Source organism: Pleurodeles waltl, chromosome 6, assembly GCF_031143425.1.
Source record: "Pleurodeles waltl isolate 20211129_DDA chromosome 6, aPleWal1.hap1.20221129, whole genome shotgun sequence".
Lineage (NCBI taxonomy): Eukaryota > Metazoa > Chordata > Amphibia > Caudata > Salamandridae > Pleurodeles > Pleurodeles waltl.
This window is the reverse complement of record NC_090445.1, coordinates 607,603,546-608,180,261: the sequence shown is the minus strand read 5'-3', so window position 1 is coordinate 608,180,261 and position 576,716 is coordinate 607,603,546. Positions and strand designations below refer to the sequence as shown.

Sequence of the window (576,716 nt, the reverse complement as noted above, 5' to 3'; positions counted from 1 at the left end):
TGTGCTTTGTGTAGTCTTATGCTGTGTTTCGTTGTGTTGTATAACCTATATATGTATATATAAATATTGTGCTTTCTTAACTGTGGCGCAGTGTTGTTCCTGTTGGGCTATCCTGTGTGGCATGCCGTCTTACGTTGTGTCTTGTTTTGTGCCACATTGTTTAATATAATGTGTTATGGTGTATAGTGCTGCTAGGGATTTGTTGCTTTACATAGTTATGCCTTGTTCGCGAGTGCTGTGTTATTGGAGATTGCTGCATATGAAGAGAACCCTAACTGAGGATGTTCCACAAACATAAAAGCAGGACTACACTCAAATCGACGAGGGTCACAGAATGACTCAATTAACAGTACTGTCTAACGAAGAAAACACATACAACGTGTGACTAACAAGATTTAAATGCAAATATTTCAATCTTCCATGCTAAATAAAATATTTTTTGCTTGTGACTGTTGACAAATACTGCGCTGGAACAAATAAAGTCTTGACTCTACTAGCTATTCACTTTGTCAATGCATCTTAGTCATGTTGTACAGCAGCGTGGCTGTGCAGCAAGGCTAAAATTAAAGTTATCAAAAAAGCACTAGGAAACGTCCAGCGCTGGTGCCGTGTCATCTCTTTTTATTTTCGGGTGAAAGAGCAGGACGGGCAAACATGGATGGGCTGGTATAAGTAAGCAAGAACAGAAGGGCGGGGTCGAAGGGGACAGCTACATGGAGAAGTAATGGAAGGGGAAAGCAGCAAATGGATAAAATAAATAGCACTTCAATCAAGGCACGATCAGCGAACAGACACCAATTAAATGTAATCAATCTGTGCTTGGTCCCGTCGCCAGAGAAAGGAACGGGAGTGACGCATGGCCTTTTCTGGCCATTCAGGATGCACCATAGGAGAGTGGCATAGACTCGGGAAAAGCGCCCGCCCCGAAGTGGGGGGGCGCGGCCCGTTAGGGGTCGGGGCCTCCAAGGCCCTTGGGCACTCCCCCCCCCTTTCCTGTCCGGTCGGCACCTCTCGCCGGGGATGGGCAGATTCGGCCGCGTTTCCGCCCTGATGCCTCGCGAGGTGTTCAGGGCGGAAGTGGGCAGGGGAGGCGCGTCGTGGGGCCGATGTTGGTTGCTGGGGCTGGTTCCGGCCGCCGCGTACCGGTGGGGGGCTATTTAAGAGCCCCCCAAAGAAGGATAATCCTTCTTTACCTGCGCGCGGCGGCCGGGACCTGCTCGGCGACCCGCTTTTGTGGTCTTTTCCTGGTGATTATCGACGCGCTCCCTCCCCTTCGTCAGGCCAGATTTCTTCGGGTTGGTGAGACCTCTCCTGGGTCCCCCTGACGGTCGCTGTCGCCGCTTTTGTCCTCTTCAATCACCAGAGTGCTCCCCCCTTTTTCCTCAGAGCTGTCTCCCGGGGGCTTCGATGCGGCGATAGGGGAAGGACCTGTTTTGCCTCCTTTCTGCTTGGAGGTGCAATCCGTCGCCGGGCTCGGGCCCTCGTGGGGGCGGCTGGTGCTGGGGGCATGTGTGAGGTAAGGGGGTAGGCGCTGGGGTGGGCGACGGGAGAGAGCGGCGGTTTCTTTTGGGGGAGGTGGCGCAATGTTCGCTTGTTGGCTCGCCGTTTGTTTGGATTGTGGATTTTGATCGGTTTTGCGCGGACGGTGGCTTTAGGTTCATAATACATGAAGAGGAGCGAACGCGCGGAGGCTTGACCGAGAGCAGAGTTCTGCCTTTTCAGAGTGCGCATATGCATGCCTCTTTAATGATGTAATGCATAGCTTGCGGTCAAGCGGTGGGTCTAGCTTGTCCCTTCAGAACCAGATTTGGTGATAGTTTCTTGTTTTGTTCGACCTTCTTGGCCGTGTTTTGCTCGGGATTCGACGAGTGCCTTAATTACCAGCTATCTCCGTAGAGCCTATACTGAGGAAATAAGCGCTTTTCAAAGTGCTTTTTTGAGAAATCCCTGTTCTTAAGGTGGGCATGCGGCGATCGGCTAGAATGATAGCGAGGTAGAGTTATGAAGTGGTTGTACCTCTTTTCGTGCGGGCAAGGTCCACTGGGAGCTATGTATTTTATTTGCTTTGTGTGGTTAATATGGCGCGTTTTTATGTGGACCTCGGAGTCCGTGCAAGAGAGTGAGATTGTTCAGTTATGTTTTGTTTAGATGAACCATTAGATGGTACACACAGGTCATGCAACGATTATCATGGCGAACACAGCATGAGACGCTGCACAGAAGCTTTAAATCGTTGACTAAAATCAAATTAACGTTTAGATCTTGCAAGGTCCACAAAAATATATTTTTTTTTTTAAACGGTGTTTAAAATTGAATAACACTCTTTTGGTGGACGGAACATGTAGAATTTGGGAGTTTAGGCCTCCGGAAATGTTTAGTAATGTTTTTGAAGACGGCATTCCTTTATTCTCGGTTTCGCCTGGGATTGTTTGGAAATATGCAACATGCTTCAATTTTCACATTGGCAACCTTAGGTCGGCATTTACTGTGTGTGAGCTGCTCGATAGCCTGGTCTGTGGCGGTGGATTTTCTCTTAACCGTTCAGAAATTTGGGTACCTTCTAACTGTGCTCGTTTATGCCTCTTAAAGCGGCAGAAAGAATCCTCATGGATCTACTTATGTTCAATTGTCCAACTCCATCTCCCCATCCTTCCATGAGCTGCCAGACAGTGGAGCATAGCAATTTTTACTCGCTCTTCACTTCCCATAACAGCCAGGATATTTGATATCTTGTGACGGTGAGGCTCCTGCTACCATATCAAACAATAAAGAAGTGCAAACTTCTATTCTCACAGAGGAACGGATGAGAGGCATAACTTGGAGTGTGCGGTTTCCCTGCAGAAGACACCCCTGCAGAGCCCTGTGTCAGCGCATGTCATTGATGCTGTTGAATTCACATGGGTTGGGGCGGTTAGGAGGGGGTCCCAGGGCAGTCGCGCATGCGTGTGCCATAAGAGCTGGTGATTAACATCACAGACACTGCTGAACCCATTTCAGATTTGTCAGGCGTGCCTACCAAACTAAGAATGCATGACTATGGTGGTTTGAAGGGTCAGGGTGGCAACCCAACTCCCCAAAATATACGTCCAGGGTTTTGATGAAGTTTTCAAATACATTATATTTTATACTCCCATACAAGAAACAGAGCATCCTTCATTTTGGAGCTAGCGCAGCTCAGGACTTTGCTTTCTTTGGTCGTGAACCGGTTTGTCTTGGGTACATAGCGTAGTACCCTGGCTGAGAATCGGGTGTGCCTTGAAAAGAGGTTCGCGTCCTGCTGATGGGTCTTAGTTATTGACTGGTTTGTGTGTACTTAGATTGGTACACCTGCTGGCACAGGGGTGTGCCTTGCATGGATTCAGAGGATATTCGTTGTTTGTATTCCACGGTGTCCACTTGCAAGCATGGGGTGCGCTGCGCATTCATTCATACACTGTCTCTTGTCTGTACTTTATGTGGTCCTCTTGCATGCTCGGGCAGTGCCCTGTATTGATTCACATGCGGGGCTGATTAGTCCTAGACCTGTTTGTTGTGTGTACTCAGTGTGGATCGCAGGCTGCCACTAGGGGGTGCAGTGTATCGAATCACACATGGTATATGGGTCCTAGCTGGCTCATGGCATTGAGGTTTTTTGGATTTTGACCTTTCTTAAAGTTGGTGACATCTGTCTTGGGGGCACACTTAGGGTTGGTCTTGTGCGGTTTTGGCTATACTTGCACTCACTGTTTGGGAAGCAGCGGGCAGGTTAGAAGCCATATATTGTATACAATAGAGTGTCACTAGCGAGAGCGCATATTCATGCGCTGTCATAGGCTCGACCCTAAAAATAGAGAGCGTGCTGCACTTTTTGTAATGAAATCTAGCAGTACGATCAATAACCAATGCTGTCATAAACATCTCAGTGTCAGCTCATGGCAGCATTTTCAGGAACAAAAGTTCGGAAAAAATTGCTCAGAATAAAGTTATTCAATCATTCAATTATTTAAGCATCAGTTGTAATTCTGTTATTTGCTTGTCATTCCCAATGTATGCTGGCTCTAAATTGTCATTTCACAACTCCGCTACAATAAACTAATACAGAATAGCACAGCATAGCAGTGATGTCATTTTCTTATTGCAGGTGAGTAGTGAAAAAATAGGTTTTTGTACAGTCCCATATATGCATAATGTTTTAGGCTAACAATTAAAGAAAAACTGATATTATTGGGCCTTTTGGCAATTGCAAAGTTTTCAAACGAAAACCATTATCTTCATTGGTTTGAGAATAGGCTGAAACAACATTTCTACCAAATGCACACCCTAAAAATACAGAATATCTTTTTTGTGAGAGCTTTTCTCTGTTGCAAGTGATGTCATACTGATATTTTCCTTGTGAAAGACAGGAAGTTGGTGCAGACACTGCTTGCGTGGTTCACACCTTCATTATGAGTTTATGAGGGAGATAAGCTATGACAGGTCACCATTTTCTTATTACAGATGTCAGAATGTGGCCTTTTTAAGTAACAAAATACGGACAGTTATACTTTCATAACATGCTGCCATATAATTTAGCTACACATACATAGATTCAGTATAGACTGAGATGATGAGAAAGAATTTCAAGACATACCCATTAGAATAACTCAGTAGAAAAGTGCACCAGCTAATCATCATTAGGTCGAGCTTGCAACAGTGCATGCACTGCATGTGCTCTCGCTTGTAAAATTGATTTTTTACAATAAAGACCTTGGAGTCTGCCCATTGCTTCTATTTATTGATTTTCTTCTTTGGTGCCTCCTAATTAGCCAGAACAGGCCAAGCATGACTTCCACTCCGTTCTGTGGAGCATGGACACAGCACAGACCTCCCTCATGTTCCTTCCCCCCAACTCCTACATTTCTTTAACATATTGCACAGCAGCAAGGGCTGCTATGCAACATGGATTGTAAAAAAGTGCTATGAACCGTCAACGATAGCCATGTCAGAACGCTTATTTTTTTCTTGACTTCAAGCCATGTGCACAGCAGCTCACACTGCTGTGTAACGTCTTAAAACAGCATTGAAAAAGTGAAGCGATCCCGGTTCTCCCAGGAGCTGGGGAACTGGTAGACCGTGCCATAGGCAAGACCTATTGGTTTTGCCTATGCTTGCTTATTATATGCCCATAAGATTCCAAATACATGGGACATTTCTATCCATGCCAAACCTTAAAAAACAGAGCAGTGTGCGCTGCTGACACCCAGTGAAACACAAGGCAGACATGTGGCCAGGGAACGGGTATTCTCGGAATAGTAGTCTTGGCGCCAGTGTCGGACGGGCCTACGGGGCAACCTGGCAGAGCCCAAAGGGCTGGTCTGACAGGTTGGTCTAGCAGAGTAACAAGGATGTCCTCAAAAGATGAGAAAGTCAGGGAGGCAATGAGGCTGTTAGCCGAGGCTGGCCACCTTGACTTGCTGGTTAGCGGTGAGGTGCGGCCTCGCCCAGCGATCCGCATATCAAGCAGAGTGGGTGGCAGCAGCGGTCATTGCATGCTCGCCGTCACACGCTCGAAAGGTGAGCAACTGAAACAGACGAGTGGTCGGAGCTGCCCATGAGTACGCGGAGCTGCCGGGTCCCAAGGCACATCGAAGGGAGGGGAAGAGGAGGAGCCACGGGGTATAAGTGGCAGGAGAGCTGGGCGTGGGCCAGATCGGGAGGGGGGACAATTTGGAGGGTGACAGTGAAAGGAGGGGTCGGTACATTCAGGCACCAGGGGGAGTCGCAAGGGAGGGGGGAAGTAATGGGAGCCCAGAAGCAGAAGCTGGGGGAGCAAGCAGACCGCGCCACAGGCCCTTAGGCCCTGGATATGCCATATGAGGGCCCAGGGCATAAGGAGACCAGGTTTGCTATGGAGGGGAGGGTAGTTCAGCCAGACCTGAGATGCCGGGGCCCATCAGGGAGTGCCATTTGGATCCGGAAGGGGGCCAGGCAGAGGTAGGGCAAGAGGAAGACGTTGTTCTGGGGGAACAGAGCCAAAACAACATAGGTTGGGCAAAGGGTTGCGTTGAACCAGAGGATGGTGTTTGGGGGAAAGGGCCTGGGTGGCATGTGGGGGAGGGTGCGGGGAAACATGAGTTGGGGCAGGTGGACAAGGAGGAGTACTAGTGGGTTCGGGTGTAAGCAGGACGAGATCTTCAATGGCAGAGCAGGGGAGCACGCTTCTATGGAGCGAAGATGAGGATGAAGAGAGCACCAGGGCAGTCAGCAGGGGGCCCCCTATATATGTATATGCCAGGAACAGGCAGTCAGGGTTCATGGGGCGGAGCTGGGGGGTAACAGCAAGCATAGGCGAGGGTTGCTATAGACAGGTAGAAGGGGCACAAGGCTACACACCGGTCTTACAGTCTTTCTTACAGGCATAATGTACGCAGGGTGAGGCAGTGTCGGGAGAGCATTGGTTGGCTCAACTGCCCCGAGGTGAAGGGTCCGCTAGGCGCAGAGTGTCCAGCCAGGCAACATCGTGGGATCCGGAGTTGAGCACCCCCACGTAGGTTGGCAACAGCCTCGCAGGGGGGAGTGGCCGGGCACGAGCGGTCCTGCTCCACCGGCATGGTGAGTCAAGAATGCAGCTCAAAACATAACCACAGGAAGGACTTGGCTAAGGGTTTTAAGGAGCGATGGAGTGTCACCCCCTGGGTGGAGGAGAAACCGGCGCGCGAAGTGCTGGGTACGAGTGGTACCAGGGCCGTGGGACAGGACAAGGGCAAGGAGGTGCCCAGAGATGGATATGGCGCAGAGGCGCAAGGGTGTGGATTTGAAGGTATGGATCTGGATTATATCGAGGATAGTCCAGAAGAAGGGGAGATTGTGGAAGGAGAGAGTGATAAGAAGGAAGGGCAGGGGGAGGTTGAGGGGTTGTAGCTAATGTTATTTGTGGTTGTATTTTGCAGGGCAAAGCAACGGCAGGCAGCCATGGAGAAGACAGCCTAACATGACACTGGCAAGGCGGCAGGCTTTGGGGTGGGTGTCGAACTTGATGCCAGGTAAGCAGAAGGAGTGCGGGAATCGGGAGCAACAAAGAATTGAGGTTGGCTGTGGGGGGAGCTTTGATGAGATACTGATCAGAAAAGGTACTTACGTCAGGGACACGGGTGTGGGGCCTGATAACAAAGGCGAAGAGGGGATATCACGGGTACAGGATTCGGAAGCACAGACAAGGGGGCAAAAGGATGAGGTGAATGCTACTGAGGGAACGAAGGTCGAAGAAGGGGGGAAGATGGAGCAGGGAGTAAAAGAAAGAGAGGTTAAAGAGGTTCAAGTTAAAAAACTCCCTTATATGTGGGTTACGAAACTGTTGGGGGCACATTTGATGTCAGCTAGAAGGGACAAGATTTGCAAGGGAGAATTTGTGGAGGTACTGAAATTGTTACACAGAGAGGTAAGGGCAAAGGAACTCATGAAAGAAGAGGAATTTGAACTGGCGAAACGCCCACGGGTGCCAGTGACCATAGAAAACTGGACTTCGGCTTTTCCTATATACACAAGTGTATATTGCAAGAAATATCCAGAGAGTAGTGTTGCCCTTCTAAAATTTATGGACATAATTAGGAAGGCTCAGATTTCATTTGGTGGGAAACCATGGGCTCAGTATGACGAAGAGTTCAGGGTGAGAATGACAGCCGACCCAGAAGCCAAATGGGGGGAAATAGATACGGATTTGTGACAGCAGACGATGGGCCCAGCAAAGTTTGGTAAGACGGTGTTTACAGGCAGTGGTCTGCCAATACAGTAAAAGTCCTTTCAGTAGCGTCCCACCCAGGGTGTGGTGGGGTCGGGAACCAAAACACAAGGAGGGATCTTGGGGGCCTGCTGGGACTTCAATAAAGCTCTTTGCACAAGAGAGTACTGCAAGTTTAGACATGAGCGCTCGAAGTGCGGGGGCAGGCATGCATTGGTTCAGGCTTTGCGAACCAGGGAACAGAGCAAGCTGGGCAATACATCAGTGGGGGACATCAGCCACCAGCCACACAGGGATGGCATCAGGGAAGTCAGGGAAACTTTAGGAGGGGGAGGCTGGGGCTCTGGAGGTAAGGGCTCTTATGCGGGTTATGGTAAACAGGCTACTCTACTGGTTGCGGCTTAACCCCAAAGGGGATGAGGCTGCTCAGTTGGACCGTGACAGAGGCACTGGGCTGAGATTTCAAAATCTGCCAAGACATATCCACAGGTGGTGAGGGCAAAGCTAGGGAAAGAAGTGGCCAAAGGTAGGATGGCAGGACATTTTCAGGATTTGCCAATGGACAGCCTTATTATTTCTCCCATTGGGGTGGTGCCCAAAAAAGAGCAAGGACAGCTCAGCTTAATACAACATTTAGCCTCCCCAGAAGGACTGTCTGTTAATGACTTCATCTCGGGGGAAGTGCATGTGTGTCATATTCCTTAGTTGATGTGGCTATGGCATTAGTGGTGCAGACAGGACAAGGAGCACTGATGGCAAAATGTGATATCAAGTCAGCATTTCGGCTGCTACCAGTACACCTGGGGGATTTCCAGTTGTCGGGTATACAGTTTGAAGGCATGTGTGGTATGTGGTTAAGGCTCTGCCTATGGGATGCGTGATATCATGTGCACTGTATTAGCGCTTCAGTTCTTTTTTTGGAGTGGCTTTTCATGTATAATACGGGCCACAAGGAAGTCACGCATTACCTAGATGATTTCTGCTTGGTTAAACATTCCGGTTCAACAGGCTGCCAGGTGTTGCTGGGCAGCTTTCAAGAGCTCATGGAAGATGTAGGAGTGTCTTGGGCCCCAGAGAAGACAGTGGATCCCGCCACATCCATTTCCTTTTTGGGGATTGAGTTGAATTCAATGTCTATGCAGGCCCAGACTGCACTTCGACAAAAAGTAATGATGCAGTTGTTGTTGGACAAGATGTTGACTAGACAGAAAGTCACAGCTAAGGAAGTGTAAGCTTTACTGGGCCACCTGAACTTTGCATGCAGAGTAGTCAGAGCGGGCAGAACCTTTTACAGGTGGTTGGGGCTGGCATTGTCAGGATTGTCTTTCCCTCATCATCACCTGAGGCTATCAGCGGGATTGAAGGAGGACTTGCACACGTGGCGCGTGTTCTTGAACACCTTCAATGGCATACCTATGGGTACTCCGCTTGAAATGGAGTGTGAGGCACAGATATTTTCGGATGCCTCGGGAGGCATTGGTTTTGGTATTCATTGTCAAGGCAGATGGTGAGCGGAGAAGTGGCCAATGGGGTGGAAAAAGAGAGGACGTAGTATTCCCTTTCTGGAGCTCTTCCCTCTGGTGGTAGTAGTGTATTTGTGGAGCCCCTTATTGCAACATAAGAAAGTTCTGTTTCATGTGGATAATTTGGCAGTAGTACAAGTGGTTAACAGGCAGCCAGGCAGGAATCTGCAGGTCCTAAAATTGCAGAGCGTGTTTGTTCTAGCTTGTCTGCATTATGATATCATGTTTAAAGCAAAGCAAGTGCCTAGGGTGGACAATGACATAGCGGATGCTTTGTCTCATTCACAGTGAGAGAGGCTCCATGGGCTTGCCACTGAAGCAGGCAGGCAACGGAGTCACATGCTACAGTAGTTTTGGAATGTAGGCGAGAAAGGATGCTGTAGCTGGTGGTAGGGTCATTGGCACGGTCGACAAGGAAGGCGTATCAGCTGGCCTGGAGGGAATTCATTGGGTCAGGGGTGGTCAGAAGGGAGAGGGCTAGGGATAGAGTTGAACGTGTGGTCCAATTCATTATAGAATTGATAGGTATAGGGCAGTCGAAGGTGACTATTGCAGGTAAACTAGCGGGCGTGGCTTTCATGTGTAAATTATTGTGGGGCTATGCACCATCAGCTGGAAAGTTGGGCGCACACATTTTGGAAGGATGGGTAAGGGAACAAGCACAGGTCAGGCAGGCAAGGAGGACCTTGAGTTTAGAAGTTTTGAGGGGGGTACTGCAAAAATTGCCACAGATTTGTTATGCAGAGCAGGAAAACATACTTTTTGCAACGCTGATGGTGTGGATGTTTTTTGGAGCAGTTCGTGTGTCAGAAATGCTGGGTTCCAAACCAAACAACGGGCTGCTTTGGGAGGAGGTCTTCATGCAAACCCAGGGGTGGCAATTTTTCTGAGGTCTTGCAAGACGGATCAGAGGGCGCAAGGGGTGCATGTATTGTTGCCAGAGCAGGAAGAAAGTGGGATTTGCCCCCAGCAGTGGTGTTTGAGGTTGGGAAGGCTAAAGGCTGAGAAGGTAGGGGCAGTTTTTGTGCACATAGACAGCAAGAGAGAAACAGCCTTTCAGTTGTTGAACATATCAAGAAAAGCAGTATTGTGCATGGGGATGCAACCTATGGATTTTTGGACACATTCCTTTCGGATGGGGGCAGCAATGGAAGCAGAGAGGCGGGGGTGGCCCAGGGAGAGAATAAAGCAGTGGGGAAGATGGTCTTCCAAGTGCTTTCAGAGGTATGTGTGTTAGATGCTAGGGAGGGGCATGATCAGAAAGGGCTTGCCAATAACATTTATTTATTTTGTAGGTTCTGTGCTGGGCCCCCTGTCGGCAACATTGAGCGTGTGGATGGTGCAGCATTCATTCATCAGAAGGGCGGAGCAATAAGTCAGGAAGCCAAATAAAGTCAACTTGGAACTGAGTGAAACGTATGGAGGGGTTGCATGGCATGGAAAAGGGGGCATTAGGTGGAAAGAATTGTTGCCAACCTTGGTTAAGTTAAAATGACTTAGTGCAGGAGAAAGGCTTGGCACTGGTAAAATGGATGAAGTGAGACTTGTTGAAAAAAAGCAGCAGTGGGCAGGTTGTTTTCCAGTGTGGACAGAGACTATAGCTAGAAGAAGTTGGGGGGGGTGTACAAACCAGCAGTGATAGATAGAGCCTGCCGGAAGCTTAACAGTGAGATGAGGCATTTTTGTAGAGACCAGGTTGCATGGTGTACTCTGATATACATTATGATCCTGTGGAATTATTTCATGTGGACTGGGTTCATCTGTCAAACTTGGTACGAGGCTATACTTGTTGGAGATTAGGGATTTTATAGCAAAGATGCTGAAAGGAGTAGTGTGAGGGGGCAGAAAAAGTTCAGAGATGCCCATTTTTCTGGTGGCAGATGCCCAGAAGGTTGGTGGGGCCTTTACTGAAGGTCAGTGGAGTTTACAGATGGGACCCAGCCTCTAAGAGAGGAGGCAACAAATTAGACACAGAAAAAGAGCAAGATTAAGTTTATTTACACAGGAAGTTGGCATTTATGAATAGGCATGAGTTAAAAGTTAAGCGGGGGAAGTTCAAGTGCTATGAATAACAGAAGGTAGTTGGACATTGGGGTAGTTTGCAAGTTTAAAGGGGAGGGTGATGTTTTTAGGGGTGAGAGGGTAGGTGGTAGGCACATGTTGTCTTTATAGTGAGGTATATAGTTTTGTAAGGCAGGATGCCAAAGGCTGAATTGTGACACGCACCTGTTTCAATAAAGTGCCTTTTGCGCACCCAAGATGGGTAGTGGTCTGTCTGGGCTCATTTCACCCAAACAAACGTGCAACTCTTACACTTTGGAATCTCAGTGATTCGCCGTTAACACCATCTCCTGGCGCACACCCCTTTACTTGCACTGTTCAGTTTTAGCTTCCCAGGTTCATTTCCTACTTTAAAAACACACTACAAAATATTACCTATTAAAACGTTGGCGCCTAAGGGTCTCAGCTCTTTGTTAAAACTTTCTGGGGGGTTGGGTTATTTTAATGCCCAAGGTAAGCAAACATGAAAAACCTCTGAAAGCCCCCTGCCTTGTAGCCAGCTACAAGGACATATCTCCCCCTATTGCTTTCCATCATAGACACAATAAGTTGCATTAATGTTTTTAATTATTATTTCCTAACATTGTACTTTTGTTTGTAATAATATTGCATAGTGCAAAGGTTTCAGCCACAGGTTGAGACCTCGTAGCATTGTAAATACACGTGCTGTTATTTCCTGTTGCACCAAACAGCATTCAGCTCTGTGGCCACACATATATTTAACTGTTTTATGCTGTGCTTTTTTAGTGCAGAAAAGACAACATTTGGTTTACAACCTCTTTGACCGGGAATTTGATATGTGACTCAACGCATGTAACATGTTTTTCCTGAAAACATTAGAAGTAGTTAAGGTGTCATCAACAATAAAAGTTACACTTAGTTTCTTTAGCGAAGCATAGCACAAAGATGATAAGACTTTGGAGTACTTTCCTCCAGCATATTTGGCAAAAATAGTAAATTGCCATGCATTCAGGGCTTTGGTAAGTGCCTGAGCAATGGCAAAATACCAAGGGCCATATTTATACTCTGTTTGCGCCGGATTTGCGTCGTTTTTTTTTACGCAAATTCGACGCAAAACGAACTCCATATTTATACTTTGGCGTTAGATGCGTCTAGCGCCAAAGTTCATGGAGTTTGCGTCATTTTTTTGCGTGGACACCTACCTTGCGTTAATGATATGCAAGGTAGGCGTTCCCGTCTAAAAAATGACTCCCAGGCCTGTGCGCCTTATTTACACTCCCGTGCAAAAATGACGCACGGGAGTGGGCGGGTCAAAAAAAATGACGTCTAGCCGCGTTAGCGTAATTTTTTAACGCCTGCTCAGGGCAGGCGTTAAGGGACCTGTGGGCTCGGAAGGAGCCCAGAGGTGCCCTCCCATGCCCCCAGGGACACCCCCTGCCACCCTTGCCCACCCCAGGAGGACGCCCAAGGATGGAGGGACCCATCCCAGGGACATTAGGGTAAGTGCTGGTAAGTATATTTTTTTTGTGGCATAGGGGGGCCTGATTTGTGACCCCCTACATGCCACTATGCCCAATGACCATGTCCAGGGGACAAAAGTCCCCTGGGCATGGCCATTGGGCAAGGGGGCATGACTCCTGTCTTTGCTAAGACAGGAGTCATGTTAATGGCGTCTGGGCGTCAAAACAAATGGCGCAAATCGGGTTGAGGCGATAATTTTGCCTCAGCCTGACTTGCCCCATTTTTTGACGTCCAAGCTCCATTTTCCCCTACGCCGGCGCTGCCTGGTGTGTGTAATTTTTTTTGACGCACACCACTCCGCAGCGCCGGCTACCGCCGGCTAACGTCATTGAATAAATACGGCGCCCGGATGGCGCTTCAGAATGGCGTTAGCCGGCGTTAAATTTTTTGACGCACAACTGCGTTGGCACAGTTGTGCGTCGAAAAGTATAAATATGGCCCCAAGTTAGTGTCATCTTCACTCTGATGTCTAGCTGGTCTCAACTATTTTAGGAGCAAGCACAATGCACTCCGTCCCCTGTAGTATTCTCTCTTTGGGCTTCCAACCACGCCCATGTCACCTCAGTCACTTTCATTGGTTTGTGGGCTTTCCTTTTAAAATCCGCTTGTTTTAATTTGTGAAAGGCATGCATACATCATGCCTTTTCCAGTGTTTAGCCCACCTACACAGCACCGGTAAACTACTAAAAACATACGAGGCTCGATGTTTTCAGCATGGTTTCCAGACTACTTTATGTGTTTATTTTCCACGCAGCGCGATTGCTCTGGGGTTTACATAGCACGATCGTGCTAGTTTTTCCGTTTTCAATTTCAGCACGATTGCACTGCATTTTACAATAGTGCAATCGCGCTGCGTTTTTTTTTTACTTTTAATTTGTGTGGCAAGAAAGGTCCGGTTAGGAGTTTACAACACTAATAGCTCTAACTCGAGCAAATGTGACACCCGTTGTATTGAAAATGCTTGTTCTATTGGCATTTGGTTATAGACAACAGCACCACAACGTTAACAAATGGGGGACAGGACACGGGGTCGAGGTGGCACAGCACAAACCGATTAAAAGAACAGTGTTTTAGTTACATGCAGGGCCACTGGAATTATGTGGCAACTTTGACCAATATGAGGCAAGAAAAGTACAGTTATGCATTTACAACGCCAATAGTTCTAACTCAAGCAAATGCGAGACCTATTGCATTGCAAATGCTTGTCTGGTAAGGTACATCCCCGGCAGCAATTTTTACGAAGCAAGCTCCTTGGCAGCTGCATCCTCCCAGCTGGATAATCCAGCCTGCCCCATGACAGCCAGGGGGATTTTCCAATTAGAGGGGGTCTAATTGGCTGCATGCACTGCAACAGCTGACAGTCTTATTATCGATCCCTACTGAAAGACCTGATTCATGCCCTAAATCCGAAGGGTCTAATTCCCGCTAATCATCGGCGAAACAATGGAAATCTTGTAAAGTCGTGATCAGGAAAACACAGGCACAAGAAACTAAGCTTTTCTACAGATGACCGCCAGATCAACGAGGGTAAAGATTACCTCCCTGTATAAGAAGAGTGGACATCGGAAACAATTTATGTTTGACAATAAATGGCATGAATGTGTTGGGTGTCAAAGAGTTTAAGTAGCACTGAAAGTAACTCACAGTGACGCTGCATGAAAACAGAAAATAAATGTGGGGATGAGAGAGGGAAGGACGTGGGAGGGTGGAAAAGAGGGGGCGTGGAAGGGTGGAAAGCAGGGGGCGTGATGTTGTGCTACCGTTCATGCAATCCTAAAGCCTCTTGAAAGCGCTAACGGAAAATTGCAGAGGCAAAGGGATAAAAAAGGAAATGGGTAAACGCAGGGAAGAGGTAAAAGGGGACCGCGGTGTTACAAATCTCTCAGATTACCCAGTTCCATGCGCGAGTAGTTTATTCAGTCCAGTTTTCTGACATTGCATGCTGGTATTTGTAGTCATGTTTAACCTATTATGAAATCTGGACTACAAGATGCAGAATTCAAAGAAAATACCTGAACTAGGGCAGCTACTATAGAACGAAGAAACGTGAGTGCTCTGGATGTTAATCACTGTATTTGACTACAACTAATTCCACAGGACAGTTGAAATACTTGAACATTTGCTGCAAAAAATGTTTGTAATCTGCAGGTCACAAAGTCAATTTGACTATTCGGCCTCCACAGTAAGAGAAAATAATCACTGCTGAGGTGGGTAGTAATAGTGGTAATCCATTATGTTTTTTCTTCCAAAGAGCTCAAAATCAGACTCTAGTGATATTTAATGGAAATTACTGGTGGGTTAATAACTATTTGCCTATGTCCCACTTACCAATCCCAGTCTATCAGAACCCCCTTCAGCGTGCCACGGGGCAAGCAGGAGCTGCTGGGCCCAATCATGGAGGTTGACTCTTTTTACCCCTGATATACCAGGGCCCAACCTATTGCACAGCCTGAGCAACTGAGCCAAGTACCCCATTAGCACTTAACTCTCAGTACTAGCACGCGTCGAGCAGTCCAAGGCTTCCCAAGGAGAGGTAGATCCAGGGAGGTGGACACAGGTTCAGTATTTATGTACGAACACAAAGTCAAATAAAGCACACACAAGCAATACACACAGTCCCCTAAGTTCAGGGCTGTAGTGTTTGACAGGTCGGACCCTGAGTCCCACCTCCCACTGACTAATGGTAGTGGTTATCCCTGTTCACTATAGGCGACATTCAGGTTAAGCTCCATTTGTAACGCCGCGCTCTGACGCGGCGTCTCTTTCTGTCATCGCGGGTGGAACGCGCTACCGATATTCGGAGCGCCGTTCCCCGCGGTTTTTGACTATGCTTTCTGGGAAGCATATATTTCGCTTCCGGTCGCGCTACACTTACTTGTAGCCTTTTTTCTTCTTTTGTTGTTGGTGGTGGGTTTTTTGTTGGTCCTTTTGCCTGTCTCTATCCATGTTGTGTCCATCTTGTCTTCTTCATGTTTTTGTCCTAGCATTCTCTGTTTTTCTTTTATACTACTTCCTTTTTCCTATACTGGTCTATGGGCTTTTCCCAATCCAAGATGGTGTTACTTCCCTTTCCTGTGATGTCACTTCCCTTTTCTCAGTATATAAGTCAGTCAGTCTTGTTCCTCCTTGCGTTGCAAACACTTCCTTCTGGTTGTGCTGTTCGCTTCTGTTCTTTGTTCCTGCTTCTTTGCCTTGGGAGATTTTTGCCTGTTCTGTGTTCCTGCTTTTGCCTTGGGAGATTTTTGCCTGTTCTTTGTTCCTGCTTTTGCCTTGGGATATTTTTACCTGTTCCTTTTTTCCTGCCTTTTACCCTGGATATTGCCTATTTTTGTTTCCTGTTGTCAAGTCCCGTTTTTTCTTGTTTTCCTTCAGGAGCTCCTGTTAGAGGTTTTTTCCCCAGTGTTGGGGTTTTTTCCCTCTGGGACTCCTTCTGGAGGGTACGGTCTGCTTTGGCGTAGCCTGTCAAGCGGCACCGTGGCTACTAGAAGGGGTCGCCCTTATCTGGGAGTATCCAGGACCTGTAGAAGACTTGGTGTATTCGCCAATCCGAAATCCTGAGGTGAGAAGTCCAGCGCAGTACGTGACAGATTGCAACACCAAAAGATTCTGCATTGCGAAAGCGCCATGGAAGATCCACAGGGAGAGGCGTCAGAAGATGCTCAAGCCATGTTAAAGACTGTCCAACAACAAGCCCAAGAGTTACAACAGTTACAGACAGAGAACACTCCGCTACGACAGGTCTTGTCTTCCCGATCAATGGACATACCACCCGTATCTGCTACTATTCCTCGATATTCCGGAGATCCTTTAAAGATGAAGGAATTTTTGGATGCCCTGATGGTTTTCTTTGCCTTTCGCCCACTCCAGTTTTCTTCGGATAAGGCTAAGGTGGGCTATCTTGTCTGGTCCAGCGCTTGCTTGAGCGACTCCTCTGGTTTCTGCAGATGACCCAGTCCTGGCTAACTATTCCGCTTTCCTGACTGTTTTCAAACAAATGTTTGAGAGACCTGGGTAGAAACAGCAGCTGAAGAAGCCTTATGTGACATTCAGCAGGGTAATCAGGATGTACTGCAGTATATAACCCGCTTCAAACAGCTGGCAGCTGAAACCTCCTGGGTAGAACGCACCTTCGTAACCCTTTTCCACCGAGGCCTGCTTGAAGAAATTAAAGATGAGGTTGTACACTCTTCTCCAGCTTGTTCTTTCAAGAAGCGACCACTGACCCTCGGGTAGGTCGCTCCCCTGCTCACGCAGCGCCTCCAGTCCCTGACTGCCTTCCTCTCCTGTGAGTGTGCTCCCCCCTTCTTGCCCGTGTACCCCGAGTGCTTGTGCTGGTGCTGACTGAAATCCCTTTTTTCTCCTTGTATCCCATGCGTGTGCCCCCGAGTGCCGTGCGCCGTCCTCCCCTCTCAGCCCCTCCTTTTTAGTAGATTTTAGTAGGCTCTTGTTCCCTTTTCGCCGTCTTGCCGCTTTTCCCGCCGCTCCTACCGCGCTTTTCCCGCCGTTTTTTGCCACTCTTTTTTGCCGCTCTTTTTTGCCGCTTCCAGCTCCCCTGCCCGCCCACCTCCCGCCTCCCAGCTGACCCCGCCTCCCCACCTACCCCTTAAATGGCGGCCGCGCCGCTGGCGCGCCAAAGGCGTGCCTAAGGCAAGCCCGTCTGCGCCCGTCCGCGCCTGGACCGCGCCTAGTGCCCGAACCCCTGGCCCCCGCGCCCCCGCTTGACCTATGACTCCGCCACCCTCGCCAACCTCAACCCCGGCCGCGCGCCGGGCTGCTACCGCGCCACCCCCAAACGTACCCACGGACCCTTCACCTGCAGCAACTGCCGCTTCACCTGCCTACGGACCCACACCGCCACCACCAAGAACGACGCCCCCGGAAGCAACCTCGAATGCATCCTGGTCAACACCCGCTCCGTCCACAGGCACGCCATCGAACTGTGGAACCTCATCAACTCAACGAACCCAGACATCGCCTTCCTCACCGAGACCTGGATGAACCCCTCCTCGGCACCCGACATCGCCATAGCCATCCCCGACGGCTACAAAATCATCCGGAGAGACCGCTTCAACCGCACCGGAGGAGGCATCGCCATCGCACACAAAAGCTCCATCAGCATCTCGACCCACACCGACAACTCACTTCCCGACGCCGAACACCTCCACTTCGCGATCCACATCGACCCCAAGACAACCCTAAGAGGCACCCTCATGTACAGACCACCAGGACCCCGCACCAAGTTCAGCGAAGACATTGCAGACTTCGTCAACCCCCACGCACTCTCATCCACCGACTACATCCTCCTAGGAGACCTCAACTTTCACCTGGAGAACCACACCGACAACAACACCACCGCCGTTCTAGACAACCTCGCCAACCTGGGACTGAAACAACTGGTCAACACCCCCACCCACTACGCCGGACACACGCTCGACCCCATCTTCTCCTCAAGCAAACACATCACCTTCAGCCACACCACCGAACTCACATGGTCGGACCACAGCTGCGTCCACTTCAGCTTCAAGAAAACCACCGTGCATCACCACACCCGGCAACCACCAAAAAGATACTGGAACCGAATCACCACAGAACAACTCGCAGCAACGCTCTCCCTGAACCAACCCACCAGCACCAGCAACCCCAACGAGGCCACCAACAACCTCACCAACTGGATCTCCGACTGCGCCAACCTCATGGCCCCTCTGAAGACCCAAACCAACACCAACAACCACAAGAAAAACTCCTGGTTCACCACCGAACTCAAAAACTCCAAGAAAGAATGCCGCCTCCGCGAGAAGACATGGCGCCTCAACCCGACAGAGGAAAACCTGACAGCTCTCAAGGACACCACCCGCCAACACCACCAACGCCTCTGCACCGCACGAAAAACAGCCTACCAGAACAGACTTGACAACAACGCCCACAACAGCAAGGAACTATTTGGCATCGTCAAAGAGCTCTCCAACCCGGACGCAGAAACCAACCCCATCCCTCCCTCACAGGACCTCTGCGACTCCCTCGCGACCTTCTTCCACCGTAAGATTGCCGACATCTACAACAGCTTCACGACCACCAACATGAACCCGCCCCCGGAAGCCGCAAACGACATCTCCACCATCCTCGCCTGGAACCCTACCACCACCGAGGAAACCACCCGCGTCATGAACTCGATCCACTCGGGATCACCCTCCGACCCCTGTCCTCACCACATTTACAACAAGGCCGACAACATCATCGCACCCCACCTCCGAGACGTCATCAACGCCTCCCTCACCACTGCTACCTTCCCTGATAGCTGGAAACACGCAGAACTCAACGCCCTCTTAAAGAAACCTACAGTAGACCCCACCGAACTCAAAAACTTCCGGCCTATCTCCCTCCTACCGTTCCCCGCCAAAGTGATTGAGAAAATCGTCAACGCTCAACTCACCGCCGCCCTGGAAACCTCTGACTCCCTCGACTCCACTCAGTTCGGATTCAGGGCCAACCACAGCACCGAAACCGCCCTCATCGCAGCCACGGACGACATCCGAGCCCTGACCGACAAGGGTGAAACCGTGGCCCTCATTCTCCTGGATCTCTCTGCAGCCTTCGACACGGTCTGCCACCGCACCCTGATAGACCGCCTCTGCAGCGCCGGCATCAGAGGCAAGGCCCTGGAATGGGTCATCTCCTTCCTCTCCGGAAGGACCCAGAGAGTCCGCCTCCCCCCCTTCAGATCCGCAGCCACGGAGATCATCTGCGGCGTACCCCAAGGATCCTCCCTCAGCCCCACCCTATTCAACGTCTACATGACCCCCCTGGCAAACATCGCACACAAACACAGACTCGACATCATATCCTACGCCGACGACACCCAGCTCATCTTATCCCTCACCAACAACCCCACATCAGCAAGGACCAGACTGCACGACGGCATGAAGGAAGTAGCGACCTGGATGACAGACAGCCGACTGAAACTGAACACAGATAAAACAGAGGTCCTCATCCTCGGCCCTACCCCCTCCGCATGGGACGACTCCTGGTGGCCCCCCGCCCTAGGCAGCACTCCCCAACCGACCAACCACGCACGCAACCTCGGCTTCATCCTGGACTCCTCCCTCTCGATGACCAGACAGGTCAACTCGGTGACCTCAGCGTGCTTCAACACCCTCCGCATGCTTCGCAAGATCTTCCGCTGGATCCCCATCGACACCAGGAAGACCGTCACCCACGCCCTCGTCACCAGCCGCCTGGACTACGGGAACACTCTGTACGCCGGCATCACCACCAAGCTGCAGAGGAAACTTCAACGGATCCAGAACGCCGCAGCACGACTCATCCTGGACATACCTCGCCACCACCACATCTCCGGACACCTGAGAAAACTCCACTGGCTCCCGGTCAACAAGAGGATCACCTTCAGACTCCTCACCCACGCACACAAAGCCCTCTACAACCTCGGACCCAAACTCATTTAACTCCTGCGTCTCCTTCTACACCCCTCCGCGCACTCTGCGCTCCACCGGTCAGGCCTTGGCAGCCGTTCCCCGCATCCGCAAAACCACCGCCGGAGGAAAATCCTTCTCTTTTCTGGCAGCGAAGACCTGGAACTCCCTGCCCAGTCACCTTCGCGCCATACCCGAACACCTCCCCTTCAGAAGGCAGCTCAAGACCTGGCTCTTCGAGCACTGACCCCCTCCCCCCCAGCGCCTTGAGACCCTTATGGGTGAGTAGCGCGCTTTATAAATGTGATTGATTGATTGATTGATTGATTGATTGAAAGAATTAATGGATCAATCTATGAACATCGAGTATAGACTTCGAGAGTGCAAGATGGAAAGACGTAGAACTAGAGCTCCATACCAGTCCGGTACCTTCCGTGCTAGCAGTCGGCGAACGGAAGATAGTCCATCTGAAGCCTCTCCACCACCCCATGAAGAGCCCATGCAGATAGATCTGGTTCGTGGGCCATTGACGGAGTCAGAAAGGGAGGAACGACGACGAAGGGGACTTTGCCTATACTGTGGTAAGGCTGGCCACCTGATCCGTAGTTGTCCGGTACGCCCCTCAAGGCCTGCGGGAAACGCCAGCTCCCGTCCCCTGTAAGGAGGAAGGAGACGGGAGGAGCTGAAGTACCATCAATATGTTCCTCCAAAGAAAGCATGTCCACCCTGTTTATCCTCTCGGTCAAGTTACAACGTTCACAAGATCAAGAAGAACATCTTCTGGCTCTCCTTGACTGTGGAGCCAGTGGACTCTCTGGATGAGACCTGGGCTATGAGTAAAGGAATTCCCCGCATTCCTAAAGAAACTCCTGAGCAGGTTCACACAGTGGATGGCTCTCTGTTAACCTCAGGACCTGTGGTGGACTCAACTCCTACTCTTTGTTTGACATTTGGGGGGCATCAAGAACACGTTGCCTTTGATCTCATAGCCTCACCAAATCACATCATGATTTTGGGAATTCCCTGGTTAGCCCGACACAACCCCTATATCAATTGGGAAACACGAACTATATCCCTAACGTCTTCATTTTGTCAACAGAATTGTTATTCCACTACTTCTTATTGGACTCCGAGAAGGTCCTGTCAGTCAACTAAGGATAACACTAACTCTATCAATATTATCCAGGGGGTTCCAGATTGTTATCAGGAATATATCAGGATTTTTCAGAAACCTAGTAATCCTATTTTGCCACCTCATCGCAGTTATGACTGTGTTATTCCTTTGATTCCTGATGAAGTCGTCCCCTTCGGTCGAATGCATTCTCTGACAGACCAAGAAAAGAAGGTGCTAAGGGAATATTTAGACGACAACTTACACAACGGTTTGATTGCTCCTTCCACATCCCCGCTGGGGCTCCTCTCTTCTTCGTCCCAAAGAAGACTAAGGATCTGCGTCCTTGTGTGGACTTTCATGAACTCAACAGAATAACGATTAAGGATCGATATCCACTGCCTTTAATCAGAGATATATTGGATGCCATTCAAGGAGCCAAGATATTTACTAAACTTACGGGGTGCCTATCATCTCCTTCGGATCAAGGAAGGAGATGAATGGAAGACTGCTTTCTGTACCCCTTTTGGCACTATGAGTATCGTGTTATGCCCTTTGGACTGACCAACGCCCCTTCTGTTTTTCAACGATTTATGGATTCAGTGTTCTCTGATGTACTCAATCAATATGTAGTCATTTATTTGGATGATATCTTGATATATTCCTGTGATCCTGAGCACCATGTAGATCATGTCCTGCAAGTCCTGGAAAGACTCAAGAAGAACCAATTGTTTTGTAAACCTGAGAAATGTGAGTTCCATAAATCTGAAGTAAGGTATCTTGGGTTTTGTATTAATCAACACGGAATATCCATGGATCCTGACAAGGTCAGTGCCATATTAGATTGGCCTTCTCCAATGTCCATTAAAGAAAGGCAATGTTTTCTTGGTTTATCAAACTTTTATCGTCAGTTTATTCATAACTTTGCCCACCTACAAAGTTTCATAACACAAACAATTAAGAAAGAGAACCTGAAGAAGGGTTTCATTTGGACCAAGGAGGCTGAATGCGCGTTTCAAGAATTAAAGACAGCCTTTACCCAGGCACCTGTGTTGCGTCATCCTGACAATACCAAGAAATTTATCGTCGTGACTGATGCCTCAGACAGAGCTATTGGAGCAGTTCTGCTGCAGAAGCAAGACAATGATGGATTGGAACATCCTATCTTTTATCTGTCTCATATTCTATCAGAGGCTGAACCAAATTATTCTGTAGTGGAACGTGAACTACTCGCTCTCAAAGTAGCTTGTAAGGAATGGAAGCATTTCCTGATGGGTTCCAGAGAGCCTTTTGAAGCTAGGACTGATCACCATAATCTCCAGTGTCTTCGGAGCTTTCAGTGTCGCAACAGTCGTCAGGCTCGATGGGCTTTCTTCTTTAGCCAGTACGATTTCGTGATCACGTACATATCTGGTTCCCAGAATTTAGTGGCAGATGCCTTATCCCGCAGATATCCTGACATAGCCCAGAACTCCTCTCCACATCTTATTGAGGCTAGCAGGATCATCGGAGCTACTCAATCTTTTCAAGAACGCATTCAATCTGAGGACCAGTTTCTGTCTGCTTCAGAATGGGATAAAGTGACTCCTTTTTTGCAGAAGAAGGACAATTACTTCTATCATCAACATGCTCTTTTCCTACCTACCAAGAAAGTGCAGACAGAAGCCCTGCAAATGTGCCATGATTCTCCTATAGCCAGTCATCGAGGTATCAGGAAGACCCAGGAGCTGCTTCAGCGATCTTTTTGGTGGCCTTCGCTAAATGCAGACACTGAAACCTATGTGTCAGCATGCCCAGTCTGTGCCCAGACTAAGACACCCCGAACTAAGGTGGCAGGTTTATTAAGACCTTTACCGGTTCCTTCCGCTCCTTGGTGTACTCTATCCACGGATTTCATATGCTCTCTACCTACCTCCTCTGGTAATCAAGTAATCATGGTGACCGTAGATTCATTCACCAAGATGGCCCATTTTTCAGCCTTGAAGAAACTACCAACGGCCCCAGAAATGAGTTGCATTTTTCTACGGGATATTTTTCGCCTCCATGGTCTTCCTCAAGAGGTCATTTCGGACAGAGGTCCTCAATATGTATCACGTTGCTGGAGAGCCTTTTGTGCCTTCTTTAACATTGAGATTTCTTTATCCTCGGGTTTCCATCCACAAACGAATGGGCAAACTGAACGAGTGAATCAAGAACTTCAGCAGTATCTGAGATGTTACTGTAATGCCACACAAAGCAATTGGTCGGAATATCTTGCTCTTGCTGAGTTCTCCTATAACAACACAATACATAGTGCGACCAAGACCACACCCTTTTATTGTACTTATGGATTTCATCCGAGAACTTTCACTACTGTTTCTCGAACATCCTCTTCTGTGCCGGCAGTCACTTCTTTTTCACGACAGATCCGTCGAATCCAGGGCCTACTTCACACAACTCTCCTAGCTTCGAAACAAACTATGAAGCGAAAGGCGGATCGTTATCGGCAAGCCTCACCTTTGTATCAAGTGGGCCACAAGGTATGGCTTTCTTCAAGATTTCTACCATCCCGGTTTTCTACCAATAAGTTCAAACCACGTTTTTAGGGACCCTTTCGAATTTCGCACATCCTAAATCCTGTAGTTGTGCGTCTCCGCTTACCTCATACCTGGAGGGTTCATCCTGTTTTCCATGTGTCCCAGTTAAAACCCTTTGTTCCTGATCCTTACCATCGTCAGTTCCAACGTCCACCTCCTCTTTCTATCAATGGACAGCCTGAGTATGAAGTCCAGGAGATCTGTGATTCCAGAATTTTTCGACGCAAGCTACAGTTTTTGGTCCATTGGAAAGGATACCCCCTCAGTGACTGTACTTGGGAGGATGCTTCCTCCGTCCATGCTCCCCGTTTGGTTTGCCTGTTTTTTGACAATCCTCCTGACAAACCTGGTGCCTCGGGGAGGGGACCTACTGTAACGCCACGCTCTGACGCGGTGTCTCTTTCTGTCATCGCGGGTGGAACGCTCTACCGATATTCTGAGCGCCGTTCCCCGCGTTTTTTGACTATGCTTTCTGAGAAGCATATATTTCGCTTCCGGTCGCGCTACACTTACTTGTAGCCTTTATTCTTCTTTTGTTGTTGGTGGTGGGTTTTTTGTTGGTCCTTTTGCCTGTCTCTATCCATGTTGTGTCCATCTTGTCTTCTTCGTGTTTTTGTCCCAGCATGCTCTGTTTTTCTTTTATACTACTTCCTTTTTCCTATACTGGTCTATAGGCTTTTCCCAATCCAAGATGGTGTTACTTCCCTTTCCTGTGATGTCACTTCCCTTTTCTCAGTATATAAGTCAGTCAGTCTTGTTCCTCCTTGTGTTGCAAACACTTCCTTCTGGTTGTGCTGTTCGATCCTGTTCTTTGTTCCTGCTTTTTTGCCTTGGGAGATTTTTGCCTGTTCTTTGTTCCTGCTTTTGCCTTGGGATATTTTTACCTGTTCCTTTTTTCCTGCCTTTTACCCTGGATATTGCCTATTTTTGTTTCCTGTTGTCAAGTCCTGTTTTTTCTTGTTTTCCTTCAGGAGTTCCTGTTAGAGGTTTTTTCCCCAGTGTTGGGGTTTTTTCCCTCTGGGACTCCTTCTGGAGGGTACGGTCTGCTTTGGCGTAGCCTGTCAAGCGGCACCGTCGCTACTAGAAGGGGTCGCCCTTATCTGGGAGTATCCAGGACCTGTAGAAGACTTGGTGTATTCGCCAATCCGAAATCCTGAGGTGAGAAGTCCAGCGCAGTACGTGACACCATTAGTAGCTCGAGTCTGAGGAGTCCCACTCAAACTCTTCCAAAACTCAAAAGTGTACCAGCCCCCAAAGCACTATGTGGCAGAACAAGTTTCCCCTGCGTCTTCTGGCCCTACCATCAGCCATGCAGGGGTTGTGCTACTGAAGTCTCCAATAGTGTTTCAGTCCTGGATGTCACAGAGGGCTGCATCGGTCTCAGCACTTGCAGGAGTAAGTTTCTCTGATCCATCTCATAGGTGTGGTAAAGGGGCGACCACTCAGGTTATGATCCTCTGTTGGGGCACGGGCACGCACAGGTCACCATGACGCCCTTTCCTCTTGATGATGGCTGAACCCGACAATGTCCCTGGTTCTTCCCTGTGGCCTCTTCTGTAAATACAGGATCATTGGGCTAACTCTGCACACTGTTGATGGCCCGATCGGCACAGCAGTCATTTCTTTTTCACAGCAGCCCCCTCACACACTACAGCCTGATCAGCATGGCAGTAATCTTTTACGATGGCCCCCTCAGGCATACAGAGTTTCCAACTTGAACCTGCACACAGACAACCACCAAATCAGTGTAGCATCCCTCTCCTAACACCTTTTTAAAGTGATCCACTCACCAGGATCCCACACTGGATCTCACTTTCTCCCAGCGCTCTCCATTTCCTCACAGCGCACACTGGTCATGGCATACGTGCACGCACTGATGCTCCAGGTGCCAGGGGCAGGTGGACTTGGAACTCCCTGAGTGATGTCTCATAGCCTACAGTCCTGGTCGCAGGCAGAAGTCTTACAATAGGATTTCTGCAGGAAGTTAGTGTAAGTTGGGGGGAAGTGCCTGCCCGGAGAGATACTGGAGCCATCCTCACTATAGCTGAGAGGAAGTGCTTTAAGCTTGAGGAGATGCTCACTCGTACCAAGTGTTGCACCTGGCTCTTTTTGCAGGGTCATCCCCAGTCCTTTTGCCTCCTTCCTCCTAATTGTTCTGAGCAGTTTCTGTTGGCTTTAGGATACTGGGCACTTTACCACTGCTAAAACAGTGCTAAAGTGCATATGCTCTCTGTGTAAATTGTACTGTTGATTTGGTTATCCATAATTGGCATATTTGATTTACTGGTAAGCCCCTAGTAAAGTGCACTAGAGGTGCCAGGGCCTGTAAATCAAATGCTACTAGTGGGCCTGCAGCACTGGTTGTGCCACCCACATTAGTAGTCCTGTAAACATGGCTCAGACCTGCCACTGCAGTGTCTGTGTAACAGTTTTAAACTGCCAATTCGACTTAGCAAGTGTACCCACTTGCCAGGCCTAAACCTTCCCTTTTACTACATGTCAGGCACCCCCAAGGTAGGCCCTAGGTAGCCCCAGGGGCAGGGTGCAGTTAATATTTAAGGTAGGACACATTCTAGTGTGTTTTATATGTCCTCACAGTGAAATACTGCCAAATTCGGTTTTCACTGTGCAAGGCCTATCCCTCTCATAGGTCAACATGGGGGCTGCCTTTAAATATCCTTGAAGCGCAGCTTCTCTTTGAGAAGATAAAAATGTGGAGTTTAGGGTCTCTAAAATCACAATTTAAAAATACATCTTTTAGTGAAGTTGGTTTTTAAATTGTCTTTTTGAAAATGCCACTTTCAGAAAGTAGGCATTTTCTTGCTTAAACCATTTTGGGACTCTGCCTGTTTGTGGATTGTCTGTCTGGGTCAGCTCGGCAGTTGGGCTCTTTTGCACCTCTCTAGACAGTTACAAAGGGGCCGGGGGTGTAGCCTGCATATCCTGATGAGCCATCTGAGCTAGAGGGGAAGAAGAAGTGGTCGTTTCCACCTGAAAGGTCTGTGCCTGCCCTCACACAATGCAGTCTCCAACCCCCTGGTGTACGCCTGGGGCCTGGCCTGGACAAGGAAGGATCTTGGAAGCACTTGAGACTTTGCTTTGAAGTTTGCCAAATTGAAAGGCAGAACTGAGTATAAGGAGGAGACCCAAAACCCCATACTTTTAGAATCTTTCTGGAATCAAGAAGAACCTCTGCCAAGGAGAAGCCCTGAAGAGCTGGAGGAGGAGTACTGTCCCTTTGCTGTTTTGCTTTGCTGGACTGGCCTGCAGTTGCTTTTCTGCCTGAAAGGAGTGGAAAGGGTGAACTTTGCTGTGTGTCCTGCTTGAGGAAGTTCTCCAAGGGCTTGGAGTAGAGCTTGCCTCCTGTTGGAAGTCTCAGCGACACCAAAGACTTCAGGACTTCAGTTTCCTTGACCTGCAACTGTGGTTTTGTGCTGTTCAAGAGGAGAAACCACTGCAATGCCGCCAATGACGCCACTGGCCTACACCGCGACCTACCGAAGCCACACGGAGTCACATTGCCCCGCTTCGCACCGCAACCCTAGTCTCACTGATGCTGTCATCAGACGGCTTCACCGAGCCGCTGCTTGCACAGCGAACTGTGGGCCTCGCACTCTGGCATCGCCTGCTAACACCGCAGCCTGGGCATCCGCGACACCGCCACTCCTGCTGACGACGATGCTGTTGCCTGAACTGTGGCCTGTGGACACCGCTTGTGAGGAGCATGAAGCATCGTCCCGCACCGCAACCCCGGTCCACCGACGCCAGCATTATCAACTTCAGTGCCGTCACTAGGCATCCTGCCTGCACCGTGGCCTGTGGACACCGGTCGTGAGGGTCATGAAGCACCGTCTGTTCCGCACCGCTGACTTGGGCCTATCGACGACAGCGCTTCAGCAATGACGACACTGCTGCCTGCACTGTGACCTGGTGACACTGCACGTCGCACTGCCCACTTCACACCGCAGCGCTGTTCTCACTGACAGTGCTGGATGCTGTCACCGAGCCGCTGCCTGCACCGTGACCTGTGGGCACTGCACGTCGCATTGTTCCGCTTCACACCGCAGCCCCGATGCCATCCACGCCAGCACTCCTGACTTCATCACCCCAGAGTTCGATCTGCAACACGTGTGACTTCAAGGGCCCAACGACTCCCTCACCGACTCCGGAACCGACACCAGCAACACCGCTCTCCGGAGCTCACCGCAAGGATCACAAAGCCCTGCAAATCCAAGGTACTGTTTGTGGGTCTTTCTGACACCGTAGCTGGCCTGCGACACTGCATCCCACCTAAACTGTTAGTTTTGTTGATCACAATGCAAGAGTAGCCCCAGGTGGAGCTATCGACTTCAAGGAACTGTATTTTTAATATAAATCTTACAAAATTCATATCTTTATTACTGTATGTTGGATTCTTATCATTTTGGTCTTGTTTTACACAGATAAATATTGGCCATTTTTCAAAAACCGGTGTGGTGTCCTTTTGTAGTGTTTTCATTTATTACTGTGTGTTATGTGCAAATGCTTGACACATTCCTTCTGAGATAAGCCTGACTGCTCATGCCAAGCTACCAAGGGGGTGAGAAGGGGTTATCTGAGCGGGGATCTCCCTTATTCTTACTAGAGTGAGGGTCCCTACTTAGACAGGGTGGAATCCCACTGCCTACTAGAGACCCCATTTCTTACACCAAAGATACAGGTTTGCTAGCCAATGGAGAGGGCCTAGAGTATCCACTTGCAAGACTTGAGTTAGTGCTGAATGGCAAGGTGGCCATGGTTGATGTTGGGGTGAGGAAAAAACAAGGTGCTGGATGTGCCTTGGACAATGACTTGATTGTCCCTGGCCTGGTGCCAAGACCGTAAGGCTTTAGGGTTTGGGCCACATCAGCTGTGTTAACCAGAGCACAGGCTGCACATCAGTCTTAGAATGAGACTGGGATCATTCCTGATTTGCTGGGACTAGGATAATGTAGTTAATAGGAAATGGCAGAATCTTGGAAGGCAGTGACTGCGGAGCTCATTGTTTCTGCTCCTAAAGGAGGTGGCCCAGGTGCTGGATTCAGATCTGTTTCCAGAGATGGAGGGTTTGTTAGCTGCCGGAGGTCCTACCCAGGAAGATTCCTGCAGGCACAGGAAGAGTGTCCTACGCTTGAGGACTTTGGAAGGAAGCCAGGAACAGGTCAGCAAAGGTGAGGATGGTAAATACTATGTTGGCTGGGAGGATGGCCTACTTTTTAGTGAGTCAATGAATCCCTAGCCAGGAGCAAGCTGGAGACTAGCGGTACATTAGTCCACAGAAGTGGTCGTTTCCACCTGAAAGGTTTGTGCCTGCCCTCACACAATGCAGTCTCCAACCCCCTGGTGTACGCCTGGGGCCTGGCCTGGACAAGGAAGGATCTTGGAAGCACTTGAGACTTTGCTTTGAAGTTTGCCAAATTGAAAGGCAGAACTGAGTATAAGGAGAAGACCCAAAACCCCATACTTTTAGAATCTTTCTGGAATCAAGAAGAACCTCTGCCAAGGAGAAGCCCTGAAGAGCTGGAGGAGTACTGTCCCTTTGCTGTTTTGCTTTGCTGGACTGGCCTGCAGTTGCTTTTCTGCCTGAAAGGAGTGGAAAGGGTGAACTTTGCTGTGTATCCTGCTTGAGGAAGTTCTCCAAGGGCTTGGAGTAGAGCTTGCCTCCTGTTGGAAGTCTCAGTGACATCAAAGACTTCAGGACTTCAGTTTCCTTGACCTGCAACTGTGGTTTTGTGCTGTTCAAGAGGAGAAACCACTGCAATGCTGCCAATGACGCCACTGGCCTACACCGCGACCTACCGAAGCCACACGGAGTCACATTGCCCCGCTTCGCACCGCAACCCTATTCTCACTGACGCTGTCATCAGACGGCTTCACCGAGCCGCTGCTTGCACAGCGAACTGTGGTCCTCGCACTCTGGCATCACCTGCTAACACCGCAGCCTGGGCATCCGCGACACCGCCACTCCTGCTGACGACGATGCTGTTGCCTGAACTCTGGCCTGTGGACACCGCTTGTGAGGAGCATGAAGCATCGTCCCGCACCGCAACCCCGGTCCACCGACGCCAGCATTATCAACTTCAGTGCCGTCACTAGGCATCCTGCCTGCACCGTGGCCTGTGGACACCGGTCGTGAGGGTCATGAAGCACCGTCTGTTCCGCACCGCTGACTTGGGCCTATCGACGACAGCGCTTCAGCAATGACGACACTGCTGCCTGCACTGTGACCTGGTGACACTGCACGTCGCACTGCCCACTTCACACCGCAGCGCTGTTCTCACTGACAGTGCTGGATGCTGTCACCGAGCCGCTGCCTGCACCGTGACCTGTGGGCACTGCACGTCGCATTGTTCCGCTTCACACCGCAGCCCCGATGCCATCCACGCCAGCACTCCTGACTTCATCACCCCAGAGTTCGATCTGCAACACGTGTGACTTCAAGGGCCCAACGACTCCCTCACCAACTCCGGAACCGACACCAGCAACACCGCTCTCCGGAGCTCACCGCAAGGATCACAAAGCCCTGCAAATCCAAGGTACTGTTTGTGGGTCTTTCTGACACCGTAGCTGGCCTGCGACACTGCATCCCACCTAAACTGTTAGTTTTGTTGATCACAATGCAAGAGTAGCCCCAGGTGGAGCTATCGACTTCAAGGAACTGTATTTTTAATATAAATCTTACAAAATTCATATCTTTATTACTGTATGTTGGATTCTTATCATTTTGGTCTTGTTTTACACAGATAAATATTGGCCATTTTTCAAAAACCGGTGTGGTGTCCTTTTGTAGTGTTTTCATTTATTACTGTGTGTTATGTGCAAATGCTTGACACATTCCTTCTGAGATAAGCCTGACTGCTCATGCCAAGCTACCAAGGGGGTGAGAAGGGGTTATCTGAGCGGGGATCTCCCTTATTCTTACTAGAGTGAGGGTCCCTACTTAGACAGGGTGGAATCCCACTGCCTACTAGAGACCCCATTTCTTACACCAAAGATACAGGTTTGCTAGCCAATGGAGAGGGCCTAGAGTATCCACTTGCAAGACTTGAGTTAGTGCTGAATGGCAAGGTGGCCATGGTTGATGTTGGGGTGAGGAAAAAACAAGGTGCTGGATGTGCCTTGGACAATGACTTGATTGTCCCTGGCCTGGTGCCAAGACCGTAAGGCTTTAGGGTTTGGGCCACATCAGCTGTGTTAACCAGAGCACAGGCTGCACATCAGTCTTAGAATGAGACTGGGATCATTCCTGATTTGCTGGGACTAGGATAATGTAGTTAATAGGAAATGGCAGAATCTTGGAAGGCAGTGACTGCGGAGCTCATTGTTTCTGCTCCTAAAGGAGGTGGCCCAGGTGCTGGATTCAGATCTGTTTCCAGAGATGGAGGGTTTGTTAGCTGCCGGAGGTCCTACCCAGGAAGATTCCTGCAGGCACAGGAAGAGTGTCCTACGCTTGAGGACTTTGGAAGGAAGCCAGGAACAGGTCAGCAAAGGTGAGGATGGTAAATACTATGTTGGCTGGGAGGATGGCCTACTTTTTAGTGAGTCAATGAATCCCTAGCCAGGAGCAAGCTGGAGACTAGCGGTACATTAGTCCACAGAAGTGGTCGTTTCCACCTGAAAGGTTTGTGCCTGCCCTCACACAATGCAGTCTCCAACCCCCTGGTGTACGCCTGGGGCCTGGCCTGGACAAGGAAGGATCTTGGAAGCACTTGAGACTTTGCTTTGAAGTTTGCCAAATTGAAAGGCAGAACTGAGTATAAGGAGAAGACCCAAAACCCCATACTTTTAGAATCTTTCTGGAATCAAGAAGAACCTCTGCCAAGGAGAAGCCCTGAAGAGCTGGAGGAGTACTGTCCCTTTGCTGTTTTGCTTTGCTGGACTGGCCTGCAGTTGCTTTTCTGCCTGAAAGGAGTGGAAAGGGTGAACTTTGCTGTGTATCCTGCTTGAGGAAGTTCTCCAAGGGCTTGGAGTAGAGCTTGCCTCCTGTTGGAAGTCTCAGTGACATCAAAGACTTCAGGACTTCAGTTTCCTTGACCTGCAACTGTGGTTTTGTGCTGTTCAAGAGGAGAAACCACTGCAATGCTGCCAATGACGCCACTGGCCTACACCGCGACCTACCGAAGCCACACGGAGTCACATTGCCCCGCTTCGCACCGCAACCCTAGTCTCACTGACGCTGTCATCAGACGGCTTCACCGAGCCGCTGCTTGCACAGCGAACTGTGGGCCTCGCACTCTGGCATCACCTGCTAACACCGCAGCCTGGGCATCCGCGACACCGCCACTCCTGCTGACGACGATGCTGTTGCCTGAACTGTGGCCTGTGGACACCGCTTGTGAGGAGCATGAAGCATCGTCCCGCACCGCAACCCCGGTCCACCGACGCCAGCATTATCAACTTCAGTGCCGTCACTAGGCATCCTGCCTGCACCGTGGCCTGTGGACACCGGTCGTGAGGGTCATGAAGCACCGTCTGTTCCGCACCGCTGACTTGGGCCTATCGACGACAGCGCTTCAGCAATGACGACACTGCTGCCTGCACTGTGACCTGGTGACACTGCACGTCGCACTGCCCACTTCACACCGCAGCGCTGTTCTCACTGACAGTGCTGGATGCTGTCACCGAGCCGCTGCCTGCACCGTGACCTGTGGGCACTGCACGTCGCATTGTTCCGCTTCACACCGCAGCCCCGATGCCATCCACGCCAGCACTCCTGACTTCATCACCCCAGAGTTCGATCTGCAACACGTGTGACTTCAAGGGCCCAACGACTCCCTCACCAACTCCGGAACCGACACCAGCAACACCGCTCTCCGGAGCTCACCGCAAGGATCACAAAGCCCTGCAAATCCAAGGTACTGTTTGTGGGTCTTTCTGACACCGTAGCTGGCCTGCGACACTGCATCCCACCTAAACTGTTAGTTTTGTTGATCACAATGCAAGAGTAGCCCCAGGTGGAGCTATCGACTTCAAGGAACTGTATTTTTAATATAAATCTTACAAAATTCATATCTTTATTACTGTATGTTGGATTCTTATCGTTTTGGTCTTGTTTTACACAGATAAATATTGGCCATTTTTCAAAAATCGGTGTGGTGTCCTTTTGTAGTGTTTTCACTTATTACTGTGTGCTATGTGCAAATGCTTGACACATTCCTTCTGAGATAAGCCTAACTGCTCATGCCAAGCTACCAAGGGGGTGAGAAGGGGTTATCTGAGCGGGGATCTCCCTTATTCTTACTAGAGTGAGGGTCCCTACTTAGACAGGGTGGAATCCCACTGCCTACTAGAGACCCCATTTCTTACACCAAAGATACAGGTTTGCTAGCCAATGGAGAGGGCCTAGAGTATCCACTTGCAAGACTTGAGTTAGTGCTGAATGGCAAGGTGGCCATGGTTGATGTTGGGGTGAGGAAAAAACAAGGTGCTGGATGTGCCTTGGACAATGACTTGATTGTCCCTGGCCTGGTGCCAAGACCGTAAGGCTTTAGGGTTTGGGCCACATCAGCTGTGTTAACCAGAGCACAGGCTGCACATCAGTCTTAGAATGAGACTGGGATCATTCCTGATTTGCTGGGACTAGGATAATGTAGTTAATAGGAAATGGCAGAATCTTGGAAGGCAGTGACTGCGGAGCTCATTGTTTCTGCTCCTAAAGGAGGTGGGCCAGGTGCTGGATTCAGATCTGTTTCCAGAGATGGAGGGTTTGTTAGCTGCCGGAGGTCCTACCCAGGAAGATTCCTGCAGGCACAGGAAGAGTGTCCTACGCTTGAGGACTTTGGAAGGAAGCCAGGAACAGGGCAGCAAAGGTGAGGATGGTAAATACTGTGGCCCGTATTTATACTTTTTTTAGCGCCGCATTTGCGCCGCTTTTTGACGCAAAACGGTGCAAACCTACAAAATACAATGGTATTTTGCAAGTTTGCGCCGTTTTTGCGTCAAAAAACGACGCAAATGCGGCGCTAAAGATAGTATAAATACGGGCCTATGTTGGCTGGGAGGATGGCCTACTTTTTAGTGAGTCAATGAATCCCTAGCCAGGAGCAAGCTGGAGACTAGCGGTACATTAGTCCACAGAAGTGGTCGTTTCCACCTGAAAGGTCTGTGCCTGCCCTCACACAATGCAGTCTCCAACCCCCTGGTGTACGCCTGGGGCCTGGCCTGGACAAGGAAGGATCTTGGAAGCACTTGAGACTTTGCTTTGAAGTTTGCCAAATTGAAAGGCAGAACTGAGTATAAGGAGAAGACCCAAAACCCCATACTTTTAGAATCTTTCTGGAATCAAGAAGAACCTCTGCCAAGGAGAAGCCCTGAAGAGCTGGAGGAGGAGTACTGTCCCTTTGCTGTTTTGCTTTGCTGGACTGGCCTGCAGTTGCTTTTCTGCCTGAAAGGAGTGGAAAGGGTGAACTTTGCTGTGTGTCCTGCTTGAGGAAGTTCTCCAAGGGCTTGGAGTAGAGCTTGCCTCCTGTTGGAAGTCTCAGTGACACCAAAGACTTCAGGACTTCAGTTTCCTTGACCTGCAACTGTGGTTTCGTGGTGTTCAAGAGGAGAAACCACTGCAATGCTGCCAATGACGCCACTGGCCTACACCGCGACCTACCGAAGCCACACGGAGTCACATTGCCCCGCTTCACACCGCAACCCTAGTCTCACTGACGCTGTCATCAGACGGCTTCACCGAGCCGCTGCTTGCACAGCGAACTGTGGGCCTCGCACTCTGGCATCGCCTGCTAACACCGCAGCCTGGGCATCCGCGACACCGCCACTCCTGCTGACGACGATGCTGTTGCCTGCACTGTGGTCTGTGGACACCGCTTGTGAGGAGCATGAAGCATCGTCCCGCACTGCAACCCCGGTCCACCGACGCCAGCATTATCAACTTCAGTGCCGTCACCAGGCATCCTGCCTGCACCGTGGCCTGTGGACACCGCTCGTGAGGGTCATGAAGCACCGTCTGTTCCGCATCGCTGACTTGGGCCTATCGACGACAGCGCTTCAGCAATGACGACACTGCTGCCTGCACTGTGACCTGGTGACACTGCACGTCGCACCGCCCACTTCACACCGCAGCGCTGTTCTCACTGACAGTGCTGGATGCTGTCACCGAGCCGCTGCCTGCACCGTGACCTGTGGGCACCGCACGTCGCATTGTTCCGCTTCACACCGCAGCCCCGATGCCATCCACGCCAGCACTCCTGACTTCATCACCCCAGAGTTCGATCTGCAACACGTGTGACTTCAAGGGCCCAACGACTCCCTCACCGACTCCGGAACCGACACCAGCAACACCGCTCTCCGGAGCTCACCGCAAGGATCACAAAGCCCTGCAAATCCAAGGTACTGTTTGTGGGTCTTTCTGACACAGTAGCTGGCCTGCGACACTGCATCCCACCTAAACTGTTAGTTTTGTTGATCACAATGCCAGAGTAGCCCCAGGTGGAGCTATCGACTTCAAGGAACTGTATTTTTAATATAAATCTTACAAAATTCATATCTTTATTACTGTATGTTGGATTCTTATCGTTTTGGTCTTGTTTTACACAGATAAATATTGCCCATTTTTCAAAAACCGGTGTGGTGTCCTTTTGTAGTGTTTTCACTTATTACTGTGTGTTATGTGCAAATGCTTGACACATTCCTTCTGAGATAAGCCTGACTGCTCATGCCAAGCCACCAAGGGGGTGAGAAGGGGTTATCTGAGCGGGGATCTCCCTTATTCTTACTAGAGTGAGGGTCCCTACTTGGACAGGGTGGAATCCCACTGCCTACTAGAGACCCCATTTCTTACACCAAAGATACAGGTTTGCTAGCCAATGGAGAGGGCCTAGAGTATCCACTTGCAAGACTTGAGTTAGTGCTGAATGGCAAGGTGGCCATGGTTGATGTTGGGGTGAGGAAAAAACAAGGTGCTGGATGTGCCTTGGACAATGACTTGATTGTCCCTGGCCTGGTGCCAAGACCATAAGGCTTTAGGGTTTGGGCCACATCAGCTGTGTTAACCAGAGCACAGGCTGCACATCAGTCTTAGAATGAGACTGGGATCATTCCTGATTTACTGGGACTAGGATAATGTAGTTAATAGGAAATGGCAGAATCTTGGAAGGCAGTGACTGCGGAGCTCATTGTTTCTGCTCCTAAAGGAGGTGGCCCAGGTGCTGGATTCAGATCTGTTTCCAGAGATGGAGGGTTTGTTAGCTGCCGGAAGTCCTACCCAGGAAGATTCCTGCAGGCACAGGAAGAGTGTCCTACGCTTGAGGACTTTGGAAGGAAGCCAGGAACAGGTCAGCAAAGGTGAGGATGGTAAATACTATGTTGGCTGGGAGGATGGCCTACTTTTTAGTGAGTCAATGAATCCCTAGCCAGGAGCAAGCTGGAGACTAGCGGTACATTAGTCCACAGGAATTCCTGCTTTCACTGGTCCATGAAGACCCAGGATAGGTTGAAACCTCTATTCTACTCTTGAGGGATACGCTGAGTCATAGAGAGGTTCTGTAGAATCTGTCTCACTTGCCTGATGAGTGGTAAGTCAAGAGGGAGGGCAAGTGCACCATTAGTGCCTATACTAGTGTAGGTGTTCAATTTGAGCGAGTGGGAATATCCATAGTTGCTCCATTTGATGCCGCCCTTGCAGTCAGTGAACAGGTATATCTTGATTGGGGTGGACCATGCCACCAGGAACCCAGAGGCCGTACTTCCTAGGAGCATGACTGCACAGGTGGTAGCAAGAGCTCTCCTGGGGATCTTTCCTAGGGTTGGATTTCCGAGAACAGTCATTTCTGAGCATGGAACCAATTTCATCTTCTCTCACATTAGAGAGATGTGGGAGCAAGCTGGTGACATGCCACTTCTCCATGGCATACTGCCCCCAAGCCAGTGGTTTAGTGAAGTGGTTGAACAAAACACTGAAGAGCATGATGCAACTTCTCTTATGTCTTTTCACAGGAGGAGGTAGGGTTAAGCCCCTTCGACACTCCTGGCTTGTAGGTCCACTCCCCATAGTCAAAGAACAATGGGAAGGAACCTTAGGTTGTCCACAGTAAGATATGGTGGACTATGTGACTGGCCTCAGGAAGTTGATGGCACAATACATTGGTAGTCAAGCAAAGGAAAACCTTTGTGCCAGCCAAGCGTGATGAAATGGTATGACCAGAAAGCTACGCTGACTATCAGGAAGGTCTGGAGGTCTGGTGCTAAAGCCTATTTATCTCAGGAGTTTGGAGGATAAATGTTGTGGGTCATACAAGGTAGTTTAGAAGGTTCATGGACACAGGTGCCACAGTAGAACCCAAAAGGGTGTTCCATGTCAGCAAGCTGAAGTCTTTCTTCCGGAGAGATTACACATTGAAAGTCATGGCTATGTCAGAAGAAGATGAGGAATACAGTGAGCCTCATCCTGACTTACTATATGGTGACATGCGGAATGGCACTGCCTAAGTGGTTCAGTTAGCTTTTCTCTTGAGTTAACATCTGAGCAGCAGAGAGAGTGTAGAGTGATGTTGAGATGGTTTGTCAACCTTTTCTCACTGGGTTCAGTGTTGACATCTGTTTGTCTGCCTGGCATTGATACAGGAAACAGCCCTCCAGTGAAGGGTAGGATGTACATAATGTCTGAGTTCAGGGATGCATTAAGGCCAAAGTTGCCAACATGTTGGATCTGGGGGGCATTGAGAGATCTCATAGTCTGTGGTCTAGTCCTGTGGTGCTAGTACCAAAGCAAGGGTCTACTGGCTTGCAATTCTGTGTGGACTACCAAGTCTTCAATGAGCTAACAGCGAGTGGATAAGCTTGTGGATCAGTTATGTGCTACAAAGTACTTGAGCGCCTTATATCTGACCAGTAGGTACTGGCACATTGCCTAAGTACCAGATGCCACTCAGAATAAAGCCTTTTCCATGTCAGATGTGCTCTATCACATTAAGGTGATGCCCATTGTGTTAAAGAATGTTCCTGTCACTTTTCAGCAGGTGTTGAACCATGTTCTCGCTGGGCTGGAGGATTTATGTGTGACCTACCTGGATGACATTGTGGTGTTCAGCAGTTCATGACAGGGCCACTTTCCACAAGCTCCTTTTCTTATATTACATTTCTATAAACTAAATGTGATTTAGGGTCAGACTTTTGGAAGTTTGTGATGGGGCTCTGCTTCCTTTTGAAGTTCCCACACCTCTGCACTCCACCTTCCTCCAGAAAGCAGTCTGTCACAGCAGGAGTGAACTCAAATTTGATAGCCCAACATCCAAAAGTCATAAGAGTAGGTAGAGGTTCACATGTGGATGTCAGCCACAGTGACATGTGCATCAAAAGGTTACTTCGTGGCCTCAGCCCCACTTTTTAAGGTCTTCTTATCAGCCCCATCTCCTTCCTGAGATGTGCCCAGCACCCTTTCCTTTGATCTCCAGCGATCTCTCCTGTAATCCAAGAGCACCCTGTGAAGTGTACTGATCAGCCTGGTTCTTCTCCCTCCAGTGTGTGTTCCACCCAGCTCACAGGAATACAGCAATCCACAAAAAAGGACCTCAGATTCTTCCATGTATTGTAACATTCACAGACACACATACACACAACACACACATTCAACTATGCATGCTGCACAGTGCTACATACTAATTTGATGTAGGCCAAGAGTGAGTTAAGCACAAAGGCCTGTTCACTCCCACTGATCATTACATGACTGCACTCATGTTACTTAACTCCTGCAAAGGCCTTTCACCGCTATGAGAACAGCGCATTGGGCAACCCTTCCGATCCAACACAACAGCATTCCGTGAGACAGGCCCGTGAGACAGGCCTAAGTCATGGTGCACATAGGTGTTACGTGTTTGCCCATGACAATAACAGTTAGCAACAGGGAATCATACCAAGTTGCAGCTGGGACACTCAGGACAGGGGTGCATGTTCGTAACCATGTGAAGGACTTTTCAGTCCTTACAAAGAAGAAGGATTTAGAATCCCAGTTGTTATGATTGCTCCTGTTTGTGGTGCAATCAATACAATATCTATTCTGTATCCCACATGGACCACAGCGAGCAGCCACTCTCTCCATCCCTCTTCAAACTGCTGTAAGAAACTCCTGAATGCAGATTTTCTTTGTCTGTGGCATAGTCAGTGGTTCTGGTTCTTTACCGTTGATGCCAGTAGTACCTTGGAATGTCATCTGGATGGACCTGTTCATTCTCTGCTGGTAATTATAGGATTCCTTGATGATCCAAAAATCAACCTGGACTATTAAATTTGGAGCAAGTATTCCCCTTGAAAATGCCTGAATGTACTTTCTTAATGATGTTATGGACTTTTCCTCTCGTTTGATGCTAAAAACATTAATACTAATAAATAGGTGGCGCAATGCATCATTCCTATGACCTGGGACTTGCCTGTTGCATAAGTTCATGGGATATGTAGCCAGGACTGATGCCCCTGCTGTTGAGCTGATACTCACACCACAGCCAACACAATATTGGGCTCGAATTTCACCTGCTTCTCTTTAAGCTCTGGTAGCGATGAACAGTCTCCACAATTTATATGAAGTGGGAACCAATACCTGAAAATTATTGCATCGTGTATGTGGCAGACGTTTTGACTTCAGATTGCAAATTTGTCTTACTACACGACTTCTTCAATGTGGACTTTACCCTCTTGTCCACTGGATTTCTATGCACAGCCTCCTCTGCTGCCATAGATGGCCTCCCTCCCAGGCTGGATAAGCAGCCGATAAATACCTCCTCATTTAGTGAATACCTTCAACACATCCAAAATGCTCACCATTTTACAGAAAAGGACCTATCTATTAGTAAACACAAGAGGTTGATACTTTTTGGACATTGCCATTATGCCCACAGACAACCTGCTTTGTAAAGAAATAACACGAATAAGGTCAGACTTAAAGTACTGGAGCCATATTATGCATAGTGCCCTGGGGGCACACCAGGCATGTACACCCACTTTATGTGCCCCCAGGACACTATAGTTATTACAGAATGGGCTGCAGGTGCTTGTGCAAATCCTCCTGTAATACTGATAGTGCTGGTGCACATGGAATGCCAGTGCTATGTTAAGAGGGGTGTTCCTCATTTGCATGGGGGTGCGGCCCCATGCAAATCAGGTAATCACTGTGTCTCTGGATCTGTGCCCTATTATGGACGTGGGTGCAGAGGCAAACAGCCCCTTAGGACGCACACTGATAGAGTATCACAAAAGGTGGCATTCCCTAAGGGCAGCATTTTGGAGGGGAAAAATAGGGTCCCATTGCCCCCCAAGACATCCCCCTGCAAGTGAGTGCGGTCACTCACTGCACCCACTTGCGGGGGAATCTCAGCCAGTTCTTTAAATAGCAGGCAGCCTCCACCTGCACTGTGAAACACGGAGTGGCTTGTAGACAGCCACCCCGTATTTCACTGAATGCAATGCCATCGGGACAGACGCACGTTTATGGCTGCAATGGAAACAGTGCATTCATGGTAATAGGATGCACTATCCCAGTCTAAGTCAGGCGCACCTTTTGAAAGGTGTGTCATGTTGCAAACTGGCACAGAGCACCCAGTGTATATTACTGGCATTGGTGCTTTCTTTCAAAGTGGCTCTCAGACCCTGTTTCTGGTTTTGAGAAGGGATGGGCGTATTAGGCAGATAGGGACTACTGGTCCCCAACAATCTTAGTTGAGGTTGTTGTCCTACTAGAACAACGAAAACAGCCAATGACATCTTTATGCACTTTACTCTGTGTAGCGAGGGCGAGCAGTAAAATGCTTCTCAGGGCGGTAGTGTGGGGGCACTCAGCAGTAAACTAACAGATACAATGCCATATTGTCCACTAGTGCATTTCCTTTGGATTAAAAGAAAGTATTTTAATCATGTAGAATAATGTAATACTACTCAGCATAATCAAGGGATTCAGACACAGTTGCAGTCCTATTTGCATGAAATGCTACACTTTTTGGTACTCTACCCTGTGTGATGTGTCGTTCTGGGCCTGATGTGCCATTCACGCCAGATGACTCTGTTAGGTAGCCACACGTCATTGCACAATCCAATACTTAATTTGTAAAATAATCAGTTCTGGTGCCCAAAGCGCTGTTCAGAAGCCCTCAGCTGATGCTATTAAATGTCAGCGCACTGAATACCAAAGCTGTGTAGTCCTGAATCTACCTCAGATCTCTTTCATCCACTGCGAGACACTCCAAGTCCCTTTAGCTCAATGGTGTAAGTTTCTGCAAGTTACTACTTTCCCACTTGGTGAGGGTTTTTCTGTCTTTCTTTTTTTCTTCCTCTTTCTTTCCCATTCATTGTTTTTACACTCAGTTGAAATGTCCGAGAGGAAAAATAAATGCCAGTCACAAAAAATGAGTGCTTGCGGCCCCCACAAGCAGCTACCAGCTCAGATTAAGCAGTAGCACAATTGCACTTCTATAGGCTGTATTAGGTTATTTGTGATAGCCATGGTGATGCATTAGGTGTGGGACTATTGACTTTCTCGATGATGTCCAACTGTCCTCGGTGCTCAAACTCTTTACCACATTTGGGTGCAGGTGGAAGGGTATTCATCTTTGACTAAAGGTTTTGGGTTTTACTATCTTGTCAATGAGTTTGACGGAGGTGCCTTTTAGGCATCCTAGTCCAAGGAATAGTTTTTGAAAATCTTTGATGATGTCATGTACCTGACACTCATGTGCTCCCCAGGCTTAAGCCTTCCACGCTATGACAGTTTGGCAAGATTCTGTCTCCATCAGAGCTAACATGAAATCTAGCAAGGATTTCGATGATTCTATTCTGCATCATCATTTCCATTATGCCCGTGAGCAGTAAGGGCAGGGTTGAGTGTTTGTCAGACTTAGTGGTGGGTGAGGCCTGAGTGCCTGGTATTGGTATATGTTCATAACATTGACGGACGTCCTTGTGTCAATCAGTGCTTTCACTGTAATGTCCATAATGGTTACCTCACAAATCAGTTAAGTGTCATTGCTTGTCATTGCCTTGTCTTGTGAATGATACCAAGAAGATATCTTCATCTTCATATTGGCTCCGTCAGTCGGGTCATGACTCAAATGACTCTGGGTTGAGATTTCACCTCTATGGTAAGATTATAAAGTGTTGGGTTGGTCTGGAACCTCCCAGGGTTCTTTTTCCTCTCTTTCCTCTGTTAATGAGCAAACATTATTAATAAAATTATGAGTCGACAAATCTTATAATTAATGTGTACTAAAAGAGCATAATTGGAGAAATCTGTGTTAGAAAAATAAAACGAGCATGTTTGAAATGTGGTTGATATGGTGTATACCACCTTGAGTTCTAGGTGAAATAATATATAACTGTGAAAACATAATTTGGTGAATCATAACCATTTGTGCTGACAAAAGATGATTAATATTGATGATTAAAACTGAATTGAAATTATTATAGACTAAATAATGTACTAATATGGTTGGAATATTAAAACTGTTTTATTATTCATGTATTAGCATTCGTAAAAAGGCCTGAGCTTTGGTATTTTTACACAGTACAGTGTTCGATATCTTATGCTGATTTCATTGAAAATCTTTTGCAAACATGGTTTATTAAACATCTTATTGGAAACCTCACAGTGGAAATCTACTGTTTATTCTACTCTGTCCATTCAGTACTAACTTGTGATAATTATTTTAAGTTTTAACAATAAGCTTTAGTTTGGGGTAGGAAGTTAGAGTGTCATGTTTTGTGCTGTTTTCTACAATGTTAATATTCTGCAGAAACTGCTGTCCGGGGAGGAGTGTCAAGATAGGTCTATCTTGGAGAAACAGGAAGAAAAGTTGCAATCCAGAGAAGAAGTGAAGTTCAATTGGTTGCTCACTGTCACACTGTATAGTCTTGTTGTTAGTAATGGGGTTTTTGGTTGGCAGTCAGGTTACCCCCTGTCCAAGCAAGAACCCTCACTCTAGTCAGGGTAAGTCACACACAATCCAAATTATCCTGTGCCCACCCTCTGGTAGCTTGGCACTAAGCAGTCAGGCTTAACTTAGAAGGCAATGTGTAAAGTATTTGTGCAATAAATCATACAATAACACAATATAGCACCACAAAAATACACCACACAGTGTTTAGAAAAATATATAATATTTATCTGGGTATTTGCAGGTCAAAACGATAAAAGATGCAATATGAAATTGTAGAGATATCACTGAAAAGTGATATAAAGGGGGTCATTCTGACCCTGGCGGCCGGTGACCGCCAGGGTCACCGACCACGGGAGCACCGCCAACAGGCTGGCGGTGCTCCCGAGGGCATTCTGACCGCGGCGGTTCAGCCGCGGTCAGAAAGGGTAAACCGGCGGTCTCCCGCCGGTTTACCGCTGCCCCATTGAATCCTCCATGGCGGCGGAGCGCGCTCCGCCGCCATGGGGATTCAGACACCCCCTACCGCCATCCTGTTCATGGCGGGAATCCCGCCATGAACAGGATGGCGGTAGGGGGTGCCGCGGGGCCCCTGGGGGCCCCTGCAGTGCCCATGCCAATGGCATGGGCACTGCAGGGGCCCCCGTAAGAGGGCCCCGCAAAGTATTTCAGTGTCTGCTTTGCAGACACTGAAATACGCGACGGGTGCAACTGCACCCGTCGCACCTTCCCACTCCGCCGGCTCCATTCGGAGCCGGCATCCTAGTGGGAAGGTTGATTTGCCCTGGGCTGGCGGGCAGCCTTTTGGCGGCTGCCCGCCAGCCCAGGGCAAATCTCAGAATCACCGCAGAGGTCTTTCGACCGCGGTGCGGTGTTCTGACGGGGTTACTTTGGCGGGCGGCCTCTGCCGCCCGCCAAAGTAAGAATCACCCCCAAAGTGTCTTAAGTCTTTAAAAAGCAAACAAAGTCTCTTTCAAGCACAAAGTACCTGGTTTTGATTGGAAAATCTCCGCAGAGGGCCGCAGTGGAGGAGATGCGTGGAAAAATAGTGTGTGCGTCGGTTACACCCCTTCACACACAGACTTGCGTCGTTATTTTCCATGCGGGGAGATGTGCGTCGTTCTACGGGAAGAAAAATGGTGTGTGCGTCGGTTTCGCCCCTTCACACACGGACATGCGTCGTTATTTTTCACTCGGGGAAGACATGCGTCGTTTTCCGGCACGCGGACCGTCTCCTTCTGTGGGTCACGGGATTACCAGATGTCCCAGGGTCTGTGCGTGGAATCCTAGGCTTGTTATCCAGCTGCGCGTCGTTCCGGTGGGCTGTGCGTGTAATATTTTTCCTCACAGCAGGTGTCGCGTCGATTTCCTCTCTGGAAGTCGGGCGGCGTTGTCCAGGTGGGGCCATGCGTCGAAGTTCCAGTCGCACCGCAGGCGTCGCGTCGAGCACCGTCTTTTCAGATCGGCGTGCTGTGAATTTTTCACCGTGGAGCAAACTGTGCGTCGAATTTTTCGGAGCACAAGGAGTCCAGTTGAAAAAGAGAAGTCTTTTGGTCCTGAGACTTCAGGGAACAGGAGGCAAGCTCTATCCAAGCCCTTGGAGAGCACTTTTGCAGCAAGACAAGAGTTCAGCAAGGCAGAAGGCCAACAGCAAGGCAGCAGTCCTTTGTAGAAAGCAGTCAGGTGAGTCCTTTGAGCAGCCAGGCAGTTCTTCTTGGCAGGATGCAGGTTCTGGTTCAGGTTTCTTCTCCAGCAATTGTCTGAGGTGATAGGGCAGAGGCCCTGTTTTATACCCAAATGTGCCGTTGAAGTAGGGGAGACTTCAAAGAGTGGCTTAGAAGTGCACCAGGTCCTCTTTCAGTTCAATGCTGGCTGCCAGGGTCCCAGTAGGGTGTGTGGCAGTCCTTTGTGTCAGAGCAGGCCCTCCACCCTCCCAGCCAAGGAAGACCCATTCAAAATGCAGATGTATGCAAGTGAGGCTGAGTACCCTGTGTTTGGGGTGTGTCTGAGTGAATGCACAAGGAGCTGTCAACTAAACCCAGCCAGACGTGAATTGTAAGGCACAGAAAGATTTAAGTGCAAAGAAATGCTCACTTTCTAAAAGTGGCATTTCTAGAATAGTAATATTAAATCCAACTTCACCAGTCAGCAGGATTTTGTATTACCATTCTGGCCATACTAAATATGACCTTCCTGCTCCTTTCAGATCAGCAGCTACCACTTCAATAATGTATGAGGGCAGCCCCAATGTTAGCCTATGAAGGGAGCAGGCCTCACAGTAGTGTAAAAACGAATTTAGGAGTTTTTACACTACCAGGACATATAAACTACACAGGTACATGTCCTGCCTTTTACCCACACAGCACCCTGCCCTAGGGGTTACCTAGGGCACACATTAGAGGTGACTTATGTGTAGAAAAAGGGGAGGTTTAGGCTTGGCAAGTACTTTTAAATGACAAGTCGAGGTGACAGTGAAACTGCACACACAGGCCTTGCAATGGCAGGCCTGAGACAAGGTAAAGGGGCTACTTGAGTGGGTGTCACAACCAGTGCTGCAGGCCCACTGGTAGCATTTAATCTACAGGCCCTAGGCACATACAGTGCACATTACTAGGGACTTATAAATAGATTAAATAGTCCAATTGGGTATTATCCAAAGTTACCATGTTTAAGGGGAGAGAGCATATGCACGTTAGCACTGGTTAGCAGTGGTAAAGTGCGCAGAGTCTAAAAACCAGCAAAATTGAGGTCAGAAAAAGAGAAGGAGGAAGGCAAAAAGTCTGGGGATATCGCTGCAGAAGGGCCATTTCCAACACTTGTCCAATAAAAGTTTAGCTAGTAATTCTTGGTATTTCAATTTACCAGAGTTCTAGATGATGCAGTTCAGTTTATCAGTTTCCAGTTTGTAGTTCAGTTGTTGATGAGAAGAAGTGCTGTCATGCTTATGATTCAAAAAATTCAGTTACCTTAAGTCCAACTTTACTGAACTGTTGCCCTTTCCAGGTTCCTAATGCTGATTGCTGAAGACCTGCTGTTCCTGTGCTCTGCTGACAAAGACTCTGCCAACTGCTGTCTCATTTAGGAGAGGTATAACCAATGTGCACTTTGTTTTTACAGGTTTGCCTTTAGAAATCCAACCCCTTATTTTGTCAGTGCCATAGTTTAGATGTCTTCCAAATTATTTTTTGTCTTATTTTGATTTTTGCATTTGACAAAGTTCATCCCCACACATGCTTTTCAAATTAGAATTTGGTAGCAAGGATGTCTGACTCTGTAATTAAAATGTTTGTTTATTAATTGATTATGACTGCTTCAACTGCTCAACTAAGAAAATCTATTACTATTTCACAAATAATTCTAGTGTTTTTCTGTGGAATTCTTTTGTAGTGTTCAATGGCCATTGCACTTGTTAGATTAAGATTCTTCAGACGTTTAGGACAACCTGGGTTGTTTCTGTATTGCTATCATCTGGTTTTGCATATTACTTACTTGACTTTGCATTGTTAATATAAGGGTAATACATTTATAAACTTTACTAAATCATTATGGTGATTCATGGCCACATAGTCATGGTGAGTGTAAATTACTGACTCCTTATTGCATTTACGTTGTTGTCTTTGGCTATTGTTTTTTATCGTTGATTTGATGATCTTATTACTCCAGTCTGAATGAAAAGATTTGAGTTGACCTCTGAGGGTAGTAGATGTCAGTGCCCTATTACACGTCACCTAGCCTAATTTAGTAGGTCACATGGCTACAAAATTTGGTAGCAGAGGATGGTTTTGTCTCAATAGGAGAGAGAGAGATCATCTATGGTTTTGTTTATTTTGTATTTTTTCATTTCAATAGGAGAGAGATCTTTTTTTTTTATAATTTGGTTTTGCTAATGCTTGTTTCGATGTGTTTGGCATCTTCCCAGTGTTGTTCATTGTTGTTTTAGTTCTATATAGGGTTTGCACTTTAAATGCTTTGGCACATCAGAGGTGAATTGTGAATTATGAGTGAAATAGGGAGTTTGCTTGCTCCAAAGTAGTTGAGTAGGAAGTTTGCATCCTCCAAAGGTTGAGAGTAGGGAAGTTGTCATACTTGAAGTGAATGTGGTGCTTTGTGCTCAACAATTGCCCACATGATTGTTGTTGTAACAGGCCCTGCGAGGTCTAAGACTCGGAGTTTTGTACAAGTGTATGAGATACTTGTTTGGCTGTTGTTTGCTTGTCTGAAGGTGAAGGTGTTGGTCGATTAAGCACTGTTGAAAACACCAATAGTAAAATTTTACACAAGGTTGTGTGTTGTTGGTTGGGACTAGGTGAATCCTGCACATGGATGATCTGTACTAACGTGAGTGAGGTTTGCATGTCAAATCTTACTTGCGATTGTGAAAAAGCCACATCTGGAAGAGTAGCTGTTTGTGCAAAAGGCCACAGTTGAAATTTCCGTACAGCTTCCGAAGAGCTTGAGTCCACTTGTAGTAAACAGACAATTATTTTTTTTTTTTTCCCCCTAGTGCACGCAATATTTTGCATGTAATTTTTGTGTGAATCAAGTCTGAAGGACGAGCTGTAAGGCTTTCTCAGTCGTTGTGTGGAGTGAGAGTGTGATGTCACTGAATTTGCGCTGGGATTAGTCGGTTGGTGAAAGGAGCTGCGCGCAGATTGGTGGACAACCGTGAACACCTATTTCTTGAGAATAATTCATAGTTTAAGCTCTTTTAAAGGTAAAAATGACATTTTTTTAAACATTAAAGAGTGCGATGAGAAGACATGCTTTTCTTCCATTTAGAATAGGAGAAATTACCCCTCCAGAAGGAACACCTATATACATAGTAATTGAAGAGAAAGGTCCGTCAGCATGTATTTGGTTAAAACAGTGGTGCAAAATAACAGAAATGGAAGGGTGTTCAACTTTTCCTACTTATGGAAGTTTTAATATGAATATTTTAGAACATTTGAGAAGGATACTCAATTAAAGCCTTCTCCGAGACCAGCACAATTTGAAGCTTCAGCTATTTAGGAACTAGTAGTCAGACAACAAGAGAAATTAAAATTTGAGAGACAAATACGAAAAGCTGAGAAAACATTGTTAGGAGCCAAATGGGATACTGAGAAGAAGTTTTGGAGAACAGAAACCTTACAAGGCATTGGAATGTTTCCTGCAGTTTCACAAGAAAAAGGAGACAGGGTCAGACCAAAGGCAAAGAAAAACAATCCTGGGGAAACGGAATCAAAGTTAGATGAAGCTAGAAGGTCACTGACTTATGATAGTAATTCAGATGATGATGAATTTATAACACAATTATTAAGAAATCGTCCTCCTCCATATGTAGCAGAAGAGGCAAATCAAGGTGTTAATGCTAGTCCAAGTGTGCTTTCTGTTGTGGTAACAGTCAAGTTTAGGTTGCAACTAATGTTCCTTCTATTACAGAAACTCATATTCCGGTGATTCAGCTGTAGCTCAGCCTGTAATATAACCTACAGTCCCTATTGTTAGTTCTGCACTGAGTATTACAATTCCGGTGGCACCAAAGATATTTCAGAAACCAGTGATGGTTCAGGTGGAGTCTACACCTAATTCAGTAATTGCTGTACAATTTGCTGGCCAAACTCAAAGAATGCCAATGTATACTCCAGTAACAATATCGCAAGTTAGTACCTCAGTTTTTACATGTCAGAGTACTAGAATGATTTACTCGAAAATTCAGAATACTTCACCAGGTCCAGAAGCATTAACAGTTCCTGTTACAATTAGTCCAGTTTTTCCATTGTATGCCCATGGAATTAATGGGAGCAATGTGCAGATTTCTAACTCAGTTAATGCTACAGTATTTTTACCTTTTAATTCAAATTCAGAAACGGAGAAACTCAAAATTACTGTGGGAGTTATGTCTCCAATAAATCAGACTTTTGACAAAACAAGTTTGTTTATAGATGTAACTTGTCCTGTGATTATACAAACTTTGGGAACTCCAAATTCAAATCTAGTGTCACCTGTGAGAGTGATAGGTCTGCCATGTATACTCCACAATATGTGCCTAAAGTGAATAATAATGTTTCCTTACAAGGCTTGACCGCTCAGCAATTAACAGAGTGGTTGGAGAAAAGGAGTGGAGCATCATCAATGAAAACAGTTGCTGAAGGGGAAAGGAGGTTGAATTTGGCAAGATTTAAAATGAAAATTAAATAGAATGATTGAGGTAACACTTGAATGAAATAGAATTGCTCATATGATGAAGATGAGTTACGCTTCATGTGTAATGATGTCACAAACAGAGTAGGATTATCAGAGCTTGCAGAAAACTATGAAGTGGATCTTCAAAAATCCAAGCCATTAAAGAGGAATTACAGATTAGAATTCAATTCAAAAGACATTGCAAACATGAGATTTCCTGGAATGAAAATTCATATTAGGGAATTAATACAAAGGCCCTCATTCCGACCCTGGCGGTCATAGACCGCCAGGGTGGCGAATGACGGAAGCACCGCCAACAGGCTGGCGGTGGTTCATACGTCATTCCGACCGCAGCGGTCCAGCCGCGGTCGCCCAGCCGGGTCCGGCGGTTTCCCGCCGGATTTCCCCCGGCTCAGAGAATTCTCCAGGGCAGCGCTGCAAGCAGCGCTGACCAGGGGATTCTGACCCCCTTCCCGCCAGCCTGTTTCTGGCGGTTTACACCGCCAGGAAGAGGCTGGCGGGAACGGGTGTCCTGGGGCCCCCTAACAGGGCCCCAGCCTGCTTTTCACTGTCTGCCTAGCAGACAGTGAAAAGCGTGACGGGTGCAACTGCACCCGTCGCACACCTGCAACACCGCCGGCTCCATTCGGAGCCGGCTTCAGTGTTGCAGGCCCCCTTCCCGCTGGGCCGGCGGGCGCTAACATTGTTAGCGCCCGCCGGCCCAGCGGGAAGGTCGGAATTGCACCAGCGGTCTTTTGACCGCGGTGCGGCCAAATGGCGGTTCCCGCCAGGCGGGCGGCTCCCGCCGCCCGCCAGGGTCAGAATGACCCCCAAAGTCTTCAAACATGGGGAGCATTAGATAAATGGGAAGGTAGATGGGTAAAGAAAAGAGAGCAGAAGAAAAAAGAGTCTGCAACTTCAAACTCTACCGGCACACAGCAGACCGAGAGGCAAGGAAAAATATTACCAATGAGAGAATTACGTTCATGTCCCCTGGAGCAGGAGTGATATTTTGTCATTTACAAATGACTACCCGAGATTGAGAGAATAGTATCCGCAGACAGACAGGTTTGTGAAACTTGCAAAGTATTTGTGGGAGGATTTAAATACTCTTTTAGAAATAGTGATCCCAGCTGACTTATGGATTGAATGCAAGAGGAGTATTGACTGGCTGACGAGAGATCCAGTTACAGGTGCACCATCACCTGATGTAATGAAAAGCTATTATAAAGTGACTGAATTTTTTAAACAAGAATTTCTTCCAAGAGAATTGATAGGACAGCTCAAGAAGTGAAAGAATCAATACATGCTTATTATGAAAGGCATTCAAACATTACAGTGCTACAGAAAGAACTGAGCCTAAAGACATGATTCATTTCGTGTTCAGGTTTGTGTAAGGGCTGAGATCTGAAATTGGTAACTTGCTGAAGAGTCATTTGATTTGCTGGAAAGCAAAAACGATTGATGAAGTATTGCAATTTGCTAAATATTACAGTGAGACAGAAAAGATTGAGAGAAAAGGTAATGATGATGCAGATTAGAGCAGCACAATCAGGGATGCAGGGAATTACACAACAGGGAAATATGCAAGTGATTCAGGGACAAGGACTGGTGAGAGGAAGAGGACGTGGTGGTGGAAATGGAAATCGTGTTGATCTGAATACTAATGTTAATGCAGGTGATGTGCAAGTAATGAAGAAGAGGTTACCTTGTCACATGTGTGGGAGTCTTGGACACTGGAAGCAGGAATGTCCCTTGATGGTGCAGAAAGGTGTTGTGCAGATGAATAATCATAACCTTTTCCCAAATTTGAGAGGGACAAGAATTCAGAATCCTAATGCAAATGTCTGGAATATGAATAATCAGATGCAGATTCTGCAAATGCAAATTCTCCAACAGCAGGTGCCACGTTTTCAGGTACCACAACAGCAGATGCAATCACAGAAGCAAATTACGCCACAGCAGCAGCAAATGCAAATACCTCTAGCTCCAATGGCACAGCAGCAGATAGTGGTTCCTCAGCAGAACTTGGGACAAAGATTAAGCCAAAATAATCAGCACTTGATTACAAAAATATCCATTACACAGTGAAGATGAATTGAGTGATGAAATCGTGAGTGAGAGTTCGGATGAGGAGGAATGTGTGCTAGCAGCTTCATTAGAGATGGGCCCTATGTAAATCGAACAGTTATGGGTCATTAAGTTTCATTTCTGGTTGACACAGGATCTACAAGCTCTACTGTCAAAACTACAGAAGTTCCCAATGTGACACTTTCTGGGAGAACAGTAAAGGTTGTAGGAGTAGCGAGTCAACACCTGACAAATCAATTTATTGAATTCATTCCTGTTAAATTGGTACTTTTGAAGACATGCTTAAATTTGTAGTCTGTGACTTAAGTCCAGTATGCCTGCTAGGAAGATATTTGTAGTGCAAATTAAAATGTTTGATTACTTGTACAAATTATGGAATTGCCATTCAAACAAATAGTGATGATGGGGAACATGCACACCAGTTGGCTGTAATCTAATTAATGAAGAATTCCCATTGATTACTCTTTTTCCCGCAATTACAGTACAGGATTTGACAAGTGACCTACAATACACAGTCATTTTAAAAGTCTGGGATCTTTCTGGATGAGATATTGGTCCGTGGTGAGCTACTGTTGCCAATGGATTCCCAATTTTTCTGTTATTTCCAAGCCTTTGCAAAGATTCACTCACAAATACATTACTTCTCCTGTACCCTTCGATGAAGGATGTATGAAAGCTTTTACTGAACTGAGAGAGCGTTCGTGCAGAGCACCAGCTCTGGGAATACCTGAGTACACTAAAGCATTTTCAATGCTTTGTCATGAACATGATTGTTGTGCTCTTTCTGTCCTGACCCAGGTACATGGTGCCATAAATCGTCCTGTAGCATATTTTTCAGCTACATGAGATCCAGTTGCTGCTTCTTTACCAGGTTGTTTGAAGCAGGTAGCTGCGGTTGTTGTTAGTCTTGCCCAAAGTAATAGCATTGTGCTGGGACATGGTTTAACCGTTCTGGTCCCTCATTCAGTTGGGGTCTTTCTTACCAGGACCAAGACACTACCTGATGAATGCTCCATTGACTAGATACCAATTATTGATTTTGGGATCAACGAATATAACCCTGAGAAGGTGTGGAGTACTTAACCCCCCTACTTTATAACCTATAGACACTGCTGAATTTGAAAATGGAAATGAAGTGGAACATTACTGCCAGGATGTTACTGAATTGTGCACCAAACCCAGACCTGAAATTCAGTATACTCCGTTAGAGAAAAATGATCAAATAATTTTTGTTGATAGTTCCTGTTTAAAAGACAATTTGGAAAACTTGAGAGCTGGTTATTCTGAAAGTCCCCAAGATGTCTCTTTAGCAAACTAGACAACTGCGCTGTCCAGAATGCTGCAACCTAAAAAGAAATACCTCAGTCACATCGGGAGCAGCGGATGGGCACTGATTAATTTGAATAATTGAATGCTTGATTCCTGATCCACAGACAGGAATGGGAAAGATGCTAGGCCTGCAGTGACCAGTGTCATGCAAGCCAACAAATGGTAAGCAAGGGGCGGGCTCTAAGCCCAATGTAAAATTGCAATAGTCTCAAAGAAACGGTGCATGTGCTCTCTAGCAAAGACCTAAAAAATAGTATCACCCACGTCTATATAGCCTCAATCATCACACCCACTGCTATCAACAAATACCAGATTAAAAGTGCCATACCCTTCCAATTACTTGCACCAATTTGCCCTCCCAGTTATCCGAAAATCATGAAAGTGCATATGGCCATGTCTGAGTCACTATCTAAATTACTAAATACGATATACATGTTCCAGCACGCAGAGTGTGGTTAGCTAAAAATCCAGGACAGCCCTGAAAAATATTCTCATTACATGAATTCATTTGCCAGCTATGTTTACAATAATCATTTTGCGCTCTGCATAGTGCTAAACACCACACCGGCATGACCTCCCTTAACCCCTTCTGTGCCCAGGACGTAATGGTTACGTCCTGAGGCACAGTGCTGCTGTGCCCAGGACGTAACCATTACGTCCTGTGCACAGAGCCCAGAGGGAGCGCTCTCGCTCCCTCTGTGGGGTTCCCCCCCACCCCCCCAAGTCAGGGATGGAAGGGGAAGCCCTTCCCCTCCCACCCCTGACCCCCCCCAACCCCCCCTGTGACGTCAGCGCGCGAGCTCGCGCTGATTAGTCACAGGGTCTCCCCCATCGCTCTGGAAGCAGAGCTTCCAGCGCGATTGAAAAAGAAATGCTTTTGCATTTCTTTTTCAATCCCATGGGGGAGGCCCCGAGAGGCTTCAAAGGGAAGGAAATGTATTTCCTTCCCTTTGAAGTCTCTCACAGGTTTCAAAAGCCGGATTGCTTGCAATCCGGCTTTTGAAACCCCACTAGACACCAGGGATTTTTTTTTTTTTTCTTGAAATTGGCAAAAGGGAGCGACCCCTTGGGCAAGGGTCGCTCCCAGGGGGGGCATTTTTTTAGGAAGGCCTTTTCTGCCCCCCCTGGGGGCAGATTGGCCTATTATTAGGCCGATCTGCCCCCAGGGGGGGCAGAAACCTTTAGGCACCAGGGACCTTTTTTTTTTTTGTTTTTTTTTTTGTGATGATTTCTTTTTTTTTAGGTGGGGAGCGATCCCTTAGGCAAGGGTCGCTCCCCTACGGGGCAATATATATTTAGGCCATTTCTGCCCCCCTTGGGGGCAGATTGGCCTATTTTGATAAGGCCAATCTGCCCCCAAGGGGGGCAGAAACCATTAGACACCAGGGAGTTTGTTTTTGCGCGCGTATGTCACGCAACAAAGCGACCCCTTTGGCAAGGGTCGCTCCCAGGGGGGGCAATTTTTTGGGAAGGCCTTTTCTGCCCCCCCTGGGGACAGATCGGCCTATTATTAGGCCGATCTGCCCCCAGGGGGGGCAGAAACCTCTAGGCACCAGGGATCTTTTTTTTTTTTCTTTCTTTTTGTTATGTTTTCTTTTTTTTTTAGGTGGGGAGCGACCCCTTAGGCAAGGGTCGCTCCCCTAGGGGGCAAATTATATTTAGGCCATTTCTGCCCCCCTTGGGGGCAGATTGGCCTATTTTGATGAGGCCAATCTGCCCCCAAGGGGGCAGAAACCATTAGACACCAGGGAGTTTTTTTTTTTTTGCGTGAATTTCACGCAAGGGGAGCGACCCCTTAGGCAAGGGTCGCTCCCTGGGGGGGGTGGGGGGGGGATTATTTTAGGCCATTTCTGCCCCCCTGGGGGGGGTAGATCAGCCTATTTTGATTCGGCTGATCTGCCCCCAAGGGGGGCAGAAACCACTAGGCACCAGGGATTTTTTAGTTTTTCTGTTTTACAGATGGGGAGCGACCCCCTTGGACAAGGGTCGCTCCCCTGGAGGGGCAAAATGTATTTAGGCCATTTCTGCCCGCTTTGGGGGCAGATCGGCCGATTTTAGGTCAATCTGCCCCCAAGGGGGGCAGAAACCACTAGGCACCAGGGATCTTTTTTTTACGCCGTCACACAAGGGGAGCGACCTTGTAGTCAAGGGTCGCTCCCCGGAGGGGGGTAGGGGTGGGGGGGGCAAAATTATTTTAGGCCATCTCTGCTCCCCCTGGGGCAGATCGGCCTATTGGTATTAGGCCGGTCTACCCCCAGGGGGGCAGAAACCTCTAGGCGCCAGGGCAAATTTTTTTTGTGTGTTTTTTTTGTTGGTTTGGTGTTTTTTTTAGAGAAGGGGAGCGACCCATCAGGCAAGGGTCGCTCCCCTGTGGGGCAAATTGTGTTTAGCCCATTAGGTTCGATTTTAGGTCAATCTGCCCCAAGGGGGGCAGAAACCACTAGGCACCGGGGATTTGTTTTTTGGCGCCAATGTCACGCAGGGGGAGCGACCCCGTAGGCAATGGTCGCTCCGGGGGGGGGGGGGGATGGGGGTTCAGGGGGGCAAATTTATTTTAGGCCATTTCTGCCCCCCTGGGGGCAGATCGGCCTATTATTAGGCCGATCTGCCCCCAGGGGAGGCAGAAGAACCTCTTGTTGCCAGGGCAAAAAAAATGTTTGTGTTTTTTTTTTGTTTGTTTGGTTTTTTTTTAGAGATGGGGAGCGACCCATCAGGCAAGGGTCCCTCCCCTGGGGGGCAAATTGTGTTTAGACCATTTCTGCCCCCCTTGGGGGCAGATTGGTCGATTTTAGGTCAATCTGCCCCAAGGGGGCAGAAACCACTAGGCACCGGGGATTTGTTTTTTGGCGCCAATGTCACGCAGGGGGAGCGACCCCGTAGGCAAGGGGTCCCTCCGGGGGGGGGGGGGGGGGAAGTGGGTGTTCAGGGGGCAAATTTATTTTAGGCCATTTTCTGCCCCCCCTGGGGGCAGATCGGCCTATTATTAGGCCGATCTGCCCCCAGGGGGGGCAGAAACCTCTTGTTGCCAGGGCAAATTTTTTTTGGGTGTTTTTTTTTTTTGTTTGTTTGGTTTTTTTTAGAGATGGGGAGCGACCCATCAGGCAAGGGTCGCTCCCCTGGGGGGCAAATTGTGTTTAGACCATTTCTGCCCCCCTTGGGGGCAGATTGGTAGATTTTAGGTCAATCTGCCCCAAGGGGGCAGAAACCACTAGGCACCGGGGATTTGTTTTTTGGCGCCAATGTCACGCAGGGGGAGCGACCCCGTAGGCAAGGGTCCCTCCGGGGGGGGGGGAGTGGGTGTTCGGGGGGCAAATTTATTTTAGGCCATTTCTGCCCCCCCTGGGGGCAGATTGGCCTATCATTAGGCCGATCTGCCCCCAGGGGGGGCAGAAACCTCTTGTTGCCAGGGCAAATTCTTTTTGTGTGTTTTTTTTTTTTGTTTGTTTGGTTTTTTTGAGATGGGGAGCGACCCATCAGGCAAGGGTCGCTCCCCTGGGGGGCAAATTGTGTTTAGACCATTTCTGCCCCCCTTGGGGGCAGATTGGTAGATTTTAGGTCAATCTGCCCCAAGGGGGCAGAAACCACTAGGCACCGGGGATTTGTTTTTTGGCGCCAATGTCACGCAGGGGGAGCGACCCCGTAGGCAAGGGTCCCTCCGGGGGGGGGGGGGGGAGTGGGTGTTCGGGGGGCAAATTTATTTTAGGCCATTTCTGCCCCCCCTGGGGGCAGATCGGCCTATTATTAGGCCGATCTGCCCCCCAGGGGGGGCAGAAACCTCTTGTTGCCAGGGCAAATTTTTTTTTTGTGTTTTTTTTTTTTGTTTGTTTGGTTTTTTTTAGAGATGGGGAGCGACCCATCAGGCAAGGGTCGCTCCCCTGGGGGGCAAATTGTGTTTAGACCATTTCTGCCCCCCTTGGGGCAGATTGGTAGATTTTAGGTCAATCTGCCCCAAGGGGGCAGAAACCACTAGGCACCGGGGATTTGTTTTTTGGCGCCAATGTCACGCAGGGGGAGCGACCCCATAGGCAAGGGTCGCTCCGGGGGCGGGGGGGGTGGATGTTCGGGGGGCAAATTTATTTTAGGCCATTTCTGCCCCCCCTGGGGGCAGATCGGCCTATTATTAGGCCGATCTGCCACCGGGGGGGGGCAGAAACCTCTAGGCGCCAGGGCAAATTTTTTTTTTTTTTGTATGTTTGTTTTTTTAGAGATGGGGAGCGACCCATCAGGCAAGGGTCGCTCCCCTGGGGGGCAAACTGTGTTTAGACCATTTCTGCCCCCCCTTGGGGGCAGATTGGTAGATTTTAGGTCAATCTGCCCCAAGGGGGCAGAAACCACTAGGCACCGGGAATTTGTTTTTTGGCGCCAATGTCACGCAGGGGGAGCGACTCCGTAGGCAAGGGTCCCTCCGGGGGGGGGGGGGGAGTGGGTGTTCGGGGGGCAAATTTATTTTAGGCCATTTCTGCCCCCCCTGGGGGCAGATCGGCCTATTATTAGGCCGATCTGCCACCAGGGGGGGGGCAGAAACCTCTAGGCGCCAGGGCAAATTTTTTTTGTGTGTTTTTTTTTTTTGTATGTTTGTTTTTTTAGAGATGGGGAGCGACCCATCAGGCAAGGGTCGCTCCCCTGGGGGGCAAACTGTGTTTAGACCATTTCTGCCCCCCTTGGGGGCAGATTGGCCGATTTTAGGTCAATCTGCCCCCAAGGGGGCAGAAACCACTAGGCACCGGGAATTTGTTTTTTGGCGCCAATGTCACGCAGGGGTAGAGACCCCGTAGGCAAGGGTCGCACCTGGGCAGGGGGGGTTTGGGGGGGTGGGGGGGTCAAATTTATTTTAGGGCATTTCCCCCCCCCCCCCCCCCCCCCCCCCCCCCCCCCCCGGGGGCCGGCTGAGCTAGAGGCCAAAATCAACAGGTAGGCACTTTGCAAAAAACACCTCTGTTTTCTGTGAAAAAATATGTTGTGTTTTGGGCCATTTCCTTTTGTGGGCGCTAGGCCTACCCACACAAGTGAGGTACCATTTTTATGGAGAGACTTAGGGGAACGCTGGGTGGAAGGAAATTTGTGGCTCCTCTCAGATTCCAGAACTTTCTGTCACCGAAATGAGAGGAAAAAGTGTTTTTTAGCCAGATTTTGATGTTTGCAAAGAATTCTGGGTAACAGAACCTGGTCAGAGCCCCGCAAATCACCCCATCTTGGATTCCCCTAGGTCTCTAGTTTTCAAAAATGTGCTGGTTTGCTAGGTTTCCCCAGGTGCCGGCTGAGCTAGAGGCCAAAATCCACACGTAGGCACTGTTTTCTATGAAAAAATGTGATGTGTCCACGTTGTGTTTTGGGCCATTTCCTGTCGCGAGCGCTAGGCCTACCCACACAAGTGAGGTATCATTTTTATCGGGAGATGTGGGGGAACGCTGGGTGGAAGGAAATTTGTGGCTCCTCTCAGATTGTAGAACTTTCTGCCACAGAAATGTGAGGAAAATGTGTTTTTTTAGCCAAATTTTGAGGTTTGCAAAGGATTCTGGGTAACAGAACCTGGTCCGAGCCACACAAGTCACGCCATCTTGGATTCCCCTAGGTCTCTAGTTTTCAGAAATGCACAGGTTTGGTAGGTTTCCCTAGGTGGCGGCTGAGCTACAGGCCAAAATCTACAGGTAGGCACTTTGCTAAAAACAGGTCTGTTTTCTGTGATGTGTCCACGTTGCCCTTTGGGGTGTTTCCTGTTGCGGGCGCTAGGCCTACCCACACAAGTGAGGTATCATTTTTATCGGGAGACGTGAGGGAACGCTGGGTGGAAGGAAATTTGTAGCTCCTCTCAGATTCCAGAACTTTCTGCCACAAAAATATGAGGGACATGTGTTTTTTTAGCCAAATTTTGAGGTTTGCAAAGGATTCTGGGTAACAGAACCTGGTCCGAGCCCCGCAAGTCACCCCTCCTTGGATTCCCCTAGGTCTCTAGTTTTCAGAAATGCACAGGTTTGGTAGGTTTCCCTAGGTGCCGGCTGAGCTAGAGGCCAAAATCTACAGGTAGGCACTTCGCAAAAAACACCTCTGTTTTTTTCCAAAATTTAGGATGTGTCCACGTTGCGCTTTGGGGTGTTTCCTGTCGCCGGCGCTAGGCCTACCCACACAAGTGAGGTATCATTTTTATCGGGAGACTTGGGGGAACGCTGGGTGGAAGGAAATTTGTAGCTCCTCTCAGATTCCAGAACTTTCTGCCACAGAAATGTGAGGGACATGTGTTTTTTTAGCCAAATTTTGAGGTTTGCAAAGGATTCTGGGTAACAGAACCTGGTCCGAGCCCCGCAAGTCACCCCTCCTTGGATTCCCCTAGGTCTCTAGTTTTCAGAAATGCACAGGTTTGGTAGGTTTCCCTAGGTGCCGGCTGAGCTAGAGGCCAAAATCTACAGGTAGGCACTTCGTAAAAAACACCTCTGTTTTTTTCCAAAATTTAGGATGTGTCCACGTTGCGCTTTGGGGTGTTTCCTGTCGCCGGCGCTAGGCCTACCCACGCAAGTGAGGTGTCATTTTTATCGGGAGACTTGGGGGAACGCTGGGTGGAAGGAAATTTGTAGCTCCTCTCAGATTCCAGAACTTTCTGCCACAGAAATGTGAGGGACATGTGTTTTTTTTGCCAAATTTTGAGGTTTGCAAAGGATTCTGGGTAACAGAACCTGGTCCGAGCCCCGCAAGTCACCCCTCCTTGGATTCCCCTAGGTCTCTAGTTTTCAGAAATGCACAGGTTTGGTAGGTTTCCCTAGGTGCCGGCTGAGCTAGAGGCTAAAATCTACAGGTAGGCACTTCGCAAAAAACACCTCTGTTTTTTTCCAAAATTTTAGGATGTGTCCACGTTGCGCTTTGGGGTGTTTCCTGTCGCCGGCGCTAGGCCTACCCACGCAAGTGAGGTATCATTTTTATCGGGAGACTTGGGGGAACGCTGGGTGGAAGGAAATTTGTAGCTCCTCTCAGATTCCAGAACTTTCTGCCACAAAAATGTGAGGGACATGTGTTTATTTTGCCAAATTTTGAGGTTTGCAAAGGATTCTGGGTAACAGAACCTGGTCCGAGCCCCGCAAGTCACCCCTCCTTGGATTCCCCTAGGTCTCTAGTTTTCAGAAATGCACAGGTTTGGTAGGTTTCCCTAGGTGCCGGCTGAGCTAGAGGCCAAAATCTACAGGTAGGCACTTCGCCAAAAACACCTCTGTTTTTTTCCAAAATTTAGGATGTGTCCACGTTGCGCTTTGGGGTGTTTCCTGTCGCCGGCGCTAGGCCTACCCACGCAAGTGAGGTATCATTTTTATCGGGAGACTTGGGGGAACGCTGGGTGGAAGGAAATTTGTAGCTCCTCTCCGATTCCAGAACTTTCTGCCACAGAAATGTGAGGGACATGTGTTTTTTTAGCCAAATTTTGAGGTTTGCAAAGGATTCTGGGTAACAGAACCTGGTCCGAGCCCCGCAAGTCACCCCTCCTTGGATTCCCCTAGGTCTCTAGTTTTCAGAAATGCACAGGTTTGGTAGGTTTCCCTAGGTGCCGGCTGAGCTAGAGACCAAAATCTACAGGTAGGCACTTCGCCAAAAACACCTCTGTTTTTTTCCAAAATTTAGGATGTGTCCACGTTGCGCTTTGGGGTGTTTCCTGTCGCCGGCGCTAGGCCTACCCACGCAAGTGAGGTATCATTTTTATCGGGAGACTTGGGGGAACGCTGGGTGGAAGGAAATTTGTAGCTCCTCTCAGATTCCAGAACTTTCTGCCACAGAAATGTGAGGGACATGTGTTTTTTTAGCCAAATTTTGAGGTTTGCAAAGGATTCTGGGTAACAGAACCTGGTCCGAGCCCCGCAAGTCACCCCTCCTTGGATTCCCCTAGGTCTCTAGTTTTCAGAAATGCACAGGTTTGGTAGGTTTCCCTAGGTGCCGGCTGAGCTAGAAGCCAAAATCTACAGGTAGGCACTTCGCAAAAAACACCTCTGTTTTTCCCCAAAATTTAGGATGTGTCCACGTTGCGCTTTGGGGTGTTTCCTGTCTCCGGCGCTAGGCCTACCCACGCAAGTGAGGTATCATTTTTATCGGGAGACTTGGGGGAACGCTGGGTGGAAGGAAATTTGAAGCTCCTCTCAGATTCCAGAACTTTCTGCCACAGAAATGTGAGGGACATGTGTTTTTTTAGCCAAATTTTGAGGTTTGCAAAGGATTCTGGGTAACAGAACCTGGTCCGAGCCACACAAGTCACCCCATCTTGGATTCCCCTAGGTCTCTAGTTTTCAGAAATGCACAGGTTTGGTAGGTTTCCCTAGGTGCCGGCTGAGCTAGAGGCCAAAATCTACAGGTAGGCACTTCGCAAAAAACACCTATGTTTTTTTCCAAAATTTAGGATGTGTCCACGTTGCGCTTTGGGGTGTTTCCTGTCTCCGGCGCTAGGCCTACCCACGCAAGTGAGGTATCATTTTTATCGGGAGACTTGGGGGAACGCTGGGTGGAAGGAAATTTGTAGCTCCTCTCAGATTCCAGAACTTTCTGCCACTAAAATGTGAGGGACATGTGTTTTTTTAGCCAAATTTTGAGGTTTGCAAAGGATTCTGGGTAATAGAACCTGGCCGAGCCCCGCAAGTCACCCCTCCTTGGATTCCCCTAGGTCTCTAGTTTTCAGAAATGCACAGGTTTGGTAGGTTTCCCTAGGTGCCGGCTGAGCTAGAGGCCAAAATCTACAGGTAGGCACTTCGCAAAAAACACCTCTGTTTTTTTCCAAAATTTAGGATGTGTCCACGTTGCGCTTTGGGGTGTTTCCTGTCGCCGGCGCTAGGCCTACCCACACAAGTGAGGTATCATTTTTATCGGGAGACTTGGGGGAACGCTGGGTGGAAGGAAATTTGTAGCTCCTCTCAGATTCCAGAACTTTCTGCCACAGAAATGTGAGGGACATGTGTTTTTTTAGCCAAATTTTGAGGTTTGCAAAGGATTCTGGGTAACAGAACCTGGTCCGAGCCCCGCAAGTCACCCCTCCTTGGATTCCCCTAGGTCTCTAGTTTTCAGAAATGCACAGGTTTGGTAGGTTTCCCTAGGTGCCGGCTGAGCTAGAGGCCAAAATCTACAGGTAGGCACTTCGTAAAAAACACCTCTGTTTTTTTCCAAAATTTAGGATGTGTCCACGTTGCGCTTTGGGGTGTTTCCTGTCTCCGGCGCTAGGCCTACCCACGCAAGTGAGGTGTCATTTTTATCGGGAGACTTGGGGGAACGCTGGGTGGAAGGAAATTTGTAGCTCCTCTCAGATTCCAGAACTTTCTGCCACAGAAATGTGAGGGACATGTGTTTTTTTTGCCAAATTTTGAGGTTTGCAAAGGATTCTGGGTAACAGAACCTGTTCCGAGCCCCGCAAGTCACCCCTCCTTGGATTCCCCTTGGTCTCTAGTTTTCAGAAATGCACAGGTTTGGTAGGTTTCCCTAGGTGCCGGCTGAGCTAGAGGCCAAAATCTACAGGTAGGCACTTCGCAAAAAACACATCTGTTTTTTTCCAAAATTTAGGATGTGTCCACGTTGCGCTTTGGGGTGTTTCCTGTCTCCGGCGCTAGGCCTACCCACGCAAGTGAGGTATCATTTTTATCGGGAGACTTGGGGGAACGCTGGGTGGAAGGAAATTTGTAGCTCCTCTCAGATTCCAGAACTTTCTGCCACAGAAATGTGAGGGACATGTGTTTTTTTAGCCAAATTTTGAGGTTTGCAAAGGATTCTGGGTAACAGAACCTGGTCCGAGCCACACAAGTCACCCCATCTTGGATTCCCCTAGGTCTCTAGTTTTCAGAAATGCACAGGTTTGGTAGGTTTCCCTAGGTGCCGGCTGAGCTAGAGGCCAAAATCTACAGGTAGGCACTTCGCAAAAAACACCTATGTTTTTTTCCAAAATTTAGGATGTGTCCACGTTGCGCTTTGGGGTGTTTCCTGTCTCCGGCGCTAGGCCTACCCACGCAAGTGAGGTATCATTTTTATCGGGAGACTTGGGGGAACGCTGGGTGGAAGGAAATTTGTAGCTCCTCTCAGATTCCAGAACTTTCTGCCACAAAAATGTGAGGGACATGTGTTTTTTTAGCCAAATTTTGAGGTTTGCAAAGGATTCTGGGTAATAGAACCTGGCCGAGCCCCGCAAGTCACCCCTCCTTGGATTCCCCTAGGTCTCTAGTTTTCAGAAATGCACAGGTTTGGTAGGTTTCCCTAGGTGCCGGCTGAGCTAGAGGCCAAAATCTACAGGTAGGCACTTCGCAAAAAACACCTCTGTTTTTTTCCAAAATTTAGGATGTGTCCACGTTGCGCTTTGGGGTGTTTCCTGTCGCCGGCGCTAGGCCTACCCACACAAGTGAGGTATCATTTTTATCGGCAGACTTGGGGGAACGCTGGGTGGAAGGAAATTTGTAGCTCCTCTCAGATTCCAGAACTTTCTGCCACAGAAATGTGAGGGACATGTGTTTTTTTAGCCAAATTTTGAGGTTTGCAAAGGATTCTGGGTAACAGAACCTGGTCCGAGCCCCGCAAGTCACCCCTCCTTGGATTCCCCTAGGTCTCTAGTTTTCAGAAATGCACAGGTTTGGTAGGTTTCCCTAGGTGCCGGCTGAGCTAGAGGCCAAAATCTACAGGTAGGCACTTCGTAAAAAACACCTCTGTTTTTTTCAAAAATTTAGGATGTGTCCACGTTGCGCTTTGGGGTGTTTCCTGTCTCCGGCGCTAGGCCTACCCACGCAAGTGAGGTGTCATTTTTATCGGGAGACTTGGGGGAACGCTGGGTGGAAGGAAATTTGTAGCTCCTCTCAGATTCCAGAACTTTCTGCCACAGAAATGTGAGGGACATGTGTTTTTTTTTGCCAAATTTTGAGGTTTGCAAAGGATTCTGGGTAACAGAACCTGGTCCGAGCCCCGCAAGTCACCCCTCCTTGGATTCCCCTTGGTCTCTAGTTTTCAGAAATGCACAGGTTTGGTAGGTTTCCCTAGGTGCCGGCTGAGCTAGAGGCCAAAATCTACAGGTAGGCACTTCGCAAAAAACACATCTGTTTTTTTCCAAAATTTAGGATGTGTCCACGTTGCGCTTTGGGGTGTTTCCTGTCTCCGGCGCTAGGCCTACCCACGCAAGTGAGGTATCATTTTTATCGGGAGACTTGGGGGAACACTGGGTGGAAGGAAATTTGTAGCTCCTCTCAGATTCCAGAACTTTCTGCCACAAAAATGTGAGGGACATGTGTTTTTTTAGCCAAATTTTGAGGTTTGCAAAGGATTCTGGGTAATAGAACCTGGCCGAGCCCCGCAAGTCACCCCTCCTTGGATTCCCCTAGGTCTCTAGTTTTCAGAAATGCACAGGTTTGGTAGGTTTCCCTAGGTGCCGGCTGAGCTAGAGGCCAAAATCTACAGGTAGGCACTTCGCAAAAAACACCTCTGTTTTTTTCCAAAATTTAGGATGTGTCCACGTTGCGCTTTGGGGTGTTTCCTGTCGCCGGCGCTAGGCCTACCCACGCAAGTGAGGTATCATTTTTATCGGGAGACTTGGGGGAACGCTGGGTGGAAGGAAATTTGTAGCTCCTCTCAGATTCCAGAACTTTCTGCCACAGAAATGTGAGGGACATGTGTTTTTTTTGCCAAATTTTGAGGTTTGCAAAGGATTCTGGGTAACAGAACCTGTTCCGAGCCCCGCAAGTCACCCCTCCTTGGATTCCCCTTGGTCTCTAGTTTTCAGAAATGCACAGGTTTGGTAGGTTTCCCTAGGTGCCGGCTGAGCTAGAGGCCAAAATCTACAGGTAGGCACTTCGCAAAAAACACATCTGTTTTTTTCCAAAATTTAGGATGTGTCCACGTTGCGCTTTGGGGTGTTTCCTGTCTCCGGCGCTAGGCCTACCCACGCAAGTGAGGTATCATTTTTATCGGGAGACTTGGGGGAACGCTGGGTGGAAGGAAATTTGTAGCTCCTCTCAGATTCCAGAACTTTCTGCCACAGAAATGTGAGGGACATGTGTTTTTTTAGCCAAATTTTGAGGTTTGCAAAGGATTCTGGGTAACAGAACCTGGTCCGAGCCACACAAGTCACCCCATCTTGGATTCCCCTAGGTCTCTAGTTTTCAGAAATGCACAGGTTTGGTAGGTTTCCCTAGGTGCCGGCTGAGCTAGAGGCCAAAATCTACAGGTAGGCACTTCGCAAAAAACACCTATGTTTTTTTCCAAAATTTAGGATGTGTCCACGTTGCGCTTTGGGGTGTTTCCTGTCTCCGGCGCTAGGCCTACCCACGCAAGTGAGGTATCATTTTTATCGGGAGACTTGGGGGAACGCTGGGTGGAAGGAAATTTGTAGCTCCTCTCAGATTCCAGAACTTTCTGCCACAAAAATGTGAGGGACATGTGTTTTTTTAGCCAAATTTTGAGGTTTGCAAAGGATTCTGGGTAATAGAACCTGGCCGAGCCCCGCAAGTCACCCCTCCTTGGATTCCCCTAGGTCTCTAGTTTTCAGAAATGCACAGGTTTGGTAGGTTTCCCTAGGTGCCGGCTGAGCTAGAGGCCAAAATCTACAGGTAGGCACTTCGCAAAAAACACCTCTGTTTTTTTCCAAAATTTAGGATGTGTCCACGTTGCGCTTTGGGGTGTTTCCTGTCGCCGGCGCTAGGCCTACCCACACAAGTGAGGTATCATTTTTATCGGGAGACTTGGGGGAACGCTGGGTGGAAGGAAATTTGTAGCTCCTCTCAGATTCCAGAACTTTCTGCCACAGAAATGTGAGGGACATGTGTTTTTTTAGCCAAATTTTGAGGTTTGCAAAGGATTCTGGGTAACAGAACCTGGTCCGAGCCCCGCAAGTCACCCCTCCTTGGATTCCCCTAGGTCTCTAGTTTTCAGAAATGCACAGGTTTGGTAGGTTTCCCTAGGTGCCGGCTGAGCTAGAGGCCAAAATCTACAGGTAGGCACTTCGTAAAAAACACCTCTGTTTTTTTCAAAAATTTAGGATGTGTCCACGTTGCGCTTTGGGGTGTTTCCTGTCTCCGGCGCTAGGCCTACCCACGCAAGTGAGGTGTCATTTTTATCGGGAGACTTGGGGGAACGCTGGGTGGAAGGAAATTTGTAGCTCCTCTCAGATTCCAGAACTTTCTGCCACAGAAATGTGAGGGACATGTGTTTTTTTTGCCAAATTTTGAGGTTTGCAAAGGATTCTGGGTAACAGAACCTGGTCCGAGCCCCGCAAGTCACCCCTCCTTGGATTCCCCTTGGTCTCTAGTTTTCAGAAATGCACAGGTTTGGTAGGTTTCCCTAGGTGCCGGCTGAGCTAGAGGCCAAAATCTACAGGTAGGCACTTCGCAAAAAACACATCTGTTTTTTTCCAAAATTTAGGATGTGTCCACGTTGCGCTTTGGGGTGTTTCCTGTCTCCGGCGCTAGGCCTACCCACGCAAGTGAGGTATCATTTTTATCGGGAGACTTGGGGGAACACTGGGTGGAAGGAAATTTGTAGCTCCTCTCAGATTCCAGAACTTTCTGCCACAAAAATGTGAGGGACATGTGTTTTTTTAGCCAAATTTTGAGGTTTGCAAAGGATTCTGGGTAATAGAACCTGGCCGAGCCCCGCAAGTCACCCCTCCTTGGATTCCCCTAGGTCTCTAGTTTTCAGAAATGCACAGGTTTGGTAGGTTTCCCTAGGTGCCGGCTGAGCTAGAGGCCAAAATCTACAGGTAGGCACTTCGCAAAAAACACCTCTGTTTTTTTCCAAAATTTAGGATGTGTCCACGTTGCGCTTTGGGGTGTTTCCTGTCGCCGGCGCTAGGCCTACCCACGCAAGTGAGGTATCATTTTTATCGGGAGACTTGGGGGAACGCTGGGTGGAAGGAAATTTGTAGCTCCTCTCAGATTCCAGAACTTTCTGCCACAGAAATGTGAGGGACATGTGTTTTTTTAGCCAAATTTTGAGGTTTGCAAAGGATTCTGGGTAACAGAACCTGGTCCGAGCCCCGCAAGTCACCCCTCCTTGGATTCCCCTAGGTCTCTAGTTTTCAGAAATGCACAGGTTTGGTAGGTTTCCCTAGGTGCCGGCTGAGCTAGAGGCCAAAATCTACAGCTAGGCACTTCGCAAAAAACACCTCTGTTTTTTTCCAAAATTTAGGATGTGTCCATGTTGCGCTTTGGGGTGTTTCCTGTCGCCGGCGCTAGGCCTACCCACGCAAGTGAGGTGTCATTTTTATCGGGAGACTTGGGGGAACGCTGGGTGGAAGGAAATTTGTAGCTCCTCTCAGATTCCAGAACTTTCTGCCACAGAAATGTGAGGGACATGTGTTTTTTTTAGCCAAATTTTGAGGTTTGCAAAGGATTCTGGGTAACAGAACCTGGTCCGAGCCCCGCAAGTCACCCCTCCTTAGATTCCCCTAGGTCTCTAGTTTTCAGAAATGCACAGGTTTGGTAGGTTTCCCTAGGTGCCGGCTGAGCTAGAGGCCAAAATCTACAGGTAGGCACTTCGCAAAAAACACTTCTGTTTTTTTCCAAAATTTAGGATGTGTCCACGTTGCGCTTTGGGGTGTTTCCTGTCTCCGGCGCTAGGCCTACCCACGCAAGTGAGGTATCATTTTTATCGGGAGACTTGGGGGAACACTGGGTGGAAGGAAATTTGTAGCTCCTCTCAGATTCCAGAACTTTCTGCCACAAAAATGTGAGGGACATGTGTTTTTTTAGCCAAATTTTGAGGTTTGCAAAGGATTCTGGGTAATAGAACCTGGCCGAGCCCCGCAAGTCACCCCTCCTTGGATTCCCCTAGGTCTCTAGTTTTCAGAAATGCACAGGTTTGGTAGGTTTCCCTAGGTGCCGGCTGAGCTAGAGGCCAAAATCTACAGGTAGGCACTTCGCAAAAAACACCTCTGTTTTTTTCCAAAATTTAGGATGTGTCCACGTTGCGCTTTGGGGTGTTTCCTGTCGCCGGCGCTAGGCCTACCCACGCAAGTGAGGTATCATTTTTATCGGGAGACTTGGGGGAACGCTGGGTGGAAGGAAATTTGTAGCTCCTCTCAGATTCCAGAACTTTCTGCCACAGAAATGTGAGGGACATGTGTTTTTTTAGCCAAATTTTGAGGTTTGCAAAGGATTCTGGGTAACAGAACCTGGTCCGAGCCCCGCAAGTCACCCCTCCTTGGATTCCCCTAGGTCTCTAGTTTTCAGAAATGCACAGGTTTGGTAGGTTTCCCTTTCCCTAGGTGCCGGCTGAGCTAGAGGCCAAAATCTACAGCTAGGCACTTCGCAAAAAACACCTCTGTTTTTTTCCAAAATTTAGGATGTGTCCATGTTGCGCTTTGGGGTGTTTCCTGTCGCCGGCGCTAGGCCTACCCACGCAAGTGAGGTGTCATTTTTATCGGGAGACTTGGGGGGAACGCTGGGTGGAAGGAAATTTGTAGCTCCTCTCAGATTCCAGAACTTTCTGCCACAGAAATGTGAGGGACATGTGTTTTTTTAGCCAAATTTTGAGGTTTGCAAAGGATTCTGGGTAACAGAACCTGGTCCGAGCCCCGCAAGTCACCCCTCCTTAGATTCCCCTAGGTCTCTAGTTTTCAGAAATGCACAGGTTTGGTAGGTTTCCCTAGGTGCCGGCTGAGCTAGAGGCCAAAATCTACAGGTAGGCACTTCGCAAAAAACACTTCTGTTTTTTTCCAAAATTTAGGATGTGTCCACGTTGCGCTTTGGGGTGTTTCCTGTCTCCGGCGCTAGGCCTACCCACGCAAGTGAAGGTATCATTTTTATCGGGAGACTTGGGGGAACACTGGGTGGAAGGAAATTTGTAGCTCCTCTCAGATTCCAGAACTTTCTGCCACAAAAATGTGAGGGACATGTGTTTTTTTAGCCAAATTTGAGGTTTGCAAAGGATTCTGGGTAATAGAACCTGGCCGAGCCCCGCAAGTCACCCCTCCTTGGATTCCCCTAGGTCTCTAGTTTTCAGAAAATGCACAGGTTTGGTAGGTTTCCCTAGGTGCCGGCTGAGCTAGAGGCCAAATCTACAGGTAGGCACTTCGCAAAAAACACCTCTGTTTTTTTCCAAAATTTAGGATGTGTCCACGTTGCGCTTTGGGGTGTTTCCTGTCGCCGGCGCTAGGCCTACCCACGCAAGTGAGGTATCATTTTTATCGGGAGACTTGGGGGAACGCTGGGTGGAAGGAAATTTGTAGCTCCTCTCAGATTCAGAACTTTCTGCCACAGAAATGTGAGGGACATGTGTTTTTTTAGCCAAATTTTGAGGTTTGCAAAGGATTCTGGGTACAGAACCTGGTCCGAGCCCCGCAAGTCACCCCTCCTTGGATTCCCCTAGGTCTCTAGTTTTCAGAAATGCACAGGTTTGGTAGGTTTCCCTAGGTGCCGGCTGAGCTAGAGGCCAAAATCTACAGGTAGGCACTTCGCAAAAAACACCTCTGTTTTTTTCCAAAATTTAGGATGTGTCCATGTTGCGCTTTGGGGTGTTTCCTGTCGCCGGCGCTAGGCCTACCCACGCAAGTGAGGTGTCATTTTTATCGGGAGACTTGGGGGAACGCTGGGTGGAAGGAAATTTGTAGCTCCTCTCAGATTCCAGAACTTTCTGCCACAGAAATGTGAGGGACATGTGTTTTTTTAGCCAAATTTTGAGGTTTGCAAAGGATTCTGGGTAACAGAACCTGGTCCGAGCCCCGCAAGTCACCCCTCCTTAGATTCCCCTAGGTCTCTAGTTTTCAGAAATGCACAGGTTTGGTAGGTTTCCCTAGGTGCCGGCTGAGCTAGAGGCCAAAATCTACAGGTAGGCACTTCGCAAAAAACACTTCTGTTTTTTTCCAAAATTTAGGATGTGTCCACGTTGCGCTTTGGGGTGTTTCCTGTCGCCGGCGCTAGGCCTACCCACGCAAGTGAGGTATCATTTTTATCGGGAGACTTGGGGGAACGCTGGGCGGAAGGAAATTTGTAGCTCCTCTCAGATTCCAGAACTTTCTGCCACAGAAATGTGAGGGACATGTGTTTTTTAGCCAAATTTTGAGGTTTGCAAAGGATTCTGGGTAACAGAACCTGGTCCGAGCCCGCAAGTCACCCCTCCTTGGATTCCCATAGGTCTCTAGTTTTCAGAAATGCACAGGTTTGGTAGGTTTCCCTAGGTGCCGGCTGAGCTAGAGGCCAAAATCTACAGGTAGGCACTTCGCAAAAAACACCTCTGTTTTTTTCAAAATTTAGGATGTGTCCACGTTGCGCTTTGGGGTGTTTCCTGTCTCCGGCGCTAGGCCTACCCACGCAAGTGAGGTGTCATTTTTATCGGGAGACTTGGGGGAACGCTGGGTGGAAGGAAATTTGTAGCTCCTCTCAGATTCCAGAACTTTCTGCCACAGAAATGTGAGGGACATGTGTTTTTTTTTGCCAAATTTGAGGTTTGCAAAGGATTCTGGGTAACAGAACCTGGTCCGAGCCCCGCAAGTCACCCCTCCTTGGATTCCCCTAGGTCTCTAGTTTTCAGAAATGCACAGGTTTGGTAGGTTTCCCTAGGTGCCGGCTGAGCTAGAGGCCAAAATCTACTGGTAGGCACTTCGCAAAAAACACCTCTGTTTTTTTCCAAAATTTAGGATGTGTCCACGTTGCGCTTTGGGGTGTTTCCTGTCGCCGGCGCTAGGCCTACCCACGCAAGTGAGGTATCATTTTATCGGGAGACTTGGGGGAACGCTGGGTGGAAGGAAATTTGTAGCTCCTCTCAGATTCCAGAACTTTCTGCCACAGAAATGTGAGGGACATGAGTTTTTTTAGCCAAATTTTGAGGTTTGCAAAGGATTCTGGGTAACAGAACCTGGTCCGAGCCACACAAGTCACCCCATCTTGGATTCCCCTAGGTCTCTAGTTTTCAGAAATGCACAGGTTTGGTAGGTTTCCCTAGGTGCCGGCTGAGCTAGAGGCCAAAATCTACAGGTAGGCACTTCGCAAAAAACACCTCTGTTTTTTTCCAAATTTAGGATGTGTCCACGTTGCGCTTTGGGGTGTTTCCTGTCTCCGGCGCTAGGGCCTACCCACGCAAGTGAGGTATCATTTTTATCGGGAGACTTGGGGGAACACTGGGTGGAAGGAAATTTGTAGCTCCTCTCAGATTCCAGAACTTTCTGCCACAAAAATGTGAGGGACATGTGTTTTTTTAGCCAAATTTTGAGGTTTGCAAAGGATTCTGGGTAATAGAACCTGGCCGAGCCCCGCAAGTCACCCCTCCTTGGATTCCCCTAGGTCTCTAGTTTTCAGAAATGCACAGGTTTGGTAGGTTTCCCAAGGTGCCGGCTGAGCTAGAGGCCAAAATCTACAGGTAGGCACTTCGCAAAAAACACCTCTGTTTTTTTCCAAAATTTAGGATGTGTCCACGTTGCGCTTTGGGGTGTTTCCTGTCGCCGGCGCTAGGCCTACCACGCAAGTGAGGTATAATTTTTATCGGGAGACTTGGGGAACGCTGGGTGGAAGGAAATTTGTAGCTCCTCTCAGATTCCAGAACTTTCTGCCACAGAAATGTGAGGGACATGTGTTTTTTTAGCCAAATTTTGAGGTTTGCAAAGGATTCTGGGTAACAGAACCTGGTCCGAGCCCCGCAAGTCACCCCTCCTTGGATTACCCTAGGTCTCTAGTTTTCAGAAATGCACAGGTTTGGTAGGTTTCCCTAGGTGCCGGCTGAGCTAGAGGCCAAAATCTACAGGTAGGCACTTCGCAAAAAACACCTCTGTTTTTTTCCAAAATTTAGGATGTGTCCATGTTGCGCTTTGGGGTGTTTCCTGTCGCCGGCGCTAGGCCTACCCACGCAAGTGAGGTGTCATTTTTATCGGGAGACTTGGGGAACGCTGGGTGGAAGGAAATTTGTAGCTCCTCTCAGATTCCAGAACTTTCTGCCACAGAAATGTGAGGGACATGTGTTTTTTTAGCCAAATTTTGAGGTTTGCAAAGGATTCTGGGTAACAGAACCTGGTCCGAGCCCCGCAAGTCACCCCTCCTTAGATTCCCCTAGGTCTCTAGTTTTCAGAAATGCACAGGTTTGGTAGGTTTCCCTAGGTGCCGGCTGAGCTAGAGGCCAAAATCTACAGGTAGGCACTTCGCAAAAAACACTTCTGTTTTTTTCCAAAATTTAGGATGTGTCCACGTTGCGCTTTGGGGTGTTTCCTGTCGCCGGCGCTAGGCCTACCCACGCAAGTGAGGTATCATTTTTATCGGGAGACTTGGGGGAACGCTGGGCGGAAGGAAATTTGTAGCTCCTCTCAGATTCCAGAACTTTCTGCCACAGAAATGTGAGGGACATGTGTTTTTTTAGCCAAATTTTGAGGTTTGCAAAGGATTCTGGGTAACAGAACCTGGTCCGAGCCCCGCAAGTCACCCCTCCTTGGATTCCCATAGGTCTCTAGTTTTCAGAAATGCACAGGTTTGGTAGGTTTCCCTAGGTGCCGGCTGAGCTAGAGGCCAAAATCTACAGGTAGGCACTTCGCAAAAAACACCTCTGTTTTTTTCCAAAATTTAGGATGTGTCCACGTTGCGCTTTGGGGTGTTTCCTGTCTCCGGCGCTAGGCCTACCCACGCAAGTGAGGTGTCATTTTTATCGGGAGACTTGGGGGAACGCTGGGTGGAAGGAAATTTGTAGCTCCTCTCAGATTCCAGAACTTTCTGCCACAGAAATGTGAGGGACATGTGTTTTTTTTGCCAAATTTTGAGGTTTGCAAAGGATTCTGGGTAACAGAACCTGGTCCGAGCCCCGCAAGTCACCCCTCCTTGGATTCCCCTAGGTCTCTAGTTTTCAGAAATGCACAGGTTTGGTAGGTTTCCCTAGGTGCCGGCTGAGCTAGAGGCCAAAATCTACAGGTAGGCACTTCGCAAAAAACACCTCTGTTTTTTTCCAAAATTTAGGATGTGTCCACGTTGCGCTTTGGGGTGTTTCCTGTCGCCGGCGCTAGGCCTACCCACGCAAGTGAGGTATCATTTTTATCGGGAGACTTGGGGGAACGCTGGGTGGAAGGAAATTTGTAGCTCCTCTCAGATTCCAGAACTTTCTGCCACAGAAATGTGAGGGACATGAGTTTTTTTAGCCAAATTTTGAGGTTTGCAAAGGATTCTGGGTAACAGAACCTGGTCCGAGCCACACAAGTCACCCCATCTTGGATTCCCCTAGGTCTCTAGTTTTCAGAAATGCACAGGTTTGGTAGGTTTCCCTAGGTGCCGGCTGAGCTAGAGGCCAAAATCTACAGGTAGGCACTTCGCAAAAAACACCTCTGTTTTTTTCCAAAATTTAGGATGTGTCCACGTTGCGCTTTGGGGTGTTTCCTGTCTCCGGCGCTAGGCCTACCCACGCAAGTGAGGTATCATTTTTATCGGGAGACTTGGGGGAACACTGGGTGGAAGGAAATTTGTAGCTCCTCTCAGATTCCAGAACTTTCTGCCACAAAAATGTGAGGGACATGTGTTTTTTTAGCCAAATTTTGAGGTTTGCAAAGGATTCTGGGTAATAGAACCTGGCCGAGCCCCGCAAGTCACCCCTCCTTGGATTCCCCTAGGTCTCTAGTTTTCAGAAATGCACAGGTTTGGTAGGTTTCCCAAGGTGCCGGCTGAGCTAGAGGCCAAAATCTACAGGTAGGCACTTCGCAAAAAACACCTCTGTTTTTTTCCAAAATTTAGGATGTGTCCACGTTGCGCTTTGGGGTGTTTCCTGTCGCCGGCGCTAGGCCTACCCACGCAAGTGAGGTATAATTTTTATCGGGAGACTTGGGGGAACGCTGGGTGGAAGGAAATTTGTAGCTCCTCTCAGATTCCAGAACTTTCTGCCACAGAAATGTGAGGGACATGTGTTTTTTTAGCCAAATTTTGAGGTTTGCAAAGGATTCTGGGTAACAGAACCTGGTCCGAGCCCCGCAAGTCACCCCTCCTTGGATTACCCTAGGTCTCTAGTTTTCAGAAATGCACAGGTTTGGTAGGTTTCCCTAGGTGCCGGCTGAGCTAGAGGCCAAAATCTACAGGTAGGCACTTCGCAAAAAACACCTCTGTTTTTTTCCAAAATTTAGGATGTGTCCATGTTGCGCTTTGGGGTGTTTCCTGTCGCCGGCGCTAGGCCTACCCACGCAAGTGAGGTGTCATTTTTATCGGGAGACTTGGGGGAACGCTGGGTGGAAGGAAATTTGTAGCTCCTCTCAGATTCCAGAACTTTCTGCCACAGAAATGTGAGGGACATGTGTTTTTTTAGCCAAATTTTGAGGTTTGCAAAGGATTCTGGGTAACAGAACCTGGTCCGAGCCCCGCAAGTCACCCCTCCTTAGATTCCCCTAGGTCTCTAGTTTTCAGAAATGCACAGGTTTGGTAGGTTTCCCTAGGTGCCGGCTGAGCTAGAGGCCAAAATCTACAGGTAGGCACTTCGCAAAAAACACTTCTGTTTTTTTCCAAAATTTAGGATGTGTCCACGTTGCGCTTTGGGGTGTTTCCTGTCGCCGGCGCTAGGCCTACCCACGCAAGTGAGGTATCATTTTTATCGGGAGACTTGGGGAAACGCTGGGCGGAAGGAAATTTGTAGCTCCTCTCAGATTCCAGAACTTTCTGCCACAAAAATGTGAGGGACATGTGTTTTTTTAGCCAAATTTTGAGGTTTGCAAAGGATTCTGGGTAACAGAACCTGGTCCGAGCCCCGCAAGTCACCCCTCCTTGGATTCCCCTAGGTCTCTAGTTTTCAGAAATGCACAGGTTTGGTAGGTTTCCCTAGTTGCCGGCTGAGCTAGAGGCCAAAATCTACAGGTAGGCACTTCGCAAAAAACACCTCTGTTTTTTTCCAAAATTTAGGATGTGTCCACGTTGCGCTTTGGGGTGTTTCCTGTCGCCGGCGCTAGGCCTACCCACGCAAGTGAGGTATCATTTTTATCGGGAGACTTGGGGGATCGCTGGGTGGAAAGAAATTTGTAGCTCCTCTCAGATTCCAGAACTTTCTGCCACAGAAATGTGAGGGACATGTGTTTTTTTAGCCAAATTTTGAGGTTTGCAAAGGATTCTGGGTAACAGAACCTGGTCCGAGCCCCGCAAGTCACCCCTCCTTGGATTCCCCTAGGTCTCTAGTTTTCAGAAATGCACAGGTTTGGTAGGTTTCCCTAGGTGCCGGCTGAGCTAGAGGCCAAAATCTACAGGTAGGCACTTCGCAAAAAACTCCTCTGTTTTTTTCCAAAATTTAGGATGTGTCCACGTTGCGCTTTGGGGTGTTTCCTGTCGCCGGCGCTAGGCCTACCCACGCAAGTGAGGTATCATTTTTATCGGGAGACTTGGGGAAACGCTGGGCGGAAGGAAATTTGTAGCTCCTCTCAGATTCCAGAACTTTCTGCCACAAAAATGTGAGGGACATGTGTTTTTTTAGCCAAATTTTGAGGTTTGCAAAGGATTCTGGGTAACAGAACCTGGTCCGAGCCCCGCAAGTCACCCCTCCTTGGATTCCCCTAGGTCTCTAGTTTTCAGAAATGCACAGGTTTGGTAGGTTTCCCTAGTTGCCGGCTGAGCTAGAGGCCAAAATCTACAGGTAGGCACTTCGCAAAAAACACCTCTGTTTTTTTCCAAAATTTAGGATGTGTCCACGTTGCGCTTTGGGGTGTTTCCTGTCGCCGGCGCTAGGCCTACCCACGCAAGTGAGGTATCATTTTTATCGGGAGACTTGGGGGATCGCTGGGTGGAAGGAAATTTGTAGCTCCTCTCAGATTCCAGAACTTTCTGCCACAGAAATGTGAGGGACATGTGTTTTTTTAGCCAAATTTTGAGGTTTGCAAAGGATTCTGGGTAACAGAACCTGGTCCGAGCCCCGCAAGTCACCCCTCCTTGGATTCCCCTAGGTCTCTAGTTTTCAGAAATGCACAGGTTTGGTAGGTTTCCCTAGGTGCCGGCTGAGCTAGAGGCCAAAATCTACAGGTAGGCACTTCGCAAAAAACTCCTCTGTTTTTTTCCAAAATTTAGGATGTGTCCACGTTGCGCTTTGGGGTGTTTCCTGTCGCCGGCGCTAGGCCTACCCACGCAAGTGAGGTGTCATTTTTATCGGGAGACTTGGGGGAACGCTGGGTGGAAGGAAATTTGTAGCTCCTCTCAGATTCCAGAACTTTCTGCCACAGAAATGTGAGGGACATGTGTTTTTTTAGCCAAATTTTGAGGTTTGCAAAGGATTCTGGGTAACAGAACCTGGTCCGAGCCCCGCAAGTCACCCCTCCTTAGATTCCCCTAGGTCTCTAGTTTTCAGAAATGCACAGGTTTGGTAGGTTTCCCTAGGTGCCGGCTGAGCTAGAGGCCAAAATCTACAGGTAGGCACTTCGCAAAAAACACTTCTGTTTTTTTCCAAAATTTAGGATGTGTCCACGTTGCGCTTTGGGGTGTTTCCTGTCGCCGGCGCTAGGCCTACCCACGCAAGTGAGGTATCATTTTTATCGGGAGACTTGGGGGAACGCTGGGCGGAAGGAAATTTGTAGCTCCTCTCAGATTCCAGAACTTTCTGCCACAAAAATGTGAGGGACATGTGTTTTTTTAGCCAAATTTTGAGGTTTGCAAAGGATTCTGGGTAACAGAACCTGGTCCGAGCCCCGCAAGTCACCCCTCCTTGGATTCCCCTATGTCTCTAGTTTTCAGAAATGCACAGGTTTGGTAGGTTTCCCTAGGTGCCGGCTGAGCTAGAGGCCAAAATCTACAGGTAGGCACTTCGCAAAAAACACCTCTGTTTTTTTCCAAAATTTAGGATGTGTCCACGTTGCGCTTTGGGGTGTTTCCTGTCGCCGGCGCTAGGCCTACCCACGCAAGTGAGGTATCATTTTTATCGGGAGACTTGGGGGAACATAGATTAGCAAAACAAGTGTTATTGCCCCTTGTCTTTCTCTACATTTTTTCCTTCCAAATATAGGAGAGTGTGTAAAAAAGACATCTATTTGAGAAATGCCCTGTAATTCACATGCTAGTTTGGTCACCCCGGAATTCAGATATGTGCAAATAACCACTGCTCCTCAACACCTTATCTTGTGCCCTTTTTGGAAATACAAAGGTTTTCTTGATAGCAATTTTTTACTCTTTATATTTCAGCAAATGAATTGCTTTATACCCGGTATAGATTGAAAACGCACGTCAGGGTGCAGCTCATTTATTGGCTCTGGGTTCCTTGGGTTCTTGATGAACCTACAAGCCCTATATATCCCCGCAACCAGAGGAGTCCAGCAGACGTAACGGTATATTGCTTTCGATAATCTGACATTGCAGGGAAAAGTTACAGAGTAAAACGTAGAGAAACATTTATGTTTTTTTCACCTCAATTTCAATATTTTTCTTTTTCAGTTGTTATTTTCTGTAGGAAACCCTTGTAGGATCTACACAAATGACCCCTTGCTGAATTCAGAATTTTGTCTACTTTTCAGAAATGTTTAGGTTTCTGGGATCCAGCATTGGTTTCATGCCCATTTCTGTCACTGACTGGAAGGAGGCTGAAAGCACAAAAAACTGCAAAAATGGGGTATGCCCCAGTAAAATGCCAAAATTGTGTTGAAAAATTGGGTTTTCTGATTCAAGTCTGCCTGTTCCTGAAAGCTGGGAAGCTGCTGAGTTTAGCACCGCAAACCCTTTGTTGATGCCATTTTCAGGGGAAAAACCACAATCCTTTTTCTGCAGCCACTTTTTCCAATTTTTTTGAAAAAAACGAAATTTTCACTGTATTTTGGCCAATTTCTTGGCCTCCTTCAAGGGAACCCACAAAGTCTGGGTACCTCTAGAATCCCTAGGATGTTGGAAAAAAAGGACGCAAATTTGGCTTGGTTAGCTTATGTGGACAAAAAGTTATGAGGGCCTAAGCGCAAACTGCCCCAAATAGGCAAAAAAAGGCCCGGCACAGGAGGGGGAAAAGGCCTGGCAGCGAAGGGGTTAATGGTACAGCTCCCTCTATTAAGGTAGATACCCACATAGGATATAAGGTTCTTATTGGGGCTATGGTGTTTGCTTAAAAAGCTCTTCTAGACATTTGGTGGGGGGGTCACGAGACAGGGACAGGAAGTGGCTGCTGTTTCTTGGACTGTCCCTAGCATGCATAGCAAATAACTGCTAATTTGGGCTGTTAAATCAGCAGGGCACATTCTGGATCATTGGCAGTTAATATCTTCGGACTCATAACAAGAAAGAGCATCGCTGAAGGGCAATAATCAATCGGCTGCATGTGGACAAGGGTGTGTTAAACTAATTAACGAAAGAAAGAAGCTCATGGTGAGCACCACCTGCGGGCCAACCTCTTTCAGCAGGAATACTTCCATGGGCAAGGCTGAATAAAAAATGGACACATTAAAAGGTCATTTTAGGCTTGGATTGCGTTAGCTGTCGGGAACTCCGGCTGACCATAAAAACAAAAGCGAATTTCACTATTATTCATTCCAAAACTGTAAACAATCCCCCATGTGTCGTGGGGTACTGTGAGCTAGTCCTGATAAGCCAGCTGACACTTGCCTGCATTTATAATAGAAAAGGAGAAAAGCCCCAGCATCCTTAGTTGTGCAATGCTCACTATTAAACCAAGGCTGACTGAAGATGCGCCATAAAACGCGGTGACACTTGACAGATATTAAGGGGGTCATTCTGACCTCGGCGGTAAAAGGCGCTTACCGCCGGTCAGAAGACCGCCATAACTCCGCCACGGGAAACCGCCACGGTCATTCTGACCCGCAACAGGCAAACCGCCCAAAACCCGCCATCCACAAAAGTCCGCCACACCAACGGCCAGCGAAAAACTGGTGATGGCCAAACCTCCACCGTCACGCCAACAGAAATAGGCCCATTCCATTCCAACCCACGAATCCACGCGGCGGTCTTTCAACCGCGGTATTCCATTGGCGGTACACACCGCCGCGGTCAAAATACACACACAGCTCCAAAACACGGCCATATTGGACATTTTGAAATACACACACCTGATACACATACAAACACCACTCCCACACACCCAACACAATATAAAACACACACCCACATCACCCACAAACCCCTACGACCACCATTTATTGACTAAGGCCAGAGAGAGACACCACCAGCTAGTACAGAGCATTCACAGGCACATTACACCATCACCCACACAACATCCACGCACAAAACACCACACACCACCACACTCACCACACTCATCACCACAAACACCACCCCACACCTCATCCACACCACCCCATTGCACCCCAAAGACACCCCAAGTTTTCAGACACTGAACTCAGGGTCATGGTGGAGGAAATAGTTCGGGTAGAGCCCCAGCTCTTCGGGACACAGGTGCAGCACACCACCATTGCCAGGAAGATGGAGCTATGGCAAAGAATAGTGGACAGGGTCAACGCTGTGGGTCAGCATCCACGAAATCGGGACGACATCAGGAAGCGATGGAACGACCTACGGGGGAAGGTGCATTCTATGGTATCCAGGCACAACATCGCGGTGCAGAAGACTGGCGGCGGACCCCCACCTCAACCCCCAGAATTTACAACATGGGAGGAACAGGTCTTGGCGATCCTGCATCCTGAGGGCCTCGCAGGAGTAGGTGGAGGAATGGACTCTGGTAAGTCTAATCTCAACTACTTTATCCCCCCCCACCCACCGGCATGCCAAATCATACCCCCACCCTCACCCCCAACCCCATCACACATCCTCCTTGCTAATGTCTCACCATCACAACCCACCCATCCCAACACCAAGCCCTGCATGCGACCACAAACCATGGACACCCATCACCTAAGCATTCCCACTGCACATACCCATCCCCCCCCAAACCACCGTCACAACAGCCCCCACAAGGGAATGTCAGCACTGGGGTACACGGGCACCCACCCATTGCACGCTATGGCACACACAGAAGCAATAACCATACTCTTATACCCCTGCAGGACCCGAACGCCACGACACCACCCAGGAGGGACCAGAAATGTCCATTCCACCCCCAGAAGAGGCCCACAGTGATGACAGCAGCTCTGTCTCCCTGGACCCAGATGACCAGCCCGGCCCATCGGGGACCTCGGGACAGTCGGTTCCCCTCAGACAGCCACAGCCCACAGCAGACCTACCCCCCTCTGGGAACACCAGCACAGCACCCACCCAGCGGGCCCATGCCTCTGTCTCCAGGACACGTCAAGCAGCGGTGTGTCCACCACTACAGGGCACCCAGGTTAACCCACCACCCCAACAACAACAGGGACCTGGGGGCAGTGGTAGTGGGCACACGGTCCAGGGGACAGATGCCCAGGGAAACAGGGGAACTGGGAGGGCTACTGTGCAACAGGGGGGGGACAGGCCCAGGGAACCCACTCTCCACGAGGCCCTATCCTCCATCATGGGAGCATACCACCACTCCCAGGAGACGATGGCGACGGTCCTGGCCAGGTTCCAGGAGATCCAGGTACTGCAGGAGGAACAGTTTATGGGGTTCAGGGAAGAACTCAGAAACATCAGTTCCGCAATGGGCACCATCGTTGTGGCTCTCAATCAGATTGTCAGCACATTGCGGGACCATGTGGCACCACAAAGGGCCCCTGTCTCTAGCATGGACCAAGAACAGGCTACCACCTCCGCTGGCGCTAGTGGACAGGAGGCCCTGACACAAGAACAACAGGCCACCAGAACCCCACCCCCTGCAGAAGGAGAACCACCCCGCAAGCGGTGCCTGAGATCTAGGAAGAAGACAGAGTAGGATGCCAAGACCCCCGTCAGGAAAGGATACCCCCTGATTGTCATCCCACTGTCCCACATTGTCACCCTGTCCAACCTTAAACTGCCCCTGCTCCACCTTCCACAGGCATATGGACAATGCGCCTGTGAGACTTTAATAAACACACTTATTGCACAAAAATAATCTGGAGTCTGCCTGTATTTTTGAACAAATGTATTACACAGACCGTGCCAACATGTCCAGTTACATTGGGATGACAACATACCACTGTCTCACAGCTGTAGTCCATGGGGAAACAAAGCAGAGGTCACAGAGTGGGGCCCACATCTCTGAAATTGGAAGGGAAAGTCACAACTCAGTTAACATACACTGGGGGAAACTCAGACAGTAGAGAGGCAGGAGACTTTAAGTAAATGTAAAATGCCGGTGTTGATTCTTACCTGTATGTCATTGGAAATACTGCTGTATTACTGTGTCCCTGTTGTCTGTGTCGTCCTCTTCATCTTCCTCCTCTTCACTCTCCGCAGGCTCCACAGCTGCCACAACACCACCATCTGAACCATCCTCCTGCAGGAAAGGCACCTGGCGTCGCAAAGCCAGGTTGTGAAGCATACAGCAGGCCACGATGATATGGCACACCTTCTTTGGAGAGTACATTAGGAATCCACCTGTCATATGGAGGCACCTAAACCTGGCCTTCAGGAGGCTGAAGGTCCGCTCGATCACCCTCCTAGTACGCCCATGGGCCTCATTGTACCGTTACTCTGCCCTTGTCCTGGGATTCCTCACTGGGGTCAGTAGCCATGACAGGTTGGGGTAACCAGAGTCACCAATTAGCCACACACGGTGTCTCTGAAGTAGTTCAATCACGTAAGGGATGCTGCTATTTCGCATGATGTACGCGTCATGCACTGACCCAGGGAACTTGGCATTTACATGGGAGATGTACTGGTCAGCCAAACAGACCACCTGGACATTCATGGAATGATAACTTTTTCTGTTCCTGTACACCTGTTCACTCGTGCTGGGGGGGACCAAAGCAACATGTGTCCCATCAATTGCACCAATGGTGTTGGGAATATGTCCAAGCGCATAGAAATCACCCTTCACTGTAGCCAAATCCCCCACCTCAGGGAAAACAATGTAGCTCCGCATGTATTTCAGCAGGGCAGACAACACTCTGCACAACACCTTGGAAAACATAGGCTGAGACATCCCTGATGAAATGGCCACTGTTGTTTGAAATGACCCACTTGCCAAAAAATGGAGTACTGACAGAACCTGCACTAGAGGGGGGATCCCTGTGGGTTGGCGGATGGGTGACATCAGGTCTGGCTCCAGCTGGGCACACAGTTCCTGTATAGTGGCTCGGTCAAGCCTGTATGTCAGTATGACATGTCTTTCTTCCATTGTCGACAGGTCCACCAGCGATCTGTACATGGGAAGATTCCTCCATCTCCTCGCAAGTCCCAGCGGACGGTGCCTAGGAAGGACAACATGGAGCACAGAGTCAATCAACCCACAGGTACGTTCCCACAGCTTGCACAGTACACGATTCACTATGCATTGAATGGTGTGTATGAGTGTTGATGCAAGGCCTAGGTATGTGTGACGCAGTAGAAATTAAGATATGGGGGCCCTTGAAATGGCGGCTGCCTGACCTGTGAAGTGCGACAGTGGGATGTGAGGTCAATGTGCTGGCGTGGCACACCGTGGCGGTAGGCGGTCGAAGACCGCAGCGCAAAGCCGCATTGGTTAACATTGAACCCTATGGGTTTCAGGAGCCAATGACGATGTGCGCCGGCGGTCGCGGTACGCACCGCCGCGGTACGCACCGCTGCGGTACGCACCGCCGCGGGCGTGACCGCCATTTTCTATCTGCTTAATCACTCGATACCTGATCATCCACAGGAGAGGACCTATACTGCAAGTGCTAATGTGACCTCGGTCTGGAAGAGACAATGGCTGCTGCGACTGGGGAAAGGGCCCCTGCCTTCACTTCTGAAGAATTGGATAAACTCGTGGATGGGGTCCTCCCCCAGTATGCGCAATCTACGGTCCTCCAGACCAACAGGTAAGTACACTGGGACCATGCATTGTGGCCAATGCATGGGTTGAGTGGGGTGAATGAAAGATGGTGGGGAGGGGAGCGATTGAGGCATGCATCAAACGACAGATGAGAGCATGTGCCACATGGCAAGGGTGGGGATGGGGGGCCACTCACATCGAGCATGCAGAAGGTAATGTTTTTTTTTTTCTCCCCCTGCACATGTCACATAGGTCAGCGCCCATCAGAAAATTGACATTTGGCGTGCCATCGCCAAGGACGTCCGGACCCTGGGGGTGCACAACAGACGGGGCACCCACTGCCGGAAGAGGTGGGAGGACATCCGCCGCGGGAGCAGGAAGACCGCAGAGGCTCTGCTGGGGATGGCCTCCCAACGTAGGAGGGGTGCCAGTCGTACTTTGACCCCCCTGACGTCCCGGATCCTGGCGGTGGCCTACCCCGACTTGGATGGGCGCGTGAGGACATCACAGCAGACACAAGGGGGTGAGTACAAGCACATTCTGCTGATTTTGCGCACATTGGAGGTGTCTGGGTGGGGGAGGTGGGCTGTGGGTATCCCTAGGCCAGGGTGATTTCTGTAGGCTAGGCCCCTCCGTTAGGCATGGCCCTGTGCCCCGCCCCCCACCTCTGTAGGTTGCCTAGTACAGCTATTCATGGCCCTGTGTCACCCATGTGTGGAGTTGTCGTCCATAGGCTTGTAGGCCATGTCCCACGGATTGAGTAGTGTACCCCAAGTGCGCGGCGTAGTGCAGGGGGCTTCTGTGTCTGTCCTCTCCGCCAACTGTGTCGCCAATGCATGCACTCAACATGTCTTTGTTTCTCCACCCCCCCCCTTTTTTGGTGGTCTTCCTGTTTATGTGTGCATTAGCATCATCAGGCGGAGGAGAAGTGGCATCGGAGGACGAGGGAGCTGCATCTCACATGGCCATGGAGGGCCATGCAACTGAGTCGGATTTCACCAGTGAGCCGAGGGCGAGGGGAGCTCCACAGCGGGGACACGTGGTGACACCAGTGACACAGACACCTCCTCGGAAGGGAGCTCCCTGGTGGCGGCAACATCCGTGCCCACCGCAACAACAGGTACAGCCGCCACCCAGTGCACCAGCTCCGCCCTCCCAGCAGCCCCTCAGCCTTCGCCCCGTGCCCGCTCACCCAGGAAGGTGGGCATCTCCTTCGCCTCAGGCACCTCAGGCCCTGCCCCAGTTACCCCTGCTGCCCTCAGTCAGGAGGCCATTGACCTCCTGAGGACACTCATTGTTGGGCAGTCTACCCTTTTGAATGCCATCCAGGGAGGTAGAAAGGGAGGTGCACCGGAGTAATGCATACCTGGAGGGCATTCATTCGGGTCAGGCTGCCCATCAGCGATCGTTCAACGCTCTGGCCTCAGCACTGACGGCAGCCATTGTCCCTTTCTCCTGCCTCCCTCCTCCAACTTCCTCAACCCAGTCCCACTCCCCTGTACCTCTGCCTATCCCAGACACACCTACAGACCAGCCTGCACACACCTCAACACCCAAGGGAAGCTCATCCAGACATAAGCACCACACATCACACAAGCATTGACACAAGCAACATCCACATGCAGACATGCCAACAGCCACTGCCTCCTCTGTGTCCCCCTCCTCCTCGTCTCCCTCCTCCCTCCCTGTGACGTCTCCACTCACACTTGCATGCACAACATCTTCAGCCACTACGTCCATCACCAGCACACCCACCAGAACACTCCGCACACGTGCAGTCACCACCCCCACTACCATTTACACGTCCCCTGTGTTCTCTCCCAGTGTGTCTGTCACCCCCTCTTCCAAACCACACAAACGCAGGCAGTCACCCACCCAACAGCCATCCACCTCACGACAGCCTCCAGCACAAGCACCTGCACCCAAAGACACCAGACTTCACTCTCCTACAACCACATCCTCTTCCTCCACTCCCATACCCACTACAACTACCCGTCCCTGTCTTTCTAAATTGATTTTCCTTTCCAATCTTGACCTCTTTCCAACAACTGACCCACCCCCTCCATCTCATAAGACTCCAATCAGCACCTCAGCCAACACAAAACCTGGACCTACAAAGACAATAGTCCAAGGATTTTGGAGTCCACCACCTTCAAGGCCAGCTACTTCGGCTTGGAGTAAAGAGACGGCCAGCCCACCCCCTGAAAAAAAAGCCAAGAAAGCCAGTGCCCGGCGCGACATGCCAAAGACAGCAGGCTCCAAAAGCACTACCCTGGCACCGTCAGGGAGTGGGGTGCCACCTGGCACACCGCCAAAGGGAGGAAAGGGCCACAGACGAGGAGGGAAAGGTGGCAAGGGCAGCACGCCCGACAAGTCCGGCAGCAGGCGAGCTGCCCAGGAGGGCCCCACCAGCCCCATTCCAGGTGTGCAGGAGGACACCCACGGGCCCTTCAAGTCAAGAACTGCTGAACAGGGCACCGCCGTCTCAAGACCGCTGAACAGGGCCCTTCAAGTCAAGAACCGCTGAACAGAGCACCGCCGTCTCAAGACCGCTGAACAGGGCCCTTCAAGTCAAGAACCGCTGAACAGGGCACCGCCGCCTCAAGACCGCTGAACAGGGCCCTTCAAGTCAAGAACTGCTGAACAGGGCACCGCCGTCTCAAGAACCGCTGAACAGGGCCCTTCAAGTCAAGAACCGCTGAACAGGGCACCGCCGTCTCAAGACCGCTGAACAGGGCCCTTCAAGTCAAGAACCGCTGAACAGGGCACCGCCGTCTCAAGAACCGCTGAACAGGGCCCTTCAAGTCAAGAACCGCTGAACAGGGCACCGCCGTCTCAAGAACCGCTGAACAGGGCCCTTCAAGTCAAGCACTGCTGAACAGGGCCCTTCAAGTCAAGAACCGCTGAACAGGGCACCGCCGTCTCAAGAACCGCTGAACAGGGCCCTTCAAGTCAAGCACAGCTGAACAGGGCCCTTCAAGTCAAGCACCTCTGAACAGGGCCCTTCAAGTCAAGAACCGCTGAACAGGGCACTGCCGTCTCAAGACCGCTGAACAGGGCCCTTCAAGTCAAGAACCGCTGAACAGGGCACCGCCGTCTCAAGAACCGGTGAACAGGGCCCTTCAAGTCAAGAACCGGTGAACAGGGCCCTTCAAGTCAAGCACCGCTGAACAGGGCCCTTCAAGTCAAGAACCGCTGAACAGGGCACCGCCGTCTCAAGACCACTGAACAGGGCCCTTCAAGTCAAGCACCGCTGAACAGGGCACCGCCGTCTCAAGACCGCTGAACAGGACCCTTCAAGTCAAGAACCGCTGAACAGGGCACCGCCGTCTCAAGGCCGCTGAACAGGGCCCTTCAAGTCAAGAACCGCTGAACAGGGCACCGCCGTCTCAAGACCGCTGAACAGGGGCCTTCAAGTCAAGCACCGCTGAACAGGGCACCGTTGTCTCAAGAACCGCTGAACAGGGCCCTTCAAGTCAAGAACCGCTGAACAGGGCACCGCCGTCTCAAGACCGCTGAACAGGGCCCTTCAAGTCAAGCACCGCTCCGCTGGGAACCGCCGTCTCAAGCACCGCTCTGCTGGGCACCGCCGTCTCTGCACCGCTCCGCTAGGCCCTTCATCTCAAGCACCGCTCCGCTGGGCACCGCCGTCTCTGCACCGCTCCGCTGGGCCCTTTAACTCAAGCACCGCTCCGCTGGGCAACGCCATCTCTGCACCACTCCACTGGGCCCTTCATCTCAAGCACCGCTCCGCTGGGCACCACCCTCTCTGCACCGCTCCGCTGGGCCCTTCATCTCAAGCACCGCTCCGCTGGGCACCGCCGTCTCTGCACCGCTCCGCTGGGCCCTTCAACTCAAGCACCGCTCCTCTGGGCACCGCCGTCTCAAGCACCGCTCCACTGGGCACCGCCGTCTCTGCACCGCTCCGCTGGGCCCTTCATCTCAAGCACCGCTCCGCTGGGCACCACCCTCTCTGCACCGCTCCGCTGGGCCCTTCATCTCAAGCACCGCTCTGCTGGGCACCGCCCTCTCTGCACTGCTCCGCTGGGCCCTTCAACTCAAGCACCGCTCCGCTGGGCACCGCCCTCTCTGCACTGCTCCGCTGGGCCCTTCATCTCAAGCACCAATCCGCTGGGCACCGCCCTCTCTGCACCGCTCCGCTGGGCCCTTCAACTCAAGCACCGCTCCGCTGGGCACCGCCGTCTCAAACACCGCTCCGCTGGGCACCGCCCTCTCTGCACCGCTCCGCTGGGCCCTTCAACTCAAGCACCGCTCCGCTGGGCACCGCCGTCTCAAGCACCGCTCCGCTGGGCACCGCCCTCTCTGCACCGCTCCGCTGGGCCCTTCAACTCAAGCACCGCTCCGCTGGGCACCGCCGTCTCTGCACCGCTCCACTGGGCCCTTCAACTCAAGCACCGCTCCGCTGGGCACTGCCGTCTCTGCACCGCTCCGCTGGGCCCTTCAACTCAAGCACCGCTCCGCTGGGCACCGCCGTCTCAAGCACCGCTGGCCCATTGGCAGAAGGGGCAGGCCCGCATCTGTGTCGGGCAGGGCTGCACGAAGCACTCTGGGCACCATGCCTCCTCCAGAACTAGTGGAGTCTGTAATCCACTTGTGAGATGGCACAGTGGGCAATCCACCCACTGTAGAGACTTGTGAGACTGTGGCTTTGCACTCCCCAGGATGGCACAGTGGCCAATCCACCCACTGTAGAGACTTGTGAGACTGTGGCTTTTCACTCCCCAGGATGGCACAGTGGGCAATCCACCCACTGTAGAGACTTGTGAGACTGTGGCTTTGCACTCCCCAGGATGGCACAGTGGGCAATCCACCCACTGTAGAGACTTGTGAGACTGTGGCTTTGCACTCCCCAGGATTGAACAGTGGGCATGGAGCCCCCTTGTGGATCTGGCGTCGTGGACTCATCTGGCTGAGGTGCCCCCCCTTTCCTTCCCCCTGAGGTGCCTGTAGTTTTGCTATCTGATGCCCCTGCAGTGTTCTCTCCATTGGAGTCGGGTATCCTGTGTGGGCTTTGCCCATGTGTTTAGGCCCATTGGCCCACGAACAATGACTGATACCCAATTTGGACAGGACAATTTACATATGTATATATAGTTATAGATGTTTGATATATTTTTTAACTTGGCCGTACAATATACTTCAAATTTCATGGTCATTTTATTTTGTCTTTGCATTCTTCCGGGGGGTTTGGGGGTGTCACTCTGAGTTGTTGCTCTGTATTGATGTGTATGTAGTTGTGGGTGAGGGTGAGGGTGGGTGTGTCGCGTATGTGTGTCCCCGTACTTTTTTGCCTCCCCCCTCCCCTGTGTCGTAGGTGCAGTACTCACCGTTGTCTTCTGCGCCGGCGTTCGTGCTCCTGGTAGAGGAGCAGGTAGACAATAGCTGGTAGGATGTGTAGTTCGGGTTCCGTGCTGTCCAGATTCCTCGTGGAGTGTGTAGAGGTGAGCGTTTTCCGTTCGTAATGTCTGTTTCCGCCGTGTTTTTATCGGCGGGGCTACCGCCCCGGAAAAGGTGGCGGATTGCTGGGTTGTGATAGGGTGGGCGGTACATTGTCTCCCGCCTGTCTGTTGGCTGTGACCGCCGCGCTGTTTGTTTGTCCCGCCGTGGCGGTCGGAGTGTTAAAGTGGCGGTCTCTGTTGGCGGTTTCCGCCAGGGTCAGAATTCCATTTTTTTTACCGCCTGCCTGTTGGCGGGTTGGCCGCCGGTTTAACACCGACCGCCAGGGTTGGAATGGCCCCCTAAGTGTTCGTCTTCTGGAAAAACGACCATGGTGAACAAATGTAATCCTACCCTGCTCTACCTGACGAGCATCGCTGATGGCAGAAGCCTCAATCGAGAGCTCTGGGTATAAAACAATGCATTTATGCATTTCTCAATTAATTATAGATTATGTACCGTTTGTTAATTTATGCGCGTCATTTCTCGCAAAAAAAATTCAGTATAACATAAATTCAAAACTGCGTGACATGAAGGTCCGATATGACAAAGGGTCTGTCGTAAACAGCTGCACTGGCTCACCTCAGAGTTGAGCCCCCCTATGTTTGTTTTTGGTGATGCGTGAATAAAGTTCATGCAAGTAATTCAGATTTTTTTCTACCTGAACTTTGCCATTTTAAAGAAAAGTAAGTTGCATTTTGGGACATGAAGTTTTGCTTTTAATACTGTACGCAGGTGGTAAAAAATCATTATCAAAAGACGTTAGGCTAAAAAGCCAAGACTCACTAAAGATGTCTCACATGAGAGGATAGGAAGAGTTTCCTCCGCTGAGTGCAAATTCCCTGGCATGAGCAGTACACAAGGCCATGGGCCTCATTACGAGTCTGACGGTCCATGGACCTCCAACCTTGGGGTGACGATCGGGCCAGCACAAATTTACAACCCTGGCCAGGAGACCGCCGTCCCCACCAGGAACATCGTTCCTGACAGGGTGACGGCAGTCTGAGTTTTACTCAGCCAGGACGACGCTGAACTCAGCGCCGCCTGGATGATTACAACTCAGCTTTCCACCAGTCTTTCCATGACGGTTACCCCCCATTGGAAAGGCTGGTGGAAAGCCAGTGCTGGGGACCACGGGAGGGGCCCTGACCTGCCCATGGCATGGGCAGTGCAGGGGGCCACCTGCCCAGTACCATCAGAATGCGAACTGTCTGCTTTGAAGATAGTGTGCATTCCGTTGGTGCTGGTGTGCTACTATATTGACCCCGGCTCCCTTAATGGAGCCAAGAGCAATATCGTAGCACTGTTCCCACCGGTCAGCCCAGCGGAATTGTGTAATACAATGTTCCCAAAAGTCAGCCCAGCAGGAATATTGTAATAAGCACTAAAAAAACAAAGATTACAGGGGCGTTGTAGTTAAGATTTTATACACACAAAACGATAGAAATTCAGCAATTATAGTTATCTATAGTTACTATAACTCATGTCCTAACGTAATTATAATCCATGCCCCCCCATGCACCGTGTTCTCATCAATAATTTCACTGCAAATGTTTCAGTGATATTATCAATGGTGTCATAGAAGATGACATGACTGATGTAATACAGAGGGTTATTAGCAGTGCATGGCAAGGAAGCAAGTTACAGTTATGTTAGAGCACAAGTTATAGTTACTTGAGATAACACTACTGACCGGCATACCATATGGAGAGTTGATAAGAATGTGCAGGAATTGCTCAAACGATATAGATGTACAAATCAGATATGGTAAAATAATGCAAAGATTAAAGGTCAGACGGTACAAACAGAGCATCCTTAATAAGAGCATGGAGAGAATAAGGAGTAAAAGTCGTAATTATGTTTTAAATCCAGGAATTGAGAAGAGGAAGGTTGAGAAAAATCTTTTGAGGGCAATTACAATGCATAGCTAGGAAAGAGGGGCAATAAAGAAAATTTTACAAAAACACTGGAACTTGATATCAAAAGATCCTGATATCGGCCCCAGAGCTTGCAATATACCATCATTGACATATCGTAAAGTGCCATCTTTAAAAGACATAGAAGTCAAAAGCCACTTCTCTCAGAAACCAGTGAACAATTGGCTTATAGAGCAACAGAAGGGTTTTGTGAAGTGTAACAATTGCAAAGCATTTAAAATTGGACTAACAACAATAAACATTCACTGGAGACAATAACAATGACATTTACATCAAACATAGATTAACTTGGGAAAACAAATTTACATGATATATTATTGAATGCCATTGTGGTCTTAGGTACGTAGGAAGTACTACATGCATGCTTTGGAAGAGGATTTTGGAGTACATTAGGGCAATTACACACAATGACCAGACTTATACAGTGGCTAAGCATTTATGAATACATGAGATGAGCAATTGGAAAACGTTGAGATGTTATGTCATAGATCATGTATTGGAACATGAGAGGGGTGGTGATAGAATACAAAACTGTGTCAGCTCAAGTCAAGATACATTATTCAATTATGGACTAAAATTCTTTTTGGATTGAATTATGGTGAGGAGCTTCAGATTCATTTGCAAATTATTTTTTGTTATAATGGTTTAGTCCTATCTGAATAGTAAAATGATAATTGGGAATATTGCATGAATTTGGCACTCATACACTTATCAATAATATCACTATGATTGATAATGTACATGAATGGACATCTATCAATAAGAGCACTGTGACTGATAATATACATTAATATTGTGGCACTATACCGGAACTGGATGGTCATGTATTGGATGAAAACCATATCAGTTCGGATGTCTCAACAGCTGTTCTTGCATTTTCATAATATTGTATAGAGTTTAAATAATGTATTAATTGTGCTTAAAAAAAACTGTTTCTGAGTGCTATTCATTTTATATCGATAAGATTTATAAGGATCCGACGTATAGGTTTTGTTTACTATTGCATTTTGGTTAATATATTTGTTTTTTGAGAGTATACTGCAGGTGCCAGAATGCCTGATAATGGGTAGAATGGACAAACAGTATAAAAGGTAAACATAGTAAAGGGACACACAAGCTGTGCGAAAGACCGGTTAGGTCGAAACGCGTCGGTGCAGCTGCAACGTGTTTTAAAATAAAGGATTGGAAGAGTTTACGGAGTGGGGTGCAAATTTCTTTTGGACTGTGATATATATATATATATATATATATACAATATTACCTATTGCTGGTCACCAGTGCCAATAACTTTGGTGCCACTTGACAAATCTTCATAAAATGTTGAAAACTAATTCTTTAGTCAGTTCGGCTGCTGCCTTGGAAGTTTCGGGGTGATCAATCAAGTGCGAGCCACAGATTTTTCTGAGAATTGTTTTAAAATAGTGCAGTCTCCTGACCTTTTCCTTTTGTTTGCCCCTAGATGGGCCAGGCCCCAGTGGCGTTATGGAAGTGAAAAAAAGAAGGGTGTGCATGGGCCCCCCCTCCTAGGGTTTTTCAAAGCCCCTGGGACTGTCACCTCCCTGGGGCAAATTATAATAAATGTGTTGGGGGCCTCACAACCTACCTGGGGCAAAACAGTAATTTTTTATGGGGGTGCCCATACAGCCTCCCCCACAGGCCCGGGGCTCGCCACCTTCCTGGGGCTCAATATAAAATTAATGCAGGGGGGCTGCCACTTCCCTAGGGACATTTATTCAAAGTAAGGGGGTCCGTGTGGGAGGGGGCCCTCGTCATGTACTCCTAATGACCCCAAATAGTACAGCACGCATGACAACTTTTATATCATCAATAAAAATACCAATGAAACATTAGCAGTCAAATTATTGAGCAAAAAACTGTGCATGATGGGACCATGAGTTATAATTACCTTAGGGCATGAGTTATAGTTACTTGAAATAACTCTAACTGTAACTGCTGAATTTCTATGGTTTTGTGCGAGTAAATTCAGACCCTAACCTTAACATCCCTGTAGCCTTTTTTTAATTGATTTTTTTAAATTTTTTAAAATTTTATTTCCTAATTATAACATCCCTGTAGCCTTGTTTTTTCAGTGTATATATATATATATATGTATATATATATATGTATATGTATATATATATATATATATATATATATATATATATATATATATAATCCAAAGCAGATAGAGCAATATTCACCAAAACGGCTGCACTGATCCCTCGGCCGTCTCGTGAGGACAAAAGAAATGTTCGTAAGCAGAGTTTCACCAATTTAATTCCATTAAATTGATTCACAGTTTCCTGCACAGAATGTCAACGCGTTTCAGCAAACGCCTTCTACAGGACATATATATCTGTGCGTGTGTGTGTATATGTGCATATAACCTACTGGCTGTCTCCAGTAGGTAGTTATAGTTAGGACCATGTTTCCATTGAAAAGTGTTTTTTGACTTGCCTATATTTTTGGCGCCATTTCACGAATCTTGATGAAATTCTGCAAAAAAATGTGTTCTTGTGAATCTTGTTGTACATGGGAAGTTTCAGGGTGATCCATCAAACAGAGGGCAGAAAACACTTTATAATTCAAATTGGGATTTTGAACACGACCACAGACCAAACTGCTGGACGGAATTGCACCAAATTTGGCAGAAGATAGCTTTTGGTCCAGAAAGAAGCCTTTTTGTTGTTTGTTGTAAATCTGTTCAATAGTTTTTGAGATATAAAAAAAAAAAGAAATATAAATATCCTGAAGGTGCGAAGGCTTTGCGAATAACAATGAGCTCGTGCAGAGATCTTCAGAGCTCTGATTGGCTGACAACACTTCAACCCCTTAGTGTTGACAGCCCTCTTGGGACTCGACTTGAGCTGAGTCCCTGAAAAAAGAGATTAAAAAAAGAAAAGGGGCCAGGGTAAGGACACCTTGACCCCTTAGCTTTGGTGCTGGGGTCCCGAGGGACCCCACCAGGGCAAAAAAGCACATTTCAAATAATATTTGCTGCAAATTTGCGATTAACTTGCAGCATTTTGTTTTTTAAGGCTCCCATGCTTGTTGTGAATAGAGCCCCTGGGTGGACCAGGTCCAGGGGGAATTTCCCAAAAAAAGATGGGGGTGCATGGGGCCTCCCTCCTAAGGCTCTTTGATCCCCAGGGACCACTAGCTCCCCAGGGCTTTATTAAATAAGTGTGCGCAGCCCTCCTTTACTCCAAGGACCACCATCTCCCCTGGGCAAAACAGTTGCTTTCAGGGGGAGGCCTGTATGGCCTCCATAGGTTCGAGGACCACCAGCTACCTGGGGCTAAACATTAAATTTTGGTGGGAGACCCACGCTGCCACCCCACAGTCCTGGGAACCACCACCAATTGTTAATAGCCGGGGGTGCACCCGCGGTACCCAACGGTGGTGACTGGGTGCCCTGGGGTGGCGCACCCAACTGACATGGTCGGGCCACAGGGAAGGGTCCCCAGTGTCGAGATCGGCCTAGGGAGGGGGCCCGCAGGGTCACCCCCACCCCTAAAATAAGAATATATATTTTATGGCCGGACACTAGACAATGGGGCCTCCTGGGTTAAAATCGGCAAGGGAGGAAGGCCACGTGGCCCCACCATCCCCACAAAAAAATATATATATTTTAAGGCCTGGCCCTTGGGGGTGTGGTACCTGGCACTGAAATAAGGTGGGGAGGGAGGCTGCATGGCACCCCTCCTCAATTTAATTAAGGCCAGGCCTTGGGGGATGGGGTCCCCAGGGCCAAGAGTGGCCCAGGGAGGTGGGCCGCACAACTTATCCCCACATTGATTTGTAGTTGGCCCCAGGGGATGGGGTCCCAGGGGCTTAAATTGGCCTAGGGAGGTGAGCTGCACAGCCCCCTCCTGCACACTGGGCATTCATCCAATGAGGTAGCACTTACTAACTAACCAGCATAAAGTACTCCTGTTGGATAGACATTTTGTGCTAAAGTATGGACTTTTGTTTTGATAAACAAGCAGGTGAGCTTCAGTTCTGACCATGATGCACATTCTACAGAAACTAAACCTCAACAGGAAGCCATTACAAATATAATATATTGGACAAAACATAGCAGATGCCCCACTTGAAGCTCCACTTCTGGAAAGGAGAAATTATACTAACTCCTGGGCTTGGCGAGGCAAATGTGTTTACTTCGACATTCCATACTGAAAAACGATCTGAAATCCTTTGTAGAGGTGAATGCATCTTTCATCTATTTGAGCGCAATCAGACACTCTGACACTCACTCTCACTCTCACTCTCACAAGGACCCTCTCACACCCACTCTCACACCCAGATAGACACTCTCACAGACACTCTCACACCCAGAGACTCCCCCTCACAGCTATTCTAATATCCAGAGAGACAGGCCCTGCAGCCAACTTCTGCCACACACTGCCCAAGGCTGTACACAGTGTGGGTTTGGGAGGTTGGTGGGATTGGTATATATATATATATATATATATATATATATATATATATATATATATATATATTACCTAGTGATGGTTGCCACTAGGTAGTTATAGTGAGGACCATTTTTTTCCTAGAAGGAGCATTATTTGTTTTGCCAATTACTTTGGCGCCATTTGATAAATCGTCACAAAATGTTCAAAACTTATAATTTGGTCAGTTCAGCTGCTGTCTTGAAAGTTTTGGGGTGATCTATTAACTGGGAGCCAATAAAAAGAGGGGTCCCAAAACACTTTTTCCCCATTCTACGCTAGTGGGATTTTTCACATTTCTGAACACAATCACAGCCTGAATCACAATCAGAATTACACCAAATTTGACAGAAAGCTAGATATTGTTCCTGAAAGAGTGCTTTATAGGTCAAGCGTAAGCGTACAGCCTCTTGTATACTTTTAGTATTCTTATATCTGTGAGCTTAAAGCCATTTCATTTGTTTGTTTCAGTCTCATTTAAAAATCCTTGGTTGCTAGCGGTCAGTCATTCTTCTTTGTCCCTCGTTTTTCTCTTTAGGAGCAAGGCCTAACTTCAGAATAATTACATTTTGTCATGTTTATATGTTCTCTAGAGGTTTTGTTTCTTCTTGGTTTCCTGCTCCTGAGTAAATATGCTTACAATGCTGAACTCGGGGGCACTGTACATGCACCCTACTGCTTCTTCCATAGTAGTTAAATCGCCCTCCTCCTAGCCATATTCTTGCTTTTCCCACCACCCAAACACCATCCTCCTGCTGCCGCTTGTTAATTCTTGTTCCACCATGACTGCTTGCCCTGTAACTAGGCCTGAGTGGGGTTTGTGAAGTTGTGCTATGCAGAGCTCTGCAAAGTGCCCAAAAAACTCTAGCGCGCTACGCGAAGTCTGCAAGCGGCAGAATGTGTTAGGTTGCGTTCTTTGTGCTGATTTTTAGTGCCAGGTGTTTGTCCCGTGCTGGAAAGTCAGCACAAATAGCTCCCTGTGCAGCGCAAGAGAGCACTGATTCTTTTCTGCCACTCGAGTTGATTTTCTACTCGAGTGGCAGTACCTCAACTCAAACTGAAGATTTCTCAACGCTAGCGGTCGTGACCATCTGCGACTACTCGCGTTGAAAAATCTCACCAGGAGGTGGTCTTGAGTGAGATTTTCCTTGCTCGCACTCGCCAACTCACTGTTGACAAGTGCAAGCGACAAAAATACTCCACTCCACTATGCAGAGTTTTTTGGAACTCCTCACTCTAAGCGGAGTGAGGAGTGGGAAAAACTCTGCAAATTTACCTGCCACCCCTACCCGTAACCCTCTGCTTTCTTTCGCCTCACCGCTTCGCGCTTATGGTGGTATGATTTTTTCTCTTCCTTGTTTTCGGGCAGCTTGCAGTTTCTTTGCAATGTCAGCGGGGTCTTTTATATTTAATTTTTATTAATTTTAAAATTTAATTTTAATTTTTTAATTTTAATTTTAATTTTTTTTGCAGTTGTATGGAGTACAAACTCGACACAAAGGTATTAGGTGCTTTATTTATTTTTAAGTTTTATATAGCGCAAACCCAATATAAAGGTATTACAGCGCTTTACATGGGCACTGGTTGCATTACACAAGAACAAATTCATTTTTGGTAGCAAAGGGAGATTAAGCGATTTGCCCAGAATCGTAGATGTTGAGACAGCGCCAAGACTCGAACCATGTTCTACAGCTTCAAAGTCACAGCTCTGGCCTTACACCACATCCTTTGTCTGGTGCATGTTGGGGCTGTCTGGCATTAACTTGTTTTTTTAACACAGCACACGATAATACAGGTTCTGCCATTTCATAGCGCTGCAATGCAGGTGCCGTTCTTAACAAACTCGGTATAATTAATTTGCATTAACCTTGCTGGGATGACGAGGTGAAAAAAGCTATGTCGGGATTGTAATCTGTGACATACTTGTTCTGTCAAGACCTCTGTAGTGGGTGCAGTAACCAACTGACTTGAGTAGCGCTTAACACTAGGGAATAGCTCCAGCTCCTGATAATCTCTGGAGTGTCACCAACCAAGCACATAGGTTAGTTCTAGGCAAGAAGATGACAAAAGGTGTTGTCTTCAAAATGGTGGAAAAGGAGTTGTGACTCCAGACCCAAGCACCGGCTTTGTGTACACCTGTAACTACTTACCTATGATTAAGGCGTTTCAGCGTTTGAGGAGGATTTTGTGGGAGCTGCTGCATACATAGTGAATAAATGCTGGGATATTTTCCTGAACATGTGCCTTGGCATTTTGGGGGTCATTCTGACCCCGTCGGGCGGCGGTTGCCGCCCGCCTGGAGGGAACCGCCATTCGGCTGCCTCACGGTCAAAAGACCGCTGGGGCCATTCCAACTTTCCCGCTGGGCCGGCGGGCGCTACCTAAGGTACCTAAGGTAGCGCCCGCCGGCCCAGCGGGAAAGGGGCCTGCAACACAGAAGCCGGCTCCGAATGGAGCCGGCGGTGTTGCAGGTGTGCGACGGGTGCAGTTGCACCCGTTGCGCTTTTCACTGTCTGCTAGGCAGACAGTGAAAAGCAGGCTGGGGCCCTGTTAGGGGGCCCCAGGACACCCGTTCCCGCCATCCTGTTCCTGGTGGTAAAAACCGCAAGAAACAGGCTGGCGGGAAGGGGGTCAGAATCCCCATGGCGGCGCTGCTTGCAGCGCTGCCATGGCGGATTCGCCCAGCCGGGGGAAATCCGTCGGGAAACCGCCGGACCCGGTTTTCTGACCGCGGCTTTACCGCCACGGTCAGAATGGGCAAGGAAGCACCGCCAGCCTGTTGGCGGTGCTTCCGTCACCCGCTGCCCTGGCGGTCAGGAATGAGGGCCTTTGTGTCTTTTTGATGTTACAATGGATGCTTCACCTTTGGAGCTGAGGCTTTACTGTAGGGTCAGTGGCCCCCGTACAAAGCTAGTAAGTGATTTATTAATTTGAGGGGGCATTTATCCAAGACATTAAATTATGGAGATGAGTGAGCGATGGTGGTGAGGTACTTTACCTCTCCTTTCACAGTTCAAAATTTTCTGGTGGTTGATGACATAATATAATAATCACAGCAGCTCTATGGACTAATGCTCTGAAAAAGAACATGAGCTGGCTTAAGGTGCACTATGGGAAAGGTAGTTTATGATTATCACGGTACGTGGTTCACGAGTTAAAAGCACTGGCTTTGTGTACACCTGTAACTACTTATCTATGATTAAGGCATTTCATCCGAAACACACCAGGAGGATTTTCTGGGAGCTGCTGCATACATAATGAATACATTCTGGGATGTTTTTCTGAACTGGTGCCTCAGTATTATATATATATATATATATATATATATATATATATATATATATATATATATATATATATATATATATATATATATTTCCGACTGGTGATAATTATGTATTAATTTACATTTAAAAAACATTGACATTCTGAGAAAAAACAAAGATTGACACTTTTAGGCTGGCATGTTCCTTCTGTAACAAAGTGGTTTTGGGGTAAGTGATTACTGTGACAAAGTCATCCTTTTGGCCCTGATCACCCTCATTTTGTGACTGATACTGGTGGTTACTGACACTTACTGTGCCCTGGGATCTGCTATCCAGGTCCAGGGTCAGTGATCTGTTTAAAAGGTGTATGGTCATTAGGTGTAACTATAATTGACTCTGACAGCTTACCTGTAAGTCCCTAGTCTATGGTAAGGCATGTATGTTTAGGGACCCCAGTGGAGTTAAGGCACTTATGAGTGCACTGCTATGGTCTCTGCTGTTATTTTAAAGACAGCCCTGCCTTGCAGGCTGCTTTTAAAATAAAAGTAAGCCGAACATCGACTTTGGAATTAAACAAATACTTCTAAAGTCTTAAACTACTTTATTTTTATATACGTGTCCCCGAAGATCTGCCCTAAGTGTCCCACGGGTAGAGTGCCTTGTAATTATAAGCAGGGACATTAAAAAAAAGGGTGTTTTATAAATCCTGGTGAGGGAAAAACTGCCAGTTTAGTTTTTCCCCATTTTAGTACATTAGGTCCTTTGGCTCATATGGAAGGCTTCATTTTAAATTCATAAAGTCTTACTTTTGATAGGAGTGAGCTAAAAATATCATTCAAGGTGTCAAATCAATAGTTAAGATCAATTCAATAACTTCCCAAAGTTAGATTTATCATAACTATTACAGGGAAAGAGTTTTAGAACTCTTTCCTAAAGTTACCTAAAGGTAGCCCTGTGACAGCCTCTCCTGATTGGTCAGGCTTTGACAGGCTGGCCAGGCTGCCTTGATGATGTGTGAAGTGGCCTGGGCTGAGAAAAAGGTACTATCTGGTGGGAGGAGAACTGCAGCAGCAGATGCCAGAGCAGGATGAGCCTGGGTGGCCAAACAGTCTTCAAAGGGTGAAAGACAAGTAGTTCAGAAACCAGACCACTGCCATTTCCTACACCCTCAACCAGTTGGGAACCCCTGTAATTACATTAAGAGAGGGGCAGGAAGGGGAGTGTGGGGAAAGGTTAGCCACACCTGTGGGTGGGCTTCGCTAGACCTGAACCTTCAGAAGAGGATTTCTCCATCTTGAATTTTAAGAAACAGTGCTTTCTAAGACAAGCATGTGCCACACTTCTTAGGAAATGGTCACCACAGAGGGTGGGACCCTGCACCCCATTGGTCAGGGCTGCTCTGCTGCTTGCCAGCCCAGAAACCTAGATAAAAGTAAGAAAGCTGCCCAGTAACTCAGATCCCTGCTGGGAAGAAATCAGAAGAAGGACTGCCCTGCTAAACCCCTGGTCAGCACCAAGAAGGACTGCACTCTGAAGAAGTGCACCTGTTGCACACTGGGCTTCACCACAAAAAGGTCCTTACCTGGCTTCAAAACATTCAGCAGTGGACTCCCTGTAAGCAACAGGTAGGAAGGAACTACCAAGAGTCCCCTGCATCAAATCCTGCAAGAAGAACACAGCTGACCAGCTTATAGTGGACTTTTAAGGATTCGACCAGGTGCATTGTGGAAATTGTAGTCCAAACTCTCCAAGGGGCAACTCAAAGCTTCTGGAACCTTGGCTGGTGTTGTGGACCATTCAAGAAACCAAAAGGCCTTCTGGGAGAAGATACAGAAGTTAGGAGACATTTGAAGAATTTTTGGAGAAAAGCTCCTTGAGGTGACCAACCCGTCGTCAAGAGCCAAGCCTGCGATGTCGAACTGTGACCTGGCCTGAATTTCAGGTTTGCCCCGCTGAAGCTCCAGAGCTTTTTGTTCTCAATGAGATTTCCAGGAGTTGACCGAGTCATCGCACTGAGCCAAGCTGCTGTAGTTGACCCACAAGCCGGCCTGAGGAGGAGACCTGCTTGACGCTGCGAGAAAAAGCTCTGATGAAAAGACTAAGGGCCTGATTTAGAGTTTGGCGGATGGGTTTCTCCGTCACTACTGTGACGGATATCCCATCTGCCATATTACGATTTCCATAAAATATAATGGAATCATGATATGGTGGAAGGGATATCCTTCACATTTGTGACAGACTAACCTGTCTGTCAAACTCTAAATCAGGAACTAAATCTGAAGGTAAAATTTTGAACGAGGCCTACTGCTCAGTGTATCAAGCCTCAAGCTTTGACTTTCACCCATTAAGGTGAGTCCATTGGCGCATTTCGCTTAAGCACTAGAAAGCACATTTTTTTATTTACTCTTTCAAAATTCATATCTTTGGTTCATTACATTGGATTTTTGTTGCTTTGGTGTCATTTTAAAGATAAAAATATTTCTATTTGATATAGTTGTACATTGGTGTTGGATTTTTATTGTGTATTGTGTCTTACTTATTTGCTGTTTTGTTGATATTAAACGCTTTACACATCTGTTTCATAAGTAAAGCCTAAATGATTATGGGACAAGCTACCAAGGGTTGAGCATGGATTAATTTACCGAGACCGTGACTGAACCTTATTTGTGCTTGTGGTCCTATTACTAAGTGTGGATACCTATCCTCCCTTACTAATAAACTACTTTCCAACCACTACCCTCAGGAAATAATCACAACCCTTGTCTGGGTGAATGCTCAAAGTAACTAAATTAACCTAGGCTCAACCTCATGGTACCTATGACACAAAGCAGACAGGCTTAACTTAGAACAATGTGAAAAGTGTTTGCACAGTATCAAAACAGTAATAAAGTTGGAAAGCAAAACTATAAAAATTTCAAACTAAATTAGAAAAATAGAGTACAATTTGCTAAATAAAATCACACCAACATGACAAAAAAACAAAAGTAGGAATAGTGCCAAGAAGCACATAGTGTAAATGATAGTCAATGGTCGCAGGAGAGCAGGTCTTAGACACAATATGGCGCTGATTATGATGGAGCATGGGTCAGATACACCAACCAGATTTTCCCTGGTCGAGTATTTTACCTTCTGACTTTCGTTATTTAAATAACAATCCACCACTTCTAGAGCAGTGGCATAACAAAACTTGAGGGGGTCCCCCTGCACAGTACATGGAGGGGCCCTCTCTCTGGACTCACGCAAGAGCTCTCAGGCCAGAGTACTGTGCTAAGGGGGCCCCTTGGAGTTTGCCCCCACGCCTCTGGGTCTTCGGGAGGCCTTTGGTACGCCACTGTTCTGGAGCCCCTGGGGCCTCAGGGGAGGTGCTTAGAGTCTCATAGGATGTAATGCAGAGGCCAACAGCAGGGTTCATTCAAGACACAGTTGGCTCTGGTCTGCTGGGCAGTTGTGGGAAAAGCCTTGTGTAGCTTGTTGTAGTCATGAAGTTTGAACAAGAGGTCATACATATGACCCTTGGACTCCACTTCTTTGTCCTGGGTAAAAGAACAAACAAGTCCTGTCCTTTGGCATTTTCTCAGGACACAGAGAGCATTTTCAGTCATCTTCTGATATTCCACAGTAGAGGGTGCACATTTATGCATGGCATGAGCTAGTGGGTGGCAATGACTCCTGGTCATGCCCTAACCAATGGGGTACAAGTTCCCAGGACTAACCCTACCCCTTTGGTCATTTTCTAGATGATAAAAGTATTTGGTTACACTAAACATGGGCTCTGAGGGCTGGGTGTTTATATAGGAACTGTACTGCGGTACTCCGAGTATCCTTCCACATCTAACACCAAATTCAAGTTTGAGGCAGCCACTGTATCCCCAAGAAAGGCAGAGAGAGGCATCTGGTAAAACAAAAGTAGAATTTTACAGCAATCAGACAGTAGAAACAGGCATTATATTGGGATCCTGTTACCCTTGCTTGCAAGTGTGCCCCATTGATTTATGTAAAACCCAGCAAACCTGTCAAGCAGGATTTGACACTCAAGCAGGATTTACACTGTAATGTCAAAAAGGATACTTGCAGCCCCCACTATACATATTTGATGAGGTTGAGGGGAGTCATCTTTACCCATTCAGGGCAGCCTATTGTTTGCTCCTGGGAAGAATTTCACACCTTTTTTCACACCTACTCAAATGCTAATCCCTGGTTGGGAGAAGTCTAAAAGCAAATACAAATAAGCCTCAATGAACTTCAGGCAGCGAAAAGGTAATTTTCTAAAAATTACTTTTTCATAAAACGTATCCGCAATCTGACTTCACCATTAAATTGGATGTTTAATAACTATTAACAATAGTTGCGTAATTATTTTCTAGCTAGTCCCATTCCTAATATACAATATTAGAATTTTAATGTGTACTCTACACAGGCCATCTAAGCCACATTGAAAAACAGCTTTTGGGTGCCAGTACCTGTAAGGACATGTTAACATTGCTTTTAAATAACATTCACTCTGGCTTGTGGGAAACAAGGGCTACATATGAGTGACCTGTTAATATTTAAAAGGGAGGTTTTGACCTGTGAGAAGGGTTTTTGACAGGGCAAATTGCAGTTTTTGCTGCTACTTTCAAGCTACAATTGTAAGTCTGAAAATACGTTTTGCACAGTCATTGTAGTGGATGGCACAATGTCCACTAGGGACATTTAACTTGCAGGCAGTGGGTAAGTTTTGTTCTATATACTAGGGACTTACAGGTAAGTTAAATATAACAATTAGGAATATGATATTTCAATCATGTAACAAGGGGAAGTATAGGTACTTTAACACTGTCTAGCAGGGATAAAGTGAATAGAGTTCTAATGCTAGCAAAAATATAGGGTCCGGCAAAAGGGAGAAAACAGGGTGACCATGCAGAAAAAGATGAATTTCCTGCACCTCCCTGACCCCCTCCTTGAATTTCTCCAGACCCTTTCCAATTAAAAATATTCTATGTTTTCCGGCCAATCCCCCTTGTCCATCCCAGATTTACTACTGATACATATATCTATGTGTGCAGAGATCTCTGCCCCGCACAGGAAACATAATACAGGTGGAGGTTTCAGGCTGTAGAGTTGTGAATTACTTTTTTGTAGTCCATGAGTAGTACTACTGTAGTATTACTTTACATACTACGGTGTGTAAAATGGGCCCCAAGTTTTTGAGAATGATCCGACCCAAACCATCTACTCCTTTTGCTAAGGATCCACACTACGGAGAACAAACCATTGCTATCCATGAATTCTCCCTCCTCTCTGAAAGCTACATCACCAAGTAAGACAATACCACTTGAGTTCTAAGAAGTGCTCCAAGACGATGACATGTAGGTATGGGAAGCCGAGGCAAGTGGCATACAAAGCTTTAGCAAGACTGAACTGTCTTCGGGAAGGACAACATCATAAAATAATACAAAATTACAGCAAAAAATACACACTGGGTCTGTTTTAAATTCAGTACTTTTTGGACCCACAAGAACACGTATTGGGTAAATCCATTGGCTACAGTACTCGGTCTCCAGCATTCAAGTAAAAGTTTCCAATCCTTCAAAGGCAGACTCCAGTGTACATCTTGGAGAAGTTGAGAAAAAATCAGTTGAATGTTTTGAATTCAAAACTGACTTTACGTAATTTTCATCACAGAACTGTGTCCATACTATGTTCGCTCTTCTTTGTCCCCTTCCCACTGAATCCTCTGAGTCCAAAGTTCAGATGCAAAGAGTTGAATTCAGGTGCGTCTTTGACCACCACAGCTGCTCCTCGAGCAAGGTTAATAGTACAAGTGATCCTGGGGGTCAGCTTTTAACCACGTTTTTTTTCATCACTTCTGATGAGTGCTGGTTATCTCCGTGTGGACAGAACTATAATCCGCAAAGCATATGCCATGGTGCTTTTAAACTGCATAGTTCTCTTGCAGTTGTGTTCTGACTGGTTCATGTGGCTAGATTTGCCTTCTGTTTGATTTGACGGGACCTTCTTAGAGACTGTCATGAACCAACTGATCTCCTGTAGTTCTCTATTCTCTCTTTCGTGCTGATGCTTCTGTGCACATCTTAGACCTCCTGGAGGATCACCATGCACAAGGGATGTATTATTCAGTTAACAGCTGTGTTCAGCCAGAAAGGTGCCATTTGTGCTGTTTCCGTCCAAGCTATAGGGTTCCTTTACTTTGTACCCTGTTTCAATTGCTTCATAGCTGAGAGATTTTGACTTCTTTTTCCAACTCCTGGTCCTGTTGATAGAGAGACATCTGATGGCATGGCAGACCTACCTGAAACGCTGCTGCACCCTTCACCCTTCACAGCAAAAGTGGCAGCAAGCCACATTCCTGGAAGGGCAATACTGCATCAAACATGTTCTGCCAATAACACAATATGAAAAACATTGTGAGGGACTTCCATCATCAACACTAAATAATCCTTCAAAATGGAGAATGCAAAATTATTTAAGTTGGTCAAAATTGAACTTTAGTCCTAAATAACCCTTATGACCAATCTGACTTAACCTAGACAAAGTCATTGATTCTGGTATAGATCCAGAAAATTCAGTTCTCTTACATGGCTAAACTTGCATACAGCCACCTCACTATACAACTTAGGAAAATAAGGGCTCATGCCAAGGAACTATCAGGATTCAAGAGTAACATCAAAACATCACTTCTGTCATGCAGAGATGTGCTCACTGTGCCAAAATCTTTTGATACATCTGGGGCAGTAACTGGCCATGTGCAGGAATTAGCTTACGGTGAGTGAGAATGGTGATTGTCACTATTCTGCAAATTTTGCTAGACCTGGCTGTACACACTACACTTAAATTTGTCTGTATAAAATGTGAGCTTCTCATAGAATTTGTATTTGCTTGCTTTGAGTGCAAGCTGGGCCTCTTGGAACATTGTATCCAGTTTGTTTAGTATTATGCTGTGTTCCTCCATTGTCTCTCTATTGACAGTGATGTTGTTGCTGTAGTTAAATGTATTCCAAATTGGTCCAATCACTCTGTGCCTGCCCTCCTGAAGTATATCTACTGGCAACGATAACCCACAGCTGAAGCATTTGTATCTAGAAAACCCATTGTGTATTGAACAATGTAGCATGTTTGGAGATTGTTTTCTTTTTAACCTGGTTCAGGTCATGTTTTGAAACCGATTGTACTTAGTTGAGTTGGGAAATCATGTCACTGATGTGTGGGCTAGGGTGCCTAGGTCATTCAATTGCTTTGTTTGGCTGGCTCAGTTTATGTATATTCAGAACTTGTAACTCTTTTTCCTGGGCACTACAAATGAGTGACACCCAGTATGTGGAGAACTTTTGACTCTTCTACTATTTTGAGCACTAACAATTCCTCAAGTTCTTCTTCTACAGCCCCTCGTGGGTGGAATGCAGTCATGAAATGAGATCAAGCTATTAGGTGGATGCTGTAGACAGGATACAATACTTGTTAGTTTTCTTCTTAAGTTTGAAGGCAAAATAAACACCTGTGTCTGTAACGCTAAATACATTCGCAATCCACCCCGAACAGCCATGGAACCCCATGACATCACCTGCCCAGACCACCAGTAAATCATCCATGACATGTGTAACATTCTACTCAATACCCCACTGTAAATGAAAAGCCCATTATACCACATCCCCTTTCTTCCAACAGCATCTAAACAATCTAAACAAGCAACAAAAGACACATAACCACACATCATGAAAACAATGTTAACTTATGGTAAAATAAAGTTACCATAGAAAGTCAGCAAAAATAAATGGCTTGACTACATACATAATCCCCCACCATGCAGAAGGTCTGCTTACTTGAACTGCATGCAAACTAGCGCTCTCATTATTGTGACCTGAATCAATTGCATCACCTCCATCACTCAACGTAGATTTGTCAAAGTACTTATTATATCAGCAACCATCCATTGCAACCTTCCACTTTCTCAGCCATCTTGACTTCTCCTTTCCCTCCCTTCTGAAACAAAGCTACTCTCTTAAGATTCCACATCTGACCATTTTCCAACTTTACCCGATTTCCACCCACCTTCTTAACTTCATAAGGTCCACGGAACTTGGACAAACCACCGCTCACACCACCATGCTTAACTTTAGACTCTATTTAGATCAGACGGTCTGCTGCACTTTTTTCACATTGGGTCTGCCAGAAAAAAGCTCTTTGGGAGAAAATTCTCATGGTGTTATGGCATTTTTTTTTACAAACATAAACTTGGTTTCGCAGTTTCTTTTTGAAAACTGAAAAGTTTAGTAAGCTGCCGCATGATACATGGCAGCAGCTTAGCAAACTTTGAATCAATCAATCAATCAGGAATTTGTAAAGCGCACTACTCACCCGTGAGGGTCTCAAGTGCTGAGGAGGGGAGGGTGAAGAAAGGGTGGGGTGCTGCTACTGCTCGAACAGCCAGGTATTGAGAAGTTTCCTGAAGGTAAGGAGGTCTTTGGTCTGGCGCAGGTGGGTGGGAAGAGTGTTCCACGTTTTGGCGGCGAGGTGCGAGAATGATCTACTGCCGGATGTAGTTCTGCAGACTTGTGGGATGGTTGCGAGGGCGAGGTCAGCGGATGGGAGATGCCGGGTCGGGGTGTAGAAGGAGAGTCGTCTGTTGAGGTATTTTGGTCCGGTGTTGTGCAGTGCTTTGTGAGCGTGGGTGAGGAGTTTGAAGGTGATTCTCTTGTTGACTGGGAGCCAGTGCAGGTTTTTCAGGTTGTCTGTGATGTGGCAGTGATGGGGGATGTCCAGGATGAGGCATGCAGAGGCATTCTGGATGCTTTGCAGCCTCTTCTGGAGTTTGGCCGTGGTTCTTGCGCACAGGGCATTGCCGTAGTCCAGCTTGCTGCTTACGAGGGCTTGGGTGACTGTTCTTCTGGTTTCAATGGGTATCCATTTGTAGATTTTTCGGAGCATGGACTCTCTGGGTTCTGCCGGTGAGAAAGGAGGTGACCCAGTCCAGGGCTCTGTGACGGATTCCAGCGTTGTTGAGGCGTGAGCGTAGGGTGTGGTGGCAGACGGTGTTGAACGCGGCCAAGAGGTCCAAGAGGATGAGGGGCATGGTTTTGCCGCTGTCCAGTATGGTTCTGATGTCGTCGGTGGTGGCGATGAGGGCGGTTTCAGTGCTGTGGGTGATGCGAAATCCGGATTGAGAAGGGTCTAGGGTGCGGTTCTCCTCAAGGAAGCGGGTTAGTTGTCTGTTGACAGCCGTCTCGATGACTTTTGCCAGGAAGGGGAGCAGGGAGATAGGCCGGAAGTTCTTGAGGTCCTTTGGGTCTGCCTTGGGTTTTTTGAGGAGGGCATTGACCTCGGCGTGTTTCCAGCTCTCTGAGAAGGTGGCGGACTAGAAGGAGCTGTTGATGATCTTCTGTTGTTGGGGTGCGATGACAGAGCTTGCTTGAATGCCTTCAGGAGAGCTACTGTGGTGGCGACTGCACTGAAGGCACAGGGATCTTCCCCAGGCACGTGGAGATTATTGCCTGCTCTCCCATGGCGGAAGGTGGGACTCCCGTCAAGACCTAAATGAAGGCCTTCTTACCATCGAGAACTATTAATGTATCCTCTCATAAATTACTATTCTTTGCCAGATTCAGAAGAGCTTCGAAAAGTGATTGTGCTTTGTTTGTCATGGCTTCAAATCTGTGAAATGCTCTCTATCCATCTCACTTCATATGCTTGTAAGGTGTTACTTAAAAGCTTTGCTTTACAGTCAGTTCTATGGTCAGTCTGTCTAACATCTCTATAGCACAATAGTTCCTTTGTACCAAGAGAATTTAGGATGATAGTGCACCCTCCATATCTTTCATAACATAAGAAAACATAACAAGTCATCAACAGATGATGTGACGGGTTTGGCTCACCTAGACAAGGTGGATGACTAGAGTAGCCAGATCTTTAGTTCAGCCGCTCATGCACTTCACCTGGACCATCTAATTTGCTTGGTGTTGTGCATCTAGTTTGGTTCCCTAAGTGCTTTTGCTTCTAGTAGGACAAAAGTAACAGGGTTAGAGGTAAATAACTTCCAATAGTGAAGTAGGCTTAATCTAAATACTCACCTGGATTTTGTGTGGTCTGAAATGTACTATATCTCTAATAACTCTTTCCACATTACCTAGTTGCCTGCTGCTGTGTTGAGGCTCCTCTGGTTTTAGCCTGGCGAGGATTGGAGTATGCCTTTGGCACATGTTTGGGGGAGTTGGAGGATACAAGGTTCAAAAGCCTTCACATTTCTGTTTGGGAATGCTGTGGCCGCAAAGTTGTAACTCTTTACTGACAGCTCTATGTCCTCTACTGAGTGTGGATTTTCTAATTTCAGAATTTCTCAAAGGTAGTATTTACCTCTGAAAACCCTCACAAAGGTAGAAAGGTACTTCTGAAAAATGTTTGTCGCTTCTGGTTTTCGACAATATGGAGGCATTTCTGAATGTGTAATTGCATATCTTGTACAATTACACACAGGTAAATCGTAAAACCTTTGAGTAATGGCACATTTTAAAAAAATCTCCAAAGGGAAGATATTTTTCCCTGTGGAGAAATCCCCTTCCTCAATACTTTTGGGTGTGTTCTTTCCACTTGCCTCCATTGAAAAAGATTAACTCTTACCTTCCACCCATATGAAGGGTGAGACTGGGTCAGAAAAAACATTGAATATTGTCACAACTCTTGAGTCTGTGTTTGTAATCAAACATTACGGGGACACCCCATCCAGGAACGTCCGTTCCCCACCATTTAACAAGGCTTCATGGAAGGTGGGGCAGTGGGGTCTGATTCCATGGCTTGGGATTTACAGGCTGGTGTTAGTAGTATCTCAATAGCCAGGGTGGGTAATCCTAGTCGGCAAGGTGAGACTGACTTCCATCTCCAAGGCTGGACCCTGTCCCTTAAGTCAGGATAAACAGACAAAAGTTGATAGCTCCAGTGGTGGTATTGAAGTGTCAGCCACTCACCCAGTTCTCTTTAGTCAGACGAAGTCCCCCAAGACGAAGTTGGGGAAAAGGGCGATCTTGATGCTCCCACAACACTGACTGAAGCTAGCTGTGGTAAGGCAGTGTTGGAAGCATCCAAGTCTGTCAAGGTTTTGTCATGGAATGTAGCCAGTCTAGAAGGGAAACTAGAAAAGACTGACTAGGCTGTCTTTGGAACCCAGTATGACATCTGTATGTTTCGAGAGACATGGTTGACAACTGAAATAGAGTTTCAGGGGTATGACACCTATTCCAAAGTTGCTAAGAGGAGTTCCGGGGGTAGGGGACCACCGTCTTAGTGTCTGTCATCTTGGGTAGCTTCACATTTGGGCTGTTCAGTTAGGCAAGTGGAGACGACTAGTGATGATGTCTTATGCCTTTCTCTCCTATTTCCTGATGCCAGTGAGCTGTATTTGGTCAATGTGTACTCTAGACCTGTTAGTACAGGGTGTGAGTCTTTGGTGATAAGTTTTGTTGCTGACTTTCTCTCTACCCTGCAAGGGGGGGGCTACATAATACTTAGTGGGTATTTTAATTGTTTCTTTGAACTGTTAAGCGCTTTCACTGATGGTTTTGTCTATAAGGAGATAAGCTATGGGGAATTCACCTGATCAAGAAATGGACACCACTGTTGCTCCAAATTAATGCCCTCATACTGAACCATTCAATTCGAGCTTGCAATGGGCGATCTAACTCGGATGAGTGTGGGTCTCATACATTCAATCGTATGGGGCAGTTTTCTACTATTGATTATATCTGTGTGGATGTCAGGCTATGGCCAGACGTCATTGACATGCAACCTAATAAGTGCAGAGTCAAATGGGAGGAGCTCTCCGGTCTCCTGAATTTGTCCAGCAGTTGTATACAGTTTTAGGCTTGGCTCTAGAAAAAATGGAGAAGTGATTAGATTTGGCAGAGAAATCCAAACGCTGGCGTGGGATCTTGGCCACGCACCAGGAACTAGTGGAGGAATTAACAATACAATTCCAAAAGGAGGTTCCTCGGGGAGTCCAAGGAAAATCTCTGCTGGGTGGTAAACTAAACAGTGTCACGTGCCGAAACTGAACTGTTAAGGCCCATTAAATCCAAGAATGCAGTACGGGTTCAATCTTGCAGGAGTAATTACAAACAATGCCTAACTTCCTCCAAGAAAGAGTGGGAAACACATAAGTGGAAGGCCTTGAATGGGGCACTGAAACATAAGTATTTTAGGCTATTCTGGCAAGTGGTTGCCTCGGGGTCTCCAGGGTCCTCAGGAGTAATAGAGAACAACACCTCGCCCTAACACTGGTCCACCCATTTTAGTTCCCTGTATGATTTAAATATAGGGGATGAGGCTCAGATAGGTTCTATTTTCTGTGTGTCTTCCAGCCACTATGGCATTGAAGCATATCCCATGATCACTATGGACGTGGTGGCTAGCACCATATCGAACTGATATCTCCTGGAAATGCCCCAGGACTTGATAGAATCCCAGGAGATTTATACGGTTTGGTGCCAGAAATTTAAATCCCCCACCTCACGTTTTTTTAATGCTATTTTGGAGAGCATACCCTCTCCTGTGTCCTGGGCAGTTGCTGAAATATCCCCCTTCTATAAGAAAGGTTTTCCACTTCTGCCAGCAAATTAAACTCCGATCAGTTTGAGCAACACAATGCAAAAGTTGTTTGCACGTGTGACCTTAGGGAGATTACAGGGATGGATGGACGATAGTAGTGTCCTTAGTCCACTACAGGCGGGCTTTAGGCAGTCTACTTCTACTATAGCTCAAGTATTTCACCTTCAGCTCTTATATTGGAAGACAGTAGACCGGGAGGGCTCTAGCCTCTAATTAATATTCTTTGACTTACGGGCATCCTTTGATTTGGTCCCCACAGAATCCTGAGGCAGATCCTAGCAGACATGGGGGGTTCCTGGATATCTTTCTAACATCATCCAGATACTCCATGAGGAGAACTTTGCACAAGTTCGATTTGGTAAGTTAGGCAAACCAACAGACCCATCCCCTGTAAGAAAGGGTGTGAGGCAGGGGTTGTGTCTTGGACCCCACATTATTTCTATTGTACGTTAACGATCTTACAGATTCACTTAACAATGTTACCAATGATGCACCATGACTATCTGCAGGTAAGATTCCTGCACTAATGTTTGCAGACGACACCCTCCTTTTGTTCAGGACACTGATGGGCCTTCAAAGGACTCTTGACTGCTTTAAAGATTTGTGCAGTCACAAGGGACTGGACATCAATGTGAGCAAAACCAAGTACATGGTCTTCAATACTACTCCAACCACTCGCCCATGCCCAAAGCTGAATGGGGTTTCTTTGGAGAGGTTGAAGGCTTTTGAATACTTAGGGGCATTACTTGGGGAGTGCATGGATTGGTCCCTACACATTCAAAAGTTTAGAATGGCACAATTTATGGGTGGCTTGGTATGGGCCTTTAAAGACTCTTTTTTGAAACCTGTTGTGTGGAATTATATGGTGGAAATATACGGAATGCAAGCATTCGGGGTGGTCCTGTATGGGGCTGAACTTTGGGGACACAAAGCAGGGACTGGGATACAAATGCTTGAGAATGTTTTTCTTAGGCAGCTATTAGGCCTTCCATCACAAACACCCTTAATTCTGTTGAGGTTTCATTTTGGAATAAGACCAATTACTGAAGACTCAGATCTCTACTCTTTTGGAGGCGACTTTGGCCCACCTTGGAATTAGAATCTTATAGGAGAGGATTGAGAGAAATTATGGGCGCCCGGGGGCCAGGAATCTGTCCTGGTTGTGTTACATTAGGGATAGCCTGGCCACGTTTGGCAAGTCTAGGTTGTGGGAGGATCCTGCAGTGGGTTGCCAGTCACTGTCTAGGAGAGATCTTGTAGTTTCATACAGGCGTCTCAGATTGTCTATGATTCTGGAGAACGGTTCCCTGAGCCCATTGGTCCAAAGATTCTTAGAGTCCAAGGACCACTATGGCCACAAATCTTTTTGTAGATAAGATTCACCCATTGTTGGCACGTAATGTTTTCTTACAATTCAGGCACAGTTCACTGCCCTTACGTGTGTTTACTAGTAAGTGGAGGAGGGGCAATAATTCTCAGGATAACACCTGCCTCGTTTGTGGGACAGGTGAGGAGTCTGAGACCCTAGCTTTTTTTTTTTTTGCAAAACCAATGCTCACTCTAGAAAGAAGTGGTTGCTTCTGGTTTGTAGGCTTCTGGGTATTAAGCAATATGTAGAGGTACTCAGAATTTTAAAAACCAGTCCCTAGCAACCAATTGTTTTCTCAGTTGCATGATTCCTATTCACTTCATGGTGTATTCCTAAAAATCATTTGCAATCGACCAACTTTGACTAATGCCTTGAATCTTGAGCAGTGTTGCACATTTACCCAAAGAAACAAAGGAGCATTTTGTCGATTAGTTTTATATTAATCATGTTTTATATGTATGTGTATAGCACTGCACTTTTTAAAATGGAGATGTATCGCCGTATAATTATAATCCAATCATGGTTCATGTGTATATTTTAAGTATATATTTATTGATTTTATAATGTGCTTTTATGGCTATCAGACGCGATAAAGTATTCTTTGACTGACTGACAATTTAAGGTGTTTTAACTCATGGGTAGTATTACTCCATCATAGCCCAATGTTGTTCATGGGTAAAATGATTTAGGAGTGTAAGGTCAGCTTTTAGGGATACCTTACTGTCGTGATCAGAGCCATTTGCAACTTTAATTCTGATTTACATGTAGAAATGGCTCTCCGAATCAGACCCATGTAGTTCACTTGTACTTGTGTAGCTTTAGGTCGTATTTGCTAATCATATTGTTTGGTTGTTCATGTTTGAGTAAATGTCCTTCGTTGTCCACCTATATATGTGTGACTATAAGTCCAATGTTAAAATAATATTTGAGTTAGTGAAGAAAAATAACTGACAATTGTGAACAATACTATCACTTTGGTCATAAATGTCCAAAATGAAACTCGTACCGTTCATGTAAACCTGTGTGACAAAATGCCCCTTGTGGAAGGGGTATGGTTCATTCAGTCCTGCTAATAAATTGTCCCATGTGAAAGTCAGATTGTTCACTTGTGCATTTGTAATGTAATGCCCTTTGTTAAATGTATGTAACTCAATTGAAAAGTCACATTGCCCCCTTGTATTTCTGTAGGTAGACATTCTATGGTAAAATCATATAAATGCGGTGCACACAATACACCTGCATGGTTTTACGTAGTAAATGTACATAGAGTGTATACATCTGGAAGCATGCATTGTCATGTGAGAGTCACACTGACCCCTAACACCTTGTTAAAGGCTGATTCCATTTCTGATCTTGGATTATTAAATATTTTACAAGCTTGACCTGTCCTCGCTTGTCAGTGGCTATGTCCCATGAGGAATGAACTCACGTGTGGCAACTGGCAGCAACCCGACGCATAGATTGTCTTGGTTCCCACTTAATACATATTCTGTAGATTTCCCAGGCATAGCTTAACCACAGATAGGTAACCACCTCCCCGTGACGCCTCCACCGCACAGGATAAATATACAATGAAGGCTCTACCCCACACCACAGCCTCAACTTCCGTCTACAGAGGCAGCCCGAGGGGAAGATAGAGAGAAGAGCGCCATTCTGTGCTTAGACAACAGCCCAGGTCCATTGTGGAATCCTGCCATTGGGCAATTCCAAGGGAAGACAGGTTTTGCAGTATGGGCGACGGAGTAATCAAATACGTGTCTACATATAAAGACAAATAGATAGATCCTCGAGTTGAGAGTCTCATATTAGCTAACGCTGAAGTGATAATAATAGAGAGGGCTATAATAATAATTCGTTTTGTTCTTGCAGTGTTTTCATCCAATATACTTTGAACTATTAATTGTATTTTGAATTATCACTGTAACTTTAAAATAACTCCATATTCATTAGTGATGAAGTGTGGCAACTCTCACCATCACTCCAGCAGGTCCTAAGCAGAGGGAACAGGGTCTTTGATTGTTGACCTTAATTGGCAGATAGCTGTCCGGCTGAGATTCAAAAGTGGCACTGCATTTCATTTAGTCATTAGCCTGAGTTTTGTGTTTAGCAACAATTGGGTGTGCCTCAGAATGCTTGAATACCCTCACTTTATTCAGGTCCTTTGATGTTAGGGTGAGATTTATTGATCAAGCCTAAATGGGAAGATGTAGAGATACTTTTGGATCGACCGTTTGGTTTTTAACTGCACTACATACCGATTACTACCCATTTTATTCAATTGCCATCACACTGAAAGTGTTTGGAATTACCCAATTGCATTTTTCCCTTGTATTTTTAACATCAGAAGATTAAAAGGTTTGGGCCCATATTTATACTTTTAGATGCACAACTGCACAAACGCAGTTTTGAGTCAAAAAGTGTAGCGCCGGCTTGTATCATTCCAGAGCGCCAGCCGGGCACAAGATTTATGGAATCCCTTAAGCTGGCACAAAGGGTGAGCTATGATGTTAGCCAGGTGGGGGTGGCGGTAAGGGGAAAGGGGGTTTTGCACCAAAAAATGATGCTAAGCTGGTTAGAGGCGAAAAAAATTATTCAGACTAGTGTCATTTCCTGACGCAAAATCATCCACACCACATGACTCCTGTCTTGAAAAAGACAGGAGTCATGCCCACTACCCCAATGGCCAGCAAAGGGGGCAAGGGTCCCCTGGGCATGGCCATTGCACCCAGTGCCATGTAGGGGGGGCCCATTTCAGGGTCCCCAATGGCACTTTAAAAATTGTTTTGCAATCTTACCTCTACTTACCCTACTTACGGGGGATGGGGTCCCCCATCCTCTGGTGTCCCTCTCGTGTGGGGGGGTGTTCCTGGGGCTTGAGGTGGGCACCTGTGGGCTCTTTCCATGGTGTTTGACCATGGAAATGGGTCCACAGGTCCCCTAACGCCTGCCCTGACCCAGACATTAAATAATGGTGCTAAGTAGGCTTAGTGCCATTAGTTAGGCCCACCTCCCCCTGTGCACCTTTTTTGCACAGGAGAATAAAAAAGGCGCTAGGGGCTTTGACTAATTTTTTGGACGGGAACGCCTACCTTGCATCTCATTGATGCAAGGTGGTTTCACGCATCCAAAAAATGACTTTAACTCCAAGATTTTGACACTAGACGGGTTTAGCGTAAAAATATAACTATAGAGTTGAGTTTGCACTGAATTAGCATAGAAAAAATTACGCTAATTCAGCACAAAAAAAGTATAAATATGCCCCTTGGTCTTGATTAGTTCACATGTGGTCACATACAGCACTTGGATCAACTAATCGTGAAAGGGTGAGTGAATAAATGAAGACATGATCTTTCATAGCACATACTATAAACCAAGTCGACTCTAGGTTCTGCCAGTTTTTGGCAGATCAGAAAGCTGAGACATAACTTCTGGTTGCAGGTTCTCCACACATAAACTTTCTACCGGCTTTAAGTCGGCGGGGTCCTCCAGGACTCAGCACTGGCAGTTCTCAGAAAGCAGGTGCTGAGCTAGGTCCCTATTGGGCTCTCCATTTTGGCCCTCACCCTAAGGGTGAAAAAAACATCTTAATTCTGCAGCTGTACCACCCTGCGCTGCATTTGATGAGACGCATTATAGTTCTTTCAGTCTCTTCATTTCAGAAGTGCAGCATTTTCAATACTTTGTACAACAAAGCCATTGTTGTTGCGTACTTAAATTATTAACTAACAACCATTGACAAAGCCAAAGCCAAAAGTCATGGTTTGTTGTAGGTATAATGTTACTTGTTGTATTATATTTCTGGATGCAATGAAAGAACAAAAAAGCAAAATACCAGTAGGGCGGCACACTATGAAAAGCACAGATTTTTATCTTATGTGTTTTATGCCAAGCCCTTGGTTACATCGGCCACGCCTCTTTGAGAGACCTTCCAGCTTTATCATTCCACTTAAAGCCCTGTCTATATGGAGGGTGTTGTGCCTTAGCAACAATGGTTATGTGGTAAGGGCAAATGAGGGATGTTTGCTGTGCTCGCCCTTGGCTTTATTGGTGGAAGAGGGTCTTCAGATTCCTTACTTGTGCCCTTATTGATGCTGTGTGGTACAATAGTTCATTACATTTGTCTTTCACCCTCAATTGGTAGTGGGACATCCCAGTCTGGAATGCCGGCAGCTGACCAGCTAAGTGCTGTGGGGTGATAACTCTGCTATTTTAGGGTCTTTTGTGTAACTAGTACTTAGTTGAAAATTGGACATCACAGCCCGCATGAATGCGGTCCTTGGTTTCAATTATCTTTCATCCGACAGCAATTGCTTGGTTGTCCTGTTTAGTTTGCGCTATAATCTCAAACAGAAGAAGACATGCAGAACAAAACATCCTACTCTGTCACTGGGCCCTGAAGCGGATCCCAATATATGACGAGCTGGCAGGACCTGCCCTAGGTGGAACCCTCTCGGAGCAAGCAATCGATTTGCTAGATCGGCCCAATTTGTTCAGGTGAGGATGTCAGTATACAAATCCACTTTTAGTACTGAATTCTACAACTGGGACACTACATTGAAAACTGCTTTATGACTGTACAGAAGCAGTACAAGATTCATCCAATCTTATTACTCTCTCCGTTTGTGCCTATGGTCTCAATTTGAAATCACCACTGCTCAGGAGAGACTGCCCATGTTCTTACTGCCCCTTAATGGGGGCATGCTTTTGTTTGATACTTGTGGCCCTGCCTCTTCCTCTCTTCTCAATATCATATCAGAGCAACGGCCCCTACATTTTTGTTACCCACTTATGGTGCAATATACATCTGAACCTGTGTTAAGTAAGTGTTCAGAACGTACAGGATGAAGGATAATTCAGCTTGTAGGGCTGCACGTGCAGCTAGAGATCTGCAGGGCACAGATTTCAGTTCTGGTAGGGGTGTATTTCATCTTTCCAAACTTGAGAATGAACCTATGTTGATGCTGGGTAATGTTACAATTTTTTCATCTCTGCTCGTTTGGATGCACTCTGAATGCATAGTCACTATTACCATCATTATTAAAGGCAGAGGTGTACTGTGCTCAAAATTGAAAATAAATACTCTTTGTCTTAATTGCCAATCACCACGTGACAACCTAAAAATTATACAATAAGCATATTAAAAACATGAATAGTATATTTCCCATACAGGAAACTAGAGACAATTTCCTATTGCACTCTTTATACAATATGAACCCTCAGTTCTTCACTCAAGCTCAGACCTTCCGGGTACAATGTATTAAAGTCCGTTTTCTGTTTTACATTTTTGATTTTCAACTGTGTGGTGAAGTTAAAGGAAGCGAATGTTCGGTGCCCCATACCGTGATTAAGGCTACGGCCGAAACGGTTTGGATGTAAAACGTCTGCAATATTAGACCTGAATTATCTATATATATGTATATATATATACACACACACACACATATATATCTATAATATATATATATATATATATATATATATATATATATATATATATATATTCATATATATATATATAGATATATATGAAAAATCTACTGCTGGTCGCCTGTAGGTAGTTATAGTTAGCACCTAGTTTCCATAGGAAAAGCGTTTTTTGTTTTGAATAAATATGGCGAATTACCAAACCAGACTGGAACAAAGGAGCAGCAGACTCGATCAAGTATTTAACACATCTGGCGCTGGCCTGAATCGATCCAACATTACTAATGTATTCTGTGCCAAGAACACTTTTCAAGCTTTGGAACGAGCTGTCAAAAAAGAGACATCTAAATGGTGGGAGGCTGCTTCACTTAAAAAATACCTTGAACACGATCTGATACCACAAGGCTTAAGAATTCTGATTTTTCCTCCTATTGAGACTACATCTCAAGAAAGGCTTCAACAGTGGGAAGCAAACTTGCAGACAACTTCTAACAATATGATACTACAATTAATTGACATAGCACAAGAAAAATATGAAAAATATCGGAATGAAGTGGACACACTCAACAAACAAATTGACGAGGCCAAATGGGGTGACATCACAATTAAAAACTATGACATCCTTAATAATGTCATTGATCAATATGTAGAGGATATCATTCAAAGAATAAACAGGAAATTCATATGAGACCTTACCGATTACCAACTCAGCAGAGTCTACACTTTTGGAAAGAAATATAGACAATATAAAACCATCAAACTCAACTACAGATTTACCTAATTGCTCTGTAACATCACTCTCATCCGAGATAGAATCACCAGAAGACATCGATAAAAGACAAACAAATAGACCAACAGTAAATTTTTACGAGGAGGTCAGAAGACATCGTCTAGACACAAGATAGCCGTACAAAACCACCAGGTTCCACAACACAAGAACCGATTATACCAGGTATGCAGACAGGAGCCCACAGCAAGGAAGCCAGATACCAAGAACAAATAAAGAATTCATTGTCAACCTTTTGGACAGCACTCTTTCAACACCTCAAATTGATATCCTCACCAAGGGCCTTTCATTTTGCTCCACTCTGGGGTGGGACCTAGTACAAACTATGATAAACTTGTTTACATTTATACGCAAATTAAAACTTAACTCCTACATTTCTACATCTGAATCAAGGAAAGATGCATCTTTTCAACAATAAATGACAAGTGACTTCACAGTCCAGGACTTGGAGACAATACAACCTTTCAAGAAATGAGGAGCAAGAACAATCACTCTCTGAAATAGCCAATGAACTCAATATTGACACATCATTTCATAAACAATCTAACTTACCAATTAAATCCACCTTTACACCTACACTATCTGCAGGAAATTCCATAGATTTGTTCTTTACAGCTATGATGGAGGACCTTGACCAAGAACATCGTAAATATGTCAAAAAAAATAATATCTTCCTTGCAATACTAACTTTAGAGAGAGAAAGGCAATCAGAGAATTACAAAAAGACAATACTATTCTCATAAAAGAAGCAGACAAGGACGGCAATATTGTTATTTTAAACAAAAGTGACTATTCTTCAAGAAGCTTATCGACAAATCAATGATTCAGTTTGTTATAAAAAAACTCCTAAAAAATCCCACTAAGGAGGTACAGACTAAACTCAAGGAATTGTTGGATCACTGGTGCTCAAAAGAAATTCTTACCCCAGAATAGAGGAACTTCTTATTCGTTGAACCCCCAACTACTCCTACTCTATATCTTCTACCCAAAATTCACAGAGGGGGCCACCCTTCCAAGGGGAGACCAATCATTTCAGGCATCAATTCTATCTGCTCCAATTTGGGTATCCTCATACACTCTGAGCTACAAGCTTTCTTGAAGAAATTACCTTTATTTATTAAAGACACCAAAGACATATAACAGAAACTTCAAAATATAGAATGGCAACCAGACTACATACCAAACTCAAGGAATTGTTGGATCACTGGTGCTCGAAAGAAATTCTTACCCCAGAAGAGAGGAACTTCTTATTCGTTGAACACCCAACTACTCCTACTCTATATCTTCTACCCAAAATTCACAGAGGGGGCCACCCTTCCAAGGGGAGACCAATCATTAAAGGCATCAATTCTATCTGCTCCAATTTGGGTATCCTCATACACTCTGAGCTACAACCTTTCTTGAAGAAATGACCTTCATTTATTAAAGACACCAAAGACATATAACAGAAACTTCAAACTATAGAATGGCAACCAGACTACATACTTGCAACCATAGATGTGGTCAGTCTGTATACGTCTATTAAACATCAAGACAGGATTGAGGCTGTTTGGAGATGTCTATCAACATGATCAGTACATCTATTAGAAAGAAATGAAATGATTATCGATATGTTGTCTTTTTGTCTCAAAAATAACTTTTTCCTTTTTAAAGTACAATATTTTCTTCAACTACATTGTACGGCGATGGGAGCTCGCTCTGCTCCACCGAATGCCCTGCATCCTGATGGGTGCAGTAGAATGTCACTGAAGACCTAGAACATTTCTCACAACATATCATCTTCTGGGGTAGCTACATAGACAATATCATCCTTATCTGGCAGGGTAAAGAGTCACTTTTTCAAAGTTTTCTTGATTCTCTTACACCTAATAAAAGGAACATCGAGGTGACATACCAATTTTCTAAAACTACACTTGAATATTTGGATCTTACCCTGTACATTGATGATAACAACACATTACATACCCGCTTTCACCGAAAAAGCACAGCAGCTAACTCCCTTTTGCATGCATCAAGCTGTCAACCACATAGCACTATTCCCAATATACCTATGGGAGAATTTAGATGAGCTAGACTCAATTGTAGCAATTGGGAGGATTATGAGACTGTATCCTCTGAAATCGCTGAGTGACTTTCTACAAGAGGATATGCACCCTCCAGTTTGAAAAAATATTAAGGAACAATTTGCACAAAAATGCTCAATAAAAACAAAACTACCACTCAGATCACTCCCATTCGCTTTATCACAGGCTTTCACAATGGCCATAAATACATTTGAAAACTATTGCACAAACATTGGTATCTACTTAATAAAAATCCCTCCATCGCTCGTCACATTCCTCCTGTTCCACAGATGGGCTTTAAAAGAGCTCCGAACCTTCGCGATAAACTATGCTCTTCCTTTTATCAAGAAATAATACCCATCCAACGCTATATGAGATCCCCAAGTGGCTTCTATACCTGTACAAACTGTTCCATCTGTAAATTTGGACTGACGAATTCTAAAAGCATCTTAATCACTGATCAACAGTTTTAGATACATGATTTTATTAACTGAGAGAGTACTACTATAGTGTACCTCATCATTTGCCCTTGCAATATGGCTTATGTAGGCAGCGCTACTAGAGCCCTCAAAAAACGTATTCAGGACTTTTGTCACAACATACAAAAGGATGATTTTAAATTCCATCTAGTTGAACACTTTGTGAAATGTCATCCACATATACGATTTTTTACCTTCTGTGGGTTAATCAAACTTAAACAACATTCACAGGGAGGCAATCTTGAACTCAAACTACGACAAAATGAAAGTAAACTCATAATTCGCTTTGATATGGTCCGACAAGGCCTTAATAAGGATCCAGAATGGCATTATTGACTTCACTGATGATTATTAACAGTATATATCAGTGATGTAAATCATATTTCAACGGACTCTTAGCCATTTTTTCTGAGTAACTTAATAGTTCTTTAACATTAACACAGCTCATGTATAGGATGTTACACATGTCCTTGTATACACAATTACAAATAACGGCCCACACTATCCAATAGTGTGACATAATTAAAAGGAGTTTGTTAGGGCAATACCCTATACTCCATGAACATCTCCTTTAGTTACTAAAATATGTAAGATCAGCCAAATGTCTTGAGCCACTAGACCATGATTAACTACTCTTGTTCCTTTTAGCTTTAACTACCTATAACTTTTAGGTCATATGGATCTCTTAAACCATATCCAAACTACTTGATATGATTATAGACTTATTTTGGCTATCTCATCTCTGTATTTCATAAATATGACGTAGGACGTGTCCCTCTAGATTTAATTATGAATTAATCATGCACGATGACATCTTATGAATAATGATCTATAAAGTTGAACTATTAGCCAAGGCGGATATATTATACAATAGTACAGTAATTAATGTATTGTCTCGGTACATCATAAGTCCATGTATTCCATTTCTGGGGTTCTCTCTATAGACAAACATGATCCTAAGATGGCCAACTCATTTCTCGTACTTCTTTTTCGATTCCATCTGGGTCATGTAAATAGTGGTAGGACTTGATCTTCCACCGTCAAATAAAAATAGGAGAAGGACTTTTTGAATCTTTGTATCCAACATGACTCTTTCAACAGTGAAGCACGATCGACCTAAGATGACCGACGTATCTCTCATTCATCTCTTTCGATTGCATCCGAGCCATGAAAATAGTGGTAGGACTTGCTTTCTCACTACTCTATAAAAATAGGAGAAGGACTTCTTGTAACTTCTTACTCAAATGGGGCCTGACTAGAACGCCGTATGAGAACTCACACAATTTATCCCGAGACTCTGTTTGCCTATAGCATTGATGAGTGTATCCCTCTGTGTATTCAACAATGTATCTATAATTAATATCCATATGGCCTAATAGATTATTATTATTTTTCCTTCATCTGATTGCGATATGCTCGCTCAGTTAATATGTACTTCCATCACAATACCTCATACACCTTACCAAGTCGATGCTTTGTATACTTCTTTCCCTAACACCGAATACATCTTGTATTAGTCCCAATCTACCTATGTAATGTTGCTTTACGAATGCTAAAACACGTGTGTTTTAACATCACCATCTGAATGGACTCGATATAATAAGCCTCATCTAGAGGCTTTTTGATTCATGATCTGATTCATCTGTAATATTACATTAATTTAGTTTATCCTTTAAATATAACAGTGAGATTTCTATGACTTCTTGATTAAGCCCTCCCTGTTTTATTGACTAACTCATAATCTAACATTAACTTTGCTCACAGCGAGAATACAATAGTGAGCTTCCCACGTGAATCTCAGAATTGACTTGAACCAATCTAGCCTTTCTTTGTTTTGTTAACTCCCTTGACACAGTAGTTAGACAGATCGCAACACTCTATAAGACTACATAAGTGTCTGAATAGGGCAAATTAAATAACTCCTGTAATATTTGATTGTTTTGTTTCAAAAATCATCTTTTCTATTATAAGAGTGTATCATACTTGTTTGTAATTCATTATGAGGGAAATATGTACTTATGATTCAATGTTTTTATTTAGATCTATCACAATTATTTAAGAATGGACGTTTTATTATGAACAAAGTTTAGGTATGATACTTATTTATTTTTATTTCTATTGTTCACTATATATATTTCTTTGAGCAATTTTTATTAATACACAAATCACTAATGGGATAAAAATCACTCCTCTTCCTTTGCTAGCACCAGTCTCACGTCGTATAAAATTATCATAATCCTATAAATATGTATCCTTCTTTCTTTTATGGACACCCATTTACATGTTACTTTGTTGTATAGGTTGAGGAATACGGGACTATTGCTGATCTTTCTTGCTATTTTCTTCTTCTCTTTTATCACTGAAGTAATGGGGTACTCAATGTTGGCTTTCTAACTTTGCACTTTTCTTTAATTTTTTATCTTTACTACTTTACTGTTTTACTTTTTGACTTAAGTACCTACCATTTGCAGCCTTGAAAAAGCCCCAGGTGAATTTACCACAAGGGGGCGAAACATGTGTCGGCTGTTTTCTCCTATATCTTCAAGATCTCTACACAGATTAGGATTTTTACAGATTCTTAAATCAAACTACCATCAATAAATGCATTCAAATTGAATGAAAGAACTCGATGCATCATTATTGATTTCAAACTGAGGCCCTTCTACAACACTGATACCTTATATGAGTGGGTTATCTACTTCTTGGAGTTCTCGTCTTCATGAAAGTTTCAAAACGAATATGATAGCCCACTCAGCTGCTGTCTTGAAAGTTTCCGGGTGATCCGTCAGGCGGGGGCTGAGAAAAAGGGGCGGTCCCAAAACATACTTTCCCCATGCATTTTCACATAGGGATTTTGAACATGACTACAGCCCGAATCGCTGGACAGAATTATACCAAATGTGGCAGAAAGCTAGCTCTTGGTCCAGAAAGTGAATTCTTTTTGATTTGGTGTAAATCCATTTAGTAGTAGAAATTAAAGGAAAAAGAAACATACATATCTAGGGACGCAGATTGTCCGTGGACCCAACAGTCCCCATGCTGATTTCTGATTGGCTGCCAACACTTCAACCAGTTTGGGACTCGGCTTCAGCCAAACCCCAAAATAAAACGTAAAAATACCCCACATATTACACCACTAATGACATCTTTGATAACGCCATTGATAATATCAATGAAACATTTGCATTAAAATTATTGAGGAGAAACTGTGCATGGCGGGGGTGTGAGTTATAATTACCTTAGGATACGATTTATAGTTCCTTGAGATAACCATAACTATAACTGCTGAATGTCTATGGTTTTCTGCGTGAAAATTCAGAACCTAAATACAACGTCTCTGTAACCTTTATATTTTTCACTGAATTTCTATGTTTTCTAAATTCTATTTCCTAACTATAACATTCCTGTAAACTTTTATTTTTTTCATTGGATATTTATATATATTACTTCGGAACCAGAGAGACGCTGAAGACTCCCAGCCCGGTGAGCGTACATGGGCGCACTGCATTTGTTTTCCTACAAAAACCACACACATATGGAAAGTGCCAAAATGAGTCACACCAGCCAGGATACTTCAGTAATTGTGTTTATTTAGGCAGAAGAAATCAGATAACATATTTTAACTTCAACGGGTCTTGGTCACAGGGCCTACAACCTGGTTACCTTCATTTTAAGTGTGAATACATAATGTAAAAATGAGAAAATACACACATTGTATAACATTCATGTTGCTTTCTCTTTCTGAAAAAGATCTTAAATAATATATGAAATGCAAATCAAATGCCTATGGAACAGTTATTTTGAGGTTCATTTCCAAACCAAATTCAGTAAAAATTCAAAGTGTCATCCACTCTCTCAGTTACCGAGTGATATGGGAAGTAGTCACAAACAAACATGATTATGCACATTATTCCAACAGGTTGATAATTCATTACAAGTCTGTAATAGCCTTTTCATAGTTCATGGGTGCCAACACATTTGATGGTGACATGGTGACATTCAGAAAAAAATCACATCGCGATTTTGTGCAAAGTGTGTTTAAAACGTCAAGGCTTGAGTAGTCTGATGTAGCTTATAAATGTCTGCATTTTACATGATCCCAAGTGTAACAGAACAAATTAATCGACTTCACTGTATCAGTAAAAATAACCATCACTTCATATGCTCTTTAGCCATGGTCTATCTATCTGATTCTCATAAGGGATATTAATTTGCATCGGTGCATAAGTAAAGGCATTATTGTTGATTGGTTTCATGGTAACATGTCCACATAAAGCATTAAGATTGGTTTATTCGACCAAAATAGAAAAATTGAAACATCAACCTATTGTTGTGTTCTTTCAAAGCAGCCCTTGAAACTTCTAATAACACCACACTACAGGACTCACTTACCAACTGAATTCATTATACCAAAACAATTCAATTCTTCAGTTTTCTCATCTGTAAAGCAAAAATCAAACTGAAGTGGGCAGATAAAAATATTGCTCTGGCCTGAAGGGAGCAACAATAGAAGCTGCTCCTGGCCGGTAGGGAGCTTGCTGGGGCTTCAGGGGCACTGGGGCTCTCCCCACAGTCCTCAGTGAGAGATGGTGTGTTCCCTGGATGGCAACAGTGTACACACCTTTAAGTTTGAGGGCCCTGGGGGATGAGGTCCCCGGTGTTGAAATCGGCCCTGGAAGGGGGTCTCGTGGACCCCCTCCCCTTAAAATCACACAGGGCCCCAGGGAATGGTGTCCCTGGGCTGAGATGGGCCCGGGGAGGGGGAACATATGTCCCCCCTAAAAAAAATCAGTCCTGGCCCAGGGGGTGGTGTCCCCGTGCCCATTAATGGCTCGGGGAGGAGGCCCACACAGCCACCTTCCCTTTAAAAAAAAGTACATGGCGCTGGGGGATGCAGACCTCAGGGCCTAAAGAGGCTCAGAGAAGGGGGGACGTGAGGCCCCTTTCCCTTTATTTAACTAAGTGGTCCCAGGGTATGGGGTCCTAATGGAGCCAGCGCCAATGTGACAGTGCGGCGGATGCAGCAGCACCCGTTGCACATTCCACTGCCCATAATTCAGGCAGTGGAATGCGCAACCGGGCTGTGCACAGAAGCCACTGCATTGCCCATGCAAAATGCATGGGCAGTGCCTGGCCCCCCAGGACCCCTCCTGATGCCCTATTCCACCAGCCTTTCCATGGTGGTGTAAACCACCATGGAAAGGCTGGTGGTATGTGGACTCGTAATCCCAAGGGCGGCACTGCTGGTGGCAGCCTGGCGGTGTCGGAAGTCCGACCATAGCGTCTCTGCCATGGTCATAATGTGGCGGTCCCACCTCCAGCCTATTGGCAGTGGGACCGCCACTGCGAGTCTGCCGGTCATGCGACCTCTAGACTCATAATGAGAGCCTATATTTGGGGCAAAGTGTGAAAATTGTGATGTGAGAATGCATGCCATTCTAAAAAACAGTGCAAAAAAAACGAAAGCACAGAAAACAGCATGTTCCATTCTGTTGTTACAGTGCTTTTACGGTAAATTTTATTTTAACACAAATGGTGCATTTGAAATACATTTTTACCACAAATGGGGCGTAACTACGCAAAGTGGCATAATTGTGTAATTTCTGAAATTTCTTAAAACAAGGGGAACAGAAAATTCCTGAAATTACATGAATTAGACCGGCACAATTGAAATTTCACCAAGAACTAATTGCAAAATGATTTCAGCCTTTGTCAGCCTCGGTGAGGAACAATTTTGTGAATGCAGAAACCATCTTGTAAAATGACTGACCCCTCTGAAAGCAACACATTCTGCATTATAACCAGCTGCAAAATCGAAGTTAATTTGGTATTTACAAATAACATATTTGTTTGGTCTAAAAAAATATTTTCTTTGAAACTAACACCTGACAGAGGGGAGTGGCATAGACGTGCGGTAAATAGCGGCTTGCCTTTACTGCTCCCTCCGCCATGGTTAGAAATACAATGATAATGCAGTCTGCCGGTCACTGCATGTGACACAAATGTCAGCTCTCTTAATGGGAAAATCAAGGGCACCCAGAGAACCTGTCCTTGAGTGTCTTACTTTGGTGTGGCTGTGCACTGGGAAACAAAATGGCTGACAGAACTAGACGGTATCAGGCAAAGATTTAAAGACATGATCATGCCCTGGTTTACAAGTAAGCTCCCCTCTCTGGTGATCTTCCGCTGTAGGGCATCAATAGTCTGCCTGCTAGCTGCGCATTTAACCTCATCTTGGAGCCTGGAAGTGTCTTGCAACCTCTAGGTGTCTCATTTCGTTCTGCCTGAGCCTACGATGGCAGATCACCACAAGGCATTTCAAAAATCACCAGAGCCACCAATTTTGTGTTCTCCGGAGTGGATGCATGACTCCTAATACCTAGATATGTGCACCAAGAATACTCTTACACAATCCTAATCTGTTGTGTGAATCTCTGTATCTGGACTGTGTCTGTGCATGAGCTGTGTCTGTGTATGAGCCGTGCTTCAGACCTATCATCACTACCTGAGCTTGTGTGGTCACCTTACAGACACCACTGACCTCTATGAACTACATAACTTCAAGTTACTAATATCTAGTTGTTTTCTACATACTGCAAGTGCTTCAATTACAATTCCTTTGACTAGTAATATCCATTTTGAATCAAGTCTGGCTAACTTGAGTGTCATTTTTCTCAACCCATGCATTTATTTCCAACGGTAGCTGATCTATGCTTTTTCTCCTGTTATAGCTGCCAGAAGATTGGGGTTCTGTATTCAATTGTTTAGGGCTTTGGTTCATTGTTGCTAATTCCTAAATCTGCATACAAACAAGTGCAGTTCCTAAACTCTACGCACATTTTCTTCATATCAATTTTCTACACACGTCCCATCAACTGTTGTAGACCTGTGATCTGAGTCCCTATTCAGAGTCAGACTGGCATGTACCTCAAATCAGTTTTCCTCTGGCAAAACAATGACCGAAAAATAAATCAAAACAAGCCACAAGCATTTCAAGGTGGAGTTCCCATTACCTGATTTGCCTATCAAAAGGAAAATGGAAAAAGCTCGCTAAAGAACAGGATGTGGCTAAGTCCACCAAGGCCAATATTGCTCTGATGTAACAGGAACTGTGGGCGATCTGAATTGACATTAACACTATTAACTCCAAAGTGACTGACACAGAAGTACGAATCAGTTATAACATTGCTCTCTCAAGCAAGGACAACCAAGACCTTACAAAGGGATATGGCTAAACTGGAAGACAGAAATAGTAGAGGGAATTTAGATATTTCTGGAGTTCCTGAAGGATCAAAGGATTCATCAGACTCTTGTATGGCCTTCTTAGAGAGATTAATTCCACAAATTACAAGCTTTCCCTGAAACAAAGACTTAGAATAAGAAAGGGCACATTGCGTCCCATTGTTCAAACCCACCAATAAGAACGTCACATGCCAGATTGTCTGCCGTGCTCTGAGATATCAATGCGCATAACTAATCCTAAACCACATGCTTAAAAACATCCATATCCTGTGGAACTGCCATAAAATATTTATCTCACAAGACTAACACAACTCCACAGCGAAAGTCAGAAAGGGTTTCCTTGCCCTTAAACCTAGACTCAAGAGTTTGAATCTTCAGTTCAGCTTCATTGGTCTCGCAAAATTTTAAGTTATTGCCAATAGGAAGCACCACATCTTCAATGAGTACAGAGACCTACAAACCTTCTAGGATTAAAGAGATGTTGTTTTAATGGCTACTCAACAAACGTTTTCAAGTAAGCCAAAGTCTTGAGACTTTTCAGCTGTTGTTCTTTTTTCATGTCTACTACACTTCTACTTAGCTCTTCTTGCTGACACAACAGATATGTTCTTATGTGCCTTGCATGTTTTATGTCTTATTCAGGTGTTAAAAATGCACAACAAGTGCCAATTGTTCACTGTTTTTCATGTATAATACCTGTTTGACAAGTTCTATGATATAGGATGTCAGCTATTTCTTTGCATATGTTTCATCAGACAAGGTTTGAGATATCATTGGCCCTGATACATTTATATGATATTAGGTGCTCAGGTTGCCCCTACATTCCTTAGCCCTATGGTTCATTCTGTCATGATCTCATAGTCGTCTCATGCCCATATGGTGATAGCCTTATACGACATGGTTTACTTTTCTCATCAATAGATTCTTGCAGGAGAAACAAGATAAGTTCCAACATCCAGCCATCATGTTTCCCTTCCCTGAACTGTAATTAAAACATTGTGCATGTTTCTACACTCCAGTTATCTGCCACTGTTGGCCTTAATTATATTACAAATGCTAACTCGTAAGCTATTTTACCTATTGTGCTCTTCTAGGTTGCAGACTCACTGCTTCACAATTTGTTCTGTCTGTTATTGCAACTCTGTGGTTGTCGGGTTATCACTCTGTTGTCATCTACCTTATATTCAATGTTGAGGGTAGGTTGGGTGGGTGGGGGTCAAGGGTTAGGGATTAGGAAGTGGGTTCCTCTCTTTATTTTGGTTGTATTCAGATCTATGTTTATGTAATTTTTTCTTTGACGCTTGGCAAACTGACTGGCTCGACAATTTTCCTTGCTGATGTCTATTTCTTGGCAACAAACCATTACCGTCAACATCCTTATGGGTGATAATATTGACTCAACTATAGCCTAAAAGGCTGCTTTCAATGACATTGAGGTTCCCCTCTAAGATCTTTGCCCATCATGACCGCCCACACTGTAAGTCTGATTCAGTCCCTCTGGTCATACAGCTCATAATCAGATGCATACTTCTACAGCATGACTAATAACCCTCTTGATGCGAATCTAGAACTAATCTCCTTAAATGTATAGGGGCTCAATCATCCAGTTAAGCATAAAACATTTGAAAACTACCTTTATAAACTTAAAGCAGATTAAAATTATTATTATTATTATTATTATTATATATATATTTACAGGAGACCAAGATTACTATTAAAGAGATGTCATCGTTTGGGCAGAATTGGATTAGCAGCACCCTATGTTCCTCAGCCATCAATAAGAAAGGAGGGGTGAAAACATTGATTGCCAAAAACTCACACTTATCCGCAGATACCAAAATAACAGATGACGAAGAAAGATGGATCCTAAAAGAACATTCCACAAACACAAACTCCTTCCATGTTCTCAATGTGTACGGCCGAAACACTGATGATCCAGAATTCTGGTTCTCCCTGACTGCTCCTCTAGGCCAAATTCTTGATGATGGATTATTTATCATGGGTCAGGACCTTAATCTTACTATGGATGTTACTCTTGATAGGCAATCCTAATCCCCATTGTAGCCCCCTAAATCTCACAAGTCGCTCCTTAAACTATGTTCTACATTCAATCTACATGACTCTTGGAGACTGCAACACCCCGATACCAAGGATTACTTCTTCCTCTCCAACACAAAACATACTCCAGAATTGACTACCTTCTGATCTAATCGACCAAACAGACATCCTCCTGAGGCTAGTTTACGATCACTCAGCCATTACCCTCTTTTAGTCACCAAGATAAGAACATCTTGTAAAATTTGTAGGTTCAATGATGGAGGTTCAATGATGAGCCAATTAGAGATGTGGCATCCAAAGACATCATTGAAAATGTCTTACTAAACTACATCGAAGACAACACTGCCTTAGATATTTCACCCTGTCCTTAAGATTCAATCTAAATTAAACCAGGCTGCTAGAATCTGAAAAATAGATCAAAGCCCTACAGGCATCTCACATTTCCAATCCAGATGCCCAAAACCCTTTCCATTTTTACCAATAAAAATATGAATACAATAGAATTCTGAGAGAAAAAACTGTGGTCTGGATTAACAAATTCAAAACCTTAAAACTCTGTGAGGCAAACAAAGCTGGTAAAATGCTGGCGCCATAGTTGAAGCATAAACAGCCACACAAGGACATTAATGCATTCAAAGATAAATTTAATGTGATCCATACGTGCCCTAAAAAATCACAGACATCTTCAGAAACTTTTATAAATCTCTCTATGAGGACGACTCAAACTCATCTAGTGAGAAATATAAAGACTACCTAATAACATACAATTGCCTGCTATCACCAATCTAGAGAAGATGGCCCTTGTCTTACAATGGACACTAGAGGAAATTACAGGGGCTATCAAATCTCTTAAGTCACACAAAGCCCCGGGACCTCATGGTTTTGCAGCTAACTTCAATAAAACATTTGCCTGCACCCTTAGCCCCGCACTTCTTGATCTCCTCTTTCACTTTTCATATTTGGCCACCATTGTAGGCACGGCTAGTAAAGCCACCATTGTAGTGATCACAGATGAGGGTAAAGATCAGACTCAGGTTAAGACCTACTTTCAAATTTCCTTAATCTATCTGGATGCAAAAATATACCCCAAAAAACTCTGCAAAATATTAGAACCTCTTTTCACCATGCCTGATTAACCACATTCAGTCATGATACAAACCGACTCTATAGTGACAACACTCGCCTCCTATGCCATATTATCGAAAGAACTAAGGGGCATATTTATACTCTGTTTGCGCCGAATGTGCGTCAAAACGTTTGACGCACATTCAGCGCAAACCTTGCACCATATTTAGACTTTGACGCCCGACCCCGTGGACATCAAAATTTCTCCATGTGCGGCATTTTTTTGATGCGGGAAACCGCCTTGCATCAATGACATGCAAGGTAGGCATTCCCGCCCAAAAAATTACTTTACGGCCTGTGCTCCTTATTTATACTCCCACGTCATTTTGACGCACAGGAGGAGGCGGGCCTTAAAAAATGGCGCCCAGCTTGATGTGCGCCGTTTTTTAACGCCTGGGTGAGGGCAGGCGTTATGGGACATTTGGGCTCACTTCCTTGGTCTCTGACCATGGTAGCAGTCCAGAGGTGCCCTTCCCTGCCCCCAGGGACACCCCCTACCACCCTCGGCCATCCCTGGAGTCCCCCCATGGATGGGGGGACCCTTCCCAGGTAAGTACAGGTAAGTTCAGGTAAGTATTATTATTATTTTTTGTTTTTAATGGCATAGGGGGCCTAATTTGGGCCCCCCACATGCCACTATGCCCAATGGGCATGGCCATTGGGCAAGGGGGCATGACTCTTGTCTTTGCTAAGACAGGAGTCATTTCAATGGGGGTTTTGTGCCAAATAATGGAGCAAGTCCAGTTTGAGCCATGATTTTTTACTCAAACCTGACTTGCACCATTTTTTTGATGCACAACCCCCATTTCCCCCTACGCCGGCGCTGCCTCGTTTGAGTCATTTTTTTTACTCTGACCAGCCCGCAACGCCAGCTAGCATCAATCCTTAAATATGGCGTCCACATGGCACGTAGGAACGGCGTTAACCGGCGGTAAACTTTTTGACGCAAACCAGCGCCAGCGCTAGTTTGCGTCAAAAAGTATAAATATGGGCCCAAGTCTACAAATTTGGATACCATGGTGATAGCCCAAGATGCCGAAAAGGCATTCTATAGAGTCTCCTGGGTGTTCCAACATGAAAACCTCCTAAAGTTTAACCTTGAAAAAGCTTTTACTAAGATAGTCATGGCCCTTTATGGTGGGCTCCCGGCCATTGTGAGAACTGGCGGCCTACTATCACCTGCTTTTAATTTAGAAAGAGGTACTAGAAAAGGCAAGCCCCTTTCCCCCTCTCCTATCATTTTGACTCCCAACCCGTTACTCCATAGCATTCAGAAGAAGACTTCCCTCTCTGGTGTTACTTTCAACAAAACTAAACTGAAGGTGGTGGCTTATGCCAACAATATTCTGATCAGAACTGAGAATGCCAGTAACTCAATTCCACCACTATTGCAGACAATAGACAAATACGCCCTGGTCGCAGGGCATAAACTAAACAGGGACAAATCTCAAGTTAAGGATTTAAACAATCTCTGAACCATTAACCTTAGAAGTAGGCCTGGGCGGAGTTCATGAAGTCACGCTATGCAGAAGTCGCGAAGTGATTAAAAACTCTGCTGCACTAGGTGGAGTTCCATAGGTGAGCAGAGTTTCCCCGACGCCCTGGTTCACAGTGTGTTTTATGTCAAAAGCAATGCAGAGTACGTCCTTGCATTCAAAATCGCATGCGAACAGCACCATGCGGTTTGCATGGACACAACCATCTTGTTTTCTTTATGTGTTCATGGTGCTGGGCCTGATTTTGAATCCCTTCCTAATCTTTTCAATCCTCCGCCCTCCTAATTTATCTACCCCCTCAGTTTAATTTATTGTATTAGTGAGTGTTTTTGTGCCTGTGTATTTCAGTTTTTAAAAAAAAAAATCATGTTTTTTTTTGTTTTTTTTTTCCTTTACTTCCTTATTTCTTCTTTCCTTCTCTGGTTTCTTTTCTTTACCCAACCCAGTGTCATGGCAGAGCAGGGTGGCCACCAGGTGTCAAACCTTGTGGACAGTGGCGCCACAAAGGGGTGAAGACCCGGCCCTTCTTTTGTGAGGTGAAGTTGACAGTGCTGTTTTTTTATGTGCAGCACCACCTCCCCTTCATACCAGCAGCAGGCCTGGCAGCAGGTACCCCAGGCGGTAACACTGGCTGCATTGGGGGAGGGGACACAGGTGTGTGCGGCGTACCAGCCATGTCCAGCATACCACCCAGCTCCTGATGAACCGCTAGGTGAATATCCCCGACCGGGAGCAGGACCTGCTCGACATCAAGATTCCGGGACTCAGTGAGTATTTATTATATTATTTGCTGTGCTTATGTTCAACAACGCTAACTTTTTCTCCAAGAATAGCAAGCTTCTCAAACTCAGAGGTAAGTTATGTTTAGTTTACATTAGGAATACTACCTAATTGTATTCATCAACACTCACTTTACATGATTATTTAAGAAGCCAATGCAATGCAGACTCCTCTATCCTCCTGTCACCTTGGTGAATCAGTGATATCTGTGTGTTAGCGTTCTCAGTGACATTTATGTAGCTCGTACAGTCCCAAGCATTTTCACAGTGATGTGTAGTACTAGTATGCATCTATGCACTGCAAATAAAAGACTGAGTTGGTCCATCAAGGTGTTTGAGAAATGTGAATCGAATCAAAGATCATTCATTGCAATGCATTAGTTCCAAATGTAGTTTTGTTGAGGAAATTTGGAATAGGGATTTAAGGATTAGTATTAGCAAATGCAACGATAGTCGATACCAGTACCATAGGCGATCTGATCTAGATAAGTACAATGTGACTACATTTGCCGGTTATAATCATTTTGTGGAGAGTAACTGTTCCACTAATCTATTTTTATCTTCTTTATCTCCTCTATCAGCACCCAAGGGCACAAAAGAGGGAAAGCCCCAAGGCGGATCTGGGAACAGCTGGGGAGGAGGAGGCGCCGAACACCAGCACCACTGCTGAGGATTCTGCTCACCCCAGTAAGTCCTATCATTTATTATTAGTATTTCCCTAACTTTTACCTCAGCCCACTACTATATTACTTTTCATTTGGCCTTGTTTATTTTCTTATATTGTCTCCTTTTTTCTGACTCCTCTATCGAATGTTTGTTTAATTCCTGTTATCCCTGTATTATCTTTTTTTCCTTATTTCATGTTTTTTTGGTACTCTATCTTTCCCTCTCCCCTATATACCTTGTGGTACTGTAAGACTAAGAACAGTTTTTTGGTACTCTACTGTCTAAGGTGAAGACTGCATTCCTAAGTAAGCTAGTACTTTAAATTATATTTACCATGTATGTTTGTTGAGAAGGCTTTCTTGTTCTTGCTCATGTCTGAACAGGTTACAAGAGAGTGGCCATGGTCATGAACCACCCCTCCAAGCCTCAATGTTGTGCTGTGTAATTTATTTATACAATGTACCAGCAGTTCCCTGACAGTGCAGCATGGCTGGAAAGTATGGGGTCCCATCGTATTTGCAAACCAACACCATATGTCTTTCAGGGACCATTATTATTCTACCCCTTCATTGTGCTTCAACGATTCAGAGTCATCATCATCATAGGCTATAGCTCTGCCCCTCCATTACAAAATGTTTTTGATTGGCTTGACTTCCTGGCTTTTCTAACTTTGTGAACCTACAGAATGCCCAGAGTGATATTTTTGATAAAAGATACTGCAGTGTGAACCGAACTGTAGGCTGTATTGCAGTCATATTTTTTTTATTACAAAAATTAAGGGGAGGCGTATCTGGCGTTTCAAAGTGTATAATTTTTTTTTTAGTCACACAGAGTGCACCCAACATAAGTTGGGCTGCAGGAAGAGATTTGTTTAGAGGGGAGAAGTGGTGACAGGGATGGGTGGTGGTAATTCACATTGCTTGCCTATTGACAATTACTATTATACTCACTAGCTTCAAGGGCATCGTCATGACTCATCATCATGACCCTGCCATTTACCAGATACAGCGGTGGTTGACTTATGGCCTCTTTTATCTGCAACTCAGCAAAAGCTCACATAATGTACACTACAAATAATGGTTTGATGGAACAGGAAAGAATGGAAGGTTAAAAGAAAGGATGGGTAAAAGGAGTGAAAGGAAACGATGTGTGGGTGGGTGAAAGGATGCATGGGTGAGTATTGGGTAAATGGATGGATGGTGAAAGGATGATTGAAAGAAAGGGTGGCTACTGAATGGATGGATAATGCATTGGAAATTTTGATGAAAGGCTGGATGAGAGAAAGTAAAGCTTAAATCATGGTGGCTGTGGGTGAATATAGTAGGAAGAATAAATGTATAACTGAATAATTTCTTGGGTGAATAAACAGGGGAGCTCTTCTGGAGAGGGGCATGCTGCTCACCTACTTTGCTTACGATGTTTTTTAGTTATCAAAGCTGTGGTTCAAAGTGGGGGTATTTTAATTTTTGTTCTAATCCCTTGCCTCATCGTATTTGTCAAGTGAGGCAGATATGTATCCCACCCATCATCATTCATCAACTCCGATCCCTGCCCATGGCATTTTGCTACCAATGTCCAAAAAAGTACCCTGTGGTTCAATTCATGACTGCAGTGTTGACTGTGCAATGTGTCTCTGCTGTAGTTAATGCTGCATTTACAAAATTTCAATGCATTGAAACTGAACACACAAACTGTGTTTGTTTCACCCACTCATTCACTTCTTAGTACTTCACTACTTTATCTTTCTTTAGTTCGTCCATCCCAGCCTACCAAAACAAATTAAAAATCCATTCTTGGTATGTTCTACATTTTTATGGCCATGTGAAGTGATTCCAAAATATACTTCTTGGTTTCCCATAACATATTTATTTTACAGCTGTTCAGATTTTTCCCTTTGGACCTTCGACCTTAGTGACTGAATAAGCCAAAGCTTAGGCAGATGACAAATCGATGACCAGTGACACCCCTCTATTCTGTAGCACGAGCTCTGTGTGCCTGCCTAATTCCTCTACCTTAATCTGCAGTAACATAAATCAAGTTTCTTTTCCTTAGTGCTATTAAATTAATTTGTTGGAAATAAGTTGTGGTGGTGGGTGAGGTCAGTGAGTAAAGTGGGACTAAGTGCCTGATTTCATTTCAAATTTGCACAAGAGATACTCTGTGATGAATGTGCCAAATATAATCTATATAGCCAGTTCCTTTCCCCGTAGTACAGTGCCTACTTTTCCCCACTGTCGACTTACCGCAGACAGGATAATAATATTTGCATTTTATATGTGATGTGTGTGTGACTATTATTCATTTGCCTCTTTGGAGTCAGGGTAGAAAGTGAAAGGCATTTGGAGAAGAGCAGGTCCTTTGGAATTAAACAGCTGCCCCAGCTGCAGAGAGGAGCAAGGTACCTTAAGCGCTGGCTAGCATGCTTTCATTAATTTAGTACAATAGCTTGTACTCCAGACTTAGGCCCTCATTATGAACATGGCGGTAAACACCGTCGACCGTCGTGGTGACGGCGAACAGAAGACCGCCGTTGGCAGGGAACAGAAATCCGCCATATAATGAAACAAAAATCTGAATCTGGCAAAAATCACCCTTCCACCAGTCACCGCTAGGACCTTGTCGGCGGAAATGCTGGACCTCCCACCCAGCCACCGCCGAGCACACCAACACCCACCCTCCAAATAATCATGCACAAATCACCGTGGCGGTCAGTGGAAGGTGAATGACCGTTGGTGGTGCAGACCGCCACGGGCGGCAAGTGGACCCAACAGTAAGAAGTGCACACATTGGATAAGTTAGAAACCCACACACCTGACACACATCCACAGCACTATAAAACACTCACAGACACACCCCACAATCCTTTGCAATGAAAGTAGGCTGACGAAGACAGAGAACACCAGAAGCAGACACCGAACGCCACAATCCACGATACTTACACCCAACCACACAAGAGCACTCTCACCTAGATCCACACAAGACACCATTCACAACACTCACCATGGCACCCCCCAAACACCCACGCTTCACAGAAAGGGAGCTAAGTACCATGGTGGACGAGATCCTGAAGGTCGAGCCACAACTATTCGGGGCACAGGTGCAGCACACACCCATCACCAGGAAGATGGAGCTATGGCAGACAATAGTCAACAGGGTCAATGCAGTGGGACACCATCCACGCACCAGGGACGACATCCACAAGAGATGGAATGACCTGCGGGGGAAGGTCAGGGCCATGGCATCTAGGCACCACATTGCAGTCCAGAAGACTGGGGGAGGACCCCCACCAACACCACCCAACTACACTGACTGGGAGAAAAACGTACTGGCCATCCTGCACCCTGAGGGCCTCACTGGACTCACTGGAGGAATGGACTTGGGTAAGTCATCTACAATTATCCCATATCCATCACACCTGTAATGCATGCACCACCCCACCCCTCCAACACCCACCAGGACCACTACCCCACCCAGCCCACAAGCACTTAATCCACTTAATCCTGCATGCCCTCAAACCCACTAACAGAGCCACATCCCTCCTCCTTTGCACAGCCACCCACCCCTGCAAGGAAACACAATGGCCTATAACACCCACAATGCACCTCCACATCCTAAGCTAAAAGCAATGCTAACCTCACCAAAGCATCCTGCATGTTCCCAAAGTGTGTAAGCTGCACAAACCTGCCCAGGCCTCTGCACCCCATCAGACCATGCTAATGTAACAGACATGTCCATTTTGCCCAACAGGTACCACCATCCATGCCACCCTGACGGACAGGACAAGGAGTGGCAGTGCCCCACAGGGAGACAGAGGCACCTCACAGGACACTAGGTACGGAACCCTGTGCACTGACGATCAGGCTGGCCCCTCACACAGCCCTGAACTGTCACCTTCCAGCAGCCCCACCCAGGATACCACTGACACCCCTACCACCCAGCCAATAACATCAGCCCAGGGCAACTGTCCCCACACCAGTGTATCCAGGCCACAGACTGGTGGAACACAAGTGCAGAGGCCACTGCCACCCTCTACCAACAGGCAAGAAGACGATGGCCCCAGTACAAGTGGTACCGCCAGACTTGTGCCGGGGACACAGGCACAGTGGGCTAGGCCCAGTGGAAGGGCATCAGTGGCCCAGGGGGGAGGCCACAGGATTGATGCTGCAGTCCAGAATGTGATTTTGGAGGTCCTGGGAGCCTACCACCATACCCAGGACAGATTGGCCCAGATAGTATCCACCCTGGAGCAGAGTCAGAGGATGCAGCAAGCACTCCACCAAGAGGCCATGGAGCAGGGGAAACTACACTATGCCACAATGGCCAGCATAGCAGGTGCACTGCTGCAGCCTGCCCAAACACAACCTGAGGCCCACACAGAACAGGAAGCCCCCACTACAGCACAGGATACAGACCGGACAACCGGAGCAGCAGCAGCAACTTCACATGTACCTCCCTCTGGGGACACACAAGGGACATCCATCTCAACCCCTACAGGCCAACAACAGGTGCCCAAACGGACCCTCAGACCAAGATATGTCACAGGAACACCTGCCAAGAACAAGGCCCCCTCTAAGAAGTGACTCTGCAAAATACTGTCCATCAAGTGTCCCACTCAATCAACCACAAAACAGTGCCAGAAATAATACAAACTCATGTAAGCATGGATAGACCTCCCAATATTGCCAACAATGCTGCCACCATGGTGCCATTTTGGATAACCACCATTAGCCCACTTCCATCACAGTAATCTGCCCGATTTTATCCCTGCACCAAATAAAACACATTTTCACCTGTTACAATGCCCCCTGTCATTAAGTTTGAACAAAGTGAAGTATGGATGCAACTGGTTGATAACTCCTTTATTTGTATCTGAGTAGCATGAAAAGCACCACACGCTTACATGTTGTTGTGCCTAAATATGTGTTGAAATAATAGACTGAATTGTAATCTGTCCTATGCAGACCTGGTCACAGTGGCGATTGGTATTGACCCAACACCCCCCTAGATGACAAGGCACACTGACAGTATGATGCACAGACACCAATCTCATCCAATTGTCCCACAAAGTTACTGGAAGTAGAGTTGTATCAGTTGGGTCCTGGAATTTATATATTCCCCTTCCTCATCATCACCATCACTCTCATCCCCTCTCTGGGGAAGCTGCACTGGATATAGAGCACCCTCCTCCTCCAAGAGAGGGATAGAATTTCTCACAGCCACGTTGTGCAGCATGCAGCAGGCCACACTATTCTACACATCTTTTCAGGCCCGCAGGCCAGGGAACCGCCAGAGATATGTAGACAATGACATCTAGCCTTCAGGAGACCTATTGTGTGCTCTATCGCCCTCCTAGTATGTCCTTGGGTGTCATTGTAATTCATCTCTGCATCTGTTCCAGGATTCCTCACTAGTGTCAGAAGCCAACGCAAGCTGGGATAGCCAGAATCACCTAGAAAAAGGTGCACAACACAGCTTTAAATGACAAGCCTCAGAGGCAGACAGCCTGGCTGTCTGCTAGGTGGCAATAAGAGTCAAAAACACCTACCTATGATCCACCCTCTGTCCTCTTGTAGTTGTCCCATCTTGTGTGGCACACTACTGTCCCTCAGCACAAATGAATCATGGACTGAAGCATTCACATGTGTGATGTACTGGTCTGCCGTACACACCAATTGAATGTTCATGGAATGAAAGTTCTTCCTGTTTCTGTACACCAGTTCACTGACTCTTGGGGGGATGATAGTTATGTGGTGCCATCGATGGCACCTATCACATGCAGTTTGTTGGCAAAGGTATAGAAGTCCAACTTGATGGCAGGGAGGTCAGCACTTTGGGGAAACCTCACATAGGACTGCAGGTGGCGTACAAATGCATTCAGGAATCTGGACAATATAATGCTAAACATTGGCTGTGAAAAACCTGCACCCATGCCCACTGTCACTTGAAATGAGCCCGTGGCCAGGAAATGGAGGGCAGAGAGCACCTGCACTTCAGTAGGGATGGCATGCTGATTACGATTTGCCGGAGTCAGTGCAGGATCCAGTAATGCACAAATTTCAAGAATAGTTGCATGAGTGAGTTTATAATTGATAATGATGTGACGCTCCACCATGGTCCGCCAATCCACAAGTGGTCTGTCAACCGATGGGGCCCTTCCTCGCCACAAGGGTCTGTACCTAGAAGGAGTAGAAAACACGTGTGATGAACACATATTCATCAGCACACATTGCTAGTCATTCAGCACTGCTGGCATGATTGTCGTTAACACTAATGCATAGTGTGTGTGATATAATAGGAACTTGACCAAAATGATAGATCAGGGCTGGTCAGGTGAGGTGATGTTAATTGTCACATGCCTATGGGTGTTTGGGGAACAATAGAGCCTGCATTGTGCAGATGGGAGTTTTACAAATGCGTAGTTTCAGACAAAATGTCTGCCCCATGAAATCCTGAACTGTCGTTGTGGAAGTGACCTCATACCGCTAGCGGTTGACGTAACAGTGTAAGGCAGTGTTTACCGCCGTGCGCAAATTCATTGGTTAACATGGATGTCAATGGGGAATCCTAGCGTATAATGATCGCCGCCGGCGGTGACGGTGCACACCGCTGCGGTGGGTACGCGAACTCGTCACCCTAACTTCACTTGACTCCCTGATCTCATGCAAGCAGGTACTCCACTGAGTGTACTGCTGTGTCCTGCCTCTGGTCATGGAAGTAGCACGTGTTGCAGGGGAAAGGGGCCCGGCCTTCACCCAAGAGGAATTGGAGAGGGTTGTGGACAGGGTCCTGCCCCTGTACGCCAAGCTCTACGACGACCAGAGGTACAGGTGAGTAGGAGAATTGGGGGCCATGGATGTGTGTAATGGTTGGTGTTGGCTGCATACATGTGTGCACCTCTGACACTGGATGGGACAGGGTTCCTGAAATGCTGCGTGTGTATGTGCTGTCAGTCGGTTTGCACTGTCCATCCCATAGTGGACGTATAGCCAGCTTTATATGATTGGCCAGTGCCTGACCTCTGTGTTACATTTCAGTGTGTCCCTTTTAGGTAAGCACCTACCAGAAGAGGAGACTTTGGCATGCCATCGCCAAGGAGGTGCGGACCCTGGGGGTCTACAACCAGCGGAGCACCCACTGCAGGAAGAGGTGGGAGGTCCTGCGGCGCTGGGCGCGAAAGATCTGCGAAGCCCAGCTGGGGAAGTCCTGCCAATGGGGAAGAGGTGCCCGTCGGGCACTGACCCCCCCCTTATGTAACGCATCCTGGCGGTGGCGTACCCGGACCTCGATGGGCGCTTGAAGACTGCACAGCAGTCACAAGGGGGTGAGTACACATACCATATTTTTGACCCTTGATGCATGTGTGTGTGTGCATTTGGATTTATGCTGCCTAGTTGCAGGGACTATGACTGATGTCCATCTATATTATGGCCCCCGTGGGGAGTAGGGGTGTTTTGGTCAGGTCTACTACACGTCAGGTTCTTAAGTTATTTGGGGAATGGCTGTAGAGCAGGGTTCTGGGCACTAGTCAGGGGCATAGCCATGGGTATAGCAGTAGGTGCTGCCTGTTGGAGGGTCTTCTGGGTGGGTGTATGTGTGAACCACTATTGTCAGCTATTTACAAGTGTCTCTCCTGTTTTATCTCCCCATCCCTGTTCTCTTGTGTTGTTTGTGTACATCAGCAACATCTAGAGAGGGAGCTGAGGCTCGGGAGAGTGGGGATGCAGTGGCTCATGGATCCTCTGAGGCAGAGTCGTCTGACGCCAAGGGGAACAGAGGGTTGGAAGGCGAGGGAAGTACCACGGGGATGCAACTACCACTGGAGGTAGTGACTCCAATACCTCCTCTGATGAGAGCTCCATGGTGGGAGCGGACCCTAGTGGGCCCACACCTACAGTGTCATCTTCCGCCACCGCCATACCATCAACGCCCTCCCATTTGCTTCCCACCGAGTTGCCCATGCCCGCTCACCCAGAAGGGTGGGCGTCTCCTTCGCCCCAGGCACCTCTTCCCTGCCCGAGTCAGCCCTGCTGCCCACACGAGGAGGCTATTGACCTCCAGAGAACCATCTCTGTAGGGCAGACAACCATCGTCAATGCTATCCAGGGGCTAGCATCAGAGATGCAGCAGACCAATGCCTATCTGCCTGGATGGCATTCACTGTGCTGTGTCTGGCCTACAGAGATCTTTTCAGGCTCTGGCCTCCTCTTGGACAGCAGCCAGTGTCCCTGGTCATTCCGTCCCCCCTCCAACCTGCTCTATCCCTTCCAGCAACCCACTCCCTTCACCCGTCCACAGCACACATTCTGACACGCAGGCACACACCTCAACACACAAGAAGCACACTTAAAAACACAAGCACCACACCTCCCACCACAAGCATACACACAGCCAACATACACATGCACAACCAACAACATCCACTTCCCACAGTGTGCCCACCTCTTCCACCTCCCTGTCTGTCCCCTCTACATGCACACCCCCAGGCACTGTACGTTCATTCACTGTTGCTGAGCCTATTCCTGCAGCCACCACAATAGCACACATCCATACACCCACCCCAGACACCACACCTGCACTCACCACAACTAGTTTAGTTGACATATAACACTCACCAGACTTGCAGACACTGAGACAACATACATTCACAGTGGCACCCTGTCTTGTCCCACTGTGTCCACCCCCCCTCCTCCCAAGACACTCAAACGTACCAAAACACCCACCCATCACACATCTACCACACCTCAGCATACTGTCCAGTCACCTGCACCCACATCATGCACACCTACACCACTTACGACCACTCCCTCTACCTCCACTCCCACACCCTCCTCCAAGTCCAACCTAATTGCACCAAAGAAACTTTTCCTCTCCCGTGCTGACATCTTCAAACCCACTGGCCCACCCCTTCTCGTCCATAAACATGCAAACCTCCTTGGCCTGTCCACTCCTTCCACGCCACAGCCCGCCCCTGTCCGCCCTTCACATTCCCGTGCCCTTCCCCAGAGAGGAAGAAGCCCTGTGCTGAGCCTGTTCCATCTGCCTCCACCTGGTCCAAGCACACTCCCCCACAATCCAAGGCCAAACCCAAATCTCCTCCACCTTTCTAATGCAAACCTAAGCCCCACCCCCATCGTAAATCCCCACCCCCACCACCCCTGCCCCTGTTCCCTGAGGTGCCTGGATGCCCCATTGTTGCCACTATGAGGTGGAGTACCGTAGCACTTGTGGGAGTGAGGTTGGGGCCATTGTGGCCGACCGGACTTGTTTTATAAAGGACTGGCCATTGGCCTTATATGCACTTCGGTTGCTCAGTGAGCATAATAAAGGTTAATGTGTGGCCTATGTTGTTGGGGCACACTCTGGATCCGTGGTCTCTCATTTCGTTGTTTGTGGGTGTGGGGCACATGTATGTACTTTGGACAGGTTGGATTTGCCTTGTGTCGGGTAAGTACCTCTTGGTGTGGGGTGTATGGCTTGTGCTGCTGTGAAGGGTTGCGGGAGCGTTGCACGGTGGGTGGAGTGGGTGGGTATGTAACTGTGCCCTTTCTTGCCTTGTTTAGCAGGTTGCGTTACTTACCATCGTCGTCTTCGTCGGCGGTCTCGGTTGTGGAGGTATATGGCAAGGAGCAGGGCTGGCATGATCTGCAATTCTCTATCTATGTCTGCTTCGACGTGTTGTGTGAGCCTCCGGTGAGTGTTTCCTTATATTTGGTTTGTTTCCGTCTGGCTTTTGCGTTGCGGTGGTTCCCGCCCCGGAACTGACGGCGGTCTGGTGGTTCATTATTTGATGGGCGGGTAGGGCCTTTCCGTCAGCCCTGTGTGCGGGCTCTGCCCTCGTTGTCGGCACTCCTCCTTATGTGGCGGTCCGGACCGCACGTCTGTTGGCGGTTTTTACCGCCGCCACAGGCGGTGTGTTGTTTACTGCCGTGTTCATAATGAGGGCCTTAGTGCATAATGCCTTACTCATAAATGAGGCTCAATTTATTTTTATTTTCCCACTCAAAGTGTCTTAGTTACTAGAACAGTCTTTAAACGAAAAAAATGAAATATTGTTTTTTTTTATCTGGAGTTATTCTGCCTTAATTCTTTTCTCCAGACAGTCAGTATTTTTTATGTGAGACATGTATGGGCAAACAAATAAAATTGGCCCTGTGAATCTCCTAATCATAATCACATCAAATTCCAATGTCCGTAGGGGACCAGCATTATACTGCTGCTGTGCTACCCACGACTTATTTTTAAACAAGGGTTTACACAAAGTATTGTTTACAACTTGTCTTTTTTTCTTTTTGTTTTTCTCAATATATCTACTCCTGCTGGTCCACCAGCACCACCCACCGAGCAGCAGATGGTGGCTGGTCTGCAGCGGCAGAGGCTGGAGACTATCCAGGTAGAATACTAGCTGGTGGTCCTGGAAGATGAAAAGGCAGAAATAGCTGCCTCTGACCCAGGCCCCAATGCAGCAGTATGCCAGCCCAGCCTCCTGGCCATTACATTGCCAGTGCCACCGCCAGCTATCAGGGCCCTGACTAGAAATACTGCTACCTCTTCCCACTCTGACAGGGCATTGCTGGAGCGCATCCTGCAGTGGATGGACAGTATGGAGAGATGGCTCAGCAGTATAGAGCAGAGCCTGGACCAGCTCCAGACCCAAATAGATAATGCCCTTTTCTGAGCCATTTTTTTATTTTTTGTTTTGGTTGGAGGGACTTGTTGTGAGTAGAGAGGGTGGGAAGGGAGTTGGGACCGGGTTTCACTTTGGACTTTCGTTGGACTTTCTGGGGACGGGCCATTTGTTTGAGGAGAGGGGTTGGCCTTTTGTGGGTGGAAAGGATGGGCTTTCTCTTTGTAAAAAAACAAAAGGGGATAATTTATTTTACTTTGTCTATGCCTCAAATGTTTATTTTGGTGTTTTAGTTTGTAGTGCTGTGTTTTAGTGTAGCCTATTTTTAAAATCTGCTAAAACAAGTGAGTCATTGCTTATACCCTTGCTCTACTGCCCTGTGTAACTATATTGACCACTAGGGGATGATTAGCATTGCCTGTTCTGCCTACAAAAACCTAGATATACACAAATAACATCTTCTTCAGTAGAAGTTAATTACTAACTAAACAAGTTCACTTCAGTCTATAGTTCTTCTCATAACTGAAAGGATGAAGCGAGGGCTGATACCTCAGTCTTCTTACTGCAGGGTTTTCCCAAGGTGGAATATTATCTTAAGGGGGTACTAGTAATAGTAGCAGGCTAGCGCACTAACAGGGAAGACACAAGGTGCCTCCACCACCTATGCAACCTCCAACTGCAGGTTTAATCAAAGGGTTATCTGTCACTGTCAAGCAGAAGGAAAGAAAACAGAGACTTAGTGGGTTGTATATTATATTATGTTTTTTTTTTTCCATAAATCTGTTTATTGTTATTTTTGGTTAGTTTACATTTCCCATCTTATCTCGGTTAGTGTTTAATACAGTACAGTATAATGCATTTTTATTATACATATTCGTTGCATATTTTTGTTATCATTGTTTCTTATTTGTGCGAAGTTTGTTATGTTGTATCTTTGCAGTAGTTTTGTTGTTAATCACATCTGCAATTCTTGAATAGGTGATAGTATTTAGTTCGGGATGTCACATTGCAGCATTTAATTGAGAAAAGTATGTAGGGCAGTCATTGTGTTTTTCGTATGGATTAACTTTAAAGTGAATTAAAATGAAAGAACAAAAAAACTTACATAACAATAACTTTAACTTTAGCCGATGTCCATATCTATGTGATTGGTTTAAATTTCACTATTTTCGTGTCAGGTTGGGAATTTCTAGTGATGATTCAGTATGTAGGTGAGGAGGTTGTGGTGTTTCGTGGGATTTGTTACTTATACTCTTCTCGGTTCTTAGTGTCCCAGTTTGTTCAGTTACGCTGTGTGTTTTATTCTCTTACGTGGTGTGATCTTCTCGCTTGTGATTTTTAAGTTAGCGGATGTGATTCGGTGTTATGTAGTTGGGTTAGTAGGGCTTCCCAGTCGAAAGATATCAGGTACTGACGTAGCCCTAGGGTTTCTTTGCCTTTGAGTGCTAGGTGCTCTTCTCCCGCCCAAACCCTGAGTGAGCGTCTCCAGGCCTGTATCGGTGGGGGGTCTGGGGACTTCCATCTTTGGGTCACCAGTCGTTTCGCGACTATTAGTCCCAGATCTACGAAGCGTGTTTCTGCTCTGTGCTGCTTGCCTCTTGGGAATAGTCCCAGGATGCATGCCTCCCACGTGAAGAGTATTTGTTGTGTAATGCATGTGGCTAGGTTGTCAGTTACCTCTTTCCAGTAGGTGCCTAGGTTAGGGCAGGACCATATCATGTGTAGCATATCTACTCCGATTTCATGGCATCTAGGGCAGGCTGCGTCTTGGCGGTTAAAATATTTGTTTACGCGTGCAGGCGTGAGGTAGGCTCTGTTTACTATATAATACTGGATTCGTTATCGCGATGGATTCGCCCGAGTCTGTTTCCCATGCCATACGTAGTGTGTCGCTCTCAGTGGCAGTCTGGATTCTCAAGGCGTCCGCTAACCAGCTGACCTGATGTTGGCCGCAGCCCACCACCTGCAGGTATTGAATCAGCAGGTGGGTGGGTGGAAGTGTTGTGATGTCTCTCCACTTGGAACTCAAAGATCCCACCAGTGAGCAGTATAGGAGGAATTGGCCGGGCGAAAGCCCCATTTCTTGGAGCTTGGCAAACGATAATAGTTGGTTGTCTTCGTATATGTCGCCCAGTGTGTGTAATTCTATCTCATGCCATGTGCGCAGTTCTGTGTCTGATGTGACCCTAGTGCCCCTTGGTGTGCCCACCAGTGCTAGTGCTGGTGCGAATGGGATCAACAGCTTCGTAAGACGAAGTGATCTGTGATAGCATTTATGTGCTGTTTTAAGGAACATTTGTCGAGGGGTTCGCGGGTGTGTGATCGGGTGGAATAAGTGCTGTATTTGTTGGAGCGAGTATGGTCCTGTCTCTGTTGCTGTATCGGTCAGTTGTTTACCAGCCAGCCATCTGGATATCCATTGAAGTTGAGCTGCTAGGTTATAGTGCTCCAGGTTGGGGACCGCGAGCCCACCCTTGTCAGTCGGTAGGTACAATTTTTTAAGGGCTACTCTACAGCGACCATTATTCCATATAAATTCTCTCAGTCCTGTTTCCAGTGTCTTGAAGAAGGCGGGGAGACATAATGTGGTAGGTTAGAAAAGAAATATAAGAGTCGCGGGAGCACCACCATTTTTAGGAGTGCTATCCTACCCGCCACTGATAGCAGCAGTGTTCTCCAGAAGGTCATTTGGGATCTGACTGAGGATGTTGCTTTTACTAGATTACCCTCAAATATATCTTCTTCGCTATGGTAAATCCTAATGCCCAAGTATCTAAAGGTGTTTGGCTGCCAGAGAACTGGGCTTTCGGCTAGGGTGAGTCTTGGGTTTGATAGGCCTGGGTCGAATGGAAAGAGGCTCGACTTAGACCAATTGACCCTAAGTCCTGATAACTGCGCAAATTGCCGCAAGAGTGTGCCAATCCTCTGCGGGATATGCGGGATGTCTCTAAAGTATAGCAGGAGGTCATCAGCATATAGCGACACTATGTGTAAGCCGTCTCCCAGAGGTATTCCCCAGTTGGATCCCTCTTCGCGTAGGGTGGCCGCTAGAGGCTCCATTGCGAGTGAGAATAGTAACGGTGAAAGGGGGCAGCCCTGTCTCGTGCCTCTGCCTACCTGGATTGGTTCTGATATCTCAGGGCCCAGACCCACCCTTATCGTTGGTCCGGTGTATAGTAGTTTAGTTAGGCGGGTAAAGTATGGTCCCATGTCGTATTTTTGTAGCACTTTGAACAAATAAGGCCATTCCAGAGAATCGAAGGCTTTCTCTAGGTCGAGGACCAGGCAGCCCGCCCGCTACCAGGTCTGTCTGGCATATTCCATTACCCGGAACAATCTTCTGATATTTTGGGAAGTGTCTCTGGCTGGCCCAAATCCATTCTGGTCAGGATGTATCAGTTCTGGGACGCTTGGTGCCAGTCTTGTTGCTAATATCTTGGCTAGTATTTTATAGTCAGTGTTTAGCATTGCTAGCGGTCTGTATGAGCCCATATCTATTGGATCTCTTCCAGGTTTAGGAAGAGAGACAAGTAATGCCTCCCTTTGTGTATCCGATAGGTAACCCTTTTGCTCGGCTGTTTCGTATACCCGAAGTAATTTAGGCGCCAGATGTATGGTAAATGCCTTATAAAAGTCTGCTGGTAGCCCATCTGGGCCTGGTGTCTTGCCTGGATTGAGATCCTTGATACTGGCTTTGATTTCCTCTAAGTCAAGAGGTGCCTCAAGTGTTTCGATCTGGTCGCTTTTTAGTTTTGGGAGTTTCACTTTGGCAAGGAATTCCACATTGGGGTTTTCTCCAGGGGTCATCCTTGTGGTGTAGAGGGTGGTATAGTGTCTAGTAAATTCGGTTTGTATCTCTGCAGGTGTGTGTACTATTTCCCCTGTGTGCGAGGGGATTTCCATTATTGGCATTCTCTCACAGTCCCGTCGTATCAGCCAGGCAAGCAATTCACCTGCCTTATCCGCTGATGCATGGGTTCTCGCGGAGTGTGCGGTGTAGTTTAGGCATCTCAGACGCTCTAGTAGTGTCTGGTGATCTGTGTGCAGCGCTGCTAGTCTAGCCTTTTCAGTTTGGTTATTAGTAGTTTCATCTTCTGATTGTGGTAAAACCCGCTCTATTTGGGCCAAATCGCGTTCGATGGTTTTGAGCATGTTGCATTGGGTTCCTAGGCAGTGCCCTCGGATAAAGACTTTAAATGCATCCCATTCAATTAGCCCCGAGGTGGCCGTGCCTTCATTTTGTTCAAAATATTCTAGAATTGCAGTGCTTAATGATGCTCTGAAATCAGCATCTTCTAGGAGTTCTGGCCTTAGTTTCCAGGTGGGGATAGGTAGGCGAGAAGTTCCCAAGCGCAGCCGCGCTGTTAAGGGGTTATGGTCCGAGTGTGTGCGCCCCATGTACACTGGGTTCTTTATAACTGGGCCATGGTTCGCGGTGCAGAATATGTGATCTAATCATACGTGTAAGGAATATGGTGCGGAATAAAAGGAGTAGGTTCTATCCTTTCCGTGCTTTTGTCTCCATACATCTATTAATTGCCATTGTTGAGTCCAGTTTACCAGGCCTCGTGAGGCAGCTACCACTGAGGAGGTTGGCAGTGGTGGGAAGGAGCGGTCTAGTTCTATGTCTTGCATGCTGTTGAAGTCTCCCCCAAGTATCCACGGGAGTGTGCTCCAGTATGCCAGATGGCGTGTTAGGGTGTGTAGAAAGGTAGTTTGTTCTGTATTTGGGGCGTATATGGAGCCCAATATGATTGTGCGTCCTGCCAGTTTCCCTCTGACGAGTACATATCTACCCTATGGGTCTATGATTTGTTCTTCCATCGCAAAGGGATGCCTGCCCTTATCCAGATAAGTGTACCCCTGGCATACGCAGAGTATCCTGTTGCGTATATTTGCCCTCTCCAGCGCTGGCGTAGTCGGGGAGCCTCCTGGTCTGTTAGATGTGTCTCTTGTAGGAGTGCTATTTGAACTGTGTGTCTTTTAAGGTAGGAGTAGATGGCATATCGCCGTTTGGGGGTGTGTATACCTCTTACGTTCCAGGTAATTGTTGTGTATGTAGCCATGTGTAAAGTGTTAGATCTTTTTTTCTCCTCACCCACCTGCATTTCCTACGCTGTACTATTTCGCTAACTTTCCATTCCCGGTTGGATTTTAAAAAGGTTATGTGTGAACATCGGCAAAAACAAAACTCGGTTAATACTATCAGAGCAGTTAAACAACGTGTCACCGCCCAAACATTGCAACAAAGACAAGGACGTGCAGATGCATGTCTATGCATTTCCGGACTCCACTGGTAGGAGTATAGAGGTAGGCCAGGCATGCCGGGAGAGGGTGTAGTCTTTGGCTTTGTAGTCCGGCTAGGACGGATAACTAAAATGATCAGTGATCGGTGGAGGCGCAGGAGGGAACCACAATATATATGTACATCAGGGAGAAGAACCGATAACAATGCAAAAAATTACGCAAGAGTTTTCAGAAGATTTCGTCCGAAGTGGCCGGTGTCACAGAGGGTCCCTCGATAGGGCCCGATTCCGATAAACAGTCCAGTGTGGGGGGACGGTCGCTGACTGTTTGTGAAATCTATGTGTCTGAGCCAGAGTTCAGAGGGGATGTGGCCATTGCTGTCGCAGTGTGTATCGCTTCTCTTCTTTCTCGGATTAGTTGTTCCAGGTCTGGGGCACATTTGGTTGGTTCCTTACGGGTTGTATTTCTATTTCGGTCGCGTTTGTTTCGGCCGCGCCTGACCTGGGGTGCTTGTTTGATTCGTTCCGGCGTGTCACCTGTTGACAGTCCTGCCGATTCGAGCCATTCCCATGTTGCTTCAGGGGTGGAGAAAAAGTGCGTTTTGTCCTTAGCTACTACACGAAGTTTGGCTGGAAATAGTAGTGAGTAGTTTAGGCCCAGTGATCTCAGCTTACGTTTCACAGGGAGATAAGAGGCCCGATCCCTCTGCATTGTTAGGGTGTAGTCTGGGAACAATAGTATTTGCACGCCGTCTAGTATATTATATCATGTTTTTAGGAAGACTGAGACTAGACTACCACAATGAGAGTATTTGACACACAGAAAAGAAGACCTGATATGATAGTAAAAACATAGCAATATCAACTTCTTCTGAGGCAATGGGGGGCTAGTATGTAATGAAAACTAAATTTAGGAAATGAAAACCTCAAGTCAGGAGAAGTGGGCTCAGAGTCAGGAGTAGTTGGACAAGGTGAAGCATTTACACAACACAAGGCCTTAATGATTAAGGTTGATGGGGCTGGTGTGGAATATTGCTCAGGTAATGAAAGGTCATGCAGTGAGTTGGAGTTGCTTTCACCACATCCGGCCCAGCAAATGTGTGATCCATTTATGGTGTAAAATTACGTCACACCTCAATACATCACCTAGCCTTGGGGAAGGGGCTCAATGAATGGATGGAAAAGGGATTTTGGGAAAGGTGTGACAAACACTACACAAAAGAAACTATGACATTATTCATTGGGGCATTGAGCAGCACATAATTATCAATCCATTATGGAAGAAAACAATTAAATGATAAGTATGACACAGTTCAATTATATGCATTGCAAATAGTCCTACTGTCCCAGAGAAACCCAAGATAGTATATCTCTAAATGTCATGTCTTCTAGGTTTGAAAAATACCTTGACCCTTAACCCTGGTCTCAGGCAGGTCACTCCCCACGCCGCCGCTACAGCACCTCCTGTTGTGACCGCACCCCCAGCTCGCTGCTGCTGCCTGACGCGAGTTCGAGGCCCTTCTCCACGCAGGCTATCACCTGCACCTCACCCCTGGTGGCCAGTGGTAGGCCTTAGGTTGATCTGTATTGTATTGCTTTGGCTGTTTCCTTCTCATTTGCTATATATTCCTTTTTTCCCCTCCTGATTATTTTCTGTGCCCTGTTTTGCTTTCTGTTCCCTCCGCCTTCCTCACCCGTTTTTCCCCGCTGCTGCGTCCCTGCATCGCTTGCCCCCCTGCTCGCCCATTTGCCGCCCCGCTCCCGCCTCCCAGCTGCCTCTTCCTCCCGCCTCCCCTTATATGGTGGCCACTGTGTGGCCGTGCCTAAAGCAAGCCCGTCTGCACCTGTCCGTGCCTGGACCACGGCCAGCGCCAGTACCCCAGGTGCCCGCGACTGCCACGACGACCGACACCATTACGACGCCAGCACCCTCCTCGCACTCAACACCGGATGATCACAAACCTGCTTCCTGGCCGCCCCGAAGCACACCCAAGGACCCTTCACCTGCCGGAGCTGCAGCTTCACTAGCCTCTGAACCGCCAAACCACCTGCGGAGAAAGATCGCAGCCACCTCCGATGCATCCTATTGAACACCCTTCTCCGCACACAAACACGCCGTCGAACTCTGCGACCTGCTCGACACCTCCCCGGACGTCGCCTTCCTGACGGAGACCTGGATGAACACCTCCTCGGCCCCAGACATCGCCATTCCAGACGGCTACAAGATTACCTGCAGGGACCGCACCAATGGAGTAGGAGGCGGAATTGCCATCGTCCACAAGAACCCCATCAGGCTCACGACCTGCACAGACAACACCCTCAGCACCACTGAACACCTGCACTTCCAGATCCACACTGACCCCAACACCACCCTCAGAGGAACTCTCATATACAGACCCCCCGGACCACGGCCTCAGTTCAGCAACTCCATCGCTGACTACGTCAGCAAGCACTCCCTGGCCTCCGCAGACTATATCTTCCTCGGAGACCTGAACTTTCACCTCGAGAACAACAACGACACCAACTCCACCACCCTGATAGACAACCTAGCCAACCTCGGACTCAGACAGCTCGTCACAACACCAACCCACTCTGACAGCCACACGCTGGACCCTGTCTTCTCCGCAAGCTCCCACATCACCTTCAGCCACACCAACAAACTCCCCTGGACCGACCATCGCTGCATCCATTTCACCTTTCGGAAACCAACCACGCACCACCGCACCCAACAGATCCCCCGCCGCAGCTGGAACAAAGTCACCGAAGACCAGCTAAACACCGGCCTCGCCCGAAGCCCTCCCGCCGAACCCACCGACCTCGCAGCCTGCAACCTCAGGTGCTGGATCGACGACTGCGCCAACACTCTCGCCCCGCTCAAGAAACCCTCCAACAGAGGCGCCGGCAAGAGAGACAGCTGGTTCACCTCAGACCTCCAAGCCTCCAAGAAAACCTGCCGGAAGCTGGACCCCACAAGAACGCCATCCGCAAACACCATCACCTCATCAGATATGCCAAGAGGACCTCCTTCAAGGACCGCCTTGACAACAACGCACACAACAGCAAGGGGCTCTTCAACATCATGAATGAACTTTCCAACCCCAGCTCCAACACCAACGACATCCCACCATCACAAGACCTGTGTGACTCTCTCACCACCTTCTTCCAGCACAAGATCACAGACATCCATGACAGCTTCAACAACCAGACCATCCTGACAGCCACCGACACCTCAGACTCTCCACCCACCATCAGCTACGACCCCCTGCTCACCTGGGCAAACGTGAACGTCGACAACACCATCAAATCCATGAGCACTATCCACTCCGGCTCTCCGTCAGACCCATACCCGGACTACATCTTCAACAAAGCCACCGTCACCATCACACCCCACCTCCGCAAAGTCATCGACCTCTCTTTCAAGACCGCGACCTTCCCTGAGAGCAGGAAGCACGTCTAGATCAACACCCTACTCAAGAAACCCAAGGCAGACCCAAGAGACCTCAAGAATTTCCGGCCCACCTCCCTGCTCCCGTTCCTGGCTAAGGTCATCGAGAAGATCGTCAACAGACAACTGACCCACTACCTCGAAGAGAACAACATCCTGGACCCACCCCAGTCAGGGTTCCGCAGCAACCACAGTACCGAAACTGCCCTCCTCACCGCCACCGATGACCTCAGGACCCTGCTTGATAACGGTGAAACCGCAGCCCTCATCCTCCTGGACCTCTCTGCTGCCTTTGAAACCGTCTGCCACCGCACCCTACGCGTACGCCTCCACAATGCAGGGATCCGGGACAAAGCTCTGGAATGAACCACCTCCTTCTTCTCCGGCAGAGCCCAGAGCGTCTGCCTCCCCCATTCCTATCAGAAGCCTCCAAGATCATCTGTGGCATACCCCAAGGATCATCCCTCAGCCCGACACTATTCAACATCTACATGGCCCCGCTCACCCACGTTGCCCGGCTATACGACCTCAACATCATCTCCTACGCCGACGACACCCAACTGATCCTCTCCCTCACCAAGGACCCCCTCACCGCCAAATCCAACCTCTACGAAGGTATGAAGGCCGTCGCCGACTGGATGAAGTACAGCAGACTGAAGCTGAACTCAGATAAGACGGAGGTCCTCATCCTCGGCGCCAACCCCTCAGCCTGGGACGACTCCTGGTGTCCGACCACACTGGGAACAGCCCCGACACCCACAGACCACGCATGCAACCTGGGCATCATCCTCGACTCAACACTCTCCATGACCAAGCAAGTCAACGCCGTCTCCTCCTCCTGCTTCAACACCCTCCGCATGCACCGCCAGATCTACAGGTGGATCCCCACAGAAACAAGAAGAACAGTCACCCAGGCCCTCGTCAGTAGCAGTTGACTACGGACCTCTACATGAGAGCCCCGGCCAAACTCCTCAAACGACTGCAAATACAAAACACCTCTGCACACCTGATCCTCGACATATCCAACCACAGCCACATCACTCCCCATCTGAGAGACCTACACTGGTTCCCCGTCAACAAAAGGAGAACCTTCAAGATCCTCACCCACACACACAAGGCACTCCACAACACTGGTCCAGCCTACCTCAACAGACGACTCACCTTCTACACCCCGAACCGCTAGCTCCGCTCAGCCGACCTCGCCCTCGTCACCGTCCCTCGCATCCGAAGGGTGACCACCGGCGGCAGATCCTTCTCCCACCTCCCCGCCAAGACCTGGAACACCCTCCCCTACGACAGACCCAAGACCTGCTGACCCTCAGGACGCTACTCAAGACCTGGCTGTTCAAGCAGTAGCAGTACCCCCTCCCCTCAGCACCTTGAGACACTCATGGGTGAGTAGCACACTTTACAAGTGTACTGATTGATTGATTGAAATTATATAGGACTGAAGTTAACCCACCCAGCCCTAAAAATTATGATTGTTAAAGGGAAAATGATACTGTATTGCCAAATTGGGTGGTGTATCTTTATTCTTCTTGGAATGTCTGTTAACCTTGAGTGCCTAGCTGAACCTGTGTCTGGTAAGTAAGCTGGAGTGATGAACTTTTACCAAGTTTTGTTTGTGCAGGAGAGGACTAGGAGAAGACCTGCGTATTGAAAAACGTATGATTTTACAGCGTCTGGATTCCCCAAAAATATGATTTGCAGTCCTAGATTTCATTACTCAGGCTCTGAGAACAAGGAAGAAGTATGCTATATGATTTAGAATTGGGGGATTGGTGGTTTTACTGTTGTATTTATTATTAAATGTTTTATGTTTTTATTTGCATTTAAAACATTGTGCTTTTATGGTCACCCACATGACCGACTAAAGTTTGATGATGATGATGAAAAAAAAGTAACTGTATTATAAAGTAAAGGAGAAGGACAAAAGGATGCAAGCTACGGTTCATGAGGTGTCAGGAGTGTACCAAGAAGACACAGAGGCAGAGCAAGAAAATAAAGAGGAGTTTCACATTTGAGCCAGCAATGCAGCAAACACGCACTCACCAGCATTTCCCAAATCAATGTACCTCTTTCCACTCCACAGAGCTGATTGAATACTAGGCCTCAGAGTCTTTGCCATCATCATGGTTTCTCTTGAAGTAAATAACTTTCTCCTTCTAGCTGTTGAGGTAGTCCTGCCCTGATTCATTTCATTCTCATCCTACTGATTCTGAGTAACTCTGTCCCAGTCCCGAACCGAGTGAGGTAGACTACTGTTGAAGAACAAATAGAGGCACAGAATTGTAGTATTTTGTGTAGATTTATTTTTGGTAACTAAAGTGACTAGTCTGGTCTCTGAGGAACCAGAAACAATGGAGTGAATCTAGCGGGTTAATTTTGCTACATTTGAAAGGCCAATCACTTTCAGGAAAAAATGATCACACATCAGCTCCCAAATGTTGCAAATCATCGAAATCAAGTTCACAAATTTGTTGAACTCCCTCACTAACAGCCACCCCATACATCATCAGTCATCACTCACAGTCACTCAATATATCACCAGTCATTGGTGTTATAGTTAGTAGTGACCTCTTCCAGTCCAAGCATGGTGATTGATACAAAATATTGTCTCCTCTTTGATGGTAGCAACACACTGGAATTTGGCATTGGCAGTGGCAGTCTTTTAATCAGTGATCTTCTGGGACAGCCCTGCTAAGTGATATAAAAAATGACTGACATGGCATGTGAGGGAGGCAGACATTTTCTCCAATGTCCTAAAGGGAATTTGAGTTTTTCTTTCACTTCACACGGGTCTAACTCGAATCCAGCCATATATGTGACTAAAAAATAATGGGGTAGCGTAAATCTGACACAAACATAATGATATGCAAGCTATTTATTTATTTGAAAGGAAAGAAAGAAGTTCAACGAGTAATGATTAAAAAGTTATATGATGGCACTGGCATACTTAGTCCGGGAAGCAGGATTCATCCTCAAACCCAAGTGGTTTACCCAGAGGTTGGTCAGCAAACACACTTGATTCTGACCAATCATCCTCTTCCTCCTCCTGTGGTGTTTCGGGAATGGTGTAATCAGGTTTTATAAAATGCTGTTTCATCTAAATCAAGGTTAATCTCTCCATGTTTTGAGGCAAGAGACTGGTCCTTCTCACTGTAACAACTGCCAACTGCACTGAATACACATTCAAAGGAAATACTGGCTACAGGACAAGCTAGACACTTTATTGCCAGCCTGTTGAGCTGTAGCCCTTGGCGCATCATCCCATAACAATACCTCATCATTCCACACAGCTCTCTTGGTCATCCAGGCACTCCTGGAACATCCTCTCAAGTTTCATTGATGCTGCCACTTGCTTGACCTATTTTGCCCTTGCCTCTGCACTGGACTTAAGACATGCCACTTGAAACCAAGCCAATGCAGAAGTTGGGTCTGATTCTACGGATGTTGTTGTTGCTGGTATTCTTGTTGCTGATTTTGGCTGCTGTGAGACAAGACTGCCATCTCTGGAAGTTGATGGCAGAACCCTAGAACTGCAGAATGAGACTCTAAGCTCCAGCCATTCTTTTACCACTTCTCTGGCTTACTCAACAATCCACCTCTTGTATTTTGAAACATCCCCTTCAGAAAAAGGAATGAAAGTGGGAAGAATTTTTTGTAGCATGGATCAAGTAAGGTCGCACAGATGTACTCTTTGGGCAAGATAATGTCATTTTACAGCCTTGCAGGGATAGCTTCGGCTCTCATCCAAGGTATGCGTTTGGGAGATTTCATTCAGACCTCCCAGTGTGAACCTTTCAGACAGCTTCTTAAGCTGCTCATGTAGCAAACGTAACAACTGGATAGGTTGGCCCATCGTACTGTCCTCCTTGCTAACTTGCCACATGAGAACCTCAAAAGGGAGCAGCATTTGTGTCAGGCATTTGCCGAAGCTCCATTTGTCCGCATCTTTGGTCATAGCATTCCCAATTGCATTCCCTCATCTTTGAATGACATAGTCATTGAACTGTCTGTACTGCTCAAACAGACGTTGCTACATATAATAGGTTGAGTTCCAACATGTTGGCACCTCCTGTATCACAGCTTTAACTGGTACTCATAGTATAGCATGCTGAATAATCCACAACATCTTCTGTGCTTTAAAAGAATGGCTGAAATGAGTGCAGATTAGTCTGCAGGTGGTCAGTACTTTGCTGACTATGGGGGTCATTTCGAACCCGGCGGTCGGCGATAATGTGGCGGTAAGTATTGCCATCAAGCTGGCGGTACTTACTGCCATATTATGACATTGGCGGGTTGGCTGAAGAGACCCAGCCAATGTCCCACTCTGACCACCATGGAGGTAACAGCCGCCGGGCTAGAGATATCCAGGAGGGCTGGAGCCGCCATTGTGCTGCCTGCAGGATTATGATCCCACCTACTGGCATTGTTTTCGTGGCGTTCGTAATTCCTTCCCTGTCACTGATAGGGGTCTCCCCCACTTCCTCTCCAGTTACCCCCACCCCTTCACCTCTCCAAACCCCCTCCCTTAACCCCCCCAAATTCACACCCCCTTCACACACACGCATACACACATCCATTCCCACATGCTTACACACATGCATACATTCATTCACACAAACATCTGCACACACTTTTAACCATACACACAGACATGCATTCACATTTCACAACATAAACACACTCACACGTTTGTACATGCATACAAGCATTCAACACGCAACACACACCCACATTCACACACACATATACATTTACACACTCCCACACACACAGTTCCCCCGCCGCCCTCCCATGTCAGAGATCCGACTTAGCTGGATCCAGGAGGTCCTCTGGCAGGAGACGGGACGGGGGCTGCTACAGCCAGCAGCGCCCACCAGCAGAACACCGCCAGGCCGTGTTATTGGTCTTAATACGGCTGGCAGCAGGCTACTGGTGTGGCGCTGCTGATGGTAGCAGCGCCACCTTACCGCCATCCGCCCGCATGGCCACGCGGGATTTCCGACATTCTTGTGGTGGAAATCCGGCTGTGGTCACAATATGGTGGATGGCGCAATGGTCTTTTGGTGGCCATCGACGAGGCCGAGGGCATTTTGTTCCGCCGATGTTAAAATGAGGGCCTAAGTCTTCTTTTTTAAGAAAGTATTGCGCAACCAGGTTGATGGAGTGCGCCAAACACAGGACCTGAAATAGCCACCATCTGCCATGGCCTTGATTATGTTAATACTGCCATTGTCTGTGGCAACAAATCCAGTTCGGAGACCTCTGTGTCGCAGCCATTCAGTCACCTTACTATTTGATTAGTCAAAGATGTTTGCAGCTGTATGTGATTTCTCCATTGTGTATATGGCTACTGTTGTATACCGCCAAACGCTCTTAAAACCTTCCTCAGGGCTAAGACTTATATATAGCTTTTGCTTTACCCCCAGAAAAGAAATCCGGTGTGCAGTAGTGCACATGTAATCAGTAGCCTGACAACAGGTCCACATGTCCGTCATTAGGTGGATAGTGTGGACAACACTTTGCTGCAAATCTTGTCCAATCAATTGCAGCACATTGATATGCAGCATTGCAACAGCAACTCTGGCAAAATAGCTCCGACTTGGAACTTTTCATTTCAGGGAGATGGTTGCCACAAATTCTAAGAATTCCACTCCTTCACAAAAAGAAAAAGGGAAGAGGTTCAGCACTAACATTTCTGCCAGCTTTTCATTGAACAAATGTGACATTGTGTGGTTGCGGTCGTCGGACCCCTAAACATGCCTGTAATAGTTGTGTGGATATTCTTCTTTCCTGGGACCACTGACGCAGGTGACTTTTGAGAAGTAGGTGATGGTAGACTCAATGTGTGTCATGGTGCAGTCACCATATGCCGTGGTATCTCCATCCTACTCTGAGTCTTCCTATGCCATTGTGAGGTTACTAAGGTGGATGATTCTGGTGCACTGCTGGGGACAGGATGCTTTGTATGAGGATGTCACCCTCTTCCTCTTCACCTTCCACTGGGATTTGACCAGTTGTAGCTGATGTTTTCCAGCTCTCATCACCTTCACAACCATGTTCAGCAATTTTTTAAGGTGCTCCTTCCACTGGATCACATGATGTTTCTTCATATGGGCCTTCTGGCCTCCGGTACCATAATGTGATCCAGGCTTACCTCGATGAAACTCCTGTAGCAAATGGAGCATATTGCAACGTTCTCCTCCTGTTTGCTAATCGTAAAAAAAAGTCCCAAACTGTGAAAAAGTACTTTCTTACTGGGCCAATGCCTGAAGAAGAACTGGAGGTCCGTGTGCTGCCTCTCTGCAGTGCATAATGCTATTGCAGTAGGGGTTGGTTCAGGTCACAGCTGGGGCCTTATAAATATGAGAGCTGGCAGTGCTGCCTGTGCCACATCCCTCAGAGCAGGTCAGATAGTAATGTCGGACTCCTCTGTTCCAGCTTCCACAATGACTTGCTTAAGGTCGTCATCCTCCTCATCATCATCATCCCCTTTCATGATTCTAAGGCTTTCTGGAACTATTTTTTTCTCTTGACTCTCCTGGAGTCTCCCGGACTCTGCTGGGAACCACCCCATGTCCTATCATCGTCATCAGAGGGGGTTCTTGCATGGCAGGAAGCTCAACCTGTCCTGCTTCAATGTCGGGATGATCTACTATTGCTGGCTGTGGCATCTGCCCACTTTGCTCTGTTTTCTGAAACAACTGGGCACTAATTTGTGAAAGGGACAAATCCAATTCAATGTTACTGCTTATTGGCATTGGTGTGATTGCAGTGGCTGTCTCATTGACAGATATGGTCTTGGGCTTAGGTTGGGGTGGTGATGTTGATGAGGGAGTGCTGCTTCCTCCCCCAGGGCCGGTGTGACAGGCACACATCTCCCGAAAAAGGTTGAGCATGCCTCTGGTGGATAGCTGCTTCTTCTCACTGACCACTTTCATGGGAGCATCTTTCTTTGGGGCCATCTTAAAGCTCTAAGTTGGCGGTGGCACTAAGGTGCACACGCAGAAGAGATTGGAGGACCGAAAGCACTGTACATGCCTTCTCTTTGGCAGTACTGTGGGTAAAGTGAAGTCTCTTCTCTTGTAAACCTAAAAGCAACCAAAGAAGAAAAACATGTAGTTAGTGAAACATGGCATTGTTGCAGGTTGAAACAGTACAGACAAATGTAATATTAGTGTGGTTGGTTACTTATGTAATAAATACCAATTTAATCAAACATTGTAAAGTCAAACCACACCTCCATACTATAAAATTTAATTTCAAATCAGGCAACACAACATGCAGATATAGCTCTTTGCCTTATCCCCATCTGTTTAAAGGAGTCACCTGTAGTAGTCATAGTGAGGTGCATGGTTACATGGAATAATCCTTAAAAAACCTATGGCGGCAAAGTGGTCCGGGGTAGTGGAATAATCATTAAAGAAAAATAATTATGCTGCTTATGTGTCTGCACTGCACCACACCTGGGGTGTCCAGGAGAAAATGTAATTATTGTACACCTAAAGAAACCGAAGGCTGTAGTGGCGCAGTGCGCCTATGGTGAATGGATGGATCAAGGCAAAATGCAGGATTAAATAAATTGAAAGAGTAAAAATTGTGAAAAATAAAAAATAAAACATTCTAAAAAATGTAAATAAAAACAAGAAATTAAATTTAAAAAATAAACTAAAATATAAAAATAAAAAATAAAAATCAATAATTTCAATAATGAAAATACAAAATGAAAATAAAAAAATAAACCAAAAAATAAAATGTCACTTAAATTAAACAAATTATCAATAATTATCAATGTTTATATGGGATGACAAGAAGAAAAAACCTATTGTGAGGAAAGGACAAATGAGGCGCAAAATAAAAAAAAAAGAAAATAAATATTATAAGCAATGTTCTCCAGTATCAAATTCTTTTAGTATACCTGTACTACCATGGTCTCCAAGCATATCAATATACACTGGTATTACATCAATCCATACAAGTCAATGACAAAAGCACACTGGCTGGATGCACAAATTGGTTGCCAGCCACATGGGCATGCAACAACAACAAGGAGCAAGAAGAACAAAGAACACATGCAAGCCTATGGCAAAGACACACTGTTGGATACACAAAATGGCTGCCAGCCACATGGTCAAACAACAAGGAGCAAGAAGGCATGGGAAACAACGGACACATGCAAGCATATGGCAAAGACACACTGTCTGGATGCACAAAATGGCTGCCAGCCACATGGTCAAACAACAAGGATACATGGAGAGCAAAGAACACATGCAAACCTATGGACATAAACTACACAAACATGGCCACATGGCATGGAGAACAAAGACAAATGTTGGACGATGACAAACACACACACACTCACACACACTGGCCATAAAGAGGCATGGTGGTAAAACTGCAGAAAACACTAACATTAATTCAGCAATGCAAAACATGAAAATTAACTGAGCTATAAAATGTTTACACCAACACACATCCTCCTGTGCCATCAAATATTACCTCACAACATATACACTTTTTGCAACAACAAAAAATGAAATGTAAACAATAGCCAACATTTTTCATTTAATCCAATGCCATCCCTGCCCTAAATTAAGTTTCAAAAACATATAACTCTGAAACATTTATTTCTTGCACTGATGAATACTAGTAGTGGGCCTACTGGGTTGATGAACCTTTGGAAATAGAAGCCATATAGTAAAATAGTATTGCAAATGTTACAAACGTAGAAAACGTACTGAGCTGTGCAACAATTTTCCTTTACAAAAGATGAAAAATCAACCAAATGCAAAATAAATAATAACTAGGCCCGTACTGATACTCCAGGCCCATACTTAGACTCCAAGCCACCCACCACTATAAAATTTTAAAATCAAATTAAAGTACAAAGAAATACTGGTGCATGCCCAAGCAAACAAACAACACACTTATACAATAGTTTTTAACTTAGCGTGATTTCACAAAAAACAAAGTCCTTAAATCCAAAGGCATATCCATGAGACAAAGAGAGTGATCCATCTCCTCGAAATCCAAGTACAAAATCACCAATAGATGGACAAAGCACTGGGAGGAGCCTGCTAGACAAAAAAAGGATGTTGTAGTCTCCGGGGCACTTCCTTCCTGTTTGAAAAAAAAAAGGATTCTCACACTAAAAAACAACTTGAAATGTCCATTGGAGAAGCACATCCAGTCAAAAATCTCTTTTTCACTAAATTTAGAAGCATCTTGAGTTGAAAGGCTACTCCAGAACGCATTCACACTCTTAAGTGGCACTTTTTTGGCTGCTGTCATAGCCAGAAGCACTGCAAATGAAAGCAAAGTCTCTCACATACTCACTAGCAGCGCTACACTATTGTGGCGCTTGCTACTGCCAAAAACAAATCTTGCATGTGTGAATTAATTCTGCTCTTCTCTGCTCTGCGTTATAAGGCAGAATTTGGGAACTCTGTGCCACTCCGCATAGCACAAAGTGACCAAATTCCCAAAACTGTGCCTGGGGAGCAGAGTTTTGCACCCAGACCTACTCATAAATTCTATGAGGGTGTTTTAGCAACCCCAATTCATAAAATATTCAAGTCTAGAGTTTAACTCTGACTTATTAGAAACCCTTTAAAAAAATGAAAATGTATTAGATGGTTGGATTCCTAAATTCATCAATTGGTGGGGCTGCATAGAGACTATTAAAAGGATGGTGACTCCTGATAGTCCATTACCTTACAAGCATGTTGCCTCTAGTACTATCAGATGACTTCCACCGAAAACTTGACAAGTTATTAACAAAATGTATATGGTGCAACAAACAACCCAGAATTTCCATCACAAATATGCTTTCTTATCTATAAAAGGCTCCTTATGGTTCTCCCAATCTCTAGATTATACCCCACCCGGTTAATTGTTGAAATATTCTGGGAGATTTGCCCCCGATAACGCTTCTATCTATCAAAACCAAATCCTCCCTATTGCCAAATACGTCTTTAACAATACAAAAAGGTCTCTTTTGAGGATTGATAGGCTATTGGAGACCCCAGTTGCAAGTTTTAACCTAGTCTTATTTTGGTATAATCCTAAAATCTAAATTCATATTTGTAACATACATCTGCAGATAACACTAGTTGTGCTGAGTCTGTACCTTGTTTAAATGAAGTATTGTTTGCCCCTAAAACTTCACTTTTAGTTAAATTGTGCATCATGTATCTTTTACCTTTCTGAATCAGACTTGTCTCAAGGACTAACCTATTTCTATTTCACACATGTACACATATATACACTGTCAATCTATGCTGATAATGTTTGTGGGCCCACTACTACCTAATGTGTTTTCTAATATGATCTAGTGGTTTATAAAGTATTTTGAGGAGCAGTAGCTTGAATGATGATATTAGTGATATCATCAGTGATGTCATTTTAGAAGTCATGAGTGATGTAATATGTGAGGTCATAAGCATATGAGAGAGCGAAATAACTCTCTGAATTATGAGCCTCATTAAGGGTTTGGTGGACGGTTTTGCTCGTCCGCCGAACTTCCGACTGGGAGGTTGCTGCCACTGTGGCTACCTCCCCGCCCTTTATGAGTTTCCTGCTAAGTCGGCAGGCAAAAACCTGAGTTTCTGCCCGCCGGCCTAGCGGGAAACACCCTACTGCATTGTCTCCGGCTTTGCAGACAGTGAACATTGTGACGGTGCTGGCCAGGGGAGGGGGCAAGTGCATGGACAGAGCAGGGGCCTCCTAGGGGCACCCTGCACCCATTCTCTGCCAGCCTTTTCATGGCGGTGTTACCGCCATGAAACTGCTGGCAGAGAACGAAGTTGTGATCCCCAGGGCAGCTCTGCTTGCAGCAGGATTAGGACCGCCAAGACTGCCAGCCTCCAGACCGCCAGGACAACTAATCCTGGCAGTGCTGGCAGTCTGACCACGGCACGACTGCCATGGTCATAATGTGGCATTCGGACTGCAAACGCCACCACGAGCCTGGCAGTCATGAAACTGCCAGACTCGTGATGACTCCCAATATCTGGCAAATTTCAGTGGATGTTTTGGATCTAAAATGTTAGCTTTTAACTCATTTAGAAAACTAACTACAATGTTACTTTAACAACCTTTGTTTTTTTCCAGAGAATTTCTACGGTTGTTTAACTGCCTTTGATCATACACAGCAGGGCCACCTCTGTTTGTGGCCAAATTACTTCAGCCTATCCTCCATGGTCAGTTTGCTTTCCCTATCCCTATCCAGCTTGCCCTCTGATCTCCATTTGTGTACCCCTGCCCCCTCCATTCTGGCTGCCACTACCCTCAGCCCCTGCCCTCTTCCCCCATTCTCCTTGTGTGTGCCACCGCCCCTCCCTTGTCCATTGTGCAGTCACTGCTATCCATTGCTTCAGTACCAGCTCGTTGATACTGCAATATCCCCTGCCTGTAAATGTTTTTCTTTTCTTTTATTAATGGAAGGGACAGTCCCTCTGGCCACCCCATTGACCTGGAGCTCAGGGTGTGCCCACCGCGCCCCATAGGGCCTATTTAAAAACAAGATTCAGGACTTTGGGACAGAGTCCCCAAGTCCTTAATGGCTGCTACAGCATTCTGTGCAGAGCTGTGGAAGCTAATCAAATCACTTGGTACTGCGGGCACCAGTCCTTGTCCCTTGTATCTGAAATAGCCAAAGGGAGAAAATGCTCCCTGGGCAAAGAGAATCCTCAATTTTATAATATGACAGTCCAGCAGGACTCCTGCAAGCCCAACCATCCACATATATTTAAATTCTTAGCCTCTTCATGACCACCAGAACACCTGTTTAAACGCAAATTTCTGAAGAATAGTTGAAAAGATCACAACCAAATAACAAAAAGCAAGCCTTCTGAGTAAAGTTTTATCTTTTCCCAGATTTAATGTGATTTGATTTAGCTATTTTTCTGTATCACTTCCCAAAATTTACATAGGAAATCAATGTTTTGCCCTCCCCCTTTTTTTCTGAACCTTTGCTTGATGGATCAGTGTGAAGAAGTTGAGGTAGAGGTTTTATTTTGGGACGAACTGAAATATGTTCTATTACCCCCAACATTGTTCCATCTGACACTGAATTTTTAATTAAAAAATCGAGTAATGGATCTATTTCATTTTCAGGGATAATTATGGCCTGCACTGGAAAAATTGACCTGTAAACTAAGAAATGGTTAAAACTGCCAATATCGAAAGCAGACAGAATTAAACTAATGTAAATGGTGGTGTTACCTAAATGTCTCTATATAGTCACAAATATCACCATACCACTAAAGCGGTCTTTCTTCACAACCATTATCTAGGCAGGTAAACAAGCCTGTTGGAAACGGGGTGAACTAACTCTATACTATGCCAAAGTGGGTTTGACTTTGAACAATATCACTTGGCTGCTCAAGCACACTATCCCATGCCAGTCACTCGTGCCATTCATACTGAAATGGCAGAAATCAAGGGTGTCAATAATCAAGTTAGCTGACAATAATACAGAGGCTAGAACTGCTGGAGAATGGGACTGTGAAAGCTTAGATGGGCAGGGAAACTAGTCCTGTAACTTCCTGACACACACTCACTTGCTGAGCTGGGGTAATTTCCAGGTAAAATGGGTAGAACTCTATTTAGACTCCTTGGGACCATAGCTCTGTCTATGAAAATGATTTGCCTGGTTGCATTGTCTTTTCCAATCTTGACTATAGTTCTTCCTTTCGCATCCCATACTGTGTTGTTTTTTCCCTCTCAGTTGCCTTGTTAGTCCCCTCTTACCTTGCACTGTTGGCTGTCTTTTCTTTTATACCACTTTTGAGCAGGGTTTTACCTGTGTGTGTCCAGCAACATCCTGAGGCCTTCAATAGATTCCAGGTTGGTCCTGGGCTCATCATAGTGTCATCTGTTGTTGGAACAGGTAAGCCTTGTTTCAATTGTTACTTGTATTTTTACATGAAGCTGATATCCATACTGACCTTCCATCCTGTGTCTACAAGCCGGTCAGATCTTCTCTGGATCTATGCCATAAGGACAAAGTGGAGCAGTCCCTTGAAATAGACAATGTCTTGGAGAGTAAGCTTCAATCATGGAGTTCTGTCTCACTCCCTTTCCTTGTTTCTCCCCCAGTGTCTGTATCTTGTGCTATGTATCACTCTGTTCAACAGCAGAGTTTCGGAGATGGCTAGGACCTCAGGTCCACATCAAACCGTGACCAACATGCTACCTGATCACTGTGCCCTTCATGCATATCCAAAAGATATCAGCACTGTGGCCTCGACCAAACAAGCTTGGGGGGCCACAGTCCGGAAATCAGATTGCCTTTATTTATATTCACCCACTACACAATTCCCTGCTACACTAAACACTAGAGCAAACAGTTGTATGGCTCTAACAAGTTGAGAACTGACTAGCATAGGTTTACTATATTATGAAAAGGAATTCGTGACTATAAAGCAATTCAAATGACTGAAAGTAGCCAACCAACGAGATTTAATTCCCTATTTTCAGCTGAGACATTTTTTAAGAATGATACTTGACAAACCAACAGAACTAGCCGAGCTTACTAAATGATCAGATTAGAAGGGGCAAGATGCTGGGTATCAAAACTATGGGAAAATATAGCAGATACAGATATAACAGCAATGAAACATTGAGAAAAATACTTAGGCAACCAATGGTCAGTGGAGAAATGGACATAATGTTGCTCACAAACAGATCAAGTGCCAGGAGCATACTACACCGTAAAGTCTTACACAGTATGTATTTAACCCCGATATTGATGCAAAAGATGCAACCAAATAATGAACAATAATACACAAGATTTAGGTCTTCACTAGCAGGCTCCCTCCTTCCAGCATGTCTAGGGGTGGGTTCCCCGGTACATAGCTAGTGAGCCAGTCCCGGGGCATGGGATCCCTGTGGCAAACGAATGACTCAGGCTTAAAGTAATCAGCCCTAGGGGTGCCCCCTTTCTATATAAAGTATCTTTGCCCCAGATGTGGGCTCCCTGGGGCCTCTCAAGCCTCAGGGAGAGGGCCATGTGCCCCTATCCCCATATAATCAAATTTCAGCCCTGGGGTGGGTTCCACGGGGCCTCTGGTGACTCGAGAAGGGGGCTATTCAACCCCCTGCCCATATAAACACATTTCCACCTGGGGGTGAGCTCCCAGGAGCATTTGGTGGCTCAGGAAGGAGCTAGCCTCTCCCCTTCCCTTCATGAATACAGCCCTGGGGTTGGCTCCCCAGGGCTTTTAATTATTGAATGAGACCCAGCTGCCATTTTGTTTTATTTTTTAATCCTCGAGAGCCTTGAGGGATAGCAGCATTTTTTGTTGATTTTTATTTTTCTATTTTGCCCCCCGGATGTCCCTCTGGGTCCCCCCCTAGGGCCACGGGGTTCCGGGCATCCCTACCCTGCCTCCTTATACTGTTGTTTGTTATTTCTGGACATAGTACTAAAATCACAAGTCCTTAAAGGCTACCAGTAACATTTTTCTCATGTTGCGGGCAGCCAAACAGTGCTCGCACTTGTAGGAGTCTGACTCTCACATCAGCGAGATGGCAAACAGGAAATAAGACTCCCTGGGCTAACCAGAACACTCTATTTTTTTAATTGAGTTTGAGGGTCTCTTGCGCGCGTCCCTTGGAACCAACCATCCTAATGTACAAATATTTTTAACCTACAGTTCTTAAATTCTACTGAATTAATTTAACCAAATTACATAAAGCACCATGTGAAAAACAGCTAATTTTGGGAAAGTTTAGAGAAGATTTGGCAAACAGCGTCAACGTTATTAGCAACAAAAAAAATACATATCCTATGGACATGATTCCAACTAAACTGCCAGTGGCGTCCTCCACTGGGTAAAAAACAACACATATTTTTACCCAGTGAAGGCGCCACTAGGTAGTTTAGTTGAGATCACATCCGTGGGAAATGCATTTTTTTCAGTAAAAAAACTAAAGGTTACAGGGACGATATAGTTAGGTTCAGATTTTACACACACAAAACCATAGAAATTCAGCAGTTATGGTTAGAGGTATCTCACGTAACTATAAATCGGCCCTAAGGTAACTATAACTCGTGCACCTGCCATACACAGTTTTCTCATCAATAATTTTACAACAAATGTTGCAGTGATATTTTCATGATGGCATACAAGATGTCATGAGTGATATTTGATATGTGGTGTAATTAGCAGTGCATGACAAGGGTGCAAGTTATAGTTAACTGAGGCCAGGCTCTGCACCCAACCCCTCTCATACAACCAACCCCTCAAAGGCAGTCAACCTGGGAGTGGAGGCATGCAGCCCCCCTTCCCAGGAGGAATTCAGCCCCTGGGACCTCATCCCCCACTGCCTGGCTCATTTTGTGGTGGGTTGGGACATATGTACCCCTACCTGGGCCAGTTTTGCACAAGGGACCTCATCCCCTGGGGCCCGGTGCATTTTTCTTTAGGGGAAGGGGCACATGCCCCCCCTCTACGGGCCATTTCTGGCCCTGAGAACCCCAGCTCCTGGCCATATTATAAATGGGAGGAGTGGCATGCAGCCCCCGTCCCCGGGCTGATTTCGGCCCCGGGCGGCACACCTTCCGGGGCCTGGACATATTGTAAAGCCGGAGGGGGCACACCCCCTTCCTGGCCCAATTTGGCCCCAGGGACCATATCCCCTAGGGCTTGACAAATTACTAGACAGGAAAGGGATCACGCAGCCACCCTCCCCAGGCTTATTTTGGCTCCAGGGAACCCATCCTCCTGGGGCTCGGCCAAGAAAAGGTGGTTGCCCTGGAGCCCACCAAGGGCACCCACTGTATACTTGATGGGGCGTGTGGGCAGCCCCAAGGCATTCGCATCCTCAGTTAGCTCCTTGCATCCATTAGGAGCCAGCATTGATCCTACCTACAGATAGCAGCTGAAAATGCTGCTCATTGCAGGTGGGAGCAATACTCAGATCTTTTTCTCTGCCTGCATCACTGTTGGCAGAGAAACAGATTTGAAGTCCGCTTACTGCAGGCAGGAGCTTTTTCCATGCTCCCGCCCACTGGGAGCACACTTTGTGTTTGCTCTCACTTGGATGGAGCTTTGAAATTGTTCCTACCAAATGAGAGCAGGCAAGGATTGCTCTACGTGTGCTAGTGCAGGCAGGGAAACCGCTATGTCCCGGGGATGGACACTCAGGACATAGCCAGTGTCAGGCGCTGTGATGCGTGGCCCCTTTAAGGTGGAGCGCATAGCCTTTAAGGCTGTGCGCTGCACCCTAATGACTGCTCGTCATCAGTTTCCCTTCCATACTCTCCTGATTAGAAGCAGCGTTCTTCGTCGTTTCTTCTGCATTCTCGGCATCTCGTCAACATTTTTTTCTTTACAGTGCCATTGTTTTTGGTCCTTAAAGCGTACTGGAACCTTCCTGCAACAAATAAGAGAAACAATAGATTTCTAAGTGGTAATCCATTTCTGGGTAACAAAAATTCAATTAAAATAGATTATAAAAAAAAAAACTTACCTGATGGAACTCCTTGGTGAGCCAGACCTTTGTTGAATCTTTGCCTGTAAGAGAAAGAAAGACAAAAAAAAGATTGCATTTATTTACCTGTTTTTCCAAGAAGTTATTAGGAGAAAGGATAAACACATAAAGAGAAGTTTGCCATTATTGCAGATATATTATTAGGCATTCATTGAACTTGCTTTGACTTAACTGGTTTTCCCGATAAGACTATTTTCAAAATAACTTTGTGTACTTTCCCTTACAGGAAAAGAGGAACTGATAGTTCTTTTGAACACAACTTAGATATCTTGATGAATTGTTTTGAATAAGAGTTAGGTATGTGTAACATGGAATATCTAAATTATCACATGTTTACTACTTATTGTGAGATAGTAATGTTTGTGAGTCTTTTCTAGATACAGTTTGCGTATACCACATTCAGTACCCAGGGCCCAGCACCATTAGGAAAGGGAGAAGGGGCACGAGGTAAAGCACTATTAAGAACAAAAAGATATGGCAATGCATGAAAACTACTAGGTCTAAAAGTATGTTTTATTTATGTTTTCTAAAAACCAAAGGTCGCACCTGTCATCCTCGTGAAGCCTGTTTGGGTCCTGGTTTAAGGTTCGTCCCTTCATCCCGTTGGGCCAGACATTACTTCTTGAGGTCTTCTTGAGGTCTGTTTGTCTCCCCTGCCCTTTCTAATTGCGACTGGGACCTATTGATTGTGTCTCCAGGGCTGATATTGTCCCTGGGAGGGGGTCCAACATGACCCCTCTCCCCACTACTATCATGGCTGGGCCTCCAGGGGGTGGTCCCTCGGGCCAAGATAGGCCCTCGAGGGGATCCACTTGCCCCCTCCCAAATATTTACAAGGCCGGACCCCGAGGGATGGAGTCCCCGGGCCGAAATCACCCAGGAGGGGTACTGTAGGGGTACTGTATGCGCGCTCCCAATTATTTATAAGGCTAGGCCCCAGGGGATGAGGCCTCCAGGCTTGAAATTGGCCTGAGGTGGTGGGCCACGCACACCCCTTCCACCAAATATATATATATTTCCCACCACCTGGGACCGAGCCCACAGGAGGGCCATAAGAAAAACAAGCAAGGGAAACCTGATGCTCAGCATTCCCGCACAAACTTTATTTTTTAAAGTTCCCAAGGTCATTGACCTTTTGGAACTGTAATATACATTAAAACAAACCTTGACTACCCGCCAGTACATCAGTCCACATGCATACGCATGCACAAAGTGGCCTTTTTGGAATGCTTTTTCTTTATGATAAAAAATTGAAAGATTGCTGCCCACGCGGGTTCAAACATGCTCACACAATCCATGCCAGTCTGAATCTTCTTTGTTGTAAATTAAAATTAAAAGCCACCTACCTTTGCACATGCGTGCTTATACACCGGCAGCCACCAGAACTTTTTCCATTTATTTATTGTTGTTTTTTTCTTAACACGATGCGTACAAATATTTTTAAGAAAGGCGAGACCTATTGCCTTTGCCGATGTTTGTTCTACAGAGGGCAGGTACCGTCCAATTAAAAAATTCGCATCTTTGCTGGGAAGCGCCTCAACTGACATATTAAAAAAACAGCAATTCTGTTGAGAAGTGTCAGTGCGCTGCCTTTTAAATATTCAGTCTTACTAGTAACTGCTGACACTGTCCCATTAAAAATACATCACTACTGTTGACAGGTGGCAGGACAAGTTTATCAGAACACTTATATCTGGCTCAGTGTTTAGAAGTGCGTGTCCTATTAAACACTTACCGCTGTCAGCACTGTCCCTAAGAACTGCAGTCCTGATGACCGGCTATGACAACACTTTGCCAATCATTCTGAGCAGTGTAGACCTTATCAAAATAAAGCACATTAAACTTGCTGAGCTGTCCTTTAAAAACATATCAGTTCTACGGAGAGGTCTCTGTTATGGGCACGAAATCTATGGTGCACGAGTCCAGTAAGACTATTGCCGTCTTTTGAAAAAAGCAAATTGTGGCTAGTGCAGCCTGTCATACCCAGCCACGATCTTCTCGGCCCCCACTCCTCGCTCACCTGCCCTCAGTCCTAGTTCTTCCTCGCTGCCCGGAAAGGCTTCTACTCCCCGCAGCTGTCGCCCTCCCGCCTTGCTCAATGAATTATAGATTGCGCTCATTGTGTCAACCGAGCAGTCACTTAAACAATCATTGAAAAGTCATCAAGCGACCGCTTTATGGAGTATGGCAGGAAATAATGGCGGCGTCAAAGATCTTGGCTTGGCAGCTGCCCAATATGTACGAGCAAGGGGCTGAAACGGAGAGATGAGTTGTTTATGGGTTTAGGGCTGCAGCAGAGCCTGGGTCTATCATGCTGTTAGGTATGGAGGGGGGAGGGAGGGGGAACAAGCGGTGGGCTGGGTGACTGATGGATAGGGTAATGATCTGGGAATTCCGGTAATTCATTGACTACCAGATGGCGCCTTGTCACGTATGTCACTTTTAGTCAATTATGTTATTAACAGACAAAAAAAAAAAAACTACATGTTCCAGCATTCAAATATATGTTGTTTAAATAGCAAGGACTGTGCGTATTGTCCCAAAAAACTCAATTAAATGCTTTTCCCGCCAAATGAATATTTTTATAGTGAAAACCACTTTAACATGAGAAATATTACAAATATAATTCAACTGTCCTGATTTTGATGTTTTTGCTTTCAATATCTTTTGCTAATTAAATGACATTACTGGCAAGAATGACTTTCACGAAACGCTTAACAGCAGACCTATTATCCACAGGGCAGAACCAATGAGGCCAGAATGAAAAGAGAGCAATAACATGTACATACACACTTAAAAAACATACCACAAAAGAAAAGATGATTGAAAATGTATACAGTGTATTAAAGGTACAATGAGTACCTTGACAACAAACTATTTTTTTCCGAATAGTTCCAATTCCAAATTATAAATTATTGCAAACTAGACCATGGTCCCTACTGCCAAGCACTGGTGAACTGTACTCTAATCTGGGAGTGATGATCAATGGTGTAGGTCCACTGCAGATTTATGAATCCTGCTGCAGGTTCATGAATGACCAACACAGAAACATTTCTGCTTCAACTGCCATTCCACAACACACTGCACCTAGAACTGGGTTGGGAAAAATGAAAAAAAGAAAAACATAAACGTCAGGGTGTGCTTGCCCTCACCCCTAAGCCCATAGAGGTGAGCGCCCCATTGCAATCAAATAAATATTTTAATAAATATCTTTATTGAAGGATTCAAGGCCAACCCTTGCTGTTTAGGTAAAGCCATGTGCAGTAGGAGTTGGATACCAGAGGAGGCTTGGGACCATGTCCTGGCAGTCGGTCAGGCCCTGCAGCCAGGCCTTGTGGTGCACAGTTAAAGGTCATACACAGCTGGGGTTGGCAACCTAGAGAGGGTTGTCCATAGGGTGATCTGATGTCAGTGCCCTGCCACTAGGCCCTGCTGTCTCCAACCCCTACTGGGTACAGCCATAGGCTTTGCATACTGTGGGTTTTTTGCTAACAGAGGTTTGGGCACAGGGTCAGGCCCTGCCTAGCCCCCATTGTGCATGGGCAAGGGAAATATATTGGTACTTCCGGATGCTGTCATCCGTATTGACATCAGCCACTCATTTGACATGTCATAAATGACGTCATTTAAAATGTCATGCGTGATATGATAGGAAAGGTCATAAACTAATCCTAGCTAGGAAATGCCAGCCTCTTTTCAGTTTTCTTTATAACCGCAGCTGCATTTTAACTTTGTTTTTTCAGTTAATATAAAAATATAAATCGAAGTAAATCAGAATAAAATTATAAGAACGCTAGAGCCACTTCCCTGCAGGCGTACATGCTCCCAAGACAAAAGCTAAAGAGGCTTTTACTTTCGGTGTGACATATTATTATGAGAGATTTTCAGGAAAGCCACATCTCCTGATGCCGGTCTGACCACATAAAGTGCTGTAGAAGCAGGAGCTGGTGAAATAAATGTAATGTACTTCCGAAGGTTGTTATTAATCACTCCAATGCACGTTCGATTGATGTCGTGCCATGCAAAATGCTGGACTAAGCAGGTCAATAATGTGCAGCACTGCAAAATATACCGCCATTCTGACAAAAATGCCCTCAACAACCCTGGGTATTTATGGTGCATCGAGGAAGCAGAATCTTTATTCGATCCTCACAGAAGGAACATACCGTAGTGGAAGGTATTAAGCATTTGACTGTTCGAGAAGGGGGAAGCGGGCTTGCATTCAGTCACACAACACCTTTGCATACTGATTCGAAATAAGTACATTTTGGCGGGTTTCGAATATGATAACATTGCACAACATGGCACCCGCTTGTTTCAGTATGTACTTCTCTGGGACTATAAACACTCCACACATGCCCCTAATGTACAAAATAGAACGTTTACATTCAAATAAAATACAGTGGTTCGTGAAAGCGAAATAGATTGTCAGCAAAAGTAACCAGGCCCAGATTTAGAATTCACTCATCATTCAATCCACTCCCAGCTCGGGTGACCCCATCAGAGCTGCGTAAATCACACTTGCATAGCCTAAATGCCCCACCACCATTTATCAGCTTCCATCCTTCCCTAGAGCCAATAACCCCCCTTCCTCTGGTCAATAACCCCCACCAACAGTTCACTCTTTAATCCCCCGGGTTAATATGTTGTCCACTGATACTGTCGCCTTCATCTCCTGATAAAAGCTTCACTGTAACACCACGGGCTGCCATTTTATTATGCTTGGGATGAGGGACAGACGGTGGTATAATGTCAACAAAATCCAGGAGGGTGTTGGGGCGGTTGGTCTAGTTGCATTCAATGAAACGGGGCAAACAGATTCAGTTGCTGTACGGGTGCTAGATTAGGGCTGTCATTGTAAACCTAGAACGTGGACAACGTGACAGCTGGTGAATGGGTAAGGGGTATATCCGCAGGTCTACTACCTCTCATGTGTGGAGACTTATGAATGTGTGTAATTCACCAAGTTCCCATGCAGGGGCGTAGCTCCAGGAGGGGTATTTGGGGTTTGAAACCCTCTAAATAAATGTTTGTTAGTTTCGGCTGGGACGCGAGTCGGGCCTGCTATGTCTGTGTTGGTTTTCGTCATGCTCGAAGAAAGAAAGACAAAATTGTGATCTTTGATGTGACACAGCAGAGAGAGTGAGAGACAGAGATATACGTCTGATGGCTGAATTTCAAAATGTGAAAACAGACAAGCTGGAATCAATACAGGGCTTCCCTGCTTCTCCAGATTGTGTGATCCTTGGCTATCATTTTATTTCACAGCCTTCTTTTTCTTTATTATCACATATGAGACCACTTTTGAATACTTGAGTTCAGGATGTGCGCTGTAAAAGCACCTCATGTTTGATTTAACAGACTATAATGTTGCTTCATCTATAATAAGAAAACCTGGCTCTTCAACTGAAGCTCAGAGGACAAACCCCCTTAGTGCCTTGAGACCCTAATGGGTGAGTAATTGCGCTTTATAAACCCTGATTTGATTTGAATCTAGGCCACATTTAGGGTTTATATCACTACTGACTTGCCTCTTAGTTCACTAATGGCATTGTTGGGGGATGAGCCATTAATATTCCTATGTTCATATTTAAAAACTGTTGATAAATGTCTGTCTATGCAGTGATATAATCTGATGTACTAAGGTGAAACACGTATGCATGGTAAAGAAATATATTTTTTTCAATTTTGAAGAGACTACCATATTTTTACATTATTATTATTGTTGCATGATATATGTCGCAAATGTTTTCATGGTTTGGCACGTTAATGGACATCTAGAGTTAAGCTTGCTCAGAGCAGAGGCTACAGGCTGTTGTGTTGTACATGACCGTATTCATAAAAACTACCAGGCCCAGGTTGGATGGGCAGGGGAGTGTCTTCTTGGGGGTGTTTGGGGTGTGAAACACCCAACTGCATTCTTGGCTTTGTTGTTGGATCTTGGGGGATTAAGTCCTGTTTGCTAGGCCCGTGTTGGTTCTTATCGACGTTCTCATTTCACAAAAAGCATTTAACTTGTTAATTTTTGGAGTGGAACCTTAAATAACTATAGTGACTAATTTACTAACAATGTAGTAAATCTGCTCCCACAGAAGTACTCCGTGAATGGGTGTAAATGTACTACTTTTTGGAATTCAAAAACAATGGCAGTAGGCCTGGGAAACTGTGCCAGTCTCACGTTTCCAGACATACTACTGACAATCAAACACCTAAAAGGTGATGGTATGAATGCGTATAAATAGTCTAACCAGTGCCAATCGCTCAGGGTAGCTTTCAGCCTTTTGTTTTTCACCCACTGTGCCTAAACAGAGCCCTCCTGATGCAAATCAGTACTGACCCTATTCCTCATGGAAATGCAGTATTCTGAACCTTATTCATCTCACCCTTCCACCAGGCAACCCATTCCTTTTTTAGTTGGAAAATTTGAAATTATCACCCCTCGAATTCCACTGACTAAGGTACAGCCCGGTTTCCAGAAGTGCACCTGGAATGCTGAGCCTGTCACAGATTTCAGGAGAAAGCCTAGGAAAGCAGATTTTTCATGTTCTTTTAATACAATGGTATTTTGTGGTATTGTACACTTAATACAGTTCTGCAAAAGGAAAGCTAATGCTTATGTGCATTGGCAGAGTTCCCCTTTTATTTTCTAATATGAAAATATTTCTCCCAAGAAAAATCCTACATCTACACCTCTTTATAGTTGTGGTGCTCCATTCTATTTCCTACTTCAGTCCTAGACTGAAGTAAATCCCCATCCATTTCCATAGTGGTAAAGGACTGGAAAAGAATTTGTGAGTGATTACCAACTGTCAAGTCTAACCACACCTTTGAAACACCCACTACCCACTCACTGCTTGAAATGTATCAGTGTTCGGTTATATTACAAACTCATGCAACAGCAAGGTCACCTTTTGCAATTTCCCTGCAACCTTAAATCCAGCTATTTGAGCTCATACATAGTAAATCCCACCCAAATTTTATGCCTGTGTTTGCATCATAAAGTGATTTAAACGTTGCGCAAGTTGTTAGCAAACCTAGGCTAGGATGTTGTTAAAATGAGTGAAATTAAGAGGAAGTGTAAGTGAGTGAATGAAAATGAAAAATGGGGTGCAAGAGGGTGTGAGAAAGAATGGATGAGTGAGATAATGAGTTGTGAGTGAATGTGCGTGTGAGCAAGAATGTGATATGATGATTGGCCCTGGAATATTGAAGGTAATTATTGTGTTGCCGAGATACCCATGGCAAAATACTGGTGCTGGCATACTTGCAGCAATTCTCAGCATAACAGACACCTGTGACAAAATACTCATACACTAGGACTGATTATTGCCAGAAAAGGCCCTAATTGTAAAATACTGGTACTGGCATACTAGAGGTAATTCAAAACATATAGGGCACTGATGGAAAAGTAGTGACATACTTGAGGAGATTCATGGCATGTGGATACCAGTTGCAGATTGCTGGTACTTGCACAATGAAGTTATTTCTGGGCATAAAGGTGGATGACCTGGCAGATAGGCAGTAAGCATGACAAAAGGCTGCCCTGATACAGTGAGGTAATTTTTTTACAAAATGTGACACTATGGAATATGAATGACATAAATTGCTAAATTCTGGCACTAGCATATTTTGGGTCAAATTTTAAATAAGGGGGCAACCATGTAATATGGGGCACCCATTACAAAATTCTGGCCCTGGCATAATGGAGGTGTTTTTTTTTTACATATGGGGGAACCAATACCATACTTCAGGTTTTATTGACTTGGCACACCATGAACGGATTTGAAAATGTAATGAGTGTCCTTTCCACTCCTATGACATTTCAGAAACTTTATGTGCAAAGTGTGCTTTACAAAACTGCACTATATCACCCCCTTCTTTTAAAAATTACCTCAGATAGATAAACCCTCTAGAAGAGATCTGGCATACTTGTTTTGCTTGTTGCAGTTATTCTGGAATGTCAGCGATCAGGGACAGCTTAAGGATTTTGGGAGCCCTGGGCCAAACTTGTTTTGGGGGCCTGTTTGGAACAACTTTGAATTTATGAACCAATTTCATTCCATCCTCGGCCAGGTCACTGACAGTGGAGAGGAACACTCGTCCAAATTCTAAATGTGTTTACATCCAATATTCAGGGATAGTGACGTGTTTTCAATATTGTAACACAGCAGCAGTTCACTGATATTACAGCAAATAACCTCTGTGACACCCTCCTCCCATTGTCCAAATCCAGATCTTGTTTTGATCTGAAAGAAAATATTTATTCATGTTGCATGAAGCATAAACAAAACATGTCTCTGCAAAATGTCTAAAACACTCACATCACCCGCACTAAAAAGACATTAAAAATGAAAACGGTGTTTAAAACAGACTGTTTAAGAATTATTCAAGGTCTCTACAGAACAGAGATGGTTCTATCAGGGGAAACCCTGAAAGGTTGGGGCCCTGGGCCACAGCCCACTTTGCCCATGCCTTAAAACGTCTGTATCAGCGATATAAATCGTTGAGATGTTAGTGTCATATAACAGGCATTGCTGCAACAATTCAGGGCCAAAGGACATATATCCCTCCCTGTGATGTCAATAAGGTCAAAGGTAATGTGAGGTTACTTCTGATACCCCTGCCATTTTGGGGAGTCCATGACCATGCATGAAAGCATACATTCTCCATCTGTGCAGTTTGGATCTGGAACAACATTACCATTGACATCTGAAATTCTACCAATGTCCCGCAAATCAGTAACATGCCAAAGAGACACTTCTTCAAGTACCATAATAAATGCTCCTCCGCATCCCCCCCCCCCCCCAACACACACACACCTCCCCTCTCACTAACAGTATTTTCCGTTGCGCTATGTACACCCTATCGTACTTTTCAGATAATAATGCTTAATTCGTTCATAAAACAGAATTATTCTTTATAAAGTAAAATTAGATTGGAACAACAGAAGGATCGAGACAGTCTCTGAGAGTGCAGCCCCGTTGCCATGGTACCTGTCGCTCGGCGTTGTGTCTGCTGAGGAGCAAGGCTATTGGCTAAGGAGCAGCTGATACTGTCTCCACTGTGTACAGTGGAAGGACACACATGATGGGAGAAAAACGCAGCATGTGACAGGGCTGCAGAGCAGGCTTCCGGGATCCTAAGGCGATCCATTGTGCCAGCTCTGCAGAATGGACAGTGGAGGAGCTGGGATTCTCCAGCAGCAGCCGAGAGTGGGAGGAAAACAGCCGCCCTGCAGGGATCTCTCTCGGAAGAGTGCAAACCCACAGCATCGATGCAATAATCTGGAGCGCCGATTCGGGGTGTGCCGCACAAGGACCACTCCAAAAACAAAGCTTTCCCAAAATAATACTGTACCGTGGTCTGCTGCATGTACCTCGTTATCTGCTGAAATAAATAGCAGGGCCGTCAGATTACAGCACTACTCTAAGAGCACAACCTTACAGTGGGTCATTTCCTTGGCATTAGCTGTGCTGTAATAAATCCACTTGGTTACATTGGAAGACCGCACTGCGGTGCACCAAAACCAAGTATTGGCACCAAAGTGGAGCACTCCGGTTTACCAAGCAGTAATGATGCACTGGGCAATCCCACACTTTCTTTTTAAAAAGTACGAATACATAAATTAAAAAGAAAAATAAAGCGTCCTAATGGAACAAGGCAGCGATGGAGGTTCTAGTTATGCACCATGGCTGGCATAAGTATGTATCAGAGAAAGCCTAGATATGAGGCAACGAAAATCACATGATCCACTACATTATACAATTATGTGCAAATTGTGCAGCATCTTCTGGGGCATAAACGAGCTATTTTGACATGTTAACACCCATTGATACAAAATGAATGTAAATGCTCTACAAGGACATTGATTTCTTCAGAAAGAGCATTCTGCGTTGAGACAACACTAGTGCTTAATTTGAGCATGTTGTTGCAGGTGGGGTCCACTGGTACTAATTTTGTGGGATGGGCACTTACTTTTTCTCACCACTCTGATCTAGAGCAGGAAAGTGAGAAGCACAAAAAAGGAAAGAAGTAGGGAATGGAAGTCAGAAAAACAATGACAAAGGGATGAAAAAGAACCTTAAGATTGATATATAGAGGCAGGGAGTGTCTGGTGGTGTATTAAAGAGACATGAGGTGGAATCATGAATAAATAGCCTTGGTATTCAACACTACAACCTTCTATAGTCTCTATCACAGGCTTCTGAGCAAAAGATTGGGCCCCACCCCTTGTTCTATTACAAATTAAGCACTGGACACCAAATGACTTTCCATGGATGACAGCAGGTTGGAGGTCCAGGGTCTCCTCCGGGTAGATGATGCAGCAGCAGCAGCAAGCAAAACCTTGGCTTGATATAGACAAAGACACTCGTCTGGAAGAAGTGAAGCTGTTTGATGCAGTTCCTTTTGGTGGGTTCCCTTCCATAACTTGTCCTACCTTCCACCATCTGAAGGTTGGGGGTGAGGGAGCAGAAGAGGCTGGCTTACTTTGGGCCTGGGTCTCAGTGAGTCAAAAATGCTTGTGGAAAACTGCTGCAAGTGGAGGGTGTTTTTTAGCACTCAGAAGCTTTATAGGAGGGGCATTTATAAGAGTGACCCTGGGGGTGCCAGTGCAGTGTTGTGGGAATATTGTAAGTCCCCGCTGCCCAGTTCTAGCAAAAACAAGTTCTCCCACGTGTGAATTGGATGACTCCAGGGAGCTCACTGGTATGTGAGCACCAGGGAGCCACCTAGATTTTGTGGAATTACTTGGGTATGGTTTTTTACCAATACACAGTCAGAAAGGTGTGCCAAATAGGAAACACGCCCAAGAGTACCCTGGTTGAGATGTATACAGATTCACCTATGTAACACAAACTGTCACATATTATGGAAGTTTGTCAAAGATAGAAGAAAGCCTGATGTTGCAACTTACTAAACCACATAGTCAAAGTACACTTGGGAAGACTGCACAACAAAGCTACTATTAGTTCCCAAGTCTAACCTTAGCCTCTTTGGGAGCTTCTATAGGTATACGAGTTACATGTTTCTGAAGTCTACTCTCATTGGATGAAATATTCATAAGTTATTGTTATTTGGCATGTATATTTCACTCCTTATGGGTTGTCAGTTAGCTTGGCTCCTCTTATGGACTGAAGTTGGAGCCTAGGACTCTATGGGTTGGGTCCACAAAGTGCATGGGTCGTTGTCACTGCACTATTTTGAGGATGATACCCCACTGTTTTTTTATTTTTCTTCTGCATGAGGGATTGCAGAAGATTTTGCTATTTTCTTTTTGGGGGTAATTGAGGGTAGAAGGACATCAGTCATTATGAGATAGCTTTAGTTGTGGAGACTCTTTTGTAGCTTGTGCTGTGTCATATTTCCAAGTCAAGGAGCATGATGTGGATAGATATTTATTGATACATGGGTGACTGCTAATAACTGACATGAGGGGCATTGCCCTACCATTTATCTGGGCAGGGACAGGATCATAAGGGACATGCCAGTCAGATGCTCAACACAGAGCTAAATTGTGATGAAAAACAGTGTTCCGGTATTTTTTGAAGATCGATGGTTATTTAGGCATGTGCCGGAGGGGTGTGTGGTGTAATTCAGAAGCCAGCATTATGATGTCAGGGTGGTAAGCGTGGCAAGGTTTAGTTTGGCTTCACATGTTCACTGTAGGATGCAGGCGGATGTTGCCCAAGTGCCAGGAATAGGCAGTTTGAAAATGCTGGGCAAGGCAGGACAATGATCGAGGGAATTGGTGGCATACACTCAACAGGAGCAGATTCCACCCACCTTATGATTTAGCTGCTGAGAGGGCAGGCTGGGGGAGGTGTCCTGCAGCTTTGTCTATGAGAACTCGGCATGTGAGTTAAGCTGGACTGATCAGAGTGCTTGAGGCACTTGTATTACTGCCCCCATCTGAATTTATATGTGCCCTTTGTTTGAATTGGGACAGGGCCTTCCGGGAACGCGGAGCAGGGGTATGTGATTATCCACCCGGTGGTTCAGGAGAGCGGGTTAATTATACCAGCTTGGACTACTGATGCTCGCAGTTATCCCGGTGGGGCCCATCCTTTAATACAAGGAGGGTTCCTGTGGTATGAGTAGATCCATAATTGGGTTATAACATGTGGATTGGGTACGTTTTTGGTCCTGACGAATCACACCGATCTTAAATGACATTTTTTGCGAGAAACATGTTGACCTTTAGAATAGAAGTATAGTAATTTCTGGTCTCACTCTTTCCACATTCCCCCAATCCAGGGACTGACAATTTTTGTTCATTGAGGGTGGACTAGACATTACTTCTAATCCCTACCAATATTTTGTTTTTAATCATGACAGGGGTCTGTGTTTGATTAAATATGATGTTTTTAGACCTCTAGCCATTTTTATCCTCACACATTCATATACCAATCCCATATTCTAGCACTCAACAACCGGCATTTCTACATTCAAAAGATCTCCGGCAAAGAGCCCCCACAAGGGGCCCGTCAGGCATTGCAGTGCCGGCCTGAAGAGGAGCAAAAGCCCGATGATGAAGCATGTCAACAATTGGTGAGTGAGGGCTCTTGTTCTAAAAAGAGCAGACTCACAGGCTCTGTTGTTCACTGTATGCATCTGTACAGAACCCATTGTCTGGAACTGTGTACCTTTGGCTTTTTTTTAAATATGATGGGAGTATCGTACACAGGACCAGCTATTCTTTAATCACTCCCAATACATTAGCCCTTCTTTGTCTGTTTTCGCCAACCTAGAAAAGGCATGCCTTTGCTTCTGAATGGCAAACCCAATCACTTTGCATTGCCAGCCCTGTCACCAGTCTGTCTCTTGAGATAAGCACACCTTGGGAAACCCTAGATAGTCCGTTCCTCATTGCGTAGTGCTTCTGCTTCCCACCATTCTGACCCCCAGGCCCTGGCGACTTACTGACTGAGCTCTGCCAGCATGCAGAACTGGCACTGTGGCAGCTTCAACTACCGAGAGGTGCTCTGGATGTCAGGTGAGAAATCCCTTTATCAACCTGTGGCATTGCCCCTGGCCATGGTTAGAAATGGAGTAGGACTAAACCCAACATACTATTGACAAAAAACACACTTTTGATTTCAGGAGCATAAGTTAATGTTTCTACCGTAACAGTCAGAGCTGTCGACGTTAGAACTGGGAAGCCAGGTTCAGTTCTCAGTAATGGCTCAACACCCTGTGATTCTGGAAAAATCACTTAATCACCCCATGCCTAAAAACAAAACGAAAGTGACCTTGTTTAATGTAACTGGTACTCATGTATAGTGCTTCATTACATTTGTGTCCATTTCACGCTATATAAAATTATTCAAGAGAGCAGCTGTCCATCTTTATGCCTCTAACAAGTGTTTATAACATTTCAGCATGAGATGTACATATTTATGTGACTAAACAAACGTACTGAAATATATACTGGCCTCATGACATTTGCAGTATCTTATCAAATGCAGGCTGCCTATCCAGAAGTGCTTTGTGTCTGGGCTTAGTGTTTTTTAATCCATTACAATCATGGGCTACAAGTCTCAGAATGCAATATGCACCAAACGAGGAATGTCTTCTGGGATAAAGGTGTCTTTTGTTTAATAATCTACTGCCAGTTGGTAACTTTGCCTCTAATTGTGGGTCTTGAAGCTCAACCTCTCCCCAGCCCTCTTTACAGAACTGAGGTTTCACTTACATCAAGCTGCACAGCTCTCTTTGGTACCATGGTTACACATGAGATGACCAGGGCAGAGGTGTTTGTGTTCACATTTTGTTCATACATCTACCTTGATGTAGGTAGCTATCCTGATTTGTAAAAGAAGCTGAACTCCCTTCTCTCACACTCTGGCCTACTCTTATACTGCAGTGACTCCTTTCCCTCATATCCATAGATATATGTTCCTTGTCCCATAACCAGATCCCTCTAGCTGTTGCCCCCAAAGTGTCCTACCTCCTCTGGATAGCTACTCCTGTCCTTGAACAGATGCTCCTGCTCTCAGTACATACGTCATTGTTTGAGTGTCTGTCTCTTGGCAGGTTAGACTTGTATTTTCCAGCAGATTGAAATGAATTCTAAGTGTATGGAAATCCCTTGTGTGAAGTGTTTAATTCTATTTTCCCTCTCTCTCCAAAATCAAGGAATTCCTTTTAATGAATGGTTATAACATGCAAGAGATAGGGCAACCAGCAATGTAGAGAGATAGGCCTCTGCAGGGAGACTGGTGTTGAGAAGGAGGTGTTTTCCTGACAGGAATCATTATACTCAATAATTAACTATTTCATGTACAGAAGAGGGAGGCCTTTATGTGCAGGGGGCTCTGTATTGAGCATGAGCTTTATACAGAGAAATGGTCCCCTTCTGTTTCAGATCTGTTAGCTCTGTACTTGGCCTGGGAGCTCTGCACTGAACAGATAGATCTGTACTTATCAGATTAGTCCTATACTGACCAAATGAGGGAAGGAATGTTATGCGACTAGAAATCTGGCATGAACTTGAAGTACTCTACTAAGCCAGGATTGAGCTTTGTATTCAGCAAGGTGTCACATGAGTAACAGGGAAATGCGGCTTAACCACCAGAGTTGCAAACTTTGGACCTGGGGCACCAGGTTCAGCCCACCATCCTTTGATTCTCTGCAAATCATTTAATCTCCCAATGCCCAAACAACATGAATATAACCTTGTGTGGTGTAATTTGGTGCTCATGTAAAGCACTCTAATGTCCTTGTTTTTTTTTTTAAATAGTGTACATGAACTGTTGTAAAATTGTGTGTTTATGTACTGCTTTAACAAGCATGTTTAGAATATTTTGGATTATATATTAATAAACATGATTTAATAAAGAAAAAAAGAAAAAAAAGATGGACCATTCCAGCAGACCCTATTCAATATGGTATTTACCAACAATTAATTGTATTGCATAGTGTTCTAACATTTATATAGTGCTTACTACTCCTGTGTGGGGCGCTGAAGCACATGCCTACACGGAAACATGCTATACCATGTAGAGTGTGTGGTTGGAGGAGTGTTGTCTTTGTTTTGATCCTGTGTGAGAGATGTTTCTGTGTCATGTGTGAGAACCGCTGAGGTGCAGTTACCGTATTATTGGACAAAGTGCTTAGCAGTGAGACAAATGAACAAGGGTGAGAGACAGGACTGCAGTTTATGGTTTTCAGTATGCTGGCATCTTTGAGAGCTCGTAGGTCCCTTTATGGTATTTGTTATGTTCATAGTCTAATTAGCTGGTTACTGCACTGGATTTTCCATTCTGAGATATTTTGCTTAAAGCTAATGGTCCTAAGCAGGCAAAGACTAAAGGGAGAAAATGTGAAGAGATTTGTTGCCCTTGTTAATATCATCCCATATCTGGTTGTCATTGTGGGATGTCTAGAAAAGGTTTTAGTATGCAGCTGGATGGGATATCTGCAATGGTGACTTAATTTAGGTCCATATAAAACTTCTATGGAGGCAGGTGTAGGATACAGGAATGAAGAAGCCAGCCTGGAATTATTTCAGCCGAAACCTGCAGGACAGATCCAGCCTGCTGCTTTTCAAGAGATCTCTGAAGGTAAGTGTCTTCAAGGGGGCATTCATCTTGCACCAAGACAACAATTTAGCTCCTGCAAACCCACCTTGTAACGAGTCAAGTGGCTTTAAAGTAACTAATTGATGCTATACAAAAATGTCAATGAAATAAGTACAGCTAGTGGTGCTTTGTGGTTTAAACTTAAGTAGAATTATTATGGAAAACTGCATTATTGAGTTTAAAGATTTCTACAAGTACTAGGGGCCAGATGTGGTCTCTGTCCTATCTCTGTTTGTCCAGATGCCCCTGGGCTGCGCACTGGGCTGCCCCACTGTAGGAAAGTACCATCTTGCCTGGCATGTTACCCCCATATTTCACTGTATATATGTTGTTTTAGTCTATGTGTCACTGGGACCCTGCCAGGCAGGGCCCCAGTGCTCATAAGTATGTGCCCTGCATGTGTTCCCTGTGTGATGACTAACTGTCTCACTGAGGCTCTGCTAACCAGAACCTCAGTGGTTATGCTCTCTCTGCTTTCCAAATTGTCACTAACAGGCTAGTGACCAATTTCACCAATTCACATTGGCATACTGGTACACCCATATAATTCCCTAGTATATGGTACTGAGGTACCCAGGGTATTGGGGTTCCAGGAGATCCCTATGGGCTGCAGCATTTCTTTTTCCTCCCATAGGGAGATCTGACAATTCTTACACAGGCCTGCCAGTGCAGCCTGAGTGAAATAACGTCCACGTTATTTCACAGCCATTTACCACTGCACTTCAGTAACTTATAAGTCACCTATATGTCTAACCTTCACCTGGTGAAGGTTGGGTGCAAAGTTACTTAGTGTGAGGGCACCCTGGCACTAGCCAAGGTGCCCCCACATCGTTCAGGGCAAATTCCCCGGACTTTGTGAGTGCGGGGACACCATTACACGCGTGCACTGTACATAGGTCACTACCTATGTACAGCGTCACAATGGTAACTCCGAACATGGCCATGTAATATGTCTAAGATCATGGAATTGTCACCCCAATGCCATTCTGGCATTGGGGTGACAATTCCATGATCCCCTGGGTCTCTAGCACAGAACCCGGATACTGCCAAACTGCCTTTACGGGGTTTGCACTGCAGCTGCTGCCAACCCCTCAGACAGGTTTCTGCCCTCCTGGGGTCCAGGCAGGCCTGGCCCAGGAAGGCAGAACAAAGGACTTCCTCTGAGAGAGGGTGTTACACCCTCTCCCTTTGGAAATAGGTGTCAGGGTTGGGGAGGAGTAGCCTCACCAAGCCTCTGGAAATGCTTTGATGGGCACAGATGGTGCCCATCTCTGCATAAGCCAGTCTACACCGGTTCAGGGATCCCCCAGCCCTGCTCTGGCATGAAACTGGACAAAGGAAAGGGGAGTGACCACTCCCCTGACCTGCACCTCCCAGGGGAGGTGCCCAGAGCTCCTCCAGTGTTCCCCAGACCTCTGCCATCTTGGATTCAGAGGTGTGCTGGCACACTGGACTGCTCTGAGTGGCCAGGGCCAGCAGGTGACGTCAGAGACTCCTTCTGATAGGCTCTTACCTCTCTTAGTAGCCAATCCTCCTTCCTAGGTAGCCAAACCTCATTTTCTGGCTATTTAGGGTCTCTGTTTTGGGGAATTCTTCAGATACTGCATGCAAGAGCTCACCAGAGTTCCTCTGCATCTCCCTCTTCACCTTCTGCCAAAGGATCGACCGCTGACTGCTCAGGACGCCTGCAAAACCGCAACAAAGTAGCAAAGACGACTACTAGCAACCTTGTATCGCTCATCCTGCCGGCTTTCTCGACTGTTTCCAAGTGGTGCATGCTCTGGGGGTAGCCTGCCTCCTTTCTGCACCAGGAGCTCTGAAGAAATCTCCCGTGGGTCGACGGAATCTTCCCCCTGCAACCGCAGGCAACAAAAGACTGCATCACCGGTCCTCTGGGTCCCCTCTCAGCACGACTAGCGTGGTCCCTGGAACTCAGCAACTCTGTCCAAGTGACTCCCACAGTCCAGTGACTCTTCAGTCCAAGTTTGGTGGAGGTAAGTCCTTGCCTCCCCACGCTAGACTGCATTGCTGGGTACCGTGTGATTTGCAGCTGCTCCAGCTCCTGTGCACTCTTCCAGGATTTCCTTCGTGCACAGCCAAGCCTGGGTCCCCGACACTCTAACCTGCAGTGTACAACCTTCTGAGTTGTCCTCCGGCGTCGTGGGACTCCCTTTTGTGACTTCGCGTGGACCCTGGTTCACTCCTCTTCTAAGTGCCTGTTCCAATACTTCTGCGGGTGCTGCCTGCTTCTGTGTGGGCTCGCTGACTTGCTGGGCGCCCCCCTCTGTCTCCTCATCCAAGTGGCGACATCCTGGTCCCTCCTGGGCCACAGCAGCATCCAAAAACCCTAACTGCGACCCTTGCAGCTAGCAAGGCTTGTTTGCGGTCTTTCTGCTTGGGAACACCTCTGCAAGCTTCTTCACGATGTGGGACATCCATCTTCCAAAGGGGAAGTTCCTAGTCCTCTTTGTTCTTGCAAAACACCAAGCTTCTTCCATCCGGTAGCAGCTTCCTTGCACCCTCAGCTGGCATTTCCTGGGCTCCTGCCCACTCTCGACACTGTCGCGACTCTTGGACTTGGTCCCCTTGTCTTACAGGTACTCAGGTCCGGAAATCCACTGTTGTTGCATTGCTGGTGCTGGCTTTCCTTGCAGAATCCCCCTATCACTACTTCTGTGCTCTCTGGGGGTTGTATGTGCACTTTACACCTACCTTACAGGGTCTTGGGGTGGACTATTTTTCTAACCCTCACTGTTTTCTTACAGTCCCAGCGACCCTCTACAAGCTCACATAGGTTTGGGGTCCATTCGTGGTTCGCATTCCACTTTTGGAGTATATGGTTTGTGTTGCCCCTATACCTATGTGCTCCTATTGCAATCTATTGTAACTTTACACTACTTGCATTACTTCCTTTTGCTATTACTGCATAATTTTGGTATTGTGTACATATATCTTGTGTATATTTCTCATCCTCATACTGAGGGTACTCACTGAGATACTTTTGGCATATTGTCATAAAAATAAAGTACCTTTATTTTTAGTATATCTGTGTATTGTGTTTTCTTATGATATTGTGCATATGACACCAGTGGTATAGGAGGAGCTTTACATGTCTCCTAGTTCAGCCTAAGCTGCTTTGCCATAGCTACCTTCTATCAGCCTAAGCTGCTAGAAACACCTCTTCTACACTATTAAGGGATAAGCCTCCTACACCCACCACGACTGCTGAATGTGTCAAGAGGCAACAGATAAAATGAAACAGCCACTGCACCTTGCAAAACACATGAACTTGTCCAGCTTCTTTTAATTGCAAATCTTCATTGTTTTGCTTCAAAATGTTTTTGTGTGTGTGTGTATTCCGTCTTCAACATTGTTTAAATATTACAGTGTTTATATGTATTTCTATGGATATATATTTGTAGTCATCATATGTATATATGTAGATATATACAGATTTAAACACTAAGCAAACTTAAATATATATGTAAAAAACACGAACATGCAGTCTTATTTTGTTTTATCTGTGGCCTATTTTGTGCGGCCTTTTTTTCTGCAGTCGCCACCGAATGGATGTATGGTGAACATGTGCGCTAATGCCCAGTTAAACACACATACGTGTAGGACTTTTCTCCGGCTCCTTGTGTGCTGCACGAAGTTCTAAGCACTGGTTCCCAGTAGCCTCTCTCCACTGCAGACAGAAGCCTCCTGCTGAGCTCTTTAAACCAGCGGCCCCACCCCTTCCTGTCTCCATTGGCTGCGGCTTCCCCTTGTAGGCGTGGTTTCTTCTTGCCTTCCTTTCACTGGTCGCCCGGGCCCCTCCCTTCCCTCCCTTCCCTCCGGGCTGGTCAGCTTCGTTCTGGGTGCCGCTGCTGCCCTTGCTTCCCATCACTGTGACCGCACAGCCGGGGTTGCAGCGCGAGGAGATTGAGCCAGGCTGGGGGGCGGCATAGGGGCGCGCGGCGTGAGGTCCAGGGGCCCTCAGCATGAGACGGACGACAGCACCTGGAGCCTGGCCTGCCTACCTCTGTGCGATCGGCATCGATACGTGATAAACCCCTCGAGAACGACCTGCAACAAGGATGGCAGCTCAAGGGGACTGCTGTGTGCAGGTAGCACTTAGGTAAGAACGCGAGCTGGGTGTGGGGTTGTGTTAGCGGGACAGTACACAAGCCAGGCAATGGCTGCATAAAAGGGGACCATCTCTGCAGAGGCAGATGACACTGTGACAGTAAGTGTGCGTTCAGGCAGGGTGTGGGTCTGTGTGCCCTTGTCACTCGTCTTTGTCTCTGGTCACAGGATGCTCGTGGTGATGGGCGGGGGTGGGGGATGAAGGGGTGTTGGGGCTGATGCCCCGCAACGACACTGAGGGAGGTGTGCAGTTTTTTTCTTGTGTGTCGGGGAGGTGGGGGGCGGCGGTAGGGTGGCCTCGAGAGCTCACGAAGAGCCTTTGATGCTGTGAGAGGAAGCCGTACACGGCCACTTACGGGTCCGACCCGTCATTTCCATATTGAGTTTGGGGTCATGCCGGTGTCCGTGACATAACGCTTTGTTTTTAATCAGGGGTTTGTGAGCTCTATTGCCCTGGTGCAGTTAGAGGGATTCGCTGTCACTTGCGCCCTGCACCCTGGGGGTCAGGTAGGGGTGGTCTTGTATCAATGGTACCGGCCTTTGTTTGGGCTGCAGTCATTGGCGGATGGACGCAGAGCTCTGTCTAATGCCAGGATCGCTGATCTGTAATGTCATGCAGTTTATTGGTGTAAGCGAAACAGCGATGGGGGGTTACTTCACGGGGGGCTTCTTTTATTGTAGTGAAGGCTTGGCTACGGTATGCTCTGGCACAGGGTCTGCTTTTCTTTTGTCAGGTGGCAGCGGTGAGGTAATCCGGTGCAGCGTGGGCACGTGAATCTTTTTTTGCTGACAGCCATTATCGAACATGTAGGATGTTGGCACCGCCTTTGAATAAAAAGCCCCTCTGTAAACTGGGGGCGTGAGGTCAGCAGAGGATGCGGTTAGAGGTGTGTTGCTAGCTCTGGCGAGGGTAGGCTGGCACAGGGATGCTATGGGGGTGAGGAGGTGAAATGGGGCGAGCACTTGGCACATGCTTTGTTGCAGACAAGGGTTGATCTTGCAGACGGGCCTTTCTTGGGCACAGGCAGGACTTGAAATGACACTGCATATAGCAATCCTTTGTTTCAGGCAGGTTAGGCTGGCAGGAGGGGACGTGGCACTGCAGTGCAGAGGGGATACAGGAAAGAGGCAATGTACTGTCCGCAGGGGTTACAACAAATTCAGAAAGGTCACTCTGACGCAAAAGGTGACTCTATCACGGCGGAAGGGACTGCGACAATATCAGAAGCGGGCACTGCAATGTCAACGAGGAGAGCAATGCCAGAAAGGGAGATCTGGATGGCAAAGGGCAGCATTATTACTGTAAAAATGATCACTTTGATGGCAGAAGAAGAAGCTGCAATGGAAAAGGGTGGGGGGTTCTGACTGACTGCAGATGTGGTTTAGGGAAAGTCGAAGCTCTAGGGTGGGCACGAACCCGGAGGGAGTGTACTGTGAGCACAATAACAGTCCTGGCGCCACGCGAAGGGCACTGCAGCAGCAAAACCAGACTTCTTTGAAGGAATGGGCAGAGAGGGATTAGCCTTTGTTGCAGCTGGGTGAAGTGGGGAGACATGATGGGGGGGGGGGGCACTCAAAGGACAGGGATAGGGGCTGTACAGCGTCCATACAACGTTGGTTTACTCACATACTCTGGTGAAGGCCCAGAACGCATCTGGATGCCCAGTGGACGACGCCTAATCCATCTGCATGTTTATATCTGTGAGCCACCCATCTCCACAGACAACCATTGGTGCTGATGTCTGTGATCCACCCGCCTCCACAGGAATCCATTGGATTATCTGTTTGTTACCCACAATCTTCACAGGGGTCCATGTGGGGTGCTGGCTGTGATCCATGCACCAGCACAGGGATTCATGGGTGCTTCTGGCTGTGACAACCCAATCCCCCATGGTCACATGGTGGGTCTTTGGGCGGTCCTGGCTGTGACCTACTCGTCTGCACAGGGACCTGTTGGTGGCTTTGGGTGGCGCTGGATGTAATCAACCCATCAGCAGAGGGTCCAAGGGTGCTGCTACCTCTAATTTAAGTATTAACCGAGGCACCCATAGGGGATGGCCTCTGCGGTCCATCCATCCTAAAACATGCCCATAGGACTGGGTATCTGCATTTCACTCATGTAACAATGTTGTCGTGTGTGCTGTGGCTCCCGCCCATCTGCTATGAGCAACTGGCCCTTTCGATCCGCTTGTGTGCCCGCAATAAACCTATGACCAGTATGGGTGCTAGTGGCTGAATTCCCACCACCTGCACAGATACCCTTGGGTGCTGGTTCCTGGATTACCAACCCACCATCCAGCACAGACCCCACTGGGGCTTCCGCGTGGTTTACATCCACCTGCAGAACCATACCTTATGAGTGTTAGTGCCCGGTTGCACCACTGGCGTGCCTCCAAGTGTACCAGGTTCCTTGAAGCCACAGTTGCCCAACCTCCCCCTCCCCACCGCCCACCTTCGGTGCCTCCTACACTGTGATGACAAAACCCACGCGCACTGTTTTGGGGAAGCGGCGTGTTTTCTTGATGTGAAATGCTGCAAACAAGGCGCGGAAATCCGGTGTCTCCGTTTCACCAGGCCTCGGCTCCTGTTTCCTTTTCTATGTCTGACATCGCTTATCCTGATTAATATTGATTTTAGTGTTTGTTTTGGTTTTAACTAAAGACAGATTTCCCCCTTGATGCTTTGAAGGGGTGTCTGATTTCTGCTGGCGAGGCAGACCCTTGGCACCCTGCGGCATTATCTGCCCCGGACACACGCGCTGCCTTCGGCCCCTCGTGCTGCTCGTCAGGAGGATGCGAGGCCGCTGAAATGTTGCACTCAGTAAACCCGGCGAAGGACCCGCGATAAGATGCATATCCTGTGCGGTGTCTCTGCTGGAGGAGGGGAGGCGAGGACACAGCGCCGACACTCCACTCGCAGTGAAAGAGCGCGCACTGCGGGCGGGTCTGCGCTTTCTTCCTCCTTCCCTTCCCCCTGTCCACTTCTTTCTCACCCTGTCCTCTAACTTCACCACCTCTTGTTATTCTTCCCTCACTACCATGCGCTCTTCTTTCCCCACATCTTGCCACATACGGCACACATAGCTCGAACATAGCACGCAGCCAGCAGCACCCTGTGAAATCCCTACCGAGCATCTCCTTTCTTCCCTCTCATCTCCAGCTCCCTCCTTTACTTCTATTGCCACTTGCCTCTATCCTCCCATCTTCCATACCTCCTATGGGGCCAGTCATCGTGAAGGCCTCATTGTTTTTTTCTGAAATTTACCAACACTCTCACTTGTTCTACGAGCACATGGTGTGCGCTCCTCCGGCACACTCAGCTGTGCTCGGATATTGGGGTGATGCCCTCGATAAATCGTGGCAGAGGATGTGTGTGGTAGGGCGCACTTCAGTGGACGGTCTTCCTGAGCTACTTGAAATTGATTCGTATCTATTCCAACGCAACATGGTGTCATAAAGGCTGCCTTGTATTCAGAGTGGGGAAAGAAAGAATCATTTATCTTGCTCGTTCTGATACATTTCAAGGAACTAGCAACTAAAAGAGTCCACATATGATATGTGGAATGCCAGGCCACTACGCTGAACTCCTTTGGCATCTCACTGTGTAGCAAGTACACATGTTTGCTGGTTGGGAGTGCTTCTTTGCTTCATTTGTGGCGGGGCTCGTTCTGCATTGACAGTGAATGAGAAATTTAGACCTTCAAGCAATCAAAGAAGCCAACTGGAGAGGCCTTGCTTCTGACACATTGATTCCAATATTACATTTTAAAATGACCAATATGTAGCTTGTCTGGCTATGGGAAGAAACTGATCAGCAAAAACACTGGTCCCGAAAGTGATTATTTATACCTCTCCCTTTATCTTTTTGTTGGTGAAGTCAGTCATCTTTTGTTATGATTTCTGGTGGTGAAAAATACTTATTAGTGTATTTAATGAAGAAACCAGTCACCTAGTCCCTCACTTTCCCAACCCCTTCTCATGTGCACAGGTGGCATTGATCATCTCTTCCCGTGTTTGTTGGTCATACCAAACACCTCTTCCCATATTAACTGGTTGTGCCTGTCACCTTGCTTTATATTTGTTGCTACCATTCGTTTCCTGCTCCTTTCAAAATTGGCTTTCTTCGACCCAACTCTTTCAGCCATTGGCTTGAGACTTTGTCAATCACGTTTTGGCTCAGCCTAATCCAGTACTCATCTCACCAAATACTATTGGTTGTTTGAGTGTATGCCTTCACCTCCTCTTAAGCACTTGCATTGAACTGCATGAAGGAACTACTTTACCAACTATAGCACTAGTCATTTGAACTACATACAAAACCAGAACTGTATTGAAGGTGAGGAAGTCTTTATTACAGTCCAATTTTTGTGTCTTCTCTGGCTTTAATGTGCTAACGCAGCATACCTTTCACAATAAACTCCGACTTCTTGACTTTGCTTTTTTTATTATTGATTTCTTACACACCACAGTCCACGTATCAGAAGCTCCATATCACCAAGTTGGTAACAGGAGTGTTACTATATATAATGCAGCAGGTGGAGTGGCTCCAGGCCCAAGAGTTTGTGGAGCCCACTTCACCCAGGCTATGATTGTCTTTCCTATCCAGCCAGGACCACAAGGGCACATTTTCCTTCGTTGCACGCCACTTGTACTGTAACATATAGGAAAGATAGAAAAGTCATTGAGTAACAAAGACAAGTACACACTTTTGCTAATTGCTAGTGAAGGCTTTTCGAAGATGGTGTATTTCAGCTCTTTTTAGGTCACAGCCTATGAGACAGTGCAGCAGTCTGGTTTGCTAAAGACATCTTGGGGACTCTCAGAAAGCTGACCTAGGAGTGCATTCTCCCCATTGCTTGCCATTGGCATTGTGGTGTGTAACTCACATTTTATTGTTTTCCATTTGTTGGCTTTATTTGGTTTAGGCTGTCCAACTTGAGTTTGTACCTTCCCTTGCCCAAACCTTATGTACAGTATCCTTCGAGTGCTCCCTTTCTGTAATTAGGTCTGTAATCTTGTTCTTATCTTATTGCATTTGCTGTGCATTCAAAGATCGAGGTCAAATGTCAGATACTATCTTCCAAGAGTGCTTGTTTACTTTTCCTTCTCTGTTACAAAGTGAGAGGATTTATATGACACTCTTGCTGGGTACTGGGAGTAGAAAACTGTTTTTTTTTCTAGCACACAACAACATTTAAATGAACTGTGTAAGTATTTCAGAACATGCCAGAATTAGGAACACAAATAAAGCATATTTCTGTTATTTCTGAAGTGTGTTAAAAATACTTTATTATGAGCCAGACAAATCATTACACTAGGTGATGCCATTTCCACTCATTTTCACCAGGGCAGTGTATAGTTTTATTAGTAAAACTATATGTCTGTGCAAATGTAATGGTCATTTGAATTAAAAAATGTATTGTCTACAATGGCAGTGTGCTACCACACCATGAATACTCCACTCCACTCTACACCACTCTACTCTACTCTGAACCACTCCACACCACTGCACTCTACTCTGCACCACCTCACTTTATACAACTCCACACCACTGAACTCTGCACCACTCCACTCTACACTACTTCAGGCTCCACCTCTACAGTCGAGGCCATACTGATTTACCCTGCACAATTCCACTCTATGCCACTCTGCAACACTGCACTCTATGCCAATCCACTGTATGGCACTCTAATCTACTCTGCACCAGTACATTTTTCCACTGCACTCTGCGCCACTACATTCTATGCCACTCTATCCCACTGCATTCTACCTTGCACCACTCCATTCTGCGCAATTTCACTCTACTCTGAAACAATCTACTTTACACCATTGCACTTTAAGCCATTGTACTCCACTCTGTGCCACTCCATGCCACTGTACTCCATACCACTCTACTCTTGTCCACTGCACTCTATGCCAACATACTCTACACAACTGTACTGTGTCACTCCTCTATATGCCACTGCACTCTATTTTGCATAACCATGCTCTATGCCACCATTCTCTATGTCACTCTACTCCATTCTACACCACTGCACTCTGATATGCTACTCTGCAACACTGCACTTTCCACCACTGAACTCTACCCCACTTTACTCTGCATTACTCCACTCTACGCTATTCCAGTCTATGCCACTGCACTCTATGACACTATACTCTACTCTGTGATACTGCACTCTGTACCACTCTAAGCCATTGCACTCTATGTCACTCAGCTCTACTCAGTGCCACTGCCCTGCAAGATGTACTTAACAATACAGTTCCTTGAAGTTGATAACTCCACCTGGGGCTATCACGGCATAGTGAACAACAAAACCAAAAGTTCAGGCTGGCCTCGGTGTTGCGGGCCAGCTGTGGTGTCTGGAAGAGTCACTAACAGTACCTTGGATTCGCAGGGCGTTGTGATCCTCGCTGGGAGCTCCGGAGAGCGGCGTCGCTGGCGTCGGTTCCAGAGTCGGTGCAGGAGTCATCGGGCCCTTGAAGTCATGCACCTCGGGGATCAAACTCCGGGCTGGTGGGGATGGCGTCAGGGCTGCAGTGCGAAGCGGGATGATGCGACGTGCAGTGCCCACAGGTCACGGTGCAGGCAACGGCTCGGTGACGGCATCCAGCGGCGTCAGTGAGACCAGGGCTGCGGTGTGAAGTGGGGCGGTGCAATGCGCTGTGTCCACAGGTCATGGTGCAGGCAGCGCCGTCATCATTGCGGAAGCACTGTCATCTGTAGGCCCAAGCCAGCGGTGCAGGACGGGGCGGTGCTTCGTGACCCTCACTAGTGGTGTCCACAGGCCACGGTGCAGGCAAGGATGCCTGGTGACAACACTGGAGCTGATGGTGCTGGCGTCGGTGGACCGGGGCTGTGGCGCGGGACGGGACGGTGCTTCGTGCTCCTCACGAGCGGTGTCCACAGGCCACGGTGCAGGTAGCGGTGCCGGTGTCAGCAGGAGCGACGTTGTCGGGGATGCCCAGGCTGCGGTGTGAGCAGGTGACGCCGGAGTGCTTGGCCCACAGGTCGCGGTGCAAGCAGTGGCTCGGTGAAGTCGTCCGATGATGGCGTCGGTGAGACCAGGGTCGCGGTGTGAAGCTGGGCAATGCAACTCCGTGCGGTGTCAGCAGGTCACGGTGCAGGCCAGCGGCGTCGTTGCCGGCGTCGCAGTGGTTTCTCCTCTTGGGCAGCACAAAACACGCAGTTCCCAGTGCTGCAGGTCGAGGAGACTGAAGTCTTTGGTGTCCCTGAGACTTCCAACACGAGGCAAGCTCTACTCCAAGCCCTTGGAGAATTTTCTCAAGCAGGACACACAGCAAAGTTCACCCTTTGCACTCTTTTCAGGCAGAAGCAGCAACTGCAGGCAAGTCAAGCAAAGCAACACAGCAAAGGGACAGTACTCCTCCTTCAGCTCTTCAGCTCTTCTCCTGGGCAGAGGTTCCTCTTGATTCCAGAAAGATTCTAAAAGTCTGGGGTTTTGGGTCTGCTTCTTATACCCAGTTCTGCCTTTGAAGTTTTCAAACTTCAAAGCAAAGTCTCAAGTGTTTGCAAGATCCTTCCTTGTCCAGGCCAGGCCCCAGACACTCACCAGGGGGTCGGAGACGGCATTGTGTGAGGGCAGGCACAGTCCTTTCAGGTGTGAGTGACCACTCCTCCCCTCCCCTCCAGTACAGATGGCTAATCAAGATATGCAGGCTACACCCCAGCCCCCTTTGTGTCACTGTCTAGAGGAGAGGTGTGAACAGGCCAACTGTCAAACTGACCCAGACAGGGAATCCACAAACAGGCAGAGTCACAGAATGGATTTAGCAAGAAAATGCCTACTTTCTAAAAGTGGCATTTTCAAACTTACAATCTTAAAATCAACTTTACTAAAAGATGTATTTTTAAATTGTGAGCTCAGAGACCCCAAACTCCACATGTCCATCCGCTCCCAAAGGGAATCTACACTTTAATCAGATTTAAAGGAAGCCCCCAGGTTAACCTATGAGAGGGACAGGCCTTGCAACAGTGAAAAACGAATTTAGCAATATTTCACTGTCAGGACATATAAAACACATTAGTATATGTCCTACCTTAACCGTACACTGCACCCTGCCCTTGGGGCTACCTAGGGCCTACCTTAGGGGTGCCTTACATGTTAGAAAAGGGAATGTTTAGGCCTGGCAAGTGGGTACACTTGCCATGTCGAAGTTACAGTGAAAACTGCACACACAGACACTGCAGTGGCAGGTCTGAGACATGATTACAGAGCTACTTATGTGGGTGGCACAACCAGTACTGCGGGCCCACTAGTAGCATTTGATTTACAGGCCCTGGGCACCTCTAGTGCACTTTACTAGGGACTTACCAGTAAATCAAATATGCCAATCATGGATAAATCAATCAACAGTAAAATTTCTATAGGGATCAGTTGCACTTTAGCACTGATTAGCAGTGGTAAAGTGCGAAGAGACAATAAACCAGCACAAACAGACCTGAAAAAATAGGAGGAAGAAGACAAAAGGTTTGGGGATAACCCTGCAAAAAGGGCCATTTCCAACATACACCACTCCATTCTGTACCACTCTGTGCCACTGCACTCTATGCCGATGCAGTCTGTGCCACTCTACTCTGTGTTGCTCTGTTCTGTGCCACTCTATTTGGAGCCACTCCACTCGGCACCACTGCACTCTACTATGCACCACTCTAATCTACGCCCCTGCATTCTACGATGCAGAATTGTATGCTGCTGAATTCAATGACACTGCATTCAGTGCACTGCACTACACCCCACTGTACTCTGCAACACTCTATGGCAGTGATTCCCAACCTGTGGTTCGGGACCCCTGGGGGTCCGCAAAGCCTCCTCATGAGGTCCCCAACTGCTTAGAAAATTAAATAATATTAAAGATTAGGTCCGTAGCTTTCAGTAATGACTCAGTGGGGAGGTCCCCGGATTCCAAAGATGATTCAGTGGGGGTCCCCGGGTTCCATTAATGATAAAGTGGGGGGTCCACAGAAGTCAAAAGGTTGGGAACCACTACTCTATGGCAATGCACAATATACCAGTTCACTCTACTCTATGCTACTCTACACAACTCTACACTTTGCCACTCTAATACATGATGCTCTGCCACTCCGCTCTACAACACTCTATTCCAGTTTTTGTCATTGCGCTCTATTACACTCCAGTCTACTCTTCTCCACGCCACTAACTTTTAGCCATGCCGGATAGCAGCCACACTGGTGTACAACATGGTTAAAACACACTTGAAAACCAAATAGCTAGTGCATAGGTGAGACCTATTGGCTTTGCCAATGCTTGTAATATTAGTGGGGTCTGCTGATGGCTCGTGCTGGACTTGTCAGGTATACGGTACCCAGGGTGTACCTCTTGTGGCTTTTTGGCTAAAAGCAGACAGGATGATGATACTTTGTGGTATGTCCTCGCCAGGCCAATAGCTGAATGGTCCTCAAATGGCAGTCTTCCTTCTAGGTCACACACATCTGTCCCCTGGGACACACTCAAGTATGGACGCGGGGCTATAGGATGGGGGAACAAGCCCCAGCCGATCACTGTTCATTACTAGTCATCGTTCACAGAGGAAGAAAGAGCCAACAGTGCACGCCAGGGACATTACATGAACACATGGGCGCCAGGCACTTGTAACGGTTCTTCTGCGTGCCCAGGCGATGTGTGAGACTGGGGATAGGGTCAAAGGTCACATCTTTCTAGCAGCTGCACAGATGTATTTTCAGGAGGCAGCAGCTCCTGGCTGTAAAGGTGTTTTGCCCAGGTGTGACTCGGAAGAGGATCATTGTCGGAGCAGAGTCTAGAAGGGACACTGTTTCTGAGACACACTCTATCCCTACTGCACACAGACTTCAGAGAAGCAGCACGTCCCAGAAAACGCAGAAAGCAATATTGTTGAAGATTTGGCTGACCTTTTTGGATCTTCCATTTTCATCTTTGAACTGGTGCACTTCGAGGCCTAGGTGGTTGCACCTGGACTCGCTATTGGCTAGTAGACACTATGGGCCAGATGTAGGAAACGATTTGCGACTCGCAAACGGCAAAACTTGCCGTTTGCGAGTCGCAAATGTGAGTTTCCTATGCAGAAATGCATTTTGCGAGTCGGGACCGACTCGCAAAATGCATTTCCGACTCGCAAATAGGAAGGGGTGTTCCCTTCCTATTTGCGACTCGCAGTGGGATGCAATTCCATTTGCGACCGCGTACGCGGTCGCAAATGGAGTCGCAGTTACCATCCACTTGAAGTGGATGGTAACCCACTCGCAAAAGTCGGTGTCTGAGACACCGTACTGCATAACATTTTGCGAGTTGCAAATAGCGAGTCGCTATGACTCGCTATTTGCAAGTCGCAAAATGTTTCTTTTCTACATCTGGCCCCATGTTCGCCGCCCCCCGCCTTATTCACGTGCACCCGCTGCCAGGTTTTACCTCTGCAGTTCAATGAAAGGAACTGTTTGTTGTAAGTTGACAAGTGCAAGTTTTGCAGTGGCTTACTCAGTAACGTGCTATAAAGTGTTAAACCACTGCAAGATCTCCTTATCTTTTACAAGTGCTGCTCGATTAACAAAACAAGGATTGAGTAAACTGCTTCTGGTAACTTGGGACACTTTTGGAACCACTTTCTATAGGTGTGCACAGTGAGCCAGTCATCTCAAGATTGTCATTGCAATGACTACAGCTGCTCGTGTTTCTGCTTATTTTCATGGTTGGCAAACCGACTGTCAAACAAATACCTTTGGTGTTGAAAATAAGGGGAAATGTTTACTTCTATTTTTATTGCTAAAACCCCTAATGCTTGCATATCCTACCAGAGGCCTGCTCTTTTATCGAAACCCCTTGGGTAACTCAGAGATCTCCATGCCCCCACAATACGACAGAGGTCCTAGTTGTATGATAATGGGAGATATAAAGCTAGCTCAGTTATTGAGAATAAGTAAATGCGAACTGTTCCTCATTTTCATTGTTTTCTTTGCATTTTGTGAGTTTTCCCAGAGTTTTCATGAAGAATGAGTAAGTTGCATTGAATATTTAACAGCACAAACCAGAGTGGATTTACCCAAATATCCGATGCCAGCAATTTTCCTCCGTACAAGTACCCACTTTTTGAATCGTCCGCAATGTTGTTCTTAACAATCGGTTGTGACACTGCTCAGAATTTGGCCTATTCTAAAGAGTTAATTGGGGGGCGGGGGAGGAGGGGGGCGCTGGCGCGGACCCTTGAAGGCATTAGAGTTTTGGGCACTAAAGGACGAACACCCTTCTGGCAGAGGGTTTCAGAGCTTGGCTGAGAGTAAGAAGAAGCATCTCTCATGGTGACACATGCACACGGAATGGACTGCAGAACAGTGTGAGGCTTGACATGTGACAGCCTCTACCCCACCCCCAAAGTGTCTTTTTCAGTCACTGGCTAGACCTGTGACTAGCCCAGTTACAGCCAGCCCTCGGCCTGAGGGAGGCACTAGCCTATTGGCCTGACATGTGACTGATACCGCCCCATCCCCAGAGGGAATTTCAAAGGTACTGCCTTGTCTGGAAATCTTCCTGTTCCCCTACAGGGCAGACCGCATCTGGGGTAGCAGCCGGCCAAAAGTCAGTGGCCTTAGATAGATGACATCTGCGACAAGCACTTCCGGAGTTTCCATTCCCTGTGTCTGTGCAGCACTGCCAGCATCGTGCAATGATAAGCTGTCTCTCTGTCAGGTCAAGGATGAGAGCCGGTGCTGGAATGGAACAGCATGGGAACAGCTCATGCTTCGGTACTTCACAAATATAGAAAGTTGTCAAATCTCCAACCCACTTTCAAAGGACTTCTGCACTAAACTAGCGACACATTATTCAATCTTATCTAACAACCAAGGGGAAGAACTGTTCCTCTAAGGTGTAACCAAAAACAATCACAGGAGAAAAACAAGCATTTTCAATGCAACGGGTCTCGTATTTGCTCGAGTTAGAGCTATTAGCGTTGTAAAGCAAAAAAAAACACAGCGCGATCTCGCTATGTAAAATGCAGCGCGATTGCGCTGCTTGTAAAATAAACAGATAAAGTAGTCCGGACTCCAGGCTGAAAACATCAAGCTTCGTATGTTTTTGGTACTTTACCGGTGCTGGGAAAAGGCATGACGTATGCATCCCTTTCACAAATGAAAGCAAGCAGCTTTTAAAAGGCAAGCCCACGACCAATGTAAGTGACTGACGTGGCATGGGCGTGGTTTCAAGCCCAAAGAGATATTACAAAATGGACGGAGCACTTTGTGCTGGCCCATAACAATGTCCATCTATTTAATTTTTTTCAAGAAATTACCACCTCAGCATTTGAAGACGTGGTAAGCGCCAGCAACCCAATTGGCTGCCCATCAGACCCCATTACATCACAAATTATGGAGAGAGAAGCATTTTCCCAAATCTCAGAATTCATAGAAGAAATCAACTACTCTCAGACTGACAAAAAGGATTCTGTCCCGGAAGGGTGCGGAATCAACCCTAATTGCAATTTGGGATGACCCAAAAATACCGTCAACAAAAATGGTAAAGCTGCATTATTACTTCTAGGCCGATCATCAGGTTTTGACACAATAGACCTCAATACCATAAGTTTTAGACTCAAAGCGATTGGAATAGATGGAATGACTCTTATTTGGATTTCCTCTTAGCTAAACAGCAGGTCATCCTCTTTTTAAATAAAATCCTTACTGCATTAAACAGGATCTGTCATTCCACCTTTACTTTTCAACATATACAGAAAATCACTACTAGACCTTCAGAACAGTTTTGAACTCGCCTGCTACAACTATGGAGATGACACAAATTGGAAAAGTCTAGGTAGGCAGAAATCCCTCACTCGTCACAGAGTGAGATGTAGTCAGTGAGACTGCTAACCACACTCCACTCTGTTACGAGGTGTCAGCGATTGACACTCTGCCCTGGGTACTTCCAGGACATAGAACTGAAGTACCCAGGTCCGAGGCAATCTGTGACGCTCCCCCTCATCACAAGGGGAGCCTTGAGGTGCTTTGCCAGACTGAAGACATCACACCCACAGGAGCTGTGACTTCTTCAGCCCGGCAAAGTTCAGCTCAGGCAGCCAGGAGCCTGCGCAAATAGCGCATGTCTAGCTCCTGGCTGCCTGACCTGAAAATAAAGAATATCTGTCAGTCTGACCTTTGCTCAGCCTAGGTATTTAGAGATCCAATCCAGAGGGAAAAAACTTCCACAGAAAAAAAAGTTTTTTTGTTAGAAAAACCCTCACCCACCAGAGTTACCCCTTGGTGGCATGCTTCATCATTGGGGTTTCTTCCCGTTCGGCTGCAGAATGAGGTGTGCTGCGACCGACAGAATATGTGGGAGCACTATTGGTATCAGCGATGCGGATGTTAGAAAAGGATAGGAGTGGTGGGGTCTTGGTAAATTAAAAATACCCCCCTCTGGATGATATTACTAGTTTAATATGTCTCACAGGGGTGGTATGATTAAAAAGGGGTGACAGGAGGGTGGGTATATTATGTACCTGCTCCTTAGTGGTTTACATGTTTAGGAGTTTACCCCTAAACTCCTCTTCAGGACCAAAGTGATCTCCCTAGTACAGTCCTTGTGCGCCTTACACTAATAGAAGTACTTTTACCATTTACTGTGGTAAGGTGATATATACCAATTAAATTAAATTAAATAAATACTACCCATCAGTGTCAATGCTCTGCTGGGCAAATTTTCAGTGTTTATGCTAATCTCATCATAGGTCCTCCGGGAGGAGGGTGCTTATAGTCACACGTTCCTCAAAGCGACACTCCTGCCTTAAAACCTACTCCTCACCTCGCTGTGGCCCGAAATAAGGTTTGCTCAGCCTGACAGACACTATGCTTTTGGGGCAAAAGGTGAGGGAGCATGGCCCTTCAGCACATTGGAAAGTGCCGCTGCTGGAACCAGGTTAACCTACAAACACACCACCATTGCATCTGCACCAAAAATACATAACAAAATGATGAATACAAATAATAGAGATGGTCCACTCTAAAACGTACCTGACACACCTAAAAGAACAGCAGTCAGAACATACCACAAAAAACATTACCTCCTGATGGCAAAAAGCCAAGTTCAAAGTCCTAGAGAATAGAAATAAAGTTTGATATTAGTAACCTATTGAAGAATGAAAGGTTCAGCACCACTGCCATCCAAAAAGAAGCAACAACATATAGCACCTGCGCACCCGGTGACAACCATCAGCCCCGACTTCTACAGTTTCTAGATCTTTACGCCCTCATATTGCATGAATTCTCTCATGGCCTGGCCCGCGGTATATTCCTAAAACCGTGGCTGATAATTCATTTTGAATTAAGTTGATTGTTCTCTCTCCTTTTCGTTTTAATGATACTCGCTTTACCCTTCCTGCTCTGCATGCCTTACTGTCTCTGAGTCAAGGCTTCTTTGTTGCATGTCTCTCTGCCTTACTCTCTACTATATTGCAGCAAACCTGACTTACTTCGCCTCATAAATCACAAGCTCTCCTTCTCTGTAACCTTTCCTTGCAGTCTAACAATATCTAACTTTCTGTAGCCTATCAACTGATCCCACTTTTAATTTGCAGGAACTCACATTACTGATCACACCTAACTCTCATTGACTTAATCTACCACAAATAAGCTTGAAATACATTGATCAGTTTCCTAAGAGCACAAGACTAATCACTATAACCAAAAATAACCAACATTGATTAATAACTACCAGATTAGCAACTAAACTTGGGTTTCATAGTAGCATGCCACCCACCATAAAGTGCTTCAATCAGTCAGAATTAATATAGTAATAATACAAAATATCAATAATTAAAAAGTAAATAATAATTAATAATAATAATAATAATAATAATTGATATACGCTATATTAAAAAGCCGCGGTGAGTTCCATCCAGGAGTGGATTGACCTCTATGCTTTTCAGGAGATTTCCCAACAGCCTGGAGCCTCTGAGGAATCTGCAGGGCTGGGTAAGAGCCGGGCCCACCAAACGTCTTTCCTGGGGAAGCTTCTCCTTCTTGTCTCGCCTACACAGTGCTTCACTGCAGCATTGTGCCAGCTTGGAACGGGCGCCCATTTTAGACCGTCTCGTCCTACAATGAGGGGCTGGACAGCACCTTTTCTGTGGAAACAAAGACCATGTGTTTGACTCTTTGAGGGCGCCCTCGGTCAGATGTGAGAGTCTAACTGACCCTCTCGTGTAGGGGCATATTATCTGGGCGGCAGCAGAAGGGAAGAATATTTAAGATAAACGGGCCAAAATCCTCCCTAAGAATTAATACGCACCTAATTAATTGCGTGGATGAAAGTGGGAGAACACAGGGAATGTTTATTTCAATATTTGAGAGGCGAATTCTCAAAATACAGAGAAATACTAGATCGGGATGGGCGAAAATAAAATGAAAGCTATTAAAATGTAACTGATGCAAATAAAAGAAGGTTGACTTAAAGTCAGCTTGTTTTTAAAGACAGTCGTCAAGGCCGAATAACTGAGGAGGCCAGAATCCAGGGAATATGCGAACCCGGTGCTGCAAACGACGGACCCTCTGTGGAAAGCAATGCCCCCCAAGCTATGGGGTTGGGCTTGGAGTCTGCCATTCTAGGGGCGGAATGCCAGGGGCAGATGGGTTCAGTCAGGTCAGTCTGAACGAGGAACCCCCTTCTGGCACAGTGATCCAGCCTTAATAAGCATCTCAACAGCGTGGCAGGCTCAGCGGGGATTTGCAATGAGGTGGATGGAGTCCTACATGCAGATTGGACAGGCGCTCTGCCCACATATTAAAGCGCCTTTGCACAGGGAACCTTCTGTAAAGCGCAGCTACTGAAATTTTTTGTTCCCCAGATGTGGTTATTGAAACATTCAGAACATCTCACATGATGTGATGTCATCAAAAATGTTGAAGTCTATCGCCTATCGTTTTGTTTGAATTACTTTCTGTTGATTTGGCAGCAGCCCGGCTCATAGTAGTGATGTCATTCAGGACATCCAATGAGATGTCTGGAGTAATTTAAGGATATGCATTTGAGGCTATGCGGTCCCTTAGGCCTATGCTAACTGACTTATGTGTGTTTGCGGTTATGCCCCAATGCAACTTTAACCAAAGTTTATTTACTTATACGTTAGATGTGTATTCTCAGTTCAGGGAATATAGGCACTGAAGAGATTATTTTCCAGAGACTCCATAGCTCACAACTTGTGATGTGGTATCATTTAGAAGGAGAGACTCAACTGTTAAAACAAAAGTTAAGTTTTAAAGGCAAAGGTTTAGTAGCAAGCATGCAAAATAGACACAAACGGGTAGTTCTTGACTGGTTCACCTAGTTGATATAAAATCGCTCACAAGTAGTGGAAATTGGGAGCTCCATCTCCAAACAAATCAGCCTTCAACAAGGGAATCCTCAAGACTCTCTATGACCAGTCCTGTTTAATTGCTATCTCAGGTCACGGTGTGAGACCTTTAGAAGCTTTGGATCCACTTCCACCTGGAAACTGATGATACCCAGATCTACCAGAAGGTCTAATCCTCGGATGGCATCTTCCTTCTCTCTAACACCCTTGTGGGAAATCAACGGTGGATGTAAACTCACCACCTTGAACTTCACCCTGCGAAAAAAATCTACTTTTTTTTAACTAAATCCAACCTACCTGTACAAAAGGTTAGACTCCCTCTTTCCTATTGAGTTCCCAGCCCCATTGTTCAGAATGCCATGCCACTTGGCTTCACCCTTGGCACGCAGCTTAGCCTCCAAAGTAAAAATTACAGCCATAGTAAGAGTGCTCATTTACACTTCAGGCTGCTCTGGAGGTTCAAGCAGCTTTATCCGGAACATGTCTTACAATCAGTTTTTGTCGAGTGTGCAAGTGGTTTGACCTGTTGTAAGAATTTTGGGCTGTTAACCACACCCACCGCACGGCCATCACTTTGACTCATTCGAGGCTTGCCTTTCCAAAATCCTTTGTTATCATTGGGAAATGTTTTATGTTTGTCCCTCCTTGGACGGTTTTGTTACCGCCTTGCAGACAGCCCCTGTTACATGGATAATTTCTCGATTGTTGATACGTTTGACTGTGAGCAAACTTCTTTTTCTTTTTGTGTCCCTCCTTCGCACTCATGCTTCATGCTGATGGTATCCATGGTGACTTGTATCGGCTCGCTAATGTCAACTGTTTTACTTTTCATTTTCAAGTGGCAAGCAAAGTCCAGTTAAGAATTTACAACACTAATGGCTCTAACTCGAGCAAATGCAAGACCCATTGCATTGCAAATGCTTGTCAGGCACTGGTTCTCCCCAGACTAGGATATGGGAACTCTCTCCTCCCAGGCATTCCTAAAGCACACTTGGCTCCACTTGGTCCACTTTGTTGCTGCTCACAAGAAATCTGACCAAATCACACCCATCCTACTAAATCTCTGGTGTCCTTCAATTGAGGCAATAGCTGAGTTTAAAAGTCCCAACACCACTCAAAAGGCCCAGCATTCCTCTACACCACCTACCTGACTTGAAAATTGAAAATCTCAGACACACAACAGGGTTCAAGAAATGCACAAAGCCCTATCCAGAAACTTTCCACCTTCAAATGAGAACACTACATTAATGAATCGTTATTAGGGAAAGGTACAAGAATCTGGAACTCCCTGCAACCCTCCTTATAACCCCCTGCCTTGCTACCTTTAAAAAAGGAAATTAAAATGTTTCTATCTGGAGGACACGTAGGGTAAATCTTAATCTCCCACATGCTCTCCGAAGACACTGATGGATCCTCTGGTCTGTTTTTCTTTTTTGTTGCACTTTAACTCAAATGTACTTTGTCAATGATAGCTGGAAATTGTTCTCTTGTGAAGTGACTAAAGTCCTTGGCCATGTTGTGCTATATAAAACCACAAAGATACATAAATAAGCTTACAAAAATCGCAGTGTAGGTAAAACTGTTAAAAAATGTAACTTTATGTGGAAATGGATCAATGGAAAAGTGAGAATTAGCTTTTCCTATATGGCCAGTAAAAATATCCGAAAACAAATCACTAAAAATTGGAGGGTACATTGAGACAAAGTGCTTGAAAGTACCCAGAAGTGGCCATTGTTGAACCACGCTCCTCTCAGCAGAAATTTACCCAGCTAAGGTCTTCACAGAGGCTTGTGAGGCCTAGCTGGAGCCAGTTACCTTGATGCCGTCTGGTGCCCGTCTACAGGAAAGATGCTGACATTGTTTTTGTTGTAAATTTAGCTCTGCAATCCTAACTCTGCAGGAATTGTGTCAGACAAGTTATTTATCCAGTAGTTGTTTCTCGCTGAAAAGGATTACCATTGGCTGAGTTGTTTATCCTGAAAAAATGTTTCTTCACAAAATCTGTATTGGATGAGTTATTTGCTTTGCTGGATGTTTCTATTGGAGTAGATCTGTGTTGGATGAAATAGACATCCTTGTAGGTATTTACCTCTGAACAGGATATGTGACGGATGAAGTATTTATCACGAGAGATGTTTCTGTGCATGGTCTGTGTTTAATGAGTTATTTGTCAAGGTGGATGACAGTTTTTGAGAAGAATATGTACTAGATTACAACTGTTTAACTCCGAACAAGGCTTTGTTGCATGAACTAAGAATCTGATCTAATTCTGCAAGATTTGGCATTACAACTCCCCTTGTGCCTTAACCACAGCTTGAGCGTGAAAGTCCATGTTGCTGTAGCCGCCTCCCACATGCAGCCCTGCCTGACATACTTGCCAGTGTGGTGTCCATGCTTTTGGGTTACTAAAAGTCCACTAAAACAATCATGGATGCAGTGGTAATTCAAACCCAATTTCATTCTTTAGAAGGTCACACACAAGTACTGCACTATTAAAAAGGCACTATATATTTAAAAGTGTTTATTACAACAGACTCATTATGTTGCTTAGTACATGAGTAATGGCTACATAGAATATTATTAGAACGGCACTAATGCATGTCGCTAGCATTGAGAATAATATGAACATTTCTAAAATGGAGTGTTCCTTGAAGGCTAACACCATAAAGACTACTTCTGTACACTACACTCACTACGTGAGCATGGAGCAGTTAACTTGCCTCTAGACTTTCTTGTGATTCAGTGCACTGTATATGTGTTCACAGCAGAGAAACTGTGGTGATCAGACTTCGGCTGGGAGAGAGTGTTCCTTTAAAAGGAAAACATATATCAGCTGGGCTCAGTTCTTCTTCTCTCCTCTCATCAATGGCTCGGTATCAGCTCTCAGCACAGGAATGGATGCTGTGGCAGTTGGTAGTATGGTGGTCTGCAGGTCCTCTTATGATAACCTAGGGTGAAGACCTCTTTGTTTCGGTTATTACTTCATGGCATTTTATAGAGTTGACCACTGACTCTTATCCTGCATTAGGGACTTCCCACTTAGTCCAAGACATAACCCGTATGAACCAGCATGACGAAACTCTGTCTATTCAGAAAATAGGTTTATTTTGCACATTCACTCTCAGGCCTTGAAATGTAGATATCAGGGAACTTGTAGCAGACATATGTCTCCTTAGGCATTAGCACAGTCCTTGTTTGGATGATTTGACACTTTCACAAGTTCTGAAAAAGATAATGACATGGAACATATGGGACAAAGGCAGACAAGTTAACTTATTGTGCTCAAAATGAAGTCTGGGTTTGGGATCTTTACAACAGCTCTGAGTGGGGTCTATGTTGGATCCACTCTTTATCTCAGAGATCTTTCTGCATAAAGTCAGTGTTGGATTGGTTATGTTTAGATCTTGCTTGCGACAATGCATGCAAGAGATACTGTGTACACAAGTGGCTTGTAGCCCACTGCTTGCTTAACATTAACTGGCTTTATTGTTACTCCTATTTTCTACCTCCTAATTGGGCAGCACATGCTGGCTTCCCTTCCTGTTCTTTCCTATGATGGAGCTGTGATAGGGGTACTATTTTTTTTTTTTTGTCTTCTTCTCATCGTTTTTCACGTTCTTTTGTTTTCTTTCTCATGTCATGTTGCTTTTTAACATGTCCGTATTGTTTCTTGTCTCCTACCCAAACCCCCTTGCCTGTGTTGCTTCTTCGATCCCACCCAGCCCTTCCACTGTCAGTGTTTCTTCCCTCCCACCCTGTTGTCCATGTTGCCACTTCCCTTCCACTCCCGTTGTCCATGTTCTCTTCCTTTACACCCCTCACCCTCCCGTTGTCAGTGCAACCTCCTCCCTCTCACCCCCGCCCTTCTGTTGCCTGTGTTGTCCCCCACCCATCATAAAAAAATGCGCTATGACAAAGCCAGGGCTGGCTGCATCACAGAGCTTTTTTGCCTTTACTCCTTTTATACATTACACACATCTTTTCTTACAAAATGTACTTTGACTTTACGTGATTTCTAATTACTTCCTCTCCCTGAGTGGAGGTGAATCTTCCCTTGAGTACAGAGCTCTGGCACTTTTTTCCCTAGGTTAAGTCAGAGATGTATTAAACCTAAAAAATAAAATATAACACCTCAGCAGAGCTAGCCCCTAATCGTAGGCAATGCACATTACCTAAAGAGATTAAAGTGCCATTGCTGGCCTTAATGAGGGGGTTCTTGACCTCTAGGGCCACACGCTTGGACCCCTTTGGTTTGCCTGTCTCTGTCAGCTCCATGACATTATTGTCCATACTTCTAGCTGAGGGAATCTTCGTCTTTAAAAACAAACACTGGCTAAACCAATAGGACACGCCTATGTGAGAGTTATTGGCTTTGCCAAAGTATTTTAGCCATGTTGTATAGCAGCGTAACTGCTGTGCAGCATGGATAAAAGTTATTTAAAAAAAGAAGATATATAAAGTTATTTTAAAAGGGTTATGACTCAGGAAGGTGAAAAACACTTCTTAAAAAGTAATATCTGCTCTACAGCATGGCTAAAATACATTGGTGAAGCCAATAGCTCTCATATTAGCGAGCCCCATTGGCTTTGCCAAAACTTGTTTATTCTAGTGGGTATGAAGCTCTGAGCAGGGTTTGTGTTGGTGTGTTGGAAGCAGAGGTAGGCAAGCCACTGAAAGCTTGAGCCAGCCTTGAGACTGAAGCTTGGCTCTGGTTCACCTCCAAGTCCTTTTGGAATATCGCGCCCATAGCAAGTTGAGCTTTCATGTGGCTTCTGCCAAGTTACTGTCAGAGCTGCTAATTGTGGTAGTGAGGAACCAGGTTAGATTCTAGATGTCAGCTCAACATCCTGCGAATCTAGGCAAATCACTTAATCTTCCCTTGCCTATAAACAACAAATGTGACTTTGGGTAATGTAATTGGTGCTCATTTAAAATGCTTAGCCTTTGGGTCGAATTTGCGTTATATAGAAAAATTAAAGAAAAATGAACTGAGGTAAACAGAAAGCTTGAACATAAGGAAATACAGTTACATATCCACTCACTGGCTGATTTATACAAAGTGAAACAGAGAACCTGAATAAATCACGGATTCCCCGCATAAATTGTGTGATCTTAGGCAAATATTTAATAATTTCACGAACATCCCTTTTTTTCATTATTGCGTATGAAAGCACTTTCAAATATTTTATTTCAGTATACCAGCTGTAAGAAAATATCACTTTTAATTGGTACTTCTCAGTGCAGTGCTATAATGTGCCCTTTTAATTTGAAAGCTTCCACTTCTAAAAGAAATACACTTTTTTGAATTTTGAAGAGACTTTATCATATGTTTGTTGTATGATTTTCACAGCAAATATTTTTAGGGCTCGGCCCATGCCTGGGCTCTAAGATCTGAGCCAGACCAATGGCTTGGCTCCGGCTCGGCTCTCCCTGTTAATTTCTCGTCGACCTTTAGTTGGATGGGTTATTTATTTATCATATACAGATGTGTACCTTTGAGTATGATATACTTGACAAACTGTATAGCATGAGAGGTCTTTCTGTTCAGGATCTGTGTTGGATTAGTAATTTGTTTTAGTATGGATTTGGTGCTATAAACGGACTATTTATTTGATGAGTTGTTTATCCCGAGAGATCTTCTATAAATCTTCTGTTTCCAGTGATTTTCCAGGTGGAGGTTAATCTTAGTCCCGCTGCACACTGTAAGAGACTCCTGCTCTACATGTGCTGTTGGTAAATGTATTTTGTGCACTGTTTCGATTGATTAAACAGCGTCCGACCGTGTCCCTGTGGCAAGTTCTTTCATCCTTTTTAATCGATTGTCAAGATGTCAGTGAAGAGGCGCGCGGGAGAGAGCGCGCGAGAGACCCCGCTCAGCCCCATTCCAAGCACAGTACTTGCCGCACGCCTCACTACCTCCACTGGTTACATACCTCCCCCATTACTTTGATGTGAAATCCGCCTTTCCCGTAGAAATGCTGTATTTTTCCCGATTTTAGACCACGTGAGTATTTTAATTTTGTCATCTGGAGGAAGTTTATGGCCCTGTGAAACTTGAGTCAGACAGTGGCCTTCCTTCCCTTGGGAAAGTTTCCCTGCTATGAAACTTGCAACCCTGCACTGTGCTCGCCCCCATAAAATCTCCACAGCCCACACCGCCTGCCCACGGCTCCCTAGGCTCTCATTTCCGGATCGGCTTCTTCCCAAAGTGATGCGCTTGATGCTCCTGCAAGATGCACTCCGGGGAATGGTGCTTGTTATCATGTTCTCAGGGTCCATCTTTAACATCATAAAAACGCAGGTATATAGCGCTGAAAGCCTTAAAGCCTCTAGACGCTGCACTGGTATCGGCAAGCAGCTTCTACGGTAAGATATATATGCCGTAGAGGTGGATAAGCTAGAACATCATTCTGGCTCTATGCCAAGTGACAAAGTGTAAGCCAGGCCATCTACGGAATTGTAACGTAGATCACGCACATTTGTAATTATCACGTAAAATACGAAACAAGACCTATGCATTTGAACACAGTTAATGTCTTTATCATTTGGGTCTAATAATTTCGCTCATTAGTTAATACCATTCACTGAGTGACATTTATTAAAAGGAATAATAAAAAGAACACCCTCCAACCCGAGAACGCACAGGTGGTGTTGCCATGAGTCAGCCACAAGACAATAAAGTTTGGATGCGTGTTACATAAATAACCAATATTATATAAATCAACATTGATGTCTATTAAACCATATACATGTGAAGTGCGGGATGATAAAGGTTGGACATGGGATGTCATGATTTATAATTACGGTCCCTGACATACCTCCGTAAAAAAAAAATTGTACAGAGATTTTCATTTATGATTTGTGTTTTTGGATCATTAGAGAAGTCATTTAGCTTGGGCAGACATTGCCGATCCAGTATGAATTTATCTGGACATTTTGAAAAATGCTGGATGTGCTGCAGTGATGATGTAATATTTCAGGAACCATGAGCTCTATATACTTCATTTTGGTGCCAAAACATATGTTTTGGGGGTCAAGTAGTTTTTGGGAGACAGAAAATAAGTCCTCAAAGCAATCCTTCCACCATTTTTCAAAATGGCAGCTATAATAGAGGAAGAAGAGACATATTTAGGAATGAAGCAAATAATAATGTTTTTTAATCCTTTTATGTATACACCAAACAATGTTTATGATCTGAATATGAAAAAAAATGTTCATCACTCCTGTTTTAGACACAGTTTCATAGTTTACTTATCTATTTGTTTCTGCAATCGCTCGAGCTACATTTGCAGAATGTTGGAGATTTGAGAACAGCATATTGATAGGGACATATTTTTGTTGCCCAGGTTTGGCAAGTACATGTATGTGTAAATTCTGTGGTAAGAGGCTTTAGAAATTCTGTAGGCTTTAGCACCCGTCAATATCTTCCCTACCAAATTCACACAGATCTTTGTCTACATGATACAAAACATTTACACATCTTTTGATCAAGTAGAACACTCTTTTAATGTGTCCATGCACAGAATATGACATTGGTGGAAGGTCACTTCGCGAGACTGATCTCACTGTACTGAAGATCGTCAAATGTGTGACAGTGAGAACTTGCTTTCCTCACACACACAAGATGTTTTTCTATGTCTTTAAAGTCACATTCTTCGACTGTCTCAGCAAATCCTTTTAGAAACTTCACAGGTTCAGCAGTTAAAACTCCAGGCTTTGTTCCAATTTTGCTCATATTACCATCACCCGTAAGAATATGTGCCTTGATAAGAACACTGGGCAAGTTTCTTTTATAGCAAATTAATTGGGATTAAGTGTCTTTTCTCACCTGTTCCATGACGTATCCATAACTCTGAGAATCCATGACTTAAAAACATTGCAACAAATCTAAGTAGCACAATAATAACATCTGTGTAATTTGACAGTACAATGGCTCGATTGGTACCATTTCGAATACCCCATTCAGTATGTGGCACAACACAAAGGTCAGCTTCCTCCAATTTGCTGTTAACAATATAACCTGTACCTTTTGAATATATCCCTGCAGGCGCCAACTCCTCATTGACAATCATTCCACTTGCAATAATTGGAAATTCAGTGTTCACTTAAGCATCAGCAATGTTTTGACGAATTAACATCTCTAAGTTCCTATTGTTCAATGTTAATGTCCAGAATTTATCAAGTTGCACAGGTATATGTGTCAAATGTTTGATGCAGGCAAGGTCAATTGTTCTACTTGTAGACAATTGTTTGATTCTATCACATTCTTTGACAGATAGTTCAAGATAACTGTCAAAGATAATGTGCATTTCTTGCAAGGTGCACACTGACTTTGATATCCGTTGAACAGTCTTAACGACCTCTCCAAACTTCTGCATGGATTAAATCTTGACCATTCGCAATTGTGACATATAGTCCACAATAACAACAGTTTTCAATAAGGACATCTTTTCAAATTGAAATTCTTCTGGTGAAAGTTTTTTTAAAGCTGATGTAGGATTTTGTGCATTACTGGTTTGGTTGCAGCATCTCCATCAAATAATGCGTGTGTTAGAAGAAGAACATGCAACAGAATGCCTTTGATAAATTCACTCCTTTCTTTTGCTACAACCATTTCTTTATGTGGTTGCAAAAGTTGTTTTTTTGTAACCTGTTTTGGTTGGATGAAACTCTTACTATGGCAATTAAAGGATAGAAGTTCAGCTTGAGGGATTATGTCGAACAGCTTTTTTTCTTTCAATACAAATCTCCCCTGCTTCAGTTCTGTGTATAGTTTCGATCCTTGTTCCAGGACCTCTAGTAGACATGTCTTTATATCGGTATTCACATATTGTTTGGTCCCAAAATTGTGTAGCTGCACAGGCTCAGATATTTCAAAGGGGTTTCCTTGCTGCTGCATGCAAAGAAGAAGGCTGTCAATATGTTTATTAAAATATTCCCCTCTCTCTTTCCCACAAGTTTGTGATGAGGAACAGTTTCACAATGGTCCATTAGTTTTGAATTTGTCATTTTTTTGAAAGCATTGCAAATAGAAAAGACTTCAGGGTAAACTAGCTGCCATTGAGCAACATATTCACTTTACGTGTCTGACCAACAATTTCCTTGGAGCTTTTCTGTGATCTCTGGATGATCTGTTCCAGTATCATATCTGGAGTGACAGCACTAAACCTTCCCTCTCTGTCTTTCACCACAAAATGTCTTTGGATGAATTCTCCGTAGAGGTATGGTTTTCCCACATCTAGCTTCTTCACTCTTTCCAAAGTCCAGGACCCATATTCAGGTAGTTTATAAAATCAAATTTGTGAAACATAGTAATTAGTGACTCCACAGTCTTCAAGTGCAGCTTCCAGTCACTTTACTGATCAGCAGGTACCACGTTTTTCACTTTAGCTATCATGTGTAAAACATTTCCCCAGTTCTAGCAAAGTTCTGATTTTTCTATTTAAAAACTATACAAACTTGTTTTTCAGGATTATCTGATTTTGAACTGAGTGCATTGAACACTGCCTGGCTTTGCATTATGTGTTTTCAATAAAGTGCACCATGTTCCTTGTTCACTTTGAGATAAGCTATGCAAAACTTAATTTGTCATTCTTGTTACGGAAACATTCCAATGCTATGTTTCCATAGCATCTGATATGATGAGCATACCTTGTAATAAATGAACATAATGAGTTCCGCTGAATACTGACTGGACAGTTTTGCTTCCAAAGATTTCAGCCTCAATAAGTGCATTGTCTATGCCACCAGTAGCGGCTTGTGGGCCGTGGAAGGGACGGAGAGGAGCGAGAGGAGGGAGGGAGGGAATAAAAATGTAATGTAATTTTTAAAATATCACTTACCTCCTCTACCGCTCCACTGTCCCTCGACGCTACTCGCTGCAGGCACAGGCTCCCAGCCTGCCCTGCGCCAATCCTGACACTGCTCAGACGCACCCAAACAGAGGAGCCGCCACTATATGCCACATCCACTGAGATAACTTATTGCACACTACAATGCAACTTTTGTCATGTGAAAACGACCATCATTAGATAAAGATCATCAAAGTCTAAGGATTGCTTGTAGAAATGCCAGCTACAATATGGAAAACACCTTCATCGAGGAAAATTGGCCAACTGAGGATGCACATTTTGGAACATTTTTAGACGTGTGTATACTGTTGCATAGTTTGCGACTAGAGATGGTATTACTGGTAAAAACACAACCTTCTTCAGTGGGACTGTATCGTGGGAGATCAGAGCATGAATTCCACCCCCTGGAGGAACTGGCTTTTCTACATCATTCAGTCCTCACCTTATAAGCTATATGATAAATTCAGTTAAATCAGCTTTGTGGACTGCAGCATCAGGTAGATGGAGATCCATATCCTCAGTCACCTTGAAACTTTCTAGTAGACTGGGATGTGTTGATGGCTTGCAGTGATTTCACAAATGTTGTCAAGGCAGTTATGTTATAGGTTTGCAGCTTTGTTAGTTTATGCCTACAACTGACACAGCTTGTTTTCCAGTGGATACCTCATTGGTACAGTCTTAAAAAAACACTAATGCAGTATCATGTGTTCTGGATGTTCCAGACAAAGAAGAGCTATCTTCAAAATCAAAATTATCAAGAACAACAATTGTAAATCCTTTCCTGATAAAGTGACCTGGAAGTGGTATCGTATTCACAAGATTTTACAGCATGAGCTGCTAAAAAGTTCCTGCTTCATACTATGTCATTATAACTTGTTGATACACCAATCCTATTCATTGAAGTGATTAGCTCTCTACTTTTGCACTTGTCATAGATTGCATGGGCAGTCGTCATGTGTAGTGAAGTTTTCTTTTTGCCATGATGTAATTCATAAAACAGGATTTAGAAAAGACAGTACATTTGCACACCATAAGCCTGTCGGTTTATGAGATTATCTTCCATTCTTCGCTTATATCTTCAAAGCCATCATTAATGTTGTCGGCTTCTGTTCCAAACTCAAGAACTTTAGTATGTAACAGTTTTGCTTTGCTGATATTAAACAATGATGTAAAAAGTGTTAAGACAACATCAGGCATTCTTGTCAACTCCCATGATTTGTGGTGCTCTGGGGCATCACAAAATTTGACAGTAGGTCCAAAATCTAAATCTTTCAGGATATTTCTTAAAATACTTCCTGCTGATTTTACTGCATCCCATGATCTTATCTTGGCCACGAGAACATCAAGAGTCAAATCCGCTGAGAACACCTTAAGTGGCTCATTCTTTCTGTTAGACTGACTAAAACGAATTCTGTCACTGTACATTCTAGCCAGAAAAATCTTAATTTCATTATTATAGATCAATACAGTTTCATCCATTTTGACCATTATATCTCTGATCTCACTGGTTGTGAACCTGTAGCCAGCACTCAAGAGTGACTTTAAAACTTAATTAGCTTTTTCAAAGAGTGAAAACTTACCTGAAGGCTGGCAGTTATGTTGCTGCTGGGAGCCTATTGTACATTCATATTTTCAAATGTACACTCACATGCTGTTCAAGTGGGCATACAAATCTGTTGCAAATACATTCACCTCACTGTTTAGATCAGCTATGTGGCTGAAAATGTCATCTTGGAAGAAACTAGCTGCAGATAAAAACATGTTTTCCCTTTGATGCTCACACACTCTGTACTTTGTTCTTTTGTCACTCCCTTTAGCCCTTGTTCTGACTAAAATACAGATAACACATTGAAGATCCTCTGCTTTTTGATCAGTTGTTGGAGATGGACGAGGGGTAGCCATCGATCTTCTAAGTGGTTGGGCATTGGATTTGGTTGTTGTAGCTTTCTCAGCAGTCTCTGATTTTTGCTGTGATTTACTGGTTTCTGCTATTTTTGACATTTATTTTCAGGACCTTTTTTCCATTGTATAGGACTTGTAGCACTTGTTAAAATGATAACATATTTGATCTTCTTCACCCATCAGTTTCAATCTTTTGGAAACCATGTCTTGCCATATTTGTGCAGCATCTCACACTCTCTTCTGTCCAGCCACAGTTGGTGTTAGCTTTGCTTTCGGGTTAGTTTGACACATAACACATTTTCTTTGTTGAAGGGGTCCTCAGATTTTGTAGTTAGCAACACTCTGTCAGGAGGTAAAGATCCTCTGCTACCACCTGCTTCGCTTATGTTTATGAATTTGAATCAACAGAAAACCTGAAACGAAAATAATATTAAAATAAATTACCAATATGATGACTAAAACACATCATTATAGAGATGCCATTTTGGAAAATGGCAGAAGGGTTGACCTGAGGAGTTATTGTCTGTCTCTATAAGACTACTTGACCCCCAAAACCTATGTTTTGACACCAAAATGAAGTATATAGGTCTCATGGTTTCTGAAATATTACACCATTACTTCAACACATCTGGCATTTTTAAAAATGTCATCCAGAAAAAAAATTGCCCCGATTAGCAATGTCTACCTAAGCTAAATGACTTCTCTAATGATAGAAAAACAAATCAAAAATGAAAACCTCTGGACAACAACTTTTTTTGTGGAGGTATATAAAGTGGCCAGGACTAGTAAGCCTAGGTTTCCCTGTGACAAGTCTTCAATTAAGCAATTGGATGATGTTTCCTAGCCTAAGTTCATAGCAAATACCTGTGATGAACTTCAATAAACCCACTGTATGATATCTCCTAGTCTTTCTAGGTTTTATAGCAAAGACATGTGACATATCTCCTAGTCTTTCTAAGTTTCCAGCAATAAAGCTGCTCTGGTTTTTGTTGTGCTTCACAGCTAGATTAGTGTGCTATGTTCAGTAAAGGTGAGTAGAAAAATACACAGGTAAATGTAACTCCTCCTAGAAGCAGGTTAGTCCAGTTAAAGCAAATTGGATATGGTCATATTGTCCATATTATTATAGATTTGCCACACTTGCCCTATAATTTACATTCAACTACAGAAGTTGCAGATTTCAGTAACAAAAATAGTTCCAGGCTCAAACGTGTTGAAAGTTACTTAAAAGTTCATATACTGGGTGCAAAACAGCTCCAGATGCTTTGGAAAAGTTAACTGTTACTTTTCAGCAGCTGTTTGCTCTATTCCGGTAATGTTAAAGCAAGGGTGCTTAGGCCACAAAGCAAGGAATGGAAAGGGATCGCCAATTTCTGGTTGCACAGTAACAGACATAAATGGGGTGCAATGGGTCCCTCTGTCCCTTGACTGTTAAGCCATTACAACAGGTTAATTAAGGCATAACATAGGGCATTATTAACAACTTATAAACTGAGGGAAGGGCTTTAGCTACAGTAGAAAATACGAATTCGACGTCTTTAAATTCTATTAAAACTGGTGTGGGACGAATGATTGCTTCGTAGTCATTAAAATGTTTTGTTTCAATATGAACGCAAATTCATTTTTACATAACGGGTACTATTCTTAAAGCAGTCCTTACTTCAAGAGGGTACTCAGATTTTAGAAGAATCACAGACATTTTGTATCTCTTTAATACCATGAACCTTGAAGTGAATTCTAGTGATATGTGTAGATATTAAATAGGTAATGTAGAATGCATGTTACTGAAAAGTGGTTCTTCCAGATGCCATACATTGTGACAGAAAGTAAACTTGAAACTGAAATCAGGTTTTAAAACGTAAATGTGATTCGCAGAGTAAAACAGGCGCTACTTTTATTTTTACGAAAAAAGCGTGTTACTTTTTATTGTTTTTGCTGGGTGCACTTTTGTATATGTTTCATACATAGTACACCATGTGAGGTAGAAAGGGTGGGGTGATACAATGGCATGCCCGCGCTTCCATGCTGCCAAATGAAATCTCTGTTACTGAGGAACATTTTAGAAACGATCTGAATACATGCAGTTTTCTTTCTTGCATTTGGTATAGTATTCTGACTATCCTTTGTGTCACAGATTTAATGTTGATGTTGAAGTAGCTGGGCAATATTGCAACAGAATGAACCTGATGTGTTGTCTATTATAATACAATCCTTCACCTATATCACCTTTCACATCTGCCCAATCTGCCTTTCCTTTACTCTTTGATTTAGACAATACTGCTATATAATTTGCCCTATCATTTCCAGATATTTTCCACATAATTCCAAGGCCCTGAATATGATTCATTCTCAAATATGATGATCTGGTTCCAGGTAAATTACTCACCACCCTATTAGATATTTCTGCAGTTGACAGGTGTGAGTTGGATTTCTTATTTATTTTGTGAGATATGTCTTCTCTCTGCAGGGTCTGATTTAAGAACGTTATTTCTTTAGTCAGATAGATCTGTTTGGAAGAGGAAACGTGTAGGGTGCGGTGGTTTCTCGCTCAATGTATGTGTCTACAAAAACCTTTTAAAATACACACTTATTCATGTAAAGGTGTCTCAAAACCATAGTATATAGAGATTTTGCCAGAATGAAACCATGTACATTTAGTTGTGGATGTTTGAAATGTCCTTCATTAGCGATTTATGATGTTTTCTTGTATGGAATCACAGGTATGGAATATATAATCGGGAGAGTCTATTCTACCTCTTAATTTAATCAGTTTGTGGTAAAAATGCATACGATATTCCAATCAGCAGGATACCATCTTATTTGTGCACACTTTTTGCAATGAGAGGTTTACACCTTTTATTCTGTGCATTCCATATATGTTTTAAAATCAGTTTTCTAGAACACAGTTTTGGGTTTATTCTATAGTTACGTCACGTAAAGTACCAGGAGCAATCTATTTTCACCAACAAGCAGGCTTCTTGAAGAGTTACATGAAATAGTGTTTATCAAAGTGTCTCTATGGGAGGTACCTTAAAATCCACAACCTTATAAAATATGCAAATGCCTCAGATTCCTGTATAGGTAGTACTCTTTTGGCATTACACCTGCCATGGAATGAATAATGAAACAAACATTTTCATGACAAAGAATGAATCCTTATTTCGGTCTTCTTTGAAAAGCTTTTAAATATGTAGGGTTTTGCATCCTAAAATTGGTGACATGCAGATAACGGGGCACCATTCTCACATATTTAATACTAGCATACAGCAACACAGTAATAAACAAGTGGAAGAGGTCCAGCTACTGTTCACAATGCGTATTGGTCTTGTGTTGCTTTCTTCGTACAGTGTTTTAGTAACTTTTGATCTGTTTAAGCGTGAACCACATTTTTTCCAGAAATGCAGCAGCTGATATTGTGCGACAAATCCATATTTACTAACGAAAGCGGTCACTGCAAACTACGTAATACCAGGGGTCCTTGTTATTTCTCATGTGATTTTGACATGTGTTGACCATTGTTTATTTTTAAGGATTATTTCTCCAGTGGTACACTTTAGTGCCAAATAGTGTTTGTGTTGAACAATTTCGTGGTGATATGTATAAGCTCCAAGTAGGGTAAGCCTCAGTGGCGGCCAGTAATTTTAGGAGGGAGGCGGTGGGCGGGCCACACATGCACGCTCACATTCACACTCATTCATTCACACATGCATGCACACACATATCCTTTCAAGGGGATTTCTTTTTCAGCAGGAAAGCTGCAGGAAATGTGGATGGCAGCAACACGGATGGTAGAAGCAACACAGACGTCAGAACCAATACGGAGGGAAATCAACACATAGAGCGTGAGTGGGGGATAGCAACAGGTAGGGTTCGGTTAGGGGAAGTGATAAAGAGGGCAAGGGGAAATGTACCTGACTTGGGTGAGAGACAGCAGTGCAGAGTGGAAGGAAGAAAAGCAAACAAGTGAGAGAATGCAATGTAGCGCTGGAGGGAGAGGCCTACTGGTGAGAAAACAACACAGGGGAAGCACACAAGGGTGAGGGTAATATGGAGGGGTGGGTGAGAAGCACATGGGCATGGCAGAGCAACTCGGAGTGTGGGGGAAAGAGGAGTATGAGAGACAGCTGGAAAACACATGCACTTTCATAGAGTGCTTAAACAAAAATAAAATAAATCAGTGCCTAAAAAGTATGCAGTGAAAAGTCACAAGTAATTCTGCCATACTCTAGGGGCAGGACAAACACAAGAAGAGGAAAGAAAGCCCATACAAGCTAGCAGATGAAAAGCAAGCAAGTGAGACTGACAATAAAGCTTACAACTAGTAAGCAGTGGACAGACTCCAAGCCCACTGTAGGAGGCTGGACTGGCTTGTAGTGAGTACCAAGGGGTACTTGCACCTTGCACCAGGCCCAGTTATCCCTTATTAGTGTATAGGGTGTCTAGCAGCTCAGGCTGATAGATAATGGTAGCTTAGCAGAGCAGCTTAGGCTGAACTAGGAGACGTGTGAAGCTACTACAGTACCACTTAGTGTCATATGCACAATATCATAAGAAAACACAATACACAGTTATACTAAAAATAAAGGTACTTTATTTTTATGACAATATGCCAAAGTATCTTAGAGTGTACCCTCAGTGAGAGGATAGGAAATATACACAAGATATATATACACAATAGCAAAAATATGCAGTATAGTCTTAGAAAACAGTGCAAACAATGTATAGTTACAATAGGATGCAATGGGGAAACATAGGGATAGGGGCAACACAAACCATATACTCCAGAAGTGGAATGCGAACCACGAATGGACCCCAAACCTATGTGACCTTGTAGAGGGTCGCTGGGACTATTAGAAAATAGTGAGAGTTAGAAAAATAACCCTCCCCAAGACCCTGAAAAGTGAGTGCAAAGTGCACTAAAGTTCCCCTAAGGACAAAATAGTCGTGTTAGAGGGAAAATGCAAGGAAAACACAAATCAGCAATGCAACAACGATGGATTCCTGACTGAGGGTACCTGTGGAACAAGGGGACCAAGTCCAAAAGTCACAAGCAACTCGGAGATGGGCAGATGCCCAAGAAATGCCAGCGGTTGGTGCAAAGAAGCTCTTACTAGGCTGAAGAACTGTGAATACTGCAGGAACGACAAGGGCTAGAGACTTCCCCTTTGGAGGATGGATCCCCCACGCCTTGGAGAGTCGTGCAGAAGTGTTTTCCCGCCGGATGGACGCCAACAAGCCTTGCTACACGCAAATCGTGCGTTTGGCGTTTTTGGACGCTGCTGGGGCCCAGGAGGGACCAGGAGGTCGCAAATTGGACCTGAAGAGAGAGGGGACGTCGAGCAAGACAAAGAGCCCTCACTAAAGCAGGTAGCACCCGGAGAAGTGCCAGAAACAGGCACTACGAGGATGCGTGAAACGGTGCTCGCCGAAGTTGCACAAAGGAGTCCCGCGTCGCCGGAGACCAACTTAGAAAGTCGTGCAATGCAGGTTAGAGTGCCGTGGACCCAGGCTTGGCTGTGCACGAAGGATTTCTGCCGGAAGTGCACAGGGGCCGGAGTAGCTTGCAAAGTCGCGGTTCCCAGCAATGCAGCCCAGCGAGGTGAGGCAAGGACTTACCTCCACCAAACTTGGGCTGAAGAGTCACTGGACTGTGGGGGTCACTTGGACGGTGTCGCTGGATTCGAGGGACCTCGCTCGTCGTGCTGAGAGGAGACCCAAGGGACAGGTAATGCAGCTTTTTGGTGCCTGCGGTTGCAGGGGGAAGATTCCGTCGACCCACGGGAGATTTCTTCGGAGCTTCTGGTGCAGAGAGGAGGCAGACTACCCCCACAGCATGCACAAGCAGGAAAACAGTCGAGAAGGCGGCAGGATCAGCGTTACAGAGTTGCAGTAGTCGTCTTTGCTACTATGTTGCAGGTTTGCAGGCTTCCAGCGCGGTCAGCGGTCGATTCCTTATCAGAAGGTGAAGAGGGAGATGCAGAGGAACTCGGCTGAGCTCATGCATTCGTTATCTAAAGTTTCCCCAGAGACAGAGACCCTAAATAGCCAGAAAAGAGGGTTTGGCTACCTAGGAGAGAGGAAAGGCTACTAACACCTGAAGGAGCCTATCACAAGGAGTCTCTGACGTCACCTGGTGGCACTGGCCACTCAGAGCAGTCCAGTGTGCCAGCAGCACCTCTGTTTCCAAGATGGCAGAGGTCTGGAGCACACTGGAGGAGCTCTGGACACCTCCCAGGGGAGGTGCAGGTCAGGGGAGTGGTCACTCCCCTTTCCTTTGTCCAGTTTCGCGCCAGAGCAGGGGCTAAGGGGTCCCTGAACCGGTGTAGACTGGCTTATGCAGAATTGGGCACCTCTGTGCCCAACAAAGCATTTCCAGAGGCTGGGGGAGGCTACTCCTCCCCTGCCTTCACACCATTTTCCAAAGGGAGAGGGTGTCACACCCTCTCTCAGAGGAAGTTCTTTGTTCTGCCATCCTGGGCCAGGCCTGGCTGGACCCCAGGAGGGCAGATGCCTGTCTGAGGGGTTGGCAGCAGCAGCAGCTGCAGAGAAACCCCAGGAAGGGCAGTCTGGCAGTACCAGGGTCTGTGCTACAGACCACTGGGATCATGGAATTGTACCAACAATGCCAGGATGGCATAGAGGGGGCAATTCCATGATCATAGACATGTTACATGGCCATATTCGGAGTTACCATGGTGAAGCTACATATAGGTAGTGACCTATATGTAGTGCACGCGTGTAATGGTGTCCCCGCACTCACAAAGTTCAGTGAATTGGCTCTGAACAATGTGGGGGCACCTTGGCTAGTGCCAGGGTGCCCACACACTAAGAAACTTTGCACCTAACCTTTACCAGGTAAAGGTTAGACATATAGGTGACTTATAAGTTACTTAAGTGCAGTGTAAAATGGCTGTGAAATAACGTGGACGTTATTTCACTCAGGCTGCAGTGGCAGGCCTGTGTAAGAATTGTCAGAGCTCCCTATGGGTGGCAAAAGAAATGCTGCAGCCCATAGGGATCTCCTGGAACCCCAATACCCTGGGTACCTCAGTACCATATACTAGGGAATTATAAGGGTGTTCCAGTAAGCCAATGTAAATTGGTAAAATTGGTCACTAGCCTGTTAGTGACAATTTGAAAGTAATGAGAGAGCATAACCACTGAGGTTCTGGTTAGCAGAGCCTCAGTGAGACAGTTAGGCACCACACAGGGAACATATACATGCACACCTATGAGCACTGGGGCCCTGTGTGACAGGGTCCCAGTGACACATACATATAGGCCACAAACCTATGAGCACTGGGGTCCTGACTAGCAGGATCCCAGTGACACATAACAACCATACTGAAAACATGGTGTTTTCACTATGAGCACTGAGGCCTGGCTATCAGGATCCCAGTGAGACAGTGAAAACAGTGACAAACACCCTGACATACACTCACAAACAGGCCAAAAGTGGGGGTAACAAGGCTAGAAAGAGGCTACCTTCTCACACAACCCCCCCCCAAACGAAGGACAATAAGGCTAACCTTGGCCAGTTGAGACTTTATTGTCTAAGTGGTGATAAGTAGAGAGTAGCTCTGCAATAGACTGGTTACTCCCTTTATCATCCACTATATGGTTACTTCCCTGTGGGGATGTAAACCACCCTGTTTGAAGTTTTTTAGCTAACCAACAATGTGAAGATGTATTTTCAGAGTTTCTATCAGTAAGTTTTAGTTTAGAGCAGTGGGAATTATCCACTGAACCTATTTGTAATGATGGAAATGCCAGACAGGGATGCTGTCTCAGTAAAGCCATAGCTGGGCAAAAACTTTGTCCATTTGGCTGGAAGAGGGAACAGGGATGCTGTTTCTCTTGAGTTGGAGCAGGGCAGGGATGCTGTCCTATGAGCTCCACACTAGGGCAGGGATGCTGTCCTAAGTGTTGTGAGGCAGTACAGGGTTTCTGCACTAAAGTTTCTCTGGGAGGGTTGGAGGGATGCTCCATGTTAACTAAAATGGTGTTCTTTTTGTCACCAATGTTAGTTATCCCACAGAGAGGTACTTCTACCTCAGGGAGTCCAGCTATGCCAGCTGATGATTCCCTTGGAACAGGTGCCACCCCAGGAGAGGTTTCTCCCACCACAGGAATGGTATCCTGAATGGTAGGGTGGTTAGGGGATACTGTGATACCCTTTTTACCTGTTGATGGAGAGGGATCCTGAGTTTTCAGGCCTTCTCTCCTTTGCTTTTTCATTTCAGTAGAAATGAGAGGGAACAATTCCTCAGGGATGCCCAGCATGGCTGCATGGGCATAAAACTCTACATCAGCCCAACCTGAGGCCTCTAGGTCATTACCTAAGAGACAGTCTACAGGTAAGCTAGGTGATACCACCACCTGCTTAGGGCCAGTAACTCCACCCCAACTAAACTGAATTATAGCTAAGGGAAGAAACTTAGTGGAGTTATGGACATCAATAATCTTATACTGTTGTCCAATGATGTGTTGTTCAGGAGGCACTAGGTTTTCAGTCACCAAAGTGAAACTGGCACCTGTGTCCCTGTAGGCCAAGGCCTCAACACCATTTATTGCAACTGTCTGCCTGTACTTATCCATTGTAAGGGGACAAGCAGCCAGTGTGGCAAGGCCAGTGCCACTAGGTGTGACAGAAACTGTCTTGGGACTGATTACATCAGTTTCCACTATGGACCCATAAGTGAACCCAACTACACCCTTTGCTTGACTGTTGCCAGCAGTCCCACCACTAGTACCACTACTGCTAGGGGCACTAGAGCTTGATGTATTAGTGGTGGTAGGCTCAGGGGGTTTACCTGGACAGGACTTATCCCCTGGCCTATGGCCTCTGTTTTTACACACAAAGCACCAAGGCTTTTTAATGTGTGCAGGTTGGGAAGAAGAGGAAGAATTTGTTTTATCCCCACCCTCTGAAGAGTGTTTAAGATTTGAAGTGGGATCTTTGGTTTTACCCTTATCCCCATGCTTATCTTGAGATTTTTCACCATCTTTCTTCTTATTGCCATCTTTGTCACCCCCTGTATGAACTTTTCTGTTCACCCTTGTTCTGACCCATTTGTCTGCCTTCTTTCCCAATTCTTGGGGAGAGGTCAGATCAGAGTCCACCAAGTACTGGTGCAACAAATCAGACACACAATTATTAAGTATATGCTCTCTCAGGATTGTGTTATACAGGCTTTCATAATCAGTAACTTTACTGCCATGTAACCACCCCTCCAAGGCCTTCACTGAATGGTCAATGAAATCAACCCAGTCTTGTGAAGACTCCTTTTTGGTCTCTCTGAACTTTATCCTGTACTGTTCAGTGGTTAAGCCATAACCATCCAGGAGTGCATTCTTAAGAACTGTAAAACTATTGGCATCATTTTCTTTCACAGTAAGGAGCCTATCCCTACCTTTTCCACTAAATGATAGCCATAGGATAGCAGCCCACTGCCTTTGAGGGACATCCTGTACAACACAGGCCCTCTCAAGTGCAGCAAACCACTTGTTAATGTCATCCCCCTCCTTATAAGGGGGAACTATCTTGTGCAGATTCCTGGAATCATGCTCTTTTGCAGGATGACTATGGGGAATACTGCTGCTGCCACCATGGGTATCTAAACCCATTTTCTGTCTTTCCCTCTCTATTTCTAAAGACTGTCTATCCAAATCCAGCTGTTGCTTCTTGAGCTTCAGTCTGGTTTGCTCCACTCTCAATCTATTGAGCTCCCTTTCTAACAATCTGTCATCAGGGTGGGTGGGAGGGACATTTCTAGATACAGAGGTATGATGGGAATGAACAGAAGGAGACCTGTCCCTTACAGAGGGCACCCTAACAGCTTGGCTACCAGTATAATGTGAGAGCACATCATCAGTATGATGTGATTCAACCTCTGTACCAACTATGCTAGACTGTCTAGTAATGGGCAGGCTGAGAAGTTTCTTTCCTGAACCTTTTCCTGGGGGAGTCCCTGGATCAGATTGAGAACCATTAGCTACTTTTTCAACAGATTGGGCACTTATGGCCTTATCCTGTACTCTAAGCATGTTAATTAACAGTTCTAAGGAAGGATTTTTCCCTACACTCAAACCTCTCTCTATGCAGAGACTCCTTGCTCCTTTCCAGCTAAGGTGATCATATGCAAGTTTGGACAGTTCAACTTTTTGGCCTGTGCCAGACATTTTTTAGAGAGAGTTAAAGTGATAGACAAAGAGAAAAAAGTTTTCAGAACTTTTTGGAAAGACAGAAAAAACTTTTTAAACTTTTAAGAACTTTTTGAAAGTTTAGAAGTACTTTTCAGCACTTAGAAAAGAGTGAAAAGAGGAAATGCAAAACTTTTTGGCTATGTGTATATACACTGACCTTGTTTTGTATATTTTTCTCTTATGAAAAGTACAATGACAAGAGTGGTAAGTAGTCTCAAGCACTTATCCCACCACTGCACAACCAATGTAGGAGGCTGGACTGGCTTGTAGTGAGTACCAAGGGGTACTTGCACCTTGCACCAGGCCCAGTTATCCCTTATTAGTGTATAGGGTGTCTAGCAGCTCAGGCTGATAGATAATGGTAGCTTAGCAGAGCAGCTTAGGCTGAACTAGGAGACGTGTGAAGCTACTACAGTACCACTTAGTGTCATATGCACAATATCATAAGAAAACACAATACACAGTTATACTAAAAATAAAGGTACTTTATTTTTATGACAATATGCCAAAGTATCTTAGAGTGTACCCTCAGTGAGAGGATAGGAAATATACACAAGATATATATACACAATAGCAAAAATATGCAGTATAGTCTTAGAAAACAGTGCAAACAATGTATAGTTACAATAGGATGCAATGGGGAAACATAGGGATAGGGGCAACACAAACCATATACTCCAGAAGTGGAATGCGAACCACGAATGGACCCCAAACCTATGTGACCTTGTAGAGGGTCGCTGGGACTATTAGAAAATAGTGAGAGTTAGAAAAATAACCCTCCCCAAGACCCTGAAAAGTGAGTGCAAAATGCACTAAAGTTCCCCTAAGGACAAAATAGTCGTGTTAGAGGGAAAATGCAAGGAAAACACAAATCAGCAATGCAACAACGATGGATTCCTGACTGAGGGTACCTGTGGAACAAGGGGACCAAGTCCAAAAGTCACAAGCAACTCGGAGATGGGCAGATGCCCAAGAAATGCCAGCGGTTGGTGCAAAGAAGCTCTTACTAGGCTGAAGAACTGTGAATACTGCAGGAACGACAAGGGCTAGAGACTTCCCCTTTGGAGGATGGATCCCCCACGCCTTGGAGAGTCGTGCAGAAGTGTTTTCCCGCCGGATGGACGCCAACAAGCCTTGCTACACGCAAATCGTGCGTTTGGCGTTTTTGGACGCTGCTGGGGCCCAGGAGGGACCAGGAGGTCGCAAATTGGACCTGAAGAGAGAGGGGACGTCGAGCAAGACAAAGAGCCCTCACTAAAGCAGGTAGCACCCGGAGAAGTGCCAGAAACAGGCACTACGAGGATGCGTGAAACGGTGCTCGCCGAAGTTGCACAAAGGAGTCCCGCGTCGCCGGAGACCAACTTAGAAAGTCGTGCAATGCAGGTTAGAGTGCCGTGGACCCAGGCTTGGCTGTGCACGAAGGATTTCTGCCGGAAGTGCACAGGGGCCGGAGTAGCTTGCAAAGTCGCGGTTCCCAGCAATGCAGCCCAGCGAGGTGAGGCAAGGACTTACCTCCACCAAACTTGGGCTGAAGAGTCACTGGACTGTGGGGGTCACTTGGACGGTGTCGCTGGATTCGAGGGACCTCGCTCGTCGTGCTGAGAGGAGACCCAAGGGACAGGTAATGCAGCTTTTTGGTGCCTGCGGTTGCAGGGGGAAGATTCCGTCGACCCACGGGAGATTTCTTCGGAGCTTCTGGTGCAGAGAGGAGGCAGACTACTCCCACAGCATGCACAAGCAGGAAAACAGTCGAGAAGGCGGCAGGATCAGCGTTACAGAGTTGCAGTAGTCGTCTTTGCTACTATGTTGCAGGTTTGCAGGCTTCCAGCGCGGTCAGCGGTCGATTCCTTATCAGAAGGTGAAGAGGGAGATGCAGAGGAACTCGGCTGAGCTCATGCATTCGTTATCTAAAGTTTCCCCAGAGACAGAGACCCTAAATAGCCAGAAAAGAGGGTTTGGCTACCTAGGAGAGAGGAAAGGCTACTAACACCTGAAGGAGCCTATCACAAGGAGTCTCTGACGTCACCTGGTGGCACTGGCCACTCAGAGCAGTCCAGTGTGCCAGCAGCACCTCTGTTTCCAAGATGGCAGAGGTCTGGAGCACACTGGAGGAGCTCTGGACACCTCCCAGGGGAGGTGCAGGTCAGGGGAGTGGTCACTCCCCTTTCCTTTGTCCAGTTTCGCGCCAGAGCAGGGGCTAAGGGGTCCCTGAACCGGTGTAGACTGGCTTATGCAGAATTGGGCACCTCTGTGCCCAACAAAGCATTTCCAGAGGCTGGGGGAGGCTACTCCTCCCCTGCCTTCACACCATTTTCCAAAGGGAGAGGGTGTCACACCCTCTCTCAGAGGAAGTTCTTTGTTCTGCCATCCTGGGCCAGGCCTGGCTGGACCCCAGGAGGGCAGATGCCTGTCTGAGGGGTTGGCAGCAGCAGCAGCTGCAGAGAAACCCCAGGAAGGGCAGTCTGGCAGTACCAGGGTCTGTGCTACAGACCACTGGGATCATGGAATTGTACCAACAATGCCAGGATGGCATAGAGGGGGCAATTCCATGATCATAGACATGTTACATGGCCATATTCGGAGTTACCATGGTGAAGCTACATATAGGTAGTGACCTATATGTAGTGCACGCGTGTAATGGTGTCCCCGCACTCACAAAGTTCAGTGAATTGGCTCTGAACAATGTGGGGGCACCTTGGCTAGTGCCAGGGTGCCCACACACTAAGTAACTTTGCACCTAACCTTTACCAGGTAAAGGTTAGACATATAGGTGACTTATAAGTTACTTAAGTGCAGTGTAAAATGGCTGTGAAATAACGTGGACGTTATTTCACTCAGGCTGCAGTGGCAGGCCTGTGTAAGAATTGTCAGAGCTCCCTATGGGTGGCAAAAGAAATGCTGCAGCCCATAGGGATCTCCTGGAACCCCAATACCCTGGGTACCTCAGTACCATATACTAGGGAATTATAAGGGTGTTCCAGTAAGCCAATGTAAATTGGTAAAATTGGTCACTAGCCTGTTAGTGACAATTTGAAAGTAATGAGAGAGCATAACCACTGAGGTTCTGGTTAGCAGAGCCTCAGTGAGACAGTTAGGCACCACACAGGGAACATATACATGCACACCTATGAGCACTGGGGCCCTGTGTGACAGGGTCCCAGTGACACATACATATAGGCCACAAACCTATGAGCACTGGGGTCCTGACTAGCAGGATCCCAGTGACACATAACAACCATACTGAAAACATGGTGTTTTCACTATGAGCACTGAGGCCTGGCTATCAGGATCCCAGTGAGACAGTGAAAACAGTGACAAACACCCTGACATACACTCACAAACAGGCCAAAAGTGGGGGTAACAAGGCTAGAAAGAGGCTACCTTCTCACACCCACTCAAAGCTTACAATAGGCCTTTTCACAAACAGGCAGCTTGCACTGTCTGGTAGGAGAGCTCGGACACGAATATGGAGTGAAGCCATCAATTAAGGAGCTGAGAACTGAGATACATAATTAAGACTCCACTCTTAAGAGAGAGGCTGACCCAAAGCCAATTCTGTATACATGCTATTGTAGGCAGTAGGTGTTCAACAACATCTGACTAAAGATGAATGTAGGTTCAGCCCTCAAAATGTAACTTTTGAGGTACTCCTGATTTGATGTTGAAGGTGGCCTGAATTTTTTAATCATGGAGATAAACATGGCATTGTTGAGGCCCCAATGAAGTCCTCTCTCTTTCTGGTGTTTCTGACATTTCTGCTCAGAGGTGCTGTGCATGCCATAAAATTATTGCACCAGCACTGTATCTAGTAAACCAACATGTTTGCATTGTTTATGTTTTCTGTGTGTCCTTTTTGTGTATTTTTTTTACAGGCAGGCATACAGTCTGTTCTTATTTATAGTGTGTACATTATGAATGCTAGGAAAGAATAGGGACCTACAACAAACTTGTGCATGTTCTGTATGTCCCTGTCACCCAAACAACAGGGTGCAGACCACTTTAGAAGTCCCATACTAACAAATCAACGTGCTCCCCCTCAAGTAGTTATTTGCTTAAGTATCTCTCATTGAAAAACAAATAATGCAAAAAGTTTATGCCATGATAATGAGTTGGTGAAAAACAGTAAAAATTTAGGGGTCTTCCCTCTCAGAAGGAGCACAAGGCAAAGTTTTTTCTTCAAAGACAGTGTAAGGAAGAATTGTAAAATGAAAAGAGGCCTGTCTTAATTGTAAAGCAATGTAAAGGAATATATTCCATTAGCCCCTATTCAAATCATCACCCATGGTGCGGTACACATCCTAAAGGACCCTTTAGCACTTTTGGTTTTTTTTAGCCTACACAAAGACAGATGTAGAAGGCAAAGCTCTGAATCTACCTTTCCCAAAAATCTTCAGTTAAAGGCTAAAGTTGATTAGAGAATTGGATATCCAAAGAGTGTCCCATTTTTGCAGTTTGGGGCAGTTTTGAACTTAGAAGGACAAGCTGTATAAGTATTTTGCATGATATGGAAAAACTATGTAGCTTGTGGTATTATCGGGGAAATCATTAGTAAAAACAAGCATTTGCAATGAAACGGGTCTTGCATGTGCTCGAGTTAGAGCTATTAGCATTGTAAACTCCTACTCAGACTTTTCTTGCCCCATAAATTGATAATTAAAAGTAAAACAGTTTCACATAAGCGAGCCGATTCACAGCGCCACTGCCGCTATGAACATCAGCGTTAAGAGAGACACAAAAGGGAAAAGAAGTTCGCTCGCAGTCAGACTTATAGGCAAAAGTGCAATTATCCATGTAACAAGGTCGATGGCCAAGGCGGTAACAAAACCTCCCCATGTGTTGTGTTGCCAAGCGGTGCAGAGGCTCGGTAACACGAATGGAAATAAAGACCGGACACCAAGTTAGTTGTTTTAACTCCCGCACTAAAAACCACAGGCCTCCTGTTATTACCTTGCTCTTTATGTCAGGGGGTGCACCATATTGCTCCTGGAGGGAGGGGGAATCACTGCAACAAGAGTGGATACCCCTCCATAGAGAAGCGTCCCAGGTCCATACATAACACCCAAGGAGGGACAAATGTAAGCCATTTAGCAATGTCATCAAAGGATTTTTGAAGGGCATGCCCACGAAAGAGAGGTAGTGATGGGCGTGTTGTGGGTGTTGTTAAAAGCCCAGATACATGCCAACACGTTGGAAAATCAGTGCATGCTATGTTCGACCTAAAAAAGGGGTGGGTTGCAGGCTTTAAATAAAGCCCATGACCGGCAACACATGGCACACACACTGACTTGTCAGGCCAGCCTGTCAGGCACTGCCTGGTTGCTCTTTAGGTTAGTCAGGCACTGTTTGCATTGTGGAGACCCATGTTCGTGGCTGTTATGGAAGTTGCGTCAGCTGTGCATTTTGTGCAATTCTAGAGAAGGAAGTTGACTCATTGCTGGAAGTGTGTCGCACAGGCCCCAAAGTTGTACCCTGGTGAGAGTGTGGCCTCCCCAGGACCCCGGACATCCCCTTTCAATGGCCGTCACCTCTTTGGCCTTTTATCTCAGACCATGTGCTTCTGGCAGCAGAGCCCGGCCTTCACCAGGCCTTGAGACACGGCTGGCGCAGATCAAGCGATGGTCTCGCGAGGGCTGCCGCCTCCTGAGAGCGAGACCACACCGCGAGCAGGGCAGGGCTCGTGGTTAACGAAGGGGCCCAAGCCACTTCCTCAAACCTGTTACTGGCAGCACAGCATGCACGTACAGTCCCAGCCCCCACTGCCTGAGGCACACCAAAGGAAATGGGGCAACAGCGTAAGCTGTCAGCTTATTGCTGTGTTGTTTCTTTTCGTACTGTCTTTTATAATTTATAGAGACAGCACAATAAACACATGTGTAGTCTCCCAGCAAACACACAGAACAAGTATACAACGGCACCCGGGTACGCTTCCCTCACACACATAGCAGGAATAACACTATTAGCTGCTCGGGATTCTGTCTCTCCCCCTACAAGGGCCCTGGACCCGCCCTAAACGCACAGTCCTGTTATTCAGGAAACAGCTGAGATACACACATTAGACAGTCTTTTACTAGAATGTGAGTTGCAATTCTTCCTGTTATCTGCTGCATCGCCCGTTGCCGTACAGCTCTGCTCGCTCCCGTGTGGGTGAAGTGAAAGATAATGAAAGGTGTTGTGGTTGGCGCTACCTGAAGAAATCGCACAAGAAAAGAAAGGGTATAGTGCGTACAACAGCGCGACAGCTACACCACGTGCTGTAATAGAGCACCAGCACACACACAACAGATACAAAACTGATAGCGGCTGTGCAACAGGACAGGCTTCGAACACCTGCTCTAAATGCTTCCCTCGGTATTGGTATGGACAATACATGGGCAATGCAGGTTCCTGCCACTTATATCAGGGGCAGAAGGAACAGCACGAGTGCAAGCTTTCTACATACACAAAACAGGTACAGAACATATAGCAGCAATGCAAGCTTATCTCAATCTAGCAGAACAGGTACTGCACATAAAAGAGCAGTAAAAGATTAATTGACACACAGCACAGTTCCAGAACTAACATCAACAGAGCAGTGTTACTGAGCACCATGTTCTTTGTAGCATATTTTACCCAAGGCACTAAAAGAAGCTCATCCACTGGTTGTAAAGACTTGAAAACCAGGTGACCAGCTTTTGCGTGAACCTGACAGCGAATGACTGCATCAGCCAGTTCTTGAACCTGGTGATTCATGCCGCATCAGCCTGTGTTGAACCTCAAGATGCATGACCTTATCAGGCTATGCTTGAACGTGACAATGCATGACCGCATCAGCCTACGCTTGCACCTGACAGTGCATGACCGCATCAATCAATCAATCAATCAGTAATTTGTTAAGCGCGCTACTCACCCGTAAAGGTCTCAAGGGGGGGATGCTACTGCTCGAAGAGCTAAGCCTTGAGGCGCTTCCTAAAGGCCAGGAGTTCCTGGGTCATACGTAGGTTGACGGGGAGGGACTTCCAGGTTTTGGAGGCAAGGTGAGAGAAGGATCTGCCGCCGGTTGTGGTACGGTGTATGCGGGGGATGATTGCGAGGGCGAGGTTTGGCAGAGCTGGCATGTCAGGATGTAGAAGTTGAGACGCTTGTTGAGGTAGGCCGGTCCGGCATCGTGGAGAGCTTTGTGAGTGTGGATTAGGAGTTTGAAGACAATCCTTTTGTTGACGGGTAGCCAGTGGAGGTCTCTGAGGTGGGCTGAGATGTGTTCGTGGTGAGGGAGGTTGAGGATGAGTCGTGCTGAGGCGTTTCTGGATGCGCTGGAGTTTCTTCTGGAGCTTGGACGTTGTTCCCGCGTAAAGGGCGTTGCCGTAGTCCAGCCTGCTGCTGACGAGAGCGTGTGTGACCGTTTTTCTGGTTTCCACAGGAATCCATCTGAAGGTCTTGCGGAGCATTCGAAGAATGTTGAAGCATGAGGACGAGATGGCGTTGACTTGCTGGGTCATAGAGCGTGAAGAGTCCAGTATGAAGCCGAGGTTGCGTGCGTGGGCATTGGGGGCGACCCCAGAGTGGCAGACCACCAGGAGTCGTCCCATGCTGATCTGTTGGGGCTGAAGATGATGATCTCGGTCTTCTCCGAATTGAGTTTGAGGTGGCTTGCTTTCATCCAGCTAGCGATGGCGTGAAGTCCGGTGTGGACGTTGGTCTTTGCGATTGCGTGGTCCTTCGTGAGAGAGAGAATGAGCTGACTGTCGTCTGCGTAGGAGACGATGTTGTGGCTGTGGGATTGGACAATGTTGGCGAGCGGAGCATGTAGACATTGAAGAGGGTGGGGCTGAGTGAGGATCCCTGGGGAACTCCACAAACGGTCTTGGTGGCCTTGGACAGGAACGGTGGGAGACAGACTCTTTGGGTTCTTCCAGAGAGGAAGTATGTGAGCCAGTCCAGGGCTCTGTGGCGAATTCTGGCATCGAAGAGGCGTGTGCGAAGGGTGTGGTGACAGATGGTGTCGAAGGCTGCAGAAAGGTCAAGGAGGATGAGGGCAACGGTTTCACCTTTGTCGAGCCTGCTCCTGATGTCGTCTGTGCAGGAGATAAGGGCGGTCTCGGTGCTGTGGTTCTTGCGGAATCCTGACTGTGAGATGTCGAGTGGGCCGTTGTCCTCCAGGAAGTGGGAAAGTTTGTTGTTGACTATCTTCTCGATGACCTTCGTTGGGAAGGGGAATAGAGAGATAGGTCGGTAGTTTTTTAGGTCTTCGGGGTCGGCTTTGGGCTTCTTGAGCAAGGCGTTGACTTCGGCGTGTTTCCAGCTCTCCGGGAAGATGGCAGTCTCAAAGGAGCTGTTAATGATGGTCCGGAGCTGGGTAGCAATGATTTGGCTGGCTTTATTGAAGATGTGGTGAAGGCAGGGATCAGCGGGAGAGCCGGAGGGGATGGTGCTCATGGTCTTGGTGGTTTCCTCATCATTGGTGGGGGTCCAGGCGCTTAGCACGTTGGTGCAGCAGGGTGCGATGAGGTCGACCTTGGCAGTGATGGTGGTGGGGGACGGCGATGCAAAGCTTCCATGGATGTCTGTGATCTTGCAGTGAAAGAAGGTGGCGGGGGAGTCGCAGAGGTCTTGCGAGTGGGGTGGGTCGGCAGAGCAGGACTTGGATTGGTGAGTTCCTTGATGATGCCGAATAGCTCCTTGCTGTTGTGTGTGTTGTTGTCAATTTATTCTTTGTAGAAAGATCTTTTGGTGGTCCTGATGAGCTGGTGATGTTTGCGGATGGCTGATTTGAGGGCGGCAAAGTTGCTTTCTGATTGTTCTTGGCGCCAGATCTTCTTGGCTTTCCAGCATTCTCGTTTGGAGGCCTGAAGGTCTGTGTGAACCAGGGGGCTTTCTTGTTGGCGCGGGTGTTGGTGGTTTTCTTGAGGGGAGCGAGGGTGTTGGTGCAGTCGTCGAGCCATTGTTTGAGGTTGAGGGTGGCGGTGTTGGGGGTCATTGGTATTGGGTGGTAGAGCGTGGGCGGGGTTGGAGATCAATTGGTCCTTGGAGATCTTGTTCCACTTGCGGTGAGGTATCCAATGCTTTTGGTGGTAGGTGGTGGGTTTCAGGAAGGAAAAATGAACACAGCGGTGGTCGGTCCAATGGAGTTCGGTGGTGTGAGTGAAGGTGATGTGGCTGCTGGGGTCAAGTGTGTTACCGGCTGAGTGAGTGGGCGAGGTGACCAGTTGCTTGAGGCCGAGGTTGGCAAGATTGTCTAGTAGGGCAGAGGAGTTGCTGTCGCTGGTGTTCTTCAGGTGGAAATTCAGGTCGCCGAGGAGCATGTAGTCCGTGGAGGCGAGGGCGTGGGAGCTGATAGTGTCGCGATGGCGTCGCAGAATTGAGGGTGGGGGCCTGGCGGTTTGAAGATGAGGGTTCCTCTCAGGGTGGTGTTGGCGTTGATGTACATCTGGAAGTGCAGGTTTTCTGCGGCATCTAGGGTGTCGTGGGTGTTGGTTGAGATCATGATGGAGCTTCTGTGGCGTATGGCGATTCCTCCTCCTGGTTTGTTGGTACAGTGTCTTCGGGTGATCTTGTAGCCCTCAGGGATGTCTATGGCGATGTCTGGTTCCGATGGGGGGTTCATCTAGGTTTCGGTGAGGAAGGCCATGTCAGGGGAGGTTGATGTGAGCAGGTCCCAGAGTTCGATGGCGTGCTTGTGGACGGAGCGGGTGTTGTGGAGGAAGCAACTGAGTTGGTTGAGGTGGCTGCCGTTGTTGTGGTGCTTGGTGGCTTGAGCGCAGGTGAAGTGGCATGAGCGGCAGGAAAAAGGTCCGTGGGTGTGCCAGGGGGAGACCTGGACGCAGGCGGTGGGGCTGCCGGGGTTGAGCGTGAGGAGTTCTGAAGTGGTGTAGTGGCATCTGGCGGTGTGGGAGGTGTGAGGGGCAGGGGGGCTGGTGTTGGGTGCAGTCCAGGTGCGGCCGGGTGCAGACAGGCTTGCCCCTGGCTGCACAACAGTCACCATTAAGATGGGGAGGTGGGAGGGAGGAGCAGCTGGGAGGTGGGAGGCGGTGGCGAATGAGAGTGTGAGGGGGGCTGGGCTGCAGGGGAAGCAGCAGTGGGAACGTGGAGATAGATCAGAAAACGGCAGAAACAGGCAAAAACAGGCAGAGACAATAAAAGTAAACAAGCAGAACCACAAAAGAGGCAATAAACAGAAAGACGGCACAAAAACACAAATACAGGTAACAAGACACACACACGATACGGCAACCACTAGACACCAGGGATGAGGCGCAGGCGGGTGCCTGCGGGTGGTGGAGGGCCTCAAACTTGTGGCATCAGCGAGGGCGGGGTCGGGAACACGAGGGTAGTGTGGTGGAGCTGCTCATCGTGTAGAGTGGTGCCTGGCCTTAAGGCAGGTCGGGGGTCACTCTCAACGCTGTGCAGGTCCGCTATTAACAAGGGGAGGTGGGAGGAAGGAGCAGCTGGGAAGTGGTGGGGAATAGTGGTGTGAGGGGGCGGGGCTGCAGGGAACGCAGCGACGGGAACGGGGAGACCGGGACAGATCAGAAAATGGCAGAAACAGGCAAAAACAGGCAGAGACAATAAAAGTAGGCGGGCAGAACAATAAAAGAGACAATAAACAGAAAGACGGCACAAAAGCACAAATACAGGAAACAAGACACACACACTATACTTATGGCAACCACTAGACACCACCACTAGACACCAGGGATGAGGTGCCTGTGGGTGGTGAAGGGCCTCGAACTTGCGGCAGCAGCGAGGGTAGGGTCGGGAACACGAGGGCAATCTGGTGGAGCTGCTCGGCGTGTAGAGTGGTGCCTGGCCTTAAGGGAGGTCAGGGGTCACTCCACATCAGCCTATGCTTGAACCTGACAATGCATGACTTCATCAGGCTACGCTTGAACATGACACTGCATGACCACATCAGCCTATGCTTGAACCTGACAGTGCATGACCGCATCAGCCTACGCTTGAACCTGACAGCGCATGGTACCATCAGCCTACGCTTGAACCTGACAATGCATGATCGCATCAGCCTATGCTTGAACCTGGCAATGCATAATCGCACCAGCCTGTGCTTCAAATTGGTGATGCATGACTGCATCATGCCAGCTTTGACACATCTATTTCTTCTAGTGGTTGTGATAATTGTGTTCAATGAACTCTGCATGTTCACAAAGATACTGCTTATCAAAATTAATCCTGCAGTCAATAGTATCCCATCTCTTTGCCCAATAAATCTTTAAATTGATTAAAAAGTGAGGTTAGATTTAGGAAATCTGTGAGTCTGAGTCTTATCCAAGCCCATGAGCAGCACCAGCCTGCGTACGTTTTAAGAAATGTCAGAACTGAAATGTTCAGGCAGACTCATCTCAATTCCCTGTTACACATGAGTAGCGATTAAAGAAAATTGTACTGGAACTTAAGTTGCAGCAGTTAGATTCCACAAGAAAAACAGCCAGATTCTTGCTCGGCTGCAAAACTCTGTGAAGTGGCCACATGTAACACGCATCCTCAGTTGAAACATCTTAATAAAAAAATCAACATATACACACAGAGGACATTTACAGCACAAGCAGCAGCAGTGCAAGCATCTGTGAACCCCATAGGACAGGTAAAGAGCACACTGCACACGTGTTAACAGGGCACAGAGAATGAACATCACCAGTGCAAACTTGACCCATAACAGATGCAACGCTGACAACAGCAGTTCAATCTTCCCTCGCAGGCAGGACCATTTTGCTAGAGGTATGAGGGACTCCATCTTTGCATTTCGTTTTCAATTAGACCTATTAAAGAAATGGCGCTTCAAAGATTTTATACAGGGCTAACAAGTTATTGCACCACTCTTTGCCCAGTACACTTTCACCCTCGGAACTGGTATGGAATATGCATCACTAGTGCAGGCTGATCAAGCAAGGAGTACCAGTGGCGGTGCGACCTCCCTACAGCACGCCGTTACTCATCTGACATTGGTTTGTGCCTATTACCTTTTAAGTGCAGGGAACTGTACTTCCTAGAAGGACAACAAGTGAATGTTTGAATCTGTTCCTTTGCTAATATTTCGAACGTTACTGGTACATAGATACATCACAAAGCACCTCACACATTTTCACTGGATGTTTGTAGAAAGCAGGATATGAGGAGGAGGGTGGGGTTCAAAGGGGAAAGGAGAACAGAGGCCTATGGTAATATGCTGGCCCCTTTAATAAGCCGAAGGTGTAACAGAGAGTAATGTCCATGTCCAGGAGAACTCTCTTGTTGATGCTGTGCAAATGACAGAGAAGCTTCTGACTTCCCTGCTCCCGCATTTTATGTTTTTTGGGACCATTAGGAAGTGTGTTTCATCAGAGCTGAGTGTGCCTGAAGGGCAGCAGTGTTGGGTTTGACTTGATGCTATGTGGATAAAGACCCTCGGAGGCATTGGTACGTGAGGTACAAGATTTTGAATGTGGTAGCATTGCTTTAAATGGAGCCAGAGAAGTGCAGGTACTCACATTTAGATGTTAGGTTCTGAGAAGTAGCGGTACTGTCCCATTAAATGTATGGTGGCAGTGCTCTGAAATACAGGTACTGTCCTTTTAAAATTAAAGGAGTTCAGGTACTCAGTACCGGACAGGACCTGCCCATTAAAAGCACTTGGGTTATGGGCTGAATTTTAAGCCAGTGAATTCTTCTAAAGTTATATAAAATGGTGCCTTGTAGCCACAATTTAACCAGAGCAGTTACATTTCAACCCTTTTAAAGCCTTTGAATTGTGTATGCTGAAGCGGTAGAAGGAGGCCATAGTCTTTGTCTAGGCACACGTTGACCACTTTACTGACTACGATGAGGTGGATTTCGGCCAGAAAGAAGGACAATGCTTTTCTGAAGGGGTTTTGATTAGTAGAAAGCAGGTTTCCCACCGGTAATATTTAGGTTCTGAGGCTGAAATCAGTGTCAAGAATTGTTTCTAGGTTCCTTTCTCTGGCTTTGATGGGACCTGTTTCTCTTGACTGTGCAGAGTGACAATGAACTTGCCTTTACTTCGGTAGGTAGGACAGGCCTAGGATGAGTATTTATGTTTTTGAGCCATTGGGTGTACGGCTGTATTGGCTGATCCAGGACTCAACAGGTTTGAGGCTGTTGAAGTTGAGACATATTTATTATTGGCACCATGGGTATATCATTGCACTGGGACTGAGAGGCGTGAGGAGCTGACAGCACCCCATTTATGTCTGTCTTTTACAGTCCAGACATTGGCAGGAGGACCCATTTTCTTTTCTTGTATTAGGGTCCATGGTACCCTTGTGATGCCACTGCTGGGAATATAGTTGAAAATTTGTGGTTCTCTCCTGTGACATTTCAGTCTATTTGTGTGTCTACTGCATATGAGTTGAAACGGAGGCATTGGGTTCTTCTGAAGCAGTCTATGACGGAGGTTGCCATAAATGAAGAGTGGTGGCAGAGGGTAAAGTCTTGAAATACTTAGCATGTGATAGAGCTGGGTGATACAACAGTGCCTCAAATCTTACATTTCAACTGGAACCTGAGGAACACCCACCTAAAGACTGGATATGAGATGTGGGCAACCTATGGAGATGGTGGAGAAGGATATGCATCTATGAGTACTTTTACTCTCCTCCTAACTGTGCTTTCCATGCTTTCTATGTGTGTCTGACACATACCTGAAGCTTAAACCTCTTGATGTCTTTGCTGATGTCTTTTATGTATCTATTCTTTGCCTGTGTTGAAAGGATGAACTGATGCTGATACTGTTCCCACTTGCTGTTGTATCTGTTCTCTGCATGTGTTGGAAGCTTGCATTGCTGCTGCCACTTCCTGTATATCTTTTTTCTACGTGTTTTGGAAGCTTGTACTGCTGTTGTTATTACTGTTATTGTTGCTGTTGTTGCTTCTACTTGTGTTTTGCTATTCTGTTTGTGTGTCGGAAACCTTGAGTGGTTTACGTCTCTGATCCCTTTTATATCATTGCCATTACCTGTCCTTTACAAGTTTTTTCCATGTGTCAGAAGCTACCATTGCTGCTGCTGTCGTCGTTAATACCTGTGCTTAGCCTGTTTTCTTTGTGTGATGGACATTTGCTGGCAGCTTGCATTACTGGCGCCTTTGGTGCCACGTGCAGTGTAGCTGTTCCTGTATTTGTTGGAAGCTTTCTGTGCCATACTGCCAGATGCTGTGTACCTGTTTTCTGTGTCTCTTGGAAGCCTGTGCTGCTGCTGCCATGCTGTGTATTTGGTCTGTGTGTGTGTGTTGGAAGCTTGCTCTGTGCCATTAATTACAGTTGCTGTATATCTCTTTTCGGCCTGTGTTGGAATCGTGTACTGTTGCTGTTGCCTACCTTTTACCTGTTCTCTCTGAGTGTCGGAAACTTACATTGCTGCCACTGCTGCTGTTCCCTGGGCTTTGCCTGTTTTCTGTGTGTATACTAAGCTTAGAGCAGCTTACATTGCTGCAGCCTTGGCTAACCATTTGCTGTGTATTTGTTTACTGCAAGTGGAAAGCTTGAATTGCTGCTGCCATCCCTGTCACCTGTGCTGTTTATGTTCTCAGTGTGTCAAAAGCCTACATTACTGCTGCCACCTTCAGTGTATCTGTTATCTTCATGTGTAGGAAACGTGCACTGTTGTTTTTCCAGCCAACTGTGTTGTTCCTTTCCTCTGCTCTACAAACGTTTGTGCGAGCTTTGTGTTGGTGGAGTTTTCAGTGGTTGCTCTATAAGGGGCTTCAGGGTGCAGCCCAGCCTCCTGTGGGTCACAACATACTGCCCCTTGCCTCTGTCAATAACGGATAATTATTTAATGTAGCAGTGATCATAAAAAAACATAACTGCAAGTGTGCAGGTCTAAAGAGGGGGGGCTAAGGCATGTTTTGTCTACGGAGTGATGTTTAAAAAGTAGATACACTGTTTGTTGATGTCTGGATTGCTCATGACTCGGGTGTAATTCAGCTATGATTCCCCCATACAGGCACAATACATTTTATTTAACAGGCATCGTGCACATGCCACAGGCAGCTCAGTATATGTGCTAAAAAGAGGCTATCACGATGCACATCAGTGCATCCCAGAGGCCACTGAGGAGTCAAACAGAGCAGCAGGGGCAGGATCCCTAGCACAGTTCAACCTTTGATAGGTTTGTGATTCCAGTCTTTTCAAGGAGCTGGGAGAGCAGTTAAAATGGGCCTTCCCCTTTTTAATCCTGGCCATGCTTCTCTGTCTGGCTGTTAATTGGGAATGATGACTTGCTAGCTACAATATCCACTGCCAGATTCCTGCCCAGCTGCTGCAATGGAGGCTCCGGGTTGCCAGAAATAGAATCAAGGTAAGTAAAAAAGTATTGTTTCAAGGTGGATGTTCTTTGTGAATGTGTTTGTGAGTGAAAGGGATGGAAAGTGATTGAGTGAGAGTGAATGTATGTTAGTGTGTTTGAGAGTGGGAATGAGAGTGAAGGGAAGTGAGAATTAGTGTCAGTGACTATAAATGGAACTGAGTGTGACGGAGTGAGTGGAGGACTGTGAGTGAGTCAAAAGGTATGAGTGAGGGAAGACGTTGAGATGGAGGGGGAGTGAATGAGGGGCATAGCTAATAATGGTGTGTCAGTTGCAGTTACACCACAGATCAGAGACCTGGGGCACATACTGAATCTTATTAAAGCATAGCACCTGTACACCAGGAGTTTAAACAAGAGTCTCCTGTACATCTGCAGTTGTGAGTGAGAGTCAGTGAGTGTGAGAAGGTGAGTGTGTGTGAGTGGGAATCAGTGAGTGTTTGTGTGTATGTTTTTGTGTGAGTGAGTGGGAATGAATATCAGTGTGAGTTATAAGTTATAAGGGTGTATTTCTTACTATATTTTCTGTTTCTGAGACTTCCACCAGCCATGATGAAGTCAAAATAATTTTTAACCTATTGATGCACCCAAGATAACTTGCTGTTACCGGCGTAGTGAAGGTAGTTCTTGGCATAAGTGAGTGCTCCTGTGGCAGAATGCAGCTCCTGGTATTGAAATGAACTCTTGGCATATGGGGAACACCTACACAAATTGCTGGTGCTGTCATATTGAAGGTAATTTTTGGATTCAGAGAAGCAACCACTTCTTATTGGGGATAGGGTGTTGGGTTGGGGAAAGCAAACCATGATAAAATTCTGGCTGTCACATACTGTTGGTGATTTTTGACATATGGTCACCCAAGGTATATAGCTAGTATGAAGTGCAGAATTCGGATACTGACATATTGATATGTAATTCTTGAGCAAGGGGACGCTCAACACTAAATGCTGACATTGGCACACTAGAAGTAACTCTTTACCTACCAGGAGCACCCAATGCAAATTTTGAAAAAAAATGGGGTGAACGCCTGCCAAGTATTATGCTTTCACCATGGTCAAAGATCGCCAGCCGCACTGCACTGGAAAAAGTCTCACTGGTCTGTGATCTGGTAGCCACTCAGAGCAGAGACCAAGCCTCCAACAATTAGTTAATGGAGCGTTTTGTGTTCAGGGTTCAAAGGTCGACACTTCCTGATGCATGTGTTCCTGGGTCGAAAGATCAGCTTTTTATTATGACTTGAGGGAGAGATGGAGGCGGCAAGGGAGATGAAGGAACAGAGCAATCTTCGAAAAGTGCCAAGTCAGCTGAAGCCTGCGAACCCTCTCTTGAGGACAAGGGAAGACCTTGGACAGCCAATGGAAACGGCTCTTACTCCGCGCGGCTTCCTCCAGCCAGCCAGGCGGTATTTAGTAACAATCCCAACCGTCTCGAGACCGAGACGGTTAATGGTATCGGCTGCATCTTAAAACTGTCTCGAGATCGTGGATCAGCTTTCAAAATGTGCGCTGCCGGTGGCGCTGGGGAAGTTCGTTAATAGTTCATGGTTAGATGGAGGGGCATGCGTTAGGGCCCTCGATTAGTCCCATGCATGGCGGAAGTGCGTTGGCAGAGCTGCATGGTGGTCAAGTCTTGAAATAGCACGGCTTAAAGTAGATGATATAACCTAGGGAAATTTGATGAGGGTTTATTCAAGCCCGGTGTGGGCAAGTATAGCAAAGCACTATGTACGTGCTTATGTGTGGCTTTGTGCCATTCCCACTGCTGGAATAACAGGGAGTGCTGGTGGTCAGGAAGAACTTGCAAAGTTGGAGCAGTGTAGGCCACCCATTTCAGAATAGTAGGGAGAGCAGTGGGTCAAGATCGGAATGAGGGACAGTAATGGAGCCGTGTGTCCTGACTGCTAGAACAGCAGGATGCCCAGTGCATCAAAAGTGAAGTTTTGAGGTGGAGCTGTTTGGGACTTCTGTGTTGTGAAAACAGAAAGTGCTGTCGGTCAGGATTGGAGTGAGGTACAGTGATGGAGCTGTGTGTTCTTCCAACTGCTGGAACAGAAAGAAACGCTGTGTGTCAAGATTGAAGTGTCGAGGTGGTAATATTAGGTCGAGCAACAGGGCAGGACTACAGTAAGGTGCAGAAGTGGATCTAAGAGCCACATCTGCGATAGAAGAGCAGTCTGAAAGTGAACAATGGAGGGTGAGGGAGGTGCACTGCCCTCGCTCGCTACATGTGGTCTTAGTACTGCAGCAGCATCTAATCACGAACCCGGGTCCATTGGCAGACCTTTGAGGCACAAGGGTGCATTGTGTGACCAGTTCTTTCCCCACATCTTCTTAAGAAACATTTTAGACACTGGCAGGGTTCTAAGCAGTGGCGGCCAGCAGCTTTAGGAGGGGGGAGGGCGGGAAGCACACACACACACACACACACACACACGCTCATTCTTTCACACACAGACATTCAGGCACGCACATCCATTAACAACACTGATAACATTAAAACATGCACACACGCACCAAACATTCATTTTAAAAGATCACACACACTCATTCTTTCACACATGCACGCACACACATCGATTAAAAACACTCATAATATTCAAACAAGCACGCACGCACCAAACATTAATTTTAAAACATCACACACACACACTTACCTTCAGCTTCGAAGGTCCCAGGTGGGTTGGGACTGCTGCCTTCCCTCATGAAGGTAGCAGTCCCAGCCTTGTCACAGAGTGGGATGGGGTCAGTGAGACTGCTGACCCCACCCCACTCTGTGACGTAGTGTCACTGATTGATACTCGCCCTGGGCGCTTCAGGGCTTAAACCTGAAGCACCCAGGGCAAAGTCAATGGGTGACGCTTTCCTCGTCACCCAGGAGAGGGCCTCGAGGCACCTTTGCTGAGCCGAGGAGGTCACGCCCATAGGAGCTGTGACCTCCTCAGCCCAGCAAAGTTCAGTTCAGGCAGCCAGGAGTCTGCGCTAATCGCGCGTGTCTGCTCCTGGCTGCCTGAGCTGAACATGGAGAGTGTCTGTCAGACTGACCTCTGTTCAGCCTGACAGACACTCTTCATGAGGGGCAAAATGTGAGGGGGCATGGCCCCTCCACCCTAAAGGACGGGCCACACCTAGCTCTAAGTAGGTTTGTTCACATAGACAAGTAAGAGTTTAGCAACTGAGGATAACCACTGAGGACAGAAGAATAGAGAATGAAACTGTGCACATTCCAGAGTATCCAGAAAGAATTTCATGGCTGAAATATGCAAATATGTGTTTTTGGGACACTGCACTAAGGGGATTAATACAGAAAAGGTGCATTTTAAGAGATAAAATCACACAATCCCAGCAAAACTACAAACGGCCCGATCCATGGAGCTGCTGCCATAAGGTGTTACTTCTGGAAATTTAGGTGTAAATCAGGAGTACTTCAGTTGCTCACAAGGAATCTTTAATTCAATGAAAAAACGAAGTAAGGGGAGAATACCGGTACACTCTAGGTAATGGGGTCTCTCGCAAGAGAAGAGCTTTGTGAACTGATTCCCTTCCATACGTCCTGCTCCTGACCCACTTTGGAGTATTGTGCCCAGATCCGCATACACCAGGGGTATAGATACACACAAATAGCCTGTCCTAATTAACACTTCATTTAGTTTCTATAGATCTTTCCCTCTTAGAACAACCCATTTGTAGCAGCAGACCACAATTAAAACATTGTCAGAGTAATATCCACCTACGATTACATTAAGCAATGTTGCAGCTGCCTGTCCCTCAATCCCTGTGTAAAGTTACTTTCTAAATTCTTAGACACCATTTGTTAGAATTCTCTGTGTTTCTCTGAAAATAATTTTCTTGAAACATTTCATTTCTGATGTTCCACTTTTTAAATAAATTCTGCTATGAAGTTGAAACGGATGTTAATTCTGGTTTGTATAGTTTGTATAGTTTGACAAATTTCTACGAAAGTGAATTCCAAACAATGAAGGTATAGCGACAAAAGAAAAATGATAAACAGACAATTTAAGAAAAGCAACATTTTCTACATGGTTTTATGAATTCACCCCTTCTCCCCCACACTATTTAGCCTACATAAGGTGTTTAACCCTACAGTCGAACAAAGCACATGTGAGCTGTAATGATCCTGCTGCAGATAATCAAAATGGAACTCCAGACACTTCATCACTATCATTCAAAGTCATTCGAAAGTAACAGACAGATTTTGCCCTGTTTAGCATAGATCCTTAGGATGCTTGACATGCCTAACCAATAGAGAAGCACAAAGTGTGGTGCATACTAAGAAATCAAGGCTGTGGGGTGTAACCAATGGCAGATACGCGTCCACTATAGTGTGTAATATATAATGTGTTGTGTGAACCCCTCCCCCCATAGATCGTATCTCCTACAGTCTCTGGGTCCTTTACCTTGGTCTCGAACGGAGCAAGGGTGCTGCTAGTGCTTCATCTCTGTGAGCTCCTGCAGCTCATTAGTCCAAAGGGCCTGTCACAGGTAAAGCAGAAAGACACACGTCTTCATAAAAAAAGAAAAAAAGAAAATTAGTGGCACCTGAAAAAAATCAGATAGAACTTTCATTTTTCACTTCCAGAAGTAGATTTTTTCAAGTTTGGAAAACACATTTTTGCCCCAAAACTTTAAAAAAATAGCAGAAGAACTATTCGGCACGACCCACAACAAGAGGTGGTGTGGATGATTAATTCGGAATGAAGAAATCATAAACTGGAATTCTCTAGTTTTGCCAATGTGTGTTTTTTTTCTTCTTTAGAAACGATTGCACTTTTCCCCCATGATGTTAAAGTTTGTGACTCGAAATCCACCTCAAGTGCCTTAGGCTCTTGATGGCTTACCTTCCCCCAAGCTGCCTAACGCCCCTTCTGCCTCTCGCTCTTCTTTGCATCTGAAAGAGTCCCCTGAGACTGCAGCCTTGTTGGCGATATTCCAAGACCTCAAATGAGTAAATGTCGCAGTATCAACTGAAGCTGTATCCTTTTTTCGATAACCAACCCCCGCCCTCCTGAACGAGGAGGAGATACGCCAGCTGCTCAAGCGCCATCTCTGTCCCCTGGCAGCATCTGTCCCCCGGACTCCTTAACCTAACCCTTCTCCCCAACCACCACCAGCTAGATGCCCAGTGCATCCCCTGTCTGCGCTCTATTAATTTGTGGACAGGCAATATTGTGACAGTAGCGATGAAGAATATTCTCTCTGGGACCAATCCAATGAGAGGGGTGTCTGGGCTCTGAGAGCACAGTACGTACTGCTAGTTTACAGACTTCTCACTAGAAACTAAAATATTGCACAGTGTGCATTTAATAGCACAGTACAGAGTCGGCCACAAAGTACGTGATAGATTGCATAATATACACATGCACCTTTACCCTGAGCCGCCATATCGTCAAGGAATGTACATGTAATTGCGCTATTTTTTCATTCTTTTTTCGCAATACTACACAACCTCAGCATTTGTTTGTTAATGCTATATACAGCTTCTTCAAAAAGCATTGCCAAAGTCAAGAGGTCGAAAAGGTAAGAACAGTTGACTTTATCAATGCTTGTTTGTATTAGAAACCTGACAGCAGAATGAAGAACAGCTTTTAGTGGAGTGATTCTGTTTTGTAGGAGGCCCTTCACGAGAGTTAAACCGCAATCCAGCCAAAGAATCACTGTAGCCAGATCTGCCAGTTTTAGATCCTCTTTGGGGCAGGACATTTTTAAGCTGTTGAGTGTTGAAATATTGCAGTCTTTGCCTTTAGCTTGATTATGTCCTGCAAGGCGAAAGTTTGCATTAGAAAGAAACCTAAAGATTTACAATGGTAGCTATGTTAGGCTTTTGCCTTTAGCTTGATTATGTCCTGCAAGGCGAAAGTTTGCATTAGAAAGAAACCTAAAGATTTACAATGGTAGCTATGTTAGGCTTATAACTGTTAAGTTATATTGACTTCTATAGCGCACTAATCACTGAGAGGGTATCCAGGTGCCTATGCAGGTGTGTAGTTTTGTGGTCCCCAAGCTGTTTTTACAAAGAGCCAAGTCTTCAGCTTCTTGTGGAACTCAAGCAGTGAGGAGGAGGCTCTGGTGTGTAGATGGAGGTTGTTCCATGTCTTGGGTGTAATGTAGGAGAATGAGTGACCTCCAGTTTTGCTTTTGCGGATTCAGAAAATGTATGCAAGTGAGAGTGAGGCAGGGCTGCCTGGTGGGTTGGCGAAAGTATATGCCTCTGTTCAGGTATTCTTGTTGTGTGGGTTGTAGGGCTTTGTATGTGTGTGTGAGAAGTTTGAATTGGCTGCGATTATGAATGGGGAACCAGTGAAGATTCCTGAGGTGCGGTGTGATGTGGGTGCAGTGTTGGAGGTTGAGTATGAGTCTTGCAGTGGTGTTCTGGATGGTCTGGAGTCTGTGTGCGCGTTGTGTGGGGATTCCAGTGTAGAGAGTGTTGCCATAGTCCAGCCTGCTGGTGATAAATGCTTGTGTGATGGTCTGTCTGGTGTTCTGAGGCAACCATTTGAAGATTTTTTCTCAGCATGCATCAGTTGTGGAAGCAGGAGGTACACACTGCGTTGAATTGTCATGTTGAGATAGTCATCTGGGATGATCCATAGGTTTCTTATGTGGTCTGTTGGTGTGGGTCCTAACTCCGAATGCCACCAGGTGGAGTCACAAGGGGAGATCTTGTTGCTGAAGACCAGTACTTCTGTTTTGTCGGAGTCGAGCTGCAGGCAGTTGGTTCTCATCCAATCTGCTACCATGGTCATGCAGTTGGTGAAGTTTGTTTTGGCAGTGGTTGTTTTGATTGTCAGGGAGAGGATGAGTTGGGTGTTATCAGTAAAGATGATGGTGATGTCTTGTGATCAGATGATGTTGGCAAGCGGTGTCATGTATATGTTGAAAAGGGGAGGGCTGAGGAATGATCCCTGCAAGGCTCCACATATAAATTTCTTAGTCTCTGATATGAAGGGTGGTAGCCTGACCTTTAGGGTTCTTCCTGTGAGAAAGGAACAGATTCATTTTAGAGTGTATCCTTGTGTGCCAATCTTGTGGAGTAGTCTGATGAGGCTGTTACAGGAGACTGTGCCAAAGACCGCAGAGAGGTCGAGCAGGATGAAGGCTCTGTTTCTTCAGGATGATTCAAATGTGTAGAGTGTGGTTCATTCTGAATCCTGATTACTAGCATTTGTAATGGTTCTGAAACAATATTTTTTAATCGTTTAATCGTTTGGTCAGATTATGGGGTAAGTGGAAAAAATGTAGGACTTGATGTACTATATTCCCACTTGCTCACTTCACATGTACTATTTTCACAGTAGCTGGTTTGCAAATTAGAATGCAATTTGTGATGGGACCTATGTACTAATAAGTTGCATTGTACATTGTCCACTCACAGAGAGTTTCAAAATGACCTGCCTAATGATTATTAATTAGCCAGGTGACAGTTTGCAACCCATGTGGCAGGCTGCAAATGCAGTGACGGAGGCCTGCAAGTAACAACAGACCTCCGTCTCTGCATTTTCATTTCAAAACACAAATTATTTTTATTAAAGAAGCCCTTGTCCATTGAAGGGTATGGTTCTTTAAAAAAACAAAACATTTTGGAACACATCTGGGGGAGCAGTCAGTGTTTTTCTGGACCACTGCCTGCTCTCGGAGAGGCTCCTGTCATGATTCTTGAAAGGGATGAAGTCCTGCAGGAACAGTTTCCCTTTGTTAATCAAACATCATCCGTTTAAATGAGTTGTATGTTCAATGGTTAGCTACAGCAACTACAGTCACAAACCATTCATCCAGTCCTCTCTAAACTGCAGGTAAGTGGCAGCCTCTCCTTTCATGCATTCTCCCACTTATGATTCTTTGGACTGACTCGAAAAGGCTCTTATAAATTGTAAAAAGTAATTTTTTGGTTGCTAACCCAATGATTTTGTGAATGAATGGCTTTTGCTTTCCAAAATATCTCTACACATCAGGTCCTTGGTGTTTAAATCATTGAATTTAATCTATTTTTGCTCCACATATTTATAAATTCATTGCATGGATAAATTTCTCCTGACAGTGGAAGGAGGTGAGTCCAGCTTCTGGGCCATCTCATACCGTACATGACCTTCAACTGCATGCTAGGCTTCCCCGTATTCTGCCGCTGTGCGTCTGTAAAGCACCTTGGGGTCACTCTCAGATGTTATTAAAAAGTATTATTTGTTTTCCTTTTTTCATTATTATCAATTTGTCCCCCAAAAAATGTAAGCACAAAACAAACACGCCATTAACAATTGGAGTTTTCTTCAGAATCTGATAGTTCTGGTAATAGGAGCCTCAACTGCCCTGCTCCTCTTTGAAACATGTAGCTGTATGAAGCATACACCAGAAGCTTGTCGAGCATAGGTTATTTCCATTTAAACAGTAAACTAATAAGCAAACTTTGTGAGCTAATGTGCTACTGTATATTGTCAGTCTTTAAGATGTCACAACTTTGAATCCATGCAAAATCTACTCCTCACACAACTGAATAATATTGAGCTGGCTGATGGAAACAGGTGTTATGCTCACTGGTGTCAAATAAAAAAGTTCTAGCAACAGGCACTCCACAAATTACACATTTTAGGCATCTTAGTGGTTTTCAAAATAGTAGGTCATTATTTTGTACCACTTATTTTGAATTGTTTCCACAATTTCTTTGAATTATTATTCATTTATTATAGTGCAGTTATCCAAGGTGCTTAACACGAAAAAATATGTGCCCCCTGTGTATCGAATCAGCTACATCGATGGGATAAAATATCGAGGATAGAATATCAAAAACAAAATATTGACAGGTCTAGATGTTGTACACCTAACTCAGCATATACATACCTATGTGTTCAGCATATCTTCAAGGTACGTAGAATGTGGAGTTAGAAAAGTAAATCTGTAATTCCCTGTATGCACTTATCTTTAGATGTTTTGTCCCTCTACATTCTGTCCTAGACATTAGTATTCCAAGATATTGCTGGTGTCAATATTCAGCAGGACAATTATGAAAAAACATGATTAGTGCTCAGTGACCCAATATGTACAAAAGAGTATGATTAGCAATGTCCAAAAGGGGCTCCTTTAATAATGTTTTGGAAACAGAAAAGGAGGGAGCTGAATGAGGAGCAAGTGGAACTGGGGGTCGTGTAACAACACTCCAAAACCCTATTCTGCAGTTGAAGTGGTGCTTAACTCGTAGACGTTGCATATGTCTGAGATATCATTTTGTATTTCTGGCTGCCTCTGAATATCTGTAATTGGTGATATTTAGATCTGGGTCCGATCTACTTCAAATACTATAACGCTGTTTGTGCCACTCCAAAATATGACATTTATATAAGGAAATGTGTTTTCGTACAGACCCTGAAAACCTGAGACTTTGGTTCTAATCTCCGTTTTAGGATCAGCGACTAGTCAATTCATCTTTTTTTTCCTGGAACATTCCCCATGCGTTGTTAGAATTACCAGCTATATGGATGTTGCCCACATTTACCTTATTAACCTCGCTGAATCGAGCCAACCACATCTCGGGTGCAGGGACGTAGCTTGGTCAGTAAGCTTGGGAGGAAGGGGTGTGAGCTTCAGATGTTCCCAATAATCACGCTGGTATATACAGACCTGTCACAGGGTGTGTGTGTCACATGATTTTGGCTCCCTTCACATGGTCACCCGGTGAGGAGCTGAAATCACTCGGTGGCAGGCAATGTGAGCTGGAAGCCACTGCAGAGAGTGGTTTTCTAGCTTGGCTTTTGATACTGCAATCAGGTGATGTCCACTAAGGGGTGTGGACATACATCAGGACATCACCAGCAGCCTCAACAACTTTTTGCTCTTGTTTTTATGGTGCAACGAATAAGTTGAAAGGGCAGGGGACAAAGGCAGAAGGTTCTCTCAGGACATTCCCAGCATAAAGCCACACCCCTTGAAGGCCATGCCTCCTCCTCACATGGTGGACTTTGTTTGCAAGTTGGCAGGTCTGTACATGTCAAAATATATTATATGACCACAGGGCACATGAGGGGCTAAAGGGGCAGTGCAAAGGGAGATGAATTCGGATTGGTTGGGGTATTGAGGAAATAAAACACAATATTTTTTAAAATAATCAACATTTTTGAAGACTATCAGTGCAGAAAGAGAGAGAGTGTGTGTGTTTTTTGTCTGTTTATGTAAAAATTACCTGTGAAATCTAACAGACACCTCACCATACTCGACTGAAAGCATCTGCACCCAACTATTCCGAAAATACATTTATTAGAAGGGTGTAACGTCCCAACTCCCCCCCCCCCCCTCCGTACCCTGAAGCTACCCCTGCTCAGATGGTTGGTTGCTGGAGACTTCAGACAAGCTTTTCCCTGCCAGACTTACCTTTTGAAAGAAACGAAAAGGGCCCAGCCCACTTTGTAACTAACTCAGTCAGTAATGTGCGTTAATTAGTATATAACTGCAAGGTACTCCATTTACTGACATTTTAACTGCAAAATTTGGAGTAAACCCTACACGAATTAACACTGCTGCATAGCTAGTTACATGGAAATCTTTGCAGCAAACTGATAGCCCACTGTAACACTTGCCAAACTATGAACATATGACCTCGGATACACAGATATCTGCCACAAACCCAGGTATCCATGTTATATTTTACTACTGTTGAATCTGTAACATCTAGGTTTCACAAATGCTTTACAGAAAACCATTTACCCTCCAAGAGGTTTTTTGATCATTCAAACATTTTCCCGGAGAGTCCGCTCAGATCTTTGCTTTAAGTACATTAACCGCCTGCATTTTCTTGGCAGTGTCATACTCCAAGAGTTGCGGCTTACCCATGCACCTCAGCAGCAGGTGCCTTATCTTCTTAAAACATGTTACTATTGTCCCATAACTGCAAGACTGAGGAAACAAGTAGCTTTCAGAAAAAACAAGCACTGGCAAAGCCAATAGGTTGGCCTTGGCAAACATGCAATGCATAAATACTTACATATTAATGTATTAATGTGTTTATTTATTTACTTCGAACATGAAATATCCAAAAAATTGGAGTAACCCAACAGTTTCATCACACCAGACCTGGCCTGAAGTGCACTCCTTTGCAGATGGCTGTGCACATCTGATCAGGCACAATTCTGTCTCTCAGAATTCAAGACAGCCAGTGGATGAAGTTGGCTGACCCATTGACCCTTATGGTATGCTTTGCTGTGTGGAAACAAAACACGAATGACAGCTAAATAGGCCAATGACTGAAGACCACTTATTCAATGCCAATCTGCGTATGTCTTTTTTATTATGGATTTCTTTGAAAACATGAGACTTACCAGACATCTAAAGCAGTCCCTAGGGCACACCTAAGAAAAGCGTGTTTGCCCATTTATATGTTTCAAAAAGGGTTCGACAGAGGGGTGTTTCTGTTTCTGTATTTTTCTTTAATCAAAAATTGCAACCCTGTATGTTGTGTGCAATACATAAAAAATCTGTAGCGCTTTCTCATACTATCCCTTTAACTATTTCCATGACATTCTTTCTTTTTCTGCATCTCTCACATTCTACATTTTTGTATGCACTATCTCATTTAGAAGCCAATCCTAGTACAGCAAATATGTTCTATGCATAGGACTATACTTATCTTTGGAGTATGGTCCACACTGCAAAAAACACCGTAAATGCATAAACAATATTCTGTTTCCAGAACACAGCCACAATATGCCAAATTGAGCTGCATGTCTGCCTCAGTCCTTTCTCAAATTATCTACCTGAACTCTTTAAGACAAATGGTTCAGCAACATTTTCGTCCAGTACAGAACAGATTGTGAGGTGGCCATACCATGACTTTGGGGGCCGGGTCCCTCGGGGGTCTCGGACCCGGCGGTAATTAAAATCGGGCATCGACACGGGTCCCTATTAGGCCCTGTATTCATGTCCTTTACTGCAGTAGCAAAAAAACACTGATCTATTTTTTTTTAACAATCAATGCAAACCATTTGGTTTTCGTTTACATTTGACACGTAAGCTTTTTGCTTACTATTGCATTTCCTAATACTGTTGGATATTTCCAAGATGTTGCGTTTCTGTATTTTTTTTCGTTCAGCATATTGCACTTGTAAAGCGCAGACCTTCAACTGTGCCACCTCCAGGTATTTATAAGGAGCCACTGGGCTCAATCTGGAATTGAGACTGAAAGCAGGCCCAGTTTCTGGCAGTGGTGGTGAAGTGAAGGAGATGCAAAGAAATGCATTAAGGAGAGAGTGAAAAGAGAGCGCTGAAGAGGAAAGGTGAGGTGGGTGATATGCAGATGGACGAGATACGGAGATTCGATTGGATGTACTTGTCTAACATAGAGTGAACATGACAGAAGTGATTGAGAAACTGAAGTCCACTGCAATGCTGGTAGGGTGGCACACGATGGGAATCACAGAAATGTAATTTACATGTTTAAGCCAAGCCCTTTTTGCGGGACCCCACCCCCGATAGCTGGGTGAGTTAAAAGGTAGCTGAAGACACGTGCTGTTGTGTGGTTTGCAAATTACTTAGTATCTTTAAAACTGCTAACATTAACATGCTACCTATAAGCTTGGAAATGACAGTGTGATATCAAGCGCTATTTAAAAAAAAAAAAATGCTATTTTCACCAGAACACGGTGGCGGTGTTGCTAAGGCCTAGTTTCCCTCCCGGCTGACCTTAATCTCCCGCAGCAGTGCGCCCCCACCCCCGCCCATGTGTCAGAGCTGCAGCTGATGCCACGGCACCCCCTCCCATGCCCTACTGGAGCGTTATCCTTTCAGCGGAAGGGGATCAATTTATTATCCTTCTTACAGTCGTGATGCAGCCTGCAGGAGGCTCCGTGTACCTCACAAACCCTTAGTTTGGATATTTTTTCGTGTCATTTTTGTTTTAGCTCTGAAATGAAGCTGGTGAGGGGAATCCTGGGGGTTTGGGCACTGCTCTCCACCCTCTTGCACCCCTTGCAGTATTCGGGTGCTTGTGGGAGAAGGGAAGCAGTCGCTGGTAGCCTCCGCTGACAGTGTTCTCTTTGTCACTCTCCCACTTGGGGCAAGTGTACCTCAAAAGCATTGGCAAAGCCAACAGGTCTTACCTATGGAAGAGCAATTGGTTTTGCCACTGTGCTTTAGCCATGTCGTACATCAGTGTGGCTAGTGTATAGCATGGCTAAAAGTTAGTGGCATAGAGGAGAATGGCGTGGAATGGCGAAGAGTGGAGTAAAAGTTCTGTGGAGTGGAAGAGCGTGTTGTGTATTGGAGTGGCATAGTGTGAAGTCACGTAGGGTGGCATGCAGTGGCTTGGTATAGAGTAGATGGTGTAGAGTACATTGGCATAGAGTGTTGCAGTGTATAGTGGCAAAGATTGTATTGAGAGTAGTGTATTTGAATTCAGTGGCATACAATTCAGCATAGTGGAATGCAGTGGCATTTATTAGAGTTGTGTATAGTACAGTGGCGCAGAGTGGAATGGCGCAAAATGGAGTGGCACAGCATGGAGTTGCGTAGAGTAGAGTGGTGTAGAATGCAGTGGCACAAAGTGGCAAAGAGTATAGTGGTGTAGGGTGGGGCAGAGTGGAGTGGCATAGAGTTAAGAGATGCAGAGGGCAGTGGCGCAGAGTAGAGTTGAGTGACATAGAGTGGAGTGGCATAGAGTGGTGCAGAGTAGAGTAGCATAGAATGGTAAAGAATAGAGTATAGTGCCATAGAGTGCAGTGGCATAAGTACAATGGTGTAGAGTGGAGTAGTGCAGAGTGGTGTAGAGTATTGATGCAGAGTAGATTGCAGTGGCATAGAGTGCATTTGTGTAGAGTACATTGACGCAAAGTGCAGTGGTTAAGAGTAGAGTTGTGTAGAGTGAAGTGGCTTAGAGTGGCGTGGTACATGGTACAGTAGAGAGGCATAGCCTGCTGTGGCATAGAGTACAGTGGGGTAGAGTGGAGTGGTGCAGAGTGCAGTGTTGTGGAGTGGTGTAAAGTGGAGAGGTCCAGAGTAGAGTGGAGTGGTATAAAGTAGAGTATGCATGGTATGGTAGCGCACTGCCATTATAGACAACACATTTTCAATTGAAATGACCATTACCTGTGCACAGACATACTGTTTTACTAATAAAACTATACAGTGCACAAATGAAAATCTGTGGAATTTGCATCACTGATTGTAATGATTTGTTTTGGTCATAATAAGGTATTTGTTTCCAACACACTTCAGAAATAAGAGAAAGTTGCTTCATTTGTGTTCCTGCTTCTGATATTTTTTAAAATACTTACACGGTTCATGTAAACATTGTCCGGTGCTTGAAAAAAACTCTTTCCTACACCCAGTAGCCAGCAAGATTGTCATATAAATCCTCTGTCTTTGAAGTCCGAGAAACAAAAGTAAACAAGTGCCCTCGGAATATAGAGTCTGACATTCAACCTTGGTCTTTAAGTGCATAGTAAATGAGAAAAAATAAGAACAAGATTTAAAGACCTGTTTACAGAAAAGGAGTTTGTGGAAGAATACAGTAAACATGGTTTAGGGAATGGGAGGGACGAAATGACACTGGAGAGCCTAAAGCAAAGAATGTCAGCAAATAGAAAGCCAGAAAAGTGAGTTACAAACCCAAAAGACAATGGTAATCAACATGCGGAATGCATTCCTAGGTCAACTTTCTGAAAGTCTTCAAAATGTCTTTAGCTGTGCTGTCTGGTAGGATGTGACATAATGATGCTAGCGCAAGAATTTCATTAGGTAAGTTACATGTTTATCAGGTGAGCTCTAGAGAACATTTTAGTAAGGTTGCAGACCTTCTGGTCACCAAGAGATAGATCCATGTGAAGCCTTCATCTCACACGTTGGAATCCTGCTATCTCTACTCAGCCGTTCTTCCTTTTGACGTCTGTAAAAAAATTAGTTTTCTTTTTTTACTAGTCAAAAGAACACAGCAATGGTGAACACTCCACATGAGTGTTCATTGTTGTTTTTTTTCCTTCTCTACTGATTGTCTCATTCATATTCTTACTACTACTACAATTGGAAAGTATATAGACACTTTATACATAGCATTGCCTTCTGGCCAAACTCTGTGCTAGCCCTATGTGTGTGCAGATGAGGTCACAACGGAATGGTAAGTTCTTTCTACACCTGCGTTCTCTCTGTCCGATAACTCACATGCAGTTTATGTTTCATAAGTGGATTGATAATTGTCCGGTAAGCAAGCAAGCGGACTCGGCCCAGAAAATATTGCATTCAACATCTACCAACCGTTTTTTATCTAAAATAAATACGTTTTCAATGGGTAAGGTTGACTTTTATCGGGCTTTGCCAATCATATTGGAGATCTGAAGACGCTGGTAGCAATGCCTCTTATCTGGTTCAAATTGAAAGCAAGCCAGGCACCATCTAGTACAAAGCAGTGCCCTTTAGGATGAACTTTCCTGTTCATTAATAACCCACATTATCTCTTCTACTCGGTTGTTGCGGTCTTGGCAGCATCTCAAGGCTTCTCCTTGTATTTGATTTCCAGGGGAATAAATAAATTGAGCATATCTGATGGACATATTTGGAATTACACAGCAGATTTTGTGCTTCTGATCTGAAACCTGTATGGATTCATAGCTGTGACTCGGGTATAGTGCTTATAGATTGAACCACGTTTATTCTTAGCTTGATTAAGTGCAAGTAGACTGCCAGCTCTATACTTCATCCTATAACAAACATTTTAGAAATGCAGACTGGTATGATAGATCTCAGCAACAACCTCCTACTTCACTGCAATGTGTCACCTGGCAGCCACAAGTTCAAACCACAGTCCGGTTGACTCCACGTAAATCATTTCTATGGTCAATAAGAATTCTGATTGAGGTGGATAAAAGCAGCACTTGTTATTCGCTAGACGGGGGTAGTAAGGTTAGCTATTTCCACATATGAAGCATTGAGGGAAGACTTCAAGTGTGGGATACCCCAGGGATCTGCTCTGTGGCTTTTGTTTTTCAGTGTTTATGTTTCTTCTCTGGCCTTCCTCATACAGCTGTACAGCTATTGCTTCTAGATTTAAGTGGAGGACTCATACACCCATCTCTTGGTGGCAGCCGTGGCCCGTCCTTTAGGGCGGAGGGGCCACGCCCTCCCACCTTTTGCCCCTCATGAAGAGTGCCTGTCAGGCTGAACAAAGGCCAGCCTGACAGACACACTTCATGTTCTGATCAGGCAGCTAAGAGTGAGACATGCACGATTTGTGCAGACTCCTGGCTGTCTCAGCTGAATTTTGCTGGGCTGAAGAGGTCACAGCTCCTATGGGCGTGACCTGCTCAGCTCTGCAAAGGTGCCTCAAGGCCCTTCCCCTTGGTGACAAGGGGAAGCGTCACCCATTGACTTCGACCTGGGCGCTTCAGGTTTAAGCCTTGAAGCGCCCAGGGTGAGTGTCACTCAGTGACACCTCGTCACAGAGTGGGGAGGGATAAGCAGTCTCACTGACCCCATCCCACTCTGCGATGAAGTTAGGACTGCTGTCTTTCCTCACTGGCTGACCTAAGGTCAGCCAGTGAGAGAAGGCAAGAGTCCCAACCCTCCTGGGATCTCTGAAGCTGAAGGTGTGTGTGTGAGAAGTTAAGTGTGTGTGTTTTTTAAATGAATGTTTGGTGCATGCGTGTATGTTTAAATGTTGATGAGTGTTGTGAATGGATGTGCATGCGTGTGTGAGTGAATGAGTGTGAGTATGCTGCCCGCGCCCCTTCCTCCTAAAATTACCGCCCGCCACTGCTTGGTGGGTGTGTGTGGGGGCCACTATTGCCATCTTTCACTGATAGTCACAAGCCAGGGATTCCTGGGTGATCTATACGTTTCAAGTCAAAAGACATTAAAACAGACGCTTTGTCAGTTTTTAACAAGACTCTACTCTGGTGTAACAATTTCTGACAATCTTCCTTGGATACTGCACCAGCCCTTTTCCAACAAGTTAGGTATCTGTTATATTATATGAAGGATATGTAAATGTTGTTTTTCTTCAAAGAATGTCTTCTGTAAGAATCTTGTAGTAAGGTTCCACAGAGGAGTTCCACATTGAGTCAGTTAAAGCAGCTGGCTGGTAGGGAAGGACTGCGTGGGGCCGTCTCCTTATCAATAAATCTTTCTGCCACCAAACAAAGAGTATTGGAGTATTTTAAGCTTCACAACAGTTTCTAGGTTGGAAAATTAATTTCTGGTGTCTTGTTGGTGCCCCAGATTATGGGAGTTCCATGTTTCTGTTCAAATCCACCCTTTTAAGAAGTCTGGGACACGTTCTCTCAGCTACAAAAAGTCTCCATAGTCAGCGCTTATGTGTCATCACATCTGGTCTGTTGGTATGCTATATAGAGGCCTTCAGATGGCACTGACCCAGAATCTTCACCTAAACAGTGATATGGTGCTGTATACATTCTGTTAAACCTGAAGAGGAGACACCTGTGCAGGCTTCCCAGCACTGCCTCCCAGCTCAGGAACTGATAAAGCTTGAGGTGTGGTTCCTTGAACACAAGCTGTGTACTGAGCTACACTTCATCTTTAGGAGAAGAAGAATGTGCATACCCCGTTATGGGCATGCCTCCCAGGCCAAGATTGGTGGGTTGCAGGTGACAGAAGGCCACCGTCTATGGACAGGGGATGTTGAAATCCATAGAGCCTCCCTTAAAACACCATCCTAAAGAATCCTGTGTAGGGAACACTTAACCCTTTTTCACCTTGTGAAACAAAATACTGTGCAGTTGCCCTTACATTGTCCATAAGTGTAGCTTGATGGCTGCAATCACACAGGGGACTTCTCAAGACCTGGCTGTTCGAGCAGAAGCAGCGCCTCCCCCCTCTCTTACCCCCCAACTTCAGCACCTTGAGACCCTCACGGGTGAGTAGTGCGCTTTACAAATTCCTGATTGATTGATTGATTGAGGGGTCATAAATGCCCTCATTGTCTAGTCAACAATTGCTAGTGCAAAACTCCGCAATGGGCAAATGTGACATTGTGATGCCGAGGTTGAAGTGGGTGGGAACTAACATGAACTGAGCTCAACTGCTTCCATGTTACTGTTAAACAGTTCCGTTACACTGTACCACGTTTCTACAGTTTGTTTTTCGGTTAAAAGCAGAACTTTCCCTTTTTTGAATTTATACCTGATAGTTGTGAGAAAGTAGCCTCTTTCTAGTCTTGTTACCCCCACTTTTGGCCTGTTTGTGAGTGTATGTCAGGGTGTTTTCACTATCTCACTGGGATCCTGCTAGCCAGGGCCCAGTGCTCATAGTGAAAACCCTATGTTTTCAGTATGTTTGTTATGTGTCACTGGGACCCTGCTAGTCAGGACCCCAGTGCTCATAAGTTTGTGGCCTATATGTATGCGTTCCCTGTGTGGTGCCTAACTGTCTCACTGAGGCTCTGCTAACCAGAACCTCAGTGGTTATGCTCTCTCATTTCTTTCAAATTGTCACTAACAGGCTAGTGACCAATTTTACCAATTTACATTGGCTTACTGGAACACCCTTATAATTCCCTAGTATATGGTACTGAGGTACCCAGGGTATTGGGGTTCCAGGAGATCCCTATGGGCTGCAGCATTTCTTTTGCCACCCATAGGGAGCTCTGACAATTCTTACACAGGCCTGCCACTGCAGCCTGAGTGAAATAACGTCCACGTTATTTCACAACCATTTACCACTGCACTTAAGTAACTTATAAGTCACCTATATGTCTAACCTTTACCTGGTAAAGGTTAGGTGCAAAGTTACTTAGTGTGAGGGCACCCTGGCACTAGCCAAGGTGCCCCCACATTGTTCAGGGTAAATTCCCCGGACTTTGTGAGTGCGGGGACACCATTACACGCGTGCACTACATATAGGTCACTACCTATATGTAGCTTCACAATGGTAACTCCGAATATGGCCATGTAATATGTCTATGATCATAGAATTGCCCCCTCTATACCTTCCTGGCATAGTTGGCACAATCCCATAATCCCAGTGGTCTGTAGCACAGACCCTGGTACTGCCAAACTGCCTTTTCAGGGGTTTCACTGCAGCTGCTGCTGCTGCCAACCCCTCAGACAGGTTTCTGCCCTCCTGGGGCCCAGCCAGGCTTGTCCCAGGATGGCAGAACAAAGGACTTCCTCTGAGAGAGGGTGTTACACCCTCTCCCTTTGGAAAATGGTGTGAAGGCAGGGGAGGAGTAGCCTCCCCCAGCCTCTGGAAATGCTTTCCTGGGCACATTTGGTGCCCATTTCTGTATAAGCCAGTCTACACCAGTTCAGGGACCCCTTAGCCCTGCTCTGGCGCGAAACTGGACAAAGGAAAGGGGAGTGACCACTCCCCTGACCTGTACCTCCCCTGGGAGGTGCCCAGAGCTCCTCCAGTGTGCTCCAGACCTCTGCCATCTTGGAAACAGAGGTGCTGCTGGCACACTGGACTGCTCTGAGTGGCCAGTGCCATCAGGTGACGTCAGAGACTCCTTCTGATATGCTCCTTCAGGTGTTGCTAGCCTATCCTCTCTCCTAGGTAGCCAAACCCTCTTTTCTGGCTATTTAGGGTCTCTGTCTCTTGGGATTCCTTAGATAACGAATGCAAGAGCTCATCCGAGTTCCTCTGCATCTCTCTCTTCACCTTCTGCCAAGGAATCGACTGCTGACCGCGCTGGAAGCCTGCAAAACTGCAACATAGTAGCAAAGACGACTACTGCAACTCTGTAACGCTGATCCTGCCACCTTCTCGACTGTTTTCCTGGTGGTGCATGCTGTGGGGGTAGTCTGCCTCCTCTCTGCACTAGAAGCTCCGAAGAAATCTCCCGTGGGTCAACGGAATCGTCCCCCTGCAACCGCAGGCACCAAAGAACTGCATCACCGGTCTCTTGGGTCTCCTCTCAGCACGACGAGCGAGGTCCCTTGAATCCAGCAACTCTGACAAGTGACTCCCATAGTCCAGTGACTCTTCAGTCCAAGTTTGGTGGAGGTAAGTCCTTGCCTCCCCACGCCAGACTGCATTGCTGGAAACCGCGACTTTCACAGCTACTCCGGCCTCCGTGCACTTCCGGCGGAAATCCTTTGTGCACAGTCCAGCCTGGGTCCACAGCACTCTAACCTGCATTGCACGACCTGCTAAGTTGTTCTCCGGCGACGTGGGACTCCTTTGTGCAACTTCGGGTGAGCACCGTTTCACACATCCTCGTAGTGCCTGTTTCTGGCACTTCTCCGGGTGCTGCCTGCTGCTGAGAGGGCTCCTTGTCTTGCTCGACGTCCCCTCTGTCCCCAGACGCAATTGGCGACATCCTGGTCTCTCCTGGGCCACAGCAGCATCCAAAATCCTTTACCGCACGATTTGCAGCTAGCAAAGCTTGTTGGCGGTCTTTCAGCGGGAAAACACTTCTGCACGACTCTCCACAGCATGGGGGATCTATCCTCCAAAGGGAAAGTTTCTAGCCCTTGTCGTTCCTGCAGAAACCTCAGCTTCTTCTGTCCAGTAGAAGCTTCTTTGCACCCACAGCTGGCATTTCCTGGGCATCTGCCCATCTCCGACTTGCTTGTGACTTTTGGACTTGGTCCCCTTGTTCCACAGGTACCCTCGACTGGAAATCCATTGTGGTTGCATTGCTGGTTTGTGTCTTTCCTGCAGAATTCCTCTTTCACGACTTCTATGTCCTTTGGGGAACTTTAGTGCACTTTGCACTCACTTTTCAGGGTCTTGGGGTGGGCTATTTTTCTAACCCTCACTATTTTCTAATAGTCCCAGCGACCCTCTACGAGGTCACATAGGTTTGGGGTCCATTTGTGGTTCGCATTCCACTTTTGGAGTATATGGTTTGTGTTGCCCCTATCCCTATGTTTCCCCATTGCATCCTATTGTAACTATACATTGTTTGCACTGTTTTCTAAGACTATACTGCATATTTTTGGTATTGTGTATATATCTTGTGTATATTTGCTATCCTCATACTGAGGGTACACTCTGAGATACTTTGGCATATTGTCATAAAAATAAAGTACCTTTATTTTTAGTATATCTGTGTATTGTGTTTTCTTATGATATTGTGCATATGACACTAAGTGGTACTGTAGTAGCTTCACACGTCTCCTAGTTCAGCCTAAGCTGCTCTGCTAAGCTACCATTATCTATCAGCCTAAGCTGCTAGACACCCTATACACTAATAAGGGATAACTGGGCCTGGTGCAAGGTGCAAGTACCCCTTGGTACTCACTACAAGCCAGTCCAGCCTCCTACAGTAGTTTATAAAGCAGTGCCTAATTTGTGCTTGTTGTTTCCAGTGCTGAGCACTGGCACTTATTTTTGAGGGCCAGCACTTATTTTTCTGCCTCAAGCATTTACTACGAGCAAAAGACACAGATGGGAAATATGGAGGAAGAATAAAATGAAAAAACGCCAGAAGGGGGAAAGCAGGAAGCTGCAAGAGTGAGCTGAAGGGGCAGGGAGTGGTTGTGAATGGATAAATGAGGCCCGAAATGGCTTCATGATTACCCTGCCTTAGTATTCCGTGCTCGCACATTTAATTGCTGCTGTCGCGTGTTTAAAATGAGGCCTTTGAGCACCGGCATGTTTTTATTTACAATTAGGCACTGCTGTAAAGCCAACTGCTCCTGACGAGCTGCGAGGCACTTCAGCTGCAACCTGTTTCAAGCAACTCCCTTCCTCTATCACGGCAACTTTTCCTGCTCCACGTCACAGTTCTTCTCCGTTTTTTTAAATCACATTTAGAACACTGGTCTCAAAATGGCAAACTACAAGTGGCTATGAACGCATCATTCCTCACGCGTGCAAATGAAATGTGATTGAACTCCTGTGAGTCTGCTTTTCTAGCTTTCCGCTTCGTTAGTCTTTAGAGAATTAACAAAAAAAGTCCCTCCACATGGTTTACTCGAGGGATACATAGTTCCCCTGCCGATATGTAGATGGAGCACATTGCGCAGGTCTGTCACCCTCAAATTATAACAGCTTATAAGCAGTACAATTGTTATCTCTTATTTCTCCCGAATATGTTTCCGTTCCAGCTAATTCATCTACGTAGAAGCCTATCTTAATTTTGATGGCACTATTTCTTCTAACTGGGTGAAATCTACGTATTCCTCACACTTCTGCAATGTTCAGTGTCTTTCTACATCTGTCCTGGAGAGAAATTCAATGTCCTGTGTTTTTAGTTCTATGCTGCTCCGATGTTTGCCCCTGCTGCCAACTTTCTGTTTCTTCAATACTTGTTTTATAGTGAAGGAATCTTGCCGTGCTCTAATGTGAGTGACCCTTCCTGAAAAGGTCAGTGTGACTGAAAAGTAATCATGCCCTCGGGAGGGTTCTCATGACCTCCACGATGGCATCACTCTCCAGTGATGTATTGATCTAAGCCCAACGGTCAGAGGCAGTTCTGCGCATGCGAGTCTCTTGTATTTCCGGGTAGAGACAGGCCACAAAGAAACATAACTCTTTTTCAGACATTTCCATGTACTTTCCTATTTGTTAGCTATTCTATACTCATTAAGCGTTGAGTGCTATGTATAGAAAATCACCCATTGTTTATTTCCACTTTCAGAGGGAGCACTCTGAAGGCCCAAAATCCAAAGACTCTTGCTTTATTTGCGCCTTTGCTCTTTTGTCTTCTCGTAGTCTTTAAGTTGTCTCTCTCTTGCCTCTCTCTTTCTCGCTTCTCTGGTGTATTTGGCTCCTTGTCACATATCTTCCTTTCTCGTCTACTGGCACTTATTCTTCCTTTCTCTTGTGCTCATGTATGTGCTCACTCTCGTGCTTTTCTCCAATACGAGGTCGCCCCCTGTCATGCTCCGTTTTGTACTTCTCTCTCTCTCGCTCCCTTCCATGTTGCTCAGTGTCCCTTTCTGTCTCTTCCTCCTACTTTGTGTTGTTATCCCGCCTTTCTGTCTTTTCTTCTCTCTACTTTCATGTTTAGCCAGTTTCTTCCCTTCTTCTCTCGCTCATGCTGGCCTTTCCCTTTAGTGTTGACCTCTTATATTTTTCTCCCTAGTCCCCTTTGTGATCCTCTCCCACCTCCTTTTGTCCTCACCCATCAACCCCTTGACTGTATCTGCATGTTTTTCATCCCATCACGTGTTCTCTCATCGGTGTGCTTTGTCTAACGAAGTCATAGCCTGAATTCTGTCGCCTGCCCTCTGTTGCCTCTTCTTCACTAAAATAAGGAATGTCCTAGGCAGGTCCAGGAGGACCGAAACCATGCCAGACTTTCAAAAACCTACAGATATTTAAATTAAATCTATATAGACTTGGTACATGTAAATGTATTCAATCTAGATGTCACTAAATTCCGAAACCGGACCTACATTGGACATCACCGCTTTAGATAGCGTCTGTCTCTGTTTCACTCTGTCTTTCATTCTAATCTTTGCCCTCTACTACCATTCCTGAACTTTCTTCACTAGTCTCGTGTTTGTTGCCTTGTTCCCTCTGAAAGAATGCCAACGTGTTTTTCTCTCATTGGTATTCCAGACAATGTTGACAGTGGTTTTGCAAACATGCAGGGGCGGCTCCTCCATATGGGCGGAGGAGCGTCGCCCCCCCGCCAGCAGCAATCGCTGCAAATTGTTTCACAAGGAAGGGGTAATAAACTGTGTTTATTATCCCTTCCTTGTGAAAGGGGTGGGGCCACAGGGGTGATGAGCAGAGGGGAGTGCACTGTACACTCCGCTCACTGCGCATGTATGTTTGACCGTCTGTCTCCGGCTGGCGAAACATACATGCGCAGTAGGCTCTGGCTGGAGACAGCCTGCACAGGCTCCCAGTCTGCCTGGGAGCGCCCAGCCAGGGCACTCCCAGACAATCCTGATGCTGCTTTGAGCCTTCAGGAGCGAGGAGCAGCATGGCGCGGGAGCCGAGTTTAGTTTTTTAAAATTGTATTTTATTTTTAATTATTATGCGACCCTGTCCCCCCATACCCCACTTCCACCCACCCCGCTCGTCGCCCTGCACCCAGAAATCCCCACGAGCCTCAACTGCAAACATGTGCCCTTTAAAAGGTCTCCCTTGCCTCACTCTCTCGGACTTCTTCTGTCTCTCTCTCATCACTCTTCCTTTTTCTATCTCACTCACCTCTCATCTTATCTCTTCTTTCCTCGCGCTCTCTACCTGCCGCATGATCTCCTCTTTTACTGTCACTCCGTCAACGGTCTCCGTTGCTTCACTTACCCTGCTTGTCTTTCTCCCACCTCACACTTATTCTGTCTGTCGCGCACAGTAGCTGTGCCTGACTGCCTCACCTCAGTCTATCGCTGCCTCCCTTACCTCAGTCTAACGCTGCCTGCCTGACTCCCTCACCTCAGTCTATCGCTGCCTCTCTCCTCCTGCGAGTTTGGCATCCGTAGCTTGATACACGACACCTCTGCATCAGCAGATCTGTGCCCTCTCCACGGTCTCACCAAGTTCACTTCATCTAACTAAATTACTCTTCCCGGCTACCTTCCCCATTCCCTCACCTCATCCATCTCGTCAGATGTCCTGCAAGACACTGACACATACCTTCTGCCTTATTATTATATCTGTGAAAAAAAGTGTTTATTCTTACCCCCAAGCCGTGCGCCCCCGCCCCCCCGACAAACCACTTCCTGATCCCGCGACACCAGATGCACCAATTTCCGTCGTTCCCTTCTTGTGTAGAGTGTTCGAATGACCCTGGCTGCACCCACTGCGCCCCTGGATTTCCTACAGACACAACCCGCCCTTATATTTGCATTCAGATTTTGTCTTGATGGAGACAGAATCTCTTTTGGAAGGAAGGCAGCTCTGCTTCTTTCACAGAGAATAAGGCCCCCTTGTTTGTCCCTGCCTCGCGCTGTGCCTGCATGTTCCGCATTCAGAGTGTGGTGAGGTCCAGTTGCAGGTGCCAAAGCAGGCGATTTCGTCACAAGGCCCGGGGCGTCCACGTGCAGTGAGGCGCGCGCGTCTTCAGTTGCAGTGATCAGAGGGGAGGGTGCCCAGTCTTGAGAACCAAAAATCGGGACTTCTTGCACAAATAGAAAAAGCACTACAATTTTACATCAACCTAGGTGCGCGGAATGACAGCTGTCATTAACTTAGGATAGGAACACAGAACAGGTACTATGAAAAGAAATAAAATGCACTTTTTAAAAAACAGTATCATACCTGTTAATTAAATTGCTTGCTTACAACAGATGCTAACTAGGAAAGCTAGCAATGCTTTAGGACACCTAAAAAGTGCCTTTCACTGTTTTCAGTGGACCCCCCTTCTAAAGATCGAGACATAATTCAAATTTGCTGAAATCTAGTGAGACAGCTGGTGAAAACCGGGACTGTCCCGGCAAATCCGGGACGCCTGGTCACCCTATTACAGGGCGAGAGAGGGCACAGGACTGATTAAAAAAGCATGTTCAACATAAAGGTAATGTTGATAAGAAAATTATGATCTCCAAGTATGAGATTTGGTTACAGTGTCATGTTGTCAGCAGTGTTTAGTTTGCAAAGAAAATAGTAGCAGTGCCCAAAGCCCTGCTCAGAAGTCCCTGACAGGATCAATTAAACGTTCACATGCAGAACGCCAAGGCAGTGCTGGCTGGACAGCGTCCATTGGGAGTAGAGTCAAGACCAGTGCTTAATTTGTAAATAAAAAGGTGCCAGTACTCAAAGACCTCCTCAAACACGCGGCTGCTGTAATTAAATGTGTGAACACAGAATACTCAGGCAGCTTAACCCTGAAGCCATCTCGGGACTCTTCAACCCATAGAAAGCCACTCCCTGCCCCTTCAGCTCACTGTTGCAGCTTTCTACTTTCTCTCTTTGTGACGCTTTTTCGTTTTTCCCTTCATCTGTTTTCCCATATGTGTCTTGTGGTCGCAGCAAATGCTTGAGGCAGAAGAATAAGCGCCGGCCCTCAAAAATAAGTGCCGGTGCTCAGCACCGGAAACAACTAGCACAAATTAAGCACTGGTCAAGACTGATAAACATATGGCTGGGTCCAAACTCTGGTGGTTGCAAAAAAACACTGTGGATTAAAACCAGATCCCTGTGACTCAGGGTGAATGTATGCATTGTTCAGCATTTCATCCATCATCTGTTCTTTTTGCTTTTGTCACCTTAAGTGGGAAGGGTATGCCCAGATGTGGGTCCTGTGCTCACTGTGCCACTGGTTTCAAGCACCAATGGTTTTAAGCTAATCTGGCTGACGAGGGGTGACACCTCGAATCTGGTCCCTGGATGCTTGCTTCCGGACCAAGGAGGACCTGGCCTGGCAGTTCAGGCTGGACTGCTCCGATGGGGAGCAGGGTCAAGACAGATTTGCATATAGGTGGGTCCAAACTGGGGTGGCATGGCGGCCAAAAAAATAATTGATTAAAACCCAGATCTCTCTGACTGGCGGTGAATGTTTCGATTGCTCAGCATCTTGCTCATCATCTGTTCATTTTGCTTTTGTCACTCTAAGTGGGAAGTGTATGCCTAGATGTGGGCCCTATGCTCACTGCACTACTGGATTCAAGCTAATCTGATGTGGGGTGATACCCTGAAATCAGTCCCAGGATGCTTGTTTCCGGTCCATGGAGGGCCTGGCTGTTCGGCCAGGACTACTCCCATGGGGTGCAGGGTCAAGGCTAATTTGCATATGGTTGGGTTCAAACTGCGGTGGTGTGTTGGTCAAAAAACAATGGATTAAACCCAGATGTCTGTGACTTGGGTGCATTTTTGCATTGTTCAGCATTTTCTCCATCATCTGTTCTATTTGCTTCTGAAATAATTTAGAGTGCTAATCTTACACCAAGAAGTTCCCACGAGTTTTCTTAGGGAAAATCCATCATTTTCTTCCTCACCCAACATTTACTCAGAGTCAGACTGGGACAGAAAATAGGCCCTGGCACCAAATTAAAGATGGCCCCCCATTGGTGAATAAGATAGATCAAAAAAAGTGCCCATATTTGAAAATTGGGGCTGTTTTGAACTTGTTAAAGACATGCTGTCTTTTGCAAGGACCTTTGCAAAGACATGCTGCCTTTTGCAAGGTATGGAATACTGCAGGCATTTCTGCTTGGTGAAGGCAATAGTTATTGTAAAAGGGAAATTAACAGTGAAAGACAGACTTCCAGACTATAAACATGCCACAAACTGCCAAAAAATATGGCTTACACACTGTCCTGTCAGACTAGCCCATCTGGCACTGCCTGGTTGCCCTAGAGATAAGTCTGAGCCTACTTCTTCTGCCATAAGGAATTACATCTTCCGCCACTACTAGGCCTTCATCATGCTGTAGGAACGGGTTGTGTTCTCATGGATGACAAATCTATTCATTTGCATCTTAAAATATGAAAAAAAAAGTTGTGGACGTGTTTTTAGCTGTTCCATTTAGCGGTAATTTAGCCTGAGGCGCTTTACATCAGCACCATATTATATTGCATAAGGATCAGAATATATATATATTTTGTGCATGTGTGAGGAAGTGTGCATAATTCTTACTCGTGTGGTTTCAGAACAAAGATGCTATTTGTTATGGGTAGTTAGCCCGGGAGACCTGTCAGCAGTCACCAAACACGAGGCAGCCATCATCCTACTCATCAAGGGATGCCCCAGGGAAAGTCTGCATACTTCCTGGGTTGAGGCTAGACTTGGCCCTCATTGACCCATCGTATAACTCGCCTTGAATATCAGATGACATCACCGAATGTGTCTGATGGCAGATTTGGAGAGTGATGCAACTGATTTGTGAATGGGAATCAACATCATTTGCCTAAGATCACACCACATTTGAAGTGGCCTACTTGAAGTTGAAGTGCTGGGGCTACTCTATGTACTAATTTTCCCGGAAGTTGTGTTTTTCTGGGACGCTGTCCATATTTGCAGGTAAAAAAAAATCAGGTAACATATTACGGCATATATTTACTTGAGAATTAACATATTTGATCGAATTGTTTGTTGAGGTGGATTTTTTTTGATTCAGTAGTAACTAGGTTTATTTACAAATAGCATGTTTACAAAAAACACTAGTGGTATTGTTGTTTTTTTTTCTATCCATTTTTTTGTTTTCTATTATTTTTTTACATTGTACTAAAGCCATGTGGGTAATACAACTATAAAGTTGCATACCCTTTATTGGTGAAAAGGAAGGAAGTATTTGCCCAATGAAATGTGGCCTGTGATTCCTTTTCCATGATGCTGAGGCAATATTAATCCTGACACTTAAGCGATCCTGCCTCAGCCCCATACATCTTCCAGAAGCTCCTGCTTGGACAGCTCAAGTTTTCCCAACTGGCCAATCCATCGATTATTTCCTCGTACTTTAAAACATATCCGCTGCATCTGAAGTAAAGCAGAATTGAGTAGCTCGATTCCAGGTCCATTCCCGGGTATCATGTTGGTAATTTACGTAAAAGTTTTGCGTATCAAGATTACTGGAATCTACCCCTATACTTATAGAATGTCAGGACGATATGAGTGTAACTTTTTCAGTCACCCTTTCTCAAAGCATTTACAAGTTCTTTGTTGTAGCAAATAAGATTAAAACACTTTTTGCCCGACCACATAAGAATCAAATTCTCTGTTGAGAGTGAGTTTATTACCAAACTTTGTCAACAGGAAGTCAAGGCACCACGCCCATTAAGGAGAAACTGGAAAACTCTGCATCCTAACTCCTTTTTCCAACTACACTATAATGCCCGTATGTACAAACTATTTTTGCAGTCAGAAACAGTCCGATTGGGCCGTTTCCGACCGCAAAAATGCTTTTACATACGTACCAAACACAAATTGCAATTCCGTAACAGGTTACTGAATTGCAATTTGCATTTACGATTCCGTATTTGGAAGGGGTGTGTTTAGGGCGTCTCTTCCAAATACTAAAGCTTAATGGGGGGTGAATGTTTTGGGACTGAATTACAGTCACTAAATATTCATATCAAAGTTTAATGTTTTTCTTTTTAAATGGAAGCCGTTTTCCTTTAAGGAAAAGGGTCTGCATTAAAAAAAATGCTTTATTTAAAAGCAGTCACAGACATGGTGGTCTGCTGACTCCAGCAGGCCATCATCTCAGTGATGGCTGTGATTTCTAATGGGTCTCAAATTGCGACCTACCTCATTAATATTCATGCAGTAGGTCTATTTGCAACCACTAGGAATTACAAATGAAACTCAAACGAGTTTCCTACATTTGAAATAGTGTTTTCCTAATTGCTATTTGAAGGAAATCACAATTAGGAAGTCACTATTTCAACAGGTGTGGGACCGCAGCGAGACCGGTCATATCGCAACCAGACATACAATTACTCATACTTCATATGGCAGATTATAGAAGAAGGACCCCATGCAAGATGGTTTATAACATTCTCCGGCCGTATTTATTACAATTCACAAACACAACAAATGTTTTGTTTTCCACATAAATATGACAGTAAGTAAAGTACAGCATAGTGGTCACATGGCCATATCTAATACATCCGAATTTGCAAATGTTTACACCATTACCCAACGAGCGAGCGGATTCCACAAGATGGTGCTAAGTGTTTCAGCTGACAGACTCGCTTCCTGTAAAGTTTTCAATAAGCAATAATCGCAATCATAGGGTCACCAAGAAAAGGAGAGGGAAATAACAAAGGAGAACTCCACACCCCACCGCCATTATGCCAAAAGAAACGTCGCGCCGACCCCTAGGGGAGACTGCCGCCCCCTGCCCTTCTTCAAACCCAGGGCACACTACTAGACTATCTCCACCTCATCTCCGATTCTGCATGGTCGCCTCCACACCAAGGTCCACGACACGGCAACAGGCACCACTCCAAACCAAAGCAGGAGACAACGTCCTTCACCCATCGCCGAATCAGGAGCCCCAGGGAGGCGACCCCCTCTGCAGGCCCATGGAGGGGCCCAGGAAACCAGGAAAAGGAGAGAGAAAAAGGGGGGGTGAGCACTCTGTTGCTCGAAAAGACCCCCAAAAAACAGGTGGGTGGCGGCAGCAATGGTCTAAGGGTGGGGGCCCAGGCAGCAATGTGTACCCTGGGCCAGTTTGATACTTAACCTGCCGTGCCCCCTGACGATCGCCCGGGCGACCGCGCCACTGATGTGAGCAACCAATGGTTGCTCACCGTAAGAAATTCAAAAAGTGGCCACTGTTGGCCCCTGCCTCTGACCGGTCCGATCCGCCCCCCACCTGTCTTCGGTGACTGTGACCTGGAGCCTTGGCCCCTTGTCCAATCTTCCTACATGTGGCTTAATCACTTATTTCCTGATATGCAATTCTCCAACAGAGAGCTCTAATCACTTGGAAACGGAAGCCCCTAAAGCCATTAACCAGTTAGCTCACCTAAGAGGCTGCAAACTAAGGAAAACACACAGATAAAATTTGAAAATGGCTCAGTGTTAATCTACATATTTTAAATGAGCTACAAGAGAGCTTGAAGGCCTTTGGCTCAAATCTCCACTGTAAGACAATTGCACAGCAAACAGGATTTACAACCCCAGCTGCAAGAGTGCAATCTAAAGGGCTAAGAAGCCTCACTTCTAATCTCAGATTGCTGGCATTGAAAACTACTCAAAATGACTTTTGCCCGGTCTACAAAGAATTTAGGGCCAGATGTATGTAGCTTGCTGTTTGTGATTCCCCATTAGAGAATTTTTGCGATTCGCTATTAGGAAATTGCAAACAGATATGTACAACAGTGTGTTTAACACTGTTTGCTACTCCCAGATGGGTCGCAAGAGACCTGCCTCATTAATATTCACGAAGCAGGTGGCAATTTGCGACCCATTTGGGAATGGCCGCAATTACAGAGATGGTGACCTGCTTGAGTCAGCAGACCACCATACCTTTGATTGCTTTTTCAATAAAGCAATCTTTTTTTTGCAATGCTTCCTGTTTTTCTTAAAGGAAAACCTAATGCATTACAAAAAGAAAAATGGAAAGTTTTCTGTTAATTTTTTAAGAGTATCAGCCTGCTCCTAAAACAAGTTTGCACTCCCATTCGCAAAGGGGAAGGGGGTCCCTTGTGGACCCCTTCCTGTTTGCGAATGACTTACCACCAAATTGAAATTGGTGGCAACTGCAAATGTTTTGCGCCCCCATTCTCGGTCACAAACCATTCATACATACCAGTGCGACTCGCCCTTGGCACACCCCTTCCTAATAGCGATTCGCAGACCCTATTTTGCAAGTCAGTAATAGCTTACCGACTTGCAAAATAGGGTTGATTAATGCCAAAAAGCATTTTAATGGTCGCAAATGGCCCGATGGACGACCCATAAAAGGCTTCATACATTTGGCCCAAACTGTCATGAATCAAGCATCACAGAAGTTTCAACCTTCCAAAAAGCTAAGTGATAATCTGATGACCGTCTTCAGAAATAAAGTTGAGCTCCTTAAGGCTAACATGGGATCACAAGATCCAATCAACTTTTCAAATGCCGATGCTAACCACAACTCTTTACTTGTCAATATCACACCTAAATTTAGACACTGAGGTATCCTACACTCATTCAAGAGATCTGCCTCCTCAACAGATATATGCAATGCCAAATTTGATAACCCAAGAGCAGTAATCACCAACATTACCAATGCTTCTCTTGCTCTTAGAGAGGTTTTCATTAAACTGAAAAATGGCATCATCGCCTCCCTTCTCAAAAACAGCTGCCTCTGTGCTGAACGCTGGAAATAGCATCCCCCAGGAAGAAGCACTATGCATGCAGTGCTCCACTGTATGTGAACGGGGAGTGCGTTTCGATGGTGCTTCTGCTTGATGCCAGCGGAGTGCTCAGTGCGGCACACTACAAACGCACTTATGCCTTTTACTTATGCCGTCAGAGCTGCCATCGGACTATCTAATGGCAGAATTGTTAGAACTTACCTGGGTTATTTTTATTGCGTTTTCATCTTACAATTGCAAGATAGTACCCCACTACTTGGATTTTGCTAGGAAATATACCTCATGTATTATTGGGCTATCCTAGTCATCCCCTACTATTATACAGAACATTTTAAGTCACTTACATGGCTTGTATACTGCTACACCATTCTCCCGGCTCTTAGGTGGCATTAATGTGGCATGCAGTGTGTTGTAATGTTATTGTAGAGCGCGCGAGCTCTGGAGGAGCGCGAGCTCTTGACGGTTCCGATGCCGGGTTGCCACGGAGACGAGTCTGTGTTGCAGCGGCAGTTACGGGGAGCCGGCAAGAGGGAAGCGCTGATCCTTGTCACGGAAATAAACTCTACATCTATCAACTACGGCTTAGCATGTTTATATTACCACATTTTGGCGACGAGTTGCTGGCTCTGGAAATCAGTGGCAAGGCATCAGCAGATGTGAACTACACGTGTTGTAGCTCTTTGACGGCGTTGCTCTCATTTTAAAGGTAACGAAGGCTGCGTTCATTACCTGTGCAGGTTGCTGAAGATATCTCGACTGCCTCGAACGAGAATTAATTTTAGAGGGAAGTACCCAGTGAAGTATTTCTCTAGTGAAAGGATTAAAGGATTATAAAAGGAAAACTCCAGAGAGATATTAGAAGAAAGTAATAAGGAGGAGATTTGAATGTTTTGAATGCGATTAAAGGTGCAAACTGTACAGTGATCTAAGTAATATGGATATGCCGACAATCACAGCACCTCCTCCATTCTTGTCAATACCAGGGCGGCCAGCAATAGAGTGGGAGGAATGGCTGGACATTTTTGATAATTACTTAGAAGCCTTGGATGGACAAAGATTCCGCCCTAGTAGGAAAAAAGCTATTTTATTAAATGCTTTAGGAAAAGAAGGTCAACACATTTATAAATACCTGCCAGATTTACAACTTCAGGGTGACGAAGTAGAAGTAGATTTAAGATTTGCTAAGGCTCAAAATGTTGTGATGAGGCGACACAAATTTTATACTCAACCTCAAAGAGATGGAGAATCGATAGATGATTTTATATCTAGGTTGAGAGAGTTAGCGGTCAAGTGTCAATTTGGTCAGATGGAGGATGAAATGATTTGTGATCAATTGATCGTCCAATGTAGAAGCAGGAAGATACAAGAGAGGTTATGGGCAGCAAGGAATCCGACTTTGAAGGATGCAGTTGACTTGGCCAAAGTTGTGGAAGAATCGGAATATTGTATGAGAGCAATGGAGAAACGGGAGACAAAGGATGAGGTAGCAGCTATAAGCAAGCGACAGGACAGTTTTTCGAGCAAAGTCAGAATTGGCAACAGTAAACCTATAAGAGAAGCAGAGAGTAAAAGATGTAAAAATGTGGAAGTTTCAATCACACGTCGGAAGCAAAGTTTTGTTTTGCTATTGGGAAGGAGTGTAGGAAGTGTGGGCTCAGGGGTCACTTTGCAAGCGTGTGTCAGGGTTGAGGAGAAATAAGAACGTGGCAACACTCTTGCAAGAAGAGGTGGATGATAGCCTGTGTGAGGCAAATATAAGTTCAGACAGAATATTGGCTGTTGGGGATGAAGGATGGAAAAAACAAAGACCCAAGGCACAATTTGTGATTCGAGGAAAACCAGTTGAGTTGATGGTGGATTCCGGATCCTTATATACCATTATTCCAAGAAGTTTGTTCACTTCTGAATGGCCACAAGTAAGATTATTGCCTAGAGATATAAGTCCTGGGGGATATCAAGGCGAGAAAATAGATCTTATTGGTTATATGATGGCTGATATCAAATTTGGAGGTAGAAGCACTAAAGGAAAAGTATATGTAGCTGAATCGGGTCCACCAATCCTGGGATGGATTCATCAATATGATCTTCATATCATCATCAATCCTCGAGCTAAAACACAAATATTGGTTATAGAGGAAGTAACATTACAAGATATTCTCAGAGAGGCGAATGATGTTTTTTGAGAGGAAATGGGGCAACTAAAGGGGTATTGTCACAAAATTAACCTCAAAGACGGTGCAATTCCTGTACGACATAAAGTCAGGAGAATACCAATATTAGCTAGGGGACAGGTCAAAGACTTGATAAGAGAAATGCTGTTTTATGGAGTCATTGAGCCTGTTGAGGCATCAAATTGGGTATCTCCAGTTGTGATAACGAGGAAGTCTGATGGAAAGCTTCGTTTTTGTGTTGATTTGAGAAGCTTGAATCAGAATGTGGTGATGGACAGTTTTCCTCTACCTAACATCAATGAACTTGTTTTGATGCTGAAAGGGGGAAAGTTTTTTTCAAAATTGGACTTGAAGCATGCTTATCATCAAGTAAAATTACATCCTGAGTCAAAAATTTTGACAACATTTATCACAATGGAGGGCACGTTTCAGTTTACCAGAATGCCTTTTGGTTTGTGCTCAGCCGCAAGTGTCTTTCAGAGAGTGATGAATGACTTACTCAAAGAAATTCCGAATGTCATATACTTTCAGGATGACATACACATTTTTGGAGATACAGTGGAAAATCATAATTTGACTCTGAGACTGGTTCTAGATAAAATTTTAAAATCAGGCTTAACACTGAGAAAAGAGAAGTGCATATTCTTAGCCAAGGAAGTGGAATATCTGGGTCACACATTGTCGCAAGATGGAGTGAAGCCAAAGAGAGATTTATTGAGAGCCATCAAATTGGCACCATGTCCTGTGAATAAAGACCAGTTGAAATCGTTTTTGGGATTAGTAGAGTACTACTCCAAGTTCGTGGAGAATTTTGCTTCGAAGACGGAGGAACTTAAAAAATTACTGAGAAAAGGTGTGATTTTTGATTGGGGCACAGCACAAGAACGGTGTTTTGAATCAATCAAGAAGGAAATTTGTGAAGCTGACATTCTGGTGCCTTTTGATGGGGAAAAAGAATCGATTATTACAGTAGATGCTAGCGCCACAGGTATTGGTGCAATTTTATCACAAAAACAGGGTTCAATGGAAAGTACAATTGCGTTTGCATCACGTTCTTTGACACCGACAGAGCGCAACTACTCGGTAATAGAGAAGGAGGCATTAGCTGCGACTTGGAGCATGGAACATTTCAGAATGTACATTTGGGGAAAACGATTCAAGTTGCGAACCGATCACAAACCTCTGGTGAAGGTGTTGACCCCAGGTGGAGCTGAAAAAGTTTCTTCTAGACTGATAAGACTGGTTGCGAGGTCTCAGGAGTACAATTATACTGTAGAGTATATACCGGGATGGAGAAATGTACAAGCTGACTGTCTTTCACGCCTATCACAAGACTGGGAAATGTTGGATGAAGAGTATGGTAATATTCAAGCGTGTGAGGATCTAGTTGCAAGTGTCGGAGATGTAGTGCAATGGTCATCGGGAGCATTAAGTAAAGAGGAATGGTGTCAGGCTATGGCATGTGATGAGGAGATGAGGGAAGTGATCAATATGATTGTGAGTGGTAGAGGTAGAGAGAGTACACTGCAAAAAAAAACTTATGGACGTATGGTAAGATATTAGATGAACTCTCATGTGTGGGTGAGCATATTGTTGTTCGTGGTGAAAAGTTTGTTCCTCCTGTAAGTGTGAGGAGGAAAATTTTTAATATTGCACATGAGGGACATTTAGGGCAAACGTTGATGAAGAGGAGACTCAGAGAAATTTTTTGGTGGCCAGGGATGGATGATGACATTGTACACTGGGTGGAGAGATGTGATGTGTGTGTACGCAGTGAAAAGAGTCTGAAAGTAGGCAAACAATCCTTGATGGGTCACATTGAGGATCCTGGTCAAGCATGGCATACTGTATGTGGAGACTTCATTGGTCCTTTAGGTGGAGTAAAACACACGTCTAGGTTTGCATTTGTTTTGATAGATGTTCATTTGAAATGGATTATAGTGAAATTTATGTCAGAGATAACCACAGCATCCACAGTAAGAGTTTTGTCTGAAATATTTAAGGAAGAAGGATGCCCGGTATGTTTGGTGACGGATAATGGTACGCAACTCACTTCTCATGAAATGAGAGAGTTTTTTATTATTGATGGGTGTTAAACATTCAAGAACTGCATTATATAATCCGCAAGGATATGGAGTGGTTGAAAGAGCCAACAGGATGGTTAAGGGGGCTATACAACAAGCACAGGCTAGTGGCATGGATGTAGAAGGTATGGTTGCGGATGTAGTGTGGGCATATCGCACCACTGTTAATGGTGTTACTGGATGTTCACCGTTTTTCATGATGCGGGGTAGAAGGCCGAATTCTAAATTGTCTCCGTTTTGGTTCAGAGAACTTGCTAGCGATAATATAGGAATATTTGAGAGTGAGAATAAATGTGGGAATTCTGCAGATGGTGGAAAAAATAAGAACAAAATTTGGCCGGGTGATTGGGTGAAGGTCAAGTCTGGGAGAATTGTTAGAGGGTTGAATAAATTCCAAGGGCCATTTCAAGTCAAGGAAGTTCATCCTTTGTATGTGATTTTGAGCAATGGTGAGAGATGGAATCTCAGGAGAGTGGCAAAGTGTAATTATACAAAAAATATGAGTGCAGAAGATAAGATTAGTGATGGATGCAGTGGATGTATGTTCGATGATTTTGTAATGAAACCTGTTGCACAATATTCTAGTGGTACAAGTGAGGTTCTGCCTGGTTGTATGGAGGATGGTGGGACGAGACAACAAGAGTTTAGTGAATTCAGGAATGAAGTTGTGAGGGAGAGACCACATAGAGTTAAGAAAGCACCAGCGTATTTGGCAGATTTTATAAAGTAAAAAAAAAAATGTAGTCTATTTTACTTTCAAGTATGGTTAAGGTAGTATTTATCTGTGTTTCAGTGAGTTACTGTTTATGTTGTTAATTCATTAAGTTTTAATATTCAATATTGTAATAATTCAGCTTAAACAATGAAAGGAAGAAGATATGTTGTAATGTTATTGTAGAGCGCGCGAGCTCTGGAGGAGCGCGAGCTCTTGACGGTTCCGATGCCGGGTTGCCACGGAGACGAGTCCGTGTTGCAGCGGCAGTTACGGGGAGCCGGCAAGAGGGAAGCGCTGATCCTTGTCACGGAAATAAACTCTACATCTATCAACTACGGCTTAGCATGTTTATATTACCACACAGTGCCTTACAAAAACCCAGATAAATAAAGAAAATAAATGAAATCCTTTTTTACTTCACAACATGCTAGTCTTTGAACTGTATTCCCAGTATTTCATAATAAGGTTTGGGTGAATTCAGTGCATCCTAAAGGTGTTTGGAGGAATCAGAGCTGGCTTTAGAGCCAGTGGCACCAGGTACAACAATCTTTGTTGGTGCCTCCCCCATGAGCTCCATCTCATGGAGGAGGCGCAGACTTTCTATAGCCCCTCTCTCACAAGTATTTCATTGGTTTTATAGCGCTGCTCATACCACTGTAGGGTGTCAGAGCACTTTATATCACACACACATTATATAGAGACAGTCATTCATGTGTAAATCAGTCCATAGGGAATATTACATAGGAAAATATGTATTGCAAGGTGTAGGAATCACAAATCATCCATACTAGTAGGCAGTATATTTTAAGAGTGTTTGGTCTGGAGAAGCACAAACCCAGGATTTAAAACATAACACAGTGATTGGGGCTGACTTATCTATTAAAAATGCATTTCTACCCAAACAAACCCTTTTAAGCAACATTAGGATAATGAAAAAGTGGAGAAAAACATGATGTTTTAACATATACTTTGCAGTTTACATGCAGCTCTTTGATCAGGTCACTGTGCTACAAAAGGATTGTAACTAATATACTGCAAGTTACAAAAACACCTCTGCAGCAAAGGCAGAAACCCACTGGGCTATCCACATAAAATACAGTTATGTCATCTCCAAGGTACACATTCTTGCAGCAGCTATATTAACTCTTTGAGCTACTTTTTGATGAGTATGTGGCGTATGAGTCAGAGCTGCTAACTTTAGAACTGAGGAACCAGATTTGAGCCTTGCCTCAATCTCCTGTGATTCTGGACAAGTCACTGTATCTTCCGGTGCCTACAAAAATCATTGTGTAATGTAACTGGTGCTCCTGCAAAGTATTCCAATACTCCTGGTCATGTTCATGCTCTATAAAACTCCAAAAGAAAAAAAATCATAACTGCCAGTAGACAGAACTCTAATCTCTCACCAGTAGGAACATTAATCACCAGAGTAAATCCTGACATATTTATTTTGTGCCTGAAAACTGCTAGATACGCAATTAACCCTGTAGCAGGTGCTTTTAAATCCACAAGTTATTTCTAAATAGAGTACCATCCTTCCCCAAACCTCCCAGGTGAGTGTCAGGTGCGTCTGCACTGGTCGCACCACCCTAAAGCTGCCTCTGAGTGGAATACAGCAACAAATTTGCTTTACTTACAGATTGCACCAATAAAAGTAACCTTAAAATAAATGCAAAAATAAATCAGTTTACCATGACTAAGAAAAACAGATTTAGATGGAAAAACAATTCTATTTAAAAAAAATGAAATGAGTCTTGAAAAAATGTGAAAGAATAAGATTCAGTCACGGAAAAATAATTATATTTGTTGCAAAATCAAACGGGCTAGCATAACAAAATAAAAAAGGGAGTGGTTTACTAATCCAGTAGATGAAACTAACCCACACTGTAACATCTCCAGTCAATGGATTTTCTGAAATTCTCACTCTAAATTTGCACAGTACACATTTCACCTATTACTGTTGATAATCTTTAGCTCCTATTTCGCTAAGGAATTTGATTGCATATCCATTTGTGTGTTATTGTTTTCTGTCTCGTATTTCTTATTGTTTTTTATTTTGTAGCAACCAAATCACTACTGCATCATTACATATTTTTTTATTTCTTTAGGAGTTTGCAGAACATTACATATCACTGTGCAGTCACTTAGAGTGTCGAGATATGGAGAGGAGAGAGAATTGTGCTAAGACCAATGGCAGTTAGAATCTAATCAGATGCATGAAGTACAACAAATTTGGCATTCTCCACTCACTAATTCACCTTTTTCAGTGGAATGAACATCTAAAAAGATCACTTTGGAGGAGTTTCCTGAGTCAAACACAGTTTGGTTCTGTCGTCAGACAACGATGCAGAGAACACTTGGAGTTGGGACCCAGTCTCACACTAACTGGCAGCTGTGTTTTTCTCATTTTGATTGAATGCCTGAGATCAAATGAGAGGTAGTTGAACACATATTGTTGGTGGGTGTGTTAAGCAGTGCAGGTTTTGTAGATTGGCGGCTCCATATTTCAAAAAGCCTTCACATGACACAGTTAATCCTGATTCTAGCCTTCACTGGTAGCCACTAGAGAGATGTCTGAGCTGGATTCACTTGCTGAAACCATGTAGACTCTTTGTGTTTTTTAAGGTCGAGCCCGCAAGCATTCTAACCTTCTGCAATCTCTCTGTGGGCTTTTAACCACACCTACCGCACACCCATCAGTTTCGGTGGTTCGTGGTCTTGCCTTTTAAAAATCGCTTGATTTCATTTGTGAAAGGCATGCATACCTCATACCTTTTCTGATGGTTAGCCCTCCTCGAGCGCACCGGCCAACTACCGAAAACATACAAGGCTCCATGTTTTCCACATGGCTTCTGGACTACTTTTTATTTTTATTTCCTACGCAGCACAATCTTGCTGGGCAGTAGTCGAACACTTTGCATGATATCAACACTGTTACATGGATAATTGCATAACTGCCCATATGTTAGACTGCGAGCAAACTTCTGTTTCCTTTTGTGTGCTCCTTCATGCTCATGGCATGGCGCTTTAAATCGGCTCGCTTATGTAAAACTGTATTACTTTAATTTTCAATTTATGTGGCAATAAAAGTCCAGTTAGGACTTTACAACGTTAATAGCTCAAAGTCGAGCAAATGCGAGACCCATTGCATTGCAAATGCTTGTTTTTAATGTGCCTGTGCAGATAACATTGCAATAGTTTATTTGACCTATAACCAGGCCTCCCATTAGCAAAACTCAGAAAGAAGTTTGCTGGAGTGTTTTCAGGACCACAGGGAGTTGCATACTGAAGTTTTTTTCTTCTGCATCGATTGTGTTGCAAAAAATGAAGTTTGTGCAGAAAATATTTGTGAGGTGTCACATGGTGGCCACATGTCGCATGTCAGTATTTTGTGTTAAAAAATATCTTTCTACAAAAAAGTCATAGCCAGAATATTGACTAGCATAATATTGTGATGGTAGTTATGATAATTATTGATTTACCGTCTCTAATTACACATCTGTGCTCCTTGATGATGTACATATTGGCAAAGTAAGTAAATGTGGAGTTAAGAATGACAGCTATCTATATGGACTATATAGACTCATCTTTGTGAAATTGTGGTAGCCAATACTAATGCTGCAATATTTTTTCAATACAATATTTAATACTCACTATTCTCGTAGGATAACTTCTGCTCAGTTTTGGGATGAGGGACTTTGAGGAGGCAGTTGAATAAAGCCATTTCCTTATTCTTTATGGGTTATGCTTTTGCAGCATGTCCGCCCTGCGGTTTAAAAATTCTTCAGTTGCCTCCAGTGTATCACTTTGACTAGTTTGTTCTGTCCTGCTCTGTGCAGTTCGATGGCCCTAAGAATCCCACACTTTATGGCAGAATCTCCTTTATAGGTCCGGCACAGAGACAGCTTTACTTGCTTCATCAGCCCTATGTAATGAAATAAAAATAATAAATAAAAAACTACAGACGCGTATACGTACATAGAGGAGGGCTTGAGTCAGCTGTCTTCATATATTGGTCTATTCAACTGTCATTCACATTTGCTTCATCCCACCACAGCCTTTGGGTATCTTACTATGTGTGTGATAGCATTTCACCTAATCAAGTGTGCACATCTGCCTAACAACGTATGCACCTCAGGGCCACTTCATTATTCTCCTTTTCTAGGTGCCAATAAGAATCATATGTTCCTCTGACTAAAACACATAATTCTTTCACTATTGTCAGTACACCTCTCTGCTGGGAAGAATGGCACAGTTCTATTGAAATTATATGCAATGGGTAATTCACTTATTGACCTAAATTTATGATGCATGTTTTATTTTTGTGGTATAACATCGTTTTTAAAAATGTCAAGGCGAAAAATTAACAGTTGCAACAGGTTGCAGGGCCAGGCCTATTGACTTTGCCAATACCTGTGCCCTGTGTTTGGTAGGTCATTGATACACTGACTGTGCCATGTGCTGCGTGGTTAATTTACTTTTTATTTTGACATCTTCGTTTAATGTGTTCTTTCGCTAGTAAGTTGGGCGTTTTGCAGCAGTCCGTCGAATTTTCCACTGGACATGGGATTCCGCCTAGAGTAGCATAACCCAAAGCGATGGCTCCGCCCTGCAGAATATGATGAGGGCCCCTGAGTCAACCATGTCGCATAGATATTCAATGGTCTTGGGCTGAACGGGGGCCTCCTGAAGGTTTGGGGGCCCCTTGAAGGGTTGGGGCGCCCCTACCACCGAGGCTGCAGGGACCTACTTTACACCCCTGCTCTCCCATTTTACTACCTACTTTACACCCCTGCTCTCCCATTTTACTACCTTCTCCATTGCTACGGTTTTTTGTTCAGCTGTTTTGTATTGTTAATCTTTGAGGGCGAATTCTGTCTCTCCAGCGTTTGGCTCTGCAAAATGTTTAATAATGAATATAGCATGTGTCTTTTTTGACTCGCACTAGAAGAGTAACTTCTATGCATTTGATTTTTAAGTCCTTTGCATATGCATCCCGAGGTCTAACACATGCACTATATCTTCTGCATACTTACTTCATGCTTCTATTGGCCTGTTCTCCTCCCAGAAAATATAACCTATCACAGACGATCACGCACATCAGCTTCTTAACATGGAACTTTTGTAATCATCCATGGAAGAACTGGGTTAGGTCTGTTTCTGTCCATTGAATGACTGAAAGGTTGTTTGACAGTACATGGATGATGACGTTTGAATACTGCTTTTGCTACTAGATTCAGTTTATTGTGCTATTTATATTATTGTCTTCATTTAACGCTGTGAAAAAGTCAATACGGTGCAGTTAGTAGAATAGTTGCATAGTGGTTTACAAAAAAACAAATATAACAATAGAGGAAATGAGAAGTGAAATTATACATCCCTATTGATCTGAAAAGATGCAGAGAGATGATTTTAAAGTTTACTTAAGTTTGCAGGAGGCTGCACAGACAAAACATGGAGACAGATCACAAATCACAGTGCATTTTAATATAATAATTGAAGACAGCATTTCGCAAAGAAAGAAGGGGTAGTGAGGTCAACAAAACGAGACAGATGGTCCTGAAAGCACTTTTTCGGAATTTGCTGGTATCATTTATTCCACTGGATTGCACAACCACTTGTTCGAGTTCTTTTACGTTGCATTCCTCCTCGCACTCTTTTTCCATGTTTTTATTATGCCTGTTGATTTTTAACCCACTGAAGGTATTATACCGACTTTTCATGACAACGCGTCCTCTTGATGGCCGCAGAGACTTGTGGAATGGTTTCTTGAGCTGCTGGCCCGCATCAGCTGCGCAGATTAAGGTTTTCCACACACTGTGGAAGTGATGTTCTCTGTGCGCCCTTCTGTGTCCCAGTGTTCAGGTCAAACCCATATTTGAGGACTTTAAGGAAGTGGCAAAGGCCCATTACCAATTGCACTATTGAGGATGGAAGAAGTAACATGAGGCAGAAATTAGCGTGTCTGGTTTTAGACACAGCTGTTGCTATATGGTGTGTGTGCGTATATATGTCATTTACACACACACACACACACATATACATATATATATACATATTTATATATATATATACACATATATATGTTGATAATGTCTAGAGCTAATACAAGTCACTCACTGACAGATTATCCTCATGCGAGTGTGTATCAGTGTGTGGGACATGCACGCTCACACAGAACTTGATCTGTTTCAGACACATGCAAATGCTTTCATATTAATCTACAAGCATTTCAAATCCTGTTATAACAAGAGTAACTTTTATGTCAAATAGTCCTTTTGACCAGGAAGTGGAATTGTCTTCTCCTTTGAACACACACTCACACCACCACCACATGGATCCCAGCTATCTACCTATCTGTCTTTCTCTCTTTCTTTCTTTCTCTTGCTCTTTCTCAAAGTAGACCCTACAGAAATGCACGAATTCTGTTAAGTCCTCTATTTGCCAATGTTGTACTGAGGGTTTCTGGACGTAGAGACCCTCAATACAACCCAGGTTGCACTTTCCATAAACAAAGCTTTGATGTTTGATGAACCTTTTGAAAAGTTATCCTTAAAACAAGTTCCTTTCTAATGAAAAAGTGAGCCAGAATAAGAAGTGGTTTAGAATTCATCAAAAATCTATATCAAGCGCTTAGCACGTTGCACCAACTCACATATTCTGGACAGGTGCGTTTTCATATTTCCACATGGTTCCTCAGCAAATATGTATATTTTGCAGTAATTATACAACACACCAGCTTGAATATGCAAATCTCAAATAATTATTAGTAAAGAACAGTTTTTTGGATGAGTAGCAATTACTAATTATCATAAAACATGTTGTTACCTCAAACTTGGGTTTGCATCTCAAACTGGGTGTTCTAAATACAACAAATGAAGTTCAGTTTCCTTCCAGCTGTTATGAATGCAGAAAATAGGAAATGTAGGTGTCACTGAAAAGAAGTGTTTGGATCTGCTACAATTGTTATGTTAATGGTTTGCAAGAAACATCTCAACAGAAAAGAAGCGGCCTTGATTTTCAGCAAACTCTTACTAAATAGTCACCTGATCGCCACACCCTATTTTTTATGCTACACCTCTCTTGCTAAACGTTGTCCTTCATTGTACGTAAAATGACCTCGAAGGCATTCATTATGGAAGATAAACACATTTTATACTTTGCAGATGGAAAGGCCGCTGCCTGTTGGTAGAAAAAAAGGCTGATGGGAGATTCTGCCAGTTATGGCTAGCAAAAAGTCAGAATGTAGGGTTGGATTTACATTGCACCATGCCCCATTCAGGTCTAGTTCCACACCCCTTTGTATGTGACCCCATTATGCTATACTTGTCCTATGCTGGGCAGTGTTTATGTATTAGAAGCACTGAATCTCGCCAACATCCTCTAGGACATGAATGCTTATTGACCCTGTTCAGTCTTATGGATGGGTACCCCAGTGGCCCCTCGACAGAGGAGGGTAACACATTGCCGCCTTCTCATGCTCTCGAGGATGACATTTCTGTGATTGCCAGATAAAAATGATTGAGCATATAGAAAAGTGACTTTTCAGCCAATTATACACCCACCTTGATGGAGGCAGATTTAATATTTAATTCCTCATTGCCAGGAAAGTATCATCCTGTTAAAGCACATTCTGCATGGACTACATTAACTGAGTAATTAGTTTCGTTTGATCAGACAAATGGTATCAGAGTGGCTTAGTGAGATATTTCCAGTTCTCGATCAAGTGAATTTTCTGGAGGCCATGAATCCTGATGGCCCAGCAAGAAGGAGGTTCGGGATTCTTCAAAGTTGTGGTGTTGTCTCCTAACCTGATGAAAGCTGAAAATAGGTCTGTGTTTGCCAAGTGTATTGTTGTCAGTCGATGTTTAGGGGTATGTGCAGGATACACCCAAAGAGGGGGAAATTCCCAAAATCCTTGAGATCATTTGTGAGAGCAGTGAGGCTAGGTTTGAACAACTCTTTAAGGAAAAATGTGGCTGGTTGGCTTGTTGCGTTGACTCCACCTGTGGCTTTGAGGATTTGGGATGATCCCTCTGGAGTGAAGGAGAGAGATATGGAAGTTTGGATAGTGGGATAGTGGAAGTAGAAATAGAATATAGCTGTATAATAGTTGCTTCGAATGCTGTCAATTTCTACAGAGCACTTCCTGTGCAGTGATGTGATAAAATCGCATTGTTAACTGAATGTAGGCCAGCCATCTTGTGAGGCATTATCAGTGCTTTAATCTTCGCTTTGAACACAAACCATTCCTTGTCTGCCCACATTAGTGTGCAGCAACACAAATGTTTAGATCTTCTGCCTAAAAAAATGCAAGTGCATGCTTTGACATTGCTGAACAAAACTGATCCGTTCTACAGAGTCCCCAGCCCGCAGGCCCCTTCAGACTCTGTACTCACGGGGCTTGGAGTCGCTCCAGAACTCCCCTTTCTGGGGCCTTTTTTCCACAAATGCTGGCTTACAGCGTGGGGGCAGAAACAACCGCGCTTTTGTTTGCATGTCCCGGGAATTACTGATGAAACGTGTCCAGACTATTACCACTACTTAATTAGCCAAAACCTCTTTCTTTTATTTCTATTTAAATATTTACTTTTCAAATTGATGTTTATGTTTTAACAAGTGTTGAAGGTGGGCTGCCAGCTCAACCTGATAATGCTGGTTGCTGGTAGTTTAATGACAGGACAGAGATGGGAGGACCGAATAATGGATGCGCAGACGAAGGGGGAAAGGGAGAACCATAGAAAGGAGGCGCAGCACAGTGCGATGGGGTAGGAATGAAGACAATATTGGCACAAAATGAAATGGTGGGAATGATATGGAAATCTTGGAAAAGGGGAGAAGGGAAAGAAAGGAAGGATCAAAGGACCTACTAAGAAGCAAATAGGGCATGTCTGCCAAAGGAATAGAGAGGAGAGGGTACAAGAAGTGTATAAATAAGGCACAGATCAGGATGTGAGAACGTTTATTAACCCCCGCCGTCCCCCCACGCCGGTTAAACACAGGTGTTAGGTCGAAAAACCTGTGTTGCGTTAATGTGATAAACTGCTCCTTATTTTGTCATTTTGGCAGACTCAGTGTGTGTATGTGTGTGTGGTATGTGTGTGTTTTTTTTTTGTTTGTTTTTTTGCTGGAGACCTAGATCACGAGTATCCCAACAATGATTTTCTATGTTCCTCACCAACAAAATACTAGACTCTGTTGATTGATAGCGGTTTAGAGATTCACCACAAATTGGTACTCCTTTTAACCGGATTGAAAAATGCTCCTGCTACTGGGCTGTGATATTATTACTGTTTTGTGGCAGCTGATATATAGTACAGAGCTACAGACCTTTCTATCCATATCCCACTTGGGAAGCCGCCTGATAAATCCATGTAGATATTTCTGTGATTTATAAGTGCCTTGGGTTCTTGAGAGATGGAGAAGCACCTATGATCCCCCTGGATCTTCAAGACCCCCAAAGCTGTAGAGTGCTGTGCAGCAACTAATAGTAGTGAGAGATTTTGTTTTCACTTGTCTCAGAATGCCCTTCTTTACCGCTCCTCTGAATATGTTCACTTTGTAGCATTCATTGTGAAGCCAGTAGCTGGGTTCTGACTCAAGTTCAATGAATGAAGCGGGTGATCTGTGTTGCCCTGGGTATGGACCATTTAAAGTCCAGCAGAGCATCCTGTGGCCTGGCAAGAGCAACACTTAAACAAGTAAAGCGATTATTGGCTTTGCCAAGGCTGCCCACCTAATACAAAATAGATTGGTTAGTTGGCCAGCTCCCACATCCTGTGTGTTGCTGTTCTGGAAAGAGAGGAGACCTTATTGGCGACAAGTTTTTTTTTGAAAGACAACACACAAACAAGACTGATAGCTCCAGTGCGGCTGGGTGCCATGGAGCTGTGACACACCTGAAAAGAGTATACACTCTGCATTGGTTTCAAGTTTGGGACTAAATTTGAATCTGAGTGGGTACCTAGCAGCTACACCGTGACTGGATTAAGCTAACTGTTTTGGCTTATCCAGTGTTCATCTTTTACTTGGAAGAAGCCCCCTGCAGAGGAAGACTATGAAACAAGACATACTTTTGAGGAAGCCATGCACAAAACGGCACAGGATGAATGAAAACAAGGGAGTTGGGCCTTACATAAGAATATTCCTCTGAGGAAAGTTAGTGAAATACTTCACTTCAGAGGTACAGCCACCTCAAACTGGCCAGATCTTTCTCCAAGGACAACTTTTAAACAAAAGAGGATATGATCTGCACCTCTTTCTTTGAAGGGAGGTACTTTCAGAAGTGCAATTCTTAAAGCGACATCTTTTGTGATGTGCCCGATATGCACAAAACAAAATTAGTACCATGCAGTTAACCCCAGCAACAGGGCCGGCCGCCACAAAACGCAAAACAACAATCTAATAATATCACAAATTTCTCTGAGTTTCTTTCTCCACATGTTCAATATCTGTTTTCCTAGTCTTCAAAGACAAATTCAATTTGTGAATAAAACCATTTTGAACAACTAAGGTGAGTTTTCCTTTTCTGACCACGGCTTTCTCTTCATAGTTGGATGTTCTGAATAGTGTTAAAACCGTCACCAGCCTTACAAATTGATCCTGAGTGATGAACAGTTTCCAGCAGCTTTTAAATGTCTGCAGATATGAGAATATAAATTTTCATTTAACCTGGTAGTATTCTTAATCCACCATATGGCAACAAGCTAATTTGATACGAACAGATTTAATTGATTCGAAGTACTTTTGGGCAGCACATCCCATCACTTGCATGCTCTTGCTGCACTGTTCTTCCAAAAATATACAACTCTTCAACCAAGCAGTCACGTGGAAGATGTTCATTCTGTTGTTTGTATTGTTTTACTCCAAGGGAGAAACTGACATTCTATTATTATGTTGCGGCAGATGATAGTAGATACAAGTACAGTTCTGCTTTTGCTGAAAGAGTTATAATATTCCAGGTTCATGTGCATTATGTGGCTACAGTGTTTTCCCCTAAATTATGTAATTGCAGCACTTGCTGAAAAATCCAATGTCTACTGCATTCTTTTAAGATGTTATCGATAAAGAACGCGATTTCTAATTCAAGCACATCAGAAACGGGGCAAATGACAAACGTTAAATACAGAATAGCTTCCAGTGCGTTCAGAAGGTTAACCTTTAATGTTTCAGAGGTATGCACATGTTATTCAAATGCTGTTAAGACCCCGAACTGATGTTCTGGCATAATAGCTCTTGGCTGCAGCTAAAAGTGAACACCATTTTCATAGTTAATTAAATGGTTCAAGCAGGGTAAAAACATGTACTCTTTGGCCTGAAAAGTTGTTTTTCACTATTCACACCTTTTCTTGGTATCCTGCATTTGTATCAAAGCAGTAGTAACTTCAACAGGCCGCTCTGAATTTGGAAGAATCACATACAATTTGCAATGACAAAAATAAAAGAGGCAATATGTTTTTTTTACAAGAGTTTATATGTAGGATGACTTTCTGATGAGCCCAGTATTCCATATGTTTTACACAGGTCAAATTCAAATGAACATTATTCATTATTCTCAAAGAATATTTTGAATAAGTTATGCTGAAATGCGAATAGTTTTATTTCCTGAGAAACCGTTATTCTGTAGTATTGGGATCCCTTTTGTACTATAGCAAGTCCAAGTCGTGTGTGAAAATGTCAAATTAGAAGATAATACTGTCATAGAATGCCTTGGATAATTTGCCCTTTCTTTCCTCATAATTTAGTGAAACCTGCTATATAATGTGGTTCTCCATTCCCGCATAATTCCAGTGGCCCTGAATAAATCACTCATCTTATGAAGCTACAGTGCTCTGTTTACTGATAAGACTCTCTCACTTCGCCCTGCTCTGGAGGGGCGAGAGGGGGTGCTGTATACAGCGCAAGAGCGGCTCCACTGTGCATATACTTTACCAAAAGCACAGAGTTGCCAAGGAAGAAAAGGCAGGAGATTCATAACCATACTTCACCCTTGAGGAGTGCACATGCTATGGCTTGCGCCACTGGGCACCCAGGGTGAATTAGCGTGATGCAGACTGAGGCTGTGCGCCCAGTTAAAGATAGTTGTTGTCTCTAGGTTTTGTGGTAACTCGGTGAGACATCTATGCACTCTAGACTGCTCATAACACAAACACAGAAGGGTGGTATGGCTCCCGTTCCTTATTTTTCTACAGGAGGCCCTTACTCTTGGGGTGGGGTAGTTTGCAGACCCGCACCTGGATGAGTTCATTCAAAGGCCACATTCATCTCATCTAAGGGGGGGGCGGGTAAAGGTCACTTCTCAGGGGGGTATAGGTCACTTCTCAGGGGTCAGAGGCTGAGACTGAAGACCCATTCACCAATACTGCCTACTTGGCTCCTGTTGCACTGCTAGTGGGAGCATGCACTCCTCCTTGGTGGCACAAACTCTTCATGACTTTCTTCTCCGTGCCCCTAACTCTGTAATTTGTGGTCATGAGGGTATATTTAAATGGAGTCCGTCATTTGCATAGGACCCACGCACCATTGCAAATTGGGGAATAGCCATATTTCATTGCCCAGGCACCAACTTGCTTCTCTTTTTCCTTCTCAGCGGTTAATTGTGTGCCCTGATATGTCAAATACATGCTTGTCTTTTGAAATAACAAACCTCTACTTTATAAGTTTGTGCTTCTTTGTGCTTGTCATATTACACATGATAAATATGGCTGCGCCGGATCATCTTGAATCGGGTACACGGAGGGCCAGGCCATTCCACAGGCATCTCCCTGGGATCTAATCCACTGTAGTATTGCCGATCTCGATACAACGTGATACCAGTTGGTTACATGTAAATTTCCCTGCATGGACCAATGGCACACCTAATCTTACCCTACTATTTGGGAGGAGTTTGCTGTCTCTGCTTGCACCAACCAGACATTATTGAGTGACTCATTGTTACAAATGTGGAGTGAGAGTGCATACCTGCTTTTGAGTTTCAGCTTTTCTTGATTGAGGACAACAATAATTTGTTGTATTCTGTAATCCGCATTTATCATTCAAGTGTCTAGGTGTGAAAAGGCCCAGTTTATGTAGTACACTCAGTGAAATCACCTGACTTCTTGTGTTGACAGATAATAGAATTGGAGCAGAGGCAGATTAAAATATTTGTCCAAATTAAACACTCTGGTCATCAGAAGCTTATAATGTCACGTGAAATCATTGAATGTGTAGAGTTTTGTGTACAATACATTTGCCCCAGCTTTCTCGATCTCAAGGATTACTACATCACTATTCAATCATCTTCCTTTCTTCCTTTACGCTGAAGCCCCAGGCTTTCTTTTTTCCTTCATTGATGCCACACACACTCAAGTTTTTTATGTAACTCATCAAGCGATGGCAGGAAGGCTTCAAGTCCACGTAGACTGAAACAAACCACTGATTGACAGCGACAGAAATGGCACTAGATAAAGCTTTGCTTTTCAAGGGACAGAGGACGCAGAAAGGAAACTCACAGGGACTGCTTGGTCCACCTGTTATTGTGATAAGCAGAGGGGGTCTGCACAACGTTGGGAGCAAGCAGAGGGAGTGAGTTCAGGTGTGAGTGGAGCGTTAGCAGAAGGAGGGCAATATAGTAGGGTTCCCGAATGGCAGACGGCTGGCAGCGCAGTTAACTGCAGGTGCTCTTTTTGCATGGCATTGCACCAAACCGTGGGGGCTTCCCACCTCGCAACCCCTCAGTGACAGAGCCAAGATTGCAAAAAGCAGTCCCAGTGAAAAAGGAAAGCAAACGCTAACAAACATAAATTCCTTCTACATGTGTAAGGTCACCAGGCCTGATCATGACAGCAGGACAGCTTTTCAAATTCTGGACTTTCTTTTTCCATTTAATTGCTTTCAGGTGGGTTCCTCCAGCTGGTTTTATTGAACTGGAAAAGAGCTCTCATACTTGACTAGTTTGTTTCATGATCTCTGGGACTGGAAATGAGATATGGTGATGACTCAGATGATCTGGTAACCCTGTAAAGTAAGATCTAATATTCTAGTCTACCCAGCTTTCACACATTGAATTCGGAAGATCTGGCTCTAGCATACATGAGATTTGTGGGCTAAATGAGCTAATTACGCATCGCCTGGGATACATTGGGGTCTCTGTCAACCCACCATCTCCTCATCTATTTGAACTCTGTATTGCATGCCATCATGACCTTAGCCCCAGCCAAGTAGTTCAAGAACATGGCACCCAGACACTGAAGAAAAGAGAGGCCTTGAGCGTGGTGTGTTAGGTGTGGATCAGTGATTCCCGCTTTCGCTATTATCCCCAGTCTCTTCTGTTCTTGACATAACTCTTAGGTGGCACCGCGTGTTTCGCTCTGCCGCACTCATTTTTTTCATTCAGTTCTCTGTATTCGTCTTATTTGACATGCATCTCGTTGCATCACTGAAACTCTCCTCTGTAATGCGCAGTAAAAATGACCCCGCTCCTCTCTCTGCAGCGCTCGGTAGAAGGATTTAATCACAGAGAGAAGACACAAACGGAAGCCGTGAGAATGCAGATTTATTCTAGGGGTGCTCAGTCTCACAGCTCCGAGCAACATTTCCGGATAATTCCAGAGTCCAAATGTAGCGTCGCCTTCAGAACGACTGTGAGCCACAAGCATGTCTTACTGATGCGCAGCAACCGGACATGCTCGGTCACGCTCGCAGCTCCTCCTTGTGAGGTGGTTAACATGCATGGAGGGTGGTCATGCTTGAGAAGTGTCTGAACCTCAAGCATGTGGCAAGTTAACACCATTGAAACAAGGGGAGCTATTCACTATAATGAAGAAGACACGTTAGTCAAGGCAGCCACGCTCCGCAGAGCCACCGTCCAGCTCTCAGTCGAAGGATTCCACGCCCACATATCACCCCCCACACACTACATGGGAAGGTGCGGTGTGGCAGCCGCCAGCTGGCACAGCACAGAAGGGCTCTGTGGGCGGGGGCGGTGACGCTTGTCACTGAGCCAAAGTGGTTAATTAGAACGATTTAATGATTTGTTAATAAACACAGTATTATCCAGTCAGTGTCTAGCAGTGTCATCACATTTGTCTCTGGGTGCAGTTTCACATGGAGGCTTTTCATTACGAAAATCACACCAGCGTTGTCTGGTGAGATCACCCCTCTCCTGGACTTTGTAGGACAGATAGCAGTGCATTGATACCCAACATGCCTTATTGGGGAATCTGACCTCCCCAAAATTGCTGCACATAACCCTTGCTCGTTCCCACACCCAGCTGTCCGCAGCTCCAGGCCACAGCGTCACCAGGGCTCGTGGCATCTTTTACAGTAATCTGGTACTTGTAGTCCTGTTGATTCAATTGATGTAAAGACAAACTGCAGGTCCCAGAATGCTTTCTTTTGTAACTAAAAGCATTGGGCCAGGGATCCTCAGCCCACTGATCTCACTCTCGTGGTCAGGCACCCTGAGCTCATCAGTACCTGAGTATCACTGAACTCACTCTCAAGGCCAGGGACCCTCAGCCCATTAGCATCCGAGTATCACTCACATTACCCAAAGGGTCAATTGTTGTGGGACATTTTCTAGGGTCCTAGGAAATTTAGAAGTTCCAGGGCCACAATATTTTTGTAATTCATATAAATTACCCGGAATCCACCATAAAGCTTCATGCAAGGATACATTTCTCGCTAAAACAACTGCGCAATAGGACACAACGTGACCAACAGTCACTCATGCTCAGTTTGTTTGCTTTGCTCATGTGCTCCTGTGAGAGGAGTTTTACACAAATGAAATCTCAGTTATACGACATAGAATCTTCGCCTCTGTGCACATAATGATAATGTGAAATGCCTGAATTAATGCAAGATTACGCTCGTGTAAACATATGTTCACACAGGCCTAATATTTATCCCTCTCTCTGGTGGCCAAAGCAGCTTTCATTTTCAAAAGGTAATGTTTGGGGCAGAATGTCCTTACTATTGATGGCCAGTATTTTTAGGCCCCCTGTCCAGGGCCTACACTGAGATAGGATCGGATTGCCTCAAGTGTTATTCGCATTTATCTATTTGGAAGCTCCCATTGACAAGGGAAATGGACGCAACCCAGGACATTTTGGCTGGGTGAATTTCAATCTGGCAGGAATGACTTAAACTGATACAAAAAATTGGGCTGGCTACCTTCTAGCAAGCACACCATTTTCAGGTCGGGAACTAGTACCGGAGAGAATGAACAAGCAGGGTGGAATGTTCAAAATACACATTATGAGCCCAGCACAAATGAAACCATTTTTTTCTGCATCCCACTCACACATGGAGTTCAATGGATTGGATCATTAACGAGTCAACGCCCAGACATACCCACACAGTTCACACCCATTACAGACATTCTTCATGCAAATCTCAGACATGTGAATGCCAAGAATCACAGTTATAGGGGACTGAACAAACTTTTCCAGGGAATATCCAGAATGTACTCTCCTACTGTGCCCCTGACTATATACACGTTGCCACCACTGCAAATCACCACATACCCTATAGAAATGGTAGTAAACACTCTCATCAATAAGGGTGTATGATTTGACCTAGCTTTTCTTGATCTGTGTATTACCATCTCACTGAAAGTAATCCTTCAAGACTGGAAGTCCACTAACAATGCATCATAACACACACAGTGGGCATGGGTCACCTATTTAAGTAGTACACACTCCGCCCAATCAGAGGGTGCTGACAACCCCATCACATCACAGCGGGTAAGGGAAACATTAGATACCTTTATACACACACCGGGCAGTAGGTTTGTTGCCCCCTCAGGTCACGTTCTCTGACCTATGCATCTCTATTGTAGTATTTAGGTCAAGTCTTCCTCAGTTTGACTTGACTCTCATTTCTTTCTCCTTCTTTCCTGTTTTCCTGGTTGCTCACTCCTTTTCCTCTATTGCCTCTCCTTCCTCTTCCCGTGTTTCTTTTTTTCTCTGTCTCCCCTTTAACTATTTTGTTTTCCTATCATTTATTCTGTCCCTTGCCCGTTCAGCACCCTTCTATTCTCGTAATCGCAAATGGGCATATTGGGTGGATACATTAATTCCTGTCTATCTCTGAATACCCATGGCAACTACCTTGGACACGTGCTTACATCCTAATGGTAATTTTGGTTTTGGATCCCTGAGCGGATATGTTGTCTTTCAATAAATATGTTGGCTCTTCCAGATTATCTCAATACCGATGGATATTACAATTCTTTGCCACCCTACTGTTCCATATAGAGTTTGCATGTTTTACTGTAATCCCTTGAAAACTCATAACAATCTTTAAAATAAAAAATAATAAAACACTTTTTATTCTTATCTCTTTATCAATCAGCTTTGGAACAGGGATCAGAGTTTAGCTCTGCATGCCCAATAAGGACCTAAGTCTGGCTGCAGCATCGATCCACTCACATAAACCTCACGGAGCCGCAATCCGTATGTTCCCATGTATCCATAACACCTCTCTTCAAACTACTACTGGAGGATACTTTGCTCCAGCAAACCTGTGTATCGTTGATTTCACCCCCCCCCCTTCATTCTGTCCAAGACTAATTCTGAAATCTCAGTTGGTGGGTTATGACCTTCTGTCCTCAGTTTTTGCCCCCCCTGGGTTTTACAAACCATGCATCAGTACAGTCTAAAGTCCTTCTGAATGTTTTAAGTAGTAATATATCTGAAGCACGCCGGCTCAGGCGTGAGCTGTCTGAAAGGCCCCCATGTATTAAATCCGTTTGACTTGTGTGTGTCTCAATTGCCATCACTCCTATTTTGACACTGGCCTCGTGTCTCCCTTTCTTCCTGCAGGATCCGTCCACAGCTGACAAAAGAGAAGATCGAGGGGTGCCACATCTGCACCTCAGTGACCCCCGGAGAACCCCAGGTGCTGCTAGGAAAGGACAAGGCCTTCACCTATGACTTCGTCTTTGACCTGGAGTTGGGGCAGGAGCAGGTGTATGGAAGCTGTGTGCGGAAGCTTATCGAGGGTTGCTTCGAGGGCTACAATGCCACTGTGCTGGCTTATGGACAGGTACAAGCACTTAGCTGGGAAGCAGCTGGTAACGATCATACATTAATTAAATCTGACCCCCTATTCTTGAAAATGAGATGTTTAAAACCTATACCCTTAGTTGATATATTATTATGACTTCAGGACCACATAGATACCTTACTGATACAATTAAACAGGGGAAGCAGATGTTGATTTTTTAGGGAATGGGAAAGTGTTGTGGGTACTTGAGTTAAGTTACGTGCAATTGACAATCAGTATTAATGCAGAGTGACAGTCACCCATACTTTCAATAAGTTAGAGGCATAATATAGTGAGGTTCTCAGTCCACTTGTTAGATTCTCTTCAGATCAATTATTCAGGTGATAAGGCTGATGAACTACAGTCTATTCCTGTAAAGATGCCTGCATTTCTTTATAGAAAGAGGGAGATTAGGCCTCTATGAAATATGTATTTATTTATCTGTTAATACTGTGACATCTGTATCACACTTTCATCCCTTGAACGAGACATCAAGTAACTTTCTGGGTGGTTGAGTAAGTAGCTCCTCAGTGTATTGTGCATGGCTGGGAGAGTGTTGGTTTGAGATCTACCCTGAGCATAGAATGCTTATGTCATGCTTGATGTTGAAGTGGCTAATAGCAGCACTTATGCATGATGTGAATGAGATAAAAGTGAGAGCTATGACAACAGGTTTTGTATTCTTACCATTACATCTCATTACATGCATCTGGTATGTCATGTTTTAAGGAAGAACCAGGTCTTGGATTATCTTTATAAGTATGAGGGCTTTTCCGGTAGTTAGATGTCTATATGGAGAAGCGAATAAAACGCACAAAATGTAATGAGAGAAATGCTTGCAATATATCTAACCACTGCCAATCACTCAAGGTAGCATTCCAACTCAGATGCAAATTAATCTCAACTTTGCTGCATTAGGAACAGTCTAGACCAGACTGGCAGGCTCGGTCCTCCCTAAGCTAGAACACAAACAACCCCACTCAGGTTTCACCCTGTGTAGGGTTTCTCCTTTGGGTGTAGCTCAGTTCCATTGGGACAGTGAGCACTGGATCCATGTGTAAGCATGTGTTACTTATGGGCGGTACCTAAACACACAAAGAGTGATAGAAGGAATGTCTGCAAAATGTCTGATCAGTGTCAATTGCTTTGGTTAGCATTCAGACACATCCTTTTTTTGGCCATCATGCCACCTCAGTTTGACCCAGCCATATGCAAATCAGTCTCAACCTGACTCCAATAGCAGCAGACCAGAGAGAAGAGCTCCCTCTAATATGTTTTTTTTTCTAATGAGGGGATAAACAAGAGTTTGGATCAATCTGTATTTTGAGACTACTCTATGAGAATGGATTCTGAGTTTGGATTAAAGGAGTATTGATTGTGTTGGAAATGGCAATCTTGTGCATGGTGTCCCCCAGATTTTTTGCCTTGGCTGTTTTGCTGGCTGTACACCTCTGTGCCCTTTGCCCCTGCTAGCGAGTGGCAAAGTGCCTGTGCTTCCTTTCCTTTCAACATGATGACATTGGCATTCACCTAACTGACACATTTACATTAGCTATAAGCCCCTACAGACAACAGAGTGTTCCCAGGGCCTGTAAGTTAAATGTCACCAGTCGTTTCAGCACCCGTTGTGCCACCACTGCAGTGCCAGTGTAAACATGACTGCAGGCCTGCCATCTGTAGCACAACTGCGCAGGTGTAACCTGCCAAATAACCCCTTGTAGACAGGTCTCAACCATCATTTTAAATATTAACAAGTCACCCCAGAGTCACAGAGCACAGTATTTAAAAGAAATTACATGCAAATGTTTAATGTAAAACATGGCCTTACAGTAAAATGCCCTAAAAGCTATTTTCACTGTAGCAGAGTTGGCTGTTCTATAGAAAAGCATTAGTATACAATATTAGGTTTAATAAATGTTATCTCCATATAGGAAACTGTTAATGCCTCTTTCTTCCACCACCATATACTACCTGTCCCTTTATTTCTCTCTAATAGGTTTGTTTTCATCCCTGATTTCAACCGTTGTCACAGTTTTTCATCTTTTTCCTCCCTTTTTCTCTCCTTTTCTACCTTTCTCGCTGTTGTTGTGAATCAAAGTCAGAATATCAAAAATAGGGCTCAGTCTCCAAACATGAGTACCGGTGTGCCCCTCCCTCTGCAACTAGCTTAAATTAAGGATTGCTGTTTGAGCTGTTCTGTTAGGGCTGGACTATTCTTTTTGTGTGAGACCATTGCTGATTTATATATGTTGGTCCTTATATGTAATTGCACAGACTAGATAAGAAACAAAGGAATGCTAGCCACTGTAATTCAAAGTGAATATGAAGAATTCTGACTCTTTCATGCTCTTAGTGTGCTGTGGTGTAACTCACAAGGACAATCCCCAGTCACAGGAGCTATCAACCATAATCTCCAGCACTTAGTACTTACCAAGTGCAAGGTTCTCCACCTCAGTCCCAGGCTTTCAAATTAACTCTGTATTGTCCTATGACCACCTGCCTCTTTGCAGAATCCAGCTCTGCTAATGTACATTTCCCCTGACATCCAGCCATGTGAAAGGCCCAATCCCCCACGGTTCCAATGGATTTCTTTCCCAGGACCTAATTTTAGACATGCCATCCCTTGCCTTATAGAACGGTGTAACCACTCAACTTCCTCACTAGATCGCCTGCATTAGTGCCTCTTGGATTTCAGTGTAAGAAATATTCCTACACAAGTATTTTCTTAGCAATATCATTATTGGCTCTCATAATAAAACATCGAATGTGTAGCATGAAATAAAGCCCAAGAACCCAGCCAACAACTTACTCAGTCTCCTATTAGTACTAACAGTTTTGCTGATGCATTTTAATCCTGGGCACTCAGCCTACACCCGTTTACCACAAATAACCTATCCTCCCATTTAGCTATGTTCTTTGTTTGCCAACTTGATGACTTCCTTTGCAGGAGCTCCATCTGGTCACTTGAGTAATAAATTGCTGTTCTTTTTTATTTCAGACAGGGTCGGGCAAGACCTACACCATGGGCACAGGCTTTGACATGAGTATAGCCCCGGAGCAGGAAGGTATCATCCCACGAGCCATCACCCACCTCTTCAGCGGCATTAGGGAGCGTCAGCAGCAGGCAAGAGAGAAGGGCGTAGCGGCACCTGAGTTTAAAGTCAGTGCCCAGTTCCTAGAGGTAAGAAATGATCCAGGGCTGCACCAACTGGGACATTTTGCATATCAAAGTGAGGAAGGTGGGCAGACTTGCCAACGTAACGTTTTATTAGGAGATTCATGATTTGTGAGTGATGCAGACATGTGCTTATGATTATCGGCTATACCTTTGTTATCTTACCATTTTCCAACATAAATGTGCTAGAAGTGCCTCAACAATATGGAGACCATTACACATTTGTTGTAATGATCTATTAATATAACAGTCTTTTCTTTTAGCAGATACATCTTCCAAAGAAAATATATGTGCGGGTAATGTGAACTTGTTGATGGTTAAAGTTGAGCTAATTTAAAGAAAATATTTTTCATAATGTATGCGGATGATTTTACTAAAAAGATATATATACCCTCAATCCAATTGGTATAGTAAAAAAGATTTTTTATTTAAATGTTGGCACTTTGCTCTTCAGTGTTATTTGAAGTCTTTTTCAAACATTAATGTTTCTTAGGGCAACACAAAAGACATCTTACTCATTTTGTATCTCAAAAAACTTACTTCTGTTTTAAACTCTTAACTTTACTTTTCTCACTTATATTATACATGTTCTAATGCATGAAAGGCCCAAGTGATTGAAAATGCTTAATAAACTTCATATAGAGAACTGTCTGCCCATTTCGATGGTTTCCAGTTCTCTTTTCTGTCCACCACTGTTTGGCTGGTCCTGTGTCTGTTGCTTCTTGACATCCATGCTCTTGACCTTATGGGGGTCATCTAAGAAGAGATTTGAGATGTAGTTTCCGTCCCTTCTACTGCTGGTGGAATCCCCTAGAAGCTGCTTTCCAGCACATGTGATTTACCAAACCAGACTGCTGCTCTTTCAATAGTTAGCAATCCTTTTGCTTGTGGTCGTTTTTATACCTGATTGTTTTTTCCTTATATCTGCTGCATCGTCACCCTTTTAATAATTTTTAAAAACTGGCAGTGATTGCCTGAGTTCACACGATGTGACACTGTGTGATGTACCTTAGGGTTTAAGTGCCGGGGATGTCACTCCCTTTATCCCTATGATATACTAAAATCATCCCGACCCTTCACTCGTATTTGTGTATTTTCTTTCTTTGGGTGTAGATGTTATATTCAAGTGGCGGGTTTCTTTTCCTTGTTGCTGTATTTTTGTTTCTAAAATAATGGGAAAACTGAAAAAGTCCCCTGAAAATTAGAAGCATGCTATCCTGTGTCCAGGTATGGCCTATTGGACTACTTGTAATGATGAGCAAGAGGAGAGAAAACAAGCTTGCCAGTGCTGGCTGGAAACATAATTTCAAGGGTTTTAAGATACAGTATCAGCTACGCTACAGTAACACAAATCTCTGTCTTACCACATGGTGTGTTTTTAGACATTTTAATTTATTCATTCGTTTATTTTTTAGTATGGCTTGACAGCCCAGCTCTTTGAGTGACATATGGTTTCCAATTATTTAAATTGTTCATAAAATGAGCTTTTGCTCCCACTCTATGAGGATTTTCCTGACACCTCATTCTTTTGACTGGTGCATCATTCCGCCTCCTATTGAGTGTTTGCTTTGTAAAGCTTGAGGAACTATTTCGCAACACACAAGTACACTAAATAATCACCTAGATTTTTGTTTTTATCTCTTAGATGCAATCTATACAACCATATTTTTGCTTTGTTTTTTCAAAGCAGCTGTTTTTTAAAATGTTTTCATCAGACCCCAAAATTAAATCCAAAAAGCATTGTTGTTGCCAATGCTTGCCCTGAAGGATTCTTATACTCTACATTGATGTATCATGCAATGTGGGCAGAGAGGACACTTACTCCATAGGGACACATTGGGCATATGTTATGTTTTACGGGGACTGAAAGAAAACCTGTCACAAATAAATATGTATTACGTTGTAAAAGACCTGATAGAAAACTTGCTACAAAAGAACATATGTTATGTTATGAAGGGTCAGAGAAAACACCTGACCCAAACGGGGTTGAGTGGGGGATTTTGTTTTGGGAAAAAAGATAACAGGTGCTACTGAGGCACCTGTAATGAGAACCTACGGCTCATGGGGATCAATGTTGTGTTAGGGCCAGAAAGGACACCTGCTCTATTGTGGACTAAAGTCACTGGTCTGGGGAGAGGAAGAGCTGCAGGAGTGCTCTGCATGACAGTGGCAAGGTGACAGATGGTTATGCCAATAGCAGAATGCCACTATTTGTTGTCCTTTTTATCTCTGCTTACGATGTCTGAAAATGCTCTGAGGCATAACATTTTATACATCTTTTATAACACTCTTTTAAAATGTTTTTAAGATGTAAGGTAATTTGCCTTCTAGGTTTAAATTTCTCTGTTGATTTTATATTAATGACCTTAGATCAATGTCTAAATAAATAAATTCAGTTGTTTGCTCTGGAGCCCCCATGGGCAGTATGTTAGTACAGTGGAAGATAGTGATATAAACAAACACCGCTCGGTTTTCACAGGCCCCTCCCACCAGCAGCCTTCGAATGGGAGGAAAAAACCCTTCTCTCTCTAGAATAGATAGGATTAGACTATCAAACGACTGAAGGGTCCAGCACACTATTTGTTACTATTATTCTAAAAACATTTAGGACTTAAATATTTCATCTTATGGAAAAATTGTATCAGCAGTTCAGTGAGACATTACTCCATTACAGCATTCACAAACTGGCATCTATGGAGTGCAGTGGACTAAGTGGCAAAAGAATCAGAAGACAACCACTTGCCTGAACGTAAGAAAGCACCAACCTGTCTCTGGATATTCCCTGTGGCTTCATTTTTGTTCTAATAAGTTCCTAAAATATCTTACTATTGCTTGTTGATTTTACTTGCTGGAGTCATAGCTGTCAATAGGTCAAAAATATGTATAATTATGTTTGTGCAGCGTTTTTATACCCTAAGTTCTGCTTCGCACTTTCCAAAGAATCTGTAGTAAAATAATTTAAGGTTTCAAAGTTTTTCTTTATATTTGGCAAAAGGTTCCTTGACTAGAAAATTATGAAGTGCAAGGGTGGGCTTTGGTTTCTCTCAAAAATCCAACTTAAAGTTATTCATCGAAGCTTCAACATAAGTTTGCAAGTTCTTCTGAAGAAGAGGGCTAGCGGCAAGAAAGATGCTCCATAAAGGATTAAGGGCCATATGTACTTAAGCATTTTCCCATAGACACAGAATGGGTAAAACCCTTTGATACATCTGGCCCTAAATGACAATGCACGAAGGTTGATGTAATCCTTCAATTGCAATGAGAATCTCCCAAAGGTCATGAATATGTCTTTCACTTGTTTTCATTGGTTTGATGCTGCTAAGCCAGATGCTTTGGACAAGTGCCAGGGCATAGGAAAAACATACAGAAGGTCCTAGGGAAGATTCCAGAGTATACAAAGAGAACACAAACTGACAGCTGGGGATAGGCAATTGAAAATAAAGAACGAGCATTGGAAAATTCTATAGGTCTAGCATTGGCTACCAGCCTTTTGGCTTTGTCAGTGCTTGTTTTGTAATAGGTTTTGCAAAGCGTTATCATTGGGAAGGTTACTGGGTCTCATCCATGTCAAAAGAGAAAACTGGCTAAAAGCAAAAATTACCACATTGTGTACGTTAAAAAAAAGGGGGGGGAATTTTGCTATAGGACTAGGTGCTCACGCATATTCACCAAATAATATTTATGAATCAATTACTAATATCACTGTGCTCCTGGAAGCAGGGTCCTCCCAACTCCTCCAAAATCTCTCAAAGAGAAACAGACAAGATACAAAGGCAAATCAAAGGCACTCATGCAAGTAATAAAGATGTTAGTGTCCGTGTTTTAAATTATATAGCATGTTCTTCTTGTAGTCTGAATTCACTCAATACAAATGTAGTCAGTAGTCAGCAGCTTGAATCCATTCTTCTGTTTATTATTTGGGATTGTCCTCCTTGTCAGTGGTCAAAAACAAACAGCCAACAGCCAACACGTGTTTCGTCATGCGAAGGGTATTCCCACTGGCTTCCTCAGGGCTTGGAAACTTAATTCCGGAATGTTAATGATCCAAACATATAAGACGTATATTCTGATCAAACTCCTCGCAGAAATGCTTTCAAGGTCATCTTAAACAGTAATTTCCGAAATGATGGTGGTCCCAACAGCTAGGAAAATATTCAGAACCGAGCTCTACAGAGAGATCCCTTTACGATCATCGTTAAGTAAGAAAAGACGGAGAACTTCATGACTCAGTAGCCCTTGCATACACGCCGGTAAAGGGAGTGAAAGTCAAAACTCCCGTCATGAAGTTCTTCACTACAACATGTAAAGGTTAAAAGTAAGCACTATGACTTGGCCAGGGCTTTTGTTCTTACAGCGTGCGAGGGGGGCAATACAGACCACAGAGAGTGGGAGCTGAGATGGAAGAATCAACACTGACAATAGGAGGGTGGGAGATAGCAGGGAAGAATCAGCATGTCCAACAGGAGGGTGGGGGAGTTGGTGAGAAGAAGAAATATTGACAATTGAAGCACCATGGATAACAAGAGAAAATAAGCAACAATAACAACAGGAGTGTGGGGTGGAAGAAGTAACATGGACAACAGTTGGGTGGGAGATTACAACACAACACAGACAAGATAAGAAGGAACACAGATGTAGGAGGGGGGGCAAGCAACAACAACAGAACAGGGGAAGAAGAATGAAGACAAGGGACACTAATTAAGATGAAGTAATGAGTACTTTGTCCATGCTCCACAGAGGGGAGAAACGAAAGAACAGGAAGTCGCTGGCCAGTTATGAAGCAGCATATAAAAGTGACAATGAAGCTAATGAACAGTAAGCAGTGGGCAGCACTAAAACCATAGCAATAGAATCTGAGCAAGAGAAATTGAATACATCTGATAACAGTAAGGCAAAAGTATCAATGACTATTCACGAGCATGTGAGTAACACCTCACTAACCATTAATTAGCATGAAGATGTTGGACTTCATGTAAATGTTTTAGTAACTCAAATTTGGAAAACATCTAACTATGGTGCTATCAAAAATAAGCAGCAGTAAATAATCATTTGCAGATGGTACCTGAAAAACAAAAGACAAATAACAATTCACAACTCATACATTTGCCCAATTATTATGTTAATCAGCAACAACGTCTACTCTGTCAGGGGGACGTCAACATCAGGCACCAACATTAGGATAGGAACAGGTAGCGTCAGGATAAGAGTAGGGGAGATGGTTTAGACTCTGGACTATAAGATACACTAAACCTTCTAAGCATAGATGAAATGATTGCAAGGACACAGAGCAGTGAGTAATTGTGATTTATTCCTATGTCCGAACGGGATGGAGACCCAGAGCAACTGCCGTCAGCACCGCTCTTCAAAAGAATGTTTGTTCTTGAAAGAATCTCTCCTCATGAGCGCAGCGCAAGGCTCACTCACGAGGAATAGACATTACACATCCCCCTCCTTCATAATAAATAAAAAAAAAAGATAAACAAATAAAATACCAGCAGATAACAGCCCGTAAGAATGAACAAGCATAACAAACTATACACCAATTTACATAGCACACTCACTAAACCTTTTCGGCAACCTTAACTTCTCTTTGTTTCACAGAAAAGGCCTATTTAGCGGGATAGAAGGTTCAGAAGGAACATCTGCAGTTAACTCATGAGCAAAACTCTTAGAGTCAATGCACTTAGGAACTTTCAATACTTTGTTTCTATTCCACATATTTCCATCACTTAATAACAACGAGTACTCATACATTTTGACAACTTTCAAAGGCTCTGAGAACTTGGAATCACACTTATTGACCTTGCCTCCTCTCAAAACAAGAACTCAATCACCAAACCTAAACACATCATCCACACCTTCCCACTTGACTTTCTTCTATACAACATACAACACCCATGGACACCAGAGCTCTATGTTTCCTTCCCCTCATTGCTTCAAATGAGGATAACCCTGTCACGGAATGCAGAGTCGTCCAGTATGACCAAATCAGATCTTTCACAGCTTTACGCCAGCTTACCCTACTACTCAAGGCTAGTTGCAAATTGTCTTTCAATGTTCTGTTCCACCTCTCTACCAGACCATTGCTCTGGGGTTAATAAACAGATGTTCTAATGTGTTCAATGTCATATCTTTCCAAGAATTCAATCATGACATTAGACGCAAATTGCACCCCATTATTAGACACAATAGTTTCCGGTACTCCTTCAGATTCAAACAAATCAATCAAAAACTCTACTACAACATCAGTTGTGACATTTTCCACAAACTTTACTACGGGCCATCTTAAAAAGTAATCAACCACAACCAGAGCATACTTAGGTATTTTGCCTAAAGCACATAGCGGTCCCACGATATCAATTGCAACTTTCTTCCAAGGTCCGTCTGAGTTATCCGAATCAATGGGAAGTTTTTTCACCACTCTCTGGGACTTGTCACTCCATGCACACAAAACACAATCTCTGATGTGGTGTTCCACATCCCTGTCTACACCGGGCAACCAATATTTCAACCTGATAAGCCTCTTGGTTGCACTCATGCCCAAATGTCCTTCGTGAGCAAGTTTTAACACCCGTCATCGCAACCCAACCGGAACCACAAATTGTTCCCCTCTCATCACAAGATCATCCACGACAGATAATTCAACACTCACTTGGCAGAAATGTTCTGCATCCGCAGAAGCACTTCTTCTTGCTGGCCACCCTTCACATACATATTTCATAACTTCTTGCAAAACTAGATCTTCCTGTACAACCTTTGACCACTCCTCATGTGAAATTCTGCCATCCGTAACATGACAAATATCCACATTAACAGTTTCTACCATTTCCTCATGTTCCTCACCCCCTTCTACTTCCCCATTTGAAGGCAACCTGGATAAACAATCAGCTAACAGTTATGCTCCAACATCCTCATCACCCACAGGGCTATCCTGGGAGTAGCTCTACCTGCCCCTTTCCTGGAAAAAACATCAATTATGGTTTGATGATCAGTCCTTATCACAAAACTGGTACCCCATACATATTTCCTGATATAATTAACACCCCACCAACAAGCAAGAGCTTCTCTTTCAATGGTGGAGTAATTATTTTCTGCATCCTTCAAAGACCTGGAAGCATACGCAATGTCTCTTTGCCCTCTCTCACCTGTAGCAATACGGCGCCTAGGCCAACAGAACTGGCGTCCGTGTTGATAATGCTCTGATCTTTTGTGTCAAAAGGTTTGAGATGCTGGTGCAACCACAATCAACTTTTTCAGTCCCACAAATTCTGATTCACAGTCCTCACTCCACACAAATCGCTCCTTCTTACTCATTAACTTCCTCATACACTTTGTTTTGTCAGCAAACATACCAATGAATCTCAAATAGTACTCAGCCAAACCCAAAAATGACCTAAGCTGATCCTTGTTCCCAGGAGAAGGTGCATACTCAATGACAGACACCGACTTCAATTTAGGAGATATGCCCTTCTGGTCTATCAAATGACCTAAATACTCCACCCCAGGGACGCCAATTTTGCACTTCTCCAGTATGATAGTTAGTCCGCCATCTTTCAGAATGTCAAGCACTCTCCTCATGGTACAATCATGCTCAATACGATCCCTACCAAACACAAAAATATCTTCTTGGAAATACGTCACAGAAGGAACATCTTAGAACAGATGATGCATGGCCCGCCGGAAAATGGCTGCCGCAGAGGCTAAACCAAAAGGCATGCACTTGTACCTAAATGCACCTTTGGGAGTAATAAAGGATGTTAGTGCACGAGAATCAGGATGCAGTACAATCTGATGGTAAGCAGATGATCAATCCGGAGTCGAAAACACTTTGGCCCCCTTTAACATATTCTGCATTTCACCAATATTAAGCAAAGGGTGCCTATCAACCCAGATGGCTGCGTTAAGATCTCTGAGGTCCACACATAAACGCAAATCCCCATTACTCTTCCTCGCAATAACCACTGGAGCCAGCAACTCGGATGCTTCAATCTCCTCAATAACATCCTGATCACACCACTTAGCAAGTTCTTGTCGCAATGGTTCTCTCATAACAATAGGAACGGGACGAGGTTTATGAGCCTTGGGAATGGCTTTTTATTTCAATATAATCCAGTGCATGAATCCTTTAAGTCTGCCCAACCCCTTCCTAAAGACTTGTGGGTACTCTTCCACAAAAGTGTAGTTCTAAACAGTATTAACTTTGGTGTATGCACCCAAAACTTGTTCGGGGTGGTTAGGATCCAACCGAATTCCCAGATCCCTTTGTTGCGGCCAACCCAACAGACTAGCGTCATCTTCAGCAAAATATACTTTAGATGTAGCATTCACGCCCTGAGACTCCAGACTAGCCTCCATGAATCCTACCAAATCAATAGCCTTATTTCCAAAGGCTACTAAGCTCACGTCAGGAGGTTTGATTCCTCGACCTGAAAATTTTGACATGTGCTCCTTCCCAATTAGGGTATATCGTGCACCTGAATCTGCCATCACTCTTATGTCTACACCATCAATATTAATGACACAATGAGGACAATTCCTTCTCACACAACCCACATCCACAATTTGCAAAATATGTTCTTGACCAACATCTTCAATATTGTTACCCTCCACAGAGTTCACCACCCCTTAAGCTTCCTATCACCAAATTGTCTTCCTTTGCATACACGTGCAAAATGGCCCTTAGCTTTGCACCTCCGACAAGTTTGGCCGATTGCAGGACAACGTGGGTCAGATGCTAAATGTCTCTTTAAGCCACACTTGAAGCATGTCATGTCACCCCATCAACAGATTTTGTAAATGCATGCAGCTGATCCGTTCTTTTAGATTTGACTTCATCTAGATAAATAGAGTTTACTGTTCCTGACGGAGTTGACAATTCTTTTAGACCTTCATCAATTATCTCTGCTCTTTTCATTATGTCAATTGCTAGTTGTAAAGTTAAGTCTTGCATGTTGAGTAGTATATTTTTGTTGTTGTGAGTCTTTAGAACCAACTAGTCTCTAAGCATCTCTTCTTGGAAATGTTTGTAGTTGCATGTGGATGCAAAAGCTCTCAACCCAGCCACATAACTTTCCACTGATTCACTAGGCAGTTGAGATATTTTTAAAAACTTAAACCGCTCCACCACTACATTCCTTTTCTTTTCTTTTTTTTTTGATCCTCATATATCTTCCAAATTTCCCTTACATGACCAGTAGGGGGGGGACTGAGGGAGGAAGGGAGAGGCAAGGTTCTCACCCACCTGCACTCCTCCAAACCCTGACCTCGTCACCCTTGTCCGGGGCAGACCTTCCATCCAAAACTCTGGTGCGGAAAGCAGAGGGATGGATATAACCATAGGATCACCTCTTATCAATTTTTACCTCCCCACTTCCCAACCAATGCTTCAACGGATTCCAAAATCTGGTCCTCTTACAAACTTTATAACAATCAAACTTATAATAATAAATTAGAGAATTTTGCCATGAAAGTAGAGGGGACAGGGCTGATCCATTTCCTACAAATCTCCCTTCTCGCCACAAGCATCATATAAAACAACAGTTTAGCTCTATCTCTACCCATCTTCCGTGTCTCATCTGAGCAGCCGAACATCACAATTGACGGTCTTACCTTTGGGCTTGAGGGAAGAATGTCATTAACTGCATCCCCCACCTCTTGCCAAAACGTACGAAGTAAAGGGCAGTCAATAAACATGTGTAAATCATCAGCTGATGCAGAACCACACTTCTTACACCTCACCACGTTGTCTTGTCTCAGCCTGGACAATTTTTTGGGAGTTCAGAAGGCTCTGTGGATAGAGAATAGATGATTTCTCCTTAACGCAGCAGGTTTGGCAGTGTTATACAAAGGTGTAGTAGATACATGCCAAAGTTCTTTAGGCTGCGGCTCCGGCAAGCACACCATCCAGATTTATTCCGGGAGGTTAAATTCCCCATCCACAATATCCAGCATCAGCCAATACCATTTCACCACTTCCTTCTTCATCGAGGTATCCAGCTGCATCTGGTCCACCAGTCCATTAGTACTTCCAACTTCCTCTGTTACATTCCCAGCTCAGGACTTCATCTAAAGGTATTTGAACTTAGACAGCCCTCCTCCTACCTCAATATTAAGATTATTAAAATCTCTAAGTTCACCATTAAAAAAAAAGATGTTTCCATTGCAACCACCCTGCCTCTTTTTTAAAATCAAGACGTTAAACGGAACATCTCTCAAATATTGCACCAACCTTTTCTGCCTACTCTTTACCCTGAGACCATTTACATTCCAGGACAGGAGTCTCAAGTTCTTTATTGCCATTTTCCAACATCCAAACCGCCTACCTTCTTCCACCCCACCCCCCATCCCTCCCCACCCCCCCAGCTCCACCTACCACATTGAGGATCTTTTTATCCCATAATATACTCCCCACCCAGTGCTCACCATCATCACCCCTCCCTCCCTTTCCCCCCAGACTGCCTACACCAAAAATAATCTTTTTTACCACTATTATACACCCCACCCAGTGCCCTCCTCCACCCTCCTCCTGCACCCCACCCAATCCCCCTCCTTCCCTGGGAACCCACCCAAACATTGACCTGACCTAGGTCAGAGGAGGATCACTGCTCCTAAGTTAGGACCTTACCCATAGTACCTCCCTACCGGGGGAACTCTCCAATCTTAGGTTAGACCAGCCTCATTCCTACCTTCTTTCTCAATTTTCATAATCAACTCGTCCACCTCCTTCCAGTCCGTAAAATTACACATCTTATTATATACCATGACTTTTAAAGATGCAGGAAATATCAGCTGAGCCGTAGCCCCCAGTTTTCTCAGAATATCTATTCTTTTTCCCAGCTCCCACTGTTAATTCAAAGTCACACCGCAAGGTCTGACCTGATTTCAAAAGGGGATCCATTTACCAGCAACGATTTCTTTTTTAGCGCCTGGGCGAGAATATGCTCCTTCAAGGAGTATGTCTGAAAATAAACTAAGATTTTCCTTGGTCTGACCCTGTTGGGAGGCATTTTAGCCGGAACCCGGTGCACCCTTTGAATGTCTTTAGCAATGTCTCCCTCTGATATTTCCACATTCACCTCTTGCTTTATCAGACGCGCCATAAACCCTTTTAAGTCACCTTCTTCCAGCCCCTCCGGGACCCTAATAAACCTCAAATTATTCCTCCTCAAATTATTTTCCAGGGATTCCATTTTAGCCATCACCCCTGTTTCTCCTTCTTTTAAATATCTTATCTGCTCCTTATTTTCTTCCACCGCCATTCTTAACTCCTCCAAAGCAGCAGTATGACCTGCCAGGTCATCAATTTTCTTTCCCAGATCTTCACAAAGACCCCTTATCTCCACCTGATTAGCATTAGATGTCTCAAAGCCACACTTCAATTCCATAGATAACGCTTTTAACATATCCGCAATTGATTGCTCATGATCCTCTCCGACAGGTTGGAAAACCTGCACTGCATTCACTTCTGCTTGCCTCTCTATGGAATTCACAGAAGTGGGTGCTGTAACATACTTCCCCCATCCACCCGGAGGTCTGAGCTTCTACCCTCTGGACTAGCGGCAAACTCTAATCTATCCATTTTGTCCAACTCTTGCTTATTCGTCCCTCCGGCTAACACCCTGGGAGCGCCTGGCAATAATCGAAAATAAGACCTAACTGAAGGGGTGACACAAGCTCTCCTGTAACTCAGCCCACTAGCACTCTTTGCATCCAGTTGCCTCCTAACAGAACTGTTATCTTGCTCTGCTTTACTTCTCACAAAAGACAATTTCTGGGGTGGGGGATCAGACTTTCAATTTCAACTTTTTTCTTACTTTTCTTAGCGCTACGGAGGGAATACGCTACTTGGCCAACACAATTTTTAAATACCACCTTCCCCCCTTCTTTCCCAAACCCCACCTGACCCTTTACCCTGTCCACCATAAGTTCTAACAAAGTTTCTACAGTATTTAAAACATAAACCTGAAAAATCCTTCCAGTCTTGGTGCTTTCCTGCCAGACTCAAAAGTCCCCAAGTCCTCAACCTGCTTAACAATCCTGAAGCACCTGTTCTTCTTGCTTCCACCAATATCCACACTAGGAAACACGAGCTGCTGCCTCTCTGACTCGGTTGAGTTTCAGAGAGGCACTCAGCAACGGGGCAGCTCCGTGCTCCCAAGAGTGGTGTCTCCCCGCCAGCTCCTTCGTCGTTGCAGCCCCACCAGATAAAAAAAAAAACAGATAAAAAAGGAAAGAACAAAACATTCCCCTTCAGTCACACTTCAGCCCCCGGTAAGGATTAAATTAACTTCGCAATATCTTTTCAGGAGCGGCGTCCTCCACGACCGTCTCCTCAGACGGCCACCATGTTCCCGGCCACCGCTACATTCCTTTTCTTGTCAAAATTTACATATAACTGTTCCATAGCCAGGCCATACTTATCTCTGTCTTCTGAGTCTTCATTCCCCACATCAGGCAAATATTTAGAATGCGTCTGCCTTCAGCTTCTAAGCAGTGTTTTAACATGGCAAGTTTCCTAAAGGATGTGAAAATATCACTTCCTCAAAACCCTCTTTCCAGTCCTCCCATGCCGTGATGGGTTCACCTGGAGAGTTGAGGAAAAATGCTGGAGCTGCAATCCCTCCATATTACAATATATATATATATATATATATATATATATATATATATATATATATATATATATATATATATATATAAATGTCTCTTTTTATGAATGTGGTTTTTTTTTCTTAAATTATTGCTGAAATCTGAAAGTCGGCACAAAAACGCACAGTATGTATAGCAGTCAGTAGCAGACTTGAGAATGTTCAAAGTGGTAAATTGTTCCTTTTTATGAATGTTGTGGCAGACCTTGAATTCCTGAAGACATGCTGGTTTCCTAGCAACTAGGTACACAGCTGAAACCATGCGTATGCGGCTTGGTAAAAGAAACAACAATCCAGAAATACTGGAAACTCCCTGCAGAGAACAAAACCATGCCCCAAGTCGACTTGATCTGGAGGCTCTCCAGCACCTTCCAGATGATACTGTCAAGACCAACCCTGCGCAGCTGAAATGCGGCGCACGCCTCACCTCTCTTGCCGCTGCAGGGCCCGGGGTCTCCTCTCCTCCCAGTCGACGAAGTCAGAATCGGAAGTCCCTCGTCGCCCGTGAAATGATCGCAAGGACACAGAGCAGTGAGAGAAAGTGGTTTATTCCTATGTCCGACCGGGAGGGAGGCCGACAGCAACTGCCGTTGGAACCCCTCTTCAAAAGAATGTTTGTTCTTGAAAGAATCTCTCCTCGTGAGTGCAGCGCAATGCTCACTCACGAGGAATAGACATTACAATAGGTTCAGTATTGAACAGACATAAATTGATAAAGTACCAGAATGTCAATAGACTATCTGGAAAAACATGAAGTGCCGAAATGACAGATCATAAAGTAAGTCTCTGGAACTTAGGATACAAATCCGAGAACATCAGAGTAGGAAAAATACTTGAATGATGAATAAAAAATGGCTTCAGAAACCACAGTGACTGAACATTAAATTAAACCTGTTAATTGAAAATGATTGGATAAAGTATGAGATGAGAAAGTTATGATCAATCAGAACATTAACAGATATCAAAATTATATAAAATGTATGTTTCAAGCTCTTCTATTTGCTGTTATTCCATTGACGAAAACAAAACAAATACAATTGTATCTTGCACATCCTCTTCTCTGGCTTCATCTGTTGACCCTTTGTTTTCCTACCACCGGAATACAAAGTCACAGGAAAACGATTACAAAATATGGTCCCACACCATTTCTTTTCCTCGAGGAAAGACATACGAATTAGAAACATAGCTACAAACAATGAAGGCAGTCAGTCTGTGGAACACACTAGAAACATTCTATACAAACAGCTTTATACAATGACCTTGCATCTGCTTCTACTACGGTCCGGTAGAGGTCACTAAATACACATTTAATTCTAACATTTATTTTAGTAAAGAAACACTTTTCTGAAACGACAGAATAATGTCATCAGCTTAAGTTAGCGTGAAAAACAAAATATAGGCCTTACACTCTATGGTGGCCATTAAGTTGGTCACAATTCTCGGAAACACATTAATATAATCAAATGAATTCACACATTGGTCAGTAAGTATAATTACGTAAAGACTAAACATTTATCAAGAAAATCTCAGCTCTCACAGTGTGAAAGACAAACCGAAACCAGAGGAGGGGCCATCACACCCTGTAACAGGACGAAGTGTGACGTAATGTGATGGCCAACAGAAATGTTCATTTAGTGAAATCGTCTGAGAGGGAACTCAGCACACAAAGGAGGGACATTTCACAAAATTCACCAATACAAATGAAGCATTTAAGACAAGCCCAACAAAGAATGTATAGCTAGAGTGGGTGTGGTTAAAAGCCCACCTAGAGATTATAACTGGCCAGATCGACCCGCAAAAGGGCACTGAGAGGAAAAAACAGGATAGAGAAAGAATGAAGGCTTCCTTCTTTCTCTCTTGGCAGCTTCTTTTTCCAGTGCCCCTTTCACTTTTGGTTTCACTAACTTTTTGATCTTTTTATTTTCCAAGTTAGTCCCACTGTCAGTATAGTCACCCACAACCTGAGTTTTCAATGAAAATATATACTTTTTCAATAGTACCTAAAAAAAAGCTCAGGTTACGTTGGTAGCTTTTCGGGCATCTCAAGAATAACGTATTCCAGCTTTTATATTTCATGAGGACAGGGTTTTATTGGCTTTAAAATGTGATATCACATCAATAATAACATTCTCAACTAAGGACAGGCTTTTACTTTTAAAATTAACACTCATGCTGTGTCCAGCATTAAAATAGCAGAGAGTTAGGGGGCAATGTGTGTGGTAAGGGCCAGTGATGCACATTTGCCAAGAGCCAGGCACAAATGACTAATGTACATCTCTGAAATGCTAGGTACAGCCTCAACTTCTCTGTAACAGGATCTGAACAGAAGAGCTTGATGTGTGCATTTAATTTAGCGTAGTCAGGTGCACTGCAAGTTACATTTGAGTTGAACTGGCAGGACTGAGCGTGAGTGACATTGCCAGACCAGCAGGAGGTTTGCAGATTAGGGCTGAGGTGCGGAGCCTGAGCCAGTGCGAGTCCCTCTGCTGCAGTAACAGGAGCTTCTGTAAAGCGTAGCATTAAGGTGCATTTTCAGAGGTGTGGCTGGGTCTTAGACTCTCAATGGAGTGAGTGGTGAGCTCTAGGTATGAATTTAGGGGCATTTATCGTGGCTCAGTACTGAAAGAGGTCCTGCTGGTCTGGTTTGAGGTGTATGGGAAGAGGTGTGAGTGTCAGATTTGAGGTGCATCGGATGAGCTGTTAGAGAGTATTAATACTAGACAGCATGGCCTATTTCGTTTGAAGATTGGTTTACACTGCCAGAGCTGTGTATAAGTATCAGTGTAGGAAAAGCAGGTTGTACAGTATGACAGAATCAAGGTGTACTGAATGAGCTGTGACTTAGGCCCTCATTATGATCTTGGTGGTCGAGCACCGCCACGCCGGTTGTGGCGGTATGACCACCGACGGCATGGTGGTGCTCGACCTCCATATAATGATGCAAGTATGGAACTGGCTGCACAGCAGCCAGTTCACTACCACCCACTGCCAGGGCTGAGTCGACCGCCAGGCAGCCACCATCAACCCAGAGGTTGACCATAGACCGCCGGTGGGATAATGATCCATTTCCACCAGGGATTTCCTGGTGGGATACCCCGCCAGGTAATCCCTGGCGGAAAGCATACTGGTAATTTTCATTCCTGTCACCAGTATGTGACACTCCAGCCCCCCCCCCACGTGCCACAACCCCCACCCATCCCCCTAAGCCCCTAAACCCATCCCACAGCCCCCGAACCCCAAAAATCTAAACCCCACACCTCCTCCCCCATCTCCCTGTAGGCCCTCCCCAACCCCCCTCAAAATCCCCCACCTCCCCACCCCCGTTCAGGACCCCCCAACCCACCTCCCCCCCACAAAAACATGCACGCATCCACACATGCACACACTCATTCACACCCATACCGACACTCCCACACGCCCTCCACCCCCAAGCATACACCCACACATCCACACATATGCACACATCAACACCCTCAGTCACACATGCACCCATTCACAGACATACACACATATACATACACGGAAACACACATCCCTCCTGCACACACACACACCTGTACAACCCCATGCTCACGCTCAATCAGTCCACACAATCACACACCCTGCCCAATTCCTTCTCAGACAGCACTTACCTTTTCCGTGGTGCTGTTCCGGGAGGGAACGGGTTCCCTGGATGATGCTCCGCCGGCAGCGCTTCGTCTCCATACACTACCATGCCTATTATTGCATCATAATAGGCGTGGAGGTGTCTGGCTGACGTGGCAGTGAGGGTGGAGCAGCATCTACCTCCTCCACCGACCGCCAGTATGGCATCGGGCAGTTCACACCGACATCAATGGCGGTGTGCCACCAGGCATCATTACATGCACTGGCGGTCCTGCCGTGGCGGTGATCTCGGTGGTCCACTGTTTGGACCGTCGAGATCATAATGAGGGCCTAAGCCCCTGTGCAGGATTAGCCAGGTGTGCTGCAGTACATAAGTGAGATGCATTTGCACAGTTGTGTGTGAGGCATAGCACAGAGTGGTACAGGTCAGAATAAGGATGCACTGGCATCAATACCCTCCTGACCCTACTATCCACCATCTTCAGACTCCACTCTATTTCTTTTCCCCTATCACATTTCCTTTCTCTCTTGCAACTCCTTATGCCGTCTCCCTTTTTACCCTCTTCCACATCTCCACAGCCCTCGAGTCTCCCTCTTCCTTGCCACTCTCCACGGTCCCCACTGCCTTTTCTGCTTTCCCTTCTGGCCCTTCATCTCTCCTTCTGCACTCCATTACTCCCTTCCCTTCTTCTCCCTCACACACCTCAGAGCATTCGTGTCTTCCTCCTCTCACTTTCTTCCTTTTTGCCCGCAATGTATTCCTGCTTTCCCGTCTGAGCCTTCCCCCTCGTAGCCCTTACTTCTCTCACCATCTGCTCCCACAACTTCTCTCACCATTCCCTGCCCGCTGCCTTCTCGCCTTTCTGCCCCTTCCCCTTCGCCAGTGAGCTGCAGACAATCACTGGCTGACCACGGCCTTGATTTATTCATGTAATGCTCTTATTTTGTTTGTGGGGAAATCATTCCCCCTGACTATCGGCAGAACCGTGGCTAGCTCACAAACCAGTTAAAGATAAACAAGTTAAAGAAGTTCGAAACTTAGGCTTACTCCTCGATGACCATCTTACACTGGCGCCACAGATTCAAGTATGGTCATCCTGTTTTTTTCTCCTTAAGACGCTGAAAAAGAGAAAAAGTTGACCCCCTGCCTAGACCAAATATCTCACACACTCATGATTAAAGTAGTAATCCTGTCCAGGCTCGAGTACCATAATGCTCTTTACCTTGGTCTCCCTTCCCCCCTGCAATACTCCATTAATAGACTAAACTGAATTCAAAATGCTGCTATTAGATTAACCTTTAACCTGCAAATAACAATCTAATGTTTCGATCTACACGAAACTCGTTAATTGGTTGCCTGTGACCGGGCGAATCACTTTCAAAACAGTGTGTATAGTACATTGAGTACTTCGAGCCGACTACAAGCAAAGATCCAGATTCCTAAAACAAATAGGTTTAAACACTGACAACTCAGGTCTGCAGGAAAAAAACGTACTTATTACATCTGTCAAAAAAAGTGGAAAGGACGTTTCCCTTTTTGGTTGTAAACATTTCGAACACTCTTTCTCTCTCACTAAGATCATTAGAAAGTGTTGTACTTTTCAGAAAACAGCTGACAACACTGTTATTTTCATAGTATTTTATAGAATGCTATTTGGATGTTTTAGCTCTTTAGAAATACATATATGATCATTTTTCCTACTAATTATTTTTCACTTTAGGTTATTCTGTGCACGTTACTTTTTTTCCGAGCTTAAAAGTGAGAGCAACTCAGGAGAGGCGAGCAAGTTGCGGCATTGTGTAAACGGGAGAGAAGTGAACCGAGCCATTTGTACTAAGATGTGACTCTTAAGCTCTCTTATCTGCTTGCTGCACTTGAGGCTGCCTAGCGCCAACGCGGGTACTCTTGCATCATTGTGCAAGGATGCCTGTGTTATGAGCAGGATTGTTTTTTGTGCAGAAAGGGCTACTTTATGCGTAAAAACATTCCTAAAACGTAAGTTGCCCTTTCTAGGCGTGATGCAGAATTCATCACACACAGCAACAGGAAGTAACAAGGAGACTTAAACATATTTCTCCTTGTTACGCCATGGTCATGGTGACATATAATTTGTGTGCAATCCCAGGTTTAATGTTTTCTGTAAATCTATGGTTGTGCCATATTCCATGGATGGATGTACTGGAATGATGCCTACCACTATGAAATGTATTGCAACACAGCACAAACTGCTACGTGGTGACATTCCTTTAAAAAGTCATACAAAGTGGTCCAAATAAAATGTCCTACTGCCTGGCTTTGTTAATCTTACTTAAGCCTGTGTGTTGCCTTTCATCAATCACCTTGTGTGATGCTTGGACAATACAAAGGATTAGGAAAACTGTCCCAAAATCCACAGAGGAAACCTGTTAAACTCCAGCATATCCAACTAGCTGACAGTTTTATGCGCTGCAAATTTCAAAATCAGATCATATTTCGGGGTGCCAGGTGGAATTATGGTGTGGCCAGGCACCTGTTAGCACCCCTCCTCCTCTCCTACTCTGCCTAGGGCATTGGTTCCACTCCTGGGGTCTTCTCTGCACTTTATGCCGTTTCTCGGTCCACTTTATGGAAGGTCTCTGACCACAAGACACAGCAGTAAGGCAGGACTCGAGCCTCTTGCAGAAAGCAGAAGTGCCACAATACGCAGTGGGAACAGGCAGTGGCTTTCTTTCTCCGTCCTGCTGCACACTTTTCTTGGTGAACATGCAAACAAGTTATCTCATAATTGCGAGTCTTCACTTTCAATAAAGGCCAGTTAAAAATAACAGCATGATAATATGGCTTCTGTTATTCCTACCGCACACTTTTGCCCAGTTGCACTTGCACTCCGATCACTTGTAGTCCTTTGTTCTCTTTGTATAATTTTTCTATTACTCGTGCACTACTTTTATCTTTCGTTGACAAATCTCCAAACCTAAATTTCCCAACACCTAGGAAAGCATCGCTCACTAGAGCGAGAGTAAAACATGACTTGCTGGCTCCCGCAGAGGTCCAACCAGTTCTATAGGTGTTCTCTCAGACTAGAACTATGAATTCACATATAGACTTACTTCAAAATAGAATGCCTTTCCATAAAACTGATTCATTTTTTTTATTAAAGTGAGTGTTTCTGTTCTTGTAGAGCTAGCTTGATGACAGTCTATTTTTCCAGTTGGTCGTAGAATCAAATTCTCTAAACAAAATTATTGCTTTCAGGAACAAAACATAGTTTGAAAAGAGAATAAACAAAAACACAACTTTCCCCTGTGACCCAAAAGACACACAAACACAATCAACTTCACTGCAAGCATCCATTTCTCAAATAGTACTTATCCAAAGGGGCAGCAGATATCTTCTGTCACACGGTCGCAACAACTATTGGTTCAACAAAGAGAGCACCAGCCAAGAGTAGGACACAAACACAGCATTTACAGTGACAAAGACTAAGGCAGCAGTATCTTTCCTCACATACACCCAAGTAAGCAGCTTGGCTTATTTTACCAGCACAGTGCAGCATGACCACTGACCAATTGCAGTTTATGGCTCCCTTACACAGACACGAGGCCTAGGGCGAGCAGCTACGTTGTAAGCGTCAGACCACCTTTCACAAATAGTCACACACAGTACAGCATTAGCAGCACCTCCTCTCATGTACATAACAGGTATTATAAGATATTACTGGTTCCAGTGTTCCTATAATATAGTATAAATGTATGTACCTGATGCAAATTCCTTAATTACATTTCACTTTTTCAAACTTAAAATCTTCCACCTCAAATACCTGCGCACAGTAAAGAACACTCAGGGCTTTGGTCACATACAAGTAGCACGTGCAGCATGTGTGGCAAACAGGCAGGCTTCCTTCATACACAAACCAGTTACAGTAGAAATGGTAGTGCACGCTGCCCTCATGAAGAATAGAAACCCACAGCCTGGGGAGCGGCAGTGCCAGCTCCGTTCAGTGGCACAGCACGTACATACCGCACAATATGCCGCACACAAGCTCGTTCAGTAGTTGCTTCACATATTGTCAGATTGTACACTCTACATATCCTCTGGGGAAGGGATCTCCCCCTAAACACTGCCCGCGCTGTCTGGTCGCTGCATGGGCTCGACACTTTGATGCCCCCCAGATGAGGACAGGTCCACGAGCAGTAATTGTTTGCAGAGGCTGCGGTTACGGTTTTCCTCTTTGCTCAGGCTGTGCTGGAAATGATTCCCAGCTGTTCTGGTGCTACTGGGAGAGTGAGCTCCAGGTTCTCTGGTTTGGTGACTCAGGAGCGACTTTTTAGAAGTCGTCTTGTGAAAAAGGAAAGGGCCCTCTTACCTGACATGTGCTTCCAATTTCTCCCGCATATGTTAACGCTCCAGACGAGGAGGAGGACCTGTAAAAAGAGTGAACTTCAGAGAGTCCTAACTTGTGTTCCCGCTAGACTGCTGCACTATTGAAGGGTTGCAGGCGGAAGACTCATTCAGGGAGACATGCAGCATTGCTCAGAATAATTTCAACAATGTGAAGTGTTGTGGAACAGTAGGGCCCTCCCCAGGGTCCCAGGAGGATTCCATCGTTGTCTCCAAGGGATGGCTTCGACCAATAGCGGTAGGCAGGTAAGAGGTGTGGTACATCCATCAGACTTCCCTAATACTTCTTCGTTCCTTAATAGTTACAGTATACAGCAACAGTCTTGATTCTGTGAGGCAATCACCCTGTGCTGTGGCCGGTGGCTAGATGGAGATGGGCTAGGATTTGTGCTGCCGTTCTGAAATCCCTAACAAACAAGCATCATTTCACCAAAGGTGTGGAATTCTTTCATTTGCCAGAAGGAAGTTGTTGTTTTATCTCCCTAACTTCACAAAAGACCCAGCAGGAGTGGTCTCCACAAAGAAAAAAATATTTTTTTCTTTGAAATCCTTCACCCACCAGAGTTACCCCTTGGTGGCATGCTTCATCATTAGGTTCCTCCCGTTCCGCTGCGGAACAGGGCGTGCTACAACCTGCGTGATACACGGGAGCACTTTCATTTTGGAGTATTTTGTCAATATGTGGGGGGGGGGGTCTTTCAGTGGTTAAAAATACCTGCCTCCTAGCGGTTTAAATACTTTAATGGATATTCTAGTGGCTGTATGATTAAAAACGGGGTGGGCATGTGGAAGTAGGGTATATTAGGTATCTGCCTCACTGGTCTACATGTTTCAAAGCCTACCCCTAGGCTTCTCAGCAGGATCAAGGATGACTCCCTGGTACCACCCCTTAAAGAGAGATTAAATGTACAAGCACTTACTTTGCATGCTAAGGATAGAGAATACTACACCTATCTCCTGTGTTGACTTCAGAGCATTACCTGTGAAGACAAAAGAGACACAACTAACGTGCCCCAGGACTATGCTGGGCCAAAATTAGGTTAATCTACTTGCAGGTGAGGTGCCAAGACTCAGCAAACGACACCCATAACATGTGGAACACTTGTGATTCTTTCTTAACGATCAAGTGATGGTTGCAGATAAGTTATCATGATTGCATACTGCGATGTCTATGAACAGAACAAGACATACTTAACACATAACATGTAAAGCACACCTAGAGTAACACACAAGGTTCATGCATAACATACATAGTAGTTTACTGGCTCCGGTATCATGGATCCACCAGGAGGGTGGGGTATTTATAGTCACACTCTGAAGATTTCAGAATATAATTGCCATTAAAATAAACTCCTCTGGTGGTCAGTATGTGGATAAATCACTTACTTTGCCAAAGAGACACTCCTGCCTCTTTACCTACATTTCACTTCCCCGGGGTCCCAATATTACCGGTGTCCCAGTGGATGGAGTCCTTGTATTCCAAATGGGGGCTGGCTCAGTACGCTTAGGCAACATGCTCCGACTTAGAGATACGCCGTGGCACAGTTTGCCGAGACTGCTGACTCGAATAAGCATACAATGTGCTTCCCCAAGCCAAATATTAAAAGTTATTCTCTTTTTGCAAATATACGGAGCTGAGTGATATTACAAATAGTGCTATAAATTTAGATTACATTTATTGCATAACTTACATAATTATGTTCAAGACATAAAGGCACTATAAATAAACATGACCACATCAGACTGTATCAGTAGACCAATAACAGAACGAAAGAGCAGAAATACACAACCTTATTCTATTGTATTTCAAGAAAAGACAAATCCAGTTATGGCACGCTGATACTCTGTTATATAGTCAGTACAAAAAAATAATGATCTCATCACAGTTTCATTGTTGGGATATCACAACCACAAAATTAATCATTTCATAGATTCTGGAATGAGTTCCAATTCAGCGCCAGGATACCCTCCCAGGGAATAGTGCACTATACAAATCTCCAGAGCATAGCAATTACCTTGTAGTACCTTTCAAGTAGTCGTGTGAAACTTAAATGTTATATAGAATGTACTCATTTCTGGATGATGTATTTTGTCCAAGTACTCTTCACTGTTTGGTCTAATTTTATTATCTAATAATCCCTGTTTCTGAGTTTACTATTATTAAGAATGATTTGCAAATGTCTGAAGCAAACCCTGTAGGCTAAATAGAGTTTTTAACAAAGGTATATGATATTTGGCAATTTTTGTAATTTTTAAGCTGGCCTCCCAGACACTACAAAGGTCTATAAAATTTATCAGGGAATGCAAGTAGTAATGTATTTAATTTTCAATCCTGATCCACTGATTTTCCCTTGAGGCATCTTGAAGTTCACACATATAACAAAAAGGCTGAGATTTGATTTTGATACTACAATTTTTGGTGACTTATCATTTGGGGAAGTATAGAGTGTCTTGTATACTGTGCAGGCAAACACGGTGCATAGTTTATGTCAAAGGCTCTCAAAATATTTCACAGGCAAATTATGGTGGTGAAATTTCTAGGGAAATTGTGAGATTTTCGTCTCTTCTTCCATTTATCAGTGGGCACCTGTGACATGAACTGCCTCTCAGATCAGCACTACTATGAGTTATATAGGAACCAAGATAGTTGGCTGTTCAAAATTCGAGATCTATTTTAAGGTGCTAACCAACTGTATTACCTATTAGCTCTTGGAAAGTCTATGCAGCAGGCCCTCTACCCTCTGAACTACCTTACTACCTTAAGGGTCTGTGCTCCTGTACACATATTTTGTTTTCGGTGTGTTTCAACTATTTCTTATTTGATTTTTGTTTTCGGTGCTGCCCAAAAAACAAAAAAAATCAGTAAAAGTTACTATTAAAAAAAATGTAATGGGCAAGGGTGGGGAGGGGGGAAACAAATAGTAAAAAAAAACACTTACCGTTCCCTCTGCCGCCTCCTGCCACCTTGCTCCTCTCCTTTACTGGTGACCCAGCATTCACTGGGACACTAGCACAGGGTCCCTAGCAATCCTGGCGCTGCTCTCATGCTGTACTTAGCATGAGACCAGCATCAGGATTGGTCCAAGCGGCATGGTCTGTTGCTCAGACAGTGCACTGGGGTCTGAGCAGTTTTTCCAGCCTGGCTGTGCAACACAGCCGGGTTGGAGAAACCTAAGTGCGCATGTGTGTTTGGTCGGCCTAAGACTTCCGTCCAAACACATAGGCGCACTTAGTGCACTCCACTCCCCCCTTTCCCTGCCATGGCCCAGCGCCACCCCTCCCTTCACATGCTGGCTGAGCCAGCAGCAGAAAAATAAAACGACAATGACTTATTGTTTTATTTTTCTGGTGCTGGCTCTAGGACAGTGTCGCAACGCTGCTCCACAGTTGTGGAGGAGCCACCCCTGGTGTGCGTGCTTTCAGGGGAGAGTGTGTTTTAGTGAGAGTGCGTGTGCGGATGTGTAAATGTGTGTGTAAGTGTAAGCACGCGTGTGTGAGTAAATGTAAAGGTGAAATGGCAAGTGATGTCACCTCTGCACCCATGACAGTGTGGTAAACTGACGTTCATGTACGCCAGTGAATGTATGGGTTTGCAAGTTCATGCTGTCTAATGCGTATAATGCGTACCATTTCAAAAGAGGAATATGAAAGGAAAAAGTTATGTAACGGTCGGATGGCAGTATCAGCATAGTATTCCCTTTTCGGCGAATTCTTTGCAGGAATAGGAGCTGCGTACCTTGTAAATGAATTGCTGTGATTTCCATCCCCGTCTAACGTCCTTTGCTAAGACTCAAGTGCACTGCATCGAGCAGATACACTTGCTGTCAGATGCGTTGCTGCCTGGCTTGAGTTATTACATAAATATCACGTTAATTACTCGGAGATTACAATTCCAGAGTTTTATTGCTTGCTAATTAATGATGTCTTTCAGACACCAAGATCATCCAATGTCTAACCTCGGCCTCAGTCATGAAAATTACTGCGCATTTCCATTCTGCTAAACATCATTTCTCGTGGTTGCGGTCCATGCCCGTCGGGTTTGAGCCCTGATATAGAAACACGATGATAAAATTAACATTCACATTTAAAGCTTTCTCTCCCCACTTTACATTCATATCTTTTCTTTGTTGTCAGGGTGTCAACTGGCTGATATTTCATCACAACGGCCAATGTTATTGTGCGAGGCAAATAAAAACTGTGAAACTAAACAGAAGCTTCTCTTCGCCTCGGATACAGAAAACCTAAAGCAGGAAATAGAAGTAGAAAATAACAAGCATTTGCAGTGCAATGCATCTCGCATTTCCTCGAGTTAGAGCTATTAGCGTTGTAAATTCCTAACTGGACTTTTCTTGCCACATAAATTGAAAATGAAAAGTAAAACAATTGACATAAGCAAGCCGATTCAAAGTGACAAGGCCGCCAGGAGTGTGAGCACGAAGGAGAGACTCAAAAGGAAAAAGAAGGTCGCTTGAGGTGAAATGTATCGGCAAACTTGCTATTACCCATGTAACAGGTCGATGGCCAAGGTGGTAACAAAACTGTCCCACGGAGGGGCAAACGTAAAGCATTTACCAGTGATAACAAAGGATTTTTGAAAGTCAAGACCATGAACGAGTGATAGTGATGCGCGTGCGGTGGGCGTGGTTAAAAGCCCGCAGATAGATTACAACACGTCAAATCACTTGCGGCTCGACCTAAAAAGGAGAAGGTCAAACCCAAATACTTTCAAAATGGATTTACTAAGCAATGTCTATTTTTTGCATTCTAAAACATTGTCAACCTCATTGGAGGCAATGAGATTTCATCAGCTGTAACTAATATAACGCGTTGGCATCTGATTTGAAAATATTTGTCTTCATTACTATCTGGCCTATTGATGCTCTTTTCAAATTGTTGATTTCTAAGCACATATTGTACGCCGTGAGCCTATGGTTTTGTGCTTTCATCAGTATTGACGGTATTCAAGTAGTTTAGTAGTGCTTCTCGTTCACTACAGTACTCTACGGCCTTAAAGTCTGTTGTTGTCTGGTCCGTGGTGTAGGAACATCGCTTCACTCTAATGTTTTGTTTTTAGGCTTTAATGAGGCACCCAAGTGGCATGTGTACATCAACTATTACAAAAAAAGTCAGGGCTAATCCTCCAGAGGGAAACATACTGCATTTTTTCTTGTTTTTCCCTCCCTCCCTTCCTTCCTTCCTTCCTTCCTTCCTTCCTTCCTTCCTTCCTTCCTTCCTTCCTTCCTTCCTTCCTTCCTTCCTTCCTTCCTTCCTTCCTTCCTTCCTTTCTTTCTTTCTTTCTTTCTTTCTTTCTTTCTTTCTTTCTTTCTCGTATTTATTAAAAGCTTGACCCATCCACAAGAGCCATATAAACTCACAATAAAAGAGGGGGGCAACAACTAGAGTCGTACAACTGTCAATGAGAGTAGGATTTGACACATTTTGAAAACATCAGTTTTGCATTCCGCCCCTTGCCAGGGAGGCCATTGACAAGAACAGACTCCTACCTGCATTCCTCTTACACTCTCAAAGGGAGATAACCTACAGCTAGGCATGTTCTGGTCAGGGCATGCCCTATCCATGCCCAAGCTAATATATGTGCCATGATAGGACTGGACTTTGGTGGTATCTCACTGACAGAGCAGATCCGCCACTGACCGCCTTGCAGTCCACTCTCCTCTCCACTGATCACCTTGGAAGTCTGTGATTCCAGCACCGTTTATTATGATATATATGAATATCAATATCTTGGTTCCCCTATTATAATTTTGGTTTTCACTGAGAATGATTTTTCGTGGATAGAAACCCCAAGATCAGTTTCTATGAAAAGTTTTATGGCAGAATCCAGTCAAAAAGTCCATTTCACCAACCATAAAAACGATGGGGCGGATTCACGACAGTCCTTTAAAGCTTGAAAGTGTAGTGCTACAGGCTTATCCTTTCGTTGGCAGCAAATTCCTAGCTTTGTTGTAATTTTAGTAATTCTCAAAGAATTTCAGGATCTGTGAAGACTGCAGACTCTTTTGAGCACTCATGTGCGTAACTATTTCTACCTGTGGAGATGTAACGCGTGAAAATGTGGGGCGGACTCTGGCTAAGTCTTTTTTTTCTCAATGTGAACCTACGTTGTACTAGGTTAAAAAACCGTGCTCACAATTATTTAACGTGACTTCCTTTGCTACGTGTAACTTCTAATAATCTAAAAATGCCATCCGTTTATGCTGCTTTCTCCTCCTTTATCTCATTGTCCTTATAATTTTACTTTCCACCTCTCTTCCCTCCTTATATGTGCCACTTGTTGCCTTTTCCAGTTCCTTCTTCGTGTTGGTCCTTTCTCTATTTTCTTTTGAGAATCTGCTTTATGAATGCACTATCCAGTTGTTCCTCTTCATTTCTTTACATCCTCCTTACACATCTTCCACTCTTTTCTTTCTAGTATGTTTTTGTGTTCTTTCTTACATGCTTCCTTTCTTCCATCTATTGCTTTTTCCGTCTATCTCTTCCTCTCTCTCTCCCTGTCCCTTCCTTCCCTGCCTTCCTTTTCTGTCTTGTTTACATCCCTTTAGTTCATCATTTCTCTCTCCTGTCATTTCCTCCATTCCTCCCTTTCTTCCTTATCATTTCCCTTACTCTTCTTTCCCTTCCTTTATTCATCACTTCTGTCCATCCCTGTTTAATCCTTCCCTCCCCCCCTCTCTTCCTTCCCCGGTTGCTTCCTTCTGTCCTTCCTTCCTTTTTCGATCCCTTTCCTTCTCCCCCCTTACTTCATGACACGTTTTTTCGTATCGTTCTGTTCCCGTTCCCCTCCTTACCATCCACCCTCTCCCCTTTGCCTGCTTTCTTCCTTCTCCTCTCCTGTTCCTTTCGCCTTCTTTTCCTTTCTTCTTCTCTCCTGTTCCGTCCACCTTTCGTCCTATATCTTTTTTTTCCCACCTGTTGCTTCCTTCTTCTCTCCTGTTCCCTCCAAAAACTGCAAGGTTGACTGTGATTGCTAGCACTGCAAAAAACACATTTGATCACATTTTATCATAAAATTATTGCTCACTAATTTCAACTTCCTTTTTCAACTTCCTTCACAACAGCTCTACAATGAGGAGATCCTGGACCTGTTTGATGGCACTAGGGATGCCGAGTCCCGACATCGAAAGTCCAACATCAAAATTCACGAGGATGCCAACGGCGGTATTTACACCAGTGGTGTCACTGCACGCCTCATCGGCTCAGAAGACGAGGTGGGGAAGCATGTATTGATGCCTTGCTTACTTATTCTCAGAGTGAACTTCATACCCAATGGGCTGGGAGCACCTTGCAGCGAGTAAATACACACAAACATGGGAACCTATAGGAGCTAAGCAGGTCTGCTTATCATTGAATCCTTAAAGAGAATCATACACCTTAATTTTGAATAATGTACGTACAGGTGGTGGATCAGGCACCATCTTGTGCAAAAGTGCAATAGTTCCGGAATCTTGGCAGAGCACTAGACAAGTCAGAATATCTGCTCTTCTCAAGTCTACAGCGGAGGTCATCAAGCTGGTTCACCTTGAAGCAGTGCTTTAAATGGGCCGGCGCTGTCCGGTACTGAGTATCAGCACTTTTTTATTTTAAGAGGGAGGGTACCTGTACTTCTCAAGATAAACGTAATACTTTTAAATGGAAAGTACCGGTACTTCTCAGAAGCAAGCAGGTACCCTGACACAGAGTACCTGCACTTCTATTTTTCTATTTCAAGCACTGCCTTGAAGCATCTCTTCCTACGGGCAGTGCTAATTTGTGTAAGTGATTGCACATGGCTGGCACTGATACTCATTTTTGGGGACCAGGAATTATATTTCATCATCATACAGTACTTAGATAAGAGACAACAAGGCAGAAAAGGGGCAAAGAAGATGGAAGAGAACGATAGGAAGACAATGCAAAGGGAGGAAGCAGGAATAAACAAAAAAATAAAGAAAAAGAGAGAGACATAAAGATACAGGAATGACACAGGAATGGTACAGGGCTGGAAGAAAGAGGTATGACGTTGAATCAAATCTTGGTAACCTTGATATTCTGCAACTTGGGTCCCTGCAGTTTTTAAAATATATATTTTTAACATATTGAGCAGTGCCTTGGAGGAATGTGGTGATTTTGTCCTCTCAGGTAGCCATGTTCCTCAGTGTTCAAGATTTGTCTGAAACAATTTAAACAGGGTTTCCGTTACGAAGAAAAGCAAATATAGACACTCCCTACATTAACAAAAGGTGTTCACTGCATGGTAAAGCCAAATACCGATCTGACGAGTGGCAACTTAGTAAAGCCCGAGCCCAAGTGATTACATCTGTGCAGCAAGACGCATCTCACCACATACCAGGCCTGTAGGCTCGGTAGTTAGAAGCAGTGTTGGAATGCTCTTAGTGTTACTCTGGGTGACGTTCGGCAAGTCCTGTTAGGGAGTTTGAGGGTGTTCAGTAGCTCAGCAAGAGTAGGCCAGGGATGTAGATGGACATCCTACCTGTGACGATGGGAAGCAACGACTTGAGGTTTTGAGGAGGAAAGTATGTGTTAAAGCTTTTTTGGAGTTTGTAACATGTTTTTGATATGGAGTTGAACTTGATATTGTTTCTTTGTGTGAACATTGTATTGTGTAGTTTGCAAATGAGTAAATCGGAGGTGCCATTTTCAAGGGGTGAAGCATCTTCTTTTTTTTGGTCTAAGGAAGCACAACCACGTTTCTTGTCTAGGGCTGATGAAGCCCTGACTGAGGTGGACAGAGATGGACTAAAGAGGTCCATAGAGTGGACGCTCACATCAAAGCAGAAGGAAAGGTCAGCCTACTACAAACATCCTACATGCCAAGAGTCAATGATGCCAATCATCAATATTCTTAGCAGTGGATCCAGGGGTCCACTAGTAATCTAGTAAGGGCAATCTGGGTGTTCCTTTTCTATTGTATCTTACAATCAATCGAAAAATCGTATTGTAAGAGTTTTGAATCTTAATGTATAAAGAGGTAGGTTTAACCCTAAATACTTCACCTCTACTGCCCTGGTCTAAGATGCTCCTCACAATGACTGCCTGAAACAAACAATCCATCTTATGTCATCAAAAACAAGAACATGGGCATGCCACTAGCAGAATACCAAGAGTAAGAGGCACAGCTTGGTAACATTCAAAAATATCTAAATACCACGTCTTCAGATTCTTTATACGAATATACTTTTTTCACTTTGTGATTAGGGTGTTTTCTTAAAACATCCCTGGTTCTGCATGCACGATACTGGCCCAGGTGTTCTAAAGCTGTTCTTGGTGTGTAGTTCTGTATAAATGTCATGAATACATCAACAAACACCTGCTTGCTTGCTTCTTATCCCCTCGGGCTTTAATTTATTGTACATTGTGCATGTGAGAGCACTCCACAGAGGACCAGGAAGCCATGTATCCAACTTTTCATAATATGACTGCTGAACATCAGCAATTGCTATCTGTACCTTTGATGTTAAGTGTTTGCAAAAAGAATATAATCGTATGAACAAGCAATGTTCTTGTGACACTTTCTGCTGTATGTAACATGACATGACTAGGCCTGGGTGGAGACAACAAAGTTCGGCTTTGCGGAATTCAGTGGAGTTGAAAACAAACTCTGTGGAATTCCGCAAAGCCAGAGTTCCGTGCCCTGCGGAGTACTTCTTATTGCACCCATCTCGGAAGCGCTAAGCAGGGTTGGGCCTGGACAGCCTGGCCGACCCTGCTTAGTGCTTCCGAGATGCATGCATTCAGGAGGGCCATAGGCAGTAAAAACTGCTGGTGCAAAAGACACTGTAATGGCAGCTTTCTTTCGCAGCCTACCAGTGCTTAATTTGTGCTTGTTGTTTCAGGTGCTGAGCACCAGCACTTATTTTTGAGGGCCAGGTTTATTCTTCTGCCTCAGGCATTGTCTGCGAGCAAAAGATACATATGGGAAAGATGGAGGAAGGGAAAAACGAAAAAGCGTCACAAAGGGAGAAAGTAGAAAACTGCTAGAGTGAGCTGAAGGGGCAGGGAGTGGATTTATATGGAATGAAGAGGCCTGAGATGGCTTCAGGATTACACCTCCTCAGTATTCTGTGTTCCCACATTTAAATGCAGCAGCCGCATGTTTAAGAGAAGGTCTTTGGGCACCGGCACGTTTTTATTTACAAATTAAGCACAGCTGCCTACGACCCTGGCCTGAATTCAGGCCAGGGCCATAGGCAGCAAAAGCTGCAGTTCCAGTCCTTGTTTGTGCACCAGTGTGCACAAACAACGACAAAACAAAAAAAGAGATGGGGACTTACCTTGGTCTTCCAGGGAGCCTCCTCTCCTCCTTGTCTGACAGCGGTGATGAGTCCTCTCCAACAGCTGCCTCTCTCCTCTGCTCCAGTGTGTGCTGCAGCCCAGTTATGGGCTGCACAGCTCAAGTGCAGACTGTCTGCGCTTGCGCTGTGCAGCTCATACTGGGCTGCAATACGCACCGGGTGAGCTCGGCTCCGCTGGCGGGAGTAGCAGAGTTTTTTGGATAGCTCCGCAGTTCGAAAAACTCCATTAGCTTCGCCAGCGGAGCTGAGCTCCCCGCACACCCCTAGTCATGACATCACCTAACACAGCCTAATATTGTATCAGGCAATAATTCCTGTTGATTGAGCACATCCAAACATGGGCACAGCCCATCTGCACATCTCCTAGGACTCCATTATAACCAGCTATTGGTCCTCCGCCAATGTTTTGCCTTCCAGCCTCCTGTTTTGCTGGCTTAATTTTTGCTGGCTTTTGGACGCTGTATACTTTATGACTGTTAATCAGTGCTAAAGCGCTTGTGCTCTCTCCTTTAAACTTGGTAACACTGGCTTACACCCAAGTGGTATATTTAATTGACTTGTCTGTATTGAAAGGGTACTACTTGTACCCAGGGCCTGTAAATTAACTGCTACCAGTGTACCACCAGCACTGATTGGATCACCTACCAAAGTAGGCCCTTTAAACATGTCTCAGGCCTGCCATTGCAGCCTATGTGTAAAGTTTAAACATCCATTTCAAACTGGCAAAACAAACTTTTTGCCAGGTCTAAGCCTTTCTTTTAAATACATATACATATTATGGTAGACCCTCTACAGCCCAGAGGGCACAGATGCAGTGTATTTAAAAAATTGTACATATACTTTTTTGTTTTGCATTTTGTGGTAGTGAAAAACTCTTCAAATGCGTTTTTCACTACTGCAAGGACTGCATCACCCATAAGATAACATTGGGTTAACTTAGTACATTTAATAAGTGCTAACTTTCAATTGGGAGCAGGTAAGAATATCGAGTTTGGTGTCTAAAGATGGCAAAGTCAGATTTTAAACCACAATTCTGAAAATGCTTCTTATATAAAGTTGGCATTTTCTTGTCCTAACCGTTTGGCATCTGTTGTCTGTTTTCTTGGTTACTCTTTGCTTATTGCTCACAGACAGTGAGGCAAAGGATCATAGAAGTTGGCAAGTGGACCATCTCTGACTTGATGAGGTGGAAGAATTGTCACCTGCCACACTTGCACATCACAAAGGCGATGCTGAGCACACTCACAAAGGGTTTGACACTAATATATTGTGACCCCCAAACAAGCTGGGGCTAGAAAAAGGGGGCAGGAAAATCTAAACACCTTTGGGGTGAAGACACCCAGAACCCTCTCCTACTTGAAAGTGGGCACCAGATATAAATAATGGGCACTCAGATCCAACACTTCAGTACACCTCTGGACCTGTGGAATTCTCAGAAGGACTGCTGTGCTACTGGGCAAGAAGCCACTCTGTTGCCCTGCTGCCTGCTGCCCAGTTGCCTCGGTAAAGGACTGGACCTGCATCTTGGGTCCAGGACCTCTAGCATGACTCCAAGGGCTAGTTGGCTATCCTCTTGATAAGAGCTTCAGGGGCAGAAAAGGCTCCAACCACCTTGAACCCAGCACCTGGCCTTTACCTGCTGTGAGTCCTACTCCCCAAGTGCTGCCACCCCAGTTTTAGACCCTTGAAAGTGGTCCTAAAGATGCTCTGCCAACTTAGCTGTGGTCCTGTTTTCACAACCGACACAGAGCAATGCATCTCCTTGCAACTCTGCTTTGGAACTGCGTGACTCACCCCCAATGCAGGACTTCGCATCGCAGCCTGCAGTCTCTTTAGAACTGCCGCTTTGTAATGCATCCTCGATTCATCCCATCGCATTGTAAGTCCCTCATTGATGGCATCTTCAATGACGGCACAAGACACCATGGCGCAGCACAGCAGCTTCCTCAGAACGCGCAAGGCATCTTCAATGTGGGACTTTGCAGTGCAAGCCCCTCATTGACAGCATTCTCAATGACGATGCTGGACTTTGTAACCAAGCCTCCCAGCTCGTTGGAAATGCCATGGTATGACGCATCCTCAGCGAGGGATATCGCAAGGGTCCCTAACCAGGATTTAAGGTAATTTGTTCAGAAGGCCTAACCTGGTCCCTAAATCCCGCCTGTGCTCCATTACGGTCAGCCTGAACTTGTGACTCTCTCCGCTCCGACACAACGAGATAACCACAGTTGGCACTTTGTGCTTCTCAGCACTGTTTTTACCTAAAACTTTGAAATTGAATATCTTTAGTTCTATTGATTGAAGTTTTGTCATTTGGTCTCAAATACTGTATTACATTTTATTCTGTTTTTCTGAATTGGTGTGGAATTTTTCTTGTGTTGCATTTTCACCTTGTTAGTTTTTGAAGTGCTGCATACATACTTTGCACATTGCCTCTAAGTTGAGATTGACTGATTTTGTGCCAAGCTTCCAGAGGGTTAAGCACAGGTTAATTTCTAATTTGTTTGTGATTTCCCCCTGACCGAAACTGTGGCTAATCCTTAAGTATGGTTTCACCCACCTCACCCCCAACCAGTAATCCAATTTTTAACACTGGCCCTCTGTACAGAAAGTCGACCCTATTTGCTGTTCTCATGCATAGAGTTGCCTCTCATCCTCTGCTTAGCTACTCATTCTGTTTACAGTGGTGTGGTGCCACCGCCATACTATGTATCCCTTACCTTATTTGTGCAAGAGAACTGGTCCTAAACAGATCCCCACTGGTTGCTTATGAGGTTAAGGATGCAGAAAGATTGCAAGATAACTCACTCAGGATGGATGCCAAGATGCATTCAAGGCATGTGACTATTTAGCTCTTAAAAATCACAAATTGTATTAATAAGCATATCTTCTAATGTGATCAATTTAACAGTGCCTTCCATTCTGAAGGCAGTTTCATTGATAGCTTCAGGTAGTAATGTTTCCATAAAATGTAGTCGATCCATTCACAGGTCAAGGAGGTGTCAACATGACAAATGCACTGTAAGATCTCGTATCTGGGGTACCTTTTTACATATCTCTCTTTCCAAAACTGTACTAGATTGAGTTGTGGCAGCCATAGCATTGAATCCTAAAACTGGAAAATTATCTGGAAGACAGGTAGTTGTTTCAAGCAGAAAACAATGTTCCCCTTACTGAACCGAAACTTCTAGAGATGGTGCCTACTTAGTGTTTGGATAGAGGCTTATTAACGTCTGCCCTCTCTTTTAAATTCACACTAATAACTTAAGCTTTTCTCACTTTTAGGCAAATTTTATTTCTCAGATACAATCACCACAGAAGTTTCTCTTCGAGGGGTCACTTGTATATCGTACCGTCATAACTCACCTTGCCTTTGTGTTTCTTTTGAGTCATCAGCGCATTCAAGTGACACTGCTGTTAGGAGTAACTTAATGTTGACTATCAGGCTGATCTGTGGTGGAATTGTGTATTCATTACAAGATACATACAAATGATGTATGTGGTCAAGGTCAAGTGCATATGTCGTACTTATGTATAAATTACGTGTACGTGTAAATTAATTTACATTGAGGAAGTGTAAGCACATGGCTTATTGGTTGAGGGGGGGTGGAAGCTCCACTCAGACAATAACCACAATTCTTTTCAGGCTGAACCACAAAAGTCACTAAATTAACTTTTGGTAACTTGGCACAAAAGCAGTCAGTCTTAACTTAGAAACAATCTGTAAAGCATTTATGCAACATATAAACAGTAATAAAGTGAAAACAAAACACAAGAAGAATCTCAATTTTCAATTTAGAAAATCTATTTAGAAAAATAAAGTAAATTTTAATAAATAAAATTACAACAAGACAAATAAGATCCAATCAGTAGTACTGGAGTTATGAATTTTTAAAATTTTTGGTGAAATCTATGGCCTAAAAGATCAAAGCACCAACTGCTGGTATTGGTCACACGAGACCGGGGCAAAGTCAAAAGTTAAGGCCAACTGCAATAGAGAGGAGGTTTTTGTCATTGATACGTAGTCAGTGGCTGATGTCCTGGTGAAGCCATCAATGATAGTGGGAAAAGCCCTGGGTGGGAAAGCTGGATTTTCAGGCTGAAGAGGTTGTCATCTTCAGTGGGGTGCTGGTAGTTGTTGAGCGCAGCGAAGAGCTATTTCAACGTAGACTTTTTTTCTGGAGCTCTGTTTCACCCAGTGGTACGATGCTGCAGGCTGCAGCCGAAGAGGGCTCCACAAGGCCAGATACAGCCGCCAGGTGGTGTTGCTGAAGAAGATATGCTGTTTTGGAGAAGAAAGTAGTGGGAGCTATGGAGAAGTCAATCCCACTGGCAATTCACCTTTGGCGGATTGACTTGCAGGTAGTTCCCAATATCCTGTCAGTTCTGAGAGCAGTTTTTGGTAAAAAATAAATCATAAAATCAAAATCAGATATTTTAAAGGGCACTACTCACCCATAGAGTCTCAAGGTGCTGAGGGGTGTGTCCTCAGAGATCAGTTGAAGAGCCAGGTCTTGAGGTCCTTCCTGAACTGAGGCAGCAATGGTGACTGTCTGAGATGGAGAGCTATGGTGTTCCAACCTTTTGCTGCCAGGTATGTGAAAGATCTTCCTCCAGATGAGGACTTTATGCTGGGTACGTTGGCGAGTGACTGTTGGGATGAGCAGAGAGGTCTGGAAGGGGAGTACCAGGTGATGCAGTGGTTGAGGTAGCTGGGTCCGCTGTCGCAGAAGGCTCTATAGGTGTGCATGAGGAGTTTGAAGTTGATCTTCTTCTTGATGGTGAGCCAGTGGAGGTTTTTCAGGTGTCCTGTGATGTGCTCTCAATGGGGTTTGTTTAGGACGAATCTGGCAGCGGCATTCTGAATTTGTTGCAGCTTGCTCAGGTTCTTCTTGGAGGTTCCAGATTAGAGGGCATTGCTGTGGTCAAGTATGCTTGTGATTAGTGCGTGTGTCACGATTTTTCAGCGGTCGATTGGTATCCATCTGAAGATCTTCTGTAGGAGTCGTGCATGGTCTGTGGTGGTAGGGGGCCTGCCTAGTGTTGAGGGCCACCAGGAATGTTCCCAGGCTGAGGAGGAAGGTCCCATGATGAGGATCTTGGTTTTCTTCGAGTTCAGCTTAAGGCAGCTCTCCCTCATCTAGGTGGTGACTGCTTCCATCCAGTCCCTGATGTTCTTCTTGGCTGTAGAGGGGTTCTCAGGCAGTGGTTACTAGAGGTGAGTGCATGGGGGGGCTATGATGTTGATGATGGTGTCGCTGAATGCTGGTCATGGTCCAGGAGGTCTGTAGATGATGGTGCCACGAGTGGTGGTCTTCGGGTGGTGTGCACTTGGAAGTGGAGGTGCTCCATGAGGAGGTGAATTCCGTTGTGTTGATCCTCAGTTGAAGAGTGGTCTTATGGGCAATGTCTATGCCACCTCCTGGTATGGGTGGAAGGTCTTTGCGGAGCAACTTGTAGTCGCTGGGGATTGCGATGGCGATGTCTGGTCCGGATGATGTGTTAGTCCATGACTTGGTGAGGAAAGCGGTGTCTGGTCAGGTGGTGTCTATCAGGTCCCAAATCTCCAGGGTGTGTTTGTGCAGGGAGTGGACATTGAAGAGAATGCACTTGAGGTGGTCTAGTGGTGATTCTGGTGCTGTGAGGTCTGGTGTTTGGTGTACGGAGAGAGTGAGGTGGCAGTGGCGACAGGAGAAAGGTCCGTGGGTGTCCTTTGGGGATGCAGGGTGGCAGGTGCTCTGATGTCCAGGGTTCAGTGCGTGGAGGGTCCCGGCAATGTATCGGTGGATGGTGCAAGATCCAGGGTCTGTGGCGCTGGGTGCAGCCAAGGCACGGATGGGCACAGACTGGCTTGCTTTTGGTGCGCCCGCTGCACATGGCCGCGCAGCCTCCATCCTTAAAAAGGGGAGGAGGGGGGTAGATTGGTCAGCTCAGAGGTCAGAGGTCAGAGGTCAGAGGGCAGGAGGTGGGAAGTGCTATGAGAGTATGAGAGCAGGGCGGGGGAGGTTGTTGAAAAGTAAAAGAGAGACAGAAGTAAAAAAACTGAAGTAAACAAGAGTAAAAACAGACAAAAGAGGAGAAAGAGGGAAGACAGAAAACAGACAGACACAGATTGCCACTAGGCCACCAGGGATGAGGTGCAGGTGGGTGCCTGTGGGTGGAGGTGGGCCTCAAACACAGAGCCGGCAGGCTCTGTTAAGAGACAGCAGCAGCAGCAGTTGACATGCAGGAGGGAGCGACGGACACTGGACAAAAGGTCAGTGGAGTTGTCCCTAATTGCACAGCAGCCACCCTTAAGAAGGGGAGCGAGGGTGATGGGTTGGTCAACTGGGAGGCGGGATGGCAGGAAGCGCTACGAGGGTGGGGGGGAGGTCCCGAGGGGGGAGAAGTGGCGGGTAGGGAAGAGCGCAAAACGGAGAGAGACAGAAGAAAAAAACAGGAGTAAATCGGAGTAAAAACAGACAAAAGAGGAAAGACAGAAAACAGACAGACACAGATGACCACTAAGCCAACAGGGATGAGGCACAGGCGGGTGCCTACAGGTGAGGCTGGGCCTCAAACACAGAGCTGGCAAACTCTGTGAAGAGGCAGCAGTGGCCACGCAGGAGGAAGCGACGGACATTGGCCAAAAGGTCAGTGAAGTCGCCCCTCACTGTTCAGCAGCCACCCTTAAGAAGGGGGGAATTGATCAGTTGGGAGGCGGGAGGGCGGGAAGCGCTATTAGGGTGGGGGGGGGGTCGGTGGGCCATGGGGGCAGCAGCACCGGGGAAGAGAGCACAAAACAGGTGAGGAAAACTAAAAGAGAGACAGAAGTAAAAAACGGGAGTAAGAGCAGACAAAAGCGGAGAAAGAAGAAGGACAGAAAACAGACAGACACAGATGGCCACTAGGCCACCAGGGATGAGGCACTGGCAGGTGCCTGCAGGTGGAGGCAGGCCTCGAACACATAGCCGACAGGCTCTGTGAAGAGACAGCAGTAGCAGCACTGGTCACACAGGAGGTAGCAACGGACACTGGCCAAGAGGTGAAAAAGTTTCTAAGATCCAGATTTTGATTGTTGTAGGAGGAAGCTTCCTACACCACTTTATGGGTCCAGGACCTGCAGGGTATCACTTGTGGGGTATACACACTCTAGCACAGGCCTGCAGTCAAGTTTAAGGCCTTAGGAGCTTGTTATGTCCCTATAGCTCACACAGGAGGCTAGTGAACTAACCTTTGGAGTCACTCTAGTGGTCCTGTGTTTAAGGAGCAAGTCCAGTTCTCCTTCTTCAGACAGTAGGGCATCAAGGAGTCCTTTCAGCAGTATAGTAGTCCATGTGGCAGCAGGTCATTCGGACAGCAGGGCAATCCCTCTTCTGAATCTTCCTCAGGACAAGGAGTGTAGTGAAGAGTGCTTTGGGGGGTCCAATATTTATACCTGGTTCCTGTATGTGAGGGACATCCAGTCCTACCTCTGCTTCTGAAAAGTTCTTCCTCTCCCCTGTCAAGGGTCCAAACCGACTGTGGTGACAAAAGACTGATGTCAAGACCCTTTGTGTGTGCTGGGTGCAGGCCCTTTCAATTGTAAGTTGGGCCAGGCACAGATCTGCCTTCAGACACCCTGGGAGTATGGTCCATTCTGCCCACACCTAGTCCCCTTTGTTTCAGTATTTGGGAGGAATACAGAAGCTCCAACAACAGAGCCATTCCAGTCATGTGACTCAAGACACTGACAGAAAGCAAAATGGTTAGGACAAAAAATAATGCCATCTTTCTAAAAGTAGCATTTTCAGAAATTTGACTTAAAATCCGTCTCCACCATTAAAGAGGATTTAAAATTACAATTCAACTCTAACCAGTGTATTTCTATCTGCTCGTAATCCATAGGTAGCACGTATTACATGTAATAAAGTAACCTAGTATTAGCCAGTGGGAGAGATAAGTCTTACAGTAATGAAAAATGGCGTTAGACGTTTTTCACAACCAGGACATGTAAAACTTAAACCCACATGTCCTCATTTTTAAATACCGTGCACCCTGCCCTCTGAGCCTTTAGTGCCTACCCTTGGGGTGAATTATAAACATTAAAACAAAGGTTTAGGCCTTGCAAAAGCTTTCTTTGCCAGGTTGAAATGGCAGTTTACAAATCCACTACAGGCTGCAAAAACAGGCATGAGACATGTTTTATAGTGCTTCGATTGTGGGTGGCATAATGAGTCCTGCAGGCCCACTAGCAGCATATAATTTTCAGGCCCTTGGTGCATGTAGTACCATATACTAGGGACTCACCACTATATTAAATGTGCTAGTCTGATGCAGGATAATTTTACCAATTTTTAGAGAGAGATCACATATTCTTTAATATTGGTTAGAAGTAGTAATATGCACAGAGTCCTAAAGCCAAGAAAAACGAATTCAACAACGTTGGCGGACTGAAGGCAATATGTTTAGGTGGATACAACGCCAAAGATGTGAGGTCTAACAGGAAGTAATATTGAAAATGTGCAGATTTCAAATGTTTTAACCATAACCATCAGGGCGACCACGTTGATCAATATTTGTTGGAACGACTTTCATCCCTCCCCTGTTTTCGTTTAGTTTTCTTCCCTGTCTGCTCTTTCCTATTCTGCCTTCCTTTAACTCGCCGTTTCTCACTCTCTATTCCAACTACCTCTTCCTCTCTCTCCAGCCTCTTCCCCTTATGAGGTCAACCTCGCCCCATTCTGCATTACTCCCACTTTTCTTTCACTGCCCTTTCTTTGCTAAATATCTCCCCCAGCTCCTCTTTTGTGCCCTGCTTTCCATCTGCTCACTTTCCCTATCACTCTTATTTTTTTCTCATTCTGGTAAAAACCGCATCCTTCCCTTCTAGAAGCCCATTCTGTTTACTTTACTTCCCAATCCTAAAAGAAGCACAACTTGCCCGTGCTGATTCTCAGAACTTTTTTTGCCCTTCCCAATTGTTTCATATTCGTACCCCACACTCCCCTGTCAACCTGAAACCCTTCCACGTTCTCCTTGTTTCAGTTCCTCAACAGCACTGTGTGTGGTAGCATGGGCGTCCACAGATTTTTTTTTTTTTTTTGGGGGGGGGGGGGGGGGAGGGGGTGGTCTCGCACTGTTTTTGACAGGGGCCGTGGCCCTACTAATACAGGCAGCTTAACACTATGGCGGCCGTAGTGTTGCTCTACACTGTGAGCCTGCACACCAGGGTGTACCTAAATCTGGGGGCTGGGGGGGTGGGGGTCCTACATTCCCAATCCCCCGTGGACTCCCATGTAAGTATAGAGCACTTATTTACACTTAATGTTTTGGGCCTGTCCTAAATGTGAGCACAGATGCAAATTTCATGCAATTGTCTATGCATGTTTGATCTAAAGCCCCATCTCTGAGAGAATGATTTCTGTCATTGTGAGCAGGATGCCGATGTACTTACCCTATCAGAAATGACTGTGCACCCTAATGCAGTGTTTGCATCAGGGTAACGTTGTTGAGGTTTTCTTAATGTATATCCTGAGACATTTCCAGCTGTATGTATCAAGTGTTATCTTTCTTTTTTTAATTTCAGCTGTTCCAGTGCCTCAAGCAGGGAGCTCTGTCCCGTACCACTGCCAGCACCCAGATGAATGTCCAGAGCTCCCGTTCTCATGCCATCTTCACCATACACTTGTGCCAAATGAGGCTGTGCTCGCGCGCACCCATGGTGAGTTCAGCTTCTACTTTTTGAGACGTGATGAGTACTGGATCAGAGAGGACAATGTACACACTGTCATTAACTCTGCTGATGAACGCTGTCTCATATGCCGGGTTACAGGCCCAACACACTTTTACTTGCGCTCTTCACATGCAAATGCTGTCAGTTTACGCGCGGGCACACTACTTAATAGTGATCTTGACTGATACCATGACAGCAAACCAGTCTTATTATGTTGGTTGATATTAAGCAAAATTGTTTGGTAGTAATTGTATGCCTGCTTTTCGTTGATGCTGTTTTCATTCTCTTGGGTAGTGTTGCATAGCAGTTCCTTGGATTGATTTTGAATAACCACTTTTGATTGGTAGATTGGTAGAGTATAGATGTCTTTGATTAATGTTATACAATATCTTTGCAACTTTGATTTACATTTTTGCCTGGGGCTTTGAGCACGCCCTTGGAGGGTGTCACGCATATAACTTTGACTCTGTGTAAACACATTTAGTTGTCATTTCGTCAATATTTTTAGTTGATATTTTGTAAAAGGTTTCAGTTGTTGTCATGCGAACTCATCGTTTACAGTGTGGAAATATTCTTTTTAGAAGATCATACCTATAGTTTTGGTGAATGCCTGGTACCCATTTTACCGTTAAACCACGCGAAGTCCTATCATTGTCTCACTGAAATAAAAATCAAACTTGTATGAATTTATTTAAATGTTTCGGGTTGAAAAATACTTTTATTAATGTTGCACAATCACTCATAGTTAATGTTTTCTCCAACGGCGAATGTGCATGTTGCACAGATGGGTGTGAAAGATTCCGGCCATTTGCTTTTGAAAACATCAGAACAATTATCTGGTTATATGCCACACAAACACTCTTATCTGAAATTGCACTCACGCTCCTGGGTAATGTTCACATGTACTTTAAAGGCTTTGCATAGCTTCTTTGCTGAACTTGTGCCTTCTTAAAGTTCTGCAGACACTGTCGTTGATCTCACATGAACTCTTATTGGTTGTGCTGCATACATATTTTCCTTGACTTCACGTGCATACGTTGATTCTCTGTTTGCACATGCTTTATTTGAAATGGTGTAAGCGAGAGTCAGTCTAAATATATATTTGGTGACATTTAACTTCTAATATTTTACACACAATGCTGTTTTGATCTTCATAACCTTAGAGGTCTTGGCCTCTTCATGATGTTGAAGATGTTTACAATTTGTGCATAGATGTGCGAGTAAAAAAAATCTCGGGAAAACAAAGAAAAATAAATGGTGTATATACTTTGGTTGATTTTTATATTGCTTGAAAGCTAGTGGTTCGTGTAATATTGTCAGTTCTGTTTACACTTATATCAAGTGTTTTTGGTAAATGTTATATTGTGTAAATGGATTCGGGGCATAGGAACATTTTTAGTTCATCTAGAAGAAATGCTTTGGTAGATGCCGTTTCTATGTACATTTAGGTAGAGAAATCAGAGGTATTTTTTGTTTCCTCTTGTAAATGTAGTTTCTTTATTCTGTGCAAATATATGTGGTGCACATCGTGCAAGCAGTTTTGCTTCACGTTATGATAAGACTCTGCTGATGTTGTACACGTTGGGGTGGCTCCCTCACGATGGCGAAGTAACGTCACCCCCTTGGGTAAGCCAGGAGCTGAAAGATAAAACAATATTTCATTATTGTTTTATCTTTTAGTTGCTGGCTCAGCCACTGGCAGGTGAAGGGCGGGGTGGGCTCGGCCACAGGAGGTGGGAGGGGGGAGGAGGAGAAAGTGCACCTAAGTGCGCATGTGTGTTTGGCTAGCCGTCTCAGCTGGACAAACACACATGCTCACTTAGGTTTCTCCAGCCTGGCTGTGTTGAACAGCCGGACTGGAGAAACTGCACAGACCCCAGGGTTGTGTCTGAGCGGCAGTCCAAGCTACTCAGACCAATCAGACCTAGGTTTAGCATGAAAGCAGTGTCAGAATTGATGGGGAGCCTGTGCTGGTGTCCCAGTGAATGTTGGTGCACCACAGTGAGGGAAGAGGAGCAATGCCGCAGAACAGCAAAAGGTACATTAAAAAAAAAATGTTATCCACCCTGTCCCTGTCCCTCCTCCTGCCAGCCCCTCCCCTTGAGATGTGCTGCTGCTGCCCCTGCACACCTTGGGCCCGATTCACGATGGACAACTTACACTTTTCTGTAAATTTACGATCTGTTCCTATACACAAACGGATTTTATTAGTAATACCTTAACGATGTCGAGTTTCTGCACACATGACAGTGACTCCGCACAAGAAAAGATATGTGCAGTGCCTCTGCCATGAGTGCAGAGAGTTCATAGTCATAAAGGTACTACTCGTAAGAATCCTTTGTGAATTGAAAAATTGGAAAACTAAATTAAATTTACCTTTGTAAATCAGGCCTTGTATTGGTGGATCTTGGGCAAATTATCTTGCCTTACTCTTGGTATATGTACTCGGTTGATTTTCTGTAAAAAATATTTCTTTGATGTTGGACACATGCTGTTGTGTGATGTAAACCAAGTGCTATTTCTTGAAATCTTTCATGTGCTCTTGGTCGCCATCTGATAAATGTTTTTAGTTCAAGTTCTGCTCTGCCTTAACACTTTAGAACAGGCTTCTCGTGAGCTACTGGTAGCTCTCCAGCTAACTATAAGTAGCTCTCCTGTGTGCAAGCCACCGTACTAAATTAGAGCTTTTGCTTGGCTGAATTAATGTGTACCAAAACTGAAAAGGATATATTGGATATATTGGAGATGAAGACCTGTGTATTTTTGGAACTCATAAGTTGATATTTTGTAGCAAATTGGTTGAATTTACAAAATATATTGAAAGCTGATATCTCACTGAAAAATCATGTGGTGTTGTGAGACCTACTACTAATTTAATTACCTTGTTGCCAGGGCTAACGTGTATTACCTACGTCGAGACATTCCACACTGACAAGGCCTTTTCTGCATTACTAATGATGAATTGAGATGATCACTGAGGATAATCTTATATACTGTGGCTACTTAGTGTAGTCTTGTCTCGTGTATTCACTATTACAACAACAATATTAGTAGCTCGGGATGACTTTCATAGAATTTAAGTAGCTCTTAATACAGAAAAGGTTGGAGACCCCTGCTTTAGGATGACACTGCGTAAATATTTTTGGTCGAATGGTTAATGTGAAATTGCTCATGAACTGTTTTGCAAATGCTGTTGGTTGATGTGCAAATGATCTTGTTCATGGTTGTGCAAACACTGTTGTACAAGAGAAGGTGCTGAAATACTCTTGGTTGGTCTCTGGCAAATGATTTTATATAATGTTAGAATTATGTAACATGCTAAAAAAGAATAACCATGCTCCTTACCAAAACATTGTGGGCAGGACATACAGTGAACGACAGGGAACACCTAATTTTCACACTGGGTCTATCAATATTGCACATTATAATGTCTATTCCCACTGCTTTCTCTGCTGTGTGTAATGCTTTACGTTGTTTTTTTTCTCCATTTTGCACACCAGGTCAATGGAGAAGTCAATGGCTTGCCAGAGTCATCACAGCCAAACAGCGAATATGAAACACTGTCAGCAAAGTTCCATTTTGTAGACCTAGCTGGATCAGAGCGACTAAAGCGTACGGGTGCAACGGGGGACAGGGCCAAGGAAGGGATTTCAATCAACTGTGGACTGGTACACTGTTTATACCTTTCTTTCTGTCATTCTTCTACAATGCACCACCTCACCTGGAAATTTGTGACTTCCAAAACAGAGCAGAGATTATTGCTCCAAACATTTTGTAGGGGTGAATGAGTCGTTCAGCACTCAAAACTGCACTTGGGATAGACATAGTTGTAGTACTCTTAGTTTCCTTGTGCTTTTCCCATTGAAAATAATGGTGTCTCTAAGGATTTATGATTAGTGGTACACGCTTGTTCTAGCACATTTCTATGGTCGCAGTTGCAATGCTGTTTTAAGAATCTCGAAGCTGAGCATCCTTCCCTCTCCCAGTCACTTTTTAAAGTTTCTTATGGAGTAAGCATATTGCTAATTTTAGGATTGTGAAAGAAATTCCTCAGTGGCATTTTGTACATACTTCTGCCTTTTTTGCATAATGAAACCTATCCACAGACTCTGATATAAACAACATTTCTCTTGTATTTATTTCTAGCTTGCTTTGGGAAATGTCATCAGTGCTTTGGGAGACCAGAGTAAAAAAGGTGGACACGTACCATACAGGGACTCAAAGCTGACCCGGCTTCTACAAGATTCACTAGGTGGCAACAGGTAAATATAAATATTCAATCCAGTCTCTGGGGACACACTGCTGCCAGACACACAGGTGCTGACCAGCTCTCAAAGCATGCACTGTTTAACCCCAAGCTTTCCTAACATCCGGGAGTCTTCCTAAATACAGACGAATGTGCAGAGAATCAACTTATAGAGTACTGCATCCTCCTACCTCCACACAAAAATACATGCACATCCACAGACACACAAATATGGACACAGACACACAAACACATCTATTAGTGACATTTTAAAGGCCTGGGCAAAGAAAGCCATTGCTGATGGCCCCACCTCTTTTTTGGGAGATTGTTATTGGCTCCTTCCCTGTCTATCTGAGTATCATTGGCCCTACTGTTATTCCCATTTGATAATTTCATCTAGTAAATGTTCTTCTTTGTTTGGAAGGAGTAGCATATGTTTATTCAAACTATGACACATCTTCAGAATAGACTGCTGACTAGTAATAAATCCTACACTGGTGAGCACTGTAATATTAGCAATCCCTCTTATAAGCCTGGGCGGCCGTGAAGTGCATTCATGACAATACCGCCAGTAGGGAACAAATATCACTGAATAATGAAAACACACATGGAGGTGAGGTGGGCAGGAGGAACCATTCTTCCTTTTGAATGGAGGTAAACACATGGTACCTGATTCAAGAGTGTGCAACTCGAAACGATGTACTAAAACCACACCTGGTATTGCCACACTATATCCTATAGGACTTGCAATGAGCCCATAAGTATTCTGAATAGGGAAGCCCAAAAGATTTCTGTGCTCTCCCAAAGACCCTAATATGATTTTGATATCTATGAGCTCCCATCTAGCATAGTCTTCAGCTAAAAATCTCTCATTGCATGATAGGTCTCAAGTTACTAAAAAACATTGATTCGTTCCAAATATGCACGAAGCCCTGTGACTTGGAAATGTCCCACAACTGTTAAAGACACCTAAGTATCAACTAGGTGCTGTTCTTCATTGACATAGTCAGACTCTCCCTATTGCAAAAATGATGACATGTGCATCTATGCCCAACAATGTCACCTGTGAACAAATATCCTCAGAAATGTCATGTCATATCTGCCATTTAGCACACAAATGGAGAAGCTGGCTAGCTGACACCTCATGGTATTCCTCAAGCTTCCAGGACATCCTGCTACCTATACATGAAATGATAACCACGTCCCAGGACTTATAGACTTCTCCCAATCTGTCTCTTTTTACAAGAAGCAGTTATCGAATACACTATTGCCCAGCTCAAAGAATACAGCAACCCTCATGCCACCCTGGGAGCTTATGATGCTTCACAGCTCTCTTAATTTTCATTAGTTTCCACTGAACCTGTGACAATTCCCAACCAGTAATTTTCCAATAATATAGGTAGGGTTCTGCATCAACTAAAATGAATAGTGATGACTTCCAGATAAACCCCCAAAAACGTTTCCATTAAAAAATCAAATGCAATTTGTTTAAAGTGGGACATTTTCCTGTCAATAGTTTTCTTATGCTTCAAGCAATTCAATGAGATTCTTCAGTTGTAGTCTCTAAATCAGTATCAACCGGGATTGACTTAAACCTTGAGCTTTGGTTTGATGACTCCTCGTTTTACCCTGTGACTCGACATAAAGGCTATTTCTAACGTTGTTTGACCTTGACATTTCTCAGTTCACGTAGATTATCTAAACCCACATCGCTTCCAGTAGTTCTCCAACTTAGTTTGTGCTTTTGTAGGGTACTTAATGTATACTTCCCTAAATGCAACTATGTAACTCTAACCTCACATATTTTCAAGCAAGGGACATGATTACTGAAAATCCAGATCAAGCACTTGTGGCAAAGTGGGTGACACGAGAAGGACAATGTGGCTGATAGAAAACACAATTATTCCTTTTATTTCTTTACCTTAAACAGTATATCCTTTTCAATAACACATAGGCATACTTGTGTGTGTTCTAGTTAGGGTAATAAGGTACAATGAAAGAGTTGGCAGAGTGCCAATTCTATACCAGCAGAGACTGATCTGCATTAGTGCATTGCCAACACCGTGAGAGGTTTCTAGTCCTGGAAAATCAGATAATTCTATTAGTACATTTTGTGGTACCATTTGAATAGTGTGTTATGCCTCCCTAATGTTAAACACTTCAGTGGTGGGCAGAAGTAATTGAAAATAGGCCCAAGAGAGAAGAAAAATTGACTTAAGATAAAGGAAATGAGGAGAGCCATAAGAATACAGTCCGCTTCTCCAAAACATTAGTGTGTCACCAAACAGCACATAATGTGTTCTGAGTAGCTGGACTTAGTTGTCTGACTGTCTGGTAGGAAGGAAAGAAGTAAGGAACATGGAGGTATGTTGTCACAGCAATGTCTTGTCTCAGTGTAGGAACAGAGAGAGGTGCTGTTGGCCAAATAAGAGGGACATTTAAATACGTGGTTCTTTTTGCTCATTGTGCTAATACTGACAGCTACTTACATATGCAAATCAGCCATTGCCCTGCACTAGGGCATACTTGCTCAATGAAGATTTTGCATTTGATGCTTACCAATACTATTCTTATCAACCTTCTTATTCTCCAAGCTCTGAAAACACTCGGAAATGTTCAGGTCAACAAAGTGCCCATTAGGCACTGCTTCAGGCAGATAACAGTTAAGAAGGTAGTTCAGTCACCGACAGGTGGTCTGCAGATCTCAATGTAATTCTTTGAAAAGGATTGGGATTGTTCCCATGGTTAACCCCTGTTTTGTGTCTCTGCAGTCAAACCATCATGATTGCCTGCATCAGCCCTTCTGATCGGGATTTCATGGAAACTTTAAATACGCTAAAATATGCCAACCGAGCTCGCAATATCAAGAACAAGGTGGTGGTCAACCAAGACAAGACCAGCCAGCAGATCAGTGCACTGCGTGCAGAGATTGCCCGTCTCCAATTGGAACTAATGGAGTACAAAGCGGTGAGAAATGGCACATTCGATTGTATAATGAGGCATTGAAAGGTGCAGAACATGTAAATAAGAAAGATGCATGAGAGACAAGAAAGGGATGTGGATGAAAATGTGCAACTACAAAGAAGGGGTGGGAAATAGAAAAAAGAGCATTGAATAAGAAGAAGGAGAGGATTGTGGGAGAAGGTGGAGAGGTAGGCGAGGAAGCAGAAACTGGAAGAAAGAGTAGAGGATGGGAAGAGACACAAAATGAAGGGATGTGGCACAGGAGGAAGAGATGAAGCACAGGAGGAGAGGGTGATGCAAGTCAGGATGGGATGAAGGGCAGGAGTAATGAGTCAGGAAAGGATGAAGCACTTGAAGAAGAGGAAAGGCAGAGTATACTGAGTTAAGAACCTTAACTAAAAAGAGAGGTATAGAAGAATGCAGCGAAACGCTGAAAGAAGAGGGTAAGGAACAGAAGGATGAACCTAGAAGGTAGAATAAGGGATGATGAGAACAAGAACATAGGGAGAGCACTGAAGGAAGGGATGAGAATGAGAAGGATGAGGACTGAGGCGCAAGATCAGGCTGCAAGAGACAGCAGGCATGGATCACGTATGGGATGACAAGGGACGAGAAGCAGGATAAAAAAAGTCACAAGCAGAAGAGGCCGCTGAGAAACAGCAGAAGGGTATGGCACCATAGGAAAGGGATAAGAAAAAAAAGATTGTGGTGCGAAATAGGAAGACTTTGTGAGGTCCAGGAGGAGTTAAAGTAGTTAATGGGAAATTGGAGGAAGAAATGAGAATCATCCAAGAAGGATGAGACAAAAGAGGAAGGGTTAGGACTATGATATAAAGGTTCCCCCAGGAGGATGTGATGAGAAGCAAATTAAGTGAGAAGCAGGAAGAAGGGGTGAGGTGCAAGGATGAAGTGGACAGGGACATGGAAAAGGGTTGACTGAGCTGGAAAAGATTGAGAACAGCATACAGTGCGAAATGTTGTAAGAGGAGGAACATAAATGGAAGAGGGGAGGTGCAGTTAGAATGGAATCAGACAGATTCCTATGGGTAAGGCATGGGAGGAAGAGTTGGAATGTAGGTGGAAGGAGAAAGGAGAGTGGAAAGGATGAGATACGAAAGGAAGGGGTGCTAAACTGGAATAACTGCCGAGGCATAAAAGGAAGAGGCATAGCCTGAGAAGCATGGAAGGGATGTGGGAGGCATGGGGATCATTCAGCATTAAATCGGCATATAGGCATTGTAGAAAATTAAATGAGATATCTTAGAAAAGGGTATTGGAAACAGAAACTTGAAGGAAAAATAAGTGTAAATGGCTGACCACATAAGAAACTAATGTGCCATTGATGAAAGAATGGAGCAGAAAGTCAATAAGGGTCAGGAATAAATAAAGTCGTACACAACTATGTGTGGACCAGTCTTATTCTGAGTTCTGTGTCCCTGTTCTACATGCAGGGAAAGCGGGTAATTGGCGAGGATGGCTCCGAGGGCTTTAGTGACCTGTTCCATGAGAATGCCATGCTACAGAAGGAGAACAACACCCTGAAGATGCGGGTAAAAGCTATGCAGGAGGCCATTGATGCCATCAACTGCCGAGTAACCCTGCTCATGAGCCAGGAGGCCACACACATCTTGGCCAAATCAGGTCAGCTTGGCACCAATGTCTGGGCTCTTTATCTGTTTATTAAATACTACCTTTCAAATATGGTAATTTATTTGTACCCCATCATTTCAGTTACCCATAACTTTGTGAAAGGACCATCAAAATTGCTGATATGATGCACTTTACTTTGGGCAAGAGTGAGTTGTCTCTTTGCCATATTTCAGCATAATAGTCTAATAATCTAAGGTGTTTCTAATTTATTGGGATAGAAACATTTATGGAGTTCAAAAAATGATATCTTGCAGACCACAGTTTTGGTGCAAAGTTCAAGTGTGATTTTATTATTTTGAGGTCCTTAAGATAGTCAAATTGAATTACCAAAGGAGGGAAGACAGGGTTTGATTTGGAAATTAGTGTTCAATTAAAGAAATCATAGGACCATAACCTTGCATAAATAAACCTCCCTCTGGTGCTCCCTGAAGGTCAATGGGGTAAAATATAGAGCAGGTGAATGGTGGATGGAGGTAATCATCACCAGAACATAAGATCCAGAAAAGATCCATAAAAGAAAATGAACCCTTTCCACACCAGACGTTTGTCGAGGAGGGCCGGATACTGCATTGTCAGTATATCCACTCTTTATGTGTGATTGACAGTCATTTAGAGAACAATGTTCATTTAATTTAATTTATGCATGTTTCTTGACAAATAGGCATGAATCTGATACAATGTGACCAACTTTGGACACCTGAGGTGTACAACATAATGATGTGAAAGGAACTTGCTTACGAGAAAGAACGATTTTGTAATGATGATTTTTCAATGCTTGCATTAGGAAAGTCACACATTGAGGCAGTGGTCTCCAAACTTTTTAATGCCGCACACCCCAGTTGAAAAATAAAAGTCATTGGGCCCCCTCTCCGAATTTTTCCCAATTATTTTATAAAGTTGGCAATGTTTAAATATGTCTAAACGTATTTAAACATTGCAGTTAAGTAATGTTACCTTTTTATTAGTGCAGTAACATGTTTCTGCTTAAAACAAAACACCGTTATCTGTGTAATGCTTCTTTTGGCCAGAGCCTGGTGCCCCCCCGGGATCCCTTGAGGCCCCCCTAGGGGGGCCCGCCCCCCAGTATGAAGAACCCTGCTTTAAGGCATAATGATAAGTGTGATGTGCTTGAAACGCAACAAAGATTCTGATTACGCCCATACTGGAGAACTTTAAAACAAGTTGAATAGTTTTCACATGGAATCTCAGATGTCAGTCGTGTGAGGATCTAGGTGTGAAAAAGTTAGCACAGATCTCACTTTCTGGTACCTGGAGTCCATTTAGAGGAGGAAGTGACAAGACCCCAGAGGTCGCATCTCAGCCAATGTCTATCAGAGCTTTTGTAACTTATATTGCCTAGGAGATGGCAAAGTATGTATGTTACGCAGGCCTGCCCTATGGCTGAAGCATAAGAAGGGGTAGAGAGAGCGAGTCACCTTGTAGAAAAGGTAAAAGAATTGCTTCGCTGTTGGCTACTTAACTTGAATGTAGCCATGACATGTTGTACATGATGCGCAACAAGTTATTGAAGGCCACTTGACAGGAGAAGGGTCTTGTATTTATCACTTGAAGTAAGCCCCCTAGGAATTACTGTACAGCACAGTAGTGAGGTGATAAAAGCAAATGGATTGCTGGGAATTACATTAAGTGGATTAACCAGCAAAAGGTTGTCTTACAGGTCTGCAAGCCACTAATAAGACAGCTGAGTCAACTTTAACTGGCTATATCTCCAATCAAAAAATGGATGACCATTATTTGGAATGGTTTAAACCACACATCATGTGAAAAGGGGCTGAACGATCTAAACATATACACAGTGGAATGAAAAAAACGTAAATTCCCCAAAAGAGTAAAGCAAGGATACAAGGCTGTTTTTTGTGGAAGAGTGCTCTAAAAACTAATATTAATACTATGGGACTTGAATGAAGTATAGTAATGTTAACATTATAAAATGTGTTTTTACAGAAAGGGTGTAAATGCATGGAACAGTTTCAGTGGAAGTGATGAATTCTTAAACAGTAAATCCATTCAAAGAGGCATTGGCTGCCACACAAGATCAATAGTTTAAAGTAAGGGAAAGTAAGGCTGGAGACCATATATGCTATGTTTGTCAAAGCATTCACTGGAAATTCACAAGTCAGGTAGTCATTGTAATTTGTCAGTATTTTTTATGTTTCCAATGCTAAGACATCTGTACAAGGTATTTAATCTTTATTAGACCATTGGAAAGTTAAGAGCTACATTGAGGACAATGGAGTAGCTCTGGCCTTTAAATGGCTGTTATAAAGCCGGAGTGCCAAAATGCCAATGTTTGTCATCAAGTTTCTCCCTTTTAAATTTAGAACATTCTTCCCTTAGTGGGTAGGATGTTCTAATAGTCTTATAGCACTTCTGCTCTGGCTATACCAGATGTTAAAGACCCTGTCCAACGTTATAGCTATAACTCAGGTTCAGGGCCTTTAACAATTTGTACAACCCTCAGCAGCAGACTACTAGGCTGTATTCAGACTGCCACACACAGCAGAGCATGTCTCTCAGAAATTGTGGAAAAAGGGTGCTAAAACATGTGCTGCTGACCAATCTGGCCATTCAGGTATTTAATATAATGGCTTATCCCACTTTGCTAGACCAGAACATTGTGCAGAAGAAGGACTTTATGAAGTCAGGCAATACTGCTAGCCTGTACTCTATGCATAAAATCAATAAATTAATGTTAAAATATTCCTTCCCTTCTTTTGCATATCTGGACATAACAGGGGGTGGAAACGAAGAGATCGGTGTTCTTATCCAGAGCTACATTCGAGAAATCGAAGAACTAAGGTAAGCTTTACCAGAGCTACATTGCAAACATACATGTTATGACTCCTCATTAACCAGAGGTGTAACCTATTTCTTCTTTTGGGACTCCAGGCCCTGGCAAATCTATGGAATTTAACTAAACTTTGAGCAGTTTAGCTATGATTTCATTCTATAAATACAGGTATATTTTATGCTAGAAATGTTGTAAGAATTACAGTGGAAATTGCAATGAAACAAGAGTGTGACTGAGTAATTACTATTGGTCATATAGTTTGGTGGATATCAAAGTAATCAAAACATGGCAAAAAGAAAAGTAAAGCTCCTTGCATTATAGTAGACTTAAAAAAGATAAAATGGTGATTCTTAACACTTCAGCACACCTGGCAGAAATTAATGAAACCTATTTACAGAATTTGTGAGCACAGGCACAGCAAAATGAATAAATCTTACAGCAAAGGACAAAGAAAACCCACTGTTCAAGCAGAATTTACAATACCAAATGCCGAACCATGGAGTTCTGTCACGTACTATTACAATACCATAACCCTAAAAGCACACAGCTATCCTCTCTTAAGACTTCTGTAACAAACTAGAAACTACTATACTACCAAAGCAGACACCTTAGACCCGTTCCTAGCAAACAAGAGAGTCAGCTATCACCAGATACCACCTAAGAAAAGCACTCTGCATAAAAATTAACCCATCTCTTTTGTGCTGCTGAGAAATCCCAATTACAGATTTTCTAGACTTTGTGAAGGGCACAGGCCCACCTGGATGACTGTCAAAATACTTATTGTATATTCAAGAAAGTTCTACTGTCAATATCAGTGGTCATACCAACATTGAACATATTGTTAATAATAATTATCTATCCAAGTGAATCGTTCCTAGAATATAACAAATCACATACATATAACCAATAATCAAAAGAAACAATCTGGACGTGGAGACCCTAATAGCTACAAACCAATTTCTAATGGACTCTTCTGTTGAAGACTCTTTGAAAGAAAAGCTTTTCTGCAGGTCTCTCAGTTTCTAGAAAATTGCCACTTACTCAAACTACCAAGCAGGTTCCTGCCCAGGAAAGGGAACAGAACGGGCCCAAATTATAAAAACAGATTACTTCAAAAAAACACTATAAACCAAAATTGTGTAGCAACACTTCTTCTGGATATCAACGCATGGTTCGACACAGTACATCACCAATAAATCAGTATTGATGGTATAACTCTTGCCTGGACCTATTCCTGCCTTTGCAGGGCTAAGACAATACATTTGCACTCCTTCTCCTCAACATCTTACAAAATGAAGACAGGAATTCCTCAAGGATCTATCATATCTGTGATCCTCTGTAATGTATACATGGAACCATTACCAGAGGTAATCAACAGTTTTGAACTTATCTTCTACAATTATGCAGATGACACACAAGTAGTACTCAAACTGGAAAATCCCAAAGACATAGAAAACTCTAAGCTCAAAAACCTTCTTAAAACACTAGATGAATGCATGACATGTACCTGTCTCAATCTAAATGCATCAAAAACAGAAATACTCACTTTTGAAGACTAGAAAACCAATGATCCAATAACACTCTGGCCAGAGAATCTAAGACCAACCCCAAACATGTTAAAAGAAGTTTAAAGCATTGTCATTGTCATGGACTTTGCACTCTTAATGAATGCCAAGTTGATTAACTAACCGAGTCAGCCATCTACGCTATGAAGATATTTCATCACATTGCCCCATCTTGGATTTCTACCAAAGGATCCACAAAAGCAACAACATCATTCATCCTCTCACAAGTTGATCACACAAATGGTCTCCATCACAGGATTCTTCTCTGAGCCATGACATGATGCCGATTCTGATTAGAAACTGAGCTACAAGATTACACACACATCCATCCAACATCTCCCCTACCTTATAGGCTGTCCACTGGTTGCCAGTTGCAACTGACATTGACAAGCAAATGGAATTTAGAAGAATGGTTAACTGTTGGCTATTGCTACCTTGATCATCATGGATTCCCTGAATCACTATCTTCTACATTATGATTCAGCATTACAACTATTACAACTGCCAGCATGCAACCAGGCACTGCAAAATCCCCGTTATAGGTCACCATTGAATGAAAACATACATTCAGGGGTTTAGGGTTGCAGCTACTTTAAACATAAAACCCACTCTTTCCTGTCATCGAAACCTGTAGTATACTCCATGGTGAAATCTTCGGTATGTGGCCATAAACTGTTGCAGGCATGTTTTAAGTTGCACATCCATGCACTAATCTTTCTAAATGCTGCCATTCATGTGGCAGACGCACCCTACATGGGGTATCATGGCAGATGAGGTATCCTCGCTCTTCTGCCACAGGACAACCTTAAACCTTCTGAAATGTTACAAGACAAATTCCACTTACCTACTAACTAGAAATGGAAATATGTACAACTTCCGCACGGTCTCTGGAGCAGACTTGGTGTACCACCCTGGCATATACAGGCCTCCCCTATAGAATGATACCTAGAGTTTTGAGGACTTTATAAAGGCATGATGGCGGGATTTATAAACCACTAATGTGTCATTTCTATCCCAGGCTTCTACTGTCACAGATGCATGAAAAGTGCCACAAGATATTACACATTGAATAAGGCCTACACCAACTGTAAAGAAATACTTGAAAAACTTGACAGAGCTGTCAGGGAATCTAGAATGAATTCTGCCTTTTTAAGACAATTCTGGATTAGTACCTGACACTATAATAACTGAACAGCGGGCCTGCTTCACCACTTGAACTGTTGAAGGTGTCGCAAGAACGGGTGTGATATGGTGCATGTCCTGCATTGTTGCTCCAACATACATGGACTATGTTTTAGAATAACGATAACTCTCAAGAGAACCTTGATATCCTGAAACCCCAAATGTGAAAGCAGATCATGCTGCCTGACATGACTGTCCTCCTTTCTTTAACAACTCATGAGTGACACTTTTTCTCCATAGCACTAACAACAGCCAGGATTTGTATTCTACACCACTGATGATCACCGCACCCACCTACTCATGATGAGCGGATAACTGGAATGTATAAAACTGCCTTGTGTGAGAGGTTCAAATGCAAATTACAGGCTATGATGGAAGTTTATCTTCAGGTCTGGTTGCTGTTTCTCGATAATAATTCATATAGTGCGCAAGTAGGGTAGTAATGAGCTAGGTCGGTTATTAGTTACTTCCTATTCTGCATCACCACCTCCCCCACTTTCCTCCCCCACCTCTCACTTTCTCTTCCCCAACCAAATTATCCTTGCCAGAATGACCACTCAGCTACCTACCTCCTCCACTAAAGCCACATCCATGTATCCACACAGCGCTCTTGGTTTTCTTCTTTGGTTCCTGTTCTTTTGCCTTTCTGCTCTTAGTTCTCTTGTTGAAATGATGCTGGTGTAAATGTACACTTTTTGGTTCTATCCTAATTTACCCCACATTATTATTACAATGTCTTCATATCATATAGTTTCAATACAATGGTGTATAGGCTGGGTTGGGTTCTGATGTTCCTACTGTCTGTCATTATCTCTTATCTTTTTTTTATTTTTTTATTACCATACTACTTTGTTGTATTACAAAGTACTCATTGTAATATTATGTTACACATGGACCTACAATGATCTTTATTCATTTACGTTAATAATGATGGTTAAAAGCAATGTTCCTCTGTACATTTTTTAAACTAAGGATAAAGACATCAAAAAGAACATCAGCACCTCATGGTCTTCTGGAATACAGTATGGTCTGGGGTCATACGTGGTGCCTCCAGGCACTATTCTGAAACAAGCAGTCTCAGATTAGTCTCAGATCTTTGCTCTGATATAAAATGTAAATGGCATGAAATTGCACATAGAAACAGTTTAAAGGGTTTGGTCCAATAACATCTAGAGTCAAAATGAATCTCTATCAGTTTCCTAGCCAATCATTAGAAAGATGCCCACATTTCTGGAATTAGAAGAACATTGAAATCAAATCGCCTTGTGACTGTGCTAACTGTGACTCTGTATAGCAGCACACTTGGCTGCATAAACACATTAATCTGTATGATAGATGCACCCTGTCATATCTACAATGATTTAGAAACTTAGTTTAATCCCAATTGAATGTAATATGGGGGTAACCAGGCCATCAAGCAGAGATTAAACATTTACCTAGTGACTGTCATTTTCTTTGGTTTACCGACGGTCATGGATAATGATGTCAATAAAAAGATTAAAAAGTATAATTAAATTGTGCACGCGGGCGATGTTTACCTAATGGTTCCAGTGGGCAACTAACTCTCTGGAAGATCCATCATGACTCCCAGCTGAATTTAATTAATCCTTTCAATTCTGGGCTCTGCAGTGGTATATGCCCGTGTCTCAGTGAGATGTTCTTACTATTTTATACTTTTGGACAGCCACGCTGTAAAATGGCGGGTCTGCCCTGATGGACGAGGAGAGGGATACTGTTTTAGCTCAAGTTACTCCCCATTACATAGTCACAGGCACCATTTCAGTTGATTAAGGAAACAAAAATTAATTTGACATGAGCAAGAAGATGACTAGAATGTTGGGACACCTGATAATGGACAGGTGTTGTCATGTATGAGCCCAAATGGTATGGGGTGATGGAGGTTGATTCACCAAAGTGAACGGGCCAGAAGAGGTGGCTTTGCAAGCTCTTTTCCCTTCATAGTATCACAGGTTAGTCGTTTTCTCCTCCTTTAGAATCTCACTAGTACCCTATTCACAGTTGAGGGGAAGAGGGAGCAGTGTGAACTGAAAAGTGCAGAAAGCAAAAAGAGTTCCATGATCCGTCTTTACATTCTCTTTCTGCTGCTGCCTCCATGAGCTCGAGACCAAGGGTAGTTAGGGCAGTACCAAGAGTATCAAAAGGCAAGCCGGAGATTGTAATTTCTACCCCTGGTGACCCCCAGTTGACATCCAAGCATGTGAACAATCAATAAACGAGAACCCTATGTGACTGTACTTGCATTGAGTCAGTTCCATATCTCAACAGTACCCTCTTGGCATAAACACACATTACAGGTCCACAGAAGCCAAATACACACTCTCACTTTTACTTATGCCTTGTTGCGTGTGCTCCTGTCTGTGCTGAACTTCAATGAGAAAACTGTGGATGGTATCTGAAAGTAAACAACACCCTGTAGAATACATGCTGTTAAAAATGCAGATCCAGCTGTTTCCAGGCTGAGCTGGACATATGCTATCTTGCACCACTCATTCACCAAATCTCAAGTTTGTAAACTCATCTAAAAGTGGGATGTGGTAGAAGAGGGGTGAAAACTCAGAATCAATCTATTATTAGTGCTGCACGACTTTCTAAAGTCGACCTTTGCTTAAATGAATCTACTGACAAGAATCTCTCTTTGGCGGTGAAGACTATCTTGCCTTTTGAATTAGAAGGGCTTGGCACAGAGGTTGCAGAGATGGGCATACCAGTGAAAATAGCATCTTGTGATAAGGTCTTCGAATCATTGAATTTCATCTAAAATCTTCTCTCCTCTTTGCAGGACTAGGCTTCTGGAGAGTGAAGCCATGAATGAGTCCCTGCGCCGTGGTTTGTCACGTTTGTCATCCCGACCTGCGTATACCATGAATGCATCCCCAGGCCCAGGATTAATAATAGGCAGCCCTGCAGTCTCCATGGAAGCAGAAGCAAGTGATGTGATTAGGCGTGCCAAGCAGGACCTAGAATGTTTGAAGAAGAAGGAAAAGAAGCAAAAAAGAAAGAGGTACAACAGGCCAGCGATACAGCCCTGCCAACCTTAGATCCAGTTAGATGCATAAAATTGCAAATATTGCTGCCAGGCTGTTTGGATCAGGTCAGAAAGATTGTAGCTGACACTGCTGGTCTTGGCATCGGGGAGATGGCAGTAGCCCTGCAAGATACTTAAGTTGCAAGTATTTTTGGGACAGTCAAACTGCAGGGGAAGTTGACAGCGACAGCCAGGTCTTTGGGATGACCTGACTGGGCTGGGAATTGAATGCTGGGCTTTTTGAGTTTTCTGAGATATGTGGCCTTTAATTACAAAACCTATATTTTCTTCCAGTCCTGAAAAAGAGATCTTCAAAAAAAGACCACCAATGCTACAAGAAAATGGTGATGAGTCAGATGAGAATGAAGCTGAAGAGGTGAGGGCATGCTTACTTATTTGTGTTTTTTTATAGGTGCTTCCAACCTCTCATTGGTCACCTCTTGGCTGCATGTAGTAGGTGGAGCTCAATAAATGGGATAGTAGTGATAATTACCAGGAATTTGTATGATGTAAAGCCTTTTGAGGTTGCATTCCGGGGCCATATGGGAAGTGTGCCACTCACACTGTTATGATTGTGAGGAAGAAGAGGTGTCAATAACCAAATGTTGTGGAAAATAGATGGTTCTTCAGATGTTTTCTGAACTTGGCATAGTCATCCTCCTGTTGTAGATGCAGGGGCAGAGAATTCAATTGAGTGGATTCTAGCCCCTTATAGGATATAGCCATCAGTTTTCTTATTCATAGTCCTGCATATTGCCATGAGACCTTTGTTAAAATATCTAAGGCAGAAAGTACAGGGTGAACAGTTTAATGAGAAACCTCGGTGCGTAGCTATGGAGTGCCCTAATCAGTGTGCAGTAGGTTTTGAAGTGTGATCTTTCTTCTTCTTGGACCCAGTGGTGGAATTTTAGACATGTCTAATGTGGCTTTGCCTATTCAGATCATTTATCTGGTGAGCAGCATAGCTCTGAATTCTTTCAACCTTTGAAATGCTCGCTGTAGGGAGTACAGTGGCTAGGCTATTACAGCAGTCAAAATGGGAAAGTACCACTGCAATTATCCGAGAATTGTTCGGGAAGTAGAGTAGCACTCTCAAAATCTCCTTTTAGTTGTCAAAGGTGGTGGAAAGCAACTATGGTAATATATAATTTCTTTGAGGGTAAATTGAAAGGTCCCAAGTTGCAAGGCTTTTTTGGGGGACTCAATTGGGTAGGCCAGGGAAGAGAGAGTGAGACTGAGAGAGAGAAAGAGAGAGAGAGAGAGAGAGACCGAGAGAGAGAGAGAGAGAGAGAGAGAGAGAGAGAGAGAGAGGATGAGGCAGTGAGGCAAATAAAGGAGTTTTCAGGTTTGTCATCCAGGCTGCAGTAGAACCATTTCAGCATGTACAAGGGACAGGCTGTCTTATAGGAGTTCATTATGGCAGTAAGGGTTGCATTGTGAAGGTGACAGAAAAGTGCCTTGGCTTGGTGAATTCCATAGTGGATATTTGTGGTTTTGGAGATGAATGGTCCCAATTCTACTTGATGGGAACAGTTTATCCTAAAGACTCACATCAGGACCAGGTAGCTGAGCTGAGGTGGACATCTTTTGAGTACGATATGTTGTTCTATGGAATCAAAGGCAGACAAGAGGTCCAAGAGGATTAGCACAGATGATAGCACTTGGTCACATGCTTCATAAAACTCTTCCCTAATGTTGAGAAAAGTGGTCTTATTGCCTCTGGGGAGACTCTAAAACCTGATTGACAGATGCTAAGTATGTTGTTTGCTTTTGCATGTAATGGCAGGTGGTGGGTAATGAATGTTTTGAATGATAGGCCAGAACTCTTAAAAGCACCACCAATTTGTCTCTTCCATTTACCCACCATTCATCCTTTACTTAAAGATCTACCGCTCGTTCATGCAGTACAAGTAGAATTGGTCCTGTTGAATTACTGTGTACTACAAAGGCGTCTGTCTTGTACTGCTTCTAATGAGATCCACTGTTCCTTTGTACAAGAAAGAAAAGAAAGTCTGTCCCTACCTGGACCAAAGAGGCAGCTATGCGAGAACTATGTACTCATATAAGTAAAGTACACAAGAAGAAGGTGGAAGATGCCACAGCGCTCGCACATCAACACAGGTTTCAGAGCACTGTCCATGAACAACAGTCTTTAAGCACATCCAGCAATGGAAATACTGTGGGTGCAAGTATTGGACTTGGACTTTAATTGAATGACCACTTGGATCAACCACATGGAATCTGCTTTGGTGTGCCCTGGCCTTTTGTTCACATGGTTTATGTAACCACTGACCTTTCTCCAGAGAGCGGTTTTGGACACCTTGGTTGGTAGGTGCCCGGCCAGTTTGGCACCCACCGTATTTCCATTGCTGGATGTGCTTAAAGAATGTTGTTTATGGACACTGCTCTGAAACCTGTGTTGATGTGCGAGCGCTGTGGCTTCTTCCACCTTCTTTTGTGTACTTTACTTGTGTAATGCCTGCTCTGCACTCACATCTTGATTGAATTGTTTTGACTATTTGATATTGCATTTTATACTGAGGTTTCTTGGTTGGATATTTGCAATTGGTCTATGAATATGGTTACATTTGATGACAATAGGGATGCGCTATTAGTGGAGATCTTCCAAGCTGGTACAAGCTTATCAACCACACATTCACTGCCCACCAAACAAGAAGGTTTAAGAATAAAATTTGTGAAACTAGAACGTTTGAAAAAACAAGAGTTATCTAGATGGTGGGACTACACCATTTTACAAAAATATATAGACAACAAACAAATCCCTAGGGGCCTGCGCATTATCCCATTCCCCTCGTTTGAAGACCTGAGACCTGAACTTCGTAAGGAGTGGGAACACCTTCTAGTTACCTCTTCTTTTGGTATGATGGATATTCTAATTTGTGATGCACAGTCTAAAAGAGATAAACTTCTAGAGGACATCCTCACACTAGAAAAGGAAATCAAGGAAATTAATCTTCCAGAAGCCAAATAAAAAAACTATAAGATACTTAAAGAAGTGTTACATAAACACCAGGAATACATTAAGGACAAAAAAATACGTAAACTCAGAAGAGACGATAGTGATTACAAAAATGGGAGAGTCTTTACCTATGCATGAAAATTTGACAATATTAAATTGGACAAACATGAGGGAATTCAGCACATGCCAACTGTGGGTGCAACCTCCATTGCTTCCACGAGTGAGACAGATCTCTCGAGTTCATGTAGTATAAGTGATAGTGACACTACTAACATAGCACACCAGTCCAACGTCTCTACTAGTCACAAATCTCCTTTTTTATTGGAACTAGAAAGGTACAGGAAGGGACGAATACTAAATCGCAAAAGGGAAGAGGCTTATACAAACCCACCAGGAGAGCCAAGAGAAAAATGTACAGACTTAACAAGAGAACGAGAAGGGATGATCACGAGATCTACCACCCACAAGCAGAAATAACCCACACTGACCTAGATACGAACATTGAGATCGCAATTGTTAACCTCACAGATGTCAAACTTAGTGAACAACAAATAAAAATCTTGAGCAAAGGTTTGGGTTTCGTGCCTTCATCATTACCCAATTTCACTGAATTACACGTCAACCTGTTTAAATTTATTCGTAAATGTAAACTTTGTAAATTTTTTGAAGGTAAAACGGTTCGGTCTGATTCTCACATACCATCTCCGTGCCCAGTTAGCAACTTGGCCATCAAGGACATAAAAGATATCCAGACTTTTCTTTCTTTGGAACATACGTCGAGTTTTTCTCCCTCCCTGATGGAGATTTTATCTGCCCTGGATATTGACCAGTATCCGAATATTGATAAACCTCTTCCAAATTCACACCCAGTCTAGCAAGTGATAATGTTATCGATATTTTCTATAAACGTGTCACATCTGACCTATACCAGTTAGAACATCAATACCGTGCGGGTCGCAAAAACATCATACACAACGTTACTGGTCCTGAAAGAGAAGCCCTCCACTCCCTTACCAACATGAAAAACATAATCATTAAGGAAGCCGACAAAGGGGGCAACATTTTCCTTATGAACAAATTGGACTACGTTGGGGAAATAGACCATCAACTCAATGACACCAATGCACACTTGTCCTTATCACATAACCCACTGAGGGATGTCAATGAACGCATACAACAAAGACTAATTTTTTGGAGGGACAGATGCCTCATCACAGATTTGGAATTCAAATATTTATTCAATCACACTCCGACTGCCCCTTGCACTTACATTTTACCCAAAATACACAAATCAGGTCCTTTTCCACCTGGCAGACCCATCATTTCGGGTATAGGCTCTCCCATGGAGAGAATTTCGAAGTACATTAACTTATTCCTACAACCCTTTGTTATCAACCTTCCCTCATACATAAGGGACACCAAAGACCTTCTCAGCAAATTGAGTGACTTTGAGTGGACTGAGGGACATTTTTCGGTTACTCTATATGTCACCTCACTTTACAGGTGCATACCGAGAGACATTGGCCTGGTTGCCATTCAACATTTCTTAGATACTCGTGATGCTCCTTTTTTGAAACACTCTAACATGCTCATTGACCTAATTAAATTGGTTTTGGATAATAATATTTTTATCCATAACGGGACATGGTTCAGACAAATCCAAGGGGTTGCAATGGGGGCTACATTTTCCCCGTCCTTTGCCAACCTATACATAAGCTTTTACGAATTGTCACACATAGTGAGGGAGTGCTCACCAGATTTGACCCAACACATCCTATATTGGGGAAGATACATTGATGATGTCCTTTTATTCTGGTCTGCCTGCCTTGACCTACTTGGGCGTTTTTTACATCATCTTAATACGAATACTTTCAACATAACTCTTTCCGGGAACACAGAATGTCTCAAGTTAACTTTTTAGATCTCACCTTATACTTTAAGGGGGATAAAATCTGCTCCAAGCTGTATAGGAAACCAACAGCATGCAACTCCAGCCAAGATTTCCCATCCCGTCTCACAAATGAATGCAATAACCTATGGGGAAGTCACTAGAATTAGGAGGAATTGCAGTGAAGACACTGTTTTTCTGGAAAAATTGAAACAGTGAATACACGCTTCACACATAGGGGCTACCTCGACAATATTTTGCTCCAAGCTAACAATAGAATTAGCCATGTGAAAAGATCTGATCTTTTGGTTCCATCCACTAAGAAAAAGTCACACAGACCCCTTTCTCTCATTACTCCTTACAATGCACTGAGTTCACATATATACAAAATTCTCCAGAGATACTGGCCTTTCTTGCTAGCAGATGGGCATCTTAACAAGAGTCTCCCATCCAAACCTTGCATCACATACAGTAGGGGACCTGCCCTACGTAAGTACCTTTGTCACAGTTTTCTACCACCAGACCTGAAAGACACCTGGTTACCTACACCACTGCGGGATCATACAAATGTGGACACTGTAACATGTGTTGTTACGTTAAAGACAAAATGGTGAATTTTCAATACAACACGCTGGTTCACCTCCATTATCTGGATAGCTTTGATCCACTTGGAGACTGAAATTCAGGCACACCTTTCATGGAACTACTTTTTTATGCTTCTACTTTTATATCCTCGTATATCTGAAGCCTTGACAAAGTCTAGGAGACGAAACACGTGTCGGCTGCTGGCTGTTTTTTGTATTGTTTGTAACACATGTCGTCTTTGACCTGAATATTGACCACACCTTTTCATCCGCTAATAAATGTCCAGTTTCACCTGTTCTTTGGACTTCGACTTTAAGTGAATGACCACTTGGATCAACCACACGGAATTTGCTTTGGTGTGCCCTGGCTTTTTGTTCACATAGTTTATGTACTCATATAAGCTGACATATGAGTTGACACAGCTGGAAAGGTCGATAGGTCTTGTTGAGTTCGACAACTGGGTGTTGGCTGCAAACGCTATTTATTTTCTATGTATACTATAAATTCCTATCCTAAACACCACACTATACTACATGATGTTGTACATGATTCAGAGACAAATATTCAACAAGTCATACACAGTATCACGTGTTGAAAGGTCAGTTTTCCTTGTTGGAATTCAACATTTAGGTCTGTTTTCACATGACTTTTTGCAGGTACTCCTTTCCTGGCCTTTTCTCCCACTTTCATTTTCCACTTTGCTTCTGTTGCAGTCCAGTTTATCTTCCCATACAACAATTTTCTTACTAAACAGCTCTTCAGCAGATGACTCTTGTGCAGTACAAAGGACCTGCACTTACGCAAAACTGAATTGGAATAATATCTGAACATTCTCAAGTGGGTCCACAGAGAACAAGCCATTTGATAGTAAGACACCTTTTAGATCTGACTTGATAGCACAGTTAATGTGAATAACAGACAGAGCCATAAGAAGCACTATTGTAAGACTGTTGAGTCGACATATCAATTCCATGAGCACAGCATTAGACTGGACAGCAGGTGCTGTGCTACTGCTGAAAAAGAGGGCTTGTTCTTTTTGCCTTGTAGGAAAGCTTATGCTCGATATAGCAGCACTGATTTGGTTACGGTGATAACAGTGATCAAGGCTATAGGTCTCATGTGTTTATGATGAAAAGTTACAATAAAGACCCTAGGAAAGATGCATTTTTTGTGAAATACATATGTTAAAACCACCAATAGACCTTAAAAGGTGGATTGTAGAAGAATGTAGAGCTGTGTTTTGTTGCACAGAATCACACAGATTACTGTAGTAAGCGTGGGGTTTAGTGTTTGTTACCCCCTCTACCAAGACTTGCACTTTGTTAATCTTCATTTACCTCTCTTAGGAAGTGTGGTTTATTGTTTTAGCAGCTGTAATGTTGTACATATTTGCATTTTATGTATGTATGCCTGCCAGCTGCTTTGTGGGAAAGAATACATTGCAATATAGTAGACGTGACTATGGTGACAAGTCAATGATAAAAGCATCAGGCATGAGTGTTTCAGTTATTTCAGATGATATATATATGTTCGAGGGCATGTGTAGCTGCAGATACACATGCTGTGCACATCCCACCATCTAGTGTTGGGCTCGGAGTGTTACAAGTTGTTTTTCTTCGAAGAAATCTTTTTGAGTCACGAGATCGAGGGTCTCCTCCCCTTTCGGCTCCATTGCGCATGGGTGTCGACTCCATCTTAGATTGTTTTCTTTCCGCCATCGGGTTCGGACGTGTTCCTTTTCGCTCCGCGTTTCGGTTTGGAAAGTTAGTTAAAATCTCAGAAAATTTGACGGTATTGTTTGCGTTCGGTATCGGGTTAGTTACAACAGATCGACACTGAATTTTGAAGAGCTCCGGTGGCCCTTCGGGGTTTTCGATTCCCCGGCGGGGCCTGGTTGGCCCGACCACGTGCGTCTTCAAGGCTAATGGAACGGACCCCATTCCGCTTCTGCCCCGAATGTCACAACAAGTATCCTTATACAGATCGGCATCTGGTCTGTAATTTGTGTTTGTCTCTAGAACACAAAGAGGATACTTGTGAGGCCTGTCGAGTGTTCCGGTCGAGGAAGATGTTAAGAGACCGAAGAGCAAGAAGACTACAAATGGCGTCGGCGCCGACAGGACAAAAACACTTGGAGGAAGAAGAAGAAACCTTCTCCATTGAGGATTCGGACTCGGACAAGGTCGATCCCGAACAGAAGCCGAAAACCGTGAGTAAGACGTCAATACACAAAACTCACGGAAAAAACACAAAAGCCCAGGGGACGCCACCGCTGGCAGGCCATGGCTTAACCCGAAAAATAGGTGACCGACCATCGGCACCGAAAAAGGGCACGCATGTGTCAAAGTCATCCGACTCAGGTCGAGATACCGGCACAGAGCAGACTCGACCCCGAGACACCGGGTCAGAGCAATCTCGGCACCGAGAGAGCGCACCGAAACGAGTCGGCACCGAGAGATCAGTACGCCGAAGATCAAAAAAGTGTAGTCGGAACCCAAAAAAACAGCCGAAAAGGTTTCCATACCGAAACATCCGGCCTCGGAACCGAAATCAAGTTCCTACACAGAGGAACAGGGCCTGTCCTCACAAATGCAAGGACACAGATTCGGACAGGAACTAGTGACAATGGAGCCAGATTACAATCAAAGAAGGCTCCACATTCAAAATGACACAGGGAAGATCAGTACTCTTCCCCCAATTCGAATGAAAAGAAAACTTGCCTTCCAAGAGAAAGACGAGCAGCCACAGGCAAAGGTGGCAAGACAAATAACCCCGCCACCACCTCCACAACGTTCACCACAACCATCACCGGTAGCCACTCCACCAATGATGCAGTCCCCAACTCATACTGGGATGAGTCAGGATGATCCCGACGCATGGGATCTTTATGATGCGCCGGTATCAGATAACAGTCCCGACTATTATCCAGCGAGACCGTCACCACCTGAGGACAGTACGGCCTACACACAGGTGGTGTCAAGAGCAGCGGCGTTTCATAATGTCACCCTGTATGCAGAACCTATCGAGGATGACTTTTTATTTAACACACTGTCGTCCACACATAGCCAGTACCAGAGTCTCCATATGCTACTGGGAATGCTGAAACACTCCAAACAAGTGTTTCAGGAGCCTGTCAAGGGCAGGGCCATTACTCCAAGGGTGGAGAAGAAGTACAAGCCGCCACCAACAGACCCTGTGTACATCACGCAGCAATTAACACCAGACTCAGTGGTGGTAGGGGCAGCTCGCAAGAGGGCGAACTCACACACCTCAGGAGACGCACAACCTCCAGACAAGGAGAGTCGCAAGTTCGACGCTGCGGGAAAAAGGGTTGCGGCACAAGCAGCCAACCAATGGCGCATTGCCAACTCACAGGCCTTGCTGGCTAGATATGATAGGGCTCATTGGGACGAAATGCAACATTTCATAGAACACCTACCCAAAGAGTTCCAAAAGAGAGCACAACAAGTGGTGGAGGAAGGACAGAGTATCTCGAACAATCAGATACGGTCAGCAATTGATGCAGCGGACACAGCTGCTAGAACTGTAATCACAGCAGTGACCATACGGAGACACGCATGGCTGCGTACATCAGGATTCAAGCCGGAAATACAACAAGCCGTGCTGAATATGCCATTTAACGGACAGCAGTTGTTTGGGCCGGAGGTGGACACTGCTATCGAAAAACTAAAAAAAGACACAGATACGGCCAAAGCCATGGGCGCACTCTACTCCCCACAGAGCAGAGGCACTTTTCGGAAATCATAGTTTCGAGGGGGATTTCGGGGACAGAGTACAGAACCCTCTACCTCACAAACAAGGCCCACTTATCAGAGCCAATATCAGCGGGGAAGAAGTTTTCGTGGACAAAATAGAGGGGGACAGTTCCCAAAGAGTAGAGAGAAGTTCCAGAGTCCCTAAACTCCACAAAATAAACAGTGACTTCAACGTCACAAATCCCCAACACATAACACCAGTGGGGGGGAGACTAACCAAGTTCTACAAACAATGGGAAGAAATAACAACAGACACGTGGGTCCTAGCCATTATCCAGCATGGTTATTGCATAGAATTTCTACAATTCCCTCCAAATGTCCCACCGAAAACCCACAACATGTCCAAACAACAAATGGAACTCTTACAACTGGAGGTCCAAGCGTTGTTGCAAAAAGATGCAATAGAGATAGTACCAATTCATCAAAGAGGAACAGGAGTTTACTCCCTGTACTTTCTCATACCCAAAAAAGACAAAACTCTAAGACCTATATTAGATCTCAGAAGACTGAACATTTACATCAAATCAGATCACTTTCACATGGTGACACTCCAAGATGTGATCCCACTGCTCAAACAACAAGACTACATGACAACACTAGACCTAAAGGATGCATATTTCCATATACCTATACATCCTTCCCACAGAAAGTACTTAAGGTTTGTATTCCAAGGAGTACACTACCAGTTCAAAGTGTTGCCATTCGGGATAACAACAGCGCCAAGAGTTTTTACAAAAGGCCTGGCAGTAGTGGCTGCTCATATCAGAAGGCAGCAAATACATGTGTTCCCGTACCTAGATAATTGGTTAATCAAAACCAATATGCAAGAACGGTGTTCACAACACACAAAGTATGTCATAGAAACCCTTCACAAACTAGGTTTCTCACTCAACTACAACAAGTCACACCTACAGCCGTGTCAAATACAACAATACTTAGGACGCAACAATCAACACAACAAAAGGGATTGCCCCTCCAAGTCCACAAAGGGTACAGGCATTTCAAAAAGTAATACAAGCCATGCACCCAAAACAAAAGATACAGGTAAAATTAGTGATGAAACTACTAGGCATGATGTCATCGTGCATAGCCATTGTCCCGAACGCAAGATTACACATGCGGCCCTTACAACAGTGCCTAGCATCACAATGGTCACAAGCACAGGGTCAACTTCAAGATCTAGTGTTGGTAGACCGCCAAACATACACCTCGCTTCAATGGTGGAACAATATAAATTTAAACACAGGGCGGCCTTTTCAAGACCCAGTGCCTCAATACGTAATCACAATGGATGCTTCTATGATAGGGTGGGGAGCACACCTCAACCAACACAGCATCCCAAGGACAATGGGATGATCAGCAGAGACAGCTTCATATAAATCACTTGGAACTACTAGCAGTATTTCTAGCGCTAAAAGCATTTCAACCTATAATAACCCAAAAACACATTCTTGTCAAAACAGACAACATGACAACAATGTATTATCTGAACAAACAAGGAGGGACACACTCGATGCAGTTGTGTCTCTTGGCACAGAAACTATGGCATTAGGCGATTGACAACCACATTTGCCTAATCGCGCAGTTCATACCAGGAATTCAGAACCAGTTGGCAGACAATCTCTCTTGGGATCACCAACAGATCCACGAATGGGAAATTCACCCCCAAATACTAAACACTTACTTCCAAAGATGGGGAACACCACAAATAGACATGTTTGCAACAAAAGAAAACGCAAAATGCCAAAACTTCGCAACCAGGTTCCCACAGGCTCAGTCTCAGGGCAATGCGTTATGGATGAGTTGGTCAGGGATATTTGCATACGCTTTTCCCCCTCTCCCACTCCTTCCATATCTAGTAAACAAATTGAGTCAAAACAAACTCAAACTCATACTAATAGCACCAACTTGGGCACGACAACCTTGCTACACACCACTACTAGACCTGTCAGTAGTGCCTCATGTCAAGCTGCCAAACAGACCAGATCTGTTAACTCAACACAAACAACAGATCAGACACCCAAATCCAGCATCACTGAATCTAGCAATTTGGCTCCTGAAATCTTAGAATTCGGACATCTAGACCTTACACAGGAATGTATGGAGGTCATAAAACAAGCTAGAAAACCAACCACAAGACATTGCTATGCAAATAAGTGGAAAATATTTGTTTATTATTGCCATAATAATCAAATTCCACCATTACACGCCTCTGCCAGAGGCATCGTAAGCTACCTACTACACTTACAAAATTAGCATTTTCATCCATTAAAATACATCTCACCGCAATTTCAGCTCATCTGCAAATTACGCATTCAACTTCATTATTCAGGATCCCAGTCATAAAAGCATTTATGGAGGGTCTGAAAAGAATTATTCCACCAAGAACACCACCAGTTCCTTCGTGGAATCTCAACATCGTATTAACACGACTCATGGGTCCACCATTTGAACCCATGCACTCATGTGAGATACAGTACTTAACATGGAAAGTAGCCTTTCTAATAGCTATCACATCTCTCAGAAGAGTAAGTGAAATACAAGCCTTTACCATACAAGAAATCTTTATACAGATACACAAACATAAAGTAGTTCTACGCACAAATCCTAAATTCTTACCTAAAGTCATATCACCGTTCCACTTAAATCAAACAGTGGAACTCCCAGTGTTCTTTCCAGAACCAGATTCTGTAGCTGAGAGAGCATTACATACATTAGACATCAAAAGGGCACTAATGTACTACATTGATAGAACCAAACAAATTCGCAAAACAAAACAATTGTTTGTTGCTTTCCAAAAACCTCATGCAGGGAATCCAATATCCAAACAAGGCATTGCCAGATGGATAGTTAAATGTATTCAAACCTGTTATATAAAAGCAAAAAGGGATTTGCCTATTACACCAAAGGCACACTCCACTAGAAAGAAGGGTGCCACCATGGCCTTTCTAGGAAACATACCAATGACTGAAATCTGTAAGGCAGCCACATGGTCTACACTTCATACATTTACCAAGCATTACTGCGTGGATGTGTTAACAACACAGCAAGCCACAGTAGGACAAGCAGTATTAAGGACATTATTTCAAACAACTTCAACTCCTACAGGCTAAACCACCGCTTTTGGGGAGATAACTGCTTACTAGTCTATGCACAGCATGTTTATCTGCAGCTACACATGCCATCGAACAGAAAATGTCACTTACCCAGTGTACATCTGTTCGTGGCATGAGACGCTGCAGATTCACATGTGCCATCCCACCTCCCCGGGAGCCTGTAGCCGTTTTAAGTTGACAAAAAAATTAACCTTGTACATTTGTAAATTTGTAAATATATCACTTTTAGTCACATTATGTACATACATACTTACTCCATTGCATGGGCACTATTACTATATACACAACTCCTACCTCACTCTCTGCGGGGAAAACAATCTAAGATGGAGTCGACGCCCATGCGCAATGGAGCCGAAAGGGGAGGAGTCCCTCGATCTCGTGACTCAAAAAGACTTCTTCGAAGAAAAACAACTTGTAACACTCCGAGCCCAACACTAGATGGCGGGATGTGCACAGCATGTGAATCTGCAGCGTCTCATGCCACGAACAGATGTACACTGGGTAAGTGACATTTTCCATATGTATCATCTGATTTGGGCTGTGGTAGTCACTCCTAGATTGTGAGATGGACATACCAGGCTTAATTCTCTGCCAGGTCCATGTATTAAAAAATTATAAAAATAAATATATACATGAATACATACACTAGGGCAGAGGGAATTTGGGTCACCCCTTTTCTTTCATATTGTACTTGTACCCATTGCAGCAAAGAGCATGGGGAACGGTTGTCCTAATTCATCCACTTACTCTATTGAACTGTGAAATTAGCCTCATCACATAAGTACGTCTGCCTGAAAATGGTTGGACGTCAGTAGCAGGGCAGATGGCACCAGACCCTTAGTTTTCCATTTATTCCTTTCATTGGTCTTTATTTTTTTTCCTTCTCTCTTTTTAGGTTGAGCGCATGAGCGCTCTGGCCTGTTGTAATCTATCTATGGTCTTTTAGCCACACCTATCGCACACCCATCACTATCGCTCTTTCATACGCTTGCAGTTCAAAAATCCTTTGTTATCATTGGTAAATGCTTTACGTTTGTCCCTCCTTGGGGCAGTTTTGTTGCTGCCTTGGCCATTGGCCCTGTTTCATGGATAATTGCACTTTTCCCGATATGTTTGACTGTGAGCAAACTTCTTATTCCTTTTGTGTCACTTCTTCATGCTCATGGTGGCTGTGGTGCTTTGAAACGGCTCACTTATTTCAACTGTTTTACTTTTCATTTTATGTGGCAAGAAAAGACCAATAGGAATTTAGGAATGTATAGCGCTAATAGCTCTAACTCGAGAAACGTGAGAACCATTGGAACCAGCCACCTTGGAATGGTTTACTGTTATAAGATGGCCACTGCATTTAAGAACATAATTTTGGTCTTGTATCTGTACAACAGTGATACATTCTGCACAATACCATTCGACGTTTGCTACCCAGAGCAATGTCTATTGAGTGGACAGCTTGTAATAGTATTGTGCATAGTGAATCATAGTTTTGTCGCTTTAAGATGGTCTAGACGTATCTTTTAAATGTAGCAGCCGTGTTTAAACTTTAAAACAATAATACACTATGTGTAATGCTATAGCAAGATGGCTGCTGCAAAGTTTAAGTTTATTTTTATTGAAAGCGAACGCATGCCATGTTTAAATGCTGGCTTGTCTTTTTTTATGTTTACTTGTTTCTTGCATATGTTTGTTAAGCTGTGTGTGTGTTTTGTTGTTGAATGGTTAAGTTGGTGAATGAAAACATGAGTCACTGGATGAGTGCATAGATGCATCAGTGTAAGAATGAGTGTTGAGTGACTGTCGATGGACATTCAAATGTCAGCCAGAGCAGTGGCATTGCCAACGCTCGTTTGTTCAAGTTTTGATGCTGCGATGAACTGACAGGGATCTCAATTATTTTTACATGCGTTGCTGGTTTAGGAGAGTTAAACTCCTGGGGTTAGTCTATCTTCCAATGTTACTACGATAAAACTAAAATTCCAGACGTCTTTTATTGCATTTTAGATTAATATATGACACACACATACTTCACAGGTATGTTCTTTCGCTGACGCTCCCTTACAATATTTGGTCCTCAACTGCCACCATCTGGCCATGTCTATGTAGTGCATGTGAGAGTTACAGAATCACAGTCTCATTAAAAGATGACCGAAGCGGTTATAGCATTTGTTTGCGAAATTTGGGATCTAGTCAAAGGAGGGAGAAAGACCAGCGAGTCCATAATACAATAAATGAGGCGTATTATATTAATCGTGCATCGAATCCCTTTATTTCTCTCCAGATGGTTTGTATTATAACATCGTTCACATACTACTGAGTAATATTTAAGGCACTGTTTCCTGACTTCAGGCATCCCCAGGCAGAAAAACACCAGATTCAGAGTAAGTCTGGAATAAGAGCAACACTTTTTTAAAGGCCATCGACTGAGGTTTGATACTGCGTTAGTTAATAATGTGCCATGACCTCAGTCTGTACTTTGAAGAAATAACAGTACTGTTTGACTGATTTTAAGAAATAAGCAATATAAGCGATGACTGACGCCTTCCCCTTGGGCTTCGCACTCTCCTTATCTTCTATAAATAGTCAGTCGGTGACAGGCAACATGTGTATCATTTAATGTCGTGTAAAAACAGAGGTTTGCAGCCACAAATATGGCTTAAAAACATTTAGTATTAATTTATGAAACACGTGTCTTTGAGCTGCAAAGCCTTGGACACAGCTTGTTTCCTTCCAGTGTGTCGCATCGGCAGAATGACTATTTCTTGTGTCATATTCTTTATAGTAGAAGATAGCAGGCCTTGGGCAAAGTGTTCAGCGAGAACTCATTTTCTGATGTAAAAAACCAGGTCAAAAATATATTAGATTGTTTTTTTAATTACATTTAGCATCTGAATTCCGGGCATCTTCTTTATATAGCTAAAACAAACCGCAAAAGTGTTGTTTCTGCACATTGAAGCTTTATATTGCCACATTTGAAAATATAAGTAGTATGAAACTTCTACTTAAACGTTTTCTGCGGATCGCCTCCTTTTGGGAATCTACTGCTTTTTTTTGCCCATGCATGGACGCCATTTAGGGGTCGCCAGGGGTCGCACCTGCGACCCCCGGCTAGCCCTTTCGACCCTTGACACTGCCTTTGCGACCCCTGGCCTCAGAGGTGGCAAATGCAGTGCCAGGAACACAGGGGCAGCTCGTCCTGATGCCAGGCAAGTCTTCACTCTTTATTTTCTAAAGATTTTGTATTATACTGAATAATAATAATAATGTAATCACTATTAGTGTGATAAAGTGGAGTACAATTAGCTGGAATATGCCCTTCCATGGCAGCTGAGGTAAGTAAAAAATACTTTAAATGTATGTTGTGTGCGTGCTTGCGATTGAAAGTGAACTTAAGTGAGAGAGTGTATGTAAGTGTGAGTTTGTATGTATGTGTAATTATGTGTGTGTCAGTTGAAGTGGAGATCAAAGGGCGTGTGATGTCACTTCCCCTACCCCTGGCATTTCGGTGAATGGACGTCCATGTGCCCATGTTCGGGAAACGAGAACCATTTTGGACTATTGTTTATGCACTCAGGAATGTTCCATGACAAGTTTATTGTCATGCTCATAAAGTATGGATTTGTGTCTTCTTTCGCCTGTCTCACTCCAAATAAATGTTCTGCTGCTCAGGAGGAAGAGGAGGAGCGAGATGAAAGCGGCTGTGAAGAAGAGGATGGCAGAGAGGATGAGGATGAAGACTCGGGCAGCGAGGAGAGCCTGGTGGACTCAGAGTCAGATGCCGAGGAGAAGGGTAAGTAAGGAGTATGATGCGATACAATCATTAATGCTCCTATAAAGGGTGGGTTTCATCCTTTCTTTGGGTTAGAAGCTAATGGATCAAACTAGGTTTATTTCACTGTGAAAAGTTCGAGATGAGTTGCATCGTGCCCACTTGTGAAGACCCAAAAAAAACAACAAAAAAAACAACCATCATTCCTGTGCGTTGACACAGAGAAATAGGTACCGGGGATGACTCTCCAGGGCTCGAAAATAAAGTGGTTTCTGGTTCTAAGGAGCTAGGACTGAGAGACTCCTGATGTTTGGCTATATCAACTCAAAATATCTAGGTATCCCGTTAATCCATCCTAACCTGTATGCTTCCCCAAGAGGCACAATTCCTGGCGTCTACTGAGACACCAATAAACCTCTGTGTCTCGGATGGGACATTTGCTAAATCTGGCATCTAGTGTCTAAGACGTCTTGAACTGTCAGTTCTATGCATCAGTAAGAAGCTTCAAGATACAATTATTGGGACATTAATACATTCCAGACTCAACTATGGGGATGCATTTTTGGGTGGCTTCCCCAACATCAAATTACAAAACTGCAGGATGTTTAGAAAAATGATGCCCATTGTAGGAAGTTGGCTCTGTATGTGCTATTTCAAAGTAAGGAATAGCATGCACAGAGTCCAAGGGTTCCCCTTAGAGGTAAAATAGTGGTAAAAAGAGATAATACTAATGCTCTATTTTGTGGTAGTGTGGTCGAGCAGTAGGCTTATCCAAGGAGTAGTGTTAAGCATTTGTTGTACATACACATAGACAATAAATGAGGTACACACACTCAGAGACAAATCCAGCCAATAGGTTTTGTTATAGAAAAATATTTTTTCTTAGTTTATTTTAAGAACCACAGGTTCAAATTTAACATGTAATATCTTGTTTGAAAGGTATTGCAGGTAAGTACACTAGGAACTTTGAATCATTTCAATTGCATGTATACTTTTCAAGTTATTCACAAATAGCTATTTTAAAAGTGGACACAGTGCAATTTTCACAGTTCCTGGGGGAGGTAAGTTTTTGTTAGTTTTACCAGGTAAGTAAGACACTTACAGGGTTCAGTTCTTGGTCCAAGGTAGCCCACCGTTGGGGGTTCAGAGCAACCCCAAAGTTACCACACCAGCAGCTCAGGGCCGGTCAGGTGCAGAGTTCAAAGTGGTGCCCAAAACGCATAGGCTTCAATGGAGAGAAGGGGGTGCCCCGGTTCCAGTCTGCCAGCAGGTAAGTACCCGCGTCTTCGGAGGGCAGACCAGGGGGGTTTTGTAGGGCACCGGGGGGGACACCAGCCCACACAGAAATTTCACCCTCAGCGGCGCGGGGGCGGCCGGGTGCAGTGTTAGAACAAGCGTCGGGTTCGCAATGGAAGTCAATGAGAGATCAAGGGATCTCTTTAGCGCTGCAGGCAGGCAAGGGGGGGCTTCCTCGGGGAAACCTCCACTTGGGCAAGGGAGAGGGACTGTTGGGGGTCACTTCTGCAGTGAAAGTCCGGTCCTTCAGGTCCTGGGGGCTGCGGGTGCAGGGTCTTTTCCAGGCGTCGGGACTTAGGTTTCAGAGAGTCGCGGTCAGGGGAAGCCTCGGGATTCCCTCTGCAGGCGGCGCTGTGGGGGCTCAGGGGGGACAGGTTTTGGTACTCACAGTCGTAGAGTAGTCCGGGGGTCCTCCCTGAGGTGTTGGTTCTCCACCAGCCGAGTCGGGGTCGCCGGGTGCAGTGTTGCAAGTCTCACGCTTCTTGCGGGGAGATTGCAGGGTTCTTTAAAGCTGCTCCTTTGGATAAAGTTGCAGTCTTTTTGGAGCAGGTCCGCTGTCCTCGGGAGTTTCTTGTCGTCGTCGAAGCAGGGCAGTCCTCAGAGGATGCAGAGGTTGCTGGTCCCTTTGGAAGGCGTCGCTGGAGCAGAGTTCTTTGGAAGGCAGGAGACAGGCCGGTGACTTTCTGGAGCCAAGGCAGTTGTTGTCTTCTGGTCTTCCTCTGCAGGGGTTTTCAGCTAGGCAGTCCTTCTTCTTGTTGTTACAGGAATCTAATTTTCTAGGGTTCAGGGTAGCCCTTAAATACTAAATTTAAGGGCGTGTTTAGGTCTGGGGGGTTAGTAGCCAATGGCTACTAGCCCTGAGGGTGGGTACACCCTCTTTGTGCCTCCTCCCAAGGGGAGGGGGTCACAATCCTAACCCTATTGGGGGAATCCTCCATCTGCAAGATGGAGGATTTCTAAAAGTTAGAGTCACCTCAGCTCAGGACACCTTAGGGGCTGTCCTGACTGGCCAGTGACTCCTCCTTGTTATTCTCATTATTTTCTCCGGCCTTGCCGCCAAAAGTGGGGGCCGGGGCCGGAGGGGGCGGGCAACTCTACTAGCTGGAGTGTCCTGCGGTGCTGTGACAAAGGGGTGAGCCTTTGAGGCTCACCGCCAGGTGTTACAGCTCCTGCCTGGGGGAGGTGTTAGCATCTCCACCCAGTGCAGGCTTTGTTACTGGCCTCAGAGTGACAAAGGCACTCTCCCCATGGGGCCAGCAACATGTCTCTAGTGTGGCAGGCTGCTGGAACTAGTCAGCCTACACAGACAGTTGGTTAAGTTTCAGGGGGCACCTCTAAGGTGCCCTCTGGGGTGTATTTTGCAATAAAATGTACACTGGCATCAGTGTGCATTTATTGTGCTGAGAAGTTTGATACCAAACTTCCCAGTTTTCAGTGTAGCCATTATGGTGCTGTGGAGTTCGTGTTTGACAAACTCCCAGACCATATACTCTTATGGCTACCCTGCACTTACAATGTCTAAGGTTTTGTTTAGACACTGTAGGGGTACCATGCTCATGCACTGGTACCCTCACCTATGGTATAGTGCACCCTGCCTTAGGGCTGTAAGGCCTGCTAGAGGGGTGACTGACCTATACTTGCATAGGCAGTGAGAGGCTGGCATGGCACCCTGAGGGGAGTGCCATGTCGACTTACTCGTTTTGTTCTCACTAGCACACACAAGCTGGCAAGCAGTGTGTTTGTGCTGAGTGAGAGGTCTCCAGGGTGGCATAAGACATGCTGCAGCCCTTAGAGACCTTCCTTGGCATCAGGGCCCTTGGTACTAGAAGTACCAGTTACAAGGGACTTATCTGGATGCCAGGGTCTGCCAATTGTGGATACAAAAGTACAGGTTAGGGAAAGAACACTGGTGCTGGGGCCTGGTTAGCAGGCCTCAGCACACTTTCAATTGTAAACATAGCATCAGCAAAGGCAAAAAGTCAGGGGGCAACCATGCCAAGGAGGCATTTCCTTACACAACCCCCCCCCCCAAACGAAAGAGGATGAGACTAACCTTTCCCAAGAGAGTCTTCATTTTCTAAGTGGAAGAACCTGGAAAGGCCATCTGCATTGGCATGGGCAGTCCCAGGTCTGTGTTCCACTATAAAGTCCATTTCCTGTAGGGAGATGGACCACCTCAACAGTTTTGGATTTTCACCTTTCATTTGCATCAGCCATTTGAGAGGTCTGTGGTCAGTTTGAACTAGGAAGTGAGTCCCAAAGAGGTATGGTCTCAGCTTCTTCAGGGACCAAACCACAGCAAAGGCCTCCCTCTCAATGGCACTCCAACGCTGCTCCCTGGGGAGTAACCTCCTGCTAATGAAAGCAACAGGCTGGTCAAGGCCATCATCATTTGTTTGGGACAAAACTGCCCCTATCCCATGTTCAGAGGCATCTGTCTGCACAATGAACTGCTTAGAATAATCTGGAGCTTTTAGAACTGGTGCTGAGCACATTGCTTGTTTCAGGGTGTCAAAGGCCTGTTGGCATTCCACAGTCCAGTTCACTTTCTTGGGCATTTTCTTGGAGGTGAGTTCAGTGAGGGCTGTCACAATGGATCCATATCCCTTCACAAACCTCCTGTAGTACCCAGTCAAGCCAAGGAATGCCCTGACTTGAGTCTGGGTTTTTGGAGCTACCCAGTCCAGAATAGTCTGGATCTTGGGTTGGAGTGGCTGAACTTGGCCTCCACCTACAAGGTGGCCCAAGTAAACCACAGTTCCCTGCCCTATCTGACATTTGGATGCCTTGATAGAGAGGCCTGCAGATTGCAGAGCCTTCAAAACCTTCTTCAGGTGGACCAGGTGATCCTGCCAGGTGGAGCTAAAGACAGCAATATCATCAAGATAAGCTGTGCTAAAGGACTCCAAACCAGCAAGGACTTGATTCACCAACCTTTGGAAGGTGGCAGGGGCATTCTTTAAACCAAAGGGCATAACAGTAAACTGATAATGCCCATCAGGGGTGGAGAATGCTGTTTTCTCTTTTGCTCCAGGTGCCATTTTTATTTGCCAGTACCCTGCTGTCAAGTCAAAGGTACTTAAGAATTTGGCAGCACCTAATTTGTCTATGAGCTCATCAGCTCTAGGAATTGGATGGGCGTCTGTCTTGGTGACAGAGTTGAGCCCTCTGTAGTCCACACAAAACCTCATCTCTTTCTTTCCATCTTTGGTGTGAGGTTTGGGGACTAAGACCACTGGGCTAGCCCAGGGGCTGTCAGAGCGCTCAATTACTCCCAATTCCAGCATCTTGTGGACTTCCACCTTGATGCTTTCCTTAACATGGTCAGACTGTCTAAAAATTTTGTTTTTGACAGGCATGCTGTCTCCTGTGTCCACTTCATGGGTACACAGGTGTGTCTGACCAGGGGTTAGGGAGAAGAGTTCAGGAAACTGTTGTAGGACTCTCCTACAATCAGCTTGCTGTTGGTCAGAGAGGGTGTCTGAGTAGATCACTCCATCTACTGAGCCATCTTTTGGGTCTGATGACAGAAGATCAGGGAGAGGTTCACTCTCTGCCTCCTGATCCTCATCTGTTACCATCAACAGATTTACATCAGCCCTGTCATGGAAGAGCTTAAGGCGGTTCACATGGATCACCCTCTTGGGGCTCCTGCTTGTGCCCAGGTCCACCAGGTAGGTGACCTGACTCTTCCTTTCTAGCACTGGGTAAGGGCCACTCCATTTGTCCTGAAGTGCCCTGGGAGCCACAGGCTCCAGAACCCAGACTTTCTGCCCTGGTTGGAACTCAACCATTGCAGCCTTTTGGTCATACCAAAACTTCTGGAGCTGTTGGCTGGCCTCAAGGTTTTTGCTTGCCTTTTCCATGTACTCTGCCATTCTAGAGCGAAGGCCAAGTACATAGTCCACTATGTCCTGTTTAGGCTCATGAAGAGGTCTCTCCCAGCCTTCTTTAACAAGAGCAAGTGGTCCCCTTAGAGGGTGACCAAACAGAAGTTCAAAGGGTGAGAATCCTACTCCCTTCTGTGGCACCTCTCTGTAAGCGAAAAGCAGACATGGCAAGAGGACATCCCATCTCCTTTTGAGCTTTTCTGGGAGTCCCATGATCATGCCTTTTAATGTCTTGTTGAATCTCTCAACTAAGCCATTAGTTTGTGGATGGTATGGTGTAGTGAATTTGTAAGTCACCCCACACTCATTCCACATGTGTTTTAGGTATGCTGACCTGAAGTTGGTACCTCTGTCAGACACCACCTCCTTAGGGAAACCCACTCTGGTAAAGATACCAATGAGGGCCTTGGCTACTGCAGGGGCAGTAGTTGACCTAAGGGGAATAGCTTCAGGATACCTAGTAGCATGATCCACTACTACTAGGATATACATATTTCCTGAGGCTGTGGGAGGTTCTAGTGGACCAACTATGTCCACACCCACTCTTTCAAAGGGGACCCCCACCACTGGAAGTGGAATGAGGGGGGCCTTTGGATGCCCACCTGTCTTACCACTGGCTTGACAGGTGGGGCAGGAGAGGCAAAACTCCTTAACCTTGTGGGACATATTGGGCCAGTAGAAGTGGTTGACTAACCTCTCCCACGTCTTGGTTTGTCCCAAATGCCCAGCAAGGGGAATATCATGGGCTAAGGTCAGAATAAACTCTCTGAACGACTGAGGCACTACCACTCTCCTAGTGGCACCAGGTTTGGGGTCTCTGGCCTCAGTGTACAGGAGTCCATCTTCCCAATAGACCCTATGTGTTCCATTTTTCTTGCCCTTGGACTCTTCAGCAGCTTGCTGCCTAAGGCCTTCAAGAGAGGGACAGGTTTCTTGTCCCTTACACAGCTCCTCCCTTGAGGGTCCCCCTGGGCCTAAGAGCTCAACCTGATAAGGTTCAAGCTCCAAAGGCTCAGTTCCCTCAGAGGGCAGAACTTCTTCCTGAGAAGAGAGGTTCTCTTTTTCTGACTGTGTTGCAGTTGGTTTCCCAACTGACTTTCCTTTTCTCTTGGTAGGCTGGGCCTTTCTTCCAGACTCCAGCTCTACTTTTTCACCCTGTGCCTTGCACTGTGCTCTTGTTTTTACACACACCAGTTCAGGGATACCCAGCATGGCTGCATGGGTTTTTAGTTCTACCTCAGCCCATGCTGAGGACTCCAGGTCATTTCCAAGCAGACAGTCTACTGGGATGTTTGAGGAGACCACCACCTGTTTCAGGCCATTGACCCCTCCCCATTCTAAAGTTACCATTGCCATGGGATGTGCTTTAGTCTGATTGTCAGCGTTGGTGACTGTATAGGTTTTTCCAGTCAGGTATTGGCCAGGGGAAACCAGTTTCTCTGTCACCATGGTGACACTGGCACCTGTATCCCTCAGGCCCTCTACACTTGTCCTATTAATAAAGAGCTGCTGCCTGTATTTTTGCATGTTAGGCGGCCAGGCAGCTAGTGTGGCTAAATCCACCCCACCCTCAGAGACTAGAGTAGCTTCAGTGTGGACCCTGATTTGCTCTGGGCACACTGTTGATCCCACTTGGAGACTAGCCATTCCAGTGTTACCTGGATTGGAGTTTGGAGTGGAACCTTTCTTGGGACAGGCCTTGTCTCCAGTTTGGTGTCCAGGCTGATTACAGCTACGACACCAGGCCTTTTTGGGATCAAAGTTTTTACCCTTGTACCCAGGATTGTTTTGTGAAGAGGCTCTGGGCCCACCCTCCTGTGCAGGTTTTTGGGGGCCTGTAGAAGACTCTTTACTATTTTTATTTTTGGCTGTCTCACCACCTTTCCCCTGGGGAGGTTTTGTGACCCCTTTCTTTTGGTCACCCCCTGTGGAAGTTTTGGACACCCTTGTCTTGACCTAATGGTCCGCCTTCTTTCCCAATTCTTGGGGAGAAATTGGTCCTAGGTCTACCAGATGCTGATGCAGTTTATCATTGAAACAATTACTTAACAGGTGTTCTTTCACAAATAAATTGTACAGCCCATCATAATTACTTACACCACTGCCTTGAATCCAACCATCTAGTGTTTTTACTGAGTAGTCTACAAAGTCAACCCAGGTCTGGCTCGAGGATTTTTGAGCCCCCCTGAATCTAATCCTATACTCCTCAGTGGAGAATCCAAAGCCCTCAATCAGGGTACCCTTCATGAGGTCATAAGATTCTGCATCTTTTCCAGAGAGTGTGAGGAGTCTATCCCTACACTTTCCTGTGAACATTTCCCAAAGGAGAGCACCCCAGTGAGATCTGTTCACTTTTCTGGTTACACAAGCCCTCTCAAAAGCTGTGAACCATTTGGTGATGTCATCACCATCTTCATATTTAGTTACAATCCCTTTAGGGATTTTCAACATGTCAGGAGAATCTCTGACCCTATTTATGTTGCTGCCACCATTGATGGGTCCTAGGCCCATCTCTTGCCTTTCCCTTTCTATGGCTAGGATCTGTCTTTCCAAAGCCAATCTTTTGGCCATCCTGGCTAGCTGGATGTCCTCTTCACTGGAGTTATCCTCAGTGATTTCAGAGTTGTTGGCCCCTCCTGTGAGGGGACCAGCATCTCTGACTATTATTTGTGGAGTCAGGGCTTGAGAGGCCCTGTTCTCCCTAAATAGGACTGGTAGGGGGGAATTTTCCTCCAAGTCACTATCTTCATCCTCTGTGTTGCCATCCTCAGAGGGGTTGGCCTTTTCAAACTCTGCCAACAGCTCCTGGAGCTGTAGTTTGGAAGGTCTGGGGCCCATTACTATTTTCTTTATTTTACAGAGTGACCTTAGCTCCCTCATCTTAAGATGGAGGTAAGGTGTGGTGTCGAGTTCCACCACATTCATCTCTGCACTAGACATTATGCTTCTAAAAGTTGGAATACTTTTTAAGAAACTAAAACTGGTTCTAGAATCTAATTCAAACTTTTAACAAACTTTTAAACTCTAAAATAAATGCTAACAGGGACTAACACAAGGCCCTAGCAGGACTTTAAAGAATTTAGAAAACTTTTCAAATTGCAAAAATCAATTTCTAATGACAATTTTGGAAGTTGTCGTGTGATCAGGTATTGGCTGAGTAGTCCAGCAAATGCAAAGTCTTGTACCCCACCGCTGATCCACCAATGTAGGAAGTTGGCTCTGTATGTGCTATTTCAAAGTAAGGAATAGCATGCACAGAGTCCAAGGGTTCCCCTTAGAGGTAAAATAGTGGTAAAAAGAGATAATACTAATGCTCTATTTTGTGGTAGTGTGGTCGAGCAGTAGGCTTATCCAAGGAGTAGTGTTAAGCATTTGTTGTACATACACATAGACAATAAATGAGGTACACACACTCAGAGACAAATCCAGCCAATAGGTTTTGTTATAGAAAAATATATTTTCTTAGTTTATTTTAAGAACCACAGGTTCAAATTTAACATGTAATATCTTGTTTGAAAGGTATTGCAGGTAAGTACACTAGGAACTTTGAATCATTTCAATTGCATGTATACTTTTCAAGTTATTCACAAATAGCTATTTTAAAAGTGGACACAGTGCAATTTTCACAGTTCCTGGGGGAGGTAAGTTTTTGTTAGTTTTACCAGGTAAGTAAGACACTTACAGGGTTCAGTTCTTGGTCCAAGGTAGCCCACCGTTGGGGGTTCAGAGCAACCCCAAAGTTACCACACCAGCAGCTCAGGGCCGGTCAGGTGCAGAGTTCAAAGTGGTGCCCAAAACACATAGGCTTCAATGGAGAGAAGGGGGTGCCCCGGTTCCAGTCTGCCAGCAGGTAAGTACCCGCGTCTTCGGAGGGCAGACCAGGGGGGTTTTGTAGGGCACCGGGGGGGACACCAGCCCACAGAGAAATTTCACCCTCAGCGGCGCGGGGGCGGCCGGGTGCAGTGTTAGAACAAGCGTCGGGTTCGCAATGGAAGTCAATGAGAGATCAAGGGATCTCTTTAGCGCTGCAGGCAGGCAAGGGGGGGCTTCCTCGGGGAAACCTCCACTTGGGCAAGGGAGAGGGACTGTTGGGGGTCACTTCTGCAGTGAAAGTCCGGTCCTTCAGGTCCTGGGGGCTGCGGGTGCAGGGTCTTTTCCAGGCGTCGGGACTTAGGTTTCAGAGAGTCGCGGTCAGGGGAAGCCTCGGGATTCCCTCTGCAGGCGGCGCTGTGGGGGCTCAGGGGGGACAGGTTTTGGTACTCACAGTCGTAGAGTAGTCCGGGGGTCCTCCCTGAGGTGTTGGTTCTCCACCAGCCGAGTCGGGGTCGCCGGGTGCAGTGTTGCAAGTCTCACGCTTCTTGCGGGGAGATTGCAGGGTTCTTTAAAGCTGCTCCTTTGGATAAAGTTGCAGTCTTTTTGGAGCAGGTCCTCTGTCCTCTGGAGTTTCTTGTCGTCGTCGAAGCAGGGCAGTCCTCAGAGGATGCAGAGGTCGCTGGTCCCTTTGGAAGGCGTCGCTGGAGCAGAGTTCTTTGGAAGGCAGGAGACAGGCCGGTGAGTTTCTGGAGCCAAGGCAGTTGTTGTCTTCTGGTCTTCCTCTGCAGGGGTTTTCAGCTAGGCAGTCCTTCTTCTTGTTGTTACAGGAATCTAATTTTCTAGGGTTCAGGGTAGCCCTTAAATACTAAATTTAAGGGCGTGTTTAGGTCTGGGGGGTTAGTAGCCAATGGCTACTAGCCCTGAGGGTGGGTACACCCTCTTTGTGCCTCCTCCCAAGGGGAGGGGGTCACAATCCTAACCCTATTGGGGGAATCCTCCATCTGCAAGATGGAGGATTTCTAAAAGTTAGAGTCACCTCAGCTCAGGACACCTTAGGGGCTGTCCTGACTGGCCAGTGACTCCTCCTTGTTATTCTCATTATTTTCTCCGGCCTTGCCGCTAAAAGTGGGGGCCGGGGCCGGAGGGGGCGGGCAACTCCACTAGCTGGAGTGTCCTGCGGTGCTGTGACAAAGGGGTGAGCCTTTGAGGCTCACCGCCAGGTGTTACAGCTCCTGCCTGGGGGAGGTGTTAGCATCTCCACCCAGTGCAGGCTTTGTTACTGGCCTCAGAGTGACAAAGGCACTCTCCCCATGGGGCCAGCAACATGTCTCTAGTGTGGCAGGCTGCTGGAACTAGTCAGCCTACACAGACAGTCGGTTAAGTTTCAGGGGGCACCTCTAAGGTGCCCCCTGGGGTGTATTTTGCAATAAAATGTACACTGGCATCAGTGTGCATTTATTGTGCTGAGAAGTTTGATACCAAACTTCCCAGTTTTCAGTGTAGTCATTATGGTGCTGTGGAGTTCGTGTTTGACAAACTCCCAGACCATATACTCTTATGGCTACCCTGCACTTACAATGTCTAAGGTTTTGTTTAGACACTGTAGGGGTACCATGCTCATGCACTGGTACCCTCACCTATGGTATAGTGCACCCTGCCTTAGGGCTGTAAGGCCTGCTAGAGGGGTGACTGACCTATACTTGCATAGGCAGTGAGAGGCTGGCATGGCACCCTGAGGGGAGTGCCATGTCGACTTACTCGTTTTGTTCTCACTAGCACACACAAGCTGGCAAGCAGTGTGTTTGTGCTGAGTGAGAGGTCTCCAGGGTGGCATAAGACATGCTGCAGCCCTTAGAGACCTTCCTTGGCATCAGGGCCCTTGGTACTAGAAGTACCAGTTACAAGGGACTTATCTGGATGCCAGGGTCTGCCAATTGTGGCTACAAAAGTACAGGTTAGGGAAAGAACACTGGTGCTGGGGCCTGGTTAGCAGGCCTCAGCACACTTTCAATTGTAAACATAGCATCAGCAAAGGCAAAAAGTCAGGGGGCAACCATGCCAAGGAGGCATTTCCTTACACCCATCTAATTCTTTTGTTTTAATTTTTTTTTTATTATTACTTCATTTAACTACCAAACCCTTTCCTACTGAAATAAGCAGAACATGACAATAATTTTGGTACAGTTTTCTCAACATGACTGTACATGATATCTTCGAGATCATTCCGTTTGGTCCGCCTTCCCATGTCATCTGATTATTAATATCAAAAGGTTAGAGAGTCTCTGGGGCAATCATATGTCTTCATTGGCTGTCAGCTGAAAAATGTTTTTTTGTTTGAAATCCTTTGTCTAATACGTAAGTGTCTTAAAGTTTCCAAAATAAATTTACCGGGCACTGCCGTGATGAATCTTTAACATCTATCAAATAAGAACTTCTATTCATTCCATCGAACCAGGTTACAATATGAGATCAGTGAATCCTTTCTATTGCCCCCAAAGAATGGAATATAAAAAACAAACCGACTCATTACATTAGGAAGGCCATGTCAACTTACATTTTGTTCCTAATTACCAGTGTTCTGACATCATATTTTAATATAGTGGCATCTTTTTCTTTTAGTTATATCCTTAGGTGCACAGGGACAAATTAGTTTATAGTATGCACCATATATATAATTAAATGGATCTGTACATGTCGATGTCAGAACTCTTTGTTCATGGTTGTTCATGCTGCAGATCATCCAGTCATGAATAGCAAGGACAGACACAACAAACCTTTGAAGAACAAAGAAATGCCTAATTCTGGCATGCACATTAAGTTAACGTTCATGTTTTCTTTAAGTAGCAGCACATGCTAGAGCTATATAACAAATTTACCTGCATGTATGACAGACGTTAACAAGGCAATATCCCTGTTTAAGTAGAATTTAAATCCAGAAATTAAATGCTGTTTTTCAAAAAACATAAGGCAACATCTCTTTCATTGAAATCCAAGGAACTTCGAGGTTCATAGCTTAATTTAGGAAGCCATGATTGGGCCATGCTGCTGGTTCAGTACTGGAATCACCTCCACCAGTGCTGTGGTAAGGTCTTAGTTTTCCATTGCTAGGGAGAAGTTTACCTGAAGTAGGTCTCTCAAGTACAGCAGAAGCTGCATCAGGGGAAGAAAACCTGAGAGGTGGCCGTCCCTGTGTAGCCTCTTCTGCTCTGGCTTGATTGTCTCCTCCCTTCCGGACTGTAGTCCCTATGTCTCTGCTCCTAAAGAACCTTGGGCCTTATTGTGAATGTGGCGGTCTGAGGACAACCACACTCACAGGGACGGCCGGACTGCTGCATTCCAGGGGGTCTGACTGCCACATTACAACCCTGACGGACCACTGTCCCCACAAAGAACATCATTCCCAATGGGCTGACGGCGATCTGAGTTGTACTCACCCACGGCGGCGCTGAACTCAGAGCTGCTGTGCTGATTACAACTCAGCTTTCCACTCGCCTTTCCATGGCAGTCAATACGCCATGGAAAGGCTGGCAGAAAGCCAGTGCCGGGGGCCACAGGCCAGTGGCATGGGCAGTGCAGGGGCTCCCCTGCCCAGCAACATCAGAATGCTCACTGTTTGCTTTGCAGATAGTGCACATTCCGATGGTGCTGGTGTGCTGTGGTATTGGGCTCAGCTCCCTTAAGGAGCCAACACCAATATCATATCACTGTTCTCACTGGTCTGCCCGGCGGGAACGCATAATACAATGTTCCCGCTGGTCAGCCAGGCAGGCACATTGGAATACACTCTGCGAGGACGCCACCGGGATGAAGGTGGCATCCTCCCTGCGAGTTTGGTGGTTGGCTCGTCTGACTGCCAAACTCATAATGAGGCCCTTTATCTCCTTGACTCCAGTTCCTTTTACCTCCAAACTATGACCATGTGGGACTTGGAAATGTACAATGTCTTTGGGCATATGTTCCAAGGATCCACATTTGAAAAGTCTTAGATGTGTTCAGAGTACTCTCTGCACGTCAAAGACATTTCATGGGTTTTCTATGAAAGACCTTTAATGCCTACATGGCAATCCTACACAGAAATTCACTGATCTGCCACTCTGACTTTTGCTAATGAGAGACCTGGTGACAGAGCAAGGGACCTATTACATGTTTAAAAAGAAGCTTCCCAAAAGGAACAACAATTAATTTATAAAGACTGTTAGCAAAAAGAAAACTATAATAGTTTATGGTAGTGCCATAATGCACAAATGCTACTGGAGTACTGCCATAATAAACATGTGAAGGCACAGGATATGATAAGCAAAGGGTGGGTCTTGAGGTATGAGAGGGACCCTGAGTGTGTTTCTCCACATTGTTATAGAAGCAGAACAAATAAATATGGGACTTTTATGGATGGGGTAAAAGTGGTACATATGTTGTTCCTTATATTCCCTCTGTCACTGCAGTCAATCTCCAGGCTGATTTGGCAGACCTGACCTGTGAGATTGAGATCAAGCAGAAACTAATAGATGAGCTGGAGAACAGCCAGCGGCGCCTGCAGACTCTGAAACAGCAGTATGAGGAGAAGCTTATCCTGCTGCAGAACAAGATCCGCGACACCCAGCAGGAGCGGGACCGTGTGCTGCAAAACCTCAGTAAGTACTCATATATCTAACATCAGATCAAATGAAGAGACTCACCAAAGTGCAACAAGCATCTTACTGTTCATGGCAAAGGCTCCTGCAGGCCAAGCTGCTCTAGCTAAGGTGGCTATACAGGTTACCTACAATGCTCTGGAAGTTTAACCAAGATGTGGGCAAACATGAGTACTTCTTACTTGCGTCTTTGCAGAATTGAAAAAAATAATAATAATGCATAAATCAACTGTTGAAACCATCTGTCATGTTTCCACAAAACAGCATTTGTACACTAAAAGCAAAGCAGCTAAATCAAACCATCTGTAAACAGATTTACTGAGGACAGATGGGCACTATCGAAAAGTAGGGCATGAAATGAAAAGGGCCTGAACTTTCAAGTGCATACCACAATTGAACCCCTTGGATTCGGCTCTGTTGTTCAGTATAATAATAATTTACCAGATCTGTGAGGCACAGTGAATGAACTAAACGTCTCCCAGAGACTACAGGCTGCTCACCCATCAGTCTCAGTTGTTCTTTTTCAATCAGTCTTGTTTTATGAGTTTTCGTGGTTTTGGTGATGGAAGGATTGTCAGGTTGCATGACAGGTAGGAATTATGGAACTCATGATAGCTACTTCCTATCAGTGGGAGGAGTCCCACTGGGAACTATCTTGCAGCTGCTCTGAGCTTTTGCACAATTTATATTCACTCCATTAAAAAAAATTCCAATTGCATCCATTTGCCATTCTTCAAATTCATTGTTATATCAAGTTATAGATTGTTCAGTATCTTTTTTCAACAATTCACTCCAATGAACAAATCATGTATTGCTTTCAAAACAAGAGTTCACCACCACAATTCACCACTTAAAAAAATACTTAATTGAGAACTTCTCATTCACACATATTCCCAGTGCATTTTGGGCTTTCATTGTCCTTCGTCGGGGGCTAACTAGAAATAAAACAAGATACCACTTTTCTCAGAATTAGACATACCACAAAGGAAGCATGCATTATGTATGTTAGTACCTTTTTCCAAAAATGCTACACTGTGAATATACACTCATGCTTACTAGCCTGGGTACTAACAAGAAAATCCAAGAGCCACATTACAAGGCTTGCAGTCGAAGGCCTGCCAGCCTCATGATGACAGTCGGACTGCTGCAACTGTGGTGGTCCGACTGCCACATTACAACCCTGGTGGGCGGACCGTGAAGGAGACAACCGTTTCTGCCAGGAACATTGTTCCCAACATGGTGATGGCGGTCTGAGGTGTACTCAGCCACGCAGCGCTGAACTCAGTGCCACCTGGCTGATTACAACTCACCTTACCACCAGTCTTTTCATGGCAGTCACCCTGCCATGGAAAGGCTGGTGGTAAGGGTGTGCTGGGGGCCCCATGCCCAGCACCGTCACAATGTGCATTCTGATGATGCTGGGGTGCTACTATAATGGCCTTGGTTCCCTCAAGGGAGCCAAGGACAATATCGTGGCACTGTTCACACCGGGCAGCCCAGCAGGAATGCGTATTACAATGTTCCTGCCAATAGCCTGGCAGGAACATTATAATATGTTTGGGGGGAATGCCACTGCTTTGGTCTTGGCGTCCTCCACGTGAGTTTGGTGGTCCTGCAGTGAGACCGCCAATTTCATAATTACGCCCGAGTGTTAAAAAGAAAAGAATGAACAGGGAGTCCAGACTAGTTGCTTCATGTGAGTTGCCCTGTTACTAACAGAGATGAGCAACACTTGTACCATCAGTTTATATTCGAAACAAAATGGGACACAATATTGAAATGTAAAGTCGTGTGCATGCACAATATGAAGCCTTGCTTCACATGATAAAATGAAACCAACAAAACATACATGAACCAAAACAAGTTAATTTTATTGAACAATTCAGTGAAAGGAAAATATAATGTATTAAAATATGTGATTGCACATTAGCATAGTTAAATTGTGCTTCACAATAAATTATACAAAATAAACAATGCTATGGTATCCCGAGTTTTTTTCAAATATTGTCAACACCAACAATCAAATTTCCATTAGAGAAAACAAGACATTTCCAGTCTGTCACTCATCAGCAGAAGCTTCAGAGTATTTAAAGATTTTATAGAAAAAATTTCACATAATAACAATTGGTTTGCATTGTCAGTGCCTGTGATTGATGTTACCACTTTAAGGACTTGAAAACAAAGTTGTGAAATATTGTGTTTGCATTGAAGCCAGTGGGACACCACACTGGAGATGTCATTTTTATTCTGTATATTAGTCACTTTCATGTTTTTTTCAGTTTCAGTTGAATCTCACTTTTATTTTCCTTTCAGTTTTCACTGCATATAGAAGGGCACAAGAACGGTTCAAAGCATAAATGCAGTTTTTTTTAAATCACAACTTACAGAATGCTTTAGTGCTATTTTATTGCCTTGGTGTGGGTGTATACTTATGTTGCTTAGAATGATACTATTAGAGTGTGTTGGACATGGCCCTTTTTTCAGGGTTATCCCCAAAACTTTTGCCGTCTTCCTCCTATTTTTTCCTGATCTGTTTTTGCTGGTTTATTGTCTCTGCACACTTTACCACTGCAGATCAGTGCTAAATTGTAAGTGCCCCCTGTATAAATTGTAGGGGTGATTGTGCTTTAACCATGATTGGTATATTTGATTTAATAGTAAGCCCCTTGTAAAGTTCACTGAGATTGTCTGTTTGAAAATGCCACTTTTAGAAAGTGGGCATTTTCTTGCTTATCCATTCTGTGCCTCTGCCTGCCTGTGGAATCCACGTCTGGGTCAAACTGGCTGTTGGGCTGTTTGTGAATTCCCTCTAGACAGTGACACAAAGGGAGCTGAGGTGTGTTCTGCATATCCTGATGAGTCTTCCTGGGCTATAGAGGGGAGGGCGAGCTGACACCTGCTTATGAAAAGGCTGTGCTTGTCCTCACACAATGCAATCACCAACCCCCTGGAGTGTGCCTGGGGCCAGGCCTGGGAAGGGCATAATCTTGTGAACAACAAAGCCTTTCCTTTGAAGTTTGCCTACTTCAAAGGCAGAAATGAGAATCAGTAGTGGACTGAAAACCCCAGACTTTTAGAGCACTTCTGGATCAAGAGGAACCTCTGCCAAGGAGAAGAGCTGAAGTGCTGGAGGAGAAGTACTGCCCCTTTGCTGCTTTTGCCTTAAAGAGGGCAAGGACTGGAATTTGCTGTGTATCCTGCTTGAGAAGTTTCTCCAAGGGCTTTGAGTGGAGCTTGCTTCCTGCTGGAAGACTCAGGGATATCAAAGACTTCAGGTTCATCTGCCTACAGCACTTGTGCTGCAACAGAAGAAAAACCACCATGATGCTGGCAACGATGCAGCTGCCTGCACTGTGACCTGACGACGACGCACGCAACCCTGGTTCCACCGATGCTGCCACCTGACGCTGTCACTGAGCCGCTGCTTGCACCATGACCTGTGGGCCCCATGCTCCTCATCGCCTTGGTATCCCCGACGATGGCTCTCTACTCTGACACCAGCGCCACTGCCTGCACCGTGGCCTGAGGACACCACTTGTGAGGTACACGAAGCACCGTATCAATCAATCAATCAATGCTTATAAAGCATGGCTACTCACCTGTGAGGGTTTCAAAGAGCTGTGGGGGGGAGGGACAGCGGTCCAGGCAGGGACGGGCACAGACAGGTTTGCCTTTGGTGTGCCTGCAGCCGCCATTAAGAAGGGGGTGGGTGGGGGAGCAGTCAGCCGGGAGGCAGGAGGGCAGGAAAGGTGCTTCATAGAGGATGTAGGGGGAGCAGAGGAAGAGGGGAGAAAGGAAAAAGCACTAGGGAAAAACGACAGTGATAAAAGAAAAACGCAGAAAATGCAAAAGTGAAAGACCGACAAAGAGAAGAAAATAAAAGGCAAATGATAGAAGAGAAAGGCAGAAAATGCAAGAGTTCAAGAGTGACAGAGAGAAGAAAATACTTACTTGTGATGCCCACTAGTCCACCAGGGATAAGGCGCAGGGACGAGCCTGCGGTGGAGGAGGGCCTCGGACTGAGAGTCAGGAGACTCTTAGTTCGGCCAAGGCAAGAGGCTGAGAAAGCAGCAGCAGCCACAGGAGCTGGGGAGGGCAGCAGACACCGATCAGGAGGTCAGTGCAGCTGCCCTCTCACAGCGCTGCAGCCACCACTAAGAAGGGAGGGGGTGGGGGAGTTGTCAGCTGGGAGGCGGGAGGGCAGGAAAGGTGCTTCGCATGGGGAGGGCGGGTAGAGGAAGAGGGGAGAAAGGAAAAAGCACTAGGGAAAAATGAGGGGTGAAAGAAGAAAAAGGCATAAAATGCAGAAGTGAAAGCGACAGAGAGAAGAAAAGAAAAGGCAAATGATAGAAGAGAAAGGCAGAAAATGCAAGAGCGAAAGAGAGAAGAAAAGAGAAGGCAAATACTTACTTGTGGTGGCCACTAGACCACCAGGGATGAGGCTCAGGGACAAGTCTGCGGGTGGAGGAGGGCCTCAAACTGAGAACCAGCAGACTCTCAGTTCGTCCCAGGCAGGAGGAAGAGGCAGAGAGAAGAAAAGAAAAGGAAAATACTTACAGTCCCATCCTGCACCACAACCCCAGTCCACTAATGCCAACTCCACAGACTCCAGCATCAACAGATGCCCCTGTCTGCTCAGCAACCTGCGGGCACCACATGGATCCTGCCCCACGTCGTACCACTCCCATGGGCCTACCAATGGCATCACTTCAGCAACGACAATGACGCTTCCTGCACCGTTACCTGGAGACTCCACATGTCGCACCACCCACTTCACACTGTATTACTGTGAGTTATGTGCAAATGCTTTGCACATTTCTTCTGAGATAAGCTTGACTGCTTGTACCCAGCTACCAAGGGGATGAGCATAGGCTATCTGAGCTGGGTGTCTCCCTTACCCTGACAAGAGTGAGGGTCCATATTTGGACAGGGTGTTAACTGACTGCCAACTATAGACCCCATGTCTAACACAGTGTATACAATTTCCACATTTGGCAGTTCTTTTGCATTCTAGTTTCTTGGGTGTTACTTTTTTGGGTTAAAATTATCGCACAGGTGATCTATGTAACTCCTGTTGATGCCAGCAATCATTTAGGTTAGAGCCACTGGGCTTCTACGGGGAGCTGCATGAGTCACGAAATGGAAATCTTTTAGTTTTAATATAATCATAATGCATTAGATCATTACTTATTTAGCAGGAATACGCTGTGCTTGGCAGAAGAAATCCTAAACTGAAAAAGTTTTCCAAAACCGAATGAGGTAAAAGTAAGATAAATTCCAACAATTATTTCAGTTTTTATAATGGCACAATAACTATCTGTCAAATAGCTTCTGGTCTAAAAAGTCCCCCATTCTTTGATTGACTACATTAAGTCAGAATCCATCACAAGACAGCTCTGAAACATAGATATGGGGTGTTTACACTCAGACAAAGTAGTGTCTGCTTTCTGTTTGAGGAATATTCACACAATATCACTGTTTCAGATTATGCTCCCCAAGAACCCCCAGTAATGAATTGCTACACATATTCTTTAAGTCTATTTTAACATATCATTATAAAAGTAGTCATGCAGAAGGGATAGAAGTGAGTGGACCAGCAATAGAATAGCTCATAGAGGAACCCACCCTCACATTCAATACTGTTCAGCTGGATGTGCTTCTATGAGAAAGCTAAGTATTGAGATATGTGTATCTTTGAGGCTAGTGAAGCACCAAGTTGTGCCCATACTTTATGCCGTTTGTACTATACTACTCCAACTATATGCCATTAGATTAATTAAACCATTTCGCATGATACTCCAGATATCAGGGCCAGAAGATTTACTTATGCTATTTAATTCCAGCTATTGTGGCATCTTGAGAAGCAGTCAGTAATTGCCCAGGAAAATTCAGCATTAAAATGACTCAGGGAATCCATAATGGAGAGGCTGATGTGCAGTGCAGCCAGGGGCATAACATAGACCCCTGCAGCCTCTGCCACACAAGTGGCACCCAGCCTTTAACAATAAATATCTGTGAGATATGGCATACTCAGGGGCTCCTCATTACATTCTTCAGGACAACCCCATAATTTTTGTGTTACACCACTGAATGCTTCCTATGTGATCACAAAATAGAATTGTATTTTCTATTTATTTAATAAAACCAGAGATTAACTTTGTCAACCTTTGGAACCGGTGTGTGCTCCCACATAACTTGAATTGAGAGTTGCAGAGAATACTACAAAGAACCTTCACATGACATGAATACCATTTTGGGAAAAATATATTTTGTACTATATGAGATCACAATTGAGGTAGAAACTTAGTAGTATCCTAGGATTGTAGTATGTCACCTCAGATCAATTTTCAAATTGATAATACAGTCACTGTCCATTATTTAACAATTATATGCATGATTAGGACAAAACAGCTCCCTAAGCCCTACAGGAATTTTACCATAACTGCATAGCCAAAAAGTAAAGTATCTACAAAGAAATACTTATGTACAAAATATCAATGTCAACATATCTACTACTAAAATATCAACTTTCTATTCCTAAAATCGAATAATCCAAATATCTACTAACAAAGCATCATCTGTAAATAACATAGAAAGCATAAAAATATCTGCTTCCAGAATAATAAGGATAAAATATAGTATTTGTAAAATTACATTAGTTCTAACAGAATTGCTACTTCAAAATTATAGTGTTGCAAAATACTCTTAAAATAATTAAAATATGTAGTTTTGATAGTGATACATATGTCAATTGTTTCAAAACTACATATAACATATAAAAGTACTTTTTAAAACAAAAGTAAGCAAATTAACTATATTTGTGAATTTCTATAGAAAATGTAACTTTAAATATGTTTCATATTTACAAATATAATTATACATGCAATAAAAGTTGTAAGACATATAATTAGATGCAACACAGATTTCTTCAATCATACTATGTAAATAACAGAAAATAGCTGCAAAGAGATACATAATTTGGTTTATTGCAAAATTAATATAATTTCCTTTAACTTAAAAAATTTTTTAGAAACTCTTGCTAGTTAATAAATATAAAATGTCAAATTAAACACCGTAAAACATATAAATCCATTCATCCATTTCAAATAATTTAAGTATTATTTAAATAAATATTTTGTTTTAAATGCTTTAATAAATGACATAATCTAAAATGTAATTATAAAACTCAGTAATCAAACAATGAAAAGGTGCACAAATATTCCTTTTCAATTCAATACAATACAAGAATTTAATGTGGATGCGGGATTTGCAATTTTTTTTCAAGTCCAAAAAGCAATGGGGAAAGTGAGGACATTTTGGGGGCCAGTTATACTATTTTAATATGACACACAGCATTGATTTTGACATTGGAGTGTGCCCCAGAATGCCATTCTAGAAGATGGGCACTGGACAGATCACTTTTAAATGATCCTAAGGCAGTGAACTGACTGCGGATGGAAACTAAGGCCCTCATTTCAACCTTGGCGGTCGGAGGAGGCTGACCGCCAAGGCTGAACCGCCAGTCGGCCGCCCATGCGGCCGGAAACCAGCCAGGCGCTTTTGGACCTCCCCGCTGGGCCGGCGCCGTAACATTGCAGCCGGCTCCTATTGGAGCCTGCGGCAATGTGGTGGTGCGGCAGGTGCAGCAGCACCTGTCGCGCTTTTCACTGTCTGCCAGGCAGACAGTGAAAATCGTGACAGGACTGTGCCTGGGGACCCCTGCATGGGCAGTGCAGGGGCCCCTGGGGCCCTGCGACTCCCCTTACAAAAATCACCAGGGCAGCGCTGCCCTGGTGGATTCTGACTGCGGGGACATCCATGGCGGTAAACATAATATGGCAATTCGTATCGCCAGCCTGTTGGCTGTATGAACGCCACTTTAACCTGGCAGTCGGTGACCGCCAGGGTTGTAATGAGGCCCTAAGTCTTTTTTTAACTAAATTTGAATTCAGTGCCTCTCCATGAGGTATGGGATTCTTACAAGGCTTTTATTAGGGGGATTTTTAAGGATTATAGTGAGGAAATACAGCATCTCGCACATAACATAGCCCATCTAGAACAAGAATTGTTAGAACTACAGAGGGAGGGGAAGACTGGGGAGTCTATATGGTCTGATTTGATATCTAAACGAGCCTCCTTAGCAGCCGTAATTGAAGCGAGAGTGAAAGGAAGGTGGGAAGCAAGTAGATTGGCACATTTTGAGTATGGTGAAAGCGCATGAAAATTACTGGCTTGGAAGGTGAAGTCAGATTTGGTAAGAAATGAGGTAACGGAAATAAGATGTATTGCTACTGGGGAAGTTCTGAGAGAGACTGCTGAGGTTCAAAGGACATTTGTAAGTTTTTTTGAGTCTGTATATACCGAAGTTTTACCAACCATACCGGTGGATATATTGCAGGGGCTGGAAGGTTTACAAATGAAGAAACTGGGCGATACAGATAAGATAACACTGGAAGAGGAAATTTGAGTGGGATAGATTGCTCAGGTTATTTCTAAAGGTAAAAAGGAGAAGGCGGCAGGACCGGATAGTTTACCACTTGAATTCTATGTAAATATACAAGAAGTAGTGATCCCAATCCTAACAAGCCTTTTCAATAGCATACTTAAAGGTGGGGGCCCCTTGCCAAAATCTTGGGATGAAGCAGGGATTACTCTCATTCTGAAACCAGGGAAGGATCCTTTATCCTGCAAATCATATAGACTAATTTCCATGTTAAATATTGATTATAAATTATATGCTAACATTCTGGCCAACAGGCTGAGCACAGTGATAGTGGGTCTGATTCAAGATGGTCAGAAAGGCTTCTTAAAGGGCAGATATAGGCATGAGTTGTCCCATGATTTGATCAGCGTAATGGATTTAGCGAAAGTGTATAAATTACCTTCGGCAGTGATAACGTTAGATGCTACAAAAGCTTATGATAGAGTAAATTGGACTTTCTAAATTCTATTTTAAAACACCTTAATTTTGGGGAGAACGTTTGTGGGGCTTTGACGAACATCTATAAAACCCCTTCAGCTAGATTAGTGTTAAATGCTAATCTGACTGCGCCATTTTTCATTACAAGGAGAACTAGACAGGGTTGCCCCCTCTCCCCATTATTATTTAACTTGTATACTGAACCATTGTCCCTTATGATTAAGAGGGACCCTCTGATTAAACCTTTTGCTCATATGGGTTGGGAGAAGAAAATTTCTTTATACGCAGATGATATTATGATTTACACTGAAAATTTGTCCCCTGCATTGGAGAGGCTTGAGTTTTTAACGTCAGAGTTTGGCCAAATGTCGGATTATGCAGTAAATATGGCTAAAACAGAAATTATGATCTGGAACATGAGTGAAAATCATAGACTAATAAGAAACAAGATGAAATATTTAGGTGTTAAGATCTGTAATAATTTGGACGATATTCCAGTAGAGAATCTAAAATATACGACACGAGAGATAAATAAACTTCTATTGAGTTAATTGCACCTTCCGTTAACAATATATAGCAGAGCTAATTTAATAAAAATGTTTTTTCTCCATAAGCTTACTTTTCTTTTCAATATGATTTTCATTACCTTTTAATAAGATAGGGATACAAAAACTCCAGGCAAAGATAGATAGCTTTATTTGGGCCTCTAAAGGGATTAGGATTGCAAGGAAGAAGCTTAGAAGAAAATATGATAAAGGAGGAATTGCGTTGCCTGACATTCAGTTATACGCTTGGGCCTTTCAGTTAAAGAATGCAAAGGGTTTGTTGCCAGAGAATGGGGGAAGTTCTCTAGAGAGAGCTATGTTAAAGTGTGAGGGGGGAGATGGAAGAACATTTATGTATAAATTTGGTCATCCTAAATTTTTTTAAGGAGTTAGATTGAAAGTGTTACAAGCTGCTGTCTGGTTATGGGCACAGAAAAGGAAAATTACAAACTTATCTTATTACAGTGCTTAAGCCCCCATATGGGACTCTCCGGGTACACCAGAGTGTCTTAAGGATTCTTTTTCTCGACCTCTGAAGAATGCGGGCATAGTGGAATGGGGCCAGGTATTTCATGAAGGGAAATTAAAATCTTGGGAGGAACTTTTGTTAGTAACACAGAGCTCATTATCCAGGTCTAAGTATTATCAATTACAAAGTTGGGCACATTTCTTGCAAGAAGTGGAAACTTATACAAACGATTTGGAGGAGTTATTAATTAATGGCCTACTTAGTAGTAAAGAGATAGCTGTTTATTATGGTTTATATTTAGATACTCTGGAACAGGACCAGGATTTTCCTGGCTCCCTATGGGTCGATCTAGTTCGGAGGGAAGAGATTTTCAGTTTATGGTCAACTTTGTGGCAGCTTCTTTATAAGGTAGTGAAACCCACTTAACTGAGGAAGAATCATCTCTTTGTTTTTTATAGGGTCTATTATACCCCCAGGAAGATAGCTAAATTTAGTTCTAAAGGGAACACGGCCTGTAGGAAATGCGGTCTTGCTGGGCGGACGATGTTCATATGTTTGTGCTTTGTTCCCAGATTTCAGGGTTTTGGGCAGAGGTCTTTGAAATTATAGAGAGAGTATTACATGTATAGGCAGGGTGTACCCCAGAATTAGTCTTATTTGGCTGGTCTCTCAAGATAGATAACTTGTCGGCTATAAGAGGAGCCTGCTGTTGTACCTAATTTTGTTGGGTAGAAGGGAGATCTGTAGACAATGGTTATCTTCAATACCACCGTCTCGATTTGAATGGTTGTCAGCTGTAACTAAGATATGTAATTTAGATCTTAGCCGGTCATGTGCAAAAGGTGTAGTGAATTTATGGAGACCTTGGGTGAGCTGGGTGGACCAAGGCGTTTGTGTTACATAATTAGAAGTATATGGGTTAGAGAGTGTCCGATGATTAAGACACATGGGATGGAGACATCTTGGTGAAAGGGTTTTGTAGATAAAGTTGTCTCCTATCTTCCCAAGCTTCCCACCATGAATACTCGGACCTCTCTTAAATACTGGAAGGAGGGCCTTGTTTTCAGAATGGAAGTTCATAAAATATATGAGGACAAAAAAAAGTACTTTTTAAAAGAAAAGTAGGCAAATTAACTATATTTGTAATTTTCTATAAAAAATGTAACTTTAAATGTGTTTCATATTTATTAACATAATTATAAATGCAATTAAAGTTGTAAGACATATAGGGCCAGATGTAGGTAGATTCCAATTTGCGACTTGCAAATTGTGAGTCGCAAATTGGAATGTAGGATGGTGTCCCTGACCCCATCTGCGATTCGCAAGGGGGTCGCAAAGGCCCACCTCATTAATATTAATGAGGTGGGTCGCAATTTGCGACTCCCTTGCGTGTGGCGGCATTCACAGGGATGGTGGCCTGCTGCGGACAGCAGACCACCATGTCTTTGACTGCTTTTTAATAAAGCAGGGTTTTTTTTTTGTAATGCAGCCCCTTTCCTTAAAGGAAAACGAGATGCATTAGAAAAACTAAAAATGAAACGTTTTTGTTTCATTTTTTCAGAGCAGGCAGTGGTCCTTAGGACCACTGCCTGCTCTGAAAAAATGTTTGCAGTTCCATTCACAAAGGGGAAGGGGTCCCATGGGGACCCCTTCACTTTTGCGAATGGGTTACCACCCATTTCAAGTGGGTGCAAACTGCGATTGGTTTGCGACCGTGTTCGCGGTCACAAAGCAATCTGGCATTGCACTGTGACCCGCAATTAGGAAGGGGGCTCCCCTTTCTAATTGCAACTCGCAAACCCGTTTTGCGATTCGGTAACCAGGTTACCGAATTGCAAAACGGGTTTTGTGCATTGCAAAGTGCAGTGTGCACATCGCAAACCCCGAAATTCGCTGTTTGCGGCGTGCAAACTGTTTCCTACATCTGGCCCATAATTAGATGCAGCACAGCTTTCTTCAATCATTCTATGTAAATAACAGGAAATAGCTGCAAAGAGATACATCATTTGGTTTTACTGCAAAATTAATATAATTTCCTTTTAATTAAAAAAAAACTTTTGCTAGTTAATAAATATAAAATGTCAAATTAAACATCTTAAAACATTTGTATATGGGAAATGGGAGGACTTTGTTTTGTGTTGACACTGTAATCTCCTCCGCAGCATTCGGCCACATATTCGAGCAAAAGCCTGCAATCTGATTGAAGTTGGAGCAATACACCCATCAGCAGCGTTTGCTGCTTGGGCATTCTTGTTTGTGGTTGAGGTGCTCCAGTCCGTTGTTTCCTGATTGTATAGCTGCTAGGTGATCTGTGGCGTGAAGCACCTTGGAGAGAAGGAAAAGAATGCCACCAAAGAATGCCCATTAGGATCGAGTCACAGAGAACCCAACAGTGGCCTCACATATTTTGGCCCACCTTTGGCCCCAAACCGGATGGAAGGAATGGAGAAAGAAGGAAAACTGACCCTAAAAGTGAGGGGCAAAGTCCTTTGAGTGCTGTGGGACAGCCGGCGAGCGAACAAAGCAGTTTGGGTATCAGCGGTAATGACCCAATCCATGGCCCTCAGTCACATATTACAGAATTATTTTCTGCCGCTCCACATGGCCCGCTGACCTCTAAGGTTCTACCTTTGATCCAAGATGGACAAGTTGCAAACAGTTGTAGGTTGTGTTCTGGGGCTCCTACGGACAACATAGTGCTATGCTCGGTGCCTGCCGCATCAGTGGAAGGACCTGGCTGTGTTCATCAAAGTCTGATGTTTGCAAAGCAGGATGGACTAAGAGCTCAACTAGCCATATAGGTCAGTGCTGCAGCTATAACTAACAGTTTCAGGGAGGATGCCCCTGTGCTGGCATGGTTTTTATTATTGAGAGTGCTGTCACAAAATTGTCTTTGGCACAGACCACTGTAATGAAAGACTTGGCGATAGTAATGCAGACTGTGTCAAGTATCCCTCAGGTCTCTGGCACTCTGCCATTACCCACTAATGATACTATTCAGAATGGAGAACTGGTGGATAAATATAATAATGGGATTGACTATGGGCTAAGTGGCCAAAAGGATATTACTGTTTTACCGGTAGCAGACATGGCATAGTCTGCACTACCCAGGGGGAATGAGAGGGGTAGTACTAAAGTGGCACCTTTGGACCTACCCATTGAGCAAATGTGTAAAGTTGATACTAGGGCGATGGTGGAGGGGGTTGGGGCACCTGTCTTTATGAATGACTTCCAGGAGCTAGTGGGTACTTTTTTTCCTTACTGATGGTTCTAATACGTCTACCCCTAGAATCAGAGGAGGATAGCTGTGCTTCAGTTTGGAGCTCCAGCTCAACTTCAAGTCACTATCCAAATAGACCAAGCATGGCTGTCAAATGAGGGCCACAGAAGAGAAAAGCTAGGGAACAAATCCAATCCCAAAATTTAGTGAAGGAGGTCAAGTTAATACCACCTGCCCCTGCATTAAAATGGGATTATTCTGCGGCACATCAAGTTTATGCGGCGACACAGGGGGACCAGCTGGTTTCATTGGGAAAAGGGGAGCCCTCAACTATTGTGGACACCCCTGAGGAACCATCATTGAAACTAATCTATAAGTCCATTAAACTGCCACTGGAGAAAATGCACTCAAATTGCTGTAAAGAAAAGGGGGATCATCAAGAATCTGCAAGGGGCGATGAGAAAAGTGTCTAAAGTTTGTGCGGAGATTGGTGAAAGTCTAACTTTGGTGGAAAATCAGACAGAAACACTGGAAGCTGATCTGGGGACAGTGAAAGTCCAATCAGAGACCTTTGAATCCCAAATCACTGATATGCATTGGAAGCTTGAACATTTCAAATTGCCAGCGCTGGAACAATCTCCGGCTTCTTGGATTTCAAGAGGGGGTCTAAGGTAGTGATGTCAGGGCGTTTACTGTGAAGCTGCTTAAAGGGCCTTTTCTGGAGTTAGCAGCATGAAATTGGGAACTTGAAATACAGAGGGCCCATCAATGTCCTCTAATTGTTAAGAATGAGGGGTCACCCAGTCCGAGAGTACCAGTAAGTCAAGAGCTATCATTGTTTATTTTAGGAACTTTTTGCTACGACAGGCTGTCTTTGAGAAGGGTAAACCTGAAGCAAAATGGAATTTTTATGGTTACTCCTTCTTTTCTCAGCCAGATTTTTGTCATGTCACAGTTGAGAGAAGATGGTGGCTGAGGCAGCTTCTAAAAGTATGTCAGGAGATTGGTGCTGAGGTCTATCTGATGAACCCTGCTCAACCTAAGATTGTTCACAAAGGTAAAACTCGGATCTTTACCTCAAAGGTTAAGGCCAAGGAGTATATGGGGGAATTGTCTGGCAGACCTCAGTCTGGGCTGCCTTAGGGGTGCAGATGTAAGCTTGTATACGTCTCTAATGTTCTCTTGTTTCTTTTGTCAATGCTTTGCTTCATGCCTTATGCCTTTTCTTTGTGTTTTTGTTGAATTAGCTTCCTTTGAGCACAATGATCTGGGGAGGAGCCACAACTCAGACTACTACTGAGACAGTGATGGTTTGATTGCGTCATGGTATAGTTTGAGTGGGAGGCGCTGGGCGGATAGAATGACAGGGGGAATGGGTGGGATCTAGGAAGGAGGGGGGTTTCTTAGGGGTCTCTTGGTTGGCAGGGGAAGATGGGTGCACTACACAAGTGGAGCTTGGAAATGTAATCAGTGTTAGGTGGTACTATTGGTGGCTACTAGAAAGATTGGCAGAGATGAGAAAGCTGGTTAGATCTGGCTCATGTAGCTAGGATACGCTTTGCCTCTGTTAATAACAGAAAGAGGTGGTGAGGCCAAAGATCTTAAGGCTCTCCAGGCGGCCATTATATGTCTACAATAGATTCATATAGAATGCTCGAGGAAATATGGACTTGAAGCATTAGGCTTCACTCTAGGGTGTTACACAACCCAGGGCACGAATGCTCATATGGTGGACGTTTTATACCACAGAAGTCTCAAGGTGTTAAAACGCGTCTCTTCTGATAAATTTGGTAGACAGGTGATTGTCGAATGCCAGGTGGCATAATTATAATCCTTTCAGTGAATGGTTCAAATTCAGATGATCCAACCCTCTATGATTTTTTAAATAATGGACTAGCTTTACGGTCAACCCCTATCATACTGTGTGGGGACTTGAATATCAATTTACCTGGGGCAGTTCTCGAATCTCCAGAGGGCTGCCACAACAGCTATGTGGGCAGGAAGCCATGCATTTTCAGAGCACTACAGCACCTTGTCGGTAATCATGGGTTGGTTGATGTGTGGCATAGAATTAAGTCGCCAGATCCTGGGTATAGCTTTTTCTCGGCCCCTCATCGAAATCATGTCCATCTGGACTATTTGTTTGTTTCCCATAGTTTAACTCAGGGGATACTCACTGAGAAACTCCCAAGGGCTGTGTCAGATATAACCCCTGGGCTGAAGTAAGGTTGTTGCCAACTTGGTCTTTTGACAAGGGTTTGCTTTTTGACCAGAACTATTTGGAGTATGCGAGTGGCTGGCTGTTGGAATTTCTTGAACATAATCAGGGCAGTGCCACCCCCTCTCTCCCCGCCCCTGGATAGTCTGTGATACCCTTAAAGCTTGAATTAGGAGAGAAACTCTTAGTTTCAGTTTAGATTGACAGAAAAAGGAAACACAATTGCTGAAACAGCTATATGGGAATTTAGAGGAAATTGTAGCCAAGGTTGTTGCTGCAGTATCAGCTGGGGATGATCTAACGGTGAACCAGCATAAACTTGCCCTAGCTAGATCTGCTATCAATAGCATTTCAGCAAATAAGGCATCAGATAAAAATATATCCCGTAGGAGGGAATGTTATGAATTTTATAAGCGTGTATGGCATTTACTCACTGTGCATACTAAACAAAAGACAACCTGTGGGGAAATTACTGAGGTCATGGATAGTGAGAGATTCTTGGTGAATGACCCTGAGGGCATCCCGAGGTGTTTCATGGTTATTATGAAATTGTATACAATGCAGAGGAAATAAAGGACTTGAATGAGATTGATAAGTATCTCAGGCTAATCTTTGGAAGCAAGGTCAGTCCAGAAGACAGGGATGCCTCCAATGAGCAAGGAGGAAATGTATGCAGCATTAAAGGCACTCCCTTCTGGTAAGGACTTCAAACTCTGCATTTTTTTCCTGCCTTAAGATATGTAATGGTGGATCTGTTCTGTTTCTCAAGATTAAAAAAGGACTACAAATACCTGAATCCTGGACCCTGACTAATATTCTGTTGTTCCTGAGGAAAGGGAAACCTCCACAAATCCCTGGATCTTATTGACCTACGAGCCTAATTTATAGCAATACCAAGGCATTTGCCAAGGTTTTTGTAACCAGGCTATCTCAAATAGTTGACAAACTGATGTCCCCATGGCAGCAGAGGCTTATCCCTACAAGGGGATCTATGGATCATGTTCGCTAGGTTATTACATTGTTTACCTTTGCTAGGGCTTTGGGGAAACCTATGGCTTTAACCCTCTTGGATGCAGAAAATACATTTGACAGGGTTGCCTGGGATTACCTCTGGGCTGTCATGAGGTGGTTGTGAATCAGGCCAGGATACATCACAGCCTGGCTTCAGATTATGGGAGGAGAATCCAACCCTAGTAGGATTTTGAGAAGGATAAGACAGGGGTGTCCTTGTTCTCCATTATCATTTGCCCTCTATATCGACCCCTTGATCAAGGAAGCCAGCTGCCAATTCTATGATTAGACCTATGTGGTTTTATGGTAATTGCACTAAGATTTTGGTGTATACCGATGATGTTGCTATTGTGACACCTGATCTGGTGGTTACAAAGCAGGAGGTTGAGAAGGAAGTATCAATATTTAGGAGGCTGTCCACCAAACTTCCGACGGGTAGGTTGCTGCCATAGTGGCTACCTCCCCGCCGGGCCCATTAAGAGTTTCCCACTGGTTTAGCAGGAAACACACTACAGCATTGTCTCCGACTCGTAATTGAGCTGGCGGCAATGCTGTAAAATGCAGGGTGCACCAGCAGACAATGAACATTGCAGTGGTGCTGGCCATAGGGGCCCCTGCAATGCCGGTGTTAACACCATGAAATCGCTGGTGGAGAACAAAGTTGTAATCCCCAGTGCAGCACTGCTTGCAGCACTGCCCTGGCGGACTAGGACCGCCACAACCACCATACAGATGGGACAATTAATCCTGTTGGTGCTGTTGGTCTGAGCGTGGCACGACCACCACGGTCATAATGTGGCATTCTGCTTGCTGCATTGGCGGTGGTCCAAACGCCACCGCAAGTCTGCTGGTCAAGAGACTGCCAGACTCATAATGACCGCCATAGTGTCCAACAAGTATATTCCAGTGGCACATTTTAATACAGTAAAAAAGGTAATTTACCTGGGGATTGATATCGAAGCAGATCTTCACCATTTAGTCAAAGCCAATCTTGCGCCTGTGTTGTCCTCCATTAAAAGAGACTTACAAAGGACTGACAACCTACACCTGTATATCCCTGGGTGCTGTAACATAATCAAAATGCTGTTTCTCCCCAACCTGCATTATTTTCTTAGAGCAATCCCCATAGAATCTCGGTATCAGTGGTTTAAGATAATGGACAAAATGTTTTTTTTTTTTTATTTGTTCATACTCTAAAGCCAGAAGATCTCTTAAGCTTTTGACTCTTTCTGGAGGGGTGGGGACTGGGCGGCCCCCACTTTAGATTATGCTGTTCGGGGTGCATCATGAAATGGCTACGGAGTCAGGTGAGCTATTTGTGTTTATTGCCCTGGCTGTGGCTTGTCTCTGCATAGCCTCAACTTGGCGGAATCCACAGTCTCTGACTGAATGGCTCTCTTGCCTATTGGTAATTTACAATCTTGAGCAGAGCCTTTATGCCTTGATGACCATAAAGGCAAGAAGACTAGAAAAAGGGGAAACCAGAATTGGGCTCCCTTTCAATGTTGGGTGGGATCATATTGAGCTAATAGTGGAACTAGTCAACCTCCATCCTTTTTTCCTGTGCTTTTCTGTATTTCCATTGTCATAAGCGGGTACTGTACACCTGGACTATTTGGGATACACAAGGTTATGGGAGGGTCAAGGGATGATCACTTTTTTTAATTTAGATAATCTTCAAAGCTTTTTATTTCGGAATGCACGCATTGCACTTTATCTTCTGGAAATCTTTCATTGGAAGTAAATATGATAAGATCTTGGTTAATTTCTTGTATGTCAGTAACCCTATCTGTGGGTACAGTTTCTTATGTCTCTACTGTAATGGATAGTATAGTTTAAATTAATTTCTGTAGCTTTTCTATGATTTTTCTGTATGTATTTATTAACCCTCCTGTTGTGGTAGCATTAAGGGTGACAAATTTTCAATAAAAATATTTTTTTTAAATGTAAAGCAGCAACATTGATGTATCTCTGTACATTTACATGCAATTTAACTGCACTGTTGCCAGGTGATTCCATGTTATCCAATGGCACATTTACTGAACTGTGATAGTAAACCACAACCGCGTTTAGAGATTGGCACATGTGTTCCAACTTATTAAGGATGAGGATCTGGTGAAATTACAGTTGTCTTCCATTTTGTGATTGCTTGCAAGCTATTTTGCATGAAAACAATTGTGAACTTTAAAAAACACATTCCCAGTGTACTTGCAATGTAAGAAATTCAAGTTTTAAATCTTTTAAAAACGTTTGTGAGCAAGTGCGTAAAATGCTGATAGTGTATTCTGCTTGAAACCTTTTTGTTGGGCAAATGCAACTGTAAAATGACAGGATACTCTACAGATAGCAATGAAATAGACAGTACTGCATTATAGAAAAATATTGAGAAATAGAAAAAAAAAAAAATGTGTAAAGTGTAAAGGAATCTGTGAGTAATGGGGACTTCATGAAAAAGCAAAAGGTCAGTTAAAGGGAAGTTGGTAAAAGAGAGAGGACAGAATAACAGAAGGTTTTTTAAGTTGTATTGATTTTTTCTCTGACATAAAAATGACCTCACTTTCTTAGCCAAGTAATCAGAAAATGGTTTGCTTCATTGTACTTTTACATTGTGTTGCAAGTACCTTCACACTTATGTTACAGCTGTAATAATGTGCTTTTTTAGGTACCACATTTGTAGCAGTGCCTGCCTGCCTAGCTGCTTGTCACTTCTTTATGTGCTGTGCATTCCACTTTCACAGCACCTCTTTCCTTTGGCATCCCTTGAACATTGTATTTATGCATTTCCTTTTTATTTTTTTCATTTGCCCCTTCTGCACCTGTCTTCCCTCGTGCACTGTAGGTTCTATGGAATGTTACACGGAGGAAAAGGCCAACAAGATCAGGTCAGACTATGAGAAGCGTTTGAAGGAGATGAACCGTGACCTTCAAAAACTCCAGATGGCGCAAAAGGAGCATGCCCGGCTCCTGAAGAATCAGTCACGCTACGAGCGGGAGTTGAAAAAGCTTCAGTCGGAGGTGGCAGAGATGAAGAAAGCAAAGGTAAGAATCTCTGGAAAATATGGTGAGATTAGGAACAGAGATCAATTCTGGTTGTAGGTAGGCTTGTGAAACTTTTTAAAGAATTGTAATTTGTTACACTGTCTGAGAGTACTAACTTTCCACTACATTGGATGGGAGGGTTTCGGTTTCATGTCTGTTGTGGTCAATGAAGGTGAGGTTGAGGCCTGACTCTGTTCGCACAGATCCAGCAGAGAGGATGAATTGACAGCAACTAGCGTTACTGTAACATTACGGTGTTTACAATTGGCAGATGTCCTGACGTGAAGTCTGCCTCACCAGGTCAGGTGCCATTTTGTCTTGTGTTTCTGATAGTGAAGGGGTTAGCATTCTTTAGGACACAAGATGTACGTATGTAAAGGGTTTAGACTGCTGTGAAAGAAAGGCTGACTTTAATCTGACACACTCAAAAGCATGATAGCAGATGTTTTCAACTGGATGACTTCTAAGTGATACAACCTTTATGGCTCTAGAGTACAGACAAACATTCTAAAATCCAAAAAGTCATACATGAAGATAGTACTTGGAGACTTTTTGCTTGTGCAGAATGTGTGCTAAAACATTTCTATAACCCTAGTAAGAATCCCTTTTAACAAAGAGAATCTATCAGTAGTTCACATAAAAATTAGCTATTCCTACTTGGGTTGTTATTTTCATGGTTGTTACCTGGAAGAAGAACTATCCTCTGGTGAGAGGTGATTGTAAAGAAGAGGCATTGACTTAAACTGGACATAATGGCAGACAGCTGCCTACTTTTGAATTCTGTTTTGCCAGTAGAGGTGGTGTCTTACCTTGAATGTTAGGTCTTGATTAGATGAACTTATGTAGCTGGGTTTTTGAAGGACTTGAGGGATCGCTTTCCAGTATGACCAAAATGGATACTTTCAACTTAAAGTCGGTTACATTACAATTTGCATTTAATAATTAAATTTGCATTTCTATAATGTTTCAAAACCTTCCACCATTGTGATTATGTATGGTGTTTGATTGCTTAATAAGTGGTGTGTGTTTTTGTGTGTGTGTGTGTGCATGTGTGTGTGTGCATGTGTATGTGACACGACTTATCTATATTTTCATATGAGCTGTAAATTATGATGTTTGGCTTTAGATAATCTTGGAAGTTATGATGTATAATATTGCTAATACATGTATTTAGCACACATTGCAAGCTGCTCCATTCTTTGTTGCTCATAACAGTTGATAACATCATACAACTCAATGGTGCAGAATTTATAGACATTTATAAGGAAGAGGAGACCCACTGGGACTGTAACTTGTTTACTTCAGGTTTCATGTAGAACTCTGTAATACATTTTTTAACTCGCTACACCGGCCTCCCAGCCTGTTAGTTCTAGTCGTGGTAAGGAATATAATCTAAATACTTCTAGTAGTTGGATAAGAAGTGTAATATGTTGCTTTTCCAATTAAGCAATGGGGGATAAGGGGCCAATGGGACCTCTTCATCTCTTGCCTATCATAATAAGCTCCTAAAAGCTTGTAACCATTTGGAGAAAATGAACACATTGAAATGTCAATTCTGGATCCATGAAGAGTGCAAGTTAAAAAAATTCTAAACAGCTGACACAAACATTATCTAGACCTTGCATAGTCCAAAATAGGAATTACTACATTTAACATGACTTTAACAAACTACAAATAAAGTGCAAACCCCAGACAGCAAAAGCACGTACCAGCAACATAGAGACTATTCACATCAATTATTCGTAAACCCCTTTTGTTACACATTGATTTAAATTTGATATCAGGAGCAAATCCAAAGGTCTCTACTCTTTAAAAGTTGCTCTATTACAGACAATATATCTGTGGTGATTTTATCCACTTCCCTTAGTGAAACATGTATTTGTTACGTCTGTGTAAGAGTTATGGTCACAGTCAAAAAGGAAAACACTGGCACCAAAATGGCCAGTGCGAGCAATCTGTACAAACTGTTTAAACTCATATGCAAGACATCTAAATCAGCTCATTTGAGCAGTGCATCCAACTAATTCGAAATGTTCAAGGCCAAACTGTTTGTTCATAGTCTCAATAGATTAAATAATCAGCTATGACAATATTGAATCATCCTAAAACCTTGGCAGAGCATAAAGTAGACCACAATTCCATTCCAGCAGCAGCCGGTTCCAGTGCCATACCCTGATTCCCCCTCTCCATTTTAAAAAATGTTGCTACCTTGAAATTGTACCACAGCAAAACACCCACAATTTCAAGCTGCAATGTGTCCTCGAGGTAAGTACCTCCCAGCACATGAAAAATACATCAGAATGCAGTCAGTTTAAGCAAAGGGCTCACTCACTCAATAACTGAGTTCTAAATCAGTGGAACAGTTAAGGGGTTTTATTAGAAAATTAAAAAGTAGGATGCTCCAGATTCAATGCCATGAAGGCTGTCAGAAAATAGGGCATAACAGAGAAGTGCAACATTAGAAACTATTCTAAGTCCAAGTGGGCAGCAAAGTCAAGAAACAGACAGCATCACTGGCAGCATCTAAGTCTTCAGAAAAGTCTTTTGGCTCACTCCTAAAATCAAGGGTTTTTATACATTATTCTTACATGTAAAATGAACAATACTGCAGCTTCATAGTGGCATGATCAAATATGTTGCTTTGATAGCAAATCAGAGTATCATATTGCCTTAACACCTAAGTCCTATCCCACTACATGAATAATTATTCTGTCCACTCTATGCTAATGCCATCCAGAGATGGTGGAACTACAGTAAGTAGATACATGAACAACAGCAAGCTATTATGGATGAATAGAGTACAATTGCAGATTTGTGACTTTGCTTAGGAAAATTAACCGAGAACAGCATGAAAAATGACAATGGAAATACATAAATGATTCAGCTTGAATGTATGGTTCAGAGATAACAAACAGTGAAAAGTGCGTGCAGGGGAAACCAAGGGTGACATCCATTTAAAAAACATGGCTACTAGGCACAAATTGAGGCCTAGTTAACAAGGGCAATATATCAGTGTGTACATTTATAATCAAGTGCAAATCTACATTCTGCATGTTAATGGCGTACAAAAATATAATTGCACAAAAATCTTTAATGGGGTAGACCATGACCAAACTCAACACTATGGGTATCACAGCTCATTATGTCTCTCATCTATTTGCTCAGTTTATCAAGAAAGACCATGACTGATTTTGAGTTCCTCATCATTGCGTTTCTCTCCCTTACCTGAGCATTTCTCTAAAGTTGCACAGAAGGCTATTGTTACCCAGGTATAGCACCATTTTGATTCTTGTCAAAGCAACCAAGCTGTCATCGCAATCATGTAGCAGATCTCCATGTTGCCTGTCACTGCACCAGGTCTTCTGACAATAACTTCTGCTTTAGATAACCACTTACATAGATAAATGTGCCAGCCTTATTGTTAACTATAAACCTGGCCTCACTCAAGGATATCTCATAACTTGAGTATTGTTTACCCTATAGGTGCCCACTAATGTAGTTTTATTTTACGATTGCATTCTTCTGAGGACAGAAGTTGATGAGCACTGTCTGTACTTGGTCCAAATGTGGATGGCTTTGGGTTTTCTCAAGGTTGATTGCTTGAAGACATGGACACAGTTTATATCATTGTAAACAAAACATGCTGCCACGTCATTTAATACCACACCTACCCTTCGCCAGATGATCAAACCTAGTACCCAAGTTAAAATTGTGTGTTCTTCTTGTGCAGTGACCCCGAAGCCTTGATCAGGGCATGCTACAGCTACCATTAGAAGAGCACTGAGGTACACTAGTTCAGCCTGAAGAGAGGCAAAAAAAGCAACTGCTTGCAGAAATGTCTTACCCTGCCACCAATTGGTTATCTTGTTTCAATTGGAAAATCAAAAACACCAATGATTTTGCCTCTAGTGCCAGTTACACCTGCCCCAGCGCCTGGATACCCTCACAGGTGACAAGTCGCACTTTACAAGTCGACTGAATAATTGGTTATACCTCTGAAGTGTCAGTTCCCTGAACCCAATCTCCATTACTATCTGTAGTACATGGTAGGGAATGTAAAGTAAAGGTTGTGACTTAGAAATACTTAAATTCAGAAACTACTATCTACTTTGACCTGTCTTTTTCAAAAAACGTCCTTCAAGTGCAATGACATTGCCTCTCTCAGTTGTAAATGTCATCCTCTGTACTCCAGACGTGCAGTGATAACAAGTGTACTTCAGCTCATACAGTGTCTTCATACCAATACCCTATTAGCATATGCCTCAACATAATGGAGAGAGAAAAAAAACGATGAGAGAGAAAGGGGAAAGATTGCAAAGGAGAGAACAAGAAACAGAGGAAACATAGAAATGGAGAGAGAGAGAGAGAGAAAACAAAAGAGGGACAGGGACAATGAAAGAGATAGAGCAAGAGACTCTATTGCTCTCACTTAAACTAAGAGGACATGATGCCAAAAGAATTCAGTACTCTTAGTCTAAATAATGAATTTATTAAGGCACTTCCCGACTATCTAAGAAAAGTCATACAAGTATATGAGAATAAGCATATAGCTGAAATGCAGCAGAACATGTGTATATACAAAGATAAATGCATATACTAAGTGGTCAGGACTTAAAAAGACATGTGCAATGCATCACCAGAACATGTAAACATGAGCTAAATAATCAAGATTTAAGATATTTCACCAATTGCCTTGGCATCATCCTCACCAGCGCGACTGGGGAATCCTTGATTCAGTTAGAGAGGAGACCCGATTGGGATTACAAATCTGATTCTGGGCAGGATGTCCGCTCCACAGATGAGCTCCTACCTGAGTGCCTAGTCTCTCAATCTTTTATACCTTAAAACACCTCAAGAACAAGGTTCTAGCAACCCTCTCCCTTCTGTTATGAAATTAAACACTGGCTGTGCCTCATCTGTGTCAAAAACACCCATAGTAGCTGGTCTTGCTCCCAATGTTTACTCTGAGACAGATTTGTACATTCCTCTGGTAAAAAAAAAAAAAAAACTCAGCCTTGTGAACTCTTATCAAGTACGCATCCCACATAATATGTTTCGCCACTGTCTGACTGACTAACACCTGAGCTTCCCTGCAGCTGCAGCAGGGCACAAAATTGAGTCACTCACACAAAACGGAGTCGATGATCAAATGATGGTTAAATCTAAATCACAATACACTCCACCCTTTGGCCTTTGACTCTCATAACAAAATAATGATATTGACTTTTTTAGGTTAAAACACAGATATCAGATTAGGCATGCATTGTTCGCAGCATTGTTATAATACAGTTTACCATAATTATCCCACCTAGAATAGAACAAAGCTGACCACAATCAGGGAGCCTCCTGAAGAACCAGTCCCACCACTCTTTGTCCCCATCTTGTTTCACCCCCTTTACCAATTCATTCAAGGCTCCAATGGGAGGCTGAATAAATTTAGAGTGGTCTGACAAGTTAAAACAACTCATTCCATCAAATTCCGAGCATCCATTATCATGTTTTAAAAGCAAATAGTCAATTGCACTTCTATTCTGCAAAGCAGTTTCTAGTTCCTTGTATATCTAGTAATAATAATTCTGCCAAAGCAATAGATGTGTGATTAATATTTTTGACCATTAAACATGCTAGTTTATTAATAATCCAAGTGTTATAGACAGCTAATCCTGGGACTCCTACCATAGAAAGACCTAAGCTTACATATTCTGATCTAGATAATAACTGAACTCCAGAGTCACAGCCTTCACTTAGTTGAACTGTTTCCCTTGTATTTCGAGAATGTAATGCAGAGCTCAATGGAAACATCATGAGTCCTAGCCACGTGAAAGCACACTACCCTCCTGTTATATTTGCTGGGATATAGGTGTCAGTGACATTACCACAAGCAAATAACCATTTACCAGGTAACTTAACATGCTTGATATGACTAGCAGAAGACACTTTATTCTTGCAGAACATACTATTATTTACATTTTGACACATTCAGTTGTTTCTGTTTTGACACAGAGTGTTTTGCTCTCATGAGGTTGCTTGAGTTTCTCAAAGTCGCATCTGGGCATATTTGCCAATGTTGTTGGCATCACAAGTTAAATTATAACACACATCACCTCCAGTGATATTGTAGGTGATTATTTGAGTTAAGTTAATCTACTTATCATCAGTTGTTTCTTGGCAAAACTGGCAATACTTGTATGGCAAGAAATGAGTTGGTACATCACTTTCCTAAACCACTCCATCCACATTGGTAGCTTTAAATATTTGCAGCAAAACACTAGCAGGAGTTGGAATGGCAACTAGGCAGGTAGAAATGACATTGGTTGTGCTTTTCATATTTATCATGCAAAAATCTGACCTGTTGTAGTGCTTTACTCTTATTTTAGTTTCTAAGCACTAACATAACACAACAGAAATGCACTTCTGAGGTCAAAGAAGACTTTTATTGTTATTTTATTCTTCCCCAACCACAATGTTTATGAATGAATGACGAATTAGTAGCTTTCAAGTCCGCGTTAATCAAACAAAATATATCAGTTTGCAATATACACAGCAGGTTATATTTATAAGATATTGAATGCAAAGCAAAACAAATACTTCACCGTGTAGGAACTATTTACAGCTACATCTTTCTAAGGTCTGCAAGCTGAGACCCCTGTCAGCCGCGAGAAAGAGTGTCATCTACCCACACGGGATGCTGGCAACTGGCGCCAAGCTCCAGCACGAGGTCCGGCAGATTCGAATCTGACTCTCTGCAGCCTGTTACATTCGTTACAAAGGTGTGCCCCCTCCTCTCAGACCTGGGAAACTGAGCAAGCCTTTTGGAGACTGGCCAGGTCTCCAAGACTACTCCTGTTCCCAAGCTCAAGGGAAGAGAAACGACGCCCATGTACTCTCTCTTATCAGGTCTAGTCTACTGTGAGAGCAAAACATCTTGGTTCTCTGGTGCAAAAACACAGCTTGGAAAAATACAGAACTATTCTCAACTGCAATGTCTAACTCCACGTTAAAGGCAATGGGCAGCTAACCTAAATATCAAATGCAATGTCATGTTAAAGGCAATAGGCAGCTAACCTAAATATCAAATGCAATGTCTAGTGTCATGTCAAAGCCAATAGGCATCTAAGCTGAATACAAAATGCAATGTCTTATATCATGTCAAAGCCCATAGGCAGCTGAGCTGAATATAAAATGCAATGTATAATATCATGTCAAAGCCAATAGGCAGCGGAGCTGAATATCATGTCAAAGCCAATAGGCGGCTAAACTGAACAAAACATACCATGTGCTACTGGTGAACATTGAGCAACTAATATGCGCAGTGGTGAAACACAAAGTCATTGGTCAAAACAAACTTTATCAAATGGCAGGACATTCCGCCCTTTGACCAATGAATTTTTGTTTCACATATCTCATATTTCAAACAAAAAAAAAAAAACATCAGTACAAAAAAAACATTATGATCAAAGCAATCCCTGTAAAGCAATAGAAGTGAATTAACACATTGATTTCATAACCTTTCACATCAGATACATCTACATAGAAAAGACTGGGCAATTTTTTTTTTTTCTTCTGAATGAGTCTCTAATTCAACAGTGTTAGCAATTTGATGTGGCATGAGTTCTACTCATGTAAAGATGCACGGTCCACCTGAAAGGTTTTCTGGAAGGTAAGCAAAAGTCAGAGTTCCATACGAGAGGGGAAAAAAAAAAAAAAAAAAAAAAAAAAAAAAAAACACAGCAAACAAGTTGAACTTGAACTGAAGGCGCAGTTTGCGCAAAATGGATCCATGGTGCTGGCACTTTACTCAGCCAGGTTCAGGTTGGGGATTCGGTCCCTTCCCCGACCCCACACGCACACACCGGAAGGGGGACCACACAGCGCACTCAGGGACAGTGGCGAAACGTGGTAGGATCTGCAAAAGAAACAAGTATGACTTTTCTTGCAAATAACATTTTTCATTTAAACTGCACCCTTCCTCTTCCTTTCCCTGTTTTATAATCAGCAGGACGTTTTTGGGGCCCTTTGTTATATTCTCTGCAGGTTCTGGAGGGTCACTTGGGGCATCAGCACTGAGGTTTTTATCTGCTGCGCCACAGCTTCCTTTTTCTTGCACTGTCAGAAGGGCTGGGGCAGACTCCTTCTTTACCAAACCTCCATTCACTGCATTTTCGCCAATTTGGGCCATTCTGTCTCCAATTTGTATGAATAAATCAGATTCTTTTCTAGGTATCAGCATAATTTCGATTTTTCCTTGGTAATTTGCAGCAATCACTTTCCCTAAAACCTGATCAATTTGCCATTTCTGTTCTGGTAACTTTCCTCTCCCCAACTGCTCTGTGACTGCTTGCATGACAGATTGCTTTTGTGCATGCTGCACAGTTTTTATCAAATCTAGGGGAATGTGCATCTCTCTCATCTCTGCCCACCTGTAAGTGGCCTTTTCACATTTCTGCGGCACCCACATAGCCATCCCCACTAAGGCAGAATTCTGGGTGAACACTTCTCTCTCTGAATTTTTCTGATTAACATCTGCAAGGTAATTGAACCAGTTAGGTGCTAAAACATTATCAAAGAACCAAAAATCAGCATAAAAATGACACATCTCACGTAGCTCTTGCTTTAAAATCTGACACACATTATACAACGCTGTTTCTTCTACTGTGCCAGAAAGCAACATTTCAGTCAATGAATCATTAGTAAAACAAACATGCTTTTTATCTTCAGTAGACACGAATTCAAATGGTGCACACAATTTCATTGATAATTCTTTTATCTGTGGTACTCTAGCCCTGTCTTGCAAGTACCAGATCCATTGTATGATTCTAGCTAGGGGCACTATTTTCTTTCCTTGTTCTTGATTTAAATGTACATAAGTATTTCCTTCTTGCACTGCGCAGAAACCTAAAGTCTGCATTATTTCATTTGCCAAATCACAAGCGCGCAGCTGCATATTATTTTTCACAGTGACCATGTACAAAAGTGTTAGGATTTCTCTCAAATGAGGGCTATTCTTTTTCCAAAAATCAAACAAGCTAATGAAACTCGGGGTGTCTTGCTCTAAAATCCTTCGTTTTACTTGTGCATTTTGCAACGGTAACTCGTCGTCCGTGTTATCAGTTAAGGAATGCACTTTGGCTGCCAAAAACCCTGGCTCACACGGAAACTCAGTGCAGCTCGGAGCTGTCTTAACCCCCTCATTACTGGAATGGGACAAGAAAGATTCTTCAAAAACAGCCTTTTTATAACTTTCAGTCGGGCTAATTTGCTCACGTAAATTCCTATTTTCATGTTCCAACTGCCTACATTTCTCCTGCATTTCTCTGTAAGCAGATAAAGGTATCCAGACCTTTCTGTCATCATTACTTCCAAAACACACGTTTTCTACATATATACAACGGGAATTATTTCTCAAAACATTATCAGGCCTTTTAGCTACACATGCATTTTCTTCTGTAATTCCCCAAACAGAAAACAATTCACAGTTTTTCTTAGCACCATCAGGCAGTTCATCAACACATGTATTCTCAGACATGGTCTGCCGTGCTACTGTGATTCTCCAAACAGAAAACAATTTCTGTAATTCTCCAAACAACAAAAAACAATTACACTTTCTAAAGTGTGCACTTAGAAATCTACTAACTCGTCAAACCCCTTCTTAATCACCTCTTAATGACCGACCCCACGACTCCAGGTACCAATTGTAGTGCTTTCCTCTTATTTTAGTTTCTAAGCACTAACATAACACAACAGAAATGCACTTCTGAGGTCAAAGAAGACTTTTATTGTTATTTTATTCTTCCCCAACCACAATGTTTATGAATGAATGACGAATTAGTAGCTTTCAAGTCCGCGTTAATCAAACAAAATATATCAGTTTGCAATATACACAGCAGGTTATATTTATAAGATATTGAATGCAAAGCAAAACAAATACTTCACCGTGTAGGAACTATTTACAGCTACATCTTTCTAAGGTCTGCAAGCTGAGACCCCTGTCAGCCGCGAGAAAGAGTGTCATCTACCCACACGGGATGCTGGCAACTGGCGCCAAGCTCCAGCACGAGGTCCGGCAGATTCGAATCTGACTCTCTGCAGCCTGTTACATTCGTTACAAAGGTGTGCCCCCTCCTCTCAGACCTGGGAAACTGAGCAAGCCTTTTGGAGACTGGCCAGGTCTCCAAGACTACTCCTGTTCCCAAGCTCAAGGGAAGAGAAACGACGCCCATGTACTCTCTCTTATCAGGTCTAGTCTACTGTGAGAGCAAAACATCTTGGTTCTCTGGTGCAAAAACACAGCTTGGAAAAATACAGAACTATTCTCAACTGCAATGTCTAACTCCACGTTAAAGGCAATGGGCAGCTAACCTAAATATCAAATGCAATGTCATGTTAAAGGCAATAGGCAGCTAACCTAAATATCAAATGCAATGTCTAGTGTCATGTCAAAGCCAATAGGCATCTAAGCTGAATACAAAATGCAATGTCTTATATCATGTCAAAGCCCATAGGCAGCTGAGCTGAATATAAAATGCAATGTATAATATCATGTCAAAGCCAATAGGCAGCGGAGCTGAATATCATGTCAAAGCCAATAGGCGGCTAAACTGAACAAAACATACCATGTGCTACTGGTGAACATTGAGCAACTAATATGCGCAGTGGTGAAACACAAAGTCATTGGTCAAAACAAACTTTATCAAATGGCAGGACACCTGTTAAGCACAGTTTGTGACAGTTATGTCCAGACGTTCTCCAATTTATGAAGCAGAGGTGTCGATCGCGGCTGTCGGTCAGTCACTTCAGGATTGGGGTCCCTTGGTCCCTCCCAACCCCACCCGAACACACCCAAACACACTCCACTGACTGCAGTCAGCACAAAGGCACCTAGTAGTATGATCTGGAAAAGAGACACATATGATTATTCTTACAGGTGACATTTATCAGCTGGTACATGTTCCCACTTTTCCTATCCTGGTTTCATGACTAACAGAATGTTGTCTTTTCCTTTCACTATGATTTCTGCTGGTTCAGGGGGACGATTTCCTACACCTTAGCACTGGGATTCTTATCAGCCAAAGCCTCCCTCCCCTTGTACTGTAAGAAGGGCTAGGGCAGTCTCCCTTTGAACTATTGCTCCATACACTGGAATGATCACAATTTGAGCAATTCTGCCTCCAGCTTGTATTATCAAATCAGCATCTCCACTGTTCAATAATATTACCTTGATCTGACCTTGGTAGTCTGCATCAATCACTCCCCCCAAGACCTGAATACCCTTGAGTGCCAGCCCAGATCAAGAAACAATCAATCCAGAATCCTCCGGGGGAATGTGTATCCCGACTCCTGCCTCAATGAGTACGATATCTCTTTGTTTCAGTCTATACATGTTCAAAGCATGCAAATCAAGAATTGCAGCCTCTGATGTCACCTGATGCGGGGCTAAAGCTCCTGTCTTTGTTTCCCAATCTGTAATAGTATTAGTTTCTACACGAGGTTGTACCTATAAGGTTGGGGTCAACATTCGCATCAAAGGGGTCTCAGCATTTGTCATAGGTCTAATGTTCAGTATTTGTATTGCTTCATTAAAATGGCCTCTCCAATTTTTCAAAGACACAGCTGACAATTTTCTCAACTGAGACTTCAACAATCCATTTATTTTCTCATTCAATCCTGCAGCTTGTGGGTAATATGGAACATGATAAATCCACTCTATATTGTGCTGCGAACAGTAATCTTGCACCAACTTACCTTTGAAATGGGATCCGTTATCATTTTGGATCTGGACTAGAACTCCATATTACAACCTCAACAAGTCTAGTGTTTTAATTGTATTAAACTGAGTAGCATATTTACAGGAAAGCACTAACAAATAGCCAGAATAAGTATCCACCACTGTACAGGCATACTGAGAACCTCGACTAAGTGGCATTGGTCTGATGTAATCAATCTGCCATATCTGCCCCAGCAACTCTCCTCTCCCTAACTGACCTCTGATGGTCTCCGAGACAGATCTCTGTTGTGTATGTTGACAAATAGGACACTGCATGATCACAGTTTTAATTACATATAGGGGAATGTGCATCCCTCTAATCTCTGCCCACCTGTTGGTGGCCTTCTTTCCCAGGTGTCCACATTTTTGGTGAGCCCACTTAACCATCCCCACCAAGTCAGAATCCTGTGCCACCACTTCTGCTTCTGAGATTTTGGCTTTTTCATCTGCAAGAGAATGAAACCACTGTTCTAGTGAGTCAGTGGGACAGTGGGTGTCTACATGTTATACAGTGATGGTACTTTGCTGTAACATTTCCCAAATTTCCTGCCACAATTCTTTGCCCCATACCTCCTTCGAATGTATTTGCAAGTTATGTGCATACCACATGGGGAGCCAGGTAGCTTGCCCATTTGCAGTGGACCAAGAATCAGTATAAATGTGACATTTCCCAGGTAATTCTTGTTTTAAGACTTGATATGCAGCATACAACTCTGTGTATTGACTACTCTTCCCTTCTCCATTAGTGGAAAGCAGCTTCTTGGTTGCAACATTATATGACACTGCCTTCCAATGTCTCTTTGTCCCCACATACTTTGCTGAACCATCGGTGAACCATACATGCTTCCTGTTCTCAGGGTACAAAGACCGAAATGGCTCAAACTCCCCCCTCCCACCGTTCACCCCCCAGGAACTCTTATCAAGTCTGCATCCCACATAATATGTTCCAGCTCTGTATCACTCTTGACTTGTGAAGAGAAAAACAAGTTTTGTATGGAAAAAATACATGTGCTGCCCTCAGCTGTAGCAGGGCACCAAATGGAGTCTCTCGCACAAAATAGAGTTGATGGTCAAATGATGGTTAAATCTAAATAGCATAACAGAGACAGAGGGTGAAAGAGATAGAGTGGCAGAGAAAGAGAGAGAGAAGGATAAAGAAGAAAGAGAGAGATATAAAGAGAGAGAATGCATATAGGGCTTGAGAACCAGAACTAATTTGCACAGGCAACCATACCAATCACTAAGACAAAGAAATGAGTTTATATTATAGGAACTGAGGTCTATATGTGAAACTGTGTTTTTATTGCCACTGTGATATTTGTGTACTGCTTATCTGAATCAATGTGTGACGTATCTGTGACTGTGCTATTGTAACAGTATGAGGAACAGAGGGGTCGAGGTGAGTTTAATGCTCTCTTAACCCTAGTATCTGTGTACATAGGTCACCGTGAAACATGTAAAACATTGAACATAAACCAATGAGGTGTCAGGGAAATTGTCATAGGTGACAGATTTTGGTTGCACTCTCTATGTGCCACTGTTCATTATTTTATTTGTGACTGTAACATATCTCCATGATGGGACAATAGGATGGAACCTGTGTTTGTGCCATATTGTGTGACTGAAGGTTTAGGCTTGAAGCAAAAGATCTGCTGCTGCTGTGGGTTTATGCCCAATTGACCTTCTACCCTTCTACAGGCATCTCTGATGAAACAAATGAGGGAGGAGCAGCAGCGGCGGCGACTGGTGGAGGCAAAGCGTAACCGAGAGATCGCACAGCTAAAGAAAGAGCAACGCAGGCAGGAGGTCTGTGACAAGGAGAAGGGTCGGTGAAAGGTTGGGATGGGCAGGGCAAGATGACGAGGTTAGAGTAAAAACACTAGTAGACCACTGAAGTGATACATCTAAACATTTTGGTGAAAAACTATCTTTAGATGATAGCAGTTATCATTCTGATCAGCAAGACTCTGTTAAGGTTTATGAAAGCATTGAGTGTGTCCAGCAGTGAGACGGCCTTCCATAGAGATCCTCACTCTTAAAAAGTTAAACTTGTGGTTCCTGTAAATGTACAGTGAGAGGTGTAAGCACTGGCTAAAGGTTGACTGAATGAAGCATTTTTTACATAAAATTCAAGCATATTTTTTAAAATACATTGAAAATAATTTAAAAAGAATTAAAAGCAAATCTTTTTTTGCTAAAAAAATTTACACAGCTAATTGAAAGCAGAATAACCTAAAATATGCTGCCTGTCCTGCAATGTGTATGGACACAGTCCATAATATTTTTTCTGAATCATTTCATTGCCATGATGCCTACATTAATATTTTCAATTCAGTGGTCAATATGAGAAAGAGTGCCCTGAATTCATTACTGATGAAGAGGTGTATATGAAGTGATATATGATGCCACTTAACCGCCCTCGCCAAAACTGATTTATGTACCTCAGACAGTCCCCTGTTTCTATATTAGTCCCATTAATCAAAGAAACACGATGCCCACTAGCATTGAATGATGATTAGCAGGTGCTGTCAATTTAAAAGCAACGTCTTACTTCAGTCAGAGCAGGACATGCGTGGGAGCCAAAAAGAGAATCTTAGATTTGTAATGCTTCCATGATAGAATACAGAAGTATGATACTTAGATGTGAATCCTGAACTAGATGTCGGAGCAGTAGACTGACAGGTAGCTAACTCACTTGCTGGCATCTGCAGTTTCCTAAACTTGCATGTTTTTCTTCCCTTGTTACAGTTTCAGATCCGTGCTTTGGAGTCCCAAAAGAGGCAGCAGGAAATCATTCTGAGGCGGAAGACCCAGGAGGTAAGTTGATGACAATATGGCTAATGCTCTTAAAACCACTGAGGTGCAAGATGCACAGTGACTGAATCTTTCCATCTTGTCTAAGAACATGTTGAAGGGAAGTTACCAGGGAATAATTGTCATTGGCATTACTTCTAAACTACACCCATATGTTGTTGTTTCTTCCATGTGACCTCGATATTGGCTGTCATCTCTCTGCAGGAGATGTGGACATCCAGACAAATCTTTTTTGTTTGTTGAACTGTTCAAGGACACCAATGCTCTTGAGGCACAACCTAGTGCCCGAGTGTTGTAACGGAGTGGTACCTGTGAAAAGACTAGCTTCGTGGCCTTTCAACAAGACTACCTCTGTGGAAAGAGACATTCACTTCCACAGCCATAATAGGATGATTAGAATAGAAGTCCCTATGACATTTCCTGTACTCATTTATTCTTTGTGTCTTTCCTGGGAGGCATAATCTGTAGTGTTGATACATTTGCTCAGCATTAAAGACCATTTAGTGATTCGTCCATATTGTTTAAGATTTTAATTTTGGGGAAGTCTTTTGAGTTTGCATGCTGATTATGCCATGGCTGTTATCTTGTGACGAAATATGGGCTATTGAGCACAATGTTCAAGCCCATGCAAAGCACAGCTTCACCTGCAAGGAAAAGATTTTGAGGAATGGGAGATATCAGCTGGAGCCGAGACCCATTTCACCTTGCCAATGTCTCTGTTGAACACCCTTTATGGTGCGGGTGACAGTTGAGAATTCAAGCTCATCTAGCAAGTGGTGGGTGGCTGTGTGAACCACTCCTCAAGAAGCAGATGTTACTTTCATTTCCCTGCCTTTTAAGCACAGATGATAATTGTAGAATTAATTCTGGTTTGTTAAAGACTCATGCTGGTTCAGCTCTTGAATCATCTCCAATGAGGTCAACTTTGCAGGGAAAGAAGAATTAGTTATCCTTCTCGCTTAATTGATAACTAGTGTCTTGCTAGTGGAATCCCCAAGAAAGATGATGGAGATATCTGCCTGTGCAAATGCATCCTTTGCGTTTCCTATAGTTTAGAAAATGGCTTACAGAAACCTCCAAGATGTTTATGTTACAAGTTCCTCTAAATTAGTGCTTCCCAAACCTTTTAAGACCACATCCCAATTTTTAGAGTGCCAAACCTTCACAACGCACCCAGCTTTAATGATCATGACGTGGGAAATTTTGTAATGTAACTATTGCGTTGTGTGGTAGTGCACTGTTGTTTGCATACAGCACATTTTCCATTGAAATGGCTACTAAATGTGCATAGACATACAGTTTTACTAATAAAACAATCTCACGCACAGATGATAATGTGTCGAAATCAGGATTGAGTGAATTTTTATCATTTGTGAACCAGCAGGTAAAGTTCTTTAATCTGTTTTGATCCTATTAAAATCTTTGTTTCCATCACACTTCAGAATTGTAGAAAATGACTTCATTTTTGCTTTCCTAACTGCTGAATGTATGCAGTTCATTTACTAGTATTTACATTTTGTTGTGTGTAACAAAAATTACATCCTATTGCCTTTCCTTTCATACACCTGTACCCCAGCAAGATTGACACATAATTCACGTTATATTTTTTCTCTGACTGCAAAGTGAGAGGAGTTTGTAAACACCAGTTCCTGTGTTAAAAAAACAGCAATTTGTCAGAAAACATAAACTGACATTTGACCTCTGTCTTTGAAATGAGAAGATAAATGCACAATTTAAAGGCATGGTTATTTATTGCTTGGACTTTTGTGACCTGCCAAAAATCTGCTTGAGACCCACCAGTGAGTCAGGACCCACAGTTTGGAAAACTCTGCTCTAAATGACAGTTGATATAGGGATTTCCTAGTACTTCTTATAACTTTCTACAGTTGTACTTCTGTAATTGCGAGTCAGACGTCTTGGTTATAGAATATCATGCAAGAATACTGTAAGACTATAAATATCGTAGCATAGATTTTTCTGTAACGTTTATCTAGTGATTTTCTAGGCTTCATGTGAAAAATATATAAGAATACCCTAGAATTATGTGACTTGTATCCTCAATGCTCACTCAGCACCAAAACTTGCTAACAACGTTGTGGTATTTAAGCTTCTTGGGAATGCACTAAGACTACCATTTGATGGCCCATTAGGTTTTATCTGGGGCGGATTTCAGTTGTTCGTTAGTATCTGAGTTATTTGTAGAATCCAAAGATTCTGAATGAATGGAATTGCAGCACATTTGAAGTAAATTAATATGTGTTCATAAGGTTAACAATCTCCTTTTTTGTTCCGTTCCTCTTTGTCTTTACATTGTTTAGTAAAAAATCCAAGGTCCAGTTAGGCGTATCAGAACCTCCTACCATATATGGAGCTGAACACCCACACTACCAGGGTACTATATATAATTTTTGTTTTTTTTCCAGGTCTCAGCTCTCCGTCGACTCTCTAAGCCCATGTCTGATAGAGTTGCTGGTAGACTGGTTCAGAAAAACTCCCTTCTGGACTCTGGGGCAGAACTTTCGGCTAGTACAACTTCCTCAGATCCAGACTCCGGATCCCGCTCTGTTTCCAGTATTGTGCGTCAATGGAACAGAAAAATCAACAACTATGTGGATGTGCCAGTTGTGAACGGGACGCGACCTCCAAGGTAAAGCATGAGCAGTGTGAGAGAGAGAGTATGCACAGTGGTGCTGGAATAACTTTGATAGTACGGTTGTTGCATTCATTACTTTAATGTACACTAGTCAGCAATCACAGTCCTAAAAAACTATGATACTCAGGGTATTGTGCAACCCCGGTACCATTAGTTCTTAATTTCAATAGATAATAAGATAGCTAGAGAGAGAGAGGGATAAATGAATAGAGAGAGTGAAAGAATAAGTTGTATGGCTGGTGTAGGAAGTTGGCTCTGTATGCACTATTTCAAAGTAAGGAATAGTATGCACAGAGTCCAAGGGTTCCCCTTAGAGGTAAGATAGTGGCAAAAAGAGATAATACTAATGCTCTATTTTGTGGTAGTGTGGTCGAGCAGTAGGCTTATCAAAGGAGTAGTGTTAAGCATTTGTTGTACATACACACAGGCAATAAATGAGGAACACACACCCAGAGACAAATCCAGCCAATAGGTTTTGTTATAGAAAAATATATTTTCTTAGTTTATTTTAAGAACCACAGGTTCAAATTCTACATGTAATATCTCATTTGAAAGGTATTGCAGGTAAGTACTTTAGGAACTTTGAATAATCACAGTAGCATATATACTTTTTACATAAAACACAATAAGCTGTTTTAAAAGTGGACACAGTGCAATTTTCACAGTTCCTGGGGGAGGTAAAGTATTGTTAGGTTTCACAGGTAAGTAAGTCACTTACAGGTTTCAGTTTTTGGTCCAAGGTAGCCCACCGTTGGGGGTTCAGAGCAACCCCAAAGTTACCACACCAGCAGCTCAGGGCCGGTCAGGTGCAGAGGTCAAAGAGGTGCCCAAAACGCATAGGCTTCAATGGAGAGAAGGGGGTGCCCCGGTTCCAGTCTGCCAGCAGGTAAGTACCCGCGTCTTTGGAGGGCAGACCAGGGGGGTTTTTGTAGGGCACCGGGGGGGACACAAGTCAGCACAAAAAGTACACCCTCAGCAGCGCGGAGGCGGCCGGGTGCAGTGTGCAAACACGCGTCAGGTTTACAATGGTTTTCAATGAGAGACCAAGGGATCTCTTCAGCGTTGCAGGCAGGCAAGGGGGGGGCTCCTCGGGGTAGCCACCACCTGGGCAAGGGAGAGGGCCTCCTGGGGGTCACTCCTGCACAGGAGTTCCGTTCCTTTAGGTGCTGGGGGCTGCGGGTGCAGGGTCTTTTCCAGCTGTCGGGAAATGGAGTTCAGGCAGTCGCGGTCAGGGGGAGCCTCGGGATTCCCTCTGCAGGCGTCGCTGTGGGGGCTCAGGGGGGACAGCTTTGGTTACTCACGGTCTCGGAGTCGCCGGAGGGTCCTCCCTGAGGTGTTGGTACTCCACCAGTCGAGTCGGGGTCGCCGGGTGCAGTGTTGCAAGTCTCACGCTTCTTGCGGGGAGTTGCAGGGGTCTTTAAATCTGCTCCTTGAAACAAAGTTGCAGTTCTTTTGGAGCAGTGCCGCTGTCCTCGGGAGTTTCTTGTCTTTCTTGAAGCAGGGCAGTCCTCAGAGGATTCAGAGGTCGCTGGTCCCTTGGAAAGCGTCGCTGGAGCAGGTTTCTTTGGAAGGCAGGAGACAGGCCGGTAAGTCTGGGGCCAAAGCAGTTGATGTCTTCTGTTCTTCCTCTGCAGGGGGTTTTCAGCTCAGCAGTCTTCTTCTTCTTGTAGTTTCAGGAATCTAAAGTTTTAGGTTCACAAAGCCCTTAAATACTAAATTTAAGGGCGTGTTTAGGTCTGGGGGGTTAGTAGCCAATGGCTACTAGCCCTGAGGGTGGGTACACCCTCTTTGTGCCTCCTCCCAAGGGGAGGGGGTCACATTCCTATCCCTATTGGGGGAATCCTCCTTCTACAAGATGGAGGATTTCTAAAAGTCAGAGTCACCTCAGCTCAGGACACCTTAGGGGCTGTCCTGACTGGCCAGTGACTCCTCCTTGTTTTTCTCATTATCTCTCCTGGACTTGCCGCCAAAAGTGGGGGCTGGGTCCAGGGGGCGGGCATCTCCACTAGCTGGAGTGCCCTGGGGCATTGTAACACGAAGCTTGAGCCTTTGAAGCTCACTGCTAGGTGTTACAGTTCCTGCAGGGGGGAGGTGTGAAGCACCTCCACCCAGAGCAGGCTTTGTTTCTGTCCTCAGAGAGCACAAAGGCTCTCACCGCATGGGGTCAGAAACTCGTCTCTCAGCAGCAGGCTGGCACAGACCAGTCAGTCCTGCACTGAACAATTGGGTAAAATACAGAGGGCATCTCTAAGATGCCCTTTGTGTGCATTTTTTAATAAATCCAACACTGGCATCAGTGTGGGTTTATTATTCTGAGAAGTTTGATACCAAACTTCCCAGTATTCAGTGTAGCCATTATGGAGCTGTGGAGTTCGTTTTTGACAGACTCCCAGACCATATTCTCTTATGGTTACCCTGCACTTACAATGTCTAAGGTTTTGCTTAGACAGTGTAGGGGCATAGTGCTCATGCACATATGCCCTCACCTGTGGTATAGTGCACCCTGCCTTAGGGCTGTAAGGCCTGCTGGAGGGGTGACTTACCTATGCCACAGGCAGTGTGAGGTTGGCATGGCACCCTGAGGGGAGTGCCATGTCGACTTAGTCATTTTCTCCCCACCAGCACACACAAGCTGGCAAGCAGTGTGTCTGTGCTGAGTGAGGGGTCCCTAGGGTGGCATAAGTTATGCTGCAGCCCTTAGAGACCTTCCCTGGCATCAGGGCCCTTGGTACCAGGGGTACCAGTTACAAGGGACTTACCTGGGTGCCAGGGTTGTGCCAATTGTGGAGACAATGGTACATTTTAGGTGAAAGAACACTGGTGCTGGGGCCTGGTTAGCAGGGTCCCAGCACACTTCTCAGTCAAGTCAGCATCAGTATCAGGCAAAAAGTGGGGGGTAACTGCAACAGGGAGCCATTTCTTTACACAAGCCCCCCCCAGCCCACATGCCAGGAGACTCAGCCAAAGCTGGGAGAGTCTTCCTAGTCTGTCAGGTGAGGAAGAGTAGAGGGAATAGGCTGTTTTGTTGCAGGGCCTACTCTGCCTTACATCCTCCTGTTCAGGTCATTCCCTCTGGGGAGCTGACCCACTTCCACAGTGATAGGACCTAATCTGAACTGCCGCTTGTCTGTGCTTTTAATGTCTTCACCCATTCTCTCTATTTTGGGGTTAGAGGTATCCACCTCTGCTAATCTTATTTTAGCCAGGGTCACCCCTAGCTTACCCAAAGAGGTTACCCAGAGCTGGAGTAACCCCACCATGACCAACAGGGTCAGGGGGCCTAACTTGCTATTTGGCATGGGGTCTGACCACCATGCCAAGGATAGTGCAGCCATAAAGGCTAACACCCAGCAGAGGCCACTAACAGCTGTCAATGCCCAGAACCACACCTTTAGCTCTTCACCTACAAGGGAAGGGGCTAAGTTACAGGCTTCTTTGGGTTCAGGGTTCCTGTCTGCTGTATTAGAGTGGGGGGTTACCACATCTTGTAGTAAACACCCTTCTTCCACTCTTTCTTCTGTTAGCTGAGGAGCCACCCACTCAGGCTTAACAGTTGCCTGACTAGCCAGGACTTCTTGAGGGTCAGGTTGGACTTTATCAGTGCCACTGGTGGAGTTCTCCCCTACTGGAGCAGAATCTCCCTGGCTTGCTGGAACCTTGGCTAAAGGTTGTCCACCTTTCCTACTCTGTTTTCTTTTCTTTTTCTTCTGGGGCCTACTTGCAGTTACTGCAGGGGTAGCACCTTCAGAATCCTTGGGAGAGGACTGGCACTGGACCAGTTCCTCTCTTGGGCTCTGACTAACCTCTGGGTAGTCATTTCCAAGGAGACAATCAAGGGGGAGGTCTGTACTGACTACCACCCTTCTCCAGCTAAAAGTCCCACCCACTTCTATGGGCACAAAAGCCACAGGCCTATCGGTGACCCTGTCTGGGCTAACTCTTACTCTGGCCATCTCACCTGGGATGTACTGGTTTGAGAACACCAGCCTGTCATGTACAATAGTGTGACTGGCACAAGTGTCTCTCAGGGCAGTGGCTGGGATTCCATTCACCAGTAGGTGGTGGAAGTGTCTACTTCACTCTGGAATCTCCAACTCACCTGTTGGGCCCTTTTTCCAGTTGAAGGCTATGAAGACCTCCTCATCTGAGGAGTCATCCCCAATGGCTACACTGGTTACCCCTGGGATTTTGCTAGGGGGTTTGTTTTTGGGACAAGAAGTGTCCTTGGTGTGGTGCCCTGTCTGTCTACAGTTATGGCACCATGCCTTAGTGGCATCCCAGTTCTTACCCTGGTACCCGCCTTTGTTTTGGGTTGTGTCTCTGGGCCCACCCACCTGGTCTGGTTTTTGGGGGCCTACAGAGGACTCTTTTTCTTTGTTTCTAGTGTCACCCACTTTCTCCTGAGGAGGTTTTGTAACCCCTTTCTTTTGGTCACCCCCAGTGGAAGTTTTGGTTACCCTAGTCTTGACCCAGTGGTCTGCCTTCTTTCCCAATTCTTGGGGAGAAATTGGACCTAGGTCTACCAGATACTGATGCAACTTTTCATTGAAGCAGTTACTTAAAATGTGTTCTTTCATAAACAAATTATAAAGCCCAACATAGTCATGCACTTCATTTCCAGTTACCCAACCATCCAGTGTTTTCACTGAGTAGTCTACAAAATCAACCCAGGTCTGGCTCGAGGATTTTTGAGCCCCCCTGAATCTAATTCTATACTCCTCAGTGGAGAATCCAAAGCCCTCAATCAGGGTTCCCTTCATGAGGTCATAAGATTCTGCATCTTTTCCAGAGAGTGTGAGGAGTCTATCCCTACACTTTCCAGTGAACATTTCCCAAAGGAGAGCACCCCAGTGAGATTTGTTTACTTTTCTGGTTACACAAGCCCTCTCAAAAGCTGTGAACCATTTGGTGATGTCATCACCATCTTCATATTTAGTTACAATCCCTTTAGGGATTTTTAGCATGTCAGGAGAATCTCTGACCCTATTTAAGTTGCTGCCACCATTGATGGGTCCTAGGCCCATCTCTTTTCTTTCCCTTTCTATGGTTAGGATCTGTCTTTCCAGAGCCAATCGCTTGGCCATCCTGGCTAACTGGATGTCCTCTTCACTGGAGTTATCCTCAGTGATTTCAGGGATGTTGGTCTCTCCTGTGAGGGAAACAGCATCTCTGACTATTATGTTTGGAGTCAGGGCTTGAGCAGCCCTGTTCTCCCTAAGTAGGACTGGAGGGGGGAAATTGCCCTCCAAGTCACTATCTTCATCCTCTGTGTTGCCATCCTCAGAGGGGTTGGCTCTTTCAAACTCTGCCAAAAGCTCCTGGAGCTGTAGTTTGGAAGGTCTGGGGCCCATTGTTATTTTCTTTATTTTACAGAGTGACCTTAGCTCCCTCATCTTAAGATTGAGGTAAGGGGTAGTGTCGAGTTCCACCACATTCATCTCTGTACTAGACATTATGCTTCTAAAAGTTGGAATATTTTTAAGAATCTAAAACTAGTTCTAGGTTCTAATTCAAACTTTCACAAACTTTTAAACTCTAAAAGAAATGCTAAACAGGATCTAACACAAGGCCCTAGCAGGTCTTTTAAGAATTTAGAAAAATAGCTTAAATTGCAAAAATCAATTTCTATTGACAATTTTTGGAATTTGTCGTGTGATCAGGTATTGGCTGAGTAGTCCAGCAAATGCAAAGTCTTGTACCCCACCGCTGATCCACCAATGTAGGAAGTTGGCTCTGTATGCACTATTTCAAAGTAAGGAATAGTATGCACAGAGTCCAAGGGTTCCCCTTAGAGGTAAGATAGTGGCAAAAAGAGATAATACTAATGCTCTATTTTGTGGTAGTGTGGTCGAGCAGTAGGCTTATCAAAGGAGTAGTGTTAAGCATTTGTTGTACATACACACAGGCAATAAATGAGGAACACACACCCAGAGACAAATCCAGCCAATAGGTTTTGTTATAGAAAAATATATTTTCTTAGTTTATTTTAAGAACCACAGGTTCAAATTCTACATGTAATATATCATTTGAAAGGTATTGCAGGTAAGTACTTTGGGAACTTTGAATAATCACAGTAGCATATATACTTTTTACATAAAACACAATAAGCTGTTTTAAAAGTGGACACAGTGCAATTTTCACAGTTCCTGGGGGAGGTAAAGTATTGTTAGGTTTCACAGGTAAGTAAGTCACTTACAGGTTTCAGTTTTTGGTCCAAGGTAGCCCACCGTTGGGGGTTCAGAGCAACCCCAAAGTTACCACACCAGCAGCTCAGGGCCGGTCAGGTGCAGAGGTCAAAGAGGTGCCCAAAACGCATAGGCTTCAATGGAGAGAAGGGGGTGCCCCGGTTCCAGTCTGCCAGCAGGTAAGTACCCGCGTCTTCGGAGGGCAGACCAGGGGGGTTTTGTAGGGCACCGGGGGGGACACAAGTCAGCACAAAAAGTACACCCTCAGCAGCGCGGAGGCGGCCGGGTGCAGTGTGCAAACACGCGTCGGGTTTACAATGGTTTTCAATGAGAGACCAAGGGATCTCTTCAGCGTTGCAGGCAGGCAAGGGGGGGGCTCCTCGGGGTAGCCACCACCTGGGCAAGGGAGAGGGCCTCCTGGGGGTCACTCCTGCACAGGAGTTCCGTTCCTTTAGGTGCTGGGGTCTGCGGGTGCAGGGTCTTTTCCAGCCGTCGGAAAATGGAGTTCAGGCAGTCGCAGTCAGGGGGAGCCTCGGGATTCCCTCTGCAGGCGTCACTGTGGGGGCTCAGGGGGGACAACTTTGGTTACTCACGGTCTCGGAGTCGCCGGAGGGTCCTCCCTGAGGTGTTGGTTCTCCACCAGTCGAGTCAGGGTCACCGGGTGCAGTGTTGCAAGTCTCACGCTTCTTGCGGGGAGTTGCAGGGGTCTTTAAATCTGCTCCTTGAAACAAAGTTGCAGTTCTTTTGGAGCAGTGCTGCTGTCCTCGGGAGTTTCTTGTCTTTCTTGAAGCAGGGCAGTCCTCAGAGGATTCAGAGGTCGCTGGTCCCTTGGAAAGCGTCGCTGGAGCAGGTTTCTTTGGAAGGCAGGAGACAGGCCGGTAAGTCTGGGGCCAAAGCAGTTGGTGTCTTCTGTTCTTCCTCTGCAGGGGTTTTTCAGCTCAGCAGTCTTCTTCTTCTTGTAGTTTCAGGAATCTAAAGTTTTAGGTTCACAAAGCCCTTAAATACTAAATTTAAGGGCGTGTTTAGGTCTGGAGGGTTAGTAGCCAATGGCTACGAGCCCTGAGGGTGGGTACACCCTCTTTGTGCCTCCTCCCAAGGGGAGGGGGTCACATTCCTATCCCTATTGGGGGAATCCTCCTTCTACAAGATGGAGGATTTCTAAAAGTCAGAGTCACCTCAGCTCAGGACACATTAGGGGCTGTCCTGACTGGCCAGTGACTCCTCCTTGTTTTTCTCATTATCTCTCCTGGACTTGCCGCCAAAAGTGGGGGCTGGGTCCAGGAGGCGGGCATCTCCACTAGCTGAAGTGCCCTGGTGTGAGAAGGTAGCCTCTTTCTAGCCTTGTTACCCCCACTTTTGGCCTGTTTTTGAGTGTATGTCAGGGTGTTTGTCACTGTTTTCACTGTCTCACTGGGATCCTGATAGCCAGGCCTCAGTGCTCATAGTGAAAACACCATGTTTTCAGTATGGTTGTTATGTGTCACTGGGATCCTGCTAGTCAGGACCCCAGTGCTCATAGGTTTGTGGCCTATATGTATGTGTCACTGGGACCCTGTCACACAGGGCCCCAGTGCTCATAGGTGTGCATGTATATGTTCCCTGTGTGGTGCCTAACTGTCTCACTGAGGCTCTGCTAACCAGAACCTCAGTGGTTATGCTCTCTCATTACTTTCAAATTGTCACTAACAGGCTAGTGACCAATTTTACCAATTTACATTGGCTTACTGGAACACCCTTATAATTCCCTAGTATATGGTACTGAGGTACCCAGGGTATTGGGGTTCCAGGAGATCCCTATGGGCTGCAGCATTTCTTTTGCCACCCATAGGGAGCTCTGACAATTCTTACACAGGCCTGCCACTGCAGCCTGAGTGAAATAACGTCCACGTTATTTCACAGCCATTTTACACTGCACTTAAGTAACTTATAAGTCACCTATATGTCTAACCTTTACCTGGTAAAGGTTAGGTGCAAAGTTACTTAGTGTGAGGGCACCCTGGCACTAGCCAAGGTGCCCCCACATTGTTCAGAGCCAATTCACTGAACTTTGTGAGTGCGGGGACACCATTACACGCGTGCACTACATATAGGTCACTACCTATATGTAGCTTCACCATGGTAACTCCGAATATGGCCATGTAACATGTCTATGATCATGGAATTGCCCCCTCTATGCCATCCTGGCATTGTTGGTACAATTCCATGATCCCAGTGGTCTGTAGCACAGACCCTGGTACTGCCAGACTGCCCTTCCTGGGGTTTCACTGCAGCTGCTGCCAACCCCTCAGACAGGCAGCTGCCCTCCTGGGGTCCAGCCAGGCCTGGCCCAGGATGGCAGAACAAAGAACTTCCTCTGAGAGAGGGTGTGACACCCTCTCCCTTTGGAAAATGGTGTGAAGGCAGGGGAGGAGTAGCCTCCCCCAGCCTCTGGAAATGCTTTCTTGGGCACAGATGTGCCCAATTCTGCATAAGCCAGTCTACACCGGTTCAGGGACCCCTTAGCCCCTGCTCTGGCGCGAAACTGGACAAAGGAAAGGGGAGTGACCACTCCCCTGACCTGCACCTCCCCTGGGAGGTGTCCAGAGCTCCTCCAGTGTGCTCCAGACCTCTGCCATCTTGGAAACAGAGGTGCTGCTGGCACACTGGACTGCTCTGAGTGGCCAGTGCCACCAGGTGACGTCAGAGACTCCTGCTGATAGGCTCCTTCAGGTGTTAGTAGCCTATCCTCTCTCCTAGGTAGCCAAACCCTCTTTTCTGGCTATTTAGGGTCTCTGTCTCTGGGGAAACTTCAGATAACGAATGCATGAGCTCAGCCGAGTTCCTCTGCATCTCTCTCTTCACCTTCTGATAAGGAATCGACCGCTGACCGCGCTGGAAGCCTGCAAACCTGCAACATAGTAGCAAACACGACTACTGCAACTCTGTAACGCTGATCCTGCCGCCTTCTCGACTGTTTTCCTGCTTGTGCATGCTGTGGGGGTAGTCTGCCTCCTCCCTGCACCAGAAGCTCCGAAGAAATCTCCCGTGGGTCGACGGAATCTTCCCCCTGCAACCGCAGGCACCAAAAAGCTGCATTACCGGTCCCTTGGGTCTCCTCTCAGCACGACGAGCGAGGTCCCTCGAATCCAGCGACGCTGTCCAAGTGACCCCCACAGTCCAGTGACTCTTCAGCCCAAGTTTGGTGGAGGTAAGTCCTTGCCTCACCTCGCTGGGCTGCATTGCTGGGAACCGCGACTTTGCAAGCTACTCCGGCCCCTGTGCACTTCCGGCGGAAATCCTTCGTGCACAGCCAAGCCTGGGTCCACGGCACTCTAACCTGCATTGCACGACTTTCTAAGTTGGTCTCCGGCGACGTGGGACTCCTTTGTGCAACTTCGGCGAGCACCGTTTCACGCATCCTCGTAGTGCCTGTTTCTGGCACTTCTCCGGGTGCTACCTGCTTCAGTGAGGGCTCTTTGTCTTGCTCGACGTCCCCTCTCTCTGCAGGTCCAATTTGCGACCTCCTGGTCCCTCCTGGGCCCCAGCAGCGTCCAAAAACGCCAAACGCACGATTTGCGTGTAGCAAGGCTTGTTGGCGTCCATCCGGCGGGAAAACACTTCTGCACGACTCTCCAAGGCGTGGGGGATCCATCCTCCAAAGGGGAAGTCTCTAGCCCTTGTCGTTCCTGCAGTATTCACAGTTCTTCAGCCTAGTAAGAGCTTCTTTGCACCAACCGCTGGCATTTCTTGGGCATCTGCCCATCTCCGAGTTGCTTGTGACTTTTGGACTTGGTCCCCTTGTTCCACAGGTACCCTCAGTCAGGAATCCATCGTTGTTGCATTGCTGATTTGTGTTTTCCTTGCATTTTCCCTCTAACATGACTATTTTGTCCTTAGGGGAACTTTAGTGCACTTTGCACTCACTTTTCAGGGTCTTGGGGAGGGTTATTTTTCTAACTCTCACTATTTTCTAATAGTCCCAGCGACCCTCTACAAGGTCACATAGGTTTGGGGTCCATTCGTGGTTCGCATTCCACTTTTGGAGTATATGGTTTGTGTTGCCCCTATCCCTATGTTTCCCCATTGCATCCTATTGTAACTATACATTGTTTGCACTGTTTTCTAAGACTATACTGCATATTTTTGCTATTGTGTATATATATCTTGTGTATATTTCCTATCCTCTCACTGAGGGTACACTCTAAGATACTTTGGCATATTGTCATAAAAATAAAGTACCTTTATTTTTAGTATAACTGTGTATTGTGTTTTCTTATGATATTGTGCATATGACACTAAGTGGTACTGTAGTAGCTTCACACGTCTCCTAGTTCAGCCTAAGCTGCTCTGCTAAGCTACCATTATCTATCAGCCTAAGCTGCTAGACACCCTATACACTAATAAGGGATAACTGGGCCTGGTACAAGGTGCAAGTACCCCTTGGTACTCACTACAAGCCAGTCCAGCCTCCTACATTGGTTGTGCAGTGGTGGGATAAGTGCTTGAGACTACTTACCACTCTTGTCATTGTACTTTTCATAAGAGAAAAATATACAAAACAAGGTCAGTGTATATACACATAGCCAAAAAGTTTTGCATTTCCTCTTTTCACTCTTTTCTAAGTGCTGAAAAGTACTTCTAAACTTTCAAAAAGTTCTTAAAAGTTTAAAAAGTTTTTTTTCTGTCTTTCCAAAAAGTTCTGAAAACTTTTTTCTCTTTGTCTATCACTTTAACTCTCTCTAAAAATGTCTGGCACAGGCCAAAATGTTGAACTGTCCAAACTTGCATATGATCACCTTAGCTGGAAAGGAGCAAGGAGTCTCTGCATAGAGAGAGGTTTGAGTGTAGGGAAGAATCCTTCCTTAGAACTGTTAATTAACATGCTTAGAGTACAGGATAAGGCCATACGTGCCCAATCTGGTGAAAAAGCAGCTAATGGTTCTCAATCTGATCCAGGGACTCCCCCAGGAAAAGGTTCAGGAAAGAAACTTCTCAGCCTGCCCATTACTAGACAGTCTAGCATAGTTGGTACAGAGGTTGAATCACACCATACTAATGGTGTGCTCTCACATTATACTGGTAGCCAAGCTGTTAGGGTGCCCTCTGTAAGGGACAGGTCTCCTTCTGTTCATTCCCATCATACCTCTGTATCTAGAAATGTCCCTCCCACCCACCCTGATGACAGATTGTTAGAAAGGGAGCTCAATAGATTGAGAGTGGAACAAACCAGACTGAAGCTCAAGAAGAAACAGCTGGATTTGGATAGACAGTCTTTAGAAATAGAGAGGGAAAGACAGAAGTTGGGTTTAGATACCCATGGTGGCAGCAGCAGTATTCCCCATAGTCATCCTGCAAAAGAGCATGATTCCAGGAATCTGCACAAGATAGTTCCCCCTTATAAGGAGGGGGATGACATTAACAAGTGGTTTGCTGCACTTGAGAGGGCCTGTGCTGTACAGGATGTCCCTCAAAGGCAGTGGGCTGCTATCCTATGGCTATCATTCAGTGGAAAAGGTAGGGATAGGCTCCTTACTGTGAAAGAAAATGATGCCAATAATTTTACAGTTCTTAAGAATGCACTCCTGGATGGTTATGGCTTAACCACTGAACAGTACAGGATAAAGTTCAGAGAGACCAAAAAGGAGTCTTCACAAGACTGGGTTGATTTCATTGACCATTCAGTGAAGGCCTTGGAGGGGTGGTTACATGGCAGTAAAGTTACTGATTATGAAAGCCTGTATAACACAATCCTGAGAGAGCATATACTTAATAATTGTGTGTCTGATTTGTTGCACCAGTACCTGGTAGACTCTGATCTGACCTCTCCCCAAGAATTGGGAAAGAAGGCAGACAAATGGGTCAGAACAAGGGTGAACAGAAAAGTTCATACAGGGGGTGACAAAGATGGCAATAAGAAGAAAGATGGTGAAAAATCTCAAGATAAGCATGGGGATAAGGGTAAAACCAAAGATCCCACTTCAAATCTTAAACACTCTTCAGAGGGTGGGGATAAAACAAATTCTTCCTCTTCTTCCCAACCTGCACACATTAAAAAGCCTTGGTGCTTTGTGTGTAAAAACAGAGGCCATAGGCCAGGGGATAAGTCCTGTCCAGGTAAACCCCCTGAGCCTACCACCACTAATACATCAAGCTCTAGTGCCCCTAGCAGTAGTGGTACTAGTGGTGGGACTGCTGGCAACAGTCAAGCAAAGGGTGTAGTTGGGTTCACTTATGGGTCCATAGTGGAAACTGATGTAATCAGTCCCAAGACAGTTTCTGTCACACCTAGTGGCATTGGCCTTGCCACACTGGCTGCTTGTCCCCTTACAATGGATAAGTACAGGCAGACAGTTTCAATAAATGGTGTTGAGGCCTTGGCCTACAGGGACACAGGTGCCAGTTTCACTTTGGTGACTGAAAACCTAGTGCCTCCTGAACAACACATCATTGGACAACAGTATAAGATTATTGATGTCCATAACTCCACTAAGTTTCGTCCCTTAGCTATAATTCAGTTTAGTTGGGGTGGAGTTACTGGCCCTAAGCAGGTGGTGGTATCACCTAGCTTACCTGTAGACTGTCTCTTAGGTAATGACCTAGAGGCCTCAGGTTGGGCTGATGTAGAGTTTTATGCCCATGCAGCCATGCTGGGCATCCCTGAGGAATTGTTCCCTCTCATTTCAAGTGAAATGAAAAAGCAAAGGAGAGAAGGCCTGAAAACTCAGGATCCCTCTCCATCAACAGGTAAAAAGGGTATCACAGTATCCCCTAACCACCCTACCTTTCAGGATACTATTCCTGTGGTGGGAGAAACCTCTCCTGGGGTGGCACCTGTTCCAAGGGAATCATCAGCTGGCAAAGCTGGACTCCCTGAAGTGGAAGTACCTCTCTGTGGGATAACTAACATTGGTGAGAAAAACAGCACCATTTTAGTTAACATGGAGCATCCCTCCAACCCTCCCAGAGAAACTTTAGTGCAGAAACCCTGCACTACCTCACAACACTTAGGACAGCATCCCTGCCCTAGTGTGGAGCTCATAGGACAGCATCCCTGCCCTGCTCCAACTCAAGAGAAACAGCATCCCTGTTCTCTCTTCCAGCCAGATGGACAAAGTTTTTGCCCAGCTATGGCTTTTCTGAGACAGCATCCCTGTCTGGCATTTCCATCACTACAAATAGGTTCAGTGGACAAGTCCCACTGCTCTAAACTAAAACTTACTGATAGAAACTCTGAAAATACATCTTCACATTGTTGCTTAGCTAAAAAACTTCAAACAGGGTGGTTTACATCCCCACAGGGAAGTAACCATATAGTGGATGATAAAGGGAGTAACCAGTCTATTGCAGAGCTACTCTCTACTTATCACCACTTAGACAATAAAGTCTCAACTGGCCAAGGTTAGCCTTATTGTCCTTCGTTTGGGGGGGGGTTGTGTGAGAAGGTAGCCTCTTTCTAGCCTTGTTACCCCCACTTTTGGCCTGTTTGTGAGTGTATGTCAGGGTGTTTGTCACTGTTTTCACTGTCTCACTGGGATCCTGATAGCCAGGCCTCAGTGCTCATAGTGAAAACACCATGTTTTCAGTATGGTTGTTATGTGTCACTGGGATCCTGCTAGTCAGGACCCCAGTGCTCATAGGTTTGTGGCCTATATGTATGTGTCACTGGGACCCTGTCACACAGGGCCCCAGTGCTCATAGGTGTGCATGTATATGTTCCCTGTGTGGTGCCTAACTGTCTCACTGAGGCTCTGCTAACCAGAACCTCAGTGGTTATGCTCTCTCATTACTTTCAAATTGTCACTAACAGGCTAGTGACCAATTTTACCAATTTACATTGGCTTACTGGAACACCCTTATAATTCCCTAGTATATGGTACTGAGGTACCCAGGGTATTGGGGTTCCAGGAGATCCCTATGGGCTGCAGCATTTCTTTTGCCACCCATAGGGAGCTCTGACAATTCTTACACAGGCCTGCCACTGCAGCCTGAGTGAAATAACGTCCACGTTATTTCACAGCCATTTTACACTGCACTTAAGTAACTTATAAGTCACCTATATGTCTAACCTTTACCTGGTAAAGGTTAGGTGCAAAGTTACTTAGTGTGAGGGCACCCTGGCACTAGCCAAGGTGCCCCCACATTGTTCAGAGCCAATTCACTGAACTTTGTGAGTGCAGGGACACCATTACACGCGTGCACTACATATAGGTCACTACCTATATGTAGCTTCACCATGGTAACTCCGAATATGGCCATGTAACATGTCTATGATCATGGAATTGCCCCCTCTATGCCATCCTGGCATTGTTGGTACAATTCCATGATCCCAGTGGTCTGTAGCACAGACCCTGGTACTGCCAGACTGCCCTTCCTGGGGTTTCACTGCAGCTGCTGCTGCTGCCAACCCCTCAGACAGGCAGCTGCCCTCCTGGGGTCCAGCCAGGCCTGGCCCAGGATGGCAGAACAAAGAACTTCCTCTGAGAGAGGGTGTGACACCCTCTCCCTTTGGAAAATGGTGTGAAGGCAGGGGAGGAGTAGCCTCCCCCAGCCTCTGGAAATGCTTTCTTGGGCACAGATGTGCCCAATTCTGCATAAGCCAGTCTACACCGGTTCAGGGACCCCTTAGCCCCTGCTCTGGCGCGAAACTGGACAAAGGAAAGGGGAGTGACCACTCCCCTGACCTGCACCTCCCCTGGGAGGTGTCCAGGGCTCCTCCAGTGTGCTCCAGACCTCTGCCATCTTGGAAACAGAGGTGCTGCTGGCACACTGGACTGCTCTGAGTGGCCAGTGCCACCAGGTGACGTCAGAGACTCCTGCTGATAGGCTCCTTCAGGTGTTAGTAGCCTTTCCTCTCTCCTAGGTAGCCAAACCCTCTTTTCTGGCTATTTAGGGTCTCTGTCTCTGGGGAAACTTCAGATAACGAATGCATGAGCTCAGCCGAGTTCCTCTGCATCTCTCTCTTCACCTTCTGATAAGGAATCGACCGCTGACCGCGCTGGAAGCCTGCAAACCTGCAACATAGAAGCAAAGACGACTACTGCAACTCTGTAACGCTGATCCTGCCGCCTTCTCGACTGTTTTCCTGCTTGTGCATGCTGTGGGGGTAGTCTGCCTCCTCCCTGCACCAGAAGCTCCGAAGAAATCTCCCGTGGGTCGACGGAATCTTCCCCCTGCAACCGCAGGCACCAAAAAGCTGCATTACCGGTCCCTTGGGTCTCCTCTCAGCACGACGAGCGAGGTCCCTCGAATCCAGCGACGCTGTCCAAGTGACCCCCACAGTCCAGTGACTCTTCAGCCCAAGTTTGGTGGAGGTAAGTCCTTGCCTCACCTCGCTGGGCTGCATTGCTGGGAACCGCGACTTTGCAAGCTACTCCGGCCCCTGTGCACTTCCGGCGGAAATCCTTCGTGCACAGCCAAGCCTGGGTCCACGGCACTCTAACCTGCATTGCACGACTTTCTAAGTTGGTCTCCGGCGACGTGGGACTCCTTTGTGCAACTTCGGCGAGCACCGTTTCACGCATCCTCGTAGTGCCTGTTTCTGGCACTTCTCCAGGTGCTACCTGCTTCAGTGAGGGCTCTTTGTCTTGCTCGACGTCCCCTCTCTCTGCAGGTCCAATTTGCGACCTCCTGGTCCCTCCTGGGCCCCAGCAGCGTCCAAAAACGCCAAACGCACGATTTGCGTGTAGCAAGGCTTGTTGGCATCCATCCGGCGGGAAAACACTTCTGTACGACTCTCCAAGGCGTGGGGGATCCATCCTCCAAAGGGGAAGTCTCTAGCCCTTGTCGTTCCTGCAGTATTCACAGTTCTTCAGCCTAGTAAGAGCTTCTTTGCACCAACCGCTGGCATTTCTTGGGCATCTGCCCATCTCCGAGTTGCTTGTGACTTTTGGACTTGGTCCCCTTGTTCCACAGGTACCCTCAGTCAGGAATCCATCGTTGTTGCATTGCTGATTTGTGTTTTCCTTGCATTTTCCCTCTAACACGACTATTTTGTCCTTAGGGGAACTTTAGTGCACTTTGCACTCACTTTTCAGGGTCTTGGGGAGGGTTATTTTTCTAACTCTCACTATTTTCTAATAGTCCCAGCGACCCTCTACAAGGTCACATAGGTTTGGGGTCCATTCGTGGTTCGCATTCCACTTTTGGAGTATATGGTTTGTGTTGCCCCTATCCCTATGTTTCCCCATTGCATCCTATTGTAACTATACATTGTTTGCACTGTTTTCTAAGACTATACTGCATATTTTTGCTATTGTGTATATATATCTTGTGTATATTTCCTATCCTCTCACTGAGGGTACACTCTAAGATACTTTGGCATATTGTCATAAAAATAAAGTACCTTTATTTTTAGTATAACTGTGTATTGTGTTTTCTTATGATATTGTGCATATGACACTAAGTGGTACTGTAGTAGCTTCACACGTCTCCTAGTTCAGCCTAAGCTGCTCTGCTAAGCTACCATTATCTATCAGCCTAAGCTGCTAGACACCCTATACACTAATAAGGGATAACTGGGCCTGGTACAAGGTGCAAGTACCCCTTGGTACTCACTACAAGCCAGTCCAGCCTCCTACACCTGGGGCATTGTAACACGAAGCTTGAGCCTTTGATGCTCACTGCTAGGTGTTACAGTTCCTGCAGGGGGGAGGTGTGAAGCACCTCCACCCAGAGCAGGCTTTGTTTCTGTCCTCAGAGAGCACAAAGGCTCTCACCGCATGGGGTCAGAAACTCGTCTCTCAGCAGCAGGCTGGCACAGACCAGTCAGTCATGCACTGAACAATTGGGTAAAATACAGGGGGCATCTCTAAGATGCCCTCTGTGTGCATTTTGTAATAAATCCAACACTGGCATCAGTGTGGGTTTATTATTCTGAGAAGTTTGGTACCAAACTTCCCAGTATTCAGTGTAGCCATTATGGAGCTGTGGAGTTCGTTTTTGACAGACTCCCAGACCATATTCTCTTATGGCTACCCTGCACTTACAATGTCTAAGGTTTTGCTTAGACAGTGTAGGGGCATAGTGCTCATGCACATATGCCCTCACCTGTGGTATAGTGCACCCTGCCTTAGGACTGTAAGGCCTGCTAGAGGGGTGACTTACCTATGCCACAGGCAGTGTGAGGTTGGCATGGCACCCTGAGGGGAGTGCCATGTCGACTTAGTCATTTTCTCCCCACCAGCACACACAAGCTGGCAAGCAGTGTGTCTGTGCTGAGTGAGGGTTCCCTAGGGTGGCATAAGTCATGCTGCAGCCCTTAGAGACCTTCCCTGGCATCAGGGCCCTTGGTACCAGGGGTACCAGTTACAAGGGACTTACCGGGTGCCAGGGTTGTGCCAATTGTGGAGACAATGGTACATTTTAGGTGAAAGAACACTGGTGCTGGGGCCTGGTTAGCAGGGTCCCAGCACACTTCTCAGTCAAGTCAGCATCAGTATCAGGCAAAAAGTGGGGGGTAACTGCAACAGGGAGCCATTTCTTTACAGCTGGCTAAGAGATTGGCGAGTTAGAGCAGAGTGACCAAAGGGCACCAGATTCAATTTCAGATTGAGATAGTGAGTAAATGAGAGAGTAAGTGAGGGGTGATAGAGACAGAATAGAATTTGAGAGATGGAGGAAGCTTGAGGATGTGAGATGTCTACCTTACCGTAAACAATTAAGTGTGGTGTAATTGCATGCCTTTCTTCGGATCAAGTATGGGACTTTCTGACTATGGGCCTCATTACAAGTTTGGCAGGGAAGATTATCCATCGCAGACGTGCGGAATATCGCGTCCACCATATCACAAGTTCCATAGGATATAATGGAAGTTGTAATATGGCGGACAGGATATCCGTCACGTTTGTGACAAAGTAATCCCATCCGTCAAACTTGAAATGAGGCTCTATGTCTACGCTACAAGATTTCAGAGTTAGGCTTCTCTGGCTTATTCTATCTATACATGTTTTCACTCTGCACTTCCGCCTTCCTTCATGAATTGTGGCTCTTAGTTTCATTCTCCTCAGGTGTTTCTCTTCTGTGTTGTCATCAATTGTTTCCCCCTTGCCGCCACACTGCTGCCAGTCTTACTTCCTGTCGTAACTTGCAGGAAGAAATTTCCCCGTAAAGGTCCCAACCAGACCTTCAGCAAGGCAGCACGGGTGAAGTGGCAGTCTCTGGAGCGCCGGGTCATGGATATTGTAATGCAGAGAATGACCATTGTTAACCTGGAGGCTGACATGGAACGTCTGATCAAGGTGTGATTGATTTTTTTTTTATATCAATGTATTATATTTTTCATGCTAACAAAGCACATGGTTTACAATATCATTATCATCTTTTGGAAAGACAATGTATATAAAAAGAGATGACATCATAGTGTAAAAAAAGAAAACAAAGGGAAAAAAAAAGAGTACCTACATACATCTATACAATACCCATACTGTATATCCACATGTGTATCAGTGCATAACTATCTCTGACAGAAAGCTAGTCATCACCACCGAATCCACAATCTCCCTGTATTGGGTCCACGCCTTCCGCATCTCATTGCTTCATTTAGCTGTCCTCTATGCCATGCTTCCATTTTGCAATACTCAGAGGAGCCTGAGATGGCCAACCTTGGGCAATGTCTTGTTTGTGATTATCATGGCCACCAACAGGAAAACACTTTTCATAGTTTGAGAGGCTGATATCTTCAACTACATGTAGCAATACTGCTCATGGATCTAAGGTAATCCGAAAACATAGCACTTTATTACAAGTCTGTTCCATCCGTCCCCCAGAACACATGTAGGGCTTCGCATTGCCAGACCAAATGTAGTAACTCGCCCAAAACAGCCTGGCATTGATGACAAATTCTCACTTAAGCCACCATAACCTCTATTTTGTGTAGTATACATGCTGTAGGTATTTAAACTGCACCAGGCAGCATCTAGCAGTAATTGAGGTCTCTTGGCACTGTCAGGGCTTCTAACCTCCAGAGGGACAATATCTGATTTCCATGACTCCCTTAACTTGTCGATTGTGTCAGGAGTATTAAAAACAGTGGATCTATATATGCAGGAAATTTTGTGTTTGTTTCCTAAATTGTCCATTCTGATCTTACTTTCCCATGGACTGAAGATAGGAACAGAGTCCACCTGCTCTAAGTAGGGAAGCAAAGTGTGTTGTAACCGTAGTAATTTGTAACCCTACAAAGGTCTTCAGGATGGAATGTGTGAACCTCCTAAGGCCCAAAACTCGATTCTATAGGCTGCATTACTGTTAATGTTGACAAGTAATTTGTCGGGTACAAGGAACTGAGTGGCTTGATAGTAGGAAAGAAGGCTTGCCTTGGCCAGGCCTCCATCATATGTAGATTTATTGCATGTGGGCATTGACACTAGTGGGGTGCAGCACTGTTAAAGAAAAATGTGTACGACTGCTGTAAGGTTATTGAAGAATGTATGCTTGAGGGGAAAGGTGCAGTTCTGTGGAGTATAGAGTAGCCTAGGGAGAACCACCATCCTAATTATTTCAACCCTGTCCAGGATTAAAAAAAATGTAACTTCAGTTATTCAAATCTCTCTAGAGGCGCTCAACCATGGGTTGTAGCACATTGGATATTTTATTGCAAAGGAAACAACAGGGCAGGATATTTACCATGTTGCACATTTGTTCTGCAGAGCCAAAATATATGTGTGGAACATACTGAACACATGTTGTCAACTGTTATATGTACACATGGATACTCTTCAATGCAAACATTTATAACATGTCTAATATCTGTACACAGCTATGATGTATTAGGAGTACATCCATTTTGTAAATGCCTACAACCATTAGCTGGACATAGGCAGCTCAAAATTAGGTAGAGAAGTACTATGGTAGTTATCCACCACTATGTAAACTTTAAAACAAACTAACACACTCATTGTATGATGGCATCAGTGATGTCATCAATGATGAAATTTGAGATATCATCAGTGCTGTTATATATGATGTCATAGAACAAGTCATGAGTAATGTAATATGTGAGGTCATACGCAGTGCAAGGCGGGGGTTCAAGTTACAGTTAGCTTTGCTAACTATAAGTAGTGAATTTCTGTGTTTCCTTTAGTTCAAAGCATTATCACTGATATATTCACCCAACTATAATGTTACTTTAACCTTTGTTTTTTTCAGTGAATTTCTTGTATTTTTTTAACGTAGAAAAATGGCAAACCCCGCTTGGTGGCAAACCCCTCCCCAGGCAGCCAAACCCACATTGCACACAGCCTTTCATCACATGCAGTGTGGGGTTGGCTGCAGGGCCTGTCTTGCAGCCAGGCCCTGTTTCCAACTACCTGCAGGCAGCCAGCCCCATGCTACGCACAGCCTATGGCCATGCACAGCGGTGTGTTGGTCAGAGGGTTTGACTTGCCACTAGGTACGCCCTGTGGCCAAACCCCCATCAGCGTAGGATTAGCCATTGGCACCCCGGGGGCAAAACATATATATTAAGGGGAGGGGACATGCAGTCCCTTCCCTGACCCTTAATTGGCACCAGGGACCCCATCTCTTGAGCCATTTCCAATACAAAGGGAAGGGGGGTGACCCTCCTCCCCAAGACTTCTTGGGGAGCCCATTCCCCAGAGCCAAAATACAAGCATAGGGGGGCATGCAGCCCCCTCCCAGAGCCTTACAGGCCCTGGAAAACCTATCCCCCAGAGCCTTTTTTTTTAAAGGGGAAAGGGGCCATGTGGCCCTCCTCCCCAATCCTCTAAAAGGCCCTGGGGATCCCATCATCTAGGGCTACTAAATAAATTAAAGAGGAGGGGAGCCATGCAGCCCCATCCCTAAGCCTTAAACAGGCCCTGGGGACCCCATGCTCCAGGGCTGTGTATTTTTTAAAGGGTAGGAGGCCTGCTTTTAGTGGCACCCACCATACACTCGTTGGGTGTCATGTGGGGAGCCGTAGTACTCCTGCCGGGGCCAGCCAGCTAGCCGCATGCTGCATGCTACCCGCACAGAGCAGCTATTTATGCTGCCCTAAAGGATGGAGCCCCCATGGCTATTTCAAGGCTCAGGAGGGTGGAAAAACCCCACAGGTAGCCACCCCACACTGCACAAATCTTTCGGCCTTGCACAGCAGGGAGATGGCAGCAGGGCTGTGTCCAAATCACTCGGAGGCAGCCATCCCCCCCAGGTAGTCAACCATTGCTGCTCCCAGCCTTACAGCCGGTGTCTAACTCCCCCCACGCAGCCTCCCAGAGGCAGTCAACCCCACACATGGCCTTTGGTTGTGTGTAGCATGTGGTTAGCCTCAAAATCTGTCTTGCAGCAAGGCCCTGCATCCAACAGGCAGGCAGCCAACTCCATCGTGGCCATGCACAGCACTGGGTTGGCCTCAGGGCTTGGCCTGCTGCCAGGCCAAGTTTCCAAATCCAAAAGCAGAGTGCCAAGTCCACACCATGCAAATCCTTTGCCTTGCGCAGCTTAGCGTTGGCCTTCAGCCCCCAGGGACCCCATGCACTGGGGCCAAAACATATATATTAAGGCTCCCTGAGCCTTAATTGGCCCTGTTGACTCTATCCTCAAGGGCCAAATATCATAAAAAAGGGAAGGGGCTGCACTGCTCCCCCTCGCCGAGCTTTATAAGGTCCCAGCGATCCCATCCCCGAGGCCAAATCAATAAAAAAAGGGGTGGCGGTCCATGTGGCACCCCTCCCCATGCCTTTATAGTCCCTGAGGAGCCGTTGCCCTGGGACTAAAGCCAATTAAAAAGGTTTGGGCATACAGCCTCCCTTCCCTATTCTTTTTGGGGCCTGGGGACCCAATCCACTGGGGCCAAATTTAATGAAAATAAGGGAGGTCCATGCAGCCAACTTCGTTGACCCTTATTGGGCCCTGGCAACTGCATCCCCTGGAGCTGAATAATTAATGAAGGGCTGGAGTGCGCGGCCCCCTACCCTGAACCTAATTAGGTCCCGGTGACCCTATCTCCAGGGCTGAAATGTTAAATGAAAAAATGGGGGCTTACGGCCCTTCTCCCTGAGCCTTCTCAGGCCCGGTGGACCCCATCCCCGGGGCCTATTAGTTTTTTTAAAAGAGGAAGGGGGACCATACCTCCCCAAGGCTATTTTGTCCCTGGGGGCCTCTACCCCATGGGGCCTACATTTTAAATAGGTGGTTGCCCCAGTGCCCACCCAGGCCACCCACCAAGCACAATGTTGGGGGCCGCTCTGCCTGCTTCTCGCATGGTGCTGGAGCCAGCATTGCTCTGACCCGGAGGGAACAGCTGTTTATGGTGCTCCCTTCAGGTAGAAGCAAAACGTTGTTCTGTTTCCTAGCCCACATCAGTGTGGACAGGGAAACAAAATACAAGTCTAATCCCAGATGGCAGAAGATTCGAAAATACTCCTGCCAGTTGGAAGCAAACACGTTTCCCTAACCGCAGTAGTGCAGGCAGGGAAACTACTATGTCCTGGGGTGGGATCCTCTGGACACAGCAAGTAAGCCAGCCCTATGAGATGGGGTCCCTGGACCTTTTAAATTTCAGAGAGGGGACCACCCTTTTATTTTAACATACAGCCCCGGGATGGGGTCCCCAAGGCCCTTAAAGGCACATGGCCCCCCATCCCCTCCATAGGGTAGGGTTCCTGGGGCCGAAAATCGCTCTGTCTAGGTGAGCACCCTTTCCCCCTGTGAGGTCCCCGGGGCCTGAAATGGCTCAGGGAGGGGGGCCGTGCACCCACTCATTTTAAAAGATTTATACTGCCCTGGGGAATGGGGACCCAGGCTCAAAACGGGCTATGGGAGGGGAACCCTACTGACGCCCACTTCCCATTAATACAATATGAAATGACAGCTGCCTTTGTTTTTATTATTTCTTTGCTGCAATCCCACAGGGTCACATGATTTTTAAGTTTAGTGCAGGGGGTGAAGTCCAGGAGTTTTGTAATGGCTGTCAGCAACATTTTCCCCATGATGCTGGCAGCCAATCAGTGTGCTCGCTCCCCTGGGAGTCTGTCTTCCATGACAGCGATGGGGCCCAAAAGAAAAAAAAGCTCCTTGGGCCAATCAGAACGCTCAATTTTTAACTGGTGCTCCTACGAGTCTCTTGTGAGCCCATCACTGACCCAACCTTCCAGATACAGACAGGTTTTTAAACCTTAATTTTTCAAAAACTACTGAACAGATTAATAATAAATCACAATCTGCAGACAAAGGTCGCTTCCTGCCAAATGTTTATGTAATTCCACACAGCAGTTTCTGTGGTAGCCCTTGTTAAAAAAATCTATAGAAAATGCTTAGGGTTTTGCTTTTTGGGACCCCCTTTTTTACTTGGTCCCCACTTGATGGATCACCCAAACCTTTCAATGCACACACTAGGCAAAAAAGAGCACTTTTTTGGACAGTTTCATGGAGATTCATTTCAATGATTCCAAAGCTATTAAAAACACCAAAAAAAACATTTCTTATGGAAATGCTGACCTAATTATATCTACCAGCGGTGACCGCCACTTGGATTTATATATATATATATATGTATGTTAATTCCCATAGGTCCTTTAGACATGACTCCATCCTGAACTGCTGGACCGAATTTCACCAAATTTTACAGAAAGCTAGCGTTTGGTACACAGATTGAGCTTTCGCTTATTTGGTGTAAATCCTGTTAGTATTTTTCAAATTTGAATGTCTCTGACCGTGGCAACTTCGATTATGTTGCAAATTGTTTGCGGAAATTTGTGTATATTTCATGGAAATTCATGAATTTTCACGAATGCACGTGCAAGAAGAAGTGCTGTAATTGGCTGACCACAATGTGATTAGAAAGTTGTGCCTGCCCTTTGATTTCACAGGACACGGTCACCAGGGTTGAAAATCCTAATTGAAAGTGGCATAGGGGTCAGGGTGAAGTTACCCAGACCAAAGGGTTGTGATATTGGTGTGTCTGAGGGGCAAATTATGGGTTTAAAATGATTTTGCATCACTATGCATAATATTTGTGAAAATTCACGAACGTTTGCAAATTTTCACAAATTATTTTCAAAATATTCAGGAATGTGAATTTTTTTTCTCCAAAAACCACAGACTCATTCATACACTAATTCATTTACTCATACATGCACTCAGAGACTTATAAACTCACTCACACACACACTCAGGCACCCATGCACCCATTCAGACCCATGCATAGACTCATACACCCACTTTCAGAGACACGCACGCACCCACTCACAGATCCACTGAGAGAGACAGGCCTTGTGGCCAACCTGCGCTGTGCAAAGCCAAAGGCCATGCGTGGCGTTATGTGGTTATAGGGGCTAGGGTGCAAGGCCTGGCTGCAGGTCAGGCCTTGCGACAAACGGCCGTGAGCAGCAGTATACAATTCTTCACTCCTTACTTCACCTTCTGGCGGGAAAAAAATCTAACAAAGGACTCAATGCCCATGCACACTATCTCCGAAAATGTAGGGCATTTGTTCCAATGACTTGGATGCCATCTCTAACCGACGCGTTCTTCGACCCCGCAGAATTTTAATGGAATGGAAGGATCGACACGCTTTACAGCTCTCCTCCTTGTGATCAGGAGAGAGGCAGAGGTTGCACACCGAGTGTTCGTCGGTGTATGGGAACTTGGCTTGACACCGAGGGCAAAAGCAAAACGGAGTCCGATCCATCAGCCTGACATAATTCGACAACCACGAGTCGAAGTAGGCCAGGAGAGGGCGCGGTTGCCTGAAAGGGCGTGTAATCGCCCCCAACGATACAATCGGATCGGCTATAAGTGAGAAAACACGTTAAAAAATGATACCGACGTTTAGAGAAAGAAGAGAGAAGTTCAGATAGTACCGAACTGAGATCTACTGGAGCAAGAGGAAACACGTCCGAACGTGACGGCGGAAAGAAAACAATCTAACAAAGGACTTTATGCCCATGTGCACTATCACCGAGAGGAGGAGTCACTCGATCTCGTGACTCGAAAAAGTTTCTTCGAAGAAAAACAACTTGTAACACTCCAAGCCCAACACTAGATGGCGGACTTATGCACAGCATGTGAATGTGCAGCACTACATGCCACAAACAGATGTCTATTGGGTAAGTGACATTTTCCATGCATATATATATTTGTAGATATATATTTTTTTTTCACTGAAAAACTGAAGATTACAGATACTTTACCGTTAGGACATAGAATTAAGAAACCATAGAAATTCACTTAAAAGCCAAAGGTTACAGGGACGTTATAGTTCGGCTCACATTTTAAACATACAAAACCATACAAATTCCACTGTTAGAGTTAGCTATTTCAAGTAACTATAACTTGTGCATGAAAGTAACTATAACGCGTGCCCCGCCATGCACAGTTTTCTCCTCAATAATTTTACTACAAATATTACAATGATATTAGCAATGATGTTATCAAAGTGTTATAAGATGTGAGGAAATTAGCAGTGTATGGTGAGGGAGGGAGTCACCTTAGGGAACTTTTTAGAACATACTGCGGTTCCCTAGATAGTGAAAACAGGCTCTTGACTTTACATTAATTTCTTCAGCAGTGCATTGCATCCCAAAAAGCCTCAGCCTCTAGACCATGCCTTTCTCATGGAATGCTATTGCTCATAGTTTTACAGTTTTACCATTCCAAGATGACTAAAATATTGATTCTAAACGTAGAGTCATGCTAGAAATACAAAACAACAAACCGCAATTTACAATACTATTGCAAGATGACCACCCTATCCTATGCTTAGTTTTAATTGTTATTACAAGCATACGTCTGTCTGCAGCTTGTTTTCTTTTTCTACTTTTCTTTTTTTTACATATGGTCTTGACGTTTTGTGAGAAATTATTGTGGTTCTGTACATAGATGAAAGCAAGAATAAGTCAAAGTGTGGATGATTGACGTGTAAATGCTAAGATGAGTGACAAAGTGCATATTTTATGACCTATTGAATGCTTAAACCCATTATTGACTCAGAAGGCACTTTCATTTAAAAGCTAGAGCTACTGTCATTTACAGTGCTTTTTAAAACATCCTAATGCTTTGTTTGATACATCAAGCTGTGGTTTCATAGTCCTGGCATCGGCTTAGCATCCTGTGACTGGGAAGGAAATATGGCCTAAAAGCCAGAACTGTTGACTTTGGTTCCAATCCCGGCCTTTGATTCAGCATAATGTGACTCTTTGCAAACAACTTAATCTCTTCATGCCTAAAATAAAAGTTATCTAGTGCACATATAATCCGCTCTAATGGTATTGGGTCAAGTTTGCACTAAATAAAACTTCAAAAAAGTTGTAATTGTAATGGAACATGTATCTGTCCTGTGGCAGCCGGTCTTGTAAGCCTTGAGGTTGCATTACTTTCACAAACAGATCATATGTCTTTGTAGCAAATGAAACTTTTTTCTATGTTCAAAACATAGGTGATTGTACAGAGCATTTTAAGAGCCCGGGTGCCATATACACCAATGACTAAATACAAAACAATGCCATGGCAACTATGTTAGTCAAAGCCCAACACAAATCTTCTGCCAAAAACTATCAATTCTTCAATGAGCTCTAATAATTTTTAGAACCTGGTGCCTTGGGAGTACAGGGCCCTATGATCACACTCACATTAAACAGCTACTACATAAGAATGCCCTGCAAGAAGAGTACAAAAACATCAAGAGAACAAACATAAAGCCCAGTAATCTAACTTCTAAATCAGTGGGGATCTAACATACATCTACCCTCAGAAACATTTGAACATATGGGGGGCAACCTTAGCACAAAGGGGCAACCTCCCCACTGTACAGAACATAAAAGCAGTCAAACTTGCAACATCCTGTCACAAGGGGGATGTTTACTACTGCCCGATGTCACAACAAAAATCTTCCCTTGCGGAAAGGGGATGTTTACCACTGGCCGATGTCACAACAAAAATCTTCTCATTCGGAGGTTAGACTTCCAACAGTATTGCCCATGAGTACAAGGGCATAGGCTTTATTACTGCTTAACTTCCTAAGAATGTCACTCACATTCCTTAAAAGGTCTTTTAAAAACATATGACCTAATCACATTAAAATTCTACTCCTCTTCAGACCACACGTGACCACACTAGAATCACTAGGTCCCACAGACAAAAATGCGTTCTATATTGCTATGCTCCTTTAACGCTTTCTCTAAGGGAGTTCTAATGCAACAGTCCATAACTCCTAGATAAAGGAGGGTACAGGCTACATACCACGTATATCATCATACAGAAGAGTTTTTTCTAAGCATAAAATCTAGTGTGCTGAAAAGCACCATGCAGTACAAGATATCATTACACCCAGACAAAGAGGGTTACATACCGTGTAAAATGCTGTGCAAATGGGTGGCTTTCTCAGCATATAATCTAAGACTCAGAAAGCCCCAGGTACAGTCAAACACATACATAATGGGTTGTTTACTATGATAATAAACCAAATAGATATGCACAGTTTGTTATAAAAATCAATCAACATCAGTATACTATGCTTACTCTTAGCATCCACAAATACATTGCATACATGTGTGTCACAGTGTAGATGTCACAGTGTACATCCATAATTACACAAGTGAAAGTACTAATAATCAGAGCTGCAAGTCAGAACTTCACACACTAAACAGAAAGTGGCAAAGAAATGCACCATCTCACACTAATATAATACAATGCTTCCTTGTCAATGTCTTAGGCAGTAATGGGGATGGTAATTCATTCATTATAACATGCAAACCATGCGGCTCCTGCCACCCCCAGAAGTTGTAGCGCAGTCAAACGTTTAATCAGCACTCATTACCAAATTCAATAAACACATATTGGTATATACATGCAGACATAATTATATACAATAAAAAAATTACAATACCACAAACAAACGGCAAAAAATCTGACTGTACATCAGGGAAGACGGAATGTGGGTTTGCACTTGAGTACTTCCATGTATAATTCCAAGTATTTTATAAAAAACAAGTAGTATTTCAGCCCCAAGAACTGCATGCAGGAAGCATGAATTGCAGGTTAATCTACATAAATGCAAACTACAAACCATTTGTTACAAGTAAGTAGCATTTCCCTTCTCCATCTTATAACTTGGCTAACTTTTCAGTCATCCTTTTAAAAAGAGTGCACATGGGCATTTTAAATTATGTGAATATGATGAAACTATGGGTCGGTTGGGGTAAACAACGGGGGGTTAAAAGGCTTGTAAATTATTAACAACAGCAATGAGTGCTCAAAACATTCCTATTTCAGCTGGGCATCCCAAAACTTTAAATCAAGCCAGAACAAGCGGTGTTAACATGCATTTGCAGTGTTGCCTAGCAATTGTGCACCCAGTGAAATTTTTTTAATTTGATTGCTCATTGTAAAAACCTCTTTTGCACCCATAGATTGATGGCTAAGCATTCATACTGATGAACTTAACAAAGAATCTAATCCATATATCACGTATAAATGGAATGTGTGCCTTTCAACCAGTGCAAATGTTGCAGCTATGAACAAGTGTGTCAGTTGAAACGTAATTTAGACTGGTACTTCTGCGTTCCAGCACTGCATTCAAAGGCACTTTTTCGCACCACAGAATTAATGCTTCCAATCAGTGCATTCTGCAAATTCCTATACAAATAGTGTACTATGTACACATACACTGGTAGAAATGAAGAGTTGCTCTCTCTACTCTACAAATACTTTAATAACAAAGTAATAAAACTGTACTGTTTTCACTGACAAATGCTTATATACTGTTTGCAACTACAGAAACGTGAAGAGCTAGCTCTACTGCAGGAGGTGCTGGTCGGGAAGAAAGATAAGATGCAGGCAGAGAACCCTGGGGATGAGAGGGGCCAGCAGGAGATCCTTGAGGAGATTGAGGCTTTGACGGCCAACATTGACTACATCAATGACAGCATCTCAGATTGCCAAGCCACCATAATGCAGCTTGAGGAGACTAAGGTGAGTGTCATGCGAGGAGAAGAGCAGGCTGAGGAAGGAATCAAAGGTTGTCCACAGGAAGAAAGCAGTGGTCATAAATACCAAAGCATTTGGCGAAGAGAGCGATAGATTGATAGGAGTCTTGCACTTAATTTCATTGATCGCTTTATGATCTGCTTGAAAACAGGGGAGAAAGGTCTAGAGAAAAAACAATCTCCCCCGTATCATCACATGTATATCTTTTTGCTTTTCTCCCTTGTATGGTCTCATTATTTGTTCTCATCACACATGAGTTGCTTAATTTTTACACATCCCTTCTATCTATCTATCTATCTATCTATCTATCTATCTATCTATCTATCTATCTATCTATCTATCTATCTATCTATCTAGCTCTGTCCCATTGTTCATAGGCCCCCCTATAACCTCTCTGAACCCATTTTACAGCCTTTGTTGTGGTCTGTGGCTATTTGTTGCAGAGGCTTTCAGGGAGTATAGCGATCCTATCTGTCAATGTGTTAACTCCAGATCTTTTTAATTTGCTGAACTTTGTTTTTTTCACTGTTTCTTTGGTCTAAGGCTATATTTTGCCTGATCCTCATAGTGCTCATGTAAATTGACACAGCCTTTTACTAAAGGGCAGACCGACACGTTGAAAATTAAACTAAACTGACTCTCAATCAGAAAATGCTGTATCTTTCCACTTCACCAGTGCCATGTCCTTATCAGAAATTAAATTTTTTCTGCAGGAGAATTCCAGCCAGCTATATTACAGGCTGTGTAGTTTTATAAATCAAGAATTGGGAGGATTTATGAAGGAATGCCATCCAGAGAACCAACAACTTTCCATTGAGCTTTAGCTGTCAAACATCTTTGTTCATGTGCTCGCTCTAAATATCCAACCCCATGGAGCGTTTGTGAAGTGTTCATTACATAAAGTCATGATCCTCATCTCACTGATGAGGTATGAATTCCAGAAAACACAGAAAGTGTCCAATTTGGAGGTTGATGGTTATGAGTCTACTGACATGAAACGGCCAAAGCCTATCAGCATTTCTCTATGTTACCCTTTCCACATTATGACGTAGATGGAAGCAGCTTCTACTGGTTCCATCATGGGGCTGACATGTGAATGGTAGGGACACAGCCAATAATGCTAGAGGTCCACCACCATTTCCAGCAGTGCCACCTTCATGGAAATCCACCATGTAAACCCTAGTAATCCTCCACTGAGATGCTTGCATATGTCTACAGATGGTGGAAGCAAATTCACTGCATTGCATAGACATAGTGGAATTCCTGTGACAGAGATCTTCCCCAGGGGAATGCCAAGCAGGGAAACTCAAATCAGGCCCTCAGTCCAAAGATAATATGTTCCCAATCCAAGTCCCAAGACCATGTGCACTCTTCCTAATTTTTGGACTGGGTACTACCATGTGAATTGACGCAATCAGTGTCAGTGAGTGATCCATTGTAAGAATGTAATTTATATTGATATGGAGAGGGTTCCCAAGGAAAGGGTATCCATTGAATAAGACAGGGGTAACATATCAAAATAGCATCTTGATGGAGAGGATAGGAGTATAGGGAGAAGCAGGAGACATCCCAGCTTACCAGGTTGAACCACAATAGGCCAACAGGACCCACTGCAGCCAGTGGGACAAAATATCATGAACAAAAGGTGACACCTATTAAGCAAAAGCATACTAAACAAGCAAACAGTCAGAAGCCTTTTGGGAGGCAGGTATCTCAAAAATCCTTCCACCTCAATTGTGATGCTGCTTGAAATGCACACAGAACTCCTGTTGGCGACTCTCCCTCCATAGGCTGTTTCAAGGAACACATGATGTAATAATTCTGACATATGTTGGCAGTAAAAGGATTTATGCTGGAAGATCATCTTCTATTATAGTAGTATCCTAGCCTATAATTGGAGTGCCATTGGATGGCATACTCTCTGAGAAACCCTTGTCCATTATTTCTTCATCGCTGGCATATCATGGTGGTAATCATGCCATATCATAGCTACACCCTATCATACCATGACCACATCCATATTAACGTACAATTGATAACACACAGTGGCAGCCTCTTCACAAAAGCTTCAGAGAGGCCCACATTCCACCCTTTACCTCTCCTGACATTGTGTATTATTTAACTTAGCACTGTTCATAAAAACACAACTTTCTTGTTTTCATGAAGGAAGGGCCTCCGTGCAAAATGGAGAGCCTGACATATTCAATGTAATTCTTGGAAAAAATGCTGGCACTTGCATAATGTAGGAAGTTCTTGGCATGTGGGCACCCGGGGCACAGTAGTGGCACTGGGGCATTGCAGGTAGTTCATGGCTTAAGGGGGACTCCCAAGCCAAAATGGAGACCATGAAATACTTGAAGAAATACTTGACATAAGAGGACACCTCTGGAAAATTGCTGGTGCTGGCATACTCAAGATCATTTTTGGTAGACATTCTCATTCTCAAAAATGGTAGAAATGGCATATTGGGGCTGAGGCGGAGGAGTGGGGAAGTAAATCATGATACCATGCTGTCTCTGGGATACTGGAGGTAATTTTTGACATACTAGCCACCCATAGTATATGGAAAGTTACGCCAAGGGTCCTTGCTCAGTCCCAGCCTCTTCAACACTTATATGACACCTTTAGCCAGCACCACCAAAAGCTATGGACTCAACATCATATACTATATCGATGACGCACAACTCATCCTCTCCCTCTCAGAAGACAGCACCAACACCAAAACCAACTTCCACAACTACATAACAGACGATGCCAACTGGATGAAGGACAACTGCTAAAACTCAACACGAACAAGACAGTGGTACTGATTTTCTGAAACACGAGCTTCCTGTGGAATGCATACTGGTGACCCTCAGAAGTGGGACCTAATCCTATCCCCGCTGACCACGTTAGGAACCTAGGCATCATTCTGGACAACAAGCTAACCATGACGACACAAATAAACTCTGTCTCCTCCTCCTGCTTCGTCATCCTCTGCATGCTTCATAAGATATTCAAATGGCTATGCCAAAGCTCAGGACGCACCATCACCCAGGACCGCATTGCCAGCTGACTGGACTATGACAATGCTCTCTATGCAGGAGTCGCCAATTACCTCCTCCGATGAGTACAGACCATACAGACTACTGCAACTACACTTGTCCCGGATCTTCTAGACGAACCCACATCAGCCTCACCCTCGGGGAACGTAACTGGCTCCCTGTACAGAAAAAATGCCAGTTCAAGCTCCTGACCCATGCATATAAGGCCCTACACAACTGCGGACCCACTGACTTGAACCACCACCCGAACTTCCATCAGCCCACCAGACACCTCCATTCCACATCTTTTTCTCTAAACCTCACCTCTCACATTCGACATAGCAGTTGCGGAAGTCACTCCTTCTCCTGCCTAGCACTGAAGACATGGAACAGGCTAGGCTTTCACCTCTTCAGCTTTTCTAGAGATCCAGAGATCTGAAAGTCCCTGAAGACCTGGCTTTTTGGCTAATAAACTGGACCTTGCCAGCACTTAGATACCCTCATGTGTGACTAGTAGCACTCTGCAAATCTACTGACTGATTGACTATCAGTGGCACAGTTCAGGGACTGGAATATTGTATGTAATTCTTGTCATAAAGTGGCACCCACGACAAAATGCTGGCTTTGGCACAGTGAAGGCAATTATTTACATACAGGGACACATTTTGAAAAAAATTGGGTGAACTCCTGGCAGATATTATGCCCCCCTACTTTCAAATGTCAGCAGCGGCAACTGGTAACACATTTAACAATTTTTATTTTCATTCCTGTGATGCCATTGGGATGAAATGTAATTTTGTTCAGAAAGGTGAAAGATATACACCAGTAATATGGTTTGTGTTAGTGGACAACATTTCCTGCCTCTCATTATCTACCTCCCTGCACCTTTCTGTTCTTCCCTTCTTCCCTCTCAAGGCATTTGAACTTATTGTGATGCTCCTCAATGTCCCACACTCTCCTGGAATTTAGCAGAGAGGTGATGTAAGAAACTGCTTATGCTTCTCTTTCTATTATTGTATCTGTCAATCACTGATGCAAAGGTGATGTAAGAAATTTCTCATGCGTCTCTTTCCATTATTGAATCTGTCTATCAGTGATGCAATTTTATTTCATCCTATATGCTTTCAGGAAGAACTGGACTCCACTGATACCTCTGTTGTGATTAGTTCCTGCTCGCTGGCAGAAGCACGTCACCTCCTAGACAACTTTCTTAAGGCATCCATCGAGAAGGTGAGATATAGAAGGATCATTTGAAGCTATGCATATCCCATATCTGCTTGTGGATTAAGAAAGAAATATACACAGTAGCTAATTTACCAAAGCTGTTGATGGCTGTCTGAGGTCAGTGAATCCCAGTAGCACAGTAGGTAGGAACAGACCTGTGATGTACCTGGATTTGCTCGATGTGTGGTGGTGTACAGAGTGACATGCTGATTCAGTATTGTATTTGTATGACAGACTACCTGGAACAAAGAAGCTGGCTATGTCACAAGTTCAACTATGTATATGTTAGTACCACTTATTTGCGAGAAACTAGTCGGTTTGGTGACTCCTAGACTCTGTGTATCTGTATTACAGCTAGATCTGGGTGAAATTTTTATTATGCTGGTGAAATTCATTAAATTCCCCAACTTCAAATTAGGGAAATTCAGACAAATTCTCTAAATTTCACATTATGGAAGGTTAGATATTGAAGTGGCTAAAAACGTCTCACAAGATAGTAACAGGAGAATAGCTTGCACGGAAAAGTTCTTGTTAATAGATATTTGCTGCTTGACTCAGTCTCCTGCTCATCGACGGTGTGGCTTTTTACACAAGGTGGACATTTGCTTAAAATGATTCACACAGGATACTAGCAAATTACATTTCACTTTACAAGTGTTATTGCCTGAAATTTTCATGGACCTTAGCAATATAAATTGCACAAATTTACACACTCCTGACAAGAAACTTCACAGAAGGAACAGGTTGCTTAGCTGGTTGTACCCAGGCTACCTTTCTGTATAGAATCAATGGCTCTACCTATTCTGGAGACGGTCTAATTAAAGTGTACTTTAAAATCATATTGCCTTACAAGCTTTTTAACACACCAACCTAAAAAAATCGCAAAGTGTTTTACATTTAGAATGGAAAAAATCCATTCTAATTTTAATACACAGTTCTTTGAATAAACCGTCAAGGACTATATACCCATATCGGAGTATGTGTCGGTTAAACAAGTTGTTTGGGTCCATCTCTGTGTCTGTACAGTAACGAGTCTGCGGGAAAAGAGGTTGTGTTGACCTTGGAATAGCCAGAACCGTGTGGTTCTGTGCCTGAGCAGAAAAGACTGATGGGGGCCTGAATTCCATTTATAAATATTGTGGCTTACACAGAAGACACAACACTGTTTTAGGCACAGAGAGTCTCATTACGAAGCTGGCATTGTTAAGATCTCCAGCCTCACGATGGCGGTCCGAGTGGCCAATTATGACCCTGGCGGAGCCGCCATGGTCATACCGGCTACTCCCCTAGGCTGCAGCCAGCCTGCAGCCTGGCAGTCCCGGCAATTGTAATCCACCAGCCTTTCCATGGTGGTAAACACCGCCCATGGAAAGGCTGGCAAAATGGGGCTGTCGGGGGGCCCCTATGCACAGCCCCATTGCGCATTTCACTGCCCGGATTATGGCCAGTGAAATGCGCAACTGGTGCTGCTGCACCTGACACACTACAACATTGCCGCCGGCTCAATTATGAGTTGGCATCAATGTTGTGGTGAGTGTTCCGCTGGGCCAGTGAGCGAAAACGCTGTTTTCACTCTCTGTCCAGCGGAAGACTCCTAATATGGTGGACAAAAGACCTCCATTACGGGTGGTCTTTTGCCTGCAGCGGCTTTTGTGGTCCTATGAAAGGATCACCGAAGTCGTAATGAGGCCCTGAGTTTCTATACTGGGGTAGTACATTGTGAACAAAGAGCTTTGTGGTCTTTCATTATAAATGTACTCACATAGAAATACACCATAATGATTTCGGGAATAGTGGCGAGATAGAAGAAAGCATTCATATAATTCCTGGCCCCAGTCCCTTGTCCCTCTGTTGTTAGTCTTCTCTACTTTGGCCCTCACTCTGTGGCACAGACATACCTGGAAGTAAAACTACCTAGGGAAAAAACAATGCCACACCTTGTGTTTTTCTGCATGTTACATTATGATTCGGAGTATTGAAAGTCGAAATGAGGATGAACCTGAGATTGCATGTCTTTCCGTACTATTACCTTTTTTTCCCACCACACATTCCTCCAGCTACAGAAAATTTGTTTTGGCAAAAACTGTAGGTGGTAATTTGCTAAAATCTCCGAACGAGAGCCTTTTAGTGCAGTACTGACTTCAGAACTTGGCATTTCCAGGGACTTCAGGTCGCCCAGAAAGAGGCCCAGATTCGTCTGCTGGAAGGTCGCCTGAGGCAGACAGATGTGACTGGCTCTTCCCAGAACCATATGATCCTGGATGCCCTGCGAGAGAAGGCTGAGTCTAATCCTGAGCTGCATGCACTGATTCACAACGTCCAGCAGGGTGAGTTGGGTTACTAGACAGTGCTAATGTATCGGGTGGGAGAATTGAACAAAGAAATTAGAGGGAGAGAATGCCATGGGGGTTGCATGTGAGCCAAGCAAATGGCAGTTTAGCATGCTTCTGCCGTGAACGTATATTTTGTACATGGATGCCTGAGAAAGCAACAGTGGTCTGGGAGTTAGCTATCTAGGTGGTAGTGCACAGACCGTGTGATACAATATAAAGGGAAGCAGACTGCAGGGAACCATCAAGGGTTTATTGTCACTTACGGACATATTTCAGGGACACATGTTTTTATTAGGAACAAACATAAAGCAAAAAATACAGTGCTTGTCAAAAAGAAAGGGAGCTCATCCAATCAAAAATATGGAGCAGTAATATCTATTGATGCTAGAATGCTAGAAACTGAGTCTTACATGAAGAATGTTTGGAATTGTTTGGTTGGTTGCTTAGGAGTGCCACAGTTGGGCTGTTACCATTGATTTCTTTTGTGAAAGAGGTTGTAAAATTTCGATCTCCACAAACAAATCAATCAAAAATGAGAGAATATGGAAGATATGGGCTTTTAATTCAAAAGTTCCTATTTACACATCTTGATGCAGGTTGTTCATGTTAAAAGTAGAAATGGATTTCTTGTCAATTAAATGTACTCCACTGGCTTGCATTACAGAGAATGGCTATGCCAGCACCGACGAGGAGATGTCTGAGTTTAGCCTAGCATCAGAAGGAAGGTGAGTACACCCAAATGGAAAGATTCCATGGCAATTGATTACAGTAAAGCAAAGGAAAACACCCTAGTCAAACATTTCATTTCTGTCAGGCTGGGAGGAACTAGTAAGAACAATAGTACTACCATTCTGAGGCTCAGTGAACATTTGGAACTGGATGTAAATGGTCTTTGTGCCCGACTTGATGTGAAATCAGTGCAAATGGAGCTCAGACCCACAATGTTTCCCATCCCAATATGTCTACCTGATACCTACCAAAACAGTTTTGGTAAGCCAGGTCTCAATATGGAGTTTTGTAGGACAGAGAGGGGATAAAACATCTTTTACTATGGTGTAAAAGCAGCTTTGCATGGTTTCCCTCATTCTGATTTGCAAAACTTGGAATGTGGAGGTAATCTGTGAAAAAACTGAAGGTGTGATAATGGTTTTCCCCAGGGTGTATTTACCTTTTAGTAATGCTGAGCAACTCATAACGAGGGAATAAGGTGGGTAATTGTGATACACAGGTTTCTAACCTGCCCTTTTTCTAATCCCTCATAATCAATACATTATCTGGTTATTACTGTTAAGTCCCTCATTACGAGTGAGAAAATCCGACACCAATGTATTCAAAATGTATTGGATGTGATAATTATACGTTTTGCCCATAGAATGGGACCTATCATGTAGAATTTGGTGCTTGCTCAACTAAAATCCACGTGTCCTGGTATTTTCCAGACATTTTTCTTCCTTACAATTCCTGCGGGCTTGACCTGCTGAAATTTAGTAAGGGGTGTGGTTTTTATTTCACCTATGTACAGAGTGTGATAAAAGTTCTAAAAAATTCTGATATGTGTTATGTCAGACCCTGTTCTGAGGAGGATGCAAAAGGTGTTCTTGGGTCGGTCCTACTAGGCATCTACAAACTGGACCAAGTACACCCTTTCCATACCTGACTGTCAGGGTAGCGAGAGAGAACAAACGAAGGCTTCTCAGGAAGTTAGTGGGGTGTAATAGATTTAGAATGTAACTATCAATCAACTGACCCTAAAAATTACTGTCCAGCCAAACACTTTTTGTTTTAGAAAATAACTTTTCTTTTAATATCACAGCGATATGAAACAATATACAATTAAATGGATGTCAGATTTACAGTTAAACAATGTCACCCCTGGGCTTACACTAAAAAGCTGACCCTGAACCGGTGACCTCCTCACCACTCTATGGTGTCTCCCCCCATGACTCACATATATTGGGTTTGAGCAAAATTAGGCCCAGGCACAAGTTTAAAAAACGGATGCTACTGGACAATGGGTGGGTGAGTTAATTTAGTTCTTTAGCACAAAATAATCCAACTCATAAGGATAAATATCGACACACATGCTAGGTTACAGTGATAGCTGGGCCTATAACAATCAGACTACCAGATTCACATGCAGTTGGGTCCCTTAGGGCAGGGCTACATGCCTAAATACAATGCAGGAGGAATTCCTGCCCCAACGTAGTAACAGAAGGTACCACTGTTACTGGGAATTATCAGGTAACTTGTATTGTTAACCTTAGTATCTTGGTGTCAGTGTTTAATTTCCTCGAACCTTTACTTTTGTTAAAAGCACTTCCCCAACCTCTTTGCCTTTGTCCTGCAAACTTCCCCTTCTCTTTTAATTTGTCCGGAATATCTTGCTGTTGTTTTCAGATACACAAACATTTGTTTCCTCAGAGTTTGTGGGGAAGGGGCTGGGACTGTAGATTCTAATTAACAATCTGATCCGTAATTATGTACAGGCATGTAACTTGTTCATCTCGTTCACACCATAATGTATGTGTTTCCCACACTAATCAGCTCGAGCCCGGTACAGAACAGTGAAAAGCTGAAGAGGTGCTCACCGAACATGATTTGTAGGCCCACTCTTCTAGGTAGGGCACTAATAAGAATAATACTACTGAACAGTCAGTAGAACTTTTAGAAACTGCACAGACCTTTCTAAAAGTCTGACTGAGTCCAGTTCAGAAATAATCTTTCTAAAGACAGAACTGCCTGCATTTCATGTGGAAGAGCCATCGCAACTTTCTGTTCTCAAAAGAACACGTTACATTGCATGCATCTATGGCTAGTTTGCTTAATTCCAGTCTTCTTTTTATGGAAAAGGGGACAAAAGTGTGTGTAACTTCAGGAAGAAGCAGGTCTCAGCAAATGACACTGCAGAGCTCAGTGCTTAGTTTATAAAATAATAAGTGCCAGAGTCCAAAGCTCTTCTCAGATGTCTAAGGCTTGTGCTATTAAATGTCAATGCATTGACTACCAAGCAGCCCCATTATCTCACTTTTGCAGGTTCCTGCTTTCTCTCTTTGTGACAGTTTTTCTGTCTTTCTCCTCCTTCCTATTTCCTGTTGTGTGTTTTCACAGTTTTGCTCTCAGGAGTAAAAATAAATGCTTGTTGTTAAAAATGAGTGTCAGTGGATCCTACCACAACCACATGCTCAAATTAAGCACTGGCAGTGCCCTTTTTATACTCAACGTGTTCATCTTTGTACCATGAGACCAAGAAAGAATGCTTGGATGAGTGCCTACTTTTAGAACAACCTCATCCTTTTTAAAGCCAGTGTTAGGAAGGTCAACAGAAATGTCTTTCATCTTACTGACCCTCCTGCCAGAGTTAATAAACACCAGTTAAGCTCCATTGTGGCCTAACAGCTTCAAACAGGAATTTTCAATCAATGTTAATGTTATGTCAAGCTCAAAATACTCTAATGCTCAATAGACCTGTAATTGTTTAGTAGAGGGTTCAGCCCAGAGTCAAGGCAATAGCAGAAAGCAGTTCTGAACATCTTCCAAAGGGGACATCTTCAATAATGCTAATTATTCATTACTAAAGGTAAAACAATATCAGCATATGTTTAGAAAAGTCGGAAAAGTCACTCATTGATGATGAAAACCAAACTTTATTCAGCCATAGCCCTAAAATATAATATAAATCGGGTAAAATCACAATTACATCACTTCATGAGACACAATAGACAAACTCAAAATGTAAAATTGGATCGACCAAAAATATCATCCTATCTCATAGTACGAACAAGAATACACTAGGCAACATTATACAGTACAAACGGGAGGGTTCCGACAGCACCCAGTCTGTACAGATCATTGTATTTCTTGGGGGTACGATCCAACTCCTATTCCTAGATGCATGTTAGGTAAAACGTTCATATTCTTTACTACTTTACTAACGATTAAGAACACAACTTAATACTTATAAAACCGACCATAGATAAGTTAAAACCACCTACCAGCCCTCAACCCCCTTATAATTTACCCAGGATCCCAATTAGGGATCCCTGTACTTCATTTAAAAATCGGCCTATGGCACACACTATGTTTAAAAATCTTACATTTACCAACAGTTGAGAGCCTGGTCCCAATTAATAACATTATATTCCTTAAAAAATAGCTTTAAAAATGTTTTCCTTTCAGCTAAAAAAATGCAAATAATCCAATAAAATATGTTGTGTACTACATTTTACTTTCAGGACGCATGTGCATAGGCCCTGATCATCTCTCATTACGGCTCATTTTCATAACCACGTAACACAGGTTTAGCCCAAACCCTTTTATTTACTATGGCACGCAGCTCCTGCTTTGGGATCTTTTACTCACTCCTCCACTGATCGGCTGCTAGAGCCAATGTAACACAGATCTTCTCTAGCATACCTTTCGCTTGGAAGGCCCAATTCAGATTACTTTTCTCTATTTCCCCTTTACAGAGGCATGCAATTTTGGGGATACCCTTTCCAGCCAGTCTCAGCCAAAATGTCAGTGTAGCTTGCATTCCCAAGTTACTCCACACCTTCATTTGGCATTCAACCCTTATTGCCTGGATCATACTTGAAGAGGGGAGTGCAAGCAACCGTTCCACACATTTACCCTCTTCCATGTCCCAATTCAGCTTCCCAGTGAAAGTTAAGACTTCCACCTCATATAGAAATTGTGGCCGCATCATGGTGTTAAAGGAGGAGAGTATTAGACAGAGAGACGTACCTCCGTACCTCCGACTAAACAGTTTTAGCCCCCAAAATGATGACAACGCAGAAGATTTTAACAACTCGATATGTTCTCTCCATCTTAATTTAGAATCAAACCACCTGCCTAAGTACTTGCATTTATCAACCATTTCTACTATTTCCCCACCCAGGTACCAAGTAAACACCCCCTTTCTTTTCTCCAACACCATTATTTTCGTTTTATCCAAAACAACCGTGAGCTTTTTCCTTAGATAGTAGTCATGGAAGAGATCTAACTTCCTTTGCAATCCCAACTCTGTCATATAAACTATCACTAAGTCATCGGCATATAGTAGGCAATAAATATGGGTCCCATCCATTTTTGGGCATAGACCCCCAACTCCGTGTAAAATATTTGGCAAGTCAGATAGGAATATGGCAAACAATAGAGGGGCTAAGACACAAGCCTGCCACAGGCCATTCATTATGGGGATTCTCTTTGAAGTCCCACTAGTGTCTAAAATCTCTTAGGCCTAATTTTGCCTATGTAATCCCTGGAGAAGTGAAAGCAATGTTGAGTCAATCCTGAACCACCTCAACATATCCCACAACAAACTCCGATCCACCAGATCGAAAGTGGAGTGGAAATCCACAAAGGAACAAAATAGGTGACCTTGTTGTTCTTTTGACTTCTTTGTCTTTCCCACATACTAAAACAGTGGACTATTGCTCAATGGCCTTCCTTAAAGACGTCTTGCTCTGCCAGAATTGAAATATTTGATTCCACCCAGGACTTTACAGGTCCCAATAACACTTTGGCAAATACTTTCGCCCCCACATCCAACGGGCTAATAAGGCCATAGTTCTTTGATTACATAGTGTCTTTCTTCTTACAAATTAGCCTGATTATTGCACCTTTTCAACTCTCAGGGACGCAGCCTGACTCAAGAATTTTATGAAAGGTGACATAAAAGAGGCTTGCCCACCTGTCCACATTATTTTTTATTTTACCCACCGGATAGTTATCTGGGCTGGCTGCTTTAGTTAATTTACGAGCCACAATTGTTTCTTTTATCTTCTGGAGGGAGAAATATAACCCTTTATTGGCACTTACCTTGACTTTATTCTTCAGATTTGACCCTGCCTCCATTCCCCTTTATAGATTGCCCAAATGCTTAATCCAGTCATCTTCCCCAACTAGACCGCATATCCCTGGGGACCTTCCCCTCCCTCACCAGCTGCCAGAACTTCCTTACATTATTTGTTCCTATCCCATCTTAAATGGTTTTGTATTTATATACACCATTTTCCTTTTTCTCAACATATTTTTATATTCTTGTTTAGCTAATTGAAGGCTCTGTTTGGTCCCTTATCACGCCTATTCCTAAATTCCCGTTCCTACTTTCGTACCTTTAATTTCAGGATCCTACATGTGCGATTAAACCAATTATTTCTACAGTCCTCTCTAACTTGTCCCTGTTCTTCATTCACTGGCATTAGCTTAAGTTTTACTTTCCGACAGTCTACCACTTGTTCCATTACCCTTGCAGAACCCATAAGCACATTTTTCTGAACTTCAGCCAAGCTGAGTGACCTGCAATTTATCATCATGTCACTAAGCACCTTTAAACTGTCCTCTGTGATACGAGTGGTTATACGGCGCAGGAACTCTACCTGTAGGGCAACCACTCTGACTCTTAGAACTTTTTTCACTGCCTTAAGTTTTAACTGTAGGGGTCAATGATCCCTACCCTCGAAGTGCAATACTTCAAACCCCTCCACCTCCTCAAAGTGCCAAGCATTTAAAAAGACATACTTAATAGGGCAGACCTGGTTACCTACACGGAAGGTCTGGCTTGCAGGGCGGTCGGTATCTGCCCATCCATTAACACAAAAAAACCGATAGAGCCTAAGATTTTTACTAAGGCTCTATCGCATTCCGTAGTACCCAATCAGGGAAAAGTAGCCCGCGGCACTTGCGCAGCAGGCATCAATTCTTTAAACATCTTATCGCTAACCGTTGAATCTAATTTATGATTAAAATCTCCTAATATCAATACCAACTGATGTACTTTATTCGTGCATTTTGCCTCCAGATTTTCCTCTAACAAGCCCTGCTGGATGTCATAATCTGCTATCTTTCTAAGAATTCTGACTCGAATTTCCAGTGCCATTATAAAGGTCTATGAGGCCAGCCAATAGCCAATGACATTTCATATTTATCTAGGTAAATCGGTTCACTATTCTTGTTGAGATTCGGGTGATTAGACCGCCTGAAGGTCGTCCAGGGCCAAATCGCACAGAATCCCTAAAAAGCCTTAGGAATCCATCTACTGGCTCAGGTTCTTCGCACAGCCAAGTTTCCTGAAAACACGCAATATCATGTTTTCCCAGCATCACTTTGAATGTATCTTAACTTATGTGCTTCTTATATCTTTCTTAATTCCAGGAAAGAGGCTGTGCGAAGACTCTGATCCCTAGTCCAAGTCACTCAGCTCCCCGTACTGTAATCCTCACAGCTTAAGATGGAATTTTAGAAGGGCGGGCATTGGGCCTTCAAGGACAATTGCTATAGTTACACTCAGCCTGACCTTACTTCTATCCACATATCTTCTTCTGTTTTGAGCACCTGCTAAGCTATGTTGCACTTGATCTCGGGGGAAAGTCCTACATGGCAAGTCAGGGCTCTATGACTTCTCCCTTCCTTTCTCAGCTCATTCCTCTGTACCAATCTTATACCCACCCTCTCTTATTCCTTCTCCACCCTCAACATCATATGTTTTACACATCCTGAGTAAAAGAGGTATTTCGTCACTTCCTTTCCTTCCAGATTTATCATACAACCTATTTGATTTATATCACCTTAACATATCTAACACAAGCTGGGACATTTACTCATAACTTGTAGTAGGTGCGAACAATTCAAGGTCTTAAGCTTCTTCTGATGCTTTCTACCAATCTCTCTTTCCCAGGGTTCCAGGTATACCCACAGACTGTCCCTTCCATTATGGCTGTCTGCATTCCTCAGGCTTCCAAGATCACTAACCAAAAGTGAGGGATCACCCTTCCCCAGTTGTTCTGTGCTTACCTCCTCACATTTTTTACACCAGTTACCATACCCTCTGGACTTCACTCTTTTCGTTTAGTACCAACAACTTCTGTGCTTTCCTCCATTACAACCACTTGAGGAACCTGTTCTCCTTCTCTAACTGCATGCCTCCTTTATCTAATGCTCCAAGCCCACTCTGAGTCACGCTCCCTGTTTCGTACTTTTGCCGGGGAGCTACTGCTGAGGTCTTATGCTGATCTATCCCCTCCTTCCTTTTCACAGGTCTCTTCTTTTAAGGATTCCTCAGTTTTCTTCCTAGTGTACTGGGATAAGATACATAGCCCCTTGCTCCCCTCCACTGCCCCCTTTTTTTATCAACAAGATAGGTTACTTTGAAATATATACCGTTGGCGAATTTGATGTTTTTATAGTGCCTCCTTCTCTACTTTTTATGGGCACACCCACCTTCTGGTCCCTTTTCTCTGGCACTGGGTGCATTAGGACCGGCATACAGCTGTTAAGTTGTTTTAACTCTTCCATAATCCCCTGTAATTGGTTTTTATGAGACTTACCAGGGCCCATTATTCACAGTCAGTGCTTCTGAAATTGCCTGAAGAGTTTTCTGCATTAGAAACATTACCTCTAATAGAGATGTTTCTGGGGTTGCTATTATATCTATAGCTAATGACGACTGCGAAGCAACTGGATGGGAGGTATACAATCTGGGGGCATCCCTGTCTTCCTCTTCTAACACCTTGTTCACTTTGCGCCCAAATCACTCCTTCTCAAATGTTGCATAATACGGGGACCCTTCACCCTCATAAAGTTATTTGCTGCGAGGGGAAAAAGACGGGGAGATGAAGATAGCCTGGGTTCTGGTAAAAGCACCCCCCCCCTTTAAGTTTCTACCCACCCCATCCCCTGAAGCTAAGTCCCTATTCTGTAAAGTTTCCAGGATAATGGAATCACTTATTACAGTCTTTTCAACCTCCCTCTGACCGACATTCGAGGGCTTTTCCACTGCGATGTGCTGGGATGCATCGGCATTCCTTTTGAAATACTTCCCCACAAATTCTTTCATTGATTGACTCAGGGGCATGGCACAGGGTTCTTTCCTAATGCTAGCAAAATGTTCTCATGCTGCAAACTAAGGGTTGTATTTCCTTCTTCGGGGCTGATAGAAATATTTCCTATGGATTGGCACTCTCTGTGGTAACCCTTTTTTCTGTGATGTCTTTTGATCCCCTCTTCACACCACATACCCCACGCGCCCATTCTTTACTCTGAGGCATTGTATATTTATATATTTATATATCCTTGGATCCTAGGAGGTGATAAGGCTGTGTGAATAAGAAGAACTTACCTCCACCTCTAATTTGCCACTGCCGCCGCCTCTACACACCACGTTGCTTGTCCTCGTACAAGGGCTAAATTGGCTTCTTCCACCCCTTACTTCTGTCCAGCCGGTTGGCCTTTTGTCTCCTTGGTGATAACACTTAACATCTTTTAGTGCTAATTAGTGCTTCTTAATGTTTCTTCTACCCTTGTGACCCCTACACCCTTATGCTGACGTACCACTCTGCTGTATGCCCTAGCCCCCTCAGCTCCCCAGGGGGCTGGGCATGGTGGCAGACTTCAGCTAGGAGCTCAGAACACACGGAATGAGGTTTTGTGGCTGGGGTGCAGCTTACACCCAGGGCTCGCAACTAATGGATTCTACCCATGTGAGCAATGAGTTTCGGGTGCTGAGATATTCAATTGTTCGTTATTGACCTGTCGACAGACAGGCAGGCAACAGTCTTATCGGCCTTACCGGCTATTGTGGGTAGTCTTGGAGTTATGGTCACAATCCAATTCACAGGTCCAAAAGCAGCCACACTTGAGCCAAATGGGCCAAACGTAGCAGGTTCCAGATCCAAGGTTCCCCACACCAAACACCACAATGTTGTACCACTCCCAGTCCGCCCTCACAAGCACCACCAAATTAAATTCAAATGGGGCCACGCGGGCCCCCCCAGCCGACACCTGCTAACTCTCTCAGTCAGCAATAATGACCAGCAGTCCCTCTCCGGTCCCACTCCAACAGCAAGTAACCACAAATAACCATGGCAAAAATACAGGAGGCTCCTGTAGGGATTCAGGAACACGGCACAAGGATGCTGGAGGTGGGCACGGGCACAGTAGCGGCAGAGGTGGGGCTGTCGATTGTTCGATGTTTCAGAGAGATGCAAGCATTGGTTCATTCACCCAGGAAAAGTCACTCAATTCTACTGTGCCTGTGTGGTAGCTTAAAAGCATTAACCAAGACAGAAGTGTACATACTTTAGACTTAACTGAATTTAGTATGCAAGAAGAAACATCGAAATGCAGATACCTTTGCATTTTAGAATGAGTTGGAAAAATCCTCATTTTACCTTCTTTAACATCCCTATGAACCCTCTGAAAGATCTGGATCTTAAACCATATGATTTCAATAGCCAGACTAGTGGATTGGGTGGGTTTGGAGGAAGATGGAAGATACTGGAGCTACAGTGAGCTTGAGATTCTTTCAAACTGAAATATTTTTTAGGTTTCCTAGAAGCAAATTTCTGACCTGCAGAAGGAGAGACTAAGATAATAAGCTGAACCAGAGACAATGCATTAACAAACCTGCCTCTGCCAGACAGACTACAATGAGACCCCCATATCAAGTGAACTGGAGTTCCTTATTTGGCTAGTAATCATCATTACGGTGGTACATGGTGTGGCATATTATTTGTATCAAATGTTTATGATTCAGAAGTGCTAAAGCATTGACTACTGTTTTGCTGTATTTTCACTGTTTTGGTGTTTTAGTTGTTAAATCCTTTTTTCTTCTTAGCTTCTCCCAGTCCTGTGCCATGAAGGGCTCCACCAGTCAGGACGACTTCAAATGCAAGGTAAGATATAATTAATGGGCCATGATGTGAGAGTGAGAGTTGCTGCAAAATGTAGGAGTGTGGATGCCCCTGGTAATGCTCCTGCTTTGTGTAATAGTCATGTTAATACCTTGGGAAATCTGACTTAATCAATATACCAAATTTCCTTTCTGGTTCCCATGTATAGTAAAACATTGTAAAGATTCTATCTCTGTGCACTTCCAAAATGCACCAAAATCTTCAAGAAGTTGCAAATACACTCTGGGCACAAAAGATGAGTGAATAAGGCACACTGTTCTCCGGGTGAACACGCAAACGTATAATACTTAAGCACGTTACCCTATGCACAGGCAGGAAAGCAGTACAAGGCAAGCATGCACTTGCTGCTTTCAATCTTCATGAAATCACAGCAAGTTACTAGTATAAGATGGTTAAAATATGATATACCGTTTATAGGTATGCCAGCTGTGCAATCCATTCACTTACTATGATTGTCCACAACATACATAACTTGTGCTTCCCGTATATAACTTTAGTGTATTGTGCATGTATATCATGTATTGGATCAGATGAATTGAACAAACAACAAATGTACGCCCTCATTTCCAGTGGGCTAGTAATCATGATTCTGATATATTCTAGATTACATCTCATTTAGACCTACCATATGTGGCGTTTCTCCCTGTATATGTTTTGTCAGATAAAACAATGGTTTTTGAAGGTAGAGGGTCGGATACATTGTGTTGAGGCCAGGCAATGGAGAATAGGCCCTCCACCGATTACCGTACATGCACACATGGAGATCAGGTGTTGTGGGTAATTCAGTGCACAGTCGCTAAGGAAAGTAGTGTACACTGTAAGTAATTATGATGAGAAATGCTCAAAAGATACTTTAAACTTACATAGAAAGGTCTTCTACGTGCCTGCACTTGCAGGTTTTTTCTACCTTGCTTGCTTAGTGAGTCACTGCTGTAATCTTCCTGAGGAGAGTGGTATTTATTTTCATCCGTCTACTGCAGCAGGTATTCTAGTTCAAGAGTTACACACACTGCAGAAAGGATTACTGTTCCTAAAACTTGCACAAAGATGTGAGCATTGGATATTTTGTCTCCCCATTAAGTATGGCTTAGTGCTTCTTTTTGTAAATAATATTTAGGTTTATGGAATCATGGCTACTGCTAAGCTAAATTATTTTCTTTCTCTGTTAGGGAATGGCCCTTGTTTGCATGTTCATCCCCACATTTTTGGACTGATGCTGCTGGTTATTTGACTATGAGAGTGCACTGAAGCCTACTAACCAGACCTCCGTGCCAGTGTTCTAACCCATTACAAAGAGTATGTTGAATTGGCTGTACCCAATTAGCAAGTTCTGACTTACTTGTAAGTCCCTTGTGTATGGTACCCAGGGTACCAATGGCATGTAAGGCAGAGTGTCCACCCAGGGCTGCAGCAGTGATTGTGCCACCCTGCATGTGAAAAAGTACAAAATGGCACCCAGCCAGCCACTGCAGAAGGGCAGTGTTTACAATGATAGTTCAACTTTGCTGTTTGAATCAATGGCAAAGGCCCTGCTTCCCTTAACAATATATGTACATCTCCCCTAAGGCAGGCCTATAGAGTCTATGGCTAGGAGCTGTACATTATTAAGCATGATAGTTCTTTTATATATGTCTTATCAGGAGCACATATTAATTGTCATTTTGCTGTGGAAATGTTATTAGTCCCATTGGCTACTACAGGATTTCCGGGTGGCATCCCACCCTGGCTAACTTCTGAATGGGACTACCTAACTGGGTAATGTAAGGTATCAAATTAATCATGGTATTAAATCTGATCTGATGTCTAGGTAAAATTTAATGTCACTATTATAGTAATGCAACTTTTAGAAAGTTGACACTCTGTGACCCAGTTGGTCCAGTGGCCTCACACAGGCAGTAGCCAGAAGACAGCTTTCTTCCCACCTGGGGAGTTGTGTAGATGATTCCCTGTCTTAGGAACAGTAGCAGCCCATGAAAGGGTGATGTTTTACATCCACTCAGCAAGAAGCCACTTGGAGTGTTAGCCCAAAGGGCACACTTCAAAGAGGAAGCTGCCTTTGTTGGGCAAATGGTGATACCACACCTGAGAGGCTCCCCTTAGTTCAGGTAGACAGGCTGGAGACAGGGCCATAGAGTGAAAACCAGTGTCCAAACTGTTTTTCCATGGGCATGTTGCCCCAGGTCACTACACCTCTAGGGTATGCTACCAGGCTCCTCACAGTCAAGGAAAGGTTTAGACATCTTGGGGGTGGCAGAATAGTGCATCCTAGGATTGTCACATGCCACACATATCCTGATATTCGTCACTCAAAGGGAGGGGGCCTGGTAGCCCATTGGCTAGTGACCATGGAGCCTCCTCAGGCATTTCCTGGGATAAATATGGCACTTCTGGCACCTGGAATCTGAGGCGATACTGGAACTGGAACAAGGACAAAAGAAGGAGTGGCCTGTTGCCCTTGGATCTACACAAGGAGAGGCTGCACCATCTGCTGTACTGCACATGCTACACTTTGGGTAGCAAAGTTGGGACTGTACCTGTGGCTCCTGGCTTGGAGAAAAGTCATGTCCAACGCCTAGACCAAAGCAGTGACTCCGAGGATCAGTTGGTTGATCCCCTGGAACCAGCCCCAGGGACAAAACAGCTTAAGAAACCCAAACCAGCAAGTTGGTAGCCACCACAGCAGATGCACAGCTACCAGCCGCTGTGCACCCCAAGCCGCTGTCCACCCTCAAAGGGTAAATGTGGCACCCAATTCAGCCAGACCCAGGAGTGTCTTCAGAGTCCAGATTGGTAGCCCAAGAGGGACACCAGCCTCCAACAAAGGTTTTCGCTCCAAGCGCTGTGTCCGCACACCAGTAGCCCAGACAGAGTTGTCCTTTTACTGACTCAAAGATGACTTCATAGGACCACAACCTCTGTGGCCAAAGTCACCCCACATCACCGAGGAATCACCACAAAAGGACTGCACAGTAGCTGAAGCATCCTTGAGCATCTTTTCATCCTTCATCCCCAGTCGCAGGACCACTCCATTATAATCTACTGCTCTTGTGCCGTAAAGTTTGGACCTGGACTGGAAAGCACTCTAGTGGCCAGGTAACTGTCCAAATCTACCCCATCGGGCCTCCCCAGACCTTTATCCGGTTGGATTTGGTCACCCAAACTGGGCCTGAGTAGCCAAACTAACATTTACAAACTTTTGAAATTTCCAAACTTTTTGTTGACCAATGTTTGCTTGTGGTTGGATTTAAAAGTGCAACTAGCTTTAAAAATCTGTGTTTCCGGAACCCTCTGTTTGATTTTGCTCATCTAGGTCTCTAAAAATGCATAAAAGTATAATATATTTTTATAAATTGGTGCCCTTTTTCTTTCGTATTGTGTGACTTTCTTATTTCATTGTTTGGTACTGTTAAATGCTTTACACTTCCTTTGTGCAAGCCTTGCTGCTCGAAAGCCATAACTACCCAGGGTTGAGCTTAAGGTTGTTCAAATGAGCCTGACTGGACCCAAGACAGTTTTTGCAAGTGTAGTTATTACACAATAAGGCCTCATAGCCTTATCACATAATACACTCAAATCATCACACTTTCTTACCAGTATATTGTGTAGGGAATTTAATCCCTTAATGGCAGGAGCTTTTCCTGCACTGTGCTAACAGAGCTCAGGCGTATTTCCTCCTGTAAGAAAGAATATTTGTTCTCTCTCAAGTTAAAAATCTAAGATAGACACAGCATATCTGTTTACACTTGAACCATATGCTCCTTTCCTTTCCTTCGGTCTAGTTGCCCAAATGGGATTTGCAACTCTCCACTCTCTATACGTAGATCGGCTTGTTATGACATATCTGATATTCCATTTAATGGTGTCATGCAGAATAATCAAACGCCCTTTAGGCCTAATTTTTGCTATAGTAAAACCCAGCTATGTTATCTTCTGTCCCTCTCATCATGAAGTTTTGGATGAGCTGCTAACTTTGCAGATTAGAAATGGCCAACACTTTTGCTATGATCAAAACATTCTTAGCTGAAAAACAGTAGTACGATGAGATGGGAAATTTTACTTTAGCTGTCTGGACTAAATATTGTGGAGTTCCACAACTACCCTCCTTTACCTGTTTCCATTTTTAACTTGTGTTTTCTCCTCTAATTAGTTTAGTTAGAGAACATGGTTTGGCTATGCAGTCTTGGGCTGATGACGCTAAGCTACAGCATAAAATTGTGAATGTTCAGCTATTGCTCTTCTTTGTTTCATATCTTTTTCTCTTATGTAACATCCCATTTTATTATTACTCGACTTATGTATTTTTGTGACCTAATTGCCATCAAAATCTGTGCCAATCCTCTGGCATCTGCCCTGAACCCTTTGGAACATTAGTTTTCTTGCTCATTAGTGATTTTCCTACTCAGCAGGGTCGGACTGGTGAGGGAGGCAGTCAGGCATTTGGTGATGGGCCGGTGCCTCACAGTCACCTGAGGGCCAGTTTTTCAGGTCTTCCCCAGTCATCGCCAGACCACTGTAATGTGGTGCCAGCATCATGGGCACTCTTGTGCCATGCTGTCAAACTGAGTCTGGGAGCCAGGTGTTGCTGTGGCTCTTAGGACATTCTCACCTCAACCTCCACCCTCATGGCGCCTTGCCCAGAAGCAGTGTCATCCCCATCTGGGCCATTACTTTCAGGGCATGACGGCTGTGAAGATGATGGGAGTTTGCAGGGGGGGTGTTCTCTCTTAAGGCCATGGAGCAGCAGCATCTTTGTGCTTTTCTTGACCCCTCCCCTGCCAGGTTATTGGCCTAAGCCTAAAGTGGGCTAGGGAGGGGGTGAGTAAGAGAAATTACCTCGCTAGTGGCATGGTGTTGTATCCTCAGTCTAAGTCTAAGTGTCCCAGGTCTTTGTGGATGGGTGGGGATGGGTGGGGATGTGTTTGCATAGGCCATGCTTTGAGGCCACCTCTCCCTGAGGAATAAAAACATAGGGAGTAGCGTTCTAGTTAGAGCTGCAGACATTTGAGCTCAACATCCTGTTTTTCTGGGCAAATCACTTAATCTCCCTCCCTAAAATAAAAATGAATTTGTTCTTGTGCAGTGTAACTGGTTTTCATATAATTTGCTTCAGTGCCTGGCAACTAAGTTCACACTATGCAAAACTAAAAAAAAAAACGATTTGTGAATGTGGCCCACTTTTTTGGGAGTGCCAGGGCCTAACTCTCTTCCCAATCACACCCTGCTACCCAGGATTGTTTCCAAGAATAAGTCAGTGATATTGATCCACCAATGTTGCCTTTGGTGGTGTCTTGAGTTGGTAAGAAAATGGGGATAAGAAACATTGTAATTGAAACCAAGAATATTAATCCAAAAAATGTTTGCCAAGAATGTAAGTTGTGACTATTACCTAAGGCAAGAAATGGTTATAAGGAGGTGCACTGGAATTGAGCTGCAATTTAGCCCCAGATTATGCATTAGAAGTGGCTCAATTATGGAATAAAAAATGATGCAGCATTACATTATATGGCATTATCATCTCACTATTTGACAATTTAACTTGTTGATAGAAAAAGGCATATCAATGCTCTGGAAAATATATACTTTAAAAAAAAAAAAAAAGCATTCTACGCTCATTGAACAGATGTGTTTTAAAGTATTATTCACCAACAACTATTTCTGTCGTCTTAGGTAGAAGCACTCAAATGTCACCTTATTAACACCATACTTTCTAACTGCCAGAGTATAATAGTCTGTGTAAAATATACTATATTGTAGTAAGTAGAATGCAAGCTTACATATCCATATTACTTACGATACATGTGTGCCTATTTTATCCTGAACATTTCAAATATATTTTATAAAAATATTTCACTTTCTAGTTTATTCTGTGTTCATGCTGCATAATGCAAGTGTCTCTGGAGGAGGCATTGAATGATCTCAGACATCAGAACTTAAAAAGAGAATTACAATGTTCGGGATTTTTTTTAGCTGTGAGTGCCATGTTAAAATAATAGTTGAACAGTGTCTGTAATGTAACATGACATTGCAGTAATAATAAAACAACAAATCTTTCTAACCATGACTTGGCTCATGCTGCAGGCAAATGCCAATTGGTGTCTATCAATGCTGTCTCTGCATAATTTTGACCTATTTAGTTCTTTATCACCTGTTTAATACTTGAAGACCGCAATCAACAGCTGGAAGATGCCCTGCTAAGTTTTGCATATTTCCTGCCATGTACTTCATGTTTCCTCAGAAACTTTTTTTATGAAAACTAAAAATGGTTCAACAGATGACAAAGTAAGTGTCAGGTCAGGAAGTCCATGCATCAAAACTCAGCAACTGCAGATTTTATAATCCCAATGCAAATCTAGTTATCACTTTGTGTTCTAAGACGAATTATCACATAGGCACTACTCACTCCCTTGTGCCTCTGTACCGCTCTTAGGGAGAGCCGCGGCTCTCAGGCCAGATGAAGGCTCTTTCTGCTGAGTTCCTGGGACCAACACTGGATGCATCCACGCGTAATATAGCCAAGTCACTTGCCTCGCTGACGGAGATAAATGAGAATGGGATCGGCTTCTCAGTGCGGGAGTCATACTACAAAGATAAGGTGTCAAGGACCGTTAGCTTGCCAGTCCGGGGCAACACCTTGTAAGTGTCTCATCTGTATGATCTTTCTGTCTTCCGACTTATCACCAGTTCACCAAAACCATAAGCTTCTTATCCTTTTAAAAGTACAGTCTCATATCCCAAAATTGAATTCCATTCTTACCCCAGGACTCACTTCTTCATATCGCAAACATATTCCACTCTTACTTTTAATGTTGCTCTATTTACTGCTAAACTGACTAACTTTCCCTCCACTGCATGCCATACTAGACTGGCCCTATCACAGCTATTTCAGATCCCAGCTATAGAGGATTAGGTAATTGTAGGCCAAGCATTCTCCTCCCAAATGCACTCATTTACTCTTTACTCACTGTTCCATTCACTCAGCCTTCACTCCTTTCAACCATTCACCTTTTCACTCACTCACCCACTCACTTCTACATAAACAATTGAATTAGAACACTGAGAGATTTAACAGGTTATCTTTTATCTCAGCCCCAGGCAGTCCAGAGGAGCTGACACATCACCCCTGACGCGGAGAAAATCCTATGACCGAGGTCAACCTTCCAGGTAGGTTTGAAAACCATGTGAAACAATGGAAGCAGCATGTAGCTTCAGTGCCTTGTGGAAATGCACTCTGTTCTAAATGTCTCCTGGCTAGCAAGGTCCAACTGAGGTAACAATATTTTATGAAGTTGTATCACCCTATCACCTCTTGAAGGGTGATCCATGTTCAGCTGCTCTAGATCATCAGCTAAGTACAGAAAAAGTACAGCTGTAGGTGATTCTGTGTAGAGCATAGGACTAAATAATGTCTTTTATAACTATTCCCAGCATATCAGCTTTCGGGCTTCTTTCATGACAATCAGAATTCAGTTCAATTAAAACATTTGCTCTTAAAACATTTGCTCCCACATGGCGACTTTTTGAAGCTTTAAGTAAATTGCTGTTTTCATGAATTCTCAAAGAATCATAGCACTACTTTTGGAAAATAAAGAAAGTTCTACTTTCCCAGGCCTACTCACATGTTTAAAATGCAAAACTCCCACCAGGTTTAAACTTTCAATATCCACATGCCAGAATTTGACAGAAATGTGCATCTCTCTTTTTGTTCCTTTTTTCTGTGTGCAAAAAATCCCTATGGTCACTGAAGATATACTTTTGGATAGTATTTATATAGTTTAAATGATTAAAATCATATTTTCATTTTTAAAACATAAAGTTTTTGTAATCCTATCAGACTCTGTTGAGTGGGCCCGAGGACAGATAGAGGCTAATGGGCAACAACATGGTAGTTGAGGTCATTTGACACTGGTGTCCTATTATGGCTGTCGCAAATGGGCCAAGTACACCCTCAAACACTTGATGCTCAGGGTAGTGAGGGTAAGCGGTGTAGGGGGTCATAAGGAATAAAGACTCAACAATCAACCATCTGACAGAATAAGATGCTGCCCAGCCCAGTACTTTTCCTGTAAAATGAGAAGTGCATTACTAACAGAAAAAAATGTAATAGTACACACTATAATGGAGCTCAGTTACAGGGTTCTTCAAATTGCTATCGGCTGTAACCAGTGCATACAGTGACCACATCTACCTGGAATTCTGATCATGGGTGGCGATCCAGGCCCTAATGCAGTACATCCGCACCATGGCTGTAGCCCACACCAGTTGATGATGGACCTTTACCGATGGAGAAACTCACACAAGAATTGGCTCAGATGTGAATATGCAAGTATGGCTAAATGATAAAAGGTCCAATGAAAGCCGTAACTCAGTTAAGTCTCATATCTTACTAAAAGTTCTGGCTGTACACTGGCACAATTGAATTGGTCACTTCCATAGCAAGATACATTGTCAATCTTATAGAGGCAGCCTTCTGTTACCTGCCTGATGAAGTGCTGCTCAGCACTGTGGCAGATGTCCCAGACTCTTAACAGTGACACAACTTAGTCCTCAGGCAACGGCAGATGGTACACAACGGAGTTGTAGCATGGCAGTCCAGGATCAGCAGTCAGTCCTATATGGCAGTCCACAGCCCATTGGACATCGAGGAATTCCTCAGCTGCAGGGGTGATAATGTCTGAACTCACAGCTCGGCAGGGGTTGCAGGCAGACCCTCAGGTAATGGCAGAGATCGCAGTCCACAGCCCAGGATTAATGGTCATCTCTACTTGGCAGTTGTGGCCTCCTACCTGTAAAGCAAGTTTTAGACTGCTGCGGTGATGACATACAGACCCACAACTTCTTGGCAGCGGCAGACAGACACATCAGCTTTGAGTGCAGATTTTGAACAGCATACTGTTTATGAAAGTTAATGTTGTTTCAAGTAGCTCTCACTTACATGCCTAGTAGCAGACTGGTGTAAGCGTCTGGGGAAGAAGTTACATTTATGCTTTATCGACTTCAAAGCAACATTTGATCAAGTTTACCGTGCCCTGTTATGAAGCAAACTAAGAGACTGGGGCCTCCCAGACAGAATGCTTTAAGCCATTGAGTTGATAGACTCGTGCACCTGGATTCAAGTCAAACTGGCTGGTGGCACAATAATATCAAGGAGAATCCCCACGGAAGTAGGCCCCAAACAAGGTTGTGTTTTAGCTCCTCACTTATTCAATCTGTTCATGTCAGATCTGTCACCAAGGTTGGATCAGATAAATTCTTACCCACCACGCCTGGGTTCCCTAAGTTTGGCACACCTTTCCTACGCAGACGATATAGTCCTACTCAGTCAAACAAGAGTGGAACTGCAAAGAGCACTGAGAGAACTAGCTGACTATGTCAACAGTAACAACCTTGAAGTCAACATAACGAAAACAAAAATAATATCAATTACGAACCGTTCATGTCCTCCTCTTAACATCAGGTTTGGTGATAAAAGCTGAGAAGGCTTAAATCTATAAATACTTGGGACTGTACATAGATAACAGATTAACCTTCCAACCCATTCAGTATTCTTCCATCTCTGGGTGATTAACCTGCCTGGAAATACAACGGCCCACTTATGTGTTGATTATGTGCCGCTGTACAAGAGGATATTATCCATCTGGTTTGCACCTACCCGACTCTAAAGTATGTCTGTGTTTCTTTAATAAAACAACATTTTATTGCAAGGAGCATTTGAACATACAGAATGGCTATAGTAAAAGGATTTGCTCCAACAGAACTACAGCCTAACTGCAAATTGATGAAATTCATAAAATCATGCGAGAATTTAATCTGGCTGGTTCCCACAGACTGGTCGGCCATAAGTCCCAAGCACGCAAAACCCTCTCCTACCAAATCAAGTTCATTTTGATATGATTCAGAGACTCAAGTACACTTCACTGCAGATATGTACAGTGAATCCACTCCCTCGTGGAGAGGAACCCCATGAGGATTTTTAATGTTCTTGAAGAGATTACCTTTTAATGATGACTTTGCTTTGATTTTTTAATTGGTTTAGTAACCTAATTTCAGTATATTTTTATCTCACTGACAAGTCAGCTTCTTCTGGGTATTTTTTTCACCAGAAATACAGCTACAATTCACCTGCTGCACAGTCTCACCACTTGCAGAACCAGGCAGCTTATTGTTCCTAAGCAGACCTACACGATGTTTATCAAGTTGTTCAGACTTCAAATGATGTCCCTTTGCCTCTGGGAGACTAATTGGCAGGCTCATACCAGCCCTGGTCACACAGTAGACCTTCAGGACTCTGCAGAGCACCCATTTTCTTGGTTAACAAGAACTTGGAACTAGAACAAAGTGGAGTGGTTTGGATCCCACTTTTATATTAGTTCTCAAGACGGGGATGTTAATATACTGTCTACGGCTGTGGCACTGGTTTGGGGTGGTTCCCTTCAAATGTTTTTTCTGGCTGTAGCGCAGACAGTCATTGCGCTATCACATAAGGTAGTAATGATGCTGGTTCGAAGGAGAATTAATCAAAAAGAGGGAAAAACAATGTGAGAGATATCTACTGCTGATTTTTATCAGCCTTCTTGCGGTGATAATAGACAGATGAAAAGGCAGGCCTTAGTTAGAAATGTCCCTGCCTCTAACAAGAGAAACCGCTGACTCACCAACTCCCCTACCATCCTCTAAATGGCAGTGCTGAGAAAAGCTATTCACTGATCCCTTGCTAGAAGTTCCTCATAGAATTTCTAATGGTAGCCTTGTCTGCATCCCCATTCACAGGAATTGGGACAATACACTTCCATAGTCTGGGGAAGCTGCATCCACCCTCTTTCTCGTTCTGCCAAACCTGGGGGGATTCAAAATGGATCCACTGGCCACATCAACCATATGCACACATACACTGGACACACTTATGATAGACCAACGAAAGGGTCTGGTTGTCACATCCCAGCCAAACTGTACATGAGTGCGCAGGTAGGCTGCACACCTCTGAACCAGACAAAAATGGCCCTGGCTAAAACTGCTAATTCTCAAAACGTTGTACACTGCCACCACCATTATATGTCACCAACCCAAGACATGGACAGCAGTCCCACATGGCTAAAAAAGATATGCTTGCTGCACCCTACTATGTCACAGAAAATGTTCTGAACCTTGGCTTTGCAATTGACAGACCGAACCTTCAGTGGTCACACTAGAATGGCATGATGGCTGTGCCAAAAACAAAACTTAGGATGCCAGTTTCACACGCAATCGGGGACTCAGTTGAGGGGTACCATTGAGGGGATATTCACATCCCAACAAAGCCACACAGTTTTGTATATAAATTGATGTTTAAATTACCACTACCTAGCGGTGTTTTGCAGCATATTTGATCTAATCTTAATTCCATCTTGATTTCATTTCGGCGGTGTATGTGCTTGGGAGGGAAGAGTGCAAGAAGTGGATGATTGGCGTTTGTTAGCAAAGATATGGTCATCTTTGTTTCTTGGGGAACATCTTGATTATTATTATTATTATTATTATTATTATTATTATTATTGTTATTATTATTATTATGTGAATGTTGTGTTCACTCACTTTTGCTGAATCTTGAATAGTTGTGTTGTTTCTTCATTGTTAAATGCTTTCTAAAGTATGAATCAGAAATTGTCTTATTGATTTAGAGGTACATTGCATTTTATGTGCTGTGCAATTATAATGTAATATAATAAAATAGTCTATTTGGGCACATAATCAGTCGTTTGAGAACAGCCGAATCGCTTTAATCTGCACTCTTAAATTAGATATTTGAGCTCTATTTAATAGAATATTTGTGCACTGTGAAACTGAAAGTAAATTACGAGAAATCAGAAATTTATGAGCTGCAAAACTGGACATCATTATATTTTGAAATTATTAGTTCTACACTGAAAACTGGATATTGGTGTAATGTAAAACCAAAACAATATACAGTGGATTTGAAAAGTATGGCATTATGAAAGGTTACTTATTTTTACATTGATATATTGACTATTTCCAATCACTTGATCAAATATTTTTTTTCTGTGAAACTGAATATTTGTGCACTGTGAAATTCTTTGTTCACCACTAAAATGGGTATTTGTCCACTTTACAACTTCATGCTATTACATTGCAAAATAATTTTTATAACAGAGAGAGTATGTCTATGTGTAAATGTGAATGTCTTTGAGTTTGTGTTTATTATGGTTTATGGTGTTTATTATGGCACCACACATATTTTTGCTTTAGATGACATTTTGTTCTCTTGAAACCCCTGACTGGCTAGCGTCATACAAGTCTAACACTGGAGTTTATCTACAGTAGAGGATATTTAGTATAGTGGCTACCAACCTTGGAACCTGGGGAGCCGTACTTGAATCCCGGCATCAGCGCTTGCCTCAACATCATGTGATTCTGGGCAAATGATTTCATCTCCCTGTGCCTAAAAATGTTATTTTATACAAGGCATTAACAGGTCATTTTAAACAATTTAGAAACATTGAAAATTAGGAAAAAAAATTCCAACAAAAGACAATTTTGAATTCCTTAGTGGAATCGCTTATTAACCAAGAGGTACAGCAAATAAGTACTGTACCCCACCACTGTGCCACCAATGTAGGAAGCTGGCTCATTATATGGTATACCAAAATGAAGTATACCATTCAGAGTCCAGGGGTTCCCTTCCTAGTGGATAGGGCTTGCACTAGCAATCCCAATTTTCTCTTTTAGGGGGCAATGTCGTTGAGCAGATTTAGGCTTATCAGAGAGGAGTCTGAGACATCTGAAAATACACGCACAGTCAATAATTGATGCACACAACTCATTAAGGAGATCCACACAAATTTATAAAAGTAAAACGTATCTTCATATATATTTAGGCACCAGAATCAATATGATGAGGCAAGTACATTTTTCAAGAGAAATACTTTCAGTTTTAAAAGTTGACACAAAGCGGCGATGTTATCCTATTTAGGAAAATCAAATGCTGCGTACAGTATAGTAAAGCGACTTACTAGACCAATCTCCTGACCTAAGGTATATGTGGGACGAGGTCCAAGGCAGCACCAACATGCCCCCTCGGGCGGCACTGGGTGGCCGGATGCAGAGGTGCTTTTCAGCATCGGTGCCCAATGTTATCCTATGGGTGAAAAACATGTATGCATTTGGGAATTTCACAGCTACTTATGGGACCAATCTTCTGGACTTAAGGTAAGTATGGGGCAAGGTCCAAGGCAGCTCCAACAGTTACCTCAGAAGCACTGGGGCGGCCAGGTGCAAAGGTGTTTCTCAGCATCAGGTGCCCAATGTTATCCTAAGGGGTAAAAATGTGTACTGCATTCAGACACTTCACATCAACTTACAAGACCAGTCTCCTGGACTTAAAGTCAATATGGGGCAAGGTCGAAGGCCACACCAACAAGTCACACTGGGCGTCACTGGGACGGCCAGTTGAAGAGGTGCAATACAGCTCAGGGGCACAACGTTAGTCAATAAAGATCAGTCTGGTTAAAAAGAGGTTGGTGGTTTGGACTGGGAGGCCAGTCGGACTGAACCAGCAAGTGGGCTCAGCTCTCATGATGCTCAGGCATGTGGGGACACCTTAGGTAGTCTTCTTCATGGGGTAGGGATGACTGATGCAGAGGTTTCTTGAGGCATCGGGTGGACTTTTGTCACCAGAAGCACTCACGGTCAAGATGGCCTGCAAACAGGGGCTGCTGATGGCATTGATGAGTCCACAGTAGGCAAGTCCAAGGTGGGCTTTGTCTCTGGGGGTCTGGGGACCAAACTGGCACTGTTGGCCCACTTCAGCTCGGGCTAGGTGGCACGGGTGCAGTGTTGATTTCTTGTGTCAGGTCTTGCAGACCAGAGTCCACTCAGGTCTCTTCTGGGGTGCCTGCAGGATGCAGAGGAGCAGCTCCGCTGCTCCATGTGAGTTCCTAGGTCTTTGATGAAGGCAGGCAGTCAGTGGATGCACAACAGCTTGCAGGATGAGACGACTTTGGTGCAATTCAGCAGGAACAACAGACAGGCTGGCAGGGCTGGTGCCAACTCAGTTGCTTCTTCCTCAGTCTTTCCTTTCGTGGCTCTTGAGTGTCCTTCTTCTTCACAGGTCAGCAGGAATCTGATTTCCTGGTGCCAGGGGCTCCCCTATATACTGAATTTAGGGGCATTAGGGGAGTGTAGGGTAGTAGTCAATGGGCACCTTACCCCTGGGGTAACTACGCCCCCTTTATGACCACTTCCTGTGGGAAGTGAGCATTACCTTGTCCCAGAGTTCCTAGTTCCCAGAGTTCCTAGTTCTGCCATCATGAAGATGGCAGACTTTTACATTTTGACTCCACATCAGACAGCTAGACTTAGGAGTGGAATTGGCCTTAGACTGGATACGTCTTGCTGACTACTAATTTTCCTGTCTGTCCTGCTGCCAAATGGGCCCTGGGGTTGGGGGGGGGAGGGTGGTTGGCACCCCCTATTTAAGGGAGGCCAGATTTGCATACCAAGGGTGGTAGGCCTCTTTGAAGCCATCTGCCTTCGAATGCAGATTTGCAGGTCATCCTGTTGGGAGGGGTGTTTTACCATCCCCAGCCAAAGCAGGCTTTTTTCCGGACCGCTCAAGAGCATAGGCTGTCACCCTTGGGGGGGGGGTCAGAAACTGTCTTTTGGTGGCAGGCTAGTTAAAACTAGTCAACCAGCGCACGGATAAATGGTAGGTTTTTCAGGGGACACCTCTAAAGTGCCCTGTGGGTGCATGTATTAATAAATCCATCACTGGAATCAGTGAGGGTTTATTAATACGAGTTGTTTGATACTAAGCATCACTATTTTTAGAGAAGCCATCATGTAGCTGGGGAACTCGTATTGACCGATGTCCAGCACATGCACTTAAAATGGTTTTCGTGATCAATTTCTATGTCTAAGAATCAATTTACAAAGACATAGCAGCGGCATATCTGCTCTTGCAGGTATATCCACATATGTAATATAAGGCACCCTGCTTTAGGGCTGTATGGGCTGCTGTAGGGGTGACTTACATAAATTGCACGCAGTTTTAGAGGACATAGCACACAGGCTGTGTACCATGTCGTGGTTTCACTTTTAGTTGCACCAAGACATGCAGCCTGCTGTGGCTGTGTACAGTGGCACAAGCTGTGCTTCAGCTTTTCGGGGACCCTCTTTAGTATGTATACCCTAGGTGCCAGAAGCACCATTTACTAGGGACGTATAGAGATGCTAAAGGCCTGGCCACTTGGGGCTCAAGTGCCCTTGTGTCTTTTTTTGGGGAATGAACACTTATAGTGTTCCATTCCTTCCTAGCTAGATTTGGGCTATATAATTGCCAATATCTACATTTATAAACTACCTTCAGTGATAATGAGGAAAGCACGAGATTTAATCAGGTAAAAAATGGCATGGCCCCTTGAGATTGTCTCCAATGTAATTTAGGATTGAAGACCCATATTTATGCTCTTATTTCCAGGTCTGCAGAAGTCAATGGCACTCCTCCTTCCTCACCTCCCATGCGACCACGGAATGACCGAAATGTCTTCTCACGCCTCACCAGCAACCAGAGTCAAGGGTCAGCGCTTGACAAGTAAGAAATGTCTCTGTGTCTAGTGCACTCATATCTAAGGGTTTAAAAACACTGTGACCTTCCTGGGAACTTTGTAGCAACATGGCATGTTAAACAATTCCAGTGTACATTTCTATGGACGACAGATAAGGTATTCATATTTGTGAACATGTGGGTTTTCAACTGTACTAATGCAAGAGGTCAAGACTCCTTAACACCAGAAGAACTAAGGCTACCACTGAAGGGAAGTGGAGATCATAGAAGCACTGACACTTAAAGTGAACTGCCTGTTGATGGGAGTTGCATGAAAGACAAGGTAGATCTCTTCATGCTTGACGACTAGTATCCTAGCACAAACACAAGAGGCCCCCAAGGTGTTCAAGATGGGTTCTAGAATTGCTGATAATTTGGAAGTCTTCACGGTTTTGTTTGGTGGAGTTTGGCCTTTAGAGCAATAGGATATTATGGCAATACCACTGTGAAAATGAGCACACAGATTTATAGAAGTGATCACAGACAAGCCACATCTTTATATTTCAAGAAGATAGAAAGCAAGGTCTCCTTAAAAGTATACCTTGTGTAAACCTCTGTAAGGCAAGAGATAGAGCAAACAACACTAGAGACTCTGATAGATAATGATAGCAGAAGTGTTATTTAAAAGTACAGATCTGGGCAGCTGTTCATGAGGGAGACACCAAGGCGTCACCAAAAGACCTAGGGCATATTTTCAAGAAAGTGGCGCATTGGTCCTGATGCACTTTTCTTATGTCACCCCTGCCCCACCTAACAACACCATGGTTGCATAGTATTTACAATACAGCGCACCAGGATGATCGCTAGGACAATAGCGTCAAAACTGAGGCACTTTGCTGCACTAGCATAAAAAAGATTTACGCTGGTGCAGCAAAGAACAGGGAGGCCCATTGATTAAAATGTGTGTGTCATTTTATTGCTTGCTCTGAGCAGGTATTAAAAATGATGGAAAAATGGCGCTGTGAAATCTTGTAAATTTCACTGCCCCATTTTTTCGGTCCTCCCTGTGTCGGAACGCACCCCCTTGCATATATTTTCCTGGCGCAGGCATATTTTGGCGCAAGGGTTTACAAAGTGGTGCAAGACCTCCTTAACAATGCTTTAGTGTAAACAAAATGGTGCTAGGGCAGCACACGGTGGTGCTAGGGGCTTGTAAATATACTCCCAAATATCTGAACTAAATTGAAGATGGAATTTGGCTATGGGAACTAATTTCAGCTCTTGGTTGTAAAGATAAGACTGTTTACCTGAACTGATGATGGTGAGGGCAAGGGTGCTTCATTTTTAAGGAAAGTTGTAGTAAAGATGTCAACTTTACCACTTTGAAAGATTAATGCCTCTGAAACAGTGAAATTGTCCACAAATTGGAACTGTTTGCCATTTTATTGACAAACAGGCATTATAAAAACAAAAGTAATGTTGACCCTAGAGTAGCTAAAGACAGAAAATTAACCAAAGATGTCTATGGAAATTTACTTTGGACAACTGGTGTCTAGATAAAACATTCTTTCATCCAAGTTTATTCAGTTGATGAATGGAACATTTTTTACGTTTTCTATAGAAACAGAAATACCAGATTTCCAGATGTGACTATTTGAAAGTAAAATGGTATTATTGCATGTTGTAAAACAGAAGCAAGAATCTACAAACAAAGGCATCAGTAGCATGCCATAGGACCGACTGAACGAGGAATTCTAAGTCACTTGGCAGAGGGATATTTCTGTTGGTGGCAATTATTTTTTTAAGGAGACAGAGAGTTTCAGTGGAATCTGAAATGAAGTGGATAATAGATATCCCCCAAGTTCCGAACAATCGAGAGCATCTGAAAGGCTAGTAGGACTGGTGAATATCCTCTTGCATTCTCACATGGCAAACGACCTCTGGCCCGATACGCCTGCTCTGACTTGACAGCTGGCCAGTGGGAAACCTCCCGATTTCTCTGTTGCTCACCTCTGCACATGATCCATCTTTCAAATTGTTCAGTTTCATTCCAGCCCCTAGTTCCCTGTCTGTCAACTCACCATGACCCTCTAACTCACAACTGTTTTGTCTCGTTTTCTTCCTGTTTATATACTGTTAACCTTCTCTGCCCTCCTTTAATACCTGTTCTAATATTTCTTGTGTTGTCTGTGTTTTTCTCTCCCCTAATCCTGCTAATCTTCTGTCTCTAGGTCGGACGACAGTGATTCCTCTTTCTCCGAGGTTCTGAGGTATTGCCTTTTCTGTATTTACAACTAGCCCTAGCATATCTATTGCTGTACGTATGTATGTCTTTCTTTCTCTTTCCTGTTCTCATCCACCCACTGCTGCATGAAATCAGGCTATTCACTAATCAGATGACATCACTTAGTGAACAACATGTCTGGTATCCTCAGTGCACGGTGATACAATGCCATTATTCAAACTCATTATGTCTGTTCCATGAGTTCTTTAATATACATCTTAAAATAAACCTATTTAGCTGATGTCTAGAACATCTCAAACTTTCATCATACCTATTCTATATTAATGAACATTGTACTGAACAAGTGTCTCATTACAAGATGCTTGAAGTCTTGCCCTAAACTCTGACCCCCACCTGGAGTTGCCCATACTGGGGTCTCCAGTAACAATAGAAGAGCATCATGGCTGGGTTTAGTTCTGTCCCCTTAGAAATAAGAAATTAGTCGGTAAATGTGGAATTCGGTCTCATGTAGTCATGGGTATTTCTTATTTATCCGCGGTATTTCTGCAGTTGAGATCTCTTGTTAAAATACAGCGACTCAATGAAGAGGCCACTCGTAATAAGTGATCAAATCTTTGTGAACACAGAAAAGGATGGCTGGTGTACTTATGATATGATCCTAGCATCTCCTAATTTCTTTCAGAACAAATGTTTGCACTACTTTATGCATTTTATTCAACCATCCAGTCGAATACTACTCCCTAATATGTCGATATTAATCCTAAAATGCAGTGTTGCAAGAAACAAACTAAACAAACTCAATTCTTTTGCGATTTACTTTCTCACAATGAAAACTCTTTAGAAAGGGCATCGTTTTTTGGGAAATAAATTGGGATTTTTGGCATGCATGCCCCTGATTCTACCCATACATATAATTTCTGGCCAGCACATTTTAATGGAGCTTTATAGTCTGCTCCTCTTTCTGCATACCAAAATGCCTCTTATTTGGTCTTTCTAATGATGGTAGGTATGTGTCACACTATCACAGAAACACTTGGGGATACATGTGTGCATTATGGACAGGAGTCTCTGAAGTTGCAAAGTATTATTTTGCAACCTTTCAAGGTTCCTTGGAAAATACTGCAACTTTACAAAGGGGGTAAAGTTTTTTGCTTTCAGTGAAATGTGTGACTTGTGTAACATTTTGTGACACATATATTTAACCATCAGCAACAAAATGGTTCTGCATATGATATTCTATGCAGAAATTATTACTGTTACTTTGCTGTGCAATGCCACTGTGCACAGTAAAACTCTGCAAAATGTTATATTGAAGAGAGAAAGTATGCAGACACGTCTCACCATAAATAAAAACAGTTCTGCAAACGGTAAAGTTACAGAGAAATATTATGGATGCATTTCATATGTAGGCTAGGTGTGATTACAGTGAAAATTATCTTGTTGTTTTGGAAACATTTTCACACAAAGCAGAAAAGTTTAGCTTGTGCAAAGGCAAAGTTTAGCATAGCAGCCGTGAGGTTTTTCTAAGAAGGCACAAGTCAGGAGCTTAGGAAAGCTTCTCTGGTGAAAAAAAATATTTAGCCTCCTCTAATATGTGGAGGCTAGAATTGAATTTTGACAAGATATTGTTAAGTCTTTGGGATAGTGAGGCTGTCAGTCAAGTTGAACCAAATGTTCAGATAGATGTGGGCTTGTTGATAAACGTGTTAATGTACTAGAATGGGGACAGCTGCAGTGATGTCTGCAGCTCCAGATTTCAATAAAATCGCCTCTATGTTGTGCTTGTACTTTAAGGACATTCAAATGGGGCACACATTATTCTTGTGCAGTACACGACCCCCATGTGTTTATGCAGAAATTGTTTGCTGTGGGAGAGAAAAACATTTTCACATTTCTTCTGAGAAAGGCAATGGGACACAATTTGAAGTGTCTGTGATGTTTTCTGAATGTAATTCTGATTAAACAAATATCCACTAGTCTCAAAAAGTCTCTTTCCAAATATAATACCTTTGTGGTTGGAAACACTATGAGTATTTCTTTAGTGCCCTGCCTTGTGTGTTCTTTTTAATTAGATTTGTTATTAGACCAGGATTTAGTTGGAAGCTGTTCGGCACCATCTTGAGCATCTGTCTATTGCAATGGTCCTCACTCTCCTTGGCTAGATGTCTAGGCTTGAGCTTTGCCATAATCTCAGCCATGTTGTTCAAGTCTCCCACTAATATGTTCAGAAACTATGCAGTTCAAGACTCCCACTGAGATTGGAAAATCTGTTATTTCCCACACCAGTAGTTCACATCCATAGGCCAAAGTAAAAATAACTTCATAAGCCTGGGAGGCAAAGTCCTTTAAGTCATGGGCCAAATTCCCTGGACTCCCCTTCTCCCAGATGAGACTATAAACAGAGGCATTTATCTTCTGAATTGCTCCCAGAATGGTCTTTCAATGTAAGCATTTGCTTCATTGCCTTGCCCATTCATCACCTCCGCAATTTTTTCGGGACTGGCCCAAAAAATACATTGGGATGTAGTTCCATGAAAGTATATTCAAAATTACATAGTCAAGTCTAGTGTCTGAAGAGCACTTTAATCCAGACCTGCAATTTGCACTTGGTGCATTCTTAATGTATATTTTTCTTTACAATTGCAGGCAGCCCGTACCTTCTAGGGCAAGAAGGAATATTCTTTGTGGGTTTCTATGGACCATATAAATAACTTGCTAGCCACTTGAGTTTTTCCTCAATCAGACACAGTTGCAAAATTCCTCCCTGGAGAGGGAAACCCTAAATCCTCTAGAAATTGACACCGTAATGGATATTATTGCTAGGTGTGGGTGAAACATTCTTGAAAATGTTGGAGTATGCATAATATAATTAATTCCACTCTGCCCACCCATTCATGAAAGTCATTGTCTTCTGACTTCAGCATTCTGCTCCTGTCCCTGTAGGCCAATCAAATACTAGATTAGCCTATCCGATTAGTACACCTGCAAACCAGTTTGACTTAGGTCAAACAAAAGAACATTTGAAAGCATTACTTTATTGGTGGCAGGGTGCAGAAAGCTTTGCACTTATGGTGAAAATTGGCATAATACCAATAGGCATCTACAATGGAGCACCAGAAAGCTCCAAGGGGAGAACTTGTGTTTTACAAATACAGATGTTATGTTTAGAGATATTGGTTTGATCTTAAGATCTGTCCGTCAGCATTCCAAAGGCTCCACCACTGTTCTGCCTGGTGGAGGGTAAAGATTGACTCAGCATTGCTCACCTCTTTGTGCCAATAGTACATCATTCAAATTAGGCAACCCACCAAGCAACCATACATGAAGGGCCTGGTAGTTGCTATTCTCTTTAGAGCATTAACATGTATTACTGAGAAGGCTTACTTTAAACTCGATTCTAGCACATTTGTGCCCTAGATACATGAGAATTCTCCTTGGCAAGGACTGCTGCTTTTTTGTCTGTGTGAACTACAAAACTCTTTAGAAAACAAACCCGTTATTCAAGCCTTTATATTATTTATCTTGTAGTTGATCTCTTTGAGTTTAGTATCTTCCCCAGTCAGTATTTTAAATAATTCTTGTCGTAAAGGTTGAATACATTTGAATGCTGAAATGTATTCATTCATAGTAAAAAGGGGGTGGAGGTGTTGGAATAAAAGAGAGGTAACAATGAGTCCGATGTTGGAAGAACAGGAAGCATGTAGAATGGCCGAGGTTCAGGGTGAGGGAATATGTCAGAGATACGAGGAATAAGGTGTGGGAAGAGCTGTTACAGAGGAGCATAAGTTGGAAGGCAGGCACCTTCCAATGTGAATGCAGACACCTTCCTAGAATTACAGGACATCCTATTCCTAAATCTTTAAGATCCATCAGAAAGTTTTAACCCCAGCCATAATAATTACAAATGAGAATCTGTTTGCCAGCCTTCCTTTTGTTCCCTGGGAAACCAGCATTAGTCTTTTCCAAATGGAAGTCCTACGTGGACATCAGTAAGCTGTATCATTCTTTTACTGAATGGGCGTTTTGCCAAAAACATGTCACTATCTAGTAAGAACCCTAGATCCATTAGAGGAGCGTGAGGAGGTGTCTTCAAACAGCTTCCTTAGCCAATGGTGAGCCTTGTGACTAGCTTTTAAAATCCACTAGGAATCCATCCACCAAGCTTATTCTTTTCAAAGGGAAGTCCTGCATTAGTTGTCTCGTATGATAGAAAGTATTGCACCAACATTTTGTACCAGGTGTATTCCTACGTCAACCTTTAATGCCCAATACAAACTCCTATTCCACAGGTATAACGTCTGTTGTGAAGCCATGTTCCAGCTTCCAGAGGTAGATTTGTATTTCCCTTAACATTCAGTTGACTCCGACTTCAATATAGTCATTGGAAGGCCATAATCTTTTTAAATGTTCATTCGGAAGTTACTGCATCATTCTCATCATGTACTATTGAAAGACCTACATTCGTGCTATAACAATGAAAAGAGAGGATAACAGTGGAATTTTGGCTCAATAGAAAATGTATTACTTGTTTTGTTCAGAGGAGTTTATACCTAAGACATTTCTAGACTATTTACTATTTGCCCAAATTGTATTTGATTATTCGTTTTATGTTGCTGTTTTAAAAAATATGGTTTCTGCCTTGATTAACCATCTGTCTTTGCTGCAAAAGGGGGGTGATTAACCCCATTGGTGGTCTGAAGGGTGCCCGGACAGCTCCGCTGCAGTGTGTCTCAGTGGCAGAAGGACACTCCAAACCGGTCCTGTGCCTTGATGCAACAGATGAGTTGCTTTTCACTGGATCCAAAGGTATGTTTAATCCCTGGAATGAGAGGGTCATCCCTTCCAGTGGGATATGTATATAAAGCAGATATAGGATGTAATACTGGGTTTGGACATAGATACATTCATACCTTATAGTAGGAGAGAGTTGAAAGTGTCAATTCACTTATGCGTGTTGATAGAAATGGGGTTCCTGATTTGCTAGGGTAGGCACCTAAGCCAGGCAAGAACCACCACTCTAGCCTGGGCGAGAGAGCTACACACCCAAGATAACCCCTGCCTGCCCCTTTGTAGTTTGGCATGAGCAGTCAGGCTTATCCCAGAGGCAATGCATGAAGCATTTGTGCATTACACACAACACTAGTGGCACAGTAAAAGTTATATAAAAATAAACTGTATTACACCAAATATCTTTGTACCAAAAACTGCATGTATCAATCGTGCCCTGCTACACAGACAGTTGTCAGATCATCACACAGGTTACTAGTACGCTGCTAAGCAAGCAGTTGTCAGGTAAGTAAATAGGTTACCAATATTGTACAACACCAGCAATTGTCAGGCCATCATTATCACCAAAAATGCACATAGAATGAAACATTCCCGTATGCCATAATTCATACAAAACATTACCCACCCTCCATAGCACAATTCATCTAGGTCCTGGAAATATGTGCACCACCAAACAAGGCAAGAATTATATATCCCAGAACACCAGGTCCTGAACTGCAGGGAAAGCACTGAGGATGAATAAAAACACGTCCTGGTGATAGAGAACAAAGCAGAGAGGTAATCACCCCACGATCCCTCTTACAAGAGGACCACAGCACATCTGTGCTTCTTCTGCATGAAACATGGAAATTGGGACACACTCTTTCCAAGACACCTCGCAAACGGAGGATACAGTGCCTCATAGCTTCTTTAATGAAGGCTCAGCAGGCTCGGGACCTCTGTCAAGGGTTTCCCCTCCGTCCTGCCAGCCATATAGTATTGTCACCAAAAGAAGAAAAATATGCCAAGAGGAGCTTACCCTCCACAACAACACCTCCGCAGCCTCTATTGCTTTTGTGGCAGGGATGGAAGGAGAGCGTAAGGAAGGCAACTCACCTTGAAAGGAGGCAACCCCACTCTTCTCACAGGGGCTGCCTCAAGCAAACAACCCTCAACTGGGCATGGCCTCCATTGAGGCTTCCCTCCTGTCTGGTAAGGAGCTGGTGCTCACTGCTTCCCATGTTCTCGGAGACCACATGTCTCCTCTAACAGCAATGCGGCCTGGCGAGGTGACCCTCCTGGCTCGGGACCCCACCCACCATGACACCGAGCCTTCCCGTTCTCTCAGGCTTGTTGAGAATCCTCATTCGTCTCGGCCCTCAGCATCTCTGAGTGAGCTGGCTGCCTTTGCTTTGCAACTCGGGCTGCGGTGGTGCTTCCTCAGCAAAAAGAAGTACCTGTTTGTGCCCGGGGGCACCACCGGGAGCGCGCTCATCCACGCTAGCTCCACGGCTCCTCGCACCCTCTCCTGTATCACAGAGGGAGAGCACACAGAGGGTGACATGGGGACACTTCTTTGCGCCTCGCAGCAGCAAGAAAAATAATAAAGCGGGCCAGGAGTGAAACGCCCTTCACACTTCTGGTGCAGCAAAATAACTCTTCCTGTGCCACAATGAAAGAATGAGGTGCTCTCCACGTGTTTCCCTAGGGCAGGGGACACACCACTTGTGCTCAGCTATAGGACAACAATAGAAATTCAGGGGAACCGGAAGCATACCATGCAGCCCCTGGAGACATCTATAGGGGCACAGGACTGCAGGACTCAGGAAAGCAGGCCAGCACAAGTGTTCAGAGAAAAGCACTGGCAGCCCTTCCAGTGACCTATAGGTCACAGGTCAGTCGAACAGCAGAGCAGTCCCAAGGATCTCCTTGGCGAGTCCCGCCAGCAGCATCTTGTGTCCAGTCCATCAGTGTCTCTGTTCTCAAACATGGGGAACAACCCCTGTACTTATTCGAAAAAATACTTTGATCTAAGGGGGCACTTCAAAGGATCCGCAGAAGTGCACAACACCCCCCTTTCAGCCTCAGCCCTGACTCAGACATCAGTAGGGGGTAATCAGTCCATTGCGTGAGTCAGAACACAGCCTATTCACATGTAAGGGGTGAACGTTCCTCCCTCTCCCCAGCCCAGGAAGACTATCAGTATGCAGATGCCTCTTCTGTCACACCCAGCCCCTCCTGTGTGATGGCTGTCTGGAAAGCATGCACCAAGTGGAGCTGTCTCTCTACAGACATGGATTGGAATCAAGCTGCAAAAGCACAAGAGTCATAAGCACAGAGAAATGCCCACTTTCTAAAAGTGGCATGTCTTCAAATGGTAATAAAAAAATCTACCTACATCGGTAAGCAGCCTTTTTCACTACCATTCCAACCATACCAAACATGCCTACACCATCCTTCATAGATCAGGAAATACCAATTAGCCATATCAAAGGGCATTCTCAATGCACTCTTATGAGACAGGCAGCATTCACAGCAGTGAGAAACTAAATAGGCTGTTTGTCACTATCAGGACATGTCCTACCTCTTACCTAAACTGCACCCTGCCCATAGGGCTGCCCAGGGCCTACCTTAGGGGTGACTTATATTTAGTAAAAGGGGAGTTCCAGGCCTAGCAAGTAAATTTAGATGCCAGGTCCAGGTGGCAGTAAACTACGCACTCAGGCTCAGCAGTGGCAGGTCTGAGACAGGCTTGAAAGGCTACTCCTGCGGGTGGCGCAATCTGGGCTGCAGGCCCGCTAGTAGCATTTAATTTACAGGCCCTGAGTATAGGGGATACCACAGTACAAGGGAATTAAAGGTAAATTAAATGTGCCAATCAGGTGTAAGCCAATCTTACCAAGTTTAGAAGGGAGAGCACATGCACTTTAGCACTGATTAGCAGTGTTAAAGTGCTCAGAGTCCTAAACCCAACAAAAAGAGAGTCAGAAAAATAGGAGGAGGTATGCAAAACGTTTGGGGATGACCCTGCAAAAAGGGCCAGGTCTAACAAGTGTGTTTTCATCAGCTGCATGAGAGTACAAAACACACCAGAAATCTGCCTGCTAGATGTGCTTATGTCTTAAGTTACTGAGAATGACACAGGCCCTCATCACAAGAATCTCTGTACCCTGTTTGCTATACATTGAAATGGATCTATGTCATGTCATCCTACCCCGAATTCCTGGTCATGAACATCACATTCTCCACCACTGCTACCTGTTTCCTCCCTTTTTAGGGTTGAGCCTTCTTATCACTTGAGAGACTCTGTAATAGTTAGAAAAGGGCTTGGAGCCCCACCCATGTGACGTCAGTGTCTTTCATTGGTTTGTGGGCTTGCCTTTTAAAAATCTGCTTGCTTTCATTAGTGGAAGGCATGCATACGTCATGCCTTTTCCGGTGGTTAGCCCTCCTCGAGTGCAGCGACCGAGTACTGAAAACATACGAGGCTCGCTGTTTTCTGTCCGGTTTGTGGCCTACTTTTTCTCATTTTTCGCAGTGCGATCTCGCTTGTTTAGCGGCGCGATCGCGCTTGTTTTTTTTGTTTTTTTCATTTATTGAAGCAAGAAAAGTCCGGTTGGGAGTTTACAACTGCTAATAGCTCTAACTTGGAGAAGTGCGAGACCCATTGCATTGCGAATGCTTGTTTTCATTTCTGATTCTTATGTAAGCATCTCTCTTGACCCCTTTCTTACCTCTCAAACTTTTTATTTATTATATTTTTACCATTCCCTCACTTGAATTACTTCATGCCCTGTGCTGTGTTCCTTTATTTTATTTGAGTTGCATCTGTGCTGACCTAACCAGAGGTTGTGCACCTACCTAAGACCATCACACATTCACTGACATGCATGAATCAAAGTTGGTTTTAGTAACTGTAGTACCTACCAGCTCTGAATGTCTGCACTCATTGAACAATATAAACCTCACTGTGACATAAGTTATTTTGTTTTTGCAATAGCTTAGTAATCAGCAGGTTGTAGGTCCTAAACATTAATAATCATGTGGAAATCAATCAAGCATTCCTATACTTTTTCTAATTTTGAAAACACTTGTAATTCTCACCGACACAGAAGATTACTCCTGATGATTTGTATGAATGCTATACCTGATATAGTGTTGGAAGACCTAACAAAAATGCAGTTTGGCAACTTTAGGCTATGTTTTCCAGTTTATGTATAAAGCTCATGGCTAACCAAACTTTGGGTTTCCCTGTGCTATCTGAGAAGATGGAGTGAGTGATGGATCCTCGTTAAAGTATTTAAAGTGTACTCATTCCAATTACAGGACCTCAAAAGAGACTATGTATAGTACTTGTACATTAAAATCTAACACCAAGTTCAACTGATGTTTCCAAGAGGTGAATGGGAAGAATTTCAGTTCCATCTCCAAACTGTTTAGGTGATGTCATACTGAAGTAAAAGAAGACAGACAAACTAAATACTGTTGTGCCACTGAAAACTTAATGGAGAGTAATCCGGACTAGTGGATGGCCTGTTTTTGTTAGAAATGGTAAGTCAGTATTTAGGTTTCCCCACTGTGGGGCTATCTTTCCTCTATGCAATATTGAGCAGACCCCCTTTCCCCCTGATTTGAAGGCCATGTACTAGATGTTAGACACACACATCAGAGCTCTACCATGCTGATGATCATAGTAACTGGAGACCTCATTGGAAAAGCTTGGTGCCTCAAAGGGGAGGCTACAGAACTAAAACATGCCCATCAGAAGAGCTGCATCTCTCCTAGAAACCACATTTCCAGGAACTGTGGTGAAGAAATCCCACCAAAAGGCTTATGTATAATCCAATGGACATCAACTAATGACTGGACCTCTTCATCTGCAGATTCCCACTCAGACGTTTGTACCTACAATTAAAACACATTATTTGAGCCTCACTTCAAGGTACCCACTTTCCCAGCTTCTGCAATTGCAACCCCATCCTGTTAAAAATCTAAAGAGCAAACCAGGGAACACCAATAAAATGACTCCAACGCCTTGCATCAGGCATCCACTCCCCACGCTAATCTTTCACCACGTACAACTCAGCTTGATAATATTTGTGGAACTCACCTCGGTTAGCACTTGCTGGCCACTTGAGTTTTTCCTCAATTAAAGAGACAACAAATGGTTACTTTTCTGACTCAGCTAATCACACTTTAGGCTAATCCTTCCATTAACAGTTTGGATTAGCTTGTGTCACATGTCCCACCTAAAATCCCACACTGTGGTTTTGTTAAATTTGTACCATCGTTCCCTTGTAGACTTTAATGCTTTCTCAATACTTACGATACACCAGGAGGCAAAAATGCCCTCAGTGAAAAGATTTGACCTTCATTCATCTGTAAACCTCAGGATGTAGGAATTGTGGGAGCTCAGCTCTCCCATTTCTGCCCTGCCACCTGCATTACTGGAACTCTCCTGTTAGTAACAATCTCCCAACATCCCTTTTCATTATTTCTATATTCTATAACAACTTATTCATTTTCAAAATTCTCTCTATGATACTGCCTACCATATTGTCTCCCTTTTTTGGTCTAGCTTACACTCAACAAGCTGGTTTCCTACCCAGAGACAATACACTTTGTTGAATGAAAATGAACATAAGGTTTGTCCATTTGTATTTTAATTCTCAATACAACTTACCTGTTCTTGATTTTCCTGGAGATTTTCATTCCTGATTTAATCCTCATTTAACAACTTTACTCCGGCCATTGGATGTGCATTACTTCCTACCACGAATTTGGTTTGAAAAAAGCTTCTCTGGAACCCATACCTAAACCTAAGACACCTTTTATCTTTATCCTTTTCCTGTCATTTGTTTATCTGCCAAGGATGTCCACGTGTTCTTCTGCAGCATGAATCTTTTTTCAGATTCACATATAGTGCATTATTCTGCCATCTAGTGGTAGGATCAGCAATTGTCTTCTTTGTAGTCTGCTTTTCCTCCTGTTGTCAACTACCATTTGTAGTTTGGCCATCCTGCTATAACACACTGCATATGCTCCAAGAGCCCCTGTGTCTGTTCGCCATCTTCACATTCCATTTTCTACTGTTGCGTCAGGAAGCAAAAATCAGAGCTCAAGAGCCATCGAAGCAGAATCCAAAAAAGGCATCAGCATAATACAAAGGAATATACATAAAAACCTAAAAATTGCAACATGTGAGCTTGTGGAAACCAGAGCACGAGGGTCAGAGAATGCACAGCTGGGGGCAGGGAGGTCAGAGTCATTGAAGAAAATGGAGAACACCTCTTTAAGGTTCTGCCCGAAGTGCCACCTTAGGTTCTCCCAGAAAGATATTTGCAATATCTGTAATCTCTATTTACTAAAGGATACAGTGACAAAGGCCATGTAGTATGTGTTGAGGTTCAGCCCAAGACACTTGAGGTCGGAGAGAAGCAGAGTTGGGCACACTACATGATGAAGCAGACATAACAAAAGAAACCCTCCAAATTTGATGACTCACCACATCAAAGGTAGTGCTATAGAACTTGGAAAGGAAGACCTGCTGAAGAAGGCATGAAGGGAGGGGGAACACCAAAGGCACATGCCGGTAACATCACTGAAATACACTACGGTGGAGCAGAAGCCTTCAGAACTGAAAACACCAAAAAAAACTCAATGCCGAAGCCCTCAATGAACAAAGAGAGCATGAAAGAGAAAGAGCCCCAGAGGTCCAAACACAAGGTCACTGTTGGTGAAAGGCCCTCAGACACCGGTTCAGTGCTGAAAAGGCATTGAAACAGAAAAATGCCTGGACTCTGAAGAGGAAAACGGCACTACTACATGACTGCTTGGAAAGAGCACTTGAGGTCGAAAGGAAGGTGCTCCGGCTTGAAGCAGCACTACTACAGAAGGAATATTTAAATGATCCCTTGGATTTCGGTTCAGTGATCCCCTGGATTTTGGATCCCAGAAAAAATGAGGAAGATAAAGGCCAAAAAGGGAAACAAGTCAAGTTACAGTCTTAGGAGGAAGAGCAATAGCTCTTCTAGGGGGAAGAAAGGTAGTATGACGAGGGATCCTTCCAGACCTTGACATCACAGAAGGAGAGTGGCAAGATTGGAACACTGATTCATATGAAGAGGCTATTGATTCTTACAACTCAAAGAAGGCCTTTACCCCTGCTGACACTGTCTATTCTGCGCTCACCAAGTGAGCAAAGACATGTATTGGGTGCACCTGGAAGAGGAGCAGACCATGTTAGAAAAACTGAAGCCCTCACAAAAGAAAAATCAAAATTTTCCCATGCTCCCAAGTATCCTGGATCAGGGGAGGGAAGCATCCAAAGTAGTGACACCAAGGATGGAAAACTTTCCTCTAAGATCCCATGTGCATCATAGGTAATTCAGTCACAGATTTCATCACTGACAGCGAGGAAAAGCACAAATGCAATGACTTACAATGACCATGACCAGACAAGGAGCGTGAGGGGGTGGAGATGATTGGGTGAAAGATGGAAAGAGCAGCTACCCACTGGAGGATAACATACTCAGACTCACTCCTGAATTTTTACAGCTATCAGTAATAGAACAAACACAAGGAACTGATGCAACGCCTCCCAATGAACTAAAAAAAAGCAAAAACACTCATACCAGTGGGCAAAACTAAAGCCAACACCGTTCTAAAATCAGCTGTATATGTGACTGGTACAGTGAGCAGGCAGATGTGTATGGGCACCACCTTGAGAAGGATTACTTGACATCGGGTGTCAGGATTCAAGTACGAGGATTATAAACATACACTTTTCTGGGGAACTTATTTTGGCTTTGCAGTAGACGACTGTTAGACCTAACACACTGAGGTGGTGTTTCCCTAAACCTTTTTGCTTTTTCTGGTAGGTTTTACCCCCTCCCCAGTGGCCTTAGGGCCTTGTAGCTACAGTGGGAAAGTGTTTGCACACCTTCCCATATATGTTGGAAAGTGGTGCAGGTCTAAGTGTGCACGCCAGCACCTATGGTGATTTAAACAAATATTTATCGGGCCTGTGTGCACACTTGTACCTTTGATTCTTTTAAAAAAGTGTCTAGTCTGCCAATGCAGGATTGTTTGTGAGCAAAGGCATGTATGCCCAGAGAGTGAAGATTGCCCATGTTTGTTTTCACTGCACAGGAAAGCTGCTCTGCACATAGGTTAACATGGGAGAAGTGTTACAATTACCTCAAGCTGCAACAGTGGATTGCAGCAGAGCAGCCCCATGATGTTTACTATCATTGGATTAATCTTGACAAACCCTTTTTTTATGGTAAGGTTGGTTTTGTCAATAATCATGGAGAAATGCCACTTCTATAAAGTGGACATTTTTCTGCCCTAAAACACTTTGGGGGTCATTCTGACCCTGACGGGCGGCGGAGGCCGCCCGCCAGAGTTCCCCCCTCCGAAATACCGCTCCGCGGTCGAAAGACCGCGGAGGGTATTCTAAGTTTTTCCCTGGGCTGGCGGGCGGTCGCCAAAAGACCGCCCGCCAGCCCAGGGAAAAACTCCCTTCCCACGAGGATGCCGGCTCGTAATCGAGCCGGCGGAGTGGGAAGGTGCGACGGGTGCTGTTGCACCCGTCGCGTATTTCACTGTCTGCCAAGCAGACAGTGAAATACTTGTAGGGGCCCTATTACGGGGGCCCCTGCAGTGCCCATGCCTGTGGCCGGCCAGTGTTGCCGGTCCGACCGCGGCTTTACTGCCGCGGTCAGAATGCCCTGCGGGGCACCGCCGGCCTGTCGGCGGTCCTCCCGCCGACCCTGGCCCCGGCGGTCTAAGACCGCCGGGGTCAGAATGACCCCCTTTGTGTGCTTTTTAATTCGACTCACGTCCACACTGGCGAATAGAGGAGCACATCTGTGTATTCCCCAGTGACAGATATAAAACCTGGGCACACAACTGGAATGAAGACCATTTGTGGGTCTAGCTGGATAGATTGGAGGAAGATGTTCTGATACCTGGCCTCTTTGGAGCCAGTTCATGGCCCCAGTAAAGATTAAGATCTACATTCCACAGCCCCCTGGCAGACAGGACTGACATTTATGGGAGACATCTGTGGTTCAAAGGGGAACCCTCTGGACCTCCCCGAACTTTAAAGCCACACTACAGTATAACTACTACTGCCCCACTGCAGCAAAGCAGAGACTTGCAGGGATGTGGTGCACTTTGCCAGAAGAACCTTTTGTGAACAAGGAGAAATGACTGCCTTAGGATGGGACCGCACACTCTTTCTGCCTGAAGGGACCGCACACTCTTTCTGCCTCATGGCTTGCCTGAGCAAACTTGTTGCTGATGTGTGGCACCCTGAAGTGTGCTCTCCAAGGGCTTGGCTTGCCCCTTGATCTCAGTGGAGGTCTCAAGGACATCAAAGATCTCCTGCGAGGGACCTGCACCTTCTACTTGTGTCATTTGGAGAGTGGTGCCCTCTTAAGTGCCTACATCATCTGCTGAATGTCAGCTGGTAGCAGCGGTGCACGTGTGGAACCAAGAATTGCACCTGGAGACCAGATTTGCCTGGTGCTGAGCCTTCAAAGTACAGTCTGCATTCTAAGATTGTGGCCCTCATAGTGAGGCCACAGCATGCATAAGCGTTTGGTTGGTAGTGAGCAGATTCACTGCCCTCCTTTGTCGAGCATGCTGCATTTCTCTCGTGTGACACCTGACTACATGATCATTGCATACTGTGTCCGATTCACTGGTTGGGACCGTCGGAGGTGGGAGCATACCCAGAGCAGTATTGCATTCTACCTTGTGTGGCACTGCCGAACTTGCGTCTCAGTGTGTGTGACCAGATTTCTCTGGTTTGACCTAAGTCCTCGAGCACCAGACGTTTTGCCTCATTCCAGGGACATATGGCATTGGTAACATTCTGTGTGTGATGGGATCTTTCTGGTGTGACTTAAGTCATTGTGCACCAGACGTTGTGCCGCATTCCAGGAAGGTACGGCATTGTTAACTTTCCATGTGTGACCGGATCTCCCTGGTCTGACTCAAGTCATCGCGCACCTGACTTTCTGCCTCATTCGAGGGAGGTTCGGCATTGTTAACTTTTCATTTGTCATCAGATCTGACTGGTGCGACTCAAGTCATGGCTCACCAGACGTTGGGCTTTTTTCCAGGGAGATACAGCATTGGTAACTTTTTGTGTGTGTCTGGATCTGTCTGGTGCAACTTCAGTCATCATGCAACAGACATTGTGCCTCATTCTAGAAAGGTACGGATTTGGTAACTCTTTGTGTCTTTGTGTGCAATGGGGACTGTCTGGAGTGACTCCAGTCATTGTGGCCCAGCCAGGCGCTCCAATATACAGATAGTTACCAAACCTGCACCTCCCTGGTAGGAGGCACAAAGTCTGGGGTGCAATAACTGGAATCACCCCGGACAGTCCCTGTTGCACACGAAGTGCCTCCTACCAGGGAGGTGCAGATTTGGTAACTATCTGTATATTGGAGCGCCTGACTGGTCCAGGCACCACTGTGAACAGTGTGTGACCCAGAGTGATCCTCTCCCATGCTTGACAGACTGGGGCCACACTGGAAGGCCCAGTGAGGAAACTCCTGTGGGAACTCCCCAAGTGTTGGCCAGATCTTCATTTGTCGACTATTGCCTGATCACCCATTATCTTCTCCCTCACCTTTGCCCCGGGGACCTGAATAAGTGTAATTCTGGCCGCAAGTGACCTAGTTCCCCGGGGATCATCTCCAGCTCGTGAGGGGGGGTAGTAGGAACAGGTTGTAAGGTGGAGTAAGGTTTGGACCCAAGGGGAGGTCTACGAATGCAGTGACCACTAGCCTGCCAGATATCAATGCACCCCATTAGGGTGCGTGGAGCGAGTGGGAGCGAGAACGTGTTATACTAGCCTGCCTGATATCCATGGCACCATATACATATGCAAAGCGAATGGTTAGGAGTGACCGCCTGTGATTGACTACATGACATTGTGGCATACACATTGTTTCTTGGTCTGAGAACTATCACTGTTGACATTGGGTTTTACCTGTGCAGCCTAGGCCACAGAACTATCTAATAGTGCTGCTGTTCTCTGTATGTACACATTGCTACTATCGTTGTTAACAGGGGTGCATCCTAGAATCATGTGACATTGAACTGAGGAAATTGCTAGGGTGGGTCTCATGCTGACAGCGCGTTGGCAGTGCATGAGGGTGCTGAGAGGGAAAGTATTAATTTTCTCACATGTACTTACTGCTAATGTCGTTTTAACACAGTTGGGCCTAGTACTGCTAGTGATATTTCTAAATGTGATTTATACCCAGATTTACATCATATTATGTTGATTAATATATGTGTTGTATGAAAACTTTATTTACATACACGCTGCGTGAAGTGTCTTTTGTGACACTCAGTGTATTTGTTGTGTAGTAGCACTGTGCAAATGATTTACACATTGCCCCTATGATAAGCCTGACTGCTCTGTGCCAAGTTACACAAGGGTGAGCGCAGGTTATACAGTGAGTTCAGTCACCCGCCCCTGATGGAATTGGTACATTCTGCCTAGCTAGGGCCCCATGTTAGCCAACCAGAATGTGCCACCTCCAATAACAACACTCTTCAGTAGATCATTAAGGACAATAACACTGCAAAAGTGATGAAATCCCTACAGTTTTGAGATCTACCAGAAGAAGGTCTGCAGCAGTCTGAAAAAACATTCCAACCTAGCAACCCACTTTAAACGTTCCATTTGGGGTAGGATAGGATTCCCTCTTTAGTGGAGTGCAACATCCACCAAGTGGATAATAAACATTATAGAACACAGCTACTGTTTAGAACTCTTACAAAATCCACCAAGGATATGGCCAAGACTGAGAGTTTCTACCAAAGAAGAACAAGCTAAATTGCAACAAGAGGTGTTCATACATTTAATTTAAATGTTATTACCCACTTTTGCTAATTTTAGCCCACATTACGGCAAAAAAAAACGTTTGAAAACAGGTTTTGCACAAAAACATTTGGAATATATCTTTCCAGGGACCCCAAAAATCCCTAAGAGGACAAGGGGCAAAGAGAGACAGGGGTAGAAGTAAGCAGACAAAAGAAGAGAGGCTCAGATATAGAGATAGAGGTGAGCTAGAGAGAGATAACGTTACTTGCCTATGGGACCCTTTGGAAGGTGGGGGCCCTGGCCAATATCCCACTGTGTCCATGCCTTGAAATGTCTCTGCTTTCTGTGGTGGCAGCACACTAAAAAAGGCAGGGGTTACATATGCCCCTCTATCTAGATGACTGGCTGGTGAAGAAAATCTCACACAATGCCAAAGGAGCATATATGCAAATTCTTCACAAAGTGGGCTTTTCACTTAACCTAGAGAAATCATCTATAGTCCCAGGGAAAGGAAAGACATTTCTGTAGGTGACATTAACTTAGAGGGAGACCAAATTATTCCCTTATAACCAAGTGGGTCCTGGCACTGTCAGAGAAAATGTGTCTATAACAGAAAGGGCAACATCTAGAAGTGAGGACAGATATGAAACTAATAGCCATGATGGCCTCAGGCACTCCACTAATTCCTCACGCCAGGATCCGCATGAGGCCGATCCAAGAGTGGCTCTAAAACTAGTGGTCACAAGTAACCGGAAGTTGCTTGTGACTATCACAAATGTCGTAAGCAGCTTCACAGAGAAGGCTCAGAAGGAAATACAGAGCATAGTATAATAGGTAGACTTCAAACAACCAACTCCTTCTGTGACCATTACCACAAGTGCTTCCCACACGGGGTGGGGAGTACCCATGTAAAACTTGAACTTCACAGTTTACGGATCAAGGTAGAGGCAATGGAACACAAATGTTTTGGAACTGAAAGCTCTGGAAGCCCTTCTTGCACTGGTCATAGAGAAAATGGTTGAAATACAGACAACAATAATTATTTACCTCAGCAAACGCGGAGGAACAAGGTCACGTGCTATCCAAGCTGGCCTAGGACATTGTAAAATGGGTGGTCCAGAGAAACATAACACTACTAGCCATACACCTGCCAGACATGCAAAATGTAGAAGCAGGCAGGCTAACCAGACAAATTAGTGCCTCGCACAAATTGGAGCTAAAGTAAGAAATAGTGGAAAGGATTTTTATGGAAAGGTCTTACTAGAAATAGGCCTACCTCCAACTCAAGAAAATGCAAAATGCCAAAACTTTGCATACAAATACCCACAGCACCTGTACCAAGAGAATGCCCTATCCAGTGCTTAACTTGACTGTTGGTTGCAGGTGGGACCAGCACTTACTTTTCTTGATCAGACTTTGACCCAGAGCAAGAGAGAGAGAAAAAAGGAGGGAAAGGAGGAAGAGAAAGATGGTAAATCAATGACAAAGGACAAAAGCAGGGAAGAAAAAAGAAAAGACCTTGCATGAGTAAGATAAGAGGAAAGGAAGTGCATGGTGGTGGATGAGGGAGGCATTATGTGGAATGAAGGATAATACCCTTGGTATTCAGCAACCCTGACATTCAGCAGTGCCGAATGTGGGCTTCTGAGAAAAACTTTGGTCTCTGGCACTTATTACTTTACAAATTAAGCCCTGGCCCATCCAATAAATTTGTCAGGGATTATTGCATGTGCTTTTCCTCAAATCCCATTAATAGCATTAGTGCTAAACAAGCTCAGTTAGACACACATGGCACAAATCATAATTGCACCACAGCAGGCAGGACAGACATGGTTTTCAGATCTGGTAGGGCTAGGGCATGGCTGGGTGATGAGGCTACCACCTTCCACGGACCTGTTGACAATAAAGAAAGGGCAGATTTGCCACCTAGAGCCGTCTAACCTCAGCTTAGTGCCATAGTTTCTGAGGACTTACAGTTTGGATACCTAGGACGTCCATAAAGACTTCCTAAAATAAACCAGAACTCCACGAAAATGCTATTTGGCCGAGTGGAACAGGGTTATTCATTAATGTAACAGAGAAAGCCTCATAAACAGGGCAATGAGCACTAGTCATTAGACTGACTAACCTGCTGTATGACAACCTTTCACACCCAACATTAAAGCTTCACCTATCACCCATAGTAGCATATACTAAGGGAGATGTAGGGAGAAGTTTCTTCCAGACTGCAGTCATCAAGTGATTCCCAGAGGCAACAAAGAGGGTAGCACCACCAAGGCCACCATCCACTCACATGTGGAACCTAAACACAGAGCTTACACATCTGATGAGCCCTTTGAAATTGTTGTGTGAAAAGTAATCATTGCTGCCTGCATAAAACAAAACAGATCATTCGTGGGGAGCCAGGCTTTAGTTTTTTTGCACCAGCATGACAAAGGGGAACATCACACAATGAATAGTGAGAATGATCCCAACATGCTATAAGAAATCAGGGCTAACTCTTCCTGTACCTTTGTGTTCAATCTTGCCTGCTCTTCTCTTCTTCAGTTTTGGATAACATAGCATATTGTGTTTTTCCTCATACACCCATACACCCACACCTCCCTCTTACTTTTCTCAAATCTAGCTGGAGGGTTTTGTGGTTAATGTGTCTGCTAAAGTACTTATGATTTAAGAAGCATTTATTGCAGTGTTTGGGTACCGCTTGGATAAGATGTGTGCCACTCACTTTTAAGAAACAAGTGATTAGCATTATTTGTAATTAGTGTGACTCTAGATTCTTTTCATGCTGCTTCTTACTTTCACTTTTACAGTCTGTTTATCTGTTTATAGACCTATTTACCAATAAAATAAACAAATACATAAATCACCACCCCAATGTCTGACAGTGTACCTCTATGAGGAAGGCAGCACCTTCAATCAGATACATCATCTACTAATATCCTCACCAACAAGTGGCATGCAATCACTGAAGGATAGTTTTCAAAACATGGCATGGTACCATCAGCCACCCTTTGTTACGGTGCATATCATACCCATGTACTCCTGCAACACCAGCCTACTGCCACCTATACAAATCATTGGTTTGCTAATCATAGAACAGAGCAGTGATTTATTTGATAATGCTGTGAGGCATTTTTTGAATTTCACATTTGAAAAAACACTACCCCAGTTAAAAGATGCTAACTTAAAGTGTATTGCTATCTGAAAAACAAAGGATATTCTTTCTTAATCACAGGCCATGCTTTATGTAAAGTGTGCTGACCAGACCTGTGATTAAACCAACCTGCCTATGATTCAGATGGAAAGGTAAGGCCCTGCTGTTTGGGTATTGCTCCCTCCACAGAGTCAAAATGGCAGTTTATGGAGCTAATTTTTACTTGTCAGTATGGGATTCCTCTCTTTTATGCAGAATGTAGGGAGGAGAAAGCAGAGGTTAGTGGGGAGGAAAACCAGAAAAGTGAGTGAGGGATAAACAAACTGATTGAGAAGTAAATATTGGCAAGAGCACAGGGTGTTTGGGAAGAGAACCCATGAAGATAGAATGTGATGTGCATTGTAGAGACCTATGAAAACAGTATTTGATTCTTGATTCCTTTCCACCATCAGATCGAACATGCAAGATGTGGAATTTGATAACTGGGCAGGAAATTGCCACCCTGAAGGGCCATCCAAACAATGTGGTATCAGTCAAGTACTGTAGTCACTCCAGTCTTGTCTTCACTGTGTCAACTTCTTACATCAAGGTCTGGGACATCCGGGACTCCACTAAGTGTATCCGCACACTCACGTATGTATTATATCTTGGCTGGACTTTATGGATTATCACAGTCTAGCATATTCTTTTCAGTCGTTGAGATGATGTGGTCTCTGTGAATTTGGTGTCCAAGACGAGATGCAGAAAATAGATTTAGTTTACACTAAGGGTCAGCTCTGTTGAGCACAGGATCTCTGTTTAAATCCCCCATCTGCTGGAAGTACTGAAACGTTGCTGCTTCCTGAACCAACCTATTGACTGTGGCACAGTGTCCCACATATAATGGAACAAGCCCTCAAAGGCACTGTAGAGTTTTGTTCTGCCATGTAAAGGGGCAGTGGAACAATAGAGACTAGTGAAAAGTCTATGCAACACCTTCGACAGCACGGCCAGCAGCGTTTCCTTAGACTTATTACTACAGGCAACTAGACTGCATGCATTTAGAAAGTACAATGAAATACTTACTACTATGATATGGGACCTCCCAATAATTTCAGTCCTGGGCATTCCTCCTCTAATAGCTGTGGGGACTACTTCTCGCATTTTGCAGTACCTGATAGGGTAGGAATGCAGAATGTGAAATCCTCATCACTGCCCCAGCTTCATTTCCGAGATTTCATGTTCTGTATTCATCCGTTATACTGCAGGAGTTATACATTGTTGACTGCACTTTTATTTTATTACAATGTTGAGGTTAAACAAGGGTGCACATAGTAGGACAGCAGGCCTTTTACTGTTGCTGCTACTGTTGGTACGGATGTACTAGAAATGTACTGTTCATTTAACAGAATATGGATAAAGACATCTCCTAATGGTTAACATGCAGTTTTTAAGAATGGTGCCCATGGACTGTATTGGGAGGTGTGTTCCTTTCGACCGAACACAAGGCATAATACAGAGACAGATAATGTAAGGAAGAGGGGATTGACTCACCTATCCTGCAGAAACTCAGCAACACCAGTCAGTACCTTCTTAGGGGATGAGATTAAGTAACAAAACAAAAGAAGATGAATTAGATAATTGGAAGTTGTAGGATGTTAGCCATTATACAAAGTAGTTATAAATAAGGAACTTGATCTGTAACTTCACTAACAAACCGTTGCAGATTACAGTTTTATGCAAAATTTGTTCCAAGTTATGAAACCTTATGTACAGTTATTAGGGAATCTAGGGCCAGATGTAGGAAGGGTTTTGCGACTCGCAAATGGCGAAAAATGCCGTTTGCGAGGTGCAAAAGCCTCTCCGCGATGCAGAAATGCATTTTGCGAGTCGGATGCGTTTCCGACTCGCAAATAGGAAGGGGTGTTCCCTTCCTATTTGCGACTCGCAACGCTATGCAAGTTCATTGCAAATGAACTCGCAGTTACCATCCACTTGAAGTGGATGGTAACTCATTCGCAAACGGGAAGGGGTCCCCATGGGTCCCCTTCCCCTTTGTGAATGATCACAAAAACAATTTTTCAGAGCAGGTAGTGGTCCTATGGACCACTGCCTGCTCTGAAAAATACAGAAACAAAAGGTTTCGTTTTTTTCTTCTAAGGGCAGCTCGTTTTCCTTTAAGGAAAACGGGCTGCAGATAGAAGAAAAAAACTGCTTTATTTAAAAGCAGTCACTTACATGGTGGTCTGCTGTCTCCAGCAGGCCACCATCCCTGTGAGTGCCCATACTCGTAATGGGGTCGCAAACTGCGACCCACCTCATTAATATTAATGAGGTGGGTCTTTGCAAACCCATTGCGAGTCGCAGAAGGTGTCTGAGACACCTTTCTGCATGGCAAATTGCGAGTTGCAATTTGCGAGTCGCACGGACTCGCAAATTGCAAGTCGCAATTTCCCTTTTTCCTACATCTGGCCCCTAGCTCCTTGGGAGTCAGACCGAAAATATAGATAGTTCTTCTGTAAATTATCAAAGGAACACTTTTTTAGATTCTGAGTGTTGTATATCTGTTTGTTCCTACTAACAAGGATCCATTCATGTGTTTAAATAAATGTATTCTCTTAGATCCTCAGGTCAGGTGTTCAGTGGCGATGCCTGTGCTGGAACAACCACACGCACCATCACCAGCGCCCAGGGTGAGCAGCAGATCAACCAGATTGCTCTGAACCCAAATGGAACCACGCTGTACTCTGCCACAGGGAACTCTGTCCGGATCTGGGAGCTGAACAGGTAACTTGTGAATGGATGTGTGATTAGCCTGCCTTATAGCTTGATGGGTACGTGCTGTGTGAGGCTGGGTGCAGCCAGTATTAGAATGGTGAAGCATGTAAGTTGAAGCAGACGTCTGGATACAAAGCGAGAATTACAGATGGGGCAGTGCCTTTGAAAGCATTTTTTCATTTGAAGGTAGGATGTGATCAATGCACACAGATTGAGGGAGGAGAGGGTCAGAAAAATCTCGATATGTTGTTTCTAATGTTGTCATTTTAAGGAACTAGACTTGAATGGGCAACTACTGTGGGAATTCTTCCAGCCCTGTGTAACTGAGAAGGTTTGTAAAATGTCACAATCTGATAATCACAAGAGCAAACTTTCTCATAAAGCTTAAAGAGCTCTGTTTAAAAAATAGTGTCTTCCAGGGCTTTTCAGGTAGGAGCACCTTTCCACTTTGCCTTGAAACTGCTGCACACCCCAAGCCAAGAACCAATGTTTATTCAGCCTCAAATATCTATCCAGTTCTGAAACTGACTTGAAATGGGCATATTCTTTAAAAATTGTAGAAATTAGTTTGTGTTCCAGTATCCTGCCCTTGTACTGAAAGGAGTTTGATTTAACGTGATCTGGAATGCTCATCCCAACTAGAAGTTCAAAACATTCCATACTAAGCCAGTGACCGTCTATCGCATGGCTATCATGGATACATACCATTCAAAAGAGATAATCTACTCCCTAACCTAGCACCTTGGACACTTGTTTCCATGGAACAGCTTTCTTGGGTTCTTCAAATGTGAATACTTTAAACAATTATTTTTTTAAGTAAAAGTCACCCAACAGTTCTGTTTAAGATTTGAAACCAGAGGAGCATTTTTTTCAAGATCAGAAATGTATTAATACAGTTTTATAGTTAATACAATTATACTCACATAATTTGTTAGTTAATAGAGTAATATATTAACAGTTGTAAATTGTCTTGGATTGTAGTAATACATTGATACAGCCGACATTACTATCCTTTGCTGTTTTAAGATGGCTATTCGTAGTGCTTTAATAAATGTTATGCTACACGTGATAGGTTGCTAGTAATTGGGTCATTTCCAGGAAAGATTAATCAAATTTCAAAAGACAATAACATTCATTGTTATTAGTAGCAATCTCTCATTGAATTAACAAGCATTAACATACAGCAGTAATCCTTTGAGGTCAATTATCGATGTGAGTTGTTATTATCCATAATATGTTTGTATACATTTTAATAGATATAGAGCACCTCCAGAGCAGTCAAACTAATATCAGAGTGTCACTGCATACCTGGCGTTGTGAATGATGTCAGTGTCAATGCCTATACTTGACCTCCGGTATAAACCAATAAGACTGTAGTTTAATCTTGAAATCTTGAGAGTGTGTTGGTATGTATTTCTGAAAAGAAGTAACCATGATAATTTTGGAAGAGTGTCAGGCAGAAATACATTCCAAAAATGTTATTGTAAATAACAAGCACATTGTAGTTGTGAAAGATCTACACTAGCGGCAGCTGTCTTATCCTAGAATGTTTCTTGTGCTACAACTACATTATTTTTGTAAAATTCAGTCATATTATATGTGCTTCAAAAGCCATTCTGCTGTAACTGTCTCATGTAGTCGTCCATCCTACTAAATTAACTGCCATAGAAAGCAGTTAAAATATGTCAGGGAAGTGGTTTAAAATTTTGTCTCAGACATTTGTATTTCAAGGACAATTTGACATGCTCAGATACGGAATTCCCTTTTGAATTACATACTGTTTTCAAAATTATCCTTGCTTTCAATCCCAAAAGCTGGTGAACCACCATTTATAAGCAAATATTTCCAAGAGTACATATTTAAAGTTATCATAGCTATCCCACACAGAGCTCTTTTCATTATTGTCACACCCCGTTTCACTACATTTCACAGATCCATCATTTTCTTATTTCATTTCTCCACAAATGTCTCTCTTGAGCCTACAAGTTTCCTACCTCTGCTTGCGTTCACATATTGCATCTAATCTCACACTTGTAAAGTCATATCTGCTCTGTGATCAACATTCCCACCTTTTAACTCTTCTCTTTTTTTTACCATGTTTCCTTCTTATCACTCAGCACCTTATCACCGTCAATTTCCTGTCCATTGTGGGAGTAAAATTGTTCCCCAAATTGGTGGCACCCCAAACTTTATCTCAATCAGAGTTCCAGCATTCCACTGAATCGGAAACAGTGTTAAATCTCAATTTCATGAGGCAAAGTGTTTCCTTGTTAAGGCACCTCCCCAAACATTAAACTGAGAAATACAATTAATTGATAAAAAATTGGGATTAGGTTGGATTTGCCCACTCAATAACTGAGTTCTATATCATTGAAAAGTTAAAGGGTTTTATTACATAGTTCATAATTATAGCATATAGAGTCAATTCCAAGAAGCGTCTAAAATGCAGAGTTATAGTAAGTCTGCAAAAATCAGGCATTAGTTCCAAGTGAAATCAACAGAAATACGGACTGTATCTCTAGCAGAATAGGAAAGTCTTCTGTAAAGTCTTCTAGCTCACCCCCAAAATTTAAAGTTTTGTAGATTATTTTCACTTATGAACTAGGTATCACTGTGGTATGAGCAAATGCATAATTTCATCAGCAAATCAGAGCACATGAAAAATAAACTACACATTGCCTTGACACCTAAGCACTAACACACTACATGAATAAATATCCAGAACCCTCTATGCTAATGTCGTTAAGAGATGACAGAAAATAACTAGATAAATGAACTATAACTTGTTAGGTGAGTGAAGAAACCATAGTGAACTAGCAGAAATACCTTTTGAGATGTTTTGTGGCAGAATAAGGAAAAGCTAATCAAGAGCGGAATAACACTAACATTGGGAATAGACCATTACATCTCAGCTTGACTACATGCAGCAGAGTTTGCAAGGAGAGAAGGCGGACAGGTAGGAGTAAACAGGATGAGTGGGAGTGATGACTTCTATTTTATACAAGATGAGGTTTGCACTGAATTGTGACTTAGTTAACATACATCAGGAAGACACACTTCTATACATCATAGAAACTTCTTACTAAAAGCAATAGCCCTATATAGAGTATACATGTGAAATCAAGCATGAAAATACATTCTGCACATTCTAAATACACAAAAATATAATTGATAAAAATCCCTTACATTGTTGAGGATCTGTGTGAGACACATCAATCATTATCATATAATTCATTTCTTTGGTCAATTAAATGACATCTAAATGTACCACCATCTACATCTTTCCCTCCTGTCCCTGCCTACACATCTTTTACTGCTCTACATCTGCATTAAAGGGTGCTTATATGTACAAACAAGCTTCCTTCCAAAGAGTTGACAAATGAAAACACTTTGCTTTCTGCTTTTGAAAATTCTCCTTGTAAAAAATGAGTCTACTGCCCTTAGAACACAGTGCGAGGGTAAGCGTGCTTAAATAGTGGTCTTTATGGGAAAAGCCATCACTTGGGTCTCTCAGTGACAGTTTTTATAGGGTTTGGAATTCTATAACTCTATCCTATCTATCATCACAGCATAGGTTGCACTCAATAAATTTGTTCTAAATAGAATTTCTTACAAGTTGATGTTTTGTTTGTAGAATTTGTAAGGCAAAATCAATGTGCAGGAAGAAATCTGGCTTTTGAAATACAAATATATATTGTTGTATGTAGGTTATCTTTAGAGGGGTGATCCATTAAACGATGTCATAATATTTCTCAAAACACAAGCTCGACCACTGTGACATCATCAAACAAAGGAACATATTAGGAAGCTTGTTGGTGTGTTTGTAATCAGTGCAGGAGTGGGTAAACAGAACTGTTTGTATTACAATAGAAGGGCCCTTTAAACAGATGCCCTGATGTTCATAAGCATGACAGACTAAAACCATCTTGCTCACTTGATATCGTTCTTGCCACTGCTAACTCTTGGATTATGTACAGATTGCAGCCTTTAGGGAAGCTGATTGGCCACATCGGGCCTGTGATGTGCTTGACTGTGAACCGGACCCCTAGTAATCACGACCTGGTCATCACAGGCTCCAAAGATCACTATGTCAAGGTAAGTTTGCTCATGATGTGGCATGTACCACTGTATAGTTGGTCTTTAGTGACAAGGGGGTGGGACAACGACACAAATCCTAGTAAAGCCTAGTAAAGCAGCAGCTAGTCTAATTTTCCCAAAGCCAAACTGTTTGACATTTACCCCCTTTTTCAAGTTCCATATTGTACTGTGCATTGAATATAATTGTATGAATGGGAAACATTTGACAAAACAGGTGAATTTGGATAGATTATCTAATTCTGCAATATTAAATATGCAGAAAAACTGTGTCAGTTATAGCTGCACCTTCACAAATCTGGCTGACAGTTACATGTGTTAGTAAAACAAACTTGCAATTTTTGCCCCAAAACGTTGATGTAAAATGTACCATAATACATGGAATGTTTGCTAAACTTAACAAAATACTTAAGTTGAAGATTTCACAAAAGTTTTCATTTTGTCTTCAAAGTAACTCCTCCCTTGAGAAAAGTCCTACTTTAATGCTGTTCACTTCTGAGTGTTCAGTTGTTTCAAAGCCTTTAGTGTTTCAAATGAAAAATGTACTGACCAGCAGGAATGCCCCCTTACCTCAGGCCGATTTGGGTCTCTACATTGAAACACTAGACTGACAGCCTAACGTCGGTTGGCAAATCATCAGTACATGCCTCTTTCAGGATGCATTATTAGCACAATTTTCAAATAACAAAATGTGCCTATGCCAAAACTTAAAACTAATGAGCTATTTTGTCATCATGGACACCTTGTAGTTTTGCAAATCATGAAAAGCATGAAAATCAACAACTATCCCTCTTTATAATGCAGCCCCTCGGTACAGACCACTAATGAGTGCTCGAGCGTCTCGGTAACCTAGCACAAAGGCTACCATGTCCACCACCACTGCTGATATCCTTCACTTAGCACTGATCCATGAGTTTGAGCTGCAAGTACTCAGCCCTTTCCTCCCTACCAGGACCTAAGAGGTTGCCTTTTACACCCCACATCTATACACTGTGATTTTGGGGTGTCCAAAAGGAACATGAGTGAAAAGCATATTCACATATATTTAAAAGGAGTAACACATAATGATATTCCGTTAAAACTATTTACATATTACTTTGTCATTTTGAAGACGTGAATGAACTAAAACAGCAGCACAAAAGTCTGTGGTCTGGTTTGAACAGTGCTTAATTTGAGCCAGTGCTTTCCCGTGTGCTTTCTGCCGCACAAGGGAAGAAAGAAGAAAGCTGCAAGGGTGAGGTGAAGGGGCAGGGAGTGGCTGTAAATGGATTAAAAAGGCTCGAGATGGTTTTAGGATTATGCTGTGTCAGTATTATGTGCTCGCACATTTATTTGCAGCAGCCGTGTGCTTAGAGGAGAACTTTGGGCTCCGGGACGTTTTTAGTTCTAAATTTAGCACTGGGTTTGAGGCTTTTCACAATGAAATGTTTTCTATATTTTTGTGTGCATTAGAAGTTCTAAAGAGGAAATGCAAAATAAGTAATTTCTGCACATAGAAAATACATTTCCTGCTTCTTTGGTGAATTATTCCCAATGTTTTGTAAAGCCTTACAAACCATTCATAAACCATGTTTTATGTGTATGTGCACACGGTTTACAGAGCCTGGGGGCGGAACCATAGTTCATCTATTTGATACTTTTTTCAGTTTTTAGTACATCAGAATATACTCACAGCAACCAGGCATCATGCAGTCAGTGTGTTTGGTAGTATGCTTTTGTTGCACTGACATTTCGTAGATTCATATAATTTGCATATTGGTGCACTTAAAAGAACCCCCCCAAAATACTCTGATTTTGAAACTAGTTTGTCTTGCTCTGTGGCCCAGAGCTAGTTTGTATCATATGTATCATATTTTTACCATTTACAATTAAAGAACATTTTCTTTCTCTGGACGTTTTCAACGTCGATTTCAGCACTGTAGTTTAGTGTTTTATATAGTACTGTAGAGTGCAAAACTACTTAAAAATATAGGGTGCCACATGGTATTTCAGAGCAGAAAAGAACCTTGAAACTGCCCTCGATTTAGGAGGAAAGCATTCAGTGCTTAATTTGTGCTTGATGTTTCCGGTGCTGAGCACCGGCGCTTATTTGTGAGGGCCGGGGCTTATTCTTATGCCTCAAGCATATGCTGCGAGCAAAAGACACATATGTGATAGACGGAAGAAGGAAAAACTAAAAAGCGTCATAAAGGGAGAAAGTAGAAAGTTGCAGGATGAGCTGAAGGGGCAGTGGTGGCCGTAAATGGACTGAAGAGGCCCGAGATGGCTTCAGGATTAAGCTGCCTCAGTATTCAGTGCTGGCAGATTTAAAGACAGCAGCCTCGTGTTTAAGAGAAGGGCTTTGAGCAGCGGCACCTCCTAATTTACAAATTAAACACTCAAAGCACTGAAACATATTAATCCATGGGCAACAATTTATTTTTATTGCTCAGATGTTTGTTTCTAGCAATGTTAGTAAGCACGGGATTCAAGTTTGAAACTGTTTGCAAGAAAACAAGCGTTTGCATGGGCAAAATAGGGCATAGCTGATGGATTGATGCATGTTTCTGGTAATGTTGTGAACCCAAATCCGGAGTATATGGAGCTCCCTATTCATAAATGTCCTTATTATTGTGGCATTATTGTGGAATTATAATATTTGGGCACCTAGTAACGACTAGTGGAACTGCAGAGCTTTTGCATTTGATTCCAGAGGGACACATAGTAATGACTCGTAGAACTGTGCTTTTATTAAAGAATATCAATGCTTTTGCATCTGACTTGATAGGGACCCCTAGTAACGACTAGTGGATCTGCAACTTCATGCAAGAATTTCAATGCTTTTTCGTAAGAATTTCAGTGCTTTTATATTTTGATTTGAGGGGCACCTAGTAAAAAATCTATCTATCTATCTATCTATCTATCTATCTATCTATCTATCTATCTATCTATCTATCTATCTATCTATCTATTATCAAAACTTGTTAAGTAGTTCCTTTTGACTTTGGAGGGACATCTAGTTTTGTTTGGAGGCTGCAGTCTTGTTAAAGACGTCATGCTGTTTCTTTTGACTTGAGAAAGACATTTAGGGGCATATTTATACTCTGTTTGCGCCGAATTTGTGTCAAAATATTTGATGCACATTTGGCGCACACCTAACACCAGATTTATACTTTGACGCCGACCCTGCGAACGTCAAAATTCTGCAGTGTGCGTCATTTTCTGGATGCTGGAACCTGCCTTGCGTTAATGACATGCAAGGCAGGCGTTCCCGTCCAAAAAATGACTTTAAGGCATGTGTGCCTTATTTATACTCCTGTGTCATTTTGACGCACAGGAGGGGGTGGGCCTTAAAAAATGGCACACAGCCTGATTTGCACCGTTTTTTAACGCCTGGGTGAGGGCAGGCGTTAAGGTACGTTTGGGCTCATTTCCATGGTCTCTGACCATGGAAGCAGTCCACAGGTGCCCTTCCCTGCCCCCAGGGACACCCCCTGCCACCCTCGCCCACCCCTGGAGGACTCCCATGGATGCGGGGACCCATCCCAGATAAGTACAGGTAAGTTGAGGTAAGTCATTTTTAACTATTTTTTTTAAAGTGGAATAGGGGGGCCTATCTTGGGCCCCTCTACATGCCACCATGCCCAATAACCATGCCCCGGGGACAGAAGTCCCCCGGGTATGGCCATTGGGCAGGGGGTCATGACTCCTGCCTTTCCTAAGACAGGAGTCATTTCAATGATGGCTGTGTGTCAGAAAATGGCGCAAGTCCGGTTAGAGCCATGAATTTTGACTCTAACCTGACTTGCACCATTTTTTGACACACAACCCCCATTCTTGCCCAGTTAGAGTCTTTTTTTTTTAACTCTATCCAGCCCGCAGCGCCGGCTAACGTCAATCCATAAATAAGGCACCCGCCTGGCGCGTTGGAATGGCGTTAGCTGGCGTTTAATTTTTTTAAGCAAACCAGCGCCGGTACTGGTTTGCGTCATAAAGTATAAATATGGGCCCTAGTATCTACTTGAGATATTGTAGTTATGTGAAAGGCTAGATATGCAACCTCATAGACTTGTCAGGTGATGATATCCTTTCATATTTTTCTTGGTCTTTTGCTAATGATTATCATGTGGTGTGAATAACATGAAGAGGAACTTTAGTTGACACTACATACTAAAAGTATTTAGACCCATGCATTCATGGATGCACACTCAGAACAACTTAATTGTCTTAATTAGCTTTTCAGTTTACAAAAAAGATTCAATTTGAGACTTTGGTATACTCTCTCGATTCGTTCAATATATGATGGAACTTCCTGAGCACATCATAAGTGAGATTAGCACCATTTTTTTCTGGATGACCAGTGGAACTTCTTCTAGGATAAAAAGGATCTCCCGGGGTTGTAAACATTTGAAGTAGACTCATAAATAGATGTATTAAGCTCCATAACTTTCACCCATACACTCACAGAAACGCACACACAATCCTCAAGTATATTGAGTCAACACAAAAAGGCTTTAAGAATCAATAAACACCAGTCTTCTCTCTCAGCAGTCTCCTGCACCACTTATCTCTATTTTCTGTCCTGCATCTTGTTTTTCAGTGCTTCACCTTCTTTTTACCAATCTTTGACTCTATTTCAACCACCTAGCCTACTCCTACTGATCTAATCCTCCCTTGACCCAATATGTATGTACCTCCTCAACCTGCACTTCTGCTATCTCCACATACTAGTTTCTCTTCACTACCTTCTCTTTTTATTGCTTATTGCCTTACCTCTCCATATCTACCCACGCCTCTCCAGCCACCTTCAGAGTACTCCTCATCCAGCCTTGACTCATTCCACTGTCATCATTCATCAGATTGTCACTGTCATTGAGGGACGGGAATACAACTGTGTGATAACAATTGCAAACCAGAAGACCAACTAGAGTTTGTCTTGGGGGGACAGAAGGAAGATGTATAAAATAATTTCTGAGAGAACCAGTGAGATTGACCAAGCGGAGGGGTTATGGTTTTTGATCCAGAAGTGATGGCAATCACTATGTTTTCTGCAGATGTTTGAGATTGGTGATGGTACACTAGGGAATCTTGGCCCCACCCACAACTTTGAACCTCCGCACTATGATGGAATTGAGTGCTTGTCCATCCAGGGAAATATCCTATTCAGCGGATCTCGGGACAACGGGATCAAGAAATGGGACATGGAGCAGCAGGAGCTCATACAGGTATGGCTGGAGAAGATAAGCATGGGTGGGAGAAGTAGCTGATATTGTGGTGCCTGGATGAGAAGAATCTGGTACAAGTCAAAAATGTATTTTGCACTTCTCTCACCTCTTTTTATTCATTTTGTCAATTCTACCATTAGATAACAAAAGCAGCATGCAGCAATGCGGGTTACTTCGAGTGGTGATGGTATTGATGCTTCTGCTAGATATTTGCTGATTTGGGGTCTACCTCCTATTACCCTAGCTTCCATAACTGCCCAATGGTGTGTGTGGTGTTCTTCTCATGGAGAAGGCTGCTATAATTGTTTCTGAGATGTGTTTCCACAAGAGCAGTGAGGGCTGCAGCTGTAACTTCCAAACTTTGGTCTGCCACCTCCAGTTTGTAGTAGTTCTTTCAGATGATTGGAGGTTTGAGTCAGTTAAATCACAAAAGCATCTTGTGATGGGTAGGCCTTCTCCATGCCATCCAGCTTTAGCCACACATCTGCCCACTCTCAGGATGATGTACATAGTCAAGAACTTATTTTGCTTATTGGGCCAGTCAATGCAGGCATAATACTCTCTTTCACCACAGTAGATTAATTTGTACCCACTCTGCAGTCTAAAGTTGCATAATTCTGATGTTCTGATGCCTCTACGTGGCTCACAGATTAACAGGAAAAGCCAAAAAACAAGTTCCAGTCTGCAAAGTGTTGTTTGCTTGAAAGAAAGGACAGGATGACACTGTCACTTTACAGAAGATACATAAAAAACATGAATTTCTAGTTTAGTGATGGAAGTAAACAAAAGGTAATATTAACAATGCAACAATCAATAGCTGATTTTAAGTTGTATATATTTCGTGGGAAATGAGATACACAGTGCCATTTTCAAAAGTTAGGGGTTAAACTTTTTTTCTGTTTCTTTAGCCTTTTATTTCTCTTTCCTACAGCAAATTCCTAATGCACACAAGGACTGGGTCTGTGCACTGGCCTTCGTCCCCAGCCGTCCCATGCTGCTGAGCGCCTGCCGTGGAGGCTTAATAAAGGTGTGGAACGTGGACAGCTTCACGCCCATTGGCGAGGTCAAGGGGCACGACAGCCCAATCAATGCTGCCTGCACCAACTCTAAGCACATTTTCACTGCCTCTAGGTAAGGCCCTGATATATGTGCAAACAATAAACTCTCTTTCTGTGGTGTTCTAAATTGCACTTCGGAAGGCATAAGATTATGTTTCAGCTTCTGTTCATCCCATCAGCCACATTTGCCAGCAATGCAGAAATTAACACCGTTACTCTTCCCAGGCTACAGATCTGCGGCAGACCTACCACATATGCATTAAGCCCCCCTTCGTACCTTTTTTTATAAGGCCTGGGCTGTGTCTTTCTCAGGGCCAGGAGAAAACACAAGCTCACAGTGCAACAAAACAAGGCTACCCAGAACTGACAGCAGTACATGCAGTTTTTCAGCGTGCCCAGGAAATTAGGGGCAATGATAACAGGGGTGGCTAGGGGAGCCTATGATTGGGCAAGTGGGCAACACAGCATAGGATGAGAAATAGGAGCACAAGGGAGTTATGGAGAGGGAGGCTTGTAGGTAGGAGATGAAGTCAAAAGAGATAAAGAGCAACAAACTATGGGCCTCATTAGGGGTTTGGCAGACGGACCTTCGGACGGGGAGGCTGCCGCCACACTGGCTGCCTCTTCACTGGACCTATTAAGACTTTCCCGTTAGGCTGACGGACAGAAACCAAGATTTCCACCCGTCAGCCTAGCGGGAAAGTGGCAGAAGCATTGCCTCCGGCTCGTAATTGAGCCGGTAGCAATGCTGTTGCCTGCAGGGTGCACCAGCACCCTCACAATGTTCATTGTCTGCTGTGCAGATAGCAGACAGTGAACATTCCGAGGGTGCTGAGCAAGGAGACCCCTGCACTGCCCATGCCAAGTGCATGGGCAGTGCAGGGTCCCTCCTGTGGCCCCCTGCATCTGTTCTCAGCCAGCCTTTTCATGGTGGTGATACCGCCTTGAAAAGGCTGGCAGAGAACCAGATCTTAATCGACAGGATGGCACTGCATGCAGTGCCGCCCTGGCTGATTCCAACCTGCCCCCGCTGTCACCCCGTTGGGATTACCAATCCCAGCGCTGATGGCAGAACCCTGGCGGTCATAATGTGACAGTTGGGCTGCCACAGCTGCGGTGGTCCTGACCGCCACCGCTAGGATGGCGGTCTTGAGACTGTCAGCCTCTTAATGAGGCCCTATGTAAGAGAGAATTGTTGCACTTTACAAAGTCACTGTAACGCAGTATAATGTAGTGTAGCTGTTGAATGTCTCTTCAACAATCAACTTTAGGATTGGAAGAGGTGAATCTGTTGCTATGTCTGCAAAAGCATATGCCTTTCAGTTAAAATGAACATGGATAAAAGATGAATTCAAGATGGTGCCACAGTGGTATATAGTGGTATACTGAAAACTTATCATGTAGGTGTCTAGTGTAATTACAACTGGTGGTGGGGCTGGTGCACAGTTATTGTTTTCTTTTGCATTAGTTGGGACTCATTATAGGCAAGCACTGCCTACAAGCACTAGAAGAACAGGTGACCAATGCACAGTATAAGCTTCCTACATGCCAGCTGTTGTGCAGTACGGGTTTTGTTTACTATGGCCTGCAAGAAGACTATGGATAGGACTTCTGTATACAACTTTCTGTTACTATACACCAACTTACAGGACTGGGTGACTCAAGCGGTAGTGGGAGCACATTTGAATAAGTTTCCGAATCCCCGGTCATGTGTCCTGTAGCTATCATCTTCCAAAAGGCCTTACTATCATTAACATTAAAATACCTACATGCGCTAACCACAGTGTGATGGTTAGAACTGGTTAAAGTACTGACAATGGACTACACAAAGCATGCTAATGAACCTGCCTTTACCTGCTTAAAGGGCCTCCATCTTTTAAATGGCCATCATTCGAATTATGTCACAATCGATCTCAAAACCCAAGCAGACATCATAAAAAAAAGGAAAATTCTGGAATGCCTTCTGTAGGTGATTGTTAGAGATGCAGGACCGTTTTTTTTCACTATACTTGATGGTTCCATTAAGAACTCCCAGGTCAGTTAGGAAATCAACCCAGAGGAGCACCAGGGGATTTGCCAGATCTCAGAGTTAATTGTACCTTCACCAAAATATTTTTTTATTATCGTAATCAATCAAGACTTCTTGGACAATTGGGTGTAAGACTTTTCAACTGGCCTCTCTGGGGTTGTTCATGCAAGAGCCATCTTAATCCCATTGTGCCTCTTAGCCAGTTAATTCCAGGCCCCTCCTGGGGGTTGGCATGTCTTCCCTGAACATTAATGGTCGAGGGTGAGAGAGACAAAAATGCCACACCACAATGTCATCCCCTTCCAAAATTGCCTGGTTCACCATTGATCCATAGGATCTCAAACACTATGCCTGTATAATTAAAATCCCATCTAATTTAAAGACATCATTAAAGATGTAATGCATATTTAAACGTTTTTCAAATAATGAAACCGATCAGTTGTGCTTATTTCTTTAGATTTTAACAGTTAAACCATCATGTACCTAATTACCTGAGGATTGAATCTGTTGGTCAATTGTCGCCATACAGGTCCATGGCATCTTCTCTTATTTGGAAGTATTTACACAGACGTGCTTCCTTTGCCGTATTATGACACTAGGTGGCAGCAGTCCCTAAACACTGGAGTAGGGATGGCTCCTAGTTTGAAGAAGCTATCACGATATATTTCACCTAGTTGTGCTTTAACTCACAATATGTGGCAACCGTATAAGTTAATGTCACTACTGTTTGTATACAGTTAACGTATACACTTAATATTTTGCAAGAAGATGGGAAGAGGGAAGAACAGATATATAATAAAGCATCTCAGTCTCACATAGGGAGACATTTATTTTGTGATTAAATCCCTGTTGATTTTAAATATCATTCGTCATTGTCGTTGACTAACAGATGTGGCCCTTGGTCTTGGTTTATGCGATGTTCTTAAACCTGTGATCTCAGGCTCATACAGGACGGATGTCTCTCTTCATATAAGACAGAGACGGTCACTGGCGCTTCCAATCAAACATGCTTGTTCGGCCTGCAAGGAATCTGGCAAAGTTGGACATGACAAGGCCACACAAAGCATGCAATAGAAATGCCGAATAACAATATCCACGTGTATCTACTTAGAGTCAACTTGTAAGATGATTTTGTAACGCAGAGTTCTAGCCATAGCCCACCAAAAAGCTATGTAATAGATTTTTTTCTTGAGTGCGGCTCCAGAACGGTAAATGACCAGCGCAAGCGAGATTTGGTTTCCCCTAGCATGATTTCCGGTCATAGGAAGATATCGAGTGAGATTTTTCTAACGAGAGCAGCCGCTATGGCTTGCCGGAATCCCGCTTGAGTGGAAAAAAAGCAGCAGTTAAATCAAATTGCGTAGTGGCCAGTGACGGCCCGTCCTTTAGGGCGGAGGGGCCACGCCCCCCCTCCCCATGAAGAGTGTCTGTCAGGCTGAACAAAGGTCAGTCTGACAGACACTCTTCATGCTCAGGTCAGGCAGCCAGGAGTGAGCCATGCGCGATTTGCGCAGACTCCTGGCTGCCTGAGCTGAACTTTGCTGGGCTGAGGAGGTCACAGCTCCTATGGACATGACCTCCTCGGCCCAGCAAAGGTGCCTCGAGGCCCTCCCCTGGGTGACGAGGAAAGCGTCACCCATTGACACTCTCCCTGGGCGCTTCAGGTTTAAGCCCTGAAGTGCCCAGGGCGAGTGTCAATCAGTGACACTACGTCACAGAGTGGGGTGGGGTCAGCAGTCTCACTGACCCCATCCCACTCTGTGACGAGGCTGGGACTGCTGCCTTCCCTCATTGGCTGACCTAAGGTCAGCCAATGAGGGAAGGCAGCAGTCCCAACCCTCCTGGGACCTGGAGGCTAAAGGTAAGTGTGTGTGTGTATGTATGTGTGTTATGTTTTACATTGAATGTTTGGTGCGCGCGTGCATGTTTGAGTGTTATGAGTGTTGTTAATGGATGTGCGTGCGTGCCTGTGTGTGTGTGAAAGAATGAATGTGTGTGATCTTGTAAAATGAATGTTTGGTGCGTGCGTGCATGTTTGAATGGAATGAGTGTTGTTAATGGATGAGCGTGCGTGTCTGTGTGTGTTTGTTTGTGTGTGTGCCCCGCCCGCCCCCCTCCCAAAGCTGCCGGCCGCCACTGGTAGTGGCACCCTCTGGCTCGCCCCCTGTTGCTCTTTGTGCTCCTTTTTGATCACAGACTGCGCTCCTGACTTTAAAGGAAGAGCCGCATGACTTGACGATTTCCGCCCGTTGGCAAAACTCTGTGGAATCTTGCAGGGTTTTTATGTTACTACGGAATTCCACAGAGTCAAATTCTGGGAGTTCCATCCTCCCCTGAAATAATTTATTTCCCTTTCACACGATTCCGAGTGGAGGCTAAATCCAATGTTTTTAAGTCTGGCCATTGAGACTGCTTTAGTTATTTCACCAGATTATTGTTTCCCAAAAAATCTAATATTATATACGCACCTAGAGGGGATTTTGGTCAGTAAGCTTCTTCAATTGATCTGTTGTATTGTTATTCAGATTTTGCTTCAGCCCCAACAGCAAACAGTCTGGAGAAATGGATTTGCCCACTTTACCCAAACACTCCACTCTCTTTGATTGACTGCACCAAGCTTGTACAAATCGTTCACATCCACTTAAAAATAATTCCCTTTTCTTCAGGCACAAAACACTTTAAATGTGTTTTTTTTAATGTTTGGAAATTTTCTTTAAAAAGACAAATATTTATTTGCTTGCACCTCAATTACCCCTTTTAGGCTGCTTTATTTCCTGTTTCTTTTTTTAAAGTTGCTGTAATAAAGTATGTGACATTCTAGCTGCGTGCAATTTTAATGCTTCATTAGGTAATTTCTTGATGCTTTCACAAAAATTTATGGTAAAGTGTATGGCACAACTGAAAGCCTTTTTTTTTTTAAACATCACTATGAAAACAGCTGTATCCATGATTTGTTTAAATGCAACATTTTTATTATAAGCATGTGGTGGTCACATTTATGTGATATACTTTTGAGATTTAAAAAAAGCAACAACAAAAAATAATAAACGTTCCCATTGGCCCAGCAGCGTAAATGTCAGACCTATTGGCTTATTTACCACGGCAAATACATCCAAGGTTGCCCAGCCATCAGGCCAGGTATTGACTACCAGAGATGAGAGGGACATGCTAATATTTTAACTTGTGTTCTCCATTGGCTATAGCTTAAATATTTGCGCCACATGCATTTTTCAATTTCTCTATAAGAGATAGTAGATTCTTTTTTTATTATTTCTTCTCTCTCTGTGCAGTCATTTTATGGGGTCTATTTGTAGGCTAACATAACTTAGTGGGACATACTGTAGATTCAGGGCTGAATTAAAAATGCACAGTCAATTTTAGCTTTTTGTAATGGTCAAAAGCTAAATGAAATCAGATATATTTATATTATATATTATATTTACTTCATCACAAGTTAAACTGCACAGAAAACGGATTAACTGTGTGGATCCGGATTTGCCAGGTGTAATTCCACATGGAATTCCCAACTAGATTTGATATTTTTTTAACTGGCTGGCATCTGTTTTTAAGTCCAAGCCATTTAAAATAACAGCAAAATGCAGTATTTGTCCTTTCTGAAACAGAAATCTAAAACAGAAATCACACAAAGAAGTTAGTTAAAAGGTATTTAAATAGTTTTAGAATAAATATTAGCACAACCAGAGAGCTACTTGTCATGTTACAAAACATTCTGACAATTTTACATGGATTCTTTAATCACCTACCATGTTTGGCGGTTTCAGAAAAACAATAAATATACGACTGTTATTTTTTTCTAAGAAGGGTGGCAATCCTATTTAACACACACATTTACTACCTGCTTTGTTTAAGAGTTGAATGTGTGTTGGAGGCTGTACCAGGGCAGGCGTAAAAGAGGCTGTGGGGGGGATGAGTAAGTGAATGGGAGCATATATATTGCTTGGCAGGGGAGAAAATTAATACTTCCCCCTCCTTGGTAGAGGATCGGGTGGGGGCCAAAGTTGGCTTGCACTGCAGCCGTTATCTAATGTGATTTTACCAGTTAAGTTTTTCACCCCAGTAGAATTAGGTCTGGTATTCCAAGAACTGGGAAATCTGAGTTTGGAAAACAAGGCCAGTTATAATTGTGCGAAGTCCAATTACAGTTTGTAATCGGGCCCATGAGTTAGTTCTTGACCGCGCTATCCCCACTCATACAGATCTAATGGTGTACAACAAACCACGAACTGGTGTTTAATTCTATGCTACAGGGGTTTGAAGCAAACACTGACACTTTATGTGAAAGATATATCATCGGTTCTGACAAACATGAATTATTTTAACATGGCAGTTGCCCTCAGGATTGTCTACTACATGGTGCCTTGCACGTACACCAAGATCACTGTAAGCCCTTGCACTTCAGCCTTTGAGGATGTAGACATGGTCCCCAGGACTCACACCATTTACTCAAAAGTAACAGCTAGCTCATTCCTAACTTTCTACCCTCTAGTGATTGGCTGACTTTGTCAAGGGTCATTCATTATTAAGGTGGATTAGAACTGTAAATGACCTTCCTCTGTTGTGCATGTGGGGTGCATGTCCACTGAAATGTAAGGTGGTGCCTTTTCTGTGCTGTGTCCACGATGGATGTATGGGTGGATGGCACTAGTGATCTCTGGGAGTCATGTATCCAGATCATGTCCACAAGATTCACTTGGTAGTGCTGGCCATGTAATAAGAACAGATATCTGCTGAAAACAGGTACATTTTTAGAGGATCTTTTAATTGCATGTAATGTTTTTACACCATGAATTGGCGGTGCAATCACGAGCATTGTTATATCAGTTGCATCAGAGATTTGTGTCATCATTATTAGAATTCTTCAACTGTGTGTGATTTTAGAATGTGTTGGAAAAAACGTTATGTAATTGAATACCACTGGTGAGAATGAAAAATTCACTGTTAGGCATAATATGGTACTACGATCAAGGTAACAAGCAACGGTGAAAAATAAAGCTTAATAGGCTGTCTATTCCTTTCTAATGTGGTGACCTGTGAGCAACATTTATGTTGCAGAAATCACCAGGTTGATATTCGTCTATTTTTAATCGACGGGGATTAGATCTACTTTGTTCTCCAACTGTTACACATTGAAACATATTTAAAAACATTTTTTAATAACTTCTTAGGCCCGTGGTTCAAGTCTCTTCTTCTGACGTGTCTAGCAATCTGAAACCTTGCAACAGCACGTATTTGTATACAACTTATACGTCCTCTTGTTTCACTTCTTTAATTCTAATCTTCATCTCTTGACAGTTTTTCTCTTGACCACTATTGACCATGCTAGTGACAGTTGTCAAACCTTTGCAACTCCTCAAAGCATCAGATGGTGATATCTGTAACCTCAAATAAAGTGTACTGCAAGGGCACCATCAGATACCCTGCATAATTTTCATTAAAGGTTTTTGTATTTGCTGCTTTATTACATACATACTGTTCCAACATCTTACTTGCATGTTCAGTAAAAACATTGTCTTGTGGATTATATAGATTGCTTTTTATATGCAACCCTCTACTAATGGTGAAAACTTTTCCTAAATAAATTGGACATCATTGTCTGATGTAAAAACCTTTGCCAAACCTTGCATGAGAAACAAATCAGTTAGGAAATCGACCATCACTTTAGTTTCAAAGAAACATAACATATATCCATCTAAAGAATTAGCCTACCTACAATACAGTAAAACATAGATTTGAGAAAGAATATGAAAACATCCGGTACAATCAATGTCAACCTCTCCAGTGATCTTTCTGGCAGCTCAGATGACATTTTGGATGCCTTCCTACTCCTTAGATTCTTGTCTGGTGTCTTTAACACACCACACCTCTCTACCTAGAGTTCTACTTCACTATCTGTCAACTGCCACCAGTGTATTCCCTAGCCTTTTCTTATTCAGCATCATCCCTCATTGTCTGACATGCACCAGTTCCACTAACATTCACCAGAGTTTTGAAGATGGAACAACTTTCTGTCCTCTTATTAAAATACCATCAATAATTGTCAAGCTGAGGGTTATTTTGGAACAATCTTGCATCTCTCAACCTTTACAATTCTCTTTTGACCAACTCAGACTGATATAATCCATTGTTTTCTGCACCACCTTGTCCTCCAGCAATTGCATACTTCACTTATTCTCATACAACTCCTTTCCTCCAAATCCACATTTGCCTCAAGACATCCCATGTCCTCTTCTAAGCCTGTATCTGCATCTTTATCTTGATCACTTGTTGAAATGGCAGTCTCAAAGACAAGTCAGGCACTTATCAGGCTTTTTGACAAAACTCACATTTGTACTTCCCAAAATGTGTATATGCCTATTTGTAATTAATCATCAACATGAATTTGTTGAAGATATACATATATTAATGATTGAATTGCTCATTGCATTTCCTTTTTTTGAACACAGAGTATTATCTCTCTTGTTGCCTCTGGATGAGCAAACCAAAAGCGACCGGGGTATCTCCCTTTTTCAATTTTTGGGATAAAGCTCCTACATTTCTATAGTCATGACAGCAACAGTTATGAAAATCCGTAATGTTGGCACAGATGGTTATAAAATAGATGCTTTGTGCAACCCTTCTTTGACTCGAGCAAATGTAATTTGCTCTTCATTCCACACAAATGTTGCACCTTTTTTAGCAATCTGGTAAGTGATTAAAGAATGGGTGAAAAACTTGAGACAAATTTTGCAATAAACTAAAAGAACCCAGAGCAGATAATGCCTGCTGTCTGGATCTTCTTCAACGTCCTGTTATAAATCCAATACATGTTTATGTCTGCTACTGAAATCAAGTGACAGGTATTATGTCAAAGTTTTACTAATTGTACACTTGTGGAGGCTCAATTTTAGACCACGTTCGAAGAGGGCTACAAAACAAACTATGATCGGCTCTCTATATCTACGTGAACACCAAGATATTGTCTTGAAATGCCAAAATGCCCCCTTTAGTAGACCATGCATTGCTTAGTGAAAGACCAAGTCCCAGGTTTAGGAGGGCCTAGCTCCTCCTTGCGCCACATTACTGTCATTTCTTTTTATGCTGTTTGCCCAAGGAGGCCAAATTCGCCTCACAAGATTTACAATGTCGCACAATTCATGCATTGTGCCACTTTGTACCCACTTTTGCCACATTATGCCTACACCAGGCATAATGTATGGAAGGGGCCATTCCCCCATTAGGGGGGCTAAAAAAGTGGCCCATTTTTTGCAGCATTTTTACACCTGCACAGAGCAAAAAAAATACATGTAGGCATTGTGTACATTACGTATTCATGCACACACTTAAGAAAACAGGTCTAGTCACTATACAAGTGCAATAAAATATATATGTGAATACCATAAAATGTGAACACGTTACCAATAGGCATGTTACGGTCTTCCAGAGAGAACTGCTCTAAAGCTGCGGGGGGCAGCATGAGCAATAAGCAAAGCTAGGCAAGGCCAGCCCAGGGCTAGAAACCAGGCACCTGTTAAATATTCAAGTAATTGTAAATGCTGACGTCTGTGTCAGGGCCGGCGTAGTACAGAAAGTAGGCCTGGTAATGTAAAGTAATGTGACCCCAATCTAGACATTAGATAGCTGAAAGGTGGCCCGTTTTTAGTAACTGTGGCAGTTTTGAACTAGTAAAGACATGATGTATGTGTGTTTTGCAAGCTATTGAAGACTGCACAGATTTGAGCTCGCAGCAGACAATGATTTGTTTCATTATCAGGGAAATCAACAGCAAAAACCGGACTAGCCGACTAAAAAAGACGACAAAACAGGCTCAAAAGCAGCCACAAATCCCAGCCCATACACTGACCCGTCAGACCAGCCAATCAGGCTCTGCCTGATTGCCCGTTAGGCCAGTCTAACCTTGTAACTGTGCCCCAGTAGTACGATGCATTTCAGGAACACGGCACCACAGAAAGGCTCAGCATGTCCTTGGGTGCTTGAACGCACGGTGTTTGATCCCCGGAGCTGCAAGCTAGCAGCAGCGAGTTCCATTTTAAATTACGAGTTAAAGAATGTCACTGGCATTAATCTCTTCTATGCAAGGATACCCCATAAATATTAATTTAATCCAGATCATCCAGTTTATTTTCAGTTTAAAGCTGTGTTGGTGACAGACGGGCTCTTAGAGAGTGGCCCTCTCAAGATTCAAGTTTTACTTGTGACGAAGCAAGTGGTGGACACTCAGAGATGAGAAGTAATCACCTGTGATCGAAGGTGTTCACTGTGAAGGTTTGAGTACGATTCATTGGACTCCAGTGCAAGTACTTCTCATGGCCGATAGATAGCGATAGAGCACTATAAAAATCAACTGAAAATGTCATAGCTGCATGTTTCTTGTTTGCTCGCTGTAATACGGAAGAGGTGATCGCCTTGAGGTCTTAGATTGCGCGTGTTATGTCCGCATATTCTCTTTGCAGCACAGTTCAAGGCTGTGCTGAAATCGCTATTCCTGACGTCAATCTTGTTTTCAAACTGAGAAAACAAAACGTTAATGTCACTTATCTCTGTCCCATCTAATGTTAGATACTCCCCTCGAAAGACGTCTTTACTGAAAACGTGCGAGCCACGGAAATGTAACCAATACCGTTTGATGCTAAAGCATTACCTCAATCTCGGGGGCCAGAATAACAAAATTTGCATTCAGAAATGCCATTGCACATTTTAGTGCACACATTCTAATTGCTTACAAGTCACATGGTAATGCAAAAATGCTATACCACCAAATATTAATTTGCCATGACTGCTAGCGCGAGCCGCACAACTATAAAAATATATTTTGAACAGCACACTATAATATACACAGTCACGCAATGACTGCACCTGATAGCATGTAGACCATAGAGTCTCCGACGTCCGCCAGAGTTTGTCAGATCATCTTTGTGACCGGAATGGCAAACCTCACCCCTTGGGCTGTTCTACCACATAAATAACATGAGGAAAGACAGAGCCCAGGTAGGGTTTAGTCACTCACAAGTAGGACCCACTACTACTAATTAATGAAATTGGGCAGGTGTTTATTATAGTTCATAACACTAGGGCCTTTTTCGCAAAGTGCCTCTGACAAACGTCTACTTGTTCCCAATCTGGTCTCGGGACCCCAGGAGGTGTGCGAAGCCTCCTCAGGGGGTCCGTGACTGCTTAGAAAATTAAATAATCTTAACACATTGGGTCCCCAGCTTTCAGTAATGACTCAGTGGTGGGTTCCCAGATTTCAATAAAAATTCTGTGGGGGTCCCCAGGTTTCAGTGATGATAAAGCGGGGATCCTCAGAAGTCAAACGTTTGGGAACCACTGGTCTAAATGATATAAGCACTCCACAAGTAACAATGGTTGTTTTCAAGTATGGCGATTGCTGAGATATAGAACATAATAAAAACATTCTAATATATTTAAGCATATTTTTTATTTCCAAGTTAATGCATCATGTGTTTGTTTACATGGTTCAGTCTGAGCCTATTATGTCCTTGCGTGGCAATAAGCTTAGGGTTTCTCAGGGCTTCTAATTCATTTGTTAATCTCGTCATTACGTGTGCGCTTCCTGCGGTCTGGGTGCGGTTTTCCAAACGCGCTTTCACTCTGTGTGCGGTCTGCAGCGCACTGTTCGCCACAGCTTTAAATTGGAAACATACTCTGTATCTCCATAAGGTCTTGATGCTGTCAAAATCTAAGCTTCCTTCATGTGCTTTAGCAACACCTTCACGATCACCACTTCAATTCGGCACTTTATAGTCTCAACCCCACAGCAGTCACATATCCGAAATTCCCCATCTTAGTGTCAATGCCCCAAGCAATCCCACAGTTGTTACATGTGTTAGCCTCTGACCACGGATCACATTTTACAAAGCAGCTCCATGTAAGGCGCCCTCTTTATTCGCCCCAATGGTTGTTATTGCTTGCTTGCTGTCCTCACTAGGACGCTCCGCCCATCGGCCTCTCAATCCCACTCGATGATGGATTTAAGGTCAGACAGCACCCTTTATCTTTCCTTTACAGCATCACATCTCAGCAGATCTCTCTCTCCATGTTACTGCTTGGGCAGATTTGAAAGATCAACTTCTGAGGTAGCATCGGTTCCCACCACAACTGTAGCTGCTCCTGCAGACAACACCTCTGAAAGACAATTTTGCGATAAACACAATCTATCTTCGTGAGGCAACATTTTCTCAAATATCTGGATCTCTTGGGCCCCAAGAGTTGCTGCCACTTTTTTTCTCTTTACAGACGGCCTTTCGTCCTTCTTTATCGCCACTACGCATAGCCACAAGAAAGCACCAGATTGCAAAAAATTGCCTCAAAATTGACCTTGTTTGTGAGAAAAGGGAGTACTCGGATAACACACTATAATTTTGCTAGGGCCTTTGTAATGGAGCTGCACACGCAGCAGAAGTCAGTATAGAGCACAAATATACTGGTAAGGGCAATTTTGTGGGAATTCCAGTGTGTGTTTTCCAGCAGATATAGGTAAACAACCACAACCCCTAAGGGATTTAAGGTATTCACCAAACATTCACAGGTATCGTCCAGATAATTTGCCACTGTGGAAACACAATATTTACTCCTATGTTTAAAGAGTGGAAATCGGGGCGGCACATCCTCTAAATTAAGGAGTTACGTTGAAAAGAATTACTTTCTGTTTAAAAACAAAAAGGGTCTTTAAATGCACCCCAGCATCACAATTCTGCATTTGAAAACATTTCCGAATGCTGAAGTGGTTGGACATATGAGTCCTTCTCCAAATCTGAAACTGTCAAATTTCCAGCAGGATTATAGGAATTCTAAAACGTCTAACTTTTTGCAGGCACCCTTTTTGTGAACGGTTTGCACATTAAATTTGTTTTACTGCATTTTTATAAATTTATAACCCTTTTAGTAAAGCAGATGTTACACAACCTTAAAGAATGGAGGTACACAAAAACCCACCTACAAAATGCATTAAATCTCATATCCCTTTACATAAGAAAATCAAATAAGCAAAATTTGTTAATAGGGCAAAAAACAATTTAACTGCTCTTCTTCACATATTTTTACATATAGATAATTTAAATATAAACATAATTCACTGTAGTTCTCCAGCTTTCCTATGCTTGTCCAGTTTTTCTTTTGATAATTGTACTGCTTCCAGCATCCAGCCATTAATTATGTCGCTATATTGTAAGAAGTTATTTTCTACTCATTACTATTAAATTGCAGAACCACTTGTGTAGACTGGAGAAAAGTCAGGGTCTTATAGAATTTGGCAGAACTGGAGTAGAGATGTAAAATCTCAGGTGTCGAGCCATGCCAAATTCATAGTTCATCTACTCTAGACTTGTTAAATGCACTAGGTTTACACCAGTGGAGCCTCTGTGACTTGGTCAATTTAAAACTCTTTCCTGGTGAACCATTTGCCAAAAGGCTGCCAGGTCACCCTGAGTGTCATCTTGTCCTACTCAGGGCGGGGCAATCATGACTCACTTACCCTGCCCAAGCCCGCCGTGCAATGCATGGTGAACACAGGCAGGGCAAAAGAGGCAATGGAACCCACACACAGGCAAAAAGCTCCTTGCACCTTGGGTTAATTTGTGTTTTTGTGCAGAAAAAACAAACCCTTACTTTAAGAGTTTACATTTTTCAGTACAATCCAATGCAGGGTGTTTAAGGGACAAAGATTTAACCAACAGTTGAAATCTACCAAAATAAAAGACGTTTTATCCGAATTTTGGAACAGTGCCTGCCTGTATTTGAATGATATACCACATGAGCTGCAAGGAGCAGTCCAAAGTTAGGTTTCAAATGAGGAGCCATATATGGCAATTAATTGGGTGAGATGTCAGTAGCTGTCTAGTCAGTGGGGACCTAGTGCCTTGACTCCCACCTAGGCATGTCCACTTTTCGAAGGGCCCTTCCTTAAATAAACCTTCTGTTACATCAGTGTGGAACATGCGCTCACTTATCAGTTTCAAGATGTTGGTCCCCCAGAGTCCAGATTAGAAGAGATTACTGCCTTTGCAGAGCCCCATCACATTTCAAGTGTAAAGGGGCAGGGGGTCAAATCCATCCTGAGAGGCATTGGAAGCAGCTCATTTAGAGAATCATTCACCTCTACAATGACCGGAAATTCAGTTGGATTAGTCCATGAAAAAGTAAAAAATGTGGCGGGTTTTTGTTAAGCAAGCACCCCTTCTCCAGCAAATAAGAGAGGTCAGCATAGGAACATGTGAACAAAAATATATTGCTTCACGAGCGGTTCAGTGTCTCACAGCCTAACTAGTTCAACACTGCCCGTGCATGCTTTTTGAAAGTCTTTTCATGTAATAGTAAAATCAAGGGGAAAAAAGTAAAATGGCTTTAATGGTTGATAGCCACTAGGTTTACTGCGAATGAAACATGTGTCTTGTCTGCTGCCTACATGCTGTGAGAGGAGAGGGGTGATATGGGTGCTGGGTGAAGCTAAACAGTCTCTTGGCCGGGGGGGGGTGGGGTGGCAATTCTGGCTTACAGTTTAAATTCATTCCACACCTAAGTCATTAGATACTTGTTTTGTCTAGGTTAAGCCACCCTTTGACAGTTGTTAGGAACTAGTGGGCCTGGTTCTGCATCCAGGTCTCTGAATCTTAATTTATCACTGAGGGCTGGGGTTTTCTGCTCACAGTGATGGTGTTTGGGATGAAGGAAAATTGAGCTTCCTTTGCAGGATGGATTTAGGCTGATTAGCCCCGAAAACAGAGGCTAATGACATGGGCAAATCGTTTCCAACTTTGACACCTCAGGTCTCAACTTAGTCCTCCTTGGGTTCTGAATCCTACAGTGGGAATGTAAGCCTGTAGTCTGATATCTCCGACCACACCTCTCTTCGCACAAATTATGGCTGCCTAAAGCGTTTGCTATCTGTAACTTAACAAACAACTGGTGTTTTGTGACTGGTCCGCTTTAAAAATGTTGCAATTAAGTAGAGATTGTGCAGATATAGGTCTGTGCTTCTTCCAATGAATAAGGGAGTCTCCTGGCCAGTCTGTGTGGTGAACACCTCTGTACACCTCGTACAAAGTGTATGCCTAGTTATCAGGCGAGGTTGTCACCTCTGCCTCGCAGAAGCATCACCTGCCAAAGTTTGAGTAGCTGCACTCTTGCCACTCAAGATCTCTGCTTACTTCGTTGAAGAGTTATGATGACACCGTGTCCGGGTGAAACAATATCTACCTGGTTAAAGAGTTCAATACCCTCGTCTCCTGAATAGCAGTGCCTGCTTTATTATTGGGTGAAAACCCCTGTTGCCCTTAAGAAACAGTACAAAGGTAGTTGTTAGTTCAGAGCAGGGCCGCTGGAATTAGGACATAATATGGGGCAGATTTGATAAAATTATGCAGCAAAAAAGACAGAATATGCAGTGAAGTGAGGCACATTGTGAAGCAGTATTACGTTTCTTTGCTGCCATTTGTACACGTTAGCACTGTATGGACAAAGGTATCAATCATCTCCTTTAGATCAGTTTAACACTTAAATATAGCACTTAGCAAATGAAAGGTGAACTGCCTCTGTGTGACAAAAGCCTGCGACTACACAACATGCATGGTAGCAGTGTAAGTAGGTTTTGGTCAATTTGAGCTAGAAACAATATTAGGTTTTTGTTAAAAGTCTGTGAATTATGAGGAAGGTGTAGCATGAGCCAAGTGCAGCAGATCCATAATTATGTGAAAAAAGTTGTAGATGCAAAACACACAGGCCCATATTTATATCTTTTTAGCGCCGTATTTGCGTCATTTTTTGACGCAAATTCGGCGCAAACTTGCAAAATACAATTGTATTTTGCAAGTTTGCGCCGTTTTTGCGTCAAAAAGCGGCGCAAATGTGGCGATAAAAAAGTGTAAATATGGGCCATAATTCCAGTGGCCCTGGTTTCGAGTGTCCATTTGTCCCACAGACAGTACCTGCCTACCCATGGGTATTGTAGTGCCATCTTTTCTCTTGTCTCACTCTCATCTCTCTCCATCTCCCTTTTTCTGCTTTCCTCTCGGTGTCCCAGTGACTGTCGGGTGAAGGTGTGGAGCTACGTGCCTGGGCTCACCCCGTGCCTCCCAAGACGGGTCCTTGCCATCAAGGGCCGTGCCGCCAGTCTACCTTGAAACGCTCCAACTTCTCTCTTTTGTCACAATCTATCCCCCATGTTTGTTCCACGTTTTATTCATTCCTTTATTTTTACGTATTCCAAACTTTGATCTTTGTACATTTCTAAAAATTATGTCTGTTTCATTCCTTATTATCCTTTTTTGTTCATACAATGTCTTAGATTCTTTTTCATTGTTGTCTCTTGTTTTCTCTTCCTTATATTGGATATCCTATTTCCTTTCTCAGCACTCATTATTTTCACGTTCCTGTTCTTTATTTACTGTTTTATCATTGTTTTTTGCTTATTCATTATTTGCTTTTTTGTTCCTTAAATCTCCTATTTTCTTTGCTCTCCCACTTTTGTTCATTTCATCCTTCTTTTGTTTCGCTCCTTCCTTCTTTCTTTCCTTCTATTGCCCTTCTGTATATTCTTCCTTTCCTCCTTTGTTCCTGCTATCATTCCTTCTGTGCTTCCTTCTCTCCCTGATTCTGTTTTCCCTTCTTCGTATCCCTTACTCCTTCCGACCTGCTCGTTGCTTCTACAATTCCTTTCTTCCTCCACTTCATCCGTTCTTGATTTCTCTCTCACTACCCTTTTTTTTATTCTGCTTACTTTATGTCTGACTGCTTAGCTTCCTCGTTCCTGCCTTTCTCCACATTTACTTTCTCTCTGTGTATGTGCCTCAGCTTGAGCTGCTAGTAAACGGTATGGGACTTTCTATATAAGTCTTTTTTTCTTTTTCTTGTTTCAAAATATTTAAAATGTTAAAAAGGTGACACTGTTTGAAAGTCCCTTACTAGTGCATTCACCTTAACATGCTTTTTTTAAAATTGCTATTGTCTCTTTATACAAACGTTTGCATGCTCAATGACATTACAGCAGAAGCAAGCACCCCATCAAAGTCACAGAACCTTGAAGAAACTACAAAAACCTGAGTGTATAAAGTGGACTGTTGTCCGTGTTCTAATCAGAAAGTGGGGCTCCTAAAGTCATAGCATTGGCCCTTCCAGGGCTTAGGTCTGTGAACGTACATTCTAGCCCAACATGCTTGAAATGGAGTTAAGCTCGGGAAGCCCCTATTTTTGGCTCGTCTTCTCACTAGCTGGAGACTCCCGGCTAACGCTTCCTCAAGTTGGAGGAGTGCTGGTCATGTCTGAATTTTCAGACTTTATCTCTGACAAGATATAGTATATTCAAATTAACCATTAAATTAAGGAAGAACTCCATCCTAAGTAAAAAAAAATCAAACGATTAATTCTAAGCAACCCACAATATTGTCAGATCACCTACCATAAATGTTTGGGCGATAGCGGGTGATTGGCCTGTGACCCTTTCTGCCTCCAGTGCATCGGGAAGATTTAGATTATCTTTCCCAATGCCTTCTGAGCAAGGTACAACCCCTCTGGCTCCACAGTTTCAGCTTTATTAGCTAATAATTAAACCAGGTTTGTTTTATTTGAAGGAAACAGTGGACAGCACTTACCTACTGTTGAATCCATGCAAGGAGAGAGCAGGTAGCTACCCTCAAGTTCATGTAGGGAAGAGTGGAATTAATTGTGGGCCTCCCAGCTACAAGGCAGTGTGGACACCGAGCGGCTACTCTTTCATGTGTCCTGAGCCCTCCAGAGTTCAGGAACAGGATGAATAAGAAGTACAAATCTAAAATTAAAATAACATATCATACATTTCTAAAACACCATTCCCGGTGGGGTAGTTTGGCACTGAATAGCCAGCTCAATGGTACTCTTTTCACAAAACTAAGAATCAAGAAAGTTTGAATGGAACTCCCAAATTTCGAACTTGCGACAAAGAGGTCAAATAAACATTCCTGCAGTGGATGTTTCAGCATTAGATCTGGCAAATAAAGCATGACTTAAAGACTGGTTAAACATGGAGGAAGGACTGCTGTTCTTTGCTCATGGTGTGACTGCTGGATCGGTTGCATGTGAACCTGCACAACCAAGAGCCTCTTTACTTGCATATAAAAATATTAGACGGATCAAAATATATTATACAATTTATATATATATAAATTGTATAATATAATTAAATTGCTTACATATTTAAAAACACTATACCATCCGTAATAGAAGAACAGAGAGCATACTGAAGATTTGTTTAGGATCAGACACACTATTCCTTGCAAACATATTTGTCAGATAACAATGCACACAAACTTTATTGGACGCTTTCTCAGCTCCACGCCATGTAATAGGCTAAGAAGAAAAAAAGAATGAAATGGACAAAACGAATGAGGAATAAAATAAACAGAGAAGACAGACTAGTCATTTACAGGTTTCTGCTATAGCAATCCTCCCACTTCCTCACAAGCGACTACGCATTCTCCATTAATTTATTGTTGATATTGCATAGTGCTACAAGTTAGCAGAGACCATAGAATTCAGGTAAATGTAGTCATTTGCAAAACTGGAGGTGAAAGTACGATGTCTGGGGTTTAAGTTTAAATTAAAATAATATGCATGCTCCTTGTGCATAGTACTGTATTAGTCGTTTCAGCTATTTCACAATAAACTGCTCGATTAAATGTGCTAAAAGCTATCTGGCTTAATCAAAGCGTACCTTTTCTAACATAAAATTTCCTGCTAGAAACCCCTTCCTTTGCCATCTATGCTCCCTGACTATGCCGCTCCAGGCTACAGCTGCTTGCCTCCAACACATCCACATACCTGCTTGCACACTGCCCGCTACGTCATAACTGTGCCTCATATTGTATTTTACTTTGGCAGTAGTCAAATTTCCAGATATTGGCTTCATGCCAAAGACTGGACTGGGGTGCTGTGTAAACACCACCTGATGTTATAGTAACCCTTATTAAGCACCTAGAGTCACGCATAGGTCTTTGAACATCGGGGTTTAGCAATTACCAAAGCACTCGATTAAAATAGCCATATCTTGAGTGGTTAAGGAACAGTTCATAGCCCAAGAAATGGTTAGTCTTATTTTTAAGTCTCTTTGTCCTTAATCCAGAAGCCATCATACCATCACATGGAAAATCTGTATCATGTTTGCTCTGTGAACAGGGGAAACCAAGAACCCAACCCCCATCCCTGGGATAGCCCAGTCTGTCTCATACACATACCACTCTCTGAAGAAGAGCCCACCAGCCCTGCTCACCTGTTAATATATGTCTCCCTAAAGCATTGCCAATGCCTGAGTCAGGCCACAGCACTTTCCCCGTCAGGTGCCTCATGCCTTTGCTTCCAACTAACCCACTGCGTATTGCTGCGCTTCAACCATCTCCATGTTTGTGTTCACCATCCTGCCCCTGGTCTATATCTGTCTTCAAATCCTTTTCTTTTCCCATCTGGTTCACCACGCCAAGGTTCCTCCTGGCCTTGGGGAAGTATTTGTGTCTTTTCATTTCCCACTACCAAGTTCTGCCATGCTCCTTTCTGTGTAAATGTGTCTGTCAGATATACATGATAGTCTCTTTAACATTTACAGCACTGGCATTACTTATACTTAATAAGATGGAAATCACTTTCGGTGCCCACCATATATAGATAGGAGAAAAATGATGCTCATGTGTACATAGGTAGCTCCATGTACATACTTTTGTGAGGGAATAAAGAAAGAGAGTACGACATAAGCACAGAAGAACTGTCTCAGTGTCATAGCAGAAAGCTGTCAATACTAGAGGCTCTATGCACTGCTAGGGTAAATAAATTAGCTCTACTTTTAAACAACCAAGTAGATGGTAGAAAATGTAAATGCTAGGCTGTGCTCACACAAAGGTTGATTACTAAAAGCATATGCCAAGGAGAGCCAGATACTTCCCCTTGCAGCGCAAATCGAACACTCTGGCCCATATTTATGAAGCATTTCCACTGTCCATGCATCATGCATGGCAATGCAAGGACAACACAAAGGATTCAGTAATATTTACTTAGCCACGCAAAGCATGATTTGCGTGGCCTTGTCTGGCTTTGTAAAGAAATGTAATGCAAAGTACCTGCTTGCGGTGTGTAAAATTACATTTTAACTAGGGAGGCGCATGGGCATTCCCAGCATCCACCCATGGACTTTGATGCATTCCCAGATTTACAAGGATTTGTTAACTTGGAAAAGCATCAAAATGTTACCCCTGTCAACGTGAGGAGTAAGGAGGAGAAATATTTTTATTTTGCCCCAGTATTTCCTCTTTCCAAATATGCTGCATTGTGCAGTATGAATAGAAAGAGAAAAAAGCCTCTAAGGATTGTTTCAGTGTAGGAAGGATTCCCTGCACAAAACAATCCGTCCTGTAACAAAGGTATCCTTGCACAATGTTGCAAGAGTGCCTGCGTTGGCGCTAGACTGCACTCAGTGCGCTAGTGAAAAGATAGAGCCGAAATGCTCAACATCTTTGTAAACATGAAGCATTTCTGCTCTCTCCCTTTCACCCAGCACCACAACATTGCTTGCTGCCCTGCATTGCATAAACTTTTACTAAATGTGACCCTCAATAGCTCCCATTGCTCAGATGTAGAATTTAACAGGCTATAAAGTGTGTACATTGAAGAAGTGAAAAAGCATCCATCAGGTTTTAGGCAATTGGTATGATGTGAATTACTAAAAATGTAAAGTGTGTTAATTTAATTTGCCAGTTTAATCTCACTCTTCCTGGTTTGCTTCGCAGTGATCTCACTGTCAAGGTCTGGAAGTGCCGAAGATTACTCAAAGGAGCCAGTTAGGATCCGGGACAGTGCACCGGACAGCTTCTGCTGTGATGCTGCTTCTTATGTGGAGATGCTAACTGAAGACTGCTGGACCTGATGGAACATGGTGCTATATGTTGGGCATTGCTCGGCACTTAAGTAGACGTCTGGTGCCTGTATCAGGTGGAACTTTGCACAGCCGGTTCTCTGCCCACAAGCAGTGTGAACGGCATATTTATGCTCATAGCTGCCAACAACAAAAGTACTGCAATGGGTTGGTCCCCTGCTCCTTATTGACATGTTCTGAGAACTAGCAGGACAAATCAAACACTCACAGATGCCAATTTCTGTTACCAAATGAGTAAGATTTGGGAGGGTATTTATTGCTTTGTTCTTTGATTCCCTCTAAACCTCCTCTCTTGCTGGTCCTCCCTGGATATCCTGCTTGCAACTGGAAAAGTAAGATTGGTGAATCATAAGTCCAGGTAAAAAAGTTACTTTTGTTCATTAGTGCCCTAAACGTTTTCTGTTAATTTGTGCCTGCCTGTACTGGCTCCATCTTGAAACCAAACAAAGCCCATGGTTCGTGTGCCAACCACCCACCTCTCTCTGGCCGCCGTTCTGCGTGCTTTTAACAGACGATCAAACCCACCCCCCCCGTCAGAGAAGTCATTGCTGCAGCACAGCAGGTGGCCCCCAGAGATGGAGAAGCAACCTTTTTGAAAGACTATTGAAAGTAGGAACGTACTTTCTAAGCACATTTGTTTCAGACTTTCAGCACGCTGGCTTCATTGTGAGTACATGTCCCCAAGCAAAATCCATTTTGCTCCTTTCGTGTTGACCTGAATTTTCTCTGCAAAAACAGCAAAACAACAGACATTCTTCTGAATAGATTTCTGCTTCCTTTGCAACGAAAAGAAAGCCAAAAGAGCACAAAATCTTCAGCTGAAATGACAGCTGACTACAAAGATATTGAGCTCTTGTGTGAAGCTCGAATGACAGCTTCCTCTCATTGTGGGTTGAGGCGGAAGGGATGATTTTGCTTAGGGAGCTGTTCCATGTTTTGTCTGTGGGGGCGGGCCGCAAGAGATTGAGTGAGACAAACTTTGATGGGATCTAGTTACGCTCTCTGAATAAGGGTCTTTGTGTGTATTGGGTTGTGGGCAGATTGAGTGTGTGATTGGCAGATGTGGACATACACTGTATATCTGATGTGCATTATCAAAGGTGTGAGCCCACTAGAACAAGGATAATGGGGAATTGTCAGTACAAGATAGGTCTGTCTGAGCAATATTCATATGAACTTTATTAACCTTCTACTCTTTTTGGTATTTTCCGCTGAAAGTTTACTGAATTGTAGAGTTAGCCATGGTAAAAAATCATTTATGAAATTAGTTATTGTATGGTGCTGTGTGACTGGGTGGGTAACATTGCTTGCTGTTGACATCTGTATCTGAACAAATGCTCATAGTGTAGATGGGTGACAGCAAATTAAAAGGCTATCCTCCTTGATAAAGCGATAGTGGGTAATGGAAGTCAAATAGTGACCTAACTTCCTGACATAGTCCCAAGATGGCTGCCCTCAGGATGAGACTGTGCCAAATTTCTACTGGACTTGCTGTTTATTCGTTGATTTCCTGTGGTGAACCAAGTTCTTGATGATCTGAAACACTGTATTTTCTTGAAAGAGACATTTCCTCCCAGGGGTTAATTTTTAAGTGGGTTCGGCCCTTGCAACAGGAAACAGAACACCATGGAATCTGTACTCACCCCCTCATGTAAACTCACAAAGTCAGGTATATTCAGGTAAGGTTTACCCTGAGAGCTATATGGCAGAGAAATAGCGCAATTACGACTGTTTCTTTTTAACTCCTGGATTTACTGGTTAGCTTTGTACTTTTCCTATAACTGAGGCGAAGGATCAAGAGAAAGCTACGTGGCTTAAAATGTGAAGTTCTACTGGTCTTGTACAGGAATTTAATGTTCATTAGCTGTGAACCTTTGAGCTGTAGAATCTGTGGTACAAGCTTTGTTGAGGGAGGATTGGGAGGGACGATGTACGCTTTACTTAATGTGCACTGAACATAACTTGATTAAGTGTGTAAATATTGTTGAACTACTTGAATTTAATTATTGCCATCTTTGTGTGAATATGTTGCAAGTAGAAAGGGTGGCCAGGGCTCCATATTAATTATGATATACCTGAAACTCAAAAGAAGCACAATAAGATAGATCTGAAGTCCAAAAGAAATGTATTGATGTAGATTTGAAGTCCAACAAAACGCCCGAGGTAGATCTGAGACCCCACAGAATGTTGTCACCGAATAACTAAAGGTCCATAGACATACATAGGTGTAGATCATACATTCCAAAAACATGTACTGAAGCTCACTGAGATGCGCCAATGTAGATCTGTAGTCCTATAGAATTGTGTTGTGCACAGCACAGAAATGCACCGAAGTAGATTTGATGTCCAATAGTAATGTATAGAAGTAGGTATGCAGTCCCATAAAATGCCATGAAGTAGATCTGAAATTCCATAACAAATATATCAAATTAATTTTGAAGTTCTGTTGAAATGTACTGATGTAATAGATCTGGAATCTCGCAGAAACATAGCCAAGCAAATAAATAAATGTGAATTTCAGCAAAAAAAAAAAAATATATATATATAGTCCTGAAGACCAAAATAAGTTAATTAAACTTGTAGCCTAGTGACAATGAGTTGCAGTAAGTCTGAGTCCAATAAATGCAATGAAGTAGGTATTGAGTTACATAAAAATGTTTTTGTGTAGCTATAAAGTACCATTGGAAATTAGTGGCAGGCATCTAATATACAATAGAAATGCAGTGACATAGATCTGAATCCCAAAAGAAATGCATTTATCTTAAACAGAGGGCAACAATACATTTTCTTAAATTTTTTATTAAAATAATAGGGTTGGCCACCCTCAGGTAGACTATCTTTCTTGCAGATGGGGCAACACGTGTTTTACCTCATGAAGTATGTAAATATCGTTACTATAGATCTATATGTGCATGATTAAACCCTTCTTATACGTTGTGCTACCTTATCCTAAAGTCTCCTCGTACGCCTCTACCTGAGTAAATGAGGTGTGTGTGAAAATACAAAAAGACAACAACAAAGTGTGTTTGTAGTTCTTGGGATTCTGAGCTTTAGGGGGTAAGAGGGCTTGTAACCATGACAACAGTCACTGGACTATGAACGGCTGTCATGGTTACCAGGACTATGGCAGGATACATTTGTTTTGTGACCTTCCACTGCCATCCCCAGTTGAAGGGTTTAATTATATGTGTATATATATAGATGTGTATATATAGTACATGGGTGAAATGTATATATGAACACTTCTTTTCACATCGTTAAGAAAAAGAAAAAAAACAAGATGCCTTAACTGCACTGATATTTCGTCCTCTAAATGCGATGTGCACATTTGCAAAGGTGTCCTTTTCCTTAGTTTGGAAACGTTTATGATTTTCCTCATCTTCAATGTATAAATAATCATGCTGTATATATCATTTTATACTACTACTTATGGATTAATGTACATAGTGTAAGAAAGGCTATTTAAAAACCTGTGATGTACATTTTGTTTTTGTCTGGGTGCGAGGCTCCCCAATTAGTCTTAATAAATAAATTAAACGTATGCTCCTTTTAGTTGTTTTTCCTATATGGGGGTTTCAGCATTGTGTTCTAAATGGGATTTTCAGCATTGTGTTATTCTAATACTCCTCCGTTTCTTCGGGCGTGTTTAGCAACAATAATAAAGGGTCCCACAAGAACAAGATTTCTCATTGCTTTGCTTCCCCTCCTATATGCTCCAGTGGAGCACATGGATGTCAGTTCACCAAAATGCCTGGGGTAGAGAAAGTGACATAACGCCCTTTGGGCTTCACTTTCACTCGCACACGCATGCTTGCACATACACCCACATTGAGGCATGAACACTCTCTCTCTCACATAAACCCACTGTCACTCGCAAGCACGCACACAACATACATTTCAAATACTTTTTTATACTTATCTCAGCTGCCAGGCAAGGTCATATTCTATCTAACTGTACTCCATGTTTTACACTAATAGTGAATAAGCTGCTATTACTCACTATTAGTGTATTGCAAGACAAAACTCACATAAGACATAACTGCTAAGTGTAATTTCCATCACCCAATAGTGTGCTAGGCCATAACTATAAACCACCCATGACCATCTGAACAGGTATGAAGTAACTGAAGAGATCTGCAACATACCGCCGGCTAATGACATTTTACACACTTTGCTTGCGTGATATTATTCTAAGAATATATTGTATGAGTTGCTTGCTTTAGTTAACCTATTCATAAAATGTAATCAGATCTCCGCTGCAGGTTCTGTCTAGCTTCTTACAGTAGCCGCTTCTTGGCATCTCACAATGTCAATTAGGTTTGTGATGATATTAACATGCCAATAGATCTCTCCACCACTTCCCTTTCTAACATATGCCTGCTCAGAACTATGACGTTTAAAAACAATATCTCAGAATGGACAACCCAGTGAAGTAACCAGCTAAGTGTGTTATGAAACTAAATACCAAAAAGGGACCTGCAAAGCTGCTCAAAGCTGCCAGCTTACCAAAAATCGTACACTGCGTGCCTATCTCTCACACTTATTCATCCATCACCCTGCTAAGCACTGCGTTCCATGACACAGTAACTGCACATTAGTGGTCCTCATGCACAACATTGAAACCCTTCCTTTACCGGATCGAAGGACAACATCCTTAGAACTACACATCCTACATGGTGTGTGTGCTACTCTTGGTGGCAAGTGCTTCAGCACCCCGCATTTTTGTATTAAGCACAATATAAATGTTGCAATGCTATGCAACAGCAGCTGTGCCAGTGTGTGCGCACAGTGGTATTGCGATCTTCCCTTGCAAACAATGGGTGCTGCTGTCCTTTAGTGAGGGTGTATCGAAACCAGACCGGTTACTAAAGGATGAGATTTTACTTAAACCAGCCCTGGGACCTCACATGAATGGGGTTTACCTAAGCCTACCTTTCCATGGATGAATTGCTATAAGCCATATCTGGTGCGTTTCTATGATGGGGTGACTTAAGAAAGCCCTGGAACTTCTCAGGTGTGAAGTGAGACCTAAGTCAATCTTTTTTGACTGGTGGAGGGAGGAGTGTGGGAAGGGCGCAATCCAAATGCCAGTCCAGCCACCCCTACCAACTCTTTTGTTGTGGTAGCAATAGATTAGCACTCTCATATAACAGCCCTCTAACAGTACATATGTATTGGATGTGAAAACTACATGTACAAGAATGAAGTGGCTAAGTGCCAACTCCATTGAAAATATTTGAGATCTGTCATCTGAGCGTTCAAGCGACGACTCATAACATATTTTGCATACTGATTTTCCTGTAACAGGTTGATTTGCACCATGCGGCTCTCTACCGTTGACAGTCGGCGTTTCCGACTTCCATGCATTTTTGAGGTAAGGAACAGGAGCGCTCCTGTTACATACGGAGATTTTGTTTATTTGATCTAGTTTATGCCTCTAGTTAATTGTATAACATATTTCATTAACAAAAGGTGGTCCCTTTGACTAACGAGCCTCGTGAATACCGAATGTTTGTTTACATGGCTTAATACAACCTGCATGTTCTTCTAAGTTAGTTATTCAATAACACTACAGTCGATATCATCATTATTTTTTTTTCTCACATTTCTCTTTTAAGTCTGAAATGCCTCAACATTTGATTAATGTTTCTTTACAGAATATGACTAACTCAATATTCAAATTATAAATGCTTGTTAACTTCTACGGTATGTTAGCTTAATATTTCTCTTTTTTATCATCATTTTTCACCTCTTACTCTCTAGCATTGGTTTATCCTTTTTTTTGGGGCACCTTCAGTTCTTTCTGGACTTGGGCACTATATGCTCAATCACTATATCATCTCTCGGATTTAATATTTTCGTTGCATTCACATTTTTTCTTTTTTCTTTTTCCTTCCAACTACTCAGACTGAATAACATCACAGAATCTGTAGCATGCTTGGTTCCTGTTCGTTTCCTTACTGTTCTTTTTCTGACTCTTAAGGGCTATGTATCTCATTTTAATAATTTACTTATTTTTCCCAAGTTTGGGTTTAAGAACTTTCCAACTTTGTAATATCACATCGGTAACTCTTTCACACAGGATTTTGTTTTTTTGCTCACCATTCGGTGGTCCTGTGAAGGTATCTCGATAATTCTTTTTCTGCTTAATATGATCAACTCCATCAGCGAATTTGATTTTTCTTTTCTCTTTCAGCCTTGAGAAAGCCCCGGCTTATATAGCCAGAGGGGGCGAAACACGTGTTGGCTGATTCTCCTTTCTCGTGTCATTACTTTGGATGTTGCCTTTGCTATGAAAAAACTGACTTTTTGAACTTTTGGAAGTAGAACGCCTGTATAGCAATGTAATAAACTTCTAACTTGATAACCCCAAGAATTCTTTGAGTGGGACTTTACCTCTTTCCTGATTTGCACCATGCGCCTTGGTGGTAGGAAAAATAAAACGGACCGATTATGATGCAGCTGTGCAGTACACCTTGAATCTTTTAAAAATGTAATATGTGAATTTAAAGAACCGGTGTCCCCATCAATTCAGTGGGAAAGGAACCATCAACCAAAAATTGCTCGATGTCCCATCCACTCAACTCGGTAGTCCTTCACCTGATTTAGAGATCTGGGAAGCACTGTGTATCTGACTACAGAGCCACTGCCTACTCTACCTTCAGGTCCATAAAGAGGAAAGGAAAGTCAGAACTATCTCTTGAAAAGGGATAAAGTGGACCATTTAGGGTTGTGTAGGAAAGAGGTCAGAGATCAAAAACATCAGATGGCTTAGCCACCAAACTTTGTTTCATCTCCTTATTTAGAGATCAAGGATGTGATCAAAAGCAGAACTCTGCCACTGGATCCATAGTTCTTGCCATTGGATAATTGGTGGACAGGGTAGTCCTCCAACCACATACTAGCTATTTTTCAAATATCTGGGACACCTAGCATGATTATTGCATGGTAGAAATAAAATCCAGAAATTAGCTGTACGTACTGTAAGAAAAATCATTGCTTTTTGTTTTTCTGAAGACAAACCTGCTTTAGGCATTTACCTTTGAGCAACAAAAAACAAACAATCCCAGAGATTCCAAGATGTTTGCCATGCCACCATTGCTGGTAGACTGGTCAACATTGTTGGAATTTGCTGAAGTTGCTCAAGCCACGTCATCAGGAGCAGTTTCCATTAATAATCCCACTGGTCAACAGAAACCCTCAATATTATGGACTCCCAGGACAAGCAGAACGAATGGTGCTAGAAGTTTTTGTCCAAACTATTAAAAAGTCTTAGGGACTTATTTAGAGTTTGGCGGACAGGTTAGTCCATCACAAGCATGACAGATATCCCATCCGCTGTATTACGATTTCCTTAAGATATAATGGGATTGTAATACTGCGGACGGGATATCCGTCACATTTGTGATGGAGTAACCCCATCCACCAAACTCTATATCAAGCCCTTATTCATTATAATTTTGTAGAAAAGGCTAGCGTGTTGTAGTTTGTGGACTGGGTTGAGTATTGTTCTATAGTTCTGCCCTGACTGGCTCTTACCCTAGTTCCAATTTTTAATACTTGCATGGGTGGTGAAAAGCTTACAAAGGAGAATCTGCCTTCCCAACCCTGAGTCAGGACCTGGTAGGAATAAGAGCCGGCTGCTTCCTGGACCGCAGAGCAGCTTCTCAGGTCAAAGAACCAAAAGTGTGACTTGTGGACAGTTAGTTTGGTAACCACCTCAGAGGATGTTGATGGTCCCCTCAAACTTAGCATAGTTACTGATGGGGCAGAGGAGAGTGCTCAACAGAGTCACAGCCCCAGGAAGAAGCTCACTTTATCTGTTAGGCTGGTCTTTGATTCTCTCTGCTGTGTCTGGGTTGGGGATGTGTGGGAGCTTCCATATGTTAAGGTTATACTCTTCTGTTTTCTGTAACCTGACAGGGAGTGATTCAGCTGGCAACAGAGAGTGGCAGTTATTTGGGTAGAAATTTTGGCTCACTATGAGCCTTAAAGACTATGCAACACATAGCTCCAGACATCCAGGAAAGCATCATGAAGGTCCACATAAGCCTACAGATGTGTCAGTGTGGGGGTTTGGCCTAGACTGAATTTTGAGTGTGAACAGAAGTGTAGCCTCTAGTGGTGCTTGATGTTGCACAATGTTTTCACATTTCATAGTGTGTTTATTTTTTACATTTCCTACAACATTCCCCCGTCTAGTTGATATTTATCTAAATCTTGGTCTTCCTTTGGTAGCTGCTGATGCATATTGCCATGGGAATCCACTATTTGTGTTGGTGTCGTAACTGAAAACATCCCTCCCACCTTAGTGCCTATTCCCCTAACACATGCTGTATTACCCAGTATAGTAGTAGAAAGATCACAATCAGTGTAACAGAGTCCCCAACAGTCGCGACATTGAGGATGGCAGTGCTAAAAAACAACCTCTAAACCAACAATCTGGGGCACCTCCTTCATCTATCATTTTAGTTTTTAAATCATACAGTGTCTGTATTGCTTCTGACAAAGGTCCATTCTCTGCATCAGTTGCTAGAATAAATGTGCAGCACGTGGTACCTATCTTTTTACAGAAACCCTCTTGCATTGCCGTCATAAGGTTCATTACATAATGGTCATAGCACCATTATCCTCAGGGCATGCAGTTCTTCCCTTATTGCATCAAAGCCCTCATTCATGGTGTTAAAGACCTTGAGAAGTTCCCACCTTGTGATGTGGAGCCAACAAGCGGTTGCCTTAGCTTGGTCAAATGGCAAGATGCTCCCAAACAAAAGCTCAGCATCATTAAACAAGTGGTATTCTTGAGGGATTTAATTGCAGGTGCTCGTGACTTAGTATTCTGCAGTTCTCTTCTTCCAGCTGTGATGTAACAAGGTTGTTGGACGTCTCATGGGGTGCTTAGGCAAAGCGGATATGTTTATTCTGGGTATAACTAAAACTGGAACGTGCAAAGTTACCATGGAACAAATTCCTCCTCAGTTAGCTGGTACCTGGGAATACACCAGTTCTCCACACTGCCAGAAGAAACCCATAAGGCTGGAGGTGCCGCCCTGCATTTCGGCTTGGAAGAATGTGAGCTTGCAGCCAATAGTCTGACCTACATCGATGGTCCCATTTCCTCTAAAACATAAGGAGACAGAGGTTAATTTTATGACAATCTGTCTACCCAGGTATAGCATGGAATATGTACTTTTCCTTATGGCATCTTGGCTAATGTCAGTGCCATTCCATAAAGACATGGCCTTACAGGAAAATTTGAGTTCGGGATGCCACTGATTATGAGCAAAGACTGACCTTCTGACTCCGAGCCCTGGCATGCGGATATAATCTGGGGAAAAGGGGTATGCAAAATAGCTGTTACATTCGGTTGATGGGTGTGTTGCCCTTAGGAAACATAGATCTAGGAGCATCTGGGTCCAATACACAGTGGTGGAGCATCCTGTTTTTCTCATGCATGTTATTTCTGCTCTTATCTCTTGTCTGACTGTGAGGATGTATAATACTTCTGGTAACGTGTTGTATCGTGTGGCATTGACTAGGAAGTGTACCACTCTGACATGCATCAATTGCATTTGGGCCTTTATTCTACACAAGTACAGGTATAATAGACAGCAGCTCTGTTTGGTGGTACTTCCTTCGTGGAGTGTAGTCTATCTGAACCAGTATCCTGGGGAATTAAGGAGCACACAAAGCATGACTCCTTCATGGCTTCTGACCCTGTTTCTGGCATGTGCTGATACCACATGTTGTCCGACAACTTAGCATGAGTGTTAGGGGTCACATTGTTACTAGGTAGCTCTCTTCAGACAAGAAAGATATTAGAATTTGAGGGTACTTTGCTAGCAAAGAGGGAAAATGATAGATTTAACAGATAAAAGAGAAATACAAAAACAAAAATACATATCTTTGGTAATGTCCATTCAAAAGATAGTCCAAAAAGATAGTTGGAGGGGGGCTTGTTTAGGGTGACAATCGTCACCCCCTCTTGTTTCATTTGAGCTGTCCATTATTTTTGATGAGCAACTGGGTCAAGACACACATGGTTTTGATGGATCCAAGGTTTCCTGCAATCCACTTTGAGAGCTGTTAGTGTAACCATGGTGACTGTGTAGGGCCCTTTAAAACGTTTCTCTTTCCATTTGCAAATAATTTCTGTATGAACACTTGATCTCCTTATTTTACTTCTGGGAGGTCTACCCCAGCATTGGTGCACTTCTCGTTTCCTTTGGTTATCTGTTCGGAAATGAATTTTGCACATTTTGTTAATTTACACAAATACATATGTATTTCATCACTCAGTGTTTGGGGCGAACCTTCTCCCCGAACTTTATGTTCAATGGCATGTGTGGCTGTAGGTACTCAGGCTTTGCATTATTCAGCCATCTAGTGTTGGGTTCGGAGTATTACAAATTGTTTTTCTTCAAAGAAGTTCTTTTTAGAACGGATTGAGCGACTACTCCCTCTCGGTGATACTGCGCATGGGCATCGAGTCCTTTGTTAGATTGCTTTCTCTCTGGCATTGGGTTCGGACGTATAATCTTTTGCTCCATGTCGAATTGCTCCGGTGCAAGACTTTCTCTCCGTCTTCTCTGTATACGATGGTAATGTACTTTCGATCATGGTTTCTCGGCGCACATCGATTTTTCAAACTGGTCGGGACCAGTTTTTTGACTGTACGCCCTTTGGGGGCAGGCCCAGTCGGCCTTTGGGCCTATATGCTTGTGGTGTCAAAAAGAATATAATCCTGATGCAACGGACTCCGTTTTAATTCTGTCCTCGGTGCCACTTGAAGTACCCTTACACCGAACACCATAGGGTGTTTAACCTGTGCCTCTCGACAGATCATCAAGAGGCTACTTGTAAGGCATGTGGATGATTTACATCAAAGAAAACTCTTCGGGACCGATGAGGTTAGAGATGGCACACAGATCTCCAGAAGGCACCCCAGATATTTTGGGGGAATAACATGCACAAGAACAGCCCCAACAAGAAGAAGCTGTCTCCACCCAAGATTCAGATTCCAACATCCAATCTGACATCAAGAGTCAACCCTTAATATCTGCACAAACCGTGAGTACTGGGGCCAACCTCCTCACCCAAAAACTCAGAAAAAAGTCCCTGTTGGGGTCACTGGACCACTACTGCAAGCATGCCATGTTCAGTCTAGAAAAGAAGGTTTGGCTGCTCTGTCTACCGGCTCGGCTCTGAAACTGATGAGGCAGCTCAGCTGTGGCATCGACCTCATCCATTTCTGTCAGACCTAGTATGGACAAGGTTTCGGCACTGACTACACACACCTCCAGCTGAGAGTCGAGAGTCTACAAAACCAGGTTCAGGACCAAAAAAAAGCCATCGACCAAAAGCTTTAGTTCCGAAACATAAAGACACTGCAACTTCAGGACTTTTGGACTCAGGACACTCTTTCTCCATGCCCTCACCTATTCCACCTATACTTGAACCTATGGATGCTAAACAGTTTAGACTATACATTCAGGAAGGCACAGGGCAGACTGTAGCTTCACCTACTCTGACTTTTAAAAGGAAACTAACTTTTCAGGAGACTTTAGACACCTTCCCGCCTCCAAAAAAGATACATAAAGAGAATGTTCTCTCCTCAACTGAGCTTGCTCCTCCTCATACTCCTCCACCCCCTACTTCATCTCCATCTATCTCTTCTCATTCTCCGGCATTTCCAACGGTGGAAAACTTCACTCCGCAGGGCTAACCCATATTCGAAGAACACTACTCAGGGGATACACTTCAAGATCCAGACACCTCAGATTCTTATGATCCAGAGCCGGTCATTAGCACTGACCCGGATCTGTATCCCGCTAGGCCTTCCCACCCAGAAGATACCACCAGCTACCAACAAGTTATTGCTAGGGCAGCTGCATACCATAATGTACTGATACTTAAAGGACCCCTTGAAGAGGATTTCTTATTCAACACACCAGCACTCATAGAGACTCCCAATATTTCCCTATGCTTTCTGGAGTCACGTGCCATGTGGCTGATATTTTTCAAGACACTGTTCTCTCCAGAATCATAATACATAAGGTAGAAAAAACTATAAACGTGCACCCTCAGACCCAATTTTTATCAGGTCAGAAGTGCCACCAGACTCAAGAGTGGTACTACTGCCAGAAATAGGGCTAATAGTCAGGCCACTGGAGACTCTCCTCCACCAGATAGGGAGAGTGCAAATCTTGATGCTGTAGGCAAGAGAGTGGCTGCGCAAGCTGCAAATTATTGGTGTATTGCTAATTTGCAAGCCTTGCTCTCTATGTACGATAGGGCCCACAGAGATGAAATGGAGTATCTCCTCCAATATCTCCCAGAATAGCATTGTACGCATGGGCAGCAAATTGTTCAAGAGGGTCAAACAATTTTGAATAACTCTATTCAGTGTGCATTAGATGCTGCCAACACAGCATCAATAGGCATACATACAAGTGTGTTTATCAGAAGGTTGCATGGCTTAGATACTCTGGATTTAAGATGGAGGTGCAGCAAGCTGTATTAAATATGCCTTTTGACAAAGAACATCTTTTTGGACCTCAAGTTGACCCCACATTAGAAAAGTTAAAAAAAGACACAAACACTGCACAAGTCATGGTGGCTCTCCAGTCCCAAGCACAAAGGGGATTTTTTCATCACCCAATGTTTAGAGGGGATTACAAATCTTCTACAGCATCAGACTCCCCCACCACCCAAAATAAGCAAGCCTCAATCTCTTACCCCTAAGGCTCCTTTAGGAGTTCATTCAGAGAAAATAATTTCCGGGGCAGAGGCAAAAACCTTAGCTCCCAGGGTTCACCTTCCACAGCAAAACATTGACTGTCTCCAAATACCACTACCTCATATATCACCAGGTAGGGAATCTCTTCAGTGCTACTACCCACAAGGGACAGATATAGCATTGGATCAATGGATCTTCTCCATTATCCAACATGATTATTGTTTGGAGCTTACTTCTAAATCTCCCAATATCCCTCCTCACATTCACAGTTTATTCAAGAACACCTTGCACTCCTCAAAAAGGAGTTACAATCGCTTCCTCTGAAAGGGGCGATAGAACAGGTTCCATTGCAATATCACTGAACAGGAGTATACTCACTTTACGTCCTTATTCTAAAAAAGGATAGGTCAATGAACAGGAGTATACTCACTTTACGTCCTTATTCTAAAAAAGGATAGGTCACTCAGATGCATTTTGGACGTTAGGCCCCTAAATCAGAACACCTTCACATGCTCACTTTTCAGGATGTCATCCCACTGCTTCAACAGGATGACTTCATGACAGCTCTAGACCTAAAATATGCCTATTTCCACATTCCCAAAGATCCTGAACACCGCAAATATCTAAGATTTGTGCTTGCAGGAAAACATTAATAATTCGAAGTCCTCCCCTTTGGAGTCACAACCGCTCCAAGGGTATTAATCAAATGTCTAGCAGTTGTCACAGTGTACCTCAGAAGACAAAAGATTAATGTCTTCCCATATCTGAATGACTGGCTTATCAAAGCCAACACGCTACAACAGTGCCAATTCAAACCTCAACTTAACTCAACCAAACCTTATTCACAAGCTAGAGTTTATAGTAAATTTTCAAAAATCTTTTCTACAACCCTTGCAGATTCAACCATATTTAGGGGCCGTTCTCAATACGCAATTAGGAATAGCATATCCCAATCTAGCTTGAATTTTAAGTTTTCAACATCTTCTTTAGTTTCAAGAATATCACACTCCCACAGTCAAAACTGTCACATGTCTTTTAGGGATGATGGCATAATGCATTGCCATCGTCCCCCATTCCAGACTTCACATGTGACTGTTACAGCAATGTCTGTCTTGTCAGTGGTCTCAGTCACAAGGTCGTCTTCAGGATCTAGTTTTGATAGACCACCAAACTTACCACTGTCTGCAATGGTGGAACTCCACCAACCTCTTAAAAAAGCAGCCTTTCCAAGACCCTGTGGGATTACACACATCGTGCCATGCACATCAATTATCTGGAGATTCAAGCGTTATTTCTAGCCCTCAAACACAATTGCCACAAACTCCTAGGGCACATTCCACTAGTAAAAAAGGATCTACTATGGCATTTTTGGGAAATATTATTTTAGCTAACATATGCAGAGCAGCTACTTGGGCTACACCACACACAATCACAAAATATTATTGTGTGGATAAACAACTCGACAGCAAGCAAATGTAGGGCATGCTGTCCTAAGAAGACATTTCCAGACAACTCCAACTCCCACTGGCTAGCCACCGCTTTTTGGAGGGACTGCTTTACAGTCTATGCAAAGCATATGTATCTACAGCCACACATGCCATCAAACAGAAAATGCTACTTACTCATTAGACAACTGTTTGTGGCATGTAGTGATGTAGATTCACATGCACCCAACTTCCTCCACTGACACCTGTGGCTGTTGCAGTTACAGTTCTTTTATATTTGTGTATATTGTCTACAAATATAAATGTAATTGCATAGACACCACTTTCTCTATACTTCCTTCTCATTCATCTTTCTCACCTCCCTGCGGGAAAACAATTTAACAAAGGACTCGCTGCCCATGTGCAGCATCTCTGAGAGGGAGGAGAGATACGATCCTGTGACCCGAAAAAGAACTTCTTCGAAGAAAAACAACTTGTAACACTCCAGACCCAACAATAGGTGGCAGGATCATGCAAAGCATGTGCATCTACAGCACTACATGCCACAAACAGATGTCTACTGGGTAAGTATCATCTCCCTTCTAGTGGCAGGGGCTTGGACACTGATGGATTCCCCTGTCACTATTTGGGGAGGAGTCATGTGATGGTCTGAGCTGGGGGTATTCCTCAGGGAAACTAGTGCGATTGGCAAACAATGTAGCCACTTTTTATTTAGGGCGACACACAACCTGTTGATCTTACTCTTCAGGAGGCCATTCAGGCACTCTACACTTCCATTACTTTGTGAGTGGTATGCGGTGGACAATTTGTACTCTATCCCTAACAGTGCTGTTAGGTGTTAAAAAACTGTATTGGATAAATTAGTGCCATTGTCAGATCTTATTGTTCTGAGATTCCCCATCGGGGAATCACTTCCTGAACTAGGAACCTGGCTGCTGATTTAGCTTCACAATGGACGCATGGTCTTGCCTCAATCCATCTGGAGAATGGGCAGATCACCACTATGAGGTACCTCTGGTTGTTGCACCTGTCAATCATACCCACACAGGCCAAATGAAGGACCTTAAAGGGACTTTGTGGTTGTGGAATGGTGGAGTTCATTAACCACTAAAGGTGTGGGAGAGTTGAGATTGAGGGTGGAATTGGACCAGTGTTTTCTCAATTGCCAGTACCGTTTAGGTCGGGGTTCGTGATGGAAAGAGAGCGTGTGTGAAGAGTGTCTCTAGAACGGGTGGCTGCGTTGAATAAGGGGGGGAGTTCCTTTACGGTCTAGGTGTCTCACACACATAAATGTGTCTTGCTTCATCATTTGACCACCTAGCCCCACCCAAGTAAGATGATACTACTTGGGCGGACTCAACCTCTTTGTTAAAAGAACAAGAGGGAGTGCTGAAATTAAACTTACTGGATAAATATCAGGGATCCAGATAGGGTGAGAATAAAATTACCATACATGTCACCTATATCAATTAATTAAACTTTAATGGAGGTGCATGTTGGTAAGGTTAAAAACGGGGGAGAAAAAGGCTCACTAGAGATTAGAGACATTAATTAATGGATAATGGATATATAGATTTCTCTTGGGAGCTTGTGTGGGATAGCATCACTCCCATTACTCTCTCTTGGTGTTTTATGAATGGTGGAGTTCATCACCTTTCGAGTGGGATTAGGGGAACAATGCTGGCCAATTGTGCAGCAATGTAGATACATGGTTATTGTGTCATGCAAATTGGGGACAAACCAGTCTTGCTGTATTTGAGTTGCCAAATGGTCTCTGGAAGTGTGAGCTGGTAAATTTATCTGATCCAGGGTGATTGCAAGCAAAGCATGTGGCAAAACTGGCTTTAGATAGCTGTTTTTACACTTAGGGGGTCATTATGACCCCGGCGGTGAGTGGAAATGTGGCGGTAGTACCAACAGGCTGGCGGGATATACCGCCACATTATGAGAATGGCGGGTTGGCTGCGGTCAACCCGCCACTTCTCCACTCATACCGCCATGGCGGTATTAGCCGCCAGGCCGAAGAGGTCAATCCCCAGCCCGGCGGCCGGCATAGTACCACCAGCGGCCTCATGAGCCTGCCTACCTCCATGGTTTTTATGGTGTTAGCCACGTCACGAAAACCATGGCGGTAGGCCCTACCCGTAACAGGGAATTCCTTCCCTGTCACTGGTAGGTGGCTCCTCCACCACCCCAACACACACCTGATCCCCCCACACCCCAAGTTCCCTCGACTCCATCCAATCCTCACCCCCCTACCCCCTCCAATCCTCACACACCCTCCAATCCTCACACTCCCTCCCACCCCCCCATACATGCACACACCTGCAGACATGCACCATGCATACACCCAATCACTCACTCTGGCATACACGCATTGATACACACACTGGCATCACAGGTCATGATACAGCTGGCGGCGTTCAACTGGCTTGGTGGTGCTGGTGGTGCTGGTGGTAGCAGTGCCAGCTTACCATCGTCCACCAGTATGATTTCCACCCTTCTTGTGGCGGAAGTGGTGGAAGTCCAGCAGTGTTCATAATATGGCGGACGAATGGTAGCCACGCTGATGGTATTTTGGCGCTGTCACTGCCGGGCGGTAGGCGGTTTTTACTGCCATTGTAATAATGAGGGCCTAAGTCGCTTCCGGTGTGGATGCACCCTCTATTTAGCCATAACGGCTTTTCATGTGATTTTGCAGCTTGTGACTGTATTACCTCATATCCTAACACTCTCTGAGTACTCAGAGTGGTCTTGACCTTCTGCATGATAACGAACACTGCATGTTTTATGTAGAGCATCAAGGGTGTCCCTATAACTATGGAGGTGCTCTTCTGTACTACAAATGCTGCAGTGGCCAAAGCTTGTTCACAGGGATGGTGTCCTTTCATGACTAAGTCCAGAAGCCCACTGACAGCTGTCATCACCTGACCATTGCAGTGTCAGGAGAGGTAGAACTCCTTGGTGTAATCTGTAGTTCCCAGGACAGGAGTATTTGCTATCTCATCCTTCAGTTTCTGGAAAGTTTCCCTCAACTGTGGTGTCCATATTATCTTATCCTCCCTATCTCATGCCTACTTGATAGCTGTCAACAATGGGGCTATTAGAGTGCTATAAACAAATATCCATTGTCTCGCATAGTTAAAAAGGCCCAGAAACTTCTGCATTCCTCTGACCGTTTCTGGCTCTGACATTTGCCAAATGGAGGCAGGCCGTTCATGTGTTACACGTCTACTAGATGCTGACAGTAATTGTCCTAAATGCTGGACTTCTTCCTTGCAGTACTGAATTTTTCCCTTCTCCACTTTGTATTCTGTCTGGGCAAGAGTGGTTAGAAAAGTTATAGGGGCAGATTTAAGATCCACCTTAGCATAATTTTTTTGATGCTAATGCGGTGCTTAGGCAGCCTTTCTCCGCAACATATTTACAAAGTGGCACTATTTACCAGTTGCAACTTTTTATGCCACATTATGCTCCATGCATAATGTATGGAAAGGGGACGTTCTGGTGCCAGGAGCTCTGCAAAAATGGCACAAAGAAATAAGATTTTTTCGTCATTTTTAACGCCTGCTGAAAGCAGGCATTAAAAGGACGCCCACTTTATATTCAATTGGTGTTCTTGCACTTTGCTCCACTAGTGTCAACATTTTTTATGCTAGTTGAGCAAAGCACCACAATAGCATCATAAATCTTGATGCTTTTGTTCCTAATATTGCCAAGGTGCTCTGTATCATAAATATGGCATACACCTGGTGGCATTAGGGGGGCAAAAGTGGGTGCAAAAAAGTGGTCCTGCATTGGATGCAGCACCATTTTTCTAAAATTCGGCCCATAGTGTCCCTTCTACACTGTTGCTCGATAGGACTACAAACCAATATGTCATCGACATATTGCCTCAGACTGCTGTCACATTGAAAATGTGACAGATCATTTTTTATTGCATTGCTGAACACGCTAGGGGATTTGCAAAATCCTTGGGGAAAACGACCGTACAAATCTGGGTCCCCTAATATGAGAACGCTGTCAGATAGTGGCTATATGGATGGAGAGGAATGCTGAAGAAGGCATTCCTAAGATCGATAACTGAAAAGTATCTGGCATCCTCCAAGATGTTTGTGAGGATTATGGAGGGGTCCGAGAAAATTGGGAATTTGGGTAACACAATATTGTTCAATGGGTGCTGGTCTTGAACCAGGCACCAAGTATTGCCCTTAGCTTTCTTAGCCAGGTATATAGGGGTGTTACAAGGTGACAGTCCACGGTAAATTTCTCCCTCCCTGTTCTAGTAAGGCCTGTATAGTAGAGGCAGTGCCCTCCTCTGTCTCCTTGGACAAGGCATATTGTTTTACTCTGAGTAAAATGGCACCTTCCTCACTGAACTCCAGAATGGTGCTGCAGTGGGGATGAGTCAGACATTGTGAGGACCCTTAATCCACAGGATATCTGGCACCTGTGACAGATGAGCTTCTTCTACTGAGTTCAAAGTTCTGCTTGATGTGGGCATTCTGATTTCTAGCACAGTCCTTAGTGGTATGTCATCCTGGAAAAATACAATCCTTTTCTTGGGGCTATCATCAAATAGCTCATCATCCAGTATCTCCCTAATCATCTTTTCTGGCTCAAGGAAGATGACACATGCCCACAAAGCACCATAATGGTCACTGGCTATCAAGGCGCCATAGGTAGGTGATAGTTCCAAAACATCTATCTGCAATATTATGTCTGCTTCTGATAGTACAGGGTCCTGTCTTTGCTGCCTAAAAAGGATTTCTTTGGGCAATTGAACATCCAGCCCCAATAGCTCTGGTGTCTCTGCTATGATGGTGTATACTGCTGCAGTAAATGCCCCCACATCACCGAATCGTGCTCTAGTCTGGTCTCTGCTAGAGGAGTTCACCATTAGTACCATGTGTAAGGAATCATGCTTGAAATTTTCTTGAAAGCTAATGGTGCGGAGTAAAAACCAGAATACAGTCTCACATGGCACCCCTGTTTGACACTTGGAGTTTCATAATTATGTCTGGACTTGTTTGTTCCTAGCTTCCTGATTAAAGTGCACCTACTAGATCAGTTTCACAGCATGCTGATGACTCATGAGAGAAACGTACAGAGCCGGCACAAGGAGCTCCCCCATGAGCGTTCTAAAATGGCTCATTATAATGAGGTAAATACAAACCATCTGTCACTACATCCTGGATGACTCATCGTAAGGTGATAAAAACAATCAGGCACATGGTTCTAAATGACTCATCACCAGATGGTAAACAGACTCAGTAATCATGAACATTCTAAGTGACTCATCACAGACCAAAGACATAAACTATTTAAACCCGCTTCACCCTTGAACCAGTGCTTTGCATTGAGAATCCAAAGTCTGGTCAAGCATCTACGGACCCTCATAGAGCCTAAGTTCAGAGCATCTACCTACTGCAAGTAGTTTCTTCATAAGACCGGAACCTACTTCCTTAACAGCTCGACACCTGTAGGAACAAGAAAATACAAGATTAAAAGGTGAACGCTAATCGCAGCGCTGCGCAGAATGCAGTGACGAGAAACAGAAATCAGCACAAGCATGTCCCCCCTGTTGGATTGCACTAGTATCAGGGAGGCATTGGGTACTATTTCGCCAACAATATACCACGACCAGATGGAGTCAGCCACAGTTTGCATATACATGTTAAATCAGGAGGCACTTCAAGCCAAAAGGTGAGATTCTTTTCATGGAGTAGCAGTAAGTTAGTAGTGGGAAAATGTTCTTGCGTGCATAGTCAGTTTACTGAGACATACTTTGAATAATAAGTTCTTGTACTAAAACAGAATTCGGTATCTGTCCCTAGAAACAACTCATCCTCACGACTACCAGCACAACTGTTCTAATCACCCCCACAATATCAAGCTAATTTTTATCATGCCCTTCAGCTGGATACAAGGCCAACAAAAGAACAAGGAAATAAGAGTTGCATCTCTGTCACCCATGCAACCAAAAAGGAACGTCTTCTATTCTCAGGTAAGAGTGCTCCTTTGATCCTGTCTTCATGACTCTGAAAGGTGGAACTCCAGATGTGGAGCAAACCATACTACCGTCTGACTTAAAATTAATTTTCATATTCAATTTTGCCATTAATTTCCTGCCTAACAAATTTGCTGGGGTAGCTGGTGAGAACTTCCATCCACTGGTTTGGTAAAAGGAACCCTTATCATTTCTCCAGAGAATCCCTGTGTGTCTATGGATCTGTTGGAAATCAGCAGTCCTCCCTCTTTAATACAGGATTTTTTTGCTCCTGAGTCTATGAAGAACACATATCTCTTGACATTAATGGACAACATCACAGTGGGTTCCTCATCTGTCCTGTGTGTCACTGACAGGACTGGACACATAGAAATACTCTGCGGGCACCCTCATTGTGCGTATCCTCCTGCAGGGTTCACCTGAAAAGGATTGCCCCCCCTCACAGCCACCCTTCCTTGTCCATTTTGGGGGGGATTTCTGTAGAAGATACTTGATGGTTCTGCTGAGGCAATCCTTGCTCCACTTCGGGAATTCCTGGTGACTGACCATTTTGCAAGGCTGTCTGGGGCACATGTGATCTCTGGATTCTGCTGTGGCTGTACTGTCATATTTCCGGATGGACTATAATTTCTCATTCTTCCATTTTGCTCATCCCACCTCTTCATGTTACAGTCTCTACTAAGATGTCTGAACCTTTGACAATAATAACATGCTTGATCCCTTGTTGGAGGATCCATCCTACCTCTTCCTGCTCCTCCTTGTCCTCCTCTACTATTTCCTTGTGTCCTAATATATTGTCCTGCTGCTGTGGGTACTGCTGTTGAATGATCCCTGGGACCATTCCCTCAGATATTGCAATCATCTGAGTGGTGGCTACCACTACAGCATCTTCCATTGCTCCCTTCTTCAGAAACGTCTGGTACACGAACTTGACTGCCTCTTTCTCTGCTACTTCCTGTTTGGTTTTCTCCTTTTCCTGTTTCTTCTAGCAAAAATGGATGATGTGTGCTTGAATTTCGGTCCAGGGCTTGTCTTCCAGTGCCACTATGTTATCTAAGCTGTCCTGTGCATCGGAAAGCAATCCTTTCTTAACTACATTATAGAATAACACGGCATAACTTCCTGTCACCTACCAGCCCTGCCCCACTCACTGGGTCTAACTTTATTTCATTTTATTGATGTACTGTGCGGGATCCTCATTCGGGAGTCATAAGTGATCTGATGCCTGGTCCATCAGGGTAAATTTTCCTCAGCTGATCCCACACCACAGATCTGACCAGGTTAAATGGTGATCCATCACACCTGGTCTCAGTGAGGGTCAAATTTCTAACTACGGCCTTTTGAAATATTGCTTCTGATTCATCCCCTATAATGGAACTAAGCAGGCTTTTTACATCCCCGACTGCCATGGTGATGCCTGTAGCTTGCTTCTCAAATGTTCTGATCCATTTCCCTGCTTTGTCTGTAAGCAGTAGCAACTGTTTTCTGAGGTTTTTCTTGTCCATTTGTGGCCAAGGAACATAGGGGGTGATTCTGACCCCGGCGCCAGGGTCGGCGGGAGCACCGCCGACAGGCCGGCGGTGCCCCGCAGGGCATTCTGACCGCGGCGGTTCGGCCGCGGTCAGATGCGGAAAACCGGCGGTCTCCCGCCGGTTTTCCGCTGCCCTTGTGACCCGCCGCCATGGGGATTCTGACACCCCCTACTGCCATCCTGTTCCTGGCGGGTCTCCCGCCAGGAACAGGATGGCGGTAGGGGGTGCCGCGGGGCACTACAGGGTCCCCCGTAAGAGGGCCCCACTTTGTATTTCAGTGTCTGCTATGCAGACACTGAAATACGCGACGGGTGCCACTGCACCCGTCGCACCTTCCCACTCCGCCGGCTCAATTCTGAGCCGGCGTCCTCGTGGGAAGGATGATTTGCCCTGGGCTGGCGGGCGGCCTTTTGGCGGTCGCCCGCCAGCCCAGGGCAAATCCCAAAATACCCTCAGCGGTCTTTCGACCGCGGAGCGGTATTTTGGTGGGGGAAGTCTGGCGGGCGGCCTCCGCCGCCCGCCAGACTTAGAATGACCCCCATAATGTGGTGCCCCAGGGTCCTAATGCATCAGGGGTATCTGATGTAATGGGGAGGTGGCTCACTGGGGATGGTGCTGTCTGGTGTACTTCTCCCATATACTCAGACATTAAGGGTAGTCTCAATCTGGATCACCCTCACCATACACAATGCAATCATCAGTATTTGTCATGTTGTGTGGGTCAAAGTAACCCTCTTCTGGCCAGGGGCTTATTTGGGGAGTTAACCGCTCAGTTCAGTCTGCTAAGTTTCTACAAATGGTACAACCAGATGCCAGCTATCCTCTCCTTCATCGATGGTCTCACTGGGGGTGAGGCTTGTGCCGTGTGAATTCACTTGGAGACTCATTTGCTATGTGGGTCTGTTGTGGAGAGTCATCCGTCTCCTACCCTTGCTTTATCCCATTCTGCGGTCCAGCTGGTCATGGGTGCTTTGGAATTGTAGCCAATCAAGCTCTGTAGCTTGGGGCTTCCTGCTTCTAGGGAGCACATCTCTTCTCTTCCCTTGTATCATTTGGGTTAGATAGTCTCCATGTGCCCCTCATGTAAGCTAGGTCAATGACTGGTCTTTCTTGGATCCCGTAAATAGGGTGACTTACTTCTTGGGTTTGGAGGAGTTCACCCATGCTCTCCACTTGCTGGGATATGGATTCAATCCTGTCCACTAATTTCCTAAGGCTTCTCTGTGTTTGCTTTGTACAGTCATCATCATGTCCTTCTCTCCTTACTTCACTTGTCTCTCCTGTCCTCCCTGCATGATAGCCAGCCCTGCACACTCTCTGGTGAGATGACTATGCCCTCCTTCTCCTTCTGCCAAGGTGGCATACTACTTTCAGTCCTTCTTTGTTCCCTTCCTTGGGATACAGTCCTTCTTTGCTCCCTTCCTTTGGATACAAGTTGTCTCATCATGTCTACGGTCCCATGCACATAGTCACTCCACTCTGCATTCCCTGCATACCTTCATTGTAGGTGGACACTTTCCTAATTACTCTATCTGAAGTGTCCCTTTTCTGAAGCAACTGCAATGTTACTGATAAAATATGCAAGTGGTCATTTATATCCCCAGAACTCTGCTCTTTGCTTTTCTACCCTTGTGCTTCTAATTGCCCTGAAAATTGTGGATCCACTATTCTAGTTTGATATCTAGGAGTGCTTGCCCTCTTTGGTTTTGGTATCCCTGGGATTACCTTGAGAGTCGCTTTAGGGAAGTGCAAAGGGGTTTCTATTTCAGGTTTTTTATATCCTCTTCTGGCTTCTTGCAGCTGCACTAATGGGTAGATGCTGGGCACTATGGGTGCAGAGCTTGTAGGGAAATATGGGGGTGGGGATACAGGTGGGGTGCTGGAGGTCTCTTCCTGCAAGGAATCTTTTGAATCTTCACAAAATAATTTCCATAATGCTAAGGTGGCTTCTCTTTTTTTAAAATTTGGCTCCTGCATATTTACTTTGGATGTGAGTGACAACATGCTCAATTGCTCTATCATTGAACGTTCCTCCTTTTGGCCAAGGATATGCATGCTTTTGGGTGGCTTTAAACCTCTCCTGGTTATACTTTTGTAATCTCTTTCGGTCACTGGCGAATGCCTTCTGCATATGTTGTAAGGGGGTCTCCATGTTCAGGTGTTCTTGATCTTTTACTTTTTACCTTTTCTGCTTTCAGATTTCAATAATTTTAAAGTAGACTCACAAGACCTTTCTGGTGGGAAATAATTCAGTCTACTTTTTCTACTTTACCGTTTTTGCAATGCACTTTCAGTTTTTAATTCTGTCTACCAAGTCTTATGGGACACAATACAGTATAATTTTTCATTACATTCAATGTACATTAAAAAAAATTATATTTATAGAATATCTCAAAACAACATCACACTGTGGCCACACTTCCTTCTACTGTACGTGGTTGCCTTCAGTCACTCAACAAACCAAACTTCAATTAAAAAAACATATCACATGCAGTGCCCTTCTGGCCTTCCAAATTCACAAATACATATTTCTGTTGATTGTGCAACACATGTACGCAATCCTTCAACAATAAAAAACAAATTGCATGCAGTACCCTTCTGGCCTTACAAATTCACAAAGACATATTTTTGATGATTGCGCAACACATGTACGCAATCCTTCAACAGTAAAAAAATTAAAATCACATGTGGTACCCTACTGGCCTTACAAATTCACAAAGATATATATTTCTTCTGATTGTGAAACATATGTACGCAATCCTTCAACAATAAAAAAAACAAATAGCATGCGGTACCCTTCTGGTCTTACAAGTTCACAAAGTCTTATATTTCTGCTGATTGTGCAACACATGTACGCAATCCCTCAACAATAAAATACCAATCGCATAGGATACCCTTTTAGCATTACAAATTCACAAAGACATATATTTCTGCTGATTGCGCAACACACATATGCAATCCTTCAGCAATTAAAAAAGAAATTACATGCGGTGTCCTTGCCTTACAAATTCACAAAGACGAGTATATCTGCTGATTGAGCAACACATGTTCCTCAACACTAAAAAACTAATCGTATGCGGTACCCTTCTGGCCTTAAAAATTCACAAAGACATATATTTTTTGCTGATTGCTTAACACATTTATGCAATCCTCCAACAATAAAAAAAAAAGCATTCGCTTATATTACAGTTACCTCTGTGTTTAGAATTGCCAAGAGGAGCACACTATTTAGAACGAGGATCGTGGTTCGCTTTGTCCTCACCTTTAACGGGACGGAGGTCCCCAGAGCCTTCCCAACCCCCCATGCACGAGCAGAACATCAATTAACTTGGCTTCTGCTCATCTCATCAAGTTTGTGCACACTGGTGTCTCTGCAGCGGGGGGCAGGTGGTCTTCCAGCTCCAGCCGTCAGGTGGGGGCTCAAAGGAACCTCCTTACTGTCTCGCCAACTGTTACGGGGTAAACGAATACGCTCTCATGACCCAGAAATGGCACTCAGACGCCTCTTGGCACTTCCAAAGACTGTGGCCCTCATTAAGACATTGGCGGTAAGTGCCGCCTACCGCTGAGGCGACGGCCACCAAAAGACCGTCGCCGCAGCTACCAGCCGTCTGCCCTATTATGACTACAGCTGGATTTCTGCCAGAAGAATGGCAGAAATCCAGCAGTGGCCATGCTGGAGGATGGTGGTAAGGTGGTGCTGCTGCCACCAGCAGTGCCATGCCAGTAGACCGTCACCAGCCATATTATTACCCATAATACAGCCTGGCGGTGTTCTGCTGGTGGGCGCTGCTGGCAGTAGCAGCACCCCATCCCGTCTTGTGCCGGAGGACCCCATGGATCCAGGTAAGTCGGTTCTCCAACAGGGGGGGGTGGGGGTGTTGTGTGTGTGTGTGTGAGGGGTGGGGGTGAATGTGTGTGCGTGGATGCAGGGGGTGTTGCATGTTGAATGCGTGTGTGCATGTATGGAGGTGTAAGTGCATGTATGTTGTGTTATGTGAATGCATGTGTGCGTGTGTGTGTGGATGTGTGTGTGAATGGATGCATGCATGCTTGGATGCATATAGGAATGGGTGTGTGTATGCATGTGTGTGTGAAGGGGTGGTGTGAATGAAGGGGTGGGTGGTGGCTTTGGAGAGGCGGGTTGGCTTCAGCCAACCCGCCAATGTCATAATATGGCGGTAAGTACCGCCAGCCTGTTGGCAGTACTTACCGCCATATTACCGCCGACCGTTGACTGTTGTGTCAGGGAGAAAAAAAACTGCGGGCTGCACCTCAGACCTGCATGACCTGCCTCTACAGTTTTTCTCAAATGCCTCTTCACAGAGAGGTCCTTTTATACAAATCAGTACAATACTTTATTACACATGATTAACAATAGATAACTTGCAAGTTTACAGATTGAAATGAAAAACACTCAAAAAACATATGACCCCATAACCCCGAATTCCTAAGTTAAAACATTACTCACTTTTTATTATACATTCCACAAATGTTTATGACCAAGCAGTCTTTGACCTATGAATCCGTACGTGCTCTTTTGTAAATGTAATTTATTTGAAGTGTGTGCTGACAGCATTGTGTGTCCGAGACTCCTGAGTGCTCGGAATTTGGGGGCATATTTAAGAAAAGTGGTGCTGCACACAGTGCAGCACCACTTTTCTTGCGGCCTTTTGCACCCCCCTACTGCCACCATGTGTGCACTGTATTTAAAATACGGCGCACCATGGAGCAGAGTAGGGGTCAATAGCTTCATTTTTTTTTTAACGCTATTGATGTACTCTGCAGTAGTAGCGCCAAAATGTTGCCACTACTCCTGCAGAGTACATGGGAGCCCATTGTATTTAATGGCATGCCCCCTTTTAAAGCCTGCTCTGTGCAGGCATTAAAAGTGCCGAAACAAATGACACAAGGACATCTGTTAGATTTCCTTGCGCCATTTTTTCGGGCGCCCCTAACGGGGGAACGTCGCCTTTGCATACATTATGGCTGGTGCAGGCATAATGTAGCGCAAAGGGATACAAAGTGGCGCAATGCATGCAAATTTAGAGTTATATTTTTGGCCTTTTAATGCCACATTAACGTCAAAAAATTGTGATAATGGCTCTTAAATATGCCCCTTGGTTTCTTCCATGCACCAATTGTAAGTTGCGCACCTGTGTGCTTTGGGCTGATTCAGTTATGTGCTGAGTGTCTAATCAGTGCCTGATCTGTTTTGTAGGCACTGAAAGTGTGTTAGGGACTCATGTACAAATGTCGTAAATTCCTGCAGGTTGGTCAGACATGAGCTGGCCTTTAACAAATGACCCTTTCATGTTCCTTATTCCACTACATCCTTGAACGCACCTTTCACCTTGCTCGTGTCCGTGTGGAGGTTTGGCCTAAACTGATTTTTGATTGTGAACATATTCACGATAGTGCGCTTATTTTTTTACATTTCCTACAGTAATACAAGCTACCTATCTGAGACAGGCCCACAAATGACAGACATTCAGCCTGTAGTCCTGGGAGAGGATTATTAGAAAGGGCATATACAATAGACCACGACCTGTATTTGCACACATTAACAGAGCATATAGAGTACACAAATTGTCATCAGCCTACACTTCCCATAAGTATCCTTCAAAGTAATCTCCGGTACCCACAATTTCTTAAGTCTGTATAGCATTGTTCAGGATTGTAGATGAGCAGAAATCCATGGGTCTGTCTGGGGAAGCGTAGAACAGTAGTTCTCAAGTTGCTCACTGCAATGTACCATATCATCAACCAAAGCTGTAATGGTGGGAGATCTTTTTCTACCCTATGCACAGGCGACTCTCCTCTTTGCCAGCAGTACAGCGATAGTTATGAAATAATAGTACACACAAGTAGTGCAAGCATGGGTTATGGGGAAACATGTAAATCAATCTTCTCCAATAGTCTACTGAATATCCCACAGTAATATTTTCAAATCTGGGGGCACCTCCATGTTAAATGAAGAAAATCCGCATCTGTGGCTCTACATCGTGCATACATTGACTCAGTAGACATTTTGGCCCTAATTCTAACCTTGGCGGACGGCGGAGGCCGTCCGCCAAGGTACCGCCGTCAGAACACCGCACCGCGGTCGAAAGACCGCTGCGGTGATTCTGACATTTGCCCTGGGCTGGCGGGCGGCCGCCAAAAGGCCGCCCGCCAGCCCAGGGCAAATCAACCTTCCCACTAGGATGCCGGCTCAGAATTGAGCCGGCGGAGTGGGAAGGTGCGACGGGTGCAGTTGCACCCGTCGCGTATTTCAGTGTCTGCTAGGCAGACACTGAAATACTTTGTGGGGCCCTCTTATGGGGGCCCCTGCCGTGCCCATGCCATTGGCATGGGCACGGCAGGGGCCCCCAGGGGCCCCGCGGCACCCCCTACCGCCATCCTGTTCCTGGCGGGCGAACCGCCAGGAACAGGATGGCGGTAGGGGGTGTCAGAATCCCCCATGGCGGCGCAGCAAGCTGCGCCGCCATGGGGGATTCTAAGGGCAGCGGTAAACCGGCAGGAGACCGCCGGTTTACCCTTTCTGGCCGCGGCTGAACCGCCGCGGTCAGAATGCCCTGCGGGGCACCGCCGGCCTGTCGGCGGTGCTCCCGCCGACCCTGGCCCCGGCGGTCTTGTACCGCCGGGGTCAGAATCACCCCCTTTATATCTTACCATTTTTAAATGTGTACTGTAGACTTGCCGCAGACAATTGAAGTGCAACGATCCCAACCAGCCGTTAGGAGCTAGGAGCCCTGTCTGGGTAAAATAAAACAAACATTCTTCAACTGAGTTAGCACAGCCCAGATCATCCCCTTCACCCTGTGCAATACACCTTATGTTACTCAATTGGACACTGCTTTGGTTTGATTGTAAGCTTCGATGTCTGTATTGCTTGTAACATTTGAGATAAACCAATTAATCTGGTTAAGTATCGTTGAACACTAAAATGCTGATTAGCTAATACAGAACGCATGCGTGCCATTCATTATATGGTGCTCTACTTGCCTGACTTTTTATAGAAGCCAATTCCAGGACTTGGTTGTATGAAGGAAGAATTTCCCATTTCTTTCTCTACGAAATTTAGATATTGTTTAAACTGACTTCTTTGGAACCTTAAATTGTGGTTTAAATAAAAAATGCTAAATTATTCTTTACATAACTTGTTTTCGGTCTGTGGAAAGCTAGATAAGTAATCTTGAAAAGAACTGAAGCCCAAACAATTACCCAGTGAAGTTGCCTGAGCACTGGAGTCTTGTGAGATCTCTTCAGGGTCCTGGTCAAATTTGGATGTCAAGTTCTGAATTGCTTGCAGGTGAAGCAGCAAACCTTTAGTCAGACTAGCATAATCCAGTTTGTTACCACAATAGTACATGTTGCTGAAACCAAATGATTGTGAAACTGACTGGCATGAGGTAATCGTCAATGCATTGCAGGGGGAGGCATGAGCCTTAACACAGAGGTGGCCATTACAACCCTGGCGGAAGGTGTTAAACCTGCGGTAATACCGCAAACAGGCCGGCGGATAAAAAAAGGGAATTATGACCCAGGCGGAAACCGCCAACAAAGATAGCCACTTTAACACTCCGCCCGCCACAGCGGTACAGACAAGCAGCGCGGCGGTCACCACCAACAGACAGGCGGAAGACAATGTACCGCCCATAGTATCACAACCCGCCAATCCGCTACCTTTTCCGGGGCGGATTCACCGTGGATAAAAACACAGCGGAAACAGCTTTTGCAATGGGAAAACGCTCACCTGAACACATCCCGCGAGGAACGAGGACTCCATGGACCCGGAACTCCAAATACTCCCTGCCCTTGTCTTTCTGCTCCTCTACGACCACCATCTACGTAGGCGCCGAAGACAACGGTGAGTACTGCACCTACGACATGGGGGAGGGGGGAGGCAAAAGTTAGGGGGACACCCACCAAACACCCCCACCCCCACCCTCGCATATTACAACATACACACCAATGCATCCACAAAAATCACAGTAACAACCCACAATCCCCCCGGAAGAATGAAAAGACAAAGCGAAATCCATTCAAACTTTGTAATGTTGCAATATACATGTCTTTCAAAAATATACAGATATATACGAAATTCAGTCAGAAATATATACATTACGAGAAGTAGTGCAGATATGTACATAACAATGTCCGTGCACCAACAGTCCAAAAATGCATGGGCGAGGCCCACAAAAGATACCTGACCACAATCGGAGAGAACACTGCCGGGGCATCAGATAGAAATACTACAGGCACCTCAGGGAGAAGGGAAGGGGGGGCACCTCAGCTGGATGACTGCAAAGCCAGATCCACAACGGGGCTCCATTCCCATTGATGTATCCTGGGGAGTGCAAAGCCACAGTCTCTCAAGTCTCTACAGTGGGTGAGTTGCCCACTGTGCCATCCTGGGGAGTGCAAAGCCACAGTCTCCCAAGTCTCTACAGTGGGTGGGGTGCCCATCGTGCCATCCTGGGGAGTACAAAGCCACAGTCTCTCAAGTCTCTACAGTGGGTGGGGTGCCCACCGTGCCATCCTGGGGAGTGCAAAGCCACAGTCTCTCAAGTCTCTACAGTGGGTGAGTTCCCCACTGTGCCATCCTGGGGAGTGCAAAGCCACAGTCTCTCAAGTCTCTACAGTGGGTGGGGTGCCCACCGTGCCATCCTGGGGAGTGCAAAGCCATAGTCTCTCAAGTCTATACAGTGGGTGATTTGCCCACTGTGCCATCCTGGGGAGTGCAAAGTCACAGTCTCTCAAGTCTCTACAGTGGGTGGGGTGCCCACCGTGCCATCCTGGGGAGTGCAAAGCCACAGTCTCTCAAGTCGATAACATTCTCCACTGGTTCTGGGGGGGACTGGTGCCCAGAGTGCTTCATCCTGTGCAGGACTGAGGTCGTGGATGCATGTCTCCACTGGTTCTGGAGGGGGACTGGTGCCCAGACTGCCCCGTGGAGTGTCCCCGTGAAAGTTCCTGTCCTGTCACTGTCCCAGCTGCACATGGGATAAGAATGCCTGATGTGGCGGTCTATTCATTCCTACCCGGTGCTTGCCCTGTTCAGCGGTCTTCACCATGGCGGTCTTTGCCCTGTTCAGCGGTGCTTTACCATGGCAGTCTTTGCCCTGTTCAGCATTGCTTTACCATGGCGGTCTTTGGTCTGTTCAGCTGTGCTTTGCCATGGCGGTCTCTGGACTGTTCAGCAGTGCTTTGCCATGGCGGTCTTTGCCCTGTTCAGCGGTGCTTTGCCATGGCGGTCTCTGGACTGTTCAGCGGTGCTTTGCCATGGCGTTCTTTGCCCTGTTCAGCGTTGCTTTTCCATGGCGGTCTTTGCCCTGTTCATCGGTGCTTTGCCATGGCGGTCTCTGGACTGTTCAGCGGTGCTTTGCCATGGCGGTCTTTGCCCTGTTCAGCGGTGCTTTGCCATGGCGGTTCTGGACTGTTAAGTGGTGCTTTGCCATGGCGGTTCTGGACTGTTCAGCGGTGCTTTGCCATGGTGGTCTTTGCCCTGTTCAGCATTGCTTTACCATGGCGGTCTTTGCCCTGTTCATCAGTGCTTTACCATGGCGGTCTTGGCCCTGTTCAGCGGTGCTTTGCCATGGCGGTCTCTGGACTGTTCAGCTGTGCTTTGCCATGGCGGTCTTTGCCCTGTTCAGCGGTGCTTTGCCATGGCGGTCTCTGGACTGTTCAGCGGTGCTTTGCCATGGCGGTCTTTGCCCTGTTCAGCGTTGCTTTACCATGGCGGTCTTTGCCCTGTTCATCAGTGCTTTTCCATGGCGGTCTCTGGACTGTTCAGCAGTGCTTTGCCATGGCGGTCTTTGCCCTGTTCAGTGGTGCTTTGCCATGGCGGTTCTGGACTGTTCAGCGGTGCTTTGCCATGGCGGTTCTGGACTGTTCAGCAGTGCTTTGCCATGGCGGTCTTTGCCCTGTTCAGCGTTGCTTTGCCATGGCGGTCTTTGCCCTGTTCAGCGGTGCTTTGCCATGGCGGTTCTGGACTGTTCAGCGGTGCTTTGCCATGGCGGTCTCTGGACTGTTCCGCTGTGCTTTGCCATGGCGGTCTTTGCCCTGTTCAGCGGTGCTTTGCCATGGCGGTTCTGGTACGGACATTGGTGTGTGGCATGACGTTCCCTACACTGGGTATTGGTGTGTGTCATGACATTCCATCATAGCCCACCTGGGCTGTGGCAGCCGGGGCCCTCCTGGGCACTGACTCCGGCGGTGGCGGTGGTCTCCTGACCAGTGACGATACTTGGGCCCTCCTGGGCTGTGACTGAGGCGGTGGTCTCATGACCAGTGACGATACTTGGGCCCTCCTGGGCTGTGACTCCGGCGGTGGTCCCCTGACCAGTGACGATACTTGGGCCCTCCTGGGCTGTGACTCCGGCAGTGGTCTCCTGACCAGTGACGATACTTGTGCCCTCCTGGGCTGTGACTCGGGCGGTGGTCTCCTGACCAGTGACGATACTTGTGCTCTCCTGGGCTGTGACTCCGGCGGTGGTCTCCTGACCAGTGATGATACTTGGGCCCTCCTGGGCTGTGACTCCAGCGGGGGCGTTGGTCTCCTGACCAGTGACGATACTTGGGCCCTGCTGGGCTGTGACTCCGGCGGTGGTCTCCTGACCAGTGACGATACTTGGGCCCTCCTGTGCTGTGACTCCGGCGGTGGTCTCCTGACCAGTGACGATACTTGTTCCCTCCTGGGCTGTGACTCGTGACTCCGGTGGTGGTCTCCTGACCAGTGACGATACTTGGGCCCTCCTGGGCTGTGACTCCGGCTGTGGTCTCCTGACCAGAGACGATACTTGGGCCCTTCTGGGCACTGACTCTGGCGGTGGCGGGGGTCTCTTGACCAGTGATGACGGTGCTGGCGGTTGTGTCTCGACCGCCGGGAATGATGCCGCCCTTCTCCGCCGTGACACTCACAACAGGCTGGGCAGACTTCCTCTGGCCCTTCCCCACCTTTGGTGGAGTCACAGCTGACTCTCCAATCCCCTTGGAACCCATGTCAGTTGTTTTCCCACCAGGAGTCTTCACACGGTCCCGTCGTCCACTCTCCAATTTTAGAGCCTTTACAGGGGGTGGGCTGCCAGTGCCTTGGCTCCGGGTCACACTGCCACCCTGGTGGCCGGTGCACTCCACAAACCTTGAACAGGCACCACTGGTATTGGAGGCTTTTTGGCTGAGGCGCTACGATGGGACTGATGAATTGGGGGGGGGGCAAGAAGGTCAACTTTACAGAGGGACAGTTTCTGACGTACACTGGGATGGGTAGTTGGAGGGGGTCTGGGAGTGGAGGAAGAGGAGGTGGTTGTCGGAGGTCTCACTTCAGCTGTTTTGGGTGCAGGTGCAGGTACTGGTGGCTGTCGTGAGGTGGATGGATGTTGGGTGTGTGGTTACCGGCGTTTGTGTACTTTGGGAGGGGGCGTCACAGACACACTGGGAGAGGACACAGGGGACGTGTAAATGGGAGAAGAGGTGGTGAGTGCAGGTGAGAGGCTTGGGGTGCTGGGTCTCCTTGTGCGATTCATGGTGCCTGTAGATGTGGTGCATGCAGGTGTGTGTGTAGATGAGACTGGGAGGGAGGAGGGAGAAGAGGAGGAGGGGGACACAGTGGAGGCAGTGGATGTTGCTGTGTCTGTATGTGGGTGAGACTTGCGTGAATGCCTGTGGGTTGTGTGGTGCCTATGTTTGCTTGAGCTACTTGTGTGTGCTGACTTGTGTGCATGCTGGTCTGTAGGTGTGCTTGGGATGGGCTGGGGTACAGGAGATTGGGTCTGGGTGGAGGAGGTTGGAGGGGGGAGGCTGGACACAGGGACAATGGCTGCCATCAGTGCTGAGGCCAGAGATTGCAGGGTTCACTGAAGGACAGCCTGACCAGAATGAATGCCCTCCAGGGATGCATTACCGTGTTGCAACTCTCGTTCTACACCCTGGATGGCATTCACAATGGTAGACTGCCCAACAGTGAGTGACCTGAGGAGGTCAATGGCCTCCTCACTGAGGGCAGCAGGGGTGACTGGGGCAGGGCCTGAGGTGCCTGGGGCGAAGGTGATACCCACCCTCCTGGGTGAGCGGGCATAGGGCGTACGCTGAGGGACTGCTGGGAGGGCGGTTCTGGTTGGGGAGGTGGCGGCTGTACCTGTAGAAGTGGGGTGCACAGATGGTGCCGCCACCACAAGGGAGCTCCCATCGGCGGACGAGTCCGTGTCGCTGGTTGGTGATCCGGTGGCTGACGTGAAGCTCCCCTCGCCCTCCGTCCCACTGGTGCATTCTGAGTCCGTGGAGTGGCCCTCCATGGCCATGTGGGATGCAGCTCCCTCGTGCTCCGGTGCCACTGTACCTCCGCCTGATGATGCTGATGTACAAAAGGACAGGGAGAGCAGAAAAAGGGGGGGGGGACAGAAGAAAGAGAGTTTGAGTGCATGGCATACCGCTACCGTTGGCGGACA

The 576,716-nt window shown here is 44.6% G+C and overlaps 2 protein-coding genes across 4 annotated transcripts; one reads left to right on the top strand and one right to left on the bottom strand.

Moving 5' to 3' along the window:
- Nucleotides 1-188,418: 188,418 nt before the first annotated feature.
- Nucleotides 188,419-546,079, top strand: KIF21B (kinesin family member 21B). 3 transcript variants are annotated; one of them, XM_069238888.1, is made up of 35 exons: nucleotides 188,419-188,691; nucleotides 296,663-296,885; nucleotides 299,884-300,066; nucleotides 327,774-327,923; nucleotides 340,555-340,689; nucleotides 344,202-344,369; nucleotides 344,848-344,963; nucleotides 347,719-347,914; nucleotides 349,363-349,552; nucleotides 352,318-352,381; nucleotides 357,921-358,142; nucleotides 358,461-358,542; nucleotides 374,175-374,295; nucleotides 387,716-387,904; nucleotides 407,127-407,326; nucleotides 420,789-420,896; nucleotides 421,839-421,907; nucleotides 424,328-424,551; nucleotides 442,810-442,957; nucleotides 453,435-453,629; nucleotides 457,796-457,897; nucleotides 460,053-460,218; nucleotides 460,889-460,949; nucleotides 470,837-470,894; nucleotides 477,340-477,545; nucleotides 477,999-478,073; nucleotides 486,382-486,495; nucleotides 488,679-488,717; nucleotides 493,362-493,498; nucleotides 508,923-509,103; nucleotides 511,072-511,236; nucleotides 515,205-515,322; nucleotides 520,356-520,526; nucleotides 521,458-521,657; nucleotides 542,393-546,079. In XM_069238888.1, the coding sequence occupies exons 1-35, from the start codon at nucleotides 188,651-188,653 to the stop codon at nucleotides 542,445-542,447; spliced, it is 4,872 nt and encodes a 1,623-aa protein (XP_069094989.1). In that variant the 5' UTR covers nucleotides 188,419-188,650; the 3' UTR covers nucleotides 542,448-546,079. The 3 variants fall into 3 exon arrangements, with proteins under 3 accessions (XP_069094989.1, XP_069094987.1, XP_069094988.1); XM_069238886.1 differs by lacking the exon at nucleotides 542,393-546,079 and adding an exon at nucleotides 537,670-537,809; XM_069238887.1 differs by lacking the exons at nucleotides 488,679-488,717; nucleotides 542,393-546,079 and adding an exon at nucleotides 537,670-537,809.
- LOC138300047 (uncharacterized) lies at nucleotides 415,035-418,024 on the bottom strand. Its single transcript, XM_069238885.1, has 2 exons — nucleotides 415,747-418,024; nucleotides 415,035-415,232 (listed from the first exon to the last, which is right to left on the bottom strand). Exons 1-2 carry the CDS (start codon nucleotides 416,850-416,852, stop codon nucleotides 415,121-415,123), a joined length of 1,218 nt encoding a protein of 405 aa, XP_069094986.1. The 5' UTR covers nucleotides 416,853-418,024; the 3' UTR covers nucleotides 415,035-415,120.
- Nucleotides 546,080-576,716: the final 30,637 nt, after the last annotated feature.

Bases quoted from the DNA above. Each gene is read 5' to 3' on its own strand.
- KIF21B (XM_069238886.1), top strand. From the start codon at position 188,651: ATGGCAGCTCAAGGGGACTGCTGTGTGCAGGTAGCACTTAG. The intron at 421,908-424,327 runs GTAAGTTGATGA...TTTTTTTTCCAG, and splicing joins TGAGGCGGAAGACCCAGGAG to GTCTCAGCTCTCCGTCGACT. The intron at 442,958-453,434 runs GTGTGATTGATT...TTGCAACTACAG, and splicing joins ACATGGAACGTCTGATCAAG to AAACGTGAAGAGCTAGCTCT.
- LOC138300047 (XM_069238885.1), bottom strand. From the start codon at position 416,852: ATGTCTGAGAATACATGTGTTGATGAACTGCCTGATGGTGCTAAGAAA. The intron at 415,233-415,746 runs GTGGGCAGAGAT...TTTCTTTTGCAG, and splicing joins TGTGAAAAGGCCACTTACAG to ATCCTACCACGTTTCGCCAC.